The sequence below is a fragment of the Hippoglossus stenolepis genome, chromosome 13 (assembly GCF_022539355.2).
Source record: "Hippoglossus stenolepis isolate QCI-W04-F060 chromosome 13, HSTE1.2, whole genome shotgun sequence".
Taxonomy (NCBI): domain Eukaryota; kingdom Metazoa; phylum Chordata; class Actinopteri; order Pleuronectiformes; family Pleuronectidae; genus Hippoglossus; species Hippoglossus stenolepis.
Genome location: NC_061495.1, coordinates 18,472,254 through 19,022,078, shown reverse-complemented (window position 1 = coordinate 19,022,078; position 549,825 = coordinate 18,472,254). Strand labels below are relative to the sequence as shown.

The 549,825-nt window shown below is 42.0% G+C and overlaps 15 protein-coding genes and 1 long non-coding RNA gene across 35 annotated transcripts; 9 read left to right on the top strand and 7 right to left on the bottom strand.

The window, feature by feature from the left end:
• The first annotated feature begins 4,524 nt into the window (after nucleotides 1-4,524).
• med14 (mediator complex subunit 14) lies at nucleotides 4,525-16,530 on the top strand. The gene is given in 30 exon segments (XM_035174707.2): nucleotides 4,525-4,992; nucleotides 5,504-5,530; nucleotides 5,637-5,742; nucleotides 6,270-6,443; nucleotides 6,551-6,680; nucleotides 6,803-6,931; nucleotides 7,077-7,184; nucleotides 8,095-8,227; nucleotides 8,385-8,535; nucleotides 8,628-8,739; nucleotides 8,975-9,100; nucleotides 9,260-9,338; nucleotides 9,700-9,859; nucleotides 9,986-10,180; nucleotides 10,544-10,678; nucleotides 10,801-10,877; nucleotides 10,968-11,128; nucleotides 11,391-11,537; nucleotides 11,783-12,027; nucleotides 12,222-12,491; nucleotides 12,668-12,920; nucleotides 13,431-13,553; nucleotides 13,760-13,936; nucleotides 14,046-14,284; nucleotides 14,383-14,562; nucleotides 14,841-14,889; nucleotides 14,892-14,947; nucleotides 15,176-15,301; nucleotides 15,417-15,606; nucleotides 15,732-16,530. Coding segments are annotated over 30 exon segments (4,308 nt in total). The 5' UTR covers nucleotides 4,525-4,816; the 3' UTR covers nucleotides 15,806-16,530.
• A 142-nt stretch (nucleotides 16,531-16,672) lies between these two features.
• On the top strand, nucleotides 16,673-22,692 carry si:ch211-218d20.15. Its single transcript, XM_035174721.2, has 8 exons — nucleotides 16,673-18,554; nucleotides 18,811-18,929; nucleotides 19,976-20,036; nucleotides 20,122-20,189; nucleotides 20,275-20,377; nucleotides 21,085-21,203; nucleotides 21,319-21,464; nucleotides 21,559-22,692. The coding sequence occupies exons 1-8, from the start codon at nucleotides 18,494-18,496 to the stop codon at nucleotides 21,665-21,667; spliced, it is 786 nt and encodes a 261-aa protein (XP_035030612.1). The 5' UTR covers nucleotides 16,673-18,493; the 3' UTR covers nucleotides 21,668-22,692.
• A 919-nt stretch (nucleotides 22,693-23,611) lies between these two features.
• Nucleotides 23,612-37,529, top strand: si:ch211-269e2.1 (cohesin subunit SA-2). Of its 6 annotated transcripts, none has more exons than XM_035174713.2 (32): nucleotides 23,612-23,751; nucleotides 24,906-25,009; nucleotides 25,109-25,196; nucleotides 25,512-25,676; nucleotides 26,761-26,857; nucleotides 26,939-27,015; nucleotides 27,105-27,176; nucleotides 27,327-27,531; nucleotides 27,717-27,868; nucleotides 27,972-28,045; nucleotides 28,149-28,272; nucleotides 28,404-28,502; nucleotides 28,821-28,900; nucleotides 28,983-29,090; nucleotides 29,182-29,302; nucleotides 29,537-29,654; nucleotides 30,097-30,200; nucleotides 30,324-30,416; nucleotides 30,520-30,606; nucleotides 30,714-30,914; nucleotides 31,113-31,189; nucleotides 31,297-31,372; nucleotides 31,475-31,555; nucleotides 31,819-31,911; nucleotides 32,002-32,176; nucleotides 34,337-34,473; nucleotides 35,010-35,111; nucleotides 35,206-35,357; nucleotides 35,442-35,570; nucleotides 35,646-35,836; nucleotides 35,908-35,983; nucleotides 36,080-37,529. In XM_035174713.2, the coding sequence occupies exons 2-32, from the start codon at nucleotides 24,960-24,962 to the stop codon at nucleotides 36,213-36,215; spliced, it is 3,540 nt and encodes a 1,179-aa protein (XP_035030604.2). In that variant the 5' UTR covers nucleotides 23,612-23,751; nucleotides 24,906-24,959; the 3' UTR covers nucleotides 36,216-37,529. The 6 variants fall into 6 exon arrangements, with proteins under 6 accessions (XP_035030604.2, XP_035030602.2, XP_035030603.2 ...); XM_035174711.2 differs by having other exon boundaries at nucleotides 30,714-30,917; XM_035174712.2 differs by having other exon boundaries at nucleotides 35,646-35,983.
• Nucleotides 37,530-38,808: 1,279 nt separating this feature from the next.
• ppp2r3b (protein phosphatase 2, regulatory subunit B'', beta) lies at nucleotides 38,809-62,638 on the bottom strand. 3 transcript variants are annotated; one of them, XM_035174717.2, is made up of 15 exons: nucleotides 62,494-62,638; nucleotides 61,364-61,757; nucleotides 51,151-51,336; nucleotides 50,650-50,753; nucleotides 49,881-49,983; nucleotides 47,931-48,005; nucleotides 47,729-47,815; nucleotides 47,145-47,301; nucleotides 46,137-46,185; nucleotides 45,935-46,024; nucleotides 45,123-45,298; nucleotides 43,513-43,631; nucleotides 43,316-43,422; nucleotides 41,796-41,837; nucleotides 39,735-39,868 (listed from the first exon to the last, which is right to left on the bottom strand). In XM_035174717.2, the coding sequence occupies exons 2-14, from the start codon at nucleotides 61,715-61,717 to the stop codon at nucleotides 41,819-41,821; spliced, it is 1,626 nt and encodes a 541-aa protein (XP_035030608.1). In that variant the 5' UTR covers nucleotides 61,718-61,757; nucleotides 62,494-62,638; the 3' UTR covers nucleotides 39,735-39,868; nucleotides 41,796-41,818. The 3 variants fall into 3 exon arrangements, with proteins under 3 accessions (XP_035030607.1, XP_035030609.1, XP_035030608.1); XM_035174716.2 differs by lacking the exon at nucleotides 41,796-41,837 and having other exon boundaries at nucleotides 38,809-39,868; nucleotides 62,494-62,636; XM_035174718.2 differs by lacking the exons at nucleotides 41,796-41,837; nucleotides 61,364-61,757; nucleotides 62,494-62,638 and adding an exon at nucleotides 54,394-54,876 and having other exon boundaries at nucleotides 38,809-39,868.
• Nucleotides 62,639-62,664: 26 nt separating this feature from the next.
• LOC118120067 lies at nucleotides 62,665-69,960 on the top strand. Its single transcript, XR_004698179.2, has 3 exons — nucleotides 62,665-62,951; nucleotides 64,372-64,515; nucleotides 69,877-69,960. It is a non-coding gene; the product is annotated as an uncharacterized LOC118120067 (long non-coding RNA).
• Nucleotides 69,961-140,145: 70,185 nt separating this feature from the next.
• shox (short stature homeobox) lies at nucleotides 140,146-150,636 on the top strand. 3 transcript variants are annotated; one of them, XM_035173771.2, is made up of 6 exons: nucleotides 140,148-140,638; nucleotides 142,329-142,537; nucleotides 145,733-145,790; nucleotides 145,963-146,051; nucleotides 147,984-148,196; nucleotides 148,550-150,636. In XM_035173771.2, the coding sequence occupies exons 1-6, from the start codon at nucleotides 140,392-140,394 to the stop codon at nucleotides 148,637-148,639; spliced, it is 906 nt and encodes a 301-aa protein (XP_035029662.2). In that variant the 5' UTR covers nucleotides 140,148-140,391; the 3' UTR covers nucleotides 148,640-150,636. The 3 variants fall into 3 exon arrangements, with proteins under 3 accessions (XP_047198455.1, XP_035029662.2, XP_047198454.1); XM_047342498.1 differs by having other exon boundaries at nucleotides 145,942-146,051; XM_047342499.1 differs by having other exon boundaries at nucleotides 140,146-140,638; nucleotides 147,984-150,636.
• Nucleotides 150,637-249,081: 98,445 nt separating this feature from the next.
• On the bottom strand, nucleotides 249,082-257,092 carry asmtl (acetylserotonin O-methyltransferase-like). Of its 4 annotated transcripts, XM_035175175.2 has the most exons (16): nucleotides 257,008-257,092; nucleotides 256,087-256,202; nucleotides 255,050-255,181; nucleotides 254,910-254,957; nucleotides 254,730-254,794; nucleotides 254,563-254,627; nucleotides 254,302-254,410; nucleotides 253,259-253,619; nucleotides 252,953-253,186; nucleotides 251,651-251,813; nucleotides 251,349-251,548; nucleotides 251,121-251,253; nucleotides 250,905-251,045; nucleotides 250,684-250,806; nucleotides 249,818-250,064; nucleotides 249,466-249,605 (listed from the first exon to the last, which is right to left on the bottom strand). In XM_035175175.2, the coding sequence occupies exons 2-15, from the start codon at nucleotides 256,177-256,179 to the stop codon at nucleotides 249,859-249,861; spliced, it is 2,073 nt and encodes a 690-aa protein (XP_035031066.1). In that variant the 5' UTR covers nucleotides 256,180-256,202; nucleotides 257,008-257,092; the 3' UTR covers nucleotides 249,466-249,605; nucleotides 249,818-249,858. The 4 variants fall into 4 exon arrangements, with proteins under 4 accessions (XP_035031067.1, XP_035031066.1, XP_035031065.1 ...); XM_035175176.2 differs by lacking the exon at nucleotides 249,818-250,064 and having other exon boundaries at nucleotides 249,082-249,605; XM_035175174.2 differs by lacking the exon at nucleotides 249,466-249,605 and having other exon boundaries at nucleotides 249,669-250,064.
• A 426-nt stretch (nucleotides 257,093-257,518) lies between these two features.
• p2ry8 (P2Y receptor family member 8) lies at nucleotides 257,519-261,384 on the bottom strand. The gene is made up of 3 exons (XM_035173787.2): nucleotides 261,115-261,384; nucleotides 259,642-259,961; nucleotides 257,519-258,929 (listed from the first exon to the last, which is right to left on the bottom strand). Exons 2-3 carry the CDS (start codon nucleotides 259,932-259,934, stop codon nucleotides 258,203-258,205), a joined length of 1,020 nt encoding a protein of 339 aa, XP_035029678.1. The 5' UTR covers nucleotides 259,935-259,961; nucleotides 261,115-261,384; the 3' UTR covers nucleotides 257,519-258,202.
• Nucleotides 261,385-261,810: 426 nt separating this feature from the next.
• On the bottom strand, nucleotides 261,811-266,790 carry upf3a (UPF3A regulator of nonsense mediated mRNA decay). Of its 2 annotated transcripts, none has more exons than XM_035175071.2 (10): nucleotides 266,461-266,790; nucleotides 265,264-265,370; nucleotides 265,053-265,159; nucleotides 264,784-264,882; nucleotides 264,511-264,621; nucleotides 264,374-264,429; nucleotides 264,130-264,288; nucleotides 263,882-264,015; nucleotides 263,202-263,505; nucleotides 261,811-263,037 (listed from the first exon to the last, which is right to left on the bottom strand). In XM_035175071.2, exons 1-10 carry the CDS (start codon nucleotides 266,656-266,658, stop codon nucleotides 262,849-262,851), a joined length of 1,464 nt encoding a protein of 487 aa, XP_035030962.1. In that variant the 5' UTR covers nucleotides 266,659-266,790; the 3' UTR covers nucleotides 261,811-262,848. The 2 variants fall into 2 exon arrangements, with proteins under 2 accessions (XP_035030962.1, XP_035030963.1); XM_035175072.2 differs by having other exon boundaries at nucleotides 263,214-263,505.
• Nucleotides 266,791-268,283: 1,493 nt separating this feature from the next.
• On the bottom strand, nucleotides 268,284-277,220 carry cdc16 (cell division cycle 16 homolog (S. cerevisiae)). The gene is made up of 18 exons (XM_035175070.2): nucleotides 277,022-277,220; nucleotides 276,827-276,881; nucleotides 276,449-276,546; nucleotides 276,195-276,233; nucleotides 275,932-276,072; nucleotides 275,579-275,738; nucleotides 275,357-275,451; nucleotides 274,728-274,861; nucleotides 274,237-274,316; nucleotides 274,071-274,120; nucleotides 273,917-273,990; nucleotides 273,696-273,821; nucleotides 272,392-272,544; nucleotides 271,725-271,788; nucleotides 271,216-271,277; nucleotides 269,787-269,922; nucleotides 269,343-269,433; nucleotides 268,284-269,083 (listed from the first exon to the last, which is right to left on the bottom strand). Exons 1-18 carry the CDS (start codon nucleotides 277,067-277,069, stop codon nucleotides 268,830-268,832), a joined length of 1,860 nt encoding a protein of 619 aa, XP_035030961.1. The 5' UTR covers nucleotides 277,070-277,220; the 3' UTR covers nucleotides 268,284-268,829.
• A 1,232-nt stretch (nucleotides 277,221-278,452) lies between these two features.
• On the bottom strand, nucleotides 278,453-280,477 carry cfap97d2 (CFAP97 domain containing 2). Of its 4 annotated transcripts, none has more exons than XM_047342672.1 (6): nucleotides 280,265-280,477; nucleotides 280,013-280,115; nucleotides 279,794-279,902; nucleotides 279,367-279,485; nucleotides 279,107-279,293; nucleotides 278,453-278,975 (listed from the first exon to the last, which is right to left on the bottom strand). In XM_047342672.1, exons 2-6 carry the CDS (start codon nucleotides 280,030-280,032, stop codon nucleotides 278,751-278,753), a joined length of 660 nt encoding a protein of 219 aa, XP_047198628.1. In that variant the 5' UTR covers nucleotides 280,033-280,115; nucleotides 280,265-280,477; the 3' UTR covers nucleotides 278,453-278,750. The 4 variants fall into 4 exon arrangements, with proteins under 4 accessions (XP_047198628.1, XP_035030189.2, XP_035030191.2 ...); XM_035174298.2 differs by having other exon boundaries at nucleotides 279,794-279,874; XM_035174300.2 differs by having other exon boundaries at nucleotides 279,794-279,868.
• Nucleotides 280,478-288,028: 7,551 nt separating this feature from the next.
• Nucleotides 288,029-289,405, top strand: LOC118119879 (nuclear factor 7, brain-like; the record flags this gene model as incomplete). Its single annotated transcript, XM_035174293.2, has 1 exon — nucleotides 288,029-289,405. A coding segment is annotated over exon 1 (1,377 nt), but the record flags the coding sequence as incomplete, so codon positions are not given.
• A 5,536-nt stretch (nucleotides 289,406-294,941) lies between these two features.
• Nucleotides 294,942-396,470, top strand: fgf14 (fibroblast growth factor 14). 3 transcript variants are annotated; one of them, XM_035174294.2, is made up of 5 exons: nucleotides 294,942-295,859; nucleotides 365,315-365,425; nucleotides 366,580-366,683; nucleotides 391,157-391,355; nucleotides 392,856-396,470. In XM_035174294.2, the coding sequence occupies exons 1-5, from the start codon at nucleotides 295,652-295,654 to the stop codon at nucleotides 392,996-392,998; spliced, it is 765 nt and encodes a 254-aa protein (XP_035030185.1). In that variant the 5' UTR covers nucleotides 294,942-295,651; the 3' UTR covers nucleotides 392,999-396,470. The 3 variants fall into 3 exon arrangements, with proteins under 3 accessions (XP_035030185.1, XP_035030187.1, XP_035030186.1); XM_035174296.2 differs by lacking the exon at nucleotides 294,942-295,859 and adding an exon at nucleotides 312,474-312,673; XM_035174295.2 differs by lacking the exon at nucleotides 294,942-295,859 and adding an exon at nucleotides 356,694-358,085.
• On the bottom strand, nucleotides 396,417-437,090 carry itgbl1 (integrin, beta-like 1). The gene is made up of 11 exons (XM_035174292.2): nucleotides 436,808-437,090; nucleotides 433,391-433,593; nucleotides 423,082-423,228; nucleotides 421,862-421,984; nucleotides 421,088-421,228; nucleotides 417,850-417,990; nucleotides 416,178-416,324; nucleotides 408,047-408,163; nucleotides 403,332-403,478; nucleotides 400,820-400,933; nucleotides 396,417-397,031 (listed from the first exon to the last, which is right to left on the bottom strand). Exons 1-11 carry the CDS (start codon nucleotides 436,897-436,899, stop codon nucleotides 396,943-396,945), a joined length of 1,461 nt encoding a protein of 486 aa, XP_035030183.1. The 5' UTR covers nucleotides 436,900-437,090; the 3' UTR covers nucleotides 396,417-396,942.
• Nucleotides 437,091-438,669: 1,579 nt separating this feature from the next.
• Nucleotides 438,670-501,468, top strand: nalcn (sodium leak channel, non-selective). 2 transcript variants are annotated; one of them, XM_035175329.2, is made up of 45 exons: nucleotides 438,670-438,782; nucleotides 442,097-442,158; nucleotides 442,887-443,027; nucleotides 443,215-443,397; nucleotides 446,399-446,482; nucleotides 446,566-446,705; nucleotides 446,822-446,950; nucleotides 450,002-450,153; nucleotides 451,709-451,851; nucleotides 451,981-452,085; nucleotides 454,112-454,198; nucleotides 465,166-465,297; nucleotides 466,770-466,937; nucleotides 470,131-470,322; nucleotides 472,089-472,226; nucleotides 472,746-472,820; nucleotides 485,721-485,851; nucleotides 486,833-486,974; nucleotides 487,169-487,242; nucleotides 488,531-488,632; nucleotides 488,766-488,835; nucleotides 489,073-489,164; nucleotides 489,294-489,416; nucleotides 489,706-489,762; nucleotides 490,338-490,458; nucleotides 490,542-490,673; nucleotides 490,924-491,091; nucleotides 492,313-492,417; nucleotides 492,881-492,987; nucleotides 493,082-493,202; nucleotides 493,298-493,396; nucleotides 493,616-493,709; nucleotides 495,524-495,630; nucleotides 495,781-495,855; nucleotides 495,951-496,070; nucleotides 496,165-496,233; nucleotides 496,336-496,484; nucleotides 496,614-496,707; nucleotides 497,090-497,222; nucleotides 498,051-498,166; nucleotides 499,269-499,426; nucleotides 499,653-499,803; nucleotides 499,942-500,091; nucleotides 500,227-500,344; nucleotides 500,582-501,468. In XM_035175329.2, the coding sequence occupies exons 2-45, from the start codon at nucleotides 442,117-442,119 to the stop codon at nucleotides 500,722-500,724; spliced, it is 5,232 nt and encodes a 1,743-aa protein (XP_035031220.1). In that variant the 5' UTR covers nucleotides 438,670-438,782; nucleotides 442,097-442,116; the 3' UTR covers nucleotides 500,725-501,468. The 2 variants fall into 2 exon arrangements, with proteins under 2 accessions (XP_035031220.1, XP_035031218.1); XM_035175327.2 differs by having other exon boundaries at nucleotides 485,715-485,851.
• Nucleotides 501,469-521,810: 20,342 nt separating this feature from the next.
• tmtc4 (transmembrane O-mannosyltransferase targeting cadherins 4) lies at nucleotides 521,811-531,775 on the top strand. Its single transcript, XM_035175383.2, has 18 exons — nucleotides 521,811-522,287; nucleotides 522,417-522,607; nucleotides 522,716-522,831; nucleotides 523,223-523,439; nucleotides 525,166-525,253; nucleotides 525,451-525,551; nucleotides 525,812-525,904; nucleotides 526,116-526,277; nucleotides 527,474-527,676; nucleotides 527,985-528,159; nucleotides 528,572-528,703; nucleotides 528,814-528,893; nucleotides 528,983-529,090; nucleotides 529,209-529,350; nucleotides 529,486-529,600; nucleotides 530,962-531,074; nucleotides 531,240-531,309; nucleotides 531,503-531,775. Exons 2-18 carry the CDS (start codon nucleotides 522,446-522,448, stop codon nucleotides 531,649-531,651), a joined length of 2,226 nt encoding a protein of 741 aa, XP_035031274.1. The 5' UTR covers nucleotides 521,811-522,287; nucleotides 522,417-522,445; the 3' UTR covers nucleotides 531,652-531,775.
• The last annotated feature ends 18,050 nt before the right edge of the window (nucleotides 531,776-549,825 follow it).

The window sequence follows — 549,825 nt, the reverse complement described above, 5'->3', positions numbered from 1 at the left end:
CTCTGGTTTTTATAGAAAAAAAATGATTCTTCAGTTTAGTTGCACTTATATGCCACTTACCTGTAGCTAACTTGTAGTTTGGCTTTTTTGAAGCAAATTGTACTTGCTTGATTCTTGTTGTTCTGGGTTTGTACCCTCATGGTTGAATGCACTTATTGTAAGTAGCTTTGGATAAAAGCGTCAGCTAAATGAAATATAAAGTAATGTAATGGATATAAGATTTTATAAAATGAAAAAAAATGTACATTAAAAATTGTTCAGTTGAAATTTGAAATGGTTGTCTATTAACAGTGAAGCCTTATATTAGTTTGAAATAGACTGATGTATTTTTGCACAGTACAAGGACTGCAGATTTCCTGCCCCATCATTTACACTAGACATGTATACATGGACACCAATACTCCAATATTAACCAGATTAAGCCAATAGTCATGTGAACCATGTGAACAGTATTTTCTGTATGCCTTGATCCAAATAAGGTCAGACTTGGAATAAGCAATAATTGTACAGCCATATGGAGTATTCCGACCTTAGTCGCATTATGTAGACATGCATATGTTTTCACCGCATTTTGCAACATCGAGTTACCAACTCCTTGATAAAGCAGGCCTTAGGTTCATGTTCAAACAAGCACTAGGACGTAATGTTGGCTTGGCATAATCAGACCATGCTCTGTAATATATAAATGGGAACATGAATGGAATATTCTGTTAGCAATTCATGTAAAAATCATAATTAGGGCCCGAGCACCAACATTGCGAAGGCCCTATTGCTTTTCGTTTGATTCAAAAATTGCTCAACAGCAAGTAATTCCATCGGGTTTAACCGATCATCATGAAATTCGGTTTAGATCCAGTTTTGGATTTTGTGGCCATTTTAGCCGTTTTACAAGTTCTGTATTTTAACAAACTCCTCCTATAGCTTAAATCAGGGTTAGGGGTTAGAGATTAAAACTAACTAAAATTATGTGTGACAATGTGACAAAAATGAGTTTTTTTGTCACATGGTGTGACTGTGGCGTGGCATCAAATTTTGATGAATCACCAACAAAACACGAGGTTGTTGAATCTCAGACATACATTGAAGTCATTGACGTCCATTGACTACAACCATGTCAAACTTTGTCAGAAGTGCCTCCAGACATTGATGATGTGATGTTATGGAAACTGAGTTTTTGTCAAACACTGTGTAAGTGCCTTGGCGTCAAATTTAAACAAATCGCCGTGACACACGAAATTGCTGTAACTTCAGTTTACTTTGTTCAATCTCCCTCAAACTACATTTGTGTAACAACAGCCCAAGACATTCATATGGTTTTAAGGAATGGGCGCGGCCAAATAGCTGAATAGCGCCCCCCCAAAGAGCAGCCCGGCACCACAATTGACCGAAATGTAATAAAATCGGTAGGGACATGTGTCTTTCATAATGAACAAAAAACTCTCTTGGATCGAAATGCTAGACCAGGGATTCCCAAACTTTTCCATGCCAAGTACCATGCCAAAATAACTAAATGTACATATATATATATATATATATATATATATATACATTTAGTTATTTATTCATTACATCCAGTGTCTCTCTTCTGTTATAAACAGTGCTATTCATTTAAGTATGTTTGTCTCTGTGTGTATACCTGGTCCCTCACTAGTGGGAGGGGTGGGCTTGGTGGCTCCTACACAGTTTATCTATCCTAGGTTTTATGGCTGTCAGTGCCAGACGAATGTCATTCTCCACTTGCAGACATGCTCTGTGCTTTGTTTTCAATACCTTCAATGTAGAAAACCAGACTCGCAGAGGTATGTGGTGGCAAATGGAAGGGGAGATTTCATACCTCCGAGTTTTAGATGCCAAGGTGGTATTCCGTGGTTGTGGCAGTTTTGCAGCTGAGTCATCTTCAGTCTGGTTGTCTGATGGTCTTTTTCTTTTAAAAAATGTGTCAATTTTTGCCTCTAGCAGGAGGTAGCCAGCTATTTCTCAGGCACACAGCAACTTGTTGATGCAGCGGCTGCTCGATTCTGATTGGCTTGAGCGGTGTGTGTTTTTTTATTTTTATTAAAAGATTGGCATTAGAAGAAAAAAAAGATTGGCATCCAAGATTTCGATATGCAGTGATTAATAACATCTAAAAAACCTATTTAAGTTAATAATTAATAATTTTATTTTTATTGTCACATTGTCCCCCCTTTTCCCTTACAGTTTCCGCGCCCCCCCTGGCGCCCCCTGGGGGTCGGGACCCCCACTTTGAAAAGCAGTGTGCGAGACCAAACAGGAAGTCGGCCATTTTGAATTAAGTGGCCATCTTTCACCATTTACACATGTTGCATTTAAATGAACTCCTCCTAAAGCTTTCATCAGATCAACTTTAAATTCAGTGAATGTTATCTCAACTCCATGGAGATAAACGTTTATTAAAAGTTTTAGTATACGTCACATGGTGTATACGTCACACGGTGTAAACGTTGCGTGGCGTCTAAGTTTGATGATTCCTCTGTGCAGTGTCCAATCAGCCTCAAACCTCTTTAACACGATCACAGTCCCGCCCTGATCTGATCCATATGTCAATATTGACTTATTGACTGATCGTCACAGTGCCACCTGTTGGCGACAGTAAGTGACATGTTTTACACTTTGATGCACTGCTCCTGGCTGCTTTACAATTTACAACTAAAATGAGCTCAGACAAGTCATAAGACCATGGTCAGAATTGTGACATTTCCTCAAACCGTGTAAACATTGAGGTGGGGCGAAGTTAGATCCTTTGCCAAAGGAGACGAAGTTGTCATAACTCCACAGTGCATTGTCCAATGAGCACCAAAATCCTCTCACATGATCCGAGTCCTGGCCTGCACAGATAAATTAATCTGTATGTAGTGATAGTGATAGCGCCACCTACTCATCAGCGTGAAAATTAAGTTGTTGTAACCCCACTGTACATTGTCCAGTCGGCCCCAAATTGGCCATGCTTTATCAGAGCCTCAACATGAACAGATCTATCAGTCTATATGTAGTGATAGTGATAGCGCCACCAGAACTTTAATTCGATTTACATTAAATTTTCACCTTGCGGTCTGCACTTGATGGCTTGGACCGTAATGCATGATTAGTGGGCGTGGTTCGGTGTTGCGTAATGGATACAGGAAGTGAAGCGTTTATCCTTCCCGCGGTGCACAGAACGCCCGCAACATGGAGATGTTTTGCCCGGTGCCTGTCTGCCCTCCCACGCGCAAATGTGTCCATGCAAACAGTGAAAACACACAACATGAATCATTAAATGACAGCAAGCCAAATTTGCACCAAAGTATTGTTTTAAGACAGACTTGAAAATTTTAAACCTATTCTTACCTAACCTGTTTGGCCAAGTGAGCTTGGGGCTTTGAAGACTTTGGAATCTGGGGCCACGGGGCAGTTGGCTACTTTGCCCCATTTGTAGTTCAGCCAACGGGTATGGCTAAAGACTTGTGGTATTTGTACATATTCAGGGTTATGCTTTAGGTGACTATCGGTGTATAGTAAAGGGCTTTGGATGAGAGTCAACCAAGAAAATAAAAGGACTTATCATTCACTTGCTCAATAGAGGCTAACTATTTTTTCAAAATACACAGGTATTGCAGTAAATACAACCTAACTTAAAATGATTGGTTTCAGTTGAGAAGGTGGTTAGGAATTTATTATATGAAAAACACCACAAAACTAAGGCCTCAAACTTGAACCCAAATCAACACCCAAAGCCCTCAAAATGCAATTGAAAAAAGATGGTATTTTGGAATAAGGGCTAGAAGAGGTACAATTAATTCATAACAGCTGACAGGTGGCAGGGTGGCAATGTTTCTATTTCACTTGTATTAAATAAAAAAATAACTGCTTCTTTGGGATATTTGAAGTAACAATAAAACCTCTCTATGATGCAAGCAACACAAGTTAAATCCTCCACAATTATCATACAGTTTAATCAGCACCTTTCTAAGACAATAAAAACTGATCATTATAACCCTCACTTAGTTAGGATTTAATTATGGAACTGTTGTATTAGACTGTATTAGTTTTATCCAGGTGTTCCAAAATAAACTGCCAAATGAGTGTAAATCATATACAGTACAAAATCAGATATATGTCTATAAAGTCCTACTACAGTACTGTGTATACTACACCATATATACACTCACAGGGCCAATTTCCCTGAGTAATATTTAAAAAATATAAATATTGATATAATATGAGTTTATTTAAGTTATATTTTCATGCATTACTTTTACTTGTAGTTTGTAATTTTTGAGTGGTATTCGTATTTTTTATTTAGGTGAATTAGCTGAATACTTCCTCCATCACTGTGGTTACTATCTGCTGCCATCTGTTACCAGGGCAACAGATTACATAGTGTTAATTTGAAAAAGTCCAGAATGATATAAACTAAGCCAGTAAACACACTTGACTGTCTACATAAACCTGGAATGACATTTAACAAATATTTCCCTTACCCTCTTCAGCCCGATGGTGAAACAGCTCCTCGCTCCTCAGGGCTCCGGTCCGGGTTTTCTCTCCCACCGGATCTATGGTAATCACCCCCGATAGCAAAGATGGCGGCCGAGCGGCGTTGAGACTTCTCCGTTATGGTTCGCCACCTTCGTTGTATGCGTTGACTTTTCTGCTGCGCCGTGAAAACAAGTCCCTGCCGAGGAACTCAGAAAATGTTGTGAGACCTCGAAGAAAACCTTTTTTTCGCCCGGAGTCAAGCCACCGCAACCCGATAGTTTACCCCCGTTGCAGCGCTGGGCGTGCGTCGCCGTAGCTAACTCGTCTGTAGCGTCATTGTAAAATGGCTCCGGTGCAGATCGGGTCAGACGGGCAGCTCGTCCCGCTCGGAGGACCGGTGGTGTCGGGTCCGCAGCCGCCGCCGCCCGGGACCCCGGCCACGCACGGGATCCGACTGAGCCTGCTGATCGAGTTTCTCCTCCAGAGGACCTACCATGAAATCACTCTGCTGGCGGAGCTGTAAGTAGCATGTTAGCATTCTAGGCCTCTGAGCTAACCAGGGTAGCTGGCGGGCTAATGAGCTAACGTCAGTCAGCCCTGAGGATGCTCTTCACCCCGACACCAAAACAAACCTTAACGGGAGAAAAGTGCATATTTGTGGGGGTGGTCGTGAAGCTAGAAGAGTGTGTACACATGGGTGGTGTTTTCAAAGCAGATAACACGGGTGTCTAATGTGATGTGAGGGGGCGCACAGGTAAACAACACATCCCAGCTCCTAAAGTCAGAGGCAGCTCATGTTTATTAGTCCCAGCTTAAGAGTTTGCGTTGGGTTGTTTATCTGTGAGACACCAGATTCACTGCATCTGTCTGCTTTCCAAAATCCAAAGCTAGTTTTTCTCCCTGCTGCAAACTGACTCATAATCTATTCAAACTCATTACATGTTTATTTAGATAAGTGATATGATGGGTTGATCGTCTACTTTAAGGATAATGACAGCTAATCAATGTTTTCTCTTTATGTTTTTCGCAGACTCCCCAGAAAGACTGACATGGAGAGGTATGTGTCTTCAAATTTTATTCTGAAAGTCCTTTACGGCTCACTGCTGTTGCCTCTCATTCTGACAAGCTTCTGTTTTGGTTCATTTTGTCATGGTTGTGTTTAGGAAAATTGAGATTGTCCAGTTCGCCAGTCGAACCAGGCAGTTATTCGTGCGTCTGCTTTCCCTGGTGAAGTGGGCGAGCAATGCAGGGAAAGTTGAGAAGTGTGCGGTATGTTGTTTTTATTTATTCTTCATTTATTACATCTGTAACAAATTTCCCTATATGTTGCTTTTACAAGATACGGCCCAATTGGCATGCAAGATAACTATAAAATGGCAATGTAATCATACACATTAACAGCAATCACATTACATTATAACACAAGTCTTGAGAGACAGGGAATAGATTAAACTCCAAATAAAACCTCATAAAACATTTTTTTGAATGTGATGCATGAATGCCTGATATGATGGCAGTGTTTTTAGACAATTTTCTCAAATATTTCTCAAAGTGTTCACAGTAACACACTGCAACATTCTCTTGGGAAACTTAAGACTATCCATCTAAATTGTCTCGTCTGGGATTTGTTAGAAACTAGAGGAAGTATTTAATGGCTATAAAGACAAAAAGCCATATATAATAATATATATATTCTATTTTTAGTAACTGTTTAATTGTACATCCTTCATATCAGCGGATTTTGACAGTACACTGCAAATATACTGACTTATCTCTCATGTTATCCATGGTAACAGATGATCTCCAGCTTCCTGGATCAGCAGACCATCTTGTTTGTGGACACAGCTGATAGGCTGGCATCACTGGCCAGAGATGCACTGGTTCATGCACGGTTGCCCAGCTTTGCTATCCCTTTTGCCATCGATGTGCTCACCACAGGATCATACCCACGCTTGCCCACATGCATACGAGTAAGTTTGTTTAAATTCTGTGCTTGTTAATCAAGAGTCATTTGTGAAAAGATGTTGGGAGATCAAACTTAACACCTGTGTTTCTATGTTTGTGTCCATTTGTGTAGGATAAGATCATACCTCCAGACCCCATTACTAAGGTTGAGAAGCAGACCACTCTGAACCAGCTTAATCAGATTCTCAGACACCGCCTTGTCACCACAGACTTACCACCCCAGCTAGCAAACCTCACAGTTGGTAAGCAGCTTGTGTGAACTGTCAATGGTATATTTTGCCCGCTAGCCATTTTTGTAACTGAATTAGCAGTTCACTGGAAAAGAGAAGATCTAATGAGTATGATTGTGTCTTTATTTGTGTAGCCAATGGGCGTGTTAAGTTTCGTGTGGAAGGAGAATTTGAGGCTACTTTGACCGTGATGGGAGACGACCCAGATATTCCCTGGAGGCTGCTGAAGCTGGATATTCTAGTGGAGGACAAAGAAACTGGAGGTAAGGCACTCACTCGCGGTGGGTACCATAAGCAAGCAATTAGACAGTAAATTTCATTGCTGACCTTTTTCCTTTCACTCAACTTGTTTGTCTGTCACCTCAATCCCACCCTCCATCTATTCCCCCTCCCTGTCCATATTGACAGATGGCCGAGCCTTGGTCCACAGTTTGCAGGTGAACTTCATCCATGAGTTGGTTCAGGCACGTCTTTGTGCTGATGAAAAACCCCTGCAGGACATGTACAACTGCTTGCGTATCCTTTCTTTGTCTGGATACATACACAGGTTTTTTGTGTATGTCTTGCCTGCAACCACTTGGCTTTTGTCCCAGTCTGTGAACTACTGCAGTAGCGTAGGGGTGTGTGTGTATCAGAGCATATACCAGAGTATTGACTGGTCAAGCAGACGAGTGCAGCATTCCAATAAGAAACACAGCTGCAGAATGGCATCTTTTCATAACCCTCTCTTTAATAATTCATTCTCAAATACTACAATGTCCAGTTTTACAGGCAGGGAATCTGCAGTGCTTTTTTTTACTGAACGTGTCACCCAGCTATGTTATGTGAGGTGTAATTAATTCCTTGTTCAGATGTGAATTTCAGCACCTGTTGATATTTTACTTAGACATTTATGTTTTTCATGTGTCCTCGCTGCAGCAAAATCACATTTTCTATGAAGTGCAATTGTCCCGTCATATCAACAACAAAACCTACCACCTAACATTTGTTAGAAGACTGTCAGGCAGTGATAACCATTCTTCACACTGTTGTAATCCATCCATATAAGAAGAAAGAAAGGAGCAGATTTGTTCTGATCAGACAGACAGAGGCCTGACACTCATCAGTCTGTGGTAAAATGTATAGACAAACAACAGCTTGTTAGCATTCATGCTAACATCAAAGACCCTAATCAAGCATGCAAGCTGTGCACAACCCCGCTAATCACAATGCTAATCAGCGCTCGCCTCTGCCTTTCCCCCACCAATGCTAGCAGCGCAGTGTAATGTGTCAAAGAGCGGTCTGTGTGGGGCACAATTAGCCCTTTTACTAAGAAAGTGTATGTGTCTCAAGGATGTGGAGTGTGTAGTGAATGTTAATGGGAAGATGTGTCTACTTTTATCTCTATTCACCTGGGCGCTGTTTTCTTTAACCACACTGTTTCCAGACTCATTTTGTCTGTCACTGCAGCTAGAGGTGCTTCACTCTCAGACTATGATGCTGATCAGAGAGCGATGGGGAGACCTGGTGCAGGAGGAGAGATATATGCCTGCGAAATACCTCACACTCACTGTCTGGAAGTAAGACTCAGATTGCAGCACATTAATGGACATGTACACATGTATTCACTCTCATACCTGCCTTTTAAATACTAATTCTTGAACTGCTACAATGTTTTCAAAAACATACCAGAATGTATGGAGTGACTGCTGCTAACCCTTCGTTTTGTTTCTTCAGCCAACAGGTTTTGGGTAGAAAAACAGGCACAGCATCAGTACATAAAGTCACCATTAGGATTGACGAGTCAGATGGATCCAAGCCATTGCAAATCTCTCATGAACCTCCTCTCCCTGCCTGTGACCCCAGGTTAATGGAGAGAGCGATGAAGGTGAAGCGGACATTAATGCAAAAGTCAGTTTGGCTTATTATTCAAACATCTCATCATTGAATGACGTTGGTTTTCTTTCACTCATTCTCTAGATTGACCATCTGTCCGTGGAGAAACTTTTGATTGACAGTGTGCATGCACGCTCTAATCAGAAGCTACAGGAACTGAAGGCCATTCTAAAGGCCAGCAATCCCAGTGACAACTGTATGTATTAACCTTCTCATCTCACTGTTAAACATATTTTTAGGTATTTGAGCAAAACCATAGAAACCAGTGTTATTTTCAACTGCAGCTGTACCCATGTGCCAATTAGCGAAACAATGACAAAAAAAAGTCCATTGTTCGTCATTTTCACTTTTAAAGTTGGTTAATGGACTTAAAATATGGGTTTGAACCATCTGCTGTATTGTAGATACTTACAAGTGTGTGTTTCTTTCAGCATTCATCGAGACTGCTTTACCCACACTCGTTATTCCAATCTTGGAGCCCTGTGGTCGTTCAGAGTGCTTACACATCTTTGTAGACCTGCACTCTGGCATGTTCCAGCCCATGTTGTATGGACTAGGTAAGTAGGAGCAAATATTAAGTCATAGGGGTTTCAATCAATCAATCAATCAATTAACTGGTGATTATTTCAAATGATTTCTAGTCTTATGATTCAACCGTCACTGATTCAACTGCGACTGTTTTGCTTGCTCAGCTCATAAAACTGCTCTTTCTAAAGATCAGTCCATGCTGGATGACATTGAGAAGACCGTCAACGACGATATGAAGCGCATCCTTTCTTGGCTGAAGCAGCTGAAGTAAGTCCACCTCCACACATAGAATATTATATATTCACTCTTAACTTTTTTTAGCTGGTGAGAGTGGTAGCAGTTTGGTAAACAGCAGTGATTGAGAGCAAACTGTCAAAAGTAGGAGCCACAGTCTGACACCAGATTATAGCATGTCAAATTGACTAACTGCAGTCAGTAGCAGGAGCCGTTAGAAGCAACACTTGGCTAAGCAGGTGGCAAGATGGGTGTTGAGATGAATTGCCAGGGCTGCTAGAGTCCTGCAGTACTCAACAATGTGAATCCTGTTTGCATTAGTATAATCTACGAACTCTGGACTTTTTGCAGTTTGACTTTAATTAAGAGACTAACTCTTCCTTGCTCTGGCCAGGTTCTGGTTGGGAGAGCAGCGCTGTCGACAGTCTGTGAAGCACCTTCCCACTGTGTGTACTGATGTCCTCCACCTCTCCAACTCAGCCTCTCACCCTGTTGGGAACTTGTCCAAACACAAACTCTTCATAAAGCTCACACGTCTTCCGCAGTACTACATTGTGAGTTCATAACCAAATATATCCCTGAAAAGAGCTGAACTAAAATAACTTGAAGGAAATTGCACAACAAAGTTTATTATGTCACTCTCATTCACCATCTTGTGTTTTTTGATCTCTTCTTTGTAGGTGGTGGAAATGCTTGAAGTGCCTAGTAGTCCCACAGCCTTGCAGTACAAGTACTCCTTCCTTTCTGTGTCTCAGTTGGAAGGAGAGGATGGACCCATGTGTGCTCAGCTACTGCAGCATTTCAAGCCCAACCTAGAACACCTTGTCCAGGACACTTCAGCAGTGAAAGGGGCCCGACCTGGGACTAAGAGAAAGGTAGTCATACAAATAGTATTTCATCATACTTAAATTGATGGGTTTTTTTGTTTGTGTTTTTTAATCTACATGGTGTTTGTGTAGCTGTTAATTCTAGACAGGTTTGACCAGCTAAGAAAATGTGGTTGGGAAAATTGAATAATAATGCTATGTCCTCCCTCAAATGCTGTCCACAAGGCACAGCTGACAAAGACAAACATTATTACAAAATGCTCCAGCGCTGGTGTATCTAAGGCAGCTATATGTGTAGGCCGCATTCCTACAGCAATGCAGCAACCCTCTTTAAATATATGTGCCCTGCTCGATATGAAAAACCGTGTGTTCTGTTAATGTGTTTTTCTTTCATCCCTTGTTGCTGTGTAGACATCATGTGATCAGGGGGACCCAGAGCCCAAAAAGCCGAAGCGGTCTGGGGAAATGTGTGCCTTCAACAAGGAGCTGGCTCACCTGGTAGCGATGTGCGACACCAACATGCCTTTTATTGGCCTCAGAACAGAGGTAACTCACAGTGCAAAGCATTCCGTGTCCCATGTCCTGCTTTAAACCCATCAAGTATGGCAATCACAGTCATGAGTTTTCTGGTTAATTCTGCATGTCTCTGTCTGTCTGTGTTTGAGTAGCTGTCCAACATGGAAATTCCCAACCAGGGCGTCCAAGTGGAGGGAGACAGCAGCAGTCATGCAATACGTCTGCTAAAGTAATACTCAAAGCCAAGTGTACATTTCTCAGTATGATAAACTTTGTCGCAATCAATGTGACTATACAAAATATTGGTTTTATTCGGCAGGATTCCTCAATGTAAAGGAGTAGGAGAGGAGACCAGGAGGGCTTTAGAGCGTTCCCTACTGGACTGCACCTTCCGACTGCAGGGCAGGAACAACCGCACCTGGGTGGCTGAACTGATGCTGGCAAACTGTCCTCTCAACAGCACACACAGCAAGGAGCAAGGTACACAACACGTACACACGATTTTATTTCTTTTACCTTTGTTTACCCAGGAAAATAGGATCGAGATTGAAAGTGTCCAAAGAACTTGTGTCAGATTACAAGCTTAATAATAAAAAGTATATGATTGTTTAAGCTCCAATAGTAATCACACCCTGTATTGATGTTAAAAGATGAGCCATGAGAGTTTTGCTAAACATATGGCTTAATGTTAATAAGGGAAGTCTGCATCCTCCTCTAATTGAACCCATCTGTTCCCCTTTAGCGTCTACACGGCACGTATATCTGACCTATGAAAACCCTCTGTCAGAGCCGGTGGGTGGACGGAAGGTTGTAGAGATGTTCCTGAATGACTGGAACGCCATCAGTCAGCTCTACCAGTGTGTTCTCAACTTTGCTCGTGCCCTGCCAGGTATAAACTTGCTCATCTGAAAAGCAAATTGCACTTACATTTAAATCAATGACTGTGACAATATGTTACTTTTGTGTACAACAACAACAAACATTGGCATATTGACCCTGTTTAATTTTTCACTTCACAACACTACATATAGTTAGGTGTAATCCCAGGCTTGGTGAAACCAGTGCTGACTTAATTCTTTGCAAAAGAAACACACCCATCTAATGCAGCTGCATGTTGTGACTTCTTCCTTCCAGAGATGCCATCTTCCCTGAGCCTGTTTTCAGAGGTGCGGCTGTATAACTACCGTAAGCTGGTGCTGTGCTACGGCATCACCAAAGGCAGCTCTGTCACCGTCCAGTGGAACTCGAGCAGCCAACGTTTCCACCTTGCCCTGGGCACCGTGGGACCCAACTCTGGCTGCTCAAACTGCCACAATATCATCCTCCACCAGCTACAGGAGATGTTCAACAAGAGCCCCAATGTGATGCAGCTGCTGCAGGTGCAGAAGCAAAAGTGTGATCACAACATGCATGAACTTGTTAGATCTGACTAATCATTTTCAAGTTTCACATTCTTTTATTCTCTCTTCATGCTACTTTCAAACATTGCTTTGTTTCATGTTGTTTATTTTTACATCTGTACTTTTTCCTGTGTAATTTTCTGACCATCTTTCTATTTGATTGTCCTCCTCAGGTACTTTCTGACACACTGGCCCCGCTAAATGCAATCAACAAGCTTCCAACAGTGCCCATGCTGGGCCTGACCCAGCGTACCAACACTGCCTACCAGTGCTTCTCCATTCTACCCCAGTCACCCACACACATCCGTCTGGCGTTCCGAAACATGTACTGCATCGACATCTACTGCCGCAGCCGCGGAGTGGTGGCAATCAGAGATGGAGCCTACAGTCTCTTTGACAACACTAAGATTGTAGAGGGCTTCCACCCGGCTCCAGGACTCAAGGTATAACAAGCTCAGAGATATAGTCTCGCTATCTTTACTCTTTCTAATTAAATAATACAATTGGATTCCAACTGTAAATCTAATGAAGATATTCAGTTTGATGTTCAACAATTTTAGTGTATTAGGTGCAGTGTTTTACATCAACCACCGTCCTTCCACTCTTTCCCTCTTTCTAGACATTCCTGAACATGTTTGTAGACAGCAATCAGGATGCTCGCAGACGCTCCGTCAACGAAGACGATAACCCGCCCTCGCCGGTCGGTGTGGACGTGATGGACAGTCTAATGAACCAGCTGCAAGCTCAGCAGCAGCAGCCACAGACGATGAGAGGGGCTGCGGGAGGTGTCTATCCTCCTCTCACTTCACCGCCACCAAATTACCACGCTAATGTAACTCCTTCAACATCCATGATGCCCACCCAGTCACCAGGTAATGGTACTTGATTTGCGTGTGTGAGTGTGTGAGTGAGTGTGTGAGAGAAAGCGTGTGACTGATGATGTGTTTGTGTCATCTTGGCTTCTCATGCTGCCATTGAGCGTTATGACCAACAAACCATTGTTTTGGTATATTTCACATTACTGCCACCAACCTTTCTGCTGACTTGTGCTTTTGTTGTGTGTATGTCAGAGAGAATGAGGAAGCGCAACCATGTGTGCCCATTTTTCATTTTGTGAAACCATGAGATCTGTTGTGTTCTTCATGCAACATGCACACACTGTGCAGCCGAGAGGGAACAAAGCATGCATTCAGTCCTGCTCCTTCCATTCCTCGCCATCTCAGCCTGCCAGCCAGAGACTACGGCCCTTCCGCCCAGCTCTAGTGTGTGTGTGTGTGTATATGTGTGCGTGTGTGTGTGTATGTGTATGTGTGTGTGAGGAGAACTTGTCAACCTTTGAGTCTGACGAGCCCTTTGGTGTGTGCATGTGTGTGTGTATGCAGGGAACATCCATGCCTCTGGCTCCCCTAGTGGGGCTCTGAGGGCCCCCTCTCCTTTTGGGCCCACCCCGTCTCCATCTTCCCTGGGTATAGCCATGAGCCAGACCAGCTTTGCGAGTCCCCACGGTAAGCAGGAGGGTGTCCTATTACCCTGGCCCGGTGGAAATTTTGGTCTGCTGGGCAAGGGCTGGAAAGGGCTGAACTTAACACCTTTTTAAGACACTAGGCTGCAAACATATCACAAATAGCCTGTAGGGTACGGGCATACAGTGGGCACACAGTGGTGTATTTGTCTGACTGTGTCGCTGATGGCTGTCTCTGGTTCAATCTAGGCGCTCTGGACCCCAGCTCTCCATATGCCATGGTGTCTCCCAGCCATAGGGGTCAATGGCCAGGTTCCCCCCAGGTTTCAGGGCCCTCTCCTGGAGCAAGGATCCCTGGAATGTCTCCTGGTAACCCGTCACTGCACTCACCAATCCCTGATCCTCATTCTCCACGTGCTGCAACCAGTAAGATCTACTTTCTCAGTGTCTTTCTCAGCCTCATATTAAAGAATTTAACCAGTTCAGTTACTACCCAGAACATGCTGTTTACTCATGTCTATCTCTTTTTTTTTAGGTTCACAAGTCATGCCTACCAGTATGCCTCCACCCCGCAAGCTACCTCAGCGCCCCTGGGCTGCCTCCATTCCTACCATTCTCACCCACAATGCCTTGCATGTGCTTCTGCTACCCTCACCCACGCCCTGCCTGGTGCCAGGCCTGGCAGGAAGCTACCTCTGCTCACCGCTGGAGCGCTTCCTGGGTTCAGTGATCATGAGACGACACCTGCAGAGGATCATCCAGCAGGAAGCCAACGTGAGTGTCGCCATTTGATGATTACTTGTTTGTTTCCCCATCTATTTCCTTATCTGTTCCACTCTCTTCTCACTTCTACTCTGTCAATTCTCCTCCAGTTGTCCATTGTGAACTCCAATGAGCCTGGAGTGATTATGTTCAAGACGGACGTGCTCAAGTGCCGGGTTGCTCTCAACCCAAAGAACTACCAAACGCTGCAGCTCAAAGTCACTCCAGAAAACGCAGGTCCCTGGTCGCAGGAGGAGCTTCAGGTGCTGGAGAAGTTCTTTGAGACACGGGTATGTAAAGGCAGCATGAACTTAAAGGTCCAATTTATAAGTATATTCTTGGATAGTATAGAAAAGAATTTCTCTGCTACTCATAATTAAAGTTATGTCTATTAATCTCTCAGTGATATATGGTCCCCTTTGATTTTAAAATAATGATAAAACCTACTCCTTTATATTCGTATGATGGGCTGTGCCTTTAAGGCCACTGACGTAGGAACAAATGCTAAGTCATTGTCTCACATATTTAATTTTTCCATACTTTTCTTCTTCTGTTGTTGTCTTTTTAGGTTGCTGGTCCTCCCTTTAAATACAACACTTTGAATGCCTTCACAAAGCTGCTGGGGCCCCCACCAACATCCTGCGGGACTGTGTGCGCATCATGAAGCTTGAATTGGTGGGTAGAAGTTTTTATATCAAAGGTTGTTTCATGTATTCACATATTATGATTGGGTGCGAGACGTGCTCGTTTATTTATTCATTAGTTTTATTTATTTATTTATTAATCTGTTAAAATATTGATTATAGATTTTCCCACAAAATGTAGAACGTGAAAAAAATGTTTAGATTGCATCTGTGTTTTAAAAAGGCCACATTTATAAACGTTCCTTGTCTCTCTCCTCAGTACCCCGACCAGGCCGCTCAGCTGAAGTGGAATGTCCAGTTCTGTCTCACCATCCCTCCCAGTGCTCCTCCCATCGCTCCGCCAGGGACCATTGCTGTGGTGCTCAAGTCCAAGATGCTCTTCTTTGTAAGTCTCAGCAGCTAGCTCTCCAAAAGCAGGACACAGTTTATACACTTCTACATGTGAAGCATCATCTGAAACGCATTAACCAACCTTACCTCATGTCTGTTTTGGCTCACAGTTGCAGCTGACCCAGCGTATCCCAGTGTCTCAGGAGCCAGTGACCATTATTGTTCCCATTGTGTACGACATGGCCACAGGCCTCACTCAGCAGGCTGACATCCCCAGACAGCACAGCTCCTCTGGGGCTGCAGCACTCATGGTCTCTAGCATCCTGAAGAGGTTCAATGAGATGCACCCGGCAAGACAGGGTGAGAGGCGACAGTCGCAGATAGTGGACACTGAATGTGTAGAGCAGAAGTTATATCACATTGTTATTTTTTTATCTTGATTTTTTTTTTTCTTTCCTCACAATTTCTGTTTTCTTTTATTTCAGGTGAGTGTACAATATTCGCTTCTGTTCACGAGCTGATGGCCAACCTGACACTGCCGCCTGGCACTCGTCAGTAGTAACAACAAACTCAGAAACTGCACTGCAACTCAACTGGAATCCCTTTGAGACCGCGCGAGGGTCCATCCCTGAGCTGAAGATAAAACAGCTCAGAGTAACAATTATGGTCCCGAGACATCAAAAACCCCAGCATGCGTCCTCTCTGCTTCAGCCACTGGACTTCTGACCTGATGTGTAACCGCTGTCATGAAAGGGAGTAAAATATGTACAGTCATGGAACACAGTCTTTATTCTTGAGAGAAGCTTAGGAACAAGATTTGCTGTTCAGGTGGATCCCAGAAGAGGATCATGCAAAGGGATATAAATGTTATTTTTTCCTCCAGGTGCACTTGTAAACAAGATTATCTATTGAAATTATGGTTGTTTACGAAAATATGTACATTATTGTATATTTCAGTGTTGAAACGAATCAGGTGAGTTAGAATTTTGCTAGAGCCTGTCTTCAGTTTTTCTTTTTTTACTACGCTATACTGATATTATTGTAGTATCAGATATATTCCTCAGCACACTATTTAAATGCTTTCTTGCCTTTACACTGTCGAGACCTCTGGATTTTTATTTCAAACTCTCCCTTTGGATACTGTAAAACTGTGACAAACTTTATACGCCAGTTGTATTTTATTAAGATGCATTTTGAGTCTCAATTGAAAGATTTGAGACTTCTTGTCTGACTTTGCTATTTAATAAACCAAGCCCACAGCTGGTTTGTGCTTTGAGGATCTTCCACTGGCAGCAGTACTAAAATAATTTGATCATTTATTCAAGTAAAATATACCATCCGACACAATAAAAACATGCAAATACAATTCAAGTTCTGCTTAAGCAAAAGTATAGAAGTATTCCCCAAAAAATGTAGATATCAAAGGTGAAACTACTCATGCACAATAAGTTCATTCTGAGTGTTATATATTAATATTATTTCATGATTATTATACCACTGCTTTCAACACCCTGACTCTTCGACTCTTCTCAGCACTTTCATTTCAGCTGCTCCACCAACGCAGACTCAACATCATTCAGTGTTTATGTTTAAAATTAACCTTATACTTCTAATACTCTCCACAGTTTAAGACAATTTCACCTACAAATTTGTTAGTGACCTGCACACTTAAATTTCAAGTGTCATTTTTTTAACCTAAATTTATTATTGATGCATTAACATGTTAAAAAATTTCAGTCAAGATGGAGACTTTTGGCTCTGTTATTACAGGTTTTGGCAGTTTAATTTGTAACAAATTATAATCATATTTTATAAACCGATCTTAATTCTAAAAAATGTGAAATGATGCCAAAATAATTACGTAATGAGTGGATTGACAGAAAATGAATTTGTATGGGTAGTACTGTCATGTACAGAAACAATCTTTTAAAGTAATACTTCAAACATTTTCTACTGTCTGACTCTTAATCATGTTTTATTACCTCCACCAAGGAGGTTATATATTAGTTGCAATTTGACTGTAATCAGGATTATGCAAATGTTTCCGAGCCACTTTTAGTGAAACTTTGAGTAAGTGGGACATGGAACAAAGACGAACCTATTCAATTTAGTTCCGGATCCAGACATTTTTCTTTCAAGACTTTCTTTAACACTGCAAAATAGTTTTTTTTTTTATTACATTTTCAAAGATTTCCAAGGAAATATCTGGCACATTTCGGGGGACTGATATCTATGAGTTTGTGACATTTGGTGCAGCTTGATTAAATTTAAGGCCACTCTTCTGAGTGCTATTCTAGTTCTTTTATGTGATTGTACACTGAATATCTTTGGGGGTTGGGGTTGTTTGTCAGATAAATACATGTTAATCCAGCATCCAGTTAGTTTAGCATAGTTTAACTTGGCAAAGGACTGGAAACAAGAGGAAACAGGTTGCCCGGCTCTGTCTGAAGGTAAGAAACACACCTTTAAAGCTCAGTAGTTATGTTAATTGGATTTAACAAATAATAGAGAATGTGCTGAATAGAGAATGTGGTGGTAAATGGGTTTTTATATATAAAGTAATCGGTAGAATAATTGACAATGAGTTATCAACCCTACAAATATACGTATGGGAGAAAAGAGCACAAGATTTTTCTGAATATGAAGCAGTATAATCAAATTAAAGAGCACATAAAAATGACCTAATTTTGAGTAAAAGAGTGAATGTACTTTGTTACTCTGCATGGGTTAGACTGGAAAACACCTTTTGCTTTGAGGTGCATCCCAAAGAAGTGATGCTGCAGCTCATCTCAGAGACATGACATCATCGTTTGTGTGTGTGTGTGTGTGTACGTGCACGATTGTTGTTGCTAAGGGCGTGGGCATTGTGTCTGTCTGTCTGAGTGAGTGTGTGTGTGTGTGTGTGTGTGTGTGTGTTTTATTATCTTCCTCTGTCTTCATCAGCTCCATGGATCCTCCTGCTTCAGAACCGGATCCGTTCATCACCACCTCCTGCATGGAGACGACAAATCACGGATAAGGAAGCAGCCCTGTCTCCGTGCATCACTCCCTCTTGCAGCCCGGCACTTGAACGCACCACTCGGAGACAGACACATCCGATCAGATGCATTTAAATGAATAAGTCAGACTTTATTTAACTCAGCCTCCACCGGGCGTTAACCCTGCGCTCCCCCCGGCTTCATATGGCTTTTTACCCGCGGATCAGCTTCAGGTGAAAAGCTGTGATCATCATCTGCTCCAGTCAGACATGGCAGCGCGCACATCAGAGCCGCTGTGTCAGCCCTGTGTTTACCACGAAGCTTTCAAAGGTAAGACACTCGCATTATATTTTGTTTTATTTTGAAATGTCTGCTGTTCGATTCCCTCATGGAGGGTGTGCGCCCTGCAGACCCGCTGACCACTCCCCTTCAGCCCCCCCATCCACCAGCCCAACCTGGACCTGCAAGAGATATGACACATGCATTTTGTCTCATACAGGATGTGCTTTGTGTGTATTAATAGAAAGTGAGTGTGTGTCAGTCAGGTCCTGCAGAAGGTGCTGATGTGGATTTGCTTTGTGCTCAGTGGAGCTACAGGTGAGGAGACCTCTGATGCCCGTGCAGCTGGGTCCGGAGCAGGTGGGCCTGGAGATGCTGTGTCTCTGTGGGCAGCTGGACCTCCTCATCAGGGCACAGATGCAGCAGGTATAGAATAACCTGACCATGATTGCATCAGCGCCAACACTGCAGACATAGCTTACACCCACCTGATCCACTGTCTTCTCAGTTTGCACCAATTTCCATGCAACTGTGAAAGTAAGAATTTAAGTAAAAGCCCAATTTTCCATAAAAAAAAAAAAGATTTATCCAGTGCATCTCCATGAGCTGAACCAGGCCAATAAACTGATATCTAGGAAGTAACTAATACCAGAGACTGACTGATTTATTTATAAGAAATGGACGATTTGAACCTTTCCAGTTCCACAAACTTTTTAAAAAAGGATTCCCCCCCCAGGTGTGTGACATTTTGGGCACTTTTTCAGACAAAGAAATGTAATAGGGTGGTCACATGACATGCTTGGTGACGTCTTGTCTGAAGGAAGGGCTGTGCCCAAACCAATATTATCATAGTAGCTAGATTATCAATATAATTCTAAGATTTTTATTATCATCATTATTAGATTATTCGTTTTTTTCCCCCAGTATATTCTTAAACCTTCATGCTCTCAGCCCAACACTAAGTTTCTGGGAGTAGCAACTGGTGCGATGACTTTCTCGTCTTCTGGTTTTCAGACTTCTGTCCAGCACCTTGGGTTCATCAAGTTTGGACAGGCGTGCTTTTGTAATCTGTCCGATAGGAGCCTCTCACAGACAGATCGGTATCAGCCTTCATGCTCATTTTACAGAGTAAACAATGCAAAAAAGATCTGTATTAACAGTATGTTTATAATTTACATAAATCGTTTTATTTTCTCAATTTAATTTTTATTTATAGTTATTTAGGATACAGTTTAAGGGTAAAATGTGAAATACCAAGGCTCACTTGCATTTCTTTCTCATAAGGGTTTGATAATGACAATTTAGGAATCATTGACAATCTTTCCTTCAGTATACAGTATACTGTGTATCGGCCAAGTTACATTCATACAAACATATATATCATTTCAGGTCCAGCCTGTGTCATCGTCATTTCACATCATTCAGTACAGACGTCATTCTGTATCCTGTGGTTCACAGTTTGTGTGTCACAGTTCCAGGAGCAGTTGGGACAAGGCTGCAGTCCAGAGGAATCAGACACTTTCCAGGCTCAAGGTACGAAGAATCACAGAGTTTATTTAGACTCGGATGTAGCTCCTGTATTTTAATGTATGACAGTTTTTGTGCTTCATTCTTAAAGGATCAGATATTCTCGACCAGATGCTGCAGTGCCTTGAACATCTACCAAAGCCTATGCCACAGCTGGAGGTATCACATCTTTATAAACAGGTAGAATAAATCATTACCAACAAGGATTTGGGTAATACATTATTGTTCCCCTCTGTTACCTCAGGACTACCTGGACATGGTGGGCCTGTCAGCCATGTTTCCTCGTGTAGAGGTGTTCCTTATTCAAGGCAGCCCCGTGGAAATGTTGGAGAGGCCGCCGATGGACGGTGAGAGAGGAGATACATCCCTGTTCTGCAGCAACAGCAGGGAGACACGTTTCTCAGTCTGCTGTTGGTTTTTAGACTTAGAGAAGATGCTTGCTGTAATTCAGGTTCAAATTAATTTTCACAGACAAATATGCAAAATGCATTTGTAATGTAAATACAGGCATCCAACAACAGCTCTAGATATAGCACAGTAATATTTTACAATCTTTTCATTGTCCTTATCAATATGCATGGATGGAATATCATGGCGATTAACTCTGGACACAAACCTGCCACCCACACAAGCAAATAGTTCACATGCACTGTGTGTGCTGGAAGGCAATTTACAACCAAACAGCATATATAAGTTAGATTATTGTAATTTTACATCTTTCAGTCAAAATAGGCATCAGTAAATAATAAGTAAGATTGCAATACTTAAGTGTAAGGCATATACAAAACATAGAAAAATATGAATTGATACAGTCCTAATGCACAACATCATTTGATCTAATCTGCAGATTTACAAAACTTTTAAACATTTTCAAAATCACCTTTATTCGATTATTTTAAAAACAGAGAAGAGCCTAATAATAAATCTTAAATTCAACGGCCCCCCCATTGGCTCCAGGCCCCTTTGCCCAGGCTATAATCCGTCATTGCCTCTATCCAGGTTAGTTACATGATCAAAATGGTCAAATTCATGTCCGTTGATGCTTCTGTTGCAGATTACTTCTACCACATCGCCAAACTGAACCAGCTCTTGGTGCTGAGTCAGCAGCTGGAAGAAGATATCCGACACCTTGGAAGTCATAAATACATCGCCCACCAGCTCTCGGTCATATATGTGAGGAGAAAGATTCACTGTTTTCCCTCTTTTGTTCTTCTCTGATCCTTTATGTTTCCACTCCACCAAAAGTTGCTGTGTGATTCCCCAACCGTCTATTTTTTTGTTTTCGCAGCAAGTCATCAGCTCTTTCAGGGGAATTCAGGTCTTCTCTGAAATAAAGAAAGATATTGAGGCCAACTTCAAACAGATGAAACAGTCTCTGGTGAACGACGAAGGCTCCAGGCACGAGCCTCAGCTGGCTGCTCACTACATCAACTGGTGGGTCACAAAGCACACTTTCAGCTGCTGGAGAGGATGATGATGCTGATTAACGCAGGAGTCTGATTACAACAACGTATTGTTCTCTTTGTAGGATATTAGAAATAACTCAGAGCTTAACATCGGCGGTGCTGTCGCTGCCGGAGGACCTGACGGACGACCTCCACCAGGCCGTGACCTTCGTGTCCCAGCTCCTGTCCTGACTCTGTATCTACGAGCCCTGACGTTCCGACGCAGCGTCTCCAGGAGTCTCCTGCTTCTAAATGAACTGATGATGGTACGACTGTGAAGAGGTGCTACATGAGTGGATTGGAAAGCCTACTTCATTTACAAATCAACTAGGTTTTTATATTTCCCTCCTGAATGTGACTCGTGTATTAACACGTGGAGAGTCAGCTGTTTGGAAATGAATGTAAGCTTGAGGAATCCCTCCTTGCACTACTGTTAATAAAAACTACTGTTGTCATTTTTTAACCTAAAGTGAAATTAAAAAAATGAAATGCAATAGAAAGGTGTGTTTGTCTGTTATGGGACATGTTTGCTTCATCGGGTCGATGTGATCATAATGACACACATTTTTACATGTTATTTTCATTATGGCATGGTGGTGCAGTGGGTTCTGGGTTTGAACCTGACAGCCAGCTGGGACCTCTCTGTGTACCTGTGTTACTCCAGCTTCCTCCGACTGTGAGAGACTCTAAAATGCTCGTAGGCGCGGTTATAAGCATCAGAGGTTGTTTGTCTTTGTTTGTTGGGTCCTGTGATACACAGGCGTCATGTCCAGGGTGGACCCCGCCTCTCACCCAATGTCAGCTGGGATCGGCTCCGATAAGAGACAATGGATGGATCTATAAATAAATAATTTTGTCTATATGATGTATTCAGATTTCTTGTTTAATTCAACCATAATATTCAACCAAAATATTCCATTTGTGATCAGATATGAAAAAGATCAGCAGCATATAATCACATTTGAGAAGCTTTAACCAACTCCATGTTTCCTTTTTCAGTTAAAAAATATTTGCACATCAATTTTCTCAGCTGAAAGATGGAATCCAAATCAAATGATTATTAATTATTTGGTCTCTGTCACCTTGACTGATGTCTGGGAAAAGAAATTGTTTGGTTTGTTAAATAATGAAAAAAGTGAGAATCACAATTATGGAGAACCCAAAGTGAGCAAATCTTCAAAACATTTTTTCTTCTACTTTCGTTTCTTTTATTCTTGTACTCCTCGATATTTATTTTTGTTGTAAAGCACTTTTGTCAACTGGTGTTTTAAATGTGCTCTATAAATAAATATAAGTTATAAATTGACTTGTCATAAGTAAAGGTATATGCCCTTTATTTTATTTTATTTTATCTTACTCTTGTACTTCTCTTTTGTATTGTTTAGGACTCTGGTGTGTTTTAAATGTGCTCTATAAAAAAAATTGACTTGTAATAAGTAAAAATATATGGCCCCTTATCTTTTCATTTTATTGTATTTGATTTTATAGCAGTACATTTTATTGTACATCACTTTGTTCACCTCTGGTTTATTTACTCCACAAATAAAGTTGAGTAAGATGTCAAAGTAGTTTCACCTGAATGAAAACAGCAAGTTAATTAATATATTATATATATATATATATATTTATAATATACAGTCTATGATTAAAACACACATTCAGGGTCTGATATGTTTATATTCTACTGAGGAAACAACACGTTGTTTGTGTTATTGTTTCTCTTCCTCTTCTTCACGTACAGTTGTTTCCATGGGGATGTTTCCTAGGGATGTTTCCTACAGATGTTTCCTACAGATGTTTCCTAGAGATGTTTCCTACATTTGTCTCCTACAGATGTCTCCTACAGATGTTTCCTAGAGATGTTTCCTACAGATGTCTCCTACAGATGTCTCCTAGAGATGTTTCCTACAGATGTCTCCTACAGATGTGTCCTAATGATGTCTCCTACAGATGTTTCCTACAGATGTGTCCTATCGATGTCTCCTACCGATGTCTCCTACAGATGTTTCCCCTGCTGCGTGGTGCGCACAATGACAAAAACACTCAGGCGGGACTTACCTGTGAGTGACGTGTCAGAACACCAAATCACATACGTTCCCGCTGACGTACCGGCCAATCAGGAGCGGGTAGGCTGTCCGGCAGCTTGACTGTGAGAGCTGCGGGGCTGAGGAGGAGGATTTTCATGGAGGGAGTTGAATTGTTTCAGTCTGTCATCGTTCAGGTTTGAAAACAAAGCTCCGGTGAAAGTGGCAGAAGAATGAAAACATGTGAAAAAGGTAAGTTTGAGACCCAGCGAGCTGTGAGCTTATCCGCCAATCACATTCAAGCTGAGGGCGAGTTCAGGAAATGACAGCGGACATTTCTCTGTGCGTCAAATCACGTGTTAGCTAAACAAGTAGGAGTTCGATACATACACAGTGTTGTTTTGTCTGTAATCACGATGAGAACCTGCTTCTACTCTGCCGAAGTGTCCTCGAGCAACCAGCGGCGGGGGCGTGTAACCCATCATGTGAACCGCCTGTCACTCAGCAGAGGAGGGTTGTTAGTCCGCAACATTTAGTTTGGTTCCAATTCAACAAATAACACAGTCTTATTATTATCTTAGAATATCATTTTATTTTTATACTACAGTTCTTATTATGAGAAGCAGCCAGAACTACGTCATGATTGATTGATGCAATGATTAATCGATTAGGTTATTATGTTTGAGTAAAAATATCAAATATTTGTCATTTCTAGCTTCTCAAATGTCAAGATCTTTGTTAGTAAACTGAATGAGAGTCTGGCTGATATGGATTTTTAATACTGATATTAAGTCAAAACATTTCCAATACCAATATATCGGCTTTGTATTAAAAACAAAAGCTATGCGGTAATGATTCTTAATATGTTATAATAAAAACATTATGACAAATACATGTAATTGAATCTTGATTTTTTACAGTTTAACCATAAACTTTATTATGAATAACTCTAAATAAAAATAATATGTAAATACAGCCAAACATGTAGAACTTGAATTAAGATAATAAACTATGTATTTATATAAAGTGTATAAATGCAGATCTTTTCTGTATTTTTATTCCAGGGTCAATTGTTGACTGATTATTAGTGTAAATGCACAATAGCACTAAGAAGAGTTCATGTGCCGAGGATGTGATTCAACATGTGATGATATTGTCGTGTTCCTTTCCTCTTTTGGTACAAATCCCATTGACACTGGTATTGATTCTCTGATTAAGGTGCAATATTAATAGTATCAATACTTTGGGGATCAAGCAACCTAACATTACTGGAGATCAGGTTATCAGTCAGATATTCATAATTATGTCAACCTTGGCTTGATACTGATCAAGTATCCATTATTGTGATCGTACAATCTGTTTCTTTTAACCATAAGTCTCAGACACTGATCATGTTGTGTTTCCAGATGAACCACACACACACACACACCTGAGTCCTGTGTAAAGATCTGAGGAGTGAGATGATCCCTGAGTCCACAGCTGCAGCTGCGTCTAGGTCCTCAGAGCAGACGTGAGCATCTACTTTACCTTGTTTACTGACAGTGTGTTCCCTTGAATAATTTAGTTTATAATTAACGTCATCTAATTTCATGTTTTTTGCGATTCCCAGTAAGAAATCGCATGATGAGGCTAACTCCTCTGGTGCTGTCAATCATTCCGAGGACGAGTCGGGAAACGAGAATCAACAAAAGAACGTGGTACATGTTTTTGTACTGACGACAGATTATTCAGCTCGCTAGCTGTTGTAAGAAGAGCAGCAGTTGAAGAGCAGTAATATTGACAGAGGAGGGAGGTGCACATTGAGTAAAACACACACACAATGCACAATCCCATGATGCAATTAATACGATCTGCATCGTTGTAGATCAAATTTAGAGTTGAAACCTGCCGCACCCTTTGATTTGCATTTTTAAAAAGTCGTCATTTCTTTAAAGCCAAAAAGGAAAATATTTATTTTAGCTTCTCCCATGTGAGATTTTTCTGCATTTCTTTCTCACTTGTTGCATTTTCAGAGAAGAAGGAAAAGAGCTCACAAGGGCTCAGAGAATGTCAAACGCAAAAGTGCCAGAGCCGGCTGCAGCAGCGTCGGCAGAGCGAGAGGCCGCCGCGGTAAACGGAGACATGTGGAGAACGTCACCCTGTTCGAGGTTATCACTATGGGCAGGAGTGCCATGCGGGTAGGATAACTTTCCTCTGTAGCCAACAAGGAAGCATACACAGCTACAGTAGATACCTCTGAATATAGACAGCATAAACAGCATTACACACTGAAACTTCTCATTCAGTTGCGTGCAAACAACATTTACAGTTATAAAAACAGAAAGTGTCTATACTTGAAAACACCTGAAAAAACCAGCGAGGATAAACTGATAATTATCTATAATGTTTTCAAGACATTAAAGGGGACATATCATGAAAATTCCACTTTGTTAGTGCTTCTACAGGTTAATGTGGGTATCTGGCATGTCTACCAACCCCAAAACTCTGGGAAAAAAACACTTGCGCGTTTTGTTATGGTTCCTCTAAGTCAGAAACGTCATGCTTGAGTGGCTGGAATGAGCTTCCTGTGTATTGTGTCGTCACAATACACTGGAAGTCTCCCAACATGGCCTTGGCTCACCCCCCCACCCCCCCACACTCGTTACGCCGGGTTTACACCGGACGCAGCGAGGCTGCGAGGCAGCGCAGCGCCGTTTCCCGGCCGCGCAGCCGCCTGGCTGTTCACACGGACGAGCATTTCTCCGCGCTGGTCAGCCCGCGATTCTGCTTTCTCCGCTTGTTGTTGTACCCGTTGAATGTCGGGGTTCGGGGGTAAATGATGGTCTTCATAGCCCCCCCCACCCCTCTCTTTCTCTCTCTGTCTGTCTGCTTGTGTGCTTGTAGTGGATGGGCAGAGGGGGACATTTAATTATGTGATTGGGAAAATTAAAACTCCAGGACAACAGAAGGGGAATACAAAGTATGGGATGCATAGTTGATCATTTATATCATATAAAATATGTAATTTATATCCTTTAAAATCATGGGGGGAGGGGGGAGCTGGCTCATTAGCATTTAAAGGAACAGGCACTCAAAACAGGTCACTCTGTGGAGGGCTGTTTTAGACAGGGTAAAAAGGGTGCTGTTTTAAATGATCCTTGTGGTATTTTGACCAAAGTATGTTACAGACATTTCATTAAGACCCCAAGGAACCATATCAACTTGTGGTAAAATGGGCATGCTATGTCTCCTTTAACATAAACGCACTGTTGTGTGAAACAGGCGGTGATAGACGACTGGATTAAGGCTTATGTGACGGACAGAGACTCGTCTCTCCTCGATCTCATCAGCTTCTTCATCCAGTGCTGTGGATGCAAAGGTGAACACACACACAAACACACACACACACACAGGCAGAACACACAGATTCATGTCTTTGTTTCCCTTCTGTCTTCATCAGGTGTGGTCACAGCAGAGATGTGTCAGAGCAGAGAGGACAGTGATGTGATGAGTAAGATGGTGGAGGAGCTGGACGAGGTGCGACGTCTTGAATCTGCCTTAACGACGTCTTGAATCCCTCAGTTACGACACTCTGAACTGAAACTGTGTGACTGTGTGCGTCTCAGGTGGCGAGTCTGCAGTATAAAAAGTTTCTGGCCTTTCCGTGGATCCTCACAGTGACGTGGCCCATGGACACAGTCAGTGCAACACAACTCCTTTCTGCACTTTTTCTCTTCCCCATCCTTCACATTAGGAAGTTAAAGAAAACAATTGAGATTATTGAGTGATTCACTTCTCGAACTTACAAAGTGGTTTCCTCCCTATTTCCCCCCTCCTCTCTGCTGTAGGACAGTGTGGAGTATCCCCTCACACAGTCAGGTCCGTACGGTCGCTGGTTCCACTCCGAGTTCTGTGACTTCGTGTCGGTGCTGGTGGCTCAGTGTCAGCACAGCGTCATCTTCGACAGTTACCTGATGAACACGCTGATCTCGCTGCTCACGGAGCTGTCGAACTCTTACATACGGGCCTTCAGACACACCTGTACGCTCGCAGGTGAGGATCAGTGAAGATCAGACACACACACACACACACACACACACACACACACACACACACACACACACACACACACACACACACACACACACACACACACACACACACACACACACACACACACACACACACACACACAGGTATTGAGTAAACCAATCTGTTCTCTTGTTTTCTCTAATAAGCGGTGAAGCTGTTGAGTGCTCTGGTGGGCGTGGCTCTGAGCCTGAGTGTCGGGATTGAAAACAGTCAGAAACTGTACAAGGTGCCGAAGACAAAGACCACGCGACAGAAACTCACTCCGCAGCTGGAGAGAATACAGAAGAAGATCGCAGAGGTGAGACATGTCACCCTGGGCCTGGCTGGGAAGAGGAGAATGTAGAAGATTTTAAACTTAGCTCTGTGTCACGTCACATCTTTCCTTCCTCTTGCTCCTCCAGCTGCAGGGGAAGAGGGTGGAGATAGAGAGCATGATGGACATCGTCTTTAAAGGGGTTTTTCTCAAGAGATATCGGTAAATTAACTTCACTGAGTATGCTGGTCGTAGCTGAGCGTTTAATGTGCATCATCATCACTATTGAGTCAGCGTGTGTGTCTGTTTGTGTGTTTCCGTGCAGCGATGTGCTTCCAGAAATTCGCTCTATCTGTGTGGAGGAGTTGGGTTTGTGGATGAAGCTCTACAGTTCTGAATTCCTGAACGACACCTACCTCAAATACATGGGCTGGATGATGTACGACAAAGTAAATAACAGCAAAGTCACAATATTTTTTAATCTTGTCCAATATAATGATTAGAAATGTTAGAAAACAAGCTATTCGCTGTGTTTATAAACCGAATGTGCTGATGTGCATATCATCTTTCTGTCTTTTAGACACCAGATGTGCGTCTCAAGTGTGTGTTAGGTTTGCAGGGTTTGTTTGGGGATCCTCTGCTTCTCCCCAAACTTGACCTGTTCACCAGCCGCTTCAAGGTAACCCAACCTGCTTAAAGCTGCATCAATGAACCATAGCCACTAGGGGGGAGTAAAACATTTACAAAAAGTATTAAAACATCTGCCTCTTTTCATTTAATTTATGTCATTCTACAAGTTTCTTAACTTTTTTAGTTACCAAAATAGGCCACAAAGTCTAAAGAGCTCCAGAGATGGGGGATACATCTGTGTTTTTGACACTACAAAGCAACACAAGTTACATGTTCATGTTTGTATACAGTCCATGGACTCTATCAGAAACTTTGATGAATGAGGGTTAAACATAGATATGTGTGGCGTTTACTGTTTGTGCTTTAGGAGCGGATGATCTCCATGACGCTGGATAAGGACAATGAAGTATCAGTACAGACCATGAAGCTGCTGCTTCTCATCTCCAGGTCAGTCACCAACATGTTTGTTGTTCTTGTCCTTTATTTTCCATCCATCCTACATGTTTTCCCACTTGCAATAATTTTGCAGAACATGTGATGATGTGCTGAGTCCAGACGACTACAAGCAGCTGCTCCAGTTCGTTTACTCCTCACAGCGACCTCTAGCAGCCGCCGCAGGGGAGCTGCTCTACTTGAAGTGAGTTGAACCTGAGAAGAAAATAAAACAAAACAAAACAAACAAAAAACAGATAATTCATGTTTACCTGGATATTGTTGGTTCCTCTCAGGCTTCTCAGCTCTGGAGCTCATACATCTGATTCCCAGGATGAAATAAATGAGGAGGAGGCACATAAACTCCAAACTTCTGCCAGACTGAAGTCTCTGCTGCAGTTTCACCAGGAGTCTGAGGTGAAATCTGTCGGCTCATTAAGGGTTTCAGTTTATTTTCACATCATGATGTTGTGTGTTTTTTTATGCACCATGTTCCCAGACATGAACTAACGTGTGTGTGTGTGTGTGTGTGTGTGTGTGTGTGTGTGTGTGTGTGTGTGTGTGTGTGTGTGTGTGTGTGTGTGTGTGTGTGTGTGTGTGTGTGTGTGTGTGTGTGTGTGTGTGTGTGTGTGTGTGTGTGTGTGTGTGCAGCTGCACAAACACGTAGTGTACCTGGTGGACAGCCTGTGGGACTGTGGCGGAGCTCTGCTGAAGGACTGGGCTGCACTCACGTCCATACTGCTGCAGGAACCGTCCTCACACGGTCCAGGTGAGAAAATGTGTGTGTGTCAATATGTGTGTGGTTCTGTGTCAGTGGTGGAACAGGCAATGATACTTTTTTAAAATTTATTATGGATAACGATTGGTCATCTGAGAAGATTTCTTTAAACCCATTGATGACCAGTGTCATCACCTAACCCACTACAGTATATAGTGATTAGTGAGAGCAGCCATACATCTAAATACCGTCTCATCATCTAAATACCTTATTCTTGTCTACAGGATGTTTTGTAGAATAATGATGCTCTACAGAATGAAATGTATTTTGTCCTTGTTTTCTCTCCATGTGATTTTAAGAGCACTTTTATTATTGTTTGAAATTCAACATCTTTTATTTTAATTTTTAATTGGTTATTATTGCTTATTATTAATATGTTGTTTGTATTTTATCGCAGCCAACTTTACCATATATTGACTGTGTGTGTATGCAGGTCTTACACTGGCAGAACAAGCACTGCTCGTAGAGATCCTGGTGGCGTCGGTGCGTCAGGCCTCAGAGGGACCAGCCCTGGCCGGCAGAAGTGGAGCGAAGAAGGTCAGTGAGGGAAAATATAAAAAATTTGAAACAAATCAGGAATTAAATTTTACTTGTGAAATTTGCTTTGGACTGAGGCATCTATAAAATCAACAAGTATACTGTGGTATATTAAAATTCCAGGCATTGAATGCCAGAGAAAAGAAGATTCAGATCGATGACTGCACTAAACTCACCGAACATCTCCTCACTGTTCTCCCAAAGCTACTGAATAAGGTTTTTATTCCTCACATAGTTGTGACATTTTATTTAGTGGAGAAGATTCTTCTCTCTGTACGTTACACTATCATGTCTGTTGTGTGATGTCGTTTGTGACCAGTTTTCAAGTAGCTCAGACGTCGTGGCCTCCCTGTTGAGGATTCCTCAGTTCTTCATCCCTGAGTGTCCTGAGGCTGAAAACACACAGGTCTGCATTTCAGGACATTCAACTTACACAAACATGAACAATGTCTCAGAACGTCACAGTCTGCAGATTCTAAAACCAACTGTTTCTGTTCTCGTCTTCCACCTCAGGCGGTTTCCAGCCTGATGGCAGAGCTGGGAGCTGTGTTGGACTTCCACTCGGGCCCCGTGGTTGTGGAGGCAGCGGCTCGCACGTACCTGAGTCTGTGTGGAGAGGAGACGTCCTGTGGCTCTGTGGCGCGGGACGCCAGAGACTCTTTGGTCCAGACCTGGGTGGACAAACTGACAGTTCTGCTGGAGGACTCATTGCAGGTGGTAGGCCTCAAATCCTTCAAACAGGATTTAAAATGGAAAATCCATCTTTTGTGTAATTTCGTACATCTAAGATCACAGATGTTGACGGTTGATGTTTGGCAGCCAACACACCAACAGTCAACTCCCTTTTACTGGCAAAGAACAATGAGCCTGGGTTAAGAAAACAACTCATTACTTCCTGTTTATCTGTTTCAGGGCGACTGTTTCTCTGCTGATGAGGAGAAAACCGGAGACATTTTATCCACACTGAGGAAACTCAGAGCTTTCCACAAGTAAGATCTGAATGAAGTGTGAGCCTCTGATGTCCTGGTCCTGATCCTGGTCTGAGAGTGATGAGCATATGTTTGTGCTGTATCTGCTTCTCTCTGTGTCGCTGTAGCTGCCACGACCTCTCTCGGTGGAGTCTGTTCCAGCTGCTCTCTCCTCTCCTGTCAGCGGGAGGAGCTCCACCCGAGGTACCGTCACTGCCCTCTGAACCGTGAATTGAACCTCCCTGGATTTATCTATTTATCCTTTCGTTTATATTTTCTTTATTGTCTTTTCCCTGGTGTCTGAAGGTGCTGCTGGAGGTTCTGCAGTGTCTGTGTTTCTTCATGATCTGGTCCCTCAACGTGAGCAGTGGAACTCTGACATCCAGAGTGAGTTACATCGGATTTGATATGTGTAGTTAGTGTAAACGTGAAAGGTAAAGATATGAAATGCTGATGTTTTTTTTACATAAATGGAAAACCATTAAATAGAATATATCTATTGCTTAAAAACCTTATTGGGTTTAAGGTTTCTTTGTAAGAATACGGAAGAGTTTTAGGTTCAGTCACAAGATTGCACAGTTTCAGCTTCTCTTTTAGTTTCCTTTTTGAAAACAACACAATGCATGTGTGTGTGTGTGTGTATATTTAAGGAGAAGGCTGTGGCCCAGAGGCTCCAGCTGCGCCTGTTCTGTGAGCGGAGTCATCGCTGTCTCTCTCACTCCGACCACAGCGTCCGACATCAGGTGGGCAGCAGCCGTCAGGTGTCGGTTTTGGCACCGTTTCCTCTTTTATTTGAGCCTTTTCCAATCGTTCTGTCATTTCTCTGTTTTCAGGCTTTCCTGGGTGTGTGTGACGTCCTGGTGGCTCATTCCTACCAGACCCATGTGTGGGATCCCACCTCCTTCGGTCCGCTGCTCCACACGCCCAGTCCCAAACTGCAGAGGGCGCTGTCGACCTTTGTATGCATGCACGTCTTTGTTGGCCCAGACTGTGACAGTCAGAGCAGAGGTGAGACGGTTTCCTTCACCTTCACTGTGCGGGAGTTTGACAGGAGAGGGATGTTTTCACATTCATCTCTGTGCTCACAATAAATCAGCACATGAAAATGATTTTGTGACAAATACTTTGGTTCATTCAGTAGTTTATACAAATGTGATAGATCCTGGATTTATTTTAAATCAATGCCTGAGAAGGAGTAGATGCAGCAGTAACACAGGTTCTGTATTTTCCACCTTAAAATGTTTTGTTTTAAACTTTAAATTAAGATATTAACAAGATAAAAATGTGGTTATAATTATAAAGGAAATTGCAAAAATGTAAGTTTCTACAGTTTTTAAGGACTTTAAAATACATTTGTTTATTTTAGTTGTAGATAAATTAAAAATAGTGCATAGACTCATACAAATGTCCATTATACTAAATTCTTAATTTTGCTATTTTATGACTTTGAACTACCATTCATTATAGATAGGTTTGATAATCAGTAAACAATAATTACATTGACATTAATGCTGCATGTAGGTTGAAATTCTTAATGTTGGTCTTTGAAACTGATGAGATCAGACCTGTAAAACAAGATGTAGCACATTTGTGGAAGCTTATGAACTAGTCTTCACACATTTTTATGAAATTTAGAAAATTATAAGTAAAGTTTCAAGAAAACTAGGTGGAAAATATAGAATATAGAATGATTCTATAACTACAACTTGATTGTAATGTAACTTAAACAAAGTAATTGAATTGAATTTCTTGCCAGATAGGGCACTTATCATCACTTTCTCTAATTTTCCAGAGAATAATTCATGGGTCCTGATGAAAAGAATCAGTTGGACTGTGATCTATGTGGAATTGAGCGCAGATCCAAATAAAAAGACAGATCGAGTGAATTTAATTGTGGTTTGACGAGGGGACTGTCGGGCCTTGGCTCGACTGTGTGCCTTCTAGTTTTACATGTTATGCATTTGAAACATTAAAGTTCCAGGACTTCTACAAAACTGAGAATAGGTTTTATTTTCTCTGTAAACTTTTCAGATAAAAGTTTCTGCTTCATATTTGTGCGTTGGACAAACTTGCGTTCAGGCAGCGTCTGAGGACACCCAGGAGAAAACGAGGTGGTGTACATGCCCAGTAGATGGCACTCTCACTCTGCCCGAGCGTCCTCCTGCTGCTCAGAGGACGCCTCGGTTCAGAGCGCGGTAACAACATGCAGATATTAAATGCACGGCCACGCGTTTGGCTTAATAACTCACTGCAGAGCTGCCTGCCGACTGCAAATGGGGCCTGATTTGCAACCTGACCTGACAATTGACCCTCAATTACAAAGGAAAACCTGTTAATACCTTCAGACTGAAACAGGGCCCACTAATTTGTATGAAAGGATGTTCGACTTTGTTATGCAAAGTGATGCAGCTTGTAAATTGATGAGGACAGTATGCTCCTGTGTGATCTAAAATGAGGAAAACAAGATTGACATGTTGGAAATACATACGGGGTGTTCTCTTTGTGAAGTCCTGCAGGTAAACCCAGGAATTCATTCAACGGCTCGACTGTGTAACGAAAACATTTCTTTATTAACTTTCATGAGGGTTTCTACTTCCAGAAACATATTGCATCCAAATACGGGAGAGTCCGCAGAAGTCAATAAATGTCCTGATGGGAATTTCTTAAATGTTCAACCAAATACAATACAGGATTATTGGTTTTTGAACATGTAATAAAAAGTCGTGGTTTTATTGGATTTGCCTGGTAACAGTTTTGTTGTATAGACAGTGTTTTCGATTAGTTGCTGGATCAGAGATCACTCGAAGGGCAAGGGCACTGAGTTAAATCATAAAATCAGGGCAATCTTTTTCCGTGAGAAAATTCCATTAACTCTGGCTCACCTCCGCGTCTGTTTTATTAGCCCTGCGAAAGATTGAAGCCACATGGTGTCACAACCATAACTCTACTCTTATGTTATCTTTGATTTCCACCTGCTAAAGCCATTGTCCCGAAACAAACTGAAACACTCTTTCCCTCTTGTGCTTTGTTCTTTTCCTTTCTGTTATATGATTTCTCATGATTAATCACTCCTCTTACTTCACCCCCTCCTCCTCTCCTCCCTCCCCCCCCCGCTCTCCACCACTTCACATCCGACCGCACACTTCCCCTCCCGTCTGGCTCCGTCAGTCAGCGAAGGCTCCGAGGTGGAGAGGCTGGAGGACCTTCACAGACGGAGAAATCTGCTGGCGGCCTTCTGCAAACTGATAGTGCACGGGGTGCTGGAGATGAGCACCGCAGCTGAGGTCTTCATGTATTACACGAAGGTAAAGGGCAACTCCTTATAGGGATAGTTCAACAGTTTGGGGAAAGGCCCTAAACAAGGGGAAACAGTCGGTATGACTCGGTCCAAAGGTGAAAAGATCTGACCCTCAGCACCTCTGAAGTTTGTCTCCTGGACCCAAACAGCCAATAAACTGAACACATGCTCAAGTGTCCTTAAATCGTTCCATTGTGCAACCGTGCATCTATGTTGGGTTTAAACACACCACAAGGTTAGCTAGGATGTGTTTGAACAGGGTTATGTGCCAGAGTGTTTCTTGTTCTGGGGAAACTCCAGAATGTCTCTGCACTTGACCAAGAAATAGTCGGACATGTAGTCCAACTTCCTGTAAAACTATAAATATTTGCTTTAACAATTTGTGTTGTTTATGGATTACACAAATGTGATACAAAGTGTTAGTCAGTGAGGTTAGGTGATCACACAGTGTCCACTCTAAAGTAAGATAACTAGTTTTTTCTTTAATGCTTACATGTCCAATAACTTTCTCAAATAGTTTTTTCTCTCTCTTTCTTCCCTCAGTATTATAACGACTTTGGAGACATCATCAAGGAGACCATGTACAGGGCCAGACAGACGGATAAGATAGAGAGTTCTCGCACACTAGTCCTCTGCTTGCAACAGGTAAGGTCACTTCATATGCATCCAAAAATTATTATCGTTAACCCATCACAAGCAGAAAGATGCTGATTCTAGGTTTTTTTTCTGCGCTCCTCAGCTGTTTGTGCGACTTAAAAAGGAGCAGGAGAGCGGTGGCAGGGCTCAAGCAGGAGTCCAGACCTTCACCAGCATCAAGGAGCTGGCCAGGCGCTTCGCCCTCACCTTCGGGGACCCCGTCAAGTTTCGGGAGTGCGTCGTCATGATGCACAGGTGAGCGCAAGTTCTCACGATCTGGAGTCAGTATTTGCAGGTTTTTGTGCCTCAACGTCTTTGTCTTTGTGTTGATTAATTCAGGACGGGGATCGAGTTTGTGTTCCAAGAGTTTAACCAGACCCCGGAGACACCGACGCCACCGCTCCTCTCGTACCTGACCATCCTCAGCGAGTTCTCCAGCAAACTGCTCAAACCAGACAAGAAGACGGTGTAAGTGCTGCACTTCCAAACAGTGCATTTGAAATCTCATAAACGTGGCGTTTTCTGATGCTTTTGTCTGTGCAGGTTCATGTACCTGCAGAAACACACAGCGGAGCTTTTCATAAACCTCAGAGACGAGTGCTGGCAGCCGCTCGTCTACTATCGTGCTTCCCTACTGACTGCAGCTGAAGGGGAGGATGCTGTGTCCTATGTCAGCTCTGACAGGAAGCCCTGCCCGCCCAATCGCTCTCCCTTCTCCAAACAGAAACTAGAAGGTACCGCACAGAACAGAGTTACATCATATTGTTTACGAGCTACGTCACGTGTGCATCTTTTTGCTTTTCAGGAAGTAAGTCTCCCTGCCTGTTCAGCCCTGTCGATTCCAAAGTTAGCAAAGGTCACAGATCTAAATTCAGTCCAAGGTGAGGCCGACGATGATTTCTCACATTCTGATTTATATTTGAACAAAAATAAAATCCTCCTCATCTCACTCGTATTAACGATGGTAAACTCCTCAGTCATCAGGAGAAAACAACAGACGTGGATCTCTTTTCTCTTCCACTGGAACCTGCTGCACGAGGTCTGAACCCAGAGGGGTTCGTCCTCAGCTCCAGCAACGAGGCGGAGGACGACACTGTGGAGATCGAACTTTGAATTCGAGGAGGTTGAGGAACATCGGTGTTGAGGAACATCTGCGAGTTTCTTTTGTTTATTTTTTTTTCTTCTGTCTTCAGACGTCCAGACCGGCCAGCATCCAAAGTTCCTAAACGTCTCGTACATCATGTTTTTTAAGAGGAGACCAGCTTTAAGGATTAATGTGGTGATACTCTGTCTTCAAAGCCCCAAAACAGACCAATGAATTGGTAAATGGACTCTATTTATAAGGAGCTTTTCTAGTCTTATGGACCACTCAAAAAGCTTTACAGTAAAAATCCCATTTGCACATTCACGCAGCGCTTCAGGGGCAATTAGGGGCTCATTATTTGTCCAACTTCAGAATGCCGACTGGAGAAGCTGGGGATTGAACCACTGCTCTCTGGTTAGTGGACAACCCTCTGTCTCCTGAGTCACAGCCAATTCAAATGACTGTTGTCTGTGTAGCCAAAAAAATGTCTTTAGAGCTTTTATATCTTCGCCATTGTGTTGTTATGTCACCTAGAAAGTATTGAAAACACATCAATAGTCTCACATGTTCCCTAACTACCACAAACATGGGAAATCCCACTGTCGTCCTGTGATAAATACTCTGTAGAACTCCAAAGGTGCAATAACCCGACCCTGAAAGTAGGCCCTGGATAATTGAATCATGTTCAAGTAACATTTGTTAAGCATTTAGGTGCTCAGCTGTTATAGAGAACAAGTTGCCCTATTAAAAATCATGTATTATAAGAGAAGATTAACCTTTATTGATCCTCCGTATAGGAAATTCCCAAATGACACAGCAGCAACAAGGAAGTAGCAGCACAAGGGGAGAATATAGTGAAATACTACATATACATATATATTCAAAAATCCAGTGGGTGTAAATGTGTTTGGGTCTGTTAGGAGGGAAGTGGGAACGTTTTGAGAGGCGCTAAAACATTGTTGGTTTTAGTCTTTTTATATTTATGGTATTTATTGAAAAGCTTTACTCTTAATAATAAATAAGGCCAAGTACAAGTTGAATTTAACATTTTGCAGTTTGACTTGAGAAGCAGCTTTTATCTGTGTACAGATTTTCCTTTATCGCTTCACATGTCGATTATATGTGAAAGTTACTGGTGCCACCAAGTGATTTATTTGTTCATTTGGATCAAACTCAGGTCCATGATTTGTCTTTGTTTATTATCTGGGGTTGGTTAAGAATTATGCCTCTACTACCTGTCACTTTATTATTGCTCCTTATAGGAAACGCTGGGTTGAAGTTACCTTAAAACTACCTATGTATTGTAAAGTAAAATAAATGAAAGAAGACATTTTACAAAGTGAGAAATGTTTGAAAGCTTTTCATTTCCCTTTTCTTCCATCTTTACACTTGTCTCCAGCAGCAGCAGATACTGTTTGGGGACAGAATCTTCTGGAGATGTAACAGTGAACATACAACAACCAGTTTTTACTACATTAATCAAATAAAACTTCAGACTCTGTTTTCTCAACTCTTCCATTAACCAAGGCTTTATTATTAATTTAAAGAAAAACAAAACATTTTAAAAGTGGTTTCCTTTTGTCCTGTCAAAGTACAAACTCAGTACTTTAAAACATAGAAAAAAGAATCTGTCTAAAACATTCGTCCAAATCATTTACAACACAGCAAGCACCAGATACATATTTACAGTTATTTATAAATTCATCTATAATAATTTAAAACCCCATCTCACACATACAGTAAGTCATAGTAAATACAGAGCTGTACAACATACAGTGTGTTTGGCCATCTGAACGACGTTTTTGTGTGTGTGTGTGTGTGTGTGTGTGTGTGTGTGCGCAGCGGGCTCGGTGGCGGCTCGTTCACCTCAAATGAACCATGAATGAATTGACAGCCTCATAGAAAACATTCAGTTATGATCACTGGAATGTAAAAATTTGCCGATGACTGCAGATGATGATTATTTAAAAGCCTGAATCAGATTCCGGACCGTCCAGTGTGTAAAGAGGGGGAAGTAGCTCATGTGAAAACATAATGCAGGTGTTCAGATAAAACGTCACTCGCTCCAAACATTACTGGTACAAAACTTTACATGCAACTTTTCCTGTTTTTTACGGAGACATATTCTGCTCATATTCAGGTTCATGATTTTAATTGGGGTTAATACTTGTTCACATGCTCTAATGTTCAGAAAACACATCCTCATACTGTCCACTGCTGCAGCTCCTCTTTTCAGCCTCTGTCTGTTTGAGCTCCCGTCTCCTTAAGGCCTCCCTCCCAATAAAGCCCAGTCTGCTCTGATTGACCGGCTGGTTCTGCTGGGATCGGTCAACAACTTCCGGGTCATTATCGAAAATGTCGGCCTCTGTTGTTGTTTTTTTTGGGGCTGACATCACAATTTCCTGGAAGTATCAGGTGAGGGGGTAGAGCGTTCATCCTCTAACCAGAAGGTCGGTGGTTCGATCCCAGTCTTCCCCACCCGCATGCCGAAATGTCCTTGGGAAAGACACTGAACCCCAAATTGCCCCTCATAGAAGGAAAAGTGCTGCCCATAGATGCACTGTATGAATGTGAATGGGTGAATGGCAATAAACTGTACTGTAAAGCACTTTGAGTGGTGATCAGGACTAGAAAAACTCTATATAAATACAGACCATTTAACATTCAGTACTGACGAGGTGTTTCAGGAGCTGTGGGGTAGAGGAGCTCCCTTTACAGCGGCCTTTAGACTTTTTAACTTTTACATTCACTAAAAACCCTTTTCAGGGTCTGCCAAACGGGTGCTGGACTTATTAATTATTATTTATTCCTCTGTGGAGATCATGTGTTTCTTCGTTCACAGCATATCGACACCAGCGTCAGCACGTGTCACCAAAAGCTCTCACATTTTTCCGCCTTTGCAAGTTGACATCTTCTACGCGCGCTTTTTCATCCTGAGATATTTGAATTCTTTTAGTTTCTTTTTTTCAGTTTTGCGTCCGTCACGTGTTAAGAGACGTTCCCTATGCTCTCACTGAATCTGATAATCTCCTGCTGTATTCTCACATGAGCTCGGACATTATCCAGAATTTTTACTAAGGGGGGAAATATCATTTCAGGGGAATATCCAGAGCTCAGTGTTAGTCTGAAAGCAGCTTAACTCACTAGAGGAGATTAAAAAACTGAAAACATGGGGTCTCCTTTAAAACGCGAGGAGGCATCAAACATCTAGAACGTGCTGCTCGTCGCATCATGAACTCAACTGTGTTTTTTTAAATAACAGGTGAGAATAATAAAACATCTGGTACAGTATTATGAAGAACGGCCACTTCACATCTCCTCTTCATCCCACGTGTCTGTTCCTGCAGCAGATCTGACCTCCTCCACCAGTGCTCCGACTGTCTCCTCTGTTTTTGCTCTGTTTTGTAAGCGTGTCCTTGTGAGCGGAGTGAGCGTAACCTGCACATCTCTGGGCCTGATGTTAATCCGCCGCTGTTTGAGACCCACTTCTGGAAGTTCGGGTCACTTCCGCAGGGCGTGAGAAAACACTCCCGGGATCGAGGGTCATTCGACGTCATCGTCATACTCGTACTCGTCCAGGTCCAGGTTGCAGTGTGGACTGGGAATCTCGAAGAAGTGTCTCTTTGTCAGACCCAGCTCCGTGGAGATGTGCTGCCCTAGAGGGCTCAGCGGGTTATCATACCTGAACACACACACACACACGGAGAAAAAGATCAGCCACAGACCACGTTAAACTGAATAAAACAACAGTCTCACTTGAACACTGCAGCAGGCTTTACCCGCTGTAATCATTCTCTCTGTTCATACTGACCACTGGATAAAAATCCCTTCCTCTCTTTTTTTCGTGTGTAAGTACCAGGGATTAAATCCAGAGCTCAGTCTGTAGCGAAATCTGTGCCAAAGTTGATGTGAAGTTCACATGAAGCTTCAACTGTACGAGCAGCACAAATCAAAAGAGAGAGTTTGAGTCATTTTAATAAAAATAAATCCCTCTTTGAGTTACCATCTCTCTGCAGCCCAGTAAGAAAAATCTGTCTGTGGAGACATAACGAACGGAAACAAAATACCCACTTGATTTGTCAAACTCTGATTTACTTCACATGAACGACAGAACACTGCCTGTGTTTCTCATTTCTTCTCATGTTGTACCGGTCGGTATGAACTGAGGGAATAATTACAGCAAACAAAAACCTTTCCCATGTACATATAGAGATGTCAGTGTTGTTTTAAGACTCAACATAATTTAATACATGTTGACTTTCAAACAAAGACGCTGATAGGATCATTAAAACACATTCAAGAGTTCTCTTTACTCTGGTGAATGTATTAAAGGAAACACATGTTAAAGGAATAGTTGGACATTTGGGAAATTTGCTTGTTTATTTTATTGCAGAGAGTTAGATGAGAAGAATGTGACGCTACAACCAGTAGCTTGTTAGCTTAGCAAAACAACAGGAAATGTTTTTGTCCAAATTAAAACCCATGAATTAATGTTTACATTTTAAAAGCCCTCGAGTTTGTTCGTGGACGAATCTACTCAACTTTGATTTACGGTAACATAACATTACTTTTAAAGTGCTGATGTTGAACATATTTCATTTATGCCTATATACAATGAAGCATTTTTTTTATTTTACATTTTAAATCTGGATTAATAATATTTTCAGTGCTTTATGTTCATTCAAGGACTTTAAATGAAAAAGGCCCAAAATAAGTTGGAATAAAGGCTAAACAGACAGACATTGTGTATATTATGTACATATCTCTTACTTACTTACATATATATTTATATTATATTTTATTGCCTATTTTTATTTAAATTTTTTACGTTTCACATTCTCTCTTCTCTGTGAATCTCCCTGATCGTGGGATAAACAGTTTCTGATCTTATTAATGTCTATGATTATATTTGATATCTTACATTAGTCAGTTGCATTTTTTTTTATTAATTGTGAAATAAAAAATTTACAACCGGCAACTATTCTACAATTATATTTTAAGTGATTATGACAAAAGATTTGTCATTTTTTAAGGTGATAATTTCATTTTTAAACTATGTATGCTGACAGAAGGATTCCAGGCTTATGTGGAATGGACAGTTTCAAAATTGCTGACCAAAGATAACTGAATACAAACACAATTGGTAAAAAAGTAAAATGAACCTGGACTAGGTGCATTTTTTACCTTCTGATAAGCTACTGGTGGTAGCTTCATTTTTTTCTCTCATGATCTCTCGGTGACAAAGTGGGAGATGAATTATGTGAAGTTCTTTAAACGTCAAACTATTCCTTTAAACAGACGGGAGCTCTTAAGCAAACCAGTTGTTGCTTTAGAGAAAGGATGGAGGGGCACCACATGACAGGCATGGACGGAGATGGTGCAGTAGTGGAGAAGAGGGAGGATAAAAACACAAGTGGTCTGGGTCAGACACAGACCCCCGCACACACACACGATACTGAGCTGACTGATAAAACGACTCTCTGCTGTCAGCAGTACGGCTCAGACTGGGGGGTGTGGGTTTGGAGTGGGTTAAGGATCAAACTCGTCCCAGAGAAAAGGGAGAGAGGTGGAGAACACTTAGTCCCTGCTGGTTACTCTGAGAGTCTTACCTGCTCTGGGTAGCAGCCTGTCTTTAGAAGTCAGTGGTGCTCCTAAAAGAGCCACACAACACGCCTGTCAACAGCCTCACTCCTCACAGGGGATCCACTACTGGATCCTCACTCTTAGAAATGAGACCATCCAAACTCTGATGGTCTGATAAACAATGGAATCTACTTAAGTTACTTAAAAAAATGTGTGAGGATTATTATCTGTGCGTAAATTAACTTTGTACTTAAACATCAAAGACCTATAAAAAACCAGACTTAGCTTTATCAAAATGTCTTTTCACACCTGATAATCATTTGAGATATGTCCTGCAGCACTGATAACCATAATACATATTTGTATTTATGATAGCTAACACTATAACTACAAATTAAAAAATGATCTTTGATTAAAGTGAAGGGGACACAATAATTTAGTCAAAAATTCAACACTGTTCTTCTTTGATCATATGAATATTTCCCTGTATATTTAATAAGATGAGGTTATTTTTTCTGTATTGTTGTTATAAGGTTCATTTTATTTATCTTAAATTATTTTTATTTTGAGTAGCAATGATTAAGATAAATTAATAATTTAATTAAACAACAGGGATTTAAAGATTGGACATTGGCTGAAATTAATATAGAGAAACAAAAATTCTGCTGCTTGTATTGGCTGGAAAATATTTTTTTAGGAAAATTACACTGTTGAGTGCAGACAAAAGAAGGTGCATGAAAAGTGACAGTGAAGAAAATGGTCACCACCTTTCTTCCTCTTGTTTGCTGTCCTGATGTGTGTGAGAGCTGCAGTTTATTCCTCAAAGTCTGTAACCGAGCTGACAGCAGAAAGTCTCCGTGTCTCTGGCTCTGAACTCATCAACTACTTTATTAACCCAATTCCCCTCTGTCCTCTGGAGCTACAGTAAGTGTCCACTGCGGCACCATATAGAAATAAATATATAATCTGTTAAATAAGGACATAGGTAAGTAATTATTAGTCATTCATTCTGTAGGAATACAAATACGATTTTTAAGTGCTCAAACAACTGTAAGCACCCATTTCAAAACGTCCATTTAAGTTATGAAGTGAATAAATCCTTATAACATTTCTTCTCCTATTTGATAAAGGAAGAGAAGAAGATGGGATAGTAACCGAACCAAACTAAACCGTTCACCCTATTTTTATGGTGCTCCGAGATGTTGTGGTGTAACATCTTATCAAATGTTTGAATGAAAATAGTAAACTAAAACCACCAAGTATTGCTTCAGGTCACCTATTATTCATTGTGACCAATTGTATATATTTTTTACAATCACTTCAAAACGTGCATCAGAGGTTGTGTGCACATCCATGTTTTCTGTTGTGCATCATCGAGCTGTCTTAAATCAAACAGTTTTAGGTCCTAAGAAAGTATATAGATTTTATTGGGGAGTTGAAGACTCTTCAGATTTTCACTTTCATCTTTCAATTATTGTTCCGACAGTCAGATTAAATCGTGCCCCGGTTTGTAGCAGCAGCCGCATTCGAGAAGATTCAGACTTACACATCGTTGCACTGATCGTTGGCTGCCTCCTCTGCCACCAGGATGTCGTACTCCTCTGCAGCGTATTTCTCCCAGTCTGTTATCTCCTGTCCGTCTGTTTCCACCTCCTTAAACACACGACAAATTACATCGTCAACTTCACTTCACAAATCTTTTTAACATCTGGTGTAGTCCTATCAGGGTTGAACCTTCCTTACCCTTATAGCAGAGAACGGGTCCCTCTGCTCGTGGTCCAGGTATTTCTCGATGTTGAAGAAAGTGTCGAAGAAGATGTGGGACAACTTGCACCTCTTAAGGTCCCGCAGCGTGATCTTACCTGGGCAGGGTAGAGTAAGTCACTTTTGTCAGCTTCCCGAATACAATCATCATCATTTATGTATGTAAATCATTAAACTATTTCAGACTTTTTCCGTCTGGCTGTTCCATCCAATCTTAAGAGCAGAATCATAGTCCCTGCATGTCTGCAGAGGTCTGTGTGGGTCCTTGACACAGTATTTGTCAGGTTGGCGCAGGAGAGGGTCTGTCTCATCAAACTACGAAGCAATATGGTCACAGTATTTGAAGCTACTGCGGAGACCTATGATCGCTTTCATGATTCACGATTGTTTAATTATTCATTCATCTGTCAGTCATTTTTCCGATTAACTAAATCATCTGTGACAGGATATCAAGTTATTAGAAACTGTTTATTTTGCTAAAAGTTTAAAAATACTCAAATTTATTCAAATGAGAGATGTGAATCAGAAAACTTTTCAGATGTATGAAGCAGAGTGTTTGAAATTTATGACATGTAATTATTAACTGCTAATCGAAACAGTCAGATCACAAATAACTGACAAAATAGTTTAGACCTGTGTAAAACATCTGACTATAAAAAGTCTGATTTTACACAATATACGGACTTCGACAGCAATATCCTTCTCATGAGTGAAAATCGCCTTCTTTCAAATGCAACCCAAGAGTTCAGCCTAATGTGTTTATGTTGCCATTTAGTTATGACAAAATTCACTTGCCTAACAGTAACACAACAATGTGCTTTCAAAATCCTCTCCAAACCCACCATAACTTGCTCTGCGACGTCTGAAATGAAGTGATGTAACTGTGATATCTTTGTAGCAGCCAAACATCCTAGTTTCGACTTTTGAAAGAGCAGAAAAGAGACTTGTGCTTGATGAGAGAATAAAGTTGTGCGTCCCTCGACGGTGGCATTTTAGACACCCTCTAGTTTGTTTATGAAAACGCCATCAGACTCTTCTGATCTGCATATTATGTCTTGCTCCTTGTCATCAAATGTAACATCTTCAAATTCCACATGCCCCAAATCTCGTGGAGGACGTCTAATTAAATGTGACATTTTAACAGACTTTCAAATCGGTTGTAAATGTGAGGGTTGTTTTGTTTGGAAGTTACGCAACCATTGAGGAAAACATCAGTAGAGAAGTTGTTACATCTCATATTACATGTTATATTACACAGCTGCACCCCCGCGGCCCACCCACAAGGTCGACTTAGGGTCACATTCCTGCTGCGCCTATCAATACTAAATATGCCCTTAACATTGACCAGTGTCTTCTTCGTGTCCTATTGGTAAAGCTAAGTGCTGAGGGGAATTTGTTGACAGTGAAGAGGACACGAGCAGCTGGCAACAGGCAGTCCAGACCAGTGTCTCCGCTTCTCAGCTATGTATAACTGCTCCCTCAGCTAACGGTCAATGACCTGGCCTAAACGTTTTGAACGGGTGTCTGTCATGTCCGGACTCGGTGCGTGAACTTCTGAGAGTGTGTATAAAAGTAAAAAAGGCTCCAACCTTCGACCTCAGGCTTGACAAGGTCGAGCATTTGGCAGAGGCAGTCCTCGAAGGGAAGGGGCTCAATCGCCATGGTCTCCAGCTTCTGACACTGCTCCTCGTAGAAGTACTCCAGCTCGTACATGCTGAGCACCCCGTCCCCGTCCAGGTCCATGCAGCGGAACCAGTACTCTATACTGGACGCAGATAAAAGGGAAAGGAGCAGCAGGCAGTGGTGCGGGTTAGACATAAAAGCTGTAAAGCAACAGGAGGACGTAATTGGTGGAGAAAAAGGCGGTTTCACAACCCCACATTCTGACTTGTAATTGTCGGAAAAGCACAGGTGTTAGTAATAACATTAATGATTCAAACGTCCCTGTACGCCATGACAGTTTGACAGTGAGTGAGTTCACATAGCAACACATCAGAACCTCACACTGCAGCAGCAAAATACAATTCAGTCATCGTCTATTTGATCTTTTACATCTGTGCTTTTCCTACAGGACCCGGTTAAAATATCCACATTAAAAGCAGCCTGTAGAGACCTGATAGTTGACTCTGTAGCGAGCAGTAAATTACATTTTCTGGGTATTCATGAATCGTAGTCATTTCGTCTCACCACCTCTAGTTTTAGTGTCCCCTGTCTGTAATTTCCACATCCTCAATAAGTGTATTGCAGCAGAAGGAAAGTTGAAATTCTATGGAAATGTTGGTCATATGTAGCATATCTTTCACGCTCAGAATTTTGACAGTAAAATAAAACGTTGGGCCGCATACGTAAAGCGCTTTGTAGTAAAAGGGAGTGATTTGGGATGCAGCGTGTGTCTTCATACCTGGTGTCGGTCTTCTTGTCTTCCTCAGAGATGAGGAACCAGACGAAATCGGCATAACTCAGCCTGCCCTCCTTATGCACCCGTCTGTCCCTGAATGAATAAAACCCATGATTAAAAACCAGCAATGGAACGAAAACATGCTCAAAACTATTTCTGCTACTTTTAATGAGCGTCATTTAAACTCAGGATATGTTCGACTTGCCTTGTTACTGTTCCTGAGAATATTCTTTCAATCATCTTATGCGACATGGCTGAAAAAAAGAGGAAAAAGATTAGTTCAAAACATCATCGTTTCTCTCTTTAGACAAAAGCGCTCTCAGTTAATGTACATTTTTTTTTCACAACACATGTAATCCATTCCCACAGACAGTAAATCCAGACTCGATAGTACAGCTCTTTCTTTCTTATATCTTGACAATACTATAAATCCTCCAGTCATAATTTTGACCATATAGTGGAAGAAATTGTTCCAGACATGGCGTCATTGGAGCAGAGTATACTATATGCTGCTCCCTCATTGATCTTGTGTCTCATTTCCCCTGCCTCACTCACAGGCCATCAACCGAGAGCATGTGTTGTGAAGTGCGAGGGGAAGAAGCGTCGAGTATTTTGTGCGTTTTCATGTGAGCAGTAAACCTGGACAAAAAAATACCATTTACTAATACTTTTTATTGTTTAATATAGTTTTGAACTATTGACTGTTCCCAAAGGTGGCAGAAAGGTTAGAGGAAAATTACTTTATTGTGCTCGGACAAGGTTCCGTACACATTCTGCTTCTATTCAGCTTCAGTCCTCATATAAAGAGACTCTTATAAGATCATCGTGACTTTTGACAATTGAAATTTAATCAATTCATTTTTGAGTCCAAATGCCAAGTAGTTAAATCTGAAGAAATTCCCTAAAGGCAGACCTGTTCAAGAGGCCAAAAACATGTTTTGTGAGGCCAGCCAAATCGAATCAGTTAAACCAAGTAAATATTTGTTCCAAATTCTCTCGATGTGCTCTTAATATAAAGCATTTTCAAGGGAAAAGGGATTTGTGAGGTCACAGTGATATTGACCTCTTACTCACATCAACAAAAATATAATAATTTCATCTTTGAATCCAGCTGAACACTGGAGGCATAAAAAAAATTCTACAATCATATTTGTAAATATTTGATTCCAGTCTGGTGTAAATATCTTGGTGAAAGTCAGGTGTGTTCATTCACCTTGGTCGTTGTGTCGTGCCAGGTCCTTCTGGTCTATGTAGAGGTCATGGTCTGAGTCTAGCTCCCAGAATTTGCAGTAGATAACGTAGAAATGTTCATAGGAGAAAAACTCTGTCAGCTGGTTCACGTCTTCTTCCTGCTCCAGCAACATCACATTCTGGCACAGTACAAAAAAGTAAATGTTTTTACTTACTTTTAATTTATTAATTATGGGTACAATTATTAAACAGACTGGCCTTTTAAATACCCCTCAAAAGGTTAAAGAATACTTCTACACTACTCTCGCTTATTGTATCATACTAACACTGTGATATATTTAGTCTTTCAGTTTTACCTCCAAATAAAGTGGTTTGGATAATCTGGCTAAACAGTTTAAAACCAGTTTTATTTTAGACAAAAAACAAGGTTCAGCATAGAAGTAAGTATCAGGACTCAAATTATTATAAGTGCAACTAAAGAACAGTGTTTATATAGAATGTCTGAATTAAGTTTTAAAACCTACAGACATCTTTAGTGAAATACTTTAAAATGCATTTTAGTACAAATAGAAAAAAAATGGGACAAAGCATGAAAACATCATTTACCTGAAGAAAGTTACTTTTCCTGAGCTCATGAGCTGATATTTTTCCAGTCCATGACCGGTTCACATTGTAAAATATCCTCTGAATCACCTGAAAAAAAAAGTAGACAGTGTTATCATGTGCAATAACCCATAAACAAATCTTATTCATTGCAATCTGGTTTGAATGATTCACTAGCTGCAGTATTTTTAGTACGGCAGCATACCGTGGTAATGTATCGTGAGTGAAAGTCCGGTGCGTCCTTTAGAAAAGCCAGGCCTGCATGAGTGTTCACCACATCCTGGAAATATAAAGTAAAGTTAGCTCCCTTTTATTTCTACTGCACATCTGCTTCAATTCCAAAACATACCTCACAAAACTAATGAACACAAATGCAAAAATAACAACTCTGTGACATGCTGATCGACAATTACAAATACATATGTTCAGCTGAACACTGCAGTTACACTTACAGATGAGTTACATGGAAAACCACATCTGTCTTTCTTTTTTTGCGAGGCAGAACACATGACATTCAGAGGGGGGATTTGAAAGCAAACATCAGAAGTCGTTAATGTCAATCGACATCACTCTGTCATACCATATGCTTTATAAATTGTGCTACGTAAAGAAAAGGCTCCAGGCCTCGTTCGGAGAGAGACCACGAATTCAAATGCTTCTTTGAAGTCAGAAATCACTGGGTCAACCACTTTTAGGATGAGCTTACATTTTTCAGATTTAACAGGAAAGTGGTGGGAAGGCCGGTTAAAAGACGTTTGCTGGTGACTGCTCTTAACCTTCTCCCCTTCCTCGTGCCATAAAGTCACAGAGGGGGTGTGCTGCATTTCAAACGCACTGTAGCTATATTCCTGCCATCGAACCCTGTCGTTTCTTCATTCTACCCCCTTCTCTTCTGCTGGAGGAAAGAATTGTTGACATAAATGCGAAGGCGGCAATGAAATTAAAAGGCCTTATTTCAGGGCAGCCGTCGTGCCTCTTTGACTCTTACTGTGAGAAATTAAATCATAGAGAAACACATAAATCACGGGGCACAGGAAACAGGCGGGGACAGTCAAATCTACTCCAGTGCAATCCGCCTTTCATTCATCAAAACAGTCAAAGGCGATTCGCTGTGCCGAACCGTACAAATTAAACTGCGAGTGCCACAAGGCATCTCTGCTGGTATGCTAACGGCTGTTCGGCACAGCCCAGCTGCTCCTGCCAGCATGAAAATGAATCAGGTGTAGGGTGGGGCCAGCACGGAGCAGCAACAGCTTGTCAGGTGGAGTGAGAACACAAACAGCCAGCACAGCAGGTCCACATGGTGAGACCGGCCAAACAGTCAATTAGATGATTCTCAGGGAAAGATTTGATAAATATGAAAGCATGTTTTCTGGGATTGTCTCGATGCTTTACCAGGGTTTCTGTAGGTTTCAACAACTCTATCAAACCATAATGCAAATCAAGACCCATGTCAAGTGCGACAGATATGAAGGAATGTCAGTCTCAGAATTACCAAGACTTACCTATAATTGAAGATGAGGTGAAGTAACTTATACGCTACATTATCTTACGTTAACTACAGGCAGAAAGAGCATGTACTGTATCCATAGTCTTTTTGAACAAGGTGTCTGTTATCAGCTCCACAATGATCTTGTTTGCAGTTTTATTACATTGTTCTAATATAACATTGTTGAGAAAGAACTACAACACACTGATGAATTACAAACTATGCACACCATCAAAACATTTGCCTTAAAAAAAAAAATCCATCTAATTGAAAAGCACAACTGAAGTAGCTTTTAAATGGACGTTATGCTTAAGACCTACCTGAAAGAATTTAGGACCTACAACGTAATATTTTACTGTATTTAAGGCTTTTTAAAGCTTTAAATTTCATATTATTAAATTTTTGACTTTTTAAGACACCGGATTACATCAAATAAATTTTTACCTCCATCTCCACTTGGTTAATTTTGGCTGAGCTTGAATCCTGCACCAGTGGAATCTCCTCTTGTGGAGACACTCCACCACCATATTACTGGCATACAGTCATATCCCTAAATTAGTCCTCTACCACATGAAATGTCCTGTTCACACCACTAAACCCAAAGCAATTTTTGCCATCGCACATTGCCAAGTTCAGCCCTCTCCCTGGGTGTGCTGCGGCCCGTACCTGCAGGAATGGAATAAAGTCGTCTTGTTCCAGGTAATTGCAGCCAGGCTTGGCCAAGAGGTGCACGAATTTAGAAGCGTCATTGTGACAGGTCTGCAGAATTCTGGAGAAGAAAAGAGAGAACAGATGGTTGCAAGGTTTCTCCCTCCTTCACTCTCATGTTCTCTCTAGGCTTTTTATCATTCTTTTGGCAACACAGGTTTTGAATAGTTCCACATAATAGTGCAAACGCAGGTATAATACATTCTGAAATTAGAATTCTGAATCGCTGCCTGGTGATTATAAGCGTGGAGAGTTCTGGTAGCGGCGGAAAAATAATGCAGGCGTGTGGTGTGGCCTCTCATCTGAGAAGGGCTCAGTCATGAGCTCAAGTCAAAGGCCAGGTCTGTGCAGTTCTCTGGAGGCTCATACATTAATACAAGACCATGCCTACAGCATGCAATCGTGTTCAGCAGACAGCGAGCAGCCACCATTACAAAAGACCAATGGTATTCCTTTCAATTTCACACAGAAAGACACTGAATGGATGTTTTCATTTATATACTGTATATGCAAAGAGACTGTCCCCTTTGAGTGTTTTACAAGGGCTTTGTGATCAATGATTTCTGTGAAGAAATGAAAAGGAAAATGTGATAATAGCAGATACTGCATGCAGCATCTGTGATCCCTCGCGAGTCGTCATCATTGTCCAGAGGAGACAGTGTGAGCCATTTGGCTGAGAGTGAGTGAACCAGTAGTCGGGTGAGAATAAGAGGAGCTATTGTCTTACTTTCTCCACATAGCCACGAATTTGTGAACGGACACGAAGCCCGTCCTGTCGCCTCCAGCGGAGTTGAACAATGGCACTTTCCAGTAGACGGGGCACTCACAGGCCTGAGGAGACAAGGAGGGAAGGATGGGGTTGTGTGTGGTGTGGATATAAAGGAGAAATATGAATGTTAAAAAAAAATTGCGCTTTAATTTTACACATGACATTTCATGCAGGAAAGAACAGCACATGACACATGACTCTGTTTGGTTTCAAAAGCAGTGCTGCATCACTTGCAGACTTCCCTGAGGAAATCTACTTGTCATTTATATCTTTACTCAGGTTCCCTTCAGGCCAATGCTCACATTCCCCTGGGAGAGGAAGATAATATTTTCCGTGGGGTTTTAAAAAAATAAATTAAAAAAATCAGTAAACATTTGTAAAGTCAGGAGCTAAATGGCACAAATGAAAATAATTTACTGGGTGGCAGCTGAACCGCCGTGCTACATATCACATTCTCACCTTGGCAACCTGCCCCATGTCCTCAATGGTGGCCCTTTCATTTGGGAATTGGGAAAATATTTTCTCAATTTTGGAAATGAGGCTGTCGATGTTGAGGTTGGCCTGGGGTCGGCCTAGTGGGAAGTAAAACTTTGGAATGCTTTCACTGAGCGCTGTGGTGACGGGCTCCTCTGTCCTCACCTGGGCCTGAGACAGACACACAGAAATAAACTGTTAGCCAATAATGCTTGCAAACACTTCTCAGCTCAAGCAGCCCATGTGCTGAGGCTTGTCTTAACACAAACTCTGCACTGCTGGCATCCGTGTAACCACACCTCTCAGCAGGCCAAAGGGAAGAGTTGTGACTACTCTGCAATCTCATCCATTTATCTGTAATAGAGCCGCCTGTGATACACAGTACCCGTTGCAGGATTGTAAGGCTGTAATAGATTTCAATTAAGATGTGTAAACTGACATTAACAGGTGCTGGATGTTTGGCCTGATAAATAGTTGCTAAAGGCCTCGATTGACCTAGTATTGTTAGTAACTTGTTAGTGGCATCTGTTTATCAAATTATGTCTAATCTGAGGGATGTATATAACAAGATAAAGAAGACATGGCAGAGAAAATCAATCATGAATAACATGTGCATGTGTTAATCCACTGACGGAGGATTACTCTTATTTCTACATGACAAATACAAGAACATTCATTAATTGAATACTTATTTACAACTTGTAATTTTGGTCACACAATCTGTGACCTTACTGTAGCAAGACAAAATGAAAGCTATTAACAAAAAAAGATGTGGTAACACATGAAAATAACACTTTGTGTCAGTAATGTTTCAAACCAAACAATATTTCCAGTCATCAGTTGCAAAGTTCTTTATATTTTTGTCATTTTTCAAGTGAAAATGCAAAACGTTTTGTGGTTGGGGCTCCTTCTCAGATGTGATGATTTACTGCTGTTCTTTGCGAAATGTGAAGGTAAACAAGAATTTGGGATTCTTGACAAATACATTATTTGAAGAGGTCAACTTGGACTGTTGAAAATTACAACCAATGTCAGTTGTTTTTAATATTTGCCAACAATGTATAGACCAAATGATTAATTAAGAAGATAATTGGTAATGAAAATGATCGTTGATTCAACCCTATTAGATTTAATTTAATGTAAGAACAGCTTTTTAACACTTCTCCATTTATCTGGAAACAAACCAGACAACCTTTTAACACTTCAGATATTTTGACTTAAAAAAGCAGGAAACATGTCAATAGCAATATTATCAAACGAAGTAAGTGCTCCAGTAACCACAGCAGTGATCCAGCATGCACAGTATCAGGACCCAACAACTAATACACTTTAATGGAATAACTCTTAATTATACCAATGGTGCTCCTGGTAACTTGTGCCAAATGTCTGCTGGAAAAAAGGCCAATAGGTCAAAATAGCTCTATCACTAGAAGTCATATAAGATTATATTCCTGGGGGAGAGCTACAATAAATGTGTACACTTAAAAAAGCAGCTGAGCAGGTACAATAAGCAGGACCGCCTTGCTAAAGTTTAGAGTATGGAGGCAGAGGTGGGCCTGGCATGTGATGTGTGTGTGTGTTTTAGGTTTTAACTGTACAGTAGGGGTTGTGGGTCTGTTAGCTTGGAGTTAATATTAGCCACAATGTTACGCTCAATTTCCTTATATCTCCAAACCAATTAATTTCTAACCAGCTCCACTGGATGTTATTCAATAGTGCCACACCTCTTCAAAATATTTTAAACAGAAACCATCCAATATACGAGCCTGGACACACCTGTGTATTTGTGTCCTTTAACCAATTCTCCCTACGACCTTAAAATAAAGGTTTTGTGTGTCATAGCTTTGCAGTTAGTGCTATAAAGCTGTAAAGCTGTAGTCATGACAGTGGAAACCAGTTTCTCTTTTAACATCTGACAACAACAACATTGTGTAACATTGTTCCCAGGCCTTCATGTCAAGTTAAATCTGATTTCTAACCAGTATGATTTACCACACCAACCAAGCACAGCTGACATACTAAGACAAGTTCATGGGAATTAACTACTCTTGTGTGCGGCTTGCTGAGGACGGTGCAATGGAGGACATGAATCTGTCAAGATATTTCCATAGCCACATATAAAAAGCCAGAATGCCTCAGGATCTAATTGTGTTATGTTGCACATATTAGCCAGTTATTAAAAACAGCTTGAGGAGAGCACACTTCACTCAAAAGTCATCTCGTATTTAAAGACTATTCAACAGGATCATTCTCTGTGGCTTTTAATACTTAAATAAACACACACACACACACACACACACACGTTGCCCTGATAAGAGATAAAAATACCTTCTTGCTGTTTATTTTAGCCTGACACATTCTACTCATTGTTCACACCTCTGGTCATAGTTGACAGATTCTACATATAAACATTAGGTCTGCGACAACAGAACTTAAAAAAAACCTTATATATATATATATATATATATATATAGAGGGGGACATTATTGGGATTTATCAATCCGTGTCCTTTCTACATGTATTTGTGTCATTATGGAGTGAAAATGTTTTACAGTATTCTCTCAGAGGTAATCTGCTCATTTTTAATGAATGCTGCTGATCCTCTGTTCTTCTCTGTCCTGTGTGTTGGTGTCAGTCATGGCTATAAAAGGACATAAACATCTCCTGTTGGCCGCACTGTCCCCTCTCTCTCTCTCTCTCTCTCTCTCTCTCTCTCTCTCTCTCTCTCCCTCCCTCTCTCGTCATGCTAACCACTAGCAGAGCTCTTGAGCACAACTGGTAAGCCACATGACATTTTGCACATTGACAATGATGTCCTGAAAGAGGACAGTGAAGCATATGAGCACATCATACCACACAAGATGAAACATCATTCCATCATTATAACCAAGGCTCACATCTCGTGTCTCTTTGTACGTAATTCACTGATGAGCGGAAGACATGATTGCACAAATGTCGCAATTCACAGTTGTGTAAATATTTCTGGAGAAAGTAATGCAACTGCTCATATGTCCTCACTTCTCCAAATTACATACAGCTCCACCTTGTACTGAATGATTGTAAACAGTGAGGCATATGTTGCTCGTATTATAGCAGAGTTGTATTACAATGCAATCTGAATACCAAGACATCAAGCCCACACATACTAGTCTACAATAATAGACCTGCCCACTGGCTGACAGGCCGGCAAAGCCTGTCAGTGAAGGGTACACTCAAACAAACACCTGCCTGTCCTTGTTGGAAAGCTCTGAGCCTCTTCTTGAAGCGAGATGGCAGAACAAAGTCACAGCCACGTGCCAGCAGAGCCAACTCCTTCCTCAGGTCAGGGTCCTGACGCAAAGACAGCTCCTTCATCCTCATCCTCGCGCCAGACAGGATGGGGAATTCATATAAACGAGCACAATAATACTCAATCCAGTTATCCCCTTCACCGTGGAAATCTCTCAGTTGAAGTCACGGCTGAGGGCAAAAGGCAATGGCAGCCGTGGAAGTCCTCTGTCCCTGTGATTGTCCTCTGTCAGAGTGAGAGCCTCTTAATGCAAGAGAGCAGCTGCAACTGTGACTCTCTCTCCCATTCCAGATCGGGTCGCACAATCTCAGCTCTGACTGCTGCTCTGTCCCGGTCTCTGCACACCACACACACACACTGCACAGGGTCAGGGAGCCCTTGCCCCAAAGTTGCTGAAGAGATAAGGAGTGACGGACCGTATGTGTGTGGGAGTCACTTAGTGTAAGTGTTGGATGGGAGGGGTGTGTGCAAAGGATCTGCCCTTTCCAGTTTGCATTCCTCTGTGCTCATGGAAGGTTATGTAAAGAGACAGACCTGTTGTTGCAGCTTGCAGCAACCACAGAGGCCAAGTGAAGGATGCACCTCAATACCACAATGACATGGTGCTTTTGATCACTGGCTTCCTTTCTAAAAAGCAGAGAATGTTTGCTTGTGCTGTGAACCCTGAATTTGGACGTCCCCTCTCTTGGACCATACATCCCAGACACTTGAAGTGATGGAATATAATGAAAGCCACATGTTACTTTACTAAATCTGTCTACTAAATCTAACTGGAAGTTTCAAAACAACAGGAAGCAGACTAAATTAACTTAATGAGGCATGTGCAAATAAATCAAAATCAATCAAGGTATGATACTTAATAATAGATAACCCGAGTGTCAAATCACCAGATTGTATATATGGACAACTAGAATGGCACTCAGTGGAGCACATACCTCTACCAAGGCTCAAGCTGCACCATATTGCACACTCACATAGACTCACACTCATCAATTCCCTAAATGTGCCTGATTTGTATCCATTAAGATCCATTAATTATTTCCCTGGGAAAATGTTGAGGAAAAAACTCTATCTTGAGCTGCTAAAGAAAAACCTGGATCCAAACCAAAATTTAATGGGTTCTTCCGTGACCCATACTGCATCCTTCCACCAAGATTTGAGGAAATCTGCTCAGTTTCTTTCTGTTATCTTGCTTAAAAAGAAACAAACCAACAAATAAAGGGACAGGGGTGAAAACATAACCTCCTTGGCAGAGGTAACTACATACATATATTCAAAAATTCTGCATCCTATCTTATGGCGGTCTTTGTTTTGCCTTCCCTTTGCAAGCTTGGGCTGCCAGCCATTCCTTATCTTATTATAGTTGATGGGCAGTGGGAGGAGAGGTGGAGGAGGTGGGGGGGGGGCACATGTCAAATTCAAAGAATGATGACTGAACCAGTCTGCGCCTATTAAAAGCACTAGCGAGCACCGATTGGGGCAAGCCAAGAAACTAGCACTGGAGAAACAAGAGTGTATCTTTAGTCCTCAAACAAACATCTGCTTCCGGTTGCTGCTGCTGTCCTGCAGGGATAGCAATTACATCAATTCTCCAGAAATGTGCTGATCTAACAGCTCTAGGATTGCCTTGACAACAGTGACCCAACACAGGGAAAGCCCAACACATGTACATGTATATTACTGATGGAAATGTTAATCAAATAAAAATGGTACACATATGTCTGCATTAGTGGACTCCGTATATAAACATTTATTTGTATGTTATTGTAGTCTTGAAAGCACACCCACAGTATTTTTAGTTGACAGGATCACAAAGTTCAGTTTTCCACTGGTTTTTGCTTAAACCCAGTTCCTGTTATCATCCACACAGGACACTGCACAGGCTTGATAAGCTGTTTGTGCCAAGACCAAAATAAAACCCGGTAGATCACATGAAACTGTCATCTCACATGGAACACGGTTCTGTCCGTTTTTTTGTCATTTGTGTTTGAGCAAAAAAAAAAAAATCTGGATTCTGTTCCACAAACAGAGGCATCGCAACGCAGCAGGAATAATGATGTGTTGTTTTACATATGTGGAAACAGCTCTGTTGTTTTTCTCACTAGAGTACATGTAGTGGGAATGAAGATACAACACACACACACAAGTGTATGAAGTGTGCGGCTTTCACGGACAACATACAATATAAGTGAACGCTAACTAAAAGGTATCAGGTGTATTTTGTCGTAAGTAGAATAGGAATTATCCTGAGTTATGATCAAAAATGTGTTATATGAGCTCAAAGTGAAACCAAATGTTTTATCATTTCAGGTATCTGTACATCTGTGCTAGATGTAATGACTTTCCCTCAAGGTGTACCAGAGATAAACATCATCAGAATGGGATGGATGTAAGGTCACTGTGACCTTGACTTCTAAAATTTAATGAGTCCTTCATTGAGAGATATGGACAGACATACAAGCAGAAAGCATAATGCCTCCAGCAATTGGCTGTTGTCATTGCGAATCACTGTTAAATAACCCAAGCATTAATACTAACCAAATCGTCTTATGACCACTGCAGGCAGATTGTCCTACAAACACCACCACCCACAGAAGCAACTGTCGGTCACACAGGCTGCTGAAGTACTACATCCACACTGTAACGGGTCATTGTGACAAAAAGGGAAAAAAACACAAGAACTCAGACTGACCCCACAGTATGTCTAATCTGTGAAGTGCTAAATCTGATTTGTACGGAAACATGTGTCCGGTCATGTTCCATTTATTACATAAGGGATGAGATTACCGAACACACTGTCTGTAGTTAGTGACCACTGGCGTGTCTGGATGTCAGGGTTTCCTGCAGTCAGATGATTATTTGTTGAGGTTGTATTTTCAGTTGAGCTTCAACAAATGTGGCATTCAGCACTTTTGATTTGAAACTGTGATATTCAAGTGTCAACAAGCATAGCAGATCTGCAACCGGAGAGAGTTATGCATAAGAGAAGGGTGGGAAACCTGATCAAAATTCCCCTGAGGGCCCCTCTGCCAACCAGTCAATACAGGCATACATGGTGTCCCACATTTACTATGTTCTGCTTCAATGTGTGTATTACTAACTTGATCGAACCAATGACGTGTGCCACAGTATGGACACACAGAGGGGACTCAACCTATCACAACCACGGGGGTATAGCTACAACCAATTCACGACGAGGGTACAGAACCAATGCTGCTGTGAAATCCCAAAAAGCACCAACTCAAACCACCACAATCGGATGTCTGACAGGGGGATTTTGGGATACATGTGAACGTGGGCCAAAAATAGGCCTGACTGACAACGCGGTGGGTTCAGGGAAGTCCTACAAGTAGGACATGATGTGCGCGGAAAAGCTAGCTTGCATAATAGTTATAATGCACAAGCAGAGCCAATCAGTTACCAAAAACCTGTGTGGTCTATACGTCACCAGAGGTGGAGCAAAGGGTCTGATCGCTAAAGAAATAAGCTGCAAAGATAAGAATTACAGCACACCACAAAAATTAAACAACATTGTTAGAGCGACTGCTAAGTAAATATTGTTTTATTGTGTGTATTGTATTTATATGATTATAGTTTACAGCAATTAGTTGTTATACAAAAACTTTTAACCTATTCTTTTATTAAGTACTGTTCGAAAAAATGAAAATTGAACTTTACTTAAGATATTTCCCAAAATAATGTGGTAAAACAACCTTTTAGTTTCATGGAATTTCACTACTGCCAAATAATGTAGCATTATAATAAGCAAACCGGACAATACGGCATTTAGTTTATTGCTATATAAATATTTACCTCATTCCAGTATAGACTTGAGACAAACGATTTAACTAAGGACATTTAATCTTTTAATTATCAGACCACTAATCAGACAGTTGAAAAAGAAACAAATCATATAAAGGTAGAATTTGCCAGTGAGCTCAAGAAATATTTTGAAAATGCATCAGTTGACAGACACTTTGTATTTCTTTGTGCTATCTCAAATAGGCCTAAAATAACCTAGTCTTAACCGGAACTGAAACATTGCAAACATATATTTGACAAGTTGCCAAGGCTCCAAAATAAAAGCACTTGTGTGGGAAACAGTTTAACACTCTTCGACAGGTCAGGCAACTGAAAACGTGACCCTGGACCCCTGCTTCAAATAGCTTCTATGTTACTGAGCCCAACTAAGCATGTTATAAAAAGACGTCTTGAGAAATAACCGGTGATCCTAAATGTAGACATCGAGAACAGAAGAAAAAGTAAACACTCAAAAGGAAACTTATTTCTGTGTATGTCACCTACTGCACTCACAATATGAAGGCAGAGCAGAACCGAAAGCCAAACATTTATAGTGGGCAATAACAGATCTGAGACCACATATTCTGATAATGGGAAGCATCCAATAGTAGCAGATTCAGAGTAAATTACACAGAGGATGAATGTGCTGCCACATCTCATCTCCCTGGCAGAGTTCATGGTATCTAATGCCAAATGCAAGGGAACCAAGGCTATCTATATCAGTGTCTGATGTCAAAGTCAGACCAGCTGTTCCAGGCAGCATCAGTGTGACATAAATTGAATTTTTGAGTAATCCTTCGAAGAATGCATCTGTATGCAGGAATTCATTCTGTTGTCTAAATATAGAACTATTGCTTTATACAACCTCACAATCCTTTTAATATTGAGTGACACAGCGAGGCCACATGCCATGAAACATCACAGCAGAGTACACAAACTGTGCAGCAGTTGCTTTATTAATCTGGGGTGAGGGGGGTGGCTTTAGGGGGAAAAGGTCAGGAGAGGGAAACAGACATGAATGTGAGAATGAAAAGGCTCACAACAATCTGTCCAGCCTCTTTATAGACCCATTAAAAAGATTGGGTTAGATAGACAATAAGTGGGTGGTAGATTCAAAGCATTCTTTGTAATTCTTGTGACAAACTTCCTCATCCTGTGGTCAGGCTATTTTAGCAACAAAGCACATCTCAAAAATACTGTGTAAGACTATGTTTGTAACTTGTAATATCCTGATGTAAAAAAGATCAAACTATAAAGAGTTTAATTTTGATTAGGCCTCTATAGCTATGTTTGTCTAAAAAGAAAGGGAACGAAATCTTGATAAACTTTTTCTATATCATCATTCTGTCCATTTTCCTTGTTGGCTAAAAATATATATGCTTTATGAGTAATTTATGAAGTTTGCTATGGACAAGAGGATATAAAAATCTGATCATCTCTGTTGGTAGACTGACTTTAATTTTAATCTATATGGGCAGTTCAGTGTTATGTACACAACACAATATGTAAAACACTTCATCGCTCTTAAAGAAACAAATGCTTTGTTCTGAGTCTACTTCTACAGTGTTGGTGTTTAGAGAGAGAACAGACGTTGCACCACTGACCACTTGAACGCCTCCTCATGAATGTCTTGAGCATGTCAACAACATGTGGAAGGCGGAGACTCTAAGAGCACGTGTCCCCAGCTGTCTGGCTGCCTCACTGTCATCACAATCACTAATATACACCATCTACCACAATTGCTGGCTGTCATGTTGTTTTTCCTAGACTGACGGAGTAGGAATCCTTCAACAGATTTTCAAACCCTGTTGAGCCTTTTACCAGTTTTGAGCAGCTTGATTTCTTCTATAATCAAACAGCCCAAAGCAAAATTCCTACAACTCTACAGACTCCAGTCACATCATAATGTGTTCTAAAACACAGGCTGACAGGAGGAACCATAGTGCCAGTGAAAGGCAAGGTTCAGACACTCCCACTTCTCATACCACATTAATTCATGGGTGAGGCCTGAACATTTGGAAAGTATTTGACTAATAATTGCTACATATGCTTATAGACATGGAGGCTCCACTATGACAGTGCAGAGTGGACAGACCCCCCAATGCTTTTGATGCTGCAGGCTGCTCAGCAGCCTCTTGTGGCCAGCCTAGAAAAAAAGATCCCAGAGGACACGGCAGGGTCAGGTTGAAGAAAGTAATCATTGAAATCTATAAAAATTCAGTACTGAGTTAATAAACCCATTAAAGCCCATGAGAGACAGTAGTTGCTATTGACAAGAAAACTGCTCAATCATAAATAAATACACAAATTGAGAGTTTAGTTATTAACTTGGTAATAGAATGTTGGATGTTGTATCTGATGATGTGTAACTTTTTACTCTACAAAACCCATAAAAGCATAACTAGCCTCACTATAATCTCAAACAGTGATCACATTTTCTGCCTTTCTCATAGCAGATATTTTGATTTGTGGAAGTAGCATAAGAACATGTAATAGTAGTGACACAAATATTCCTCAAGTGTCCCAATGAGCTGTGACAATGAGCCAGCATAGGCACCATACCAGGACCCTGAAATTAAAGCAGCTAAATTGAAATGAGCCGTTTATTTTATTATTTACGCTTGTGCTTTTCCAAGGGTGATATGTAGAAATATCTTCCATGCAAAAAGCCAATTGGCATTGCCATGTGTTTTTGTAACATTGTGTTGCAAAATAATATATGTAGGTTTACCTAATGGTTTCTAATGTTTACAATAAACTCAAACTCAATAAAAAACAACAAAACAATCAGAGTTCAGACACCTTTTTAAAACTGTGACTAATCCTCACCTCCTTGATCAAACTATTTATGGAATTCATTCCAGGCTTATAGAATGTGTTTTGCAACACACCCTTAAGTAACAGCTACTTAAGGTGGATCAAGATGAAGGCAGAAACAGCAGGCCACACCTAGTTTGGGATGTTATTACCAGCAACCTAAGATGAAAGCCATGTGGCAGGCCATCTTAAGACCCAGTAAATCTTGTTAAAACCTGTGAAACTATTTAAAAACTGTTTGGATGCTGAGAGCGATTCCCAATCAGTATACTGTTTCGATAAATACTTTACCTTTTTTGTGCTGACAGACCTCCTTAGTACTCTGCCATTGGGTCCTGTCACCCTGGTGTTACTGCTACTGCCAGAGGGCAGGGTACTGGCAGGCGGAGGGCTGGAGGGGGTGCTAAGGGCAGCAGGCCTCTTCTCTGCCAGGTTCCTTTGGGATGCCACGTTGTTGTTCTCCTTGAAGCTCAATGACCCTTTGTCCTGGTCATCTCCACTGTTCAGATCAATGTTTTGTCCACTTTTGATTAGGTCAAGATAATCTTTGAGTAGTGACTGGGATGCAGGATCACTCAACCAGTTGAGGAAGAGCTCGTCAACCTTCATTTTAAGGACCGGTTGGAGGACTTGTGGTGACGGCATTTTGCCGAGTTTAAGTTATTGAGTTCGCTGATAATAGCACCTGTGTAAAAAATAAGATGACATGGCACTTCAATCTTGGGGCAGGGCAGTAAAACAATATATATCAATAAGTATTGCAGTTTCCATCACTAACGATATAACAAACATTGAATAAATACCAATAACTTGATTATGCATCGTGTATCACATCATTGATCTACCTGAGATTTGTAAAAAAGTTTGTAATTCTCTGCAGTTTAACAGCCTTTACCCAGGAGCGTTTTCTAAAAACATTAATCATAAAAGAAATAGCAATGAGACATTTATCGTGATGATTATCAATATCGACTGATATGTACGTTGTTATTGTGACACAATCTTTGGCGATATCCTCCAGCCCTGTTCAGGCTCATCCTGTATTTCTGCACAGGCGTGGAGCTGACTACGTTTCTAGAAATGCACAGACAGTTTCGATATGAACTAACACTCACGGTACGAGTCTGACACCAACACACCCACTGACACTATTGGATTTTAGCGCGAACCATCGATACCTTTAGCCCACAGGCAAGAGTGACCTAACTCAACAGCCATTCAACGTTAGCCCTCTTATTACAACACTGTCGCAAACACAGCAGCTTAAAGATAGTAAACAAAGAGCTGGATCCACGTGAAGCTGCTTTAGAGTAGCCCGGGGTGGTTTGAGTTGGAGCAGCAGGCAACAACAACAACAGTGCGTTAGCTAGGATAGCATTAGCAAGCTAACGTTAGCCCACTGACTCAAACAAGCTACACACCTCGGAGTGAATGGAGGAAGTCGCCGGATGTGTTTATGTGACTCTACGTCGCTTCCTCCATGAGCGAGGTGGGGTCACACGGACTGTTCCCCGGCGAAAGAAGCAGGGAAGCGGGGTCTCCTCTCCGGTGTCTCCTCCCCGGTGCTCATGTCGCCGCTGGCCAACTTTTCACGATCACGTTCCCCTGGTAACCGCTGCGGTACTCACGCGAGATTTCCCGCGGGGGTGAGAGTTCATCACACCGGGAGCAGCAGCGCTTCCCCTCCCGGAGAAGAGCTGCCTTCAGCGGACACCTGTCACCGTGAAACTCCGCTGCTTTTACCCACTGTGGTGTATACATGTATTTACCCACTCAAATATTACTTCTACTTCTAATATACTACACTTTCCGTGAGTACACATCCCAATAGAAGTAGTGAAAGAAGTATTCCCGAGCGTTTAGATGCCACTGCTAGCAAGTAAGTATTATCAACAAAGTATCCTGTTGAACAAAGTACTATCTTACACAAATACCCCAATCATGTTTAATTACTATTACCTTCTTCTATTGTATTGTTGATTTAACATGTAAGAAACCCATGTTGGTTGGTGGAGTTAAATGTACAAACTTAAATTAACTAATTAACTTAATATGCTATTAAAAGCTCACATGTATCATTATGAATACATGTACATAATACATTTGTAAATTATTACCATCAAATAAGGAAAGTAAAGTTAAAAGTGAAATAATTTCCTCTGAAATGATATGAAGTTGAATGTAACTAAAGTACCTAAGTACCCAATTACTCTATATTTCCCCTATTCTTGTCCCAATAACTTCATCTTTCATTTCTTCATAAGACACCGGTGTAAAATGTAGAGCTGCAACAATTACTTCTGTATTACTACTTACAGAAATTACCCCATGTGGTGTAGTTACTATTGCCTCATTGTATTTTACTTGTGAGAAACCTATGTTGCTTGGTGGAGCTAATCAGCAGATTAGCAGATTAAAAAGTAGCATTTTATTGTCTGAAAAATAAAGACATTAAATGGTGAGTTAAAAAAACTACAACAAGTGAATTACCTCATAATTTGACTGTAGTACTCTATGTGTACTTAGTTACATTCCACATCTGCATATGCCAATAAGTGTCAGGACACACTGTAGAGCTGCAATGCTTCTACAATTAAGCAATCTATAAACACAAGATAATCCTTTTATTAATTGATTGGTTGTTATATCAAAAAAATTAATTTACAGGTAAAAAGCAGATAATAAAAAATAGAATAAAATAGAACTGTAAAGAAACAGTTTGACACAAAATAACAGCAGTGCAAAAAAATAAAGGCAGTCTGTACATCCACCTGTGATGTGCTTGTGGTTCTAGCCTCTCAAATGTGAGGATGAGGTGCATTTATTTCTCTGATATTATAATAAACGGAATAACTTTGAGTTTTGGACGGATAGAATGAAGACTATTACATTGGCCTGTTGGAAATTATAATGGTGATTATATGAGGAATTAATCTGAAGTTCATTAATGAAAATAATAATTTAGCTGGAGTCCTAATCAAATATATAATGTGATTGTTGAGGCTGATGCATACTTACCTTGTTTTACACAATTATATTTATACACAGTTTCCCCCATATATGATTACATGTTACAATACATCTGATTACCATCTTCATTGTTTTTAGTTAATTCATGATCGATTTTCCTCATGCAATGCACAATCCAGAGTCAAGCTGGTCATCTCTGCAGTACTCATTTCCAGGAAACCAGTCCCGCGTGTTCAATTTAGCCTCTTATGAATTTGATCCTGACTGTCTTTGCATGAATAACAATGATACATCTGTGCCTGATTCCACTCTCCTTTCTCTCCACATAGCAGCACTCTTAAAAGCAGCTGGGCCGAGCACCTGGTATGTATGGAGTTGGACATATTTATTGATTACTGTAGGGAGGAGTGGTCGGAGACGTCGAGGCTCCCTCGCTGCATCCCCAGCATAGAAAGCAAGCAACTCAAGGAAAGGTCAGTCTAAATAATTGGCACCATATTTGACACTCGGAGCAAAAACGAGGTGGATTGTTTTCATCAGGAAGGGACTTTCTAGCTCTGCATTTTATACCAGACCCAAACAGACTTCAACCACCAAAATATAAATTGAATGCATATTTAGGAGAAGAGGAAACACATTTTAGTTGCACCTGAGTGGTAAACATGTAGCATAAAAACTGCTGAGACAGATTTCATGATGACAGGGTCCAATGTGAATGGTATACTAACAAATCTACTTGGAATTATTTCCCCTTGAACAAACATTACTATGAAAAAGAAGTATATATTTCTGTGAATACAGTGCAGCAGGGTAATTATAACTTTCTACCAACTTTTTTTGTGTTTGGCAATAATGCATTATTATAGTTCTAAAAATATTTAGCAAAATTTTCTTTCAGTATTGTAAGTTTTTTTGTGTCACTTGTGATCTAATTATTTATTGTATTATTTCTACTTTTTATTTTGTTTTTCATCAGCATAACTAACGAGATGTTACATGGTGGATGGTGTTTTTGAAGATAGTTCTGTAGCGAACAAAGAAAATTCTTCACAAAGACATCGCACAGTTGTAGACTGATTCCAAATTATTTACCTGACCACTTTATTGAAATGTTTCTTTGTGTTTTCAGCATGAAGGACATTAGGGACACCTATCGCTCCAAATTGCCGTCTCGTTAATAACCGCACCTCAAAGTGCCTGTAGCCTCGCTGTAAAGAGTAAATTAATGGCGGTTGCACGGTGGTGAACATTATTGACTGAGTTCTCCTGAGCTCTCCTGATTGCTTCCCTTGATAACGCCAGCAAACCAGATCTGAAACATTCAAAGTTGTCTGAGGCGCAGATTGTAATGAGAAACCATTTTGTTCTTTACAACAGCCAACGTAAAAAAGTGAAGGTCCTGAAACTTGAAACTTTGCAACTTTTCAAAGTGTAATTACAGTGTACAAATAGGATTTTTACCCAAAGCAATGTGCATGTTGTTTTCTCACGCCTTGAAGGACATTTCAAAGGTTTGGCCGAGGCTGAAACCACAGGGGGACAGCTGGTTAGCGTAGGAAAGTGTTAGTGAGGAGTTCATGTGTGCAGCTCTCCCTTACTGCTGTCAGCTATGTTATATGGGTGCTCTGTGAAGTGGGCGATAAGCAATCTGCTCTAATAAGGAGAGTGAATAAAGTTGAAAGTGTTGTGTTGTAGCTGTGCGCTATAGAGAGTTATTTGGATGGTGCCATGTTCTATGCGCATAGTAGATTAGGCAATAGGCCATGGTTATTTTCAGGCTGAAGTTGGTTTCATATTGTGGAAGTTTAGGTAACTTTGTAAACTTTGTTTCTTATTAAATTTGACTTCCACATTAACATGTCAAATTTTGAATCAGACGGAGTGCAACCTGAAATACTTATCTACCTAATTTACTTTTATCTTTTGGTTTATTTACAAAAGTGATTTAAACATAGATGGTTTGTTTACTTCGTACACTGGCAGGTACCTTTCCATATGACAATTAAAAAAACAAACATTTTTACATTCAAACAAACTTTGATATGTGTCTTGTTGTCATCTCTGATTCCTCTGCAAGGATTAATATTTTCATGTGAACCTGGGGATTCTGCTGTTGCTAAACTTTAACCTAGACTGAGCTAAAATTTAGTTTTTCATATAATAGATACTTTTATAATCCAAACTTCTGTTTAGATTTGACACAAAGATTAATGATGATAACAGTGTTTGAGCTCACTGTGTCAGAGACAAGACAAACCACCATCCTGTCTTTTCAGAATATTCTAAAATTACTCTCATAGTTTGCAGGTTTGCAGGTTTCCACAAACTCTGTAAAATACTGGGAGTTTTAGTCAAAATAAAATACTTAGAATGAGGATTGAAAATAGTTAGTGGGGTTTGAAAGTAACTTAATGTTAGTCTTTTCATAATGGCTATTCTATAAAGACCTTAGGGGGTGAGTATTTTTTTTAAAACTTTTGGTGTTGATTTATTCTTTACATTGAAAGACAGAGAGAAAGTAATAACTGAAATAAATATTTCTTGAGTCTAATTAGTTTAAGGTGCATTTATACCACTGCAATTTATCTGTACGTTAACTCTTCAAGCAACTCACCCCATTAAAATACTTAATAATAACATTTTACCAGAAAGTTATATTGACTCGCTCATTTACTACTATTAATACAACAATTTGTTGTAATTGTCCACATACAACACACCATTTCTTTTGTTTGTTTCTAAAAGACAAAGACAGAAACTTAGTAGACAAAGAAACTAAGAATGTATTTATCATTTTATAGACATTTTCCTAATTGTAAACTGCAAAGTTACTATTTGTTATTATCTACCAGGGCATTCAAATTCCCCAATACAAAACTAATAAAAAAAAAATCTATTATCTATATCAATTTTACACCTTTCCATGTCTGTGAAAGATTGTTTTTAAGGCTGTCTTTGCTTTGTTGTTCAGCTCAGAGCGATAAACAACAAAACACTGGAAAAGAAAAATGATAACATCCTGTTAGCTGTTACAGGCTGCTTTAAACTCTCGGATATCAGTTGCATGTTATACACCTGAGGTACCAGAGCCGGAGATGTGGCCCTGAGATGTGGCTTTTAAATTTTTTCCCCACTGCCTAACCCAGTGTAAGCGCACACCGCTGAACAGAAAGAAGAGATTTGTCGATATTTCTCCTCTTTGTCTGATTTCCAATAATAGCCAGACATTGTTGAAGTAGCTGCGAACATAAAGCAGCGATTTTACAAGAATGTTGCTGGTCTTGCGATATTTTGGACCAGAAATCACTTTGATCTTGGTCTTAAACATCCTCCGTTTGATATGGCTTTCAAATGAACTGTGGTATGAACCTCACTTTTCCGCCTCCCGAAATGGCATCGGGTAGTGACGAGCCTTCTCATAGCTCTTTCATGGCTACGTTGTAAACACGCTACACTGTTTTCATTCCTTGAGAAAATCACAGACAGAGAATCAAACTGTCTTCAGTCAACATTTAGATTCTTAATACGCTGTGCGAAATGGTGCCGCAGAGGAGGAGACTTTTTTCATTAGACACTTCACTGAGGCTCTGAAGTTTGCTCCTTCCATCTGAGATGACTTTAAAGGAGAAACAATGCCTCTGCCTATTGGGGTCTTTGGAGATTTTCTCTCTCATCACATATTAATGAAAGAGGTGGCATATATGGAGTTGGAGAGCTTAGGCAGGAAAACCTGGTGGTGAGAACGCCTTCATGTTCACAGATATATGACAGACTCATATATTGTGTATAAGTGACACGGTATATAATGTTTCTGAAGAAATCTTAACTTTATCAATGATGCGCTTTACAAAACCAGCACATTTTCCTCACTTTAGTCAGTACACAGGAAGGAAGAATGTGTAAGAGCTGCCTGCAGAGGGCACACTTCACCTGGGATGCTTCAGGGCTACACCTTTCCCACTTGCTCTCCCTGCACACACAGGCACATAAGCAATATTCACCTGAGGATAATCATCTTATATCACACACATGTACAGTTATTCAGATGCATGCTCTGTGCATCAATTCCCCACGTTTGCCTCCATTTCTACTTTAATGAGACAGGCCCATCAAGAGTGAGCGCAAGCTTTTTGATATCCTCATAGGATCATGGTGCACAGAAACATTAATGCTCATAATTCATAGCGAATCAAGAGAGATTTTTGTCGGAACAGAGGATGACACCAATTACCAGATGTTTATTGTTCGCTATTGTTGTTTTTACTGCAGTCTAATCATATTTGGAGGTCGGCCACAACGCTACATCAGCTCCAAGTGGAAAAGCTCTTTTGAAGCCTTTCATTTCGTTGTGCCATATTAGCTGCACTGAGCAGCCCTCAGACAACTCGATGTCTGCGCTTTCAAGATAAAAAGAAACAAGCATTACATCACTTTGTAAATAACTTTGTGAGTTAAGGAAATTGCACGTAAATTAGTCACCTAAAAAAACCTACTATCCCATCAAGAAAAGTGCGTTTCATGTATTAATTTGCCTCGAGATAATCATCGTTTACATAATGACTTGAACATGGGAACAAGGTTTTGTGTTGGATTCTGGGCAAATGTTTTCGGCTGTTAATGTTTGGCCAGACAACGCTCTCCCTTTTTCTCTCCTGCCCCCTCCTATGGAATAGCAGATTCGTGGCATGAAAGCAAGAAAATCATGGAAATCAGTGAGGCCTTCATTATACCAAGGTCATTACAGCTGACTTTTATCCTCCTCTGTACGTATAGGAGGTAAGGGAATCCTATTCTCCATCACCCAAGGCCTCACCTTTGAACACACACACACACACACACAAGCTTACACCAGGGCCAACGTAGCTCATACACACACACACACAGGCTCTCACACACACACACACACATAAACACACATCGGTCTCTCTTTCATTTGGCTTCCTTGAATTTCATCATTCATTTTTACATCACATTAGTGTGGTGTGTTAGTGGTTGCCGTGTCTGCATGTAGAGGATGGCTTTTACTTCAGGAAAAGACTGAATAATGTACGGGTAAAAGCAGGGAAAGGCTCGAAGGGAGTCGGCATCAGCACGGATGATTGCCTCCTTAAACCACATATATGAAACAGAGAACATGAAGTGAGATAAATAGATCAGGAGCTTCTTGTATTGTTTTTTTTTTTTTTTTGCATCACCAGACTACAAGATAAACCAGAGTGTAGGTGAGTTGTTTCAGGGCAACCGACGATGACAGTTTCAGGATAAAAGCTCCTTGATTGAGATTCCGTTTTTTATATATGGTAAAAAGCAGTGAAATTGTTGAATATAAAAGCTTTAATTTCCGTAGTTTTGTTATTACAGCCACAACAAAACAATCTGTAGATCAAGAAGATAATGTGAACAAAATGTGAGCTGACTGAACTGCCTTGCTGTTTTGTACCGGATTCCCAAAGCTACTCTTGGAACAATGAGAAGTATTAAAAGCACATTTTTTATCTTATTTTTCTTGTAAGAGCCTCAGCCGTGCACTGCGATGGGAAACAAATCAGTCAAGGTTACCATTTAAGATCTTTGCAGAGATGGGTTAGTATAATAATACTTTAAGTTGCTGTAATTAGGCCATTACTTTCAAAGTAACCCAATCCCACCATTCGGAACAAAAGAAAAAAAAACCTCTTGACATTTACAGTTAATATTTTTAATAAGCATCACATGACAGATGAGTCTTACTCAATAGTTCCTTCAAAAAAAAAGAAAAGAATAACTGTGATCTTGAGGGGAAAGAAAGTGTTCTCTTAATGTGAGCCAAAGATGGTTTCTTCTGTCTGTTTCAGCGGCTGTGTCTGATTTGAAACTCTCCATTGATCTGATACCACCAAGAACTGGCCTGCATATTAAACCGACGCTGGGATACAGCTCCTCGGAGACGGGTGAATTTTGTGTGTGTGTTTCAGTGTGCACGCTCATGGCTGCAGTTCAGGTTCAGGTTATTACCAAAATAGCAAGAAATTGTATTCAGAGTTAAATGCAGACCATTGATAGTCATAAAATATCTTTCAGAAGTCCAGTTCAGCGTCTGCCAACCTTCACTTCTGATCCTGGCATAGTTTAATCTTTAGGTTGAGCTGGGAATTTCTGTCCCAAATCCTTTGTCTGGTTCACCTGACACGATTTGTCTATTCTCCAAAATAAACAGACTCATTATTGTGCTCACTCTTGTCCAAGGCTCACAATCCGTCTCCCCTCTTTAGGTAATGGTGCTTCTTTGCGTTTCAGCCTGTCCACGATGCATTAAACATATTTACAGCCAGAAAATATAATTTGCTCTGCATGGGCGCAGACAACAGGCCAGGAGATAACCTGTTCCATGCACGTGTGAGCACATAAACACACAAAATGTTCCCCTCGTCATTTGATTGAACCTTTTCACACATTGTGAAAACAATTCTCTGCTGTCCCATAGTTTTTTTAATGCCGGGGCATTTTATAAGCACTGAAAAGGATGCACACTTCTCAGATTAGGAGTGGCAGAAGTGCTCGAGAGGGAGTGTCAGAAAAGGATGAACATAAGGCACCTGATCGGACAGGATCAATGAAAAGCAATTAGATGATAAGTCTGTGGAGGCAGGTCAGCACGTGTGTCTGACTGCAGGGGCAGAGACCTTTATAGCAGCAAGGGGAAGGAGAGGGTAAACTAGAAAAATGTCGTATTCCCTTTTTTTTTTAGATCTTAAACAGGATAGAATTAGTTATTCACACACGAGATGAAGCAGTCTGTGATTGTATGCATGCGTGTACAGTATTTATGTGTGTTTGTCTTCTCGTGCTTCTGTCTCCTTGTGTGATTTGCGCGTGGCTTATGTGTTTTGCCTAACATCTATTGTCATAATGATGTGTGATTATTAAGGGAGCAGGGTTTTCACAGCAGGGAAAAAAGGGGCTGAGCCGACAACAGGTCGGGCCTCCCTTTGTGTCTTCGTTTGAACACTCAGCAAATACATATTCATGTTTCCAATGTGCACACATTTGTTTATAATCTTTGTTTATTTGGGTTGCATACATTAACCGAAACATTATATTTTTTGCGTTTCAGATGCAAACGGTGCTACGAGGTAATAGTGGAGAAAGGTTTCCAGTAAAAAAGAGGTGGACACAGTCTCCAGGAGCCAGTGCCTTGTTATTTCACATCCCAGGGAGAGGTTAAGCTCTTGCAGCAGGCTAGCTATTAAGCTAAACCAGGGTGCGTTGTGTTGTGTGTGGGTTGAAAAGACACAGCTCTGACCATTAGCCTTCCTCCTGTGCCTCATTCCACACATTTAAAGTGCATGAGAATTTGTTTTTCCTTCCAATTTATGCGTATAATTATGACACACAAGAAATAATTCAGTGCTTAATCTAGGCTTTGTTAGTATATTGTGATATTTTCCTGTTCCAACTAAAACATCCCTCGCTTGTGGCCCTTAAAAACCAAGCGATGATCTAAAGACGCTGCACAGGTGACGATGAAGTGCTGTTTCCCCCTTTTACTGGGTTCATGAGTCTGCTCACTTTCAACACTAGATGGCTGTCTGTGCTGTGTATGCTTTGTATCAGCTAAAGTGCAGCCTCTTCATGCTGCTTGTTCTTGGCCCTGGAAATGCAAGCCTGAGATTTTTTTGTTTTTTGTTAATAATGCTTTGAGACACTCAGGTTATGAAAACACACAGGTACACAGACATAGCACCCGACTTAATGTTTTGATGTTTGAATTTGCCAACTCTCGTCTTTTTTTGTGAAGTCATGAACAATGGGATTAAATATACTGTCAGGTGCAGCTACACACTCGCTGGGGTGAAAGTGCATTTGAGTAGATTTAAAAATAAACTCTATGCAATGTCAATTTGAATATATAGTCCACAAATCCGTTTTTTGTTTGTAGATCAGGAAAGACTTCAATTCAACTGACAGATTTCAAAACAAGTCAGAGACTATTTGTGTGGAAGAAAACACTGAACACATCATTTATCATTATCACAGTTATTGTGTAATTATTCTGACTACAGCAACGTTCCATTTCCATATTAGTAGACCCACAGTATTTTATATAGTAGGCCATTTGTACTTTGATTATATGTAGTTAATGCAACCACATAGAGCACTTGGTTCCAGTATTGACTTTGAAAATTGCCTTTCTTTTTCATCTTCAGAGGCCGTTCGTCTCTTTAGCCTTAAGCTCCTAAACCGCACAGCCGGCCAGTTCGCGGTGGCCTTTTATTATGATGTCAGCACTTTGCTTAAAGAGCATTCAATATCTCAAGAACTCTCGTCGGTGGAACATCAATAGAACGCAACAGACACGCGGTGGATGGCTATTCTCCTAAAAGCCGGACAGTTCATTTGCCCATTGATTTATTGGTAGCTGACAGTGTAATGGGATTAAGCAGCAGTGATTATCGCGAACAAACAGGTTGTTTGGGTTTTTTTTTCTGCATCTGAGAGTTTCAACACGGGTTGTGTAGAGGTAGGCGATCTGTAATGCATTCACACATTCATGTAGAGGAAGAAGAAGGAGAAAATGAGAAAGATTCTTAAGTGCAGGGTGTGTTGTCTAATTTCTAATTTGACCGTCCACTGAAGACAGAAGGTCCTGCGGCAAAAAAAACATGTAATATGTAAGAATAAGGAAGGAAAGCAGAAAAAAAATCAAATAAAGAGAGCAGTGGACTCCAGGAGACGGCTGTTAGTCTCAGCATGATGTGCAGGCCTATTAAAGGATGGGGATCTAGAAAAAAGACAGTTTTAGTATAATCACCAACATAAATCAGGGTGTGATTACTTCAGGAGCTGGAGTTACTGGGTGGTAACGTTGCTCCGCTCACTCGGTAACGTTATTAAGCATCTTAATAGTGAGTGACAGCTGGTAACAGAAACCTTCTGTAACCTCGATCCCCCCTTTAACAATCCAGAGAGCTGAAACAACTAGAGTAGCACTGAATAGAGCACATACCTCCGTCAAGGCCCAACAGTCCACTTACATTCAATCAAGCTGTACACAATTTCACACACTCCTAGATATCAGTTTGGTTTTTCATTAAGATCCATGAATTATTTCCGAGGGAAATTTTGATCACAGTATTAAACAAAGTGATCCCTCGCTTGATCCAGATCAACATTTAATGGGTTCTTCCCTCATTCCTTCTACCAAGTTTCATGTAAATTTGTTCAGTTGTTTTTGTGTAATCTTGCCTACAAAAACAAACAAACAAATCAACCCACCAACCAACAAACAAACAGACAGGGTGAAAACAGGACGTCAACAAAGTCAGATTCAGTCAACGGGTGTTTTCCTGTTTTATCTTGATATTGTCACCATGGTGCCAAACTCTCAATCCTCTAAGAGATTGATGATTCAGTACTGAATGGCATGTTTGTGTACATGTGTGCAGTCACGCCTCCCCACCTCCATCTACTACAGCATCTCTGGCTCTGTAATTCATGCAAACCGAAATGAAAACCTTCTTAGCAATATGCAGATTTCTTTATGCAAAGCAGCATTACCTATGGTGCGCGTACGGCAGCTAATGCCTTTGATCAGCCTCTCTGACATTCTCTAACTACTGAGAAGAAAAGAACTTAAAAATTGTAAAGGCCCTTAATTGAAGTGAACATAAAAGAAGATACATGGTGTTAATTGGTATACGCTAAGAATAATCTAGGCCTTGGAGACCACTGTCCCTTACCGGCCCCCCTGCCAAAGTGTCAGGATTTACATCTTTAATTCAAGATTTCCCCACATTAATTACCTCGCAGGCAGTGAAATGCGAATCACTTCATTTTAAAGTATAATAAACATCCAAATAGTACCACCCCCCCCTCCTCCCCATCCATGAATATCAATTTTTGTTAGTGTGCAAAAGCTCTCCTGTTCTGTTGTGCACGAAGTACCAGGTTTATGGATGTGGTCCAAACAGAGGTTTACAATAATGGAGATTTCTTGTGAGTATAATTAATGGGAACAACATTTGACAAAAGCCCAACTTTAATCTTAGTTTTCAGAAAAAATATGGAGGGTTAAAGCTGAAGATAATACTCAAATAAAAACCACATTTCCAGGGTGGTATGAGCATAACACAATCTTTTTACTAAATAAAACAACTAAATACCTTAACACAGCAGTATGTGTGTGCGGGTGTGTATGTGAGTGCCTGCTTCTCAGAGAAGTAAAGCAATTTGAACACTGGACACCAGTGTGACCTTTGATTATGAGAGGAAGACAGCGGTGCTCATATATCCCAGGCCTCTTCATTCCCTCTCAACATAATGGATGACATTAATGAAAGAACCATTTGAATATCCATGGCACGCACACACACATGCACACACGCATGCAATCATGTCTCAAAGACTTCAGAGGACTTAACATTGACTTACGTTTATTCATTAATTTCTTGCAGTCTTACTTTAACCTTAAATAATAAGTGCTACTTACCTAACCCTTACTTTGACTTAAACTTGAAGCATGTCTTCCAAATAGAATTTAATGATTTACGTAGACTAGTCCTTATGTTAACACATTACGGTCGGTAATATATAGACCACACACACACACACACACACACACACACACACACACACACACACACACACACACACACACACACACACACACACACACACACAGTCGTGTCTCCCTATTCACTAATTAATTTCCTGGAGACTTACTTCAACCAATGACCAATCCATTACCTAGTTCTTATCTTAACCTAAACTTAAAACAAGAGCATGAAATTCATAATTTTCCGTTAAGTAGACGTCTTGACTGTGTAAACACATTAAGTTTTCCATGACATGAGTAATACCAAGACCACCAACACACATACACACACATGCACATGCATGTACACATGTACACCCACATTGAAATGGTGACAGACAAATGACACTCTGATGGTAAGTGAAGCACTTTAAAGTCCCTAAATGCCTCCACCAGCAGCAGCACTTACACACACACTCTGTAACATCACAGTGGCTTCACTAATCTACCTCTGTTGAAAACACATTTAATTCTGCACTGCCCCTGAAAACAACTGGCTAAATTGATGCCTTTATCCTGTGAGCAGGTTCATGTATGGATTTATTAACAGAAAATAGCAACATCTATTATGGCATATTGAGACCGTTTCAAGCACACCACAATGTGGTTAATATTATGCAGTGTATTAAACTACAATAAGAAATTTATGTAAACACAGTTCAAACGAGCTCTGCTCCTGTACACCTTAAAAAAATCCTCCTTTTTTGAAGTGGTTTTATTTTTGGGTTTTCATTGTAATTTATTGGCTCAAAGTGCACGGCACAGTGTTAAAGCTGATTTGATATGGAAACCTGCAGGGACATATTAATTAAAATAGCAATCTAATTAGCATTCCACTGTGACCTAAAAGTTGAATATTATTAGAGCTGCAACCGTCGGCTGTGATGAAAAGAGCTTACATGACAGTGAAATTGAAATTCAAAGAGCTGGAGATAATGTACACGCAGATCAAAAGAACAAACGGTGGGGAGAAAAATAACACACCAAGAAGTTTTACATTTCCTCACATGGGGGGAAACCAGGGTGTGTACACTCCTGCGCCCGCATATTGCACACACACAAACACGCACTAGGGTATGCGCAACTTAAGATTTTTTTAAAGTTGTTATGTGATGAAAGGCGAATCAACATAGACTAATAGTTGATGACGTCATTGATAAAACCATAAGAGAAGGGGATGCTTTGCAACAAGCGACAATCTGTTGTTATAAGCTGACACCAGATAGCTCATTCACATACAGTATAATCTGCAAAAACAAGTACAAACAACAACAAGGTGTAACTCAACCACAACAATATCAATGGCTCCCATTTGAGTGTGGAAGTAGATAGACTGAAATGTTGGTATCACACTTGGCGAGGAAAAAAAACCTGTCATGGACCAGTACAGTCAATGTTTGCTTTGGAAACTATGAAGGTATATTCGCTGTAAAGAAACTGAGCACCTTTGACAACAGTATTTGTACCTGTAGAAAGGAATTTGTACTTCTAGAAAATAGTCACGTGTGTATCAGTGATTTTGAAGTCAAAGAGAAAATGAGAGTTGCACAGCTTCACAGGAACTATAGCTTCACATATTACAACATAAAGCAATAGAAGATCATTTTAAATCGATTAAGCTGGCAGACTAGTTTCATTCAGCTGACCAACCTGTTGCTTCAAGCAGCTCTCCATCATGTTGTAACATGCTGTTAAGGTGACTGGCAGCTCGACTAGACTGTCCCATTACAAAGGTTCCTCCAAATGAGGTCGACAAATGCAGAGCAACAAAGACCACCGGATGGATCCGTGATGACATAAACTGTAGTGTTAATGTTATTTTAATTCGGGCAATGTGAGGACAGATTGTTATAAATAATATTAAGCACTAGGAAATCAGTTATTGAAGTATTAATTATGTTCTTTATTATAGTATTATTAGTGTTCTATATTGCAGAGGGTAAACAAATGTCACTGAATGAATTACTGAGAGCATTTCTTCAACACAAGGTGTTGTGTGATGTTTTATGATCATTGTGGACAGGAGGTCTTAGGTTGCCAACCTTTTTATTTGTCACTTTGTCCCTCGGTTGAAATCCAATAACCAACCCCTCAGAGTCATATTGAAGAATAGTTTTTCTACTGTACAGCTGGAGGAAGCAGAGCAGAGGTTTACACTGCTCCTATCGTTGACACTACACCTGAGCTGACATCTTTCATCATCTTACCAAACGAGCGACTGCTTACAGTCTCTGAGTGTCTGCTTAACCTAGATCAAGTGCCACAACATGCCCTGACACACATTAAACGTTATACAGGTTGTGACAATCAAAACAGTCCTCGCCGGGATCAGTGTTACTTTTGTTTAACCTTGAGGGCCCCTGCTCTTCCCTTACACCCCTACAGGGAGTCTTTCATATTCCTGCATAGTCTTGTGCATGGACTGAGTTGCCTGCTTTCTGGACAACGGCCTCCACGCTTCTCCTGCAGCTCCACAAGCTGGTGTGTTAACATGTGTCCCTGCGGTGGGCCGGCGAGCCAGCCAGCCAGTGATAATTATTCATTAGTATTCATTAGTGTGAGGGGCTGGCCGGTGCGAGGCTCATGTTGAATCAGTGTTCTGACGAGGCCTCGGCCCGGCGTGGGTCAGTGAAGAGCCAGTAATTAGGCCCACCAGTCAGGAGGCATTTTCCTAAGTACAACACATGAGGTTGAGAGAGGGAAGATGCAACCGCCAGGAGAGAGGCTGCAGAGAGAGAGGGAGCGAGAGATGAGGGACGCTGTGAGAGGGTGTAGGTTTGTTCAAAAGAAAGCTAACCTTGGCCTCCTTGTTTCCCCGTCTGGGTTCTGTTGAGCATCGTGACCTCTTGCCATCGCTCACCTCATCAGCGGTAGAAATCTGTGATAACCTTGGTCCTCTGCTTTGTTTCTTTGTCTGTTCCCTTTTCTCCTATTCTGTTTTTTACTTTTCTTTGAAGCTTTTTGTTCAAATTGTCTTCCCCCACCAAACCTCACCTAAATATGCACATAGTCTGTTTCCATCTAACGTGTTTTGCCTTTGTTGTATGTGCATATATGTGGGTCTTAGTACATTGCATGGCTGATTTATAGCAACAGTTATTCTCACTCGCAAACATAATTGTGTAATGGTTAACATGACGGAGCGGTCACCTCCCAGGAATGCTGTTAGTGTTGCAGGACTAACTGAATTAATCTAATAGGAAGATAATTACGCTGGCTGAAACAAAGCTGGACCAGATTTATCAAACAGTTTTCTGCCCTGTGAGCCGATAAAGGGGGATATCTATAAGCTTGGCGAGGTTAAAGGCGTCCGGCACACCTCAAAGCTGGCTGTGCTACAGCTGTCAGTACGCATCTGACACAGAAAAGGAGTGTTGACGTTGACTGACAGCAATTGAGAAAACAAGGGGTCAAGCGTTGAGCTGCTGCGAGACAGGAGAAGAGAAGGCGCGAACCCCCCCCCCCAAATCCAAATCCCAGTGGAGGGTGGCAGAATCCAAGGAGATGATAATGATGTCAACACATAACGTCAGTTTACCTTGAATTAAAAACAAAGAGCATGAGACATTGACAACCTCTCGCTCTGCTTCTCTTTCTGTTTCCTTCTATCGTTTTATTTTCCCCTCTTCCTCTCATTCATTCCTGTACAAGCATGGATACACATGGGAGGGAGAGACAGAGTGCCTCGCGTAGCCTTGCTGTATCCTGACATGATTCCAGATTAGACAAATTCCCCAAACTACAAGCGGATGGCATGGCACCTTCCTTTTCCCCAACACTCCCCCTCCTCCTCCTCTCCCTGCTACCCTGCTCTACCTCCTCTCTCCCCCTTGGTCTCCTGCATGCACATTTTTCTCCTTCAGATGTATGACATCGCCATATAGGTGCACTTGACAGCTCTCAGATTGGCGCTGCCGAAGAGGGAGATCCCAAAGTGAGACGGGTAAGCCGTGTAAATCTATCAGGGGTCCGTCAGGGAGGAGGAGAAAGAGGGAGGAGAAGGGGGGAGAGGGATGAAGAGGGTGTGTGTGGAGGAGGAAGTCAAGGGAGAGTTGGAGAAGGGGGAGAGGAGAGTGAGGGAGAGAGGCTTGGTGGGGCCCCGCTGAGCACATAAGCTTCCATGCTGAGCACAACCGTGGCTGGCTGACAGTTGTGCTCAGCCTTCACTGTAATAATGAATAAAAGGAAACTCCCTGCAGATTACACATCTTCCGTGTTTTGACATTGACCTTAATACATAATTTAACCACAAAGCCTGAAGAGTGTGTAACGAGATAAGAGAGGACCAGAGGATAGAAAAAAGATGCCCCGCGCTAAAACATACAGGCCCCCCAAAAAAAAGCCTCAGCAGTAATGGCTCTAATATGATCAAGCCTGAGAGGACTCTTACCACAGCTGGAAGGGGACATTATAGGGACGGGACAGGAACATGGAAGGTACCAGAGGAGGAGAATCATGGATTTGTGTGTGTGTGTGTGAAGAAAATGCAGTGATTTTCCTGCTTGTCGAATTCCCTGTGGGACGAGAAGGTAGTATTTCTAAACCTCAATAGAATAGTAATGTACCAGCCCCAGCGTGCGTGCTTGTGTGTGTGTGTGTGTGTGTGTGTGTGTGTGTGTGTGTGTGTGTGTGTGTGTGTGTGTGTGTGTGTGTGTGTGTGTGTGTGTGTTTCTGCCACCTTCCGCCTGTTAGTGTAATTCCCCCCAGTGTGGATTCGAGTAAGTGTAGACCAGTTGAGTGTGAAATCCAAAAGAGGTATTTGTCAGTGTCAGTGTCACCTCTTGGTGTGTGTGTGTGTGTGTGAGAGTGTTTTCCTCAGGGCGTGTGAGTGCTATGATGTTTTGAGTGACTGTACAGCGGTGTTTGCTGAGCCAGCACTCTTAGCCACAGGTTATGTCACTCTAGCTGAGGTCACCATGTCACACACACTGTCAGGAAATGCTTTCTGGAGCTGAATTCCTCCAGGAGAAAACTGCCAAACTCACACTCGTCGTAGAATATGTCCATAAATAACAACACACGGGTATTTTTCTTTTACAGCAGGGTTTGTATTCTGGTCTATTTTATGTATTTGGTAAATTCACTTGTGCTTTTTTCACTAATGGGAAATGCTGCTGCACATGATTCATGCATTAACAATCATTACTACCCAATTAAGGAGGTGGTTACGTCACCAGTGGCCTGCTAGGTGCTGTGAAACACAGATGCAGATATTAAATATGAATTACAGAGGCCGTATCTGCCCCCCTCCTCTCCTCATTCCCTCATCCTTTTACTCCTTTCGTCTTTTGGCTCTACAAAGATGGGCTGTTCTGTAATTGAAGCAGCATGTCAAAGCCGTCTTCCTGGCTCTGTGTAACCCTCTGATTCACGCTCTTCTCATTAGTGTTCTAATTACCAATGGTTGAAAAGCAAGAGCCTGAGCGAGCCCCTCGGCAAGCGTCAAGGTGAGAGTGCGGGCCCGTGGCACTCTCAGTTGGGGGGGTTGAGGCTAACCTCCAACCCAGTAGGGGGCAGTGGAGATGTACTGAACCAAGCCTGCATGGTGTCCACAGCTCTGCACATCAGGTCTGTTTTAAAGGCTGCCTGCTGCTTTGCATGGTAACGAGCTGTTATGAAGAGAAAAATTAAACATGAGGAATTGTTGGATCTGTCGGTCCATCCACCCACCCCGTTTTCTCCATTTTTGTGACTCCACTAAGATTCACACACCTGTCAGTATGTCCCTGGGCCTTAGCCTCGGCTTGTGTCCCTGGGCTCTTGGAGCTCTTCAGGGGATTTGCTTGGCTGCAGCCTCACTGTCCCTGAACAGCCTCCAACTTGTCCAGCTGGGTTGGACATTTAGTGTGTGTGTGCTTGTGTGTGTGTGTGTTTGTGCGCGCAGTCGCACCACCATGGCTCAGTAACCACACATCAACAGCTATTGCTGTGGTGGCTATAGTGCTTTGGTGCTTTGCCATCAGGCTGCCGTCCAAGGGCTGTGTCAAGACCGAGAGAGTCTTGGTGTGTGTGTGTGTGAGAGTGTGTGTGTGTGTGTGTGTGTGTGTGTGTGTGTGTGTGTGCTGGGTGATGCAGGGCGGTGCTCTACTTCTGCAGCAGTAATCTAATGAGCCTGTAAACACACTCATTTGACATCATTAATTGGAGGGAGATCAGAGATCTGAGAGGGGTGTGGGGTACAGTGTGTGCGTGTGTGTGTGTGTGTCTATGTGTGTGTGTGTGTCTGTGTGTGTGGTAGCAGTTTGAGGGTTCTCCCATCAGAGAGGGTTCTCCCAGATCAAAGATTTAGAGTGTAAAATCCTTGATTATGTGACAGAGAGACACATTAGAGGAGGTTTACTGCCAAGCTGAGAGCAGCAGAATGTTAGTGCCAGCTGCAGGCCTTGATTTCACCAGTGAAAAGCACTAAAGCGGCGCAGACAAAGCTGCCCTCCGTTTGGTCAATTTTAACGACGAGTGGACAAATCAAAGTTGGAAGTCAGAGAACCTGTCTGGTCTCCGTTTATTGATTTTCAATTATTGTAGCAATTTGAAACCCCCAGAGCTCCATTTTGGAAGCGAGGTGACTAAAGCGTCTGCTGGCACTTTTGAGAAAAGTTTGAGTCCGCTTTGTAACTGTCACACAGTGTGATCCATTAGCCGTAATTGTGCTGCCATACTGGTTCAGTCACATTTGTCAGCTGGATCTAAGATAGGGGGAAACAGAGATGCAGTGCTGGAGTTGCCAGCAAGTAGTCCTCTGCTCTGATTGTAACCCAGTCCAGTCCTTAATGATCTATCTGTCTACCACCCGCACAATGGCCCACACCGCTGTTCGCTTTCATTTACAGAGTGCCAGTCTCTGTACTCCCCTCATCAGCCCTTTGTTCCTGACTGTTTCATGTTTTTTTGGGGAGCTGAGTGGCAAAGCTGTGTATGGGATACTTTTGAGCGGCTGGTTGAGAGAGACAGCCCGAGCAGGAATTTTCCAGTGCAATACATTATGAAGATTTCACTTTCTGCCTTTGATTCTGCACTGACAGTTATCCTTCAGCCCTCCTTTAAAGTCCCACTTTCAATCCCTAATGGCTGTCATGTCGCTGTGCTCTCTGGACTCTTACTCAAAGTGTCATTGGCATAATGGTCGGCAGCCGTTGGCCTCTTTTGATCATCCATGCTGTGTGCGAGAGCAACTGGAGCCGAAACAGTAAGGTGTATGAGGTGTGTGTGTGTGTGTCTGCACTGCTTGCACCTCTGCTCGGCTGCCACTCCTAGGCAAAGCTCCACGACCGGAAATCTAAAATTCACTTTCAAATAGTTTTCCTCCTGTTCTTGGTGCCTAATAGCCAAGCAGTATAAAATGTGTGTGCGTCCGAGTGTGTGTGTGTGTATGTGTGTGTGTGTGTACTCATTAAAGGGATATAGCAGGTTTCTACTGTATCAGCATCTCAGGCTCAGCTCAGTTTGGCACTCCCTCAACAGCTATGCATACTCCAACAAAGGGATGAAGGGCCGCAAGGGAGGGAGACCAGGAGAGAAAGTAAAATCTAATGTGTGTGTGTGTGTGTGTGTGTGTGTGTGTGTGTGTGTGTGTGTGTGTGTGTGTGTGTGTGTGTGTGTGTGTGTGTGTGTGTGTGTGTGTGTGTGTGTGTGTGTGTGTGTGTGTGTGACACTGAGTTGAGACCTTGGACAAAGCCAAACTGCACTCAAGTTCAAACACGGCAGCCTGCGTTCAAATGTATCAAGCTGGTCCAAGATAAATTCACACTCACCAGGCCAGAGAGAACACATCTAAGCAAGATGATCAGGGCCAGGAAACATCCGGAAGAGCTCTGATAGATTCCAACAGGGACGTGCCTGTAATTGAAGCCAGTGTGCCTTCACTGAATGACATTATGTTCAAACATCCTGGGATGAAAACCAGTGTGTGGATCCAAGTATTGTCCGTCTTCCAGGGCCAGCGTCCTCTCATTTCCTGCCTGCCTCACCTGCCTGCCCCTCAGCAGCCCAGGCCCTGATCCAGGTGTTTGCCAGGCTGCATCCAGAGCCTAGGGCGCTGGAGCTGTCAATGCCCAGAGAACCACCTCCAGGGCGGCTGCACATCAGGGTGAGTGGTCACATGAAACAAGAAAAGTTATTCTGCTTCTCTCTCAGAATACGGTTGAAGAATTTAACAGAAGCACAATATAACGTATATGTAGAGTTTGTAGGGAGAACTCTCTGGCATAGCTAATTATTCCTTGACACTTTCTCTTTCTGCCTTTTGACCCTTTGCAACATTTCTTCCGAATCCATCATTTCCTATGCCGGATCATGCTTTTCCTCACCTGCTTTCTTCCTGCAAATCTTTCTTTAAATCCCAGGATAATATTGAATTATACAAATCTCACTTCCTCCTACTGTGTGAACTTTGAACTTAATTTGCTGTATGTTACATAGAGTAGCAGTATGCACGAATATAGTCCTGTATTTAATATAGTGTTTCTATTGTATTTTGCTCCATAGCCTTTTCTGTTTTCTTGCCTAGTTTCCTCAGTAAACTTCTGCTCTTCTGTGTTAATCGATTTGTCTTTGGACTTATTTATTTAATACACTCACTTGCACACATACATATGCCCCCCTCTCCTCCCCTTTATTTATTTACAGAGGGATCCAGATCAGAGCACTTGGCCGAGATCGTGTGTGATGTAAAGTTCTGGAGAATAAAAGATGTCTCTTCCAATAACATATTTCCTGCGTGTATCGAAAGACGTGTCAATTTCAGTTACACCTGGCGCAGCAGTTGGAAAACAGAGAGTTCTTCGCTTCTAAAAGACAATGCCATACCAGTCACTCCCCACCTGAATGACTGATACATTAAACATGCAGAAAGCAGCGGGAGGACACTAGGGAAGGAGCGTTCAAAGACAAAAACAACGCATCCAAAAACAAAAAAAATATGTTGCTCAGTACAGTACAAGACAACACAACACAGGTGTCTGGTGCAGCAAAGTAGCACCAACATTGAAACCTAGTCTTTCCAGGAACACAGTCAGTATTTTCATTCAACACACCGTAATGAAGAAATTATCCAACATGAGTGCAATCAGACTCATTTAGATTACTGTTTAATAGCCTATTTGTTACTCAACACAGTATCCTCTGTTATTTTCCAGCTGCCTTGTGAATCTAGCTCTGTATCTCTGTAATGTCCTGGCAATGTTTGACATTGCAAAAGTGAGCATTTCTTGGCTTTTCTATACTCTGAAAGCTGTTCCAGAGAGGCAGCTGATCACACAGGCTTTTGTAAGTGGAGCAGAGGAGCATCTCCGCCTTCTAGTTCCCTGACAGGACTGTCAGAGTACATTCGGGCCTATAGACCAGACGTGCTAAAATCCGCAGTCCTCACCATGCTCATGAAATGCTGACACAGCTGCCCTAGGCTTGGCCTGTTGTAGAAAATTAATTCAGGCAAGCCAGAGGACACCTCAGTCAGCGAGACAGACAGACAGATTGGGGTCCTGTAAGGCAGGCAGTGTGAAAAGGACTGGAGTCTCTGGTCTTTGTTCACTGCTGGACACGTTAAGACTCCATTAAGGAAGCCTGACACACAAGGCGACGGCTGTCTCTGTTCTGCCTGAGCAAGCAACTTATTAAAAGTCTGGGACTTCTGCTCTTTTTCTCTCTGTCATAGAAACTCACACAGCAACATTTAATGTCATATAAAATATGCATTTGTTCTTTCCGGGTAATACGTTTATAAGCATGGTTTTTGTGTTGACTCTTGTAATTATTTAGACAAAATTGTTATTACAAATAAGATCAAATTTAATTTGTATTTCCTCTATGAGTGATTTCAATGGAGTTTACATTTTCACATTATTCTGTATTAAGCTGGTGCAATATTGGTGTATTGCAAACCTACAAGTCTTCTTTGATAAACATCTGTCAGCTCGGGCAGTTATATGTTCCAGTGAGAAACAGCAGCCAGCTGCAGTGATGCTACACAAGGCTATTTACAGAGTTGGCTCCACACGATGGAGAGATTGACCCATGTATCCGAAAACATCAACTGACAGCACGGGTTAAACTTAAAAGTACAACGTTAGCATAAAAATAACTAATGCTGCTGTTTCCCTGCTGCACCAGGGGCTGGATATATGCCAGCTGTGTTGCATGAATGCAAAAGCTCATATTGGAGATGACTGCAGTGTAAACAGGCAGAGCATTATAGATCAGCTAAAACAGCATCATGAAAATAGACTCTCTGCCTACACACGCCAACGTGACACATTCTCCATCCAAAACCATCAGTCTTCTCTGATCACAGATTGACAAACTGACACCACAAACACAGGTCAAACATATATTTACTAATCACTGTTAAACACTGTCTTACCATTAAAATGGTGGCCTACAGTTTGTATATCCATCCACAGATTTCAGAAAATCCGGTGCTGCGGTCAGATTGTTTGAGCTCTTATATCCTTCTTGGGATAATGAACATTTTATTCTCATTATTTTTGTGATTCACAGTTTCAGGCACAAAAACAACATTTCCATTTGATCTTCTCTTAATCTTTGAGTCTTTTCGGGATGTTTTCTGCCCCCTGCCTGTGCATGCTGATGACGTCGCTAGGAAAAACCCATCTACAGACCGTGGACCGGCTGTGAGCTGATGTAGCTGATTTAAGAGGCCCCAACTCTTTCAGTTACTGTGTGTGATTGAAAGAGGTGGCAGGAGTGCTACTGGTGTCCCTCAAACCACTGGTGCTCATGGAACGGAATACATGTCAAAAAATTTTATTTCAATTGGCTTGAAGTATTAAAATACACCAACGCGTATCGGCATATGCCTTCATCAGGGTGTGCTGGACCTGGATTCTTCATTATTTTTGGACATAATTTTTCTTTGAATTTTTTACTGTGTGTGATTATTTGAATAACTGAATAACATACAATACCACTCATTGCTGTGAGTTGTTACAATCTGGTCAAAACATTTGGACTCTAGAACCCGTCACTGTTATTCTAAGAACATGGTACTGCTTGTGCATGAGCAGGTGATGAGATAACGTGAAGTAACATCAATTGGAAATCAACACTAACATTAGCAAACGATAACTTAAGATTTCCAAGTGGGAGTTGTCTTGCTAACTGGAAACAATGACATGTAAATTAACGGCTTTTTTGAATTCCAACGTTACACAACTGATACTACTATCGTAGTCTATACAAAGTTGTCCATACAGTAGCATATCAATGAAAAGGCCTCTCCCAGTAATAATCGGGCCGTAAACATCAGTCAACAGCTTCCATGCAAAGAACATCCTGAGGTTTCAGTCTTAGTTTCTGTTTCCACAAATATGTCTAAAAGATTTTTTATTCGTCTTTGAAAATTTTGACCGTATGACTTTAACACATGAATAACTTAAGAGAACATTTTTTTTTTACCTCTATGTGATAGCCTTAATAGTCACTAATTGCTTTCTTCGGATTGACTTTTGATCAATATAACTAATTGTGTGTCTTGCTTGCAGTAATTTTATCAGAAGAAAAAATATGTGAATATTTTTCAAACCAGCTAGCGGCTTCTTTTGCTAGACTTCCATTCAGATCGGAGTCTTAATCTTTAGTCTTTAGTTAGGCCTTGGGGAATCCTTGTTAATAGATCCTCTTGCTTAGGGCCTCTGGCTTAATCCTTGCCATTTACTACTTCCTATGCTGGTTTGCTAAATACTCTAAATTAGGTGGCTGGCGGGGGCATTTTGTATCACTCCGTGTCCTGACCACTCCTCTTTTTTTTTTTCTGGTAATTTTTTGGAAAGGATGGGCGAGGCCTGACCTTGGAATGGCCACGCTGGGACCTTGGCGCTTAATCTTGAACGTTTCTCTAGATATACTGCGAACTTCATAGCGAAATGATAATTAACTCCCAGTATCAATTAGCATTCAGCGTGTAGTAGGGTAACGAGGAGCCAATTAAAAGAAAATATACATAATCAATTATTTATTCGCTCTTAATTACAGTGAGTTTTTACCCTGTTACAACAGCGGCAGTTCAATTAATGACCTTCAGCTATCTTCATTTGAAATTGCCGTGGAGCGGAGGAATTTACCCAAACCCCACAGTGAAACAAAGCTGGAGAAACACAAACACACATGCACACACACACACACACACACACACACACAGACTTCCACAAACTCAGGAAAAGAAACTGAACAAGGGGGGGAGAGAGAGAGAGAAAGAGAGAGAGAGGGAAAGGAAAGCAGGAGAGAGATGTAGTGAGAAAGAGGGAGAGGAAAGAAGGGGACTGGCACTGTCTGTCAGTCAGATGCCCAGAGCTGCGGTGTACATGGTGTCACCCACACGACCGAGCCGTCTGTCGAGGCCACCTGCCTCATTATGGGAAATGTATGCATCTAGGGCAGGCTCTGGCTCATCCTCTGCATGGGCAGGGAAAATGGCACACTGGCAACTATTACTGCATTATGTTAGCAAGCTGTACACACCGCATGCACACACACTGCACTGAGAGACAGGAAACTAGCGAGCCAAGAGTTTTACTGAATGGGCTGGGGGAAAAAGAACGTGTTACTCTGGTGTACGTGTGGATTTCTGACACAAGTTCTGACTGGGATGAGACTCGTGCCACTCTTGGACAGGCGGTTTGTAGGATGTGGCAGCATTATACAAAAAAATATAGCATATGATGAGAAAGAACACAGTATCTGACACATTAGTTTTGTATATTCACACTCTGTAAGAGGTGCATGATAGTTGAGTGTGTGGAAAAAGTTAACCAGTGCAAATGTCCCCCTCTCTGGCCACAGGGTCCTATAGCACCCAACGCACACATGCAACAAACTGATCACGACACAAAACTTTTCTCCCTGTCCATCCTCGCTCCCCTCTGCTCGCGCCTTTCCGCCCATACCTGGCCTGAATACCATTAGGCCTAATGGAGCGCGGTGTGAGGGACAGCCAATCATGATGGCGTCCCGTCAGTGACACCGACATGTATCTTGGTGCTCATTATCATCCTTGAACAGCGCCAATTTACATCTGATGCTCTGACTAATTCTGCTCCAGTGTTGTCAAGAGGCATAGGAAGTGGCCTGGTCGTGATGACAGCGCGGCTGTCAGGAGCCTGTGGATGGAGGATTCCTCGGGGCATGATTTAATGCCCATGTCAAGCCCCGCTGTCAGCCTTTCTCTCTCTCCCCGCTCCCTGCGCTCCTTCTCTCCATCCAGCCATTAGGATTCAGCCAGCGGAGAGATGGAGCGATAGAGCGGGCGATTGGCCTGCTTAGGATTCACACTCTGGGCAAGAAAATAACACGCCCTGTTTCACAAGTGATTAGCCTTTCCTTGTAAACCTTAAATTAAGGCTAAAAAGGAAAGGCGGCAGAGAGGTGATGGAGAAACGAAATGTGTGTGACCGCCAAGTGCAGAGGAAAACCTTGAGCATTTCCCCTCGCTGGTTTATGGCTTCTTGTTTGTCTAATTTTCAGAGACAACTTTCCCGTGGTATTTTGCTGAGTTGTTTTGGCTTCTGTTTGGTTGTATAACACCACAGATTTCTTGGCCCCTCGCCCCCCCTCTTGTAGAGTGATTAACATATTGCATGATGTCTCCTGATAGTTCCACTTGCACTGTGAAATCCTTTCTTGCTCTCTCTGTGTGTGTTTACTTTGGTCAGGACGGAACCGACTTTTTGTGGAGTGCAGATCAAACCATCCAGTAAAAGTTTATTCTGCAGAATGTGTTGTGGACGTGGGGATAAAGCCGTGCATATTTTTGCATGTGTTTCTGAGAATGAGACAGCCGCTGTCTGTTATCTGAAACAATTGCCAAACGTGAGACGCCTGACCTGTGCTGACCCCCTGCCAAAGGTCAGAGGTGAGAGGGGCCACAGATGGTTGGAGATGGCCAGCCGGGTCAGGGAGGACAGAGGGACAGGGTGCAGACATTTCACAATACCACAAAAGGAGCGACTAAATGTTATTTGAGTCTGACATACAAAAATATAAGTTTGGCCTATCTGTCTGTGTGATGGTATTCCTACAATATGTTGCTGCAATATGTTGCCCACTCCCCTGTTTCCCTCCTCTCTAACAAAGCAGTGATAAATGACCAGAGATTTTGCTGCCCAATGTGTATGGCTCAGTTTGGTTTGTCGTCTCTTTTAACGTAAGAGCATCACCACAACCGCCTCAAAACAGAGGCGAGCATGGTTGTGTGTGAGTCGTCTGGCCGTACGATCACAGACGCAAAAAACTGACCCGGTCGTTTTCCCCTGGCTTTAACTTTTAATGAACATTAATTAGATTCGGTCTACCTTCTGCATGTTTTGGCTCAGTTTCACATCCTCTTTGGCCACATTAGGCCGTTCTTGCAGCCACTGATTGCGCTACTCACAACGCCTCAGCTGTACGAGAAAAAACGGTCTCAGTTCACAGCATTAGCACTGGAAACCAGTCAAAAAACAGGAAATGTTTGTGTGCTATTTAGGTGATAGATGATAGACGTTTTTATGAAGCGTTCCTTTGATATCTTCTTTAGCCATGGTGCAGCAGTTGGCAGGCTGAAGGGGCTCCGGCCAGTTAGCATTGGCTCTGCTTGGTAAGTATCAGGTCTAACCCTGCACGCCTGTCAGCTCACATTCACAAAAATGGCCAAAAAGAGGTCCATAAAATAATGAATAATTTGATAACTACAAATAAATAAATTACTCACTGTTTGTTCTGAGGAAGGTAAATATTAAATAGTGGAACCTGAATATATAGTGGAAACAGTAGATCAGTGTTACAAAGGTGTTTTAAAAGGGGGACTAATACGTACATTTCTTTATTGTTCGATTAAAACTTACACTTTCTGGTGCCATATTCTCTTTGGACCAACTACTACTGTGCCTCCAATTTATTAAATAAGGAAATAATTCAATAAGATTAAATGAAGAACTGAATATTGGTGCTTCTTACAATCTTTACTTACAGTTATACAGTTTGATTTTTAAACCCTGAAAAAAAGCCACATGTAACTAAGGCTCATTCCATGTCTGCCGCTGCCAAGCTATTTTAAGCTTTCCCATAACCCATGTGCAAAAAAACCTGTGATATGAAGCTTTATGCCAAACACACTTGTCAACATTTAACCCACTCTTTACGCCCAAGCCAAAAAGATGCTTCTTCACAATTTAAACAACTCAAGCTTCATCATTTCGGCCCATTTAAATTACTTTAAAGCTTGATACAAACATTCATGGTAAAAAAAAAAAGAAAAACTGTGCAGGGATCTCCATTATTCTGTTTTACGCTGACGACCGTGTGGTGTGTGTTAATGAATATGCATGTCTTTAATGGGTCATCTCATCCACCCAAACCCCCACCTATAATGGCCGTTTATTAGATGTGTAAGTGTAATCAATGCCTCTTTTCAGTAGAATAAATAAGGGGGGCGGTATAACATGTAAATTATCGCTGGGAAGAGTTGTTGTGGCAACAAGGCGCCAACGAACACACGCAGTTATTATTTCCAGTTTGTGGTTAACTTCCTGTGGAGATTGATGGATACTCCGAGTGCTCCTGTGTGTCTTGAAGGGAACTATTGATCGCTGCTGCCATTGGTTTCAGCCTCCATTTGTTGATCTGCCCATGAAAGCCCAACTACATGGATCATACTGTAGAAATGACCCCAGCTCTTTTTAATGATGTTTGAGCCTCTGAGAAAAAACCTGCTGCTCCCACTAACAGTCAGGCTGCATGCCACGCTGCATTCTCTACCCACATGGACACGTTCCTGTTTGTTTTTCTGTGAGTTCCGCTGAACGGTGACGCTGGGAAATTGGGAAATCGCTCGCACATTCACAGACACATGAATGATCGCACAACAACTGTAGCAATTTTGATAATGAAGCTCTCTGGAATTATGACACGGTGGCTCTCCGCTCATTTCCCAAATTGTGTTTGGTGTCGTTTTTTATTGCAATTTTCATCAGTGCTTTTTTCCCTCCGCTTTAAGACGAGAAGGGATCATTAGCCCAGGACTGTTCAACCATGCACAGAGGGAAAACGCCATCAAAGTTGTCACACAAAATGTCCTTGTTCTCTAATTTATAAACAAAAAACACAGATTTTCTCTTTCATGTGGCTTCTTGGAGATAATTATGACAAGATGAAAGCAGTTAAATTCCTCCCTCTGTTCTCTGCTCTTCAGATGGTTCCCCCCATTGTCAAAAATGGAGATGAGATTTCATGTGGCTGTCATTGCCTGTGTCCCTGTCTCTCTCCGTCTCTCTCTCTCTCTCTCTCTTTCTCTCCAGCTCTCGTGTCTCTTTCCCTCCTCTTTCCTGTCTCGCTCCGTCTGTCTCCCTGCTTCACTCTTCTTTGTCAGTTTTTTATTGAACTCTGATATCCAAATCTGTCATGTTTTCAGAACTGTCAATCAGTCACTCACTATCTGTCTGAGGTTGCTGCCCCCTAATGGAAGAGAATCATTAGCTTTTATCCGCTCTCTCATTTATAAGGTTTAAAGCTCTTCACAATCAAAGGGACAAATAAGTAATCTTCTTGCATATGTTTCTGTGCACTCTCTCCCTCACACACACACACACACACACACACACACACACACACACACACACACGCACATACACACAATTGCACTTGGTGTTGATGAGATGTCTACACACCCCTCCCTCACACACTCTGAGGCGACGGGCTGGTGCACTGTGTGTCGTGCCATGCTGTGGTGTCTGCAAGTTTGTGTGTGTGTGTGTGTGCACGCGCGCCCTCTTGGGAGGTAATTACCAGAATAAATACAGTAGAGGCCATGGCTGCTAATTTATGCCTGATTGTTGACAGTCAGAGTATTGTTTAACATGCACAGAGAGGGCCCTTGGTGTTGTGTTTCATGATCCTCCTTGTACGTGTGTGTGTGTGTGTGTGTGTGTGTGTGTGTGTGAGAGATAGAGAGAGGGGCGGGGGGGTTGCTCAGTGCATCCTTGTTTTCTGTGATTATCCTCTCTGTGTGTGACCCTGCTGGTTAAAAGTTTCAGTAAACAAATTCTGTCTAATCTGTGTGTGTCTGACCTGTATGTCTTTTCTTATTGACAACACTTTGGGCTAACACCAATTTAAAAGGGGAATCATTCTTTAATTTGTCTCCTGCTCTATATTGTCTTTCTGGTTTGCATGATTCACATATTTAAAAAGTCCTTATTTATCTCAAGCTATCTATTATGCAGCCACTTAGTTGAGGCTCTGATGGAAAAGGGGAAATGCTTTTTTCAGATTTTCCAAACATTCAGACATTCCTTTCTCATCGTGCAGTGTTCTGGCATCTGATCAGACAGATCGATTACCGGGATCATGTTGTGTTGTCTCACTGGTACCTGAAGTATCCACTGATGTATTAGTTTGTCTCTTAAGATTTCCCATCTTCCTTACCCACTCATTTGTAAATAGTGCAGTTCATTTGGAGTAATTTCAGCCATGGTTTAATGTGTGTTTGCCTCCATATAGAGTATTTGTGGCAACAGGATGGCGAATGTTTGATTTGCTTAAAATAGACTACGGCGGCAAGGAACATGTCACTCAATGCAACACTGAGGCTTATTTAATTTGTTGACAATAACACAAATATAGAATACCTTCAGCCACTGCCACAGAGTTTTTTTTACCCATTAATAACGTTTTTAATCAGGTGCCCACCAGCTTACTTGGTTGAGTGGGTTACCAACATATAAAGGCTTGAGTCCTTCTGCAGTGGCCACAGGTTCAGTCTTGTATTTGCTGCTTCTACTTAAACTCTGTCCTATCAATAAAAACAGCAAAATGCAAAAAAAAATGTAGTTCATTCATAGTAAGTAAATTTAGTGTTTAGAATTGACAGTTATTATGAACATTCAAATATTTTGATGGAAAGTTTTCCAGCTTTCTGAGTTGTGGTTTCCACATCTTGCATGTAAGTCTTTTTACATCTTGTGTGGCTGTGGTTATACAGAAATCCTCTTCTTCAACTCATTGTTCCACCCAGCATTTCCCAGAATCCCCCACAACCACTTTCTATTGACTTTTCCTCTGTTCTCGAACCACACACTTGTTAATCAGATAGGCCAGCTGTGGGTATGTGGTTGAGGGGCTTTAAACGCCTCATAGACACCCCATGATCTTCATGAGTGTGAGAGGATAAAGAGTTCACAGCGCTGCAACTGAGAGCGCTGCTTAGAACCTGCGTAGCCCAAATTATCTGCAGAAAGTCAGTAGAGTGGAAGTTCAGATGCTTGCACCCAAATGAGGTATGAATGAATTTAACTCTCGGCCCAGAACTTTTAACGATAGCCTAGGTCTATCAAAGATATTGGATATTAATTCATTAATAATAGATACTAATGAGCTTTGAAGTGGGTGTAGTGTTGGACTTTAAAAGTCCCCAGTGAGTAATGAAGCCTGTGGAAACACCTTTGAGGCGCTGGGGGCCGGGAGGCCTGACTGGAGGAAACAGTACAAGTCTTTGTATTAGAGCTGATTGAGCCGGTCTGGGCCCCAGCTTCGTTACAGCCAACCACTTACACGCCCCGAATTCTACTGAGGAGACTGCTGATGAATTTGTTTAATTGAACGTAAATAATGAATTCCCAAGGAAGAGATTTGGCCCAGTTGTAATTGCTGGAGATCAGAGGGCACAATACCAAACTTCAAAACGCCTGACCCAGGCGGTCGTAAAAGCCGTAACGATGACTTCGAAGAAAAAATGAAGAAAGTGATATCAGAGGGGGTGTTGGGGGGTAACAGAGGAAGAGTAACGGAGACAGAGACAGGGAAAAGAAGATGAACTAATGAGGAACAAAGACCTAACGAGTTTCGCGAGGAAAATGAAGTGTTTCCAAAGTCGTCTTTAAACTTGGCGAGATGAAACGCGGAAGCGGCAGTTGTTTTTGACAGCTCGGGACGAGATGGGCCACAGCTCAGAGAGAGAGGGGTAATTCCCTATTCCTTTATATTACCCGCTCTCTCTCTCCTTCTCCCTCTCTGCTGGGAGCCCCCTCATCCCCCTCTCCGCTTCCCTACATTGATTCTTGAATTAGACTGTTTTATTGAATAATTAATAGGCCTTTTCCCATGATTGATGATTTGCATCGCTTGAATATTAGCTTTTCAATCAAACGCAGCTTGTTCTAATGTAACCATATTGAAAACATGTCAAACACTGTTTACCCACTTTGTGCGCAATGTTGTCTTAAGTTCTGGCTGCTGAGGCCTCACAATGCTCAGCGGTGGGGAACAGCCTTGTCAAGCGCTCGCTCAGTGCTGATTATAAGGCCCCGGAGTTAGCACTGAAAGCGCGTATATACATCGGTGCATAGACACATGCACAGATGCACGCACACAGAGAAATCGAGGCCCCCGACATGTGTGAACAATAAATGGCCGTGTTCGTGCACTCGCAGGGCAGGCACACATTTACAAAAAAACACACACAAAACAACCCTGATGGTTTTCTTTCCACTGAAAATCCATCAGTTCCCCAAAAGGACCCGTCTAATAGCTACAGTAGCGCTCTGCTTAGTTTGAGTGGCAGCGAGGGCCAGTCTGGGAATAGATTGTCAGGCATATTGCGTCTACCATCTCACAGCACCATATCACAGAGCGAGAACACACCAGTGCTGGGAGAGACACATGCATTAAGATTCCCTTTTAATTTGACTGGGATTGAAGTCGAGCGCTAAATTACGCCGTCATCCCCCTACACAGGCTCCCCCTCCCCGGCCCAACCCGAGCTTGTTTTTTGTTTGTTTCGCTTATTTATTTATTTACCGCCTTACTTATTCATTCATTCCAAGAGTCCGATTTTCTGAGAGTGTGTCAGCGCGTCGCTCGGCGCATGAAAGCACTTTGCGTGGCGTTGTGTCTGGTGTGTTTAGACAGTTCCAAACATGTGCATGGTTAAATAATTTACAGCGTAACTGACTAATGACAGGCAGTGATCATGTCGAGACGAAGAGGCCTGGGTGACTGCTGATCAGGGACAGTGCCTGTCTCTTCTGCTCACGCTCACTGCTACTGTGTGTGTGTGTGTGTGTTTGTGTGTAGCTGTGGGCTTGGCTATGTTGTGGGTGTGGGAAGGGAATATGTTTGTGTTGGTGTGTGCAGGCAGCAACACAGATTACAGTTCACTCTGCTGTACGCGGAGTGGATGGATCCCTCCCAAGACATTTGTCGAAAATTGATTTTGAGTTCCATTCATCACTTGGGTTTAGTGTGTGACAGTTCATTCACTGCGTATACAAGGGAACTATGAGCTCTGCATACTCTAAGTTCCCAAGACATTTCACTGAGAAATGCATATGAACTTGAGATTAAGTGCTGCGCATAATTTTTGTCACTGATGATATAGTCGTTCATGACGGCTTTGTGCTTCTGTGCTACATCACCAAATAGAGAATGCTTAGGACTGCAGCTAATAGGGCTAATTATTCAGTTTTTTACTATTTGTTTTCACTTTAAAGTAACAAATGAAAATCAGACACAAAAAACAATAACACAATCCTAGTGAAATCCGATTTAATGGGTAGTATTTTGTATCTTTGTTTTTATATTACTATGTTTGGTTCAGTAGAGCGGGTCTTTTACTGTGGTGGTTCCCAAACGAGGGGTCGTGATCCCCTGTTCTGTTGAGAATAAACCATGCAGATAATCATCAGCCTTTAGATTTTATTTGTTTCCATGTGTCTCCAGAGGTGATCACAGATTTGCAACAGTATCAGTTGCAGCAGGTCAGTTTACAGCACCACAGGAAGCATTGCAATATGTGCATATTAAGGTGATTTGGCTTTTTATGACATTTTCTCATGGGAATAATTCATGGATCTTGATGAAAAAACATCAGGCACATTTACGGAACTGTGGAACTTGAATTTAAGGGGACTGTTTAGCCTTGGCGGAGGTCTTCAGTGTGCCATTCTAGTGTTTTCAATGAAGACATAAAATAAAAGTACTTTACATTCATTCTTTAAAACAATGCTGGATTACTAACTACATACATTTACTGGGGACTCTTTTCAGAGGATCACACTAGTGAATATTTAAAGCACCGAAAGGCTGGCTAAGGGATAAACACCTATAATGCAGCCATTCACCCCACTGATGTGTTTTTGGTCGTTTTGGACTGGTGCAGAAGAATGAGCTGCAGGCATCAATTTTAATGAGGATAATTTAATTGTTTATTTTAGTTTTCTCAGCACATAACATAAAGAATGTCACCAGGCATCTTGAAAAAAATGCTGTCTGATTTTTCTGCCTTTTTTCCCCATCAGCTTCAACAATTCATAGACGCAATCAATTACCAACAAAGACATATACATAAGAAGATAACCAGCTAAAGAAAAAGAATTCCCAGAATTCAACAAAAACACGTATAGCACAATAACACCCTCCCAAACCTCAGCTCCTCTCACTATAAAGGCACCTTGAAGAAGAGGGCTGGTCCCTGGGGCTTACCAAGTATCTGATCTATTATGCAAAAAATCATTAGGCTAAATTAAAAAGCTGTTTGAGGGTAACCAGATCCTTTAATGAGGTCAGCGAGCAGCACAGCGACATTAAAACACAACCCAAGAACAGAAACAGGAGACAAGAGGAGAGGGAGGCCATTGATTATCAATCATGTAGGTCATTATCTCTCTTACTTTCTCTCTCACACACACACATCTATGCACACATTGAAACACACTCAATTACAAACACTTAACATTCCTCTCACTTTCTGCCTCTGTCTTTATTTATCCGACAGGTAAATTCTTATCGTTTCAGTAGTCATCCCTTTAAGCCTCCTCACAACTTTGCTGGTCAGCTCATGACAATCAGGACGGATCCTGCGTCGCTTCCATGGCAGGATCGTTTGTGTGCGAGCGTGTGTGTTCAGCTTCCTCCGACAGTCTGAACCAGGAAAATGCATCAGTTTATTTGGCATGGTGAGCGCCTCTGTCTATTTAATTAGCGGCGTTGAATCTCAAGCAGGCTGCAGATCTAAAAATACAACCAAAATGATGTTAAAGAGACAAGATACAGCAAAAGCTGACAATTATGTTAATGCCCCTCTGTTTTGATAAAGATGCACAGTAAGATGTGTCCAACCTGCCTCCTGAAGCAATGCAATACTGGCTGAAGTGTGTGTGTGTGTGTGTGTGTGTGTGTGTGTGTGTGTGAGTGCTTGTTTGTGTGTCAAAGAGCTACAACAAAAGCCTGCTTTCTACACTGCATTGATTTATAAACAACACATATGCTCCTGATTATATTTACATCTCATAAACATAAAACAAACACATTATCCGAAACTTAATTGGATGACAGTCGGAGCTTTAAAGCTGAAATTAATTTATCAAACAGGACACTTGACCCCATCAGTGCAACAGAGAGGCATTTGACTAGAGGCTAACACAAGGACCTCTTGTGTCTCAATGTGCTTTTTTTATTATCTTGTAGCTATTGGTATTAGTTATATTATCTGATCCACTGTAGAATGGGTGGTTCAAAGTTATTAAGCTTATCAAATGTTATTTTCTCTTATTTATGATCATAATAATGATTAATGTTATAATATAATTTAATATAATAAACGCCTTGTAAGATATTTGACCCTTTTTCCAGATACAGTTGACAAAAAACGAATCTGAAAAGACGGCTAAATTGTACAATCCAATTCTAAAACTAGGAGAGATTAACCAAAAACTGCAAATATACTTTTAAGTAATGCTTGACCAATTAATTTAATAAAATCAAAAATTTAAACCAAACTTACTGCAAAAATAAACACTTAGACATACATCAGTGTGACAAGAACTACCCTTAAAATGACAGAATAGGACTCTGGAGGAGGTGGGGTTTATGAGCCAGCCACCAAAGGGTGATGGAGATGATTCGGCTTCTCTTTCCTTCATTAATTTACTGCTCCTCTTTGTGTCTCTATCATTCGTACTAACCGCCAACCCCCGCCATCTCCTCCGGCTCTCCATACTTTGTCTAAGATTACAAATTCTTACCCAGTCTGACTTAACACATGTGTCCAATGACACTGTTTGTGTGTGTCTGGCGCCGTTACCTTTCCCTCAAGTTCTGGGACTATCATACAGAAGCTATGCAATTCTTTTATAGTAATCAACCGCTTACACTGATTAATTTGGCTCAGGACAAACAGGATCACTATAAGCAGTTTTCACACTGGACACTGAAGACACATAGTAATCATATTAAAACCTAATCTAACTAAAATCCGGATATGAGACCAATTTTAATGCCAAGTGTAAATGTAGTCAGAGAGATGTCCATAGTGGCCTGACACTGACCATACGAGCGGAACATTAGTAGAGCAACAGTAGTTTCAGTGCCTTGTGTGCAGTGTATGACGTCCGGCACAGCATTGAGTCGTAGGTCACCTACATTTGAGAGGTGTTCAAAGCCCGATGCTCGCCATCCGTGGTTTCACACACGGAAAGAAAGAAAGTGAACTTGATGTGTAAAAATATGCTTCAGGTCACATTTACAGGATTAGTAAAGCTCGAGCTGTTACGCAGCGTATGTAGACAGCTGGATTGATTAATGACTGAAAAACACGCCCCTGCTCTGATCCAAATATAGCTGAAAGTAATTCTTCGTCCTCTGCTGTGCCATTCATGCCTTACTGTGCATATATCTGGTTGCTTGTGTGTGTGTGTGTGTGTGGGGGGGGTGTTGATTAAAACCTAAAATAGCTACCTCGTGATGTATCCAATCAATCACTATCACCTCTACGACCTTGTGACCTGTCCTCTCTCCTTCCCTCTCTGCAGCTCTCCTCCTCTCCCCTCCGTCCGACTCATTGCGTCCATTTCCTCATCTGGCATCATCTCTCCGTCACCTGGCCGCGCTCTGGGGACAGTTTGTAGCGTGTCTGTCTGCGTCAGTCGACCTCGTGACCCCCGGGGAGCTGAGTGAGAGGTCTCAGTCTGGGCCTGTATCAAACGGGACAGTTGGCACGGCTCAATCAAATGCAATTACGGCAGCTGCGTTTAGCGCTGTCAGTGCGTGAAGCGGGGCCACGGGTAGAGGTGAGCACTGTGAATAATGGAGGAGTTGACGCTCACCAGAGAGCCGCAGCCTTCAAACGTGTGGCCGCTCCAGCACTCTGACCCTGATCGCGCTTCACCTGTGGGAAGGGGTTCATCGGGGCGTTGTGTGTGTGTGTGTTTGCTTTTTAGCAGGCTCTTAAAATGTTACTCACAGTCTTCTATCACTGGCAACTGTCAGCTGCAGATGCTGCGAGACGGAGGCGAGCGTGACGGCTGAAATACTTAAAAGGACACGCCGCGTTCGTTTCACAAGCTGTGGTGCTTTGAGAGCAACAGTTGTCAGCTGATCTGAGGACAATTATTAGAACACCTGTTCAATTCTTATGGTAACATGTGGCCCCCTGTCTGTCTCATGATCCCTCTCGAAAAGCCTGTATGGACTGGTATGAGACATATATATTCACACACACACAATAACCTTAACCATTACTACTTGCCTAACCCTTACCTTACCCTTACCTTAACCATAACATAACATGTCTTCACCTTTATATTTAAGGATTTATGTCATGTTTTTGTGATGTTTTTGTCCCCATAAAGAAGACAAGCGCCATAATGTGACTGTGTAAACTGTTTCTGTGTGTAGGTCCCCACAACACGAGTTATACCTGGACCACACACACACACACACACACACACACACACACACACACACACACACACACACACACACACACGTATATATACATACATATGTGAATGTTTGTGTTTCATCTTTCAGCTATTGTCCTTTTGTGCAGCTTTTTTGGACCGTGGCTCAATTAAGGATATTCCTGACACAGTTTCCACAGTGACGGAGTGTCATATTCCAATCCTTGCTTTGATATTGTTCTCGTAGCTCGACTGGTTCTGATCTGTTGGATGTGTGATGGTTGATAAGCGAAAGGGGTGTGTGCCTGCGTGTGTGTGTGTGTTGGTTTGTTTGAGGCGCTGTGTTGCAGAGCACACGATACTTTAAAGGTATGATTGAGGCTGCACACGTGCCTCACTGTAGCACGCTAGCCATGCGGTGTTCTTCCTGTGTGAGTGTGATCGAGCAGTTCGCTGTGACCTTTAGGTGGTGGGCCTGCAGCTTCATGATTAGAGGGTCACTGGCTCAAACCCCGCTCCAGCTGTTCCCCTTCAATCCGCGCACAGTCCCCGTCACAAATGGGAACAGTTTGATGACATCACCAGTCACGGAGAGGCCAGTGGGAAGGCCGCACTGCCCCTTTCCCCTCACCTCTGGGATAGTGCTAATGAGGTGTGCCTCGCCTTGCACTCTCCCTCTTCCTGTATTCCTCTCTGTCTTTTTCCATCTGTTGTATTCTCATGGTCCTGCTCTGTTTCAGAGTCGTTGCCGGATCACCCCCTAGACCCGAGTCACCCTACAACTCGCACTGCTGCAACTCTCTAATGACTCGCCACACAGGGAACTGAAAACTCAGCCTGCAGCCCCGGCCGGCGAGCGCGCCGACCACCAGCCGGCTTCATGCTCTCTCGTCCCTCAGATCTCCTTAAAGCTGCGCAGTAGGAGGTAACCTTCGCACACTGTGATCTGAATAACTGACTCACGTGCTCACTGATTTGTCGGCCAGATCACTGCAACAGGATTTTTCTTTTTTGATACTGGCTAGATCCAGTGGCTTATTGTGTGAAAGCAGCACGTCCCTCTTTATGTCTAGGGTGAAACATCACTTAGTGCTAGAGTTCAGTAGTAATTAGTCACAAGGGACAGTCCATAGTAAAAATAAAACGACTTCTTTGTTGTTGAATTAACATGAACAATGGCAGGAGCATCAGCAGGCAAAGAACAAAAGCAAAAGAATGTTATCGATATGAAAAAATGACTGATGTGTTTATTCCAGGCCTGTTTTGTTTTGTTAAAAGCAGATCTCATCTTTTCCTGGTTAGATACAACAAGGCTATTGGGATCATTAGAAATTCACAAACAAAATAATGATTGTACCATATTTATCAGATGTTGCTATTTATTGCGAGCAAGCTGTATTTTTTTTTTCATCCCACTCTGGCAGTTCCACGGAGAGTAGGCCAAGCTGCTCTTTCCTCACATCTGCCTGTGTTCGCCCTGTGTAGCGAATTCACTTTGTCGCGATCGCAGGCGCTGCAAGGTTTTGAACTCCAACCGCAGTTGAAAGGCAATGCAGTCGCGATTGCATGTGACTTTGAAAACTCAAATCTTTCTCTGTTTCTGAAGGGAGCACTGACAAGACAGAGAGCGAGGCTCTCTTTCTTGCAGTTTTGTTTTTCCGTTAAAAAATCAAAAGGCGCCGCTCTCTTTATTTGCCCCTAATCAGCATGCAGCTGCTTTGGTGGTGGCTTGCAGAGGTGTAAACCGTGCTCTCTCCCTGTACGTTGTTGCGTATCTTTCAAAAAGGGCTACGATTTTTGTACTTTGCAGCTTTCAAAAATAAAAGAGAAAAAAGCGACAGCAAGTATTAGAAAACGACCACAGTTTATTTTCACAAACCTATATGTTTCATTTTGATCTGATGCCAAATATTTGTTAAGCATTTGCTGTGCTTTGAAATCGGTAAACCACTGTATGCTTGATATGCCCACATAATGTGCCTTTTTATATGAGGCCGTATGAATGGATCCCTTACCTCCTGTGCCACTATGGAGTGTTAAAGCAGAAACTGTGGCTGTGGGTGGAGAATGATTTGTAAATATGGTAAATTAAGACTTACTGAGTCAACTGTATATTATTATATCTCCCAGTCATTTTGATAAAGTGAAGGCACCAGGAGCCGGGATTTTTTTATCACAGTGTTGAGCATGACTTCACATGATGTAACTGCTGCAATCAGGATGTTAGGATGAGCGGAAATCCGATGTCGTTTTGGCTTCCGTCAAGTCGTCTCTCTAATGTGACTCATTTGACAAATAGTTTTACTAGCAACCAGCTTCCCCTCCTCCGCCGCTGAAGAACTTTTTGAACATCTTGTGCTGATAAATATAGAACTGCACAATGTCTTTAGCAACGCAGCAGGACAGAGGAGTGAAGTCAGAAATTGGAGGTGTCCCAGTCCATGTTGAAACCAGAAGAAGTCACAGCGAATGAATGAAATCATCCATCAAAATGTTTGGATGCTCGTATATTAACGGAAACTGTGACCTGTGGTTAGTATCAGCTGTAAATTAATGTGACACTGGGCTGTTTTTTTTTAACTGTTTAAAGAGTTAAAAGTTGGGGATAATTGTGAGCGCATACTGTATCTACTCTCTAGCAAACACATAGCACACTAACAGTGCGGAGAGAGAGAATGAAAGAGAGGAAGAAAGAAAGAGAGAGGCTTTTTTTTTTTTTTGCTCCAGAGCTCCAACTGCGCTGCACATTTTTCATTTCCCGCCGAGTTGAAAAGATCAGGTAATTGAAAAGGAGACAATCCAGCAGCCAGGCCTCCACAGATGCCAATGAAAAGCTTCAGAGATATTAGAGTATTACACTTTGGGCCCTGTCTTTGTATTTCTTTCACAGGGGGCCTATGGGGAAAAATGGCTTTATAATGACAACACCTGAAAAGTGTTTTCCATCAGGCTCATGCATCATTGTCAGCGCAGGAGATGAAACTGCATTGTTTCTCTTTGGATGGGCAATGTCAGTGGAGAGACAGCCGGCTGCAGAGAGAGAGAGAGAGAGAGAGAGAGAGAGAGAGAGAGAGAGGGATGGAGAGAGGGATGGAGAGAGAGAGAGAGAGAGAGAGAGAGAGAGAGAGAGGGAGGGATGGAGAGAGAGAGAGAGAGAGGGAAAGGAAGGTAGATGTAGTATGTTCTCTAAATGCAAACTACATTGAAATGTAATAAAAATCTGATGTTCAGCATCTTCTCACAAACACCTTCCTAAATAATAGAAAATCCGGCAGTTTGGAACTTTTGTTACTTTTTTTGGGGGGGAGATGTGAATTTTCTCTGGCCAGTATCTGATGATTTAAACCTCTGACTTTCTCTGATGATCATATCAAAAGTTGTGTCCTGCAGTGCGGTCGCACACAGAAATCTGCACAGTTAAAATGTATTATCAAATAATGAATAACTCAAGAAACATGAATAAGTCAAACATCACATCTGAATTCATGAAAAACCAAACAGAAGGGGATTCAAAAAAAGTGGATCATTTATATTTGAGGTGACTAATAAGATGAGCCTATAATCGATGCATTGTGGGATATCTCCTTCATCAGATTTGCTTTTTAATACGGACGAAGGTTAAATGCAAATGTAAACAAATTCAGTGTATGTGGCTGCATGAGTATGGCAGCCGACTTAACATGCATGTCATATAAGAATCCTTCATATTTTGGACGGATCTCATTTCTCCAAACTCACTGCCCTCCGTCAAGCCTTCCGAGTGGGATTTGTCTAAGATTAATAGTTTTATGATTTATAGGCTGGCAGTGTGTGAGCAGCACCGCACCTCCAAACAGCCAGATATACAATTATCCGCTGCTCCTGCCCTATATGAATGCCATTTCCCCTGCATCCCTCCTTAAAAGAGACACGGGCCATTTGTCTCCCTAGCTGCCTCCTCACCCAGGCCAGTAATAAGCCATCTGCTGGATCTGAACATGAAAGATTAAAATGATATACAGTATGAAAGCTCTCTATTCAGTTGCTAATGTCCAAGATTCAGGGACGCAGAGGCCAAAGCTGTCATCTCTCTCAGGAAGAGGTAATTATCACTCTTCCTCCGAGGGGCGGCCGCTGCCTCCGCCTCAGCTTCACGGAGGACCTGGCCCCCGTGCCGGCTGCCACCGGCCAAACCTCATTTAGTAGGCCAGAACAATGCCCGACCAAATGTCTGGCTAATCCTCACAATCCTTTGTATTCATTGAGGGCTGGTAGTATGGGCCTGAGGAGAGGGCCCCGCTGCTTGTGTGTATGTGTATGGGTGTGTGCGTTCGAGGGCAGGGGGTCAACTTCAAGCCCACAGTGCTACAGGCGAGGCGGGTGATTATTTCACTCACTGTCATTAAGTCTTCGTTTGTGACGCTGTGTGTGGGGACACGCACGTGTGTGTGAGTGTGTACACACATGGGTTAGGGGGTATGCCTTGTAAATAAATGGGAGATTAGAGTGAGACACATTTGTTGTGCGAGTTTGATCTACATCTGAGAATCCGAGCAAAGAGGAGAAGTCAAATTGGCCACGTACACGAGGGGACTGAATGATGGCAAGAAAACTGACAAGAAGAGGCCCATGGTGACCTGTCAAATTGAATTTTATGGTGTTATTTCAGGATTTGTTACCTCTCTGTATCATCTGTCATTGTATTTAACACAGACATTTTCAGAAATAATTATTTTTTATTGGCATCGGACTACGGACATTTATTTCAATCCTGAATATTCTCAGGAAGGAAAGTGATTTATTTCCCTTTTAGATTGTGATAATTAAAGACAAATACTACTGCAGCAAAGTGGGGATTCCGACTGAAAAACAAAAAATCCTGTGTTGAAACAGGAGGTTGTGGTTGTTGTTTAAAGTGTCGGTGTAACAATGAAATATGATCTGGGAAGCCCAACAGTAACACATGCATTTAAGGCTTATCTGACGTAAACAGTTCACGTTATAAAGTAATCTAACAGAAATGAGGTTTGCATGTATGTGATTAACTAACACAACACTTTGCCTGATGACCCTATGATGTTTTGCTGGAGCCCCCTGTGTCGACTCTCCCGCTGCGCCGTCGGACTCGCTGCATTCATCCATCCATGTGAGAATTTTCTTTGCCTTCTTTTGCATCATTTAGGATGTGCACTGTGATGCTCTGAGATTAAATGAAAATTTGGATCTAGCAGATTTAAATGTGGCTTCATGAGGGGATTGCTGTAGTCAAATATGACTACAAGCCTGTAACGGCCACCATGTGAAGCTGAGATTATGTGGATTCAGTCTGGAATCAACTGTTTGCATGTATCTTCAAAAGTTTTAGAACTATGTCCAAACAAACATGGCGAGTTTGGTGCAGAATTGAAGGGTCAAGGGTCAACTGAGTACTGTTCTGGTTGTAAATTAAATCCCATTTATTCCCGTTGCCTTGGAAAGCTCAGGGAAATATATCTCAAAACATGGTCAAATAAAAACAAAATTATATCCATGTACTAAGATTTTATTTCAGTGAACTGACCCTTAAAGACACTATGATCCCCTGATCTGATTCAGTGACCGTGCTGTGAGTGATGATGATCCCAAACACATCATCCATTCAGAGTCACATTAAATGTCAGTCAGTTAAGTCTTGATTATTCTGCATTTGCTGATCTCCTGAAACAAAGAGGACACAGTTTTCTCTCATCAGAGTCAAAGACCTGTTCATTTCCCCGACGACTACGTCCTCTTTCTCATCCGTCGCAGAATTATCCTGTGGAGAGTCTCTCTGAGCTGTGAGCTCTACTGAGAGAGTAAATTCATTTACCATGTAGACCAGAGGGCTTAATTCACTTACACTACCCAGAGCTCATTGCAGCTCGGCCTCGGAGGTGAGGGGAAGGGGGTTTAGACCTGCTTGGTGAGGAGATCCAGGTGTCTCTGCTACCCACCTGAAGCTGCTACCTACCCCTTTCCCTCCATCTTCCTTCACCTCCTTTCACAGTCGGGAGCAAGACGCTCCCATCATTCTGCTTTTCATAAAACAAGCCTCGTTTATGCAGGAATTTTTCAATTTTGGCCATTCAAAGAGAAATGACATTTACACCATGTTTTTCGTCCTGAAACTCCAAAAGCGTTTTGTGGACTCAAACACTTCACCCACCCCTCCATCGGCATAGTGGTGAGTGGCTAATGAGTGAATTTAAATTTTTCTGTGAACTTTAATGCGTGTCTTGGTGAGTGTCTCTCACACTCACTCCTGTGTGACCCATCCTCACAATCATACTATGAAACACACTTGCTGGAACTTAAGTGTAGCCAGCATCTGAAATGCCACGATACACCCCCGTGATATAATTTTACATCTGCCAACTCTGCTGCTGCTGGGCTCCATCATTAGTCGAGCCTGAATGAAGCTGCCTGCGGGACTTTTCTTGACCTCAGATTTTCTTTCAGCCTGTTGAAATCAACATTATCTAAAGGGTCTTCAGTGCGGTGAACCCCACACTCAACAGCCATCAAAGCTTTGTTTTTATGTTATTATTGTGGCGCAAATTGTTCGGATCAATATGTTTTGCTCCGAGCTTTATTGGATTTGCATCTTTCTCTTTCTATGTCTTCACTTCTTGCTTCATGTTTAAATGAGATGGTGAGAGAGAGACCACCCCAGCCTCTGCTGTCTTGTTCTCTCTATCTTTCCGTCTATTTTTTCCCTTTCATCTGAGTCCAACTGTACCTTCTCTGTGAGACGACATGTGTAAATGCTTCTGTCAGGCCTCCTGAGTGGATTAAAGTGGCCTTCAATTACCTTCATCATTGACCTCATGAAGCTGGTTAACTGCAAAATCCTTAACCCTAAACTCCTTCATTGTGCGCTCTAATTCGGTCCAACACACATACAGAGCAACAAACACACATTTGTGTTCTCCACATTACAAAAGGGGTGAAAACGAGTAGGAAAGATCTATAATGAAAAAAATAGGTTAAGGCTAAAATAATTCATTCTGGAAGTTTCCCTTTTTTACGATTTTGGTCGAGATCAAAGCTTGGTTTCAGGTCTAATTAACCAAACGAATGCAGATCCCAGACCTTCTGGCTGCGGGTAAGGCCTTGGAGGGATCCCTCGCTGAAAATCCACATCAGATTTAAATAATTAATATGACACCTTGAGCTCCGCAGAGAAAGAGGGGCTCCATGTTGGAGTTTAGAACAATGTCACTGCCAAGTGTAATGCTGTTTGTCTCCATGAAAATGAGCAGTGGAGAAAGCAGCCACTCCATTGTACTGCCTCCTTGGCGGATCTGGGGACTGCTCTCCCCTTTGTCATGCTAACGGGGAGCTTTAAGGAGCCGTTGGTAAAGAAGGCCTGCGGCCTGTGCTCCGTTCCTGGCTGGGCCTGGCTGAAGCAAGCTGGGCTGGGCTCTGGGGACTTGGAGCTGGGGTCATTTTATGGTTTTTAATCCTCTTAATCCCCGTTAGAAGGGGCTTGGTGGAGACAAATCCGCTCCCAGAGGTCCTTAGGATTCAAACGCTGCGCTTGAGCAACTGTATCATTTGATAACAACAATGGTGGAGGATAGAGAGAGAAAGGGAGAGGGACAGACGGAGAGAGAAATAGGAAGAAAGATAGAAATCTACATTGTGATTGAGAGATATAGATTTTTATCTTTGCCCTCTGGTTATTAGCTCTACTCTTCAAACATTACCTCCTGCACGTTTCTGTCAAAGTTTGTGTCAAGGTGGACGTGTGCATGGGTCACGCAGGATCCATGACACATGCACACATAAACACTTGGTCTGAATCTCATGCTAATGACCCTTATGTTGCCCTGTGGTCCATTAAGAAATGCAGTCCGCTCTGGCTTCTCAGTGTGGACAGCACTGTGGCCCGTTTTCCGAGCTGGGAGAGGCTGGGGAGCCAGGGATAATCCAGAGGGCCCTATTCAAATTAATACACTCCTTTTAACCTCATCTCAGACGAGCTCTCTTCATTATCACTCAATTAAAACTGCATATATGAGCAGGCCTGGCCTGGAGAGGCCTCAGACTGTCTGAACTTAGTGACCGAACAGTTGTGCCAGGAGGGAGAGAGGGAGGCCACAGTGGGACATGAAAACACTGACTGATCAGGATGAACATGAGCTTATGGCCCACTAACTAATCAGAAGTGTGTTCGTGTTTGTGACATGAAGAGACATAATATACCAGCTGGAGTCCTGATAAATAATTGCCAGATATTAGAGGGAGATTAAAGGTTGCACCATGTGAAGAAAAATAATGTCTTCCTCTTGAAATATCAAACCTGAAATTCTAGGTTTGATATTTCACTGTTCATCTTAAATCCCAGGTTTAGGACTGTACAAGCAGCTGGACACAGGAACAGTGGGTCGCTAGTACCAATACTTCATTTGAGACAATACCCTGGCTTCTGTGTCACGCCTTATTGAAAGAGTATGGCAGGGGGGTGGTTAGCCTAAGTCACAATTGCCCTTGGCTCACCGAGAGAACCCAAACATAGTCCAGAATGTTTTTTTTGCGGAGAATGACATGAGACAACGTGAGGTTGTGGTCAGCCATTTTCTATGATGGCAGGAACCAAAGCATGGAATGAAGCAGAGAAAAACAAATGCAGAGGGAGGGAAAGTGAACTTTAGGAACGAGACTGATGCTATGTTAAAAAGCTTAAGTCTTTAAATACAGATTCCTCTCGAGTTCAAATAAGCGCATGGGTCTTCGTTTGATGTCTTACTTTTTCATTTCATTTGCTTCCCTCTTCCTCAAGTCTTTCTTTCTGTTTCTCCCCTCCACACGTTGCATATCCGCTCTTTCCTTCTAATGTACCCAGAGCGAAGTATGGGGTCGAGCACCTCCAGCGCTGAGTCCTGGTGTGGGAACAGGCTAGCTGTCTGTGTTCTGCATATAGCCTGCAGCCAAAGACCGAGAAGGAGCGAGCAAAACAACAACCACAAGTCTGGCCTGTCTGCAGAATGCCAGGACTGCTAAGTGGTTGGCAGCCTCAACACACCAGGGGTACACTGCTGTCATTTGCTGGGAAGAAATGCTTGAGAACCCAAATTTCACTGACAGGGCACATGTTACTTGGAATGAAGAGGGTAAATTATTCCCCCAGTTTGCATATGTAATGTTGGGCTTAGATGATGACAGTCTGAAGGTGCTTGTTTCTGACCGAAATCTACAAAAGAAGTGGAAAAATACACTTCATACACTCTGGGCTCAGTGGTTGGACTAACAGAGAGAATGTGAAATTATTTTCTTGAGCAAATCTGAATATTGTTCTTCAAAGGTTTCAAAAGCACTGCACCTGCTCCTTTAAGCACCTGATGTCAGGTTGTTTATTCCAGAGCAACATGTTTTACTGAACTGTTGCTTTCTGCAGGAGGACGTGTTGACCAAATTTGGAGGACACAGTATGTGATGAATTGATGAAGACATAAAGATGAGGTCTCCTTACTGGACTCGTTCGAATTGGGAAACACAATATAAAACCTAAAATGGCACTCGGTAAGGCGCATACCTCCAACAAAGCCCAAAGGTCCCTGTAAATTCAATCAAGCTGCACCATATTCCACACACTTTTTCATCAGATGTCTGAATTATTCCCTGGGAAATCAGTAAAATATCCGAAAAAACTACCAACAATGCTGAGGAAAGTGAAAGGAAATTCCTGGAATTGGCCCCAAAATCGAATGGGTTCGTCCGTGACCAGCATCCTTACATCAAATTTTGTGGTAATCCGTCTCGCAGTTTTGCGTAATCCTGCAAACACACAAAAAAACTAAAAACCACCTTGGCGGAGGTAATGAACACGTAAACAATAACATGCATTTTACATTGTTAACCTGCGAAAGAAAGAAAGGAGCGCCAGATCAGATACTCTGTGAAAGAACTTGTCGTACTTGTATCCTCTGATGGTTAATGTTTCTTTTTCTATTTACTAAAATGATCGTACTGGTACAGTTTGTGTATAGACCTCACCTGATGCAGGTCTGAGGACCTCAGCTTTCCTCTCTCAGTAAGTAGATAGTGCAGGAATTTTTTACAACCACAGATATGAAAAATAAAAACAGCACCATCCACACATCTTGAATTCAGATTTAAATACAAATCTCCTGCTAAAAAAAAAGAGTAGCATTCGTAATTTCTCTCGTCAGGGCTGCATATTAAATAATTACTACGTGACATGAAGGTACAATCGTTCAAACAGCCCACTAATGAAATGAATTCCCTGCGTCGGCAGAGATCACAGTGCCAGTTTGACCCTGTTGTCCTCTCCACGGTAACAAGCTAAAACTAAGAGACCATTCCGCACCAGATTGCAGTTTCCATCTGGCGGATTGGTCATGTGACACAGGAAGACGTGTGAACATCTTTTCGTAATTGTGGTTTCATAAAGAACGGCGGTTTCATTTGTTTCTTTGCTCTCGCTGCACGCACATTGTTTCACACAGTGGGTTGTTTTCCTTTGTCAGGTCCTAAGTCCTGACTCCACAGTCTTTGATCAGGGCTGCGTTCACCACCCTCACGTTTCTATAGCCTTTGAGAAAGACAAACACGGGCTAGAAAACCTGTGTAATGAGCACAGTGTTCGCGCTCGTGTGTATGTGCGCTTTATGGATCCCAGTTCATTTCAAACACTTGGTTCTTACTGGGAGTGCAGCTGAGAGCGAAAACACTGCTTGTTGGCGTGTGTGTGTTTGTGTGTGTGTGTGTGTGTTGATGTGTGTTTGTGTGTGCATTGACAGCCTTTGAGCCAGTTCTCGCCTTAACTAAAAACGCTCAGGGCACAAAGCAGCCCCCCCTGCTCCTGAGCACAGGCCCTGCTCTCGCTGTCTGACAGGAGCTGAAGGTAAGCACCAAAGACATCCTGACACACGCACGTAAAAGCACTTTTGATTCGGGGAAAATGGACCGCTTTGCAGTGTACAAATAACAGCAAAATGTCAACAGAACGAGGCGAGTCCGACGGGAGGCAACAACACAAGCCAAGTTCAGATGATATTACGGTGAACAAAACGCGAGTGTCAACCACCAAAGGCCCTTCGTCTGTCTAGCTCCATCTTCGCATTGTTTTCACTTTGCTTGTTTATCAAACCGTCCTTTTCTCCTGTGTTCAATCAAAAAATCTGATAACCCACAGGAATATGAAAAAGGAAACACACGAGGGAAAAAAGAAATAAAGAAATACTTTTGTTAACACGGTAATTTTTCATTTACTCGCAAAAATGATTTATCCGTTTATGGATCCCTCAACTTTCTTTCATCCAGAACACAATTTTCCTCAAGCTGAGTTCTTGTCACTGCTAACTCACATGAGTCAACTAAGGTTTCATCAGGGTTTCCCCTATAATAGAACAGGTCTGGTGGTGAAGACACCTGCCATGCGATAAGAAATACTTTTTAATAAAATGCAAAATAACTCCTTACACAAATAAAAGTGGCAAAATGTCCATATTGTGATGTCAAGTCAAAGTTTATTTAAGTAGAATGTTTAAAACAACCACAGTTCTGAACAGGCTTATAATGTGTAAACATATTTAAAAAAAACTGAGACTAGATAGAAAATGCAAAAGCAACAAAACATTAAACATCCTAAATATTGGACAATAAAATATTGCATGACAAATTAAAGGTCTCATACTTCAATCGAATTGAAAGCCAGTGAGAAGAAGTGGGATTTTAGCAATGTTTGCAATAGCAATGAAAAGCAAAGCCAAAGATGCTCACTGTTTTCGTAATGTACCATTTTTGAAAAAGTTAAAAGTCACACATTTTTTGCAATAAAATATTTCTATAATTTTTTTATTGAGAGAGAAGTAAATTTGCTCGCTGCTTTTGTGTTTTTCTGTTCTAAGCTCTTCACTATTTTGGAAACTAGGAGACTACACGGCTCATGAGTGCATTCAAAAAATGTTTAGGTAATGTACTTTACCTAATGCACAATTAGAAGGACATGACACTTTATTTAAACTTCTCCCAACATAATGCAATCTTCGGTATTACTTTTCACAAAGAATTGCATGGAGATTAGTTCTCTCAGGAGCCTTTAGACATACAGTACAAAATGTTACCTCAGCCGCCAGGGGTCTCTAATCAAACCAAAACAAAAGACCTAGTCTGACGACGTCGTGAAGCAGTGTGGGATCATGGGAGTTGTTGCCTTCACCACCATTTGTTGTCCCATAATCTTCTTGCATCGCTTGTATCCCCTGTGTGTTTGCGCTTTACAGGTAAAGCGGATATGATGCCAAAATAAAACGTCCCTGACAAATACAATTAAGGATTTCTCTGGGTTTGAACATTGTCGGAAATATTTTGGATAATGTAAGTACACAAGTCTACAAAATATATAATGTGGGTCTAGTTGTTTTGACATTTTAATGAAAAATGGCCCATTTCGATCAGCCACCCATTAGAAATAGTGTATAAGTTGTAACCAGTGGCTTTTTAATGTTTAATTCATAATTTACTGAGCTTCATGGATCAGTTATAAGTTATATTAGGACAACTTCTAAAAATCCTCTTAAAATGTTGCACGCTCACAACTGCAGACAGGATGATTAAAAACCCTCATAAATTACTTATCAGCATTTATGACTACAGATTTGATGATTTATTTGAAAGAAGGAAACTCACGAGAATTTAATAATGGTTTGCCATTTGCCAACATGTAGAAACTGCATCATAAACAAAGGCTTGTGACATCTGTGTCTCTGCTTGTATTCATCAGAGTCAAAATAAAGGAGAAAGAGGTGAAGATACTTACAGTATATTAAACCAAAATTTATTCAACCTATATTTAAAATCACATTCACTCTCCTCACCACCTGCATCGTCTCAATCTGAGCTCAAGTGGTATCACATTTAACCTCATAACTCTTCTCAGCCTGGGATGACTCTGCCCGCTTTCTATTACTCATCCATGTTTACCTGTCAATGGACATCTCCCCACATTCCCTATAGCTCCTTACCCCTCACCCGGCAACACCTCCCCCAGCTGTCAGTCTCGGCTGTTTTCTCCTGTGTGGTGTTTTTGGTGAGGGCCGGGGGTCAGGGCCTAGTGATGCTCTGGAAGATAAGTGTCTGCTCTATCCCAGGGCTACACCTGTAGGTCATCGCAGGGGGATGCTAATCCCTCAGCCGCTCGCTAATACTGATGATCTGCATCTGAGACCCTGTCCCCCGGGAGAAAGGATGTGTGTGTGTGTGTGTGTGTGTGTGAGTGCACATGCTGCTGGTGTGTCTGGCTGTAGGTGGCTGACAGATGAGGCAACAGGGGGGCCAGCAACCCGTGTCTGTGTGTGTGTGTGTGTGTGTAGCATGGGGGTGGGGAAATGATTTCATTCTGCGTATGAGTGTTTATGTGTGTGTACATGTGAGCGCAGGCGAGGGTGGAGCTACCTCTAAAGGATGCTGGGAGGGTAACTGGTCCGCTTTCCTTGGCTTCCACCTTCCGAAAGGCTGGAAAGCTCAGATCCTAGACGGAATAATTTGTCAGCTATTTACATGGAGAAATGAGGAGTGGAGAAATGGCATGAGCAGGTGGTGTGTCTCACCCCCTCTTCCCTGTGCCATAGACAGATGTGTCTGGCTGCAAACACCACCCCTACCCCCACCACCACATCCTCTCCTCTACTCCGGGGACAATCTTTTGATGCACTACACTCTTGTTGTCTAAAATTAGTAAAGGAAACACTGTTTAGACTTTGTCTTTACAGTAAAACTGGGGGATGTATATATGGAGAGGCATTGTGTTTCTGATGTGATGAAACCCTTCTCTCTCATAGCTTTCATAGACACCAAAAACTAACCTCATCTTAATTTGGTCCTCCATCATCTAAAAAAGTGGTATGGTCCTGTTTGGTATTATAATATATTTTTTGATTTTTTTTATACATAACATTATACATTATGGCTTTTTCTTTCATCACAAACACTTCAGACCAACTTTACCTTAATTATCATACCTCCAGTTTTTAGACAAAAGTCATGAAAAATACTTCTGGCTGATATAATTCTCTCTTTTCCCAGTGTCAATCCCCAGTGAAATGAAGCCAAAATATTCCCCAAAAATGTGCATTTGGAGTGCGCTGTTCTGCCAATACATAGGCTCGACCAATCGTGAGTCAGTCTCCGCTGCAAATCATGGCATTTTAACGCGTGAATCAAACAACAAAATTAAACCAAACTTTCCAGAAAAATCTTTGCGAAAGGTTTATTTGATTCGTACTTTGACTTTGTAGTTTGGTCCATGTCCCATCCTCTAAATGAAAGAGGTACAATTTATGCCAATGCTTATCAAGACGCTTTGATTTCACTTTTGAGGAGCTGTCATGTTACCATCTTCATACGTTTATAGGTTATAACATATAATAATATAAAAAGCAATTTAAGAAAATCTGGATAATTTGTAACAATTTCTGATGTTAGCCTCACTTATTTTAATACAACATCCAACTACAGATGTTTTTGTGACATAAACAGATGCCGTTCATTGCACAACTTGATTACAACAACATGTAACATGAAGATGAACTAGCATCATAAATTTATTACACAAAATGAGCAATATACACAAGACTGTGGCTTAAACCATGCAGCTGCAGAATAAAGAGAAAAAAACGAAGATAGTTGCCCCGAGCTTCCCTCAGACTTTTCTAAACAGGCCCAACAGTAAAACCCATAATCACACATGTCCAACTGCTCGAACCCATCACAGTGACGGGTTCGTAAAACCGAGCGACAACCTCTCAGCTTTTACTGTGTGTTTATGGCATGGAAATGTGCAGTGATTGTGTTGTAAGAACAGTTTATCTCCAAGTTGAGCTCTTGATTTGAACTAACTTTACTGAGCATAATTGATAATCACAACAGTCACTCCCCACACCCTTTAAAACATATTAGAGTCAAATATTTACTGCGGTAGTGAGGATAATTGCTAATTTTAAAAGGGGAACAGATGAAGAAGAAAAAAGTTAACATGAGGGCAGCGTGAACAGGGATAACATTACTTGATTTAATTAGCTGCACGGTTGGAAAAAAAAGGTGACTGGGTTTGTCCTCCGGCTAACTCCACACACATGCACACCCCCCCACACACACACACACACATGCTGGCACTGCACACTAATCATATTTCACCCCAATCACTAAACACACATTCATATTTGAAGGTTTATCCCAGGCGGCCATTTCAAATTATTATGTATGTGATTCCAACCACACAGAGTAGAGAAAGTGTTTACTCTCTTCATTGAGGCACTGGATAAGTTGAGAGCAGAAGCTAAGTGTACTACAGTCTATGGCAGAAGAATAAACATTTTCCTTTATAGCCCGAGGACCCACTTTTCATCTGTCAAGCATGTTTTAATAATTAATCTGTTTAATACACACACACAGCATCTGCTGGGTACAACTCCCATCCTCCCATTCAAACTGACTAGCACAGCTGCCACTGTTTGGGTGTACTGTACAGGTCTGGAATATGATAAGATGTTTTTTTTTTCCTCCTCCTCTGCAGTACACAGACAGAATACTACTATGTGTGCTGACATACAGTATATAGACACACGCAAACATGCACAAACTTGTATATTCACACACTGCTGCAAACTAGTTTATGCTGAAGGGGTGAAGCCCCTGACTGTGGGCCTACTTTCCCTATGTATTTCTCCTCGGTGAGGAGGCCAAATGGGGATTGTGTAAATTAAATACATTTCTTTTTCCGGCAGCAGAGAGAAATGATGCCAGATTAAGCCCATGAATATATACATGGGCCAGGGCTGACCTGTCTCCAGACGCCTGATTTCCCTGGAGGGGTGCTGACATGGTGAGGGGCTCCAGGGGTGTGTAGGTGTGTGTGTGAGTGTGTGCATGTGCGTGCCTCCTAACATCTGTGTGTGTGTGTTGCACTGTGCACCTCAGACAGAGGTGAGGAGATCTCTTGAACAGCTCCAAATTGAGCTTAATCTCATTCCTCATTGTGCTGGAACAGGAATGAAATTGCACAATTGCACTTTAATCGACGATCGAACACCCTCTCCCCCTCCCCAACCCCCCACCTCCTCTCCTCCTTTTCATTTCTGCAACTCTCTCTCTCTCTCTCTCTCTCTGTGCGTCTTTGTGTCCTTGGCCTTAAATTCCCTACATGGGCCGGTGGGCATGATTGCCTGTTAGCCTCTATTTTCTCCTCTTTTTCTTTTTTTGTTCCAGTGGAAGCATCTAATAATGTCTGTTCAAGCAATCAGGAGGTTAATGTGGTTAGGATAAGGGCAATCTTAAACCAATAAAGGCCTCCAGATGCTCCGCTGCTCTTTCATTGCATCCTCTAATCCTGGAAGATGGTGATTTCGGGAATCTTGCGCTACATCCGTTGCAGTGGAGCGCGTCTCTATCATGGGCAGGAAGGATTCAGTCAGTCCCCTGGGGTTGATTACACACACACACACACACACACGCACACACGCACACACACAGGTGCTTTTGATTATTGAAGGTAGGAAACCTTTGGTCAGCTTGAAATTAAACATAGGAAGGGCATTTGCCTTTCCAAGACTATAAAAGACCAACGGAGCAACAAGAGATTTATTTTATTAAAAAAGAGGAAGAAAAAAGCGCTCCCAGTCCTCACTGAGCATTCATATTCAGCACTTTGCCTTTTTGGTTCTCTCTCTGAGACAACGCTCGCAAAATCAAACAAACCACAGTATCCAGGAGAATCTATTTTTGTTATGAGTGAAAGAAGTTAGGATAACATCTGACTCCGCTAAACTAACAACAACTGTGCGCGGATTACAGAGATCGGCGTCGGTTACCACAAAGAAATACCCGCTACGCTTGAATGCAGCTCAACCCTTAAGTTAACAGTCTTCCGCTTATGCACTCATGATGATATTAGAGGCTAAAAAAAGCTGTAAAGCACGAACACTGAGGCCATAAAAAGCTTATAGGAGCAGTAAAATAGCACCTAACTAGCTCCGCAAATTGGAAATACCTGCATTCTGTCATGCGGTTACATGTACAATTAAAACAATGTGTTGTTGACTGCAGTCAGCAGGAATCGCTACATGTGTATATTTGCAAAGGATATTATAAAACACATTTTTACAGTAATTTGATGGTTTCACAGCACTATACTCTGGTGATAATGATCTCTGCATGTCAAACTGTGTGTGTGCAAACATAATGAAAGGAAAGTGCGCGGGAAAAAACACCATACACCAAGGCGAGATCTGCCCCTGTTACATATTTAGAGAAATACAGGTACTTGAGCCATGTAAAATGTGTTGATTTGTTGCTCAAGGTGTTGGAACAAAACAATGCAACAAAGGTTCCCAGGCTGTTGTATCTGGGGTGGATGTTCTCATTATGGCCCATAATGAAGGGCCCTGCTTACCGCTGTGCATCTACTCAGCAACACTGACGACCTACACACACACTCACACACACATACATGCACAGGCCAGGCCGCTGCCAGGCTGTCAAGTCCAAAAATAATTAGGCATCAAAATGAGTTTCCCTGTTTTTTTTTTCCTCCCCTTGTTCGTTTTATTCATGTGCTGGAACTCGGGAGACTGGCTAATGCAGTTAACATGCTCTCATCATGAATTTTCATTACACCATTACATGGGTACGTTACAAGAGCAGGGGAGCTGCGACTACGGGGATGCCATCAACATGCACACATTGACAGAAACACACACACACACACACACACACACAGAAATCCTAGATGCACATAAACCCATGCATTTATTCAGATGCATACCGAGAGATGCAGTTTTAGTCTTCTACCGATCAGCATTAAATACAGTTAACTGGTTAAAATGCTGATCATAATATGTATATGTGAGATACAGCTTTCTCGGACACAACCATTTTACATTACTGGTAATTGTACAGAGACGTGTCATTAAAGAAATTGTTCTATATATCCAGTTTCTTACTGGGATTTAGTTGGAACTTGATACCACACTCATATCTGTTCAATGAATATGAAGCCACAGCCAGGATCCAGCTAGCTATGTGTAGTTAACATTAACATCCATTAACCAGAAGGTTGGTGGTACGATTCCTGGCTCTTCCTTTCAGAATGAGTGTCCTCCCAGTATGAAAGTGTGTGTGTGTGAGTGTGTGTGAATGGATGGATGTGGCTTGTACTGTTAAGGTCTTTGAGTGGTCAATATGACTAGAATAATTACAGAAATACAAATACAGCTTAGCTTAATTTACCACAGGACTTGAAACTGGAATACAAAATACCAGTACTTTTAAAGCTCAATATTTACCATGTGTTAAATAGAGTTTTAGAGGTAAACTATTAGCTACTTTCATTATTGATAAACTTGCAGATTTTTCAATGATTTCTTTTTATTAATCGATGAATTGTTTGGACCCCACAGCATCAGAACAACAGTGTAAATACCTGTTACAATTTCCTTGAGACTAAGGCGACGTCATAAAAGGTCTTGGTTTGTTTGTTCAAGGAAAAGATTTTCAGTTTATTATGATGTGAGGAAAGGACAGGGAAACAAAGACTCGAACCCAGAAACCTCAACGCTCAACCCTGGACGTATCAAATGTACAAAACATTTTTGTTTGAAAAGAGACAATTCAATCACCTAATAAATAAATCATTGCAGATTTAGCTGTTTCTTCTGTTTCTAATCGTTATGCTGTAGCATGCAGATAACAGTTTTTCCAAAATATTAACCGTTGTTTTTGCATTTGTAATATAAATGCTCTGTTGCTTAAGTACCATGACAAGCTGTCCTTCACATCAAGAGTATCGCCTTACTTACTCCCACAACATTACTGGAGTCATATTATACACGTCCATCACAAACACAACACAGATATCTTTACTGCCGTTCACAAAAACATAACTAAACTAATAACACTTCCTTCTAGGGCAGCGCTCGTGTCAATGAGCAACAAGGGTGTGTGTAATTACAAAGGTGTGTGTGTGTGTGTGTAAAATGGGTGTTTCTTAGGGTTTCTATTGCTGATCTGCTCATGCTCAATTACCCAAAGTCTCCTGGGGCTTAGGGAAGGTAAACACACATCAGCTGGGCCTGATTTATTTCACTGTCCCACTGCAGCCTGGAATTAAGGCATGCATGCATGCTTGCTCTCTCTCTCTCTCTACCTCTTACAATCACACACACATACACACGTTTTTCTGCGTAGATTTGTGCATATTGTTGTAGCCGTTACATTGTCAAGATATTTTTTCCTTTGTCAGTCGCTGAATTTTGACCAAACCTCTTGGGAAACCCGGACATTAAATCCCCAAGATTAAACAGTCTATTATCATCAGGCTGTAATGCTCACAATTACACAGCTGACTAGAGCTAAAGTCCTATTGCCACGACAACAGGAGACAGTACTGGTGCCTTTGCTGTGCCCTGCATCCCCTGAAGCCTAATCTCCATCCGTCCCTGCCCTCCTTTCTTCCTTTCTCCCTTCTTCTTCCTTCCTCTCTCTGCATCCCGTCTCACTTCCCATTTTTACCCAACAGGTATCTGTGTATATGTGCACCATGCCGTCATGCATAGTGTATTTATTGATTCTTATGAATAGACTGTCAATTTAAAGCTTGACCCCATTAGACCCCTATTAGATTGCTACCTAACACAGTCATGGGAGCAGCCCAGTGTCCCTGGTGGAACATGTCAATGCTAATCACACGGCCGAAGCGGGGATAAATGGAGAAACAGAAGGAGGAGAGGAGGGAGAACAATGGCCTGTTGGTCAGCTTCCCTATTTAATGATGAAAACATCAACACCCTGCATGGGCCTCTGGTGAATAAACTCCTCCATACCTTCTATTTTCACCGTTTTCTATCATCATCTGTCTGAACAATTGTGACTACTTGTATTAAATCCTACATAAAAAGTCCAAACACTTGAATGGGACTCAGCAGAGCACATATTTCCACCAAGGCCCAGCAGTAAATTGAATTTAAACTTAAATTTAATCAGGCTGCAGAACAATTTCACACAGTTTTAGATACCAGTCCCCTAAATATGCCAGATTTTTTTAATATATCAATGTCAATGAATTATTCACTGGGAAAACGGTGAACACCATATTTTTGCAATATTAAAGAAAGTGATAAAAAAATCCTGGATCCACCCCTGTTTCATATCAACACCCAAAATTTACATGATTCTTTTTTGGCCCATGTCCCATCTTTCTTCCAAGTTTCGTGGGAAATCGGTTCTGTAGTTTTTGTGTTATCGTGCTGACAAACAAACACAGGGGTGAAAATATAACGTCCTTCGCATTCAGACTCTCAAGTACACTGAATACTCACTGCTAATGTTCCTGTTAACACAACCTGGTTCCAGTTGATAACCCTAACCCTGTAAAACTGCAATACCAGAGCTCATTGGCGGATGTGCATAATTAACTAAACTAAAATGAGTTTTAAATAGCATCATTTTAAATATGTAATGTGGCCTACAAGTGCTCGTCAAACTATTACATGATAAAGGTTTTTTATTGTGATCCGGTCTTTCCGTATTTTTTACTTTCTACAGCTCGCTGGCTTGTTCTTTATAGCTACACTAGCTCATGGAATAGTCATGTTAGTCTGTCAGTCTGTCCACCTCATTGGTCCATTCTGGAATATCTCAACAGCTAATGGATATATTGCCGTGACATTTTAAATAAACATATGTTGTCCCAAGAGGATGAAGCCATTTGACTTTGTCCAATGCATTACTCATCAAAACTTATAACATTACCATTAGTCTCAGCTGCACTTTAAGTTTAGGCCTAATCTGAAAATGTTATCATGCCGGGGTGAACATTTTAGTACACTTACATTAGCATCACAGTGCTGCACGCATTGTACATGAACCTGAATAAAAAGATAAATTATTCAATTTAAAATGGCTGGATTTAGACCCTCATAACCTGTTCAATAGATATTGGCTGGAAAAAAATGTCTCTACCGTTGTGTACTATTTATCTGCACTCTCCTCCACTACTTCAAGTTTTAGTCAATACACTAAACGTTTCAAGCATTTGATCCATTTAATACCCACCACTCAAGGCCCAGTTGCTTTTTGTTATAGAATGAAGGTGAAAAGACTGTTGCCATGAAATATTAATCATACACATGCACATATAAAGGCTGGGTTGGAGCGGGGGTAGCCTCAGAAAGCCATGAAGATAGATGGATGACACGCTGTACAAAAAAGGAGAGAAAAAGTGAAAGGTGCAAAATTGGAGTAGAAAGGGAGGAGCTTAAGGTGGGATCAATCCTCCCTTCCTCCTCTCCCTGACGCTCATCTGTCCTCCTGCCACTTCTGAGCTGTCCTGTGTGATTGTTTGTCTTCAGAGCGCCGCTGTCTGCCAGACAGGACTGTAGCATCAGTGTTAGGAAGCGTTCCTTTCTCTGGTGTGAGGCTGCAATGACAACGTCTGCCATGTTTCACTCTGATCTCTCCATCAGTGTGAATAAGTGTATTGCCACGCTTCCTCAGACTGTCACTCACTCCTCTGGGGACAGACTCACACACCGCTCCTTATTATCTCTGCTAAGATGGACGCCATCAAATGCTACAGATGTGTATGTACAGGCCTGTGCATACTAACACATGCACACACATATATGTTTTATATGGTGTGTGTGTGTGTGTGTGTGTGAGAGAGAGAGACACTAAGCATTCTGCAAAGATAGACATACACATTAATGCAGCAGTTTTAGAAAAATATAGGCTCAGATGTGCGCACACACGTACACACACATACATACACAGCTATCCTTTTAAGAACTTTGCATTGACTTCCATTCATTGTGCACAGCCTAACCAAAACCTTTGCCCTAATCTTAACCAGGACCTTAGAAATTATGTTTTGCCTCAGGACCAGGATTTAGTCCCCATGAGGTCTACTGGCCCTGAAAAGGTCATGTATTTATACTGGAAAATGTCCTGAAGAAGTAACCAAAATGAGTACACACACACACACGTTACTAGATTAACTCTAGTGTTTAATGATCTGAAAACAGTGATGCAAACTCAATTAATGTACAATGTGTGTTAGTGTGGTGATGAATGTGAACTGTTTCAGATCAGTGGGTCAATTTAGGAAACAGAGGCATGACAATGTGATAGACACCTCCACACGTCTGTGTTGTGTGTGTGTGTGTGTGAGTGTGTGTGTGTGTGTGTGTGTTTTTGCACGTGTATTTCATGTGTGAGAGAGCTATCAGTTTGTAGTGGCTGTTTGTTAATTTGTGAGTGTACGTGTGTGTATGTGTGTGTGCGTGTGTGTGAGCGAGCTGACCTGTAGTGCAGCGGCGCAGCACTGGCTGACTACCTTTGTTAGATCACTCTGTCTTTCGTGTCACATCAAAACACCTCATTATCTCCTCCTCTCTCATTGGAATTCAAACTGTTTTTTTTTTTTTACTATTAACCACCTCAATATGCTCCCTCGCTCTCTCACTCTGTTTGTCTCCCTCTTTTTCTCGCTCTGCCGTCTCTGTCAGGAGCTGCTGAGACAGCGCTGGGTAACAATTTCCTCCTTCTCGTTTGAAAGCGTTATTTAAATAACAGATGTCTCGTCCAGCGGAGGACAGGAGAAGAAAGCAGTGCACTTGCACTAATAAATCCTTTCATAATCTGTCAGGTGATGAGGACCTCTGCAATGAGCAGCTTTAACAATCTTCATCAACCCTTCAGGTGCCCGTCAGGCAGTGGCAGACCAGACATTTCCTCAGGAATGTCCCTGCACACAGGTCTCAAGCTGAAGACAGATATGATGGTTGCTGCCATCTGGTGCGATTGACGTAATTTGAAGCCAGATTCTGCACAATAGTAATTGTGACGTGTAGCATTGAGGTCCCGCAGATACATGCGCTCAACCAATCGCGTGTCACTTTCAGACGTTTCCCCCTGTTGTTGTACAATTAAGAAACTGATTTAAACTACCTAAAATTGAATTGACATGTACTTGTTCATGTCCTATCTGCTAACATGGAGGAGGCCTTATACTGCAGTAAGGACTTAGGCCCTCATTTTAGTATAAATGGGATTGTGGGCATGTACGTGTGACAGGAAGTACTCAACAGTTGCAGACACAAAATGTGGGAAGTATGGTCAACCCTGTATACTGCAGCAAGCCACCAGGGGGCGATCAGGATTATTTAGCTTCACTTTTAGGTGCTGTCATGTTGTCCATTTTTAAATACAATCTATTACTAGAGCCCAGAAACCAAATCTCAGACTCTGTGTTTCATTTCTCTAACTTGGCTGTGACCATGTCAACAAACTGTTGAAGGGTAATAATAAATAATTTTGTAGCAGTAATAGTTATTAATTGAAAATAGAATCCTTTCTAAAAAGTAGAAAAGTACCCCCGGATTTAATGTTGCTCGAGGCAATCTCTCCAATCATTTGTTTCTATGTACAGGTGGTGATGTGTGTAGTCTGGACAGTGCAGTTCTGTACTGAACACAGTAACCCAGGCTGCAGGGACTGTAGTCAAGGCCCCGGCCTCTTAATTACAGTACGAGTCGAACAGGAAATAAGAATTACTTGAAACAGGAAGTTCATATTACCGCGTGAGCCGGGCTGTGTCAGCAGTGATCACTCTCTCCTCATTAGTGTGGCATTACACCTCATTTAAACACACACACATGCACGACACCACACACACACACACACACACACACACACACACACACACACACACACACAGCACCTGTAGACTTTGGGCACCAGGTGAATGGATCATTTTCTCCATGCCTCATTTCAAGAAACAGCTGTGCTCTGGAGGAAGTAGGGACTTCCTGTAGAAGGATGCATGGAGCTTACACTACAAATCCTCTGTCATACTCCTGTGGTAGCTGTGAATATGTGCTTTACACACACAAGAGTGTAATATATATATACACATCTTTACTGTATATACACGTCCACAGATTCAGATAGGAGATGATAGAATAGATTAGCAGATGCAGACAGATACAGAGCGGTTCAGTAATCGCTCGGTTTTTCCTGCTGCTCACATCTTTTTTTTGATGGTGGCTGAAGGGTGACACGCTCTCCTCCTCCTCTCCCCTCTGCACAGAGGATGGAAGCCTTCAACCCCCCCCCCTGTATATGAAAGAGTAGTGTGGTCGAGCACAGGCAAGGTGATAACCCTTTTGTTTAGTCTGAGCTCCATCACAGGCTCTGTCAAGCCCAACAGACGAGCAGACAGAGCCATGACAGGCCCACTAATCTGACAGCTCCTCCACATCACAAAGCAAAGAGCAGCCATCACATCAAAGTGGCGCGAGAGAGGCACCGGCAGTGAGAGATTGACGCCACTGCTTTGCTCTGCCATTTTCGCTGGTATCTTCATAGCGCCTCTGACACACGGCGCACCAGGAACCTTCAGAGGGAGTATCCAGGTGGTAAAAGGGGGAAGCCTGACTTGAGGGACTCCCCTCTGGCTGAGTGGTGAGTGTGGGTAACCTTCCTGGAGGATGACTGTGTGATACAATGAGAGTACATGACAGGCTGTTTAAATGGATTTGTGTTCATGTGTTTGTGTCGTTGACGTAAGGGGAGGAGGGCTGTTTTGAGAAAAGGGTGGAGGGTCATGTGGCAGATGACTTTTTTTCCTGTGTATGGCTTCCAGTATAAGAAGAAATAGACATTTCATTTAATTACAGTTTAAATGATTCTCATCAGATCCTGTGTCACTGTCCTGGCCCTGTCATGCTCTTATTTATCTATGGAAACGTATTTGAACCAGTTGTAAAGTAGAATGGCACGATGGGCACATACCTCCGCCAAGGCCCAACAGTTAATTTCAAACAAACTGCAACAAATTACACACACTCATGAATATCAGTCCTCATATCAGTCCATATGACAGATTTTTTTTTACCAGGATTAATAAATTATTCCCTGGGAAAATGTAAAAAAAAAAAGCCACATTGTTAAGGAAAGTTACACAAAGTAAATTCCTGCTTTTGCCCCTTTGTCCAGATCCACCCTCAAATGGAACGGATTCTCCCTTGGCCCACGTCACATCCTTGCACTAAGGTTTGTGGTTATCCGTTGAGTAGTTTTAGTGTAATCCTGCCACACAGGCTGTTTAAACATGTTTTTAATAGAGCCCACACCGATGCCCCCAAAAGAGTGAAGTAAACAAATTTAGATACCAATATATTGGCCAATATATATATATATGTTTATAAAAAATTCCAAAGATGTCGTTATCAAACCCTTTTGACAAAAAACAATAATTGAGGCTAGATATTTTACAGTATACAACCAAAAATATAAAATTTGAATTAAGAAAAGAAAGTATTTATTGATATACAATGTAATCATTACGTTTATTCTGTAAAAATGTGTATAACTTGATTGGTCCCGTATATATACCACCATCATAAATCCCAGTAATCACTTGCTGCCTCCTACAACTTCGGGTGTATTTTTACTGTATGTCACAGAGCGGGGTCACACTCCAGGTATGTGGGTCACATGTGCTCTTCCTCATCCAGATGGTTTGCCAGATGCAGAGCTGCCAGTCGTCTGACAGGCCGTACACCCAGCCTGCATACGAAAACAAAGGCACAAAGAACGCAGAGCGGCACTCATCAAAACATTACCTCTGAACTCTGTAGTCGAAACTATTTGGGTGTGAACAACACAGCTTCAGGAAAGGTTTTCTACTTAATGTTGAGTAATAGGTTTTAATGCTTATGTGCGGTTTGGGACAGAAATGAGGTAATGGTCTTGTAGCAGTCTGAAGGGCCCGAGTCCATCTAATAATGTAGAACAACACTAATTTGAGAGAGCCGCTTCATCTCTGCATGTTAATCAATAAACTCGTTACCTCCGGTGCTTAGTAGAGGAGGGAAGGGAGATGGAGATGAGGGGGAGACAGAGAGGTGGGGAGAGAGAGGGTTGATTATAATTTCAGATTTTAGCAGCCTGTGCCTTAGCATAACCTGCTCATTACAGGGAGTGAAAGTGTGTGTGTGTGTGTGTGTGTGCTCGTTTTAGTAACCTCTTCAGGACCTTTTCCAGCATAAACGCGAACCTTGGCAGGATCAGGAGATCTTATGGAAACCTGGTCCTAATTAGGCTAAACATAATTTCTGAAGTCCTGGTTAAGGTTAGTGGTAAAATGTGATTTGTGGTTAGGTTAAGACTAGGGATTAGGCAGGAATTGGTCCTGGTGAAGGTTAGGGATAGGGTTTTGGTTTGGCTTTCCACAATGAATGGAAGTCAATGCAAAGTCTTAATGAGGATAGCTGCACAAACCTGTGTGTTTGTGTGTCTGTGGGTCAGATATTACTCATGTCGGTGGGACCTCAGTCGGTTTACACACTCACATTTCAGGACTTCCTCATGCAAGTCTCCATGACAACATTGAATTTTAAAGTGAGAACAAGTTTTAAGGGTTAGGGTTAGGCAAGGAGTAGTTATGGTTCAGGTTAGGGTAAGTCTTCAGGAAATGAATGCCAGTCATTGCAGTGTGTGTGTGTGTGTGTGTGTGTGTGTGTGTGTGTGTGTGTGTGTGTGTGTGTGTGTGTGTGTGTGTGTCGGCCTCAGACTTCCAACATAGCCTCCCCTTCTGCAGAGAGCCAAGCACAAGTGGCCCATTTAGAATATAAACACACAAAAACCTGTTATTTCAATTGACCTTCGTCACATCAAGCTGTCAATGATCTCAGCTCTGTACTCGTCGTCGTTTTCTCCTTCTCTTCCTCCGAGGCAGGCTGCATGGTAATGAACATTTGGTTTCGGAATAGGTGAGAGAGGGAAGGAGGGAAATTATATGCCAGGGCATTTAGCCTAGCAGTGTTCCTGGTGTAGGTGAGACAGCCAGCAGCGTTTATGGAAATGGACAGAGCTGAGGGAGCCGCTGTGGCTGCTGCTGTGTTTTCCCCCAAACTCCCAACCGCGAGGAATCGGAGAGTACTCTGACAGACCTGGGTATCCCTTTGTTAAACGGACCGGCAAACTTTCATTTTCCACCTGATTTGGGATTTCTTTTTGTCATTAACTGTGGCCGATATTCCTCTATTTGCACACCTATAAAATAAGATGCAGCCAAAGCTGCGGTGATGACGTGTTCAAGAGTTTGAATCCGCTCTTAAAGTGTGCGCCTGCATATTTGCTGCAGATCGTCAGCGGTTGTTGATCATTATGTTTGTCAGTGTTGTGCCGTAGTGTATCCAGCAGGCATCCCTGGCCTGCTTCTGGCTTGTGATTATGAGATGAGAGGTGTTTATGATTGACTGAGTCATCCACTGTCACTGTACACATCCATTAGCATAACTCTCCGAGCTGTCACTGTTTATCCACGCACTGTACAGGCGCGCTATGTAGAAGATTGAAACCAGTAATTATGAATAAGAAAATAAACTCCTCTTCTGGCATTCTATCAGAACTCGTGTCATTTACACCACAGCAAACTCGAGCTCCAGTGTCCAGCTTCATTTTGTGATGGCGTGCGTGACACTGAGTCAGTGGGACGTGTGCCTTCACTCTAAATGTTTTCCTCGGGACAGGTAGTGTCATTGAAGTGCTGCTGGCACCGGCAGTCTGCTGCGAGATGAGGTGATTAGAAAATGTAACGTCACACTCACTCTTACCTGTAATCATCAATGTTTTGTAAAGCTCGCAGGAGGAGGGAGGCGTTCATTTAAAGCCCTTTGCTTTTTGTTTACCACTGTCAGCGGGTGAATAAAAGGCAAGGTAAATGGAGGTAATGGAAGCTATATCTGCATAACAGCTCACTTTGAGGTTTTAATGGCGCTCGGTGGTCTCATTCCAAACCCATTAATATTCTGTTTAATATGGCTAAATGCTGTTAACTGTTTTTAGCACTCGGAGACAGTCTCTGGGCTGTCTGTGTTTGTGCTGCCAGCACATCCACAACATCAGGTCAATGGATCTGGAGGCCATAAACGACTGTGACAGCCAGTTTACAGTCAACTTAGACGCCTCGACTTTTCCATAAAACTCCATTACTTCTGCGAGCAGCAGGATTCAGACTCGCTCAACTGAAAAGTCCTGTTCGGCTGAAGTCTGTACCGGGGAAATGTGGTGTGTTTTACTTCACAATACATTCATGTGGATTGTTACTTTGCAGACTTTTGCTTTTAAAAGATGCTGCATTGCTCTGGATTAAATTACCCAACAGTTAATAAAACATATAGATTTAGCACCATAAACCAACTACAATATTTAAAGGCTACTTACACTTAAACACATCAATAATTTACCATTCTTAATAGTAGGCTATTTCCTCTTGAAAACCTTTTACATTTAATTAGATGTGATGCTGCTCTTATCTGTTTTTATAATACCAGTTGATCAATCACAAACCTGACAAGAAGCAGGATGGTTATTTTGTCACGTCTTTGTCCGACGTGACAAACATAAAGTTCACTCCTCCTTGCATGTGTGACTGTTCCTTCAGTCTCAACAAAATTTGAAAACGGAGTTGACGGAAGTGATACTGTTTTTTAGGCCCTGCTGATCGGTAAGTGAAAAATAACAAACCCTTCTGAAACAGAAACTGGCCTCAGAATGAAAATGAATAATAAAGTGAAAACAATTCATTTAAGGTTAACCCTAACCCCCAATCCTAACCCTAACCCTAATTCTAATCTGATCTCGCCAATTCTATGAAGTCATTTAATGTCAAATTTTATACACCCAACGCTTATGTTTTTTAATTACTTTCAGTAGCGGCGTGTGGCAACCACTATATAGTTGAGGTAAAGGAAAGATTGTATTTGCGGTTGCTACAAACTTAGAGCTCGTTCTCCACAAACTTGCCTGCATAACAGCATCCACATATCCCTTTATAATGACGTGACTCCATGTAATCTTACATTCACACAGTCCAACGTCCGCAGAGCCACTGGGATGTTTGTCAATGAAACCAAATCAAATCGAGTAATCATTTTACATCCCTCGTTCTCTCAGTGGTTAGCCAGCATTCTCACTTCTAATGGTGCGAACATTATCACCCTAAAACCCACCACACGCCATCTGTGTGTTATAAACACACACACAGAAAACATATGGTAAACCTCAACAAGTAAAGCGTTTGGTGATGGGATGTGTGGCCGTTAAGCTGTCAGACAGGAAAACTTTTGTTCACGTCGTGAGTGAGGCGCTCTGTCCTTGTCCGTGGTTTGTTTCAGTTCCAGGCTGGGCCCAGTTCAGTGGATTCTGGGCAGAGGAAGCTGGCACTGTGGGGGACATCTGGTCACAAGAGGGGAGCGTCCGCACAGGCAAACTACAGGGACAGCAGTGCCAGAGAAACAGGCCCCCAGATTTGACGCCAGTGTTATGTTAATTTGATTTGTTAATTCAGTGGCCCTGTTTGAGGGAAATCTGCCACCAACACCTGCCACCGCTTCCAAAGGCAAGGACGCAGATCCACTGTGACACCGGCTTCATTAAATAAACAAACCAGGTCCCCCATAACAGCATTTGGTGGAAGGCACCATCAATTCTTATACATTTAGATCACAGCGATTGGAGGTGACACTGAGGGGCTACATCCCACTGTTTCAGAGACGCACAGGGTGAAGTCTGCGTGCAAGTCAATGTGTCTCTGTGTGCTGCGCCTATGACTATTTCTCCATCGTTCGCTTTTGTCTGCACCATGTTGTTCGCAAAAAAATGTGAGCGTCAGAGAGCGTTTGGACATGCCAAGTGTATTTTCATTTTGTCTCCCAGCTTCTCCGCCCGAAAAGATGGCGACTGATGTATTTTTCAGGCATAGTTCCACAATCAAAGAGGCTCTTGTGGCCTTTCTGATGCGTCATGTAAATTTTATAAAGTGCGGAGCGGGGGAGAGACACAGGGAGCAACTGCAGCTGTGGAAAGCCTAATGTCTGTTTGCCTTTAAATCTGACGGGTTGTCTTTGCTCCTGTCTCTCTAACTTCCCCTCCACTTACCCTCTCCTCTGCGGATCAAGGCCGGTCAAGGAGCTTCTCACCACAGGGCCCGATGTCAGACAGAACGTGTGGACGTGTGTGCATGTCAGAGCTCAGGAAGAGGGGCGAGTGTGGTGTGAGGAGATACCGAGGCACGGACCTCGATGCAACTTGCACAACAAGCTAATGTTAGATTTGCATAATGGGAGACATGTCACACTGATGTGAAATGTGTGTGTGTGTGTGTGTGTGTGTGTGTGTGTGTGTGTGTGTGTGTGTGTGTGTGTGTGTGTGTGTGTCTGTGTCAATGTGTTTACATGTTTCATCTCGGTAACGTACTTGGACAAGGAGCCCAGGCCCTCACATATTTTCCTCAGCTGCAGTTCTGGCAGGTCCTCGGCCTACTGTGTGCTTTTCTAATGATTCAATTGGCTGAATGAGCATATGCTCTCCACTGCATCATAAAGTTCAATTAGATGTGTTGTAATGTAATTGAGTGTGTGAGTGTGTGTGAGTGCGGTCAAGGTATTTCTCATGTTATAGGGACCTGTATCTGTTTACACATGGGTTCTTATCTTCCTCAAGGGGAAAATAACATAACTAATTCAATTTCAAGATGAAGACATGCTTAAAGTTAATCTAATGTTAAGATTAAGATAAGGATTAAAGGTAGGCAATTAGTAGCCTAGTTTAAGCCTCGGTTTAAATAAATAATAATAATAATACACTTTATTTATGGGCGCCTTTCACGACACTCAAGGACACCTTACATGTACAAATAATAAAAATAAAAACAGATAACACAACAATAACAACAGACCAAACATGAATACAAACAATATTCAACAACAGACTAAATAAATCTTCAGGAAATGAAAGTTTAATGTCCCCTAAATATCATGCGAGTGTGTGTGTGTGTGTGTGTGTGTGTGTGTGTGTGTGTGTGTGTATCTTGGTGAATTTTTTTTATTTCAGGGTGAATCTAAAGTCAATATCTTCATCCCCATGTGGTGAAATATTAAAACTGCTGCTCTGCTATTGAGAATCATTGATCCGGTTTGTCAGGTTGCAACTGTTTGGTCGACGGTGACAATTCAGTCTCATTGCACTGATTTCATGAAATTGTTAACATTAAAACTACCGGGTTAGTTTATGACATTTTCACACATGATGAAATTTATAGATTGAAACTTTAAATTAATGGAGGACGAGGACGGGATGGAGATTAATGACATAAATGTAGATTGCAATTTCGGGACCTTTTGCATTCACTTAGTTTCGTGCTGCATTTGAAGGAGGTTAATTAAGACACAAGAAATGTGTCTGTGTTTATTTTGATAACCAAAAAGCATGAAAATAAAAGTTTGAAGGGAAAAAATTATATATTACAAAAACCATAATCACAAATTCCGACTTATCTTTATTCCCAAAAGTATCTTCGCTTGTCCTGATCAAGAGTTAAACAAAAGACCACAGTATATAATCACTCAACTTGAGCGGGTCCATTTACGACTTAAGTCCTGCAGTAGCCGCAGGTTCGATTCCGACCCGGCCCTTTGCTTCATGTCTTCCCTGCTCTCTTTCACTTTTTACTCTTTACTATTATTAAATCTGAAATGCCAAAAAAATATCTTTAATAAAAGGGAAGACAACTGAAAGGTCAAATGAATTTAAAATTCAATTGGCTTTAAGAAAACTTGCACCTTTAAAAAATCCATCTAATTTCTCTGTGAAAATCAGCAAAGGAAAAAAAAACGAACAGTTAACCAGTTAAACTGAAAAGTCAACAGTTCATCTCTGCACCACCTCATGTTCTCAGCTGCCACGCTTCCCCGCCTGCCTGCGATGTTTACTGCTAAATATTGATAGACATCTGGAGTGCTATTCATCCACCATCAAACTTCAGCGTGCCAGTGAAGTAGGCACAGCCCTCCTCTCAGTGTGTCATACACACACATGTGCAGGCAGACACGCGTGTACACAAAGGCACCTGGGGTGAAGTGTTTGGCTTCATGGCAAATCAAAGGCCTTGGCCACAAAATCAAGCCCCTGGAATTTAGAAAGATTGGCTGCCTTCTCAAAGGCCAAAAGAATCGCTACTGTGATTGGATGGATGTGTCTGTGCTTGACAACTGTATTCATCACAGAATCCCGACACACGCAGGTGGTAATAAGATTGTTTTGCTCCCTGCTTAAGTAAAGTGAGTCTAAGCTTCACAAATATTGTTTTGAGAACAAGCGATTGATTTTGGATCCATTTCCTTTGTCTCCTTGTTGCTTCCAGCAAGAAACACAACAGCGCCTCAGTCCTCTTCCATTGAAGCTGCATTGTTTGTGTTTGTCATCAGGAGCAATGAGAGAGGAAAAAGACCTGATGTTTGAGCGAAAGGCAAATTCAGGATAAACTGTCGAAACGCATCAGCGGGATTGACAGAGTTTCGGCAGTTCTGTTTTCACCGCAAGCCTCTCCACGTTAGAGAGAGATCCTTGCACGGGGTCAGAATGGAAACATGTGTTGTGTGAGCACCATAGAGAGAATGATCCTCCATCTTATTAGTGGAGAACTCAGAGTACACTACACTGGGGTTTACTAGACACACAAAAGAAGGAGATGCAGGAGGAAAAAAAAAACAAGGCTCTTTTGTCTTTTCGTAATTATTCATGCCCGGGAGGGATGCTCTCTCTCCTTTGTTTTTGTCAGCTGACACATGTACAGGTACGGTGGTGCAGGCAGTTTGTGTGTGTGTGTGTGTGTGTGTGTGTGTGTGTGTGTGTGTGTGTGTGTGTGTGTGTGTGTGTGTGTGTGTGTTAATATATTAGTGTCTCTGTCTGTGCTTTTGTAATTGCACTGAAATGCCAGTTAAATGCATCTGTGTGGGTTTTGAGCCGACAGAACGTGTCCATCAGCTCCGGTGCACGTAGGCGACACGGAGCCATTCAGCCACGTTGGGAGCAGCAGCTTTTCTCCACAGTCCAAATCAAAGCGAGGACGGGAGCGTAACAATGAACCCAGCGGTTCGAGCTGATGGGCTCTTTAAATCCACCACAGACAACAGCAGCTCGGTGACGATCCGGCTCCATGCTCTAATCGCTTCAAATGAAGTCATGAAGGAAACGCAGCACAGCCAGCCCGAGCTCTCCTGTTCCAAAAGGTGCTGCAGCACTTGTTTGTGCAGAATGTCTGGCAATTAAAAATAATTGGGAAGCAGGTTTGCCTGTGAATCTTCCAAGAGTGCCAGTTATGATCTAATGAAGCTTCATTAGGCATGCTGAAAGCGGAGAGCGCCGTATGACAACGGCAATTAGCCAGGATCATAGGCGAAAAATAATCATTAAAAAATACCTCGGCCAAGATTAGCTTTTCACTTAATGACCAATTCATTAGCTAATTGATTTCTTATTAGTTACAGGCACAGACGACTGTTTGGGGTGCTGGTGCTGGTAATTAACAGCATTTACGCCATTAGTCAATCGCCTAATTTTCCAGGAAAACAACTTTGGAGGGGAGTATAGCTGGAGGCTTTGGGCCATTTGCTTTTTGCTCCTCTGCTGTGTTATCTCTTTAATATCGAGAGGGGAATCGTCTTCCAGCTTAGGGGTTGTTAACACGCACTAATACCTAATGATTAGACCTTCATGTAATGTGCCCACGTGTTTGTTGCCTAAAATCCTCCGAGCTGAGGTGGATGGATGGACTGGATGAGGGGATAGAAGGAAGGGAAGGAGAGATGTGATGTTATGAGGAGAAAAAATTAAATTTGCAAAGTTAGTATATTTTATATTTGATTCAACATTCTTTCAGTGTAACATCTGCATTAGCACCTATAGATTTATAGTTTTTAATGAATGAGCTGTCTCTGCCTGCTCGTGAGGCGGCTGTGGTCTTCCTTCCATCAGACCTGAGTTGGAGCAGACGAGGATGGATGGATGAGCAGTGACAGGTGCTCCCTGCCTACAGCAGCTCGCTGAGCTATCAACCAGCAGCTCATAATGACTGGAGATGGTGCATACTACTGCCCACTTCATTAACATATGAAACAACATATGAGAAACACATAATTAAAAATGTAGCTGAATACTTAGAACACAGGGTATTACTAATGATGTCCTATCTGTGGCTTTCTCATTAATTATGATCTTAACACCTATGTACAAAGTTTCATTGGAGTATATTAACTGGTGGAGCATGAAAAGATGACATTTTCTACTAAAAAATTGCATGTTTTAATTCCTTTCAATTAATTCCTTTTATTTCAGTGCTAAAAAGTCTAATTTCTTGACCAAACGCCTCAAAATCTCAAAGCTGAGAGAAGCCAAAAATACTGCACCCCACTCTTACCTGTGCTTGGCGTCCAAACGCCACATTTAAAGACGTCAAACTGGCTTCGAGGCCGACAGTAAGTGGACTTGAGTTTGATTGCAGTCACTGGAGTTGTGGCCTCTGTCTCTGCGGAGGAGAGATGAGGAATTCAAAGGGATGAGATGTTAGACATGTCTGATAGGAGAGAGGCAGTGATTTTAGCTCGTTCATAACTTGCCTTTAGCCAACAGACACAGCCTGCGGCACATGCCGGAATCAGTCTAACGTCGAACCCGCTTCTGACACACCAACACTCCCACATACACGTACACGTGGGTTTGCGGTTGTGTCACAGGTGCGGCGTGCACGACTGACTATGTGCTTCGTCTCCGGATCAGGCCACGGGGCTTTATTTGTGGAGGGTTGAACCTGTCTGATGACACACTAAACTCTGATCCTCTTCTTCATGCATCACCATTCTCTTCCTAATCTTTGGCATCTGTCCTCCGTTCACCCGTCCACCCCTTGTCTCCCTCCGCTCAGTTTTCCTGAGTGGACCCCTTCTCTGTGTTTTCTTCACCTTTTTTTATACCCTCAAATCCACCCTCTCCCCTCCTGTCTCACCTCCGTCTCCTCTGTCTGCGTCGGGGCCTTCGGTTCTGTTAATTAATTCTAATGAAGTCATCTATCAAGGACTCCTCTTTTCTCAACACCACAACATAAATCACTCTCTTTAAAAGATGCGATCCCTCTTTGTCCATCGCTCTGTGAACAGAGGAGGGCAGACTCTCTCTCTCTCTCTCTCTCTCTCTCTCTCTCTCTCTCTCTCCTCTCTCTCTCTCTCTCTCTCTCTCTCTCTCTCTCGACCAGCCTTTAATTGTGTGATTGAGAACGTGCAGCTTCACTCCATAAAAGCTGCTCGGCCTCAAATGGCCACAATCCGGCGGACACCAGAGGGACCCCTTATAGCCTGCTGTGGCGAGACGCGCACATTGGCACACAAAGCAAGCGACATAAAACAGACACTTATTGTAAATGGGCCTCATTGGTCTCCGAAGACATTGTTAACATGTCTGTGGGATGGTTCCCCTGCCAAGAGGCAACTTGATCCACATTTGCAAAAATTAATTTCTATAACAAGCTGTGACTGACTCACGCTGTCCAAACAGTAACAGTAATTTCAAATGGACGGCACTGAGAGATTTCACTGAAATCCCCATCAAACTGATTGCTGGGCTGGTTTTTGTTTTCCTGTAACAGTTCCTCCTTTTCTCCACTTCTGCTGGACGTATAATAGTAATTATAAAATTACGTAAGTGGCATTTTCTTCTTATCGTTTCAGGTCCCTGCGCCGTGTCCCCCGTGACGCTGGTGATGCAAACCTGTTGTAACACAATGTGAACGAGGCGCCCAGACGCATCTAAATAATGTATAAATGATACGTCTTGTTAGCTCGGACTCGCAGGTTCAGTTGTCTTCTCGTGCACCAAATGATCAATGTCCTCCTATTATCCTCATGCACTCTCTCCAGCTCCATCCCCAACTCTCCCCCGCCTCTCCCCAGGTCTTTCATGTTGCCCTCTGGGAGCCAAACAAAACATGGTTTTCTACTGCAAATAAGGAGCTAAAACACCATGTGATCAGTCATGAATTATTTGAACAGTATTGATTTGTATAAATCGTTGCATTTCCCCAGAGCGTTTGACCGAGAACAACAGTATCTTCGCAGGGGGACTTGAGGAAAATACTCTCATTTTATTTTTGGCATGAATGAAAGGAAACGATTTGAAGGGAACGCTTGTATAATTAGTGAGTAGATTTAACGTGAAGAGCAAACTGTGCCTTGTTAAGAAGAGAAAGGGAACGAGAGAGAGAGGAAGAATATGTTTGATTTTCAAGCATTGTCAGTGGATTACTGTGTTTTCCCTGCAAATCTGCTCTGCATTTAAGGGTATAATGTCAATTTCATGCCTTTTTCTTTTTCTTCAACAAGAGGCCCCCGGTGCCCTGTGGGTAGATCGCAGTTAGAGAATACACAGGGAAAAATAACAATCCAGAGCCGGAGAACCAACATATTCCCAAAACATCCCAGTTGAGTGCGAGCTAATGTTCAGCACATTGTGGTATTTTCATGTAGAATTTTTTTTTCTTCTTTCTTTCTTATTTTCCTGCCCCGAAAGCCTCATTTAGATGGCAGACGAGGCTTCTGAGCGCAGAGCAGCCTGGAGTCTCTGTGGACCGCTGCAGCTCTGGATGAGGACCTAAATGAAGGCACCAGACAATGCAACAAACCGAGAGGTCCCTGCACCCCACAGACAAGCCAGAGGACTCTAATAAACAAACACACAGCCGCCATCATTAACGCGACTGTGAGTCATAATCCTCCTCTTCCTCACAGAGAAAAAGGTTTCAATTTTTTCGTACCAGGGGGGAAGAATCCAATTTTCCGCTTTCTGCTCGGCACCACATCTGTACAGCATCTCCGCAACGCTGAATCAGATTCAAGTGCACCGCTTTATTGCATTTTACTGCTGCTCCACTGTTCCCTATAGAATGAGATGATGATATTTGGAGATAAGCGCCGCTCTAAAAAAATAAGCTTTATGGTCATGGAAATGATATTAGAAGACAGAGGTGCAGTAGTTGCTTTTTAAGTTGAATTCTCAAAACTCACTCCTTCACTGTCTCGGGGGCGAGTAAAACATTTAGACAATCACATCTGTCATCCATTATGATTTTAGTGAAGTGTGGTGCAGCGAGATGAGCACTGGTGCACGTAGAAACATATTCTAATATCTTTCTGTCTCTTTTACTCACAGATAGAAGTTGTACTCTCACTCTGTCTTTGTTTTTAATTCCCATATTTGGAGTTAGTAAACCATTTAGTCAATAACTTCCCTCATAAGTGGAAAAAAAGAAAGAGAGAGAAATGTTGGCAGTCTTCCAGAAGCGGAGACCTGTATTTAGGATGATCCGTCCCGTCTCACATGAGGGATTAGTCTGGAAAAGGGAACAGGTTGAAGCGGCGCTGTGGTATTTGTTGGAGTGAGGTCTTGTGTCCAGGTTCAGACTCTTCCTGTGTATCTTTACCCTCATCGATCAGTATTCACACTCATAGGCCTACAGCTCATTAATGATATTAAACCTTCAATCCCCGTGTAAATCTTGATGTACAGTCAGGAAGAGCAACACAACCCCACTCTGTTGACTGCTTTGCATCGCTCCAGTACGTCCCCCACTTCCTCTCCCACTCTTCCACACTGTCTCTTTCTCCCTCCTCCCTCTTCCCTCCCTCTCTCCCTCTCTCTCTCTCTCTGCTCTCATCCAGCCGGCACAGACTCATTTAAGTCTGCTGATGTCTTGATAATGTTCCAAAGCCATCACAAGCAGGTAGAGGAGGAATTCCTCAGCTCGCTAATGAGCAGTAAATGGACGATCACGACATGAGTAGCTTTGTGGACAGTAAAAGAAAGTGCTTGGGTGCTTGGCACCCGCTGCAACTCGGTGACGACTATATTTCACTGGTACCTACAGAGGAACACGTGAGGAGGATTCAACACTGTATTTTCAAAGACTCCAAATAAAGTGACAAAGAATGGACTGATCAAATATATATATATATATATATACACACATATACATATATACAAATATATATATATAAATATATACACACATATACATATATACAAATATATATATATATATATATATATATACACACACATATACATATATACAAATATATATATATATATAAATATATACACACATACATATATATAAAATATATATACACACATATACATATATACAAATATATATATATATATATATATATACACACATACATATATACAAATATACTTAAATATTTACATATACATATATACAAATATACTTAAATATATACACATATACATATATACTTATATATATATACACCTATCTATCTATCTATCTATCTATCTATCTATCTATCTATCTATCTATCTATCTATCTATCTATCTATCTATCTATCTATCTATCTATCTGTCTCTGTACAATGGAGCTAAGTAGCCTAAATGAAAATGTTATATGTAAAATGTTATATATATATATATATATATATATATATATTATTAATATTATAAGGTGACTTATAATGTAGACTGGGACTATGATCAACAGTGATGAATAAAAAACATTTAAATTAGAAAATTTAAAAATAGACATTTGCCCTGATTTTTATAGGAAATACATTTAACTTTTACAATTTGAATACAATGAAGAAAAAAATATATAGATACTATACAACACCACTCGTTCTGAATAATAATCATAATAATATTATTATTAATAATACTAATATTGTTATTATTAATAAGAATAAAAATGATAATTGTAGTAGTACTTGTATTATTGTTTAGGTTTTTTGGTTCTCTCAGGCCACAGATATATGGAGCTGACACCACACACTTTGTCCTGTGGTCGTCCACACTGGATAGAATAACAACCGTAACACTGATGATAAATAAGTTAGTGAATAATTCCAAAATAACACGACGTGTGGGTGTGTGTTTTGTGTGTGTGTGTTGTAATTGTTCACGTGCAGCAGGAAAGGCGGGGCGCGTGGTTCGTGGGGGGGAATGAACGCGCACTGGAAATATGATTGAGGCCCCTTTAAGAGTTTTTGGCCACTGGAAGTGAAGCGACAGCCGCGTCGGTGCGCGAGGAGCTTCCCTCCTGGATCTGCTCTGTAGTCCTGCAGGCTGCTGCTCATTGGACAACACCAGCCTCCAGTCAACGAGATTACACGCGTCAAGATTTTAAATCTTTATAGAGAAGCTCTGCTCTTACTGCAGCTGTTGTGTGATGTCCTGAAAAATAGAGTAAAATAGATCAAATTATTGCCTTTATATACAAAAACATATACACTCATTAATTAACCTAACACTGTGATCGCCATAATAAACATACACTGCCTGTAGGTCTTTATGTTTTCCCTCATTATTTTGGTGTAGGAAATTTTAATCTTAACAATAAATATAGTTGCATCTTCATTCCCACTGATTGGCTGACATTTTTTTGATTTTGTATGTACGTGCACGTGGTCTCATCCACTCTGAAAATATTACATTACGCGTTAAAATGACCAGTGAACAGAAACATTCCATCTTTTATCTTTTACATCTTTCAGAGTTCATTTGGCACATTCTGAACCCCTGTGCGTAAATATCTTATAACACCTGGATTTTTATTTTTGAAGGAAGCCCCTGTTGGTGAATTATTTCGTTTCACACGCACACACACACACACACACACAGGCACATTAAGAAGCGCCTTTTGTAAACGCCACTTTATTGTGGGATGGTACCGGGGCACGCGACTGGGAGCGCAGATTTGCGTCTTAAAGAGGATTTAGGTCTATTAACAACAAAAGGCGCAGTTCATGGCACCAGGGAGAGACCTCGACGTGTGCGTCAGGCGCACTGATGTGGAGCGGGCGCGCTGATAAATGGAGAGACATCAAACCGAGTCATTATGGAGCTGAGATATGAGACTTTCACAGTGGCGGGCCGCTCTGGGCGGCGCACCCAGGGGATCACACTCCTCTCCCGGCCTTTTGTGTTTGTGTGCTGGACTGATGAACGACTTAGATAACGTTAAGCCATTATGGGCTCACTTATTCCCATGAAAAGCCTGTAAATAGAGGGAACATTTTTTCACTGCTGATTTCTATTGATTCGCAGCCCATATTTGTAACCGTAAACCACAGAGGATCACAAGTGAATACTCAGATGGGAGGCGAGTTTGCAGCAGCCAAATATTAATTACAACATTATCCCGTAATTAAATATGTGTTGCTGTGGATCGTTGGCTTCTTTCTCTTTTCATTTTGATATACGGTCCCGATAATGCACTTGTTTGCAGCTGGTAAATAACTTTACACAACAAAAACGTGAATTCTCCTGCAGTAAAATTAGGGGGGAAAATAAAAGTTTGAGGCCTAATATTTTTTTCTGAAATTAACGGAGCCGAACGTTTGTCTCTAAAAAATAAATTTTAAATTAATTGATCAGTTTTAAGTTCTGACTTGATTTTAAATCTGCACCATGCAACCCCCACATAAAGAGACATATAAATCCAATCAGCTGACGCACCGCAGGTTATAGGTGGAGTTCTGCTCAGATTATATCTTTCAAACTAATTTGTGAACTCAACAAACACAAAAAAGAAAAAAAAGAAATCAAGTGACGGAACACACCCCCCCCACCCCCTCCCCCACAAACATTTATACCTCCCATAATCGCGTTAATTAAATTTTCGTCGAATTAATTAGACACGCAGGCCAGCAGCCATACACAGCCTCCACGCATGGGGCCGATCCACCGTGGGCATTTTTAATGACCCCGTAATTCAATTAACCGCCTCCATCAGCTCCATCATTGATTTGTGGAGGAAGAAGGAGAGAGAGAGAGAGAGAGAGAGAGAGAGAGAGAGAGAAGGAGGAAGAAGAAGAAAAAAAGAAAGCTGCTGAAAGTTGAATTCTGCAAAGTCGAGGCGGCCTGTAATTGCTCAAGACACAGATCGGAGAGAAGAGGGGGTGGGGGGGCCGGGCTGAGGTGGCCGTGTATAAATAGTGTGCTCTCAAATACACAGTCACAACAGCAGGAGTGATCTCACCTCCTCTCCACCCCTCCTATCTGCCGCTGCTGCCAGCCTCAGCCCCCAAAAAACACAGCGCTACGTCCGTGAGCAGTGGTGCCGCTGGTGTGGTGGCGTGTGCGCACAGAGCCAGACGAGACGAGACGGTGCCGTGTCGTATTCCTGGCGGTCCACGGTGGATTTCCCCTGACCAGGACACACTACTGAGCGACAGCAGCGACCATGGAAGAGCTTACGGCATTCGTGTCGAAGTCGTTCGATCAGAAAACCAAGGAGAGCACCAAAGAGAGTATCACGTACAGGGAAGTTTTGGAGAGCGGCTTGACGCGGGCGAGGGAGCTGGGCAGCCCGGAGACAAACCTGCAGGACATAGCGGAGGGCAACCACTGCCCGGTGCATCTGTTCAAGGACCACGTCGAGCTGGAGAAGGAGAAGCTCAAGGACTTTAATGTTTCCAGAGGGACAGATGGTAAGATCTGTTTGGTTTTTTTTAATTTGAACAAACCGCTCCGTGCAGGGGATTGTGTCGCGGAAATGTCTCAAGTTCAGTTGTCTTGAATCGGCAGCGAGGCTTTTTTTTTTTTTTTTTTTACAAACCCCTGCAAATCCGTGCGTAAAAATGGTTTTAATTCCACCGCCGTGCGCCTTCACTTCGTACACGGACAAAGTTTACGCATTATTCTCTTTATTAAAACCATTATTTTTACAAAGCAGGAGGCGGGCCCATGGTCTGACCGTCGCTTTAACTGTTGGAGGATTGTTTTCAGACATTCAGCCTCGGGTCAAACGAAAAAAAAAAAATACCCTGGTATTTCTTATAATTCTAACAAAAGAATTATCATCTATTATTTCTGTGGCGTTTAGAAATTATTTTAACCTTATGTAATGAAAAATGTAACATTGTTTGCCAAAACAAAAAAAACATCTGTCAATAATCCAAGATAAACCCTCAACATTTCCAATTTACTTAACTTGTTTCTCTGTTAGTATTTTACAGAGCCTTCATATTAAATGTGGCTTTATTTAAAAGTATAACTGCAATGCTATTCTGATGTAGTTTCCCTTTTGTGTGACGTGCAATATTCTTTACATTATGTACCCAAAATCAAATGTCAGCTTCTTATAATTTGAACAATCTGCCACTAAACAAATGAAAAAGGGATTTTCCTCTAAAAACCCTCACATTTATGAAATATTTAAAAAGTGCAGTGAGACAGTTGGACAGGCCGATGTGCAGCGAGGACACTTTTAGACATTTAGTGAGTGTTCTTTAACTTGTTTCTATATTTATCCTGTAGCAGCAGTGCAAATAAGGCTCTGCACTTTTCTCTATTCTTCCTTTTTACTTTTTCATTAAATCCAGACCACAGAGAGGAAGTCTGCTTCGCTATGTGTGCGTGAGTGTGTGTGTGTGTGTGTGTGTGAGTGAGTATGTGTGTGTGTGTGTGCTTCATTTGATATTTATATAAAATCAAATGCTTTTCAGCTGTGGGGGAAAAAACACACTTTCACGTCAACAAACTACAAACGACAAAATGCGACAAGAACATTGAAGTAATTGCAGCAGTTGTCAAGTCTGTTACTAATAATAACAACACACATACCAGCTAATGGTGCAGTATATAGTCCAATTAAAATATAATAAAGCCTATATACTGACAACCTAAAAAACACAAGTATTTAAAGTTTAAATGAAAAAAAGAATAAATTGCTCGACACATTTTTATTTATAGTCTGGAGTAACTCCTCTGTGTTTCACTGAAGCAGGTAATGGGCCTACATCTTTCTCAGCTTCAGCCTGGACTTTAAATGGCTTATTAATGTGACATGACATGTATTGACTGATTTACCTTTACAACTGCACTGACACAGCTCACTGACTTATGGAGGCTGGAAATGTGCAGCCACAGGGCCCTCTCTGGAAGAATTAGGGTGTATATGTATATGTGTGTGTGTTACAGCCAACTGCCAGGCCTAAAGCAGGGGGCCCAGTGTTGGCTATGGGGGGGCCAGTACTGTAGGCTATGTGTGCGTAAGAGTGAAAGAAAGGCCCGTGATGTGTGCGTATTTACGCGTCTCCCTCAGGAGGCTGTAATGTCCAGTACTGAACGCGTCCTCTCCTCTTCCCCTCTCCCCTCTAACCCCGGGTCGCGTAACAGGGATATACGAGTGCAAGGAGAAGAAGGAGGACGTGAAGTCGGAGGACGAGGACGCGCAGGGCAAACTGAAGCAGCGGAGGAGTCGCACAAACTTCACCCTGGAGCAGCTGAACGAGCTGGAGCGGCTCTTCGACGAGACGCACTACCCGGACGCCTTCATGAGAGAGGAGCTGAGTCAGCGGCTGGGGCTGTCCGAGGCCCGGGTGCAGGTGAGGACCCCTCTGCCTCATGCTTCCCCTTTTTCTAACTGACGCATGTGTCTGTTAAAACACGGAGCTGCAGACCGAGCCACACACAGGAAACCACGTTTGTCCCACAACATTTGTGCAGAGACTGTGCGTCTGCAGCGATCACAGCCTCCTGCTCCACCACAGACAGTATTATTGCTGCTTTGAGGGATATTATTGCTAGGCGATGCATTGGCTGATATATTTCTTAGAATATGTGAGCGAGATGTTCTGCGATTTGTAGGCGTTGTGTCAATGACCACATTTTATTCTACCGCCAAAAAACAGCCATCATTCAAAAACAGTTGAGAAGAAATCAAAAATATTGCGCCACATATGGAAAACAATAAATTCCATGGTTTCCTCTTAAACTTATTTACCTATAAAATAATTCATGTTGTAAAAAGAATAGGCTGGAGGGGAAGTTTGTTGCCCTTTTTCTATTCTCTTTCATTCTAAATAATTCAGTTAGCCGGGTTCGAGTTCATGTTGATCATGTTTTCAACCTTGCAAAAAAATGCTACAAAACGAAATACTGGGTGAGCCTCAGGTCTTGTTTCAATAATTATAAAATATGTCAAAAATTACAAAACAAAATAGTGCAGCGTTTTGCTCCTGTATCTTCTGTGATGTCAATACACCATGTGTCCTGCAACATGCAATAAAATTAAAAGCCCATCAGTCTCCAGGCAGGTTGACCCCACAGACCTCTGAGATTAATGATGCAGCCTGTCCCCCACAAAAGCTCCAAGTCTGAAATATTTTTACAATATTCCTGCAGAGACTTTTAACTCTGCTACTCTGACATTCGTGTAAAAATCTGCAAAACATTGACTGGATGATTTGGGAATAAAGTAATTCAAATTTAGACTGAATATTTAACCATATTTGTCCAGCATGTGTTTCCTGTGATGTAATTAACAAGGAGCTAAATAGCAAAAAAAAAAAAGAGGAACAGAAATTCAGTATTTATAAAGGCAGTGGTTTGTTATTATAGATATCAAACAAGTTTAATCTGCTGTAAATCACCCGGGATGTAAGAGCGTCCATCAGCAGGCCTGCAGCCTCCACTCCTACGATCCTTGGAGGAGGAAGAGGAGGATGAGGAGCAGTGAAGAAGAAAAAAATCCCCAGCAATGATTAAAATGAATGAAGAGCCTGAATGGCTGCTTCAGGGGACGCGCTCTTATGTCAACTCGTATCCCTCCTCATTTTCTTTGTAATATCTGCCATAGGCTTGATGTAGTGTCGCCATAAAAACACATTAGAAATAACTCGATTCTGGCCCAACTCTCGCTGCTGTTCACCATCTAATCGGATGAATAAAAAGCCATCACGGAGCTTTATAAGCCCGTCGACTACCGGTTTGAGTCAAACACGGTCGGACTTGCAGGGCAACACTCGCAGTTATCACTAATAAAGTGTGAATTAAAAATAATTGATGGTGTAAATTTGCTTGGTAAAGACCCCAAGTTTGCGTTTCCTGTGCGTAAAATGGATGTGGACGCACAGGAGACGTCGTTTGTCTCTTATTGGAAAATGAAGCATTTTTTAAAAACCCCCATGTTTTGGACACTTTTGGGGACACGTTTCCTCCTCACTCGCTCACACACACTCGCACACACTCCCTGTGTGTTCGAGTGAATTGCAGCCATGAGAACCTGCGCTCCGAGCAGCTGTCAATGAATCTAATTGAAAGTTATGAGAGCTTGGTGAGGAGCAGGCAGTAATTCGGTTAGGACTAATATCTTTGGGTTTCTGGCGCGCTGCTAAATTAAATGTCATTATTCACTGTCTCTAATAAAAAATCAAAAAGGAAATGAGATTAGGGTATTTGTGAAGCGCATCATTGAGTGGTCCTTAATGAAGAAATAACTGTCTGAACCAGTGTAGTTCACTTTGCTTAACATACTGGCGCGTAATTGGAATTGATCTCGGTGCCCGTCTAATATTAGCCTTGATTTATCTGAGGGGTTTACTGTGCGTCTATGCAAAATCACCTGGGATTTTCATAAACACCTTTTCTACCACCATTTAACCGCTGAGCAGCTCACAGCTCAGCGCCCCAACACGTCCATCAGAATGCAGCGTGTGCCACTATTCATAATAACAACAACTGTAATGATGATAAACAACAACAATAATAATAATGATAACAACAACAATAATAGTAATAATAATTATAATAATGTTATAATAATTAAATTAAATTAGTATAATATATTTATGCTTATTCAATCTTAGGCTGCGAAAATATGACTTTAACGTCCCTGTAATGTGTGGACATACAATTTTTAAGATTTATTTTTAAAGGGCGAAACGATATATTTCTATTTTCACGTCACTTTTTCATTATTGGAAACGCTATCGACCGCGTTGCTGCTGCAGCCTCGTCCACACCACGTCGATCGTCGCGCCACGCAACTTAAAATGGCTCCACGGCACCTTGACTCGTCATCCTCCTCATTATCTTCATCCTCGTCCTCCTCATCAGTCTGTGCCCTTTGTGTAATTTCGCATCTGTAAATGATAATCAGTGCGGGGTCGGAGGAGGGAGGGAGGGGGGGGGATAATGTTATTCACGGAGGCAAATTAGGCTGATGATGATTAACAATAGGCCGGAGCCTGAAGCCTGCAGCTCCACAGACACTCGGCACACTGCAGGGTGCTTAACGAGGATTATTTCTCATTTCAAAAAATATCCTTTTAAACCAAATGTCACAGTATAATTCCCATAATGTTCCCCCAGCCTCTGTGAGCCTGTGGTAGATTATTCACTGCTGAGTTTACAGAGAATCTAGTTGTTTTTTACGACCTATAAAACCACTGTGTTCTCATAATAATGAACTGTGAAGCCCAATAATAAGTTTATAAAGTTTTTTTTATTCACCTATATCATTTTTTACTGTGGGTTATTTTCCCCCAGCCTCCATAAATCTTATTAGTTTCCCATAAATGTTTTTATTATAGAAGTATTTCATAGTACATTTTTCACAAACTGACAAATAAGATTTCATTTGAACTGATATAAACTATATGTGCTTTTCCTTTATTTGTTAAAATGAGTGGCCTCTCTACAAATTACAACTTTATTAAAATAACATCTGACATAAAATAAAAAATACATTTTTGATTTGATGTCTTTGTCTTATCTATGATTTACTTTTTCATTCACAGGTCTGGTTTCAGAACAGAAGAGCAAAATGTCGAAAACAAGAAAATCAGATGCACAAAGGTAAATATCTCTTCTTCTAATTTTATATATTCCTTTTTTTGGGTTATTTTACTTTAACTCTTTGTCACTATTTAAATATTTCTTTTTTTACTGCACGTGAAAAAAAACTCTGACTTCCTCACATAACAACAACTGTCTGGCTGTCTGACAGACATCTTTCCGTTCTCTCCAGGTGTTATTCTGGGCGGCGGCAGTCACCTGGACGCCTGCAGAGTAGCACCCTACGTCAACATGGGCGCTCTCCGGATGCCCTTCCAACAGGTAGGCCTCCTTCTCCTTGTTCGCTGACGAAGCTTGAAAAATTAAATCGAGCTCAGGTTTAATTAAATGTAGAAAAGTAAAAAAAAATGCAGGCAGAGTTGCAGTAAAATAAAAAAAAGATGATTACTCAGCATCCTGTGATGCAGGGGTGACGACTGGGGAATCTGTAATGGAGCTACACGGTGTGATTCTCAGAGTCAAAGTAAGCTTTCTATATTTGTACATCCACATGAATCTAGGCCATGAGTATAGCTATTAGATGGAAGTGATGTGTGTTGGAGGAGGGAGCAGCTCAGACCTCAGTGCACCTTTCACCTCGTGGCTGGGTTGAGAGGCTCGGCCTGTGCAGGCAGAGGGGAGCTAGGTGGACGGACATTTGATCTGCTGCTATCTGCTTTTGTGTCCTGGCTGCTTTGTTGTCGGCTTGACCCCGGTGAAAAAGCAGCGGCCTAATTAAGCCAACAGCGCGGCACATAAAAGAGATGATGAAAGCAGGGGAATGGAGTCGGGCTCTTATGGATATTGGCGTTGAGCTGCACTGGCAGGGGTGGAGGCTTGAGGCCTGCATACTGAGAGAGAGGCACACTGTATGAGGGTGAAACAGGCAGTGCGCACAGGCTGCACAGTTTTTTTTTACAATGCAGCATACGCATAGAAAACAAATTAATGGATAGTCTTGTGGTGGGGTTGGGTGGTGACTTGACATCGCAAGGTGTGAGGGTTAAATGGGGTTAAACCTTTGCATCCATCCTCAGGATCCAGAAGGAAAACTGCCACAATCATCTCACATGAAATAAACTAAAATACATATGCAAGCTGGGAGTGTGTGACACATGTACATTCACATGTGTGTGAAGATTTATCAGTGAACACACACGTCAAACCTCCACCACCTGTTTTGTCAGGGTCGCATTTCTCTCTGTCGTCTCCTCCAGAAAATCGAGTCTCAGTTTTCCACGAGTGCTTCTGCGATTTCATCCGAAGTCTGGAAATTATCAGTCACAGCTGCAGTTTGTTACCTGGTTGTTGGTAAATGAGATGTGTGGAGACGCAGTCTGCGGGAGGTTTTGTTTGGATTCTATCGCGGAGCTGCCGAGCAACGATAAATCTGTGGTTCTATTGAGTTTCCCCTTTCATTAACCAACTTCAGCTCCAGTCATTCTCAGTATTTTTGGGCCAAATATGAAAGGTAGCAAAGCGGCAAAAGAAAATATTTAGTCAAGTTAAAACTTTGACTTTATATCATTCTATTTTGGTTGGAGAAGAAAGCATGAAATAGTTGAGTTTTCCCACTTCTTCCTGTGGTGTTTGAAACACATGAGAAATGGCAACAGGCTCAGTTCGCTCCCTCTGAAGTGAGCGGATGCTTAATTTTCACCTACTTCTTATAAAATAATTGCCAAGAATGTGAAAACTGATATTCTATGCTCCTTATGGTTTCTTTTTTTCCCTTGACTCAGGAATATGTCTGGATAAATATTTATAACTCCAAATATGTGAATGTCTTTTTAGTGCAAAATTGTTTATTTATGCAATTGAATACATAATCAGGATAACAAGACTGCATATTTCCAAGGGTATAACGGAGTCCTCAGTCTGAATTAAACAAATCTGTTCTGGGTCCTAGAAAGACTTTGATTCTGGATGATTAAATTGGATGTGGTGTCTGAGAGCAATGTATGATTCATTAACTTTTAGAATAGCTGACGTGAAGAAAGGGCTCAAGTGGAGAGTGCAGCCCTTAAATATTTTCTTAGAAAACATAGTGTAAGCAACAGCTTTGAGGGGGTCAAATTTGAGGGAGTATTTAATAGTGTCAGAATGTGAAACCCGAATCCTAGACCCTCTTCACACACACACACACACAGACACACACAGACACACGGCCCGAGGCTCCGATGCCGACTAATTTTATATTTCGCTGTCCTGCAGGTCCAAGCCCAGCTCCAGTTGGACGGCGTCGCCCACTCACACCCCCACCTGCACCCTCACCTGGCCGCTCACGCTCCCTACCTGATGTTCCCGCCCCCTCCCTTCGGACTACCAATCGCATCTCTCGCCGATTCAGCCTCTGCAGCGGCGGCAGTGGCGGCGGCTGCCAAAAGCAACAGCAAGAACTCGAGCATCGCCGACCTGCGACTCAAGGCAAGAAAACACACCGAGGCTCTGGGACTCTGACCCCACCGGGCTGCCCCTCCGCTCGCCTGATGCCCATAATCGCCTCTCACACAAGACTGGGCTTGTGAAAGGGCCGTGACACTCACAGCTAAAACTAAACTAAACAAAAACACTGAGTGAGAATGAAAAGAGAGGAACACATACAGAGAGGGGGGAGAGAAAGTGTGTGTGGGAGAGAAAGGGGGAGAACAGTGGAGGAGGAAAATAAAAAGAAGGAGGGAGTGAGAAAATTGTCACAAAACCAGCTGCCAAAACAAACCACTTGTAGAGAACGGTAATTAAATACCAATGAAATCACCTTTTACTTTTCGCCCCAACAGGCAGGACTTCTGCGGGGCCAGTGGCTCAGTCCACTCCAGGCACAGATCACATCCCAAGGACCGTACAAACACATGTGGATGTCTGTCTGAGGGCCGGTGCCGGGGCCCGTCAGACCAGAGGACGTTAGAACAAAGCAAACTGGCAGGCAGCAGCAGGGCCAAAAGCAGAGCCTCGCTGACGCTGGCTGCCGCCATGTTGACAATGCGAACAGGTTGAGCATGTGGGAAACAGACTCACACACCACCTCACCGAAGCATTGGAACAGCTCTCACCTTTACATCCCCCCCCCAACCCCCATAGAAAAATTAAGGAAAAAAAACTTTAAAAAAAGGCCATATTTGTCTCCAACCACTGTGTTCCATGCTGCTGCCAAGTGCATGAGCTCTAATGGAGGACCATTCTGGGACTGGCCTCCATCCACACCTGACACAATCGCTCGACAACTGTTTTTAACACTGCCATTCAACACGCCGGCAGCCCCCCCCTACATCTACAAAGTGAAAGGTCTCCATTACGGTTTGATATCCCTCTTCTTCTGGACTTGTGCTATAGCAAAAAAAGCAACAACTCCTTTTTCCTTGGCCGCAGAGGGGAGAGACATTTTCTCTGTGTCGCTGGGCATGTGTCGGCGAGGTTCGGTTTGCTTTTCTCCTCACAGCGTGCTCCCTCTGTCCTTATTTCTTTCTGTTTATTGTGTTGTATCCTGGGTAAAGAAGTGATGATATGCCTTTGCACTTCAGGTCTTGTATGTGGGTGTTTACAAATGGCACTTACAAGCAGATACTACTTTACTAATTAAAAGGGGGGGAGGGGAATTTGATATCGTCATGTGATCAGCAAAACGGACATTATCTTGGATAAAGGGTATAAATGAGATTTTTTCTTCTTCTTTCTTTTGAAATTCTGAAAATATGAAGAAAGCATCAGTCTAACTGAAATGCAATGGTGTGCAGTTTAAGTGCAATACTGTAAATAGCAAAAAAAAAAAAAAGTAAAAACAGCTAGCGAGTTAGCTCTCAACGACAAAGAGACCCAATGATTTTCTGTTGCTTTCCGTGCACTGTTGGAGTGTTGAATTTCTTTGCCAAACACACCAGTCTATTCTACGGCAGTGTATATTTTGTTGAGTTGAAGAAAAGTCACTCGAAAAACCAGGTGCCATATCCCGCCGACCCTCCTATGTATCCAAGCGGTTTTGTATACATCAGGTACAGTTGTCACTTGTTGAGGAAGACATGAGCACATTTTTCTAAGCTGCAGAAATAAGGGGTGAATTAAAAAAAATGATCTTCGCTACTCTACTAACACAAGAGAAAAAAATCCACTTACTGATGGATTTTTTGGAAAATGTTCATACTAGAATCAACAAATCAGCATTGTAATCCAAAAACCAAGCAGTTGTTTACAATATGATTCGCTTAATTCTGCATGTTATATGTGACATTTCATCGTTGATTTCCACCTAATCCAGACTGTATTTTCACAAATTCCTCCAGACAAAATCGCGACATGTGGATTGTTTTTGGAACTCAAAGATTATTTTGACAACCTTTTCAACACTGCTGTCAGAGCGGCGACACACGTGCAGCCCCGCTTAGGGCCTGCGTACCTCTAACAGTCTCCAAACAACATTCTCTCTGTTCACAGACCTCCATTTAGAATCGTTTATCTATGTCTCCATTTTAAATTAAACATATGGGTGTTTTATTTATTATTTTGTCAAAAAGGTTTATGAAAGATGAAATAGTTGAACTACAAGTGTACATTTTTACATGGCTTTGCATTTATTTTTGTATGTTTTTTTTTTTTTTTTTAAGTGTTTGAATTAGGAGGTGTGGCTGTAGTGCATTGTTTGCCTAAAAAAATGTAGCGTGTCCAAGTTTACAAACATTTCAGGGATGGTTGAATTTAATAATACTCCATGGAATTTGTTGTACCCATTTAAATGATTCATCATTTCATATGCAAGCATGCCTAAACATGAATCATCGTACAGTTTGTTTTTTTCCCCCGTTTGATTCACAAATTATGAATGTACATCTTGTACAAGTAAACTATCAATAAAGTTATAAATATTTGTACTCAAGCTTTAAAATTTGACTTGTTAAACTGCACAAGGAACATCCAGTTTCATTCAGCAACGTACTTTGTACACAAGAACACAAACGAGACAAAGATCCTCATGAATTAAAGACGCAACTGACCGCATTTTAAAGACGGCAACAACTCTCCAGAGCTCCCCTTTAATATCTCAAATATCTTCGTCCTCATGCACGTCCCTGCTCTCTCCACGCCTCACACCGTGTTGGGGCTGATGCTCATCAACTGTCTCAACCTGTGGATCAATATCAATATCGTTCAAAAGTTGGCATTCACACAGACTCCGCGTTAGCCGGCCCAGCTCATCACATCCAATATGAGCCTCACAGCGACAGAGAAAATTGAGCTGCTATAAAATCCAGATGCACCCCCACGAGCGTGGAGCCTCGTGCAGGGGACGACTCTCTGCCTGTGATCGTCAAAATGACATAGATAGCGTTTGTTCGCTGCGACGTCGTCAAATAGAAGCAAGATGGCTGTAACCGGAGCCTGGAAGTGCAGCGGGGGAAAATAGACAGCAAACGAGAGATGTGTGGGATAGTGGACGCATGACATGTAATGTGCTCTGAGCTCAGACGGGATCTTTTCTCCTTGCTCCAACGGCGTTGATTAACTTTGAGCAGATGATGTGAGAAGGTCAGGAGTGGCCATGTGTTCATCAGCGTCTGCATTTGAATTCAGACTCCCCACGAGACACACACACACACACACACACACACACTTTTATGGATTATCGCTCTCTCCCTCCATTTGTTCGACCCACACATACTAAATTTTGCACTTCTAAAATGCTCAAATCATTGGTCTGCCTTATTTTTAAGTATATCAGCTTCCCCCGGGACCTTAATTCCAGATGTGTGTACACAGAGTAATTAGACCATGTGGTATAGTGGCCTATTGTCTGAACCCCATACAGGAATTAGTCCAAATGGCGTCCTGTTGAGTGCAGTACCCCCTAGAAGGTCGCCGCGCGTTTAATTTGTACCTCTTTGCTCATACATCAAGATTGAGTGATATAGTCGCAGACTGATGGCTCCGTATTTACCCAGTGACCCCTCCGGCTGGGGCCTGCTGGGCCGGCTCTGGAAATAACAGCATCCTTTTATGTGTACTAATAATTAGCAAGGCACACTCGGCCATCCATCAAGCACCAATGAGCCATGGCTGCTTTGTCAACATGTTCAGGCACATAAAGCTATTTATGTTGGCCACAGGTAACTAATACACAATAATATATTAATAGAGAGGGAGAGGAAAGTGTGTGTGTGTGTGTGTAAATTAGTGGACAGCTGTGCTCACTATTAAATTTACATCTGGTTAATCGTTAATGAGCTTCACTTTTTCTTGTGTCTGAATTTCCTTGTTGTTTTAAGAGAAGTGTGCAGCTGAGCCTGAATTCATTAAAACATTTATTATAAAACAACTGACATGCTCTACATTATGGGATGGACTTCAAGGAGTACCTACTAAACTGTAACAGTGACTGTTTTGATCTTCAGAAAATGTCCCATTCTGCTTCGTACGAGCACGGGCTGCAAAACATGCGAGTCCCAGAGGTCTGAGCCGTGGTGGTATGCTGCGCTACAGCTCATCAGCGGTCAAGTGCTCAGGGGTCACGTGAAAATAGTTTTTATCACATTTCATTCTCATAATCCTCTTTGAAATGTCACACACAACTATGATCAGACGGAATGTGAGCTGTCGCAGCCTTAACGTAAATCTGGCAGTGGTGTGAAATGACATGACAGAGCTTATAGGCCTGAGAAGACAGTGAATATTTAGCTCAAAGACACGGAGCCGGCGCATTTAGTCATTTTAACTGTATCACAATACCTCGAGGAGCTACTTGCAACAGCTCTGAAAATAACTGTCTTGTGTTTGGTTTAGCTGAGAGTTATTTTATTTTTTTTTGGGGGGGGGGTTCTGTTCCGGCAGCTTCAGTTTGTAGCTTGAAGTGAAGCCACCCAGAGAAACCTCAGCTGAAAACAATTGAGCTGAAGTGCTGAAGTCACTACGGTCGGCAGCGGATCAAAGGAGGCCTTTCATCCCAGTTTGTTTGGGCTAGACTTGGGTTTGCTTTGTTGGCTAATGCTCATAAATGTATCTGGAGTCATCAACAGTGCAAAACTATATTAAAACTAACATTTTAAGTCTGGGTCAACACTCACATTTCTTTTTTTTTCTGCAGAAGAGGTGGAGAGTGTCAAGAAATGAAACTTCGAAAATTGAGGAAAGAAAGAAAAATAGCAGAGCATTAAGTTCACATTGCGTACAGCCGTTTATGTTGCAGTCATTAGCAGTTTATATTCAGTTCAATGTTTTGGATTGTGTTGTTCTAATCCAAGTCAGTTATCAGTTGATAAAAACACAATATTTTCTGTCCTGTTGCAGCGTAATGTCCCATCAATTTGGAGTCATTAGTGGAAAAGAATCAGCTCCATCTGTAAATACTGGAGCCAGAAAAAAAGAAAGAAAGTAAAATGTGACTAAAATAATTATTTAAGTTGCAGCTTGAACTTGCTCAAGTCATGATCTCACACACACACTCTCTCTCTCACACACACACACACACACACACACACAGTGTTTTATTTAACTTTTACACTAACTGTAGTCACTTAAAAGACAGATGTAGCATGAGATATGGAAACGGTGCATGGCGGCTGTGTTTAACTTGTCTCGGTTTGTTCTTCAATCCTCTGGTTTGCTCTGGTTAAAGTGGGTTTCTCTGTTGCGGAGTGTCGTTGCAGCTCCATCCAGTGGGCTCACAGTAATTCTGACCAGAACCTTTTTTTTTTTCTTTTTCTTTTTCATCTCTCGTTCTCTCTCTGCTCGAAAGATACAGCCACGATATTCAAGACGCAGTGTCACATGGCAGCCAAGTCAAAGTTGTTCCAAATATATTCACTGTAAAAATGATCAGACAGGTTCATGTAAAGTATCTGCGTCAACAATGGATTTATTTAAGTCGTACTTAACTTATGACGATGAAAGAAGGCTGAATAAAACAGTCATGTGATGAAATTTCAGATGTGAATAAGCCGTTTTATGTAGAAGACATTTTTACATCTCACAGTAGGGAAAGCACAAGGAAAAAACAGTTAACCATGGCTGACTTCCAAGGTTCATTGAAATGATTCAAAATACATCTAATATGCAGCTTGTATTATTATCCACATTTTTAGAACGTTTGAACTGAAAAGGATAAAGTCGGCATTTTGTTAACATGATTGTGTTTTTGTGCTGAAATACAAAATCTGTAGTTTGCTTTACACAACTACTGTGACTTGATTATTTTAAGCAACGAGAATGTCACTGAGTAGAGCTCTCTATACACGTCCACATTTGTTTTTCATAAAGGCATTATTTCTTTAGAAATCCACAAAAACTTGCAACGTCAGAGAAAGTGAAATCGAAATTCACCTCGATCCGGATCTGCACCAAAATTAAATGTGTTTTTCCTTTACCCATACCTCATATCCTTCCACTTAATTCCATGGAAATCGTTTCATGCTCGGAGTTTTAGCATAATCCTTCTAAATAACAAATGAACACAGATGAAAAAACGAGCCCTATAGTGGAGGTCAAAATAAAATGTCTTCTTCCTGTTTTATTTTGCTTTGTTGAAATTACGATCATACAACTACACTCATTATTTAACAAGACAGATAAATAGCTAATGTTTATTTCTAAATGGAATCAGACCCCTGATCAGCTTTTGACTCTAAAAGTTGTGAACTTGGATCTGAAAATTTTGTTAATTCTGTTTCATTTAATTAAAAACATTTGACTATACAATCTTCACTGCAGACGAACCAGGTAGGATGAACACAGTTTTCTAACTTCACTTTGCACCATAGACTGTTTATAAAAAGCTCTGCACAGAACGTCCGGCACAGAAACAATAAAAACTGACAGTATATTGTAAAACCTTTTAAGGAGGACTCACTAATGACAAGGACTAATTCTGACGTAGCTCTGGAGCATCACCGCAGGCCAAGCAAACAGCCCGTTCCAAACTTCCTGACGTGATTTTATTTATAAAGTATAAGAAATAAAGGAAATTTTGATGCACACATAGTTCAAATGAAAATACCTTTATTGTGTGGGTGGTGTGGGATTCAGTGCAATAACATTGAACATGTGAGTCTGTATTGTTCTCACTGACAGTTATTCATGTTCATCACCTCTTTGAACTGCCCACAGTCACTGACAACACATGAACTTTATTGTCAAGTGACTTTTCCTTCAAGAATAAAACTGGTTCATTTTGAAGACAAAAAAAAAATCCCATCCTTGATAAATGATGCATCATTGTTTTTCTTTCACTTTTTTCTCTTGGTGTTTTTTTTCTTCTGTTTTGACTGCTACATGCGTTTGCTGCGAAGAAACATTCAGCGGCGGCTTAAAACCATAATTCATTTTGAAACGTCCTCCATTGAAGTGCTGAGTAACAAACACTTCACTTAGAGCTGTTTTCAAAAATATGTTTCTCAAAATGTCAAATCTCTTCACTGGAGTTTTCTTCAAAGTCTTACTTCTTTTTTTTAATTACACAACTTCAAACCAGTATTTAGACAACAAATTCACCCTGAGAAAATAATCATTGCATATTAATGTGATCAATAATCTTAACCAAACAGCAGTTTTATTTCCAGCCGGGCTGCCTGTTTATCTGAGCTGCACTTCAATGCAGACACACACACACACACACACACACACACACGTAGTCGACGCTGCTGGCCTTGTGAGTGCAAACATTTTTAAGGTTGTGTTCTTATTTACAAAAAAAATAATCTGAATGGGAACGCAAATATGATTAAGTTAAGAAATTGAAACAGATGTCAACAGTAAACGTTTGCGAAACATCCCCACAGACCATCAGAGTAAATTCCTGGGCTATTAGCTTTAGTTAGCTCCGATTGCCAGGAGGTCTCAAATTCACATTCCCCGTCTTAGTGCATGTTCGCTCAGTCGTACAGTGGAGAAGCAGGTGGTCCACAGTGATGTCTTAATGGCATTTGTCACAGCGAGTGGATCAAGAGGAGCGCTGATGTTAGCCATTAAACACTCGCGGCGAGAGAGAATCAAAAGCAAAGGAAAACTGAACTCTTGAGTAAACATATGATGTAGGACTTCCCCTTTAAAAATGTTCCAAACTTCAGTGTGAATGCTCGACGGTGGAGAACAACTTTCCACGTCTTTATTTTGCAGCTTGCCTTCACAGTCAGTCACCCAGAGTGGTTTATGCTAATCTGGACCAAAGCGGAGCAAAGGTCATCGCAATGATTTCTCCTTTTCAACACTCGGCTCGGAGATCTCTCAGAAGCTCTTTGTTTTGATGTGGCGCAGCAAAACATCTGTTTGGCAGAGATGCGGCTCTGATACATTTCCAGAGACAGATAAAGAGTCTGTGCACCTTGTTAAAGGATTACACTGCTGATGTGGTGGCCGTTCTGGGCTGTGAGTGTGAGGATATTTCATGTAATCCCACAAAATAACGGATAACACCTCTCATACTTTGATTCAGATTGTTTTTTCTTAATTACCTTGGCTACACTTGCCCCGGGTGTAAGCAATATTATTAGTGTGCCTGTCTAGTGAACAAAAAAAAAACGGGTTTGGGTTTACTCCTGCCGTTAATGTTGCATGAAGCTATGGTTTTGTGTCCTCTTTTTAACCTTTCATTGTGTTTTTACTTCTCTTTGCATAATTAAAGTCTTGATATGCACAGGAACCAACGTGAAGTTTGTTTTGGAAAAACTACAATCTTTTCCGGTACTTAACCTCAGAGTTTTTGTTGCCTAAACCAAACCACACGAAAGTCTTAGAATGTGAACCTGCTATCTGGAGTCAAAGTGCTGTGTACTGTATCTCCATTGTCCACCTTGAGTACCACCTTACAAGTTTTAATGTTAAAGTTATTTCTGGGGAAAAAACTTGTCATATTGTACCGTCTTGTACTGCTAAATTATATTTTGTATCGTATTGAATAATATCGTACTGTATCATCTCATCTTGTTACGTTGTGGTATGTCTCGTATCATATCGTATTATCTCATATTGTATTGTCTTGAATCGTATCATATAGTATCATATAGTATCATATCGTATAGTATCATATCGTACCGAAGCTTCCAGGCCTGCACATCAGCCTGATCTGGTTATTGGTATTAATATCTAAAAAACTGTGGCTAAGACTTGAAGAAATCTCTGTTTTTAATAATAAAATTATTCCCTTTCCATCAACTGCGCCTGTGACAGAAATTGCTGAAATTCGAGAAAGCCGTGCCAATAATTTTCAGTTATACTTTAAACACTCAGACATAGACAAACATTGTCTGCACAATGGGCCTCACTGACAGAATCAACTGTATCACTTTACAAAGAGTGACCTTCAGGGTGAATGGCAACGTCTGAACAGTTCTCCTAAATGTTTAACTAATGTTCAGCTGCAGTTTAGCTCAAAATGCACCAATATGAAAATCAAGCATTTATATCAGGGGAATCTACCCTCTCCATTGTTGTTAATATTTTCTTTGGAAGCTCAACGCTCTCTGAACTCAAGAAAACATGAAAATTGACAAAACGCAAGCAAGTAGCCTCTTTTCGTCAAAAAGAAAAAATAAATACATGTCCCACACTTTTTCTCACCCAGCTCACCCATATAATTTAACTACACTCCCTAAATTACTAAATCTGGACAAATCAAACATTTTATTTGATGAAAAATATATAGCCAGAGTTATTTTATAGACTTTGGTTGAGAAATCTCCCTTCTTTTGTCACTTTACCGGTGATCCATCATGATCAACAACAAAATGAGAGCAAGTAATGCAACTGGTACAATAAGCCAACACAATGTGTAGCAAATTAATCAGGCCTGGCCCAGGGCACGCTCTGGAAAAATGATCTCATTTGAGCAGACGGGTCGGTGCTCCTCTCTAATCATATCAGAGTTCAACACAGTGACTCGTCATCTCTGTTGTGGTCATTACCAAAATAAGAACAGCGACTTCACTGTCACATTCTCAACCTGTTAAAGCTCAACTTCTTAGATGAACCTGCTTGTTTGACGACCAGTTTGTGTTTGAACCTCTTATAAATCTGGCCCCCTGCTTGAATATTTACACGCCACAAATGAAAATATATATCTGCAGCTACAAGGTCTATATGAATAATCTTAGTATCTATATAGAGGTAACACTTGTGAGATTTCTGCAGAGGTGTAAGCATCGGTTCTGATGTTACCAGGTCAGAGTAAATGAAGATGGATCACATTATAAATGAAAGATAATTAAGATTAGGAAATATGCAGATTTTCCCTCTTGGTGAGCTGAATTAACTTAGACAGTTTGCGTCAGATAATGATTTTATGCAACTTAGGATATATTGAGATGCATATTCTACTAAACTGACAATACCACACTTGAATTATATTGACGTAAATAATGATTAGTTGGTCTATGAGGTGATCTTTGGTTTCATATGCATGTCGGAATGATCCTGCATAATTAAACGTTAAATACTAATGCACGGTTTCAATAAAAAAATCAATAAATATGCATTTGAGATAATCAGTGCTGTGTATGCATATCGCACCACAGGCACATCACACACTTCCACATGACTTTGTGACCTCACAGATGAATCAAGGCCCTTAACTCTATAGTGCTACAGTCATAGCTTTGGTTTACGGCTGAATGCAGCTTATCGTATGCAGCATAATGAGGTAAATATGAATACAAATGGGACAAAATACATTCAAGAAAACGAAAAACAATTCCCATGGAGGGCCCACTGGGGTCATTATCAGCCATGTGAAATAACAATATGTCATACAAACACATCTGACCTCTCAACCTGCGAGGATTCTATCAGGCAAACAGCAACGCCTTCAGGGGGGCACCCGGGCTTCCAGCACATAAACTCGCCGCTCAATGGGTTACTTATCCTTCTCCCTCTAGGTGAAGAATAGGAGAATATTTCATACGTTAAAGGCAAATGGGTCTATAAATTGCCCGAAGGAAAGCTAGCTTTTCTGATTGCTACTCATCTCGCAGTTTCCCAAATGTTTTATGCTCCTCTGACTGGTAATCAATAGCTACACATGCAGCCTCTCAGCCAGCACTGGCCTTTTATAGTAAGCCTAAGGAGTAGTTGTCAGTCAATGGCAGCCTTATAAATAGACTGAGGCTACATGCGGACAGATGGATGCTCTTCCTGTCAATTGTGAAACGCCAAAGACCAAATAATCGTCTTTTTTTACTCTTCTGTTGTGGGTTGTAGAAATGTGCCATGTAAAACATCGTACTGATTATACTCCTTTATTGATAAGTTCTTATAAAGATTCATTTCTTTATACAGTTGAGACTAATTGATGCATCAATGGTCAATAAGTAATTTACAGTACAGTTGAAGGAATAGTTCACCAAGAAATGAAAATTCACTCATTATCTTCTCACCCCTATGCCGATGGGGGGGTGGGTGAAGTGTTTGAGTCCACAAAACACTTTTGGAGTTTCAGGGGTAAACAGTGTAGCTGATTAGTGACTTATCTTTAGATGTAATAAAACATCTATCCCTTTAGGCAAATAATAATAATATTTATTTCAATTTGGTTGGTTATTATGTCTACAGACATATATGTTTTTAAACAATTAAGCAAGGGATTTTACAACAGGTCCTTGAATTCTGCAGTAAGGTAAAATTAATAATAGATAGATTTGGATTATTGGCAGCAATTTTATAGTTATTTAGTCAAATGGTCTTTTGCGGGGTAGGTGAACGTCCAAAATATTATTCTATTATAATTTTTGTTATTTTAATGGCATGATGAAATGTTTTGATCCTGGTTCAACCACACCAAGTCAAAAATATAAATAAAGTATTTTTATGTTATTATAATCATCAACAGTACCATCTGACATCAGACACCTCACCACTAATTTAGTAATTTGGTCTAAGGCCTATGAAGAAAGGTCTCTTGCACTGTGTTTTCCTGATGCAGTAAAGAGCTGGTGACAAAAAACAAAAAAATGAAGAAGAGAAGGATAAACATCACCAAGAGTATAAATGCTGCCTTTCACTCATGATTGTTTCTGAAAATTGTTTTAAAGATGTGTTTAATATTATCATCCTGTCTTTCTTTACTTATCTACTTTCTTTTTTCTAGAGATATTGAGACACGTAATCTTAAATAAGCTAGGGTGCTGACTCACATGGTGGCACAGGTGCCTGCATACGTAGACGCTTGAGTCCTCATGCAGCCGCTGTGGATTTGGTTCTCACCCGGCCCCTTGCTGCATGTCCACCCCCCACTCTTTCTCCCCATTTCATGCTTGTATTGTCCTATGCCCGAAAAATAGCTTGGGGGAAATAAAAGCTAGGACAGATTTGCTATTTGTCAGGACTTAAAACAATACTCAGGTGTCCAAAATTGTATTAAAAAAGGCTGTAACCTTGGAAGATGTCCACCTGATTTGATGAAGAGAAGAGTTGTAGTAAGTTAAACTGGCTTCAGTCTTCATCTGGGCAACTGACTATTGTTAAGACACATTTAGAGCCTTTGTTTACTTACTTAAAATATGTCTGATTTGCTCATAACTGATCAATGAGGACATAAACATTAAACATTTATAAAACTATAAATTACATCGAAGTAGAAAGCCACACTAGTGAATGAAAATATAACCATTGCAGTGTAAAACATGAAGCCACGCTTGTCAGCTTTGAACAACCATATTCTCCAGGTGTTTACAGGCGTTTGTGTGGACACCCTGGATTTCAGACACTGCAGTGATGATTATCTACCAGTGAAAGATACATCAGTAAATCCAGCAAGGCTGCTGTTTGCTTTGAAGAGAACAGAGTACCTAATTACCCTTATTTACAGGACGCTTCTGAGTAAAGCATCATATTATCTCGCTGTGACAGCTTCACTTGCCTAATAAATATGATCATTAGGACTTTCACTTCTGCAGCTACGCCTCATGGATATCGCTGATTTCCGCCGGCAATCAGATATATATACGCACAAAAATACATCTTTGAAGTAAAGGGCAGAGAACCCTATCGAGAGTTATTATGGATGTGTCGGAGGAATTTATAGAGTGTTATTGACGCCTGCAAACCCACAGGGATGACACATACACACATTAATGCGCCGAGAAAAATGAATGTGCCGTTGTAATCATCTTTAGAAAGTGTTTTATTTTTGCCCGGCCGAGCATGATGACTGCTCCTCTCTGCACAGAAAATAACTGTCGCAGGTACATAACGCGGGGCGCGCTGATGAAAAACAATCGTCCCTGTTAAGTTACTGTACCGTCTGTCCCTACAGGCGTGCATATACTATATTGATGAGCAAATTAACAGAGTTGGATTTGACTAGAGAACGTCTATTAGATGAAGCCATGAAAGATGAATTCAATTGTGACTTTAATAGCACCACCCACACCAGATGACTTTCAATGGGAGGCAGGAAATTGGCTCGTGCTAAATTGAGTTGTGCTTGTTGTGATGAATGCTCGGCAGCATATCAGTTTGGGTCGACTTTATCATCACACCCAGCACTTTAAATACAGAAACTAAGTGGTTATATATACTCTCTAATGCGTATATTCAATCAAATGCATGTTTGTCCACACTTTGAATCTGTGTAGTTGGGATGCGAAACTTGGCAAACCCTTCCTCCTCTCTGCTGTTATTCTGAGACCCAATTAGACGTACATATCCCACACAACGCTGCGGCTGGAGGCCAGAGTGCGTCTGTTTTGTCCGAAGGGAAGAGGCGTGGGAGAAACGCACAGTGGTTTCACCCGCCAACACGCTGCACTTGGCATGGTGCATATCAATACGAGCAGCAGCTAATAACGCTGGCTGCAGGTATGTCTCCCAACATCAGAGGGAGACGAGTGCAAAGGTTGTTTCATCTTTTATAGATCCGGTTTGAAACCCGCAATTGCCTCAAAGAAAGACTGAGTGAAGAACCAAAGAGCAGGAACCAAAGTCACAGTGTGTGTGCGTTCGCTCACTCGCGTGTTTATGTGCGCACGGATCATGTATGTGAACAATACCGTGCCCCAGCCGTGAAACTGGGCTGTTTGCTCGCCTCGTCTTTGAAATTGTTTATGTGGGCCCACATCCCTACGGTCGGATAAGCACGGGGCTGTAGAGTTCCCTGCGGAGGTCGGCCTCGCTGAAGCCCCCCCTCCATCATTTGCGATTGCCCTATGTGATAGCACCCAGCAGGCCTGAGAACAGAGGCCTAATGTTCTGGATGGATGGTGTCATGAAAGGAGACAATTATCAGGCAGTGAGCGAGGTCTCCCAGGGTTATGGTTTTAGTCAGATTATTTATTTTATGTACTTTTTGAAGCAGGAGCTTGAAAGTTGAACAGCCGTAGGGTTCCTCTGCGTTTTTTTCTCTATCCCTGGCTGTGTGTATTTGTGAGGTTGTATTGCTGGGAATAGGATTTTTGAAGATCTAATTGGCTATTATTGGATGTTTTCAGGCAATAACAATGCGCTTTTTTTTGGTTTTGTTTTAAGGTGTAGTATGTGTGATATTGAATCGACTGCACACAAGCCCTTTCTACACCCTTCAGCATGTTGGCCACAGCAGCTGCTGCTTACATCCGCTGGAGGAAAAAGAGATGGATAAATAAGAGTTAGAAAGAGGAGGATATGCTGCCCTGAATCACAACTTTCATTCAGAGCAAAGTAGTGTTTCTTCCTTTTAGTGGATTTGGTACAATTCAATTTAAAAATGTCCAAATGACAAAGCCATGTTTCAATTGTGTAAATATGCATTTATTACTGTATGTGAGAGAGAAAGCGACAGAGTGAGCAGAGAGATGTTAGAGATGTAATAAGAAGGGGCAGAAAGGAAGTAGTTTGAGAATGTAAGTAAGTGTGTTTTCTGTCCAATGACATGCAGATTGAGGTTAGATTAATTAGACAATGTGAGTGACACTTGATTGTCTCTCTATGCTGGTCTACCGGCCTCTTGCCAAATGTCAGCTGGGATTGACTCCAGCTAACTCCCCTGCGACCCTCAAAGGAGAAGTGGTAGAGAAGCGGTTTAGATGAAGGACGGATGGATGTGGGTGTGATCAGAGGACGCTCAACATCAATCCACGTAAAAACTGACCAGGAATGGATTTCTGTGAAGAGCGTCAAAGAATCCTGATCTCTATCAATCTATACAGTATGGTGCCAGAGTCAGTGATGGATATTTTTGGCTTTTGGTTTCTTCCTTGTTTGATCCTATGTATCTGTCATGATTGTTACCTCCATCAAATGGGTTTTGTTTCCACCCCTGTCCATTTGTTTATTTGTTTGTTTAAACTGATTTCCACGGAATTTCATTTGACACAACGTCCCACCTTATTCTAGATCAATTCTAGAATGTGCTTTAATATTTTGTAGGACCCATTTCTTCTGTAAAACTAAAGTAGAATCTGTAATTCTGATTATCTGGAGTAACGGCAACACATTTTCTGGAAGACATGTCATCATTGTACTTTTCAAACATGACATTTCAATGTTGGATCATGAAACTTAGTGGAAGGATGAGACATGGGCCAGGAAAGAAGCCATTGACCTCTGATGTGGATCTGGACAAAGGGGCAGATCGAGGAATTTATTCTATCACTTTCTTCAATATTGCGTGATACAGTGTTTTCCAACATTTTCCCAGATTTCCAAGGAAATGCAACATGGATTTTGATTTTAAGAAAATAAATCCAAGACTAAGTGTTAAGTGTGTTTGTCGTGTGACGTCTTTCAGGCCACAATCTTCACTGCTGGGCTCCATAGAGCAGTAAAAGCTAGATAGGGTTATACGACATACATTGAAGTGGTGCATCCCTCAAAAGTTCACATGCTTGACAGTATTTATTGATGAGATTAGATCTGTGAAGATTCATTGGTTGATTCCTACAGAAACGTCAGCGGTCCCACATTAGTGCAGCTCCTTATGCATGGCCAATAATACTTCTTCCTGTGTAATCAGCCGTCTCTACTTTCCCAGAGAGCGGCCCCACGTCTCCTGCAATTACATCCTCCCTCTGTAATCTGTACTTCCACCCAAATGAGACCAGCCTGAGTAATTTGCGTGAAGATTCGCCAAATTGAGAAATATAATGGGCGAGAATCCGGCCCGTTCTCCTGGTTATTGAATACAGCAGCGCCCAAAGCGATGCGCTCTTTGTACCCTATTGTATGTTGCGGCTAATCACATTCACCAAGTTCCAGCCCCTGAGAGCCTGAGCTTCTCCCAAATGGAAAACAAAGGCAGTCATGACAATCTGTAATATTAATCTGATTGGGTTAACTGTGTCTCAGGGCTCCTCCACCCTGACTCCTCAACTACCTGTGGCTGTGTTTTAATCCGATTGCACTAATAGCATATTCAAAAAATATCAGGACCATGCCACCTTCCCCCACTGTTACACACAACTTCTAATAGAACATCCTGTATTTCAAATGAACACTCACAAATTTGTAAATAATTACTATCACATGGGGGGGAAAATAATAGGTGGCCCCAATTCAAATTCACTAGCTCGAGGCGGTGTGGTAATCATGGAGGAGAGCGGGGAAGGCAGAATAGGGGGATATGGGGGGTAAGGAGAGACAGGGAGGTAATCACATTGTATAACAACCACAGAGTCTGACAGTTTGATAAGAGAAAGAGTTCAGAGTGAATAATGAGCAACTTTGTGCATAGTACTCGTGACTTTATGTGCTACATCATTTGTCAGTAGCAGCTGTGTGTTCTTGCTTTTTAAAACGACTGTTACCCGTAGTTAAAACGAACTTGGCACAATCTAATGGATCCATTGTTCACTTACGGACGGCTCCTTACAAATGGCCGGGTCTATTTCAGTGGCTACAGGCCCGTATTTGTTACTTAAAAGCAAACAACACACACATTCCGGGAAGTTGGTGATGGATTGGATGTGTTATCTGCCTATTAGCACAACAGCCCATTATCAGTATGCCCAGGTTACTGCGCTGGCTGTAAAGCAATAAAGACAGCCTGATCCGAGCCACCGCTGAGTAGGAGTTCAGTGGCTGCCTGCGTCCTATCACTTTCAAATGAGCACCACAAATCACTTCAGCGGGATGCCTGCACCAGTAGTGTGACCATCAGCATATGAAAATATGTATAGGAGATCATCCAATTTACTGCCAGCAGATAGAAGGAAGGAACCCAGCCGTGCACTGAGTGATTGTTAGATAGCTGCTTTCTGTGCATGTGTGTGTGTGTGAGACTCTGTACGTGCATGTCTTGCTCTGCGGTTGTTAATATCAGCAGAACATGTGGCTGCATGTGTTCGATGTAAACAACAGTTTGAATATCACCAGGAAACCGGTGGCATTTGTTGCATTAATAAGCAAATCAGTTTCTCTCTCTGGGAAAAAATAAAAAATCACAGCATAACAAGACAACTAGGGGGAAATGTTGGGCTTGTTCAATGTGTGTGTTCATCTGCTATTTTGTGTGTGTTTACGTGTCTGAGGAAACATGCCTGTCCGCTTGTGATCATGTGTTCGTTTATCCATCGGCGTGTGTGTGTGTGTGCGTGTGTGTGTGCGTGCATGCGGCTCATATTTTGAACAAACCAGTCCAATTGTCACAAGGGTGTTTTGCGTGCACTTTGTTCTCCACACTGATCCTGTCCCCGGCAGAAAATAATTACAGTCGTGTTTGTGAGCCGCTGCGACGGTGGAGGGACAACACAGAAACCTGCCTCATTTTACTGCTTCAGAGGACGCCACGTCGCCCAGGAAGAGGCGAGGAGAGGGGGAGACAATAGCAGGAGAGAGGGAGAGAGAGGAGAGACCATAACATGAGAATGCTAATTACTCCACCTCATTTTGCACGTCTGTCACACCGCCCACTTCTCATAATAAATCCAAATGTTCTGTTCTTACTGTAACACACACTTCACATGTGGGCTCGCACAGGTACGTTATATCTGAGAGTTTCTTGCTCCCGACAGCTGGAATAATGTGGTTTGTCCAAACTAATAAAAAAATGAAACCAGAAGCAAATTTTCTGTTAGACTGAACAGCGTTGGGGGGAAAAAAAGGGGTAATAGCAAGAAAAGCACTCACTGATTTCAAGATAAATCAGACAACACGGCGGCGGAGACAATGCTGCCTCTTTTATAAAGATTTATGACACACATGCTCGCACACCCACAGACGGTGTCAATCCTCCTCTCTATCACTCAATGCAAGGATTTACATACTTTACACTCAGACATGCACGCACACTCATTAGCGGAGGGGGCTCGTGCGTGGCGCGCGCTCGATGATGCTGGATGATACCTTCTTGACAAGAGATCTGAGAGAGATCCCTGTGTAAGAGAAAACAGCGATGAAGGCTCCTAATATCTTTGATAGCATCGTTATGGTAATGATCAGGAGTAATGCAAAATTCATGAAGTGTACCTAGCATTTGAGGATTGCCAATACTTGTTCTGCTGGCAAGAGGGAGGATGCAGGGAACGTGTTACAGGAGTCGAGCATGCAGATGTTGTTATGCTTTGCCCTAATTGTTTTTCGACAGATAAGTGCAGCTAAATGACTTTCATGTGTTGGCATGTGTACGCGGGGAGGGAATTGCTTCTTACCTTTTTCTTTCAGCTGTTTGGCAGAGTGCTTGTTGGAACAAAACATTGCCCTCCTAATTATTCCAACCATCACATCTATTAATTTGCCCAGCCACACAATCCAGACAGACACTGTGTAAAAATACCAACAATAGAAATATTGTGATTTCCCAGTGAACATCCAAGTTTATCCAAACAGAGGAAAATGCAAAACAACCTGGAGGGGTCTTCAGCGGAAACCTAGCCCGTTCTGTCACTTCAAAAAGTCTCAGCATCAACCTGTCCATCATTGACAGTTATGAATTTGGATCTCTCTCTTCTCTGTGCATGCATGTGTGTGTGTGTGTGTGTGTTTGTGTGTGTCTAAGATCTCTAAGGAGTGTCTTTCAAACAAATTTCCATTGAGCAGTCATCAGTAGGAGGTCCAGGTCCATTGGAGATGGCGTAGTCACTCTGAAATCACACAGCTAACCGGGACTGTCAGCCAATCAGGATGTTTTTGATTTTTCATGAAATTCACGCTCAGTTCAGATTAACCTGGACTCCGACACACACATCAGAATGGAGTGTGACTAGATGGCGGCGGATGTTCACATCTGGGGAACGATTAGCCCGGATGCACGGCCAAGCTGGAGTGAACAAAAGTGACAGTGTTGTCAGTTTTTGACAAGTGACTTGAGTTGTTCCAAATTTAGAGCCATTGAAGTTACACGGGGGTGAAATGGGGTCAGAGAAATGCATAGTGAAGAGGGTCACTCTGTCTTTGGAACCTCCGTCACCTCACAAGAACACGTAAACGAGCTGTAATAAATGTAAATCTCATTCTCGTTTGGACACTGTAGACTGTAGATTCAAGAAAGCTCCTGCTTGGTCTGAATTTTGCCAATACATGATTATTGAATGATGAAACTCACAAATTTGTCACAGACGTACACCAAGTCTGTAGGAGGATGCTGTGTCCAGTTGGTGTGACCCTTATGCAACCCCTGTGTAGTTAAAGGAAATGCTTACTGTAATTCTGGATGTATGGCACCTGGATTCAGTCTAGGGCACGTTCGGTCTGAAAAGGCCTGGGGAAGGTGGACTCGGGTCCTTTTCCAGAGTTTGCCTTTCACATATGAAGAGTGAAGAAGGAGATTGTTCTGGTCAGACACATTCATAAGAGCAGGAACATTTCCAGAAGACTCAGGAGAGGGATGACACCTGAACAGCGCAGCAGGAAGCAGGACACCACGTATAGATTCCACTGTGTTTTTGTTTACAGCACAGCGACACCAACGCTGGCCTGTTTCACCATAAACTTTTGAATCTCATAGTCGTTGGCGTCCTCTATGTTCATGGCACCTCCTGTTCTTCCAGTACCACAGTTAGAAAGGTCATCAGCACGACTTCTCGCTCACTGTGACTTTTCCAGACATCTTCCCACCTGGGCTGACTCTGACATTTACTGAGGGGACTGGCAAGAAAAGTTTCAGCTGAACCCCCTGCCATCATGTGCACCAGTTCCTACTGGGGTAAAATATCCAACAGAAATTATATTGCTTCTGTTGCATACACTGATTTGATGGCTACTCGTTTTAAGACTAACTGCTTGTTATCAAAGCTGTTGTGTGAAAAATCGTTGAAGGAAATCGTTGCTTTGCAGAAAGTGGTCACTGGTGAATTGCCAGTGATGAAATGACGAGGACGTCTGTCAATTGGACGTTTGATGCAGGCTCAAACTGAATGAGAGGCCGCGAGCGCTGGAAAGCAAACACTTTTTGAAGTGCGTTACTTCACGACATGTTGTGGATGAGAAATAGTGAATTAATGAAAGAGGAGAAAATGCCAGTATTGTCTTTCAAGCACATCCAACAATAGGAATTAACATATGTGACTCCTCAACTCTATTTCTGTCCACATAGTTTTTGTCAGCAGAACCTTCTCTGAGATGGAAATGAGGCTTCTATATTAAAGATGTTTCATTTAACAATGGAGGAAATTAGTTCATATGATGTGAAAGGGGTCACTTGGAATAACAAATCCACCAGACTCAGCGGTTCCCTTTAGCTCTCAAAAGCTGTTTAGTGACGTTTTTACTATCTATAGCTTATTGTTTTGGTTCTAGAAATAGCAACTGTTCTCTTTTCATTCATTTTCACCACTTTGTTTAAAGGAAAAAGCTCTGATGAACCCTCTGTACACCATCGGCTCAGCAGCAGACCACAGGCAGACAGTTAGAGACGGGCTACAGAGACAGATGTTTTGGTCAGGAGTCAGTTGAGACAACAAACTGAAAGAAGAAGTCACATACTAAGAGGTAAGACTTACCGTCTTGCTCCATGATAAAGTAAAGAACCCTCATAAAAGTGCTCTTGGTTTATGAACAAAATAAATATTTGCTTACCCGCCTGTTGCAAAAAAACAAGTCAGCGTGTACAAAACTGTCCATAGTGACCACAATTTTAAGCAATAGTTTGACAAATTGGAATATTTTCTTCTTTTCATTGTTGCCAGGAGTCAGGTGAGTAGATTGATACTACACTCATATCTGCCCAGTAAATATAAAGATGTAGCCCTTAGCATCTTAGCTTAGCATACGGAGTGTACATGGTGGGAAAAAGCTAGTCTGGCTCTTTTCAAAGCTAATAAAAAATTCCCCCTTATGACACATCTAAAGCTCCCTAATGAACACATTACATCAGATTAAAAAAAGCTAAGCAGTTGTTGGAAGTTACCGTATCAATCTTCTCATTTAAAGCATCCGGTGTGGGCTATTTCCAAAAATGTCAAACTGTTGTTTTAACCTGACGTGTTCAGGGGAATACTTACCCCTGTCTGTTTCTTTGTTGGTTTGTTTGTTTGCAAGCACGATCACACAAAAACAACTGAATGGATTCCCACCTAACTTGGTAGAAGGATGCGGTATGGGTCAGGATTATTGTTTTTCACTTTCTTTCACATTGTGAGTCAGGATGTTTTTCTTAATTTTCCCAAGGAATAATTTATGGATGTTGATGAATGAGTGCCATTCTAGTCAAGTTTGCGCTGTAATTTTCTTATCTCACGATGCAATATATATTTGTGTATATTATAATTCCTCTCTTGCTCTACAATCTTGTTCCCACCATAACCACCAGCTCCCTCGTCCCTCCTCTCTGCATGGCTTTGACCCGGTGGGGTCCAGCTGTGTCTGCTCCCACACCTGTACACCATTTCACCCTCCTGGTTCCCACTCTGGAAACCCGTTGACTGACAGCTGCACTTCAAAGATCTGCCCCCTCCTCCTGGTTATCATCTGTTCTGGGAGTTGTGTGGCGGGTAGAGAGAGTCTCAGGCAGCCGGTTCTGTTGTGGGGGCCAATTTGGATGATTGGCCTTGAAATGCAAGCTGAAACGGGCTTCCCTGTGTTCCTTTAAAGTGACCCATGCCTGGGAGTGTAATGTAAAATTATCCTCGCCGTGTTTGTGTTGTGTCAGATGTGGTGACTGGCAGAAACTGTTAGTAATTGTCTAAGTGCTCCGGTGTGTCAAAGCTGTCCGTCACTCATCCCAGCCCCCTCCTCCTTAGTTCTGCTTCTTCAGCTTCTCATAATATTTTCACTGAACTGCAGAGGACAAACTACTTTCAGTGATGGAGTTGTCACTTTGGTGCTTTTGCTAAGAAAAATATTTTACCTTGGGAAGAACACACAACCAGCTGACATGTGTTCCTGCTTTTTGGGAGAGAGAAAATAAGAGAGGCATACTTGTTCTTTCTTTTGTTCTTTGATACTTTTACAAATTCAAGACTATGAGCTTTACTTGTCATAACTCATTGAAGTCGAAACTAACCTGAATGTGACATTATGAAAATACATTCCTTACTAAATCAACTCTAAAAGAATGGACACGCGTACATATTCTCTTATGTATACACTTAAAATGGAAAACTACTGACTGAATACCTGAATCATGAAAAGAAGTTTCAATCGAGTTTGGTTTCTCTGCTCGGGGAAATAATTAAAAAATGTTTAAAGCTACGTCAGACACACACACACACGATCACACACACACACCCACCCACACACACACAGACACAACCACACACACCCAAACACACACACACACAAGGCAGTGCAGTGTGAAAACATGGAGCTCAGGTGTGTCTAATTAAACCCATGAAGTGTAAATCGCTGCGGTTATTAAGGTTCCTGTTAATCAGGGCTTTATTTAGAGTTTATTTTGAAGCTGCCATAAATCATGGTGGTGAAGAGCCTCACAGAAGGTTGGGCTGCATGTTGCTGCAACGTGGGAAGCAACAGCGCATTTTATTAGTGTGGAAGTAGAACCACAGTAATGCAGTACTCACGACTGTGCTTCTGTACTAAATACTGCAGCTGTCAGATAGAAGATCAGCTTCTTTTCTTTTTACATGAAGTTTGATTGAGAGTTAAACATCTGTTTTCCTTGTTTAAGTATTCGGTGCTTTCCTGCCAGACGCTCTTGGGGGAGTCAGAGCAGAGAAGAAATGCATGTCACGGTAACCCCAACATTAATTATCACCAAGGTTCATGTTAAACTAGTCGTTGATGGTCAGTAAATATCTTTTAACAGTTATTTGGCTGCTGCAATGTATAATTTTCTATTTGTATGTGTAAAATACAGAAGACACAACATTTGTAGCATTGCATTTGTCTAAAGGCACCATGAGGAAACTGGGCTGAGTAATGAAACCAACATGACAAGTCTGATGTAATACATTTTTCTTGTCCAACTGGGATTTTGTATCATATGTATCTTTTATAATGTTGACCATTTTCCTGTATTTCACAAACCTATAGGAACGCAGAAAAAAAGACATCGAGAAGAGCACTTGGAAAGCGAATTAATTCTGTCATGGCTAAAGTTAAAGAAAGTGGAACTTTTTCTTTTTTCTTGATCTGCCCCCTTAAATAGATTCTGCTCCAAAAGTCAATGTGTACTTCCTTGGCCCAACTCTTCCACCAAGTTTCAATAAAATCCGGTCAGTTGCGTAATCCTGCTAAAAGACAGACAAAAAAATAGACACATAATGAAGTCCTTCATCCCCCGAGTATATTGTCAGGATAAAGTCTGACTGAGTCCAAGTGAGAATGCAGCACAAAAATGTCCCGATGGTGACGTTTCTAACACGTGAGGGATACAAAACTGAAAGTAACAAAAAGAACACAAATATCTCAGGATGAAAATGAGGAGCCACACAGGAAGAGAACACCAAAGGGCTAACGTCAGCGTCAACGTGCTGTACACAAACAAACAGACAAACAGCAATGAAAACACCACGTCCTTGGCAGAGGTAACTAATGTTCAAAGTTTGAACTCTGTTGAGTAATTGCTGGGCTACATGCATCATAAACTGAGAAGCAGATGTTTATTTACAAGTAAACGAGAGGGATCACTGTGTCTACTTAATTGCTTCCCAATAATGTGAAATACCAACACGATTTTTCAATTTAACGGGCAGTTTACTCCAGGCTGCTGCGGAGAACGTAGAAGTCAGCCTGTTACACCCCCCGACGTCCATTCCTGTCCAAACACACCTTCTCTGCTTTCCTCTGGGGAGGAGAAAAATCATTCGTTATTTTAATGGGTGTCAAATATGTTTTCCAAATCTACTAAAAGGTTATCGTTGTTACACGCGGACAAGTGCTTATATCTGAATCAATGTTAACTTTGTTACCAGGGAAATTTACTGCCTCCCCGGCCGACCACGCTGGACAAACTTAATCGGCATGTTTTCACAAAGTGCAGGTTGAGGGTGATTTATAAGGCCGAGGTGACTGACTGCTCTTTGATAGAGCGGGAGAGAAAAAACACGTATCCATGAGGTGCGATGAAGGCATAAATAACACTCTCTGTATTTTTCATTTGAATGTGTGACACATGAAGATTATGTATTGTTAGTGTTAGAGCGGCAGGGGGTGGGGAATTAGGGACGGGCGGTGGCAAACGTGGTAATATGAATGAATGACATATATGACTGTGCAGACAACCTCAGCCAGAAACGTATTTATCCCACCTCAGACCACATCCCACCTTCATGTCCGCCTCACAACGATCACTCTAAGATGAAATTACGGCTAAAGAAATCATTTGTTGGGGGGGAAAAAAAAGGTGAGAGGAAGAAAAAAAGAGACGGCGGAAAGGCAAAGAAAGAATGAGAGCACTGCTGTTACTCCAGTGTCTAGGCGTCACTATTTGTCTTGGGCGAGTTAGCTTTATCTAATAAAGTGTCTTTGTATTAAGATGGATACTTCAAACGCTCTTTTGTCTCTATAATCACAGAGGAGGGAGGCAGAACTCACACATTCCTCGCTCAATTTATTATTAATAAGTACATCAGTGGGAGAAAGATATCCTGGGGACCAAAACACCCGCCGAGCGCAACATTCATCAAACGTAAACGAATATCACAATACACAGGATACAGAGGCTCCAATAACAGATAATTGATGAGAAAGGTCTTTGGGTGCACTGGATCACCGACGATGGTTATCATTATATAACATCATTTCATAGTTTGCACCGAGTGACGAGCCGTTTGCTGCCGCCTTCTGTATGCAATTAAGTGGCGTGTTTGCAGCGAGTGGGGGTCAGCGTGTGATTAAACCGCGGTCAGCTGCATAACTGCGTCCACTCAATGCTCCTGTTTTCTCATGCCGCCTTAATCTATTGCAACCGCAGCAATTACCCTCCTATCAGGAAAACAAAACACAAACACAAACAACACGATCACCTCTTCATCTTCTGCGGCACGACGAGGCTTTGAATCCCCTTTTTCTTTTTAAGACGCCGAATCCTAAAAAAAAAAATCTCGATTGTAATTTGATGAAAGCCACAAAACAAAATTCAAAAAACTCACAAGTACAAAGACGATTTGGGGAGATGTTTTTTTTTTGGTTTTTGCTAATATCCTCCCCCCACCCTTATTTGTTAGCGATAATGAGGCCCTATTCCGCGGGACCCTGACAACAGGAAAGCACTATTTCAGATGACAGATGGGACTAACTGTGTGACTGTTGTAATGGGCCACTCCCGGCCCTGCTGCACAACCTGTGCTCCGGTGTTGGGTTTCCGGCAGCCAGTAGCAGCGCTGAGACGTTCCGCTATAGGACCCGCGTCTGAGGGGAGGAATTCAATCAATAAAGTTCAACCCTCGACAAGATATACCATGTTACAGCAGAGACACAGAGAGGGTGAACCATCTGCTCCTCTCTCCGCCACGCTCCCTCTGTCACATGTCAATCTGTGCCGCTAATGTCCAATATATTGGGTTATCATTCATACACTTTAAACCACCTTCGCCGGCTTTATGTAATGAAGCTGTAATTCAATTGGCTTTGGTTTACCGTCCCCCCGGTGCCTGCTCTCAAATCGGCTTGCATCTGTCTCCCGCCCCTCGGGGACGAGTGCATCGCCGCGGAGCCATTGTCACTTTTCAGGTGACGCGACATCACAATAGCACTTCATTAACAAGCGTCGGGAGGAAAAAAAACAGGAAAAAAGCTGGATTAGTTGATCTGATTTCATTTTGTTTCCTTCGCTTCCCTCGTAATTGTGCTGTCCTCTCAATCTGATCTTAGGCTCTTACAGTCAAGTAGATGCAGCAGCAAATTGGAAGCAGGTGGAGGATTGAAACAAGGAGGAACAAAACAAGGCGGTTCAAAGTCAGACGTGATGGTTTGACCTGTAGGGCCTCTGAGCACACTCGTTCCTGAAGAGCCTCTTGCACAATCAACGCTGCTTTTGAAGTGAATACAATAATCATTTGCTTGACAACCTTCGAGTGCCTTGGAGTGAACCACCCACATAATGAGAGCATCATTAGTCACATCCCTACATGATTTGCTGAAGTCAGAAAAGTCAGGAGGTGTCGCGGATCAGGATTTTTTTGAATCCTATTTTTGACTAAAATGATATTACCTTGTTTGACTTTACAAGGGAAATGTCAGACCTTTTTATAGGCTGCTAGTTTTTGACATCTTTAAAGTCATATCATCCAGTGAAGGAATATATGAGGTTTAGAAGCTGAAATACAGAGTCAATATATAACAATAATAACAATGCACATGCTGTGAGATCGGTTTTGAAACAGGTAACTTGTAACAAACCCTTCACCTTTTTTTAAAACACTATTTTTGTCTAAAATAATATTTATTTTCATCAGCTGCTGGTCTCTTGATATTTCTTTCATATCTTTCAGTGGAGGAACAAGAGCTCTGGTTTAGGAGCTGAAAACCTGATTCTGTGATAATTATAATGGTAAACAAGATGTGGGATGGTTTTTAAACCTCATCTATTATGAAACATGTAACTAACCCAAACCCACCTAACCCCGCCCATAACCTCCTAACCAAACCTAACCCTTTATAACCTTCGTTTAAATCATATTTCTCATCAAAAATATTACCAAATTAGACTTTACATGAGAAATGCCATACCTTGTTATATGCTGCTAGTTTTTTTTGACATTTTTAAAGTTGTGTCATTCAGTGGAGGAATATGAACAGTGATTTAAGTTAAAAGCAGATTTCTTTAATAATAATAATGCACATAATGGGTGATGATTTTGAAACCCTATCTGTTTTGAGACATGTAACTGAACCCGAACCCCTTTTTTAATCCTGTCTTAAATATAACCTGGTTTGACTTGACTGAAATGTCACACCATTTCATTGGCAGCTAGTTTTAAATCATATCATCCAGTGGAGGAATACAAGGACTGGTTTACGCTAAAAAGCTGATTTTATAATAATACTAATAATGCTCATGATTTTGGGATGTTCATTTAGACTCTTTTGAAACATGTAACTAAAAAAGAATTTAGAGCAACATTATGACCTGAATGGAGTCCAGCAGACTTTCATCCGTCTTCCTCCACAGTGTCTCTGCTCCATGGGACAATTTATTATTCAGTTTATGATAAGCTTCTCTGTTGTTTCAGTGGTCGGCGTAATTGTGCTCTCACAAGAATATGAATACTTCCCCATCTGTTTGGTGTTAGCTTTCAAACCGCACTTAGCTACGAACCCGCAGCCATGCGAGACATCTACTGTTTAATTAAAAAAAAGAAAAGAAAAGAAAAGTCAGAATAAAATTATGCTGCTATAAAAGAGTTTTGCCAACAATAACATTATCGTTTGACACGCAGCATGTCAAAAAAACGCCAGCTTCATATCACAGTAAAGAGAACCGACCTTTGAAGAATGTGTGTGTCTCTGTGTGTTTGCGTGCATGTGTGTGTCAACTGCTGATTTTAAAGCTTCAAAGATTGCTTTTAGGATACCACAAAAGAATAACCTCTGACCCCCAAACAAATAAACATAAGCCACATTTAAATAGCACAAGCTGGAAAAATCTGAAAGCTTGCTCAGTGTGTGTGCGTGGGTGTGTGTGTGTATGTGTGCCGCATTGTGCGTGTCATAAAGAGCAGGGACATGTCTATTATGTGCAGTTTGATTAAAGCATGATGGCTGGTGTCCAATCTGCTTTCCAGGGGAGCGCTGTGACAGCCAGCAGCGCCTCTACCTGCTGCCTCCTCTGCGTGTTAGGTGATTTACGGCTGACTCCCTCCGTTTATGTACTGCCTTATTTTCATTTCCACCCCGCTGAGTGCCAGGTTCAGAACTCCTGAAGAAATATTATGCTTTGCTGACAAAATACAGTGACAGCCATCTCCCAGCCTTAAAAGAGTGCCAGAGTGTTTAACAGTATGAGAGCCTGGGAGACAAGGCGAGGTTGAAGGCATCTGTAAGCACGCGGCCCACTGAAACAACCATTTGATCTAAACCAGCTCTGATTGGGTGGAATGATGTTTATAGCCGAGTTAGAATCTACTTTCAATTAAAAAATGACACAAGGGGGAAAGGGGAGGTCTGTAAAACAGACGGTAAAATTTATTGAACAACTTTTACTAGGGTCTTGTCTGAGAAACATGTGGTGCACAAATGAAATGTTTGTTTCGACAGACGGGTTCGCCTGCAGACGAGCAGGTAACTTGACGCCGGGGACTTTTTCATTAACCCGGAGTTCAAACCCCGCTGCTGTTTCAGGCTTTTGTGGGGAAGCAACAATTTGATGTAAACGGATGAATATAAATACCACTGTTGTTCAAGCGCCGCCATGTTTCCTATTCATTTCCAGCCTGTTTTCTCTTTCACAAGAACGACTCTGAGCCGTAATGAGGTGTTGTAGCGTCCTGAGGCGTTATCATTTGCCGCATTATTATTTCAAAAGCTCTGACAACAGCTCCGTCTCTGATGTAATTCTCATGCATATGGAAGGTGTTCCAGTGACTTGATTCCCTGGTTTTGAGGAGAAGGTGACCCAACCGCTCACTAAATAAAATGAGTTATCACAAACCTAATGAGGCAAACGAGCGTTCGGAGCAGGCGTCAGATGGACACGCTATTGTCTGTTAATAGCCTCTAGCTACATGAGCATTGCTTGTTTTTATTTAGATTGCCGCCATGAAACCAGCACCGGTTACTACGAATTTGACGCCACAAAAAAACCCACCCCCTACCTGCATCTGAGACCGACTATAAATAAAGATTGTCATTGTACCCTAATCAAATTATGAGACGTATTTTGGTTGGGCTGTCAGTTGTCTAAGGCTCTGTCTACCTCTCTCCCTCTTCCTCAGCAGACGAGGCGAAGCAAAGTGAATCCCCTGAGGTCCTCTCATCTCTCTTCAGGAGCTGCCGACTCTCTTCCCTTTATGGCACACCCAGAAGGATTAAGCACAAATGGCATTCACATGATTTCAATAAGCTCAGGGAGACAAGAACCAGCCTTTCAGCACATTAGCTTTTTGCTGCAGAGGACACAAAGCAGACACCGAGCCACTGCGGGGGGAAAGAAAGAAAGAAAAGAACACACAGTTAATAAGGATCATAATAATAGACCAGTCTGGCACCGCTGAAATGGAATTCCACTGGCCCCAAAATGGCCCCTGAAGTGGTGATGTCATCAATAATGGCCCTGATTGGGTTAGACATGAACCTGAGGTGACGCTGTCGTAAAGAGGTGACCCCCCCGTGGCAAAGCCAGAGTCTTGGCCTTTCAGAAAAAGCCATGAAAAGAGTTATCTGGATAAAGTCAACACACATGTGACAGGGCAGCCTTAAAGCTTTGTTTAAAACCACAATCCAGGACCCAAATGTAAACAAACGGGTCTCCAGTCTCCTCTCATTACCAATATTCAAACACATGGACCCTGCTGACAACCTAACCCCAATTAAATGATCTTTTAATACAGTTTTCAATGAAGTTGCTGATGTTTTCAACTGGTCTAGGATTTTTGTTTTGTTAAAATTACTGAAATTAATTTTTATATTAACAAAAGATCCAACAACAATGTGAGAGATGTTGTCTGTGATGTTGAACCAACAAAAAAGTTGCCTTATGAGGCATTTTATTGTCTTTCAGATCACTGCTTTGGTTTTCTGGGCCACAGCTTTAACGATTTGGTTGAGTCTTCCCGAATTTTTTGCCATAGGAGGTTGTTTAAAGTAAAATAAATCAGATTAACCCACTGCACAAATGGAGGGAAAGTTTGTGACCAGCAGGTGAACACAGTGGAGCCAGATCTTTCCCTCAGAAGCAGGAAGAGACCGAACAGGGGTACAATTAGATTAATATTAGTCTTATTTGTTTGGTGGCCAGAAACATGACTTTAAACTAATGATAATAATGAAGAGTGCTTTGGACTGTAAATGTGCTTGTTAAGTTGTGACTTGATTTATCCGTTTCTGGCTCTGGTATTTTCAAGATGCCGCAAAACTGTCATTGTGGATCTCAGATGGTGGAAACAAAGTTTGTCTTTTGCAGGTCTATGCAAACGTTAGCGACATCATGTGCGACGTCACAGTTAAGAAGTGGATTGGCAACTGGTAATTCAGAAAACATTTTAGTATAGCAACTTTTTTTTAATATATATATATTTTGGGGCTTTTTTAAAATAATTTTTACTGGAGAGGACAGAGAGCAAGCTGTGAAGGGGGCAGACAGAGAGTGGGGGAAGACAAGCAGCACAGGGCCGCGGGTCGTGATCGAACCTGGGCCGATACGGGTGAGGCAGAGCCTCGATGGGGCAGCAGCTCTACAAGGTAAGCTATACACCGCCCCAACAACTCTTTAAAGGTTTAAGGTAATGTGTGAATTTTGGGGTTAAAAGTAATTTTTGGAGAAAAATGTTTGACCAGAATTAATATGTATATTACACATGGAAAATGCAGGATTAACTACAAAATACTCTCAAATTACACATGTAAATCTCTCTGGAAGCTGATATGGTTGGAAAAAAAACGTCATCCTTCCCAACAATGTTTCCTTCTGTTGCATAAATGAGATTAACCATTGCTAAGAAGCAACAAATCTTAATCTCTACATTTCAGAAATTTTAACTATATGAGGCACTTATTTGCAATCATTTTTCTCCCTCATATTTGTTTTCTACTGTTTTTATAATTTTGTAGTTTTCATTATAGCTTAATGTCTGTTTTCGCTGTTCCATTCTCCACGTCTTTCTTTCCTTTCTCCCTTGTGAATGTGACTAATCATCTCGCTTGGTGAAGGTAAAATGGCACTTGATCTCCTCCCTCCCTCCCTCCCTCCCTCCACACGCTCCACTCCTGCACTGTCAGTGATTTTTCATCGCCCTTGTTGGGGCCGTTTTATGCATTGTTTCCCTGATGCAGTGATTGATGTCAGGGGCTGGTAATCTGGGGGAATGAGAGGCTGGATGGTGGCAGTCGAGTCCCCTCTGTCTCTGACACGTGTCGGCTGAGTGCTGGTGCGCCGTGCCGCGCTGGGGGCCTCGTTTGGCTGTGGCCACTGCTGAGGCTGCTCACTCTGCTCACTCAGCCAGCCCTCATTTCCATTTCAATCTCAACCTCATGAATGCAAAAACTCTGGCCGAAAATTAATAACACCGCGCGAGGGAAAAGTGGGCGCAAGGGAGAGGGATGGAAAGACAGAGAGATGGAGAGGAGAGTAAGAAAGAGAATGCAGAGCTGGGGCCTTTTTCAACCTTTTTGTTCCTCCAAAAGTGCCCCTTATTTTATTCCCCTCTCTCTTTCAACAGTATCTTCCAATGAATGGCATTACAGACAATGCCATATCCAGAGTGACACAAATTTATTTCGGTTGCAGCGCCATAGTGTATTTCCACAGAACCAGGGGCGATTTGTCTGGGGACAATTTGGTTTCCATAAAGGATTTAAATGGTTTCTGTGGAGATAGTGGGGTGAAATTTAATTTGTTTCTCATTTACTACAGCAGGTATGAAAAGGAGAAAAATTGGACGGCTGATGGGCTAAAAATTGGTGCTGTCCCTCTGCTGTATCCCCAGAGGACCAAGGCCCTGCATCATATAGATTGAGTTCGACCCCCCCAGCCCTCCCAACCACAAGCCAAGCCAACACGTGCACACACCCACCCACATACACACACACACACACGCCCAGCCCGCCTTCAGCCTGGAGAGAGCTGTAACCTTAAACCAACTTAAACAGTAACCTTTGGGGAGGCTGCCAATCACTCCTAAAACAACGTTTCCATCGATCGGCCTGTCTGCGTGATTTATGGCCTCATTTTACACTAATTGAGAATTAGAGGGCGGATTAGTGGGCCTCAACACTTCGGCCTGATATGCACTCTGAGCAGTGTAATCTGTCACGCCGGGATGTCCGACACTCTCTTACTCACAAAGGAGGAGAGGAGGGAGGAGGGAGAGGGGGGCCCTTTCTAATTGAATTCCCAGATAACACGGAAATTAATTTGACACCAGCGAAATTTGACTACAGCCCTGGTCCTCTGCTCTCCTGCTCCCCTCCGTCGAGAACTGCATCTGCTTCTCCTCTTTCCATCCGTTTTCTACCTTTCTCTTGTCCTCACTCTCTCGGTTTCTGCTGTGCCTAGCAAACACTATTGATCCAAATCACTTTGAGTTGAAGGCTGTCTGAAGCATGGAATCCCTAAATCATATTTGTGCTCATATTAGGGCAGTTCATCTGCTGCTATCTTTGGCCAGATAAAGAATATTACCTTTCATTTTCTTTGACTGTGTTCACGTTAGCTTTTTTTCCCCCCCTTCCTTCTTTCTTTCTGTAAAGGGGGAATCTCCTTTCCCAAGGCTGGTGAATGCGTGCAGGCGAATGCCCAGAGTCAACAGTTGGAATTGAATTAGGGTCCCGGCTCGCCAGGTCCATTGTCTGGGTAATTTGTCGTATAAGTGGCAAAATGAAAGCACTCTCCACGGTTCTCTGAGCACCTGCTGTTGTGTCACTCATCACTGCAGATACTGAGAGCGAGACGGAGGGAGGGAGAGAGAGAGAGAGAGAGAGAGAGAGAGAGAGACCAAGTGTTTCACATACTATGGAGGATCACATGCTAAACTGCTTTGCCATAATAAACTAAGATGTCATTGCAGTGGCTTTTGTCATGGATGTATAATTCCATCAAGATAATCAACAGCTATAAAGGGGAGTGAGACATCTCTGATTCTTTCCCACAACAATCTGTGCATTTAGCAAGTGTACATTTTGATTTAGAATGCACAAGTGGGAATTCCATATGCTTTTCTGTGGTGGAAATACAGTATTATTAGCACACAAATATACTGGGATGTAATGTAAAACAGTTTTTTAGTTTCTGTGGGTTATTATTGTGAAATAATTTACCTGTAAACATGATTTTAAAATTGCACATTCAAGGTAGGACTAAGATTAACTCCTTTAAATTACTTTGTTAATCTGTAACATTTTATTCTTCTGTTTCTTCCAATGTTGAGTTATCTTATATAGATTTTTAATTTGTTACTATTGGTTGCCTTTAATACTTCATTATTAACTTGTAAAGCACCGTGCAACTATGTTATGAAAGGTGCTTTAAATAATACTAATACTACTGCTACTTATACTAATAAAAATCATAATATTCGTAATGAATCATATTTTATAAGATAACCCCAATCTAAATGACAATGCTATATTAAAGTACTTTATTTGAATAAAATACCTCGGCATCAGAAACCTGTTCTTTGTAGCCTGCATTGTGTGGGAGCTTGGTTTGCATGCAGGCTCTTTAGCAGACTAAGAGATGCATTTATCTGTGTAATGAACTTTGGACGCTAGCTAACTTAATCCCAGTAATGCCTGCGAGAGTCAATTAGCGCAACTAGATTCAGTGTGGTATTTATCTGATAGAGCAACTACACACACCAGAACACACACACACACACACACACACCATATTGACCATCTTCATCTTATCTTTCGGCTAATGGGACCACAGGGCCCATCATCAACTCCGCTCTAAAATACAGCGTTAGTATCTTTTCTTTTTTTTTGAAAAGCCTGTAGGGAGTTTTGAAATTGAGTAGCTGTTGATTTGCACAACTAACAAGTCTTTTAAGAGTCAATTTTTCCTGCCCTGATCATTTCAGTTTGTGATGTTATGAGCGAGTTAATCTGGATTTGCCTCAATCAATGCTGGCAGGATATTATCAGTGTAGCACGCAGGTGACAGCATATTACAGGACCTGTAACAGATACCTCTGGGATCGTCATCTCCCCTATGACAGGATCCGCTATCTGGAGCAGGAGCCTGTACAGAGAATAATAAATGACAGGGTGTGATAAGACGAGGCTGTTAGCAGGCACGGTCATGGTCTACATTGCCCCTCTTGTCTCTCCAGGGACGCGAGCATGCGCGTGTCTTTGTGCATGCATCAATGTATGTGTGTGTGTGTGTGTGTGTGTGTGTGTGTGTGTGTGTGTGTGTGTGTGTGTGTGTGCTCCAGCTGTGCTCTCACACAGACCACGCTTAACTTTTGCTATAGCGTCAGTGGTGGCCATTGTCTTGTAGCGGGCTGCACGGCGGGTTACAAAGGTCTCTATCTGCCTGCTTCCTCATTTCTTATTCCGACCCACAGGGACAGAGGGGGAGGAGGGTGAGGGGGAGGAAGGGGGGGAGAGGAGGAGGAACAGGGGGATAACTGAGAGGCTGATGGAGACTAGGTGACAGGTTGGAATGGGCCATCAATAGATCCATCAGGCGGGTAATTTGGAGCGCGCTTAACATACATCAGTGGAGTCGTAGGAGCTGGTATCTGTCTTGTCGTGGAATCACAGTAAATAACAGTTAAAGATGGTGTCAGGCCTGACCTGGCTGACCCTCCCACACACACACACACACACACACACACACACACACACACACACACCACTGCAACAGAGCAGTAGTGGAGCTTGCACAGATGGGAAGGGATTAACACATAGATTAACAACATTTACATTCACACATACGGGCAAGGATTCTCTGATAGACACATTCAGACTCACAGATACGATGTACAAACATCAGTATTTCTGGCCTTTCAATACTAAAATACTTCATTTCCACGAGTAGAGGTAATTGTGCCAATGCAAAGAAATTAACAATATTTTCTTTGACATCCCAGCTCCTCCTTTTTATGAATCTTCTAGAAACTCATGAAATAAAGAGATTTTTATTCATATTTTATTGCCTTTTGGGCAGATTGTCGAGCAGCTGTTACAGAAGATTTAAATGTACTATATGTAACTTTGGCCACCAGGGGTCTCTCAAACAAAACAATAACAAAAGAACTAACTTAATATAATCGTGAGTTAGCGTGGGATCATGGGAGTTGTTGTATGTTGTAGATGAAAAATCTACCCGACGTGACTCAGGCGCAAATCGTGTCCATGGATGAGGTCATGTATTAATGTTTTATTCACGTTATGCAGAAAACAGCGATGAGGAATCGTGATGCATTTTGAGTGACCAATACAAACAGTGGAGGGGAAAACAGCTGATGGGCTAACTGGCTAGCAGCGTGTTTCTCCCTCGCCATACAGCGTTTAACCCAGAATGCATTGTAGAGACGGGCAAAGCCATAGGAAACCCAAAACTGAAACGCCCTGCTACCTTGGATGAATTGTGTATTTCTCTAGGTTTGGATAATGGTTGTTAACGTTTTGCATAATGTAAGTACACGAGTCAAGGAAATAAATATAACATAGGGTCAAGTCATTTTATACTTTTAAATGAAGAATCATGACATATTATACCTTTTAAGACTTATACACATGATTATTTCCTTGAGTAAGAGTCTTTAACGTTCGAGCAGAGTCAGTCGTCTTCATTTCAGGAAGCTTTATGACAGGAAAACTCTCAACCAGAAGAACAAACCCGCTCACGGGTAAGTTGACAAATAGGCTGGAGCATCTTTCATTGACAGACACACAGTAAGAAAACAAATGCTGCGGGTGCTTTGAAAACTGTGTGCAGCACCAGAGGGCAGGCAGATGAGCCTCATCCCCGAGGAGGACGTGTCTCTCTTTGTGTAAAGGTGAGAGTGCGCGTCTGCGCTTAGAGCAGAGCATGTGACTATAAAAGTGAAGCACCCTAGGCTAACTACTGTTCCTGCCACTCACACTCCGCAGTAACCCCTCAAACACACACACCATCCAGTCTTAAAGGTGTCATCTCACATTTGGGGGTAATTCAGCTTGATGATGAGCAGTACAGCGTAATACTAATTTCTAATATTTCATATTAATAATTAAAATTTTCTGGAACTTCTCCTGCCAGATCTATCCGAAAAGGTTCGGAAAACATTTGGGTGATCCCATGTGAGAATACAACTGGAACATGTCCGGAAAATTCAAGCAAGTGGGCGTGTTGCTGACATTTATAACACGAAACTGGAAGAATGCTAATATCTTTTGGAGTTCATGTCTTAAAACAGCAAATAATTTCACTGCACTGTAGATCTGAAACTCTCAGTTTGCAGGATGGAGGAGGAAATCTGTTTTTACACCGTTGCTTTCAAAAAGTAGTTTTTTTCTAAATTATTACATGAAAACATCCTATTGTAAATGCAGATGGTTTGTATTTTTTTGGTTAAATTATATTTGGATTGAGAATTTCGAGACGTGCCGGGGGAATCCACCAATAAAAAAAACCTCATGGTGATGAATACTGATACTGAGTATGTTGATACCTTTTGCAGAAGCTTTGATATGAGAGGCTTCAGGCGTACGGTCAGCAGAGAGAGAACTCTTTTGCTTTTGATTTCCCTTTAACCTCACAGGAGTCCTCGCTCCATACCACAGGTTAAGCTTTACAGTGAAATAATGTATGTTATTTGAAACGTGATCTAATGTTATTATTGAAAAAATTACCATTTCACGCCAGTTTTTAAACATGCTGCCATTTTCAGTCTCTTGGTGATGTCTCCTGTACTTTCTAAAATTAGAAAAGCAATGAAAGCATCACTGATAAATGTATGATCAAGTAGCACTTTGCACTAAAGAGCCGCATAGCACAGACACAAATGTAGAACCCCACCACAGGACATATGTTTCTATTATGGTATGTTGAAGTAGTGTAGGAGTAGGGGCAAAACCTCTAACCCCAAAACAAACAAGCAGAGTCACAGGGTGTTAGTGCAGAATAACTCGGTCAGTGGTGGTGCCAGAGATTTTCTTTTGCGGCTGCTAGGGGGCTCAACTTTTTAGTGAGGGTGCGCTTTCACACCTGAACGGAAACAGGTGTGAAATGTGCCTCGGACAATGGACCACAAATTAGGCCGACAAAAAGAATGCAAGAGTAACGACCACACGCGCTGATCTGATAATAATGTCGTTCACCTGTTATACTGCCAGACAATATGGGATTAGCCTGTTATACCCCACTCACGATACTTCCTCTGCGGTCGCTTCACCGAAAACGCATTACTTTTAAAAGTATTTACATAGTAACAAGGTTCCTTCAGGATACAGTGTATACACAATGAATATAAATGTCCACTTTCAGATCTACTTCTTTCACAGGTGAGTAAACATAGTCATTTCTCACTTTTTCTCAATCAATCAATTAATAAATAAATGTATTGTAAATAATCAACAATATAGTTTAAAACATTTCTTATTACCTGTTTCTTGTCATCGGCTGTTATTTAACACACAAACTAACATAGCATGAGTCTATTGCATGTGTGTGTCTCTTACTGGGATGGACACGATCAAAATACACAAAACATGCTAACCTTCTGTGGCAGCTACTGAGGGAGGAGTTGTAGCTAGCTGCTAAACAAAATGCTATTCAACAAATAACAAAGTAAAATACCGCCTCAAAACAAACTCAACACTCAGTCAGTGTGTCAATAAAACGCAGATAAAACAACATGGAGAATATGTTCACAAGTTCAAGAGCTAATATCTTCATAACGTACCTGACAACACGACACTTCCTCTGTGGTCTCACCGAGAAAGATTGTGACCGAGAGCGCCCCCTTCCGGACTCTGCAGGCATCACCAATCAACCACAAGCAAAGGCTGAACAGGTAGATCACAGATCACAGGTAATTCTTGACAGGTATTTTATTTTTAAGCTTTTTAACCGTGCAAATCAATTCTTTGACATTTTATCAGTCATTTGAACCTTTTAAATAAGACTTATTTTTTAATGAGATATTTAACATTTACATTATTAATATATCACCTGTTTATCAAGACTTCAATTTTGTCCTAATGACTGTTTTTAATACCTGTTTATCAGATTCTAAATAAATCTTCATTAAATACGTGTATTTATTGTAAAAGTGTATTTTGCTGTGTTTATTATTTTTTAGTGTCCCCTGGAAACACTTCTGTTGCGTTGATGGAATTTAGTTGTGTAGAGAGTATCTAGTTGTGTTGACTATTTGCGTGCAGGTTTTCTATACCGTCCTGTACTTGCAAAAAAAGGGACAGGACAAAGTGCAGTATTCCTCTTCTCTCACCTTCATGTGCTTTTTCTGCTTTGCACCTGTCCGCCCTATTTCTGAAGGTGTACATTGGCCTTTTCATTGTTGTTCCGTGCATGTGTTGTCAAATTGATGTTTTTTCTCCATTTGCACGTGTTTAGTCTATTTGCATGTGCTTCCTTAAATTGTAGTGCGATCTATTCTACTCTCAGGGCCACCGTACAAGACGGGACACACCAGGATCCAATTTATTTGAGGTCATGGGACCATGTTTAATACTTGAGGTACCTAAACTAAACAGCCGCCACAATCCAGTTCTCAGGCATGTGGTTGAAAAAAAATCTTTATTTTTCCCGTTTAGAAGTGGTCGTAGTTTCCCAACAGAATAAATCAAATTAGTGGGAAGGAAAATCTGATCATGAACGCTCACTTGAGAAGCGTTTCAGGTGCATTCAGAGCTTTGAAATCTGCCTCTGTTTGACCCGGGATCAATCTGGATAGATCTCATTCAAGATCCTTGTTCTGAGCAGCGGAGGTTTGTTTCTGAGGAGTATGTTTCTAAAGCCAGGTGCATTAGATAATGCAGACTTATTTATTGTGATTATAATGAATCTACTTCTGTCAATGATTAACTGAACTAAATTAATCTCTACTGATTTTTGGAAGGGATTAACGAAAAACATGATTAGATATAATGTTAATAATCCTATTTCTTGCCAGACAGGAGGAAAGAATACAAGAAATGTACAAAGAAAAGAGAATTTAAGTTCAAATTAATAACTTGAACTTATATATAAAGTTAAATATTAAGTTATTAATGGTTTACTTAGTTTGTTAGTTGACGAAGACGCACAACAAGCACCAACTCAAACCAGAACTGAGCCATGACTCTGTCCTGTACTTCTGTCTTGTTGAACTTGTCCTCGTCATCTCGGCCCTGCTTTAATTAAATCCAATTAGCTAGTCAAGGTTGTGTGCACACTAATACTGTTACTCTGATACAATTAGGCCTCTGCTTTTAGTTTTAAGTGCGCGTAGCTACCTTAATCAAAATTGTCACTTAAAATGAAACTACAGCTTGAGTAATTAAATTTAATTGGATCTTGTCACTTCGTGTGCTGGCGGTGTTTTGATCCTCGTTGAGTGGTTGCTGCCTCCGCTTTGTACCGAGCTTTATTACAGTCTTTGGCCTCAGCCTCTTCCAGACCAAATTCTTTCAGACCCGGTCAAAGCTGAAAATGCTTTGAACCCTGATCGGTGCGAAGAAATAATTTGACAGTAGATCATTATTTCTATTTCGTCAGCGTGTCTCGTTCATATCTGTAAATACTTGCTGCCCGATCATGTGCTGGGCTTCACAGTGGAGGAGTTGGAAACAGGTTGAAATAAAGACATTATCCAATCAATGGTGCACTTTGTCTGTGAGTGGGTGGTTAAATCACACTCGCTGTGAGCATCTGCATTATTATTGCTTTGGACAAATACGTTGCATTTCGACAATTTCAATAATTTTTGTGACTGCTGCATATGAATCCCTGAGGTCTGGCTTTAATGACTTTTTAAGAGCATGTTTTCCACTTCCTCTTGGCTATTTTCTCACAAAACTCATTGATTTGATGGGTCATGAAGGAGATAACAATGAGCGCTGACGTCCCCATACATTGTGCTTAACGCTGTGATGCGGTGAAGCTAAAGGTGGAATAGCTTTTCTGGAGCGTTGGCTTCGCGGCCAGTTATTTGTGTTGCCAGAGGAATGAAAAATCTAAATGGAGTGGTCAGGATGGGCTTGGCAGCATTGCACTGACCTCTCCACCGCCACACTTTGGAGAATATGGAGGAATTGAACATGCAGCCATGCCACCTAAGGCAGAAGCGGCGAATCTTTATTCACTGGGAGCTGCTTGCTGCTAAAGCACATTCCCTTTCAATCCATTAGAGCTCACCGTCCCCTTCCCCTTCATCACACAGTGCACCCCTTAATTTGACAATGACAAAGAGCCACTTGCAGATTTTAAATTTCATAATTTTAATCTGTCAAGTCTGACATTTAATTAGTGGCTTCCTAACCTGTGTCTGCCTCGCTCTCTGAAGGGCACCGTTTGTTCTGAGAGCGCCGCGCAATCTCTCGGCGGAGGAGAGGAGAAAGTGGATTAATATATATGTACATTACCAGCTGCTGCAAAGACAATACACAGAGAGGGAGGCCATTAGGGCCTAATGCAGACAGATGAGGTTAATAATATTTGGGAAGTGTTGCTCTATTAAGCGGAGCACTGATTAAGACCTGAGTGGGATCCCCCTTCATGAGGCACTGATTGGGACCCGGGCCGCCTTTTGTTCTACTGTCCCAGAAAGAGGAGGAGAGGGAAAGAGTAGAAGCGGAAGAAAGGAGCGGAAACAATGTTGGCCGACTTTGTGTTGAAGCTGACAATGAGGATGGGCCTAATGAGAATCTTTACAGACCTGGATGGGGGTTTATAGAAGTCCGACGCCCACTGATAAGTTCATTACGACCACGAGCAAACAGATGGAGCCGGCGTTGGGAATCTTCCATCTGAAGGAAGAGCTCTGTGATTGCTTTTAGTTCGCACTCGATTTCCTTTCTTAGTCACCGCAGATGATGTTTCCAGACTCACCTCATTAATTTATTTCCATCATTGCATAGCTCGAAGTATGAGGATCCAGCCGCCCAGGTGTAGTTTGAGATTCTTTCCACCACAAAAAGCAGCTCCCGTGCAACGCTATTTCATACAGACAGCTCCGGTGGAGCAGCTATTGATTTTAAAATCAATAGAAAGTTAAGGGAGATGGAGTGGAAATGGCTTGGAATTGGGTCGGCCAGGAAAGTGTCAGGTGCTGCAGGTGTGTGTGTGAGTGTGTGTCTGTGTGTGTGTATCATGTTTTGTGTCAAATGTCAACGTCAAAGTTTTATGATCATAAACATTTGGGGTTTTTCATGGATGAAATATTTACTTATTTCTGAAATCTCAACGTATTCTTCTCTTTTATTTCCTCAGATTCATTCATCCAGACTGAACGATCAATAAATACTGATTCGGTCCAAAACCTTTGTTATGTTTTCCCAAATCTTTCTAATTTCTGACTTGTCATCCGCTTGCGTTTTTATTCAATGGTCTCTGGCAACAGGCCCCGTCTGCACCTTCCAACACCAAGAGAGTGGGATGTTGAGGTGGGCAGGAGATCTGTGGATGTGCTGGTGAGATAATGGGGAGGAGTGAAAATTACTTTGCGGGGCCCACTAGTGGTTGGTCCTCGCCTCTTCAGCCACTCCGACTGACGGATGAGGCCCGAGAACAACCACAAGGAGAAAGGAAAGATTAAAGACTCGGTGAGAGAGAGAGGGAGAGAGAGAGAGGGAGGGAGAGAGAGAGAGAGGGAGGGAGAGAGAGAGAGAGAGAGAGAGAGAGAGAGAGAGAGAGAGTAGATCCACATGCTCACAGTGCTTCCTCCCTCACTCTGGACAAATCTCACACCACAGGGAGGAGAGATAATGGTGAAAAAAGTCAGACCCACCTGTTTAACTCCTATAAATCACACGTGTTAGTCTGTGGGTGTTGTGAGCATCTGCATGTATTTGTATCTCTGCATGCACGTGTGAGCTGGTGTGTGTGTTTGGGTGTGTGTGTGTGTGTGTGTGTGTGTGTGTGTGTGTGTGTGTGTGTGTGTGTGTGTGTGTGTGTGTGTGTGTGTGTGTGTGTGTGTGTGTGTGTGTGTGGGTGTGTGTAAATCACCCCCTTGGCCTAATTGGTGGCTGATAATGCTCTCATTTCCTGTGGAGGAGGTCTATAAGTCATCGGGGAGCTGCTGGCTCCCTCTGGGGCTTCAAACACCGCTTGACCAAACCACTACCTCTCTGACTGCCTCCTAATCTGTACCAAACCTCGACATCTCTGCGTGAAAAGAGTTTTGCTTTGGCACATGTGGTAAAATGTGGATTTTTGTCGGTGAACTCTTGGGTATTTCCCGCGCAACTTTGTGTGTGTTTGAAAAAAGTGTGCGTGTCTGTTTGTGTTTCGCTTGATCGCTGCCTTCCCTTGACAGTGCTCATAGAGAGAATTAGAGAGCGGGTGAGATAATCACATGAATAAAATGCAGCCGGTAGCTCATTACAAACCCTATTATTCATTAATTAACATTATTAAAACGTCTAATAGACCCCGGCACTCCTCACAGGCCCCCTGCCTCTTTTCAACTAGGTCCCGGCTCCTCGGTCCCTCCTGTTTCTAAACATGAAAAGAATAGCACATCAAACGAGGCCTGGTTTCAATGTGTTGGGGATTTGCAGGTGTAGAATCACACTGCGCGCGGGGGGAATCTACTTGCCGGTCGCGCCGCGCTCTTCCGCACTCTTCCTCTTCGGCCTCGCTGTGACACGAAGTGCTCACCCGCGCCATAACAAACCCCTCATTAGGAGTGGGGAGAGAACTGGGCTATGTGCTCCCTAATTAGGTCCCAATCTGAAACTTTCCTATCTTTCCCTCCATCTCCCCCTCCCCACCTCCGTGTCCCTTCATCACAGGAAAAAAAAAAAGCGAATGATGACATTTATGGAAGGAAGTTTAATCAGCTGTATGTGGCGGGGGATATAAGGGAAAGTTTTGATAACACGTTGTGTCTGTGATATGTCTATGCAAAGGAAACACATCCCTTTTAGCATTCCTGAAAGAGATTGAGCGATGCCTCTTTTGTCCCGTCCAGATTTTGCGCTTTATGAAAATTCCGTCGCAAATGTCTCAACAACTCAGCTGCGGGAAATCATCCATTTGATTCGTCCCTCTTCTTGCTCTGCAATCATTATGTGCACGCTCGCATTAAAACACACAGGAGCTGCAGAGCACATTAATCCGGCTGCGTTGTGGTAACCAATATTCAACTGAGAGAATAATATCTATCAAAAGTTTTTAATTGCGTTCCGCGAGGAACCAGATATTATTAAACATGCATAATATATATATCTGCGGCAAGATCTGGAGAATCTCTGTCCCCCCAAATTGTAATGATTATCATGCATATTCAAATGTCCAAACAATACACCTTAGTTAAACATTAATACCATAATCTAGATACAATCAGTTTAATGTGTCCAAGAAAAGATGCATTATTCCTCATTTTGCTCTCATTATTTTCAAATAAACAGGACAGTGTGTGTGGAGAGGAGGGACTGCAGCCGACACATGATGAATATGCAGAAACTCTCAGGGATATTAGTGGGGTTTAAACTACATCCTGTGATTACTTTTCTGCTTGTAAATACTTGACGCTCCAGTTGTACTGTGACCTTAAACGAGATTTTATTGGAGCACAATATCCATACCATTAAGGGAGTCTTTTATCATTCTGAGAGGGACACCGGCTCCTCGGATCCCTGAGTGGAGCCTCGGTACATTGAATTACATGAATATCTCTATTTATGGCACCACGTTCGTATGTAACACAGTACAGCACATGCATAACGCTTAAAAACACATATCTTCTCTCGGGATATTTGATAGCGTGATACAATCTTTAACTGAATTAATTTCTGAAACGCACTCAAACAGATGGATATATACAGTGGGAGTGAGGGATTATGGGAATTTAAGGTAATAATCTCCTTTATCGATATGGAGACAGCTCTTCCTCACTTAATATCTCCCGCTTTCTACTCGCTCGCTCCCTTTCACACGTGCTGAATGATGCTTCCTGACAAGTAAATCACATAAGAGGTGGTGTTCCCCCATGTGGCTGAAGAACCAGCATTCTTCATACCACACCTCTTCTCTTTTCTTTTCTTCTTCCTCCTCCTCCTCCTCCTCCTCTCCTGATTAAATCTGCTGCTCCCTGTAGGATTATTAGATTTCTAATTCAATCTGAATTTCAGGAACTTGTTTGCTTGGTTACCTGTCACAGCATATCAGCTTGTCATATTAGTGGTGATCGTTGGCTCTACCTAATCTGCTTTAAACAATTTCATTGGGTGCTGGTCTATAAATCATTCCGTAATGGGATTGACACGCGCAGGCTTAGCTAGGTAAACAAATCAGCTTTGTTTTATGTTAGGCAGCAATGAACTTGGCTTTATCAACTTCCCATCGATTCACACACACCACAAGGTCAAAATCTCTCCGGCTGCTCATCAGCGGGAGTAGGGGTCAGCACTCAGCAATTAGAATATGTATCAGACGAAGAGGCAGAGGAGCCCATCACATCCCGCTACCACTGTGCCTTTCTCCAAAGCGTTAATTCATTTCTTATCAAAGTGAAGGCATTTCAAAGTTAAGCGTTGCGGCGTTGGAGGGGAAGTACTCTTTATTGGAATTTGAAAGAGAAAATGAAATGAGTTTGTAGTTTATTGACGGGAAGTCCCAGAGGCGCCTTAAAAACTCATTAACTTTCAAAACTAATTCAAACGCGCTGATTAACATCTGAGGAGTTTTTTTTTTTTATCTTACTGTCTATTAATGATTTCTTTTTAGGTCCAGTGTTTTTGGATTTGCAGACGTACTGTCTGCTTAGAAAAGCTGTTTTAAATATGATTTTGATTTGCCTCATCCCAACCTCTGTATATGAGCTGTCTAAAATGTCAAATTAAGGAGACGTCTTGCACGATATTCGCCAAACACACAGTTATTCAACTGTATCCTGCTGTATCTTTCTAGATAGTCCTCCCTTTTTTCAGATTTAAAAAATAACGCTTCTTTGAATTGTCAGACGAATACACCTTAACATTCTGCTGCACAGAGTTACTGTAAATACTGATGCAGGGGGTGCTGGATGGATCCGGGGCCAGGCAGAATGATGCGTGGCTCAGAAACATCAAAAGCTGAGTGCAAACAGCAGGTAGAACAGAACCAGTTGTCTTGGTTACACAGTTCTGCCAAATCATCAACTTCCCACACGTCAAAGGGATTTAGTGTCTAGAATGCAAGCTCGTGGTCAAAATCACACCAACTCACCTGAAATGTACGGCTGTACCGGATTAGTGGGCAGTATAGGATTAGGGTCTTTGCTTCACATTGAATGTCAAACACAAAATCACATTAATTCTGGTTATAATAATGTTTATTATGTATTTGTAAGAAATGGAAGGAGGAATAATCTTTGCATTGAAGTGCAGTAACTACATATAACAATCTAACCTCAGCAATTTCACTTTAACATAAAGTTATTCAGTTATTTATCATAAAAAGTGCACATCACCAAGGATATTGGCATCACTGAGCTCCACCAGTGTGTTACATTGCTTTATAGATTTGTTATCATCGGGATGGATCATGGACATTGTTTTGAAACACAAAGCCAGAAAACTTAAAGCAACAAACCCAGAGCTAATTTGACACTGGGGAAAATAACTATACATATGTAATAGTTATTTACAAAATTACTGTTTGTCTATTTTATCCTAAATGAGTTAATAACTTGATGACCTCAGTTTGTTTGTTGGTTGGCAGGATTATGCAAACACTACTTGACTGATTACCATGAAACTTGGTGGAGGGGATGCCGTATGGGTCAGGAAGGAACCCAATCAACTTTTGTGCAGACAACAGTGCAGATACTGATGAGAAGGTCCTGTGGATGAGAGCAGTCAGAGGAGAACAGTGGACGTCTAAAGGTGCATAACTAAACCAGAGATGCTCTAAACTAAAATGTCAAGGCATCATGTTAAACGTGCATGTCAGCCACAGACAAAACAACACAGCAAAGTTATTACTAAAACTGGCCAATGCTTGAAATAATTGTAATCTGCAGTAAAATAGTGATCCATCCTCTTTCAGGTATCTCCAGACCATGACCGCACTAACACCCTGATCTGAGACAGCGTCTTGTAGGAACTTGGTAAATGTCCCCAATCGATAAAGAATGGATTCATATAAAAATACAAAGTAGACAATATTCCATTCTTCCATAGCAGACCAAAAGCATGCAGGGGAATGCAGGGCGGAAACAAATAGCACAGGGCTGACCTGTTCGGCAGCATGTCATGGGATCTTTTCACACCAATACATCTCCCTAATGCAGGCAATTTCCTGCAGCTTTTCACCTTAAGAGGGGATTTGACCTCTGTGGGCAACACTTAAAACGAATTCTAATGTTTGCCAATAAGGAGGGATTAAGTCAGCCAGAGAGTGCAGGAGAGAATGTGAATGTGTTCTTTTTGAATTAACAACCATAAACATGGTTGTTGATGAATAAGTAATTATTATGTAGAAGCTCATTACTTATATAAAAATGTATGAATAGATAAAAAGAGAGATATAAAAGCATTTGTGGAAGTCTTCAGTGTTGACATGCAGCAGGATGCAGTTGGGAGGTTGGGACGGCTCAGTCCTCGTATATGGGACATGTTCTAAATGCACATAAAGTGATGATACAGTCTGTCAGGTTAGAAGCTCCTTTATGGAAAAGCGGCGGAGCTTGGATGAATATATATCTGCCAAAGTGGTTGACAAGGCATCTGGAGTAAACACAGACATGTCAAACTCTGTGCACTGATGTTTTTGGGAAAGCCTTTTGTGTGTTGATATTCGTGTGCAATATTTTGGAGGGAAACTTTCACCACTTGAAAACGTCCTAAATCACAGGTGGCATGTTGAGGATAATCTTTTCAATTACCCGTCTCTGTGTTTCTGAGCGTGATCGGCTCTTAGCCTTCTGATTCCCCCGCACCCAAAACAACCGGTGTGACGCTGTTGACAATGAGAGGTAAACAAGAAGGGGGAGCGAACTCACCAAATCCTCCAGAGGCCTGGATGCCACACAGCCCAAACTCCTTTCACTCCTCAGCTGTGAAACAGCAGCTGCCTTTAAGGCTGTGCTCAGGAGAGACTGACAGCAATTACAGCTTCCTCTCTCTTTCCCCCCTCTCCCTCTCAGCGAGAGGAGAGAGCCACTTGATGGGAAAAACCACCAGAAAGGAATGAAAACCGCCCCTCTTCTATCGCACTCTCTGAGAGAGAGACATTTACATCCAGCTCTTGGCGAGGCGATGATTGTTTACTTTGAGTGATGTGCTATTATGACAGTTCAACAAATCAATGTTACACAGGTTTGTGGCAAATGGTGGAATTTGAGAGCAATCCCATGTAAATTATTAATTATTTCAGGGGGAAGTTGCAACACAGAGGCATGCAGCACATCTCGTACACACTCCAACCTGACAGTTGTACTGCTGTGCCAAAACGTTTGACAGCCTGCTCTACTTAAGATTTGTTAAGAAGACATTGGGGCGAGTGTGAGTCGTATTCAAAAGCTGATCTGAGATCATTGCCATGTGTCTTGCACATCAACTGCAGAGGCTGATTGGCTGGACTGCACGGCAGTAAAAAGCTCTCTTGCCCATTGGATGTTTAATTTACACAGCGTGCATCATAGTGTGTCTCTCACACACCGCACCAGATCATTTTCTAGTGCATCATATATTATGGGTCCTTAAAATCTCAGAGATGATTCCTGTGGGACTTTTATTGGTCAGAGAACGTTGAGAGTCCATGAAAGCTGATATGAGAAACATGGCAACTGAGAAATATAAGAATGACTCACTGACAGCCCATAACCATTTTAAAACTAGAAATAGATCCATAGTAACTGCTGAGGTGTATTTGCTTCTATTTTCCTGTGTTTTCCTCCCGTCTCCCAGACTCAGCCTCCGCCCTCCCCTCGGTGGTCAGCGCAAGGATGAAGCAGAGGTGAAGCAGAATCAGAGTGGTACACATATTACTCTCTGTCTCCCTCCATTCTCTTCCTCTGGTGGTTGACAGGGCCTGTCTGGCCTAACCTGGGTGGAAAGTGACTCTAATTGTCATCTCCGCAGACAAGGTTCTGCAGCCATCCTGGAGGCACGGGCAAAATATACTTAGCTACTTTATCATATAGACAGAACCCAACCACGGAGGCAGCTTATTGACATAGACTTTTATGCAAAGATAGAATTTTTGAATTGGCAGGTCGCGTCACCCGCTGCTTAGCATGCATACATAATGAGAGCAAAGCTTTTTAGGCCCTGGCTGAGACGCAAGCATCTGACAGGTAGGGTTTGGAGAGTTCAAGGAAAAGTGTGTATTCCCTGCCTCATCTTCTGAACCTGGGCTGGTTAGAGATGATTGTGTTAGCTCGGAGTGGAGCTTTTTACCAAATGTTCGGTGCTGGATAGCATTAGTTTAAGGCTGGTGCCGTGTCATTTTAATGGTATTGTACACAGTTCTCTGCTAATGGAACCTATCGGAGCTCAATGTCTGTTTTGTCATGGAAAAGAGGGCGTTATGACCAAACCACGACAAGGTATCTAACAAGGCATGCTAACATACACAAAAAACATTTAATATCTCGACGTAAAGCAAGTTACCATCCATCTATCCATTATCAATAACATTTATCTGTTGGGGGCATAGACTGTATATAAAAATGGACGTAGACCCCAGTACCGTAAAGTGAAGCCAGACTTGCCTGAAACCTGTGTTCTCTCAAATGACCAGTAGAGGGCCACTATATTTGTTGCAAAAGGAAAATGACCCAACGTCTCAATTTACTACTTCAGTAAATATTTTCCAAAGAAGTTTATGGTTTCAATCTTCTACAATATAACGTGTGTTGTGTCCTCAAGCTCTCAGTCAGGCTCCGCCCCCTGCTCATCCAAATATGGTTACTTCTGGTTTAAAAAAATGATAACCCTAGACCAAATATCAAACTCGAGGCTTTAAAACGAAACCAAAACCAATGAGTGACATCAAGGTGGGTTGCCGCTTGAGGGTCAAAGGGCGGCTGAAGCCAATCCCAGCTGACCTTGGGCGAGAGGCTGGGTTCACCCTGGCCATGGCGCCAACATTTGGTGATAAGAACAAGAAAGAAATCCCATCTGATGGGAATGCCATTAGTTTTACAGGTTGTATGGTATTGCACAAATATTTGAGATACTATACAAATACAACATATTTACCTGATGAAGCTACAAGAGAAAAATACAGGTAATCACCAAAGTGAATGTGATTCATCCTGCGGAGAACATGAACGTCTACTAAATTTCATAGCAATCCATTATATAGTTGATGAGACATTTCATTAAGAACATAAAATGTCAAACTCATGGTGGCACTAGGGGAAAAGTCAGAGTATCACTCGGGGGCCTCCATCCTCTGGGGACCACGAATGTGTGAATAAAATTGTGTTGGACAGACCGACACTGATCTCCTAAAACAGCTTCAGATAAAACCTATGTGATGTATGGCTCACCTATCAAAATGAAGTACGATCACTGTAGTTATACTGCACCTTTTGACTCGCTTTGCTTCTTTCATTTCTCCCCCTTTACTACAGATTTCAGCTGTTGCCCCCCCAGAGGTGAAATTACCCTTCTTTTGTATGAGGCACAGTCAGCCTTTGAATGCAGCCTGCGAACGCCTGTGGCCCTATAAATGTGCTCTGAGAGGGAAAGAGAAAGTTAAGCTGTCCTATTGAATTGATTGAACATTCATGAAACTAAAGTGTGCCCTTCCTCCCGCCTCCTCACATGTGGAAATGACTTCCAGACATCTCCAGCGTCCCGTGTGGAACACAGCCGTGAGGATCCCTACCTTACAGTCAGGTGCTGAGCTGTTGCCCTGCAGGCACAATTCAATTGTTAAATCTCTTATGAGTCGAGCAGGAGGGTTCGACTTACCACTTACAATCTCGCACATGCATGTTTTTGACTTTATTGGAATAATTGCACAATTATTTTACACGGCGTCTTACTTTGTAATCACGCTCTGCTTAACTGCTCATAGTTGCATAAATAGGGGATAAACGAGAAAGATTATTTTATTGTAAGAAAAAAAGGGTTCTTGCTCGCCCTGGAGAAGGTAACTGACTATTTTAAATTCTTTGTTTGTTTACATCAAGTGCTCATTATTCGGTAATCATACAGGAATGTTACAGGCAAACGCCTTATTGACTTATTTGACTTTTATGTGGCTTTTCCATTGCGCGTACTAGTATCAAATCAAAATGCCTTTTTACTTTTACCCGAAAATACACTTAAAAGAATGAATTCCAAGGGGTTCTCATTTTATGCCAATGCCTGTATGGTGTCAGCCTTAAAGATGGCAATATTGAAAGCAATTTTCCTTGTATTTAGGGGCCAGTCAACCTATTTCTGGAAGAAGAACTAATCAAAATGCATGAGCTATAATCAATAAAATCGAGAGAAGTTGTGTGATACGACCAGAATGATGAATTATACCAATTCTGCTTTCTCCCAATTCTGCTTTTGTGTGGATACTGCATAATCCTGTGTGTGCACTTCCACATTCCATCATGCACATACAGCATGTGTTGTTAAAGGAGCGCATGCAGTGTGTCATCATCGTGCATTCTATCACTACAGCAGGCAGTCCAGCAGCAGACTCTATCATGTCCCTCCATTAAACCATGCGACATGTTCCACCCAAGGTTACAGTCACAACCACAAAACACCAACAGCTCAGACAGCCGCGAGACCTAATCATTAGTTGGCAGCAGTAGCAAAACCATGTCAGGGTGAAGGCCCCAACATCCTGCTTCCTAGTCACATTTTAATCATCTGCAATTAGTTTTGTTTTAATAACACTCACAATTAAAGGTCCTCCTGTTTGCATAATTCATGACACAGCAGCGCTGATGTCAGAAATCAAATGCAACAAATTAGAAATAACAAGTTTGAGACAGTGTGATTCAATTAAGATCCGGGGAAACATTGGGCCATGCATAATTGAGGGGCCAGCAAGGCAAGACTCATGTCAGGCCTGTCAGCCCTGCTGCAGCTATTGGATTTGGCCTGTCACACACACTCAAATCAGCCCTGTTAAAATTACAGGTTACATTGATTTCTTGTTTTTATTTGTGAGGGCTTGTGAGTGTGTCTGCATGTGCTAATGTCGGGCTGTGTGTTAGGGCATTTTCTCACTCGTGCACTGCATGTGTGCGCACTGTTACACATACAGTGTACATATGTGTTTGTGTGAGAACCGTATGTGGGTGTGATCACATGTGCAGCGCTGCAGAGCAGGATATAAATCAGGTGTGGGAGACCATGCAGGAGTGAGTAATGCAGCCACATCTGGAGCTCCGAGTCCGGGTCCTTCAGATGTCGAGCGGAGCAGAGGCGAGCTGTAGGCAAACACACGAGGCTAGAAAACCACAGGATCATTTCCAATTATTACTGTTATGGTACGACCATCAGTGCTCGCATTCGACTCTGCCTGCGATTTTGCAGCGACTCACACAATGTGTACTACATTTGTGGCATGCATCTGTGTGCCTGAATTCAAGTGTTTGTGCCTAATCGCTGCACATGATTGATGATTGAGGCTTTGGAAGTGCTGCAACTTGTTGTATTTGCTCACCACGTTATGCATCAACAATAACAACAAACAAATATGGCTCATTTAGGGGCTGAGAAAAAAGACGTCATCAAAACGGCCACTTCTAATTTCCTGTGGTGTTCTCACATGGGCTCAGTCTGACATTCTCCAGAGAGGGACTGGCAGGTTAAGTCCTGGAAAACATTCGGAGCATGGGACTCTGACATCGGCGTTCACACATACAGCATCTCCAGAAATTTTAGGGAAATGTCCAGACTTCAGTGCATGTCTGAAATCAGCCTCCGTGTTTTGTGATATATATAAATAAATGAATGTGTCATGAGGTCGGTGTATTTGTGCTTCGGATAGTTACAGTTAAATCAGTTAACTGGTCACTTCAGTAACATGGGAGCCCATTAACACAAAAATAACTTGCAGAGATTTAATTTGAACCATCATGCGAGCTCCGTGAAGAGTCAGTGACGAGCCTTAAATGTGCTCTCTGCAACGAAACACTTAAAGGGTTTTAATTATCACACAATTTTCTGGGATCGTTAAAAGCAAAGGAAATTGAATAACTTCTTTATGAGTTTGAAAACACCCTTAATGCTTATTTAATCAAACAATCGTAACCACATCTCATAAAGTGCTCGGAGTTAATACAGCTTCCCATGCAAACCCACATTAACACAGGCCGCTGCCATGCTTTAGAAAATCGTCATTCTTGAGATGGCATTTGGCAAACCAAGATAGAATTTTTTTGCAAATTAAATGTAACAAACTCGCATTTTATATGAGTGCCTGGTAAGTTAGCGTGTCACTGATGTCAGGCATCACTTTAGGCTAACGTTATTATTAAGAGGGAGAAAACCACATAAACATGTCGATCAAAACGCTTCCTGTATGAAGTATTTTCTGATTTGGATCTTGCTGAACGGCTGCTGGTGGAGGAAGGAAACATGTGTTTGTAAACTAGCGCGCGTAGCCACACGTTCCCTTCAGAGTCGGTAATTTCTCACCGAATAATCACTAATGACTGGGCACCAATAGCTCCCTGAAGCATCATCTCAATCTCTCCTACGGCTGACTAATTGTAGCCAGACACACTAACCTCTCCGTGGCCTGTGTCCTGGCTGTAACCCTGGCACTCCTCTCTCTCAAATTCAGCCGCTCACTCCTCTTTCTCTCTCTTGCTGTTTTATCAGCCTTTTCTGAAGTAGCCCCCCCTTCCTCTTCAACCCACTTCACTCCAAACCATCTCAGCCAGGCTACGACGACATATGGGAAACTTTTTCTAGCCGATTGCTCCGATCTGATTAAGGGAAGTTATGTAGTTGCCATTTACAGCTGTGATGTTAAGGAGCAGCCCTTTTCCCCCTCGCTGCCCGTTCTCAGTGCGAGCTTATCCATTAGATCCTGCTCGGACTCCTCTGATTGTTCCAACCGTCAAGGCGTGCACCATGAATCAAAACCTCTGGCAGACGGACAAATCCCTCCATAATTGCACGGTTGAAAACAATGCCATGCCCACTTAAAGCCAGAGTGGCTTGTGCTCAGTTAATTTACAGTCTAAGAGTAACAAGAGGGTCGGGGACGGGGGGGGAAAAAGTGCAAGAAAAAAAAACTTTCCAGCGAGAGGCAATTTTACATTACATTAATGTAGTTGGTTTGGGTTCAACAAAAGGGGGACTTGGCCTGAGGAGCCGAGTGGAGAGGGGAATTAGAGCATTTAGCCATCTCCAGACACAGGAGAGAAATGAGCCCAGTGGCCTTTGTGTTATCTAATCTCGTTTGCATTTCCTTTCAGCATCATGAAAGAGAAATGTAATCGGGGCCTGATTGTGTTTGTTTGGTGAAATTCTCATTTAGGGCTGCTGTGGCTGCGTGTGCGCCCCACGAATAATTCTCTCCTGGCCGCGTTACACACACCACAGCGGCGTGTGGAGTTAGTGGAGCGTTTTTTTGAGATGATGAAAAACAGCCTTAAAACTAAACTAAACACCAGAAAAATGAGGGCGATTTTATGCAACATCACCACTTCTCTACCCGACGTGTGAGCCGCGCGGTTCATGTCTCTGAGTGATTGACTAGCGGAAGGAGGGTGCAGGTCTGATGACAAAAGAGACGGGAAATGCACATCGAGTGGGTTTGACAGGATGAGTGCCAGCGCCCCCATTGATCAGCGGCATTGACATCCCTCCCCGAACCTGCGAAGGTGGGCCGGGGTAGGCAGGCAGCTGAAGGTCACAGCTCGCTGTCACAGCACTGTCCAATCACATTACACATCACGCCGCCTGAGAAGCCGCTCGCCTCCCTCACATGATGGACAGATGACAATCATCCCCGCTCTGTGTTTCACTTCGTCTCCTCATCTCCGGGATACATGTGTTTCTGGGATTTTGTTCCCATTTATATCTTAAAAAGTGTCAAAACATATTGTGTGCAAAAAAAAGTGTCAAGCTCTAATATCTCCAGTAGCAAAACTTCCACGAACTTAATGATGATTAATTGCGGTATTTTGTTTTCCACCCTCTCCGAATTTTCTATTTTCTGGCCCTGCCGTCGCTCAGAGCTGCTGGTTTATAGCTCGGGGTCGGTCAGAGAAGGTGTTTGTGCGAGCGGGGCCAATGGGCTCTTTGTGTCTGTGACGGGGCGAGAGGATGGAGAGGTGATTTAGGAAGACAGCGGGTCTGCTTCTTCTCAGCGCGAACCTCCAGCAGACAGGCCATTAACAGAGGTGGCGGGGAAAAGCCGTGGCAATGGCTTTGATTCCGATTCACACCCGTGCTGCAAAAAAAAGCCAAACAAATTAGAGGGAACAAAATAATACACAGCGAGAAATAAATCACATTAATGATTGGGCTTTGAACGACAGTCAGACATGAAAGCGAGTGGTGGCGGGGGCATCTGGAGGAGAGGATGGCAGATTATGAGATGATATTAGGAGCTGTCTTCAGAGAGAGGCTGAGAACAATCAGGCAGCGGCAGTAACAAGAAGAAGCTCTTTGTTCTTCCCTCCACTTAGTAACTAACATGTTGTTATTCAAGTCAACAGCCACTAGAACCTCGTTAATGGGCCACGCAGCTTAATGCTCGTTAGCTGACAAAGGGGTGAAATTCATTGACAAGAAACGCAGTAAATGTGGCACGCGTGTGGAGCTTTGTGCCACGATGTCGAATTCATGAAACAACACATGTAAAGTGACACATGACACACAGCTTGGACTTTTTGTGCTATGAGTAATTTTCTTGATCATTATTATTATAGATAATAATGTCGTATAGTAAAAAAAAAACGGCGCTGGCCTTCGAACCATGAATAATTGAGGATACAAGAATAGAAATTGTATAATGATCCATGAAACACAGAAAAGCTCATTTTCTTATGCGATACTTTGAGGTCATTTAAATTAGTTTTCTTCAAAGTCCGTCTCAATGGGACAAATAACGTGAAGCAGCTGGATGCCGTGTCCGTTATCGCCTCCTTTTATTGACATGTGGCGCTCTCGTTTTAATTGGCATGGTCTTTCTTTGTGGGGTGTGTTCTCCCCGTGTCGGTGGGGTTTTTCTTTGACTTGCAGGTTAGGTTAACTGGCAACTCTAAGATATCCATGGATGTGAATGTGAGTCTGAGTGGTTGTTTGTCTCTTCGTGTTGACCCTGCAGACTGGCCACCTGTCCAGGGTGCGCCCCACCTCTCGCACAGTGTCTCCAGCTTCCTATGACCCTCACAGGATAAGCAGTGTAGATGATGAATGAATAAATTGACATCCTGGATCGGTATTTATGTTGATTCTGATCTTTTTATTTGAATCAGTCACACCAGCACTACAGTTATTAAACAATAGCGGTGCTTTTTTACGATTATAAGTGTTTTGGGATATTACTTGAAAAGTGGCTCTACTGTCCATTGCTGCAGCTCCTGTTTTTCAGCCTTTGTGTGAAACACTTGGTTTTAAAAACTGAAGAAGCATAATATGCTAATAATATAAAGAAATAATGTGTAATTTGGGCCAGACGACCCAAACAATGAGAAGAACGAATATAGCTCTGAGCTGCAGAAAAAACTAGTCAGGTGATAGCTCTCTGCAGGAGAACAGCTGCTTTTCCGCTGAGGAGGATCCAAATCAAGTAATTCAACTTGAAAATAAAGAGATGTGTTGGTATGAGACGGTGCACCCCCAGTCATAAAGTAACCGAGAGACGACTGCCGCCCTCACACACGTCTGACCCGCTGACAGACTGTTGCTGCTGCTACATGAACTGGTCCGAGGCGAGCCGCTCGCTGCACTGTGGTCCCACGGTGGATTCCAGATGACAAGCACTAATGGAGGATCCTGTGATGCAATCATCTCTAACCCCGCTGCCTTGTTCAGCAGATGGGCTGTATTTCCCATTCAGGCCTCGGAGATTGAGAGCTCCTTAACACAGACATGCAAAAGTCATTATGCTTCTTATGTATATGCTCCTGCTGCAGATCCACAATGATTACATAATTCCATTTGATTTAAGGAAAATAGCCCCCGAAATACTTTCCTACAATCACATTTGACAGTCGGTCCCGAACGTGAAGCCTCAGATTATGCTCGTCTCCATCTTCGGAGATAAAGTATGTGCACATTGAATTACAGCCGTTTGAACTGAGTTACATCAGTGCTCTTTATCGCTTTGCACTATAACAACTGGGTAAACAGAATTAACCACAACATCACGGAACGACCCAGTAACACGAACCACTAACAAGCTCCTGACATTAATTATTGTTTATGACTGAGATCCTCAAAGCTGGCTTTACAAGACATTTCAAAAGCTTGATGACTTTAATTTTGGGCCCTGCAGATCCAAGCTGCCTCTACGATGGAGGAATGCATCCGTCCTCTAAGAGAAGTTGATTTTCATTTTAAACCTCTTTTAATATTGGCAGAGAAATGTTTCGGCTTTCTTTCAAGTTGCCTTATCCTTTCAGCCAACAGCATTTCTCCAGCGTCTCCTCAGATGTATGTGGGTATTTGTTACTGAAGTGAACAGAGTCGGGTCTTCTGAGGCGACATCAGTTCAAACCAGGGCACCTCTCCACTGACTACCAGTCACATCACCGGTCCACATTCCTCTCAGTAATTATTCAGCAGAGTTTGTGAGGGACACAGCTTATTGGATTTTGAAATCGTCCTGCTGCACAGCTGGTACAACGTTTCCTGGTTCTAAACATCATGTTCATTTGACAGGTCACTATTCATCAGCAGGCAGCGAGCAGATAGCAATCCCCACGGGCAGCTCTCAGTCACGCACTCACTGAGCAGGGCTATATATGGTGTTTCAGCTCTTTTAAGATACTGTAGTGCAACAGCACAGCTGGTTTCAAATGTATATGTTCCTGTAACATGATGATGATGATGATGATGATATGATCTGGTGTTTTCTGAGAGGATTTACTTCCTGTGTCATTTCCCTACATTCTACTGTCTTTATCAGAGTAACAAAAACTCAACACCGGTGTTTTAACCCCTTTTTTAAAATTGTATTTATATTCATTGACACATATACGTTACCGTGGTTACCAAATGATCTTGCATATATGTACATGTAAATGTATGTATTCAAGATTGGCATGTTGATATGAATCATGTAAATGTGGAAGCTTTACAGATTTTGAATTTACGGCAACATCGCAGTAAGTTGTTGTGTTTTATCTGTTGCTGAATGCCAAGACAAAGTCGGAGAAAATAATTTGTAATTAAACATTAAAATAACGAGGACTTAAAATAGTAAAGTAGTAGTAGGATAGCAGTATCTGGAAAATGAATGCTTGAAGCGTCAGCGTCAATGACAGAAACCATCTTTGAGATAAATGTATTCGACGTGTACGCATTCCACTAACATGGAGGAGGCTGGGTTTATGAGCTATACTGCACGCAGCCACCAGGGGGCAATCGAGTCGCTTTGGCCTAACGTTTTGGGAGCTGTCATGTCATCCATCTTTATACACATGTCTATGGAGTTGAGGGACTTACAGGCTGCACTATGTACCTGTACAGATAATAAGTGAAGCAGCTCTTCTTGTCACTGACCAGTCTGTGTGTCATCCTGCTCAAGCATCCGGTTCCACCAGCAGCTTGTTCAGAGGCGTCTGCTCTCCCTGGGGAGCAGGGCCACAGAATCCCAGGCTTATACAGACATCCACACAAAGGACAGGCCTGCGATCGCTGGCAGGTGGCCCCGGCACAGATAAGTGTGTTTTCTGTTTACTGGTGAGGGAAGTGGGATCGGGGGGGGGTGTGAATGAAGGAGAGCCTGCTCACTTAACTGCGCCTGTTTCTCTTCTGAAGGATGATGCCTCCTGTGGGCGTAACACACACAAGCGAGTACAGTGTACTGTAGACATGCCGATCTGTTTATGTCTGTGTTAATGCATGAGTAACAACACACACACACACACACACACACACACACACACACACACACACACACACACACACACACACACACACACACACACACACACACACACACACACACACAAACACACACCTCTACACAAGCAGTGTCCCATTAAGCTGTTACACCTGTCAAGCTGTAGATCAATCTGTAAAGTTGATGGTAGCAAATTTATTTACAGAAAAAGTTGGGCGATTTTCTAAAATAATTATTCCTTCTGAAATTAACTCTATCATTAGGAAGATCCAAATCAAGTTGGCTTTTGAGGTGGTCTTCAACTTCAATGTGCATTTAGTAGCTACATATCCTACAAATATACACAACAATACACAAGCTGATGATGGATGTGGACATGTCATTGTTCTTGTACTGTTGCAAACAGCCAGTTAGCCGTATTCTGCAGCAAAACACCGAGGTTAGATTGGTGATTTAATGTAAATGATTTCATACAATATGTCACATAAGAAATGAGAAAAGACTAAATGATAATTTTGGCCCACAGGAAAATACCCTTAATCCAATAAAGAGCACAGTGTTACTTTAAAAATTATAATGTTGTGGCATATGGAACAAGTGTTGGACCATCTTCTATCCAGAGGGTTTTAGTCCTGAACTTGACTTTTTTGTAACAAAGCCTGCAACCGCTGCACTTTTGCTCTTGTGCTATTGTGCCTGCTCAGTGTTTCAGATTGCACACGGCCACAGAATGCAAACAGATTGACAGACCAGTGGCTCAGCTGTTAATAGAGAATGGCTGTTTGGGGGAGGAGTTTAGGGAACAGTCACCTAATAGAGTTGTAAAGTGAGAGGAGTTATTCTGGGCGCGACTGGATCCAGACGTTAAAATACCATTCCCATAGAAACATGACTGACGGTTGGAGCGTTAAAAGGGGAACTCTTCACCGTTCGCACAATAAACAAATTACAAATTTTTTGATAATTTCTTTATATATTAAAATTGAACTTGTATTCCTGTAAGGAGCTTCTGATCATGGAGCTTAAAATCCTCTCACACGTACTGCGAACTGGGTGAAAAGTAAACATTCTGCTGTTGAGCAAACTTTTCAGAATCTTTTTAAGTTTTTACAGAGATCAGCTGTAGAGCTTTTATTTAATTTTTGGATCGCTGTAGCAATGGGCTCATGGGTATTGTAGTATTTAGATGCAGTGTGCAGAGCCAAACTGGTTGAAAAAGTATGTCTTCTCTGAAACGACATTAAATAATTAAATAATTAAATAATTAAAAGTGCCTATTTTAAGGATCATAGAGGAGATCAGGGGAAAAAAAATATTGAAATGAGACAACTAAATGTGGAAAAGCAAATCCAGAACTGTCTGTTATTGACAGATGGACTCCCCGATTCAGCCTTGTCACTGTAACCTCCTTCAGTCCGTTTTCCAATCCCTCCATCCGTCTCACTATTTAAACACACTCATCTCTCACTGCTGCCGGCCCTGACAGCAGAATTTGCTTTTTCGCTCTGAGGCGAGTTCCAAGATACACAAATAACACAGAGGTGCATTTATGGTATTTGTATAATCCATGAAGTGAAAATTGTGCACTATTTAGATGAAAGGCAATTAGACAATTACAGCTAATGAGGGCAATCCTTTTCTTTCACCCCAAAGAGTCCTCAGACTAATTATCAAATTAAAGAATGCTTCTTTTCTCCCTCTGACCCCGCGCTGTCTGAAGAGGGAGGGCTCTCTGGGAAAGGCAAACATTGGCCTACTCTGTGGAGGTCGACGCTGGAGAACAGGCAGGCAGCGTTTAGAAAGTGATGGGTGTATTAATCACAGCTTAAGTTAAGACAGCTTTATGGTCTGCCGGGGCAGGCACACTCAAACGTAGGAGCATATGCAGACACTCGGCCGCTGAGTCCGTTATACATCATACGGGACTGTACCGAGAGGGCCACCAGCCAAACAGGAAACATGGTGGTACCCAAAGGAAGTGAAGCGGCCCGGACGACTCGCAGACCTCGCCGCTGGAACTTCCTACTCTGGGGAGGTCAAAGGTCTCAAAGAAATCCACCTGACATACACGAATGAACCGAGGCTATAAGAATGTCAATTTATGACATTCTGTAGTTAAAGAGATACTGTACAATTACATTTACGTTTTTTGAGCTGTAAATTTAATTATATAAGAGTTCAATGATTAAACACACAGTTTTATTACCTAATTTATAAAAAAATCTACATTTATGGGTTGAACATGGCTCATAACGCCACCTAGTGTTTCCAACAGTCTTAGACCTTTTAGGGGAAATGCCTACAAAGAGTCAATCGTTTGGGACGTCTCTACCTCATGACCTTTATACATAATATATTACAAAAGTAAGTGGAAACTGTGATCATTTTCAAATCCATGCTGAAATTACACCTCTAAACAACTACGTGCAGAGACGTCCCCCACTCTTTCTCTGCCCCTCCATGTCCTCAAACATGGCTGCAGTTCGATCCGCTCTGGCTCCTCGGACACAGTTGCTTCAGTCCCGGCTGTCTCAGCACCCTCTACATGTGCCAGCGATTCAAGTGGGTGTCTCGGGGGTCGGGATACTGCGAAGTTGAGAAGCCACATTTCTGCCAAACAAGTGTTTGTTCTTATAGCGACAACCTAGTTAACTTCACTTTAGCAAGAGCTTGTCTTGGCTCCACCTCCCAGCACTGCGTTCTTATGGCATTTTTTTTATGTCCATGCAGGGACATACACTTCAGCCAAAACGTAGGGGTGACGTTACACTTACAGTGATGAAACTTTGATTAAAACAAACTGTTATTTTCCTCGACTCAGGATTCTCTGCTCTCCTCTTCCTCAACTCTCTCTCTGGATGCTCACTCCGACGAACCACCCGCCGTCTGTTTTCTCTCTTAGCACTTGGAAAGCTGATCAGGCTCAATGGGAGACCGGAGGAAATGTTTCCCAATGTCCCCCTTTACATGTCCGTTGCCAAGTGCCGTCCAGCTCCTTACGGTGCAGAAGGTTCAGCTCTGAAACGGCTCTCCAAAAATCTTCACGGTCTGTTAATATCATCCTTCAATTACTTACAACTTAACTCAGACCATACATCACCCCCCCGCCTCTTCCCTGTATCATTCGCTGTGATGCTGTCTTGAACTACAGCTGCACCTACTGGCAACAGAGAGGCACGTTCTGACTGCAGCACCATCACCAACGGAAGGATTTGACCCGAGGTAACTACGCAACGGAGCCATGAGTAATACAGTGCTGTGGCGATAAATGTTTCACTTTCAAGCAACCATCCCCCGTGCATATTAAAACAATCGTAAAAAACCCAAATAAAACGGCACCTCTCCGACACAGAAGGCGTCGGGTATCACACAGCTATCACGTTTCTTCCACTGCAGCTAACAAGCATCAACTTAACTGCTGCGTAGGCTTGATTTTCACACCCTCCTCCTCCTCCCTTCATCAGACGTGAAGCCATGTTTTCCTCCGCCACCCATTTTACACTTTGAAACAGTGCGGAGGTCGGGGTTCAGAGGTTAAAGACAAGTTCTTTTCACACTCCCACGCCTGCCCCTGCTTCACAGAGCAGCACTACAGGTGCAGGGTGTCTCTGAAAACGACTTAACGGCCTCCTGCCTCCGAGGAGACACCTAATTGTTCCCTGCTCTGTGCCAATCACTGGCCAAAACACCCCTTGTTATTGAGTCTTTGCACAGTATTTTCTCAGTCATAGCGGCTGACAGAGGGGTTGGTGCGAGTTCACAGTCCCTCTTCCGTGACAGTAACTCCTCCTGTCACCTTCTTTCATATGGCAGGGGTGTTGGTGTATGGTGAGAGACTCCGGCTGACACCCCTGACATGGCTGGACGTAATGGGGACTGATGGGAGCCTGTCAGCGGAGTGACACGTTAAGCAGCTTTGTCATAGATCAGCCACGGAGTTTTATGCAAAACCCGGGCCTCGCGTTTACTTGGAGATGACCTTCCGAAGTTCAGCCCAAGTCTTGCCGATGCAGAGCAGGGTCGGGTTTAATGTCTCGACTTTGGGATGCGGAGATTGTCGAGTTTAACACACACAGGCGCGCATGCATGGATGCAGAGTTACAGACGCACATACACAGACACACACACACACCCTCCTACTCTCTAAGACACAGACACACATTTCCTCTGAATTTCACCCCAGAAAGTTCAGCTACAGGATAAGGCATATGATTTTTAAGTACTGAGTATTCATTAAAGTTTGGACTCAAAAAGCCAACGCAGCTTCACACATCCCTCCAGTGAATACAAATACTTGAAAACACTGAATGCAAAGTGAGTTTGTTAAGGTAAACAGGAAAAGCGATTTGGTTTGCATGAGTAAAATCTTCGGGTAAAAGCTCTCTGGCCTCGCCGAGGCTGTGGGAGTTGGGATGATAAAAACAAATATAAGTCTTTGAGGAACCAACACAAAGAGGAGAGAAAGAGGATGGATTTTGCCACTGTGGATTTCATATGTATATTTTTTTGTATTTGTTTTGAAAAAATAAACAATGGTAAAGTATTAAATATTCAAGTGCTGTCTCTGTCAAGGGAACATGAGAAATAATGTGCCTCGGAAATATGATGATTTCACGCATCAACTTTTCATTAAATCTCAAATTAAGCTGAATTACTGTATTTATGTGCGTATTTCTAGTAAACAGGGACCACTTCTAATAAATTTGCAGAGAAATTTGGGGATCAAATCCTGATTGGTCAAAGTTACTATTTACTTCCAGCTATGAAATATTTATAGCGTATTTGTACATATTCATCAAGTGCAGATGTTAACTTTTTAAACACAGGCCTCCTCAGTTTCAGGGTAGTCCCTCAACATCGTAACTCTTAAGAATCACTCCATTTAAACTGGAAATGAGGGTGAAGGGGGGGGGGCCTCCACGCTGTAACTCTCTGAGATCGTCATATATTCCTGTCAGGACTCACATGAAGTTATTTGCTCATTTGTCTGAATTGTTGGAATAATTTGTGTGAATGTGCTTTTATTCCTCCCCAGTGGTCCATAAATCACAGACAGCTCTTTGTGGCCCACCGATATAATTTGTTTCCTTTTGTTTATCCCACTTAAGTCACTCAAAGCTTGATTCATAGTGAGACAAATCTCGCTCGCAGAGTTTGTCATGTAATCAGTCGGAATATATTTTTCGCAGTAAATTTCCTTTTAAGCTCGTTGCTCGGTTACCAACAGTCAGATTTGAAATTTGATGACTGTGGTGACGACCTGAGTCCCGCGATGGTGTTTTATTCCGGCTGTGCCACAGAGCGATTAAACCCTCATGGAAACATATACTATTGTTGGTCAGAGAGAAACTCTACAGCAATATTTATTCAGAAAGTGAATTCCGCTAAGCACCTGATGTGTGTGCCCGACTGCTGCTGGGTGGGCAAGAAATAATTTACACCGCAGCCATGTTAACTACAAACCATCCAACCCAGCTCAGAGCAGCGAGGCGGAGGTCTGCTGCCTTTCTCACGAAAAGAAAACTGAAAAAAGAGACGACGTGGTTGCCCATTTAACGGCTATTCTCAAAAAAAATGAGGATTTACCACGAAATATTATTTAAACCTTTGCCATTTACACAGTGTTGACACACATGCATCGTAAAAAAAATACTATTATCCCACTAAGATTAAAATAAGATGCATCTTTATTGGTCCGTGTAGGGAACAGCACAAAAAAGGACTAATGCAAAATAAATACAAAATATAAATATTTAGTGCTAATTGCTAAAACTAGACTTAAAGCCAAATTCAGTAATTACCAGTAATGAACACACCAAACCAGAAGGAATCTGCCTCAGACAAACATATTTGACAAAGTATGTTCTTATTATTCATATTCATTCTTATCATTCTATTATATACAGGCACATTAAGACTCTGCAGTACCTAAAGTTGTATGTATGTGTGTGTGTGAGAATTAATTTACCAAGGCTTTGGTTAAAACTCTAGTTTTCTGCTAAATGTGATACAGTAAGTTTACTCCTAATTAAAAAGGAAATTCTGAGTTTAGGGAAGTGGAACAACATTTGTGCCTGCAGCTGTTTTACTCTTCAATAATGCTGTCAACATAAACTGAAGAATTATAGGCTCTTGTGAATTAACTGCAAATCTGATAGTAAGAGAGAACAAAAAATGTGCGCAGTTACTATCAGCTTTAATTTGATAACTTTAAGTGAAGTGCATGAAAACCTCAGTGTATCATATTCTTATATGGAATCCTTGAGTGGCTAAAACATTTAAAATTAAAGAATAATTATCTGGCCACATTTTCTGCTTAACTTCACTCATACTTTGTTATCTGGCAAAGTTAAAAATATTCTGTCCTCACTAATCTCACATCGACATCACACTGACTGTGTTTAGTTTTTAGAAAAGAGACAGCAAGAGTTTCAGGAGTTTTTTTTTTTCTTCTTTTTCTTCTTCTCCAAAGCAGACAAGTTTGAATCTATCATTTTTGTGAGTGTGTGTGTGGGTGTGTGTGTACGTAATTGTGTGTGTGTGTGTGTGTGTGTGTGTGTGTGAGAGACATAAAAAGAGAAAACTTTTCCAGTCTAGCAGCAGGAGTGGGAAAACAATTGTTCCTGACTGATTTTCCCCTAACCCCATAATGAAGCCCATGTGTACGACTGGCCTTTCAACAAGCTGCAAATCTGCACGCGGCCCACTCTCCACTTGATTAAAGCAACATCCACTCACCTGCTCCTCATTAGCCAGGAACAGACCCGGCCAAATAAGTTAGCACCTGTATGTTCCAATTCCGCATGCCTTCTACACGTATGTAATATTTGTGTGTATTAAGCTGACAGCCGTGTAAATGATGGCATGGCTTTAGCCGGTGGTGCTGCTGCTGCGTGTTGTGAGGCAGATGAAGAGAGATGGATTTGTGGCAGCAAAAAAAAGAAAAAAAGAAAAAGGAAAAGGGCCATGGGTGGAGAAATAGCAGGGACATGTTCTATGCGCTGGGTCTGTGGAGATAGATGAGGGACCGGGCTCAGAAACACTCATTAGCTATAATCAGGGTCCCTAAAGGAGAGCAGATGGTGGCAGGGGGGGGAAAGAAAATAAGAATTTGATCAGTGTACATCAAAACGTACATAAAAAACAAACGCAGAATGACCCAGAGATAAGGGAAATAGTCATCGACAATCGCACGGAGAGCATTCAGGTGAGTGTGTGTTTTGGTGAACAAGACGTTATTTATATCCTGTGTGGATGTATGTTGTGCTAAATGTGCTCAGACGTGCCGGTCATTACAGAACAACCCTAAAGGGCATTGTGTGGGATGGAATCATCAGAGCCCTGTTGTTTCTGTCTGGTTCCTGCTCACCACTGACTCCGCTGACCCCTGCCTGCTCTGAATGGAAGCATATTAACACTCCAGGCTCTCAGCAACATTTAACCAATTTGGTAAATTATCTGTGAGGCCACTTTTATAGGCCGTTCTTATTATTCAGAAGGAGGGAGGGGGTATGAAAATAAGAGAGAGAGAGAGAGAGAGAGAGAGAGAGAGAGAGAGAGAGAGAGAGAGAGATAGAGAGGCTTGATGAAGGGATGTGGGCATGAAGACCCTGTTCCCATTTACATACATTACCAGTGCTCTGCCTTTCCCAGAGTCCCATAGAGGAAGCACCTGTTAGCCTCTCACGGGTCTTCCCCCTCTGCCCCTCTCTCTCTCTCTCTCTCACTACTCTTTCATCCCTCTTTCCTCCGTCACTTCAGCTTCTTAGCTGCGACCCCGTGGACTCACCCCACAAGCAGGTGTTCCCCGTCAAACAGCCGAGAGAGAGGGAATTGACCAGGAGGCCAAACTGGGCCCATGCATGGGGAAGAGGGAAAGTCATGGAGGCCTGGTGCTGGGGGGGGGTAACACTGAACCCTGCCTGATCCAGGTGTTTGATACATTCACTTCTTATTTACCACGTGTGGACATACAGTTGTTGCCCGGGCCTCGACTCACAACAAATTGCCAGAGCGGGGGGTTTGTAAAAGAGATGTCTGTTCTGTCGGCGGAGGGGTTAAAGTTAATTTGATCGGGCATGTGTACTCTGGGCGAGGAGCAGAGAACATCTGCATTCAGTGGCATGGCCCCATTTGTTGCAATTTTGGGTCTCATTTCCATTTGCAAGAGAGATAACTGCTCACATATGGAAGCAATAGATAGAAGAGGTCAATGCAATTTCTTTCACCAGGGGGACGAGACAGGGAGAAAAACCCTTATGCAGTAATCTCAGTTGGCACAGGAAGAAACAAAAGTCGGGGGTTTGGGGAAAGGAATTCCTTTCAGTGCAGTGATTCTTGATTCCTTTACCAGCCAATAACAATCCCACACTTTTTCCAAACCCACTCCAATCACTCCTATTATCGCTGATTGGATCTGGTGACATGATGTTGTGCAGCCCGTCCGTGTTCATGCTCTCCCTGGGAGCAGCAGCGTCTCCAAAGATAAACCGCTCGTCATGTGACGCAGAAAAAAACAATGGAAATATAGACTTTAATGGAGCAATTTTCAGAAAATGGAAAAGCACAATGTAGACCATTGTTTCTAGACTGTGAAGGAAAGAGTGTTCAGAAAATTGCAGGCAGAGATTTATTGTAATTTCCAACTATCATATAACTAATTAATAACTGTATTTTTCTAAATTAAACAACACTAACTCTCTTTTCTTTACCTTTTCACTGATCAGAGGAGGGATGTAACTAAATACATTAACAGTTTTTTTTAACCACAATTAAGGAGTGATTATTTTTCGGGTACTTTAATTCACTTTTACTCTACAACATATATCAGCAAATATCTGTACTTTCCTTTCCACTACATTTTCACAAGCATTGCGTTACATGTTCGTATTGTTTTATATGTTTTTAAAGTGATCAATAAAGAGAGCGGAAATGGTTCCGTGCTCCAATCAGAGCGGACAGGAAACATTAGATCCCGCCTCTTTCACCGCAGAGACTCCGCCATTAATGATGTAGTAGACCATTGCACTAGCGAATTAGCTACACTCAGCCAGTACTTTTACTTTACATACTTTACGTACGTATTTAAAAGCAAGTACTTAATTACTTTTACTCAGGTAGGAAAGTTAATTTGGTACTTTTACTCACATATTTGGGTACTTTCTCCACCACTGCCCAACTCACTGAATCCTCCAATGTAAAACAAATTGTCCATTGTCCATTAGAAGTACAGCTTTCTCATCTAACGTCATTAACAATTAACAATATAATATGTAACATTTCTTCATAGAAATGTCTAAAAGCGACGAACATTCAAAACTAAAGAAATTTTATTCAAGGTAATTTCATTTTAGTTGTCTGTTAATTGCGTCATATCCACTTCACCTGTGACTATGACGAAGGAAATGGTTGATATTCAAACCATAACTTAATAATAACATGTAGGAGGAAAGGCCGTCTAATTTCAAGCTACAACTTTGTGATATAAGTCTTGAGTTTCCTTTTCTTGGAGCAGGACGGTAGGAGCTGTGTTGATGGCGAGAACTCGTGGATTCTAACATATTGAGGAGACACACACTAATGACAGACACTGCATTGGTCAGTCACGTGCGTCAAACAATGCCAGTTGAATATGAAAATATCAAATGCAGCTACAACATCATACAATCTCTCAGTTTGCATCTGAAGACTTGCTATTATTCACTGGAGCCGTCCCCCTCTGAAAACCTGACTAACTAATGGAAAACTCCGGGCACAAACTCCAGACATCATTATGTTGCAGACGATAACTTCACAACATGTCGCAGAATAATCAAAACAGGGGCCAATCTAATCTCCGTACACTGTGTATGGACGATTCTAATCTTTTCTTTCATACTAGTCAGTCTAAACTCAATACACTCAATCCACGCCACTCTGAAAATCCCCTAATAAGGCAAGTTAAACCCCAAGCTTGCAACTGGTATGAAGTCACCAGAGAGCAATTATGCTTTAGCTTGATAGTTAGCTAAAGGACCAGAGGAATGTCTTTTTTCCCCTCTGTAATGCCAAGACTTTGGAGACTAATCTAATTGAGTGTCTTTTTTGTGTGTGATTATTTATGATTAGAAAGTGTAAGTGGAAAATCTGGAGGAGATATCTGGAAGTGGGGAGTGTTTGATGCGGATCAGTGTCGTGCCGCTCCTCGTGATTAATTATGTCCGGAACGTCTAATGGCTGCGTCTGCTTGGGAGGGGTTCTCGTCTCACAAAGACAAAAGCCCCCGAACTTTTAAGCCTTCTTTGAACTGCAATGGTTTTTAAAAGAGAGCTGAATAATTCCTGGGTGTAAATTCTGGCTTCAGACAAACTGATTTATGTCCGAGAATAGAAGAAATGGCATGAAAGACGATGTATTTCTTGGCAACTGCCCTGCTTTCTATCAGTGATCCATAGAATATTATCATTGGATCCCTTTTTTCCCCACATCTGCTCTGGGTGTGCAGAGTGTCTGTACCCGACATGTGACTCAGTCTCCCGTCTCCTTACCACTGCCCCCTGAAGCCCTCATTTCCTGTTGGGAGTCGGTGGAATTGGATAAAGGACACGGCTCGGGGCCTCTTGGGGCCCGGATTAGGGCCTGCTAGAGCACAGAGAGCCGATCTGGACACATCTCCATCCATCAAAAATCAAACTGACTCAAGGATCCATTCAATCCCAACAGCAGAGTGGAATAATGTCCCTTCAGCCAAAGCAGGTGTTTTTTATTTTTCTTCAAGGAACACGAGCACAGCAGTTGAGACGAGGTTAAGGTCACGGTTTTCAGCTGCGAGAACATTTTCACCGCAAACAGTGGAGGAGCGGAACAATGGCACTCGTCCACCATGTTTTCGGAGTGTGGGTTAGCCTGAACCTCGGGGCCGGACTGTGCCCAAGAGCTGACAGAGGGACGACTGTGTGTGTGTGTGTGTGTGTGTGTGTGTGTGTGCTGAGACTGAGCTCATTAAGAGGACCCATGTGTGTTTAACAGATACCAAGGGCTCTCTTTCTTCCAATAACAACTCATTAATGAAGGTTTGTGTGTGTAAGGGAATTAGAGCGGCTGTAGTCATGAATCATGAGACACATCAGTCTTGTGTTATTGATCAGATCCTCATCAGCAGGCTGACAGAGACAAACACGGCAGTAATGTGACACAACAGCTGCTTATATACGTGTGTCCATTTATTAAGAGGCTTTTATGAATGACTGTTGAATGGCTATTACGATTGACTTTCTACCAGATTATACATAATACATTTGATAATACATTGATTGATAATAGTATAGTTTTACATTTTGACCAATTTACTCACTTTACAGTAAATGTAACCAACCCAATCATTTTTAAAACATACAATAAAGAGCAAGGCTATTGCAATATCCTGGGTGTTTTCATTATGAACAAGTCCTATGAAAAGACCCAAACAAAACTTTGTTGGTCTGTACTTCAGTCAACTGACCTGTGACATTTGGGACGCCCTTTAGTCCACTCATTCAATATAAGTCTTTAGAGGCAGGTCACAAATAACAAATACATAAACAGTCCAGTATAGTTGGGAAGTATTCGCACATTTGCAGCCCTTGTGAGTATTTAAGCACCTTGAGAGTAGATGTGGGATTAGGGTCAGGGGGTGAGGGTTAGGGTCAAACTACAGTGCCTGAGTTGATCCCAAAGAAGGAACATGGAGCCCAGTGCTACACTGATGTGCTTTTAATAGCTTTTGACAGTAATAATGTATATCAGACATTCACACACAGGCAATATCTGCATATTGATGTAGATTTACTGCTATCATTAGACTTAAACTTGGAATTTTCTACTTCCCAAAAAGCTGCTGGTTTCAAATTGTTTCCTGACAGTATGAAAAACCAACTTGCACTGGGACTTAAAACTTGCTTAAAAAGGCAGTTTTATTTTGTCAAATGTATTATTTATTTATTTTATCATACATCTCTGTATATATTAATATTAAAGCGGATATATATATATATCCTATGTATATATTAATATTAAAGTACCCTAATGCAGAAGTAAGCAGGAACCATTTTGAAAGCTGGAGTTTGTGTTGGTGTGTGGATGCTTAAACATTCAAGACTTGAACTTGCGGAGACACAAGCAGATTACATTACCTTTCAATTATGCACATATTATATTAATTTATAAAGTGAAAGTTCAGTGTGTGTGTTTTCAGATTACGTTTTCTAAAAGATTCTCTTGTTAATACCAGTTATATCAACTCTTGACCCTTAAAACACTGCTTTGATCCCGAAGGTAAAATCCATCCTAATACTGCTCCGGTCGTCCTGAGCTGCGTCTACAGAGTTAACACTGATCCAACACTGATCCAACACTGATCCTTTGAAAGATTAATCTGTTCTCATCTAATCTACTCATCTCATGTCATACTTCTGCCTGCACCGTCGCATTTCAGCCCCAACACAACAAAGTACACCCGTTCAGAACTGGTGGGTGGAGAGATGGAGGGTGTCGGATGGATTAACGAGAGAGAGAGAGAGAGAGAGAGGGAGAGAGAGAGAGAGAGAGAGAGAGAGAGAGAGAGAGAGGGAGAGAGAGAGAGAGAGAGAGAGAGAGAGAGAGGGAGAGAGAGAGAGAGAGAGAGAGAGAGAGAGAAGGAGTTGAGAATAATCAGTTATCACCAGTGTGATTTATGGCCTGTTTTCACGTTAAACATGTTATGTGCACAATGACAACACCCCGGTTTATTGCAAAATACCTGCCTGCTTACAATAAAGAAGTGTTCCATTTCTCCCTCTTCAAAGAATCTGGTCTGCTGCAGGGAAGGAAACGTAATTATGGAACAATAATAACATCTAAATGTAAAGAAGGAGGAGAAACGTGCGTTGTTGGAGGGGGGGCGGTTAATCTGCAGTCAGCTTGGTGTTCCTGTCTGTGAGATTTTAAATTCGGTGCCTGGTTGATTCCACAGCTCTCCAGCTCATCTTGGCCCTGCATGCAGTTTCCTGTGGGTTATTATTACCTATCAAAAGGTTCATAGTTTTTATGAAGTTCTTTACAGAGCGTTGGACAAAGGGGGGGAAAAAAAACGAGTTTAATGGCTCGCTAAGTCAAGGCACGGTCCCACAAGATTCCACTACTTCTCGCAGAGCGAATGGAAATGGGAAACACATGTGCTTTGATGGCATCCATTCTTTTTATTATTAGTTTGTTTTGAATTAGGCTTGTGATTGCAGAATCCTGGGAGGCTTTCACTGTCCATTAAAATGCTGATTTGACGTAATACACCACATCTTGGACAGGTGCCTGTGCACACCTTAAAAGGCCTTAGCTATAGTTCATAATGTTCACAGTGAAGTAACGTGATACTACATTGATCTTTATGGGGGAATTCTCCATCGCCCTGTGCTTTTTTACACGTATCGGTCAGAGCTGCTCGATTAGTCTCCACTGGAATAAGTTGGACAGTTGACAGTAGCGACTCAAGCTAATCCGGCTCATAATGTGTTTTATAGCCTCACAAAAATATGGTCTGTCAGAGGAGGAACTTTATAACAGTGTTTACCAAATGAGACTCAAACATAAGCTGAAGCTCTTTTTACCACCGCCAAGGAGGTTTGTTTATTTGTTTGTCAGAAGCGTTACACAACAACTACTCAACCAATTTCCCTGAAATTTTGTAGAGGGAGTGGAACACGACCCAAGATGAAACCCATTACGTTTTAGTTCGGCTCTAGATCAGGGGGCGGATCAATTTATAGACATTGATTTTTAAATCAGGCATGTTTAGGGGACTGATATTTATGACTGTGCGCAATTTGGTGCACATCCAATGGAGGATATTTGCATTTTACATTACATTGTTAAACTCAGTAGATGTAATGTAAAATGCAAATATCCTCATTTATAACAGAATTAAAAAAACAACAATTAAGCAGTTTTAGCAAACAGCTAACACAGAGGCATTTCTGCTTGTTTTAGCAGCTTCATAAAAGTTGCAAACGCTGTCTTTAATTTTGGAACACAGAGTTCAGTGTTGTGCAACTACACAGCATGGATTCATCACACACACACTGTGACTGGATGGTGCACAGTGGCATGCCTGCAGCGACAAAGAACATGTAATAAAATTAAAATAAACTTAGAGACTGTTAAATGTTCCCTGGGCTTATTGACCTGTGACATCTGCGACACCCTTTAGTCCACTCATTTCCTATACTAGTACTATTATGAGATTGTAGTGTAACTGAGGTGAGGGCCAAAGCTGGACTCAAACTTGGACGGACTTCTTTAAGGCTTGTCATCCAAACTAAAACATTTCCTTCTTTCATGTTCTGCAGCATTAATTCTCCTTTTTTTTTCACAAAACAAACCTTATTAAATTATCTAACTCATTAACAAAAAATGATTTTGTCTGTGACACAGATATTTAAAACTCCTTGTTGTGGATTTTATGAAAATGAAGAGGTCAGCTGAGCAAATTGTGGCAATTTTGCATCTCCTGTGCACAAAAGCAGGTAGCCATTCAAAGTGGCAGCATGGTCACAACCAATAAGCCAACGGTGATTGGGCCTCTTTGGGGTTGGATTTATTTTAATTCACTAATCCTGTAATGGTGGAGCCGTGTCTCCCTGCTTGTGGGGGCTCTTATTTGGGGATTGACAGCACAGAGCCATGGCCAGCCTGTCTCCTTGCCTCAACAGAAAACTCACAGAGCCACTAAGCGGTATTTGACTCCTTAAGCTCCTGGAGGACTAAGGTTAGGGGCTGACGGGGGTGCGGGGACAGAGAAAGGATGCAGGGCTCTGGCTCGGTGTGCTGTTGGTAGTGGTGGTGTTGAGGCCAGGAGGAGGGAGGAGGTGGTGTGGTATGGACCTAACAGATGAAACATTCACCCAAAAAGTGCATCGCCTCGGACTAATGGGGAAATTATTTATGAACTATTTGCAGTGCACCTGAAAATACCTCCAGTGAAATTATGTTTGGCAACCTGAACTGCTTTGAAGTCAATGGAGTGGCAATAAAAATTAGGCCTTCATTAGAGAGCTGGGCCTTTCAAACTGAATTGGCCCAGTCTCGGCGGGTCAGGGGCATTTAGGCAGCGCTCTGCTTCCTTCAGCTCTGGCAGCCACACACACATGGAAGCAATTTGCCTGATTCTTTGCTGTTTTTATGGTTTTCCCCCTTTAATTTTTTTCTCACCACACCGTGCTCCTTTTATGTTGCATTTAGGAAATTAACACTAACCGACAAATTACTTTGTAAATAAAAAAGGTAGAGCTTTAGAATGTCGAAAACCAGAAGTAGCCCAAGGGCCAGTGTTCTCACTGCAACAAAGAAATCCTTCATAACTGTTTAGATATGTCGTCCTGCAGCCCAGCTTTATTTTATCAAGTGTATATAATTTTTCAATTGAAATAAATGTATAACATTCATCTCCCCTGTGTGCAGTCCTTGTTGCTGCATGTCCACTTAAAAAAATGGTGCACTTAACTAAGAAAGAAAAAAAAAAATCACCTGGAGGGATTTTGGGGGTCATTTGCAAACTGCTTCACGCTTTGGTCAAGCACAAATCTCATTCACAAAAAAAAAAACCGAAGGCGGCCGACTGAAGCCAAAACTGTGTAATCTCCAGAAAACCAGATGCGCCAAAGTCCAGGGGATTGTAATCTTCAGAGATGTAAGCTAATTACTTAATCGCTTACATTCGCAAATCTTATTATTGTAAAAGAAATTGCTGGGGTGATTAAATTACTGATATTTATCTCGTAAAAGCGCTGATTAGGAGGTGATGCTAATCTGTCATTCTGAAGGGCTGATATTAACGGCATCAATCTAACAAAACAATAAACACTTAATATGAAAGAGATGTTTTGTGCACTCAGGGACCAGATGGCCCACTTTAGTGTGGAATGTGCAATATTCTGGCCTGCACGGCTACACCGCTAATGATGGGAACCGCAAACTGTTGACTTATTTAATAGAGTTGTTTTGCCCCATTAACCTGTTGTCTGACTCGGCGGACACGTGAGTTCGGAGCGAGATGTTTGTGCTTTAACGCAAAAAAGGAGACAGTCCGACATTTGTTCTTCTCTGCAGAGGTTTTCTGACTGTTATGCTGAGACCTAGTTGCAAATGTCTTACCTGAAGAAAATGCTGCGGCTCATCGCAACATATTCCATCTCATAAGTTAAATAGTGTTGCAGTGACCTGAGCAGCTGAACAGTATTGATATTTTTTTTCTGAAACAAACTACTCCCCCCTCACCCTGAATTTTGGCATATTTTGTGCACTTTTTTCTAAACACTTTGAAAAATCCCAAACTGTTGTAGCGTGTGAAGCAATTCTCCAGCGCTCCGTCTAATGCTACAGAAGTGGCCATAAATTATGCATCAGGAATATGTATATGTATTGACTTTAATAAGAGCTATTTCCTACACGCCAGCTTTTGTACCTGCTGAAGAATCACTGGGGTGCTTCCTAACACCAGGCACGGGCTCGTTCTCTCGCTCGCTCGCTCCTCTGCAGACTTCCAGGTGGGGAAAACGAAACAAAAAGAGCATAATTAAAATAATAATGGAGTCTCCTCTCGTTTGGGAGCGTTCTGATATTTTTCTGCATTTGGCAACGTTGGAGGAATTTGCAGGAACTGTCGAGGAGCGTTAGTGTAAATAAGTAAACTCTGCTTTGTTAGACTGTGATACCTAATCAAGTCAGCGCTGACAGGAGTTCTCTCGCTCCGTCTCTCTCTCTCTCTCTCCTTTTTTCAAATTTTTTTCTTCTCTTGCCTCTTCCTCCGACGTGACATCCCATTGAGTGTTAGTGCTGAATACTTGATGACACGGAAAAACAACAATGCCACTCTTTTAACAGCAAAACAACAACCTCTGCGGCCCACACTGCAAACGGAGACATATGTGCACATTTTTTTTTCTTTGCTTTATTCCTCCTCCGTCTTCCACCTACTTGTCCCTCTGCCCTGACCCCCAAATTAGGTTTACTGTGCTGTGCATGTCATTTGTCCACTTCTCCTTCCTGTTTGCAGCTAGTTGGCCTCCAGTGCTTTGTGTCTATGAATGCTAACATGTCTTACCTTGCCCTGGGCGAGAAAGAAAGAGAGCCTACCTGGTGTTTGGCTATTCTGCTGCGGTGGTCTCTCTGGAAACCTCAGACAATAACACGCACAGGCTCTCACGGACGCACACACACTTGCGAGCACACACTCTGACAGTCAGGCTGGGGTCTCGCTGGCACCGGTTGTCAAAACTGAATAACCGCTTGTCGGTTGCATGTGTGCGCCGACCATGTGGTGCCCTTCTCAATGAGAAGAAGGTTAAAATGGCTGTTGACATAAGAAAACAGCAAACTCACTGCTCAGACTTGGACTCTCTCAGTCCCTCATGTCATTATATCACAATACACGGCACAATCAACATTCCACATAGTGATAGTAGAAAGAAGGGGGGGTCCATCATCAGCCTGAACTGTGAAAACCACAAAGAAGATGTCATCAAACAAAAATGCTTAGGTACACACGCTGAAAGATGGCTGCTAAACATAGGGGGCAGGGCACTATTAAGATGACATCAGGGACAACCTCTCAACAGCTGCATGGGAGTGCCGTCTGTTATGGAGGACGGAAAATGGAGGGCAATACAAGGGAACACTGATAGACTAACAGCAACACGGGGAGGGGAGTCATCACCCGTCTAAGCATGTGCTGATTGAGCCTGGCTCTTTTTAACCAGCAGCCCTTTGGAGACCTGGTAGTTGGCAGCGGGGTCACAAGAGTACCAGCGGAGACATGGCGCTTCAAACGGCTCGCCGCTCTTTATCGAGCAACTGCGTGTTGCGCGGAATGCGTCGCGCTGAGACTCACTTAGTCGTGGTGGGACCTGCTCTGATTGAGGTAACAGCTGGGATATGACATCAGCCGGAGTGTTGGCCGTGTTTTCACTCACTGGAGCAATTCTGCTCTTAAAAGGTTCCATCAGTACCACTCCGGCGAGTTGCAGAGAGTCGCTTTTCATCTCTTTGGCTGTGCAATCCACCAGCTGGTCAAAGTGCCCCTCGGTAAGAAGGACAGAGACGCCAGAGTGCTGCACTCATAAGTGGCTCATTGTCTTCAGACGCTCTGGAGTGCACGAGTGAGATGTGAGCACTTGCATACATAAAAAAAAAGTGCATGCACACGCACACACACACACACACACACACACACAATGCACACATAAGAATCTTTTAACCATCGGGAGATACATTTTTCCGTTTATGTCTGCTCTTAAGACTGTAACTGAAACCAAATGGCACCTATCTCTTTCATCTATGACTTGCTATGGCTTTCGTGTGGGAGATGTTTTGGCAACATTTCCCAAACTTTGGTTTGACCTCTGTGCAGGTACTTGTGGATGAATTTTCATGAGCGGTTCTGAACTGCGCTGTGCTTTGGATTCAGCCTCCAGTCACAGTTTCCAACAGGGGCCTCTTAAAAATACTAAACTTAACCTCCTCGAGAGTACACACTGTGAATTAGCACTTGAATATTTCTAACATAAAAATCCCTTTTCGCTCCGTCTTCTGTCCAAGTATCTTTCCACTGTGACACCAAGGGACCAATTGAGACAGAAATCTATTTGCACTGCTCTGTGGTGTGTATGAGTCTAAGCTGAACACAAAGCACACATCGCCTGGAGTGAATAAATCACCAGGGTGGAAGAAAAGAATGGTAGGGAAAAAAAAGTAACAGGGAAAACACAGCTACAAAGCAGCTTATCACATTTAGCATGTGCTTATTAGGCCTCATGCCTCTGCATCGGCCGCGGAGAGATTGAGTTGAGCTATTTGAACTGGTTCAGACTGATGGGGAGTCTGGGGTATTCTGATGAAATGCAGTGACATCGTCAAACTCACAAGGAGCCCTGTTATTTGGGCTGCTCTCTGGGTAAATGGGGAAAAGTATATATACCTCACAAATATGCACATTTTGCTGCATAATTTTGAAGCCCAGTGAGCGTTTGCCTTGGAGCCTAAAGGAGCGGTTGGCAGCCTGGATTCCTTCTGACAACTTTTATATCAGTTCTGCTGTGAATGACTTGCAAAGTACGTTTTTGTGTTTGTGGCCCCTGGAAACCCATAGTAACCATTTCCAAAATAAAACACCCACGTTCTGCTTAGTGGTAACCCAGGGAAAACTAGATCTAACTGTAATATTTACTTAATCTGAAACTCATTGTCATTTTATTTAACTTTAGTCAGCCAGGCATCATGCTTGTTTGCTGCAATCTTTTATTTAGGGTGGGGTGTTTGGATTGTTTTTCAGTTTGTCTCCCAATCAGTCCCATTCAAAACTCCATGGTCTAAAGGAGACGGAAATGTAGACTGCTCCTTCTTCTTCTCCTGGTAATCCACTTACCATGTTCCTGCTGACCCAGCTGTGAATCCCATCACACACCTCCCTGATGTCCTCGGTGGTCTTGGATCCTGGCCTGGACACACAGTGGCACTGCCTGGAGGAGAAGGAGAATGAGCTGGAGGCAGTTGAAGCAGGAACTGGCACTTGATCTTGACACTGCAACACTGTGGAAAGGTCACACAAGATGATCCAGGAGTTTGAAACGGAACCAGGCCCAAGGCTCTAGTGTATACTTTCACATCAAATCCACCAATTGAGCATTTTAGTTTGAATTTGATCATCTGTTTGGCTCCATATTACTGCCACTTCCTGCATTTGTTTATTTGTTACTTACCAAAATTATGAAAAACACACCGATTTCCATTGAATTTTATGAAGGACATTACCCAAGGATGACCTGATATTTATGTGCAATTTGTTACAGATCGAAATAAATATCTGTCTGAATTGAATTTAAAACATGTGGTTTCATGAGGGGACTGTTGGGCCTTAGCGGAGGTATGCGCTCTAACAACTAGTTCCCTTTTAACTTTCCCAGTGAGTTTCACCAAGCTACAGATGAAGGCTACCTTCTTCTGATCGTAACAACTGCTTGATAGACGAGATGTGAGACTACATCGAGATTGTTTTTGCTGCTCAAAACCAAAAATGTATTATCAAAACTTTTCTTCTGTTATTTTTAAACATTAGAGAATGCATGTATTAAAAGAAAAGGCTACACCCCTGGTCATGCACAATGTGACTTAAACAGCGCTGATCCCATAAGTTTATGTTGTGCGTTCAAATCCTTCTGTGGGAGCTTTTAGAAAAAAAGGCAACGACTGACCCAAATTAATCCATAACACCGTGGCCGTTCCACAAATCAGTTCACACAACCACTGCTTTAAATCAAAACTCCTTCAGTCTTTTGACTTCCCTCAATACTGGGCTAATGCTGTCGGTACCGCACAGTAGTTCTGCCTCATCAGTTTTAAACATTTATGGCAGGTTCTCACAACATCTACCCGTCCTCTTAAGCCTAAAAGGAATCAACAGCATTGTGACTGTCTCGGCAAACTTAAGCTTCCCTTTGTTTCTTTGCCAAAATAGGGCTCATTGGGGAGTCGCATGTTACTGCAGCCCATTCTCACGTCATTGCCCTGTCATACAGAATAAAGTGCCTTGGTCAGGGCTGCAGAGAGAGCTCACCTGTACAAAATACTTTAAGTCATGCAGTAATTTACCCAGAAGGAGAAAGAGGGAAATAATTACAGTTTCAGCTTTGTTCTCTGATAAAAAACGATGTTAATCCTCCCAACACCAAACTTGGTCGGAGGTTTGATCTGATCAATGTTGAAGAGACTAATTGTTTTCTGTTTACTGTGGCAGAATGTACCAGAATACAGTCATAGACAATATTCTGTGATTTACAGGAAGGAGATTTACTTGTACATGTACATTTTCTCTTCCCTACTTTCCTAAAACCCCCCCGCTTCCCTCCCCACTTTGATCAGAAGAAACTTTTACAAATTTTGTGTGTTGAGAGCACCCCTCAGCCTGCCCACCCCCACTCTCCCACCCTGCCACCAACAGCCTCCATCAGCCCCCTTGGTTCATTAGTCGACCTTTAGCCACCGAACAACAATTAGGCCTGTCGTTCGCTCGCCGGGCTCGACTCTGCCAGGCCGACTGTGCGGCGAGGAATAGTCCCTGACTAATGATTGGCTAAAGAGACCTGACAGCATGTTACAGCCACAGCTGTAATTGAATACAAGCTCTAACAAGCCTTTGAACAGGAGGAAGAAATATTTCATAAGCTTGATGCAATTTGCTGGGCGCCCGTAATGAAAATAATGAATGTGATTCTCTCACATTTCTAACTTATAATTGATGTTTTTTTGGGGGAGCAATAATAAAACAGATGGAGACAGACACAGAGAGCGAGTGATTTGAAGATTTTTGATCCCTCTTCCCTTTCGATGTGGAAAAATGATTTTCTGGGCATTTTGTAGCTGTTTACATACCAATTTGTTCTGTTTTCAGCGTTTATAACAAGACTGATGTTTTGCTCTTCGAAACGGCCACTGATACCTCAAACACGGGGCACATGACAAGCAACTTATTATTTCATGAACAATTCACATCCCAGGCTCGATTCTCCACACGACACTAATTGTCCCGATGCATGTTTTTGGGCGGTGCTGTCCGTTGGGATAGCTCTGAGAGCTCGGCCTGCTTACAGCTTCTCCTGCCCGGCCGAGATTGTGTTTTTCAAGCACACATTCCCAACTATAACTCTTTCTAAAACATGCACTAAACCGAACAAGCTACAAACACATATTTTGATTATTTAGCTATGCCCTTATCATCATTTTGTGAATAATTTGTGAATAATTCAGCTATGTCATTTGCCAGATACAGCAAATATGCTCTCTGCGAATTTTGCAAAAGTTGGAGTGGAGCGAGGGGAAAGTTTTCAGCGCTCACTGTGGCCGAAAATTGGGACAAGAAGAAGAAAAAATTGGGCATCAAAGGCGAACACAATATCAGAGTCCAGTAATCAGGACATCCACATTAGACAAATGGCACCGTGCAAGCAAATGAAAGGCTCAAATGATGAATTGGACCAAATTACATAGAAAAAAACAATCAAATATTAAAAGAGGGCACACCACTTTCCCCTCTGATATCAAGGGTACACAGCCAGTAATCACACGACTGAAATGTTCATCATTGCCTCCATTTAGTGTAAGAGTAATAAAAGACATGTCAGGGCTGCGAGAAGAATCCCGGCCTGGCCTCTCATTACCCACAGGGGACAGAGAGACTCTTGGGCCTAATAAGGACACGATTTAGGCAAATCAGGTCATTATGATAATGTGGCCGCTGATAATAAGGCACTTTTGCTCTTGTTTGTTTTCTTATTTTGTGGCATATTTACCCTGCTTTGCCACTGAGAGAAAAACAGGGAAGCATCTGATTGGTTCTTTTCTTTGATTTTAATTCTCCGAGCAGAGCACCCTTGATGTGCGCTTTCAATTCACCAGCGATAAAAAATCAAGACAGGGCCTGAATATTTAAACGAGGTCTTCTTTGCGGCTTATTTTATAGGAGTATCACAGGCTTTGTGTGGATGGTAGTCGATGGAAGTAATTACCTGTGAAATTTGAAGTTTTCTAAAGTAGGTTAATGTCTGAAAGTTAACAGCAGTTGACACAGCAGGTGATGCATTTGGTGTATGTTTCTGCGTATATTTAATTTATGAGAGGCTTCATAAACAAAGAACAAAGAATACTGAGCTGCAGAGCTTCACTGACTATCAGCTGAAAGTCACTGTTTGGATAGCTTTGTCCAGTTTTAAAATGTTTGGTGAGGGGCTTACAGAGGATGCATTTAAACAGTTCAGCCAGACAACTCATGTGGAACGGATTTATGGTCCAAGTCGAAAGTATGCAGAATTAATATTTGGCGTCTGACCTGTGACCTTTTCAATCCCCTGTCAATTCCTGCACAAATACGCCAAGTCTGGAGCCTTCAGGTGGACGGTTGGGTGGAGTTGGAGCTTGTTAAATGCTACATGAACAGTGACGTCCGCAGAAGTATCAGTTGGAGAATGTGAGACGAAAGAGACAACAACAAAAACAGTGGCCTTATTGTTATTGGTGTTTACAGACAGATAAGTCAGAAATGGAAAATTGTCATTGAATCAACACCTGAGATAATGTAAATCCAGTAGCTGTGTTTTTAAAATTCTCACTACCATTGCACGGTAACTACGGTATACATCTGCATTAATATGTTTTAGTTTTAAAATGAGTTGTCAAGCCCATACAGCGGGTTGGGGGCTAGAATGGGGACTAGCTGGGCCAAATCACATTAATGGGCTGAAGAACTGTCACAAAATCCCCTGGTTCTCCGATGCGACTTGACCCAGTGAGTCCGGATGACCAGCCTGCACATGGGCCAGGGTAAGTAATGTTGGTGAAGATTTTTAATTGTAAGATTAATAAAAATGAGGCTTGATGCAAGAGTTTAAATATTTCAATAACAAGTTTATCACTATCATGGTGAAACTCTTTTCTGGAGGGAGAGTCGGCTGAAAATCGTATTAAAATATTTTCCTGAAATAGCCAGGCCCTACTTATGTTTTTTTTTGAACAATAAATTCTTTAGTTTCTATACTCACCAATCAGAGCAGGCCCATTTTACAATATGCATGTTAGCATAAGCAGCAGATCATTCCTTCAGGCTGTCTGCCAAGAGATTTGCTGAGCTCATTAACACTCTCACGAGGTCAACTCATTTGATCCTAGTGGTCATATAGCTTTTTTCTCACAACACAACTTGGAACAAAACGTAACTTTTTCACTCTAATAGATCAACAACAGCTAAACCAACACTCTTCCTCTGTCTAACATGTATGTATTGCCTGGTGAAAACATGAAAACACAGCAACCTTTATGGGGCACTAGTGAGGCTTTCGACTTTTGGTGCATTTCCACAGACATGGAGCGAGACACAGAGGGAGACAAAGACGAAATAACTGCGAGACACACATGCAGCCACTTTGCCACAGACAAAGGCAAAACGCAGAGAGGACAGAATTAATTTGACAGTGGATAAGTGACAGCCACTTTAGTGCTGCTCTTTCTTCTCCTCTCATACCCCATCCCAAGTCCCGCTCCTCTCTTAATTGCACGGTGGACATCTCTGAGCACGTTGGGGAATTTCACCCACGATCTGCCACAGATTAACAGTCACAATGCGCTTTGTTGCTGCTTTATTTGCATGATAATTAGTTGGCGGCAGTGTGTATCCTTAATTTATTTATTATTTCACAAATATAGGTACACAGGGAGAGGGAAGGAGTGTGCCGGAGACGGAGCGCGAGAGAAAAATAGGACAATGTGTATTAATTAAAGTCATTAAAGGATTGACTGAACTTTGCCTTGATGTGTTTATTCAATTAATAAGCAAAGTGGCAGATGACTGTCTGACTTTTATAACGATTAATTGTCTCGTTTTCGTTAATTTGGGCTCATTTATCTTACACACATCCTCTTAAGAGTTCACATCAATCTTAACCCATTTCCAAAAGAATCTACACTCTTCATTTCTGTTTATTCTAGTGGATTTTTTTTTACACTAATATATCAAATAATTTAAAATGGACTATTTGCTATTTTTTATTTACTGATATTTCTTGACTGGAAATGTACAACAAAATAAATTGCCTCCACAAAGTCATCTAAAAGCATGTCACAAAATGATTCATCTATATTTTTGTAAAATATCGAAAATATTAAACAAGTAGTAGGATGATGCCAAAAACAATAAATGCAGCAGCTCATCCAGAGAGCATAAGGACCCTTTGTACAAGTCACCATCCCATGTGCCACAGTTTGTCCTCTCCTTTCTCTTCCTGCTTCCTAACTTAGGAACACAGGTCAGTGTCCACCACTCTCCGCCTCATTCTCCCCACCAGCGAAGACGTCTCTGAGGTTTGCACACGGGGGAGATGGAGCAGTTTGAGTTGAGTGCTTGAAAAAAATCAAAACCCTTCTTTATTCGGCCGCCTCTGTATCCTCCTTATTCCCGGCGCATTGTCCAGGGGAACAAAGGGAACCATCTGATTCTGTGATAGAAGCCCATGGTTGGTAAGAGGTTTGATTTGAGTGTTGAGGATGCTATTTGCCTAGAGAAAGCCTGAGGACGCGGGCCGATCGCGCTGGCAATGGAATCGGGCTGTCAGCTGGCATCTAGCGATAATTGCTTCCCATGGCAGGACCCCGTCGGCCGGGAGAGGAGGAGCGCGGTGTGGAGAGTCAACGCGGGAATCCATTTTCACTGCAGCCCAGTCATAATTGTTCTGTGAGCACGAGGATACTTGTTGCCAATCTGCGTGAGGGCCAAGCTCTGATTGACACCCATTGACCAGAGAGACCAGGGGATGGAGGGAGAGCCGTTTGGAAGGCCTTGAGTATCACCACGATTGTCACTCAAAGATATGAAGTGCAGGAGAGAGGAGGGTAATGGGAAGGTGAGGGGGAAAAGAAAAGGAAAAGCAAAAAAAAAATAACCGTGATAATCACGATTTACACGGTATGTTAGTTAAATTATCCGGCTCCTGTCATGATTGTTTCCTCCTTCATTATTTATCCTTTTCAAAATCCAACTTTCTCCCTGGTAAATGATCATTTACACAAATCAATAAAGCACTAACCCTGAAAACAAGCAGCACAGCCAAATTTAATGATCTTCTCAGCACCATACTCTACAGGGGCAAATTTATATTTTATCCTCTTTAAGCTGCAGGAGAACTATTGATTAGTAATTGATAAGATCATCTCTTTAAATAGACACAGATGCCTGTCTGCTTTCTCAAAGAGATCCTTTACGCTGATTGTGATTACCACATGGTCTATAGCTCAATTGGCTCCTGAGAGAACAACTTAACATTTGAGGCCCACGGCTCCACTCCTCCTGTTAAGATGGGCTCAGATGTGTTTGGGGGCGAAAGCACTCGAGGAACTTATCACTCACCTGTCCAAAGCTAATTCCGCTCGGTGTCAAGCATGGAATTGGATTTAAGGACGGAGAAGTTTCACAGGTCCGTCTGCTGTCAGCAGGTCCCAGTGCCCTTCTCGTGTGTCACTTTATCGCTGGGTGAACATGCTAAATTCCTAACAGGGTATAAAGCACCATCACAGGCTATTTGAGGTCCTGGGCAAATCTCTGATGACACTCTCTATTCCCCATATACCTCACGACTTTGGACCGGGATCCTCGGATATCAGCACATTGTATAGGGAATGGGAATTCATTGGAGATCCTGACCCTGTCACAGTGATATCCTATTATCTGTCAGACAGGTGATCGAGATAAGCGCACTCTGGGTAGGATTAGACAAGAGCAGATGCTTCAGAAGATTTTTAACTGTCACTGATATGAACCTTAAATCAAGCAGGTCGCAGCTTTGTATTCTCGGTGGCTTCAGTTCGGTTTGTTTTACCACTCAGCGGCGGTTCCATCCACACAACGACAGAATAATTGCTCTGGTAACAGTGCTGTTTGGAGCCTGGTGAGGGTCAAGGGTGAGAGATTACCCTGAAATATTTTCCCTGGGAAGAAATGGCTGCCTCAGTCGTCAGCTGCAGCCAGCTCACTGCCTAGCCTTGAGGCATTCAAATTGACAGGTCTCATTATGTGTGAACTCCCAATATTCCCCTTCGGATTCCGCGGCCTGTCAGTCTCCACCTGCCTGTCCATCTCGCCGCTGCAACACCCCGGCACCCACTCACTGACAACCATCTCCTAACCGACGTTTGGGCTTGGAACGAGCCGCAGAGAGGGAGCGTGCGTGTGTGTATGTGTGTATGGGTGTGCATGTGCAGGTGCAGGTGAAGGCACTGGCAGGCGTTGTAGAAAGAGCCCCTGCTTTCTGCTGACAATCTGACAGGGGTCCGCTTGTAAACAAACTGCAACAACCAGTGTGATCTAACTATAGCATTGTACTGCAAATTAGAAGGGTATCCACACCTCCCATGCATGCACATATACAAGCACCTACATATAAATATATGCAGGTGCATTCACATGTGAGCACACACACAGGCATGATAGTACCTTAGCAGAATCTTAAGTACCTTATGCAAACTGTATGTTTGTTGGGGAGGTACAGGCAGAGCACTGATGAGTGGCTCATTATGGCAACACCAGCACTACACACTGGGTATCGCATAATCAAAGCCTGGGGGTACGTATTAATTATCCTTTTGAATAGTGATGAAATTTTAAAAAGCTTCTCCTTAAGGCTCACATCACGGATAGATGAAACAAAGCGCAGCACAGCTTGTGCGCCCAGGCTCACATGTGTTTTTACATCTGTTCAGGATATTTCAATTTGATGCTCAACAAGCTGAGACCGAGATTAAAGGATAATAATGTGTCATCCTCCACACAAGCATCTCTTCCAGAGCGAGTAATAGCACATCAGCAGGCAGGCAGGCAGGCAGGCGGGCGGCTCGGCTTCTGGAGGAAAGCTAGCTAACAGCCATCACAGGCGAAGTCGATCCAGTCACGCATGTGACTCCTGCTTGTCTCCAGTCAAGGTTGCTGAGGCACCGTCTCTCTCCTTCCCCTCACATGCACCACTTGACTGGGAGAAGAGAATACAGACGGGTGGGATGCGGGGGCGGTGGTTGTGTCGAGATTTGCTTGAGAGAAATATTTATGAGCTGATTTCTTCTTTTTTTTTAAAGAAAGCATGTCTTTAATGAACATGTTTAAAGGTTGTTTCACCATCTATAATTTATATGCCAGGGCTTCGTCAGGGAAAAAAGGGCCAGCTTCAGTTTGTACGCCTGAATCCCCGATCGCGACGGTAAAGAGCATCCTGAACATCTGCTTTGCCGGAGAGGTGTGAAGAGGTGTGACTGCTTGACACCGCTGTGGTGTGCGGAGGGACTCGTGGGATACCGAGGCATTGTGAGCGTCAGGATATTTGTTACCAGGCGGCATGAGGACCCGCTGATTGACACTCATTGACCAGAGAAACAAGAGGATGGAGGTTTGGAAAGGCCTTGGATATCAGCCTGACTGTCATTCACAGAGGAGGAAGGATCGGCATTCACTTTAAAACATTTCTGTAATTATCTGCTCTACATTCTGACGGTGTCCTCTTTACAGATCTGATGCTTTCAAACTTCAGCTTCCTTCCTGGTGAACCCCCATCAATAAAGCAGTAGCCCTAACAACAGCCACCACAGGGAAGCAAAGTAGTTTTTCTTTCTCCATCTTTTTATCAGGGAAATGTATCTTATCTACTTTAAGCTACAGGACTGATCATTATTCCAACACAATTCATGTGATGAAACAGACTACTGTGGAAGTTTGCTTTGCTAAAGTGTCATTAAAGGGATGCTGCAGTGCAGAAGTATTGTACTGTGACATAACCAAAGACCTATTAAAAACAGACTGCAGAGATATCCTGACTTTAAATCAGTCGTGTCAGAATAACTCTGACAACACAAGTCCTTTTTAAGCATGAACTGACTGACCAGTTTATTAGGCACACTGCACAGTTATTAGGTGGTGATGTCCGAACCGGGGGGAAATGGTGCCGAATGGGGATACTTCAAATCTAATACTCGATTAAATAAAATATTTAATTTTGTTTTAAAATAAATCCACAAACTGAGTTAGCTTCAACGCCTGAAGAACCGTAATTGCAGTTAGCTAGAAAGCCAGCAGAGGAAATGATAGATAAACAGCCAATCTAAGCTAAGTTAATGTAAAGTTAAAGTAATGCCAAAAGTACACTAATGGATTAAAGTTGAAATCATTTGTTTGTTCATTAGTTCATTTAAGGGCCATACACAACATAAACATTGAGCCAGAGTCAGCTGGCTGGAAGGCTAAAAGTAAAGAGGTAAACAGATAAATATTATAAATGAACTTAAAAGTTGAATATGAACATGTAAAGTTTGGATAATTGAAACATCCTTAACACAAAGCATATTGATGGTTCAATTATATAGGCTAATAAAATAGTTGCAATTTACTGTTTTATGGGAATAATAATAATACATAACATCCAGTGTTAGATTCATTCAAATGGAAGATGACATGTGGTGTTGATGAAGAGTTAAGGCTCATGTGAGAGGGCTGTGATTGACATACGGTTAATCCAGTACAACAGACCTGAAATTAATCTTATCTTTTTGAGGCTGTTTCAAAGAGACATTGATTAAACTGTGGTCATTTTTTAAACCTGTGATAGTGTCGTTTTGAATCACACTAACATCCATACATCCATCGGCTATACTGCTTGAGGGTCGCACGGGGGCAGGAGCGTTGAATAACACTTGCCGGCCAATGGATGGCAGTGTGGCAGTCAGGTAAGTCAGTGCAAACCTGTACTGTATGTGTGAGCAGGATCTTGTTGCTTCGTGAGCTTCTGAAAGCCTGGATTTCCCCTGAAAGAGAAAATATGAAACTACTTTTGCAGGCGAACGATATCAAAAAGACAAGGAGCCATGACAACATGCATCAGACCTCCTTTGGTTCAACAGAGCAACGTTTGTCTGGATGTCTCCTTCTATGACCAGAGTGGATGATCTAATCGCCTGCTGCTGCTGCAGATACACCCTCAGTGATGACAGCATGGGTGAGCAGGTGAGGTCACAGCCAATTGTCACTAATAGGAGCGAGATCAGCCGCGGCACTAGCAACTGTGCAGGAAACTCTAACCTTATTATTTACAAAGCTGCACCTCGAACCTTATCAGTCTCAAACGGAGGTTTGCCTTCAGCGCGCGGCTGAGCAGAGATTATTCAGTCATAAAAAGACGAGAGAGGAAAACAAGGTATACTGTAGCTGTCAAAATTTCATCCTGTCTGAATTTCTCCTTTACAAGTGCCTCGCTATATGTAAACACAAGCACACACCCACACAAAGACACACACCCAGATACGCAGCCAGAGAAAAAAGTACTCACTCAAGTACACACTGCATTTCCTTCCAGTCAAGGATGTTGGAAAACCTGTCAGACTCTCACAAAGAAAAGCAAATTTATTTATTTATTTGAGTTCAGAGTAATTACAGGCATTACCACGGTGCTTGGCTGTGACATCTCTTTATAAAATCAGGTGTCAGAGTGCGCCAAATCGAGACGTGCCAGGGAGGAAATGTGACTCTTTTCTTCGTCTAATCTCTAATTAAATTAAATAGGTGGGCACTTTTTTTCCCTGCATTTGCTCTCTCTCTCTCTCTCTCTCTCTCTCTCTCTCTCTCTCTCTCTCTCTCTCTCTCTCTCTCTCTCTCCCTCCCTCCCTCGAACCTCGAACCTCCCATCACATGAGAGGGTAGCGGATAAGCTTCGCCTGAAACTGCCAAGTGTACATCTCGATACCATGAAAAATTCTGCTTGTCAGCACTTCCATAATTTTTTCGGTCCTGAGGAATTTTTCAATATGACTGCACAAGTACACACAGCGGCAGCTCAAGGAAAACACCAGAGCCAAGAATCCAATTGAAGGTATTTGTTTCCATTTCCGGCTATTTGGCAAAGATGAGACTAAATAAATATGTTATTCATTCCTGCCAAACACAGTGGCTTCTGAGGAAATGTGTTACTCTTGCCTCTTTTCTTTGACTCTAAATAATTGAACAGAGAGAGGAAGGCCTCTGCAGGGTTCATATTGAGTTTTTACTGACTTTCCCCACATCTGTTCCTACTGGCTGTCTCCCTTCACACACACACACACACACACACACACACACACACACACACACACACACACACACACACACACACACACACACACACACACACACACACACACACACACCCCCCCCACACGCACGCACGCAACCATAAAGATTCACACTCGCACAGATCAGATGACAACACAGCTGTCTGAAATGCACAGGCTTTGAGCTTTTGACAAAATAAGCAAGATGAAGACGAGCGCAGGTACAATATGGTCAGACTCCGCTGGGTTTGCAGATGCTTACACTCCTCCTCCTTTAGCACGAGCACCACCAGGCGCCCCAGGGCCCTGACAGAAAAGATATGACATATTCAAAAAAAAGAAGGGGGAAATGAAAACAACTTCCCCCATGAAGACGAGAAAAAGCCTGTGTTTTACATCTCTCTCACAACGACAGCTTCAGGGACAGTTTATCTGCGAGAGACAAAGATACTTTGACATTGTCAGCTTCTGTCACTGACGCTACCAATGGTTGCTGGCGAGGAGTCGCTACAGCAAAGCGGCCTGTTCCTCTCGCGTTGATCTGTGTGTGTGTGTGTGAGACTGGGAAATAGCTGGGTCTTTTGTGTGTGTGTGTGTGTGTGTGTGTGTGTGACTTGATGTCTAGAGGCCTTTATGATAATGAACACTAGGTCTTCCCCCGCTAAAACATATCAATAAATAAAACATAGGAACCTCTCCATTGTGGTTGATTCACACACGGAAGCAGGCGCGGGCCTCTTTTAGCTCGCTGCCACTTTAAGGGAGTGTGGCTCGGTTGTGATACAAATACACCATCATAAACACTTAAGATGAACAATCCACCTGAGACCGAGAAAGCAGCCCTTTTATCCACCGAGAAGGAGAGCGATACATAATTAAGAGAGGAAAGTGTAAAGATGTAATTGGTATGTTGTTGATAATCTTGATTACCATTATTAAGTCGTTTTTAAAGATACATGACTCTGAGCCATATTTAGAGGACCTAACTTATTAATCAGGCAGCTGTTTGCCATAGCTCTTCAGAGAAATACACAAGAAGGTACAGTAATAACAGTGCGAGTGAATAACGAAGGGAGCTATAATGGTGTTTAATGTTAAATTAATATTCAAGTTAGGGAAACTGAATTCAGGAGCTTTGTGTGGAGCTGAAAACGTGATGTGTGATGATTAAACAAAAGCTTTATGAGTATATCAAAATCACTGCACGATGAGGAACGAAGCTGACAACTGGAATTAACAAAGTCAAAACCCAATTTAAATCACTGACTACTTGAAACAAAATAAATAAAAAAGATTTTCTCTACTCCTACAACGGTGCCCACAGAGGGCCAGACAAATCCCCGCGTCTCAGTAATCTCTGCACAAGTCCATGTTTCTTTGTGTCTTTGCTCAGCGACTGCAGAGGTCACGTTGTGGGTCTTACCCCAGGGTTTGAGGTGGGCTCTCAGGTGCTGTCTGCCGTCCAGGCTTGGCTCAACCCCCACATCCATCCCTCCATCTATCCATCCCCAGGCTCCACTGCGGCTCTTCAAAGACCGCTTAAAAGACAATGTGGCTGAATTTGAAAAAAAAAGAAAAGAAAGATAAAGGAAGAGTAAACATTGATTACCAAGAAAACATTGGGAGGTGTTTATTTCCGGAGGCAGAATAGTTGTTCAAGGTAAGAGGATAAAAACTGGAGAAAAATAATATCTAAATGAGCCGTTTAAAGATCGGATTAAAAAATACAACATATTTAGTGGACAAATGACCACGTCTTAATTTGTAAAATTATTTTCTTGTATGTTATTCATCCTTTAACAATATAAAAAGACAATTATATTATAGCCTATCAGTTAAAATCTGGGTTACACTACCGAAAGGTAGGGTTATACAAAGTGAAAGGAGACAACTTTTGAGCTCATGGTCCAGTGGAGGGGTTGAAAAAACAGTGTACATTGATAAGATCACACTGATTACAAAACCTGACGGGAACATATGGTAATAATACACAAAATGTTCTTAACAATCTAACATTCCTCTCTCTCTTAATTCTCCTGCCATATTCCAAATGATGTGAACTTGGAAATGTCACATCTAAAATGACTCTAAATTTACCATATAGATTATATATAATGTCCCAAGTCCCCAAACACTTGCATGTTAAGAACAGAGCTTACTTGAGCTCTATAGCCTTTGTGGTGAGGCTTGTCATAATAGTCATACTGCCCTCCATTGGTTAAAACACGTATTACAACAACAGTGCAGGGGTAAAGCCAGTATTGATGTTCCAGTTTGACTAATAGCATTCAAGCTGGTTGGAATCAGGTGAGATTAAATCACTGACGATTGAGAGAGACTTCATTTTGATGACGCTCACTTTTCTGAAAAGCTGTAAATCATTACAATTATGTATAACTCAGACAAGTTTATATCTTTTAAAAATATAGCGTCATTGTAGTTTGGTGTGATTGTTATTAGATGTTGGCTCTTGAACTTGTTTTATTTCCCTGCTCTCCTCCTCCACCGCTTCACGGTCTAAAGTCATGACAGCTCCACTGTGTGTACAGTAGGTCAAATCATTAGAGGAGAATTAATTGCATTAAATATAGAAGTATGTCTGGGCTTATATGCAAGCCAATTCAAGTACTCAATAGTGTTATATATATTACATGCATTAGAGGTACTCACTGAAGAAAGTACTGAAATATATTTATATGCTGTGTGGTCCATGGAGGATTAGAAAAGAATCATTTTCCTAATAAGTCCTCATCAATGTCAAAAATGCTCCTCAGACTTGTGTGGCAGAAGAGGAACTGTACTGCATCTTCTTTCACCTCAGTGAAGTGATTTAAAGACATGACTGGGCTCTTTTGCTTGTGATTGCTCAAACGCCATTTCCCTCACTCGCCTGCTGCTTTTACTTTACCCACCTCCAACCAGGTTTAGATCATGAGTGAGGTGTGAAGTCATTCTTAAGTTCCTCTGCAGAAAACAAGCATACACAGAGCCATACGTAGGTAAATTAAGTGAAGCGCTGAAGCATGTGAAAACTTAATAGTTTAAAAAACTGTGACATAAATGTTTTAAAGAGCTCAGGGCAGATTTGCCATTTTGCCTGCGGAGGATGTGTAGCTGGTTGTAAAGCTGGTAATAGAGTAGTAAAGGAGCAGGTGCTTCTTGTACTTCTATTTTATTTATTTATTTACTTTCTACTCAGCTCTTTCTATTCCCACTAAGGAATTTGTGGATGTGCACACACCTCTAACTGTAGCTACTGTATCAGAGAGTGAGTATCAGTCACTGTAGGGGGGCTTTATGAAAGGATATGTTTGGACTGGAGCTATATACAGTGAAACTCTACAGTGAAATAAGTGACAATATATTGATCACAATAAACTGTCCTGGTGGAAGCTACAACAAAATAAAGCCTGGCCTAATAAAAGTTGTTCCTTAAAAGTATTGTATAAATGTTTAATTAATGCCCAAAACACCAAAAGCTAATCTGTTCATCCTTATATCCAAGTGTACCAATTGTACCAATTCCCTTTAGGTGTTCCGGAGATATTTGTTCATAAGAACGGGATGGAGGGATGGATTGACGACACCAATTTAATGAAGACGCTGAAAGAATATAATCAAAGATATTAAGTGTATTTTGTCATAACTCGTGTAAAAACACTTTTTCTTCTCTCACAGTAGCCTTGACCTTTGACCACCAAATTATAATTTGTTCATCCTTGAGTCCAAGTGAACATTTGTGCCAAAATTGGAGCGATTCTCTCCAGGCCGCTCCTGAAATGTTTAGTTCATGAGACAAAGAAATGTGTTTAGTGAGGTCACAGTGACCTTGACCTTTGATCAACAAATTCTAATCAGTTCAACCTGGAGTCCAAATGAATATTTGTGCCGGATTAATGAAATTTGCTGCTGAATCATGTTCCCAGGACCGGGGATCACAGGGACCTTGATTTATGGCCTTTGACCCCCACAATCCTTTCAGCTCAGGAAAAGTTTGTTCTAAATATGAAGGGATTCACCAGGACAGCAACATGTTTTGTGAGGTCGCAGTGACCTTGACCTTTGACCACCAAAAATGTAACGCGAGTAAAGATGTTACTGAGATATCACTCAGAGTGGGCCTGATGGACGGACAACCTGCCATCATAACGCCTCCACCCAAGGGTGTCGCCAGCCAGGAATCACATAATAACTGAGTAATGAGCTAAAGGGCTAAACTTTGCTCAGTTTTTCGTGGGATGTGGTGTTGAAAATAAGATTATAAATATGCCAGAATCGAGGTGAGCAGCAAACATTTTTTAGATTTTAATCTTTTTCTGACAGTGTTGATCAACACCCATAAAACTGGTAACAAACCATGACTTATAATAAAAAGTGGGTTGTGTGAACCACATTTTAACAGTTAAAACAGCTGTTGTAAAGTTATCATGAGGTGAATGGTAGAAAAGCTGACTTCTGTTTGGGCTTTACTGGTGAACGCTTTGGACTTTGTGTAGCTGTCTGAGAGGCCTGACTGGAATAATGAGTGGCTAACGTCTGGGAGGCAAGCGGAGGGTAGCTGATTCAAGAAACTGGTCATGTTTAGGATATTGCCATGATTGAAACCAGATGGTACTGAGAAAACATACACTTTTCATTTTTCATTACATTCTCATTTGGTGAAAGTCCCGTGGATAAAACATCCCACCCTTTTGAAGGCTGGTCTTAAAATCATGTCAAACTGCCGGCAATGAATTTCTCAATGGAATCTATAATATAATACACTGAGGGCTGCAGTTTATGAGGAACCTGGCAACTCTACCACAGTTCTGTCAACAAACTGTTAAGCCCTGATGAAAAACGCCCAATGAATCAGGCCAAGTTCATCTCCTCATTCACTGAATCAAAGGCCTGGACATGCAGACAACCCTACAACTGGAACTTGTCTTGAATAAAAGCCACGTACCACCTCTGTGCACCCATGTAATGCGTATGCCTATGCACATACAGGCACAGTCCCTGAGGCCTGGGAAGATGGTTTGGCAGGGGATCACGAGGAACAGGTCAACATGAAGAGCAGGGGAAGGCAAGGCAGATGGAGGAGTCAAAAGAAACCCAGAGAAGTCTTTGAATCCACTGGAATTCCTCTCCTCCTCCGCGGCTCCTCTGGGAGGCGTCAGGAGCCTGTGGAGAGAGCGAGGTAAGACGGGGCCTGTCAGGAACAAAGCTCCGAATTCACATGATATGTTTAGCTAAAAGGGTGAAAGAGAAATGAATCAAAGCTTGGCGGGATCAAAGAAACGCAACAATAAAGTCAAGGCGGTTGCCATGGGACCAGCAGGAGATGCATATCATTTATAAGTTGTTCTTCGGCTCTGTCAGATGTGGAGGGAATTGATTGTTATTGTTTGGAGGATGAACTGCTGCTGGAGGGGGTTAAGAGCAAGGGTCATCATCGCACAGTGAGAGGAAGATATCTGCTCACTTGTTTTAAACAGCGGCTGCCTGTGATCAGTGTCAGAGGCCACCGCCGATCCACCTTCAACTCGTGATAACAGACAACAAGACAGACACAAAGACAACTTTGTCAACCCCATAAATATCTCATCGGCACAAACCATTGATAGGCTAAACATTTGTTTTGCATCTTACACTGTCAGAGGTTACGATCATTGTTACTGTTTGAATGTGAAATCAAATAGACTTAAGCTGTTCACTAGAGACTTTCATTTTCATTCATGCGGCGCAATTTTCAAATGAGGATTGTTGAAGCGACGCTCTGGCGAGGACTACGCTGGTTCACCTAAATTACAAATCGCATAATTAGTAAATTAAGGTAGTGGTTTCTAACCCCGCAGATCTTTTTTATACATCGTGAATTTAAGTAACACACCCTTAAAACATCTGCCGCTAACCAAATACGATAGAGGTGAATAAAATCTATACTCTGGATACTGATCACTTTATTGGAAATGCATAAAATAATGAAAATTGTTAAAGGCCTGCTGATTGTCAAGATACCCATAGCATATTAAAAAGAAACCAATTAGAAAATGTAAATAGGCTACATGACAGGTTAGGCTTTTGTACATCTGCTGTACTGCTTAAATGGATTTAATAATGTTTATGGTCCTTGTTAAAATAAGAAATAAATAAACATTTTTAAATGTTTGTGATATTTGGGTGAAATAAGCCTTTAACTAAGGCCTGAATCACGCTGGTGCCATCGAAGATTTTCTGGCACACAATAAACTGTTTCCAAGCAACACAACAAATTGTTTCAGTTTTGACTTTTGACCTTAAATTAAATTTTTTAGTAGCAAAGGATGGAAAAAAAGCCAGCTGTATGGCAGCTAATGCCTCAACAGGAAAAGAAAAAAAACGAAAATTATGTGATAATATGCCACGTTATCTTACAATACAACATAATAATAAAAAATTTGCTTGAGCAAGTGGAACACATCAATATTAAAATATTCTGTCGCTGAGAGGGTAGAGTGGTTGTCCTCTAGCCAGACAGTCGGCGGTTCGATCCCAGTCTTCCCCAACTGCAGTGTCCTTGGGCAAGATAGTGAACCCCGTATTTCCCCTCATGGAAAAAGTGCTGCACATAGATGCACTATATGAATGTGTGTGAATGGGTGAACGGCAATAAATTGTACTGTAAAGGGCTTTGAGTGGTCATCAAGACTAGAAAAGCTCTACATAAATACAGACCATTTAATGTTTAATTACAGATAATTATTGGATTTCCCATTTGCTCATATACCAAGCAACTTGATAGTGCACGCAGGTTTCTATTAGTGTGTGCATGTGTCGTCATGTGTGTTTATATGTGTTGGTGCAGTGATGAGACCCAGTCTGTCTGCTGCTCTCTCAGACTGCACCCAGGAGACGTCCCAAAATAACAACAAAGAGCCCTCAGTGGGTCGGATGAAAGTCCTGTCACCAACCATTTCAGCACCGAGTCTCCTCCCCTACTGTATCTCTGAGTGACACCTCACACATCACATGGAGACAGGACGGGGGGGAGACACACTCTCGCATTTGACCGCAACAAATATTTCCTCATGTAAATGAGACCTTTGTTGGCTTTCAGCAGCAGGTGCCGCTCCACTGTTTCACTGCCGATGTTCACACAGGAGTCCAGCAGATGTTAAAGTTGAGAATTGTTACTGGTCAAGATAAAATAACTCGGGCCAATACTGAGTTTGACGGTTTGGGAAATATGATTATTTACTTCTTCGGCAAAAATTAGATAATGAGATACGTCTGTGTTTGCAGGTGAAGTCAGGTGGCCATTATTATAGCTTAGCTTAGTTTAGCTTAGCATAATGACTGGAAACCTGAGGAAACAGCTAGCCAAAACATAAAAAACAAGAACTAGAAGCCAGGGTTGTATTTGTGACCCATTTCTGTAGATTAGTAATTTACTAATGAGTTATCTTTAGAGGTCAGTGCAATTTTAGCTAGCTGTCTCTCCATGTTCCCAGTCTTTATGCCAAGCTATGCTATTCTTGTTCACTTTCTCTGCACAAGTTAGACAATAAGATGCCACTTAGTGTCTTTGTGCAGGTAATGGCAGGAGGTGGTTAGCTTAGCTTAGCATCAAGACTGGAAACAAATACACATCTACCATTACTTCTAAAGCTCAATAACTAGCATGTGTTTAACTCAAAAACCCAAAACACTAAAAAGGAGAGCTTGTAGCCAGGGTCTTAAAGGGATAGTCCACTGAAAAATGAAAAGTCACTCATTATCTACTCACCACTATGTTGATGGTGGGTAAAGTGTTACTTTGGAGTAAATGTCCACTGTGGTCAAGTAACTACAGTTCTCACAAGAACTGCAGCAGTAAATAGGAGGATAACAGAGGACCTTATGTTTAAAAACATGGTGGAAATGATGCCGTTCCGAGTCGAACTTGAACAGCGGGGCTTACGGACACTTGGATGACACCACAGGAGCAGAATGGAGGCATGTTATTTTTTTCTGTTTAAAGAAGTGGTTACCAGTTACTTAAATTGTATTGCATTTGGCTGCAACGCTGTTTACCCCTGAAACTCCAAGTGCTTTGTGACCTCAAACACTTCACCCTACCCCTCCATCGGCAGAGTGGTGAGTAGATAAGTGAATTTAAATTTTTCGTTGAACTATATCTTTAGGTATCGTGGTTGGTGTTAGCGTTTCTGTTAATAACAAGCCGTCTCTCCATGTTTTCAGTCTTCATGCTAAGCTAAGCTATGCTTACTCACTTACTTGGCCTGAGTTGGACAACAAGATGTACACTGTATCTGTACACTTGAGTGTGCAGATAAAGCTAGGAGGTGGTTAGCATACCTTAGCTTAGCATAAAGACCTGAAACATGGAGAAACAGAAACGGTCCTGAGTTTAAAATGACAGTCACTTCTAAACAACTGCTATATATGTACATTAGAATACATGTAAACACTAACCGTGGCACTTATCACCCTGTAAAAGTTCTATTGTGTTGTTTTTTATACAACTTAAAAATGTACTAATTAATTATGGAAGGTGTATTTGTAAACTCTGGTCAGAGCCAACAAAGATGTTTCCCCCCTTTTCCAGGCTTTAACTGGGCTAAGTTAAGCTAAGCTAAGCTAATAGTTGCTACAGCTCCATACTTAGCACGCAGACGTGACAGTGGTGTAAACAACTTCTCTTCAAACACTCAGGACGAAAAAGGGCTATTAAATAGATGATAATAGGTTTTGTTAAGTGTCAAACCTTTCGTTGAAATTCGACAAATCAAGCAAAGTGTCATATTAAAGTGCAGTGGCTGAGCCTGCACACTGCTCTATGTCCAATGGAGATCCAGTAAAGTACTTCCTTACAGCCACAACCAGCAGTTAAATCCACAGTGAAAATCTGATCCACCATTGATGTCACGCCAGAAAACAGAGACAGAGAGAGGGAGAGAGAAAACTACAGACAGCAGAGAAGGACTCCATTGTTATTTCTAACCGGTAGAAGCCCTGGGGTTATTTTTCCTCTGCCTTGAAACAAATCAATGAAGCACAACTCACTTTGAACAATTGCACATTTGCTGAAATCAGATTTGAGTTGAGGAGCCAGCCATCATCGCGCCTATTCTGTTTGTTGACGGAGGAGGACTTTGATAAACAAGACTGTGCTTTGAAACAGGTGCCCGCGCACGAGTTCAGTTTTGAGCGGCAATTCTGGAAAAAAAAACAGACTGATTAGAGAGTGTTTGTTATTCTGCGTGCAACTATTTGGATTCTGTGTATCCTTTCCCCAAAGTCACAAAGAGGCTGAAACAATGATCGTGTTTATTTTTCTCAACTAAGATAACACCAGAGTTTGACGAGGATATTTGTAATATTTCAAATAACCCAGTGGTGAAATTGTCTGTCCTCTCCTGTCAGTTTGACAGACGTGTCAACAAACAATAAAACTTTACAAAATCAGCCGTGATGCATTCTTTAGTCAATGATTCCTCCTAGTGGCTGTACTGGAAGTGGCATGGGATTTCACTGAAGTACAAGATTTCCATTACAAATGCTATTAACCTACTGGATCTTATAAAACGTCGCTGTTATTACTTTGCGTCATTCTTTTAAGTCTGATTTCTCAACTGAAAACAAAGGACATGAATTAAGCCCTGGCGTGTTTTCACTGGCTGTTTCTGCAACAGCAAACACAACATGCAGTTCTCCTGGTTCACAAACCCAGCTTATCCTCCCCTATCAACATGTGGAAGTGCTTTCAAATCGCTATCTACTAGCAGCAAATGGTCTTAAATCAGTCATTTTAATATCAAAGCACTTAACACTAGAATGATGATTACTTGCAGGTTTATATTCATGCTGCTTGTCAAGTCCGCATTTGAAGAAAATGACTGAGCTCTTATCCGACACGTACAGTACAGCCAGTGTTCAATAGGCAAGATCACATTACATAAGATTACTTTGGAGTTTCAGCAATTTTCCCAAATTACACTGGCCTTTGGTCTCTGGTAAACTTGATTGACTTGAATGGTTTTCATTAGAAAGCCCTCGTGGAGTCTCTGCTGTTGACGCTCGTACACAAAAGCCGAGGCATTGTGAGGGTGAACGGGTGCAGCTGGGACACTGGATGTGCAAGGATATGCAAATCCCTCCATGGAAATGCTTCATCATGCTTTAAGGGAACATAAACTCTGCCGTTGGACTCGTGATGCTCATCTGTAGCTCACGGGCCTCACACAAGCATTTGGTGTCACTTAAAAAAAGAACTGATCAGGAATGCATGTGTGTGTATGAGGCCATGAATCAATGCAGGCTTTCACAGTCAGTGTAGCGTGAAAGTGCTGCAGTGTTTGGTGTTTTGATGCATTCAGTGTGTGTTAACAATAACACAAACCGTATGTGATTTACGCTCACTGTCATATTTGAACTTCAGAATAACCTCCCCCTTGTCTCTCCTCATTGACAGATAAAAAAAAGTGAGTCATGGAAATCAGTTAGATGTCACAAAGAGCCTGAGCCCGGACTGACAAGAAAATAGCCATGAATAACATGACCACCCTTATTACCCCTCGAGGAAAATACTTAGAGAGGGATCCAAAATGAAGAGTAATCCGGATACACTTTCAGTGTCACAAAGAATAAAACCGATTTATCCTGGCCAGAGATATTCCCACATTCTCGTCAAATGTTTGGCTGCTTTCACCTGCTGCTTCAAAACTGAAATCCAAGGTTTATCTGTGAGGAATGGAAGGGTTGTGTCATATACTTCTCTGCATTGAGTCTAAATCACCAACCAAGCACATGAAGCACAAATGAATTCCTAAACTTGGCAACATAAACCATGAATTATGCCACTCATTGTTCAAATATATAAATTCTCACTTCCACTGGAAAGAATTACAGCTTCAACGAAACAGGAACTCTGGGTTTGTCCGAGTTTTCTGAGGAGATCTGCGGGTTTGTGATGCCACCCTGAGGAGAGACACTGCCATAGCAAGAAAATAAAGCAGTGTGTTAAGTGTCCTGCAGCTGGAAAATAAATATCTGGGTTACATTTCCAGGATATCGAATATCACTTGGGAAGGTGGGCTGCATGTACTGTCAGCAAAAACGGTGACATGCAAAGTGTTTTTCTCCACAGCTTAAATTTGGGATAGATTAACGTCAAAGGAGATGAAGTCGGAGTTTGATCATTTGTGGGAGGAAAAGGAGAGTTGTGCTCTAACGGGCCAAATGGAGCAATAATACATGCTGCGATTAAATAGACAGTGCTTTGATATAATTATCTATCGGTTTGTGGGACTTAACTTAGCAAAAGTGATGTGGGAGCACAGGGGGAGGTTAAATCTTCAGGTTATGAGAGGTTGTATGAGATTTTCATGATGGGAGAATGAGGCTTGCCAGAGAAAAATGTCCTGAACCCATCACACAAGATGAAGAGCAAGACTCCACCCATCCCTCAAGAACACGTTTGACATGGCCGCCATGAAAAACAGGCTTTTCCTCCCTCATCACTGGCAATCTTCCTCCAGCCTTTTACAAAGCTGAAGTAAACATGAAGTCATGACAAAATGACATCCTATTTAGATGATAACACTACTTAGATGTTATTATTTCTTCTTTAATCATCTTAGCCCTGTTGCATCCAGATTGCATCATCTTAATATGACAGTCCAGAGTATTAAAAGGCAGGACACACACACCCCAGCCACAGCCATCATCCTGCTGACCACAGACTGAGTGCTTTTGGAGTGAGCATTCTAAAACACACCAAACGGTCCCAGACAGCCTGGATTCTAATGCATCATCAGTATGTTAATTAGGTAGAGTTTCCACAAAACAAATCTACCATCTGGTGAGAGTTATATAATTAATTTAGTACTGATATTCAAGGTATAACATGAAGTTCTGCGCCTCGAAATGTGGTGACAAAGAAGGGGCCATGATGAATCCCATACCCAGGAAAACTAAGAAGCCTTGGACTGGTACAGCGTTCCAATCACATCTGGCTGGAACAACTGTTGCTGTTCCAACATTAAAATGCAGTGGGTTGTAGGGGGCTCCAGCGATGTGACTCCAGCCCCACCATCAGCGGTTAAGTTACAAGAAAAACGGTGCCTCAATGTTGTGAGCTTATCCGCCCCCGCTAAGAGGGTCTGTACTTCCCAAAAGCAAAGCTGAGTGATTGCATTGGGGAAGCATATGGATAAAAGTGGCACCATTTCCTCACAAAAAGCATGTTTACGGTCTTATGATGTCCAACTGCTCCTCAGTTCCTTTTAGCTGACATAATGGTGACCCAAGGTAGGATAATTAACAGAAGAAAACAGTCTAAATCGTAGGCAGACTGCAGAACACAAACTCCAAAAGATTTTTCTCAGTATCAGACTGGTCCATGTATCGCTGCACTGATAAAACAAACTAGGATATTCTGGATTCATAGTTACCCATACGTGTATGTACAGTAGATCATATTCCTAATATAAAGGTTGATTATCAATAAACGTAGCAGCCACTCTCACTGCATCATATCATCTAAGTAGCAAGAGAAAAGAGTTAATATGAAATGGTCATTATTTTGTTGTTGATAATTCCATGCAAAGGGATTAAGACATTTTATAGACATAACTGCAGTGGGTGGAAGGGATGCACAAAATAACTCAGTCAGTTCAGTGGAGGACCACAAAATGAAGAAATAACACATTTAATGTGATTGTTAAACATTTAAGAACCCATTTAATTGCTCCATTAGTGTTTATGAATCCATAGAATTAATCCAGTTGAAGAAATAAAATCTGTTTAATGCATATTTAAATATCTGCCGTTAGGTACATTTTGCTGACGATATTTTTTACATTTTGAAGACAGGATTTTAAAGGATAATGAATAGTTTTTCATCATTCAATTACTATATTGAAAACTATCCATTAATCAAATAACTAAAACTCATAAAATACATTAAGACAAACCAAAAACCTATATGCGTTTGTGTGCATGATTGCCTTGCTACATTTTAATGGCAAGAACAGCATCTAAGAAGTTCCTTGTGTGAACCACACGCATGTTCCCAAATCCGTGTTTGCTTAGCATGTCAGTGTATTTGCTCTCTGTTCTCTCCATTCCCTCAGCCTGGGCAAGCATGTTCAGAGACTGCAGGGCAGAGTAGGGTGTCAGTCCGTCCAACATGGTCTCAGCTATGAGTAGTGCACATCCTAAGACCCAACAGAGATTGTTCAACACCTTAGTGTATGGGGAAATCAGAAAATGGCTTGGAAGACATGAACAAAACCACATTTATTTTGTTTGAAAAACCTCACACATAAACAGACCATTTTTCATATGATCTATCTTTGTATGACATATTAAAACAAAACATTGTTCATAAAAACATTCTCGATTTCGACAGTTCTTGGCCACAACATACAGTATATTACGAGATCATCAGTATAGTCCCATTGAGTGATGTCACACTCTGATGCAGAGCATAGCATCCAGTAAGTTGTCAGTATGTCTGACGTGTGCTGTGATGAAACCGTGGCTCTTCAATAGCAGAGTGTATTCTGCTGCGCTCCTTTGTTTCCCCACGCTCATGCTGAGGGCCTGCAGCAGCCCACGACTCGGGCCCCTTCTGTCTTCATCCAGGAAGATCTCACTTAGCAGGAGTCCACAGCCTGGCAGCATGGTGAAAGTGTGTGACATGTATGCAGGTGTACAACTTTAGAGAACAATACTTGTAGTTTGGCATCCTCTTATCACCTTTTATTTAATTTCTTTACATTTATTCTGTCTTCTGAATATATCTCAAGAAAAAGAAATTAGGAAAAGAAAACTACTCCACAGCTGTGATTCTCAAACTAATCAGAAAAGGCTAGTTACTATTCTCATCATACTACGTTAGTTTCAGTGATCAGTAAAAGCATGATATCAACAAGATAAAAGACTTGGGTGCTGTTTGTAAGTTTTCTGTGTCGTCTCTGCTAGAAAAAGGTGTTGGTCCCTTGCCAAGAGCTTCAACAATAAAATAAGTTATAATAGACAATCAGAGCAGCACTTCTACTTCAGAGCAGACTGTATAGGCTCAAGTAACTTTATATCAGAAAGTGATGAGACAGACAGGCCAGGGCTAGCTGTTTAGCATGCTAACTTCAGAAGAAGAAAGGGTGTGATAGAAATAGAAGCCAAACACGAACATTGTCATTGTTTAATACTAAATTTGATTGCTAAGTCAACACTTTTACCACTGGCTATGTGGCAATAGAAAAAGTTAGTTTTAAAATGTTAAAATTGTACCTGATGTGCATGTTTGCGCAATTTTACTCAGCAGCGTGTGCACCTTCTCATCAGACCAGTCATGAAGAATTCTCGCCAGGATGTACAAGTCTGCTTTGGGCAACTCGTCTTGAAAAAAGTCTCCTGTTCATAAAACAAGGACACGTTTTTTGTCACAGAACGAGAAAGTGTTCATTTATATTTGTCACTTTGGTATTTTTAGTGCAGATAAACGATCTTACCTGCTACAAATGACACCCTGTTGTCTTTGTGCTGCGGCTGGAAATGTTCAATCATCTCAACAACAGCAGGTAAGTCAAACACTGTCACAGACAACCCAGGATGAGCTTTAGTAAACTCGTAGGCCATGGCACCAGTGCATCCTTGAGAGAAAACAAAAGTTGAGGAATTGATTTATTGTTCAAACAGAAGATTTTAACTGTTGAAATTCTTCTTACCTCCAAGATCACAGGCAGACTTAAAAGTGGAGAGATCAAAGGCTGTGGCCACATCTTTTCCTGTTACTTTGGCAATGCTGTGCATGGCACGCATGAATCTCAGCTTGATTTCTTGACTGTTGTAGTAAGCATCCTTTAAAAAGAGACGTGACAAATGTAAAGTATTTTGAATGTGATCTTATCTGCGTAAATGTGCATAAATCTGAGGGTGAACTTGAGGTTAATCACCTGAAACAAATCATTTGTTTTTTTGCCAAAGGCCTTCTCATGCTGGTGAGTACCTTCTAGCACAGCACTCTCAAGGTGTGAGAAAATAGGCCACACTGTGTTGTTACAGTGCTGGATGTATCCGTGCAGAGAGTAAGATGCATCTGACCTCAAAAAACGCACCGCCAGATCTGTGTTCTCGTACACAGGCTTTTGGCATGCTGGGAGACACCATAAGACAGTCAAAGGTTTAGTATTACATGTTTTAAGGTAGGAAAAAGTGATTGTCATGGAATTATCAACAGGGTTGAGAGCTGACTAACTTCTGTCTTTGCTCTTCAACAGTCCCAGAGACACACAAGCCTCCAACAGGCATTCAGTCCCCTTCACAGAGGCTTTGATCTCCTGGGCCATCTGTGCTGAATCCAGCCCTGGGCTGCGATGAAGCAGGTCGAACACACATAACTTGGAAGCAGTAAACAATGCCTGGAAAGTTTTTTCGGAAAGACAGAATGGATAAAGGAAAATAAATTAAATTGTATATATGCAAATGTCACAAGTGATGTCAGACAAATAAAATAAAACTCTGTGGCATCTGGAGCTTGACACTCATGGTAGATCGTTTCTGTTAGTTATATCCTCCAAGGGCATTATGTTTGTATCTGTTTGTTTGTTAGTTGGTAATATTACACAAAACCTACGAAACAGATTACAATGCAACTCGGTGGAAGGATGGGTAATGGGTCCGGGAACAACCCAGTAATTTTGGTATGGATCTGGGGGCGGATACAGCAATTTCTTTCACTTTCTTTACCATTGCGAGATGGTGCGTGTTTCAATATTTCAACTGATTTTCCAGGGATTCAGGGGGACTGATATTTAAGTTTGTGCAACTTGAGGCAGCTTGATTTAAAAAAGGTACTGATTGGTAAGTGCCATTCTAGTTATAACAAATAAAAAGGTTTTATGTTTTCCACTGCAGTTCTATGAATGTGCATTATCAATTTCATTCCACTTGAGAAAAATGTTTTAAGATCCTAAATGAACATTCCAACATTTTGGGAAATATGCTTATTTTTTGCCTTGAGAGTTGGATTAAGAGATCAAGTTCACGCTCTGTTTAATTTTAAACAGCACCCCAAAATCTCACTAATTACCACATTATATCTTTTGTTTCTTTGTTTAACCGTTATCCTGTTAGCATTTTGTGGTCACCTGGAGGTTGCCAGGCAACAGGCAGGGAAACAGGAAGTCAGGGCAGCTGAACCAGAATTACAAGTAAAACCACCTAACACATAAAACCACATCTTCATTTTGCACTTTTTTTTGGTACAGATTTTTGTAACAAGTTAAAAGGTGTTCATAAGCTGAATTGTTCTGCCTTATGGCACGCCAGTGTGGTTGTTTCCTCTTGTTTTCCTGGCTGCAACATTATTGAGTGATATGAGAGTGGTACTGATCTTCCATTCTTGGCAAGACAGTTAAAGTATTTTCCAAAAATGTTAAACCTCTCCCCCTTAAACTAGGTTAAACACTTCATTACACCCCCCACGAGTCAAATACAATAATTGCAAACAATACAAGTTCATATTTCAAGAGTAAGTATAGAGTTTAAACCCCAATACCTTTGAGGCTTTGAATCCATCCATTAGTTCAATGATTCTTTGCAGATCCTCTCTTTTAGGTTCACTGTCCTCCTGCTTTGCCACATTGAGCTCGATCACCTGCCCTCTGCTGGGGATCAGCGGTAATGTGGTGTTGTCAGAGCCTATGATCTCAGCTCCTCTATCTTTAGAGAAGCTGTTCACCAACATCCATGAACTCTCACTCACTTCACTGTCACCGTCTTTCTTTTTCACCTGTTAAAATAGATGGTCTGCTGTAAATAAAACAAGTTGATGGATTTTGCTCATCGGGTGAAACTTACAAACCTTATGGACTGGATTGAATGAAGGGCTGTCGTGGGTGAGATGTGTTTGACTGGCAGGTGGGCTGTTTGGTCTGAGGCTGGCTGAGGAGTTGTGTTTGGCTGAAGAGCTGGGACTCTGACTGGACGGATCTGGCAGGTTGTGTGGGAGCTGAGTGAGTACTGAGGTGGGGTGAGGGCCGCTCTGGCTCAGACGAGCCAATGCACTCTCCTGGTCTGAAGAGGAAGTACAGCGGTTGTAAATAAGGTCCAGCTGTTTGCAGAAGTGATTGAGGGGGAACCCAACGACATTGAGGAAGTCTCCATGGACGTACTCCACCAGCATTCCCCCAAGAGCCTGGATACCATAACCGCCAGCTTTGTCCCTAACACACAGAGGCAGACTTTTCACTAAAACAACAAGATACAGTTCACACACTGTATGATGCTGCTTTCAGAGATTTCCAGAAATATTCTGGAGGGGGAGTTTGTGGGATAGCAAATGTCTGAGACACTTGTTTTGTACATTTTCTGGAACTTTTCCTGCCAACCTCCTAGTAAAATGTGCCCATGTGGAAATAAAGCAGGAAAATATTCACAGTGAGCAAGTGGGCGTGTTGATGATCTAACCCGAGAGACACATAAAACTGAAAAAACTAAAAAACAACCACACACAAAAAGAATGTCAAGATTAAAAAGACGACCCATACACTTGGAGGATGCAGGCAGATATGTCAACTTGGAAAGACAACAAGATTCGAGAGCTTTTGATAATAAGGACTGAGGCCTGTAATCAAAAACACGTCAGCAGAATTTAAACATCATGCCCGTCCTCCTTCATTTTCCAGGTTCTTGCCTGAAAACTGCTTTTCTGGCACACAAGGTAAACACAGCTGGAACAAACACAGCTGGAACAAAATTCAGGCGTCAAAGTCCAAAAAGCAACGAGTTCATGAAGCTCAAAATCCACTGACATTACCGCCATGGACTAAATGTATGCTGATGTTACTAAACCAGGACAAATCAATAGCTGTTACGAATGAGAAAAGTTCAAATGATAATACTCACATGGGTTCACCACTATTGATGTACTCCCACAGCATATCTTCTGAGAGATCAGCAAACTTCACCTTTGTTTCTTCGAAGAAGTCAATGAGCTGGTAATCCACTTCTTCATCTGCAGGTCAGGGGAGTTTGTAAATGGCCAGTAAAACCTTCCCGTATACAGTACATGTATAAAAGTAGCATGAAATTCTCCAATAGACTCAATTGTACAGATTTTCTGATGAATCAATGAATCAATCAAAAGAAAATACACTTTTGACTCACTTTCTTTCTCATGACAGAGGACAATTGCTACACCAGTGAAGACACTGTGCTCTTTCCCACTCAAACTGTGAACAAGAGAAAAGTGTCAGTGTCAAAGTGAAATGTTCAGTGTCAGTGTGAAAGTGTCTGTTGATAATTCACACAGAAACCACGTAAATGAAACTAACCTCGACAGCATCCTGTAAGCGTCATGTTTGTCCACTGGCTTCTCTAGAATCATCCCATCCACACTCTACGGACATGACAAAACATTATAGTGAATACAAATAAATAAATTTAAAAAAGACAATAAATGTGTATTGCAGACAATTAACAGATAAAATACTTTGAAATGTTCTTTCTCTTACCACAATAGTGTCTGCTCCAATTACAATATCCGGAGTTTTCAAATGTTTCTAAAGCAGATGAAGACACATTATGAAATGAACATGTAGATCGACAGCCAAAATGCGATGAATAGTGTCAGACAAAAATACTCTTGACTCACGATGGGCATCCTCCTGGCCACCTCCAGGGCTTTCTGTTTGGCTGTCTCAACAGCGTACTCATGAGGCGCTGTGTAAAGTCCCTTTTCAAGGGTTTCTTTAAACCAGGATGGTACCACCTCAAAGCGTAAACCCTGACATGAATATACACAAAATAGTTATTTTTAATCACTGCTATTAGATAAACAAAACAACAACACAAAATAAATGTTCATTCAGCCCAGGGTTTATTTACTTTAGTGTGTGAATTGCTTCATTTGAAATCTATGGACAGGGGGGGTGCAATAGGTTAAAAAATAACAACCGATATAATCCTTGCAGACATATTAGTGCATATGTGTCCTGTCGTGGCAATTCTGCAATCCCACTCTGACAACGAGGAACGAGACACAAATCTCTTACAGTATTGTCACACTTTAATGCTCAGAGCATGGTGCACAAGACAACGGCTGTTTGTAATATGCACACCGATGGAAGCTGTTCTTCTTTGCTATCTATTCTTCTTCCCCTCTGGTTGATGGTTGAAATTTCTAAAGCTAAAGGTCAGGATCTTTCTTGATGCAGACATCAAGGCAACAATGCCATAGTTTAGGCAATCGGGCCAAGATTCATTCAGTTGTACAGGATACAGCATGATCAAGGTTACATTGTACAAAATTCAATCATGATCAATCCAAGGGGAAATTAACATGATTGAATTGTGGATGATCAAAATGTTACATTTCCCTTACAGTCCATTATTGCATAACTGCAGGTCAAACCTCACACGTGGAGCAAAAAAAGTCTGAACTCAGTGGAACTGCCGAGAGGTCACCTGATAATTAAAATAGGTCATGAAAGATTTACTGTACAGACTTTGGACTATTTTATCAACATGCTCATTTTAATTCAGTCTGTAAACAATAACACACAATTTTGGGGAGTCAACTTTTTCAAGCTCAATTCAACATGTACTTTCACAGGAAAAATGTATTTGAGTGTAATGTAGTAGCTGCAATATACAAACAGTTCCTATGAGTATAAACAGGAGGAGACCTACCGCGTTGCGAAGAATCTCCAGTCTCCTCGGAGAGGCACTCGCCAGCACGACCAGTTTGCCGGAGAGCTTGGAAATGACAGGGTTCAGCACCATGGTGGCCCTCTCGTCTGACTGCTCTTTAGGTCATACAAACAGGTGAACGTTACAGATGTGGCCTAGTTCTCTCGCACGAGTGCAGCTGTTCACTGTCACAGAGGAGATACCCATAGAGCTAAACTATCAGGAGGCTGATCAATCAGCAACTAATTAGATAAGAGAACTAGTACACAAGAGAAAATGTTAAACATTCTCCTGTTAGAGCTTCTTTAACATGAGGGTTTGCGTCATATATATATTAATGTTAATGCATCACCTTCTTACTTAAAGGAGTCTCTTTGGGCTATGGGACATTGCTGTGGATATTTTTAACTATTCTCTGACAACTTGATTGGATTAAACAATAAATTGATGCATCTAAACTGAAAATAACAATAACAACATGCAGCCGTTGCTCCCTGTGTCTCAAACAAACAATAACAATGCATTTGATGAGAAAACAGTGCTGCTGTCAACTGAACTCACAGAAAAGACATAATGTTACATAAAATGGATAAAAGAACAGAAAGGACAGAGGTTGTGCAGCGCCTGTACCAACGATATGTGGTTAATAATATATAATACTTATGAATGTGCTTATAGCAGATAATATAAGACATATAACTCCTTGCTCTTCTGCTCTACTTGGTCTAACTTAGTGTTTAGCCGCATTAGCATTTAGCTTTAGCCTGTGTAGCTAAAGCCAAACTGACAGTATATAACGTTACTCAAGCGTTTATTCGGTGAGTTTACAGCGTGAAGAAGAAGCGACTGAATCAACACGGCCATTAAACAACATGTTTCACAGTATCAGAGTTAAATTACAGAAGGAAACGTGTCACTCACCTGAACAAGTTAGAAAACTGACAGAGGCATCGACCAGACAGAGTGACGGCGCATACGGGATGACGTCAGACGTGTGCGGTGGATCCACCAATCACACACTTGTTGGAGAAGCAGCAAACTATTATTATTATTATTATTATTATTATTATTATTATTATTATTATTATTATTATTATTATACTGACCAATGGAATTAAATTAATTTAATTAAATTGATAATACCACTTTTATACGGAAGCGTATTGCATTCACTTGAAAAAAAAAAAGCTCTGTTTTTCTGAGAACTTATCTCGGAATATCTGAGATAGTTATCTCAGAAAAACAATGTTTTTTTAAAAAATCACAGTACAGACATTTTCAGAGTGGATCCATCAATAACCGATTGTTGGAGGAGGAATAGCATCCAAGCTCCTACCACTGCTGTTACTTCCAATAATCGTAAACATGATAATTTAAATAATAATAATAATTTTATTTTTTTTAAGAGGAACACCGTAACGAGGAAACTATCAACCAATCAATAACATTTTATTTGTATAGCCCATATTCACAAATGACAATTTCTGTTTGTACATCCTCTGTTCAATGTGTCAAGTGTCAATGTTTAAAGTATTTATACATAAGAAAATGTCTGATGGAGATGAAGGGAGTGTATAGACTACAGCCTTTGTGAATGGGCTATAGTCTATGGTAAATCCTAGATTATCACAAACCACAGACATTCACAGAAGTAATGTTCAAAATGTACATTTTAAAACCTCGGCTATGTTTGGGCACAGTGAAAGCGAAATTTAACACTTCATTCTCATTTAATTGACACATGTGGATGCTACATAGTTTGTCAGAATTACTGATTATAGTGCTTGCTGTGGCAGATAATAGAATTTACGGACATAGATATACAAACAAACAGTTCATTCTTAATAAAAACTTATAGTTTAAACCTATGATTTTGGCGAAGACCCACAGCTGAAGTCAATCTCCATTTGTTCTATGGTGCTCATATAAAAATAACTGGAGTAAGATCATTTGGAAATTCCACACATGATATTATGTTGTAAGAGATTGTCATACTCTGGCAACCCTTCACACACTATTTTTCTTTCACTTCCTTCTTTACAGCTCTCACTCTTATGCATTGCCTTACATTCCCTGGCTCTCTGACGTTGTGTGCCGTGGCATCAAAGCACCTTTTCTATTCGTTTCTCTCTTGACCTGCTGAAGCGAACTCTGCTGAGAACAAACCCCTCACATGCTCCAGCTTCATTGAGTCCATACTGCTCAGACTGTGCAGGTTTATTATCTCCCTCAGCTTTCGTCTGAATTCCTTGGAGGCAAAGTAGTAGATGAACGGATCGAGGCAGCTATTCACGCAGCTGAAACAGAGAGACAGTTTGTAAGCCATGTACAGAGACTTGTTGTAGAAGATTCTCATCACAGCATGACTCAACAGGAGGATGTTGTTGGGTGCGAAGCAGAGGGTGAAGACCAGGAGAACAATGGTGGTCAGACGTATCGCTCTCTTTTTCTGGGCCGTCTTGGAATCCTTGGCCAGTTTGAGTATGACACTGATGTAGCAGAAAGTTGTGATACAGAAAGGGAAAAGGAAGAGGCTGAAGATGCTGAAGAGGAAGGCAGCCCAGGCCAACGAGGACGGGAGCATGTCTTTCTTCAGCACATCGAAGCACGTGGTGATCCCGAGTTCAGGAATTTTGTAGGTCAGGTCTGTGGTCATCATCGGCCACAGAAAACTCAGGACCAAAGCCCACATGAGGAGGCAACTGATGACAGCGATGGACTTCCTCTCCCTGGTCTGTTTGAACAGCATGGGCCTGACTATGCCCAGGTAGCGGTCGATGCTGATGGCCATCATGGTCAGGATAGAACAGTACATATTGGTGTAGAAGACGATGGTCAGGACACTGTGGGTGGATACGTAGAAGAAGAGTGTTTGATTCATGCAGGCTATGGTAAACTGAAAATATAAGGGATATGTTGATATTTGGGGAAATTAACTTATTTTCTCTTTGGCTAAAAGTTCATTAAGAATATTGCTACGGCACTTATTTCAGTGTGAATCTGCGAGGATAAAGGCTGGAAACTGTCCTGCTCTGTCCACAGGCAATAAAATCTGTAGCTCAGTAATCAATATTTTCTGCCCTAATTAGTGTAAAGAATCAGCATGTAACTAGAATGAGCCTAAAAAAAAACATTTTTTAAATTCACTGGAACTAGATTTTTATATTGGATCCTCACCAAATTACACACACTTATATTGATCAGTTCCCTATCACTGTCCGATGCATAATGATCATCAAGATCCATGTCCAGAAAAATGTCCTAAAATACGAAATTACTCATTGTGTGTTTTTTAGTTATTAAGACTATTTCTTGGCTGGAACAAGTAAATTCCCAGAGTCATATCATCTCTGTGGGGTTTTTAGGCAACCAGAGAAGAAGCAAAGAAGTTACTGGACCTGTTTGAGGAACCCTCCCATAAAAACCACAACTTTTCATTTTCCCTTCAGCTTTTTTCCCTTTCATCCGATGGGCTGTAGACATACACTGTGTTTTTTCTGTTGAAGGAAACCCTCTCTCCATGGTTCAACATTGTCCTGCTGTTATAAAGAATACCTGCACATATTGGTCCCCATAGTCCAGTTGTATCCTTGGAGCTGGTAGGTGATCTGAAACGGCAGCGCAGCACCGAGGGCCAAGTCAGTGAGGGTGAGATTGATCATGAAGATGATGGAGGGAGTCTTGGGCCAGGTGCGGAAGAGGAGGAGCCACATGGAAAGACCATTTCCCACCAGGTTAACAGCGGTGACGACCATATACATTACAGAAATGATGATGCTGGTGTTCCCACTCTGAAGAAGGGACAGGGTGGCATTGTCTAACTTGGTGCTGCTGGAGTTTCCCGTCATGACTGGATGGGAACGGCCTCAAATTACCTGAGGGTTGTGGAAAAGTGGACATAAAGAGATGTCATGTACATCTTCATTTTGAGCAGATCATGTGATTGTGTGTTAAATTGTGTAAATGAAAAGGTATCACTGAAAATCTGATATCACAGGCTGCACCACCAGAGGAAACTACTCTGGACATAATCTAAGTTGATGCGTGCCGCTGAATTAAATCTTTTGTGCCAGAGTACAAAACTGATTGATGGCAGTGGAAAAAAGATGCTACAGCAAGATCACTCTATGTTGTTCGCGTGCGAGCCACCAAGTGTTGGGTGGAGTATTCACACAGGAAAGAGAAACATTATCTGTGGTGGAGTGCCAACTGCTCTTCTGGGTATCTTGTGCACTCCAGCATGCAAAACACATGCTTTTTATGGGGGTGTTTGAATGAAGAGGCAACACAATTGTATTTTCTGCTTGCTTATGAGATAGTTATCACTCCCAACACAGACGAGCAAACACTTTCTCTCACACGTGGCACACAGGGTGAGGGGGGGTTACCGCAAACAAGAGGTTAGGTTTAACAGATGTTTTAAGGGGAAGAACACCATTACTGCAATAATCAGTACAGAAGTAGTGACAGGTATCACCTTTACCAGAACATATCAGAAAACATAAAGTATTGCTATAATGAAAATCAGTTTACTGAGTTTTTGGGGTAACAATGGGATATTTATTTCCCTCCATAAAAATTACAATTGCAAAATTTATAAAAGTAGAATTCTTTTATTAATTTTCATAACATGATTATTTTTTTATTATTGTAACCAGAACAAGTCTTTCGTTTGGCCTTTTAAAGAATAAGTAATCTTCCCTTTCTTGTTATGTCTACACGTTTCCAATATTGTGGTTTGAATCTAAATCAGGTTTTTTGTTCTTTTTGTTTATGTGTTAAAAAGAAGAAAAAGAATTGTGAGAATATTACTTATTATATTCAGTCACTGAAGTCATTTAGAGATGTCATGTTGACCGGTGTTTTTAGTCACAAGTTAAGCATAAATACACCAAAAATAATAGTACGAAATAAAAGTATTAATCTACTGATAGATAATTTCGGTCCAATTCAAGTCAATATTAACAATAGAAATACACCTGATTATCATCTCTCCAGGTAAACCACCAATACAAGTTGAGAACTCACCTCTATGACGGCGGCAAACAGCACGGCTCTCGGGCGTCAGTTATAGATGGGATACAGATACTGTGACTGTTTGAAACTTCACATGAACTTGTTGCCAGAAAGAGAGGAAATGGACCATGTGACAGTCTTCATCCTATACCAACGGTAGTAAAAGCCACACATCAGATTCAGTCCTGGTGGTTCTCTTGTGAAATGCACACGTGTATGACTCCTCCAGTCCAAACAGCAAGATCATCACCAGTGTTACCGGTAAATGATGAGTGAACTAAAGGAAGGTTGTAGGAAACAAGTCTGTACTGTTGAAAACCTTGAAAGTGATTGGAAAACACCCACAAGAACGCACACAATGAAAGTGTCGTTTTCAAGTGAAGTGAAAAAATGCACACTCAATTGTCAGGATGCACTCGTGCTGGCTTCCTGTTGATTATGACAGTTCATGGGAAAGAACCCTGAGTAAAAAAAAAAATTCAGTGAAAACTGAGAGCACCAACAAATCACATCAACCGTGCTCTCAAATGTAAATTTAAAGAGAAATTAAAGTCTGAGGAAAGAATTGTCTACAGCCACTAAATTGCTTATGAACTTAGTCACTGACTCATTTGTTATTCATAAACGTACTCCAGGCAGTGCTGCAGACAAATGCTGCCTCACCCAAACTGTCAGAACTACTGCAATGACTGACACACTGGTCTCTTACAACAGTAGAAGAGCTTTATTTTCTCACATTGTAAGGAGAAAAACATGATACAAGAGGTATGATAGACAAATGTCAGGGCATATGCAAAAATAATAAAAGCCTTGTTAACTATTACATTACTTTATCAATATTTTTGCATTTAATTGACAGAATAGAAAACCATGCAAAAGCATAAAAAAGTCATTGTTTCCACTTCTATGTCCTCAATCCTCCATTTGATTTCCAATAAATGCTTCATAGAAATGTAGAGAACGTGTTCTTCATGGCTCATGTACAAAGCTGACAAAACAAATTGTTGTTTATGGTGAATGACACCTGATTAGAATATGACAGACCCACTGTAATAAGACAAAGAGAAATACAAATAAAAAGTGGGAAAATATGTCGCCATTGTCCTCTTAATAAATAATAACTCTCTCAGTCATTCACCTTTACAGACAGAATTCCCCCATGTTCAATTATCTACATCCATCCTCTGTAAGTTCTACTTACATTATATTTCATTTTTAATAAATAACATCATCATAAAGAACCAGTTTCGGGAGACTCTACAAAGATTGGGTAACAGGTTGTGTTGCAGGGGGATGGGATCGGGATCATTCACCAGCAAACTGTTGATGGACACCACGAGTGAGCTTCTCTCACAGGGACACATCAAAAACAGGATGAACACTGGACCCCATGTGACAAAGGTTTGATGAAACAGGAAACTAGCGATCAGGGGGATTGAAAAAATCCATCTCGAGCATTTGCACGACGATCAAGATGACCAAATCAAGTCAACTGTTGTGCCATCACACATGATTGTTTGTACCTTTCTCACAGCATTTTAAAACTGTGTATTCTAAAGATTTAACATACAAATGTTCGTGTTCCAGTAAAATAAAAACATGGAGCAACATTCACACTCATCTTTACTACAACAAACACTGTTGAAAATGACTTGTTTGCTTTTTAAGTGCTTCCTCCCTCAATCAAACCTGTCACCATCAACCCGAACAGCTGAATAACGGACTTCCTCTGAACGTCCAGACCGCTCACTGCTCATCTTTGCTTTTCTCCAGCCCCTTCTCCAGCCCCGTGGCCGCAGTGACCACCTCGAAGCAGTGATCTGACCCGGGTTCAGGCGAGGGGCCCACGGGGATGCAGTCGTAGCCTTTGCACCCGGAGCTCATGCGCTTGCGGTTGCGCGCGCCCGGCTGATAGAGCTGCATGGCGGGACGGTCCTGCAGAGAGACAAGAGAGCAGGGACATGGGAGAGACAGGCAGCACATCATTTGACATATTCATACCGATTCGCTTTCTTAATTCGAAGCTCAAGGGCAAGGTGTCCGAATAGAAGTTAAAGCGATTAGCCGTCACCCCGCCCCCACTCCCACCTCATGCTCACCTTCTCGCTCACCTTGTTTCGGAGGCGTTCCTTCCGATTACCCAGCTCCTCCCTATCCTCCTTTCCCAGCTTGTCCACGCCATCTGCACAGTAAGAGAAACCATGATGGTGCCCCTCTTTCTTGGCCCGATCTTGGCAGTAGCCCTTCCCCCACTTGGTCTCATCTTTGCGGCGCATAAATTTGTCAAACTCGTAGTGGTGCCGCTGTCGTTTCCTCTCGTCATCTTTCCCTCGATGGTCCTTGTCTCGCTGCCGCCGTCCGTGCTGCTGCTCTCTCTGCTCCTTGTCGCTCTCAGGCTGACCTCTAGTGGCCAGAGGGGAGATCGCATAGACAACACACAAAAAGCTGTTATGAAAACTCTTGGTATCTGTTTACAGTAAGGTCTATGTTTTATATAACATACAGACATATGTTGACATTTAAAACTATTTTGTGTGTTTGATAGTTAGCAGGTTTACGGAAAAACTGCTGGACGGATTTCAACGAAACAGGGTCAGGGAGGAACGCATAAAGAATTAAGTGTGGATTCTGGCGTGGATTTTTCCCCCCACTTTTTGTTAACATCTTCAGGGAGTTGGTATCGATGAGTGTCTGTTACTTGAACATTACCACAGGTGTGTATGAAACTACTGTCCCCTGTAATAGAAACGTGGCCAGCCTCAGTGGAGGATGTCCTTACTTTTCTTTGGGGTCCTTTGACTTCATTTGTCCTCCGGCTTTCTCCCATTTCCCCCTGTCTGTTTCCCCGGTGTCACTCTTGTCTTTCATTCTGTCCGAATCCACATCGTCGTCTCTGTCACTCTTCTTCAGGAGCTGAATGTTGAGATAACACAGGGAAAGCTCCATGACTATCCGCTTGTGCACCGTTCAAACAGTCAGTATTCAGCAAACGAGCGAGAATGGACAAGATCCCTGAAGATGAGTTACCTTGATTTTGATGTCTTTATCGGACAATTTCTTCTGCTTCTCTGCCTCTTTTCGTTTACGTCTCTCCTCCTCTCGCCGCTTTCTCTTCTCCTCCTCCCTTTGCCGTTTCTTTTCGAGCTCTCTTCTCCTCCTCTCCTCTCTCTTCTCCTCTCTTATTCTCTATATGATAAAGCAATAAGAAAAAAATTATACAAATTTCAAAGCAATTTGCAGGTCATTTCTTTCATTTACTTTGTTTTCTTACCTGTTTCTCAATTTTCTTATTCTTGATGTACTCTAGCAGAGGCGTCGTCCGCTTGGCTGAACCCAAAGAAATGGAGTGAATTTGCAGAATGAAATCGTGTCACAGGACAATAATCATCTGTGCGTATGATTCTGTACCTATGAGCTCTCTGGTCTTGGCCTCTATCTCTCCCAGCAGAGTCTCAGGGTTGGCCATAGACTTCTCCTCATCACAGGAGTAATTCTCCAAGAACCGCTTGTATTCTGGATCTGAGAGGGTTTCAGGGCCAAGATGAAGATAAATTACAGCAAAATATGTCAGATCATTCCCGCCAAGTTTCTGTATATCTTACATTCTTGAGGGAACAAGACGTTTACAAGCTAAGTAGCACATCTACAGTACGTCAGGAGAGATCCTCAGGATTTCAATACCTTCTTCAATGCTTCCAGCTTTGGCATCTTTCTTTTTCAGTTTCTTCTTGGAAATCTTCTGGAAGGGGGCAAACTCTACGACCGCAGGATACTCCTGGCCTGAGTAAATATTGAAATAAAAGGCAGCTCCTCATTTAACAGACCACAACGGGAAGCTCTAAAATCTTGTAAAATAAACATGTTTTTGTTAGTATTTAGTCTAGCACAAACAAGTTACCACTGTGTGCCCACCTTCATGGCAGCATACTGGCAACAAAATACAAAACTACCTTTGTTGTCAATGAAGACATAGCCGTCAAATCGGTCTCTGAACAGCAGGATATCTTCAGGATTTTTGAAATTGATATATGCTCTGGAGAACAGATGAGGATAGAGACTACGGGGAGAGAGAGAAAGACAGAAAATGAGAAATCATAAACATTTTCATAAAAAGAGAAGGGCAACTGATTTTGCATCTTAAGGTTATAAAGGTTATCGTACCTTTGATCAGCTGGGAAGAACTCAAAATAGTCGTAGGATGGCAGCGGACTGAGCTGTTCTTCTAGTTGATCTTTTGACAGGTTGGGTGGGAGCCTTCGAATCACCACCTGCAGCAAACCATTTCAATATATTTCTCTGTATGACATTTCTATAAGGAGGATACTTTTAGCCTTTCTGTTCTTTACATGTTGTCTTTTCCACATCAAGTTTCTGATTAGAGAATGACATGTGCTCTATGGTGAAGGATTACTTTTATACATCTACTGAGATACACAGCCTGCAAACAATCTTTTCATTTTCTGTTGCTCTAAGGGGAACCAGGAAAGTCTTAAGTAACAGTAACCCTGTAGAAAGACACCTATAATTGGATCCTACATTGGTCTCCTTCAGTTTCTTCCATTCCCTATCAATTCACTTTTCTACCAGGGTCAGTGTACACTCACACTGTGCAGGCAAACATTTTCCAATCCTTTTGACCAGTACTGGACGTCTCAAAGTTTTCAACAGCACCAAATATAACAGGCTGGATTTTAGGGGATGGTGAGTAAAACTATGCACAACATATAAAAACTGATGGAACGAATAAAGGCAACTATTCATTCAGCTCAGAAAAGGATTGGATCGAGCTGAGACGGATATAAAACGGTCCGACAATGTGGAATAATACACATTTTAAATCTTAAAGCTACTAAGGGAAAATATCAGGGGCGCATTGTATGTTATGGTCTTAAACAGAATAATATATAACTTTAAAATTCACAAAGGCAAAATGAACATTCACAGACATCGCTTTGGGATCTATTTACTAGAAATATTGATATTAATTTGATATTATTTAATTGAATTAGAGCTTACAGTATTACTCACAAATACATAACACTTTGATTACTCTTTAAACACTGGGGGAAATGAAGATATGTGGTTCTAAAACTGTGGTACGGACAAGGTTGGTGACATGTTATGGTGATAATCTTTCGCTGTTTACTGGATTATTGTGGAACATTAACTGTAAATTTCGTTATTTTCAGAATAAATCAACCAATACATTAAAACAGTGTCGGACTGAAATGTGAGAAATGAGCTGTAGTGAGTTTCTACTGCCGCTGTCCGTGGTGCTGAAGTAATCCCACCTCCCTCCAGGCCTCCTCCTCCTCCATGTCTGTTTTCCATAATAACAGAATGCACTCGGCTCCCTACCTTCGTGAACACCTCCTTCTTCTCCTCCTTCTGCCTGTTGCCCCCGGCACAGTTCTCCTGGTCCCTCGGGATGTCCCTGAACTGAATCTCCACCACACTTTTGTCCTTGCCCACCGTCATCTGGTCCTTTTCAGACCGCATCTCTCTCCATCTCCTTCTCCAAGCCCGTGTTGTCACTGTGTTATCGCGAGAGTACATGTGATATCGCGAGAAGATCCGCGAGAAGCCCTGCTCTGAACTGAGTGTGTGGACATGTAAGATAAGATAAGATAAGATGAGATAAGACTTTATTAATCCCGAAGGAGATTCTTGTGCCAGCTTGCTCCAAGATCACAGTACAGAACAATATAAGTAGAATAGAATACAGTAAAAATTAAAAACACAGTAAAATAATAGTAAAATACAAGTGAAGATAAAATCAAGTGAAAGTACAAATATATATGTAGTATGTTTTATCAAATGAATAAAACAATAAAAAGAAAATGTGCATGAGTTAATGTTAGTAGGTGCTCTCCTTGTTTTGAATTGGACTTTTGTAGTTTATAATTAAAGTATACATACATTTTTATTTGTATGAATTATGAATTATCGGAATTGTTGTGGAATAAAAAGTATGAAGTAGCAGAAAAGTATAAATAGTCTTAATTTTTTAATGTATAAATTCAACCAGGTCACTTTAGGATATCATCATATATGATATTGCAGTTGCTCCTCAGATGTATTTGCAGCCATTAGAAAAATAATAAAATGCTCCATGTGTCCAGAAACGTGTCCATGCTGCTGCTGGTTCATCTTCACATATCTTCTCTAAACGGAGCTGAGAACGTGTTTTTGCACCACACACACAGGACGTGAAAATGAACCGACTCCTATGCGTCCTGCCTTCCAGGAGCCAGTGTGAAGTGTCATCGCTCATGTTCGGACTCAGTCGTGTTGCGGAGCTCCGTGCTGCTCGGATCCGCAGAGGACGAGCCGCTGCCCGCAGAACTCCAGGACTCCGGGCAGGAGGACTGGCTCATTGACCGCCCCTGGACGTCTCTGTAGGGGACTGAGGAGCAGATGGAAAGGAACCTGAATGATCCACGCTGAGCCATGAGGGCTGCGCACTGCCGTTTGTCCTCGATAGATCCGTTTACTCACCGCAGAGGAAAGTTTGCCTGCCGCCGCTGCTCTCCACACACAGCCGGGGTCTCTCCGGGGTGGACACGGAGCTCTTCAGGCTGGAGACGAAGGTGGAGCAGGTGTCCAGGTCCCGACAGACCTGGTCCTGGGTGTAAACGACGCCCGACTTGGATGGAGTGCAGCCCATTCTCTGCCAGAACGAATGTCCGGGAGGAAAAGGAAGAGATGCTGGAGCTGATGGAGGGGGATGTGATTCACTCCTCCCATGAGACAAGGATCATAACATCTGGGCTCCATCCAGTCCATCGCTGACAGACAGCTGCCCTTCAAATTAAAAGCCCAACAGGCTCAAGGTCTTACACCCCGTGCTGTGGTTGATAGGGCTAATTTATTTTATCACTCTATGTATACTATATGTGTTAAGAAGGGAAGTTCAGAATTATATCTTATAATTTAAAAAGGACAATTTGACAATTAATTGATTTTCATGATAACGAAAAATATTCTAAGCTTTAAAATATGTTCTTCATACAATTGATTTTGCTATTGGAAGAATGACAGACTCCAAATCAATCAAGAACTATATGAATATAACAAGAAGGCACTTATCAATTTGGTGTTAGACAAATTCTTATGAAGTGTAAGATTGACAATAATATGAAAATAAATATGACCAAAAAAACACAGACGTGCTAATTGTCTTTAAAGATAAATGCATGGTTTATTGTAGGAATTAACAAGAAATGCTTTCTCCAAATCTGCTTGAATGCAGCTGGCTCTTTATTGAAGGTGAAAATCCACAGGTTAAGCAACGCGCAGGCTCCTGCCACAGGCAGTAATAAGGGACTACAGTCTTTTAGTTGTGACATGAGATGAGCGGCGCTTTGCTCAGTTCAACCAAGTGTCAGAGGATCCCATCATCTTCAGGCTTAACCCAAGGTTCAGTGCTAAACCAAGAACTCAACCTCTGAACCAAAGTCTGCGTTAATTCCCCCTTTAAAGTGCATTCTTGCAGAATGAATATGATGTACAGCAAGTTGCTGTATAAAAAAATGAATCCTCACATTTACTCATGTTCATAATGTTCTTGAGTTCTATGTTTTGTCACATACAGAAACGTCTAATGCACTAGAGGGGGATCCGCAGGAAATCTTTGGCGGAGGACAGGTGCCGACATCTTGGTTTGAATGCTGCTCTTGGGCTGAATACCTGTACCGATGACAGCTCCACCTCCTGACAGGACGACATCACGTGCTAGTGTCCGATAAGGTGTCTAACATGACGTCACTCTCATACATGTCACACTCCAGGGTGAGAGAGAGTCGAAGAGGAGTCTCCAGCATCATCTTGTCCTGATTCGAGAGCGGCGTCTCCAAAGATGTGATGCTGGTATCTTCCAGTCTCGGTGTGGCCAGAGCGTCACCGGGCTCCGACGTGTTCAGCATCTTCATCAGCGCTGGAGTGTTCAAGCTGCTTCGCACTTTGTCATTTATGTCTGTGCCTTAGTGGAAACAAATGACATGCGTTATTGCCACAGAGCTGCCCGTTTTCAGTAGGTGAACGAAATCATGGTTATCTGTTGTGGTATCTAGCCCCACTGGAAGAGATAGGATTTGGAACCAATTTCTGAGATATCTGCGGCTATGCTCCTTAATACTGTAATTTGTGGTACTCATGGAAACAAAAGGCAAAGGAAAATGTCTTAGTAACGAAAGATAAAACATTTACTCTACTGAAACTGGAGGAGAGCTGTATCATACCTATATAGGCATCTGTGTCACCGATGTACATCTCTATACAGTGACCGAGCATCGTCACAGAGAAAGTGTCGTCCCTTTTCAGTCCTAGTGCCTGTCACACAAAGAAAGAAATATAACATTAAGATTTTAAAAGGTAAAACATATTTGTTGAGGTAAAGAAAATCAACTGGACATTTTTAAATGATTACATGATTAAAACAACATCTTATCATAAAAACATCACAGTTTTAATGTTACAACCAATTGTATTATATGTTATGCTATTTCCTTAATTCCCCATTTTTAATGCACTTTTGAAGGTTCTACTCTGTTCTCATTACAGAGCTCTGATTCCCATGGTTACTCATGCTCCAGCTTGTACTGTCAGAAGAAGCCATCATCTCTCTGACAAATTGGGTCCAACAAGAACCAAACGCTTAAAAACTGAAGGAAAAGAGCCTTTACTGTGTGAAAGTAGTCGATGGCGCTCTCGAAGTCGCCCATGAGGCTGTGCACGTATCCTATGGCAGCGTAGGTGGAGGCGTGCTGAGGGATCAACACCAGTGCTTGACGGTGGTACTCCAGAGCCTGGTTGTACTTTCTACAGAAACACAACAATATACACAATGTCAATGGATTAAACAGAATTTCAAACATGGCAGATGTGTGCAGACAGGAAACAACACAGATATTATCATAGAGTGTATTGAAAGACTTAGATTACTGACTTCTTCATGACTGTGTGTGGAATAACAAACAGATCTGATTAATCAGAAACCACGTCATTTATCTGCAGAGCAGCAGCACTAGCAGTTTCATTAAGAAAAAAATTTGCTTTTTTGAGGACATGAATGGTACAAGTGCAGTTTTTTGACAGCTGCGTTTAGTGCTTTTATTTTTTTTAGAATTTCAAACGAAATTTTCAAAGGTTTTGCAGCACATTTTCCATTTTTCACATTTTCCGCTCAGTCAATTCGTCGTACTGTAACACTCATTGGTGGCGTAGGTGGCGACAATAACATGTCTGTCTCTATCGTCTGCAATCAAATGTTTATTTTAAGGCACGTCGGAGTTGTGGAGTGTGCACAGGAATAAAAACCACAAATGTTATTTTGGTTTTTAGCCACGACACCTTCCTGAAATTGGCTTCTTCTTCACTCAAATTCTGTCACTAGATCCACACACAGCCTACTTATCAGCCTTCTATAAAACAATGGCAGCATCATTTTACCCACCTGCTGATTCAGACATGTTATTGTCGCCACCTACGCCACCAATGAGTGTGGGTAAAATGATGCTGCCATTGTTTTATTCAGACATGCCTTAAAATAAACATTTGATTGCAGACGATAGAGAAATTGTTATAATGGCCAATAAACTTTTAATATGTTGAAAGTATTTTTTCAGTTCTAAGAATTTGAAAAACATATGGAAATCTTTTTACAATTTGTTCCTTCAGCAATGGATCACTGACGCACCAAAAGGCTTCACGGCGTATTCATCATGTATGGATGAATCCTCCTTTTATATTGAACTATTCAAACCTTTGAAGACACGTTCTGAAAGCACCTTATATTCACTGAGTGGCTGCTATGATAATTTAAGAAATTCTCAATGAGGACCCTACCTATGCAGAATGACTGCAAAAGAACAAGTGAGCATATCTCTGAAATTAGTTTGAAGGAGAAAGATGGATAGAAGAGGAATGAACAAATATAGAGGAAAATACACTTTCAATCATTCACTCAAGAAAAACACAGTCCTCAATATTTTACTGCTTGTATACGTGCCTTCTCTCAAAAGCTTCAAAAACAAGCCACTCTCCAACTGGGGGCTATTCAACGTCATTTGTTAAAATAGAAAATTGCAAAATAAAAGGAGGCTCAATACTCACTTCAGTTTCCGACACACATGACCTAAGTTGTTTAGCAAAGGCTCCCATTTGTCCACAGTGACCTTAAATATGAAATAACAAAAAACACTTTAATAAAATACAGAGATATGCTTATGTTTTACAGCCACGACAGTATTGTTTATAGCTTATGTGCGTAGGTGTGTGTGTGTGTTATGATAAAATATTTTCTGCGAGACAGCTTCTGCAGCAGGTTTTTATGCATCTGTGTGTCATGGACAGATTTTGTCACCACAACTGCATCATAACCGTGCAACTTGTACAGTCATGACACTTTACAGGTGTTTAGCTGAGATCAGAGTAAAGATATGTGAGGTCTGACCCACTAGTCTCACGTAATAATGGAGTGAGGACTACAGGGTACTTGTGGTTTAGAATGTAAAAATGTCAATGGAGGTCATGGCTGGTGTGATACCATCCCAAGGTGCTCACTTTTTTTTCCAAACATGCATTTCAATGATACTTTAACAATTAAATAAATTAACAGTTACCTCATTCCCTATGGCTTTGATTTTCTCCATTGCGTCAAGAAACAGCCGCTCTGCAGTCTTCCAGCTAAAACAGTAGATACATGAAACATTTGTTAAAAAAGAAAATATTTCACTTAGTGTGTAATCTGTGTCCCCTCAATCTGTGACTGCTCATTGATTAACTGTTTTTAGAATGACAGTACTTATATTTATGTACAATACATATTTGCCTTGAAGTGTTAGTGCCAAGATTACAGAGAAAAAAAGTTATATGTCAGAGATGTTTCAGTCGTCTGAAATGTAAATGACATTTACATTAATGTGTGAGGTGATGCTCAGACTACTATACTGTAGAAGATTAGCTGCAGTCATTTAATGAGCCCGCTGTTTTACTGACAGACAAAATAAACAGTAGCAGACTGGGCTGCACGACCCCCCCCCCCCACACACACACTTAAATCCAATAAAGAAATCAAGCTATTTTTCATTCAGCAATTACATTAGGAACACCAGCTGTGTATGCAGGTCAAATTTCAAAAGAGACTTCTGAGCCAGTTGCAACATTTATTGCAAACATCACTGCTGTTCCAACATTTGTTTGTGCTGCCAATAAAATGTTTACAACTTCTGTCAAACTGCAGGTGTACGTGTCATTGTGTGTGTGTGTGTGTGTGGCGGCGTGACTCACTCTCCATTTTGAAATGCGACCACTGCCACCTCGTGTATGACGAAGGGGTCCTCTGGAGCGATGCTAAGAGCCTGGCTGAAGAAACGCTCTGCCAGCTTGGAGTTGTTGGTCAGACCGTACTCCAGGCCAATGTAGAGCATGGGTAAGTGACACCTGAGTGGGAAAGAGCAGGAGACATCACGACCCAAGCATAAAAATCTGGGATTAGAACCCTTAAACAGTAATGTTGGCCTAACAATTTGTAATATTGTTTAAAAGCGACATTGGGCCACTAATAACTGAAACAAATGATAACTTTATATTGTTGCTCTGGAAAAACTAGGGTAAAGAAATGTCACATGTAAACAAAAATTGCAAAATTATCAAAACATTTCCAGGCTAACAACATTTCATTTTAGCTGAAAATTACCAGTGTTTTATTAGATGAGCATTAAACTTAAGGAAAGGCTACATCCATGGCGGGGGAACATTTTTGGCAGCCAGCTCTATTCCATCATAAAAAAGTAAATGCTGTTATATTTCTGCCTGTCAATGTTTAATGTGCCAAACGTTGAGCACAAAATTAATCTGTCAAAGCACAATTTGTGAGCTGGTGAGTGTGGAAATGTGTAGTTTTATTGACCGACAGCCTGTGACTCCAAAATCTACATCTAAGCATAAAACAACTAGTGTAACTATTTGGAGGACCGGCCTCATTAAATGAAAATTGTATTTTCTCAGGCTAAATTCTGTATTTATCTGGTGTTATTTGCCAAATATGTCAAATAACAATATTTTAGTATTTTTTTATATCAAAATCCATCTTGTTTGTCTTCCTGTAAAACGGTTTCAACGGTCTGATGATTCCTCCTGCACTGTACTACTTACTAATATTGCATCCAATAGTAATGCTTTCTGAAGTTATTAACTCTCTCGATATGATCTATAAATACATCAGTTACTGATGGTGTCGGCGAGAACAACAGAGTTGTCAGTTGTGACTTTACTATGTTGAGTCACTGTCAAACCTGGCGCAGGGGCGTAACACACATTCAGCAGAATTGTCCACTGTAAGCACCAATCAATGTCTGTGACATTTCCCTCCACAGATTTGTGCATTTATCGTAAATATGTAGAATCAATGAGCACTCTCACATCCGTTTCACTGGTTCTTTAAAGAGATGCACTGTTCTGAAGTTTCATTTGTTTGTGTGGGCTGAGACGACGTTTCACATGAAACCTCACTGAGGAAAGCTCTAAAAAGACTCACATTTGGACAGGTATATGGAATTAGGAACTCCAGGACATGTCAATCATGCACCTACCCTTTCATCAGCTGAGCAGCAGTAAAGTAGGCAGCCATGGCTTGATCGTGCTCGCTCTCCACTGCAAATGAATGACCATAGGCAATCCATGCAGGGCCATACGTTCTTTCCAGGGTGGTGGCTTTGCTACAGGAGATATTCAATATCCAATATGTGTAAATGAACCAAAATGTGCGACCATAATCATACTCGTACTTAATTTTAACCATACCAATGCATACCTAAGGTATCGCCTAGCGTGTTCGTTTTTATGGCCAACCATGAGATAGTAGCACCCAACAGCAAACCAGGACACCTGAAAAAAAATACTGTTTGGTTATAATAAAATTGAGAATTAATCTTAATGGGATAAAGTGAATAAACTGCAGCACTTACTGGGTTGTTGGGATACAAATCTACAAGTTTGTGTGAGAGGTAGAACAACTCTGGAAGTGAAGGAAAACACACAAAAAGGTTAAACAGAGCAGAACTAAACACGTTTAACCATCGGTGTGATGAGCAAAAACCAAACAAAAAGAATTATGTGGCTGGTTGATTTTACCATTTGCTTTTCCAAGCTCCACCAGAGTTCCTATATGGACTGGTAAACAGTTGGCATGGAAGGGGTCTTTAACCATCACCCTGAAATAAAAAACAAAACACAGTTGAATTTTTCAATTCAATTTGATTTAGTTAGAAAAATATCTATATACATATTGAGGTAAACAAGATACGAGCTACCTTGTACAACCAGTTCTATTCACACACTTCTATGCACTTGCAAAAAAATTATGACTGAAATGTCACATTTCAATAGTCTGACTGTTAGACTACAATAACTCAACCGATGTGTGAAAACCCTTTTCTTTGGTTGCAGTGAGTGAAGTATGACTTGTTGGTAAAGCTGTAAAGTAAAGTAAGCAACATCTTGTCTACACAGCTGAAAATTATCTTTATCGTGCCATGTTTTAATATGATATTTATATATTGGATGCAAGCAATTAATTTCTAAATCATATGCAGAACTACTGAGAAATAAAATTAGACACCTACATTGATGTAAGTTTGTAGCACATCTTGAAATCACAGTTATAATAATGCCTCTCTGCGAGAGACACCACTACATCCAAGTTGTCCTGGAGACCATTGACCATCTCTGGCACCACCAAATCACTGGGCTTGTTATACTGCAGAGAGAAGAGGGAGAGGGTGTGTGTGTTTGCATTAATGTGTCGAAAAGTAGGCGAAAACCAGGCAAGAATAACATTAATATACATTTAAATGAATTGCATACAAATGAACCCTGGAGCTTGGCAACACTGGAGAGGATTATTTAGTTGCTAGCCCGCTCTCTCTCTGCTCAAATTAAAAGGAGGATTGAGGAATTGACTCAAAACAAAATACTATGCCTGTGTTCATCGTAATGAAATATTGTGTCACAAAGGGCAACAATACAGCTCATCACTGTGATTTTAAAATGATTTTGACAACCAATGGCGCAAAAATGAAGAATTATAAATGTCAGGCAACATAGCCAACATGCAGGTTAGTGTCAGTTCATTGTTGGTTTCCCTCAGATTTGTTAACAATGATAAAAGAGCACTGTCCATATACTTCAGTTAAATGATAAATGATAAATGCAATAGATAATATTTTGAGGACTCAATGCAGAGCTCCCCTACCTTCTTTAACTTATTCTCAAAAAGGAAGTGTAACAGCTCCTCCTCTTCCGCTGTGCACTGTTGACTCAGAGGAAGTGAGTCAAGGAAGTCTTTCTCTGTTGTAAAATGAAAAACATGTTCTACATAGTTTGCTGGTATACAAGTTTCTGAAATGGTAAATATAAAAGGTATCTGCAGAAAAGTAAAAGATCAGCGCACATCATCGGCACAGATCAGCCTCACCTTCCTGCGCAGTCAACATGTGGTGGGACGTTAAAAGGTCAAAGGCTTCAAAGCAGTACACATCCAGTTTTAAGGCCTCTTTGTAGCTGGAGGTGGCCAGAGGTCTGTTGTCCATGGCATCATAGATCTTACCCCGCAGGAGGGCGATGGAGCTATTGATCTGAAATATTTCAGAGAGGAGTGTTGTGCTTTGATCTGTTTTGGGGAGACTGAGTTCCCACCAAAGCAACATAGTAGAATAATGTTGATGACAGGTTTTTATCCAACAATGACAAAACAATTAAATAAAAGAGTCCCCCAAATATTTAAGCTGTTCAATATATTTCAGTATTTCAGTGGCAGGCCACACTTACAGAGGCAGGGGACATGTCCCAATCCTTCGCTGACTCTAGCATCCCGCTGTCCTCCTTCAAACTCCTGTCCAGCAGCTTCTTACTAGCTGGCTCCTCCGCGTCCAGAATATCCAAGGCTTGTTGGAACTCTTTGGCAGCGTACTGAAAAAAAAGAAAAATATCTCAAGAATGCATGATATCCGACAGGCTTCTCTAGAAGATATCCTGCAGCTAATAAACGCGTAGGAGAGGCGATGCAGTTGTGACACTTTTCATTTACTCACATGGCACCTGGCAGCAAGGTACTGACAAGCTCCGTACAACTGTGTGAGAGGAGACAAGTGTTGTTTCAAACTGGGGACTGACATTACGTAATCCATCACAATATAATTAAACTCATCTCGTTGCACAAACCAAACACTCACACTTAACCTGTCATTAGTACACCGCATTGAGTGCATTGTCTTTTATTCTGCTGTCTATGCATCACTGGAGCAGCGATTTGGATTTCAACGACAAACCAGGCTTTTCTCATTACCTTGTCCAGCTTTCGTGAGCGGAGAGCATGGGAGGCTCTGTGGTACTGTGAGGTCAAGTAAAGGCACTGAGCTAGCCAGTAGATGTCCTGGGGATCCTCTGTATAAACAAACACAGGGGGCAGATCCATCAGGCTCTGGCGTTACAGAGTCACGATCCACCGGCTACACATCAACACTGCAGCATTAATGTGGCATCAACACAGGGGGAAACTAAATCTATTTTCAGTGGCGATGAAATTCGAAATAACAACCCAGAGAATGGAGGCTTCAGTAACACAACACCAGCCCTGCTAGCATTAGCTTTTCAACTTTAAATGACAGGTCCGGTTAGTAGCCATCATACCAGCTAGTAATAAAACAGCATTGCAGTCACTCACCGTGGGAGAGAGACGCTATCTTGTCGGCCCAGAACAGAGCACTTTGATACTGTTGCTGGAAACACACGAAGAGGAGAGAGAGTCACTGCATTGAGTTTATTTGAGACAGTTAGTCGCCACTAACGCCAGGTTCGCCCTCGCAAGCTAGCATTAGCCAGCTAACACAGAAACTCGTAAAGAACGTATTATTCGTACCTGGTCGACGTACTGACGCACCCGCTTCCGAAGTCTGTCGAGATTCATGTTGTGTTTTTAAAAGCCGACACCCTGACTATAAGAACCGTGTCATTCTTAAGAGGGAACGGTGAACACGGACAGTGCTAGCTCGTTAGCTGCGGAAAAATCAAATCCGCGGCTTCTTTCTGCGCCGGGTGTTCTGCCAAACTGTGCCGGAAAGAAACTCGTCGTGGAGAAAAGTTCCGCATTGACCAAAATATATTTGTCATCGTCGCCCAGTGTTTGTCAAGCTGCAAAACAAACGTACAAATATACATATGTAAACATATTTGGATTTTTACTTAAATATTCAGTGTGTAAGATTTAGTTGAAAGGGATCTATTGGCAGAAAATGAATATAAAATAATCCTGGTGATGTTGTCACTAGTGTTTAATCATCTAAATCAGAGGTCTGCAACAGGGGGTCCGCGAAATTTTTGGTTGATTAGACAATTTCTTTTTTTTTTAATTAAAGTTTAATTTTTTTCAACCAATTTTTTTTTCCCACAAATTTAAATGTCTTTAAATACACATTAACATGAATCAGTTAATTATTTTAATAGCTCAGTGTTGTATGCAAGATGCATGTTTATAAATGGTAGTGGCACGGCCACCCTGTACCTTGCACATGTTTAAAATAAAAACATGAATATATGAACCTGTGTATTATTTGAATAGCTTAGTATTGAATGCACAATAACAGGGTAGCTATGTTTATACATGGCACTAGGCCCAGTTTAATATAAAACACCATTTTATACAAAATATATAGTAGGGGGTCCCTGCTCCATCTCTCCATCAGTTTGGGGGTCCTTGGCCTGAAAAACGTTGAAGACCCCTGATCTAAATGATACAAATAGTTTTTTCCCCCCTGTAGAATGGGCCCTTTATATTTAAATACATCATATTTACACCAGGAGCTGCTCCTCTCTACGGAGGCCGCCATGTATTTCAGAGGAGCCCAGACGGGACAAACTAAACAACTTTTGATTTTCTATGACAACTAAAGTTTTTATGATAACAGGTTCTCCTTCATGTTTGGAGGGCGAGGGAGCATTCAGCTGCAACATGCAAGTTCACCACTAGATGTCACTAAATTCTACCCACTTGAACTCTAACCTTTTTATTTGGTTTTGAAATACTTTACAACAGATTCATCTCAGTACACAGTCTATACAATCTACAAGGCCCAACTGTTCCCTTATGAAGCCACATTTAATTTGCATCCACACTAAAACGATCATAGATATTAGTCCCCTAAACCTGCTTGATTCTTTTCATCTACATCCATGAATTGTTCTCTGAGAAATCAATGTAAATTAAAGTAAAAAAAATATGATTTGGATCAACACCAACATTTAAAAGTTTTTTCTCAACCCATTTAGCCTTCCACCAAGTTTCATGCTGGTCTTTTTGCATAATCCTGCCAAAACAAAGAAACAAAAATACAAAACAACCAACAAACAAACCAACAAGGATGAAAACACAATCTTCTTGGCAGAGGTAAAGATCATAACTGCCATATAGTTCTGTAGTTAAAATAGAATGTGTCCACATTTTTTAAAGTGGGATGTTTTTACTGTACACAACAATATAACTTCAGTTCATGGTATTTCATCCTTCCTCTGTTTCAGGTGTGTGGGACATTTCAGATCCACCTGGAGCCACGGGCTTTTCAACACAGTGTGGTTGTTTATCTCTTGTAATTTCAAATTGCCTCAGAACATCTGGGACTTTCATGGTCAGGGTGTATATCTGTGTCCTGCTGATTCTCAGTTCCTGTATCTTGTGTCTCGCTGGTTCCTTTTTCATTTCCCCCCGATGTTGTTGTGGCATTTGTGTTATTGCTTGCAGGGCTGTGTGTGGTTGCATCTGTGTTTATCTTTTGTCCTTTATCCCAGCAACTGCTCCCCTTGTCGGGTTTGCCTTGCCCCTGGTGATGACACAGAAATTGAAATCTTTATTATGGTGCAAGGAAAAAGGTCACAATACAGTTTAGGAGGTGATTGTAATTTTCACAATACATTATATCTAGTGTAAAATGTATGGATTGTACTCAATAACCTTTTGCATTTTTGCTCTTCCTCTTGGGTAATGTGCGATGCTGTCCATCAACTTGAGTGTTTTGAGCCAGTCATCATGCCAGCTCCTAACATTATAGTGAGGCCTGCACTGGCTCAGGCGGAACAGGATCATTTGATTCTCCTCGGTGATACGGAGCGACTCCAGCTGTCGCTTCTCTTTGCCAAGGCTACAATGAAGAGCAGAGACAGGCTGTACAACTGGGCTTTTCAACTATGTCTTGGCAAAACAACTTAACTGACCTTTTCTTGTCGTAGTTATTTCTGTTGTCGACTCCTCCAGTCGTCCTCATGATGTGTGATATTTTTTCCATGAGCATATTGTTTTCCTGCTGAATCCTCAGTGTCCTTTCCTCTTCAAGCTTCACAAGATGATTTAAAAAGACAAACGATGCATTTACACTAGATGGACGATCTCATAATGTTTCTATGATACCTGGAAATCAAAAGTTTTGTTACTACATTTCATCACTTTATGTATTGTATGCTAAATTAAGGTCAGATACAATAGTATATTAATTGTGGTAATCATTTTTTATTTGATTCTGTGAAATGTTCTCTTATTTTTCTAGTTTGAAACTTTACTGGATGGTTTCAATACTGTAACATCTGCTGCCATCGTATGGACATGAAGTAAACTGAGTGAAAAACATTAGCGATAAAGAGGAACCTTCTGTTTCTTCAGCTTCAGGTCCAGGTGACCATAAGTCTTTGGTGGAGTTGTGTTTATTGTTGATACAGCAGACTTTACCTTGGGAACAATATAACAAAACAAAAATCTGATAACACAAGTTTCCACAGGGTAGACAAAAATGAATTTGATTAGATTGTGGTCAAAACATTTAGTAACTGTGATAAACCAAAAAACAAAAGACTTGTTGCTCCTGACCTTCCGCTTGTGCAAATCATATGAAGCCTTGTCAAATTTCTGCTGAAGAAATTGGTTTCCAGTGGGAAATGGGGATGGATGTGCCAGATGCTGCATCTTAGTCCTGTGAAGAAAAGATATATGACAAAGTTATATAAAGCTCCCACCCCAACTAGAAACAGAAACCCATGTATTTGTATGGTGTAATGTTCTGTATAAGTGTTGTGAATGAATCATTGCGTTCTAATCCCAACCTTGGAGTGCATGACTCACCCTACAGTCGGTAGCTGCCCCTGGGGTCTCAATATCACAACTCCTCATCTGCCCAGTGTGTTCATGCTCTAAAACCTCCAGGTCGACTGGGGCTCAACGACGGCGGTCTGTTTTCTGCCAGTCATACATGGTTGCCATGACAGCAGCTGCAGTGAGCGGAGATGAATGAATGGTTTCAAACGATGAGCTTGTTTAGTAAGTACCACACAGAGAAATGCATTCAGGCATAGAGACAGGCTAATTAGTGAGGGGACTGGGAAGAGAGGGAGAGGCTGCAGAATGAGCAGCAGCTCTGTGAGAATACAAATCGAGTTTTAAAAATCTGTTTTGAACTATTATTCATGCCGGGATGGAAAACGAAAAAATACGAATAGCTGAACACTGACATTGGAGTTCAATTCATCAGCTGATCCGGCTGATTGTGGGAAAAAGAGGCCAAATGTAGACTTATTTATTTGAATTGAGTTGAATCAATCAGGTGAAGTTACTATGGTTCCCTGCTTGTTGCATATACAGAGGATTACAGCCTTAGTAACGGTTACTTGGAAACGTAAATCAGAGCAACTTCAGTCAACAACACTTAGGCAAGGCAAGGTCGTTTTATTCATATGGCACAATTCATACACAGAGGTTGAGTTGCATGGAAAAGTCCACCACATGTGTGAGTTGCATTCAGGTGCTCATGGAATGCTCTGAAATCTGATAAAAGGCAGTGGGCAGCTGAACGGTGCTGCATTCAAGAGCAACAGTATGCTGTCATGGAGAGAATAATGTCTCAATGGATTATTGAGCCATTCCCCAACGTAACTTTGTGTACAAAAACTAAACACAACACAGAGACAAAATGAAAAGAAACCAATTTAAAAACAAAAGGCACATTAGTTCAGAAAGTTATGCACAGAAATCCTGCTGCCATTAAACACGCTTTAAACGGATGCCTGACTATAAGGTGAATAAAATGAAGCATTGGATTATTTTAAGATTTTAAACTTTAGATTAAATTCAATACACAAAAGACACTGCATTGTAAACTATTATGTGGCATAGAGGTGAAATATATTACATTAAACATTTAACTTACCCTGTTTATCTTCTGGAAAATTAAACACAACAGAGTGTTATGTCAAATAATTGTTGAATGAATCCCTTAAAAGTGACTTCATGAATGAAAATCGACATCACAACACTCCCCTCTACTGGCTTCAACTGGCCATGATGGTTTTTGGTGAAACTGAGATCATTACTGTTTTTTGTAATTTTTTATTGTAACATTTTAAATAAATTTTTATTTTTATTTTTTAACAGAAAGTGACATACAAGATAGACAAGAAACACAGACATATGTACATGTTTGTGTGTGTGTGTGTGTGTGTGTGTGTGTGTGTGTGTGTGTGTGTGTGTGTGTGTGTGTGTGTGTGTGTGTGCATGCGAGCAGTGTCTGCATGAGTCCATGCTACATGTCCATGTTTAATTGGATTGGACAAGCTGAGGTCTGAAGTGAGGAATGTGGAGCGGAGAGACGAGAGGATGTGGGCTTTGTACTGTGGTAGTAATAAATATATGACGGTATTTTATGCATGTTACCAAAATAAAAAAAAAATGAACAAAAATAAAATAAGATAAATAAGTGAATACATGCATACACCCCATAGCATAGCTGAATATACCCTATAATAGAGTATAATATATAAAAATAGGTGTTACAATATATATAATATAATAAAAACCATCATAATAATGAATATGCATCTCTTCAGCTCTGAGGTGTGGGACCTGACCAGGCAAACGGCGAGGTGAGCCGTTAAAGATATTCATTGATTTAGCTATTTTGTGTCTTGAATTAGTACGAAATTCAGACCAATTCTGTTTTGCTCAGATATCAAATTTTGATTAAATGCGGTGAGAAAAAGAAAATCCACCACACTTGTAGGTTCTGTAAGTATCATCATTAATTAAGAGAGGATAACGTATAATGACGTGTTTAAGATAATTAAGCTTGTTTTCATGTCCTGTTCTGTATGTCTGGGGATGCTACCAGCTCCAAGAAAGTCTCAATGGTGATTTTCATTCTACTCTACTGTGGGAATAAGTGCCCGGAAAGACAAGTCTCTGTGGAACAGGGGAAGTTCAGTAAGAACTCATACACACACCAATATAATGTATGTGTGTGTTTGTGTGTGTTTGTACTGCTTTCCTCCTGAAGCTATAGTTTTAATCTTAAACCTGATATGATAAGATAAGATAAGATAAGATAAGATAAGATAAGATAAGATAAGATAAGATAATCCTTTATTTGTCCCACAATGGGGACATTTGCAGTATTACAGCAGCAACAGACAAAATAAGCATCAGTAAGTAATAAGTAACATGCAATACTTAAGTTTAAGGTATATAACCAATATAGAAAGATATGAATTGAATTAAACTAATATGTACAGTGTAAATGTATGGATATATAATGATCTGTTGTTATGTGTTGTAAATGCTGCATGACAATCATAAAGCCAATAAAACAATATTTATATTTATATATTTTAGTTTATTATAAAAGAGCCCAACTTTGTAGGTGCAATACTCCATGACTATTCATATTTGATTGTGATAATCCAGATGCATAGTGGTTTAGTTAGATTTAATGTGCATTAAAAACCAATAATTTAAGGAAGCAGCTTTCTTTACATTTATTGCTCAAATAATGACACTGTGATCAGAAACACTTTGCACACCTCCACCCACAGTTTCAAATGTGTGACTTTGTCCATTTACCGACCATTATAGCAAAATTCATGGCATAAGAAATATAAATCTGTAGGAATCAAAACAGATGAAAGTTGGGTGAGAAAGGATGGACACCTCTCCCCCTCAATGGTCACCATCTGGGCAGAGGGTGAGGGGCCACCAATATTTTTCAAACTTGTGAAAATGGCAGCAGAGGAAAGAAGAACATGCGGCTGACAGATGGAGGCATAATTTCACATCATGTGAAACGGGGGCACACAGGATAAAGTAAAGTGTTCATTTTGAGGTCAAGTGAACAAGGCAGATGGTGATTATTTTGGCGGTCAGAAGCTGTGATCGTCATTTCAGGTGCATGAGTGCACAACAGGCGTATACGATTTGAGATAACACCACCCAGTCAGAGTCCATGCACCACGGCAGTGCACAGCGTAGTGTATGAGAGTGTTCTAATCGAAGTATCTGATTTAAGACGCAGCAACCGTCGCCACTGATTGAGAAAAATAGCAGGATTTCCCTTGGAGCTTATATCTTTCTAGTCGATGCTTCAGGCCAGAAATACAGTGAGATCAGCAGGAGGAGTATATGAGCATTTCCCCAGGGTCAGGATCTGGATCTAGTTATTTTCTGTGTGATGGAAAGGGACTATGGTAACAGGTCCCTTGAGAAGATCCTGTTTAGCGGTGTCTGCATCACCGGCTCCCAGTCTGCTTGTTAGGATTTACTGAACATTCACCTGTGATCGAGGGGTTTGATTTTGCAGCCATTGTACAAATTACAGCCTAACTCTCTGTGAATATTGATGCATAAGTTGCCTTCAACAGTCATGCATCGTGAGAGGACCAGTCCAAGACAAGGTGTCACATAGTGGTCATCTATCAGATTGTTGCTCAGGAGGCATTACAAACCTTTGACCTTTTTAAAAATAGAAACAGAGATTAGAGATGTCTCTGGACACACCAATGACTTCTTTTGGAGTTGAGCCTGTTCTGCCGCAATCTAGTAAAACAGCCCACAGTCTCTTATTAAAAAACTGCAGAAAACCCACATGTCTGGTGTTTTAATACGGCGGCGTTATAAATCCCAGTTGTATTTACCCACAAAATCCCAAACAAAACTAATTCCAAACAGTTTCCTTGGTAAACAATGACAAAACCCTAACTCTAACAAAACGGAAAAACCCTTCTTCTCTATAGACAGGGGTTTTAAAGTAGCTAATGGATGGCAGAATAGGTAACGACTCGGAGGCACTATACGCTCTCAGCCCTGCCGCTATATTAATGCTGCCGAGCTACAGAGGAATGGATGGCTTGACTCGGAAATAGGCTTCATCCCTGTAAAAGTGGCTCTTTTGACGACAGTTTTGCGTATAAATGCTGCACTTCCTCCTGAATGCAGGAAGTTTGCCCCATTTTATCACTCAAACCCACACAGGCCTATAATCCCGGATAGATCTGTGCTATGAAAGGTTGTAAATAATGAAAGATGCCGTCTTTACAAGTTAAAAAAGAACCACAGTGCCGTTACATAACAGCGGAATGAGTTATGAGGATAACAAATTAACCGAAGTGAGACCAAGTACAGTAACATGCTGAAGTCATCGACTGCAGTTAGCCAACACAAACGCAGATTTATGCTTTTCAGATGGAACCTCGGTTCTGATCACAATTATAAATGTTCTTTTGTTTCCATAAGCAACTTCAGCTTTTCTGAGCATTTTAGCTTTGTGGTTTCTGGCAAAGTCCCTTTTCCTTGTATCTTGGTTTAAAACCTGCAAAAAGCAAACAATGCGTCTCAATTACTATGAATCAAACAGGGTCATCTTTATTGATTAAATCTTTGTGTCTCTGTCACATTTTCCTTCCTGTTAGAGAGAGAATATATGTGGGTCCATACTGATAAATTGACATTATGTAGGGTTTTTCTTGTCTTTGTGTCCACATTCACTCGTTCACACACACACACACACACTCACACACGCACACACGCACACACGCACGCACACACACACACACACACACACACACGCACACACACACACACACACACATATTCTTGCAGTGCATCTATATGTATTGCCTTTGTATCACATATCATTCAATTTCATTGTTAATTATGTTATGTCATTCTTGCCCAAGGACTCTTCGACATGCAGGCTGGAGGAGCCAGGGATCGAACCACGGTGGTACGTTGAAGACCCGCTCAACGTCACACAGTGTGTCCATGGATACAGAAGGGTTCCCTACACAATACAAAAGCCAGGCATAAAAAATATGAATCCAATATAAAAGAAACAATAATAAACAAATAATTACAGATAATTATTTAAAATAATAAATATAACAGAAATATAATAAATTAACCAAAACATAGCTGAGTATGAACAATGTTCAAGCTCCAGTTGAATATGTTTTCAGTCTGGTGTGAAAACTAACATTTGTTGTTGTGAGTTAATGCAGTTGAAGGAACAGCATGGAAAGGTCCACCACATGTGTGAGTTGCATTCATGTGCTCATGAAAGGCTCTGAAATCTGATAGAAGGCAGTGGGCAGCTGAACGGTGCTGCATTCAAGAGCCACTGTATGATGTCATGGAGAGGATAATATTTATTGAGCCAGTCCCCAACGTAACTTTGTGTACAAAAACTATAGCTTTATTACCCGCTTTGCAACTTTTTTCACAAGAGGAATAGACATTGCGATGTTGCGTGTCATAAAGAAGTTGCGAGACTAAAGTTTCCATCTTAAACTCAGTGGTAAATTAAAAATATGATAATAATAAAATAAGACCATCATTGTCCACATTTTCCGACTACACACAGCAATGTAAAAATAATGCAGAATTAGTCATATATGTACTGCAGAATCTGGGAATATTAATATGTCAAAGTGAAACTGTTAAATTGCTTTCACAGTCACTGACGGGACACGTCAAATATTCCCAAAACCTGGCTCCTCCGGTGTGAAGTAAAGAAGAGGAGGAAACATCTACCTCATGCTTCACACACAAAATATCCTGATGGTATCACATCTATCGTCCACCTGCTTGTTGCATTTTGCTCTTGTACCAATTGTGCACAATCATCTGTTATCCTCCTTGTTACGGTGACTTGTACAATCTGTACATGTCTGTAAAGGGGGAGCGGGATAAAGTGCACGCAGCAGAACACACTGATTCACTACATGACAGATCAGTGGTTAAAGAGAGGGTGAAATAGCTGGAATATTGATTATCTTGTTGGCGCAGCAGGAACTAATCAATCGCATGACCGCACATATGCTGTGTACGTTTGGGTAGACACTGGCTTCATGAGCATGTCACAGCCAGATGGAGAAGAGTAATGCATCTCATCGAGAGAAAAGAAAACGAGGAGAAAGGAACCTGTTAAACAGAGAGAGCTCAGGTTGTATGAAGTGTTCCTATGATAAGGACACAAATATACGGACAATTCTCACCGGACAGGACGCTCCATGAGAGATGATTATAAAAGGACATGAATCGAGTGGGTTTTATTTTAGGCCCTGTGCATCATTAAGACGTGTGCGTGTGGAGTTCGCTGAACGATGCTTGGCATGAAAGCGACCACTGCAGCATCCATTACTAATACCAACTCACTTATTCACAGCTTTATTTGACTGTGGGCTCTTCCTCATGCTTTGGCTGACTGATCGGTGAAAGCACTGAGTACAGTGCCTCGCCCAAAGGGAAACTGAGAACATCCACATTTCAGCCACATGCCTTTTATGACAGATGTCTCCAATTATAGACAATACAGGACTGCATCGAAACCGTGAACGATCTTATCTCTGCTTTGTGGTTTTTAATAGATGGGGGGAAAAACATGTCACTTGCCAGGGGAAAGAGAGTCCCTGTGCTAATACGAAGACCATTACATTCATTAAACAGTTGAAATCAATGCAAAGTTGATTACATCTCCAACTGGTCTCCTATATTTCTGAAACTCGACAGGGTTTATTGAACATCTATGAAATGGACCCTGGGGGGTTTGTGGGAGGAGTGGATGAGGTCTAACATTAGAGTGAGGGAGCAAAAAGGAGTCTTATTATGGGCGATCACGTTAATGACGACAAGATACCGTCTATACTGGAGTTTACATTACAAATATGTAATATATAGAGAGACAGAGTCACAAATAGGGTGTAATCATTGTAAGTGATGAGAGGCATCCTCTCGCCTCCTCGTTTAAACCAGTATTGACCTCCTCTATTTACAAAGAGCAGATGTCTTTATGTCTTTTCTATTTATTCATTCATCTATTCCTCTAGTGTTGCGTTGTGTTGTGTTGTGTTGTGTTGTGTTGTGTTGTGTTGGGTTGTTTGTTATGCTATGCTAAGTTATCCTATGTTATGTTATGTTGTGTTGTGTTATGTTGTGTTATGTTGTGTTTAGTTATGTTGTGTTATGTTATGTTATGTTATGCTATGTTATGTTGTGTTATGTTGTGTTATGCTATGCTATGCTATGCTATGCTATGCTATGCTATGCTATGTTGTGTGGTGTTGTGTTATTAGGGCCCGAGCACTGAACAGTGGGAGGCCCTATTGAAATTGTAAGGATTATTATTATCATTATTATTATACTTTGAACCCTGAGCAGATAACGATCATATTCAAGCAGCTATTTTACAACCAAGTCTCTTGTCTGTGTGAGCTTGTTGCTGCCAAATGACTTTTGACCAGTTATCAAATCCAAGGCTTTGATATTACTTTTTACAATCGTGTCCTGACACACCAGAGAAACCAGGAAACATCTGTTCCTCCCTGAAGAGACGCAGGCTGAAAACCAGACGATCACATTCACCTTCCAAACCAAACTAGACCAAACTAGACCAAACGTCCTGAGTGAGTCCAGCTACAGGAGAGAAGAGTCAAACTACAACCTGCCGACGCTCCACACACTGACCGTGAGTTTAACAAACACCTCGACTCAGAGGGGAAGTAAACCTCAGTGAAGTTCGTGGAGCTGTGGCTGACTGACTGTCTGTTTTCAGCTTCACCTGGAGACTCAATGGCTTCCAGATCAGAAGAGGATCTCTGCTGTCCCGTCTGCCAAGATGTCTTCAGAGATCCTGTCATTCTGTCATGTAGCCACAGCTTCTGTAAAGACTGTGTGAAGAGATGGTGGAAAAACAAAGAAGTAAAAGTGTGTCCACTTTGTAAGAGAAGATCTTCAAAGTGGGAACCACCTTGTAACCTGGCGTTAAAGAACTTGTGTGAGACCTTCTTACAGGAGAGAGATCAGAGCTCTTCACAGGCTCTCTGCAGTCAGCACTCAAAGAAACTCAGACTCTTCTGTCTGGACCATCATCAGCCAGTGTGTGTCGTCTGCAGAGATTCAGAAAAACACACCGACCACAGAATCAGACCCATCAATGAAGTTGCACAACAACACAAGGAGCAGCTTCAGGAAACTCTGGAGCCCTTGAAGAGGAAGTTAGAGTGTTTTGAACGTGTTAAAGTAGAGTTTGAACAAACAGCAGAACACATTAAGGACCAGGCCGGACTCACAGAGATGCAGATCAAGGAGCAGTTTAAAAAGCTTCATCAGTTTCTGGAGGAGGAAGAGGAGGCCAGGATGGCTGCACTGAGGGAGGAAGAGGAGCAGAAGAGTCGGATGATGAAGAAGAAGATTGAGTCTCTGAGCAGAGACATAACGGCTCTTTCAGAAACAATCAGAACCACAGAGGACGAGCTGCGAGCTGAAGACGTCTCGTTCCTGCTCAACTACAAGGCTGCAGTGGAACGAGTCCAGCAGCGCCCCCTGCTGGATGATCCACAGCTGGCCTCAGGAGCTCTGATAGACAAGGCCAAACATCTGGGCAACCTGAGCTTCAACATCTGGAACAAGATGAAGGACATGGTCTCCTACAGTCCTGTGGTTCTGGACCCAAACTCTGCTCATCCAAAACTCGTCCTGTCTGAAGATCTGACCAGTTTGAGACAAGGAGAGAGACAGACGCTTCCTGACAATCCAGAGAGGTTTGATTATTACCTCTCAGTCCTGGGATCTGAGGGTTTTAACTCAGGGACTCACAGCTGGGACGTCCTGGTTGGAGACAGTACAATCTGGGCACTGGGTGTGTCAGCAGAGTCTGTCCAGAGGAAGGGAGACAATCTGTCTGAATCATGGAGAATAAGGTTCCATGAAGGTAAATACACATTAATGTCACCATCAGCATCATCTGTTCTCTCTGTGCAGAAGATCCAGAGGATCAGAGTGAAACTGGACTGGAACAGAGGAGAACTGTCGTTCTCTGATCCTGATACTAACACACACATTCACACCTTCACACACACTTTCACTCAGAAGATGTTTCCATTCTTTAGCATCAGAGATCACTTGAAGCTGTTACCTGTGAATGTCTCTGTGACGCTGGATCAGAGCAGTAAGAGATAAAGATTTTATTCATAATGTTTATTTCTTCAAGAGAAATCTGCTGAATTTAAATGTTAAACTCGTTATTCTAAAGCTTTGTTTATTTCTCCTTTTACTTCTCACTCATTTTTATTTCTACTGTCGACTTTTCCACGTGTGTAAAAAGATTTCATTATTTTCTGATCTTTATCTTTGGTTGTTTTTTTATTTTCATGGAAAATATTTTCTATCATTCAGATTTTGTGTGGATCCATGAAGTTGAGCAAACTGCTGAAGATCCACATAAAAACACATTTATCAATAACAGCTGATCATTGTTCACGTTCAACAAACTTGATTAAAACTCACACATGAGACATAATTCATGTTTAATCACATAAAGTCTGTTCACATATGAAATAATCCAACATATATGGACATTTGTCTGTTTGATGTGATGAAGCCAAAATGAGTCTGTCAGTAAAAGTGTTTATTCAACAGCAGCCTAGTGATGTGACTTTAATATTGTGATCAAAATAATAAAAACTATGAAACAGAAACAGAGTTCTGACCTTTTTTAAGTTGAAAAGTAAATATGACATTATGTGTCATTAAGTAGGATTTAACACTCAGATAGTGTCAGGTTTTTAAATTGAGTTATATATATACGTTTATTCATGAATTATTATTTTGTGTTCTGTTCTGTTCTGTTCTGTTCTGTTCTGTTCTGTTCTGTTCTGTTCTGTTCTGTTATACTATGCTAAGCTATCCTATATGCTATGTGATGTTATATTATGTTGTGTTCTGTTATGTTATTATAGTATATGTATATATCTGTGCATACTGAACAGTAATAACACAGGCCTGTGACCATCATTAGCCATAATGCTGTGCTGTATATCCTGGTGGACAGAATTAGAGTGTATTACTAGTGCTCTGTGACTGTGGGCTGGTTAGCTTGTACAGTGGAGGGTGTCTAAATCTGCACTGAGCCTGTGTCATTGACCTTATCTCTCTGCAGTAATGAATATTGCTGGTCACAGTGGATTTTAAAGAGGAGTTGGTCATTATGTGTGTGGGATTCCTCAATTTGCTCTATTGCTCTTTGCCCTATTACTCACAATGTGGGTGCGCTGGAGTGGTTGAAGAGCTGATATCAAAACATCACACGTGGCACCACGTTTGAGCATCAGTGAGCAGGAACGGACGAACCTGGACGCTCGAGTGTCTTTTACATGTCTCTGTCCCCGCATGTCCATATGTGGTATGACATGCACCCACTATGATATCATTAACAGCTGCATCTGTCTAATCCAGTGAGTTGTGTTGTGGATTTAGTAGTTATGGTCTAAAAGTTATACGAGCAATACAGAGAATGTGTGTGTGTGTGTGTGTGTGTGTGTGTGTGTGTGTGTGTGTGTGTGTGTGTGTGTGTGTGTGTGTGTGTGTGTGTGTGTGTGTGTGTGTGTGTTTGGTCTTGATTGACTTGGTTCACAGCAGCTGTTCATTTTCTACCAAGCACTTGCTCTGAGCAGTGCCAAACACGGCTCCCTCTCCATCTCTGATTGGTAGACATGTTGGCTGCGGGTGACGGACATACATGTGGTCCCACTGTAGCGTTCCCTGAGAGCGTTGGCCCCCGACTTGGGCAAAAGCACAAGTTTCTAAATGAAATCACAACGGGCTAATTAAGGAAGTACATTTCCTTGCATGAATGATAGAATTTTGAAAAAGCTTCATTATATTAATTAACTTACATGACAGTGCACTGCCTCGTTTGACGTCAATGCATACTTTCCCCTTTATTAACTGCACAAATCAAAAGCAAAGATTTAAGGAACTTGCATCCAGTCCAGGTCCATTCAACTTTATTAAAGATTACATGATAAAATGAGCATGAAACTGCAGCAGTTTTCAGGCTGAATTATTTATGCTATACTTTAAAAAATTGGTTTAATTGGCAGGAAACGCTCACAACAATAAATTAAAGAGACTGGAAAACGTTCAAGAGAGCACATTAGGATACTGATGTCTGTGGATATCCATTACTTAAAATCTAGTAGTTGATATAAATAAGATGTTTGAATTATCACAATTCTGCCAATATGCTGAAGTCCAAAAATGTTGTGATGGATTTCAGTTATGTTGACTATTTACTTCTCTAATTTAAAGCGTCAGTTTAAAATTACAAGTAAATTATGTGTGGATTGTTTGTTATTAAGTTCAAAAGCTACTTTTCTTATGTTTTTCCCTTATATGAATCACTCTATACATACTCCATCTCCACAACAGTCACACATGCAATTCTTCACACTATACTTCCCTATGCGTGCGCTTGTTTAAACGTGTACAGTAAAACCACAGAGACCAGGAGTAAAACTGGGTCCAGTCCATTTGTCTCTGTGCATCTTAACCCAAGATAGTTTTTCCCATCGGGAGAAAACCGGCTGTTAAAAACCCACAGGGGAGCCACTTCCTGCCGGCCGCAGCCTGGGCAATCAAAAAGAAGTATTCTAATCATCCCTGACAAAATTGTCAGAGGATATTCTCCAGGGTGCGATGATACTTTACATTACAGTAGATGGATCGATAGGGAGGATGACATGAGAGGCCTCTGCAGAGGGAGAGAAGTGGAGCGCCCGCAGTGTACTCCTCCGACGTGCTGCTTCCACAATGAGTCTATTTGACCCCACACAAACATGCAAACTGCTCAAATAAAGGCATTCACCCTTTATCTGGGGAGTCATACTGGATACATGTGTGAGGGCGGCGTTCTGTGGCTTTGTGTGTGTGTGCAACAAATGTGTTAGCAGGTACACAATGCGTGCAAACTACCAGTAATTGAAAGTTTCATGTCTATTACTGACAATCAATTAGAAATTCCTCGCAGTTAGCTTTCAAACAGTGACACAGCAAAAAGTACAACGCCGCGTAGAAGAAAGTCAATCAGGAATCATTTTGTTTCAAAGTGGCCCACGTCCCAGAGGAACCAGTTATCAAAGACAACTGACAAGACCTGGGCGCCACAAAACTAGGTCATTAAAGTGGATTAATGCTGTAATTCAGAGATGAACACACAACACAGACCCACTAATGAACTCCTGCAGTCTCTCATCAAGCCTCCCGCGCTGTGGCTAATATTGTTTACGCAAAACTCAGCTGTTTTTTTCTCTGTTCTGCTCACAGGAAGTTACTTTGGGTAAAAGAAGCTTGTTAATTATGAATCGTCTATATTTATCGTTAATTGTCCATTAAAAAAAGGAGATGATTATGAGAAAGGATTATTGGAAAATATCAGGTGATGTTTGTTATTAACTGACTGATGTTTTTCGTTACAGACATGACATTACAGTACATCACGTTTTCTTAGAGCATAACAGCGATAGCATAGCAACATAGCTATGTTGTCATTTTCATTTAAAATGACAACTGAATAACAAAAACCGAGTAATTTGAATCATTTTACTCCATTACTGTCTTGAATTTTCTGACTGAGCCTCAACGTTGTGACATTGATGATGGCAGATGCTGCGTCCCACTGAATACTCAGGAGTTATAATTAAAGATATTCACTCAGAAACAATGATCCACGTAAACTGTAAACATTACTCATTAAGAAAACCAGTTGTTGTTTTTCTTAGATAGGCAGTTTGATTGCTGTACCCACAATGCTGATGAGTCAGTACTGTTCAGGTTAACAATGTGTCATAGTCACGTGCTACTTAAATGCTAGTTTTTGAAGTAATTTCGAAAATGGAAGGATTGCTGAAATGGTGCAATGCAACACTCTATCCCACTAAATTCAAGTGAACCTTTTTCCTTGACCTCATATTTTTACAGCAAATCACCGAATAAGTGAGAATTCAATACTCATTCCTGACTAATACATTTAGAAAAGCAGGAAAGAAGATAAAATGTGCAGTTTGTAAGTAGGTCATTTGTTTCTCCTGGGGCTATAATCTTGGTCATTAGTTTTCCCTTTGTATTTTTGGTTTACTGGCAAACACTGTGTAGCACCTGTGAGTGGGGTCAAACTACACTGAGCAGCTAATGGGTCCTCTTCCACATACTGGCAGACAGACTGAATTCTGCCACTTGTGCTGGGAGGGAGTCACGCTGACAGATCTGAAGTATGAAAAACACATTCAGCAGAGAAACAGTAAAAACGAACCACTGGAGCCGCGAAGCAAATTTAAAAATGATGTTGGATGGAGAAAAGAAAGAAAATGGAAGTTTGCTGTTGACACACACAGACACACACACACACACACACACACACACACACACACACACACACACACACACACACACACACACACACACACACACACACACACACACACATTGTTTCCATAACCCCTGCCTGGTGTGGGCACAGACATAATCAGGGGAAAACAATGTGCGATGGAAAATGTTTTAATCCTTGGAGAAAGGTAGTCACACAGTGGAAACAGACGTCCTGATCAACAATAACCGCCTCCTGACCCTGAGGGATGCGGGAGCTAAACACCGCCAGTAACCATTATCATTCAATAATACATTTAAATGTTTCTAAATGATGTATTTTCATAAAATAATGTCCTTGCTTTTAACGTGTGATTTTTATTAACTCCGATGCATTTATCTATCGATCAAATTTTATTCGTACAGCCCATATTCATAAATCGAAATTTGCCTCATGGGCTAAACAAGGTGTGACTTTCTCTGCTCCTGACCATCGCCTAAAATGTGGAAAAATTACCAAAAACAATAATCTTTTATAAAAGAAAAGGGGACAAGAGTCACATGTGAGGGATCCCTCTGCCAGGATGGAGATGTGTATAATGTCTGTGGTGTTTAAAGTATTTATACAGAAGAAACAGTCTTAGTGAGATGAAGGGAGCAGCAATGTTTGCCATTGATTCCTCCATGTTTCTGTTCTTGGTTTTCCATCATCACTGTTTTCTTATGTGTTATTTGTCCCTGCTTGTTTTTATATAAATGTTTTCTTATTTCACTGCTGCCCATCTTGACCAGCACTCCACTCTTACTGTATATTAATGGGACATTTGTGGTTATATTCTGTTTACACTGTCGATATGATTTCTATTCCATTTATAATTTGATAAAAGTTTGTATTGCACATGTACTCATTATTACTTAACTGATGTCTGTTTTTTTGACTATGTCTTATCTTATCTTATCGTAAGCACATGATAAATTACGGATTACGGACAAAAGGGGATGCTTTATGCTGCTATCTAGAGTTCTTATCAGTTCTTATGAATCAATAATTGTGTTCTGCTTTTAAATTCAAGTCATTCAACTTGCTGTGAATGTGTCAACAGGCACAACTTACTTGAGAGCCAACAAATGACACACTGAGAGGAACCTGACATGCAGAACACCTCATTTCCAAGACGCGGCGTGGGACAGTCATCTCATTCAGATCCTCATTTTTTTTTTTTACCCCAGGAGCATCAGTGATATGACGGCGCAGAAACCACGTGTTTACGTAATGGAAAGCCAATCTTTCAATTTAACCCCTCCTCCGCGTCTATTTTCCAAACAGAGGTCCGGGCGCTACAGAGCAAATTCATGCAAATGTTTTCGTGCAGGCGCGCCGCACTTTTGGAGACGCCAGTGGCGCGGTGGTGCTGAGGAGGCTTGAGGAGAGAATACCCTGCAAAAAGAGAGACGGTGGGGGGGGGAGAAGACACACACACTCTCACACTCTCACACACTCACTCACTCACTCACTCACACACGCGCGCGCGCACACACACTCCAAGGAGCCTGGCTTTATGAACACCGGCGCTGCAGTGTGGGACCAAACCAGAGCTGATGGTGTTTGCCTGACCTCGCTGCTGCTGCTGCTGTTTAGGAGGAGCGCATTTGGACTTGATCCGGCAATGTGGTGTTGCGCTGGGGCTGTCATTGCAGCAGTCTGTGCCTAGGATGCATCCCTCCCCTGGCTTCTGATGCTGTGCAGATCCACCCTCCTCTCCTCAAGAGTGATGAACTCACAGGCAATGATCCTCTCCTCGGAAACCCGCCGTGTTCCACTGTTCTCACGTTAGTTGTGTTTTTGTTTTTTTTTTCTCCTGGCGGCACCGTCTCCCCTCCCGGTGCGACACATGCAATTGACAGAGTGTATTCTCCACCGTCGACTAGTTGAGGAGGCATCATTCACACGCGTTTTATTACGAAGTCTGACAGGCAGTGAATATTTTCGTTTTTTTTTTTTTTTGCCACGTGAATGAAAACGCATAGGACTTGGATACCCCGGATTTTTCTATGCTACAATTGGCATCCTTGTCCTGGGGAACTGATCCAATTGTGTTATTATGCAACCGCAAGGATCTCATCTATATCTGGGTGTTTAAGCCACTGGATTGCTCTTCGCCCAAATCAATGTGGTTTCTTTGGAACATTTTCAGCAAAGGAACGCATATGCTGCAGTGTCTTTGTGGCAAGAGTCTTAAGAAAAACAAGAATCCAAGTGGTAAGCGCATCACCATTACGCCCGTGCACTCCCCTCCGAACCGGCGCTGATGTGCGTGAGAGAGACCGGCGTGTGCGTGTGCTTGTGTGTGTGTGTGTGTGTGTGTGTGTGTGTGTGTGTGTGTGTGTGTGCGTGTGTGTTTGTTGTAATGGTGATAGATCTGCAATCATATTCCTGCAGCGAGTGGATCATGCAGAGGCGCCGGGAGGAGGGGGAACAACTTATTCTGTGCAGCTGTACTCTCGGCGAGCCCATGGTTTTTGGGGACGCGCACGCACGCAGCACACACAACAAAACCCCCCTGCTGCATCACCACGGCACCATGATCGCCTAACTTTTAAATGGCACACACACACACACACACACATGCACACACACACACACACACACACACACACACACACACACACTTGCACGAGATGTAATTGCACTGGATCGGATCCACGCACACTGCTCTATTCTGATTCCCCTTTATAACCAGATTATTCCATCCTCGGGTTTGCTGCAGCAGCATTTCCCCCCCTCTCTGCAACACCACTTCAATGGGCTCTGTTTTCAGCGAGCCAGCCGGAGGAGACAGACCCCCACGTCTATCTCCTCCTCATGTGCTTCTGTGCATCAGGAGAAATGGGCAAAACGTGATTTTATGTCAGCACTTGACTTGTTTTTTTGGTTGTGTTGGAGGCAGCCAGGGCAGCCGAGGTGCGAATAGGACATGAGGAGAGAGAACTGCACTAATGCGAATCCCTGCATCTCGGCGGCAGACAGATATTTAAGCAGCACACCAGCCTTCAGGATCACACTGGAGTTGCTGGTTAAATGTGTGGTTAATTGAATGACACAGTGTAGAGTATCAGGTGTGTTTATTTCAACAGGCTGTTAAGAAAAGCTCCATGCAGGTGGAGGAGGAGGAGGAGGAGGAGAGCAGTGCGGGTGACTACAGTTCAGCTTGTGGGTTTGAAGATGATGTGCTCAGCAGCAGTATTCAGTTCCTCCACACTGCAACTGCAGTGTAGTAGATCATCATCTCAGTGGACCGTTTTGCCACGCTGATACTGCAGGAGCTACGACAAAAACACTGTCTGCTGTCATCTACAACACCCAGTCTGTTTTATAGAGGCTTCCGCTGTGTCTCTCCAGTATGGCAGTGCACACTTTAGATGACAGTCAAGGCTTAGTTAGGCCCCACTTTCACGTAGCAACCATCATAATTGTATTTTAAGACTTGGGGTAATGGTAAATAGCTGCTTTCCTCAAGAGGAAGTTAAACTTTAACAGGAATTTGGGAACATTTCTAGATTTTGTCTGGTGTCAGGGATCAGGGACAAAATTACTCAGAAGGCTGCTCAATAACAAGAATAAAAGGGAGGTCCAAAGTTGCATTTATCTGTAGGTTAATGATTTGCAAACAAACCCACATCATAGCAGGCAATATCCTCTTACTTGTCCATATAATGTGTATCATGGAAAAATTACATGTATGAATCCGGGCTTGGCTGGGTCAATGGTTGTTAGTGTCTCTAAGTGGGCCCTCCGATATGTTCCTGTGCTGATCGCCACTCCGGTGTAGGCCCAGAGGATATGGAGCGGTATGGAGAATGGATGTATATGAGCAACATATGGAGATGTCGACCATGTTAGCTTAAAAGAGTTGCAACTTTAAAAAAGACCCCGTGTAGAAAAGAAAATATTTTGTGTTCCCGATGTTTATAGGACTTAACATTTTTTGAAATATCTTCAACCAGTTGTTGTCACACAACCTGTGAGCTCCTTCAAAGTTAGGCTTGTATTTATCTTTGAAAGATTAAGGCAGTGATGTGTAAGGCTTCCACATGCAAAAATGCAGATTGCATTCAAAGCACAATTTGGACCTAAGCCTGAGTAACGGACTGATAGCAGCTCATCGAGACACGAACTCCTGCTTCAACACCACGCAGCCAGTCGACCAACATTGAGACTCACCGTCAGATTTCCGAATTATGAAGCCGTGTGCCTTTCAAGACAAGCGTACTCCACGTTTAACCTTTTGGACGCTCATTATTGAATTATCATGAACTGATGGCGTGGGCACAACGGTCAGGGTTTGTGCTGAAGCAGCAGACAGAGCCGGTGGTTTACTGCGAAATGAAGTGGGCCAATACGCAGACTGTGTCAGTGGGGTGCTGTAGTGTTTCTTATCACTCAGAGCTGCTAACGTTCTGAAGCCACACTGTCAAACCAATCACACAACAGGTTTGTTCCAGCCACAGAGGGGCCTTCAACAACATCAGAGGGTTTTTCCTCCCTCGAGCATCTCAGATGTAGTAGGATGGAGGATCCTCTGTCGGCAGGTGTTTCCAGCACAGTGCACACCAGGTTTGGGCTGCGAAGGCCTAGATCTAGTGCTACTTGCTCTTTGGCTGCATTCTCAGCAAGGCAACACAACTGAACTGAAAACACAGAGAGTCAATCAGGCTGTCAGCCTTTGTCCACATACGGACATCTGTGTTGTAATTCAGTGATTGTTATCTGTATCCTTTTCCACACTCTAAAACTTTCTTGCTCTACATCACTATTGTATCTAAAGACATTGAAGGTTTTTGCTAATTTCTGTAACAAGAGCCTAAATTTGGGTTGAACATTGGGGGATTGAGGTCAAATGTTATTGTCCAATACCCTGCATAACTCTTAATTATTCTCTCTTAACAATGAAAAATCGCTTGATATACCTTAGAAATACTCACTTACTATGTCGTATTTGCCGGATAATACCAACTAGCCAAAGTAGCTGCAATAAAATTGGGGTGTTAGTGTTGCAGATTAAATTGAATCAAGAAAACCGACCACTTTATCGTGTTTTATAACGTGAATATCCCCGTGTAAGTTACACCATAGATCTCCAGTGTGTATGTGTGATGGTATACGTGTGTGGAGAGTTTGTCTATACTTTATTGTGATTGTGCGTAGCCCCACATGTTTGTGAGCTTCCAGCATTTTCTCATTGTCAGCTAGGTACGGCATGAGAGCATAGCATTATGTATTTACCCTTTTTGTTTCAAACTAAGTGGTATACTGCATTAGTCTGTACAAAATATGGTAGATTTCCTGAAATGGTTGGTTTTTATATATGCAACACATGCAGTGTTTTTTGTGCTGACATTAGGTGGATTAAAGCATTTCCTCCCTTTGGAGTCCTCCTCACTCTAGAAGCTGTCACTTTGCTTCGTGAGGCTGAGGATTAGATAAAACCACAGAGAGATGCTGCATTCTGATGTCAGGGAAACGCTGGGTCAAAGTTGTAGCACGCAGCAGCATGACTCACTTTCTTGGTGGATCCATGGAAATGTGCCATCATGTAAAGACGACATTTCCCCTTTAAGCCCTTGTGCAAAATTGCCTTCAGATAAAGTCTCGCTAAGCCTTTATAGTCACTGACCTGTTAATTTCCTTCCGGCTGCATCCCTGTTTTCCAGCAAGTTGTTTCATCTGTGGTAGCTTGTCCTTCGGGTCGGGGTCTGGTACAACTGGCACCGCTGACCTACCCTGTCCACTCTCATGTCTCAGAACGGGAACATGTCTTGTGAGTGAGTGTACTTCATTAAGTCAATTATGTACTGAAGTGGATCAGTGGAATGGAAGGAGACACAGTAAGTTTCACCCTGCAGCCTGTGCAGCAGTCATGACGATGACCACAGAGTTGTCATGGTAAAACTTTGAGAATGTCCTTGAGTGGTGCAACTACAGTGAATAGCGGTGCTCTAATGAGGGCATTTGGTGGTAAATGTTTGAGGAGAAAGTTATGTCATGATCTGGCCATATGTTATAAAGGCAGACATTTGAATGGGGCTCACTGTCACGTCCAGGGCTTTGTACTTGTAAAGGCCGCGAATGTGGAGAATGTGGAAGGCAAACAGCCAGGTTGCTGGGAGGGCAGTATTTCAGTGGATGTGTGAAGTCGGTAGGTGGCTTCCTGAGAGTAGCACAGCAGTGGCTCATGAGCATGACAGCAATGTGACAGCACAGGTCACAGAAAACCAAGGCGTCCACGTGATGGTTCATAGCGGATCAAGTGAAACTCAACTGTATGGTGTGTGACAGAACCAGGAGGCCGCAGTGAAGCTTCAGCGCTGTAATGCTGTCGCTTGTCCTTGGTCCATGTGTACACTGAAGCATTATCCCCCAAGCTCTGGCTTGACCTGATGGCCATGGAGTTTTTTGTCCACACTCCTGAGGATATTTTTTTTTAACCTTCGTTTCACAATATATCGCCGTAGGTAGATTGCAATAAAGTCGACATCAACGATCTGTCAAATACCAGAAAATAGAGCTGTGGTCCAAGTAATACTGGGCAAGGTAGACATCTATGAATGACAGTGATGTGTTGCAGTGATGCTAAATTTAGCTGCGGACTTGTAATTAGACCTAGCAGTGCTAACCAGACATAGAGAAGCCATTATAAAGCTGCAATTGTTGTTGTTGTTTCTGGCGCATGCTCATCACACGAAGCAACAGTGGGTCTGCACAAAGTAAGCGGGGACATTATCATTTCCCAAGCGCTCAGTTTTGCATGTACACACGGATACACAGAAGCCGTTTGCATAGTAGTTACAGTTTTGGGAAATCTGTACTTTGAAAGGCATTTGTAAAAATCGCTGTTTTGGGTTAGGCTAAAACATGTGGTGGCCCAAACTTCAAAATTAATTTAGCAAACTATCTGCATTTGTGTGGAAAGAGCGTGAGGCTATATCTTGTTCTGATGCTGGAAATACAGTTAATTAAAATATCTATCTAAAAGTTATTATAATAACTGAGCAAATATATATATCAACATCTGGAGGTGTATGGCTGTAAACTATAGTTGACAGGTTCAACGCTGTTAAAAGAATAATGCTCGTCTTTTCCCACGCTAGTTTAATTTGTGGAAACAGCAGTGTAATTAAAGGGGATGGGTATGATTCAAAAAACGAACTCCGACAATTTGAATAACAGCAGGGTTCGCTAAAAATATCCTCCTCTGTTCGCAGTTAGTCTGTAATTGCACCAACTGCAGTGGCTTTTCTGATTATACATATTATCAGGTGTCACAGTTAACAAGTTTCGCTGGAGCTCACACGTTTAAGGGCGTTAGGGACCCAGCAGAAAGGCCAAAGTTGTTAACAGTCATTTTTACCTTTTAATTAAATTGAAAATCTTTTTTTTTTTCGATTGACAAATAACAAAATACCCATACAATTTACAGAAGTAGGAAAAAACTACAAAATCAGCCCAAACTTAAAGAGGACAACTAAGTAATAAAGCAACTACAGTTTCAACATAACTAACAGATATATATATATATATATATTCACATGTGGACTAGTCCAGACAGGCACACAGGGGAAACCTTTACAAACATACAACATTAACTTCACAAATACACTATGTACATACAACATAAACAACCTATCAAAATAAGTACATACACAAACAAATAGGATTAACTTTAAATAAATAATAACAAAGTCAAACAAAGAAGTTTCAACCCATTCTAAGTCCCCCCCCCCCTTTCAATCTCCCTTTGGCCTCCTCCACTTCCTGTGGGCTGGGCTTAAAAGACCACTTCCTGCAGGCTTCAGGCTTCTTCCCTAAGGAGCTCGGTACAAACAAAGGGTAAGTGTTGTTGCAAATTAAAGAGAACGACAGAAGACATTAGCTTAATTGTGTTCACCCAACTTAGAAAATAAATTTCAATTAAATAAAGATGTACCACGAACAACAAACTATGTGTCATGTTTTTACTGGAAAGAAATGTAGAATGTGACAAATTGTACTTACTAACACTGAGTGAGCTGATGGTGCGACCCCCACAAAGGGGAATGGTAAAAGAGTTCTTCTTCATACTATGAGCGTCATCCTCTTTCTAAAAATAGCTGACAGTGCACATGACCGTCCTCACAATGCGGTTCCATACAGAGAAAGGCATTAAGAGTGAACCATTGATATAGGAGGCAAAAATAATTGTATACTCTTTGGTCATTAAGGGTTGATTTTCTTCTCTCAGCCTCAGTGTAAAGACCCACACAGTTTTATTCCCATTCTGCTCTTCAGATCAGTTTGTTGAGAGGGATGAAGTGACGTGTGACTGCAGTTGGTATTTGTCGTGGGTCAACAAGAAATATTGTCTCTCTTTCATATCTTTTGGGGGGTGCATGCGATAATGGCAGTGGCATCATCAGTTTTCACAGTGAATTAATTTGGGCTGTGTCTGTCCTGCTCTTGAGAAACATGACCTGCGGGGGTGATGAGATTCAGGTTCCTGGTTGTGCGAGAAAGTCGAGTTTACATACAAATCATCTCGTGCTATAGACAGTGTGCACACAGAGAGGGAGGACAGAAAAAAGGGGGAAGGGGAGAGAGTTAGGCCCCAGAGGATCTATGAGTGATTTATTGTCTGTATAACGGATAGTTATCTCCACAATGGAGGTTATGTTTCGTCTGCGTTTGTTTGTTACATATTGAGCAGGATCACACAAAAATGGCTCAATCCTGGATCCAGGAATTTACAAGTTAGGGTGTTTTTTCTCGAGGCATCTTGAGGGGAATGACCGCTATGAATGTGTGTAATGTGGTGCAGATCCAAATAAAAATCCAGCTCCTATGTGTATAGGGCGACTTTTGGGCCTTGACGGAGATATGCACTATATTGACTGCTGTGCTAGTTCCCAGATGTTCCTGATTGCAGAGGTGAGAGGAATGATGGGGTATGCGGTACTGGCTGGGTGCCCCAAAGGGTGACTCTGGTCACTGGACCTGCAGGTGGATGGTTTCACAGCACAGCTCTCCGCTTCCTCAAGGTTAGGGTTGAAGGGAGTTCAGGGGACCATGAAATATATCAGTTCTTTGTATGGATACAATACTATGTTTATCTTTGATTTGTTACATTTATCATCAGTTAGAAGCTTAACTGTAAGTTGTCTTTAAAGCTGCTATAATCAGTATTTTTATATTACAAATGGATCAAATTCGTGTCACTGCATTAACACACTGATAATTACCACCTGACTGCAGCTCCTCTCAGCTCTATGGAGAGATTCTGTGTGTTTTGGCTCAGCAGGCACCTGTTTTTTCTGCAAAAACACACAGTCTGTGCTACCTGCTCAGCACCAGAAAGCAGACGGATACGATTAGCAACTGGTTGGGTAACACAGTTGAGGATTTAGCAGCGAGTTATTCCCAAAAAGGAGGATGAATATTGGACCTGTATCTGCCAAGAATTGTTTGCCGCGAGCTTTCCACTGCCCCATGTGGCAACACAAATAATAATATTAAATATTTAGTTCATACAAAGCTGCATGCTACCTAAACAGTGAAAAAACTATATATTTTTTAGGCTATTAAAGAACAGATTTGAGCTGCAGGTCGACTGAGTGAGAAGCGATGATTAGTTGTTTGCTTTCTGATTTGAGTCACAGATGCAGTTTAATACTTGTGTCGTGAGAGGCGGCTGTGAGGAGCATTATGTAGCTGAACGAGAATTACAGTCTGATTAACGTGAATGATGCTGATTCTGCTAAATTGCACAGCTTTGTGAGGAAGTGTCTTATGTGTTTATTTCATTAGGCTAATCACATATAATGGAACTGAGAAATCTCTCCGCTCAAAAGGATTTCATACGAGTTCCTTTCTTCATTTCCGGATGACGGCTTTGTTTCTGCAGCTGTTTTGAGGGATGTTTAAAGCTAAATCGGCCATTTGAGAATGGGTATGGAAACGGCCTTCCGATATTTAAAGGAACAATGTTACATAGTGTAGTTCATGTGACACAGAACAATATGGTATCTTTAAACACATTTTTATGACACACATTTAATTGCTGTTTATGCCCCACCCTCTCATTGTTCCTGTACTTGTTAGGCTTTGTTTCCTCGCACATTGATGATCGATTCACCACCGATGCTTTTCATGAATTATTCAAACTTACAGTTGCAATAAACATCTTTTCTTCCGTTTCTAAGTGGAATTAATTTTGTCATTGCTGTGGAAGACTCCCAGAATGCTTTCTGCTCTATCACCTCCTTTGATCAATAGAACAAATATAATTTTCTCTATACGTTCAATTTTTGCCACCAGGAAAAAAGGCTTCATTTTACATCATAAAATTGTACAATGAATCATTGTTTATGACTGCTAGCATTCGTAGCATTCGCAACATGGCTAGTGTAAACACCTGGTTGTATTCATAAGCAGGTAGCGTTTTTTATTTACTGATCTTTCTGATCAGGCAGCTGAAAGTCAAAGGGGTTTCTAAGTTCTCGGTTATTGTGACTACGGTGACAAATCAGTTGATGATGGACTGTAAAAATATCCATAAAGTTTTAAGTGCCTCTGACTGTGTCTTTACTGGCCCTGTCTATGTGCCTGTTGTTCAAGGTGTGCATGAGAGCATGCTACATTCACCAATAACAGGATTTTTCTGCTTCACACAGTGAGGATATGGGAAGGTGTAGGTTTTCTTCTCATGTTATTAATCCAGTGTTTGGTAATGAAGCGCCTGTTGCTTTGGAAGTAATACATGTTTACTGCTATAGATTGTAATCAAGCTCAATTAGCTCGACACACTAATGACGGCAGCTGATGGTACAACAGACTTTTGCATTATTTAATCCAGTGTTTTTACTTTTTGCACAGAAAAGTCACCAATGTTTATATGGATGCCCGCTAGAGCTTATGACAGTTGCTGAGCTCTGACAAAAAATAACCGCATTTGGGAGAGTTTTGCAAACAGTCAACTGCTTCATCTAAAATAATGTTTACTGTCTTTTATGAAGATTGACTATATTGTATGACTTTACAGTCACTGTAATATAACTTTTAACTAATGTGCCTTACACTCAGTTACACTTTTGTCAATAATTCTGTCTTAAACAAGAAGCCACTGGTTCAAAAACTTATTTTTTTAAAGTCCATGTCAAGGACAAATTTTACTGACCTCTGTAGTTTATAACTGGGTTTACCGAGGACATGCTCAGTCCTGATGGCTCTATTCTTCCCCAGGAACACTGGGAAATTGAGGTACATCTCGAATTGGTCATCACAGCAGGATAGGGTTGCCTGTGCTTTCCCCCACTTTATTTTCAGCCCTGTGTCATGTGGAGGCTCCATAAATCATCTTGAAATTTGGCTCATCCTGCTCGTATTGGCTGGAGCTCTGTGACATATCCCCCCCATGCCTGAGAGTGAAGGTGTAGCATTGTGTGAGGAGCAGGTGGTGTTACACAACTGTAAACAGGTTCTGTCGAACATATGACATATCGAATAGATCTCTGAGGATTGGACACACGATAGCTGCTGTGGTCTGGGCTCCTGGGCCGCACTGCGCTCTGATTCACAATAAAGTGACAAAACGATGACAAAGAGAAACGAAGAGAGAAAGAGAGAGAGAGAATAATGCAGGCCGGCCACAAGATTATTTATTTACTGTTGCAGGAGTTGGAACAGTTGTGCCGCAGAGTTGACTGATTGGCTACATGCTCCTTTCTGAAGTTCATCATCATTACCTAAACACGCACAAGGTGTCAGAGATGCCTCTTTGTACAAGTGATGTTAATCCTCCGAACATGGATGAGAACATTTTTAATGGGCCTGTGACGGGCTTTTCTCTCCAGGGTTCAGGGTATGAAACGATTACTGTGACAGTCCAATGTCATGTAGCCAATGACGTCGACAATAAATAAAAAAAATCAGCACTGATTTTAGTGGGTCATGTGTCGCTGCATTAATAAGATGTTTTGTGTAAAGTCTAGTTTGAAAACCTGTTGTGTAGCACGTCCTTATGCTACAGTGATTTGACAGAAACCAGAAATTATTTATTGTATTATTATATACTGTGACATCAGCAGTCTAGAGGCCTGAATGATTTTTGATTGTTTCAATCAGCTCCTGCCAATGGGCACATTTTGAATGTACAACTTCATCAACAGTATTTTAGGTAATGAATTTAGTTAGAAGATATTTTATAATATTATTTTTCAAAATGTCCCTTTTTAGTGTCCGTTATCAAACAGCATGTCCTATGAAAGCTACATTAAATATCATAGTTCATAGGTGAATTGAGGTCGGACAATGTAGAAGTTAGTTGTGCATTTTTATGCTAACTGTTGTGTTGTGTTTGTATGCTCATGCAATAATTGTTGTTCTACTTGTGGAATGTGGTAACACACAAACACCACTGAATGATTGAGATTCAAAAGAAAGGTGCATTTGTTGGTTTGAGGAAATGGACAAAAAAATGTATGTTCTTATGTATTTAATCATCATTAGTGGTTTTATGTATTCAATGTAAAAAAAAACGAACCTCAGAAACTTGACACAGCAGCTTGACTCTGTTTCTGGACGGCTCTCGTCTCAGATCCACTCTTCAGTGACCTCTGCAGCGCTCTTACATTCAGTCAGCATTTTTTATTCAAATGAAGTTTCAAGTTTATGAGTGGGAGTAAAAGTAAAGAGTTTTCACTTTTAATTTTTCACATCATTCCAAAACTTTGAATTTGAATTTGGATCTTGAACTTAAATTGACATTAGTTTCTGTTTTGTTTTTTAAAAATCTGGTAATAAAACTCATTGATATTGAAGGAGTGTGCTCTCTCACTGTAACGCTTCTCCATTCAGCAACACCTTTTAAACAGCAACTTAACTCTTAAACAATCCTCTCCCACTGACATTTCTTCATTAGACTGAAAGCTGACATGATTATAGTGGAGATGTGTTTACAGCGAGTATTGAAAGGAACCCCGCAGAGCTGTCATTTAAGCTTTATATGTCAACATAATGCAATCTGCTGCAAAGGTGTGGTTATTTATATTAGAGGCCATCAGTGGTGACCAGAGACGAGAAGTTGTATTTTATTCAAATGGCTCATTTAAAAAAAAAAAAAGCCAGATATTCCAAAACTGCATGTTGTGTTTTGATTTCTGATCCTTCTACCCACCATTTCTCTGTCTCTCCTTTGTTTCAAGGAGCCTCTTTAATACACTCATACAGTTGTTTTGCTTCTATTCTAATACTCGCGCTGCATCATGTCCTCTCCTCTCCTTTCCCCTGCCCCGTCTGCTCTCCAATTTTATCCCAGATCTGGATCCAACCCAAAGTAGTGTTGTAATTTCATAACTTACAGTGATATACTTTATATATTACTGTTACAGAGTCAAATTGATTTATGCTTGTGTTGAAAACAAAACAATGACCAGTAGCTATTTGGTGCAGCTCCAGTAGCAGATCTAAATCTAATGCTGCACAGATGATCACGCCCCTGGTTAACGAAGACTACTACTTAGAATTATCTGCCAATATAGGTGTCCACATTCAGAAATATAACAAATTCTGCTTAACATTTCAGTTCAATTAACAGATGGATATTTTTTGGCAGTAACAGTACATATACATCACAATTATAATCGACGAATAATCAGATCAATTGTTAAACAGTTGCAATTAAAATGTATCACTTTTGGCAAAGTACATGTATTCTTATTGCTCTGCCATGGCTGTGCACTGTTGATGAATGTTACAAACTCTATGTACAGGTCAGAATATTAATCAGACTTGATCCAGATGAGAGGAAATAAAAGAAAACAGAAAATAAAGTAGGAGTAAAATAAGTAAATAAACAAGAAAGTAAACAAAATACTCTTGATAAGCCACTCATGTGGAACATTGTAACCAAACAATGGCAAAAAAACAACAACCTGGTGTAGTAAGAAAACAACATTCAAGAAAATCTTAGTTTTTGATTAAGATAAAAAGATTTGGCTGTATCCTTTTAAATATGCTCATAAAACCTGTTAACATTTGACCTGCTGTTCAAGTAAAGAAATACTTTGTTCTGTGTTCTAGCAGCTGACGTGTTAAAGGACTGACAGTCTGTCGAGTGAGTCCATGTATTATTAGTAATATTGTTTCCAGTCCGTCATGTGGGAGCAGGAAATGATGCAGTGGCATTAGCATGTTGTTGATGCTATTCAACGAGAAGGTTAGGTCTCATACCCTGTGGCTCTGATGACAGAAATGTTGCATCTTTAACCTTTATCAAACACACCAGGCTGAACATACCAGTGTGTGTTTGCGTGTGCGTGTGTCAGTGTGTTATTGAGCCACAGTATGTGTTACTACAAATCACACAGCCACAGGCTCAGTGATAAAGTGATGGCTTGCTAGGAGCTATGAGGACGGCTGGAGGGAAACGCAGAGCGAGGTCAGCTGGCTCTGCTTCTTTCCTGTGCTGGAAGTACATTTCAATGATTTGATTATGATTGATTGCTGATATGATTTCATGACTCTCTGTTGGCCTGCAGCTCATTTATTACTGTTGTCCATCATCTGACTGTGCTCCCTGCTGATGGAATAAGCTGAACATGATCTCCTATCATTTTCTTTTTCTTTCACTTAAGGCTGCTGCACACTAGAGGATAATTAGGACGATTTTAGACCTGATTTGCCCTTTTTCGACATTGCCACGGTTTTTACAAAATAATCTTAATGCTACTGTTTGAGTCAGTCTCCCCGATCTCGAATCATAAATATCAATCATGTTTGATATTAATGATAATCGGCTCCGACAGGAAGCCACAATAGAGAGCTAGAGAGAGAGCGAGCTGACCAAAAACTGTTACCGACCAGATGTTGCGTACTTTTACAGCTGTGACTAAAAAGAACAATAAATCCCCAATTCACCGCCTCGTACAGCAAAATCTATAAACGCCTTCTCAGCCATGACTATGTCCATAGTTAAAAAAATTGTTACAAAACAGAACACACTTCTGAAATCACGTTCAATCATGCAAGTTTCACACACTCCCGTTCAGTAGGTGGCGGTAATGTACTTAAAAGTTGTTGCCAACTGCCATAAAAGAACTGAGGAAGATGGAAGAAGTTATCGCGAGTCGCTACAAATGGCAAGTGAGTGGTCTTTCCCTCGAGCCAAATTGTCCAATGTGTGCGGTTTAATCTGTCATTCTGTCTCTCCCTATGTTTCTAAAACCGATCAAGAGTTGAAAATCCTCTAGTGTGCATCGGCCCTTACTCTGTCTTCCTGTCTCTCTCTGTTTTTCAAATTCAAATTTTCTTTCTTAGTTTGACCATTATAACCCACAATATTGGCTATATTGCCAAATTTGGTACCTGAGCCACGGAGGTTAGGTCTTTATCCCTTTCTGTTTGTTTGTTGGTTTGTTTGTTTCCTCATTAAGATGATAGCAAAACTACTATATGAAACTTGGTGAAAGGATGGAATGGGAGCCAAGAATAAACCCAATACTTTTTTTGTGTGGATCTGGACAAAGGGACAAATCCAGACAGGAATTTCTCTTCACTTTCTTCAATATTGCAAGATGGGGTGTGTTTAAAAAAACCCAACACCTTTTCAGAGATTTCCCAGCCCAAGGTTTAATGCATGGTACTTGATAGAAAAATAAAATCAGGCATATTTGAGGACCTGATATCTGAGTGTGTGTGCAATTTGGTGCAGATCCAAGTAAAATTCCAGATCTAGCGAATGTAAAAGAGGTTTCAGTTGGGCGTGGGTAGAGATATGCAATCTGTGTCATTCTAGTCGTCTTAGTGTAATAACTCCTAATGAAAAATTCTCTTGAAACATAAAACAAAATGTATAAAACCAAGAAAGGTTTCAATTATACTGCTTTACTTTCTAGTGCCTCGCTGGTTTTCTCTCAGGCTGTGATCTGCTTCGACAAACCATATGTTGCTGCTTCTAATGTTTGGTTCGGGATCGTGTTAGTTAGAAAACTTGATTTACGTTTCTTCGTGAAGACTGCAGTGTTGCTGTGCTGCTCTGTCTTTGTCTCTCATCGTCGGCAGAACTGATTGTTTTTGTCTGGGTTGCCTGCGTTGTCTGAATGACCAGGTTGAAGTCACTCAGTCTGTCACTTTCTGTGTTTCTCGACCACTTGTGGTGCCCAGATAATCTGCCACTTGGCATCGTCTGGTCTGCGCTAAAATCCTAGTGCTCTTTGACTTTTTGTGATCGTTGACCAATAATTGATGTACTTTTCATTTTCTTTGGCTTTAATTTCAGGTTGGTTGAGATGTTCTGAAGTTCTGAAGGCTGTGTATTCAGTGAGTGTTCAGGTACTGCACTATTGCAGTCAGGCGGACTTAAGACCTGTGAAATAGTCACATTGACAACATGATGACTTTGAAAAGATATGTGCTAATAATATCTTGATGCTGATACTTGATACCTACAAGTCACTAAAAGTAATTACTGGATATCACCACAAGGATCCAGACTTTATTTTTATTATTTTCATGCTCAATAAAATTGCCCGGTTTAAAAACCAACCTATGCAGGAGTACAGATATGTTTGCATTTTGGTAAAGTAGGAAAAAAGTTATCGCTGCTCAAGCTCTCGTCAAACTCCAATAGTGAAAAAAGTCACGAAATAAAACAACTGACTTATATATACAGTATATATATTACTTAGATATTATATTGTAGAATATGGGAATGATGTAATGCCATCTGTCACATTGGCTGAACTGTCTTTTGACTCCTTTGTTCTCTGTAGGTTTCTACTATGGGCTTGTGTGTGGTTGCCTGGACTGACCGGCTCTGTAAACAAAATAATGGCTTATTACGCTCCTTGCAGTATTGATAGCGTAGGATGTTAGCAGCCATGCCTCTGGTATTGTTGTCGCCATGAAAGCTAAAAACAGTTGGCACGGCAACTATGCCTGCGGGGAGTGGAAGCAGAGCGACACACACACACACACACACACACACACACACACACACACACACACACACTGCCCTACTGTCCCACATCAATAAAATGATACATCATACGAATTACTGTATTGTATTCTACTAAAACTCTGCTATTCTGTATCATCTGATACTAGTAAACTGTGGTATCGGAGCATTTATAACAGGTGGTATGTGGTATCTCTCTTTCACAAAAAACTGAGACCATCTCATTCACTTGAATGGCACCAGACTGTAGATGCAGCAGGGGTGCAGAAGGTCGCAGGGTTTTCTGCCAAAAAGAAGTTGAACCTGCCTAAACTTTTTCCAGTTCCCAGACGGTGCAGCGTCATCTGGCTGCGATCGCCAATCAAACACATTCAAGCCCACGCTGCTGGTTTGTTCCTCTTTAACATCATATTTGTCCTGTGTCGCCTGCAATCATTATAAGAAATGAAAATTCAAACATCTTTAAAGCAGTGTTTTTTGTTTTTGGCATAGTACAAGCCTTCAGTTTGACAGATTTATTATTGACACAGGACTTTATGGATCACGTTTAATCGTCTCTCTAGTAGTTAAAACAACAGATTAGACTCCACACACCCCAGACGCTGCCCCTTTGCATTTTCTTCTCCACAATAACTGATCCCTGCGTTGTTTTCTCTCCATCTTTCTTGTCGACACAGTCAGGAGGAGCTGTGCCTCACTGTGTTACAGGTGTTCGTAGATTTCCATTGCTCTTGTTTGAATCTAATTCTAAAAGATTCATGTCATTTGTTGAATATTTCAGAAAAGGAACGGATAAACAAACATTACTCTTCTGTCTCCCAGTTTCTCTCATTGTCTACCTCCGTCTGCCTCCATCACTCCCCCCCTCCGTACAGGGGTCTGTTCTGTGCAGTGCTGGAGGTTGTGTGGTGGCTACGGTGGTACGCTGTGTAGATTTTTGCTGCAGTGCAGCAGGCAGTATTGTGCTGCTGCCTCTGTCTTTCCGCTGCTCACTCTCTCCCTCTCTCTCTCTCTCTCTCTCGTGTCTGTCTCTCGCTCTATATGCATTCATTTTCTTGTATATTGTTTGGGAGCAGTGGAACACTTCCACACAGTTTTGCTGTGTAAAAAAAAAAAAATGTCAGTATTGCCCCAGAGCTTCTGTCTCATTCATCACACCAGACAAACCCAGCACTTTGTTGATTATACCTTTTTCCCCCCCTAGGCACTTCCAAAGCTTTGTCAACATTTTTATGATGACCTTTTCGGACGTTCTAATTTTCCTACTTGTTTTCACCATTTGTAAATCCCTGGTCTGAAGTTCAATCCCCAGAGGTTCTGGCTGCTCTGATTCTTGCTGTCGTCCTTTACTCAGACACAGAGAGAGGGACAGAGGGAGGAAACGATGGGATGGGCAGTGACTAAGTAACATGTTTGCGGTTTTGAGTGCTCGGCACTCGGTGCAGAAAGGCCCGTTCTCCTCAGGTATACACTTTGGGTTAAAGACGGTAAGGCACTCAGGCTCAGTGTGTCAGAGAGCAGACAGATACAGCACCGGGGGACAGACTGGAGGCTGAAACACTTCGGCACAAACAACATGTAGCTGAAGTCACCAGGTCCATGATATTTCTTGGAGGACCTTTTTGTTTGGTGTCACTCGCTGTCACGTGCCATACAGGCAGTTCAGACATGGCCGTTTCACCAACACCATTTAGCCATGACATGACAGTACTTGACATATCCTGGAATGTGTCAGCGTTATCTGTGGGATATGGTTATCTGGATGTTTGAAGGCTCTAGTGGGAGATGGTGGTGGGGGTCTTTACAAGTGGGTGACAGGCAAGGTATGCATGTGTGTGTATGTCCGAGAGCAGTTGGCCACGCTTGTGTGATCGGGTTAAAAGGTTGTGCCAAGCTCTGTGGGACATTGTGTCGATGTAAAAAGTTGAGCAGCAGTGGAACGGGTCTTCTACACTAGATCTAAACTATTGTTTGAGAATTAAGAAGATATTCTGGAGCTAGTGTTTGCTGTGCGATATGGAGGTAACATCTTTTGCTAAGATCGTGGAGCGGCAGGTACGCAAGACGTTAAACGCTAAAGGAGAGCACGGTGAGTCCCAGCAGAGAGCTACTGGAGAAGGGTCTCAACATAAACACAAACGCACACAATTATACTTGTTGCAGTTTTTAAATCGATCTAATAATGCTAGAAGTCTCTGTCTGTCTGTGGAACGCATATCTGGAGAACGTTCATCTTAGCATTGTCACTCTAGGCAAGGAAGGTAAGGAAGTGCAGTGATGAATTAGGTGCGATTTGGACACGTTCAAGAGAAGACCAGTTATTTGTACCAGGATTGGATGGGACACATCAACATAAGTGACGTTGCAGATCACAACAACTTATTCCCCAGAACTGATTCTCTAGCTCAGCGTTCTTGGGTGTTGAGTCGAGCTTCACTGAACTTTGAATAAACAGGTGAACAGCTCTTTGTGCAGCAGCGGTGGTGTGACTTGTGAGCTCTGTGGACTTTGTCCCGCAGCAGGTCTTTATTCGCCACGGCTCAAATACTGCAGGTTACTTGCACAGTCTAAGAAATAAAGCTGCAACCAGCATCACCACAGGCCAAGCAAACAACCCATTCCACACAGGCAGGTTTAGAGAGGCCACTGCACTAAAGGTATTAAATTATTGAATTTCACCTGCGATGACACTCGACATGTTAAACACTGGACATAGTCCATTGATTCACTGGGTGTCATGAACAGTCTGGTGACGTGAACTCCATATGAGCAGGGTGAAAGTCTAACCAAGGCACTCTGCTTCCACACCAATAAAACCAATCACTGCATTGCAGATGATCCGACTTGAAGGTCACACTTTGTAGTGCACGTGTGTGAGCATGTTTGCATTATGTGCGTTTATGTATGCAATGCTTCTGGAGTTTGTTTCATAATATGATTCTGTTTTAAAGCCAGAATAGGAGACTGTGGATCAAAATGTTTCTTCTCTTCTCTTCTCCTCCTTACTGGCCGACCTGCACTTTATCCACCGGCTCCAAGGCCAAACATCATGGCCATCTTTTGTGGCGTTCTCAGTGAAATCCTCTCTTCTTAGTTAGAGTTATATAACAACACTAAACCAGCGCTGAACACATCACATCAATATGTTAACATAAACAAGTGCACTTTATTTAAAAGAGAGATGAGATGTGAAGACGGGTAAATACCTCTTCTGTTTGCAGACAAATAAAAACTTTTTCATCCACATTGCCTCCAATTTTATCACGGATAAACAATTCAACTCTCAAATGTTCTCCTCTTCTAAACGCATACTTTGCTGAAAAATGACAATATTTTCTCTGTTTTGAAGATAAATGCAATGTCCTCCAGCGTCCTACAGTCATTAAGAAGTTAAGGACGTGGGATAAAAAGTTTAACCGCTGTAGCTCAAGTGTAGTTTATCTGTCATATTCTCTAGTCTGGCTACATCCCCACTTTTGGGTCTACATTTCACAGAAAATCATAAATCGTTTAGTCTAATTGTATATTTCCCTCTCAAGGTGGAGAAATATTTCAGACTGGATTTGCACATGCCATAAACAAGATAGTGGTGGGTGGACCGTTATTCTGAGTTCATCTTCACTGCTCTGTGTGAAAAGAGAAACAAGTAAAACGTGCACACTTAGCAATAATTCTCACTATAGTAGAGCTGTAATTATGTCAGTAAACAAAAGGGAGACGGGCTGCTGTGGTTTATGAATATAAATTCTGCACCATTTTCAAAGTGAATCTTGTCCAAGGTGCTTGTGTGGATGTGTAATGGATGTTTTATTGTCTCTGTTATGGTTGGTTTTACACTGTTTTGATGACGGTCGCTGAGTCTGTAGCAGCCTCCTAATGTGAGGGGGATTCAGCAGGGTGACTGTGGGAGTGTGTTATAAGACAGTATACACAGCACATGGAGAGTGAGAGAGAAAGTGAAGATCTGGCAAAGGTTTGAACTGAACCTCGCTCAGGCAGAAACCGAAACCCCTGAAGTTGAGTTAAGGTGAAATCCCTTTTTAAGTAATTATACTCTGAGTTTACCTGCTTCATCAAATCTATGATTCATAACCAGTGGGACCAGTCTGCTTCTGAACACTCGTCTATTTTTAAAGCTGCCAGAGAAAAGAAGGACAATGCAGATTTTCAGCAGGGACCACACGGATTTGCATGGATGAGCAGGTTAGCATCACTTGTAATGTCAGTCATGTAATTTAACAGATATATTCATAAACCTCAGCTGATGTTTTTTTCTTAAAGGTTTCGAGTCAATAACCTAACTCAAATTTCTTTAGGACCAATATGCAGACCCACTAAAAGGTAATTTAATCTGCATGTACACCAAGGTTGCAGTGCTCTGTACCTACTAGCCTGTCACAGGCTATTATGGCCATTTCAAATTTTGCCTTTTATATATCACATTTAATATTTACCTTGTCAAATTTTTCAAGTTGACATAGTATGTCTCTCAGACTGGACCCCCAATCAGACACATCACATGATTCCAGAGGGTTCATCTTTAAAAGTACAGAAATAAATTTGACTAATCTGAAAATAACAGGGCTTGTTGTTACTGTAAATGGGGTTTTATCAGGATTAATTTCCCTTAAATGTAAATAAATAATTCAAACATCCTGGTGAAAAATGCTTTCATAAAACCAGCTGATGCACAAAACACTATACTTTTTCAAAAAATAATTTGAGTCTCGGTCCTTACTGTTTACTACATGAAGCATTATTGGACATGTGCTGGCCTCAGATAACCACATTTAGTGTAACCTGCAGCAGACAGTGTCTCCCTGCTCAGGCAATATAACTGTTTGGATTCACAAGACAACAAAGCCCACGGAAAATTAGTTTTTACCATAATCTATATTTGGACTTTTTGCATTTTGGCTGGATGAGTAAATAGTTGATTCCAAGTTCCACCAATCCAATTTCCTCATGAAGATGTATACGACTGAGTAACAGAAAGATGTGTTTCCTTTGTCTAGAACCTGAGATGCAGCAGTACCTGAAAGACCCAACCCAGGGTTACCGAGTCCCCTCAGCGTGTGCACATGTAAAAGAGACATTACAAGACGTCTGCAACATCTCATTTCTATATTGGTCACAATTGTAGTGTAGTTATTACAGCCTAGACAAGAGACGTGAAATAGGACGTATTTATTACTCCATGAGAGGTCAGTACGACTTCAAACCACAGGATGTACAATGTGCTTTTCAACAGTGAAATACTGAAGAAATGGAACAATCCCACTATTCTATTGCTATTGTAACATTTGTGTTACCACTTTACCATGGAGGATGTGCACATCTGTTGTTGGAGGTGTAACAGAAGAGCAGAGAAAGAAATCTGAACCGTCCATCTTTCCTTTCATCTCTCCTTTTACTCCCGGTACCAGCGAGTACTTTGTGGTTTGTCTCAGAATCACTGAAGTAACATAACAGCGCTGACCTAACTGTCCGACCTTCTCATGCTTCTCCTCTTTGTGATATATCCTCCTCACTATTTCCAATACGTCAATAGTGAGGCAGCCAATCAAGCACTCGCAGTGGAATATTATAACACTCTGCTCTATACTCTAGATGTACTGATCTGTGAGATAGATATTGTATATTTCATGCACAGAATAATTCATAATCCATTGACAGTAAACAGAGATGGACGAATAATGACAACACCACAGCTTTAAGTGAACCAATAACTGGGTACATTATCCTGACTGTGTAATTTAAGAGTGTTAAATTTGGAAGACCTGAGAGGTCGGTGTTCAATTTTCCCTGCAGAGACCGACTGGGCAGCTTTTTATGGAGGTAAATGACGAGAGGAAAGAGGAAGAGTAACTTCCTCCTGCATCTCCTGAGAATCACGACGGAGTGACCGACCGAGGAGTCACTGATGACGATCAATGAACGGAAGAATCCGAGTTTATTCACAGCTCGTATAGAGGTCACTGCCCTGCTGGTGGAGAACTCTATTTAAACATGACTATTGATACAGCAGCGGGGAAATATCTGCCATCGCCGTGTGGTGTTCAAACCCCTTTTTAATTAGGAGGAGAATTGTCCTAAATTAAATAATTGATGGAGACACCGTGGAGAGAAACAATAAGCCACTGACTGTGCTTTGTGCTGTTGAGAACATTGACTCAACAATTTGGGTTAAATCCACATTTTTAGTCGATCTGAATTGACATTTATTGAATCTTACAGGAACAGTGACACATTTTGGAGAAAAGTCTTATGTTCATGCGTGTGCCATGTTCTTCAATGTAGTGTCAGACCTGATGGTACCAAACCTTCCAACCTCACTGTAGTGGGGAGACTAAGTGAATCTCTGCACAATCTTCGTGCACAGCTGATGTTTCTGTCTTAAGAATTAAGTGCAATGAACGATCTTCTCTTCTCATCATGATGTCTTTAACCATTTTTGTAAGTGGATGCAAACACAATAATTGGTGCACCACTTTAACTCCATCTTCAAATTGTCATTTTTCCGTTTCTGTTTGTGAATGCAGTAAACAAACCGGATGCTGAGATGTTAATTAGTCACTGTGAGAGAAGTTGGTGGGTGTAGTTCTACACTGAGCAGTAGCCTTGCTGGTTTCCCCTGTTTCTTTATGCTGGTCTGAGCTGTGGCATTAAGACATACTGGCTCAATCTGTGCACTTAATGCAGAGATATATTGCATTTGTATATCTTAAAATGTACGACTATATCTTAAAAGATAAGCCGCAGAGGTCATTGGAAAACTGACAGGAAGCAAAGTGAAACTAAACTTAATTTGGCCCTGATGTAATGTAATTCTATGTAATTGAGGTGAGTTGCATGGATCTGCAGTGGTGAACTGGAGTCTCCAATCGATGAGGCAGGGAACCTGTGGCAGCGGCCTCGTGAGTGGGTCAGACCCAGGTCGGATGTGTGTGTTCAGTTGTGTGTGTCGTCCATGGGTTTTCTGTCATGATCCAGATAATGTGGTTTCTTTGAGCCTTGAATTCTAGTGAGCCGTCTGGTTTTGTTGTCAAGCCGAGTGTCTTCTTTGGATCTAATGTGGTTTCCTATTTGGTTTCGTGCACTCGTACGTTTTACTGGCATCTTATTTTCTCTAACCAACTCCTGTGATTGATTGATCTGACTGCTGGACCTGTCTCCTGAGGGCCTTCAGCGTGTTCATTGTTCACTTGTCTGTCTGTTGCTATAAATCCTGAAAGAACGGGCGCCGTCGGCTCTGCACAGGTGGTTCAACTGTTTAATAGCTGCGTACTGTATGTTTTCACCACAGGTCAAATGTCAACACACATTGTACATGATGAAGTCGGCCATTACTTGGATTGGTTTCCTGTGTGTCAACACTGTTACGGTGTGTTTTTGCAGTTGACTTTGGGGGTTTGAATGCTACTTTGAGGCGTTTCCTTGCCTTTACAGTCTAATCCTCTGCAGCCTCTGCGGTGGGGTCCTTATCGCCCTCTTATCTGTTTGTGGTGCACTTTATTTCTTTTTCCTCCTCCTCCGCTGTATCACTTTTCCCTGCAAGGGCAACGTTGGCTCCCCTCGACCTGCTCCAAAACGACCTGTCAGTAAAATCGGATCCTTTTCAGACTGGGCAGGACTGGTCTTTTGCATGCCAAAGTCTCGTTGATGGGGGCCGAACGTCCCCCCGGTGCCCTCCAACTCAACACGGCAGCAAGAAAAGGTCTCCTAATATCTCCACCGTAACTCTAGATTCTGTTGACACTGGCAAAGAAGGTTGCGACAGCAGAGGGATGCATGCCTTCTTCACTAACTAAATCAGCAGTCTTTTTTTTTTTGTGCAGTGAGAAAAGGAGCTGGAATAGGGGCGTGCAGCCATCATGGATCAATGCAAGCTGGAGCAAAATATGCCAGATCTTTGTCTGTAACAGAAGGAGCCCTGGCCACTGATCAACCTCGACGATCATCAAAAATCGGAAAGTTGTTGTGTTTCGCCCCAGACAGACTGTCAGACTTGTTGACGCGGGAGAAAAGTTCCTTACAAGACAAATAAATGTGCTTTGTTTTTTCTTTTTACTTTTGTGTCTAACAGGTAAAAATGGTCTCACAGTGATAAAACTGTTGATAGGGAAATTCGACCGTCTGGCAGCTTGGGGGCTGTGTGGCGTTCTGAGATGACGTTGCTTGCAGGTTTATCAGGTTCATCAGATACACCGTGTGTCTGCTGTGCAGTCGAGGCGATAAACTGCTCCATCACCATTAATCCAATAATACTCCATAATTGTTTCTTTTTTTTAAGCACATTGTGAGTTTTCCCCCTGAGTAATGTTTTCTTTTCTTTTTTACTTCCTTCCTACGATAGCCGAAGCAAAATGTCTTTCAGTGATTTAAAACGAGCATGGTGTCAGCAGCAGTTTTCTCTCCAACGATACTAAAGGTTTGATTTTTTTTTTCCCTCACAGCATAGAGACGTTGGAGTCTTATACTCTCGTGTTTGTCGTGGTCTCGCGCACAAGGGTCCCGGCTAAATCCGTTTGTCAGATTTACTGATTCACACCGCTCCTTATTTGATTACCCCATTGATGTGCGATGTTGGCAGCAATGTTGATGGTGAGGAAAGGTAAGAGTAACTGACAAGGACGGACAGTCAAGCACCAAGGTCCTTGTGTCATACACACCCTGCACCAGTGTGTCACTCCTTGCTGCTGGGCTCCTCAGAAAAACTGCCTCCTCAGACTCTCTATATTAATATGTGTTTTGAGCTGATCTTATTAGAGGTGCCGGGATAAAAATAGATTGGGGAGCAGACCACTGAACGATGTTATGTACAGCAGTTATTAAAAAAGGGGGAAAGTGGGTGACGGGACACCTGAGGGTTAATGGCACTGAAACTACAACCTAAGCACAAAAAAAAATCCATCAGTGTAGTGAGGCACCACTTATGCATACTGTCAATTAGCAAGGAGATTTTTTTCTGTATTTTTGAATGTATGCTGAATCAGCTTTTTGTTTCTAGTGATTTCACTTGTCGACTGGTGTCAAATCACGTCTAATACAAGAAAGACGACAAATTGAAGCTGTCCCTTTGTTTAATCCAGTGACACGGCACATGGCACCATTAAATATGAACGTGACTTATATATGTTCTGTGTGTGGTCCGAGGTCTCGGGCTTCCCGGGTTTATCCACATTGTGTCATTGCGAAAGAGGGATCATGGCTCTTTTATGGTTCATTATATCACGCAGAAGATAGAGGCCCGTATGTCCAGGCCCTTTGTTATTGCCCCGTGGCACAACATGATTTATGGCGCATATAAGCCATGAGATAGGAGGTGCTACATACGGCCATTGCTCTCAGCTTCGCAACATAAACTTTCTGTGGCGCTCTTCTGAGGGGGGGAATTAAGGGAAGATTTGTGGTCTTGTCACTGTTCTTCATCCTCTTGAAGATGAATAATTAGTCAAACAAAATACTATAGTTGACCTTTGTCGAAGGCCTTCACAACATTACAACACGCTTTATTATTTATATATCTCTAAATTGCATTTTTGTGGCTTTACTGACAGATATAGAACAATGCTAGCTCTGTTTTGCTTCAAGATAAATGCTAATGTCAACATGCTGCATGTTTGGCAGGTATAATGTTCACTATTACATTTTAGTCTGTTAGCATGATAGCTTTTTCTTTGAGGGGCTGACCAACATTTCCATTCCTAGAGCTAGACTGCTTGCACGGCCATAAATCACATGGCAGAGTCGTGCTACTCCTTCCAAGGACCGCAACACGGATTTATTTAAACTTTGAATGACGTAAAGGTTCAAAATATAATGTTGAGATATTTCTATTTTAATGCCAGTGCCAGTTGGCAGTCTTCTTTGTGTTAATGCAAGTAAATGATGCAGTAAAAAATAGTGAGTGACAAGAAGGAAAATCCCTGCTGGCTTCATGCCCACCAACGTTTCTGTTCATTCAGGACGGAGCTGCTGCTGCTAGCTCCTCTGATATTAGGAATATTACAGCAACATGATCTTCGTTCTTTCTGAGAAGCTGAAAACAATATTTTCTTACTGTAATGACCTTTTTTTCAAATTATTTTATCATTTTTTATGACAATAAAAATATGTTTCAGTAAAAACCAATGAGAAACTCAATGGAAAATATAAAACAACTAAGTTACCGGTGATTAAAGAGGCTATAGTAAAGGGCGTAGAACTTTAGCTCTAAATTCTATATGTGCATTCAAGTGGTGTTGGAATGATTAGAACAATTAGTTCCTGACTGGAAAATTCACTTGAGTGCCACCTTAAGGCAGAAAAAAAAGGTCTGCTGATGTCATCACTTATAAATCCATTAGCACAAGTTTACAATCAGTTCTAAATAGTAGCTCATAATGTGAACTTGTCAAATGTTAAACTCGTCACTTGCAAACCTTATGTCCGTCTCTCACAAGCACTTAACATCATCTCTTTTAGCCAAATAGAGACATTTTTACAATTAAAGTACATAAGCTTAAATTGTTTATATGCATATTACACATGATCCTTTTTCTTTGCTCTTTATTAATATGCAGATATCAGGAATAGTTAAAACACTTAACTTCAAAGCACATGAGCTCACTGAAGTCAGAACAACTTCACAACTCGGGAAATGGGACATTAGATTTTTTTATTTTAGTACAAGTTCACCCACACATTCACCCAGTGCTATATGCTGAGCTTTTACAACCACCCTCTGACAGAATAGCTGACACGGGCAACTCAGGGTTCAATAGCTTGCCCAAGGGCACTTCAGCATGAGGTGGCTGGAGGAGCCGGGGATCGAAGTACCGATCTTCAGGTTGGATGATCCACTCTTTCTCATCCCGTGTATGAAGGTTCAGTTATTCTTACCATGACAGGGGGATTCAATTTCCCTTCTCACAGTTTGTCCATAGCTGTGAAGTTTTTTTTTTATCTCTTGTGAGTCCTTTTACAAAACAAGGCCACAGGTCCCAGGAGCCAATTGAGGCACAGTGGTTGCATAAAGATTATAAAACGAGCCCCACATACACCATGTGAACTTGTGCTTGGGGCCAATTGCAATGACTTGCCACTTCAATCTCTGCTCTCGATGTTGTTTGGAGTTAAATGGCTTTTTGTGCCGAGGCCTAGGTGAAGGCTAGAAAAAGCATTAACTATTCAGCAGCGTGTAATGTTAAAAAAGAAACAGTACAGTGAAATATTCATACTGGAATTGTTATTGCTCAGGAAAGTCTTATTTATTGATGCAACACATGTGATGGAAATTGGGGCGGGGCTCTGTGTGGACAAACATGCTTACGAAACAGCCGGCGTCTGTGGACGGCCGCTGTGCAACCTATGGAGTGGCCTTGTTTCCCACCGCTCTCCCCTGTCCCACATTCTCCTCACAGCAGCCAGGCCACAGCCTCTCTTCTAAACCCAGCGCCAGCTTGTGTTTCCCTGTTATGTATCAGTGATGCTGCAGTCGTTAAAGGTATCGTCATCCTGGGCAGACACGACCTGTGTAGTTGATATCTGAGCAACATACCCAGACTAAGAAGTCCCACCTGCCGTCACACATAGATGCAAACAGGGAGGTTGTGTTTGTCTTCTTTTTTTCTCTCTCGATTATTCTCAGAACGCTACTTTTTTTATTTTATTTTATTTTTCCTCAGTTCTGCATTTTGCTGTTTTCCCAGCAGCAGCAGTGAATCCCCTGTACGGTTATCTCAATGAACGAATTCACTACTGCTGTCACAGCAGAACACTGTCACAGGTTGTGTGTGTGTGTGTGTGTGTGTGTGTGTGTGTGTGTGTGTGTGTGTGTGTGTGTGTGTGTGTGTGTGTGTGTGTGTGTGTGTGTGTGTGTGTGTGTGTGTGTGTGTGTGTGTGTGTGTGTGTGTGTGTGTGTGTGTGTGTGTGTGTGTGACGGGTGACTGGAGTGCAGAGAGAATGCTGACACGCAGGAAGTCAAACTGTTCAGGGTATTTCACTGAAACCTGTGGACTCGTCGTGCTTGTACAGTGTGTGTGTTCAAGGAGTCAGTTTTAATTCCCCTTTGAATTCCATGCAATGCAACACCTAGTGGATTTTGTTGAATTGAGCCTCCACACTCATGTTTGTGTGAGGTGTTGGAGAGGGATGTATGTTGTGTGTGCGACACACACACACACACACACACACACTGATTACTTTCCCCTTCTAACTGGAGAACCATCAGTTCCCACCTGGAGTCAAGTCTAGACTTGTTTGTACTTGGGAAATAATAGAAGGTGTAATTGACTCTGGGTCAGTGTAGTCACTGTGTGTGTGTGTTTGTGTATATTATTGTGTGTATGAGTCGCAGATGAAATCATGTTTTTCTTAATTCTATCTGCATAATCTGCCTTGTCCTCCCACATCTCCTGCCTTTACGTCTGGATCCAGCTCTGTGTTGTTGCCCGTTTCTGGGCTCTTTCCCACGCGGAGCTGCTGCTGTCCACAGAACGAAATGCAATAATCTATTTCACCGCATTCTAAATACACATCAAATATAAAGCAGCCGTTTGTGATAAAATACTCAGTTAGTGTGTTTGAGTTATTGAGTGTACTGTACTGTACTGTATGTGTGTGGATGTCTGCACGTGTGTGTGTGTGTATACGACTTGAATACAGTACAGCAGCTGTTGCTTGCACTCTGTCCTGTTGAATTTATAATGGTTTTAACCCCCTCCCTCTTTAGAACATGGAGCATGAAGCACTTTTGCCTCCTGTTGTGGGAATGGGCGCATGATAGAGCAGGCTCTTAAGTAACAGTGAGGAAGTGATGGCTCTCCTTTAAGTTAGAAGCCACGTGCACGATGTTTTGTGGTGTTCCACTCAAACCATAATGAACTATGATGACTTTACAGTGTGGCTGCACAAAAAGGTGGAGTGTGTTTGTCCATCTCTGTGAGGACCAGTCTGAGTTGTAATGATGTAAGGATTTATGACATTTTAGGTCGACATGCAGTATCTTCAAAGATCTAACCGGGGTTAACACTTGACTTTAGGGTTAAGGTAGGTTTAAGAGAGGTTTTGGAATTTAGTTTTAAGGTAATGTCAGGATCTGCCCCTGCATGGTCTGAACTTAATATCACTTTGTGGACTACTTGAAACTTTTTTTAAATTGGACCTTTAAAGTTTAAATTTAAGTTGTTGCATTTTGAATTTCTTATTGTTCCTATTGTACTTTGAAGTTTCTTACCTTCTGCTTTACTTCCTGTCTTTGTCTGGTTTTCTTCCTCAGAGTGTAGGCCATGGCCGCATGCGTTTCACCTGTGTTAGCTGGGGTTAGCTGGTCAACAAACTGAATAGAATTGTTTCACTGCTCCTAAATGCCTGTAATTCTTTGAGTCCTGCTCACATCGACAGAAGCACAAGATACCATACATGCGTTTAGTGCATTTGATCAGGTTAGACTGGAAATATTAACTGGGAGGGATATAACTTCATACACAATGACATTTATCAGGAATCTAAATCTTTTTAATAGCGAACGGAAAGCTCAATTTAAGTTGTCTGCACCATGTGGTGGTTTGTTCCTGGTGAGTTTCTGTTCCACTTGATTGTGTTCACTTTGCAGAGTTTAAATAAAAACAAACACTGATTTACTATGGCCTGCTGAGTTTTAAATAATGAACCACGATGTTGTTCAAACACTTAGGTCAATGTGAAATGGCCGTGTAAAAATTATGCTACAATCCCAAGACTACCTCGTCCCTCATGGAGAGTTTTTTTAGGTCTGAATTGCATTTATATTAGCGACCTCTTGAAACTGCTTCCTTGTCCAATGACAAATAAGAGTTAGTACGGCTTATTCATCCAGCCTGAGCATCAAGCATATCGATTTGATTCCGATGATAATTTTTCCTCTGACTGTCTTGATGGAGTCGCTGAAGCACTCGCTGTGTTTTCTCACTGAGAGGCTCCAGTGATTACATCAATGCACCTGTTCTGTACAGACTGGGTTCCTGCTTGTGCAAAGTGTGAAATCAAAGCTGTAAGACATTGTTACATCTGACAAGGAGGTCATGGTTTCCATCTGTTTGTTTGTTTGCTGGCAAGCAGACTTGTGCAAAAACAACTGGACGTATTACAACAGAACTTGGTGCATGCGGTGGGTCAGGGAAGTGTGCACTTAATTTTGATCCAGGATTGTTTTCGCACTTTTTTTAACTTTGCAATATTGTGTTTTTCAACATTTTCCTTGATTTTCTCAGAGTATCTGAGTATCTATGTTTAGGGGACTGACATTTATGGAAAAAGTGAATTTAGAGGGGGGACTGCTGGACCTTGGCCCGAGGTATGCGTTGTACTAGTGTCAACATATTGACGGATGAATGAACTCACTATGCACTCTGTGTTTCCTACTAGTACAATGTCCTTTGCAACTTAATATGGGTAGACTTACCTTTTGTCTGTGAAAGAGTACGGTGCAGACTTGTATTTTAAAAACAAACTTGCAGTTCTGATGAAGGATAAGACAAGGTGAGAGGAGCACAGTCAGTGACGTTGTTGGCTGTGCAGGCTCAGACTCTAATTTAGTTTGAAAGTTTTGGCCTTTAAAGATACTGAAATTAATATGAAATCATTTAAACATCGCTTTTTTGGGTTATTCGTGTGCAGCAGAAATCCTGCCCCTGTACATGCATACCAAATGTTTCCTTACCCTCCTTCATTGTGTCCTGTGTATGTCTTTATTTGAGCGGAATAATGCTGAATTAATTATGGCTAATTGTTTTTTTATGGCCTGTTTGTCTTGAACTCGGCTCAGCTTGATCTCCTCTGGTGTTTGGCTAGAACATGTGATTCATCACCACCGACTGTTGGCAACTAGAAAATACACAGAGGAGCTGATTAATCCAAGTAGATGTTCTAGGCCAAAACTCATCTTTTTCTCATCTACAACTAATATACGACTCAACCGATTTTTCTTCTAAATGCAGTGGAGAAGAAGCTGTACGGGGTGTGTGTGATGGCTGAAGTGTGTGAGGAAGGGAGAAATGGGAGGCCGAAGATGAAGAGACAGAAACTATAGACAGGGTACGATTTGAAGGGTCAAAATGCTTCTCTGCTTTTCTACCACACTGGCAGGAAGCTCAACAATCTAAGTTAGTTGTCGCATGTTGATTGATTTAGTGGGATGAGTTGAACAAAAGAGTGTGTGTGTGTGTGTGTGTGTGAGGGAAGAAAGTTCGGCGAGTTCTCAAACATTTTGCTGTATGTACCCGTGTGCGGTCATTTAAACAGGCCATCTGGATTTCGATTGGATCATAAGACGGAGCAGCCAATCACAGTGTGGCGTGACCTTTCATGTATCCAATCCCAGTTGTGGAGATGCATGGTAGAACATTTGCTGCAGCTGTGAATACACAATAACAGCAACACATTGTCACTGTATATGTAATATATCTCAGCGACCAGGAGAGTTCATGCATGGAAAAGTGTTTTTCCATTAATGTTTTTCCGTGCATATCCGGTGTGAGACCACTTGTGTATTGGGGTGCAAGGCTTGCCTGCTTGTTCACGCTACATCAAAGTGCAGCAGCCATGCAGTTTGTCTGCGAGAGCATGTTTCATTTCAGTATTTATGTGGGTGCGTGCTCCGTGAGTTATAGCGGGGGGGAAGTTCTGCCTTCAGTTACAAATGGCATCCATCCAGTCTAGAGCACTGTGGCTCTGATGAATTTGTCTCAGTGCAGATTCTCCCCACAGCGCACCACTGTCTACTGAAGCATGTTCCATTAATCTCCCCTTCTCTTTCTCTGTCAATGTGCACGTTTCCTCGCTGTGCACGTGCTTGTGTGAAGACGTACACACACTTGGACTGAAGGATAAGCTCCATCTTTACTTGTGGTCAAAATTGTCAGTGGAGTTTTAAGTGGTTGATCTGAGTTTCAGAGAATAATGCAGGGATTTGTTTTTTCTTATTTGCAGAGTATTTAGATCACCACCTTTGCTACTTTAAAATAAATTGAAATTTGAATGACGTATTAGAGATTTCATGAGATTTCTTAATCCAAGAAAAATCTGGCATTTTTAGAGGACTGATATTTATCAGTTTGTGCAACTTGGTGCAGATCCAAATCAAAATCTGGATCGAGTGAATTTAAATGTGGTTTCATATTGGGACTGTTGGGCCTTGGTGGAAGCTTTAGCAAAAAGGACACTTGTGAATCAAGTGCTTTCCAATCCTCTCTTTATCATTATTCCCTCTTTTTCCTTCCCTCAGCTCCTATATCACTCTTATTATCTGCTACACACACGCTCATCCCCACTCTCCTTTCCCTCTCTCCCCCCTCTCTACCCCCCCCTCTCTCTTTGGTGCATATGGAAACTCTAAGAATAGCTCTGTCACCTGATGGGCCTGATAATACTGTATTGATGCCAGCCCCACACCGCCCTGCACCACCCTGTCCGGGGGTGTATGCTGCATAAGTGAGTTAGTGACTGCACAAGTGGCTGCGCATCTGGGTGCGAGCGCGTGTTTCCCACCAGGAAGCAGGGGATCAGTGGCTTGTTGACATCCAGAGTCCTGTTCCGCAGGAGCTTAAGTCACCCAGGGGGACACTGTGTTGCTGATTATTGCAGCTAGACACAAAGGGTGGACGGGGAACACGCCGCTGCACCTCTCTCTCTGCCTCTCGCTCTAGCCCGCTTTCGTCTCAACCTCCAACCTCCTCTGCCTACCTGCCTCTTTTCTGCTTTCCGTCTCTCTCATGCCTCATGATCCGGCAGTTTTCCACTCCTCTTTCTTCTCTCTGAGTCACACGTCAATATCTTTGTGTACACTTAACCTTTCCACGTTTTCCCGGTGCCTCTTGCCTCCCTCCGCTGATCACACACTGGCTCTTCTGTGATGACACATGTGGTTTATTCAGTGGAAAACACTGTGTACTCTGCCTGCCTGCTATTCAGCCAGGGAGGCAAAGGGAGGATGGAGAAGCAGGGGGAAAAAAGAGAGACGGTAGTTGCCGTTCTTTGTGCGGATAATCCAGGCCCACATTTTTCAAAAGAAGCTATCTGAGTCATGGTTAAGCTTTCCTGGAAGGAAAAGACTTGACTAATACAATAACGTGGTTTCTCAGAATAAACAAGATCACATTTCATTCAGTTAGACCATAAATAGAGTTTCATTTGAAAATAAGGCATCGATGCTGCTTTCTCTCAGTTCAGTCTACAATGACAACATTTAAGGAAAAGCAAGAATTCAGCCTGCATAAAAAAAAAAAACGTCATGTATTATTTGTCATTTATTTCAGCTTTTGTTCAAACTGTTAAGCAAGTTTATGTAAAATACCAAATGTTGGACCAAAGCTTTCCACTTTGGGACAAGTGTATTCTTGTTATACTTTTACATTTAGTCTTATTTTGCTCCATGTCAACGTCAACGGTGCTTTGCCATTTGTCTGCTTCCCGACACCTGTTTGCCTCTCGCACACCGTTTTAATGCAGGTTTGCATTCATGTTCAAATCTTTAATCTACATGACATGATGACGTGTATTCCCACCGGCCCATTCCGGATGAGGTGTTTTGCTTTTGAAGCCACACAGAATCTATCCAGACCTGTTCGCCTGTGTCCCTCGGTACTTTTCCTTCTCCGTGAAAAGGCTCCGCCACAGCTGGGGATTGAGGAAACTGGCAGCCTGAGCTGAAATAAGCCGGCTGTTTTCTGGTGAAGACCAAAACAGCTGTTCGGTGTGTGACAGCATGAATGTGACACTGGAAATTTCGAGATGGCTTCATTCTACATAGCTCAAATAATGTATTCTTTAGTTGATTAAAATATTTCCCCATTTATCAAAGAAAACACAAACATTTCATCCAAACAATTTTGGGGCATTTTGCCTTTATTAATAGGACAGTAAGTGTGAAATAGGGAGAACGAGTGAGGAAAGCCTTTGTATATTTGAAAATGTAAAATTAATTAAATGTTTTCGCCAAATTTTTTAATTAAATATCAAACAAAACAAATACATTTTTGGACTGTTAGAAACTGATGGGCATCTTAATGGGTTTTCTGGCATTATGATCTTGTGTTGATGAAAATAATTATTTCAGCCCTTCCAGATGCCAAAGCAAAATATATTTTTCCGGCAGCCCTCTGTTTCCTGCTGCCCACCACCCAGTGTGGAGTTAACAGTTGTTGTTGCCCTCAGAGAACACACAGCAGCGAGGATGTGTTCAGGAAAACAACAGCCTCTGTTTTTAGAAAACACTGCTGTAGTGAAGAGTCCTTTTCTACCGCTTGTGTTCTCCTCGCTGTGGAAACTTGTCATGTGTGTTTTTCCTCCGGATTCCAAGTGAAGGGACTGTTGCCTAATTATGACAGAGTGCAGTTAGTGTGTGTCACTCTCCCTAATGATAAGTGACTGGACACAGGGGATAGGCCTTGTCGTACACCGGGAATGCTTTATTCATGTCGACTGTACAAGGAAACTGCATTGGGGCAAAATGGCATGTTCCTGCCGAGACAAGAGGAAGGAAGAGGCTTTCGTTTTGAGTTTTCCGAACAGTTAATAATGCAACATATTTAGCTTTTTTTAAACATTTCTCACTTATTTGTTTGGTGTACATAACTCAAACAAGTCGTTTTGGCAGATATAAGTGTTTGTAGGGAGAAATCGAGACTAGATGTGTTGCTGTGTGTAGCAGTTTCAAATATAATGCAGGCATATGTCTACACCAACACAAACATTCTTTAAGAAATAATTGCGAAGTGAAACTGAACCAGCGTCATGGAGGCATTCCTCATTGCACAGTATTCTTTTAACGAGGGTTGTGTGAGACGATATTCAGAGAGATGCTGGAGAGGACGCTGTCCCCACACACCTACAGTCCACCCACTGAGGTGTTTTCACCGCTTGATTGGACATCGTCTCAGGACCGTGTGGGCCTTTTCAAACAGCTTGACTGGCATCTCCATCACTCCCCCTGCTTGTCTTCTTTCCCATGCTATTATTCTTATTGTTACTTTATCCTCAGCACAGCTCCACACCCGGCTTCAGTCTCAATAGAGATCTAATCGGAGCAGTGCAGAACTAAAGCCACTAAAGCCACTAAAGCTGCTTTTAAACGTGCACTGGACTCCGCACTTCCTCTGTACTTTCTCTGTATATGGAGGTGAATGTGTGACTATAAATGTCCTTAGTTTCTGCAGACTTTATCCGCCTGATAACCTAGTATAAAATCTGTAGACATTCAGGAGAATTCTATGTGAGAACACAGCAGGGGATCGGAGTAGTGCGACAGACGCAAAAAAAAAAAAAAGGAAAATAATCACTGTCCAGACCAACGGACCAAAATTAAAAGGCCAAAAGAGAAGAAAAAAGAGTGGAAGCGGCATCGCTTGCAGTCAATTCCATTTAAACAAAAAGTCTACTACCCATAGAAATGACTCTGACGTCAGATGCTCACCCGTCCACAAACTAATCAATGTAATGTCAACTATAGGGAGATGAATGTCATGTATGTATGTCATACAAAAGTCTTTAGTGGCCTCAATGTGAACCAAAAATAACCAGATCGATTGTAAACAATGTATCAAAGGCATGAACCTTGGTCCGGACCTTTATGAAAACGTCATTAGAGAAAAGCCTGCTTGATTTTTATTATGACACAACTTGAATGCAAGCAATTCCATCCCAGCTGATATTGGGTGAAAAGTGGGGTTATGGTGTGTGAACCAAGGCAAAAGCAATCGAGCTCTGAGTAGTGTATCAAAGCCTTGTTTCACACTGTGGTCATAGTTAATATCTTTAACACTTTGGGGGTTGTTAAGCTGAACCAGTGGGAGCCGTCTTTTCATGGCAGATAATGGTAGCAACAGGGAGCAGAACTGGTTTTACTGTTCTGCTCCCTGAGGAGGGAGAGCCAGCTCCTGATCAGACGTCTCCCTGCAGACCACTGCCTCCTCCTTGAACCCTCTTTGTCCTGTTGGAGCTCACTGTACTACAACACATCTCTCCCTCTTCTGTTTTACCTTGCTTACACACTCATCTCTTGTTGTCCTTTCTCTCAATTGTCTCCATTCTTTGTAAAAAAACCACTTGTTCTGAGCTTTAGAAACCTCCTCAACCCCTCACACCTGAAGCCTGCTATCACGCATTTGATGTGCAACTGCAAGTACAAGCTGGTAAATGTCAGGTATGCCTGATTATCCCCCTTCCCTGCAGTGTTAACTCATTCGATCTCTGATCCTGCACACTCACGCCGGGATCTCTGGCGTAATGGCTGGAAAACCCCCACACCTGCTGACTGAAATACTGCACGCTGCACATGCATGAATGTGCAGAGTTGTAGAGCACACATCTACGATATCAACCTTTATTTAAAGTGAAGATATACACACAGTCAGAGATATAAGTTTAATATGTGTAACGTTGATTCTTTATGTTGCAACCTCATCGGACTAAACTGCGGACTGTCTTTGGAAACGTGGCTCAGGAAGCCTGAATAGATCTGCTGTCGCAACACAGAAAGCCTGTTTTTGTCCTCGCACAACATCTCACATAGCCTTGTCTGTAAGTGATAAATTCACAGATGACTATCAGGTGCTATTTTCCCACCCTGTGAGTCAGCTATCATCATGTTCCAGGAGGTGAGAAGCCGGCAAGAGGTTACAGACGCAACAGTTGCAATCAGCACCCCCCCCGAATACCTAATTCCCTGACAGAAAGTGGCGCCCCTGGATGTCTCCATCAAACTGCGACGCCACAGCGGATGATTCACTGACGCTGCATTACCAGCGCCTTGGTCGACCCTGTATAGGAAGGGTCAGCCTGTCATGCAGAAGCAGTAAATTAACCATTAACCTCTTTTGCCGTCATCGCGGCCAACGGAGAACAGATGGTGTTGTCAGAAGATCTTGTAGCGGTGATATATTTTTTATGTGCTGTAAGTACTGAGGCTGAGCGGAGGTAAGGAAATGCTGGGGCTACCACTCGTGAGACAGCTTGGTGTTTGATCCTCATGGTCCTTCTTCCATTTTGACATACGCAGAGGAAGTAACGGTGCCACCGTACAATGTGTTCACATCCAGGTTCAATACTGATATTGGAGACATTCTGGACAATGACTGATAGAACAACGTATCTTCATTTTCATCTCAACGGAATGCAAGTTTTACGAAAAACCAGTATGTGGTAATTTACCTTCATATAGCATCTTCTCCATGTTACATCACTGTCCCTTCTCATGACCACATACACACACACACAGTAAAAACAATTGCAGGCTGGTAATTACAAGCAGTGCAAATTTCACTGAAGGCGTGTTGGTGTCCTCAGCTGACATCAAGCCAGTGCAGATATACTGTTGCGTGGTTGTTTGAGGGGAATGAAAAGAGACATGTGGAAATAAAGGACATTTATGGTCTGCTTAACAGTCCCAGCTCAAGGCCCACTTACAGAGCATTCAACCTGTTACTGTGCCAGAATAATAATTGTCAATGATTGTGACTAATGTGATTATCTATTGTATATATGTACACACTGCCGTCAAAACACACACAGATTAGCTGTGTCTCAATTCAGGGGCCGCATCCTTCGAAGGCTGCATTTCAAGACCGATTGCGTCATAGTGGCGTGACTCATAATAATAAACTTCATTGGTAGAGCACCTTCCGTACAAGAAATGCAGCTCAAAGGGATTTACATACAATTTAGATCAAAATAAAAACTGAGTTAAAGGCTGGATTCGAGTTTTCTTTTCAAGGCATTCACTGAACTAGCTTCTCTGATATTTAGCGGCAGTCTGTTCCACAACTTTGGAGCGTAGTTTACAAGCCTGTGTCCTTCTACCCTCGAGCAACAAAGGGTCTACCAGGTGGATCCTTCCCGGCCCAAAATATACCATGAATCATTGGGCTTCTGTGAAAAGAGGTAATGGTGGCAAAGAGGGAGGCAAAAACTTTACAAGAATTTATTTTTAATTGTAAGTACTTGTTTTTAATCAACCGAATAACAAGCTGCTGAGATGGAATAAAAAAGACCAGACGGTCTCATTTTGGTTCGGCCGACGTGGTCTACACAGCCGATGAAGGATGCAGTCGCCTGCATAGACCGTGTCCTCCGAAGGATGCTGCCCATGAATCAAGACACACACACACCCACTGTCATCAGCCACTTTTGGTGCCATTACACACACTGAGTCTTAATTCAGAGGCTGCATCCTTTGGAGGACTCAAACTACTAGATTAGGCCGTGAAGGTGAAACTCACATGAAACAGTCTGGTCTTCCATTGGAGTCACCGGTCTGTCCCTCTGCACTTACTGCTGCTCGGACGCTGGCATAGTTAGCTTGTTAGCTTTGTCACCAATGAATCCTTGCACAGGTCGGACATTGGATGGTGAATGGAGGATGCATTTGTTGTCTTCAAGCCGGGTTGTGTCGCTGTGACAGAATCTAGAGCTCGAGACTGGACGGCCAGAGACTTGCAGGAGACCCTAACTCTGCACATGCTCATAATTGCAGGTAGAGATATGCACACATAGAATTAAAGTCCATTTTGGCCAACCTGGGCTAAATATATAAACCAGTATTTAATTATAACTTGGGTTTGACACTGTTGCTTTTATTCTAAATGATGAGAAACCTGCCATTTAACAAGCCAGTGAGGTCTCTGTCTTAAGTGCTGACATTCACATGTTTTAGTGACGGAGTTAAGAGGGAACCTTCTCCTTCCTGTACTTTTTTTGTGCATGATTGAACAGTAACTCTTCTTGATCGTGAGCTACTCGACAAAAATGATTTTAGCACAGATCTCAATACAGAGGGTATTTATGTTTTTAGGTATGGACTTGTAATGGGTCACTGCTTGTTAGTGATTTCAGTAGATTTAACAAAGATAATAGATTTCCAGTAGTAAAGTTTTGTAACCTGAGCATCCTGTCTGATCTGATGGTTGAATTGTCTTCACCTTCACATCTGTTGATCTAAACCAGTTAAAGTTTCAACAACCCAGGCTGTTTGTTTACATCTGTTTCATACAGGAGCAGAAGAGAGGAGCGCCCCCTTTAAAAAAGGGAAAAATAAAAGGCCTCGACCTAAGTTGTCTCAATGAGATAAATGGAGACAGACCAGTACACTTACACATGTGCTGCTTCAGTAGCACATTGTCGAGCGTTTAAGAAACACTTGACATATTCATACCCATCTGTTGTTTAGAGTCAACACAAGGTGGTGCTCCAGAGAGACGGGAGGAGGTGTCAGACCACATCGGGTTCATGCTACACTTAAGGTCCAGACAAAGTCATTTCTATTTACTGGGCTTTTGGACCTGTCATCCTGATTCTTATTTGCATGTTGACGTCAACCAGAAGAGGGAAACTAAATCAATAGACCCAAATGTTTTCCACAGTTACCGAAAAACTTCGAAAAAGTGCAAAGCTGTCTGTGTACTGAACAGTGGACTTCACTGAGCTTTGTGTTCAGCAGCTTGATTTGCACTAGTGTCACTGTGATTCCTTTCAGGTTTATCAAAGTGTTCAGTGTTTTGTGAAGTTTTTTTTATATTGAACAAATGACCAGAGATGTACTTTTAGGAATTCAAATGTTTCCTTGAAATGATATATCCTAATTCATCCTGCTTGTGGTTTGGGTGCATTGCACTCAGTGTAATGTGAAGCTGAGTGTGAATGAATGGTAGCTGTGTCAGTTTGGAGTGTGTGAATGAGAGATGAGGTTTGTGCATATTAAGGTTGAGTATCTGTTGGATTTTTAGAAGCACTGAGCTGTGTTTGTGTGTGCGTGTGTGTATGTGTGTGCGTGCACACAATGGCAAAGACCCACTTAGAGTATAATAAGAGAGGGGTTGGATGAAGCCAGACAGGTTGTCCTGGATCGTATTGTAGTAATATGGGTCAAGACCAGATACTTTACAACTCCCTGCTTGACTTAAAAGCTTCTGGCTACTGTACTTTGCTTGTGATTCAACTGTACCTCAATGCAATTGTAGACATCTCAGCATATGCAAAGGTTATTATTGTGTACAGTTTAGCATGTATCCCAGATATGTGTTAACAGTCTGACTCGTCCTGTTAAAGTGATGACAAGGTATATCCACTCTTTGTTTTGTGTCACATCAGTTGGTTCGCAAGTGAGTTGGATGTCACAAATGTGAGGGAATGCTTATCCTCTGTATTCTGTATTGAATGTGACTAATAGCTATGGAAAAGAGATGGATACCCTCAATAGTTAATAATTGTTTTATAGATCTGTTGCCTCTGCGTAGGACAAAGCAACAGCATTTAAAGAGCTGTCACTGCTGTGACACACAGTAGAGCAACACAGGCACACGCACGCACTCACATGCACACGCACGCACTCACATGCACACACACACACACACTCTCTCTCTCTCAGTAATGTTGGCTGTTTTCCCGATTGTGTGCACATTCAGCACTTTTCTAGTAGTTCAAAATTGCATGCATCATACAGAGTTGTGCTGGAAATCAGATTCTTTGCTGTATACTCAATAAAAATCTGAGTTGTGAATAATAAAATAAACTCTTGTCTGTAGACATTCAGATTACTTTCTGTTTTCAGATCGGAATATCATCCAACCAACAGCTTGCATGACAATTGCTGTGTGTGTGTGTATGGTCCAAGTATTACTCAAGTTGTGGGGACCTAAACCATCATATTATAAGGACTTCTCTTCCTTTAGCCCCCATAATGTGAATCATTAATTTAAGGTGACATGTTTAGGTGAGGTTGAAGTTAAGCTTCGGGTAAAGGTTGGGGCTAGGCTAGCAGTCACTATGGTTACGGTTAGAGTTAGTCTTCTGGAATTCACTTTAAGTTAATGTAATGTCCTCTGAAGTTACAAAAGTGTGTGTGTGTGTGTGTGTGTGTGTGTGTGTGTGTGTGTGTGTGTGTGTGTGTGTGTGTGTGTGTGTGTGTGTGTGTGTGTGTGTGTGTGTGTGTGTGTGTGTGTGTGTGTGCGCGCATTTATATATATAGTCATGAGGGTCAATTTTTAGGGTTAGATTTAGGTTTAGGGTTAGGGCTAGGCATTTAGTTGTGATGGTTAAAGTTAGATTCATGAGCGAGGGAATGCATTGTCAGTAAGTGTCCTCACAACTACAGACAGATGTGCATGTTTGTGTGTGTGTGTGTGTAACTGAAAGGTATTTTAGTGCTTTGTCCTGTCACACTTTTACTTTTTCCGGAATAAGCTCCCCTCCTCACAGGATTGCTACAGTTTTGGCTCTGTCCATGGTGCTGAACGTCAGCTCCGGTCTGTAACCTCCAGTTCTTCAGTGTTTAAACATCATATCTGAATTCATGTCTTGCATGTTCCTCGCTCGTGTTGGAGACTTGTACTCGTAATTCATGCCATGTGTGAGGAACGTCGAGAGTGGCCTAAAATGCACATCCCCACTCCTCCTCGGGTGCATTATTTATATCGATTTTAGAGTTTGAGAGTTTTGGTCTGTGGCTTTGTCGTGTTATGTTTCCGTCAAAGACATTTCTTTCTCACTACATTCATTTTGCAGATACATTTTCTTGTTTCCTAATTCTAATAGCTGACAGTCTTAGAGAGAGAGAGAGAGGTGAACGCAGAGAGACAGAGGGGGAGATGTTGTCATTTACCGAGGCTGATTTGGAATCAGCAGGTCCATGCTTCATTGCACCAGTCTGAGCCCTTGAGAGAGATGGCCAGTTATCATCACTGTCATTTCCATGTGCTACCATCTTCGTACGAAGAAACAGAAGTCGAAAGAAAACTTTGGTCCACAGAAAAAAAAAAAGTTACACTAAAAGCGACTTGCCGTGAATAAGAAAACCTCTACATTTCATATCTAAAAGTATTAAATCAAATGCTTCTTCAGTTGCTGCTGTGTACTCTCTCTCTCTCTCTCTCTCTCTCTCTCTCTCTCTCTCTCTCTCTCTCTCTCCCCACCACTCATCAGACAAGCCTCATCAGTTTAGATCAGCGTACACAGCCGCTTCACTTTGCTTTGATTTACTATCATGAGATATGCCGGGGCCTGGATGACACTGAGCCTCAGACATGCAGCAGTATTTGTCAATGTTTATTTGTTTGTGCGCCCTGTTGGTGGCTCGTATTATGAGTATGTGTCACATACTCTAAAGGGATGAGGAAGCGAGAGCTGGCATTGAACTGTTAAAAGCCTGTTACTCACGAATCGATGCACGACACGGTGAAGAGTCGGAGCATCCAGAGCTTCTGTGTCTGGATGAGATGAGGAGGATGGCGATGGAGACTAAGGCATATTCACTTTAATGCTGCTGTTTCACGCACTTGTGTAATAATTCTCGACGGTGATCAGATATAGTCAGACATAGGAAGTAGAAATACAAATACTCTATTACTGTACTTACAGATCTACTTGAGTATTTCTTTTTCTGACTTTTTCTGATTGTTTTTTTACTTTCATTTTAATAATAATATTTATACTTTCTACACTTTACATTTTCAAACCAGGCTCATTACTACGTTTTTCCTGCATTTGAAGGGAATTATCAGTTCTCCGATTTTGCGTCGTCGAGACCTGCCCCCCCAACATCAAGACAGATTTGAACCTAAATGGACGGGACAATAACGCAGAAAAGACAACTCTTCGCTGTACATGTATCAGTGCATATCACGCAAGACATAGGCAGCACTGCGTTAAAAGACACATCAAGCAAGACGAAACAGATGAGAGAGGGAGACTTAACATTACAGAAAAAAGAGAAATTAGTACATTTCAGAGTATCTGTACTTCTACTTGAGTCAAAATGTGTGTACTTTCCCCCCCCCTCTGGACATAAGCTATATCAAGGCATAGATAGATACTGTTAAAACGAGACTGATGAAGAGAGACAGAGTGCACCCTGGGATAGCAGATTGCGAGTAGGAGCTACACAGGCCTCTTGGGATCTTCCCTGCAGGTTAAGTGAGGCTCTTGGAGAAGCTGCGGAGCCTCATTTAATTACAGGTTAGCACGGACGTTTTGATTAAAGACTTTCTCATCGAATCCACGGTGGCTGTAACAGTCTACATCTGCGACCACTGCGTCTAAATTAACATAGAGCCCTTATGTAAAGAGCAGAAATTAAGACATTAACTTATGACGCACAAAAGTTTTATAAAAATAGAATAGGAATAAATTTCTCTGTTGCTCTCCTCCGGGCTTTCCCCCCGCTCAGGTTACAGGAGGCATTGTGCAGCGCGGTGGCCTGATGTGTTTGGCAACGTGGCCTGTGGAGAAAATTCTCCTCCTTCATCAACAGCCCCACATGTGTCGATAGAGCGTTTTGATCCGTAAACCCATTCCTGCATGTGGAGGGCAAATGGTGCGATGCTCATAGATCACAGCAGCAGCAGCTCTGCCCATCCACTCGTATATTCACACTCTTTTACTTGCTCTAATGATTTGTGTTTTACATTTCAAGGTATTACAGATCAGAATAAGGGAAGAATTTACACTTTCGCTGATTTCTCTGATGCATTGTCTATTAATATTCAGGTGATCGCACCGTTTACGCCGAGCTTCAGTAATAATTGAAGTAATGAGTAAAAGGCATCATTACCTCTTTGTTTGTACTGGTTTTTAATCCTTTTCCAATGAAATAATCAGTGAAGAACTAATAGATATAAAATACATCTACACCCTGATTTCATCAAGTCATAAATTAAAATGATGCACATCAATTGTATGTGGATTTATTCAGTTACTGATACAGTATATAATCCTTATAGTTTGACCTAGTTCACCTACTTCCTCTTAGTAATGGATATGCTCTCAATTTAGATCTCAGACAACAGTTTGTTGTTGTGGGTTGATTATTTGAAAGGTAAAAAAGGGAAATGACATTGGGTGATTTTTTTTTTTAATTGTAGTCGTTTCAAATATTTTGAAATAATATTGGGGTTCAGCCATGTTGGCTGGGCTGTGATTATTTATTTTATTTTATGGTGCACGTGCCTGTAATCAGTGACATCATCAAACAAAAGCCTGTCAAGCTGCTAATTCTCTTTCAGGTTTGGTTTGCTTCAGACAGAAAACTGTGGCCTGCCCGCACTCCAATGTATGAATTTTTACGTGTACTTCCCAGGGAAATTCTCCACATAAACACGGATCAGCAAAAATTTCCAGCATCTCATTTGTTCTACTTCTTAAACTTTTGGAAAAGTTGCTTATAAAGTACCGATCTCTACTGTCCACAGCAGTTCAGTATGAACTGTACCCGACTGTTTAGCTAGGTGCCTCTCAAAGTAGGCTGTTTGTAATTGAGGGAGGTTTATTATAGAATGCCAGAGGATATTTAAAAACAGAATAGGAGCGTTCTGAAAGCAGAGGCTCACTGTAACAGCCCCGATTCTGTCTTGGTGATTTACGCCACCCTGTAGTGTAGGTCTTCTAGAGGCTTTTACCAGAAAAGGCGGAGCCTCTATTGGGGTTGTATACATGATGAATTACCTGGTGGTTATGAGATAACACACGTCAAATATCGGCTGTCACACCCTCACAATGCCTGAACATTGGATACACACACAGAAAACAAAACCTATGTTTTTCTCACTCTGCATAGAGAATAAGTGGTGACAGGGAGGGGGGGGGGCGATATTGCAGCACCTAGCTGAATTAAAGAGATCAGAGGTGTTTATATAACGTATACGAGTCAGTGTCAGTGACAGGTAGAAGAGAGATCCGCTAATTAGCCCAGCTAACTTGGCTCTACTTGAAATGAGACAATTTATGCTTCCACTTCACATGAGCTGCTGTCATGTGTGAACTACTCTCATCTTTTACTCTGACCTGACGTAAATCAACATGTTGCTGTTTGCCTCATAGTGCTTTGTGTGAGACACTGTCAAGGATGTGCCAGCAAAACAATGGACACGGACACTGAAATAAAAGCACAGACATTGATCAAATATAATGGTCATGAAAATGATTGTTGATCAATAATAAAGAGAGAAACCTCACACAAAGATAACAAACAAAACCATCAGCGGTCTGAAGTAAGGTATAGACTGAAAAACATTTGATATGATTTTGGAAGACAAACAATTGAATTCCCCCTCATTCTTTGATTCTAAATGTTGTAAACAAAGTTAGATAACTGGGTCACATCATTAGGAACGATTAATGCAATGGCACGCACATTTCTATATGTAGGACGGTGTTAAAATATCTAAAAAAGCTTCAGGTGATAATATCATATGATAATGCATTCAGAGTTTTGCTCAAGCTTTCAAGACGAAGACGTGCGAGACACATATACACGATGACCTCATATTTCATTTTCTGCTGAGGAATTTTATGCATAACTTTATGTTTCGATTAACTGACTCAAAAAACATGATCACATGGGCCTTAACCGAGATGTAACACTGGTTTAGAAGTCTGTCACGATTGTATTCTATATTTTTGTGCTGTATTTTGTAATTTATTTATTTTATATTTCAGTGATTGGTAAATACATATTTTCAGATATCGAGCTTTAACCAATGGCAACCCGGCTAAATACTTAGTCGCACATGTGTAGACGTGAGAAAGAAGTTGCACGTAGGAGTTCCCATCTGTTTAAGGGGTTAGACCCTAATGTTCCTCATGTGACCTTTGAACCGCTAATGTGGTTTTACTTAACTGGGACAATAACTGCAGTTCAAGCCACAGAGGATGGGGCTTCTAACCAAATGACAATTAGGTTGGACTTAACAGACTAAAGCCCACACGCATGATATTAAAATCATAAATCCGACACTTATTAGTAGGCACCGGGCCCAGACCCAGGATTCACAGTCCTCCGTGAAGCTCTCGGCCGCTCTCAATGACAGGTTTTCCCCCTGTCCACCTCCAGATGCATCACCTTGGAGCACGGAGGGTCATGAATATTCAACAAAGTCTCCATTGTTTATATATGCAGCAAAGATCAATGGGTGCCCTCTGCATGTGAACACACTCTAATCTCTCTGTTACTGTACCGCTCCTTGCTAGTGTCCACATGGACACTGATAAAGACACAGAGCTGAAGGAAGCATAGCGTAGTTCCAGAGAAGAGAAAGTTTCCGTCTTTTCTCCTCTGCTGTCGTTGGCCTGTGTTTCACCAGAGAGATACGACCCCTTGTACGCGACGCCTGTGCTAAAACGCTCGCCTTGAATAAGCTGCAAATGAAACATTTGGACAGCTCCGGACCGAAACAACTCCCTCTCTGCAGCATGCCAAATAAATATTGAGTTTATGAGTTTGTACTCAATCTTTTATTGGCAGCAGACTTTGACTGTGGTACTGTAGAGCAAATAATTTAATTCCAATTTGGTGTCCCTCCAATCATTTCATTTCAAATCTGGAAATAATAGAATATAATAGGCCGCATATATTGTTTCAGCAGCTGTAATTGGTACAGAATAGCATGCGGCTGTAAAGCAAGATAAAAAGGCAAAACAAACAAATGAGCTTCACATCAAAATCTAATCTCGTCACAAATGCCTCCCTGACATGAGAATATGGATGAACATTGTTTCCTAATCTCATTTAACATGGGTGAGGAGTTTATTGTATTTAATCAGCTAATGCTGCACCAGGTTGACTTGCCCTGATAAAGTCGTGCTAATGCTCGTATTGAGTGTCGAACGCGCTCCATCGAGCCCAAAGGGAGGGGGCTTATAATAAAACAGGTTTATCGGGAATGCTCCGGCTATGGAGGAGGGAGTGGGTGGGGGGGCTGGGTACTGCAGGGGTAGGGGCATTAGAAGGTGTGTAAGCAAAGACAGAACTCAGAGGTGGAAGTGTTTCCATTTGGGTTGTGTGTGTATGTTTGTGTCATAAAATATGTCTGAGAGGTTTAGGTAGATTAATCAGATTCATTTAAAGCAGGATCGTTTTGGAGTGTGTGAAGAAGAGATGGACTTGGTGTGGGTGGATGTCGTGTTTGTTTGTTTGGTGTGTGTGTATGTGTGTGTGTGTGTGTGACTTGTATATACAAATGCATACGCTGCATGTGGGAGCGGGAGGTGGGCCAGTGGGTGTGGGCACCAAATGATTCAGTGCTTCATGGACAAGATTCATGTTTTAGTAGTAGGGGCTCCCATAAATTACATGGCCCGGCTTTTCTGCAGCACAGCACCTCTCTCTCTCTCTCTCTCTCTCTCTCTCTCTCTCTCTCTCTCTCTCTCACCCCCTTCACTCATTCTCACCTTCATTCGTCACTCTCACTCTTTCACATTTCTCTTCCCATGCGTTTTTTTGTTGCACTCTCACATGCCAACAGAATGTATATATTTTAAGCTGCGTCGTGCCCACGGATGTTTACCCCTCAACCCACACACACGGGTGTAAAGTGCACGGCAGGGTGGCTTGACTCAGTGTGTTTACCTGTGTGCACCATGTGTAGGCTCGTGACAAACCGCCCCAACTTACCGGAGTGTACTTCGGGGAGCTTCACGTGTGTGTTACTTAGCAACAGTGTGTTGCAGTGCGGAGTCTCTTTCAGTTTTCTTTAGGAGCAATGCCATCTCCCCCGGTGGCCTTCTGTAAATGCAGTGTGTACAAAAACAGAGAGCGAGAGAGACCAGAACACTGAGCGAGAGAGAGGCCGTGATACGGTGAATCAACATGTGTCTGATGGAACAGCTGGATGCAGGGGGGTGGGTTCCCCTGCCGCTGCCCCTCAGTGTGTTCCTGGTTTCTGTCCCCACCACCTCTTTAATGAAGAGAGGACTCTAAGTGAAAGTCAAAAGAATCGTGCAAAAATATAGATTGGCACTTGCTGTTTGTTTAGATCTGAGCCTTTGTTGTCTTTGTGTTTACTGCATGTCACTTCTATGACTTGTCTCAGTCCTGTTTGCTGCTGTAGGCCTGTCTTATGGCTACTGGTCATAAACCTGGCCTACCTGTTCACCCATCTCACATTTGTCCAAGTCAAACGACGACTGCTAACTCAAGCTCTTTGTTGGTCCTGGCAGGTAGAGAACATTGTTATTTGGGCTTTTATTTTTTAAAATGCCTGTTGTGGCTGTTAAACCAAAGCAATGTAAGCAGGTACAAAGGGCTAAAGAACTCTGAGGAGTTGAGGGGAACAGCTGAGTCAGGTGATTTATTACATCCTTCACTATTAGCAGCATTTTTTAATATTGAATATATTGCATATGTTTCTCAATTTCTTTTATATATAACTATTAATTTAACCCTATGAATCCTGAGATATATATTTTTTTATATTGCTTTTTTTTATCAACCACATGAATGATGTTTAACATGCACGCCTTTGTTTGAAATCTCTTTTTCCAGCTCAACATAATAGTTTTTCACGTTGATGTAGAATACAGACATATTGGATGCAAAAGACACAAGATAAACATACAATTCAATAAATGTTTTTTAGCAAACATTGCACAAGAAATATTTAAGAAATAATCAACAGGAATTTGGTGAGTGCACCACCTCTTTACTTAAGCAGAGAAGGGTTTCACCGGAACCAACAACACAGGGTTGTACACAGAGTGATTTGGGGTTTTGTTGTCTGATCGGTGCGATCGTATCAGTGCTGTCCTCCTCACTGCTGCACTGCAGGAGCACAAATACAGAGTCGCCCCTGATGAAGTGTTTCCTGTGCATCCTGTGTTCTTGCTGAGCTGCAATTGACGGAATCCTTGCATCCAAACCTGCAGTGAAGAGAAAAACGCTCAGATGCATGTCTACATACTAACAGCTGCAAATGGTCTCCGGGAAAAACCAGCGCGTTTGTTGTTAGGCCACGAAGAGACGAGACTCTAACGTCTCTGTAAGACATATTAGTTAAAGCGATCCAATTTAAGCTTGTTGATTGGACAGCAGCACATTTCCCTGAGCAGGAATTGACCAGGTGTCAAGGGGCGTGATGGAGAGGACAATGTGGCGAGTGTGTGCGCGCGCACGTGTGCTCATGTGCTAATGTCCCTGCATGTGTGTGTGTGCTTCTGTAAGGGCAGACATTTGTGTGCACCTGTACTTACTTATCCTGAAGCTCCCCTTTATTTGAGTGGGGCTATTTTTAGAGCCATGTCGAAAGGTCAACTCCTCCGTCTGCTGGAAAAACACTGAAACCACGGTTTAATGGAGCACGTGCATCCTCTGGGACGTGGACCACCCTTTTGTCAGAGTCACTGGCCGTATGCTTTACATCCTCCTGAACAATGCATTGACGTGATGACACAGTGTGATGCCATTTTGACCGATGGTTTATCCAATAAGTTGACCACTGCACAAGATGATTTGTGGAGCCGGAGTCGGGGAAACCTGATCAAATTTAAATCCGTCAGCTTTCTTTGTGTGGAGTCATCGCTATGCCTAAATACACTAAGTGCAGAAAGTGATGCGCAAGTTTTTCCCCCCGCTTTTCCTTGAAATTGACCCATTTGCCATTTAGCTCTATTTTGGCAAATAGCATTACTCACCCAATGATAGCTGGGATTGGCTCCAGCCCCCCCGCGGCACTTAAATGTCAGTGCATCAGCACCAGTAATCCATTATAACAGATATCTAATAAGACATTAAACATAATAATTTAACACTCTTAACCCTTAGGACTCCTTTTTAAGGATCGGGGATTCTGCATTTGGCTTTTACTTAGCTTACTTAGACTAAGATGCAAGTCCGTTCATCCGCTTATCCTTTAAGCACTCGGTCATTTTAATAGCAGAGCTGATTTTAACTAATTTACATGGGTTCCTGGCTTCTTTAATCTGTAGCATTACTACATGTTTTATAAACTGAGATCATATTTTGCAAGTAAAACTTTACAGTAGCTGATAACTGTTGCAGTCAGAGAAATGCTGTGGATTCAAATATGTCTTGTAGTGACGTAGGCAAAGGACAATACTTGAGTCAATGTTATAAATTACTTTCCAATTCTGTCTAAGAATAAATGATACGCTGCAGGGTGAGTTTATTCCTGTTCTTCACAGATAAAAATGTGTCACCTCTGAATTCACTGTAACCAGTGTGAATCCATGACACTTTCTTTTTAAAGAAGTAAACTACTACATTTTCCCAGCTACGTTCAATACAGGGTTTCATAAGTCATTTGATATTTTTGTCCCTTTAAATGACGGGGCGGCAGCAGCAATCATACGAGGTCAGGTGTGTCAAGTTGCAACTCTCTCACCAGCATCACCGTCTCCTGCCAAATAAACCCTCTATCTTTAATATCCCGAGGCCTGCGGTGAAAACGCCTCCTCCTCCTCGTCCTCCTCCACCTCCTCTGCAAGTAGGTGTGAAGGAGGAGGTGAGCGAGCTCCAGCAGATGCAGCGACGGCCAACGTACGCGTCCGTGCTGCCAACGTTTGAGCTCTCCAACCAAAAGTCCCACCCAATCCGAGAGCCTGCCTCGCATGTAGAGAAAATTACAGTAATATGGCTTTTTTCTTTTTGTGCATTGAAGTGATTTTTGAATTTGAAACGGGTGAATGTGCTCGCTCCCTCATGTGGGGCCCAGTCATACAGACCTGGGCTCCGGCATCTCACTTACACTCCGGCTAATTATGGTCCACTGTAATTACAAATGTGTCATTTCTCATTAGGCCCCAACCGCTGACATGCGAATGAAACACTCTATTTGACAGAATTGTTTTTTATCTTTTTCTCCACTCTTTTATATCTCTGTTTGACGCAGAGTGAAATAAAGTACTCTTCCCTCCCTTTTAATACATTTCTATCATTATTATTTAACTCTACTGATTTGCATGTATGTTAATCAGGGCTCCGGGACATGGACAGAATAGTGTGGTAATAATGGTGTTTGATGCTTCGATTTCACTGTCGTTCCGGCTCATGTGCCGAGTTCTGCACCTGCCTCATAACCTGCTGACGCGCACAACTTAGTTTTCTACCAAGACCCTTTAACCTGTGGCACACAGCCCAATGGAAATACCAGATCTACGAAGTCTACCAGGGTCTGCACCACACTGGGATGTTTAGCATTTTATGTGATTTTGTCTGTGCTATTAATAACCAGTGATTTGTTATGACACAGTGCCGCCGGAGCGTCAGTGATTGATTAGGAGAGGCTAATGTTTGCATTTTACATTAAGGACACATAAACACAACTGTGTGCTCTCATGTTCACATTAGCAGTGACCAGCTTTCTCTGTGTGTGTGTGTGTGTGTGTGTTTGCAGCACTGCACCACTGAGTGCTATTGGAAACTGTGTCCTAAGGCTCTGATCCATATATCATAGAGCCCTCTGTGCCTCTATTGCATAACATACGGAAATAAAAACAAAAGCCTCTTTTATTTTTTTTCTTCCATTACTCTTTAGTTTTACTTTCTCTTTGCTCTCATGTCCTCTCTCTCTCTCTCTCTCTCTCTCTCTCTCTCTCTCTCTCTCTCTCTCTCTCTCTCTCTCTCTCTCTCTCCCCATCTCCATCTCTATCTCGGCCACATGCACACACACACGCGCACCGACACATTTATATGAATTTATCGGGAGCAGACATTTTTAGGGAATACCAGCTGGCAGCCGAGAATCAATGAGCGTTTTACAGCGCCCAGAAACATAAACAGATTATGGCTCATCGCTAATGAGTCACGGCTGATATTAGTTATCACTCTCAACGTGACCTCGTCTACTCGTACGTCACAACTCCACTCTGAGCTCTCACCACTGCTTCCCTCATGTGGTCACAGTCTTCACGAGTTCATTGATTGGTAGCTGGATTTGATCGAACTGATTGATAGTCGGACACATGGGTTTTCATGTCCACACACACACACACACACACACACACACAGTATCTGTGATGTAGCATGTTTTGGCCACTTGAGGGCATCTTGGACGTCTAAAGAAAAGAAAGGCTCCAGTTTTGGTTCTGTCTAGCGCTTCGACAGCTGCTCGTCTAAATGCAGCTGAAGACATAAAGCTAAATATAGCAGTGGAGACAAAGCACCAACATGACAGACTTACTTTCCCAGGGAATCGACTCTATGTTTAATTCACTGGATCTTCTCACACTGTGTGTTGCCCCCGTTGCAAATTGAAGTTGATGGAGCTCCACTTAGTGCGAACTCTTTTGCTTGAGTCGCTGTGGAAGTCGTCAAATACCTGAGGAGAAATCTTTTTAAAATAGAAACAACACATGTATTTGGTGTGCAGAGCAGCTCTTCCTTTAATCAACGGTGTAATCCTGCAGCAGCGTCCTGCTGAGCTCTGCACTGCTCTCTAGTGGCAGATAAGCAGAAGAGCATTTGTAACCATGGCAGCTGCCTTTCCTGATGCCTGTCACAGTGTCACTGAAGTCCAACTTGTTTCATATGGTTTGCTGGGAAGTGCTAATTAATGGGAAAATGCACATTTTAAGATTATCTGCAAGTTGTATTAATCTTGAAAAAACCGTTTATTGAATAATAAAATAAAATAGAACTTGAATCAGGTAGAAAACGACACATCTTATGCTTTTATGTACCTATAACCACATAGAATGGAAATTGCAATACCCCAGAGAGCCTGTGTGTGAGATGCAATATATTATGTATTTGCAAATGCATTTCATTATGAGATCAACACAAACATTAACTTTTTCTCTCTGTCATTAGGGATTTGCTTTATTGTAGTGATTTTAAATGTTTCCTACACTGCACATGATGCATTGCTCAACCACTTTAGAAACAGAAGGCAGAGCTATTGTTCAGCCCTCGAGTCTAAATCTAACTCTTTTTTAGGGTTTCCTTTCCTTGAAGTGCTAATCCTCATTACATGACAAATTTGTTCTGTCTGTAATACATTTATTCTATTTTCCTTATCATCAGCTGTCTTATCTTAGTGAGCTGTGTCAACACAAAGAGGTCGTCTTTGTCCGTTTAGTTTTTGCCCCTGATCGTTTTATGTGTTGGTTGGTTCTTTGTGTTTGTTTGTTTGTAAACAGGATTACGCAAAAGCTACGGAAAGGATTACCATGACACTTGGTGTGGGTCAAATTAAACAACCATTATATTTTGGTGCAGTTGCGGGATTTATTGTCACTTTCTTTATCGTTGTGATATAGCGTGTGGGCGTGTTTATCAATTTGACTGATTTCCCAGAGAGTAATTCATGGATCTTGATTAAAACAATCAGGCATATTTAGTGAACTGGTCTCTATGAGTGTGTGGAATTTGGTGCAGCTTGAATGAATTGAAGTGAGATGTTGGGACTTGGTGGTATGATCAAGTGCCATTCTACTTTTTAGTGTTGATTAATTGTGAAAAAAAATAAATAAATAACACGTCAGTAATATGAGGATGTTTTCTCAGCTGGTGACACATTTTAAAGTTGTTGTACTGCAATGTGTTTGTGTGTAGGTGTGTGCATAAATGAAAAGGGTAAGAATTTAACTTCTAAATATTTAACAGAGCATACTAGACAGGGACATGTTGTCCTCATGTGTCTCGACTGGAGTTGAAGTCAGTCTCCCGTGTCCGTGTCACACTGTCGATCACAGACACCTCAGACGAGACGGAGGGAATCGGGGGGAGCACGAGAAGCAGTTGATGTATTTGACGCCGCGCTAACATTTGATCTGTGACAGTGTTAATGGGCGTCTGAGTGTGTGAGTGGGTCATGATGTCTGCCGGTTAATGACTGCTGTCATACTGCAGGATTAACCCCTGTCACTTCAGACTAATCACTGCACTCCTTGTCCCACCCCCCCATTAGCTCGCAGTCAAACACAAGCATGCACATTATTTCTGCAGAGGCAGCGTGTCGTCTGTTTTCTTTTTTTCACCTCAGTTTATTCTCAGGGCTAAGAGGGTCAGAGCGGTCAGAGTGCCGCCCCGGCTAATGACGATAAGCATCATAACTACTTCAGACATCATTAGTCTTTCATTGTCTCTTAGGGGGAACTTTATAGCTGTCCTCAATCAGAGGCGGCGGAGGTCCCGCGCACACACGGTCTCATTGGAGGTGCCTGGTGCATATCGTCTGAGCACACCTCAATAGACCTCTAGGAATGAAACACTAAAACTGGAGTTATATAAAACACACTATTAGACATAACCGTTAATGAGTTTCTTTAATTAATGAGATGACCTTTGGATGTGCCTGTAAAGCGCCATTAAACAATATCTTTGAACAGTTATAACATATCGCTGATGATGGCAGATGGCATTTGGTTATAATGTACCATAACGAAATTTGAGATGTGTTAATCATCTCATATAAATCTTTAGAAGAAAGGCTAAATGTTGATAGAGTTTACGTTAAGGGATACAAATTTGACTCAACGTTAAAAGAGATACATTTTTGATGTATTTTGATGAAAAATGCCTGACCTACTTGTAGGTTTTCAGATTGGTTAATAAAATAATTTGATGAGCCCCACTTATTTATCTAGAAACAATTCGTAATCTAAAGTTTTTAATGGAATTGATGTAGTGGATGTCAAGAGAAGACGAATGGATGGTGGAGGGAAGCGCTGAGGTGAAGGTTTGTCTGCTCCGAAGACTGTGGGTGGAGACTCAGTGTGAGGGTCGAAGGCTTCAGAGAAGTGTTTTGTGGACATGGTAGATAATGAGTGAATTTTCATCATCACCTACGTGGGCTGCACCTACCTATACTTGACTGATTGGTTTGTAGACAAGCGTCCGTCTGATGTCAGTGTATTGTCTATTCCACTATTGTATTCGCTAACTAAGAAATGCATAGAAAAAAGTAGTCTCTGTTTTACTGGAGAAATAAATGAACCGGTTCACTTTGTTAAGTTCATTGCCACAGTAAAAATCATAATGGTATCAGTACCAGCAGAATAAATGTCCTCGTCTTTCGAACATATCGTCGGAAGTAAAAACTACAAGCAATCCTTCTTCTGTTGTTCAATGCTGTCTCAACTTCCTGCAGTTAGTCCGAAAGTCAGAACTGTTCAAACCAACAGTTTGATCCAGACAGAGAACAGCTCGTTTGGTCTGACTACATTTTCTTTTCTCAAATCTTTTTAAACAAGGCATGTGTGAAAGCGCCCTATGAGTTGACTAGCTAACTTCCTTTATAACACAGATGTGTATACAGAGAAGATTCTTGGTCCAACTTACATGCAAACCAAAAGACTGCAGAAGAGGATTTCAGTATTATCATGTAAGGGAGCAGATAGGGTTCATCTTATCCAAATGTCGGGGACAGGATAGCCACTCACCTAACACTAAAGGATTCCTGCAGAGGCCCCCGACGCTCAGGTAAACCATCTCTGATACATAACCTTCAGTGTGACATAATATATAACAAAATCATATTTCCGTCAAAAGTGTGAGGAAGTGAATATATTTCCTCAAAAACGTCTTTTTATAGTGTGTGGTACTGTAGTGTCAGTAGTAGTAATGCTATCAGGGACTCTGATGGACCTGTGGGCCTCTTCGCCGTCTGTGGACTGCAGCTGGACAGGGATCCAGGTTGAGAGAAAAGACAATTACCACAGCTGAAGGTCAGTGGCTGCTTCATTTATGTATTTGAAAAGACAGAAACGGAGAAATCCCTTTGTGCATCCTTGCAAATTCCTCTTGTCCTGGATCGTGTGTTTGTGGGCTGCGTTCCTTTTACATTAACGGCAGCATTTACTGACCTCATTTTGTCCGTATCACATCTTTTGAATTCACAAACGGAGCTCGGCCTGACCTGACATCGCCCTCATTACCATTCTATCAAACTAATATGCACCCAGGTCTCTCACCTGCATCGCAAAATCATAAATATTAATGTGCACACCTATATACCTCATTTCATATAGTGCAGCACCCATGCTCCCCATGCACCAGCACATGCACTCGCCGGGAGGCAAACACTGCAGCGATGCATGCTCGCACACCTATACACACCCGGTGTCGGCCTTCAGCTCCGGGGGCAGGTCTTTCCAGAGGGGTTTGGACTAATTGATATTCTCCCACACTGCCCAGGGCTTCTCCAAGGAACCACACTCTGCAGTGCTGCTGACAGGGCACATTCCATCACTGCTGCAGACCTAAAATAGGATCAAAGGATGGAGCTGTGTGTGTGCGTGTGCGTGTGCGAGTGTGAGTGCAACAGAGAGAGAGAGAGACCAGCGAGGATGAGTGTGTGTGACCAGCATGTTCGACTCCTCATGTGTTACAATGTTTTTCCCGCTGCATGTCTGGCCTTTGCTGCCGACTCCCGAAGATTTTCATCTTCATCTGCATCCCCTTATATATTTATCTCCTTGATCACATTAGTGTTTGGCTTCATCCTGAATGATGCGCCATGTAAGTGAGCAGTTTGTGATTTGGGTTATTATTCGGTTGTTAACCAATCACTGCTGGGGAGGAGCCACAGGGTTTTGTTAAATCACTGGCACTTGTGCCCAATTCCTACTCTACGCTGTAATTAGGTTTTCTTTCAAATATGGGGAAACTCAAAGGACATCTATAAAAGCCCCCAGCCACACATATTAATACATATATCACCAATTAGTCCGTCTTTCTAAATTCATTGTTAAAGGTTGGGTGTGTAGGATTTAGTGACATCTAGTGGTAAAGTTGCATGTTGCAGCTGAACACCCCTCACCTCACCCTCCCCTTCCAAACATGAGAGAGAACCTGTGGTAGCCATCAGATGTCATAAAAACTCAAAAGGTGTTTAGTTTGTCCAGTGTGGGCTACTGTAAAAAACACGGCGGCCTCCGTAGAGAGGAATATAAAGTATTTCAATATAAAGGGGCCATTCTAGGGTAAAGAAAACAACAATTTGTATAATTTAGATGAAACACACTAGTGAAAACATCACTGGGATTTTTTCATATTCAATTCCTGCCAATAGATCCCCTTTCACCTAAATCTCCCACACTGGACCTTTTAAGATGATCTCACTCTGTTGCTTCATCGCCTTCCCTCTGCAGAAACTCAAATTCCTCCCAACAGGGCCGTCCTCCAGCCTCCCTTCTCTGATTCCTCCACATGCAGTGGCGCACGCCAGGCTTGGCAGCTGATTCTTATTTTACTGTATGTGCAGTTCAGCAGTTTAAGTTTTTTTTAATCTCGGTCTAAGCTATTTGTGAGTGCGGCTCACACTTTGAAAGCCCCTCTGTTTCATTAATGTCTCCGTCGGAGGGCTCGACACCTCAGGCCCCGTCTAATCTGGTCCCACGGGGAGGGGCAACACTCCATCACGCTCACAACAGAGAGGCCGATTGTAATGCGGCTATACATATTCTCCCGTGGCATATTTAGTGCAGCTTGCGGCGATAATGCGATGTACATGGTTTTATGACAGTCCGCATGAGATGATGGAGCAGCTATTTAAAGGGAGCGGGGACTTGATGCATCGGCTCCTTCGTCGCTCGTCTGGAGCTAAACTGTCTCCTGGCTTGTTTTTTAACCTCTTCAGATATATTATTCACCTGCAATGTCGCATGAGTGGTCCTGTCGGCAATAAAGCAGAACGTAAAGATTGCTTCTCATGTGATCCCTCCAGGTAGCTCCGTCATTCTGTTATTCATTGGCATGTTTTCAGCAGGAAAAAGCTTCGGGATACTAAACGCTCGCTCCACTAGGAGGCTGCACCTTCATGTCACACAGGCTGTATCGTGCAGTTATTCATTATTCACCACACGCCACTGAATTAGGTTCAATTCAGCACAACAGGCAATGATGTCATCGTTTGCTTTCGACAGTGTCATAGAGGAGTTTCAGCAATGATGTTGCACAGGACTAAATTATAATGAGGTCACTCTGGTATTCTGATCCCCTCATGTCTGTACATAGGAGGATACAAAAGTACACCTCAGTGCAGTCCAGTGCGACACCACATTTAATATGATCGTACAACTGAATCCACACATGTACATTTAGAAACAAGCAGAGCCCAATATACTGCACAGACCCAATAAAGTGGTGACAGATTGTATACGGGGAATTCTATATAAAGGGGCTGTTCCTTTTGAGTGTTTGCTCCTTGTGGGAACTGTTGGGTTTCTCTGGAATTTTGCAAGGTCTCGACCTCCCTATGTTAAGCGCCCTGAGATAATGTTATATTATGATTATGCGCTGTATGAACAAAATTGGATTGAATTAGCTGCTGTATCACAAAAACTATTCTGGAAATTCCTTTCAATTTATTCAAATTTGACTTCTTTTCTTTCTGTGGAGTTCACAGTGGTGTTAAAACTTTGGAGTTAGAGACAATTAGTTTGTAATTCACGGTGGTGCAGTGGTCAGCACGGTCTCTCCGAGCTCTGGTCCTGGGGTTTGAACCTGCCGGCAGACAGGGGTCTTTCTGTGTGGAGTTTCCATGCTTCCCCCTGTGGCCGCCTGGACTCTCAGTTCAAAATGATCTGTAGGTGTGAGTGTGCAGGGTTGTTTTTCTCTGCATGTCGGCCCTGTTATGGACTGGCGACATGTTCAGGGTGAACCCCACCTCTTGCCCAATGTCAGCTGCAATGGGCTCCAGATCCCTGCGACTTTCAAACACTAAGTGGTATAGAAGGACGGGTAGTCTTTTAAATGGGCCTTAGATGCAAAGAATAAAGCTTTGAAACAGAGTATTGTACTGAACGGGCTCCATCTTATCCTCTGTTCCACTCTCAGATCTCTCAAATCCAGTGATCAGCGCCCAGTGACACTTTCTCCATGTGTGAAGCACTTCACCATTTACTTTCAGGTTTCCCCCATTTAACATTTCAAATCCCATCTTAATCCCTTTTGTTTCACTTTAAGTAACAAGTGCATTATCTTGTCCCACCTCTTCGCTGAAGCTCAAGTGCTATACCTTTTAGATGAGTTATCGACTATTCAAAGAAAAACCGCACAATATGTATTTTGTAATGACTCACTGAAGTATCTTATCAAAGCTACTGATATTAACGTTCCCCCACCAGAACGTGAATCTGTTAAACTCCTGGTCGCTGTGGTGCTCACCACCTCGAGGGCCTCACCGTGCACTATTTATTCAGGGGCACTTAAGACAAGCTTTCCATTTTCTTTCCCCTCTTTACAAGCTCTCGATGCTCACTCGTCTATCTCAGCTCCCTGATTAGCTCCGTCCATGAGACTCGTCAAAACAAATGAGACCCATACATTCGCGGTCCATAAGCGGGGGCCCTCGTGAGACTCGTGATATTCAATGATTAAACTGCCAAAGCCCGGGGAAGGATGGAAAAGACGAGGGGAGAAAAGAAAACGTCACAAAATCCCAGCTACGCAAAATCCTTACTCATCTCAAATTAAATTAATTCTCTGTCTTTTGACAATGCAGTTTAATTTGATTGCAGCATGTTAAGCTTCTTTTATGTCTCTGGGCCTGTGAAGTGCTGAGTCCCACTGACTATCTTTACTATCAGGACGGGTGATAAGAGAACATGGCCCCCGGGGCAAAGTTACAGCAATAATCAAATGGGCTGCTTGTCCCAGTTCCATTGGGTGACATTTGCTTTGCCACTGCAACGGGGCGTCTTACTTACAATTTCCTCAGAGAAGATTGGATTAATATGTTCAGACCTGATGAGGCTGTGGCTTCAAGTCTGCGTCAAACCCTTCACGGAATCTTTGCGCATTTTGGCTGCCAAGTTTTTAATACAGGTCAAGTGTGCATGATATTAAGGTCTGTGATATTCAGCGTAAAGAATGTATTGATAATAGAGGAGTAGAAACTGATATGCACCAGTGTTTCACCTTCAAATTTCTTAGAAACTTTGCTAATTTCTTGCAAATTACAACCTGAGGCAACATCAAGTCCTGTTTCATTTGTCTCGGGTGAAATGTCCAAGTGTGTTCATCGAACTGCCTTTCTCTGTGACCTAACGTAAAGAACGGATGAAATGTTTAAAGCATTTGTGAACAAATTAAAACGTTTAATTTGTTCACAAACGCTCGGGGCAGACTGTCAGTTCACCGTAACCATGTTAGATCCTGGCAGGGGCAGGTATAAATCCAGCATTAGGAGTCACAGGAAAAGGTCTCGGCTTATAGCGCTGTGGAATGGGACCATCATGGACTCTCATTCGTTCACGTGTAGGAGGAAAAAAAATGTAGGTACGTGCGAACTTGTTTTGCTCCACGAATGAATTTGTAAGAAGGTTTTGATGTATTGTTTTACACCCTGCGTTGTGTTGAGTTTGATAGGAAAGCATTGTTTTGGATTAGACTGCTAGAATATGTTTTCTTCTCCTATGCATGCCGTGAAAAAGGAATTTTGCAATTGCGTGTCTGTTATGTGTAGAGAGCTTGTCTGACCACCCATGCATTCAACCTCATTCAGCCTCATGCTGTGTTAAGATGAAAAGGTAAAAAGCTTCAGTGTAAAGGCTCCTCTTTCCTCCCCTCGCCGTTTCAGGATCATCCCCGTTCTGGATCCAGTTGCACGTTCGTAGTAATTTATGGGGGCTACTTGTACTGATCAAGCTCACCAAAGATAATCCATTTGTCAGTTGATAAATGACGAGAGATAAGAGCCCCTGCATATTTCAAAAACCTTTTTCTTTCCACTTGTGTAGGGAAATTAATTATTTTTGTATGACACACTTTCAAATTGGGTCGTTTTTGCAATTTGGACAATATTAATCACATTACTATTGCAAAATGTGATTTTCACGGATGACTTATGCTGGGGAGGCTGCAATAATTGCCATCTTCTAAATACAACCTTTTTGTAAAAAAGAAAATAACGTCCAATAATAATCTGTTATCCCTCCTGTGAGCTGGAAACAAATGCAACATCATCAAACCTACATGAAGAGCAAGTACTTGTGTCTGTCTGTGTGTGTGTGTGTGTGTGTGTGAGGAAAATAGAGACCCTCCTCTGATTCGGAACAGTGGCTGTGACGGTGCTGCTGTGCGACTTGCTGTGGCTGAGGGAACCATTGTTGAGCTGACAGTGTCCGCTGCTGGCTGGAGCGTTAACTGCAGTGACTCTCACAGCACCGGGGAGCGGGGAGCGGGAGGAGGGAGGAGGGGAGGCTTCTCAGCAGCCATGGGATATAAAAACCTCTGCATCAGTCCACGGCACGTAGCCTTTACCGAGTCAGTGGACTGGGATGAGAGGGAGGAGGGGGGGGGGAGCACCTCACCCCTGGTGCACATAGCTGATTTTAAATGAGGAGGATTGTTGGCACCCCAAACCCTACACATTTTATTCTAAAATACTATTATTTAGATGCTCTGTATACATTTTATTTCTATAAAGTACATCTTCAGCCACCGTGTGGGCACAACACATTTGTGTTCTCATAACGTCAACTCAGCGGATGATCTGATTCTGTTGACCCACAGCTATCATGGAAACATATTATAAAACGATTGCTGCTCATCTGCCAATTCCACTCATCCTGGTGGCATATTCCTACTGCAGGATTTCAACAGGTGCGTCTGGTGTGAAGCGGATCCACACATGCCCAGAGGGAGGGTACAACAAAGCCGCACTCCCTCTATACCGGCCCCAAATGTTTAATTACAACCACAAACAGCAGATGGCTCTCTTGAGTTTTAATTTCTTGTGCCTGTGATTGAGACTTGGATGATATTCGCCCCGGAGCGAGGGGAAGGAAACTCGGATTGTTTTTTATTTATTGGGTTGAACCGCTCGTGTAAGATTCAGCTTTTGAGTCGGACACAGAGGTGGTGGGTGGAGGGGAGGATTCAGTCACATGTGGCCCACTGTAGGACATCCTGCAGGTGGAGGAGTGGACTTTACGCGCAGGTGAAGGTTGCCATGTCCGACCCCCCCCCTCGTCGTCGTCGTTGTCCGGCGCTGTCCGTGGTGCTGGAGCCACAAAGCGCACATGTGGCGCGCAGCCTCACGGGCTCGTCTTTGAAATAACATGAATGTGCTTCCTCACCACACAGCAACTATTTCTCGTCTCACGGGAGTGAGAAGAGTTGTAATAACCCACTGACATCATTTTTTTTTGTTCATACTGTACAAGTTTGACTGTAGTAGTGAGGTGAAATATCAACATTCCTTCAGCTCAGGTTCAGATTTGATGTCTGATCCTAAAATAAATGCACCACGGAGCCCAAATGGAAGCTTTTGAGAACAGCGTACATCTCACCGTCTGATGGCAGCATTCAGAGCGGCTGATCGTCCCCCTCCAAGCGGGGGCTTGGTGGACGAGAGGGAGGGAGTGGGGGTTGGGTTGTTGGGGGGGGTCCTCCTCCTTCTCCTCCTCTCTCAGACGTACACTAACGACTGGTTAGGACTTGTTGATGGGAAGGATACGTTGATCGGGGGGTATATAGAGTGAAGCGGGTGACCACCACTTCCTCTCGGCTTTTTTATTCGAGATTTGAGCGTGGGAAAATGAATTGAGCCGCATTATATCCTTTTTACGCACCGATCGCCAAGCACCCCGCAGGCTCTGGATGCAAATCCACTGGGTCGGAGTGAGTGTCTGCTGATCGCCGGGGGGTTTAAGTTTATATTTATTTGTATTCAGCTGGTCACACAATGCAGACGTCATCTCCACAGGATCCAGAATCAGCTTTGGTTATGTGTTGGTGCTTTTTTCCGCTTGTCCCTGGCTCCCATCGCGCCCACCCGCCTCTGTTGTGATAGTGGAAAAGGAAGGAGAAAATATGTTTTGAGGATATAATCCAACGGATCTGCGGGTAGTTTTTTTTTTTAAGTGTAACTTTGCATTATTTCGTCCCACTGCATCAATTTAGAATCACACGGCTGCGTATTTCTTTGCATCTGCAAATGTGTGGCTGTTGATCGGTCATCGCGGGGCAACCCTGTCGCGGATTGCCTCTCGCAAACTTGGACTTCGCCCGGGCTGCTGTTGCGTTCTGTCCGGTGGCGATCTTCGTAGGAGGCGGCTGTACATTTTTTGCACAGGCGTCCCCCCACCGCCACACACTGACAGAGCAGCCCCGTCTGGCAGAAGGAGAAGAAAAACGCAGGGTGGAAGGGAAGGAAAGAGTGGGTGAATGCGCCGTGAGGACGCCGCAGCCGGTGTTGGACATTTAACGAGGCGACTTTGTCACAGACTATGAGCAAAAACGTCACTTTGCAGGTATGAATGAACCTCTGAATTCTCGCTCCGCTTGAGTTTGGCGTAAGCTCTCCATCGGGACAATGGTTATTGATGCATGTATGGAATTACGCACGAACTGATCTCACATTTTTTTCCATCATGTACAAGAATTTTCCGAGTGACGATGACGGATCTTTTAATCTCAGGTGCATCATGTAGTGTTTGGACGGAACACAAAACCAGCTCCTAGACAAAAAATTATATATATTTGACATTTGACATCACGGAACGGATCCATCAGCCGCCACCATGGGACTGTGACCCGGGCTGCGGGCAGTGCGAGGCGGCTGTTTGTGTAGTCTGTGCCCCGTGGGCAGACTGGACCTGAGCAGCTGTGACATTTTGAGCCATGGCTGCTGCTATCGCGAGTGGGCTGATCAGACAGAAGAGGCAGGCGCGGGAGCAGCAGTTGGAACGGCCCACGACCAACCGACGGAGGAAGAGCCCCAGCAAGAACAAGGGGCTCTGCAATGGGAACCTGGTCGACATCTTCTCTAAAGTGCGCATCTTCGGCCTCAGGAAGCGGCGACTACGGAGACAAGGTGTGGGAACTTAAGTGTGCAAGGTGTAAGCATGTGCATTCACCCGACCACTGGTTGATAGTATCATAATTACATTCCCACATATATGGTTGAAGCTGTGAGGCAACAATGCAGCGAATTAAACTCTTTCGTCTGCGCGTAAAAAGTTAAATTGTGCGCAAAATGCCTCCTGTTTTTCATGCGTTAGCTAGATGGTTAAAAATCCAACCCCTTACATGCAGCGCCAGTTATCAGACGTGCTCCTGTTGTACCAAAGGGTTTAGACACGTTAACCGAACTGTCACCTCTGCGATTCCGGATCGTTGTGAAGCACATACACGATTGGCTGAACTGCTCTCTACATTATAAGCGCAGCACAAGAGCCAGAAATGAAAACTCATTCATATGCAAGCAAAAAAGGTCAACATCTCCCACGGGGGTTACGCCTTTCAAACATCATCTTTTTCTCCCATAATTTTACGAATACAGGGGCCAGTGGCCTCTTCTTCCCTTCTACTTAAAGAAAATATCAGATTTTTCAATATATCTTTTCCCCTCTGTGTCAGCTTGTGATTGCCAAAGCGCAATATTAACAATTATTTCACTGTTGGAATCAGAGCCAATTACAAGGATAATTCCTCTAAATGGAGGATAATTCCTTTAGGAAAGAAATGACTCTTAATTGTTTCCTCTTGTTAGTGGATGATGGAGGTTGCTGTGTTTCTCTTGGAATCACCAGGTATCAAACCTGTTGCAGCAGGGCAACCAGATATAGCTCTGATTAAATAGCCATGGCGCTTTTATGATTTTATGACAAATTAAGACTTTAAACATGATTTATTGGTTGCTGGAAGCCGTGTTTCAGCCTTTCATCTCGTCCACAAAGAGAGAGAGCCATTTTGATGAGTCCCTCTCATCCTCTGTCTGCGTTCACAACACTATGAAATGTCCCCTTCACCAGCCCCCCAGTGATTACATGGATTAAATGGCTTTGAAAGGACAGGGTCTATATTACGGCACATAGAGGACACATCTGGACATGGGTCAGGGTGCATCAGAATGGCAGGTTTTAAATCGGTCGTCCTCCAGGCTGCTGTTTCTGCCCAATATGTGCGTGTGTCCCCTTCTGTCCCTCTGTGTCACCTCTGCATTGGGCTCATTTGGTGTCATCAGTCGTGTCCAGAAGCCCCCACAGATCACAGATGTGGACAGATGATGGTGTCATTTGTCCGAGGAATTAATATCTGGCCATGCCAATAGAACAGAACGCCAACAATACTTGCAGGTCTATATTTCAGTGTGCCTTGGATACCGTGTCATCCTGAAATGACTTTACAACATCTCGCCTGTAACGGCCATTTCACAGAGCAACAAGGGGCCTTCCTGATGACAAGTCACTGTAACAGTGTCTTGAGGCTGCAGAAGCATGATCCTGGTGCCTGGAAGATGCCAAACACTTACTAATATAAAGATACAATTAAAAATCTGTTTCAATATATGAAATCTGTTTGGAAATGGGTATTCTGTCCTCATTTTTCAAGCTCTAATCAGAGCAAACTGTTTTCTAGTGGCTTTAATACAAAGTTATTTGTGTGTAAAGGCCTAATGGGAATAAACTTCATTAATTTTAGGCTCAAAAGAGAATTAGGAATGATCTTTTACCAAGTGATATCAGACTTTGCTGTCCTGGGAGCCTCTGGGAAATACTGCACATATCACGGTTTCTCTCTCACCCACTTTCCTTCTCCCTCCTCGTCCTCCCTCTTATTCATTTTATTATCACAGGAGCACACAATTTAGGAAGAATAATGACTTGTTTGGTGTGCTTAATGTAATATTTGACTCCAGAAGAGCTTTTTTTTCAGAGAATAACGAATGCACAACCGAACAGATATTGTGATAAAACAGACGGACGTCCACAGTGGTCTTCATCTCCGATGGGAGAGGGACGCTGGTTTTACCTGAGCCTTCAGAGAACAGAGCAGCTCTCTAAGCATCCACACTGTGATTGTGTATTGAAGTCAGATTCAGATGCCCACTGAGATGTGTCAGGATGAGGTGTCTGAAATGTACTATAACACCAGTATTCCCTTTTGGCTTTGAGCATCGATCCTCCGAGCCAGGCTCCAGATTAGCTATTCTTACGGGCCGCATTGATTGACACTGACATCAATTGGGCTTTTGAGCCTGATCATTTGGGTCAGATTCAAAGAAAGTGTTACCGTAACTATCACGAATCAATACTAACAATCCTCATCTTCATTCGATCTAATGTAATATTTGAAGTCAAGCCAAAGTTAATTTAAAAAAATCAAGTTTAAAACAACCGCAGTTAAACAAGGTGCTGAACAGGCTTCAAATGAAAGAATATCAAAATATATGTAAAAGCAGAGATATGTGAGAGATGAGAATTAAAATTCTGCGCAACAGCAGATGAAATCAAGGGAAAGTGCTCCTTACTGATTCAGGTGCCGTGCACGGATGTCGGACATGTAATTGGCCCATCTGAGTAAATTGTGGTGCCTTTATGGCCCCTGATTTAGAAATTGAAATTCGGATTGCAAGTTAGTGGGAAAAGTGGGTCTTTAGCAATGATTTGAACATTTACAGCATCTGAGCAGATTCTGATATGACTTTAAAGGTGAAACTATTCCAGAGATTAGGAGCAGCTGCTGCAAATAAAGCCTGGACACCTTGATTCTGGAGCCTTAATCTTTAGACCTGCAGCATCAGTCGGTCGACCTCAGTGTTCGAGACGTGCAACAGTTCACCTTAATAATATAAAGTGCTGTTATTAAAACGGCATATTTATAGTTCAAGGGAATCAAACATTCAAATGGAAAGTGTTGTGTGCACAGATGTGTTTTCCTGACTTTCCAACACTTGAGGGAATATTTGTGTTTTCTCCATGTTTTGACGACAGATGGAAAGCAAGTGATCACACAGATTCATTTTTTTTGAGGGATTAGATTTGAGTTGTCAATCCTATTACGCTCAAACCCAGTAAAGTGAGCTCGGCCACGTCCAGTTTGGACTCGGCCATAATCTCACTGCTCCCGCTCTAATTATCTCACCAGATTAGATCCGTAGATCATTGGATCATGTTACACAGATCAGACAATTAGATTATCTTCCACGATCTAGAAAACCCATTTGAGGTTATGGCTTTGTTGCTCTGTGGCTATTTATTGCGGTGTGTGTTGACAGGACACAGCGGTGCCTCATCAGTCAGCTTTCAGGGCTGTCTGCATCCGATGAGTTATTGTTGAAAATGTCAGAGATGATGATGTACGTGAAATGAGAAATGAGGGCCAGCGCCGTGGTTCTCCATGACAACAGAAGCAACATGCAGAGGTTTTTTCCTTCACAGGCCGGAAAAGCCCTTGTCCTATTCCGGAAACATCCAAAGTGGGTCAAGCAGGTGACGGCACGACAACAGTCTACAACCGCTGCTGCAGCTGTGCCCCTCTCTGTGTGTGTGTGTCTGTCTGTGTTTGTTTGGCACTGAGCACAACATGGGTATCTGCACATGCACACACACACACACATAAGCAGAGGAATGCCACAACAGAAATTAAGACAGGAAGGGAATGAGGGAGCTTTGTGTCGCTCTTGGTGACAGTTGAGTTTATATGCAGAGGGGCCGTCTGCTGCAGAACAACACAATTTGTTGTCCCCCGCTGCTGCCAAACCACCTCTCAGTTTCTCTAGAAAGAAAGAAGTGGTGTGGAGGAACATGCAGCACCTCTATTGTTAGAAAAAACTAACACCGGTGCGACTGGGAAAGTCCAACAGCAGCGGAGGACGGATGCTCCTCGGTGATAATAAGCACTATTGTTTCCGCTTCATAAAAAAAAGGTGAATATCCAGACAGACGAGGAGAAAGAGACTCAGGGAATCCCACTGAGACGGTTTCCGAGCAGATCTGGGTTTTAAAAAGTGCACATGTCATATCAAGCTTGTGAGATGGAACTGGAAATGTGCCTTTTCTCTATTGTTTTGCATAAAACATCTTCCTCGTTGTCTTTCTCTAATTTGCTTCATGATTACCTTCATCCAGAAGGTTGTTTACATCAGTGTTTGTTAGTTTGCAAGATTAGACAAAAACTACAGGACAGATTACCATGGACGTTGGTGGAATAGGGTTAGGGATCCTCCTTTTTTTTACCTCTACTTTCTTAGCATTGCGAGATTCAGCGTTTTTCAACATTCGCATTGATTTCATAGAGATGTATATGTGAGTCTTGATTGAAAAACCTTAGGGGACCGATTGAAATGAAGTGAATTTTGGTGCAGGTTGGTTGAATTTTAGAGGAGTGCTGGGCCTTGGCGGAGGTATGTGACACTCCAGTTTAATAAATTGTCTGACTTAGTCTATATTTTATATAAAATGGAAAATGTATAATAAGTAAATAATGAGAGATTATGAATTACGTTTTCTTGTAAGGGAATAGGTTGCATCTTATCCATATGAAACATTTTATCCAGTGGCCATGAGTGACTTTGACCTTCAGCATGATTTGTATGAATGGGTTTGGCCGCTTCACAATCACACAAGCAATTATGTCATAATAATGTATTCACTGGCATACATGAATGTGTGATGTTAAACTGTCATTGATAAATGATGTCCCTGGTATTTAAGGATGTGAGTATACCTCTCAGTATAGGAATAACATGTGAACGATCATAAATCGTGGATACTTATCTCGCACGATTTCTCATTGCTGTTTCTGTTTTTCCTGTCAGTTTTTATCAATTTTGATAAATTACTTGAATATCTACCGATTTTCGTCTCACTCTAGCTGCAGCTCGGAGATACTGAAGCTGGAGGGGAAATCCGTGTGCGTGTGTGCGTGTGTGTGTGTGTGTGAGAGACATGTACTGGCTGGCTCGCCCCAGGGAACACAGCTAACATCAAATGATGTATAGCGTGATTGAGCTAGGTTCACCTACACACACACACACACACACACACACTCAGATATAGTATTCACATAGCCAGCGAGCAGTTATGCCATTTTAATTCTTCCAGATTTCCTCCCACTGATCTCTCTTCAGAATCAATCTCACTCCCCCACCTTGTTTAAATGCTGCTGATAAAAGTAGTTAATCGATCGCAGGTTAGGCACCTTTGTGTGTCCGTGGAGGAGTATTTGCTCAGGGGAATTGTGCGCTCATTAAAAATCCATATGGAAATGTGTGTGCAGTGCTCGTGCTCGCGTGCACGGGTGTGTCTTTGACTTGGCGAACGTGTCTCCCTGCTGCATGAAAACTCACCCATCTGCACCGCCACTGGATCGAAGGACATAAGGGTGTGGTCCTGAGGTTACACTCGATGGTCTTTGATTGCTGGATGCTCATGTGCTGTTTGTGTAGTTAGTGATTGCATTCGGCTCTTTGTAGTGACAGTGACTGGAGGACAAACTAATAATGAAAAGAGGGAGCTGGAGAGTGATGCAGTAAAAGGAGTAGTGCATTAGAACCGTTTCTGTAATGCAACACGGATGGAGAGTCCTGTGCATGAAGAGCTGAAACACTTAGTGGATTCATTGATTCATCAAATGAAAGAAAGTCAGGAAATTGTTGCTGGTTTTAAGCAAAAGCAAAGGTTTTTTTTCCCAGCAGCATTTCAATGTTCACCCACACAATCGAATCCATGTCGGCTTTCTTTTCCTTTTTAGATTTCATTTTGTTTCTGTCTTTGTGATATTGCAAACCCACAGAAATTCTTTAAAGTCATTTTTCAAGTAGAAACGCAGAACAGTTGTTGACTTCAGCTCCTGCAGTGTGAAATGTGTTCGCGTTTCTTTGTTCTGTATCAGTGGAAATTGAATATCCATGGGTTTGGACTTCTGTTAGAACAAAACAAGACTTCTGAAAACCCCATAAGGAAACTTTCTACAGATATTTTGATGACTTAATCATCGGAATCCATTTTCACCACTGAATTAAAAAGACAAAGACATATTCTCATTTTCATCGTAAATCAAAACAAACATTTTAATTTATTATAAATGAATAACATTGTCATATGAAATGATTATCTTTTTCATTTAGTATTTATCTTTATTTGTTGAGATGAGCTTCGACACTAAATTAATACATTTTCACAGTTTAAAGCTCGGGTTGGTAATCCTACAAACACAAGCAAGAGCAGGCTACAGTTCATAAATTGCGCCCGTTCCGTGAAGCTGTAGTTGGGTATATGAGTGGGAACAGTAACAGGATGCCTGTAGTATCTCATTTACAAAGTCAAGCTTCCATTTGAATGTTAGAAAGTGTAAGTTCATTCAGATATAATGCCATCAGCCGACAGACTCTGCCTTGAGCGGTACACCGATAGGAAAAAAAAAACAACTCTCTCTGCCCTTAGCAAGACCTCTTGGTTTTTCCTCTGTGGCCGGGCTCTCCCTCTCTCTTATTTCTCCTTTTCTCTCTCTCTCTCTCTCTCAACTGTCTCCCTCTCTCTTGCACTCACACACAGAGGCTTGCAAGGGGCACGGCTTAGGCTCAGGTGAGGTTGATTGTTCACCTCCCCGGGGCTTTCTGAGAATGAAATCTGGTGTGATAGCTGTCTGCACAATAAGACTAATGTTGAGGCTATATGACCCCAGTGGTTGCACATGCACACACTCACCCACACGCAGAGGAAGAAACATTGTCGCACAGCTTGAGCACAGGTAATATCTTTCCAGTGACATCCCAAAGTGCGATCGCATGCAGGTTTATTAAAATGTTTTTCGACTCACTTTTTTTCTTCACATTTTCACTCTCTCTATTCTTGCTGTTATTACAAACCCACAAAATGCCAATTAAATCAGAACCTGACCGGTTGAGCCGTCGCGGCGCCGGGCAATTTAACAGCAGCGGTGATTTATTTACAGTAGATATGTGGCTAATTCCCATGTTGGGTCAGCTAGACGGGGCAGAGCACTGACACTCCTCACATCCTGCACGCTCAGAACCCAGAGAGGGTGCTGTTGGGTTCATTATGGGAGTCGGGCGACCGCAGATTAATTCTGCTGCCTATAATTGGATGGCCTATCTCTGAGCCTGGCGGGGGGCTTATGTGCCCGGGAAGTTGGCTGTGGGAGTCGCCTGTGAACATACACAGGAATCAGAAAGTGCTGCTGGTTCTGCAGCCTTTTTGAGGTGTTTCGCTGCGAAGAAACAACGTGGCAGCACGAGCGATTCATCATCTTGGTCTTTGCTAACTCTGTTCTCTCTTTCTTTTTTCTTCCCTGCAGATCCCCAGCTCAAGGGTATAGTGACCAGGTTATATTGCAGGCAGGGATACTACTTGCAAATGAATCCCGATGGCTCTCTTGATGGGACCAAGGATGACAGCAGTAATTCCTGTGAGTATCTCGACAGCGGCCTTCTATCATTTCACACTTTTATTTCTTATAATTTTAATTGTATAGGTACCTTTAGCACAAAAGAATCCACGGTACAAGGTGGAGAGGATTTCCTGCTCTAGATTTATTCCCCACTTGCAGGAAAATGAAACAGAAACCCTGTAGGTAACTTTCTCCAACCTCAAGGCCGATTCTCCCCTTCATTTTTCCTTGTCTGGATCCGAGGGGTCTTCTTAAATTGCAGCTATACGGGCTTGCACGGATTTCTCCTCCGCTCGGAGAGGGAAAGTGGACCAGGAAACAGTAGGCCTAACGGGGAGGAAAAGGTATTATTAGCTTGTTCTGGCACCGCTCCTCCACTGCTTCAGGCAAGGTGTTTAATTTGATTCCTGCGCGCGGCGCTAACGCTGGTCTGACACTCTACATTGTGTCACTTACTCCTGTCAGCATGAGGAGATGTGGCACATGTCAAATCTGATACGCTTAAGGACAGGACTTATTGAAACAGTGGGGTTTCATACAGTGTGCACAAGGGATCCATCGTACATTATTAAAACTCACGATACCATGTCAAGTGTCGGCACTGACGTCTCCACATTAAATTTAACATTTTTGAAATTAGCCCATAAAGTAGTTCTCTTGGCCTTCACTTATGCTCCAGACCTGCTAATAGCGATCACTTAAAGGGTCAGCAGAGGTCATTTTCGTGCCTTTAATTCTTCCATATACACTTAATGTCACAGCCAGGCCACCTCTGTTGTTTCTCACCGGCACAAACAATATCCATTACCGGCCCAGGGAGTCTGTTACAACAGCAAAAGGCCCATTAAGTCGGCCATGCACCACTGGTGGCCCCAATTACAGCCACTGCTCAAGTAGCTCTGGGTGACCCAGGCTATGCAAGGCTGGTCACGTTCGCCGACCGCGCTGCAATTCATCTTCACAGATTACCTCAACGCAACAGCTATGGCAACTGTATTAACTATGCTCTGTGAAGCATTAATGATGGGCAGCTTGCACTCGGACGATGCATCACAAACATGGCGTCCCCCCAGTGCATTAAATGTAGCTCTATATATGGTGATGGTGTTTTATTATATATATATATAGTATATTTTATGTATGTGTGTTTGCCTGTTCACTGTGTTTTTCAGCTTTGTTCAACCTTATTCCTGTGGGCCTCCGAGTTGTCGCCATTCAGTCCGTGAAGACAGGGTTATACATCGCCATGAACGGGGAAGGCCACCTGTACACATCAGTAAGCACACCAAGTCTATTCTATTCTCTTCTATTCCTCCATCCATTATCTATGTCGCATGGGGAGCTGGCAACTATTCCCAGCTGACTTTTCTATTCTATTCTATTCTAAACTATCACTCCATTATTTATACCGCTTATCCTTTGAGGGTCGCGCAGGGATCTGGACCCAATCCCAACTGGCACTGGGCGAGAGGCGGGGTACACCCTGGACAGGTCATCAGCGTATATCTATTCTATTCTATTCTATTCAGATATTTACACAATAAGATGTACAAAGTTAAGTGATCGGTTTGTATGTCGTGCAAGTTACTGTTTCCAACATAAGGTTCCCTGAACGTGTCTCAGATATTTACCATGTCGGCAACATGGATAATTGCCTTTCAGCGGAGGTTGGGGATCCCATTAAGCAGAAATCCATGCATAGGCTACATATTTATATTCATCCGATTAAATGCTCCCAGATTTTTCATTCCAAATGAAAAAAAAATCAATTATATCAGGTGACATTATTCAGGCAGAACACGCATATCGCTCTCTCTCGCACGGGATCGGCTGCTGTGCCATTAGAGAGTAAATCATTTGCTCTGGTAGTCAATAAAAATAAATGATGTGTATGTTATGAGCAAATAAATGATGTGAGGGTATGACACGTGTTCAGCCCATAAACCAAACCTGAAATCGAGTGGAATCCATCTCTGTTTTTGACCAGTGTTGGGACATGGAAGGAGCAGCCATTGTTTTTCACCACAGTGTGTTCCAGCCGCTGTTATCGACTTCCTCTCTTCAAAATAAACTGGGCTCCTGCAGGCCAGACAGCCAAGGGGACGATAAGACCTCCCCAGCACAGACAGAGCCTCTGGTCTCCCTCCTCCACCCTGTCCTCCCCCAGTCATTCAAATCAATCAGCGGGAAGAGCAGTGGGACTTAGTGCTCCTCTCCCACACAATAGTATCCATCAGAATCTCGTCCTCCCTCCGCGGTCCCCGTGTCCCTAATCCTCCGACTGCAGAGCAGGAAATGCCGTCTTATATTTAATTCATTACCTTGGGGGTTTGAAGGGGCTACTTCTCCTACTGTACAATGCACCACTATTCCACTGGAATTCTCTCGTACTTAATCACTGCTTGACTTAAGCCGTGAAATTAAATTCAGCGGAGGAGGATTGACCCAGAATCCTATGGATTTTGTTAAGGAAATGCATCGTGGGGATTATAAATTAATAAATCAACACAATTCTGCACAACATACGAGGTGACATTATTGTACAATTTGTTGATTGTAAACACTCTTTTTTACCCTATTACAGATGCACACTCCAACACAATTGATTGCAGATAATAAATATAAAGTTTATATCCGCACTTATACATGAAGACGCTGTGATCAAGAAGGTTTTTTCTCAATTAATTAAATCAACCTTTTGGTCCCTGTAGCTAACTCATGAAACTATCGCAATATTTGTAGGATTATAAACTGGGTCTGTGTGGCGACATTCACGGAAAAAAGTCCTTATCAAGTTGCTGCAAATGCAAACCGAACATTTTCTTACAGTTTCAATTTGAAAGCATTTAACCGGCGACACACACGTCGAAGTAGCTATAGGAAATAAAATGTGCCAGTGAGCGTAGAGCTTGTTGTTCATAAAAATGGTTCTACAAGGTGAGTCATTTTTGACCTGATGCAAACCTCCAACTTCTCAGTGAAGTGACCAACTCCTCTCACTCCAGCCTCTTGTTTGCAGACGCGTGTCGTGTGCAGCATTAAATCAGATCATGTTTTCCCACAGACTGATGGAAAAAGGCAATGATTCCTTGACAATACTTTTTTTGCTGCCCCCTGGACTGAAAATGTCCTGATTTCCACTTAAACTACCTTTTGCATGGATGCCGTGTGTACACAGACCAATAAAAGCAAACGCAAAAGTCCAACAATGCACCTTAAAAAACGTTAGAACCAGTATAAGAACAAAATAGGCACAAAAACCCAGAGTCAATAAAATCTGAGAAGAATAATATTGGAAAATGCTGTTTATATATAAATACCATATACACAACATTTTATGAAGGGTGTCCAGTTCATGCGTCAATAAATCTGTCGGTCGTCAAATCCTAATTTCACAATGAGTAAATAACTAACCTGCTATTTAATAATCTGACAGAGCTCTAGGCTGAATAAGGTTACGACCCATCCTTCATATGGCCGACCTCTCACATCTCTGTGGTTTTTCTTGTGATCACTGCTCCTGTTCATCCACACAGATGTGTCTACGTGGTGCACACACTCTCACGGTTCTCCCTGCCACTACACTTGACACATTCAGTAATTGCAGCGTTTGTGACGCCCGCAGGTGGATCACCGATGATTTGCCGTCTCGGTAGTAAGCTTAAAATTGCTGCTGTGAAAACTCGCATTCCAAGTGTTGATTGCCAAACCTGCGTTGTAGCTGATAAATGCAGTTAATTGCTGCTCAGGCTCGCCCTCGTCTGCAGCGGCGTTCGTAACCATGATTACGTTTCATCAGAGTCTTTTATCATCAAGTGTTTGCAGGGTTTTTTTTCCTCCTAGCCTCGGGGTCATGTTTAGTCCATGCAGAAGTGCTGCATGTTGGTCTCATTGAGCCCGGTCAGAGCGCCGTGTTCCCTCGGCACACTTTACCTTGCTCCGCTCTTCACACAGCTGCCCATGCTCCATGTGCCCTTTATTTCCCGTGCTAATGGAGGTTCTGATCGGACCTCAGCACTCCCACTCAAAGATCTTTCCCTTTTTCTCCTTAGTGTGTGAACTACTCTGATAATGGCAGCCTTGTAAGATGTTCCTTATCCTCCTCCACTCACCCCCTTTGAGGCTTATATTTATGCAGAGTATAGGGGGGAGAGGTAAAGGGGAATTCTGCAAAAAAAACCAATTCTTTGTACAATGTAGTGTTGTTTCCCTTTATCCAGGTAATTTTCATTAACTAGAATCCACTCTGTTGTATTCTCTCTCTCTCTCTATTAAACACATTACAGAGGCTTTTACCGCGATGGTAAAAGCCTCTGATAATGAGCGATACTCGGATGAGGTGATTCAAAGAGAGTCCCACTCTCTCAGAAAAGGGATAGAAACGCCTTCAAGGCCTCTGGTAGTGCATCACATTCTTTTGTGCGAGGCGCCCAATGCGCGGCGTGCGCCCCGAATGACAGAGATAGCATCAAAGTGACTGTGCAGCGCGGCACAAAAGACACACCACGGAATAAAGGAGAGTACAATCATCTCAACCCCCTTTTCAAACTGCTCCTTTTGTATCCGAGCCAATAAACTCCCGGCTAATTTCTCCTCCAGGCTCGTCCCTGCATCCGGCATTTCTTCTGAAATGTAAGAAGAGGAGTGGAATCCTCCCCGGTTGTAGACTGTGGCGGAAAACGCAACTTGTGGCCGTCTCAAGATAACAAAAGGGAAAAAGAAGAACTATTTCAAATGAGATGAAAACCTTAATTATTCTTTAGAGGCTGTTATATTAAATCCCCAAAAGGAAAGGAGGAAGTGTTTGATTGTATAGTTTGCTCATGATGAAATGGTGGTGCCAGAGCATGCAACTCCCTCGCGCTGATGTCGTCTTTCCGTCCCGCTCACACCGTCTCCTGCCATCTCTCAAGTGTAAAGGTTGAGCATTTCATGGTCGGCTGGTTTTCTTTAGAGCCAGTTCCCCATTCCCTCACTTCACTGGAGTCTCTCTCTGCAGGCTTTCTTTATCAGGAGCCTGCACTTGTTAGTGCTACCTTTCATGATTGTCAAATTGACTTGCCACATCACTTTAGTGGTCCTTTTAGAAATGAAATCCTTGAGAGGGCCAATCTTGAGCAGTGCAGTGGCTTCAGCTGCACTTGTTAGAGGCTGCGTCATCAGCGGCAGACGCACACGGCGGACTGAGGGCGTCTGTTTTTACTGTAATGCCCATTTCAGAACGTATAAAAGCTCAGAGCAACTTGATGCAAAGGCTCTCTCAGTCTGCATCAGTATGAAATTGAAAGTGCAGGGCTGCTGTGTGCAGGGAAGAATAGAGACGAGAGGCTTATTCCTGAGTCGCTGGTGTGAAACCGAGAGCGTCCCTCGAGAATGCTCAAGCCAGGAGTCGCTCGTATTCGGGTATATCTGATATTTTCTCACCAACATTTGTATTCATTTTCCAACCTCTTGGGCCACTTTTCGAAAGCTGCTGTCATATGCTCTGCCTATTAGAGACACCCTCCCATAAACCCCCTTTGCTCCCTTGCTTTCATCTCCATGTGTCAGCTGCATGGTATTTCATTGGTGGAGACCTGAGTTCCATTTCATATTAAAAAGACTGTTCACTGTAAGAAGATTCAGACATCGAAAAATAATTAATTTGAGAACTGTGCACAGCTAGATTTGTGTTGCATCTCTGTGGGCGGCAACTAATGATTATATTCATTATCTATATTTATTCTGTCCATAGAATGTCCGAAAATAGTGAATTATTTTGGCCCACGGTGGTTCCAGATATCTTTAGTCAGACCAATAGTCTCAAATACAACTAGAAGGGCACTCAGAAAACACAAATCTCCCACAAGGTCCAACATTCCCCTCATGAAACCACATTCAAATTAACTGGATCTGAATTTTTGTTTGAATCTGCCCCACACACAAATAAATATTAGTCCAAGATCTACGAGTTACTCTCTGAGAACTCAACGAGCATGTTGAAAAACATCAAAATGTCGGTGATCCTGAAAGTGATGCTGAAAGTGATCCTGCTAACTAACAGACAAACCAACAAACACAGATAGAAATATGTAAATGTACAATAAAGAAAAGCATCAAGTCATTACATTCGAGAAACTGAAATTAAGCAACTAATTGGCATTTCTTCTTGGATATTGATTATCAAAATAGCTGCAGATAGATTTTCTGTCCATCTGTCCAGTTGTTACAGCTTAAACGTTTAACTACTTTATGGATTTATTGCATTTTTATTGTAAACACTAATTTAAGGGCAAACCTGTGACTGAATGAACAAATAAATTAATTAATCTCAATAGAATCAACGTGATCAGTGAATTCAATTCGTTTCATGTTGGGCTCATGTTAACACAACATCGTGCTACCGACAAGTCAACAATACTCTTAAGGGAATGGAGAACAAGACGTGGAAGCTATGTTAGCTTATTAGCTGTGCTGCACCATACGATTTTACATAGCTACCCTCTGCAGTTGTATAAACTGGTTCACCAAGAGGGTATGCATTTAGAATATGTCTCTTATGCTTGGAGAAGCATTGCACTTCACTAACCCCGGCATGTTTACATCTGACAGCTTGTGACGGCATGTACCAGCCCTGCAGGTAGAGCTACTATGTAACCACTTAATGTAAGAAAGCTTTGATGGACTTTCCCCACTCTGCTGTGACCAGGGCGGATGTGACAGAAGCTATTCTTGTTGTGTAAACACATTTTGTTTACATACCTGATGAAAAGCATAAGAATAAATACATGACGATCAACAGAATTGCGAATTGCGATCTTCCACTGTGTGTGTACGACCAGACAAGTGTGAGTGTGTGTTGCGTCTACACCAGAGCCGATAGCTCCGTGTGAATGCATTCTATCAGTGTTGATGAGAAAACCTGTCACGAATGAGAATGATCTGTTTCCTGGTTGTTTTATGGAAGGTTAATCAATGAAGGTGGGCGATCGATGCAAGTGGAGCCTCTGGCATCTGGATATAAATTACCTACGCGTGGGAATACTCAAACTGATTTTCTGCCTTTTGCTGAATGACATAAAACACACATAGTTAGAGTCATCGTTCGTTCATCACCTTGACAAACCACAGCAGCTCGACGGATGGGGAAAAACGGGCACAAGTCAGAAGAAGCATCACATGGTGTGTGGATATCTCTCGTCTTCTGGTTTGCGTTACCTCTAAGTTTGGAATTGTTTACGATCTTAAATCAGGCATAAGTGACAGGTCAGTCAGTTTATCTTCATTGTAGACCTGTTCACAAAAGAAGACCTTTGAGACTAGTAAGAATAGTTAAAATCCTGCTTGAAATAATCTAATTAATTCAATTTTAACTAAAGAAACACCTCATGCATCATTACTCAGGGCAACAAAACCAAAATATTAGCAGTCAGCGTTCCCATGTGTGTCTTTAATCAGGTGAACGAATCCACAGACACACAGTCTAACAGTAGGATACCAGAGAATTCCCACAGATTTCTGGTACCTGTTCTAATTACTGTGATGATTTAGCCTCCAGAGGAGCGTCGGGCTTCGGAGCTGAGGTTTCCAAAGCCCTGCTCTCTGCTGCCTTCAATTCAGTGTCAGGGAGGGTGGTCGTCACAAGGGCTGGAGCGAGAGCAGCTTCATGCATTAATGAACAACCAGGTTGGAGGTACGCATCAGAGCCCAACTGCTGAACTGTTGGTGGAGGCCAAGAGCAGCTAAAAATAGACTTAACCGGTCCTCCAGCCACTTGATATAAATCAATCTTTTATCATGTATTTGTAATGGGTGACCACTCATGTCTTGTTATACCGAAAGAAAACCCACTGGTTTAACATCATAATGTGCACGTTTGCTGAATGGAGCTGCAGTTTGGAGTCTGAGTCGTTGCAGTAGAAAAATGAATGTACAATTGATTTTGAGATTCTTTTATAGCTCAGCACGGTCTGGCCCCCACTGATACTTCAGAGCTACTCGCTCTATACGCTCCAAGCTGCAATCTAAGATCCTCCAACCAACACTTGCTAGTCGTCCCTAAGTCAAGGCTGGTAACCAAAAGCCTTTTCCACTGGTCGAGAAACGCACTGACACCCACTAACATCTGTTTTTTTGTCTGTAATGTCAATGGATTCAATCGGCGTTCACTCCCCGGGTCAAGTGACTCTGCAGCAGACAAAGGATTAAATCGGTTCTGATTGGATGTGCTAATTTGGAAAGGCAGCAAGATAAGAGAGCACCTCAGTGTAAAGAGACTTGTCAGCTCTTTACCTTTTTTTTAAGTTATTTCTAAAAACATATTTTCATAGGAAAGCCTTTCAACGCCTGACTTTTAACTGGTTTTAACAGATTTGGTTGTTTTTTAATGTTTTCTTTAATGCTATCTTTCTTAATCTGGTTTTGTTTTGTTCTGTATTATTTTATTCCCAAATATGTTGTAAAGCACCTTGCAAAATTGTTTAGATAAGTACCATAGATATAAATATAGTTATTTTTTAATTAATTTGTAATATTGGCATCACAGCAGTAAGTTACCCCCCCCCCCTCACACAGTGTGCTTTTATACCTGTGGGGATGATGTCTCCTAACAATAACTCTTAAATATGTTGCACAGCCTCGATTCCGCTCCAGGTCAACAGCTTGCGGTCTATTAATGTCACTTCGCCCCGTGTTCCTCAGTCACTCTCTTATTCACCTGTTTATTTCGAAGCAATTAAGAGGCAGCAACTGAAGCAGTTTTCCTGAATCTCTGCTTAGCATGACACATAGTCACACATAATGTATTTATGAACGTGCAGGGAGGAATATGAGGGAATTTATAATGGATAAAGAGAATCTTTTAGCACCATGAACAAGTCGCCTGTAACTCACCAGGTAATGGACTTTGCAAAAGGTTAAAAGGCTTTTAAATTCATATTGAGTTTTTTTTTGCCAGGAGCCTTTTTACAGTATCATCCACTGCTTTTATCACTGTGGATGACTTTCAGCTAACTTGCTGCAAAGTTCCCATCAGTAGTCTTGGTGCACGGTGCATTGCGTTAATTCAGTCTGCTCTCGTAGCTGATTGGTGTCATAGTTCATCCATGCCTCAGTATCAGGGGCTCGTGTGTTGCTGATGCACCTTTATTCCTCTTCTTTACCTTCTAACTGTTGATTTAACTGTGATCAGTTTAATGAGCAGAAACTTCCTTTCTGCTCAAATTCTTTAAGAGCCTTTTCTGCCTAATTTAACGAAGTATTTTCTGTTAATGGTTGGTTCTTAAAGTATCAATCACTGAAATTATTTCTTCTAATCTGTTAACTTCTGGTCCCAAATTACAGACCAGTCAGCCAGTTCCTGGGTTGCAGTTCTTCTCTTTTACTGAAACCTACTGGTGGTGTAAACGTCTTCTTAATGGTACCTTGGACCCTTTGTGGAAATATGTGGTGCTAGAAGGAAATCTGGAAATTAAAACTTATTGTCAGTAGAGGAAATATATATTTTAATGCTATGACTAGATGTTTGTATGAGCAGTGTCAAACATGTTTTGTTTCGATGACTATCTTTAGGAAGTCACTTTTTCAACTGCTCCATTTTATATATTTCCATTGGATTCTTTGCTTCATTTTGAGATCTTTGAACATCCCAGAAATCCCTTTTCAACATCTCTGTAGTTGTTTATCAGTGTCTCGATCCAAGCGTGTTCTGTCTGTGTTTCTCCTCCCACTGTGGCCTGACTTTCTACAACGGTGGTCATCGGGCCAACTATTGATCCGTCAGCTCGAGCTTAAACAGAATCTGCTTCATCCATCTGGGATAATCCTTAAATCTCTATTAAAATGTATAGCGGCCAAAAACACAGACGGCAGTTAGTCTGCATTGCATGGGTGCTACAGAGAAGACAATAAATCATGTGCCCACTTCAAATAAGGACAAAGCAGGAGACTGTGGAAGGAATAGTGGCTGGACCGGAGAGAAAAAAGGAAAGAGGGAACTCTGAGGTGTGGTGTGTTTGGCAGGGACGCCCGTCTGCGGTCAATATTTGAAGACAAACGATTCTTGTCAAATATCAATTTGTTTAAGAGATGCTGCTCAATTAAATGAGTTTGTAGAGCCGCAAATTGATCCTAGTCTGATTAAAACCAATAAATTCATGAAAAATCAACATTTATGGATTGAACAAGGCTCATAACGCCCCCTTGTTGTTCCAAACCGTCTCGCAGACCTTGCACACCATGAGGGCCAGCGCCAACACAGAGTCAACCGTCCCTGATGTCGCTAGGTTATGGCATTTGTGTAAATCTATGATATGTATGATATATAAACACACTCTAATCAAAAGGGGACCACCACCAAATGTTTGTGAGTGGGAATTCAGAAAACTGCGCTCATTTTCAAATCTATGCTGAAAATAAACCACCACATAATCTACTATTCAGAGACGCTCCCCCCATCCTCTTTTCTGCCTGAAAACTTAAAAAAAAAGAGAGGCACTTCGGCTGAAACTCCTTTTGTCAAACTCTTTCAGTATCTTCTTCATAGTTTTGACACGAGTCTTCATCGAGTTGAACTTTCGCTGGAGTGAAAGCCGTCATGCACAGTTGCCTGCTGTCCCTCCTTCTGCCGCCTGTGCCACATATTAGACCATCTGATGTTCTTATGTAACTGCAGCGAGAATAAGTCAGCACTCCAAAGCTGTTGGTTCGACCTTGCCATGATTTCAAACTCCATACGTACACACGGAATTAAACTTGAGAAACTATGCTGTTTCACGCATTGCTGTTCATTACATCTTTTGATCTTCCATTGTTAGCAGAAGCCACCGTGCACTCCTGTGCTACTGTCGTTTGTTTTCCTTTGATTAAGCTTCAAGACCTCAGCAAGTTTCAGACATTAACCTGTCATCCAGGATGGGGGCTCTTTCAGTTCGCTCCTCTAATAGGGTAGTTAAAGTTCTTTCTGCCCTTATTCAGTTTTTCTTTCTTTAAACCTTTTCTCTCACCGGCCTCTTTTACCTTGAATTGGCTCCCTACTGTTTCCTGTTCGCTCTTGTTTTCCTTTGAAACATCATGGAAAAAAAAACGCGTGGTCATAGAGTGGGTCTTTACACTGCTTCGATTCAGAGTGCTTGGGATAAACAAGCACATTTTAATGAGGATTTCCATCTGTGTCTGTGTGTTTACACAGCAGAATAAAGGAAAAACAGAGGAAGGAGTAGGCACAACAAAGTGGGAATTTCCATTCAGTGAAATCCTCAGAGGTCATGTTAATATGTAGAAAAGCAGATGTCATGGTTGTCATTTCTCCATGAATACACATTGCAGTCGCTATCAGAGCAGACAGCCTTTTTACTGTATTAATGACCCTAGTTGTGGCCTAATTGCTTAGCCAGTGTGTAAATGTCAAGCACCATGCAAATACAAATGGCTTACTTGTGCTTGTTGCCTCAAGAGCTGTGTAATGTGCAAATGAGCAGCGGAGGGACGAGGTGGCGGAAAGCAACTAGTGGTCCTCAAGAACTCAGTGTCCGAACAGTAATCGAATGCGTGTCACTTCAAAACCTCGGCCACACGTCAAGGTGCACTTTCACTTTTGTTATCTTAAGCCATTTTTAGACATGAACTGTGGAAAATGTCCTTGCCTTTCACATGGGAAGAACACAGCAGAAGATTGTCCGAGTCATGCACGTTCACAACAACAGGAAAATGTTCGGAAGATCAAGTGAGGGGAGGCGTTTAGGTAGAGCAGCAGGAGGCAGGACGTTAAGTATAAATGACCCTTATCACCAAAAGTTCTCAGATCTTGTTGTCTTTCCAAGTTGACATCCTTACCTGCGTCTTCTACATGTATGGCTATTCTTTATGCGTCTGTCATGTGTTAGAAATGTCATCAACACGCCCACTCGCTCGCTATGAATTTTCCAGAAAGTTTCCTCCTTAGTTCTCACATGTCCTCACTCAGATCATTTCTGGACACTATACTCGTGGGGCTGGTAGGAAAAGTTCTGGAAAATGTACGGAGCAACTGACTCGGAAAACTTCAGGAAATTGTCCGGTCCTCAGTGCATGTCTGAAAGCAGCTATAGTTGAGGTGTGTGTGCTCCAGACGAGGTCGTGCAGCTCTGTGGGAGGTTAATCTTTATATGGAGGGTTTGACTACCGAGGTAGAAAAGCATCAGTGAGACCACACTTCCTTGAGAAAACCATATTCATCAGCGATTCATATTCCAACATTACACTGATTTTATTATTATTATAAAATTATCAGAAGCCAGATTAAAAAAAAGGGGTAAAAAAGATACCTCAATAAAATTGATTAAAAAAATACCACACTGCATAATCAGCAGCCCATTTGTATGTTCTTTGACTTCAAATGGACTTTATTTACTGGAAACAAGGAAATATCAGATCTTTTAAATGTGTGGGGGCATGCAATCTTAGTGGAAAGTCATTTATTTCATCTGAACGGCCATTTTTCACTGCAGATCTGATTCCTGCATGGTGCTGCCTCCACTTACACAGATTTGGAGTTGATTTTTGTCTTGCATTGACCAAAATATCTCATAGTAAGTCACAGTAAATACACTATTCAGACTCTTCACTGCTTCTCAGTACTATTCAGCATCTAGGAATGATTCATAAAGAGACAAACGTACCAAGGTTCAAACTACTAACTTCTGTGTCAGGCTCATGGGGTTGCAGGATCAGGTCCTGTTCCCAGTAGCTGGATCAAAGTGCGGGGGTGGTGTGTTTGGTTTGCTGCGACAGAAAAGCCATCAGTGCTCAGCCGCCCTGCAGGTGTAATCGCTGTAGTCTCCTCCGCGAGAATCCCTCTGTCGTTTCTACTTCCACCCATGAAATGAAAGTAACATTTTATCAAGCTTCACCCCAGGAGTTGTAAAAATCAATACAGTGAGGGCTCTCTCACAGAAGGGCTGTAAATCATGGAAATTCATTCTCTTAAATCTGAGTTAAGCCTCTCCCCGATGTGTCGGTGCAGCCCTCCACACTGTGAGTCGGTCAACACAGCAGCTACAATGCAAACTGCAGCTACAGGGACAATAATGCTTGTGTCTATACGTGTTCACATATCTGTTCTGTCTCGGCCTTTAGAGTTATTCTATTCGTTAATGTCATATCTCAGTAAACTGAAACATTTCTTACTATAGTTTAATAGACATTCACTCTGTATGGAAATGGCCTATTTTTCCTCTTGTTAGAATAGCTATGACCTGAATGTGTAAATTTTTATTTTCTATATTGTTTTCCATCTTGTGGTTACGATACTTTAGCCAAGAACTCACTGCAGAGGCCGACAGGTCAGAAATAGTTATTGTACAGTAACACCCACGCACCAGAAAGCTATTCAAGCTAGAAACCATGCACATGCACATGGGCAAAGGAAGCTTATACTCATCCATAAAACACTCAAGCAGAGTGTTTAATATCTACCTATCTATCTGCTTTTAAAATGCATGATGCACAATATTGTCTCGTAATGAATACTTTTGTTCCTGACCAGTGCCAATCTCATGAATTGATTGCCCAGGGTAAAGAGTCACCTGTCAGGTTTGGAGATATGAGCCTCCAGCTGAGTGCTGCTGTGACACTGTGAGGAACAAGCATACAGCCTCTGTGTGGTAGAACCGTTCTGAGAAACCTGGGGCCTGTACTACGAAGCAATTTCACCAGACAGAGAATATCTCTCCTGAGCTGGCCTCACTGAACCTAATGTCGTCCATCCTGGATACCAAGCTGGAAGTTTTTCATTATAAGCAACATCGTCAGGAACATGACTAAAGTACCTCATATTACATGAGTCGATCATATCCTCCAAAAGTGAAATCCAACAAAGCGAAATGTGAAGAATACGATTCCAATATCTAGAATCGTTATTTATTTTTTGCATGATGTTTCCTTGTGACTGTGCTGCAAACTAATTTTCCCACGGGGACAAATTAAGTATCTATCAACTGTATCTAGGACAGAAAAGATCCACTCAACGTAGGTTGATATTTGAGGTCAGGCTGTGTATGTACTGTCAACAAGAGAGGTCACATCAGTTAAGCTCTCATCAGTGTGTGTTGAGGTGGCGATCCAGACTGCAAGAGAGCTGCAAGAAAGCTGACTTTCCCAACAGAGGCTCAGAGTGTAACAGAGTTTAAAGTTCGATGATAATAAGGATGCAAAAAAAAGATCATGCATAAGAATATCGGGAATATAAAGTCCATTAACTGCGGTGAAGCTAAACTAGAAGATGGATTACTTGGATAAGAACCAAATACATTAGTATAAGTGGTGAACTCAGAAGTTCTTGTTCCAATTTGTGCCACAGTGTTTTAAAGAGTCTGGAGTTTCACTGAAGAGATAAACACTAAAACTCTGGGTGTTATGCCAAAGTCTTTTATGCTTTGGAAAGTTGAACTTGGTAAATAGGACCATGGTGGAGGAACGTAACCCTACATGTTATATTAAATGTTGAATGACAGCTCTGGAGTATTTGAAGTTAATTTGAAACCTGATTTCACCGGCATGGAACTGAACCCTCTCCAGAAATGCTGCTCAGGGAACCAATAGGAATTAATTGAGTTTGTGAGATAGCCATGATCCTGAGATGATATTACCAAGGTGCTGATTAGTATTCCTCCCCTAAACTGATATGAAGAAAGATGACATAGATTGTAATAATTCCGCAGACGGTAAGATTGAATGTGAGTCTTTACATCTCGGCGTTTGAAAAACAAACTCTCCGACTGTCTGATTGACGGGCGGTTGAGGAGCTGACAGGCAGACGGGCCGGTCGGGTTGGCGGTTCCTCTCTGGCTGAGTGGTTGAGTCACTGAGCCTTCCAGCTGTAGCCACGCCACAGTTGATCCTCACAGAGAGACTGACTGTTGGGGGAATCCTCTTCTGTCCTCCGCTCACACACAGATGCTCAGGTCGAGGGCTCCGGCTGCTCGTCAGAGAGGTTTCAGGAAAGGTGGACACGTTGACATGGCTACAGTCGGATTTCAAAAATCAAAGTTAAGCTGGAATCTGTGCAACCGAATCCCTCAGGATTGTTATCTACTAGACAAGGCTTTTTGAGGATATCTTACGGGTATGTAACATCGCCCTTGCACATCTGGCGTTGTTTACATCTGTCCTAACACACTCCCCTGCCAATGAACGATACCCTTGTTGTGCCCAGTTCATAATATTATCATCCTCTGACCTCTGACATGCCTCTCAGAGCTCAGACAGCTGTTGGGCTCAATTTCTGTCTACACTTGTATTCATGTATATGTTTATATGTCTAAACTAAATCCAGGCATTGAGGCTGTGCATGTGATTTTGTCGAGGGAAAATCCATCTAACCAGGGGAAATGGTCTTTGGCATTTTACATTTAACAAATATTCACATATGTTTGCAAATATATTCTTAATAACAAATTATGTGAACTTTATTTCCCCACAATGCCAGGCAGCCATTAGGTCACATCGGTTTGATGTGAAAATAAATTGGCTAAAGCTTAAAATGTGCTTATGCTGTTTAATCTACCACAGTTTGTGGTTTTAATGGAGGCCTGTCAAAGACCTGTAATACAGTGAATCAATAAAAAGAAAGACCCTAAGCAGCTGTTTTTGACAATACTGGTCAGAATCACCAGTTTTTAACATGTACTATAGTAGTTTAATTGTTTTGAAGTTTTTCTTTACTAACTGAACTGTACACACTTTAATATCCAGCTCATAAATAGAAGGTGTGCAACAAACAAAGATAATATTTGACACTCTAAGTCATTCCGGCTCCCCCTCATCAATTAAACCATGAATATTTTTTGGCGGCCATATTTCTGCTAAGTGGTGGTGCAGAGGCATAATTTCATGCCAAAAAAAATAACCGGTACCAGAATTGCACTGCTCTGCATCTTATCTGCGTGAACCCAACCTGTGCCGATCCACCCACCCACACACACACACACACACACACACACACACACACACACACACACACACACACACACACACACACACACACACACACACACGCAGAACTGCCAAATAGTCAAAAGGGCAAAACATGCAGGTGTGCCTGGGAAACTTGGCATCGCTCCTGTGTTTGCTCTGATGTCTTTGCAAGTATGAAAATAGAGACTTATACTCTTCAGCCAGATGAGGATTTCTTTTGTAGTTTCATTGCTCAACATGTGTTGCAACGCACAGTTCAGCTCAACAGGTAGAATACTGTTTGCCCCCAAAAAAACTTAAAACAGCTATTAAAATAGGTTTAGAGCAGGACACCCTTCATCATATGATCATGCGATGAAATGTTGGGTTATCTTTTAAAGCAGGGGCCATTTATAACCCCACAGTGACGACGCTGGATCCGTCGCATTATACATGGTTTGTGTACGTGCATTTTTCTTTTGGTCATGCACATAGTTCACACTCCAGTGAAGCTTATCGCTGGATTGGTCGACCACGAGAAAAATGCACAACATCCTTCAAGTCTTATCAATGACTTTGTGAAGCGTTGAGCTGCTTTCAGACGTGCACTGATATCCTGAGATGATCCCCATGCAGCGGCTGTGTGTGGGAACGCAAATGTCCGAATCACGCACTTTCTGTAGTTTTTCCCTCAAGCTACCCCAAGTATAAACTCTGCCCATGTGACAAAACAGCAGGTTACTTTCCACGATTTTACCAGGAGTGAGTGGGCTCATGGATGACATTTCAAACGTATGTACTAAAAGTGAAAAAAGCAAAAAGAATACAAATATCTCAGGATGAAATAGAGGTGTCTTGGACATAGAAGACACAGACGAAGATAAAAAAACGAGAAAAGACAACAAGATTTAAGAGGCTTTTGCGATAAGGGCGGATGCTGATATACATCATGTCCGGCCTCCTGCACTCTACCCTGACTCCCCCCCTCGCCTGAATGTTCCCGTGATATTCCTGTTGTTTGCGAACGCATCCGACCCAGACAATCTCCCGCTGCGTTCCTCATGTTGGAACAGCAACAGTAGAAAGCATGGTCCCAATTGTCTGGACAATTTCTTGAGTTCATGTCTGAAAACGGCTTTGGTTCGGTGTAATAGGCTGTACGACAAAATGGAGGCAGGCCTGAATTTTGTTTTTCACTCTAACAATAACCGTAAATAAATAACCACAAGCAAAAGGACTCCGCTTCCTTTTAAAAATAAAACCCTATTAGCCTACTAACATCATTAAGGAAGAGCAACACGTTTGATGTTAAAAACAACACTAACACACTCCTTTTTTAGTTTATCGGTGATACAACCTCATGTGACAAAAAAGGAAAAGCCTTGTCTTCACACAAATGAACACTGAGTAGAGCTGAGAGCTGAGATGAGCGAGGTGTTTATATGCACAGTAGCGAGAGAGAGAGGGAGGGAAAGTCACCGACAAGCAAATCTACAAGGAGATACACACACTTCCTCCTTTAAAAAAAAAAAAAAACTGGGGCACTGTTCCTGAGGGTGTAAACAACACAAACACAACAGAGGCAGAAACACAGGGAGAGGGAAGACACATCTCTGTCACTGTGCCTGCACACACACACACCTCTCACACATATATATATATATATATATATATACTCTGGGTATATTTCTTTTCTCCGAGCCTGGACTTGGGTGCACATGCAGAAATGTGTGTGACATATCTGAGACGTGCTGTCAGCTTGTTGTGCAGGGCTGGCTGCTGGCTGCTGGCTTCCCAGACGAGAGATGACTAGAGCCATTCCAGCAGAACCCGGGCAGCCCTGACACCAGTCTGGCACCAATTTACGGATCAACAGCAGCAGAGTAGACCAACACACACACACACACACACACACACATGCACTTGAAACCCACCGATCTCGACATGGGTGGTTGCGCTGCATTTGTAACGTTTGCCCACCAACAGGCTCTCGTACGATGTTGTGTGTGGTTTTTAAAAAAAACGTATCTTATCATTTATTTATTTTCTGATTTATTCAAAAAAAAAAGGCCTGCAGTGTTTGCCACTTTACAGGCAGGGTTTTCTCAGTGGGTTTATCCAAACTGACCCCATGCAGCATAACTGGAGTTTGGTAATAAAATCTGCAATTTGCATAAACTGCAAGCAATTTATGATTATGTTTGTTCCAAGCTCATACAACGAGGGGAACATAGCAGGGTCCATACCTCCACGATGGCCCAACAGTCCCTTTACGTAACTACATTGAAATTCACTCGATCCTCATTTCAATTTGGATCTGCACCAAATTGCACACACCAGTCCCCTAAACATGTCTGATTTATTTCAATAAGCACCATGAATTCATTGAAAAAGGATTATTTCACAATGTTAGAGAAAGTTTCAAAAAGTTCCTGCACCTGCCCCCGGATCTAGTTCTCAACCAAAATGTTATGTGTTCTTTCCTGACCCACACCGCATTCTCCCACCGATAGTTCGGGGACGATCCTTTCAGCAGTTTTTGCACAATCCTGCTCACTAACAGACGGACAAACAGATGAAAACATAACCCTCTTTGACGGAGGTAAAGACAAAAATATGTAATTACCACATTTCAATAGCTCTGTGAATCATTTTTTAAAATTTTACTCACAAATCATTTCAGCCTAAAACACTCACCGTGCCTAAACTGCAATTAAGTCATCACAAAAAAATTTACTTTAACAATATTTTGCCCTGAAACGTTTTTTTGGGGGAAAGAATCACAATTTTTAAAATGCATTTCCAGTATTTGTATAGTCTCCTCAAAAATGTCACAGCAATAAAAATACAATCATGCCAACACATGCCGCAGGTTCATCTGCCGCTGAGAAAAGCAACTCTTTTTTCTTTTCTTTTCTTTGTGTGTTTTTATGTGTAAAATGAGCCAGGGGAGCTGTTCTGTGCCGCTGGTAAAGGGTCTCGGCCTTAAGGGAAAATTAAGTGAACACTTAAGTGCTTCTGGTCGACCAACACCTCAAAGGTGTCGCTAGTCTCTGTCGTCAGTAAAACAGCATATTGACCCATTTTTGTTCAGTCGGGTTAAGAAGCAGTTAAAATGAATAAATCGTTTTGGTTGTCATGGCTCTGACATAAAGAGTACAAGTTTCACTCAGTGAATTGGCTTTGGTGTGCTCTCTGCTGGCTGATGCTTTTATCACTGCAGATATGGACATTTTTAGTTATATTCTTATTTTTTTTTGTTCTCTACAGGAATATACTTTGGCCCTGGACTTTGTCAAGCTATGAATTGTGGGTAAAGATGAACTTTTCACAACCTCTACGACAATCAAAGTATCGCCAGCACAATTTAGATTTGCTTTCGCGTGAAAATCAACCGGTCCACCAGGATTCCATTGGTCCCAATGGCCAGTCTGACTATATGGTTATCTATCCACTTCATTAGGAAAATGCAATGTCTATGTTTTCAGGGGGGAATTAAATCAACATATCAGTATTGTTCAAATCCTTTTCAAAACTCAATTAATTTACAAAGATGCTCAATAATGAAACATGAGTCATTTGCTGCATCTTTGGTCTTTATTCTTATTAATGAGTATTTTTGTAATCTCGCTGTCTCTCATCAGCCCCAACAGCAGCAATTAATTTGGAAGTTTTGTTTGAAATTCATGCGATACCAAAAACACAGGCTTGATGATTCATAACCACTGTTTACATCTGCTCTCCTCCCGAGTCATTCATTAAACATGGGGTTGTTTGCGTTGCCAGTGAATTGCAGATGTCTTCCTCAGTCGAAAGCTGATAATTTCTAGCGCCTCAAATCTGATACGTCTGAGGGGGGGGTTGCAGGCAAGCATGACAACGTGCACTTTTACTGTCTGCACAAAGACAAAGGGACTTTAACATTGACTTTGAGGCTCAGCCAAGACGTCTCCTTGATCGTACTTTGACTTCTGTCCTCAGTTTTCATACTGTCACACTCAAATATGCAGCCTCGCAGAGTCTTTCCATAAAAACATACTTTTAAAATGAGGAGCTCTTCCTGTCATTGTAGTTTTCAAATTAGCAGCTGACTGCAAATGTTCTTACGCTTCAACTTCTTGTCATGAGGCTGTGCCCATAGGGAAAATTCCCCAATGGGAATTTTCCCATGTGACGATCTGACCATATAATTCGGGTCCTGTCACGTGTCTTCAGATCACCCTGGAAGACAAACAGATACTGTACACACGACGCATCCAGCTCTGAACCAGCAACTCTCCTCATTTGGTCCCCGTCTCCTCTTCCTCCTCCAGGTTGGATAATCAGACGAGCCTGCCGAAGCCCCCGTTGTCTGCACACACACTGCCGACGTGACTCTTATACATATGAGAGCAGCTTAGCATTGTGAATGCAGCTCAGCTTTCTGGAGGTTGACCTTTTTCCATGGATTAATAGCTTTTATGCTGGCAGCATTAATAAACAATTTCTTCTTTTCAACAGTGGGGTATAGTGAGCAGTCAGTCTGCATATTAATGTGCGCCCCCCCTTTTCAGCCTCCTGTCACCCATTTTAGGCGGTCATGTTCCGCAATCATATGATTTTTTCTTTTTTCCCCAAAGGATGTTTTTCAGAGTGAGTCTTTTTGCTCTTGTCTTTAAACGCCTATTTGCCGCTTCCAGGGCTTTTATTTCAAACTCCCACTCTCTCGTGTCTGCATGAATTTCTCTTTTTTTTAAATCAGTTTTTTTTCCTGTACCCCTCCCTGGATCCCCCCTTCCCGCACCCACACTCTCTCTTAGTCAGTGTCTGCTTTGCTTTTATTGCTCTAACTGCTCATCTCCCGTTTATTTTCTGCCCCTGTCTTTTTTTGCTTTGGTGACTGGAGCTGATTATGTGGGGCTGAGCAGTTTTGGCCCTCGCGCTGTCTGGGGCCAAGGTCAATTACGGCCTTCCCCGTTCAAAGCATGGCCAATCACGGGCCAGGGAGCCACTGATGTGCAGCGCCAGCCGGGGAGATCGAGCGGGAGGAAAATCAACCGTTTGGTGCCTCAAAAATGATTCGATTTGCCACTGGTGTGAAAGTGGGTGCTCTGTCTGAGTCTCGCTCTCCTCTCTCTCTCCTCCAATGTCACACACATTTTTCTGTATTAGTTTGACGCTGGGTAGAATTACACAGCAAATAAGGCAAAACTGATTTGCCTGCTTCTTTGAAATGATCATATGACGAGTGCAAATTGTTGTATTAGGGTCAGAGTGATGCTAGAGAATAGGTAATAATATCAGAATACGGCTGTACATTTTGTGTGCATCCAGTGAGTCTGCCTTTGGATCTACAGACACAATGGGGATTGCCTTCTCCCTTAGAGACCAGCACTATATTGTCCTAGAGTGTGTCTGTATTACCACAGAACTTTTAAGATACTTTTTTTATTTTTTATTTTCTGGTCTCCAGAAAGTAGCACAGCCAAAGAAACAGGGAGAGGAAATCCCAGTAGAGTATGTTGCTAAGGAACAGTGTGTCTCACCACCATGAAGTTCAAATATTTTATAATTGATCAAAAGATAAGTCAGAGTAAGAAACTTGTGTGGGGCTGTTTTTGTTCAACTTGAGTGCCTTTATTTGTTTATTTGGCCACTTGGGGGCAGTAGAAGGAGAAGTAAACTCAGCCAAAACAATATGGTTAAAGAGGCTAAAACACACTTCGGAAGTGTGTGGTAATTCGACCTCTTTCATATCATATGTGGTAATTACCTACACAAAAGACGTAGCCCATTTATTTGTTGGTTGATTTGTACGTTTGTTTGACTGTAAGCAAGACTACACAAAAACAACTGGACGGGTTTTCACAAACCTTGGTGGAATGATACGGTGTGGGTTAGGGAACAACCCCCAAAATCCTTTGGTGTGGATCCAGGAATAGATTTGAACTTTCTTTAACCATTTACCCTGGGAATAATTCATGCAACTAATCTGGCATATTTAGGGAACTGATATCTATGAGTGTATGACATTTGGTGCAGTTTCATTAAATACAAGGAGACTGGTGGGCCTTGGCGGGGGTATGTGCGCTCCTGAGGGACAGAGCTGGTTTAATCCTGTGTCAATGTTAAAGAATGATAAGGCAAATAGCTTTGAGTCAATGGGGTGTTTGCATGATTGTGGCAACAATTTGGAGAAGACCCCTTTCCTATTTCAACATTGTTGCAGAGATGCACAAGCCCAGGGCAGTGATATCCTCATTCTTCTGGCCATGTATAGTCATTAGCAGCATTTTCTGAAATGTGTGTGAAGATGCATTTATAGAAAATGAAGGGAAATATGATCGAAACATTTGGCTTGTTGAAATTTTAAAGCCCTAAAAAATGCAGTCCGCACACAGTTTTAAATCAGCTGCCTTCACAGCTCTGATTTTCAAATCCAACTGATTACAGTGAAGGAAATGTTTGTTTACCATCAAGCGTGATTCAACAAACAACCACCCCCGCTTCCTCTGCGTCCGTAAACAAAGACCCACTTTTTTTCCCCCGTGTCTATGTAAAGGCGTTTGATTAGCCACCCTCAAAGCCGTGCCACCAGCTTGTATGATTACTCCGACTCCAGGCTGTTTGGGATTTTTTTTTTTCAGTGCCCGCATAAGTAATCAGCGCTGGGCCAAACCTCGACCGGCATCAAAATGACGTGTCTAATTACAGCAGCCAACTAACCTGTGGAGCAGCTCACCTGACGGGGGGAAAAAAGTAGAATTAATTACCTAATTGAGGCAACTCAGGGAAGCATGAAGGTAAAAGCGCGGTGCCTTCTAATCGTCTCTGCAGTTCAGTTTGTTTCAGCATGAAAAGAGCGTTCCTGAACCTTCGTTCAGGGAACAAAGGTTATTAGGCTACACAAATGAAACACAACAATGAAGACATTTATTCTGGTTGTCGGCTAAAGATAAATAAACAAGTTTGTTTTATGTACACTGTGAACAGGCCTCCCTTGAGATAAGACTCCATGTATAATTTCTGATGATTAAGTTGGGCTCTGTGTTGTAGACGGTCTGTAACAGGGTCTTCTGTCATGGTCCTGTCCTGGCAGATAGGACACAGCCCGGCCGTTCTGACAACTTGAACATAATAAACAGCCATTTTGACAAACTGCTGCCTGCTGCTGACACACAACAAATCCTAATGACGACACTATAATGAATAACGATGGAAACTAGCCTGTGCATTGTCCTGGGAGAATGTTAGATGCCCTCATGCTCTGGGTTTTTTATCTTAAGAGGCTCAGTTTTTAGTGCTTCAACCTACAATGTGTCTGCCTATCAATAGATTATTCTGCTCAGCCTCCGCACAGAAGCAGCATTTATACGTCTGATATCACACCTAACGTTTGCCTCTCGAATAATCTGAAGTTAATGCTCTCGTGTAATGTAATCGCCAGCGAGACAGAGCAGAGTCCGAACGCAGGATTTCCCAAGGCTTATGTCATCCAACCGATCGCCACTCTGACCCATTAATGCTCTGACAGTTTCTCACTGTAATTGCAACTTGAAGAATCATGGCCGCCCCTTCCTGAGTTTTTTTATTGACATCTCAGCTGATGCCATTGTAATGCATCGTGCATTTGTGCCTTCAACTTCAAATGCCCAGGAGTCCTCAGTCAAGGATAGAGAGGACACTCAAAATACAGCCGGGTGCTTGTCAGGATCATTATGGTCATCCCAAGTGTCTGCTCTGCTTTCATCTGAACAGTGTCTGGAGGATAAGCTCTGACAGGAGTGATTCACCAAAGGGCTAATTATACCATAATCACGGCACAGTGTGTCCTGTGCTCAAATTTGAGCATTAGGCCCATAAGTCATGTTCTGTGAAGCCACAGTACAGGAGATTCACAAAAACAACTATAACAATCAATCTCACATGTATAGTCACTCTAGTATCAATCCATCACGTTAAAACAATGAAACAACGATTAGATTGTTATGAAATGTGGGGGATTCATTCATTGTCAAAAGAAGATTAAGGCTACAGACTCAGGTGATCCCTCACAAATCCTCTAGCACAACTGTGAGGTTGTTCGGTTTGGTTTTAAGTGAGATGTCTTCATTTGGATTAGATTCTTGATGCATTGATGAAATTTGGTTCAGGTAATGATGGTTTCCAGAGGATGATTCCTAATGATTTTGGAAATTGTCTCCCTAGTTAGGACCAGCAAGTCAAAGATTTCCCACATGTGGTCAACTATCTCAACATCTACTACGTGGATTGGCACAACATTTTGTACTGACATTCATCGTTCCCAGACAATGAATCCTAATGGTTTTAGCATTTCTGTTTTTTATACTGCCACCATGAGATTAACCTTAGGGGTTAGAGCAAAATGTCTCAACAACTTTTGGTTGGATCACCATGAAATTTGGTGGAGACATCCCTGTTACCTTGTGGATGAACTGTCATTAAATGCAAGATCACAAGGTCCAAATCTCAGCTCGGTTTGTGACCTGCAAATTTAACGACACTCATCAACCTCTGTCTTGGTTTAACGCTAATTAGCAAATGTTAGCATGCTGTCACGGTATTGCATTATGGTGAACACTGTAGACATGATACCTGCTTAAAACCAGCATGTTAGCATGGCTGTGTACCCAAATCATTCAGACATAGCGTAATCAAAGAGATATAGTAAGAAAAAATTCTCAAGAAAATCTTCAGTCAGCCGAGGCTCTCTTTTTGCGATGTTTATATGTTTTTTAGAATAATTTAGCTCAGAAAGTAGTTTTCGGAGAACTGTAGGTTGAATGACGACTCTATACGTCAAAAGCATCCTACACATACTCCGTTTTACTTATTTGATGCAGAGAAATTCAAGTATCTCCACATTTTTGGCTCCCTAAATAAACTTCTCAATGACCTCAGACCCTGACATTGAGAACTACTGTGATACAGGAAATGTCAGATGATTTTAACATATACTCTCTGTAGTCCTGTGAGCCAGCAGCGTGCATTGCGCACAACAGATGTGGTGAAACCCTCCATTGTGATGAGTGTGCTTTGATTAATACACCCTGATGAATGCTTTTATTTTTAGCCTGGCAGGGCGGACGATGTGGAAACGCTCTTTATTACCCTTCTGGTTGGAGATGAATGGGCAGCAGAGAGAGAGATGTGTCACCTCGGTGTTCATTTGTCATTGCCAGATTGAGGTGTAAAGGATGGAAGAGTGACTTGATTAGTTCTATCATTATTCGCGCCAAGCTCAGGAGGCAGTCAAAGAAATTGCCAACAGCGGACGTAGCATTTGGGAAAGAATGATCCCTTTTGGGTTTCACCAATAAAATGATTGAAGAGCAAGCCAGGAGTGTCTGGGGAGACACATGGGGATGCTGCCTCTTCCAGTGCCGGGGTCAGAGCCTAACAATATATACTCGCTGCCAGGAACAGGAGGTAATTGACTACACGAGTGTGGTGTCAAGGTTAAGGCCAAGGAGAGCATGAGAGTTGCATTTCATCAGAGCAGGTCATTAGGCTTGGCGTGAATCGGACATGATTCTAGCACGATGGACTCTGCAGAGCTCGTCCTTTTCACGACAGGTGAAAGTATGAAGTCCTGGCGATGCAGTTTCTGAGCCTGCAGTGATGCTACTGTAAAAAAAAAAGTGGAATGTTGCTGGTGACCTTCATACACGTTCAGATATAATTTATGATCTTTTTTATTCTTACATAATATGAAGTATAAATTAATAATTTGAGTCTGCAGAAATGTCTCCCCCCACCCACCCACTACAGTGTAAGGTGGGTAAATGAAATCTTGTGTTTGCTGCTAGGATTTCCACGTTTGTTTGTGTGTGTTTGCAGGAACTCTTTACAGCGGAGTGCAAGTTCAAAGAGTCGGTGTTCGAGAACTACTATGTGATCTACTCGTCCATGTTGTACAGACAACAGGAGTCGGGGAGAGCTTGGTTCCTAGGGCTCAACAAAGACGGCCAAGCCATGAAGGGGAACCGAGTGAAAAAAACAAAACCAGCTGCTCACTTCCTGCCCAAGCCATTAGAAGGTAGGTTTTATATATATATAATATGTTTTTATTTATCAAGTTTAAAAAAGGTTTTACAAGACTAAAATCAAGAATGAATTTATCATTCTGGAAAGTATTGTATTTGAGATCCTGATACACTTTATTCCTATGTGCAATGGATGTCCATTGTCCAAAATCTGCTAAAAATACAAATTATGGATCAAATGCTTCTTTATTTTAATTAATACAAACACTGTGGTCACAGAAGCTCCGAAGCTCAGCTTAGTTTGTATTTGTTTGTGTCTTCTGGTTTGAATACCAAAGAAAAGCTGGTGAAGTTGGAAAGTGCAGTATAACTGTATAGATGAGACAGCATAGTTTGTTCTAGGTTCGCTGCACTAAGAGCAAGATTCAGAACGGTTTTACTTAGTTTTTTAATTTATCACAAATCTGTGTTTCGGGTGAGACAGGCATAAAGCATTGAGAAAGCCATCACCCACTCCCTTTAAAGGTTGGGTGCATTGGACTTTACCGGATTGCAATTTTAACAGTAGATTTGCATGAAAGTAAAAAAAGATAAGGTCTGTTTGGTTTTATGCCACAATTGGTCAAACTCTTACTTAATTAAATTCACTGTGTTCACGTACCTTGTGTATGTGCTTATGTAGGCACATATTGACTTATTGAAAAAAACTAATACTGAAGCTTTGCCTTTAGAGCAGCTTTTTGTGGGGTCTTTTTCCATTTCCTCAACATAACAGTGCACCAACAATGCATCTGACCACACATCATTTTTCGACTAACACGACCATGGTAGCTGGACGTGAAAATAAAAAACTGTCAGTGCAGCTAAGACATGTGTGTTGTGCTTGGCCTCTAACACAGAATTCTGTCATATTTTCAACTCAAGGGGCAAATAATCCTCACTACTATAAACTGTGATGTCTGAAACATAACACCTTCTATATGTGAAGAAATGTGGATACTTCCATACTTGGTAAAGGTATAACTGTATGTGAAATATCCTGGACGTATTTTTTGAATTTGTGTGCTGATTCTCGGTTTTGCCGTCGTAAGCGGACACAGTGTAGGAGACAGTTCCGTTGGTGCAGTAGGAAATGTTGATGGTCCAGCAGATGCCCCCCCTCACTCTCGTCAGTCACCGGCCTGATTGCTTCCCATCATTAAACATAGAATCAATTTGAAGTGTCCTGTCGAGACGGTAATACAGCTGTAGTGCAGTGGCTGTAATGAGACCCCGCTGTTTTGTCGAAAATCATTTGATTACATTCAGAATCAGCCGGGATGGAGCTGGAAGCCCATAGGCAAGAAGGGGATCAGCTCTTTTTTCCATCTGTAAAATTACAGGGTGTCCTGAGTGCAGCTCGTGAAGAAGGACGCAACAGCAAGTCTTCTTAAAGGAAATATGACCCGTGACTAGTTTTAGATAGGAAAATGCAAAAGTTCAGTTAAAGGGGTTCTTGCTAACATCGTGTGCCTTGTCTCTCTCCTTTCTTTCCTTATCCTCTGCTTCTCCAGTTGCCATGTACAGAGAGCCATCGTTGCATGATGTTGGAGAGACGGTGCCCAAGGCGGCAGTACCTCCCAGTAAAAGCACAAGTGAGCCGGCGGTGATGAACGGAGGTAAACCTGTGAGCAAGCCCGACAAGCCCGCGACATAGCCACACCTGACCGGCGCCCTCTGCGTGTGCGTGGCGGGGAGGGGGGGGTGTGTGTGACGGAGGCAGGGCTTTTCCCCCACGAGACTCCAGACCCTCTTTCCTCTGCGGATCAGATGCAGGCGAACCTTCCTCCCTTTCTTCTCTTGCTCTTCCTCTGCTTTCTCCGCCTTGCCCACCTTTCTCTCCGGCTGTCTCAGCGCGGGCAGACGGATCCAGAGGTGGCCTGGTTTCTCCAGCACAGGAGGGAAGAGGACCTCTGATCATGGAATGCCTTTCGATTCCTCTGTAACTGTGAGAGTTCATGTGAATAATGCGTGTTTCACGACCACGCTCGTGGTACTTTGCTTGCTGACAGTTCATCCAAGAAACCTTCCCGCCCCCTCTCTATAATGCCCTGTTGGAGCGGAGTGCGTGTACCTTCAGATCTATTTTCTATACCACAGTTCACCAGCTATGTTCTGGGACAGAGACTGTATAGATAGAGTAAATATGTGGACTGTCGTCCTCTATTTTTTACGAGTACGTTCCCCTCCCTCTCTTTCTATCTCCAGTCACTCACTTTTCTCTTTGTCTAGTAACCTAGAAAAGTTAAAAACATTTTGCAAGGGAGTTGTGTGATTTTCTAAGAAACACATTCACCAAGATATGACATGAAAACACATATATACACAAAAAAACTAGCGAAATGTTCCTCTTGCCTACAACATGCACACACCTACACACACACTCAGAAGTTGTAGGGAAAATCTGATATTTCTTTTTTTACAGCTGATAAAAACACACGGGAGGCTGGCAGATAGCTCCTGCAATCATAGTTGACGAAGTGCTAATTGCCGCTGCAATCAATGCGAGGAGTGCCCTACACACATACATGCGCATACACACGTTTATAAGCAGATGTGCGTGTGGGTGGGAGAGCGCTGGAAGGAATGGTGTATACATATCACTATCTAAGTCCCACCAGCGCTTCTGTACGCCTTCTCTGGTAAATAGAAAAACCTGAAGTCTATTTTTCTTTAATCTTATTTCAGAGCGTGGGCTCTAGGAATATCTCTAGGCCTTGTAGGCCTCTGTCCCTCACTCGCTGACTTCTTTGGACTGTAAGGCAAGGCTTGTGGCTTTGACCCAGATGGTCTATAACTGCAGCACTGGCAGCCATCTTAAGGCAGCGTCTACTTAAAGCCAGAAGACAACATGGCTGGAAACCGGTAGGCGACATTTATACTGGCTGCATCCCTATTTGGTTCAGCAAACTAAAGCATGGGCAAGGTTAATATTGTGTTCTCTCTTCGTGCAGCAGTTATACAAGAGATGGCTTATATTGTAACATTTTCACTGTATAAAACTTAGGGAAAATGACTATTAAAAAATCATAACTTTTTAAAATGTCTAGATATGAATATAATTATGATTATGAGAGGATTTGTCTCCTAGCTCAGCATGCAGAGTCCAGTACTGATCATCTTGGCCTGTCACGTGCCTGTTTGGACCTTAACTCCCGGCATGCAAAAACAGGTTCCCAGTCCCCACTGGGCCAAAGGTGCCTCACCCACCCGACACATCCACGTAGAGGACACGTAGCATTATCCATTGAGAAACCACACTCAGATGTATCCATTCTGAAATGACCAAAGTCCTTTTTCATCCCGAGAAGAACTGAACTGTTTAGAAAAGAAAACAAATACGATTTTCTCTCTCTCTCTCTCTCTCTCTCTCTCTCTCTCTCTCTCTCTCTCTCTCTCTCTCTAATCCAATTCATCCAAGCTTTCACTGTGATAGCATTTTGTTCTGTCCGGCAGAATCAACTCTACTCAGACCTGCAAAGGTCGTGACTGATGTCATTTGGGAGAAGTACGTAAACCTTGAACTAATCACGTGCATGTATTTTCTGTAAGGAACAAGGTATGGGTATCGTTCTTCACTCTGTTTAAGCGGAAGAGCGCTGACGAGTGGAATGGGCATGTTGTCGGCTACGGCACACTCACACCTAACCTGGAGGTAAACCACTGCACTTTCTGTTTCGCATTGTCCTCATGACTGTTAGCAGTTTATCAAAGCTCTATCCGATCAATCACATTATGATGTTTTAATGTCTAGTTTTGATGGATAAGATTTAGAATATTGAATAGATTGTTGCTGCTGTACGCTGCTAAAACTGCAACTGTGCTAAGAGATTGATTTGGTAAATATGATTTTCGGAGTTTATTGGCATCACACATGGCCATCCCTTATTACAGCGCATCCAAGCACATTAGTTAGACTCTGATATTTGTCTGTAAAAAGCTGTTGATGATATAACACGTACTGTTGACGCGAACGCGCAGGAGCTGGACGTTTTCCGACCTCGTTACAGCCAGTCATCCTCCACTTACGAACTCTACATGCTGGGCTGGCTGCTGCTGCGGCCCTGCAGTCCAGTTAAATGGCTCCTCCGAGGCTGACTTTATTTTTGTAAATGAACAGTGTGTAAATGTACTTCCCTGTTTGGATCTCTGTACTCCACAGTTTTGGTTTTTCTTTTTTTAGCGTTCGTCTTCATTTTCTCTCGTATACGGGTCAAGTGTGATGTCGTCTCCTAACCCTGATCACTTTTGCTTTGCCCCCCCCTTAGCAAACTTAGTTCCTCTATCGCTTCCGTTTTCAACCTCCTTATTTCGTTAGTTGTCCCATCTGTTGCATGGGGAGAGGATGGTATCGATGAACTGCATGTAGTAGGCTTTGTCTATCAAGAACTGTTGGTATGTACCGCTAATTTTACATACATATATGCAACGAGTTTGTCTACACTATACAGTTTGTGTTTTGTTGTATACACATATACAACATATTGAATAAAATATTTATATAAAGGTGTGCTGTAATGTCAGTAACATACTTAATGCAATATAGTGTGCAGTATATTATTGCACCTGTCATTTCTTTGATGGGACAAAGAAAATGGAGGGGGTTGGCTAGTTTAAGCATGAAAAAGGCCAAAGTAGAATTTACATTAAATTTTATTTGTGACTTCTTATCGGTTCTCTTTTCAAGTGGTGACTGAGCTCGTGTGTCAATGCAGCTCTCATCCCCCGATGCCTCCTTTTTGAAGTGACATGGACATCCAGCATGCCACAACTAAAACTATGTATGCCCTTCTCTTCCTTTTCCTCCACTTATCACCACGTATGAGTCGGGTGAGAAATGTCCATTAAGTACCTTCAGTACAGTGTGGGTTTCATGGTCAGGTCGTCTGGTTTGATTTTTTTCCCGGTGGAGAAGAATAGGCACTATTAAAAATAATTTTATTTTCAAAAATATATATATATATATATACCATTGCAAGTATGCCCATTGGAGTTATGTCATGTTATAACAAATTTGTAACCATGTATGATTAAGGTCTTCGCATTGTTTTCCATGCAAACTGTTGTGTCATGCGGCACATTTAATGTTTTATTATTAAAAAAAAAGAAATAAAAACATAAAACAGTAACCTCTGCCTGGAGCTTTCTCAGTCCGATTTGACACTTCATTGTATATCAGTCAAAAACAGACGCACGTTATCCCCTGCAGTGTCCCACACATCCCAGGTATGTCCCCTTAATAAAAGAACACTTGCTTTTGTCATCTACCTGTATAGTATGCAGCCATTTGCAATATGTGACTGTTCCTATGTTATTACAAAAAAACATACATAAAGGTGTAATATGTTTTAAACAGAAGAAGATATGGTTGTTTCTTTTCACCTTTTACAAAAGTCCAGTTTTAATAAGGATCATTTGTAACCAGTACAATAAATGAATGAACGCTCTTCGCGACACACAGAACTCCATCCACGTTTATATCTTCTCCCTCCTCCTGTGGTTTCCAGGCTGGCCGTGGTGGTAGATGGCGGCGGCGCTCCTGGTCGCTCCAGGCAGCCAGGCCTCTCGTCTCTCTAACGCCCACTCACCGCCCCGCTCTCCTCAGTACTCGGCTCCCACCCAGATTTCGCAAGCGTTCCCTGTCCAGCCGTCCCAGCACTCGCAGTTGCCGCAGTTGCACAAGCCGTTCCCTGTGAGAAGATGTGAGAAGAGAAGCTGTGAATTAAAAAGAGCTGTGCCATCATGCCTGACCTTTAACAAGGTTCCTCTTTTCACACCCTGCATCCCTGGGTGCGAGTTGTGTGTGTGTGGGGGTGGGGGGGGGATTGAGGAGATCTGCGCTGCTCAGGACAGTTTGTGGTTTTCCACTGCTTTTGCCCGTAACAGAGAAAACTCTGGTTAAATCAAGAGCGAAAAACTTTAGCTCAGATATTATAAAGTCTGAACTGTTCCTTCTTCTTGTGGCAGTGCTACCGGGTTTATAAGTAACTTTTTTAACCCTCTAACTTTCTATTTAATTAACGTTCAAATCTCATCAGCTACAAAGGGGCCTTAGTCTTTATTTAACCAATGATCATCTATTTAATAATTCAAGAATCTCTCTCTCACATATCTCCAGAACTGTTCATCTTATCGACTTCCTAAACGGCCTGTTTATAGATAAGGGCCCAGGGAAGGGCAGTGCTGAATTTGGCAAACGCAAAAAGTAAACTTTGAATTAACATGCAGCCAGCGCTCTGTAGCAGCTGTGGCTGCATCTAATGAACACAAGTGAGGTTATCAATCTCATTAGCAGCGTGTTCACAACGACAACGACTGATTCAGTTCGAGGTTCTGAGTCGAGCTTCACCGAATGTTCAATAAACAGGTGAAGAGCTGTGATGGGAACCTGAAAATACAAGAGGCTGGAACACCAAATGTGTCTCTGTGTATTTTAATAGGGGCTTTCTGCAGAAAGGATCAACACAGCGAGAGTCACAGGGATCTCAGAGTGTTGATGGAGAACAGGATCTTATACAGGAGAACTAAGGCTGTTTGTCTGAGCCAGTTCAGACTGGTTCTGTCGGCGCAGTCTGAGACAGGAATCAAGACACAGGAAACTGATTTGCATACGTTTCCTTTGAAGATAAAAGCAGACAGAAATGAAGTCATTGGACAGTCAATAAGTAATAGAAAGGTCATAAAGGTATTAGAAAGGTCATACAGGCTTTCAGGTCACAAACAGTTAAGGTCATAAAAGTTACTTTTCAACTACAAAATAGTTTTCCCACCACACTTAGTTTGTTCCCAGTACAGAGCTACAGAGCTTCAGAGTCCTGCAGTCGGTATTGACTTTACTGATGGTCCCTTTTCCAGTTTGAGAAAGAAAAGCCACATACATCCCATTCCAAACAGGCAGGATTAGACCAGGTACATAACTACTATTATTTAATATGGGTATTATTTAGGAATGGGGATATTTTTTATTTTGCTATAAGTAGCATAACACCCTGCCCCCATAGCTGTCTGAGTTTACTGGGCTGTCAGAGACGCTGGGGTTAACAGGAGGACTCCCGCTGGCCCGGTTGTCACACAACTGAAAAGACGTATCTGCTGCAAAATCTCTCTGTGGGAGAGGAGGGAGGAGTCCGAGGAGGGCGAGGGGTGATGGATGATGATGAGGATAAAACAGTGAAAGTGAGGTGAAAACACAGATGGCACCAGAGATGGGTAAGTAGGTGAGAGAAAGAACAAGAACAAGGAGAGCGAGATGGGGGATAGGAGCGAGTGTTGGAGGAAAGGGACTGAGCTGGAGGAGGCTGCACAGGATTTCTCTCAGAAACCGTGTCTATGTTAATCAGCCACAAGCCCATTTGTTCTACTGAAGAAATAATGTTTTGGAACAAGTCACAAATGCTCCGTTTCGTTTGTTTCTCTGTGGATTTAGCAAACAAAACTCAAAATTTGAATAAACCGCAGATTTATTGCGGATTATTTTCTTCAGCGGATTAATGCAAATGCAACGGATGATGTGCTTTGGTGAACATTTATGGCGGCTAATGACAACGAAGGAACGTCAACGTGTACTTGACAATAAGACATAAAATGAAATGAAGCACATCACACATATTCTCAGGCTGCGTTCATGGTTCTTACTCTGCTGCGCGTAAACCTCAGCGTTCGGAAAATCAATGCGCGGCACCATTGAGACACAAACCAAGAGATCATTTTGTGATTATATTCTTAATGCGCAAATATTAAATCGGAAAACTGAGACCTTAAGAGCAATTTCTACAAATTAATGAACACAACCCTCATGCCCTGATATAACCACAGTATATTACATGGTGACAGAAAATTGTGATTGACTTTTTGTCTCTTTACTGAAATGATTGCCGACATTATCATATTCTGTGCATGAAATTAACCAGCAAGCATTCCTAACACGCTGAATTTTCCACATCACTCATCAAGTGATACGTGTAATGACAATCTACGGCATTGAAGGGCCTGTGAAATCTCCGGCTGCAGAGGATTTATTGGTAAACCTGCGAGACAAATTTTTGCATCATTAGCGTGGAAGAAAAATGATTGCGTCATGATGACCTAAAGGAGGAGGAGCGGTGTCGTATTATCAACACCCTTCCTGGAATTACCTTTCCATGCAAAACACCATCACATTATAATAATGGGTATGGTAATAGGGCAGGTTACGGTGATATGATAATTTTCACATATGTACTCCAGTCAGTAATATGGTAATCAGGAACATTCAACAGACATCTCCATATATTTCCTTTGTATTCTCGCGGGCTCGCCACTATTTTTATGCAACGTTTGTCTGCAGCTGGAACGACTGGTCCCCATTTGAATGACATTAAGGCTGACGTTTGGAGTCGTGGAGTCATGACGAGAAACACTTCTGAACAGCTGTCCAGGGTTTGACAGGCCCCAGGGGGTAAATACAAAGACAAACATGTAGTGAGGTTTCTATTATCAGTGGCACAAGGACGGCTCCTGTGGATAAACCACGAGAATAGAGGAAGTTTGTGTGTGTGTGTTTGTGTTGTCTCGATTAATTTGTCCACTTTCTGACTCCATACACTTTAACATTAGTGGGATAGAGTCAGATTAGTTTTGTTGGTTTTGTTTTACTGCCACAGGTGTCACACAAGTAGTCTTATATATATATATATAAATACAGTATACTGTATATGATCTCTGATATTAGCTCCAAACACATAGTAGGTCATTATGAATGCAGGATAAAATATTTGTTATCAATTAGGTAAAATAAAAAGTATCATTAAAACAGTTGTGAAGTATCCAGATCATATCATTACTTATGTAAAAGCCCCGGCTTGAGATTTGAATCATGTAAATGAGCTGGAAACGAGATGTTCTTTACAACCTGTACCAGTGTTTAACTATACTATTGTATCATAACACTAAGCTGTACTTTAATGTTGTCTTTGGTGTGGGGATAAATACAGTTTCATAATACTGTTGGTCGTTAAATCTGTAACAATTTAATGTATTTTGAAATTTGAATTCACATCTCTTACAAGCCAATATGGAAGCCAGATACTTTTATTATTGTTAAATATGGTATGCGATGACTACTGTTATTTAGGAATGAATATATTTTTATTTACATATAAATACAACAAGTATGTAAAAGAAAAAAATATTAAAACAGTGGTGGAAGAAGAATTCAAGGTTTTGAGGTTTGGATTTAGTTTAAAAGACCAAAGGATCACATTTGTTTATACAACATAGTTATTTTTATTATATTGCTGGTCTTTTCTAATGAGACTGCTTGCTTTTCTCTCTGTTGAGGTCTGTTCAGCTCTGAATACCCACGGGTCTATTTGGATTGGGTCCCTCTTTTTTGAAAATGCATGTTGGAATATAGGAGGTTTTCCTCAGGTCTGTTATACACTAGGTCCAAAATGTTGGATCCCGAAGGCCCCGAGTGTGTGTTTGCTTCCCACGCTACCTGTGCAGATGAGGCCGTCGTGTTTGTCACACTCTCGGTCGTCACACTCGCAGAACTCTCCAGACACCCACCAGTCTTGGGGAGAGCAGATGCATTGGCCACAGTGACAGGAACCTGCAACTCACACAAAAACACACGCTCACGCTCAGAGAACTGTTGATTAACATCACATTTCTTTCATCCAACATTTTGACAGTGTGTATATTGTTGTGTTTTTACACCACTCCCTTGTTACTTGTGTTATTTTCCACTGTTTGTTTTATTTCCTGTAAATTCTTTATTTTACTCCGAAGATTAATCGTGTCGGGCAGAGTGGATATGAGCTCGTCCCGGGGGTAACAACTACTAATGTACTTTTGCCACCAGGAAACCAATCCACCCACACTTTAAACTTCCTCCCCATCGCTGTGTGCTGCTCTCAAGGCCGGCAGCAGGATAATAAGGTATCAAAGATTAGTGGAGGAAACAAATCTACTGCTGTTAACTTCTTTTTCCCCCCGAAAGCTCTCACCCTGAGGTCCAACGAGCAACTGTGTGTTTTCAATCTCCCTCGATTTCTATCACCATACACCAGGTTGCAGGAACCCGCTATTAGAGGTGGAGGCAGACGGTGAGAGACAGATGGAGCGAGGAGCAGAAGACGAGGTTAAACAGACGAGAGAGAGGGCACGGAGAATGAATGTTTTATTTTCCACGCCTCAGACGGTCTATTTCTGAAGATTCACGGCCACGCGATAAGAGGAATCCTGTTGTTTTCTGTCATTCGCCACACAGTGATACACACAATTTAGTGACAACACTGTCAGATATATTGAACTGCAACCATCAGTTCTTCACCAATTTCTTTTCTATCGATTTATCGATTGTTTTGTCTCCAAAATATTATGAAAATGGAGTAAAATGACACCTTCAAGTTGTTTTGTTAAACCAATATAACAATACTTAAAGTATTTCATCTAACTTTTTCATAAAACAAATAAAAAACTGCCTATTTATATATTTGAGAAGCTGAGACCAATGAATATTTGGCCTTTCTGCACCATACGATGTGAACATGTAAATGATATGAACATTTGTTATTGATTTATCAGTTGATCTCAAATAATCATCCATACAGAGGATTATAATAGAGGAGATAATAGAATTTGTACAATAAAAACATTATGTGTCATGAACTTTTCATGTATATAACATGTATACGATGTGTTAAATTGAGTCTAAACGATGACAACATCCATGAATCTAAACAGTCTCGTCCAGATCGTTATTTTAATCGTAACAGAAAAAGTTATTAAGTTATGACAGAGAAAAAACAGTTGGGTTCACAGTGGAAATTTGATGATAATCTGTTGGAAAGTGCATCAGTTTAATTGCTTGGTGCCATGAACTCAAACGCAGTGGGAAATTGTCGAAAGTATACGAGTATATCTGAGACTGTGAGAGTTAAGATAAGGTTCAATCTCACTGTGCATACACAGGTTTTGATTGAGCTCTTCTGTAAGTAAGTTTGTGAATATTAGATTAGTGTGAATATTTCATCCGTTTCATTATGATAACAGTGATAATAAAGATCAGGAGTTCTAGTTCACGTCTTAAATTGCTTTTTTTGAACACCTTGGTATTTGATGGTCAGAGCTGGTGATGCAAATGCAACTCAGGTCCCTGGAAATAAATGAACTGTGGATATGATAGTTATGTAGCTTTCATTATGAATGTTTGCCACCAGGGTGCAACAGAAAGGAAATCCATTAGAAATAGTGAATCAAATATAAAGTCTGAGGATGAAGCCTGTTGGACAAGTATGAGGAGGCGTTGCAGACAAACTTGGTGAAATTCAATAAAAAGACAACTGGGATTCACATATTATGTCTATGTAGTGTTTGCTGTTTATCTAGAGAGTTATTTTTTACATGACATAGAAGAAAAAAAATATTGGCGAGTAAACATTTTGAGCATTTTTACAGTGAAAGTGAGTCAAAACCTGTGATGCAGAGTTTGTTGAGTTGGCGAAAGAGCCGAAAAACTTGCAGGTGTAATTGGAAAGGGACGATGTTTTCCTCCTGTGAGAGTTTCTACAGAGAGGACATCTTGTGATACACCAGCGATAGAGGACATCAAAATCATAAAAGGGCAGTAAACATCTGAGGAGGGCAATTAATCACAATCATAAAATAGAACTTGGGTGGTTTTAATGTTTTCACACATTTCTGGAGAGGGGGCAGAGGTGTGCTAGGGTGGACGGCTCTCAGGAGATGTTTTGAAATGATTTACTGAAAGAGGTTTCTGCTGCTGCGACAATCTTGAAGTGTCAAATATTATCCAGGATGGATGTCTGGTAACCCCGTATTTTTATATATCATCACGTTTTCTTAATAAAACGGGCTAGAATATTAGATTATTGTGCATGTAGAAATATGTATATAATGTATGAGTGTGTACATTTTCTATTTTTATGACTTTCAGGGAAAACTTGTACATAGCAACATATGATTAAAACAAAGATGTTATTCACCTTTTCCACTGCACATGACTCCATCTGACGTCTCACACAGCTCTTTGCTCTGGTTGTCGCTTATGTCACAAGACCTGGAGAACTGGCACAGCTTCCCGAACCAGCCGTCCTTGCAGATGCAGCGTCCACACGAACAGTAACCGTGACCTGGCGGCGGAGGGCAGAAGGGCCGTCATTTAAGAGGAGACAGAATATGAAGCAGGCTCCATGAGCAAATTTAAAGACGAAAGATTGAGTCAAAGGGGGATGTGTGTGTAGAGCGAAAAAGATGGCACATAAATGCAGGGAGTTGACAGTGCAGACGTTGAACCTTGACACTAATGGGCGCTACAAGGAGACAGGGCTGCGGAGAAGATGAGAGCGATGCAGCAGGCTTATAGAACATGGGACTTGAAAGAAACTGTCATCGCTGGTCGTGTCCTGTCCTGAATTAATCTCCGGCACTTCAGAGGAAGAGATGAAAAACATTGAAAGGCACAGGCAGACAAAAAACAAACACGCCCACTCAGGGAACCAGGGACGCTTTATTGGTTAAAAGAGGCGGTTTGGTGCGTTGGTGCCTCCAGTAGCTGACGGCATCGCTGGGGTTTGAACGCTACAACACTCCTGTCGCCCCCTTCATCTCCTGCAGGACCCTTGTACAGTTTGCATCATGGATTGATCAATCGTGTTCACATCTGGGAACAGAGGCCAGATTGAAGCGATGGTAATTAGCAGAGGATTTCCCCATCATTTTCATAACACAAATCCATACTGTGCTGCTGGAGTGTTTGATGGAGGAGGTGTATTGATCCGCTCAAACAGCAGTTTTGATTCTTCTTGCTGTAAATCAGCACCTTGTCACACGTCCAGAGATTCACATGTGAATTGATTTAAACTGGAAAGATCATTACACCGATTGAAAGCTTGTCAGGGCATTTATTCAACAAAATGATTCAATAATAACACATAACATGTGGTGCTGGTGTGTAAGATGTAGTTTGTATTTCCATGTAAATAAACATTAAACCAGAATGGCATTAAGTAAAGCGCCTACCTCCACCAAGGCCCAACAGTCTCTTTATGAAGTCACATTTAAATTCACTGGATCCAGATTTTTATCTGAGAAATTAATTCAAAATCTCGTTAAACATGAAAGAAAGTGAGAAAAGAAAATCCTGGCGGTTCTTCCCTGACCCATACGGCAAGTTTTATGGAAATTCATCCAATAGTTTTTGCATGATCCTGCTTACTAATGAAAACGTTGATGAAAACATTCCCTCCTCGGCGAAGGTAATCACCATCAATGTAGTGTTACACTTATTTATTCCAAGATTAATATTTAATGAAACATGGCTTCATTGGCTTTGGCTTTTCTGTGAAAAAATAGATGTTAGTCTCATATGTATATATTAAATCTGATGCTCTATATACACTACCTTTGAAGCTCACCAGTGTCCAACCCTTAGTCAGCCTCACTTCCTGTGTGGTGCTGTCTGATTTCTTATGTATGTGGCATATGGATCTGCTGGACGTGTGTGAGTGTGGTGGTTGTGGTTGTGGTGGGAGGTTATGAAAGGATTGGAGTGGCAGCTTCGGCAATCCGTGCATGGCCGCCTCAATCAGCCGGCCTGGGAGAGCGGCTAATTGCTTTGGAGGAAAGGCAACCTGGCCCTCAATCAATTAGCCTGCACCTGCCATTCACAGAGCAGGCGCTGTGTTGTAGCGTTTAGACATGGGCCGCAGTGTGGGGGAGATGGGTGGTGAACCAGGTGTTTGATCCAGCAAACATCTGTACAGTGTGCAGAGAGCATCCCTCACAAGTTAATGGGGACCAATTTATGTTTGTATGCTCCTCTAGAGTAGCTTTGCATGATTGACAGTTTAGAAAAAGTTCTTGTTTATCTCAACCTGTGGGTGTTTTGAAGCCCCTCAGTTGGGCCCCTGACTGAAATATTGGCTGGGGCCTCCTTAAAAACCCACTTTCTCATGATTGGTCGAATGTTTGGAAGCCTGCAAGGGGCGTCTCATCCAACCCCCTCATCCTCTTACTGAGGTGAAGGTTCTCAAAGAAAACTGTAAAACTACGGAACTGCTAACTAAAACTTGGAAATGGCAACTTCTCAAATCCATCCATACATGTTTGAGCCGATCCGAATACTAGAGAGTTCTGAAGCGACAAAACATTACAGCTGAACATAAAAACTAGAAGGTCACAGCGTGCGTACCTCCACTAAGGCCGACGTCCTATCTCGCCATGTTAAAGAAAGTTTATCTGGATCCACTCCAGAATTAAAATGGTTTAGTTTAGTGAGTAATCCTGCTGGCAGTCAAACAAACAAATAAATAAAAGTCAACGAAAACATTCCCTCCTCGGTAAAAACACCATTACCTGCTTATTGAGGGAGTCCATATATATTTTAAAAAAATCTATATTATTCATTTAATAGTTGTACATGTAGGTAATGCATTCAAATAGGGAATGACATGGAAAGTGTTTGCAGTCAAGAATTACAAATGCTAACATTGCTTTTGTTATTCTGCTGTTGCCAAATGGCCTCTTATAAAACTGTTTGTATTTGTATTCAGGAGTGAATTAAACACTTTTCAACACTATTCAAGTAGACTGTGTTAGGAGAAGGAGCTGATGGCCGTATAAAGAAACGTGTGACCAACTCTGCGATCATGAAACTCTGAAAAGAGTCTGATTGCATGAAAACTCCTAATTCATAAACACGGGAAGATGTCACTCCTCTACCGTCTCCTTCCTATGATGAGAATCCAGCTTCAGAGCAGCGAAGGTGACCAGAAAGGCCTGAGGTGGGAGCACTTCATGGTTCACCATACTTTCCACATTGTGTGTCCACTGACAGTTACGTACGTCTGGTGACACACGCACACGCCCACGTTTCTATTCACACTGAGCGTCTGCATCACTCTGTCCTTCCATGCAGGCGCACCTGATTCCACCTTCCGTGTTGCAGCTGGGGCATGTGCAGTCGGCGCGTACAGTCAGCATGGTCACAAATTATGGGCTGCACGTGGACGTCCACACTGGGGTCCGTAGATACCCAGCGGTGGATGGAGACATTTATGTCCCGAGGACCGTAGTGGCCTCAGAAACTATGAATCCACCTTTAAGCCTTGTGTGGTGGATAATTTAGCTGCTCTCTCCCCTTGGTTTTTCTGTGTGGAGAAAACACTTGAGAGCCAAGTGTGGACTGAGCTGACGGACAAGCTGATTAACACTGAAGGACCGAACTATGTGCCATTCATCACTTCTCTCCTCGGTCTGCAGCGAGGCTCAAACATCCAGGGGCACTCGCTGTACCCTGGACCAGGGAGTTTCTTACAGCTCCCTCACCACACAATTCTCTTTCTACCTAAACTCTCTCAGTTCCTCAAAACGCCCAATAACTTCCACTGGCCTCCGTGTGTGTGTGTGTGTGTGTGTGTGTGTGTGTGTGTGTGTGTGTGTGTGTGTGTGTGTGTGTGTGTGTGTGTGTGTGTGTGTGTGTGGGTGTTCGTCTGTGTTGGTGTTCGGTGCTCAGACGAGAAGCCTCATGAAGAATTGTCTCTGGATGGCCCAGCACACAATGAGCCTCAGTAATCCATTCACATAAATACTGCATCCCCCTTTTATAGCAGGAATGTACCCTCAGATGCTGCAATGCACCACTGATACAAAAATGCCACAGCCCCCGAAACAACACCAGAAAGCCCCACTCAGAGGGAGGCACTGACACACAGCGGCTGAGTGAAAGGAACAGACAGATTTCCTGTCAGTTTAAGAATAAACACGGAAACCGTTTGAGGATTCACACGTGACAAGAGTGAAATAAACAACAGAATGTCCTCCCACTGCTTGATACACCTGTGGAGAGAACTGCTCCTAAGTGATGTTTTAGAGGTGCAAGATAATCTGCAGTACGTTTGTTTTTTTGTTTACACTTTATTGCAGCAGAAATATCAGAGTGGTGTATGTGTCCACAGGATCCATATCTTACAAAGGGACTGTCTATAAAGATGGACGAAATGACTGCTCCCCAAAAGCTGGCTGCAGTAGAAGTTATAAACCCTGTCTCCTCCGAGTTAGCGTATGGATTTTGACTAAAAAGTTTAAATACATATGCTAAATAGTTGTGCAATATCTAATTATGTGCTTTTAAATGTGGATTTTCAAAGTTCAAAATTCTTCTTTCATCTTGTTGCCGTAGTAGAGCCAGGGGATTTTCAGAATAAATCAGAATATACTGTTAACCGCCATAAAAATGACTTTTCTCCATGTTTTTAGGAATAAAATATGATATAAATCGGGCTATGAATGATATATGAACAAACCTGTAAAATATAGGAGATGTCGATTTACAGCCCAGTGAATGAGAAAAAGGAGTATTTTGACAAAACGGCCTCTGAAGATATGGATTCAAATAGATGCCAATAGACAATATGTAGGAACATAAACATTTCAAGATGTATTTTGGACGTATTCTTTCCACAAGACAGAAAAATAATATATTATGGATGCAATAGCCCTAAATTTGTTTGCAGTGTCTATCAAGTACTGTCTGTTCACTCTGTTCCTCATTCAGATTACACTGTCCTTAATGGACACAAAGACTTGTTGTTTGTGTGTTGTGTGTGTGTGTGTGTGTGTGTGTGTGTGTGTGTGTGTGGTGTGTGTGTGTGTGTGTGTGTGTGTGTGTGTGTGTGTGAATGCGTGCGTGCGCTCTTACCTCCACAGACCTCTCCACTGATGTCCTCGCACTGACGGTCGTCACACTCACAGTTTTTGCCATGAACACGACTGTCCCCAGGTGGATGACAGGCACACTGTCCACACTGACACTGACCTACAAAACACAGACACATTTTCTCACTTCCGAGCAGAGTTTCATAGCAGAGCAGTGGTTTTAGTAGCTGTCCAGTGGAAAAGTCTCACTGTTTCTTTCAGTGTCTCACGTCATCCTGAGTATCTAAGACGGGAGAGTGATTTGCACGCCTGCAGCAGATGAGTCGGACAAGTGATTTTAAGCACAACACAATCTGCCTGACGACATTCCTGCCAGACACATGGTGAAATCTTATATGTAAATCACTTACTCTGCTAAACACTAATATAGGCTACACACACACACACAGACACACACACACACACACACACACACACACACACACACTTCAAGATACTCCTATCCCTCTTCAATCAGTGAGATGCCAGTGGAGTGGGCCACAGGGAAACTTACTAAATGAGCATGCTGGCTAATGGTTAAACTCATTAGACTCACATCATCTCTGCTGAACTATGATTGGAGGTGTGCAGGATACCTGATCATTTATCCAGACTGCTCTGAGTCATATTATCATTCACTCACAAGGCTTTTCCTACCACAGCTACGCTGATGACACCCAACTAATCCTCTCTCTTCCCCAATCTGAAACACAGGTGGCAGCACGAATCTCTGCCTGTCTGACTGACATCTCTCAGTGGATGTCCGCACACCACCTGAAAATCAACCTCGACAAGACCGAACTACTTTTCCTCCCAGGGAAAGGCTCTCCCACGCATGACCTGCCGATCACCTTTGACAACTCCGAGACAGCCCCCACCCAGACTGCTAGGAACCTGGGTGTGACACTCGACAGTCAACTCTCCCTTACTGCCAACATTACTGCAACAACCCGCTCCTGTAGATTCATGCTGTAGAACACCAGGATGATACGTCCCCTTCTCACTCAGAAGGCGAGGCAGGTTCTGGTCCAGGCTCTGGTCATCTCACGCCTAGACTATTGTAACTCCCTCCTGGCAGGTCTACCTGCTAGTGCCATCCGACCTCTGCAGCTCATCCAGAATGCAGCAGCTCGACTGGTCTTTAACATACTTAAGTTCACTCACACTACTCCGCTCCTCCGCTCCCTTCACTGGTTACCAGTGGCTGCCCGCATCCATTTCAAAACACTAGTAGTGGCGTACTGTGCTGCGAACAGATCGGGTCCAGTCTACATCCAGGACATGGTCAAACGTTACACCCCAGCCCGTCCACTCCGCTCTGCTTCGGCCAATCGGCTTGTTGCTCCCTCACTGCGAGCTAAACACTCAACAAAACCATGACTGTTTGCTGTCCTGGCTCCTAAATGATGGAATGAGCTCCTCAATGACATCAGGACAGCAGAAAGTCCGATTTTGGGTTTTTGGGATCCACACTAGATTGCACACACACGTAGATGTCAGTTCATCTGAGTTTTTTTTAAATTAACATCCATAAATTGTTCCGTGGTAGATATGTGAAAATGTTGTATGTCGTATAATGTTAAAGAAAGCAATACAAATGGGTACATTTCTGGCCGAAGTCAAATTCTTCCACCAGGTTTCGTTAAAGTCTGTTCAGTATTTTTTTTGTTGTAATTCTGACAAACAAACCAACCAACCAACCAAACAATTGGACTGGGGGTAAAAACATATCCTTCCTGGGCGGAGGTAATAATTCACAGCTGGGGGCTGAAATGTGTTCCAGCCCAACCTAAGTCTACTTTCTCGAACACAGCTTAAGAATAACGTATGAGGCATTACCATGAAATGTGCATTTGTCTTGTCTGCCCTTTGTTTTTTATGAAAGAGTACGCACACAGTTAGACATCTTTCAAACATTCCTCTTCACTAATGCTGCAGACGCCCTGAAGGGCTGAGAACAGGTGAGCCGCCACCGTGCCACCATGAAAAATAATTGCACAAAGGGAATTTCCCAGCTCAGTGAAGACAGATGGTTTAAAACACAGCATTGTGAGTGCCAGTCGTTCTCTCTCCCCCTGTTTTTTATTGAGCGGGCTAGTCCGTTTTTGCAAAAATCATTATCCACTCTGAATGTTTTCCCTGTTTGTTTCCCTGCAGGGTGCATTCTGTGTTTAGTGCCACTAAATAACAACTAATACACATCCAGAATGTGTTTGTGCCGGCACGCTTTTATCTTTTGATGACTCACTGAGCGGAATTAGGCTCAATAAATAAAACAGGAACAGGAATTCATGAGGCAGCCACTTGACTGACAGCCTCATCTAATATGTTGTCCATGTCACATCACTGTCACTTCTCATGACTGCACACACACACACACACACACACACACACACACACACACACACACACACACACACACACACACACACACACACACACACACACACACACACACACACTCCCCTGCTCCTCTGCTCTGGGGAGGCAGTTGCCCTAGCAACCAGTGATGTCATAACACCGTGCCTTATTGATTATCTCTGTGGTTGTCAAACGGTCCACATCAGTGTGTACGTGTGTGTGTGTTGTGCTTGTTGATGTCTGTCATCCTGTTTAATGTGCACAACGTCACGTTAGAAGAAACTGGTCTGAGAAGAGTTTGAACAAAACTGAGAACCACTGAAGGGACACACTCCGGTAATGTAGCAAACTACATCCTTCTTCACTCATATTAGTTAAATCATAGTCATTGTAAAAGGGGCTGGATGAAAACATTAGTAAACAGATGACTATTTAAGTGGTTGGGTCAGTTTGCGAAGGGGCAGGGAGGAGAGGGGAAGGCAGCTTCTCTTTTGTAAAAGACGCAGAGTGCAACCACCAAACATAATTACATAGTAGTCGGTTTCTGAGTTGAATTTCTCTCACAGTTGTCTTAACAAATATTTTCAGATGACAGCCATTTTTGAGTTTGTTTGCATGTGCAAATATTACAGAAAGTGAATAGTTATAAATTCTTTTTTGAGTTTGAGCGATTAATGGTTATATGACCTGAGGATTTTTTTTAGAAAAAAATATTATAGATTTTCTAGTGTAAATGCTGTTTGGATTCTTGGAGCATAGAAAACCTCCTATACCCCTTGTGTTTGGCCATGCATTGACTTTTAGTTTCTGTAGAACAGCTTAGAGTCTGTGCTCAAAAGTACATAAGGTTGTGTATTTCATATTTTACAACCAGTTGTCATGCTTTAGGATTAAATGCAAGTTTCCACTCGATTCAAATTCATGTAGTTCCACAGACTTTCAAATTATAATTGCAGATTTTTTTTAAGGGAACAGCCATCATACATTCTGCAGTAGCAATAAACCAGCCAATAATGTGACTTATTTCACAGACACACTCAAACAGTGTTTTGATGTGTCACATTTGTCACATTGTCAGTAAAGTGGAACTTCATGCCCATTTTTGTGACAAAATCATCACCAAAATCGGTGCCTCACTTGATCGGCATAAACACAACCCCAGCTGTGACTCTCCTCTCACCACAGAGCTGTGAAACTAACACAGGCCCCGTTCACCTGGCACCATGCATCATGGGTGACCCCATCACAAGTGGACAGCTCTAACTTTCTGTTTGTAAATGGAAATTGACAGTGTTTAAATGGTACTTTTTCTGGTCTTAACAAGCACTCGACGCAATTTACATTTCAGTTCTAAATATCTCTTATTTTTTACATCAAGATCCATAAATTATTTCCTGAAAAAATGACGACAATGTTTCTCCATCTTGAGGAAAGTGGAAAAGAAAAGAAAACAAGATCTGCAACAAAATAAAATTTGATTTTTTTTCCTGTCCAATGCTCCATCCCTCCACCGAGTTTGGTGCAGGACTTTTTGCGTAATTCTGGGGAAAAATCAACCAGCAAGCTAAATACTCCGAGATCCACCGGTTTGTCCAGATCTGCTCTATAGTATAATGGTTCATGCCCCGCCAGTCCACAAAACGTAATGGAAATTGGTTCAGTAGTTTTGGAGTAATCCTGCTGAAAATCAAACAAACAATAAAGGTAAAGAAAGCATAACCTCCTCCATCTGCTGAGCTGTGTCTCGTGTTTAAACATTTTTTTACCACCCAAACTGCTGGAGGATAAAATCGCTTTTAAAAATAATACCCTGGCCTCATTTTGACCATTTTCCTCAAATATCTGCCTCATTATTGAAGCTGTCGACGTTCTTACTCCCATTTCACTGGGTCTCTGCTGGCTCAAGTCTGACGTTCTTTCATGCTTGTCATGTTCTTTTGAGATTTTATTGTAAAAAATTGGTAGCCCAATAATAAATCCCCAGTCTTTCCATTCGTTGTTGGGTAATGTAAAAGGTATTTGCATTTAAATACTGACAATCACACAGTTAATGTGTATCACAGGCCGCTCTGCTCTGGAAAGGAATTCCAGAATCAGCAGAAAGATGTTGAAAGCAGGTGTTTCCTTGAGGAAATACCAAAGTGTAAAGAATGTGCTATCCACCAGCGTCTTGCCTCCGACCCTCAGGAAGAAAAGCTCTGAAGCTGTTGTTTCAAATTTCAAGGCTTTTCCGCTCAAGCTGCCATCTGCACCAGCCGCATTCATCCATGCCTAAGTGATTTTCTACGTCTGTCTCCTTCGCTTTCTCTCTCTTTCTCTCTTGCCCTCCCGCCCCACTTCCTGTCTCCCCTCACTGTGGCTGCAACAGACCTTCTCTCTTTAGAATATTCTTTCCCCCGACTTCTGTGATCTAAATCAAACACAAAATCAAACGGGCGTCCTCTGCAAACGTGATTCGAGTGAATAAAAACACACGTGCACAAATGCACCATCCTAAACACTCAGGTATGCATGCACTCACTGTCCCTTTCTGTTTAATACTGCATCCTTTGTCTGCTTCAACACAAATATTTAAGTCTAATAATAGAGGAGAAGCAGGTGGAGCTGACAGAAGGAATTTACTACCTACAGACAATGACTTCAACATGATTTAGACATAAATAGTTGGTCTAAAGAAATTCAGATTATCTGGAATAATGTCTTTTATTTATTTAATCCAGGTTAGAATTGATTAATTGAGACATATGCTTGGTAAAATAAAATATTGTGTCGGTGGTGTACATGTACACCTTTAACTGGGCATTGGCTGAAAAGCAAATGCAATTTTTTTTAAAGGAAGAATTTATGAATCCCATTAATTGTTCTATCGCACAGGGTAATTTAAAGTTTCATTTGGTTGCAGCAATTGGAGATAATTTAAAGGTACTGCTGGAGGAATTAAAGCTAATTAACTCTCTCGGCACAAGTTAATCTTTGCGGTTTCATTATGTGGGGGGGGGGGGTTGCCGAGCTTGATTCTCTCAGCCCTGTTGCTGCAGAATTGGTTTGAGGCCACAAAGAATGTTGCGGTAAAGAGAAAATATGCAATGAATAGTTGATGCATTCAAAGGACGCCAATTTGGTTCTGTTCTGAGGCCGCTCTTATACTGCTCCATCGTTGGCCAGAGGTGATGTTGACTTGTTAATGTAATTGTCTCTGTGGTAGGAGCCCTCTGGTTTCAGGTGCCCAATCTAATCTGCGGCTTTCTCAGCAATGGGGTGTGGGGAATATTAATGGCCAATGTAAAAGCTGACAGTAGGCTACAGTCCACACCTCCTCTCTTCTGGTTTGGAACAAAGCAGCGGTTGAAAGGTTGTGGGCTCCCCAGTGATTTCCTCCACAGTCAAATGAAACAGGAAATCAATGCTTCACATTAACCCCTGATAAAAAAAAAAAGTGTGGAGCCCTGAAACCAAGCAGGTTGTGTCCTTGGAATGTAAGTTGAATCACAGTGAGACCTACAAAGAACACCGGAGACTTTATTGCAGCTCTTCTCGTCGTCCTTCCTCCCTGAAGTAACAAGGCTCCGCCAGGTCTTCCCCAGAAAACGACAACAACGTTAACGGAAGAAAAATGAATGGAGTGGAAGTATGCTACACTGAACAATGGCTAACCTGGGCGGCTGATTGATTACCTCTGCTGCATCACAGTGAAATACAGTCACAAGAGATTCATTGGAATACTCTGAGGTGTGCACTGCAACAAGGGGTAATTTATTAACAAATGTCCAAAGCATGTTTTTGGAACAATGCAGGTTGTCACTCAGTTTGAGGACAATGCAACAACTGACCATTGTGCATTGTTACCTCTGAATGAATATTTGGCATGAATCTGGAAAAGCTGTACTGTCTTGTTGGTTTTCCTTTTTTTGTTAACAGGCAAGTCTATACATTTGGGACTAGAGTCATTTCAAGAGAGCTGCACAAGAGGTGATTGACATTGTCATGTTCAGATTTCATGAATACCTCCTACATTTGATTGGAAAAGCAAACCACTTGCAAGGCTTTCATCACTTCTGATTCTCATGGTGAAAAAAGTTGGACCGTTTGCGACCATCTAATTTCTCCTACACAATAAAAAATCAGTTTGTAGGTCAGTCATATGTCCTGCAGTCACTACCCCTTTGGGATTCATTCAAGTTTTTTCTAAGGCCATGCTTTGGACCTCGATATTCTATCCACATAATGGATGAACATCTGTATCAACAAAGTCTTTGGTAACAGATGCTAAATACATACAGGGGACATTTCTTCTCCAGGGGGATTTGAACTGTGTGGAGCTTCAATGTTCTCCCTGTGTTTTTGTGGGTTTTTTCTCTTGGTGCTCCGGCTTCCTCCCACAGTCTCACATGCAGATCGGGGGTTTGGTTAATTGGAGACTCTGAGTTGACCGAATGGTTGTTTGCTATGTTGTTCCTGTGACACACTGGCGACCTGTTCAGTGTGGACCCGGCCTCTTGCCTAATGTGAGCTGGGATTGGCTCTAACCTTCCCACGACCCTCAAAGGGATACGCGTTCCAGATAATGGTCGGATGGAGGATGACTGGATGGTAATGAAGCTCTTAGTTGACACACATGTAGCAGCTGGACAAAATATTTTGGCCCCATTCCATTATGAAAGAGCTTTAACCAACTGTCCAAACTCATTCGTGGATCAGACTTCAACCTTCATCTGCCCTTGTCATCAGCAAATTTCTGCTAAAATTTAAAAATAGTTTTGGTAATTTAAATGAAGGGGATTTATCTCTGTGCGGTTTTTCGCTTGAGCTTCGCCCGCTGCTTTAAAGTGTGAGCGAGGAGAAAATCTCATGTGTCTGTGCGCCGATCATTTTTGCAATTTCTGTGTCAGAAACAGAGGACAGTCAGCTCCTGGTAATCAAACCTGATCACACCACACTCACAAAGTCCTCAGGAGGAAGATTTCTAAGGCGTTTACCTCTTTACAATTCTCTCCAAACTTTGCTTATTTAGTCATAAATATTCAATTGTATGGATTGAAATAGATTTAAAAACCAAGTTTTCAACGTATTGAAATGTATTCACTCACCCATTCAATGTATTAACTGCAGTATGCAAAGTCCACCATGCACACACTGGATGCAAATACAACATAGCTAGCAATGTAGACTAAAACCTGACACTATACTCCTACTTTCACCCTTCAGTCATCGATCAACAGGCTCAAAGGTGCATGACTGGGACAAGAACAACCAGGACCTTTGTTTTATTAGCACAGGTTTCGGTGTATATCAGTATTAAGCCGAAGGTTCGGAGGCTCCAAGAAAACAAGCTTCCTCTGTTCAGAGGGGCCACTAATGAAGCATTCAGCGCGCTGTAATAAATCTAGACACATCGACCCACAGCTCAAGAATGCTGTTCCTTGTTTTTGGCAAACAGTCCCTCCTTCATCTCCCACACAGAAACATGCACATTTACACTGTATATACGTGATCAAAAGTGCACTTCACGGAACACAAAACCTATAGAAAACAACACAAATAACACACACACACATTAATGCATATATATGATATGTAGGACGCAAATGCACCAAGTGGTTGCTGTTCACCTCTTGGCTTAGTTAAAGATACGATCACATTGTGCAACCTTGGGTCCTCACAGAGGCATTAGGAGGTGGCCTGGAAATGGCCTATATTGCACCAAGAGGTGAGAGCAAGAGCACAGGTCTGCTGCAGTAACCATGGCAACTGGATCAAGTGGGAAGACCAGGTACCTCGTCCGAAGCAGGGCAGATTGGACGTTCCCCGACACTTCCTCAGACTGCTCTCCAGAGACAGGGAGCAGGACAGAGGATGCTCGCACTTCCTGCCCGACCATCCCTCCTTGCAGTCGCACCTGCCACAATTACACTGGCCTTGACCTGCCGAGGACAAGGAGAGGAGGTGGAGGACGAGAGGGGAAACGAATCAGTGGCTTTGCACAGGAAAATAAAAAAAAAGAATTCAAATAAACAGACTGAGAAGAGGAAAGTGACAAGGGTGCAGCAAGCAGGGTGGAGAGAGAAAAACGGGCAAATGCAAGCTGGTGGGAGAGAGGGAGGGATCGGGAGAGAGGAGCGAGGGAGGAAGAGCAACTAACAAGGGGTAGGTACGTGGCCGAAGTGAGAGGATGAGGGGGAATTGGGTGTCCTGCCTGAACAGACTCCAGCTTCTGTAAGCTGCTGGATTACCAGCATCGATTTTACCAGGATTGGACAGAAAAAAGAGACAGAAAGAGAGAGAGAGAGAGAAAGAGTTAGAGAGGGTCAGTAAGAGAGAGAGAGAGAGAGAGAGAGCAACAGAAAAAGAGAGAGACTGATGGAGAAAACCTGAAAAATTAGATTTTAATACATCAACATGTGCAAACTGTGTCTACATCTCACAAACTATGAACAATTTATACAAGATTTGCACCAAATACCTTTTGGCCGTGTATATGCAAGGATGCTAGGATAAATCCACTGGGGTAGAAATGATCTGTTTAATGTATGGTGTGCACAGTGGTAGCATCCATCATATTTAGCTTATTAATTCTTTAGAGAAGCAGTGAAAAGGTCATTTCACAACCCAAAAACAGTTTGCTAGGTGAAAGGAAATGCACTAACTATACACTTGCATACGCTTGCACATTGTAAAGCGCTACCCAGCCTTCCTTTAAAGAAATTGTTTGACATTTTGCGGAAATACGCTTCTTCACAGTCTTCCTGAGGGATGGATGAGAATATCAAGGCTCTGCTCTCACGTCTGGACAGAAGATAAAGGAGAAGCTGGAGCCAGGTAAGTACAACAACTGGAAACTAGCTGGAGGAGCAGCTAGCCCTGCTCTGTCCAAAAAGTGGACAAATCCGCCTACTCTTTCTTAGCAACCCCTGCACACGTCCTTCTTCATGTAGTTATCCAACCAGCCAATCATGTGTCAGCAGGGCAATGCATTCAGTCTTTACAACTGTGGAGAGAAATAATCTTAGAATGCACACCAAGAGAAGCCCTGAGGCCGATGGGCGACAGCAGCAGAAGGTGATGTCACGTCTTAGACTGTAATTGGGGGCAAGTGCGTGTTTTTTTTATTTTTCATCGGAGTTGACTGGTGACACATGAAGTTTTCATTTCCCGGCTCTCTCCCCATTCACTCAGATAGGAGCATGGTCTTGAGCTGCAGATTGGCAGGACTCACCCATGAGGACTTTGGATAGGCCCCACCCAGTGTCTGTGAGTATATTCAGCATATTCATACAATCAAATTATGAACGTTGCACTTTTATACCTGTTGGCAGACTTTACCGCCCTTGGACACAACCTGTATCCAGTCGTATTCGACCTGTAGCTCTTCTGGCCCCAGCTTTTCATTTAACTCATAGATATGAGTGGTATCGATCTTTTTTTTTAATCCAATAACAGAACGCTGACCTGAGCAGAAGTCATCCGTGTATCGGTCATAAGTTGCATGACAGTTCCTCTCGTCGCACTGGCAGGTGTCTCCATGAATATCTCCCCAGTCGCCAGAGGGATCTACGTCATGACAGGTACACTCGCCACACACACAGGTTCCTAACACAAGCACACAAGCACACACGGTGAATTGTGGTAATTATACACTGTAGCAGCACAATGTGGATTTAACTCAGAGAAGAACATACAAACAGATGAGAAGCAAAGTCCAACTCATTGTCTCCGACATCTTTCATGGATGTAGGTTGAGAAGGGACAATATATTTTCCTCTTTCAGCAGGATTAATACTGTTTCTCCTTCTGACTCATTTTTTTCCTTCCTTTATCTGTGTATCCGTCTCTATTTTTCTCATTTGTTTAACATCTCAGCCAGGGCATCAGCTGAGCTGCAGCCAGCGGAAATCCCATTTTCTCTTATCAGCAGCGACAGAGCACGGGGAACCCCAGGGGGGCCAGGCCAGCTGGCAAGTCTGAGGGCTGTGGCTGGCGCGTGTCTGGCCCCTGGCACTGGGCTTGGTCTCCCTCGCTACCTCATAACCCTGGAGCTCTGGATTTTTAGATGCCGTGCACCTTCATGTCTGTCACAAATGTCACAGCTGAGCTTCAGCGTAGACCACCTGGGCTATAGTTACTGTTCAAAATGTTCCATACATTTTCAGTAAGTACATTCATATTTTTAACCACAGTCCCGAAAGGGGGAAATGTTTTTTCCTCTTTGTGCATCATACAACCGTATTATCTCGGAGTGGAATTGTTGTGATCAAGAATAAATAGATGCACGTATTTCGCCCCCAGCAGATGTTATCATCTTGACAGCATGCCAGTTAGTGTATTATTAGCTGAACGGGGGAGGCTAGGTGAACCCACCAGACGGAGGGGCTTGACAATTTGCCGGAATGAAACAGAGTTATCTATCGGGTACTGTCAGCCAAATCACTCACCCATTCATTTCAGACAGCGAGCGGGAGATAAAGGTTGCGTTTTGAGCGAAGCAAAGGAGAGAGAAAGGGACGACATTTTTACCGTCTAATAACAAACCCTTCACATCTCCGCATCTATACGTGGTGATGAAATCAAATCAGCCCTCTATTGTGAAATCATCCTCCCTGATCCATTGCCTGTAATCGCCGGATATTATCTTCACAGTGCTTTAAAGGAGGATTAATTCAGAGCAAAATGATTCGCGTTTAAGGCGGGGATGGGAACTGGGAATTGTTTTTCATTATAATCAGAACCAAATTGTGCTTTTTGCAGGAATTGTTTGGCATCTGAATGGGTGTGTGAATATGTTGGCACATTTTACCAAACTGGGAGCAAAGGCGAAAATATAGTTTGATATAATAATGTAGAACTGTGATCTGACAATGGACTTAAACATGCGTTGACAGCAGCTGTTCTTTACAGTTTACAGCACAGGTGCGCCACGTTTTCCATATTCAACAGTTACCTCGAGAGACATAATTAATGTCATTATCATTAGAGCCACATGGGCGGCCTTATTGTGATTATTAACATATTTTGTTTATTACATTTAATTCAAATTTTTACATTATTATTTCAGGTAGAAGGATGTAAATGTAAATATTTCCTGAGCAAATCTTCATATTTTATGTTTTCATCAATTTCAAATCATGGTAGTCAGTGGTTTAACTAGTGATTTCACCAGAAATATTAAGGATTTAAATGTTTTAAATCCTGTTTTACGTTGTATATGCTTGGTCTTATCAATGAAACTGTTTGGTTAGCTAAACACAGAGAGTAGAGAAACTTAATTAATGTTATGTAACCTGAATGTGCACCTTTTTCCACCGACCAACACTGAATCAAAAGGGATCTATAAAGGAATCAATAAGGAATTAGAGTGATAACAAGTGGGCTCCTTCTGATCGGGATACCCTGTCAAGCCAGGGGAAGAAGAAAAAAGGGTGTTCAGCCAAAACCAGTAACAATATGTAGTTTTGAAATATGTTCCTTTATTTGACTGTCCCTTTGTTCTTTCCTCAGGGTAACGCTTTGTCTGCCCTTTTCTAAGCTGAAGAGCAACACAATGGGCTCTTACACCGTGAACACAGACGATGGTGGTTCATGCCGCATCAGCTGTGCACTTAACTATAAACTGCAGCTCTGCGATGAAGCTCCGTCCACGTAACCCGCCATTTAGCCTCGCCACTTAGCCGGCCCTCTGCCAGTCCACTGTAATTAATTTTGGAGAGCTTTGCTGAAATCCCGCAGGATCACTTGAGCAATAGGATAGTGAAGCTATTTCCCCCGACTGCCTGTCCACCAACCTTTCAGTGGAATTTGCATAGGCCTAAAGGATTTTTTTTTTTTAAACAGTCTATTCTGTTCTGTCGTCGTTTCGTCTGTATCGCTCTTTTTTTCCTCTTCATCCCCGTCTTCATGTTCAGTTTCAAAGCGACGTGCCAACATGTGGCCGTCACACACTGAACTGGGATTATCCTGTCAAACTTATTAAACAACTTCAATCAGCAGGCTCTACATCTAAAATAATATTTCACACCCAGGAGGAAACCACACATCCCACTCCTTTTCAATCTGACATTTAAATTAGTAAAGAGTTTTCCTGATGGCAGATAAGCCCTTTGATTAACAGTCTCTTTTGTGATTGCCTCTGCTGTGCAATTATGCAGGTTATTTAACATCTTCAAACAAATACCTTATTCCAAGTGTGTCTCTGAAAGTTTATTTGCTAGTGCTGCACCAATGGTTGAGGTTTTATATTACTAAGTATTTGAAGTATCTAAAAACAAAACCACCCGAAGACAACAGGATGAAAAGATCTTAAAAAATACACGTATAACTAAAACAAAGACAAACATTATCACCAAAGACTTTTCTGCAACATGATGTTGTAAACTTCTACAGATAAAGAACGATGGGTTATCAATTGAATTCCTCTTCTTTATAAGTGTTTCTTCCGACTTGGCGTCTTCCCTTCCCTTGCTTATCATAGATAACAGATAATGAATGATTGTTTCCTGTTTCCAGACAATTCCATTGATATTAATATTGGCTGCATATATTATATCTTGTGTATACTTTATCTTGTGTTTCATTGATATATAATGACAGATCCACATTGAAATTGGCTGGAATCATTTAAACATATCCACAGCAATTTCACATTTCAAAATACTCCCGTGACTGTATACTGGTTTGAAGCAGGTAAACAGACCTCTGTTGCTGCAGATTTTGCCATCTGGAGATGTGCATCGCCGTTTGCTTTCCCATGGGCTGATATCACACTGGAATTCACATTTGTCTCCATGCCAACCAGCGGCACAGTAACAGTTTCCACAGTAACACTGGCCATGGCCTGGAAGCAGATCAGAATGCACAGGCAACAATTGATCAGTTCCACTGTCGGTGGTATGGATCAACATTAGATTATAAAAAACTACAACAAAGGCTGACGAATATTTGTTTGCTGACCCAATGATTTCAAATGTTTTACAAATAACAATCTATTGTCTTGCTTGAGAAAATTGAAAAATCAAGATAAATAAATTTCTCTGAAAGGCCTGATAAGAAAACCCAATTAGGTTTTCAAAATTAAATTATGGAAGGGGAATAAGTTAACTGCTCTCAGGCAAAGATTTAGCATCATCACCAGTTTAATTGTAGAGGAAGTCTGCCTTTCATTCAGAATTAAAGGTTTTATGGCCGTGTAACCTATAAATTTCCCTTCCGCTTCTGGGTGTCCTGCAACCAGAAGGTTGGCGGCTCGAATCCCAGCCTATGCCGAAGTGTCCTTGGGCAAGATGCTGAACCCCCCCCAAAAATTGGCCCCTAATGGATGCTAATTGTAAGTCGCTTTGGATAAAAGCGTCAGCTAAATGACATGTAATGTAATGTAATGTCATTCAAACATAGAACTAATCCAATCGCAATGACAGCAGCTAACACATGTATTGGGGAAGAGTGAGAGTAGGACACAGCTGAGGCATACCTCCACACACCTCTCCGGTGTCCTCATCCAGACACTCGCTGTCGTCACACTCACAGAAACGTCCGGTCACCAGGCCCCTGTTCTCCTCATTCTTGCACATGCAGCTTCCACAGTGACAGGTTCCTGTGGAGGAAGCCAGCTTTAAACTTTTAAGGTTAGGCTTGTGTGTTTGTGGAGGATTTGTGCAGCTGTGCACTGGAGGCACCGTCTGTGCATCATGTGCCAACCGATCTGGACCGGTGTCAGACCACTGGCACACTGTGTGCGATTTTGGTGAGCGCATGTCTTTGTTTGCGTAGTAGGATGCACCATAGGGACAGACGGGTCGACAACTACACGCTGTGAATACATTCGCTTTTCTACACACTCAGAACAGGCCACATACTGCACAGTACATGCTCTCAGAGACACACACAAGCTCACACGCGGACACACAAATGCACGTTCATCCCTCATTTAGCCGGAGGTATCTCGGGCCAGTCGTGAGGTTAAGCCCAGGTGGGTGAGGGGCTGTCAGTGTGGAGAATAACCTCAGACATCACCTCACACTGTGAGTCTCCATTGTGCCAAAGCTTAATCATGTTTCCACAGAGATAAACACATAAGCTGTGTGCATCTAATATCCCCAAGCTTGTGAGATTTAAGACCAAATTGAATTATTTATACTCGCACTATCACTGTCAATCTTTCCAGTGATGATCCTTCATGCATGAATTTATTAATCTATTAAGTTATTCATATTGATAGGGAGCGAGGAAATCACAAGTATTTGCCTTGACTAAAAGAAACGAGTGTTAAAGGGGTTTATATGTAGTAAATCAAGTCTTAGTTCATAATAACAATATATATTTCTGGGTCAGGAATAAGCTACAAATAAGTACAGGTCAAACTCAAACTGCATAAATTATGCTTTTTTTGTGAACGAGTAAGACATTATTAAACAAACTTAAAAAAAAACTTAATTAAACATTCAGCAAACCTAAAAGTGTCTTTATTAGTTGCTTATTGCTACTCAATAACACATTTAGACCATTATTTTAAGCTATTGAATATAATTTATGAACATTTTATGATTAATGCATTGTTGGAGAATTATATGAAATCATTATTTTAACTGTTGTGTGTCTATTGTGTGTTTCAGGGATTCGTTAATGGTTCTGTGTATTTTCACACAATTCTTCTCATGCATGTGTGGGTAAGCATGTGTGGTCGCGTTCTACCTCTGTTGGAGCAAACCACCCCCTGTGGGTTCTTGCAGAGCTCTTTGCTCTTCTTGCCGGGGAGGTTACACTCTTCCTGGAACTGGCAGGCGTCTCCGAACCAGCCGTCATCGCACTCGCACGTCCCACAGTCACAGTAGCCGCGGTCTAAAGGGAAACACGCCACACGACATGCTGTTTATCAGTGCTGAACAAAGCATGCCCGTTGCCAGTTTTCTTCAAATCGCTCTGTGTAGCACAAGGACACATGTAATTGTTTTCTTAAATGATTACGATGACATTGAACTACCAGGCGAGGACAGGAATGAGAACTGTAGGATTCATTTGCCCCCTAGACTCCAAATTATTGCAACAGATCCATCATAATACCAGGTGACTTTAATGGATGTGAGATATGATGCGTTTCCATGCAAGCAAACACGCAGGCATGTTTCCGCCATATTTCTGAAGTGTTATTTGAAATACAAACCTTCTTGCAACAGGATGATATACTAGCGCCCTCATCAATCACCCGGCGAGAGCGACACCTCGTTGCGGTGTCCCGGGGACCCACGCAGGCGGTGTGCCGTCACTATTTCGCATCGTTCTGATGGCCACAGTGAGCAATATGAAAAACAGGAGGAATCGTGTGATGCAAATGGGGGCTGTTGACAAGTTATTATAAATGTTGCCCCTATTGCATTTAGCGGAAAGGGGCCTTGCATGTCACACTCAATCATTGTCCTGACTCGTTCGTCATGTAAATGCGGTGTCCTTTTCAAGGGCTATCCATCAGTCATTAACAACGGGCAAGTCCCCTGTCTCTTCTCATTATCCAAACGTCTCAGAGGAAAGAAAAAAAACGGAGGGTGCTCTTCAAGGAAAGTTGCACCAACAGAGACAATAAAATTCCCTTTTGGATTTTTAAAAAGCTTTAAATTGTTGTATTATCGTATTGTATTGTATAACTGTTTTCTTATGGCAACTGTTAAAACTGAAAAGCTTTGAGTAGACTGCACTTTCTGCTGACTGTCTAGGTAACGCAATCACATTATAAATCCTACTGTAACAATACAACCTTCACTTAAAAACACATAAAAAGAGATTTCAACGAATCAAACAAAGATCAACAATTGATTTGTTATTACAGCGCCGCCATATATAAGTTGGGACTAACCTTGTCAAGGTAAACTTCATTCTCTTTCTTGCTCTCTGCACTGGAGGAGTTAGCTGATCTACGGTTATTGTACTCTGGGTGCTGAGACTGTTAAACTGCATATTAGAGTCCAAAAACAGTGAAAGGCATCAAAATACAGCTGTTCTCCAGTCACAAGGGATTCTTGAATGACTGCCACATTAAAGGAAATCCGGCACTCGGTAGAGCGCCTCCACCAAGGCCAAACAGTCCCCTTAAATTCAATCAAGCTGCACCAAACTTCACACACAAGGTTAAAAGTAAAGGAAAGTGAGAAAAAAAAAGTAGCAGGGATCCACACCAGAATGTGAAAACCTCTTTTCTTGAACCATTCCGCATCCTTCCACCAAGTTTCATGGAAATCCATCCAGCAGTATTTGCATAATTCTTGTAACAAACACCAACTAAAGAAACAAACAAACGAACAGAAGGGAAAACATAAAATCGACTGTAGATCACAACCACAGTTTGCTACTCTTCTATTGCTGTGTGGTTATTATTCGACCTAGCCCACGCTAATGAAGTTAATATGACTATACGATTAAAGCAGTTATAGTTTATCATTTAGGTTTTGCAGATGAGAACTACCTCACAATAGCCGCAAAATTGAATTAGATTAAAAGTATCTCCAACTTAATTCAGTGGACTATTACAAAGTCTCTGCCACCCACTCGCCCCCATTAATCTCCGCTTGACAGTCACTCGGACATATTAAACTCTCTTTGTCTGGCGGGCGAAGGTTTGTGTGTGTGGGAAGGTGGCTGTCTCGCAGCGCTTCGTCTTTCCTGGTGCTTCCAGAGCAGCAATTCTCTTTGGTTTGGGGGGGTGTCAGACACTCGCTCCCCGGCCAGTCAGGTGCAGGGATACGTTCAGTGGGGGGGTCAGGGGGAGAGGACGCGTCCGTACCAGCGTCGGCGGCAGTAATAACAGGTGATGTAGCGCTAACCACGATGAACTGCTGACAGGGAGAGGACGGTGACTCATTCAGAGAGCTAATTTTGTGCTGAATTTAACTTGATCCTGCTTGTTGATTTACAAAGAAATAAAACGGACAGAGGGAAAAGCAAGGAAACAGGTTTGTATGGTCTATAGTAAATCGGCAATTCTTAATAACTACTGCTTCAATGCATATGCCAAAAGTGATTTACTCTCATTTACATTTGAGTCAATCTTGGGGCTATTTTGAGATTGCAGTGCAGCTTCTATTTTCAATTGCAAATCTCAAAACTCCCTGAGAGTGTTTCTAAGCTCATTTACTGCATGATGTTTCCACTCCAAATGACATTTCCCCACTTACTTTGTTTGGGTCATATTCTCTGCAACATGATACTCATTTCGGAGAGTAATTATTCCTACTTGCTTTTCTTTCCCTGAGGGTTGTGGACCGTGAAACGACAGCACGTCAGCCCGTGTTCTGTGGAAAAGATCTAGGAGACACCTGTCTCTGGTAATATCTCATTCTGTGTGCTTTCCACAGGACAAGGAACTCCTGCTTTCCTCCCCTTCTAATTTCTATAGTTCCCCCAATAGGCATTTGGTTGTGTTCTTCTGCGATTTCATAATGTTGTAACATCAGAAGATTATTTTAAACCTACTCAGGCCAGGATCACAAGTTAACGCTTTACATTTTTGGTTTACTAAAGTATGTTCTTATACATACATGTAAGGGGAAAAGATGTGACGTACAACATGACGTGTTCCCCAAAAGTGAAGCCAAATCATCTGAGCTGCCCCCTGGTGGCTGGCTGCAGTACATAGCTCATAGACCCTGTCTCCTCCATGTTTGTGTATCTAAAAAGTGAGTACAGCCCACATTAGTAGATCACTACTGTGCAGACTCTGGTTAATGGGAGTATTAGGGCCATATTCAAGAGAAAACAATTCAGAGATTTCGAGAATAAAGTTGTAATATAACAAGAATTTAGTCTTGTTTTTTGGGGGAAAAGTCATAATTGAGAAGAAAGTCATAATATTACAAGAATCTCGTTTATTCAACGAGATAAATTCATCTACTATGACGAAAAGTAAGAAAAACATATTAATAGGAAATAAGCAGCAAGGAGACACCATGCCACTCTGTGTTCGGGAACAGACACCATCTTTAAAATTTAAGGTTAAACTCACAATGTTCCGTTTTGATAAAGCCTATAGGGCTGGATCAGGTGAGTCCTGAACCATCTGGATCAGGTGAGTCCTGAACCAGCCCTTAGTTATAATGCTATAGGTCTAGGTTGCTGGGGAGCTCCCATCATGCACTGACCACTTCTCCCCTTCTTTCAGTCTCTCTGCCCCCACATTCATTTATTTTATTTTTTTACTACATCACTAACTTTGTGCTCTCTCTCTCTCTCTCTCTCTCTCTCTCTCTCTCTCTCTCTCTCTCTCTCTCTCTCTCTCTCTCTCTCTCTCTGCATGTATCTCTGTCTCCAGAGCTGCAGGATAACAACAATTATTAATACTATTATTGTTGTTCACTATTATTATTATTATTATGTTAATTGTTGCTGATATCATTAATAACATCTTTACACTCTTATCGTTTTTTTTATTTTAACTAGTAAAAGTGTTTCTGGTCTCTCTGTGCTCTCTCTCTCCCTCTCCTCCCCCACCCCCTTATCTTTCTCTCTCTTCTCCCCTCTCCTCCCCATTTTCTCCCCTGCTCACAACAACCGGTCGAGGCAGATGGCCGCCCCCACACTGAGTCGTGTTCTAAAGGTTTCTTCTAGTTAATGAGGGAGTTTTTTTCTCTCCACAGTCGCCAAAGTGCTGCTCATTGTGGGAACTGCTGAGTTTCTCTATCATATTTAAGGTCTTGACCTTCAGTATAAAGTGCCTTGAGATAATGTATTTTATGTTTGGCGCTATACAAATAAAATTGAATTTACTTGAATTGCTCGCTGCAGTTCCACTCCTTCTGGATCATAAACCTTGATTAGGCTCAACAATTTCACTTTCATCATTTATTACTTTACTCTCATAAATTTACCCCATTTTTCCTCATAATATTATGACTTTATTTGGACTCAGTCCCTATATTCAGATATTATTCCTTTGCACCGTCATGTGTGGAATAGTCTGCTCTCTTTACACCATTCATACAGGAAATGACACTGTGATTTATCAGTAATTTCTGCTGTGCATTATGGGCCATAATCTAAATCATTACTGATTTAGTAATGAAAATAAAAAAGCACATGTATTGTCGAAAAATGCCTGTTATAATCTACTCGGAAAGACTTGAGTGTCTTTTTTTCTCCTTGCAGCCCACATTGGAACCATTAGGTGACTCACCACACAGGCACACAGCCTAGCAAAGCTCCAAAGTGAGTGCACATCAAAATATGTACGAGAAAAAAAAACTACATACATAGATGAACACTTTAATGGGCTGTAATGGCTCAAGGACTGCATTCCACTCTGAGTCATTATTTTTCAGTTTTTTTCTCTCTGTCTCTTTTGCAAACCAACAAATGATGCATTAAAACTATTAGTCACATTGGACAGAATGCCATTAGTGAGTTGTTTTCCCACGATTAGTTTACTTGTTTATATCATCTGGCTTTAATGTGTCCGTGTTGGATGCGACATCACAGGCTTGTGTTATGTTAAACAGAAAGTGTATCTGGAGGAGTTTGATCTGGAACAGCACCGGCCAAACTGGCTTCTGATGTGCTGCTGACACAAAACCCCCTTGGGTGGGATCTTCTCTGGCTCTGGCACAGGGGAGCAGAGGCTCGCGGCCTGAGCCAGCTAGGGAAAGAACAGAGGCTCCGAAAAACCCATAGCCTGAGAGCGGTGCGTGTGTGTGTGTTGTGTGTGTGTGTGTGTGTGTGTGTGTGTGTGTGTGTGTGTGTGTGTGTGTGCACTTTCTCTCTCAGGCTTGCACGTCCCCATTTAAACTGCTCCTTTGAGATGGGGTGAGAAGGAAACACATATGCCAAAGTCATAATCCGAATTATAAAGAATCGTAAAAAGTTACAGATTGTTCTGGATCGCATATTTGCTCGGCTCGCTGCTTTATGCCACATCAGCGTCTGGGGGGTTTGGCAGCTGTTACCAAAGACACAGAGGGAATCACTGACCTGAGTTTGATCAAATACTTTGTGTCCTAGAATAAATGTTGCTGCATTAAGAGGATGAAGACAAATCCAAATAAATGTCAAATCATTTTGTTCCAATTAAAACGGAACTCAAAGACGATCGCTCACTAAGTTGTTCAGCCTTAATATTATGGTCTAATGCTACTCAACATTGTAACAGTAATTACAAATAAGTTGATTATACAGTGTTTGGTTGTTTTTTTTTACACTGTGGAAATGCTAGCCCGCAGCGGCCTGGGCCACCCTCTGTGTTTCCTGACAATGGAAAAAGACCATACAGTAAACCACTGAGGAGCACAGCCTGTCTGAACACACACCAGAGGAAAACACTTTGTTCGGTTCTGCACAGACAGGCACAGAGACTGAGAGAGACAGTTCAGGCACAAGTGAGGGGAGAGGGAGCTCACGTGGCTCATTCAGTGAGGCAAGAAGAGAGGGAAGGCTGTGAAAACGAGAGCGGAAAGATCGTCATGTTTGCCGTCTATGACAGCAGGGGAGTCTTTACAGAAATTACATGAAAAGAACAAATTAAACTCAATTGTATTTCTCCAAAACAATCGAAAACAAGGTTAGATATTAAACTTGAAACTGTCAAATGTTGTGTTATTTATTTATTTATTTTCAAACTGGGAACGAGGAAACAGAACCGAACAGGTCAAAACAGTCAGAGACAGAGAGAAGTCTGAAATGACAGGGAGGTTTTGCACAGTCGGTGACCAGATGTTAGACCAGTCCATCAACCCATCGCTCTGCAAGCGTGTGGGATGTGCCGGAGGAGGGAAAACATGTGAGTGACAGCAGCGGTGCTTTGTGTGCAGCCTGCAGAATCAGCACTAATACAACCACAAGGTTTCTGCTGGGTCTTAAAAAGTCTACATAGATAAGATAGTTAAATCAACTGCAGGCCTTAGGGTTAGGGTTAGGCTTGAGGCTAGGGTTAGGTCTGACCCTGACATTAAAAATATCACATACCAGGTCTGAAGTACATTTAAGTAGGACTTAATTACATTTAAGTTCATTTAACACTATTACACTTCTATCAAAAAGAAACATTTTAACGGTATGCATAGTTTGGAAGGTCTATCTTTCTTCTAGATCTTTCTCAATGATACAAATATTTGCACGCTGTAGTAATACTACAAACAAGACCAACGTAGTACTGGTAACTACACTTGACTTGGCAGTGGGAAAGACTATACCTCATGCTCATGTGGTTTGTAAGACAACGTGGGATTTCAAGGGTTATTCTCTACGAGGCTACTTCACCTTATCTTAAAATATGGAGAAGTGTAAGTAATTCTGGGACTGATATTCCTTCATATCTGTCACCCTCGCCATAGGTTTTAAATCTCACTCATTATGGTCTGAAAAAGTCTTTAACTAAGCGTGTTTCCTTTTAGACTGCGGCTACTGGGACTGTGGGACGTGTGAGAAGGGAATACCTCTGCCAAGGCTCAAGCCCAATCTCACCATGTCCAAGAAATAAAAATGAATCAATAAATCATGGATCCGCTCTAAAGTAGAATGGGTTCTTTCTTGCATCATGGCCCAACATTTTCACAAGATTTCATGGAAATACGTTTATTATTTTTTGGGTAATCCTGCTTACAAACAAACAAATGTCATTGTAAACATAACCCCCTTGCCAGATGTAACTAAATGGTTGAAATCCACTATAACTTACATCCATTATTATGGATTGGACGCTAAGTTTAATCTTACGATGGAACATGTCATGTAGATATAGTTTACAATTGTATTGGCCATATCATAAAAGAAATTAACCTGGTATTCCAGAATAGTTTTTGCCACTCTGCTACCTGGTAATTCAAAACATCACTTTGCTGTTGTCCCATCAGGCACACAATGGAGTCAGGACATGATGGCAGTAGCTGCAGGTTTAAAATCTATCTCTTGCGAAGGTTAAATTTTTAAAATCCAAAATGCAGACAAGACAATGACTGGTTGGTGCAGCGAAGAGTGATTAACGTGAAACGACGTGCTTACTGAGTCTCCTGTAGGCTACACGGGCAAACACAAAGTCCAAATACTCAAATGGACAACGAACTAAGTTGAAGACACGATGAATCGCCAGGGAGTTGGGACAAAAAGTACAAGGTTAAACGGAGGAGATGAACAGAGCAGACGAACTGATGAAGAGGACTGGTGAGCAGAGACGAAATACACAAGGGAGGCCGGAGTAATCAGACACAAGTGAAACACTTGGGCCAGGAAAGAACGACTCTTACTCCTACTCTTACTACGTACTATATCACGAATTAGAACAAAAAGTATTCCTGCAACTACGAGTCTGGGAAGAATAATGCTGCACATAAAAAGAACATATTATGGTCTTTTGCTCAGGATAAAATACCACAAAGACCTATTCTTCTTCCTCTAATTGTCCCTGGAGAGAACAGGGAACTACTCCCCCATGCTTCTATAATGCCTCTAACTCAGCATGGATTCTGCAAGAGCACCCTAGGCCTATATTTGTCTACATACAGATATAGAGAGCGTCTTAGTGCAGTTGTACGTCTAGTGCAGTCGACTTGCACGTCTATTGATTGCATCTTTAAGAAAACCATGCAACAAAAGGAAAGACCATGCAATATCCCCACAAAATGACACAAACTAAGCTCTGTGGTGACAGCACTATTCCCTAAAAATACCTCAGAACTATTATACCTAGGCTTTTAACAATATTTGATCATATTATTTATTTATTTATTTACTTCATCTGTATTGCTATAATGCATCATCGCCATTTCCTTTGTCCAGCTTGACTTGTTGTTCTGACTGGGAAGCTCTGAAATATCTCATGTTTGTCTGATGAATGCCATCCAAGGTAAAATAACAACTTAGTGCCAGGAAAGCTAATGTTTATTTTTTTGGGGGAAAACACACAGTTTATCCCTTGAGGAGAAAAAAAAAATCTATTGGATCTTATCAGTGGGTAGTTGTGAGAGGCAGAGATAAGGGAGCCGCAGGGAGAGGAATTGGCTGCAGATACCAGACAGGAGACAGTGCACGCTGCATGGGCCATTGAGCAATGGAGGGGGGGTATAATTTTGGGGATAGAATTGTTGGACCCTATATGCACATGGGAATACGACTGTGGGTATGTGGCTGTGGTTTGTGCGTCTTTGAATGTTACACTGGGAGAATGAGCCTGATCCCATGTGTGAGTGTGTGTGTGTAAGTGTGTGTGGACAGTGTGTGTCTGGGTGTGAAAACCCATTCCTCTGCTGATGCGTCTCGGTTCCATTTGCAGACGGCGTACCAGTGAGTGAAACCCCATTATCAGGCTGAAGCAGGGCCTTCTCACTCCAGACTGCTGAACCATAATGAGCTCCTCACAGCAGCCAACTTGTCTGCCCAAATAAATCACTTTCTCCTCCATGTGCACACCATACACACACACACACACACACACACACACACACACACACACACACACACACACACACACACACACACACACACACACACACACACACACACACACACACGCACACACATCTCCATTAGACCTGCTCAGGATGCACATATACTGAATAACTATCAAACCCTGACACTCCAGTCCAGTGACTACAGAGGACACAAAGGTGAGGGTTTTCTTTCCTTACATCAACACACGGGGATCAACCTCTCTCCAAGCTTCTATGTAAGTATCATGTGTGTCTTCTACTGCAATGCCTGCAGTCAAAAGTACAAAAATGACAGTTTTTGCTGAGCAGCAATGGCTCTCAGAAAAGCGCATATCTCTGCCAAGGCCCAATATTCCCCTTAAAGTCAATCAAGCTGCACCATATTCTACAGCCTAAATATCAAGATCCTGAATTACTCTCTGGGAAAATGGTGAAAATGTTCAAAAAAAAAAAGCCTCATTTCATAATGTTAAAAAAGAGCTTATCAGGATCTGCACAAAAATGTATTGCGATCTTCCATGACCTATATACCACACTTTTCCACCAAGTTTCGTGGTAATCCGTTCTGTTGTTTTTGTGTGATCCAGCTGACCAACCAACCAACCAACCAACCAACAAACAGACAGGGGTGAAAACATAACCTCCCCCGATGGAGGTAGCTGCTAAAATGATCAAAAGTCAAATCTACACCATAAACAGTTCAAACAAAAATTCAACATTTGTAACCTCGATGAAAGTGAACTTTAATGCAGTACTAGATTGGTTTTAGCTATACGTAGTTTCACTTTTACCCTTGGATGATACCGTGTTTCATGTCCAGCCTCCTCAAAAAGCTTTTCAAATTGAATGTAACAATTTACCAACCAAAAGTTTCTTATTCTCTCCTAAGAAATCATCTTTAAATGTGTCCGTCAATTCTGTGTTTTTTGGAAAATGCATGCGGAAAGCGGAGACCTCCAGAGACCTCACAGGGAAACGTGCTGATGAGCGCCGATGCACTCACAAGGATTCTCTCTGAGAACGTGTGTCAAATATCAGTTAATGGACCACAAGTTCAAAGTTGTATCTCGCAGCAAGAGCAAATGCCTCGGTAACACGTGTGAATCAACCAGCTGTCTGTTACAACCTTTGATGTGCGGCCAAGTTGATGATGGGTGGGATTTCAAAGACATCTTACAGATCAATCCAAAATATTCTGAATCCTCCAAATGTCTGTGAAATATGTGTTTCTATATTTGAAATTATATCAAAAAAAGCATAGATATACTCAGTCGGTTTTTGGATAACAGCCTTAAGCTTTCCATTCTGCCTCCCACTTGGCTGAAACAGGAGCATCAGCTGTAGAGTCCATTTGCCAAGGTTCTCTGATGTAACGCAACAGTAAAGAGATCTGCTACATCCCTTACTGACCCATCACCGACAACCACATCCAAGTAGTTTAAAATATGTGGAGCTGCGTGCCTGGACTACAGAGTCACATTTAAAGAAATTCAACTTTCACTGGACAAGATTCCAATAAAAGAACATCGAAACAGCATGAAGACACCCTTGGGTCCTTGCTGTAGCACGTAAACCATCTGATTATGTTATTTGTCAATACGCACCATTGCAGGTTTTCCCATTATGTGAAGAACAGACCCAGTCATGGCACTCGCAGCGGGGCCCGTAGAACTTCCCTGGTTCGGTGGCCGTGCAGACGCAGATGCCGCAGTCACACTTGCCCCTCCCACTGCATATCTTGCCGTCTGGTGTGCGGCAGCGGCGCAGGGAGGAGTCGGTGGACAGCCGACACACGCCACCCGCCTGGCTGGGAAAACAATAAATAGAAAAGGACGGGTCAATCTTTTGAGGTCAAGGGTCAAGTGTGATACCACCTGTACAGTACTTTAAAGTACCTTTGCTCGGGTGGGGCAGCGACATCTTCCTTTATACATCAGAAACAATCAATTCAAGATGTTCGCTATGTGTAGCATTTATAGTTTGAATACAAACATTCAACAAATCCTTTTCCCATGAACACAGTGTTAGATGAATTTTCATTCACATACAAAATTAAGCATTTTATAGTCATATTTTATTACCTGAATTTTTTATCCTGAGCCATTTAATTTGAATCGTAGGTTGTTTGTCCCTTCTTTTAGTTTACGACCCATTCGACTGTATCAGACCTTCGCTGAAAACTACATAAAGTTGTGGAACAGTCACAGTTTGGGAAAAGATCTTTGTTTGCGCTTAAAAAAAGGTATTTCTTAAGTTTTAGAGGACCTTTGTCATCATGGTTACAATTATGGGTTAAAGGGTTAAAGTTGTGTTTAATTGGAACAGCGTGGGTTTAACATGTGAAAGGAGCAGCGGAAACTCCTAATTACATCAGCCACCACAAACTTAATGAAGGTTCGTAATAAGCTGCTTATGCAGATGACCTATAGATTTACCAGAGGACAGTCTTGTTTGGGGCCATATCAAGAAAAAAAAGCTTCGGAAACACACACTTGCGAGAAAGAATGTGGACGATTAGGTTAATAAACCATTCAGGGAGCACACTTCAGCATATACAGTATGTTACTGAGCTTCGTCTTTATACTCCAGTGGCTCTCTCTCAGTGAGGTTTGTTTCATTTGGATGCCGTCTGACATTCTTTTTCTTTTCCTGCCCCTCTCTTGATGTTGGCCAGCTGTCCACTTTGGTAACAGTAGACACATTTCAAATAATCAGCCGAGTTCCTGACACACCCAATAAAATCAAATACAGATTGTGAGTGTGTGCGTGTGTGTGTGTGTGTGTGTGAGTGTGTGTGTGTTCCTTGTGTTTTTCACCCATCAAGAGCCTGTTTAGTCTTGACTTCTTTAAGCAGCACAATGAATTTGGAATACATCTGTTGATCAGTCTGAGCCCTCATCCTTTACCAAGACCAGATGACTTTCTACCATCCACTTTTTTTTTTACCATCAGCTGATCTTCATTAGTATTGTTGCGTCAGCTGTGAGCTTGAACTGCTGCTGCCGAGGGTGTTTGGGCTACAGGAGGTTTCGGCCTTGGCAACACGGGACTCGGTCATGATGGTAAGGAGAACAATGATAATGGGATAATCTTCCCGTGTCTGGCTTCACTGTCTCGCTGCCCAAACCTGGAAGCAGGGAGTCTGGAAATCTCCCTTCCTCTCAAGTGGAAACTTTGAAATTTCATCAGATTTTGGCACCGTGAGCCTCGTCTAACTGCAGCTTTTTTTCAAGCTAAGAAAGTGGGGCATGTTAACTGCTGACGGCCTGATTGATCACCAATGCTGACTGCACCCGGAAAACACAGGTGTTCAGGACCGAGGAGACACCTGCTCGGCCATCTCTTTTTACAATTTGTTTCAAATTAGACTGATGGCTACGCCACAACTGCATATCCTGAGCCAGAGCATGCCAGTCTCCTTTTTTTACATTGCACCTATGTTTCATGTTTGTATGTATTTCATGCTTATTAATCCCCCATGAGTCTGTCTGTATGACGAGGCTTTGTCAAAGAAGCCATTTGAGTCCACTCTGGAGATTATCTTGAATTGACACAACTTTGTGGATTGCACCGACCTTGGCAAGTATGTAAATGACCAGTCTGTGCTCCCTGTTAGTTTACCTGACACCTTATTGTTATTATACTACGTTATTATTTGACCTCACTTAGTCAAGGGTATTTAACTAGAAAGGCTCGCGGTAGAGTGCATACCTCCATCACGACTAATCTAACTAACTAATATCTCGATGCATTAAAAAAAATCCCCCATGAAAGTGATACAAATTTCTTGGATCTGACCACTGATCAATACCAAAATTGAATGGGTTGTTTTCTGATCCATACAACATACTTCAAACAAACATGTTTGATGAACACATAACCTCCTTGGCATGGGTCATGAAGTTTTCAGTAAGGACCTGTGGGTGACATACTTAGTTTAGTTTCATATAGTATTGAAAGTAACTATCCAAACCCATAAATCATAAGAAATGGCTGTCTTTGTGGATGTTGTGTGGGATGCACTTTGTAAAACATGTATATTTCCTAGCACTCGCCTGTGCTGAGGCTACGAAGCGTAACCTTCATTACTGACTGCTTTACACTTACGGTTTATTTTTTCACACTGCCAACTTGGTATGATGAAACACCCGGTAAACAAACAACCGAAAGATTATTTTGTATGCGTGTAAGAAAAACCGAGGAAAACAGTGTAATCGCAGCAATTCCCAGGAGCTGTTGCTTTCTGTAGTAAACCATGTGTGGGTTTGCTGCTGCTGTAGCTGCACTGCACAGTGGGACATACACAACATGATCATTGCACAGGCACGGTGCACGTGCTTGGAGTAAACACCCGCTCTGCAGCTGAGTTCAATTCAAATCACGTGGCAACATTCACAGTTCTGCTGACGGGGCTCAACTTTTAAAAGACCAATATACAGAAATTGATCTTGAACACTCATAGTTTATCCAAAAGCAGTGATTTCATACAATGTTTTTCAAAGATATTCTTATTAATTGCAAATTTGGTTTTAGAAAAAAACGCGACATTTGAAGTACTCAGGTAACATAAGAACAGAACATAGTACGGAGTCAAAAGGCACATGGTAGACAGGAGGTGAATATAAATCATATTGATTTTGGAAAAACAGAAAAATAAACTAATTGGGCTGAAGCTTCTTTTGCACCAAACTCATGACCATGAAGTCTCCAACCATGTGTATCAAAAGGAAAATAAATGAATGTCTCAAGTTTCAAAAAGTGCCATGCAACATTAGATAACACATTTATAAAAACAAACTTTACCCCGTGACTTGGCATGCAGAATTACATTTTTTGCCGAATAAAAGCATAAAGAACCTGCACAAAAAAGGTAAGTTCCAAAGTACAGGCATTCCTGAACTTTTTCATATTACGCACTCCAAATGTCTTTGTCAGCAAAACTCTGCACCTCCCTCTTGCTCCGTGCTATCCAGACGACCCCAAAAACAAATAAGAACAAACAAAGCTGTGCGGAAACCCACCTCACTGATTGCAACAAAGTGTCCTCCACGGCAGAGAGCAGAATCAGCAACACCGGCACCAACATGGACTGCAACAAAACCTCAGTGTGCATGTTTAAATCCCAAAGAAACCTGAAGTAAAGTAGCTTGAAGGAATTTCACAGGCTCTCTCTCCTTAAACAGACAGGACAGGAAGAGAGAGTGAGGGGGGGGAAAGAAAAGGAGAGAAGGAGAGTAAGAGCGGCAGGCTGGCCTGTACTGGCTCAATCCCTTCAGAGGCCAACAGTTCCTTTCCATACAAGTGCCTTTGATTAGTCTTGACTCTCCGACACAGTCCTGGGCAGGAGCTGGAGCGGGGAAAACTGCCAAAATGAAAAGTTAAGTCACCAGTTTGAGATGTAATTAGAAGCAGACTCATTTCTTTTTTTTTTTTTACTTTTTCCCCTTCGTTTTCCAGATGATCTCTTTATGGGTCTGTAGTTTTTTTTTGTATGTATTTGTCTTGATCTGTAATATATAAGAGCATTAATCAATCCCTACCCCTAATGTGTATTTTCCTCAGAAGACGTCTTGGCACGTCATGAAAGGAAAAGCAGATGTGGGAAAATGGTGTCTGTTTCCCATTTAGCTTCGATGAGTTCAGGATCCTATATATCCTATTGTGCATGGCAGCTTCCTATCAGTCTGTCACTATCAGGGCTTGTTGCTTCACTTAAATGGACATTTGCATTTACCATTGTTATTAGTCTTTTCTATGGCAAGTCAAAATATGTGCTGTAAAAAAGAGCTTATATGTCACATCAACAAAGAATGAAGAATCAAGTGTGCTTGAAACAATATTGCACGATAAATTATACACATTTTGACTCTGATTTGCAGCAATGTATTTTCCATTATCTGAAAATACTCTCTGCCATATGATGACAATCAAAGTACTGCAATGTGTCGGATGTGTTAACTGAACAGGATCCCAGATTCCAAACAAAATATTAAATGTAGTTACCATGATGCAGCAAAACCTTTTATACAGAGGAAGTCTCAATATACTACTCACAAAAACCAAAGTTAATCAACAGAGAAATGTTTAAGCCATGTTTAAACAAACATTTATTTATATCTTGCGATGAAAATACCCCAGTTTTCAACTACAACCTCACTGTTGCATATTGACCATGCATGGTCCAGTCATCCAAAGTTTAACCCAGTCATTTTTAAGTAATCAAGGTATTAGTATGTTTACATTTCTAATACATTCTACATTATTGATTCATTGTAATTGACTGGGCCAATAACCTGCAGAACCAGCCACGTTTGGCCTATGCCTGAGCTATCTGCACATTTTGTGCTCTTGCAGCATCTGAATTTCCTATTACAGGCCCAGGCCAAGGAAAGGACAAGCCTGTCAGCTGATGTGGAAGTTGCACCTTTAACTCTCACAGAGGCTCTTCACTGCCCTGAGTGGACCTGACAGCAGTGTCGTCAAATCAATAAGTTATGGACACTTTGATCATAGACATACTGTACATGTAGAAATGTGTTTTGAGTTTTTACCTATAAAATAGTGGCTATGTATTATCATTATTATGAGTATTATTATTATTATTATTATTAGTAGTAGTAGTGGTAGTAGTAATATTATTATTATTTCTTATTATAGTAGTATTAGTATTATTAATATTAATATTAATACTATTTCTAGTTATATTATTATTATTATTATTATTATGAGTAGTAGTATTAGTAGTAATATTATTATGGTTACTGTTGTAAAAAATCTAAACAACAGAGAACAGAAAGTGGTGATGCAGCAATATGGGGGACCTCTAGCTGTCGCCATGGAGACGGCTGCGCGCCTCCGCTGCACGCGCTGGTCCTGTGGATGTGATTTCAGTGTGCGCGCTCCCGCTCCCTGCTCCCACACCGTCCCTGCACACCCGGAAAACAGCTGATGTCATGGACAGCACGAGACGCGGCGGATAAGGGAAATCCTCCTGTCGTAAGTGACTCAGCGGGCTTTCTTCCCCCGTGTGCGTGAGTGAGTGTGCGTGTGTGTGCGCGTGTGGACCGAGCATCCAGCTGTTGTGCTGTGAGGATGCGGCCGATGCTCGGTGCAGCTGCGCGCTAGCATGTTGCTCCTCCAGGAAGTGAGGACGGTGTCCTCCTCGGGACTAGGCCGTGGTGACACCTCGTCGTGTGTCCTCCACAGAATCACGCGGACAGGTGGTCACGGAGCGCGCCGGCTCCGTCCAGCATCCACGCCGCCCCGCAGTTTCCTTTACGTCCCGCGTTTATCTCGGTTTTTAGCCGATTAGCCTTCGCTCTCGTTTCCATAGTAACCTTGGCTCCATCGATGTCAGTCATTCAGCTTCCTCCCCCCCCCCCCCCCCATTACGTGTCGTAAACGAGTTTGATCTGTGTCACTGAAGCGTTTGGGGGGATTTGACAGGTGCTCAGTGAAGCCTGTGAGGTCACAGTGGGTCAGACACGGGCCTTCAAACATCAGGTTGTTTGTTTTTCCACAAATGTTTGCCAATATAGATTTGAGTTTTTAATTGTAATGTCAGTGTCAACCTCCTAAAAAAAAAACTGATCATATGTGATGTCAACACTGCAACTGACCATGTTTTCTAAATGCTGCAGAGTTGGAAAACATAGAATGTAACAACAATCTTAACTTGCGAGTTAAATACACTGAGTCAACGATGAGGCTGATTATAAACGTTTGTTGGAGATGACACCTGTAATTGGAGGATGCGTGGCAGAGAGAGCTCAACACACTGCGGATTGAGAAAACACGAGACACACGAGCTGCAAAAAGTCACAACACATGCAAATACAGCAACGTGCTGCAATTAGTGAGAACGACACAGGAAATGTTTCCAGTGGTACCCAAGAGAGTGTTGCACCTGGCTGTAGCTCGATGCTTTTTAAAGTTATCGAAGTCTGCTTCTCGTCAGTGGTGATGGGAGATGTGTTCTGAGTTTGCTCGTGTCGTGACTTTTTTGCAGCCCATGTGTAGTCAAGTTGATGGAGTTGTTTTTTTCTATTTGCATGTGTTTTCTTAGTCTGCAGTGCGTTGAACTCTCTCTGCCACCGTAGGATGAAGTGTGAGGTGGGTGGCTCAGAGATTTAGATTTCTTTCTAACTAGTCAGGATTGAATGACACTGACAATAAATATCCCAAAAGTCTATTTACTATGAAAGGTGATAAAGTTGTACCAATCTGACATATTCATCACTTGACTCTGCTTTATTCCTCACCTCAGTGGCACATTTTAGCTTCTTTAACCTCGTCCCCAAACTTTAGAGGGAAAGAGAGTGTGCTACCTGCAGCACCAGAGTGTATATTTACCTTGGAAATGTCTTGACACTTTTCGTAAAAACTGAAGCAAAGTGCACATATGAAACCGGTTCGTGTGGATTCCCTAAATCTAACTCTCGGCTGTGGTGGAGAATGGTAGAATAGAACTGCATAACTGTGCTGCCCACATCCACCAAACTTTGTCTGTTGTAATTAAGATCACGCTGCCTCAGTTCCCTCTTTATAATAAAACTTAAGCCTCGAAAGTTCTCAACATCCAACAAATACTCAAAGTTACAATTAATCTGCCCAGTGATCACGTCTTGCCTATGAGGAACATGTCCTTTTTTCCAAATGGGAAAGTAATTACGGTCTTCACCACCTATACACCCACATAATAGCACTTAGATCCTGTAATTTTGTTTTCAGTCTTCCTCGCGTCCCCATCTGCATATGTTAAGTGTAGCAATTACACAGGGAAATTGCTTCTAACTACATGGGCTTTTATAGGACGGACAGTTTCTTTTCTTGTCTTCTCTCAATGTACTGTAACTTTCTGTCAATTCAAAACTTTCAAAGTTCAGATAAAATTAATATTATTCATGTGATTTATTTTTGTTTGATCATATTGATTGGTACAGCAGGCGTTTTCATCTCTTCGTTGTTCCTTCTACGACAGCTAAAAACTTATTTTATGATCTCATTTATCATGTTTATTCATTTCATTCGGAACTCTTCATTGCAACTGCAGACACCTTGGATGTCACACACAAACTCAAAATCAAATCACACCCAACTTTTCATGTTTGTTTTGGCGTTTCTGTTGATGTGACAAAAATGTCCAGAGACATCTACAAATTAAATGTATTTCAGTGATTTAAAAAAAAAAAACTTACAAAAATCACAACTCTGACATACTCGTCAGGCCATCCAAACAATTTGACAGTAGATTTATCCATGTCTGAGATTTTTGCCTCTATTCCAGTATAATAAAGATGAATGGAATTCAGCCTGTAGTGCTCCCAGAATTGAAAAATGACGATTACATTTTTAACGGAACCATGTCTTTGATACATTGGGTAAGAAGTCGTAGTAGTTTCAATAGAGTCATTTACTGTCATTTTGTTAAGGTGGCATCAGATATCTTAGATAGAACTTGGACAAATTCAGCACTCACATGTATGCATTGCGCTCCTGATACTACGCGATCACAATTTCCCACACGGATCATAGCTGGCTATTGTATTAACATCTCATTCCAGCTGTCCATGCAATAGTAAATGGAAGTAAATGGGATTTAACTTCAACAATCGTATGAATACCAGGTTCACCGATTAAATTTGCCTCGTATCTCCAGACTAATCTTGTCGTTCGATATCAGTCAGAAGCTGTATTTGCATTACCATGATTTCAATCGAATATTTGCTTGAATGTGAATGGATTTGAATGAATGCCATCCCCCTATTTAAAGTGAATGAGCAGTATATCCTCTGAAGCCCCCAACATGTAACTGTGAGTGCTCCATAAGAAGTTGTTATGTCTTTCTTGTGAGTTGGTTGGACCAAATCAACTACATAGTTACTGTATGCTGCACCATCGCAGCACTTGTGAACATGTTCTCTTACCTCTCTTTACTGCTCTTATGACTGCTACCGTTCACTGACTGCTGCCACAGGACCTCCAGGCCTTTAGGACATTCTCCTTTTTGCATCTCTAGTCTCTCCCCCTCTCCCTCTATCTCCCTCTCTCCGGCTGGTCTCCCCCTCTGTGACCTGGGGATGAACGCACCAATGAGGAGCCTCACAGTGAGTCGCCTGGCCCTGCTCCACCCCATCTTCTTCCACCACAAACACCTCAGTCACTCACTCACTCACAGAGTGTGTTGCATATATGCCTTGATGTCAGACGTGGTGGGCATTCCTGTCTCTATGAGCGTACTGTAGATGTTGGTAGTGTACTGTACACCATATGAGCCATAATGTTGACTAACTGTTGTGTGTCATTCACAGGGTATGCCTGATCGCATGTTATGTGCAGTGCTGGAGCAATTTCAGCTTTACTTTTCCCTTTGGTATGTGCGCTTTGTCTCCATCCAGAGTGTCATTTCTTCTTGTGTTCTTAATTTGAAACGGCCCGTACACGTTTCTTTTTTTTCTGCATACACACGCACACAGACACACACACACACACAAACAGGGGCATTCACAGGCCCACACCAACTGTAGGTTATACAGCCTAATGCGCTGGTGCCGTGGTGTTCAGCACGATGGAGATCGTGTGTGTGATCTTTTCCGATGGTAAGTCACTGGAGCGGTTCCAATGTGAATACACTTGTCCTGTGTTCCATGTGTGCTACGTTGTGTATCACGGTGGCCATTCAACGACGCAACACATGTTTGATTTTCGAAGCACACACCTCTGTTCTGGCAATTCAAGTCAGGGTAGTTTACTTTGCACTTCATCACAGTGTGCTCAAGATTAATGCTACATGTAATCCCATCCAGAAGCCACTATTTATACACAGCTCAATACATATTTACATACTTTTTAACCTAATCTTTGTATAGTTATTCATTTTTAAGATGAAAGTCACTTACTGGTAATGTGGCCGTATAAGGCAACTCAATTGCCTCACCGCCGAGCTCCATTAAGATAATATTAAATTGATATAATTAGTTTACAGTCCACCTGATTGGACGAAAGCGGTACTGCCACTGCCCAGACTTGGATGCAGCCAGTGTTCCCCTGCTCCTCATTTATCTTTGGTCACTGTGTGGTCCGCCTCCCTCTCTCTGTCAGATCCACTCTCTGTATAGCACGGCCAGCCCAAGCATGCTGAAGAGGAAACAGAGCTCACGGGTCGAGGTCCCGCCCATCACCGACTTTGGGCCGGACGAGACCCTGGCAGACAGCGCTGACATCTTCTGGATCAACAAACCAGTGAGTGTACTAACTGTGCATTTGTTACCTTAAATCCTGTGCTGTCATCTCTTGTCCATTCATGCCAGATATTTTATTATTATTTCACGTAAAATTGTGTTTCAAAGATGGAGCAAGAACATCCCGAATGCTTGACAGCAATGAATACAGCCAAACATTATGCTGGAATGTGTTCCTCTTCCTGCAGTGGGTGCACACCCTTCTCCGAGCTTGCTCCATCATCAGTGTCATCTCTGTGTGTATGAACACCCCCAAGACGTTTGAGCATTACCCTCCACTGCAGTATGTGACGTTCACGCTGGACACGCTGCTCATGTTCCTCTACACCGCTGAGATGATCGCCAAGATGCACATCAGAGGAATCATCAAGGTAGCCACTCGCATAATCACGCAAAGCACATTACAAAAATACAGATTCACATTGTCTGTCAACTTGGCAAGTGGCACTTACGCATATATACAGTGTTTCTGCAGGCTCGTAAAAACTCTAAAAAAGAGTCAAATTCAATAATCTGAACACCTAAAATAAGTGACTGAGTTGGTGTTACAGAAGACACATTACTAAAGCCATTTTCAGGCATGACCTCTGTAGGAACTTCAGAGAATTGGCTCCGGACAAATCCTCCAGAGGGTGCCTTTCACACATGAACAACGCAGCGGGAGATTCTCTGCACAGCCTCGCTCACAACAGCAACAAATCCTCCGTACCTAACAGGACCCAACATATTAATTATGCTGCGGAGATCACGTGTTTTTGTTTATAGCACATGCACACCGTCATCGGCCTTATCACCAAATGCTCTTTCAAGTGATTTCTACATGTACACGTTTTCATCCTGAGATGTTTGTATTCTTTTTGAATTTGAGCATATGTTGCGTGTTACAAACTTCATCAACAACCCTCTCGCCCCCTCTGAATCCTGAGGAGGATCTCCTGCGTTGTTCTCACATCGGCTCCTCCGGAATATCTGCGGGACTTTACACTATGGGACCGGACGGTGAGAGTTCGGAGAAACTCCAGAAGCTCTCACTCGGAGATTTGCGTTCACACATACAGCCCCTGCGGAGAAAATCCAGAGGAAGCCTGCTGTTCAGTGCATGTCTGAAAGCAGCTTAAGTTGTTTCAGGAATTTCATATAAATAGTTTTAGCTGTAAATTTTTTCAATTTTCTTCTAAGTGTGCTGTTTTCCATCATATTTTATTGTCTGTTAGTCAAAGGACATGGAGATTAGAAATGTTTAGCTTAAGTTGTCAGTGCCAAAATGGGATGGGCCACTGGCACGGCTTTCACACAAAACCTATTCATAAAACGCCATTAAAGTTTATGTGCATATCGACTGAAGACAATAGAGGTAAACCACTGGAGAGCTAATTTCCCATTTCAGCATAACCATGCGTAGCGAGTGGTTGAAAAGAAGCCCCCAATGTTCAGTGAAATAGAAGAGTTCATATTGACATAATATTCAGAAGTGCTCCCTTTTGGTTCCACTTGAGATTTTGTTGACACTTTCAATTCGACGTCAGTGGTTTGTATTGAGCCTCACATTCTGATGAAAAGAAAATGATTCAGATCGGAGGTAGACGGATGACGTTCTGTAGATGCATCCAGGAAAAGACAGCTGGCAGATGAAAGGCCCATAATTACTGACATAAAAAAGTGTGGACAGCTTAATTGGCGAATCAAGGATAACAAGCAGGGAGGCACTAGAGGACACAGAATTAGAATCAACAGTGCAAGGGGGGGGAAGCATCAAAACTGGAACATTTAATCTTCATTCTCTTAACGTTATGTTTAGTTTTTGAAGGGAGATAATACCCGTCTTTGCTAAATCGGAAAGTACTTTTCTCTCGTTTTTCATCTGAGTCAGCTAAAATTCATCTTCGCTAAAAGGCCGAAATATGACAGATCTCTATGTTTCACATCATTCCTATTCAAAAGTGTCCCACAGTGGATATATTCACCACGTGTGTAACTATGATTGACAGTTCAAAGTTATATTTTGTGGCTCGTTGTTTAAAGTGCCTGCGCAAAACAAAAGAGCCGCACGGTTCGGTGAAGTAATTGCACGCCTTTGTTCTTGTCAGTGTGTAATCAAACATGGTCCTTATCTGTTGAGTGTTTTGGAACACACACGCTCCTATTTGCAGCGTTTCTTCCTGTGGAAGACTGACCCCCTAAGAGCCTCTTACAGACTCTCTCCCTCTATGTGGTAATTAAGTGTGCTCATTTTTGCTGGCCTTAATAATTTTGTCTTATCATGTCGAAACCTTTGCTGTTTTGAGTTTTAAAGCTGCTCTTTCAAACGGACGCAGCGATTTTGGGTTGTGTTTGTTGTTTTTCATAAATATATTGTTGCGTGATTACTGTATCCCCATAAAAGCTTCCTCTGTGAGGTTTTCAGAAGGCGATGGTCGGCACTTAATGTGGGCAATTTTCAGAAATGCAAAAGACTAGTGTTGCGAAAGCCTTAAAGCATCGCAGCATGTTTTGTAATTGCTAATTGGTATAACGCATCATCTTTTTTTGGACAGTATGGGCTTTGATTGGGATTATTAGCTTTGCCAAGGAGGTTATGTGACCCCTTCACCCCTGTCCGTTTTAGAATCAGAAGCAGAATCAGGGTTTATTGCCAAGTAGGTTTATAAATACAAGGAATTTGCTGTGGTGTGTGTGTGTGTGTGTCAGTATAAATATAATAAATAACAAAATTTAATATGAAAATATTCTGAGCACCCAGGGAAGGAACACGTTGTAAATAAACACTAGGAAATGGATTGTGCAAAGTACAGTCAGTCCGTTGTTGGCCACGGGAAGTTAAAGTGTCACAGTCACAGGCGGGGACATCAGTGCAGTTCATTGATAGGGACCCGAGCCTTATTGATGAGGCCAGCAGCTGTCGGGGGGGGAAAAACTGTTTTTGTGGCATGAGGTTTTAGTCCTGAAAGACCGCAGCCTTCTGCCAGAGGGAAGTAAGGGTTTGTGTCCAGGGTGGGAGGGGTCCTACCTGCACGCCTCAGAGTCCTGGAGACGTACAGGTCCTGTAGTGAAGGCAGGTTGCAGCTGATGGATGGAGGTGAGGATGGATTCTATGACGGCAGTGGAGAAGTTCAGCATCATCGGCTTTGGCAGGTGGAACTTCTTCAGCTGCGGCAGGAAGTGCATCCTCTTCTGGGCTTTTTTGGTGCTTTGTTTGTTTGTTTGTTTGTTAGCAAGATCACACAAAATCATGTGGAGGTATTTCAACAAAACCTGGTGGAAGGATACTAAGTGTTCTAGTGCTCATATTCGTTTTTTCCTTCCTGTTCATATTTCCGAGTCTTACCTCTGTTTTTCTCACTATTGGTGTCCCTCTTCTCTTCCTCTCCACAGGGGGACAACTCCTACGTTAAAGATCGCTGGTGTATGTTTGATGGATTCATGGTGTTTTTCATCTGGGTGTCCCTGGTGCTGCAGGTATAATGCTACAATGTTTGTTTTGCCATTTTTTTCCCTGCACAGTCTTTTACTGCCCAACAATCTATTTTCCTTTGTTTCAGATGTTTGAAATAGCCGATCTTGTGGATCAGATGTCTCCATGGGGAATGTTGAGAATCCCCAGAGCGCTCATCATGATCCGGGCCTTCAGGATCTATTTCCGCTTCGAACTTCCTCGCTCCCGCATCACCAACATTCTCAAGTACGATAATGTCATGAGTGCTTATCTTACATAAAGTCTCCACAATTCACAGATAGTTGTACATATGTCTAAATCTGACACTGACCTGTGTCCTCCGTCACGCTTCTTCTCTGCAGGCGATCCGGGGAACAGATCTGGAGTGTATCGATCTTCCTGCTGTTTTTTCTTCTGCTCTATGGAATTCTGGGTGTTCAGATGTTTGGAACGTTCAACCATCACTGTGTTACAAACGATACACAGAAAAAGTAAAAACCCAATTTTCTTAGTATTTCAGTACAACATTTGATTGCCTTTTGTTGTTTCTACAAATTTCATCCACTGTTTGAATGTGACAACCTGCATGAACAAGACATAAATTCTACTATACTGTCGCTCGTAGCTTTTACCTGAACTCCTCAGTTGCACGAAACAGCCTAATGGAGGCCATCTTTCCTACTTTTAATGCATTGTAAGTTAGTAAAGCAATAATGAATACTATTAAGGAGAATTCAGAAAATAGAAGGCGACCCTGGCTCATAGAGGTACAGAGGTTTGATTCCTGGCTTCTCCAGTCTGTATGCTTAAGTGCCCTTGGGCAAGACACTGAACCCCACCTAGTTGCCTGTGTATGATTGGTGCGCAGTAGAAAAAGGCACTGTTTATAGAGACCCTGTATGAATGTGTGTGTGACGTGGTAATTCACAAATCATAATGAGATGTGACTCGTAGGGTTAAGAACACTGACTGCTCAATAAGACTAGGTGCTATATTAACACATTCCTTTTTATCATTTACATCTATTGAGTATTTGTTACCCGGCTATAAACTGTACAAGTGCAAAACATTAAAGTGAAAACACCAATCAAGCCAATGTGGAATGACTCATGTTTGAGTCAAACACAAATAACCGCTGAATACAAATGCTTGATAATAAATGACTGGCTTTCTCACCAGTGCTGAACACTTCTATAAGTTACAGTAAATTACTTTTGGCTTGAGGACAGCGCACAGGGCAGCTTTGCTATTTTACAGTCTGCCCGTGTGAAATACTGCAAGGGAGTTGGCACTGCGTTACAAAATCTGGTCATGGTGTGAGCGCTTTGAATTTTGCTGGATAGTAAGGCCTACATTTTCTATTGCAATATGGGCCTCTTATTTTTCATGTAGTCATTTGTTTTTCATAGCATGGAATCCAGAGCATGCACTTCAATTAGCAGCTTAATCTTATTCTTTCAGTGAACTGCATATCTAGTGATTTAATATTTAAAATCCATTGGATTCTTGAACTGGTATAATCGAAATCTGGATCATAAAGACTTATCTGCACCAGTTTGCTACTTACAGTAATTATCCTGCTTATCTACACCTTCTTTAGCAATATTTTTTTTATGAGAATAAATCTGCTAGTACACGTTGATAATAAAATAAAAGACTTGATGGGGAATATGCTAATCAGTCTGGTGTGTGATGCATAATACTGTGCTGCTTGTAGACCAGATGTTGAGGAGATGTGCCCTTTGGAAACAATCTTCCCCTGCACAGGTCATGGTTTTGCATTTAGCGAACCAATGACAGGTCAGCCTGATGGTGACAGAATCTCCTTTTGTGATCAATGTGGTGTGACGCAACTTGAAGTGTCACACAGCAACACCTTGTCTCCATGTGCAGTGTGACTGTGTTTTTATTTTGTTTGTTTTTTTACATTGAATTAACAATTAACATCGAGTGGTTAGCATATTTTTGCGGCAGGATACATAGAAACAGGAATCTTGTGGGCAAGTAGCGACACAGCATTTGGGTGGATGAGAGACTGTGTTACAGTTTGTGCACATGTTGCTGCACAAGCACAGACTGTATTTGCACTGAGGAGAGAGAGAGAAACGATGGAGGAAGCAGCCATCGCGGTTTAAGCCCCAGGCTGCAGGGAGAGCTAACACTAATTATAATAATTAAAATTCCCTGCATTGTCCAGCCGTTGTATTAAGCTCATTCCTGCTCAGCAGCTACCCCATCCATCTCTCCTCCTCACTAATGTGTGCCCAAGCCCCCGAGGGACACCACACACAGTTTGACCATTAGGAGCAGGAGAGACAGCAGAGGACATTCTCACGTCATAGATCTGACATTTCTGTCGTGGGGCGGCTGCACTTATGATTTGTTTGTTGCTCTATTCCTTTTCCTAAATCCCTCCTATACATATATATATGATTTTAATGGGGTATTTCAGAAATGTGTCACTCAGAGAGTGATGTGCATAATCTCTGCCGGCCACATGCCCTTGGCACAAAGTCAAAGCTCCCTACCTTTTCTCAGACGAGTGATATGGGGAGACATTTTCTGATCTACAGATATTAGATGTAAATGGTTTTGGATTTGTGAACAAAGTAAAAATGGAATGATTTCTACATTTAATGTCATTACTGTTAAGCCCCCATCTATCTGAGTAGCATACAAAGATCTTTGCAGTAGGAATTAGGTTTACTGAACTGAATGTGGACGATGTTTGTGTTTTGTAGATTTCTTTGAAGCTACATTGTGATGTTATTGCTTCTGTGTTTGAGTTTTATTCTAAATCAAAAAGTCTTACAAAATTGGGCAAATATATAAAAAAACAATTAAGTTGTTATATGATGCAACAAATTAACACATTGTTGAGCAATATTAAACTCTTTTTTTAGTATTTTTAACCAAGTAATGTAAATGTGACATTTAAAGATTGTGAGCAGACACTTGGAAAAGGTTTTTCATGTTCAATGGGCTGAACTCTGCAAATGTGAGGAGCAGAAGCTCCTCACATTTTCAATTTTTAAACCTTTCCAAGCTAATTTTGGTTTGATCAAATTGCATATTCAGAAAGAATCTTTTTGTCATAAATTTAGTGTTTTAATTTCATAATATGACCAATTATTAATATCACGTCATTCCTGGACATCTGGTCTCATTCATTTATCTCCCCTTCGGCATCAAGAAAGAAAATGATTCCTTTGATAAGAGACATTGGTTTTATTCAGCCCAGTATAATTGGCTTTATTGGGATTCACCACTATGCCTCCGATTGCCCTTTGTGATAGTGCAATAAATTATCCTTTCTGATCCAGTACCCTTTAATAAACAATTTAGATGAATGTCTGGGCAGGCAATTTGAAGGCATTCATTTTCATTAGAGAAATCAAGCGGCTCCTGGAATAGCACCTGTGGCTAAAAGACAGGGAGACAGGGAGAAGAGGCAGAGAAACGCTTCTATGTACTATATCTCTGAATGGGAACTTTACATAAACTTAGGTCTTACTAATGTATTTTTTTTTCCTTTCGGTTAGTAACGTGTCATGGAACAACTTGGCCATCCCCGACACTCACTGTTCCCCTGACGGAGAAGGTTACCAGTGTCCTCACGGCTTCAAGTGCATGGACCTGGAAGAGCTGGGCCTCAGCCGACAGGAGCTTGGTTACAGTGGCTTCAATGAGCTAGGTATAAACTATACACATCCGCTAATGCACTCAAACGCATACATAGATACAAAAATAGGAATTCAGAAACATGGATTTGGGATTTTTTTTTTTATACAGATGCCAACAGAAAAAAAAAAAGCAGCTTGACTAAAGCTCCATCTCTGGTGCAACATTTTTAAACTACTTATTTAATCGTTAACATTTTAGTTTTTTATTGAGAGAATAGTCAGTTATTGCTTTTTTTTCTTTTTCCCCTGTAAGTCTTAGTATATTCTGTCAAGATATGTAGAAGAATGACCCTGTGGTAGACTGTATATACTGTATATAGGTGTTAGGCTGTGTCCTAGAACAGCGTTCGTCATTCTTATCAGCTGAGTGTATCTCTAATCCAGTGTCGGTGCACCTAATCTGTATATAGCCATGAAGGAGACTGAGAGCTTCTAATTAGGCAGTAAGTGCATATTAGAAAAATCCAAATTTTCCTACCTATTAGCCGGCGACAGCCAGTGGACCGGAGGCATTATGTTGTCAGGTTGTTCCCTCGTCCTTCCCATTCTTGTGAACACAATATCTTAGGAACACCCCGAGAGAATCCTTTTAGATTCAGCACTGATTGACTGATTAGATTTTAGTGGTGATGTTGGCCTAACAAAACATGTTTTTGTTGGCGGAGGTATACAACCACAGGGAGGTAGTTCGAGTTTTTATATGAATGATCCTATGTATTGGAATTATTCTCTGTTCCCAAAATACTTTATTGAAGGTTTGGACGTACTCTTTTTATCCACACCAACCAATACAGTTTTCCCCAAAATACAATAACAGCCAAATGTCAGGAACTATTTCTAGGTCTTTCAACCAGAGGCTCCAATTCAAAACCGGCAAGATCATAAGAACAAAGCAATGTTGTGTTTACTAGTTTAACTGGGAGATTCAGACTGAGCTGATCCATCAGTTGTTGTGAAACTGTGTAAAAGTGATGTAACGCAATCAGGAATTTAATTTGTTTTGTTTGTCTTTTGTTGATTGGCAACAGAACAATATTGAATTAATATGGGATGCTGTTGCTTTCCTGATGAAATCATCGCTGTCCTCGAATTAGAGGTTCACACAGTTCAATTGCAGAAAGTACGTTAACCAAAAAACTGCCAAGGGTTTGATTTTTGTAGTTTGGCCGACTCTGAGACTTTCCATTTTGCTTTCATGTATTTTCCAGCTTCATTTGACCAGATTTGTCAGTGACAAAGACATGCAATAAAGAGCAGTTCATCAGATTAATGAGTCTGCCAAAAAGTAAAAATTCAAAGTCTTGTCACTGCACAGACGGGAACTAGGAGAGAAGGAGGTTCTGTGTTTTTCATCCTGTTAGACTCAGAATGTGTGTTCGTTATAGATAAAAAGAGAATCTGAAGGTATTCTCCATTTGAAAGTCCGAGGGGATCCATATAATATTGAATTAGTCTGAGACTCTCAGACATCCCTGTGTTGAGCAAAACACTGATAATGACATTTGTTTCAATAACAAACTCTGCTCTTGATTTGATTGTGCATCTCTCGTGTCTCTCTTTGTTTAGGTACAAGCATCTTTACCGTGTATGAGGCCGCATCACAGGAGGGTTGGGTGTTCCTCATGTACAGAGCCATCGACAGTTTCCCTCGCTGGCGCTCCTACTTCTACTTTATTACTCTCATTTTCTTCTTGGCATGGCTTGTCAAGGTTAGAGTCTCTCTCCACAGCACTTTTCACAATACTTTCAACTCCAAGAGGACTTGGTTAATTGATACAATATAATCTTTTTTCTTATTCTCCTCCCTCACACTCTCTGTTTTACTGTCCCTTTAACAGAACGTGTTCATTGCCGTCATCATCGAGACATTTGCCGAAATCCGAGTGCAATTTCAGCAGATGTGGGGCTCAAGAAGCAGCACCACCTCGACTGCTACAACACAGGTACAACTATCACACCCAATAGACACACAGGCTGAAAGTAGTACCACAACATAATTTCCAGAAATCTGATCTAAAGAAAATCTTGAATGCCAAATTTCTTGAAAGCTGAATTTCTTGGTATAGAATACAAAAAAATGTCCCCTTTAAACAAATTACATTTTAAATCATAACGGAGGCTGTCTGACAACTGTTGGCCTGTAAACAGTTTTTTGTTGCTAGCATTACTACTACTACTTAAATTACTACTAACTACTTAAAATGATGCTTGAAGTTAAATTCTGTGTTATTTTCGTTTGTGCCTCGTGCATACATACTGTATTCTGCTGTGACCTTGGAAACAATAATCCTTTCTCGCCACTATCAGAATTAATTGTAATAGACATCGTAATGCCCCAATCTTTATCTTAGAGGGGAAAAGCTAATTAGCTGGGGTGTAACACTTAACTGTCAATCACTGAGGCTAAAACAATATGCCCCCTTCTTCCTGTTCCCCTGAGACGGAGGTCGGTATGAGGTAGCCCTGGGAGAAGCAACCCATGCCACACATCCCATTCCTTGACTTTGCTATGAGGCTTTTAATAGAGATTAGGCTGTTAAGTAATGCCGATAAAATTACAATGGATTAATCCACTTTTGTTTGTCAGGATCAGGCTTTTTCTTCCCTTTTTCGATGAGTTGAGTTGTAATTAAAGTTACATAACTGTGTGTTTGACATTCAGGGTGTAGATACTGTTCTCCTTGTTTTGTTATATTAAAAACAAGATGAAAAGAATATAGGATTAGATAGATCGTGATTAGTGTGAGTGATAAAATGACTCAAGAAAGAAATATCAGAAGTATCAGAATATAATTTTCATCAAAAGCAATATAACAGCAGTTCAATATATACCAATATATTGTTCATGCATTGCGCAAGCATAATGAGAAGATAATATATAAGTGTTTTATATATATATATATATATATATATATATTATTATATATATATTATATTTGTAAAGTGACTCAGTGTTTATAAGTTTGGAAACAGTCTAAGATGGCAACTTTCACTCAGGAGCAAAAATCTGTCCATAATACTACATAATATCCATATCCTCCATATCCTCCATATCCTCCAGCCCTAGAGTTTAATGGTGGTAAACATAAGGGGCTGAAATGAGTGAGAAAGGTATTTTGCTAAAGAGTAGAAAGAACAAAATACACTGGTGCTGGGTGAGTGTTTGAAACATTTCCATATGTAAGAAGCATGCAGCAGCATTTAATATTGGCTGTACAATGACACTGGAATTTTACCTTTTTTAGAAACTTAAACAACATTTATTTTCATTTGGTTCTCACAGCGGCTCTGCAGTTTTTGAGCAATCCTGATGACAGACAGACAAACAAATTAACGACAATGAAAACATTACCTGCTTGGCGGAAGTCATTATTGGTGAAGTAATTTAATTGCCTGGTGTATTAAGAAATAATAGACCAGGCAATTAAATGAACCTAAACACTTTCATTTAGAATAATCCAATGTGTGGTTTCTACCAACCCATTCGGCAAATAGATCATTGGAATTGGACTATTCTGAGAATGTGGATTATATGGAGGTCAATGACATTTAATATTCTTATTGGTTGTTTTTAAACATGGTATTAGAGTATCAAACAGCATTTTTTTTACATTTAATGTAAATTTGGACATGCGTGATTCTCAGAGGATGAAACCCAATGACTTTGCTAACACCAGCAGCAGGTCTTGTGAGTTTGAGAGTCCCTGCTGGGATATTGGTTTGTGTTTCTTTCTCGTGTCAGGTCCTAAGGCCCACACACTGTATTTAGTAACTATCTTGCTGTTTTGTGTTGGTATGAATCTGTGTGTATGATGCCTTCAGCTTCCTTTGTGGCCACAGATGTTTTCAGAAGATGTAGCCAAAGGGGTGAATGTGTGTGTTTGAGTTCCGTCCAGTACTTTGAATGGTGTGTCAATTTTGGTGTGTGTGTGTGTGCTCTGCCCCTCATGTGCTGTCCTTGTGCCACAGATGTTCCATGAAGACGCTGCTGGGGGATGGCAGCTTGTTGCTGTGGACGTCAACAAACCACATGGCCGAGCGCCTGCTTGCCTCCAGGTAAACACACCGCATAATTAATATGCTGCTGATGCCGTTGGTGTGAAGTGTTACTTTCTTCCTCTCTCACACACAAACAAACACACACTCGCGAGCATAATTCTTTGAAAATATGTTCAGCTCATGTGAAAGGTGACTCCTGAACATGCCTCATTCTAATCTTACCTGCGCTATGTCACCTGAGCTGTGTGTGAGTGTGACATTTTTATTTTCACATCTCCCTTGATGATGAAATACTTTGTAACAATAGAGAAACAGTAAACCTCATCTCTTTGACACATGCATGTGGTATCACCTCATTGTTTCCACATTTGTCTTCTCTTCAATGGCCGTGTCAAACGTCTAAGCGATGGGATTTTAAAACGAGAGGAGGCTCATGTTTGATGTGTTGAGGTGCACTAATGATGTTGCCCCAGTGATGGATGAGTTTTAAATGACGTCCACATGATGGACTCCGCTGTCGCCCGCCTCGTGGTCGGTGTGATCCAAATGCTTGGGCTTTAAAGATAAGCTGAAAGCAGTGGGCGTCTCGTACAGCTGGCCCACTGTTGATATCGTGCAATGTAAAAGGTCCGGGGCCCTCGCTGTGAGAGACTGCCAACAGAGACGGCAGCTATGAGAGGGAGGATAGCTGTCAACAAACTCTCAAACACCAGAGAAATTGGGCAGAGATGGAGGGAAGAAATGAGTGAGAAAAGAGAGGCTGTGGAATATGAGGTATTCCCGTTAAAGCCGCATGTCCCCCAGAGCCTCATCATCAGTTGGAGGGAAAGATTTAGATAGAGGGATAACCAGAGGGATAAACACGGCTGACTTCCCTCCAGGCCTCATTCTGCCGCTCTCTGCCTCATTCCCTCATACTAGGATGGCTATTATTGTGTCCCTGTGCCAACAAGAGGATCACGTCTGACAGCTGAACGAAGGGTTAACAGATTGATTGAGAGCATCATTAGGCCAGGTTGAGATCAACAGAAACACTGACTCAAGAACACAGCTTTCATTTCAATGAGACAGTGGAAGTGAAGTATTCAAATGTGGAGGCAAAAACTACACAAGGATGTCGGGCAGAACCTCAATACATTACATATTTTCTGCTTTCTAGTTGTGCTACTCTCGTAAGAGAAAGCATTTCAACAACTTCACATTTATCATAATGTGCAGTGTCGTGGCACCTTTTGAACTCACGGATTATTATTATCAAAGGAGATTTCTCACTGGTGCCTTTAGTTGCACACGCACACCAATGCAGACCTGTGCAGGTTTTCAAACGCAGCACTTTTTGAAGTATGAGCGGTGCCTCAAGGACGAGCGTGCGGGGCAGACGTCCTGTGAGATGGACGTAGTTTCACAGAGTTTTAATGGGTCAGACTCCAGGACAGCTCCCACCTCCGTCACATGGATCATTTAAGCTCTGGGCAGTGGCCCAGAAACGATGATAGATGCCTCCTGTCAAAGAGAGCCGGACATGTGAAAAGCACAGTGGACGGAGAGAAATACTGAAAAGGAATAATCGTCCTGCTGTTCGTTGTTTTTGATAATAATATCAGGGGAGTATATATTTCATAGTAAGACCAGTGCTACACGTGATGCTGAGTTTCAGAGTGGGAGAGAAGAACAAATGTGTCAGAGTGGTTAAAGGAAGTAGCAGATCCTCGTATTGAACCTGATGTGTGACTCAGCTTGTAGTTGGAGTTCTCTTGACACTGTAGCAGTTCAGTCGGTGAGTACAGCCATGCCAATCAATGATTCTATTGAACCATTAAACTATGATCAATAGCAATGTTGTGTTTTAATTGAACTCTTCCCTGCTGTATGGTCAGGGTTATGTAAAGACTGTAGTCATGGCAAACAAACTGAGGTTGAGTTATTGTTAGGATTGTATGAGTTAGAGCTGATTTATCAGTTTATCGGCCGATGTGAGCCTCTGGCAGACACGTCGGAAGGGCTGGGCGATATGACTTCAAATCAATATCACGATTATTTCAAACTTTTACCTCGATAACGTTTAATAAACGATTATTTTAAACTTTTATTTTAAGCTTCAAGTTGGCTCCTAATAACTTCTTCGGCAGTTGGCATTACAAGGTACCTTGGCAAAATTAACAGAGCAGGGACTCGACAGTTCGCGAATGGAAGCATTGGGGACATTTTAACCGAACTATCCGAAATGAGCAAGATAAAGTCAGTTAGTGATTATAAATGTCAGTTTCGATTTTCAATTTAAGTTTTATGTATAAAAAGGTTGTAATTACTTTCTTAATTCAGAAAATCAATAGCCTGCATACTTTTCATACTGGATAAAAGCATCATGTGTACAGACGACATTCATTACAGTGTTACTGATGAAAGTCTTCACGAGTTAAAACTTATCTTTATTTATTTATTCAGATTATTTTACAGATTTTTCGGATAGAATTTGACTTAAAGTATTCACTGGTGTTGGTTGTTCACCACAGAGACCAAGATCAATATCCTCTTGAAACCCTTCAACAGGAGTGGATTGATTATTTGACATGATCTCCAGGATTTAACGCAGTTGCTTAAGAGGGATGTTGTAATTTCCAGGTTTAGTTGATATTTGATTTTCTTGAGGATGTAACATGTCAAGAATGAGGCGAACGTTTAAAAATGTTTATGCTGCAGATGGTTGCTTTAACACCTAATTTTCTCATATATGGGTTTTTTTTGTAACCAACTATCTAGAGTAACAGTGATGGATAGTGTGAAGGCAAGGGCATACCTGTGTGTCTGTATTTTTTCAAGGACAGAAAGGGTGAGAGAATTATTATTTCACCTCTTTCTGCTCTGTGATGTCGCCATAGATGGTGTGATAGGACGTGTCATATTATGGCTGTATCATTTTCGATTAGTGATGGATATCCCCTGCTTCCTCTCTGTTCAGGCTCGGCAAGCACCTTATTTCATTGCTTTTTCACCCATATCAGGATGGAGCAGTGCTAGCTGAGTAGACAGGTAGAGTGAAGACAGGCAGTGCAGGTCCAGCCTGCAGGGCCATCTGCGAGTGCCGGGGAAGTGAAGTGTGAGTTTCGGTTCTGCTCTGCCTGGCTCCAGAGTAATTGGCCGTCAAATGATTAAAATGTTTCAGGGCTGGCAGGTGGGCGCTATCTACAGACAGGCGGCCCGCGTGTTTCCTGCCGGCAGCTCGCACATACCTGTCGGCCTGTCTTTTAAAGCACCTGTATGCGTCTGGTCAAGCCTTTGTGTCCCACTGTCAGCAGTACGATCTGCCCGTGTTGACGTGTGTCCATTTGTGCGTGGGTGGGTCTGTCTGGGTCCAACGGGCTGCAGCAGTTGGAGATAACACATAATTGATTAACCATCTGCTCTTTTTGGAGCCTAGAGAGGAAAGCTACAAACCGAAAATATATCGAGTCTATTTATTGGCAAGATTCATTATGACTTAATGCTCGTAAACTTAGTGATCTTATATAGAATTTAAATCAGGTCTGAGAATCTCGATTAATGGATCAACTTCCAGTGCCATTAACATCAACATTGTGTTAATGCATCATTCATCCCACTACACAGTATTTGTATCCCGTCGATTGCTTTATATCTGTGCAAAGTGCTGGCATTATTTTTATTCTTTAGTGCTTACCTGCGTCTCTCGGTTTTGTTCTTGTGGTAGCAGTGGAGGTTAATGAAGCATCCTGTTCCTTTCCCAACAGACCTGATCTTCTAATTAGCCCCCAGTGCTCCACAATGCCATAATTATACTGCAGATTGGAGCTTTGGCTGCTATAAGCAAAAATAGAAGATGACACTTTAAGTATTTAAAACCCTACAAAGACAGAATATTAAAGACGCTCACTTAAAAGCAAGGAAACAGGGGAATTCCATTTAAGAATAATCAAAATCAAATGTGACTCCTAAGAAAGGGTAGGAAAGCAGTGATAAGTGCTACCTACCTCTAGTAATCCAGGAGGATCATGTGATTCATTTTGCATTGCCCCTTCGGCAATGAGCAATCCCCGCGTCTCAGCCCTCTAGCTAAATACAGAGTGATGGATAACCCAGTAGCTCACTGGGGGGTATTGAGGTCCAATGAATTGACATCTTTTTTAACTCTCCCTCCCAAACCAGAGGTTATTGATTCTCTGGAACCCTCCTTTTCCTCCCCTGCCACCGATCTATGCCCTCTGGATCTTCCTGGTGACACCTCTCGTATCCATTTAAGCTCACACACACACACACACACACACACACACACACACACACACACACACACACACACACACACACACACACACACACACACACACACACACACACACAGAGTGAGCCAAGGTTAAGGTCAGTTTGTCTCTGACTGAAAGGAGAAGGAGGGCACGGTGAAAAGGGAAATTGGTTGGAAAGGAAACTAGTGAGGATATTATTATAGATGGAGACAGGAAAAGAGAAAGAATTCAAAGCAAGTATGTTGCAGGAGGAGAGTGGGAAAAGATGCGACCGGCCCTGTGAGGTCAGCATTCGACTGCATCCGATTTGTTAACTTGGTCTAGACAGCAATCAGCCAGGTCCTCATATGATGATATATGCTGAAATAAAATAAACCGAACATCTATAAGGAAGAGCCAGACAGGAGAAGGGCGCAGGGGTGGCAAAGCAGATATTATTAAGAGTGGGAGGGTGCAGACAGGCACACCATCATGTTTTATTAAGACCAGTTTTTCAGCCAGAGACATGAGTCAGCCTGCTCTAGTCAGGGCAGTAATAATTGAAGGGGCTCCCACTTTGTTGGATCCTCAACCCTGCGAGCTTTTACACACCCACTCCCTAAGCCCAAAGCTTTATCATATCCACACGTCGAGCCTTGTTAGAACTCTGAATATCATCATTTGTCAGCAAATGCCAGTGCCGAGACTGAGGAGATGGAAGTCAAGTGAAGCAGCCTGAAATCCCACTCAGTTTCTTCTTAATCTCAGTAAACAGCACAAGAGGATACTGTCGCCGGAGCTTGTGCCAGAACGCGGCCCATGCCTGTTGGTGACAATTCCTGTGTGAATGCTGTTATACCCTGCCAGCTATGTGCACATGTGCTACGCGCCTCTCATGTATGGGTGGAAGGAGCATTTGTCCTCCTTGGCAGCCTGAGTGAACAGACGGAGCACGAGGAAGCGGTCATTTGTCTGTCGGCCTGCCTATCTGTCAGCGTCGTGTTACAGTCGCAGCCACTGGAAATGGATGATGCATAATCCCACCCACCAGATGATCAGCGGATTCACGGCGGATCGTCTCTGTTCATCTTTTATGGGCACAGCTGAAAGTCCGTCTCACCTCTTCAATGCAGTTCGTGTCACACCTACCTGACAGCCTTTAGACAGCGAGACTTGCACTGTTTAAATTGACTGGGCACACATTTGGTGATAAAGAACCCTAGGTTCCCAGACAAGAGGCCAGGAGGCTTGATGAAAGAAAAATAAGGGATCATTTCTATGTACTCTTCATGTGATTTTTTTTTCTGCTGTTTCCCCAAAACTATTTAAATGTCACTTATAATGACTTCTTTTTATCTACAACACTCCATGCATACATAATTTCCATCATGTACACATGTACAAAATATGTACATGCTGTATATTGCAGGATGTACTGTTTCATGTATTAGACAGATACTTGTATACCTCCCCGCCAGCAAAAGCCAGTGTCCGGAGGCATTATGTTATCGGGTTGTCCGTCCGGCCCATTCTTGTGAAGACAATATCTCAAGAATGCCTTTTATGAATTTAATCAATTTTGGTACAAAATGTTCAGTTGGACTCACTGATAAGATTTTGGTGAGCAAAAGTCAATGTTGCTGTGTCCTCGTAAAGCAATTTTTTTGCGATGTGAATGCGATATCTCATGAATACCTTCAGGGAATCTTTTAAAATTTCGTACCAACAGTCATTTTGACTCAAAGATGAAAGGATTAGTTTGGTGGTGGAAGATCAAAGCTCACAGTCAACTGTGTCCTTACAAAACACGATTTGGGTCTTGTGAACGCAACATGTGGGAATTTCCTCAGATTTAGCACAAATGTCCACTTGAACACGAAGATGAAAAGATTAGATTTGGTTGTAAAAGATAAAGGTCACAGTGACGTCTTGAGTGGGATAAAAATAAAAGTAGATTCAAGATGCACTGATTGGCAGAGGCTTACAACCGGAGGGCAGTAATTCTAGTTTGTTGTTATCAGACAGATAGATGATACCAGTGCTCATTGACTAAATACAAATGCCACAACTTAATTTGTGGCTTCTGCTTGCACCACTTCAATGTGTGTGTGTGTATGCGTGTGCGTGCGTGTGCGTGTACACAGTGAGCACCTGGTGTTTCAAAGACACAGCCACAGGCAACACAAATAACTAGAATCCATCAAGCAAGTGGGAATGGATTTCAGAGACATACGAGCTAAGAAACATCAAACAGCAGGGGAGAGCCATCTTGTCCCGCAATTGATGCTGTTAGATTGATTCTGACATCTTGAAGCCCCGTCTAGAGAAGCAGCGCCATCAGCTGCATTGGACAAACTAGGCCATTTTGACCTGGGAACGATGTGGAGCGTGTTATCTGGTGAATGCACAATATCTTAAATAATTTTTGGTGAGAAAAAGGGGAATGTGAGGTAAAGATTTAAAGGTTACTCCGTGGCAGAGCTGGGTTGGCCAACTGTATCCCCATATGACTCAGTTCACTCTGAAGCTTTCTAGCCCGTTTGATTCCTAACATCTGACAGAGAATATGGGCAAAGTCAGGACCTTGAGAAAATCAAGCATTTCATATGCCCAAGCATCTACTCTCTGTTCCCTGTCAGTCGGCCTCTGTCTCTCACACTCCCTCCCTCACACACTTACCACACTTACACACATACACACAACTCTGTTCAGCCAAAACACCCATGGGGGAGAGCGTCTGGGTGCTGGAAATGTCAAACTGCTTTGTCACGTCCTATCTCAGTCAGGGAGTCTAACCACTGTGTGTGGAGAGTGGGCATATGTGTATGTTCTGCAAAAAAAAACCCAACCCAAGGCTCGATATTCTGTTGGTCGAAACTATCATTTGGGCTCAAAGGAATGGCATAAATTTACATTTGCGAAATAATGTAGCGATAATAAGACAACTAGATTAGACAAAAAAAAATTCTAAAAGAAGAGGAAGATGTAAATTAAGACAAGTTAGTAGAAAAAGTTAAAAGGTTAATGACACCCAATACTGAAGGTTGTCCTATAAATGGTGGAGTATATTTAAACCTAGACTCACATGACACCTGCTACATGCCAAAATCTGTTTACTCTTGTACATTATACGTAATACTTGCATCCTTGTTTATCTCATGATGGGGCCCAATGGTGTGACTGTCTTCTCCTTCTGCCGGAGGCTCTGTCATCATATTGTTCTGAGTCTGGACTTCGACCTTGGTTCCCATGGCAACTGCCAGTGAGGAGTGGGCCAGTTGCTTTTTTTTCAGTTTTTATCAGTGCCCTCTTCAGCTGAGCTGGAGGCAGACAGTGAACTATGGTTTGTGATATCTGACCTGTGACTGACCTTCTACTTGAAGACCTGATGATAAAAAACAAAGTCCCTCAGAGAACATCTCAAAAGGCTTGTTTTCCTTGTTTTGAAAAAGTAAATTCGATTTTTGTTCTGTTTATATAGCTGTTAATTCTTACACTATTGCATTATCTTAAAGAGCTGCTTAATTCCAGCTGAAAATCTTGTTTTTACTGACATTGAGTACAACCCGCAATGGCATACCCCACAATGTGTTAGTGCTTTCTTCTGTCAAATTACCCTTTAAAGCATCAACAAGTTTTGGGCCATGATTAAATATTTCACTCTTCTGCATCTTATTAACTAATGGGATAGAATACGTTACAATTGTACTTTAATCATCAGTTAGAGGCAATCAAATTATTACCTAAATACATTGATATTTAGGCACAGACCAGTCACATCCTGTGGTGGTTCATTAGTATTAAATAATATAAACTAGAATGCCACTCAGTAGAGCTTATACCTCTGCTAAGACCCAGCATTCCCCTTAAGATCAATCAAGCTGCACCAAACATCACTTATATCAGTCACCTAGATATGCATTTTGTTCTGCCTTAAAAAAATCAAGATACATGTATTATTCCTTGGGACATTGGTGACAAAAACTGCCTCTCTTGCCATGTAAAAGAAAGGGATTAAAAAACCGAGGATTCACTCCCCCGTCCAGATCTACCCCAAAATTGAAAGGGTTTGTTCAATGGAGGTTCTTTGTTCTTCGTCCACCAAGTTTCTTGGAAATGTCTTTAGTAGTTTTGCGTAATCCTGCTGAAAAACAAACAAACCAACAGACCAGGGTGAAAGCATAGCCTCATTGGTGGAGTTTATAATGTCTTTTTCACATTTTGCATCAATATTTTTAATCCAGGATTAAGCCCAAACCCTTACTGACCTAAAGCTGATGTGAAACTTTAACTCTATAACCAAGTCTTGTTTGAGCATCAAGACTTATCATGGTTCCCTTAAAAGCAATTCTATGAAAGGAGACTTAGCTACTGCACACTTTATGATACCCCTTTTCTAGGTTTAAGACCAACAAGAGTTTCTATCTTAATGACATAATGAGTAAAAGACCCAAATCAGTGTTTCCGTACCGTATTCCCCTCTTGGCATGGTGACATATTTGTTGCCGTCATATTGTCTGATATTAATATTTGTTATCTGATCTTTCTCCTCTACAGTTAGATTTTACTCAAGCAACTCAAACTACTCGGTTAAGCTTAAAGACAGATTGTGATCTGTGTAAAAAGATAAACCAACACTGACAGGCAGGAGATGGGATGCCAACAGTGGGCTCCCATGTCGAAGCATCCACCCTGACCTCTGTTCAATGACATTTAGCAGTGTTATAACAGTAAGGGTACTTCAGCCTGTGCTCCTGTCAGACATAAGTCATTGTTTTCATGACTGTGAGCTGCCTTTGACAGTGTCTCTAAATCTAGTATGTACTAGTAAGAGTATCATCTTTTTTGGGGTTCTTAAAACAGCAATACATCATCTAATTTCATCAATTTCATTCAATCAGGTAGTTTTATCTACCAATTGCATCATCACCTATTTTCAAAACACAATAGAAGAATCAGACCTTCTAGACGTATGAGTCTGCACAGTAAGTGTGTTTGTGTGTAGGAGGATGGATGGCACCAGTCCCATTTTCCTGGGGTGAATTTGATCTTTCCAGCGATGCTGCAAAAAGACTCTTCATCGGGCTCCGAGCCGTCCTCTCATTTTTCACTTTTTCCAATCCTCACTATTGCCAATCTCACATGTAATTCTTTTTTTAGGGTGAGCGGCTCTACCCACTCACAAGCTGCTCGTTCTTCCACATACATGCATTTCAGGGCTGTAATCACATCTGTCATATTGTCTCCAAAGGAAAGCCAAGTTATGGTGTTTCTCTAAATGACTAGTGCAGGGATTTTTTTTTCTTCACGTTCTTTAATGTCATGATTGTTTCCATCATGTCATGTTGTTGTCGGTGTTCAATGGCGCTGCTGTTCCCACAGGAAATAACATACATACATCTATTCCCGTCTTTCCCCTCTTGTTTCCAGCTGCCTGAATACAAGCTGATTCTGCTGTCTGGGTGGATATTTCTCCCAGCAGCCAAAGAAAAGGCTCCTGATTGCTTTGAATTTCCTCCAGTTTAACTACTGGCCCTCTCTGCCTGTTACCACTTTTCAATATAGAACACTGTCTATAGTTGGCAAGCCCAAAAAGAAATAGTTTACCACGCCTGTCATGTATATTTCTTCTGTCTTCTGAACACAACAGTCCATCATGTGTCCTCCAGCTTGTGTTCTCTGAAACCGTTACTTTGACTGTAAATGTCGATTTATATTCTTGATCGTTTCTAGTTTAGTTCTGGGTACATGTTGTTTTTTCAGTTGGTGTGGTGATCCTTTTAGAACCATGTATCACTACAGATTGTAATGCAATGTAAGGGCACTCAGAAACGCATACGTCTGCCAAGGATTTTTTTAAAATTGAAAGCCATGAATTATTTTCTGAGGAATCGAGGAAAATGTTGAAAAACACTCAATCTCGCAATGTTAAATAACATGGAAAATGGGTCCTTTCCTGACCTACACAGCATCGTTCCACCAAGTTAAGTGGTAATACATCCCAAAGTTTTTGTGTAATCCTCCAAAATAATAGACAGACAAACAAAGTTGGCGAAAACAAAACCTCCTTGGCTGAGATAATAAACCGGTATGAGACACAGAGCTGCAGCCCTCTGAAATCTGTTAAAGGTTCAGTGTGTAGAATTTAGTGACATCTAGTGGTGAAGTTGCATTTTGCAGCTGAACACCCCTCTCCTCACCCTCACCTTCCAAACATTAGAGAGAACCTGTGGTAGCCTTCAGTTATCATAAAAACTCAAAAGGTGTTTAGTTTGTCCAGTCTGGGCTACTGTAAAAAAACATGGCGGCCTCCGTCATGAGGAATATAAAGTATTTAAATATAAAGGGGCCAGTCTAAGGTAAAGGAAACAACAATTTGTACAACTAAGATGATCACACACTAGTGAAAACATCACTAGGATTATTTTATATTCAATTTCTGCCAATAGATCCCTTTCAACTAAATCTTACCCACTGGACCTTTTAAAGGTTAGGCATCTTGACTCAAACACAATGTAAATATGTTTTTAGACTGTTATTTCCACTCCATGGTACAATGTAATGTACCTGTCTTGTCTGATTCACAACCTTCAATTAGACTGGAAATTATTCATCAGACGATGCTGTTATTTATCATCATGGTGTTACTTGCTCTTATCCAAACATCAATTTATTCAAGTTCAGTGGTAAACAAACCAAAGTAGCCCTTTTCTTGTGTTATGTGCTTCCTCTTTGCGAGTTGCGTGCAATCTACATTTATCCCAATTGGATGTTGCTCTGTTCCCACAGCAACTGATGCGGTCCTCCGTGTTCCACATGTTCATCTTGAGCATGGTTGCTGTGGACGTCATCGTTGCTGCTAGCAACTATTACAAAGGCGAGAACCACCGTAGGCATTATGACGAGTTTTACCTGGCAGAGGTGAGAAATCTTTTGTTTTTCTGTTTCATTTCCTGTTTTTTCTTACAATTCAAAATGGCCGCGTAAAGTGTATCTTTTGTAACATTAGTTTAATTTTCAGTTACAATTAGCACGAGTTATTTTCTACAGTCGTGGTCCTTCCAGGGAATGTCCTCTGAAAATATTATGTTGTGTAATTGAAATTTAATCCTGCATAATCTGATTGAAACTGCCCCGGCCACTCACACGAGGCATGATGCAACAGGGGATTTAGGATGTTTACCACTTTATAATCCATACATCTGTGTACGAATTCTTGTTTAGTGGGATCAAGATAAATGTGCGTTCACCGACTCATTATATTTAATTGTTCTATTTATTTTATCATTTTAACCTAAACCCAGTTTACCCACCTCCCCCGTCGCCTTCATACCTCTCTCTCACATACAGCTGAACTGTGGAGATACAAAAAAGGGAAAACCCATAGAAGCCGTTCGCCTCCCTCACTGCCTCCACTCGTATCGTACAGCCATCGATCTGCGGATTTGTTCCAATCTCCTTGAGGGCTATGAAGAGAAAATAGGAAATGGAGGCATTGGGTTTAGAGTTAAATGGAGAAATATACCTTTAAGTGTTGAGGTGCCAATTTTCTTCTCTCCCTCTTGCCTGCTGAAGACGGTGGTGCATCCTCCAGTGATTTACGATTGAGCCAGATTTAAAACCATAAACTTAATATATAGATGGACAACGCATTTCCACTTCCTCCCACAATTCCCGAAATTAAGTTAAATTTATACGAGCGCCGCCATCGCCGCATTTGAAGCCAGATTCTGCGTAGTAGCGATCAGGGGATGGAGCCGTGATAGTGAGTCACCGTGTCATTCAGGACATTTCACCCCGTTTTTAGAGCATCAAATAATTAAGTAAAACCAATTTACTGAAAAAAATGAAAACACTTGAAATAACATCAGTGTGATAAGAATTAGCAAAATGACAGAAACCATCCTTGGGAAATTAGTTAAGGTTGTACCATCAATTTACATGAAGGAGGTGGGACTTATGACACTTTAGTTTCATATTTGTGGAGCATCATGTCGTCCACCTTTAAACACAGTGTAAAACAATATGATTGGAATAGATGGATTAAGAGTTATCCTGATGTTCAGTCCCTGCTGTTTGGTCCAAAAGCACAAGATCCTATGAGCTCACTGAGCACTATCATTTTAACCTCTTAATATCTTCCAAATTGTCTATACTGAATTCAAAAGTAATGTTGGATACCACAATATCAGACCAATATGTCACATTTAACGTTTCTAACTTTCTCGCCTCTGTAAGCAGAGTATTATTGACCAACTGTAAAATAAAATGAACATTCCTGAAGGAGAAAATTGCCTGTGTCCATAGAGTAGTGTACCTTTCTGTTGTGAGACATTTCTGTTGACAGGAAGTCAATGCCAATGTTGATTTGTATTTTCTTCTTTCAACTCCAGGTTGCTTTTACTATCTTATTCGACCTGGAGGCTCTTTTGAAGATCTGGTGTCTGGGCTTCACTGGCTACATCAGCTCCTCTCTGCACAAATTTGAATCTCTGCTGGTGGTGGGCACCACGCTGCACATCTACCCCGACCTCTACCACTCCCAGTTTACCTACTTTCAGGTAGTGATGCGCGTACAACATTTTTAAGCACTTGCTTGATTGCATGAATATACATAAGACTCGCCCACACTTGAAGAACAGAAGCTGTGACTCACTTTGTGACATTTATTCCCTGTGACCATGTATTAATGAGTACAAATCAGTCACATCACTGGTCTGGATTAAAAACCAACCATCTCTTTATCCAAAATGCTCATACTCCACTGTCACCACAAAAAACAACGTTCAGATAGTCGATTTTTCAGTCAGATTCAGTCTCGACACAGAACTCAGTAAAAGAGTTGCAGGCTGGTGGTTTGATTTGAATGAGATTGATCGGACATATGAGGCTGAATGGGGCAGCTCTCACTCCCTGTATGTGATGCAGAGAGCTGGGAAAACGCTAATCCTCCTTCGGCTGGATGTGATCTATTTGACGTCACCAGAGATGTATCCAGTATAGGTGGATTTCATTATATTTGTCTGGGACTTATGTTGTTGCCTAAAAGTTTGCATGTGTGTGATATAAAATCTGACAGTTTAAGTCACCTAATTACATGATGACCCATGTGGGACACCATGCCCTTGTAAGTATGGCACCATGTCCCACATTGAACCCTCTCACCTTCTTGTATGTATTATAATGTATGTGTTGATCTCTGTAGACAGTTGAAAGGAAATCACTTCTTGATGGATCTCTAATGAGCCTTGTCCACACAAGCTGCCTCCGTCCTCTCCGACTATATCAGCAGCTGTCGTCCACACATGTGCAAAGCTTATGTTCAAACACATGTAAACATACAAACACACAAACTGTAGCAGCAGTCAACCGACTTCCTGTTCTTTTCAGTTTTACCAATATTCCAATTGTAATTAAAATTTGAAATATGTTCTTATAGGTTACATTTCATGGTTGTTGTCTACACGTCATATCTACAAGTTACTTGTATCAATATTGTGGTATCCAGACAAACATGTTGTGTTTGTTCACCTTCATTTTTATACTAACTGGTAAAGTAAGTGTATTGTGATGAATCAAAAATCAAAACTGCATAAGAAAATTCTCAATGACATGATGACTTTCTTTGGTATTATCTAAACCACTTTCTTTTACATGTCAGCAAATACAAACATGCACAGATTGGTTATCAGATGTTTATCTCCATATCATCTGATTGTGTTCCTCACTCATTCTCCTTGCTGATATTTTTTTCCATGGAGGTAATCTTATTTTAAACTGGTGACATTTAGTCACAAATGATTAACCCTGAGGCTCAGCACTGGAATCAGAATTTTGTCCTCGCCATAGGGGAAGTGAGGAGGCTATGCAATCATTGATTGTCTCTGTTTTTTTATTTAGTTATATCCAACCACAGCTAAAGGTTAGCCTCACCAATTGTGTTTCGGATTCGACAAAATGTCACATGCATTAGAGCCCTACAGCTTTGACACACTCGTGCACCCGGCAGAGTGATTTTTAATCAGCCAATGGAACCCACCTTGACACTTCTCTCTCTGTGTGTTCAGAATTGCAATGACTTCAGTAGCAGCATGACTTAACAGTTCAGTCAATTTATTCATTCAGAGAGCCTGCGAATTGAATCATCTTTCAATATCTCTGGAGGGGATGCACCAATCAGATTTTTAGTTATCGGTATCTGGACGATATGGGTTTAAAATGCCAGTTTGAATCCTTGTGACTACATCAGTTTGACACATGCAATTTTATTTTCAAAGCTTTGTAAGAAGCTGGAGCCAAAAGCAAACACTTGCCGCACAGCTAGAAAAAAAATCATTTTTAATGGTTTATCATTAGTAGTAAACACACAATCTTCTTTGTGAACAAAACAAGGTTTGATTCATCAGTGCCACGACACTATGTTGTCTATTGTGTGCTTCCCCTTGTCGCTCGGGCCCTGAGCCTGAACTGCGCTTGTGAAACAAGTTACTTGTTTTTCACATCACATCTAAGTGATAATATTGAAGATTGTTTATTTACAATCAAATTAGCTTTTTCTTAGACAAAAAGATTAGAAAAAAAAGTATTTATTGTTTTGTTTTTTTCCCTACTGTATCTGATGTGGAAAATAATGATTCCAATGGTATCTTTCCATATAATATAGTTGCATAGAGTAATGTCGTTTTAAGGTTCAAACAAAAAGGATCAATATCAGATCAAGTATCAAAGTATCAGTGACCATGGTGGTTTGGATTACAGCTCTGGGATTTCCACAGCAGGACCTCAAACTGTCCCACTGACATCCTAAAGTATGTCTGGAACCGGGGTCATGATAAAGCCTCGGCTCCTTCTATTAGGCAGCGGCTCTTTCTTCTTCTTTCTCCATCTTTTATAATGGAAATTTTTTTCATCTTTTGTCAAATGAGGACACGATCACTGGATGATACTGAATTCATCATTTTTATTGCTGCGGAATGAGCCACTGCAAATCCTTTCAAACATCATATTGAGAAACTTTGAATTGCTGCCGGTAAGACTAGTTTCGATGAGAAATATAACCCTGTTGTGTAAAGGCCTATAGGATTGTGACAAAAAGTAGGATAAGCAAATAATACGTTTTTTTCCGTTATGGCCTTGTGTCCTCTGAACTCTTTGCCTCAGAGCCACATGTTCTCAAATGGATAGTGGTCATCATGGTCTGTCAGGAGTAGAAGGTAGAGTGTTCCCATCCCATCTGTCATCATGCTGTGAGTGTTATTACTGTATTTGTTTACCGTAGGTTCCCTCTCAGCCCAGTAGCCCGAGTTGTCTTTTTTTTCATTTTTTTTTTTCACAGTTCATTGGGACACCAGGAATAGCCATTCATTTGGATTTGAGATGGATGCTAAGGAAAAAGCTTTGGGCGTCACAGTGTGGAGCTCAATCATTAACCACTCGCTGATCCCTGATCAAAGCCTGACCAAGATGCATTACCTTTTGGGGAGTGTTGTCACCACAAGCAATTTAGGGACTAAGCCTGTTGACGGAGCACAGTATCACTGGGTCATGATCAATGTTCTCTCCTTTAAAATCAATATGTCATCAATGTGCTGCTATGTTTGCCTCTATAACTGATATTTACTTTAAACTCCCACTCAAATACACCACCTCTTCCTTCCTTTGGTCTGGCCTCTACTGCTCTGAAGCCCAAAATGTGAAAACGTATGGTCACACAAACGGCAACTTTACAGGAGACGTGCTTTTCTTCCCCCTCAGGTGCTACGTGTGGTGCGTTTGATCAAGATTTCCCCGGCGCTGGAGGACTTTGTGTATAAGATCTTTGGTCCAGGTAAAAAACTCGGCAGCCTGGTGGTGTTCACAGCCAGCCTTCTCATCGTCATGTCAGCCATCAGCCTGCAGATGTTCTGCTTCGTGGAGGAGCTGGACCGTTTCACCACGTTCCCCAGGGTGAGGAACCTCTCACACTCACCCCGTCACCAGGAGAGCAATATCAATACTATCATTAGGAACAATGATTGTGGTCTATTTACGAAAACTCCTTTGGGTATTATCATAGCTTATATTTTAGTTTCTTTTATAGTTTTTGTGTGGGATTTTTAAGTAAGCTTTGACCAAATGAGTAAAGAATACTCACAAGTCATGTCTTTGTTCACAAACGATTGATTTATTGAACAAATTTTCAATCTGCCATCAAGTGTCTAAGCAAATTCTGCTTTTATCAATTTAGCTTTTGCTAAGCGTGATAGTCATTCTGTAATATTTTTACTGTAATTAGCTGCTTTCAGCTCATTTTCCCAAAATCTCAGAGTGAGCCCAGGTGAGAGTAGAACAGTTCAGGAAGAAAAATAGGAGTCAAACATGTAGAAGACGCAGACAAAGATGTCAACTTGGGAAAACGATTCAAGAGCATATGATTTTCAGCAGCACAGTTTACGTCATGTCCTGCCTCCTTCAAGCTCTACCCAGACGCAACTGTTCGCCTAAATGTTCCAGGAATATTTCTGTTGTTGTGAACGCATCTGACCCAGACAATCTCCAGCATGTGGCCTTCGTACGTGATTGGCCTTTTTTTTTTACTCTGTATTATACAGAGCTTCTTGTGAGTGGCAGATATCAACATATTATTCCTTATAGCCCTTCTAGTGTTTTTACTTCATTTAGTTAGGATTGATTTCTTACCCCTGATGCAGTGCAGTTCATTTCAAAATGAAGCCTTTTCACTCAATCTCTGCAGGAAGGCGTGACCTCATTTTGAAAAGTATTGTTTTCATACACACCCTGGTGAGAAAATGCCTCAATTTTTAAATGCTTTGCTCTCAGGGAACCATGAAATGTAATTCCAATTTCCAGGTGCAGGTAGTTTATAAGATGCACCAACTAAAATCCATACGAGCGACTCCAGAGGGACACCCCAGAAAACCAATGGGGAGGTCTCCAGATGTTGATGATGGGTCGCATGATGGGTCGGCAGATGTAGAACCCCCTTTGATTTCGAAGTGCTCATGAGCTCCTTTCTCTCTCATTAGCCACATCTTTCCCTTCTCGCTTTTTTTTTTTTTTTTACCCTTCCGACACATACTGAACTGAGGCACAGCGGGCCATGAAGGGTTGCTCATAAACAGATGCCACTTGTATGCCGTGTTACACTCGCTCTCTTTTCCCATAATGCTTGTGCCCCACACACACTCACGTACGCACACAGACTCTCAGGCATCACAGTTAATGATGTTCGGCGGTCTCCCCTGTGGGCAGACCTGTTGCTGGGTTTATCTTTGTCTGCGGCGACTGGCACATGTGAGCCGATTGGGAGGGAGGGAGGGAGTGGGGGGCTGCCGTCTGGAGGTGAGGTTCTAAGGAGGATGTCCAGAAGTGACACTTGACCCCAGGGGCCACCATGTTGCAGCTGGCTGCTCACTGCACCTTCATGTGACCTCTACCGAGTAGACGAGCGGGCGGAGGAGCAGGGTAGAAAAAGAGGGCTGTCTTGTGTTTAACAATCTCACAGTTACAAGCTTTAGAGTAAGACGGTCAGAAGGAGGTACCGTGCATCACCTGTGTGCTATTTGCTCTCCTGTGAAAAGCACATTTCAAATATCAAATCTGCATAATTCCCTCTCTCTTTCTCTGTCTTCCTTTCCCTCACCGCACTTGCCGTCGCCCTCTAGCCTTTTGCCTCTCTCACTTTCTCTCCTCTTGTGCTTTACTCCCTGCAGGCTTTCATGTCCATGTTTCAGATCTTAACCCAGGAGGGCTGGGTCGATGTCATGGACCAGACTCTCGTAGCAGTGGGTCACATGTGGGCTCCGGTCGTGGCCATTTACTTCATCCTCTACCATCTGTTCGCCACCCTGGTGAGGAACTCAGTGTGCTGCTTTCAAATTAGAAGTCAGAATAGAGTCTCTTTCCTTTTGGGTTTAGAACTTAGTAAGTTTGACGCATTGTTGACGCAAACTCGATCTATTAGTCTGGTCAGTAAAAGCAGGTTGGAGAAAAATAAGTGACAAAAGGATACATGAATTGTTTTCTTAATGCATTCAGTTACCCCCTTCAGTGTTCTCTCAAGTGGTACATCTGATCACAGTAAACCAGACTTGCAGGCGTAATAAGTGCTGACATTTCAGTGTTTGGCCCTCTGATAAGGGGGAGCAATCAGACAGCACATACAGGCTCAGGATGACTCACACCTCAGTCCAGACCGACAGGAAGTCTTCGAGGACAGGACAAGCAAATACAATTACGGAGCAGACTCTGTACTTTTGAAATTGTCTTTATTTGGGTTATTTGTTATGACGGCGATAATGACATCAACGTGTTACAGCGTGCTCGTGCAGCGCTAATGCTGTTATGCACTTCCTCCCCATGCATTTTAGATTCTGCTCAGTCTTTTTGTGGCTGTTATCTTGGACAATCTGGAGCTGGATGAAGACCTGAAGAAGCTCAAACAGGTAAGAAGCTTTGGTAAATGATGTGCAGAGATGATATGCTCTGATATGTAATAGTGATTTGTAATAGATTGATTGCTAACAATTCATTTGCATATATTGTGTAGTGAGAAGAATCCAAAATAAATATCTGGTAGATTTGTGGTGTCTTTGAGTTAGTGAATACTTTATGCAGCAGGGTTACATCTTTAAATCTCAGTTTCCCACTGTATAATTTCAATTTCAGCCCAGTCAGTGATAGTAAGTACTAAGATTTTTTTTCATGTTGTAGCTGACTGTACTGGTTTTATGTTGTGGCGGATTGGCCTGAAGTGAAACCCGATCCAAGGCCTAATTTTCACCTGAGAAAGTAAAGTTTAGAAAAGTAAAGTGAGAGATTGAAAAAGGTACCCAGAGGCTTCATGTTTTTCTGGATTGAAAATCATGAAGCCACTGGGAGGGTTTTCAGAGAGCGCGCACCTCTGCCAAGGTGAATGCCCTCTCTCACCATGTTAAAGAAAGTGGGGGGGGAAAGTCCTGGATTTGCCCGTTTGTCCAGCTCCCCTCCAACATTGAGTAAGTTCTTCCTTGGGTTACAAAATGTATTGAGTAATCCTGCAGATGGACTGAGGTATTATAAATAATTCAGATTAATGACAGCTCAACAAGTGGTTTGTAGTGTCTGACATTTTTTTCTTATTAATGAAGAAGACGACTGTCAATAATGTCTCGCATAAAATTCATCCACACCAGACTACAGTGAACAAAGTTAGCATTGGGGCTTGACAGAGCCGCGTTCAACCACCGTGGCTCAGTCGTCAAAGTGTTAAATGCATCAAGTGATCCTGTGTTTTACCATGTATTGTATATGAATACCACTAACAACCTTGTAACCTTGATTTTATGAGTCGTGATATTCCATTGGGGCCCAAGGGAATTCTTTGTTGCCTTGAACAGGATGTTTAAATCCAAAAAACACAAAACAGCCAACAGGACAAGAGAATGTTAGAGTTTGAATGCAGCATATATTTCGATATGTTGCTGTGAACAGTCTCTTGTCATCAAGTAAAATCCATCTCTTGGTGATATTGTTTTTTTTTTATATCTAACATCTTTCAAATGAGTAGTTGGTGTAATTCAAATAGTAAGCAACTGTTGGTACACAGCATGGACACCTAATGCATGCATTCCTCTTGAATTTGGAAGGGTACATTAGATTTGATTTATATAGTTGCTCTTTTCATTAAGTACCACAGTAAGTATGAAAACTCTTATTTATTCTACAAATTAAAATTTTTAATAGCAATATTGAAAGAGCAAAACATGAAAGTACACATGCAACCACATATAAACCATTTCATCTCCCTGTGATCTGTTGGCTTAAACACTGAACACTTTCTGTTTCTACCCTGGGAAGAGTCGCAGGGTTGATTTATGAGTCCACAGGACTTTGACTAATTTCTTAATTCTCACCTTTTTGGGGCTTTCTCTAGAGGGTAGAGTAAGTGGGCAATTAACATGAAAAAAGGCAAAAACCCTGTTGTGTGAAAAAGCTGGCACTTAACACACAAACACAAACAAGGCCAGGGTTCTAGTCACCGCACAGCGGGTGAACTTTAATAAGCAGCTTCTGTCATCAGATGCAATTGAAGTGAAGCCGCAGACTAACCTCTATGAGGAAATTGCATTTTGACTAACGGACAGAAATGGTTCAAATTAAAGCCCCTGGTCAGTTTCTGTGTCTATTTATACCCATATAATACTGTTTCATAGATAAACTGATCTGTGAGCTCACCAACATGAACAGGTTTGCGGCACACATGCCCACGTTACCGCTTCACGCCGCGTGCGCTCGTCGCTGGGAGGTCTCAGCTCCACTGGACGGGTTATATCCCACCTACAGCTGAGTGATTAGGTGCATTGACTGTAAAATTGCCTATTTTACAAATGCTTCAATCACGGTTACAGGGCCTGACTATAAATAGAGCGTAGATGGTGATCACCCTCTCACAAGAGAATGCTTCTCTTAACATGGCAAAAGCCCAATCACATGTCCAACCTTTCAATAAGAAGTACACACGTGGGCTGCGAGGGATGAGAAACCAATTACCGTGTCTGTGATGAATCATTTCTGCCTGCTGTTTGATAAATGGCTTCATTGAGTTGGCAATGTTTGTTATTTATGTGACTAGTGTCCTCTGCGAGCTCTTTTTTAGAAAAGAAAGACCATGCACAGAAAATAGTTTTACATGTTTACACTCAGCTCAAAAACGGTTGTTTCTGTGAGTGTGTGTGTGGAATCAATCACAATTTAGAGTGAGAGTTTGACAAGCAACAGCTCTGTGTGTTTCTGTTCCCTGCAGGGACAGTTTTAATTCTTTTTGCTTCACAGTTGGCCGAGCACACAGACAGTTGCTGCGTTCATATTATTTGGAAATAATGGAACAACAAATTGAATCTGACTAAACTATTCAAAGAGTAAATTCATGCAAATTACATAATATTTGTTTTAGTATAATTTGAAGTTAAATAAGGGATTGGTTGTGTGGGTTTTCAGTTGAAAGGGAGAGGATGTTGAATCTACGCTGACAATACAGGGGCCGTGTATGCAGGTACATTGTTAGTGGTGTAATTAGAGGCTTTTATTCACTAAACTGAAAAAAGTACAGTTGAATCGAATGAATTCCCTGAAAGTTAAATTAGCAGCTTGAGAAACTGCTGTTTCTGAGGTGATGGTTCATTTTCCCAAACCTCTCATTTCCTGTCATGCTCCACATGTGTCAGAAAATCAGTTGTAAACACGTCAGCTCCCGTTAGACGCCATTGTGTTTTGCTGCCATCCATGAAAGACTTCAGGCTGACAGTACGTGCATGGTTGCAGGTGTGCATGTGGGATCTTAGTGTGTCTTCAGTGTGTACGTGTCACATTAAAATGAAAATTCAAAAGTGCAGTCAAGCTTTGAGCGATAAGACCCACCTGCACAGCACAATCCTGCCTGATGATGGAGAGGTGTCCTTCAAATGATTTCTCTTTGTAGAGTACGAGGGAAGGTGAATGCCGAGGTCATGTTCTATGTCTGGTTAATCATATCGTTGTCATACAATAGTGTCTGATGCAGAATTTAGTGAATTTTGTGTAGTTTTACTAATGTATTGACATACTGCATTGACTTAAAGGAGACATAGTATGTTTTTTTCGTTTTTCTTTTCTCTAGTGTGTTCTATATTTTTTTGTGTATGCAAAGGTTCTACAAACTTAAAAAGCTCAAAGTCCGATGTAAAGGAGGCTCCTCTCCCCCCCCGCTCCTGAAGTTCCTGAAATACTTTGTCAGTTGTCCGGCAGATACTTCCGGCCTGTGTGATGTCACCGCCCCACATTTGCATAATGAACAGCTATTGGCTTGTCTGGAACGCCCCCAGGTAAAGCCAGGTAAAGCGAGGGCAGAAGCTTTCCTCCATGGGCTGTGAGCGTTTGACCAATCACAACAGAGTGGAGAGACAGGAGCTAAAACTAATTGTTTCAGACAGAGGCTGAAAAGAGGAGCTGCAGCAATGCAGAGTATAAGGAAAGTGATGTGTTTTAATAATCATTAATATGATCAACCTGAATATGTCTCCTTTTAGACATCTTCATGAACTCTACACAGTTGCTGATCTCATGATCATTACCTCCTGGGAGCACTGGCATTCCAGCTTCCTCTCCTGAGCCATTCAATTTGTATAATACATAGGCAGTGTTGTTCAGTCAGCCAAAAGTTTGACCCATCTTGGGAATTCATTAGACTTTCAAGTAACAAAGGTCAGCAGCATACTATTTAAAACAGTCCTGCAAGTCATTATGAACAAAGAAATACACACCTTAGAGGCCCAATAGTGTGTTTGGCTGCTGGAACATGAAGAGACATCTTAGGAGAGAAGAAGGGATGCTGTTAACAACAGTAACTGCGACAGACTGCAACATAAACATAAAAACTTCCCTGTAAAACTTAAACAGCTTTTACCTTGAGTTTCTTCTTAATGAAGTTAGTGGCAATACATCTCAAACTCCCACACATTCACTTTAATCTGCTCCATTATTGCCTATATTGTGCTCAGTGGAGCATTAATGAAGCAGATCAGAATGGATGGCGGGTTACCAGGCAACACATTTTGGTCGTCATCATGTCGTCAGCAGGGCAGGTTTCATTCCCACTTGTCTTTCCATGCTACTTTTCCTTGATTGCGGAACTACTGTCCGCCCATGTTGCTGCTTTGATGATGATATCATCAGGAAGGCATGTAGCTAAAAACGTCCGTCATCGTTTATATACGGACTGCACACCAGGCCTTTCAGGGGAATGACCAGCATGTGTCAACCTCGACAGACCATTTGTCTCAATTTGTTTTTTTGCAGTGTTTCAGGCTTGAAATCTCAGAATAAGCACAGAGCCTTGTGGGTAATCACACTGCGTTAACCTGCTCTGCTGTAAGTTCTGGAGGCTTTAATGCTGTGTGACGTGTATCGGTTCTGAATCTTTGCATTGGGATCGCCGCCTGACAAGGAATGGAGAAATTAAAGTTATTTCCTTTTAGCACAACAACAACAGTACAACACAAGCCCACTTCACACACATCTGCATACACACTCACGTCACCACACACACGCAAGGAGTGAATAGTGATAACCAGGGAAGTGAGAGTAAGCAGGGCTGCAGCTGATGAACAACTGTTTTATTCCTCCACACTGATGAGCAAAGGAGGAAATAAGTGTCAGGCATGTGTTAATCACACACACACACACACACACACACACACACACACACACACACACACACACACACACACACACACCAGTGTATGCTCTACTCATCAATGTTAATTTGGATAATGCATTTATTGCGTGAAATTAGGTTTCTGGGAAATCTTTAATGAAATGATGCCTGGGACAGGGAAATTTAGACAGCAGTGGAAAACAGAAGTGAGGGGAAGATGTTGGAGCCCCCCAACACGTGCACACACACACACACACACACACACACACACACACACACACACACACACACACACACACACACACACTCCAAGGTGTGAAAGGCCTTCGCTCTGCTCATGGCAAATCATTTTGAAGCAAATTCAATTATTAGTATTATTATTATTATAGATTATACACATACACAAACATGTAGATCTGTAGAATGGAATACTCTGTTAATACTGAAGAAGGTGACATTTTTACTTGCTTCTGTTGATCTTTTTTTCTTGTATACAACAACCTTAGATAATTACAAAGCCACAGACATCTGAAATGTCAAGTGCTAAGAACACACACCTTTTTTTTTTTCAATCAGTGGCAAACAGTGGGTATGTGATCTGATCTGAAATACGACTTTATCTATTGGACGTTGTTGCAGCTTGTTATTGTTGTGCCTTCATCGATGGTGTCACAGGTCGGTGGGCTCTGTGATTGGGGAGACGGATGGCCCATCTCCATTCAACAAATCATCCCTGCCCGCAGAGCACTGTCTGCAGGACCAGGGGGAGGTGCAGGGAGAAGGGGAAAATCTGTGCCGCTAGATATCAACCAAATAGAAAAAAGGTGTTTACCCCTAAGGGCAGGAATGATGATGATAATGTGTGCATGTGTGTATGTGGGTGTACGAGTTGTCAGCGGTGGTAAATCTGTGTGTGTTTTGGTGCACACACTCATTTTAGCATCTCTGTGTTTGTGTGAAAGTCAAAATGTGTGCAATCAAACAGCTCCTCGGGCCAGGTAGATGAGTCATGAGGAAAACATGTGGGAAACTGTTGAACAGGAGCGGGTAGAAAGGTAGGGAGCAAGAAAAGCTCCATTTCCTTCATTTGCAGTCTTTTTACCAAATGTAGACAAATCGCTGCAATGCAACCATTGTTTTAAGGGTCTTTGCACACATTCATGCAGGAGCAATACACACTGTGCATACACATTGTGGTTTAAAGTAGTACTTATTATTTTTCACTGGCTAATTCAGTTTTGGCCTAATCTATCGTCTGATGGCGAACTAGCCTCTGGGGCAAAGGGCAATATATTGGGGCTTCCGGTGTAGACAGGCTGGTTTGTGTTCGCTGCACACTTTTTACAGTACTACGACTCCACATGAGTCCAACATTTCTCCACACAAAACACAAACAGCCATAGTTTTTGTATGTGTTTTAGGTCCGAACAACTTTTTTGGTTAATCTCTGTTAACTGCTGTCAGCATAAGAATGCCATGGAAATAGAAACCAGAAAGCTTTGTTTATATAGATTAGTTTGCCCCAACCTGCACTTTCACCATCAGTGTGCACAGCGATGAAGACGCATGCAAACCAATCTGGGTTATAGCTGATTATTTTAAAGAAATCCAATATGAGGAAGGAGCGGAGGAGGCAGTCGGAGAGAGGGAGTCTAAGAGAGGTCCCGACTCAAATACAGCTGATGGTGAGAGTGTAGGCTGCAGTGACAGTGCAGGTGCAGGCAGGGACCGACCAACTGAGCCAGTGAAGAAGAAAAAGTAGAATACACCCCTCAAAGGTGATTGTGGCTTTCCGCCTCGTGTGAAGTTTTATTTAAAATGCAAATATGGATCGTTTTGACAAATCAAGGACCACTTCTACCTCAGAGTGTCTCTCACAGTCCTTTTTATGAAGACCTTGATGAAACAAATCAACTTTCAAATTTAGCAAATGCTCACACATATATTTCAGTATGATATCAGTTTATGTTTGATCAGTATCGGAATCCAGTATCGTTTTGAGTTATTTGCAGGAAGGAAAACATCACTAATCAAATCAGATACATTTTCACACTCATTTACATGATTCCATTACTTCCCGGCCTCATATGCAAGCACATCCATTCATGTGGGTGTGCCCAGTAGCCTCTTGCCTCTTAGAGCTGGGCCCCCAATGGCCTTCAGATAGCATTTACCTTTTCTTACACTTGAGAATAAATGTTGGGATAAACATTCGATTTCCAGATTATCTGACTGTGTGAGTTTAGGGATGTCTCAATGAAAAAGCAGACTGTTGTGATGTACTTACATTATTTATTTTTTACGTTTTATTGGACAAATGTGTGTATTTGTGTCTATGTACTGTGGAAGTCTATATGTGGGCATTACTTGGGGTCTGATGGATGATGATGATGATGATGATGATGGATTACTACTTTGTCATATCCCCAATATATGAACAGTTTAACAGATATTTGTGAGGCTCCCCACCATGTGTACATCCCCAAAGAAACACTGTGGGGAGTTCCGCAGGCCGAGTGTGGCACAGAGGTAATCAGATTGCTGCCCCCCATGCGTGTCGGGCTCGTCAAAGTCGGCGTGGAGAGAAGCATGGCAGTGACAGTGTGCGATCGTCAACTGAGTAGCGTCAACTGTCTTCCTGTTCCACATTTGTCAGCCGAACGGAGCTCGATGTGGCGTAGATCAAACAGGAGAAGGGGGGGGAGGCGGGTGAGGGAGGTGGAGTGAGTGATGGAGGTGGAAGGAGAGATAAACATTGGGAGCGAAGGAAGAGGAAGCAGAGCAAGATTAAAGGTTGTTTGCTTGGGGTGTCGATGAGGTTTAGGACGAGTGGTCACTGGTCCACAGCTGTGACAGGAACATACATTGTCACCGTGGCAACAGAGACACGTCGACTGTTTGGTCTGTGCTTTGGCCCTTTCATTTCAAAATGCCATCGACATTGAATGTAGATTTTGTGAAGGAGGAATTAGTTTGATCAAATGTGTTATGGAGTGATTGTGTCGTGGCTCTCCACCAAGGATTTCATTATTTATAAATTAAACTAAAAGCCTGTCCTCCACTTGCGTGATTTATGGATAAAAGGACTTTTGAGGATTTAGTGAAGGAGAAGAAAGGCGAGGAAGACGGAGGGAGGAGGGAATAAAAGAGCGCACCCCTTTGAGAATCCCAATACAATGTGTTCTTATCTTTTGAATGTCACCTTCACTTTTCTATTGGAAGGCACTCCAGGCACTGTGCCCCTGCCATGTTAATATTATCATTACTTTGGTTTGTCTAAACATGCCTGCAATCATATATTTCTTCTCAGGTTGTTCCTTAATGTTTATGTTACAAAACCAAAGAATGCAAATGAAAGCTTATAAATTCTTAACTAAGGAATGTTTAATAGCCAATAAAAACAATTTGGAAGTGAATTTTCCAGTTTGTTTTTAACAAAACAGCCCAAACAACACAGAACCTTAGTTTAAAGATTCCTGTATGTATTTGGCAGTATTTTGATAGGATAGATTATAATATAGTTTATGGTCAAAAAATCGAGCTTCAATCATATTTCATTTTCATTGATAACACTTAAAGAATCATTGTGAATCTTTTAAATAGTGTTTATTTTTTAATATCATATTTTTTACTCTCCAATATTGGTATTTTAGCGAATGATACATATTGGTCATGATTTAGTATTTAGCATTTTAGCCTTTATTGACAGAGCGAAGTAAAGACAGGAAACATGGGGAGGAGGATTAGAATTACATGAAACTAAGATTTCCCGCCAGGGCTGTTGCATTTGTATGAGTCTTAACCACTAATCTGCCAGTTATGGCCTCACCAAAACCACCGTGAAAGAAAGACACTGAAGCCAGTGGCTCACAGCTGGATGCTTTGTAGGTTTGGATATTAAGATAATGGTACTTGCAGTTGTTTTGGGTGTTGGAGGTAGCTATTAGAGGTTTATGGGCTGTGTGGATTTACAGCAGCTCCACAGCATGGCTCATTACCCAGCTAATGAGAGGAGAGGGTGACCCTGCTAACTCGCTCTCAGTTCCTCCACCCCTGGGTATTACAGCTGGACTGGCCCAAGGCCAGGGGAACCCAACCAGGACTTAATAGAATGTGAAATGAAAATAGTTTAGCATGTATGACACAGACCACACAGTTAGATTTCCACATGCAGCATTCCTTTCAGAATTTCTATCAACACAGATCCTTGATGTGATTGTTGAAAGAGACACACAACATACACAGTTTTTCTGATCCAGTGCAGATTAATATCGACCATACTGAATGTTCAAACATGCACAAAGTAAAGTTGTGTTGCACCCTGATCACAGATACACACGTTCTCTCACATGCACGACTGTTGCTGGTCAATGGCAGCCTCTGATATCTGAATGGTAAAATGGAGATGAGTGTACTTACATCCTCGCAGGCACTCAAGTGTGTGGGCAGCAGTGTTGTAGGCAGCTGCTCATCAGTTCCCCATTGTTCCGTTGCTTACTCTGTGTTTGCCTGCCTCTGAGGCACTTTCACAGCACCAATCAGAGAGTTTAGAGGGAGTGCACTGTGGGAAAACCGGGATCCTCATGCCTTTCAGAGCCTCCGACAAGTGCCTGTGATTTTTATGAGGTCTCAGGCAAAATTTCTCAAAGGAGCAGAATGCTGACGGAAGATTGTATCTGCTGTTTTTTGTACTTTCATGTCAGGGATTTTCAAGGTGTTTACTCGTAGTTGGGGGATCAGTTGTTAAATGGATGTTCAAATGTTAAAGCAACCCAGTGTTGTTATTGATTTTTATCTTCAATGAACAGATTTAAAATCAGTTTGATGGTACACTTACTTAAAATGGAGAGAGTGACATTCCTGTCATTGCCACATTCCTGTCCATAGCATGAAATAAAGCTGATCGTTTTGAATGGATTTACTTCTTTGCCCCTACAAAAGAAGAACCCTTTAACTTATTTTAGATACTTTTACCCCCAGTGGATTTTCACCCCGTACTGTATCAGATCCTTCACCCCATTGTCTGAACTGTAGCTCTGACCAAATGTGGTCTAATGCTAATGGACAGCATTAGTTCTTCCTCCTCCCTTGCAGCCTTGGTCAGGAAAGCTGCGGAAATCCCAGCCGGAAAGCTCCCCAGCTCAGCCGAGCCTGAAATTGGCTTGAATGGAGGGGGAAGCAGTCGCTGGTCACCTGAATGGGTCTCAAGGCAAAACACATTAGTCTCAGCTCCACTGTTACACTGCACTATACACTAAATCTTATCTGCGCCAAGCGAAGCACTAATTTTGATTCATCAACCACTGACTGTGACACAAAGGGAAACAGAGAATTTTTTTCCTGAGCACACACCTACAGACACACAGGTGCAATGCACTTACTGCACGTGATTGTCACACCCACACACATTACTGGTTAAAACACCTGCATTTTCACTTTTTCCCATATTATGTTGTTACTGGAATTTACACAGTGTAATAGCAAACTAGAAGTCTAGAATAAATAAATGAAAACAAAAAAGAATCACGAAAACTTACTCTCACTTCACTGGTTATCACTATTCACAAATGTTTGACATATTCAGAAGAAGACCATTCTTACTGCAAGGGAAATAAAACATTGTAAATCCACATTCTGTATTAGAAGATTGAAGACATGACAGCCCCCCATGTTAATGGAGGGGACATGGACCAAACAAAAAAATTTGATGCTACTAAAAATGGGGTGAAACGTCATGATTGACAGCTGAGACTTGACCGATTAACGATGGGTCGAGTGCATGTATCTGCAGGACCTTGATACCGTGACTCCACTCTATGATCATTTCTGCACAGACTCCAAATGACGTCCAAAGTGCAAGATGGTGGCACTCAGTCTGAAGCCTGTGCTGCTCCTACATCATTCTTTGCCAATTTCTTATTCTTTTCTTCTCGTATTTTAGGTCAGAAACAGCTGTGAAACCCAAACATTGGGCTGAAAGACACTAAAATGCTCCGATTGTAGTGATGAACCCACAGGGAAGCTTTCATCTGATTTTACTGGCAAATGCTCCTGAGCTTGCGTCAATGTTTGATTTATTGATCCTACGCTTTGACTAAAGACTCAAGGCCCAGTGTTTTACAGTTAATGGTGATCTATGGCGGTGTACGGACTCGCCAAGTTAACCTTTTAAGGGACAGCCTTACATTGTGGCAGTAATTAGGAACCTATTTGTTTTAAAATTCTTTTAATTGGCATGAACAAAACAGTCTCAGTGATCCATCCTGGGTTGAACTCTGATCTGTTTTCCCAGGATGCATTGAAGCCAAAGTTGGTGCAAGTCTTTGCTTATTCCGCAGCCGTAGCAGTGAGTCCCCAGACGCAGCATTTAAATAAATAACCAGATGAAGTCCATGAGTAAGTGTGGCTCACTCGCACTAAACTAGTCTGTTTATGAGAACAGATTTTGATAACAATTCTTTTTGAGTGTGTGAGTCTGTTCCTGTTGCTGCAACTGTTTTCTCCTTCCCCCTTTTGGGAAAATAGACAAGAGCGAGTTCAGTCAGGGACGGAGGCAATGAGCAGAATCTGAAGCTGGAGCGGTTTCGTATAAATAGATGTGGAAAGATGTTCACTTTGATGGAGAAGAGCAAACTCAGTGAGAGGTGGAGATGAACACAGGGAGCAACAAAGGACTAGACGGCAGGGAAAGTTTCGCTGTAATGGGATACTGCTGCAGATAAGGGTGTAAAGCTAAACTGTGCATCTCGCTGAGTTTGCCCAATTGATTAGGGCCTTTGGGAACCGTAGGGTCCATATTAATTCTGCACCAGTGTGTATGTATGTGTGTGTGTGGGTGCTTGCTCGTGAATTTTCGTGTAGTGTGTTTTTGCCTCAGCATCCAAATGTACAGGTACTATTTGAGATGACCGCAGCACTTTACATAAGTTTCACCCAGAGAACTGCAGCACAAGAAAGAGGCTCACATTTCTGCTCAACACGTTTTTATTTTCCAATACGGCTGCACGTACAGTGTAAAAAGTTAAATCCCACTTTTCTGTCTCTAATCATCCCTCAAGTTTTGTGTCATTATTATTTTCCCGTGCGTGTACTTCTGCCGACCTCCCTCTCTCGCTTCTTTCACTCTCTGTTTCTGCCGCTCTCTATCCTATCTTTCTATCCTGGGAGTCAGAATATAGACATTATTCCATCTTCACAGCACGTCACTCACCACTCACCCACTCGGGGCGAAAAAGAAACTCCCACACTTTAGTCTGCTGGAAAAAGAAAAAGGATAGACAGGTTTCCGTTCCCTCCTTTGTCAGGTCTCTCCTTCCCCCGGCTGTTATCCCTAAAAAAAACGAGCGGCTGTGCCCGTCACGCGGTCACTCAGAAATACCAAAACGCATGAGCACAATGGAGGGACGTTCTCATCGGCCAAACACTATGACTGACGGAGACGCTTCCACCGATCCCAGTCAATACGTTTCACAGAAGTTGTCTGCTCAGAATGATAAGCCGCCATTCACCGTGGCACCAGAGGCAGCACACTTCCAGGCCTAATCTGCAATGCATCAGAGGTTATCTCCAGGCGCCCAGACCGAGAATACCTGCAAGGGAATTTCAATCAGCCCCCGCCATATGTAATTAAATGGAAATAATTGGTTTCTTTCCTTTGTCATCTTTTTATTTCGCCGGCCTATGCCACAGTGCTTAGGCCAGCACACGTGTACGTTATTCTCACTGTCCCAACCTTTTCTTTTGTCCATGAACCACTCCAAAGTAATGTCTTTTTTTTTTTTTTTGTTGCGTTCTCCATTCTTTTCTGAAAGTAAGTGGGAACTCATCCTAAATGTGCTTGTCTGTGCTATATGTGGTGCGTGTCTGTGTGTGTGTGGTTAGTAAGAGTGTTGCTGCCATCATCAGGCAGAAACGTAAAGCTGCACTCATAACATTGAGGTAAATCATCTGAATTCCCCAGTTTCCTCTGACATTACCAGGCTTAGTCTCCACGGGTAACTTCATGCAGCTCACACTCACAATCCCAATTCTTCCCCCAACCCCAACTCAAATGAACTGTGTCCTTCTTTCCCCGTGTGTCGTATTTATCACTCTCCTTCATTCCCATCCAAATTTACCACTTTCCCGCTCTGTGCATGAACCGTCTCTCTCTCCTTCTCTCCGTCAGCTCAAGCAAAGTGAAGCCAATGCCGACACCAAAGAGAAGCTCCCTCTTCGCCTCAGGATCTTTGAAAAGTTCCCCAACAGACCTCAGATGGTGAAGATCTCCAAGCTCCCCTCTGACTTCACGGTGCCCAGAATCAGGTACTGGGGGAATTTATAAATCTTGAATCTCTTTTTATGTTTTGATTCATTTGGTTTATGCTGCAAATGCAAATTCTATGAAAACAGACTTGATGATAAAAAAAACAGTCATGCAGCTTAAATTTCAAATGCCAGTATTTTTACAGCAGAAGATGAAGTGAAGTGAGTCATTAGAATTCGTAGAAACATCCACAGTGTCTGAACAGACCTACACGTGCTCAAACCCCATCACCAGAAAATCGTGTTTTCCCCCTCGTCTGCTTGTTTGTTGGTTGGTTTGTGTGTTTGTTTTTAAGCAAGATTACACAAAAACAACTGAACAGATTCCCACGGAACGTAGTGGAAGGATGAGGTATAGATCAGGAGAGAAGCCATTGAATTTTATTGCAGATCAGTGGGGGGGGGTTCTTTACTTTCTTTAACAGTGAGATTCAACATTTCCACCAATTTCCCAGGGAATCATTTGTGGATCTTGATGAAAAGAAATCTGTCACATGTATGGAACTGATATGAGTGTATGCAATTCGGTGAAGCTTGGTACTGAGAACTGTGACATTTTCTACGACACAAGTTTGATCTAAAGAGAAACAAATGCCCAGACTTGATCCTGGAAGCTAGTAACGGATGATATCCTGCTTGGCGGCCTTTTGTATCTCACGCAGTGTTTAACAGAGAGCAGTTTTTAACCAGGAGAGCTTAACTGTGTCCAGCAAAGACCTCATAATCAATTTTATCATTTAGTTGCTGATTAGTGCACAGCTGGCTTCTTCGCTCTCCCAGAAACCCCCCCTCCTCGGCACATCTGCTGAGCTGCAGCAGCAACCTCTTCCAGAGACGCACTTTTCAGCTGAGATGGTTTTAAGATACACTGCACCCTCATGATTATTCTTGAATCTTTAAACGTGTGGATTTCGTCACTTGGGATCCTCACATTCAAATAAGTCCGTGTGTGTATGTGTGTGCTGTCTGTGTGCACTCCAGGGAGAGTTTCATGAAGCAGTTCATTGATCGGCAGCAGCAGGACACCAGCTGTTTGTTCCGGCGTCTTCCCTCCGCTTCCTCCTCCTCCTGCGACCACTCCAAACGCTCAGCCATCGAAGACAACAAGTACATCGACCAAAAGGTACTCGTACACTCGTCCTTTGTCTCACTCCCTCTCATTTACACTCACACACACAAAGGGGATATGAAGGTAATAACCCCCTCTCACATTGTTGATAAACCACAGCAAGAATGAATGCAGTCGCAGCAGAAACTTATACTTAACAAGCTCCCAGCTAATGTGCTCTGTCTATGTGCTCTCTCTGTCTCTTTTAGCTCCGCAGGTCAATATTTAGTATCCGAGCTCGTAACCTCCTGGAAAAAGAAACTACCATCAATAAAATCCTGCGGTAAGACACATCTTCACCCCCCCGCCCCCCCCAGATAGAAAGAGTTGTGGTGCTGGTGATTTGCAGGTCAAGAGACATGTAGATTAAACTGTCAGTTACCAACATATCGGATGAGATATATATTATAAAGAGAACATTTGCAATGATTCTTAAGATTCCTAAATGTAATTGAGGCTTGATACTTTACGGTTATACCATAAACTTTATTATAAATAAAAGCACAAAGCCTTTATCAAGAAAGTCATTCTGATCAATTATGGAGGATCAACATACTGCAAACCACATAAAAATGTAATATCCACTGGATCCCGACCTATATGGGGCCCGAAAAGCAGGGGCCTGATAAAAGCACTAAACATTTTCAGATACCAAAATATTGTCCTGTATATGTATTAACTTACGATAAATAAAAGTGATTGAGTCTTGATATTTTACAGTTAAACCACAAACCTTTTTATTAATAGCTATAAATAAATAGAAAACACAAATAAGGAAACTACATATGCTCATATTGGCAAATTGTTTTCCGACTAACTGAGACATCGATCGCGCTCTAGTTTCAACAATTCAGCTATAATTTAATTTTACGTTTAACTTCTGTTCCACGATGAAATGTATTTGTTGAAATGCTGATGTAACAAAAGTCTCCTAAATGCCTGAAAAACTTTTCACCCAAATCCAGTCCACTTTTAACCCACACGTGCTGATGTCTTGACCTGCAACTTTAATCTCCTTCACCTTTGTCTATTTGTTTTTTTGCGTTCTTTTATTAATCTAGAGATCATAAGGTTTTGGATCTGCACCTTCCTCGGAGAACACAGCTAGATTTGTTTAATATGCATCATCCGCAGTCATGAAATACGTCTCAGTCTTTGTGTGGGTGAAACCAATAATGTTTGTGCATATGAGATGTAGCTCTGCTGTAACAGCTCTCTGCTATTGTTAATGGTTCCTTCTTTCTCACACACACACACACACACACACACACACACACAGACCCACTTCAGACTCATTTACTTTCGCAATGAAGTAAATGGATAATTTGCTGTTCGGCACGGCAAAGCTGGCACTTAGTGGAGATTAGCTCGCCGGCACCGTGTCCAAACCGGCTCTCACCCCTGCTCACATCCACCTGATTCTGTCAGTCAGAGAGACAGACAGCGTATCAGTAGTCGTAACACGATCTGTCTGCTCTGCCGTCGTCCACACAAACACACAACTTAACATTTTTTAGTCGTCATTATGGATCATGATCAGAAAATAATATGTTTGTCTTGCTTTTTTCCAGGGCTTGTACCAGACAGCGTATGCTAAGTGGATCTTTCGAGGGGCAGCCGGCCAAAGAACGCTCCATCCTCAGTGTCCAGCATCACATTCGGCAAGAGCGCAGGTCTGTCAGCACACAGGCACACACACACACACACACACTCATATGCAGAAATGCAAGCGAGTGCAATACACCTGTGCTGCACCTGTGTGGTACCTCCAGGCATTTTATCACAAAGTCTTCTATTTATCTGCAGATCACTGAGACATGGTTCTACAAGTCAGAGGATCAGCCGCGGGAAATCGCTGGAGACTCTCACCCAGGACGTGAGCACGCACACACACACACACACACACACACACACACACACACACACACACACACACACACACACACACACACACACACACACATACACACATTGTCCTTGGGTGTTCACGAGAAAAAGCAAATATGATTAAACTTCATGTATTTCTCCAACATTTCTCAAAATATGTAAGAACAATTTAAAACACTGGAGGAAATATTGCAAAGCAAGTGTTATTGTCTCTTCTCTTGCGCAGCACTCCAGCACGGTGCGCTACAGGAATGCCCAGAGAGAGGACAGTGAGATCAAGATGATCCAAGAAAAGAAAGAACAAGCAGAGATGAAGAGGTATTCATTCACAAAAAATCACACAATAGAAAAAAAGAGACATGTTTGTTACCGTCCAGTTTGTGGTCACTTTTAGCGCTTTGCTGTATTAACTGGTGTTTGTCCCGTGTCTGTGCGTGTTGTGCTCAGGAAAGTCCAGGAGGAGGAACTAAGAGAAAACCATCCGTACTTTGATAAGCCTCTCTTCATCGTGGGTCGAGAACATCGCTTCCGGAACTTTTGCAGGATGATTGTTCGAGCTCGCTTCAATGCGTAAGATCAGCCTTACATTTACACTCACTGTGTGGTCTTATTGTGTTGTTCTCAGGGTTCAGTAGGCGAATGTTTTCATCAGCTATAACATGACAATTTAACACTTCATGTTTACCCATCTATGATTAGTTTATATCAAGTAGTTCATTTATATTTTAACTAAAAGTTTGTGTCACAAGCCAAACTCACGTATCAGCTCATATTTTCTGCAGCTCCAGAAATTGTGTGCTGTGTCTTGTTTTGTCAAAAATGCTGACAGTTGATTTTATTTGTATGAATTCATATCCAGATCCAAAACTGACCCCATCACAGGAGCAGTGAAGAACACCAAATACCACCAGCTGTAGTAAGTGTGATGAATTATTGATTCCTCTTCTCTCTACTGATCTGTTTGCTCTACAGCCGTGGAATACTTATTAATTCTGTATCTTATTACCTGCCTGCTGTGCCTCCTTAAAACTGTGGTGAGGAATAAGAAATACTCGGATGAAGAGCTTCTGAAATAGATTTCTCATCTTTATGCAACCGGATCGTCTGGTTATTAAAGTGAGAGGCAGTGCTTTGTATCAGATACTGTCGGCAACGGGGGATTTCTACTGACATCACGTCGTAGAAATGATTGTGTTGCTCACACACACACACACACACACACACACACACACACACACACACACACACACACACACACACACACACACACACACACACACACACACACACACACACACACACAAAGGTGTATTCATTCCCACTTTATGATATCTGTCCTCGCGTATCCTCTCCGTCTCTTTTTCTTTCCTCATCTTCTTCTCTGAAATAAGAGCTTTTGCTGGTTTGCAAACGAAGTGTCCTCCTAGACCAACCTACTTTTTGTCTTTGTAAACTCTGTGTGCGTATGTGTGTCCGTGTGTGTCCTTCCAGTGATCTCCTGGGCCTGGTCACCTATTTGGACTGGGTGATGATCGTAGTCACCATCTGCTCCTGCATCTCCATGATGTTTGAGTCACCCTTCACCAGGGTCATGCACGTGCCCACGTTGCAGGTATTAAATGGAACCTTTTGCATGAACGGGCGAGCGGATGACATCAATGTACCGATGTTTAAAGACCATTATGTCTGTTTCAGATTGGGGAGTACGTGTTTGTGATTTTCATGAGCATCGAGCTCAACCTGAAGATCATGGCCGACGGCCTGTTCTTCACCCCCACAGCCGTCATCAGAGACTTTGGAGGAGTCATGGACATTTTCATCTACCTTGTGAGAAATACCATCCAGTCTCAAGTCTGGCTCATTTAGATACAAAGTGATATGATCATAATGGATGAATCTTACTGGAAAACCCCTTCAAGGATTTGTCTTATTGTAACAGTTTCCAATGATTAGATAGCTTCATTCAGTTTAATGGCTTCAGGGATAAAAGAGTAAATTATTGCCACATTTTCTTGTCATTTTTGGATTTCGCTTCTATTAAACTGCACTTCCCTGCTCTGCTGTGGGGTCACTGCAGGTGAATTTGATCTTTCTGTGCTGGCTCCCTCCTGACGTCCCCCCTGAGTCTGGCGCGCAGCTGCTGATGATGCTGCGCTGCCTGCGTCCGCTCAGGATCTTCAAGCTCGTACCCCAGATGAGGAAAGTGGTGCGGGAGGTTCTCAAGGGATTCAAGGAGATTTTTCTGGTCAGTGGCCTTGGACAACTTCAATTTGTGTGCATGACACCTTCAGACTTTTTTTATATCAGATATTAAGGTCATTCGAACTACTCTTTATATTTATTCAGGCCCAGGAGCAAATGTGCATACTGTATATATGTTGTTCACTCTTTTCACCCTTGAGCTCACTTTTGACCATTTAATTAGAAAAAAGCACTCTTTAGTGAAACAGAGAAATCTAAGTAACAACAAGACAAAGCATTATTTGTATCTTCTTTAACAGGCTGGTACTTTCTTTTATTTATACTTTTCACTTTCCTGCAGTATGAGATCTGACACAACACTGAGGAATAAATAGCAGAGAAAATACTTTGAAACACGAAGAAATGTCAGAAGTTTTGTGATTTATAGCAAAGACTGAAAACTTCAAAACACACAGCACAGATTTTTAGACAAATGCATCTTATTCACCTTTATTGAATTGTGCTGTTATTATTACTTTATTACATTCTGGGCATATGTGGTGCCGGGTTATCGTTCTTGGAGAAGCAGAATCTTGAGGGCGGGGGTGTTTATATTGTTAGATGTCTCAGAGCAGCACAGTGTGAACACACAGCGCATACTTTGAGGAAGCTGTTGATGTGATTCTCGATTCAATGATATTTTTTACCCTTAAATCTGCTCAACCTTGTGTTGTAAAGTGTCACATCACGTCTCAAAGAATGATGTGAGACAGTATACGCCTTGAAAAGCATTTCAAGCATCATGAAATAATAATAATAATAATAAAAAGTAGCTGAAAAACTGCTAAAGAAGTTGAAGAGAAGCTTTATGATGCACAGGATTAAAGACCTGACGTGAAGTCTGCAGATTCATCGACACTTGTCCTCACTGCAGGGATGTAACGACCTGAAGGAGAAGCTTGGACAACAGATATTGTCAGAATTGATCATATTGTTTTATTAATCAACGCAGACTACTTTATTACTGTCACATTTACCCTCACATCAGGAGTTTTTGATTCATTATTTTAGGCGTTATTCAGCTTAATAATTTTAGTGCAATTGCAGACAAAATGTAGTTTGCTCTTGTTGATAAATGCACTAAATTGCCAGTGTAGTGACATCAGAAGCAGACGTGGTCCTGTGGCACAGTGGTGATTCCCGGGGTCGACCCATAACCCGCTCTGTCAGGCTTGGATCCCGTTGAACTGTCTGCCTTTAACTCTCTGGACGGATTCCCCTGCAGGTTTCCATTCTGCTCCTCACACTAATGCTGGTGTTCGCGAGCTTCGGAGTTCAGCTGTTCGCCGGGAAGCTCGCAAAGTGCAACGACCCACACATCTGTAAACGGGTAAAGCAAGAAACATAATCTCCTCACTAAATCGCCTCCTCCCACACCACGCTCCCCCGCAGAGAACCACCAGCTGAATAAGTAGAAGGGGTTTCCTCAGTCAAATCAATAATCCAGTGCTTCCCTTTATCCTGCTTCCTTAGCTAGTCATTTTACACCTTTCAGATTGAGCTATAGAAGATTTGTTATCATATAATGCTCAAGCTAATCTTTAAATAAGATTTCTAGTTTATTATAATTTAAGTCAAATTAAATTTTGTCTGTGGTTCTTAATTTTTTTCATAAAACTGTGTTCCCAAAGTTAATGGATTGGATTTAGGATTTGATTAGATTTCATTAGATCTGTTATTCTGCATTACTCCTCTGGACACATCTTCTTCCAAGAGATGTTTAATGCTTCAGCATAAGGAGTAACATGTTTCTTTATTCTGCACGGTGATGTGAACTGTGTGTTTGGTTCCAGGAGGATTGTTTCGGCATCTTCAGAATAAATGTCAGCGTTTCCAAAAACCTAAACCTGAAACTGAGGCCCGGGGAGAAGAAACCAGGTTTCTGGGTCCCGAGAGTCTGGTATGAGAGCTTGTTGTTGATGAGGACTGCTTGATTGAAGATTTTCTTTTATTCAGCCGGTGACTGACGTATCCGCTCTGTTTCCTTTCCCCAGGGCCAACCCTCGTAACTTTAACTTTGACAATGTTGGAAACGCCATGTTGGCTCTGTTTGAAGTGCTGTCACTCAAAGGCTGGGTGGAGGTCCGAGATGTTATTATTCACCGCGTTGGACCGGTACTGAGCCTGATCTTAAGTGTGGTCTTGTCTCCTTTATTCTAACAGAACTGTGACTGTTAATCAGCTCAGTTCACCTGCCTCTGTGTCTGCAGATCCACGGCATCTACATCCACGTCTTTGTGTTCCTGGGATGCATGATCGGGCTCACTCTATTCGTTGGAGTCGTCATTGCGAACTTCAATGAGAACAAGGTAAGAGCCACACACGTGTAGTCGATACCACATCCTCATTTTCTGAGTTCATTTTGGGGTGAGTCATTAATTTATTCTTCGTCAGAAAGAGCAGTGAAGCACACACAGAGTAGAACAAATTCTTATTGGTGTAGTCACAGTTATAGTTTTCTGATATTCACTTTGGTGAGTACACCACCTCTCTGATTTTTTCCCATGTGTTGTGTCTCCCACCACAAGGGCACTGCTCTGCTAACAGTGGACCAGAGAAGATGGGAGGATCTGAAGAGTCGACTGAAAATTGCTCAACCTCTCCACCTGCCCCCTCGTCCAGGTACGAACACGCACAAACAAATGCACAACAAAGGCTCAGGAAATGTGTACTACAATATGCAGACAGAGCATCGGGCTCAGCATCATGGGAGTCACGTCTCAGACCCCCGTCTCCTGATTGATTATGTGCTGCAAGTGTGTGTCTGTGCATTGTTAAGCAGCACCTGCATGATTACTCCATATTTAATAGTCCTTGTTTGATCCTCCGAGGGATTCATCACGACAACCAAATGACGACTAGCAGCACTAATGGAATAACTGAATATGAGGACAACTAATGCAAATGGCTCAGACACTGAATGATGCCTGTCACAGGCCTCTTAACAAAATCTACTTTACAAAATATATCAAATTTACACACCTCCATTTGCTTTAGCTACACTTACTTCACATTTACTCTTTGGACTGGTATAAACCAAATAAATAATTTATACGAGATCCCCACCCCTGAGTTTTTGGCATCTGATACGGCTTGAATCATATATATACCGATTTATTGGGCGATTATATAGAATAAAAAAGGCAATGATTACTAAGATGTCGTTACTAAACCCTTTTGACAAAGAAATATAATTGAAGCTTGAAATTGTATTGTTTAAACATGAACCTTATTACAAATAACGATAAATAAAAAGAAAACACAATTACAACCAAGTATATGGATTTTAAATAAGGAACATAAGCATAAATATTTTTTACATAAAATGTAAACAATAAAATACAAGTTTTCATATCGGCCAACAAACCCAAATACAGATATTGTCAGTGAAAGGCTCATATGTGCAGATTCTTGCTTTATATTATGTCTACTTGTATTTCACACTCAAACTACTATGGATTACGATTCATCATGGGGATATTGTGCACTGTACACTGTTGCTCTTCCCTCTGTGAGTAGAGTCGTGAGAAAGGTTGGATGCTGTGTGGGAAATCACCTGTTGGCAGAGTTGAGGCTGAGAACTAACAGAAAATCAATGGCGTCAGTTTTAGTCAGTTGTAGTCAGCAGTGCCGCTGCCACCACACGAATCCACCGGACTTTGATCCACATCCGAAGGGCCTCCGCACCGACGCCACTCACTCACCGCTGGCAGATCCTTCCAGCCTTTGCTCACAAGTACTTGCAAAAGTTGTCTCGGTGGTCAGTAGTCATGTGTTCCCACAGTGTCTGATACTTGCTGTGCCGTTGTTGAATCTCTGTTTTATGTTCATGGATATTAAGCTTCCTGATCTGAGCAGGACACTATGTACAGTTTGAACAAGGACTTGCAACAAGTAAAACTCAAATATCAAATAAAGGATAGAATAGAGGATTAAATAAAGCCGACAGATGAAAAAAGCACAAATTTGAAATGCAAGTGCATGTAAATGAAACCACCTAATGTTGGTTGGTTGGCAGGGATGCAGTTGCAATTATCTGGCTTCATTAATGGTTAATCACATCAGCTCAACTCATCCTCTTTCAAAGCAGCGGCTAATCTCCATATGTGCATTAGAGAAGTTAGTTTGTCAGAGTTTTGTTATTTTATCTTGACACAAATGCATCTACATGAATAAATGTGTGTTATTTCTGCAGCATGTTCATACTAATACCCAAACAGTCAGTGAGTGCCATCTGCAGGACGCTAAGGTGTACTACCACAGATAGACTGTCGCAGCTTCAGACATTTGCATCTGATCACAGATTATGATGAAAATCGTAGTTTCCTCCCCATATTTGTCTGAAAACATTGAAACAAACAACCACAACCAAGAGTTTTTACAATTTTTGTTGTTCCACGCGTTTAAGTAAACCTTATTTCTTATCTGACTGACAGAGAACGGTGGTTTCCGGGCAAAGATGTACGACATTACTCAGCATCCCTTCTTCAAACGGGGTATCGCTGTGCTGGTGCTGGCACAGTCAGTGCTGCTGTCAGTCAAGGTAACGCCTCACAATTCAAAGCATCATGTCATCTCACTTCTTTTTTCTTTTTTTTTTATGTAACTCATCTGCAATGACTCACTATTTCATGTAAAGTTTGTTTTGGAATTTGCTTTGACGTGTGATCGTGTGTAATTCTCTCTCCTCCAGTGGGACGTCGATGACCAAGTCACATTTCCTCTCGCCACCATGTCAGTAGTCTTCACCTTTATATTTGTGCTGGAGGTGAGTGTGTCATCCTGTCAACACGGTCAAGCTTTAAATTCGATCCATTCCCCCGCGTGTAGAAGTGTGTCTGACGTGTTACCGTCGTTCCCCAGGTGACCATGAAGCTGATTGCCATGTCTCCGGCGGGTTATTGGCAGAGCAGACGAAATCGCTACGACCTGCTGGTCACATCTTTGGGGGTCATCTGGATCGTCCTGCACTTTTCCCTGCTGGTGAGAAAAATCCATTGTTTCATTAAGCCGAAGAAGTTCAAGTCAAGTGTTTTAAGCAAATCTGTAAATTGTTGTTGTTTGATTTCCTCTCCAGAATGCATACACCTACATGATGGGCACATGTGTGATTGTCTTCAGATTCTTCACAATATGTGGGAAACATGTGAGTGTGTTTTGTGGATAAAAGCACATTTTCCCAAACAGTAAATGTCTATTGCATTAATGAAGATCTATATCTCTGGATGTGCTTTTGTTCCTCACCAAGGTGACGCTGAAAATGTTGTTATTGACTGTGGTGGTCAGCATGTACAAGAGCTTCTTCATCATCGTGGGCATGTTTCTCCTTCTCGTCTGCTACGCCTTCGCTGGCGTCGTTCTCTTCGGAACCGTCAAGTACGGAGAGAACATCAACCGGTAACGTTTCATTTCCTTCACACTGCTCTTTGTTTCCCTCTGACCAGCTCTGCCCGTTGTATTGAGCAGGCCCAGTAAAAACAGGTCTATTTCGAGTTGTCTGAATGTGTGTGTGTCCTCCAATCGCAGGCATGCCAACTTCTCCACAGCGGGCAAGGCCATCACCGTTCTCTTCCGCATCGTCACGGGGGAAGATTGGAATAAAATCATGCACGACTGTATGGTAAGATGAGCTGCACGGCCAGCACCCGACTTCCTCAGACACAGGAACATTGCAAATTTGCCCAAATCCTGTTCATCATTTACTTTACATTATGTGTGGAAAAGGTTGCTTCACCTCAATTTCCTGCTGCCCCCAAATGCAATGGAGGTGAATGGATTTTTGTTTGTGGCGCTCGCAGCAAGATTAACAGTGACTCTGGTTTAGTTTTGGAAGTAGCTGAGGAAACTTTAAAGTCCTCACTGTCAGCAGTTTTCACTGGAGTTACTATCACTACTCATCACTAAAAGTACAATATAAATATGCCCTTTTTTAACTGGGGTGCATCAACCTTTTATCTATGATTTAATGGCCATTGTTTTAATTACGTTCTTTTGGTTCCCAGGTGCAGCCTCCATTCTGCACCCCAGATAAACATCGCTACTGGGAGACCGACTGTGGCAACTACGCTGGAGCACTTATATACTTCTGCTCTTTCTATGTCATTATAGCCTATATCATGCTCAACCTACTTGTAGGTAAGTATGCGTGTGTGTGTGTGTGTGTGTGTGTGTGTGTGTATTAACTTGTGTTAGTCACATTATAGAGAGAATAACCTGCTCACACAGTCCCTTCATGTGGACTCGAATCCAAACATGTAACTAAAACTAAACATGTACGGTTCAGACTTGGTTTTTGATCGAAGTTGGGGAACTTGACCAAACCAAAAAGTGTGTGCAGGCATGAATCCTATTTAAAAAGAGTCATAAGCTTTTGTCTTGGCAGCGGCGAGGGCTCTATTTCAGACTGCAGATCTCACACTTACATGTTGTTCTGTCATCCATCCAAAGAGGCAACAAGAGAGTAGTTTAGATTATTACAGATCGTTATGAGCAAAACAATCAAACCTCTTCATCAAGAAATTCTAGGCTCCTCTCCTTCCTGGCAGACGCTGTTTTTGTAGAATCAAAATGAGCACGAGTTTTTAATAGTTTCACCAATCATGTATATTCTCTTGCTTATATACTCTATCAGCACCATTTAGTATTGTATGGGTTGTTGTGGTCTCTGTCTGTAAAGGCACCGAGAGTAAACACACAACCTTTTGTGAGGAAAATTCTACGTAAAAAAAATAGTCTCTTAAAATCACACACAAATGAATTGTTGCATGAAAAATATACTAAGGATCAAATGAATTTCTTGGGCTGTTAACTCACCAGATCATAACATAAGTAGATGTTAAAAGTTCTCTAAATTACACACATTTTTGCACAAATGCGAATGGAACTCACATTTAAAACTACATGATATTGCTGTCATGGCTTATTATCCTGTTTGAGTATTAATGTAACCTCCTATTTCCGCAGCCATCATCGTGGAGAACTTCTCACTGTTCTACTCGACCGAGGAGGACCAGCTGCTGAGCTATAATGACCTGAGGCACTTCCAAATCATCTGGAACATGGTGGATGACAAACGGGAGGTGAGAAATTAGCTATAGGAAGGAGGACGAGGACACAGCGGAGGGGAGGAGATGATGATCCTATGGCTACGAGCAAAATATACTATATAGAGAAGATATAAATCTGCACAAAAGCTAATGAGAAGGGCTGAAGGGAATGGAGTTTGGCATTGAGTAATAGCAGAGAACTTAATTAGAACAGTGGGTGATGGATTAAAAATGTAGACCCCCCTCCTATTTATCCATGATGTCATCTGGATATAGGAGTTTTTTCATTCCTTGTTCAAGCATTTGGGATTATAGCATACGTGTGTAAGCAGGAGCTAATATATTCATGTAATAATATAGAGATGGTTGCAACGCTCTGCCGGTCATTCCACCGGCCTGTGGTCTGACATGCCATTTCAAAAACTCCAGCTCAGAAGAAAGCAAATATGACAACAGTTTTTAAAATTACGATGGCGCATTAGGGCCATTTAGAAGAAGAAAAAAAATCTGGGATTTCAGTCATAATATTACGACTTTATTTTTGTAAAGTAACATCTTTATACCTACAAGATTTTTACTGTTATACATGTAGTATTACGTCTTTATTCTCGTAAAATGTTTACTTTATTCTTGTAATATTGTGTCTTTATTCTCATAAAATTACAACTTTCTTCTCATCAAATTATTACTTTTATTCTTGTAATAATTTGTCTTCATCCTCATAAAGTTATTACTTTTATTTTTGTAATAGTAGTTCTTGTTCTCTGATTATTTTCCCCCTTTAAGTGGCCTTAATATTCCCTCCTATAAAATGACCCTTTGTGGTGAAAATGAAGTTGTAAACAGTCCACATTAAAATAAAGAGAAAAAAAGAGAAAAAGCAATAACTTTTTTGTTGCATTTGCAACATTAGGCTCATCAACAGATCGGTAAGATTTTTTTTATTTCATTTTGTGTTTAAACTTGAAACTCTGACACTTAAACTCAAAATCCATTTAAGATGCTGAGAGAAAGACAGTTGACAATTCTTCTCATTAAAACTGAGCTGTGAAATATAAAATATAAAATTGATCTCGTGTGCAGTTTTGAGAGGTTTTAAAATTCAGGGCCGTTACTTCTGTGATTCTTTCCCCAGGGTTTGATTCCTACATCGAGGGTGAAGTTCCTGCTGCGCCTGCTCAGGGGAAGGCTGGAGGTGGACCTGGACAAAGACAAGCTGCTGTTTAAACACATGTGCTACGAGATGGAGCGGCTTCACAGCGGAGGGGACGTGACCTTCCATGATGTGCTCAGGTGATGGAGGAACACCACGAAAAATCATTGTCACATCACAATCAAAATTTCTAGATTTAGAAAAATTGGAACTACAGTTACGATCTAGTTGCTTGGTGCTGCTGTGTAGTGTTGCATGTGTGTTTTTGTTTTTTTTATTTTAAAGGCCTCATCATTTTAAATTCTACTGAAGCAGAATTTAATTCCACTAAATGTGTCCCTCTCTCGGCCGCTTGGGATCATACAGCATGCTGTCCTATCGCTCAGTGGACATTAGGAAGTCTCTCCAGCTGGAGGAGCTGTTGGCCAGGGAACAGCTGGAGTACACCATTGAAGAAGAGGTTGCCAAGCAGACCATTCGCATGTGGCTCAAGAAATGCCTCAAACGCATCCGGGCGGTTCGTCTCTCACCAGAAAACACACAAACACGCTTTTATTTTCACACGCTATCTTTACACACACGCATACCTTCTGTCTCCACCATGCACACGCGCTCACGCCACACACTGACCGCTTATGTCCGTGTGCGCTTGCAGAAGCAGCAGCAGTCGTGTAGCATCATCCACAGCTTGAGAGAGAGCCAGCAGCAGGAGTTGAGCCGCTTCCTCAACCCCCCCAGCATCGAGACCACCGTGCCAAGTGAAGACCACAATACTAACAACCCAGACAACCCCTCGCAGCCTGAGGTAAAGACCCACATGCGCACCACGGCTGCACACACACACGCACACGCTCACAGCTGGATGTACAGCAGGCACATCATATAAGCGGCAGGTGTGCGCTCGCAATGGCGAAACAAAGAATATCTGCTCTTTGTTTAGATGAGTGGTCTCCAGCAGCTGCTGAGCCCCACGTTGTCAGACAGAGGAGGCTACAGGCAGGACTCCTCAGACCTGGGGAGACCACAGAGGAAGCTGGGACAGTGGCGGCTTCCTGCAGGTGTGTACGCGTATATATATATATATTGGGAGGTGTACAGTTCTCGCCAGGAAGTTATGTTCGAGTGAGTTTGAGCAAATCGTCCCTCATCCATGTCTCACCCGTGGAAACCTGCATTTATGTGACGGTGTCTAACTCACTTTCGTGGCCCGACGAGAGGCAAAGGCCCGGTTGGTGTAGAAGCGGAAGAATAATGACAAAACACCGAGGTACACTCTCCTGTCCGTGTCGTTTCAGGTCGCACAAGTGTCAAGTCCATAGTGTGCAAGATGAACCCTGTCAACGACGAGGCCTCTTCGGGGTCGGAGGTGAAGAAGTGGTGGACGCGTCAGCTGACTGTGGAGAGCGACGAGAGCGGCGACGACCTCATCGACATTTAGAGATGAGTTGCGGAGCCTCCTGCGGTTTTTCCGGATCGCTGGACGTCTCGCTCATTTCCGCTTCTCTCCCTGAAGTTTTGCTTTCTCTTTTCCTCTCTTTTTTTATTCAGGTTCAGAACTTTTCAGAAAAGTGTCGGCTGCCATTTGTCGCCGCTGCCCTTTTTGACACGCAGTGACGATTTCGTACCTCTGGGATAGGCGTTACGTTTCCTCTGTGATTTTTTTCCACTCGTTCCGATTGCTGAGGTTTTTCTATGCAGACACATCTGGTGTTAAGGCAGGCGACGACAGGGAAAGACTTGTCGGACTTCTGAAATGAAACCGGGAAGCTGCTGCTTTGTGTGTTTTCTACTGTTCTGCTGTTTCATGTTTTCAATGTCGGAAAACCTGTAATTGTGCTGAAGCAGCCGCCATAACTTGTGATCTCCGTCCACGCCGATGCTTCGTCTCTCTTCCTCTGTTTTAGTCCACGTTTCAGATAATGTCTTCAGTATTAATCGATTTTCTTAATCAGTATAAATGTCGATTTTCTTATAGCGACTTTATACTTTAACCAGGACGCTTGTTCTTGTTGGTAGAACAAGGTATTTAAAGCGACTTTTAGATCTATGACTGTGAATGTAATTACAAAGTGAAATCTATATTATGTATGTGTGTGTGAGTTAAAACATGAAATATTTTATAAATTATTATAATTTATAAGCTTTATCAAGTATTAAATTATTCTATTAAAGGCCTGCACTGAGTGGGCATATATGAACTAAAGAGTTGTTTGATTTTTCTTAAATTTGTTTACACTTACAAGAAGGGAATTGAACATCCATGAAGACTTTTTCAAGTCCTTTATTTATTCAACTTCTGATGTTGCACACTTTTTAAAATCCCATTAGACAATGGGCTGAAAATTGGGCTGTTTTGGAGATGATGAGATGGTTTTCACATGACGGAGTTTCATACGTGTGTAAAACTAATTGTGTAATAACTTTTTTCTGTTGGACAGATGGGAATTTGTATGATAGATTTCGGGAACATTTCTTATCACACTCACAGCATTTGGTGAAATGTAAAATAAAAGTCAAATCAATATAACCATATAAAATCCTAAATCCATAAATCCATCACGAGAACGTCCGTCAGGATGGTTCATTCCTCCACTAGGCCCGACAGTCTCCTTATGAAACTCCTTATAAATTCATCTGCTCTGTATTTGCAATTTGTATCTGCACCAAATTGCACACTCCTAAATATCAGTCCACTAAACATGTCTGAACTTTTTCATAAAGGTTCCATGAAGGGTTTTTCTTTTTGTCAACACAAATCAACAAAAACTATGAAACTAACTTTATTATGATGTGAAAGAAAGTTTTTTTAAAAAATGGGATTCGCCTCCAGATCTGGATCCAAACCAAAATTGTAGGGATTCTCCCTTGGTTGATGCCCCACCACTGCAAACTAACTAACAAACAAACTCCGATGAAAACCTAACTATGCAACTATTTTACATTTGCAATCTTGGCTGCAAAATAATAAAGGTCTCTCTCTCTTTTCAGCTGCTTCATCTTTCACATGTTAATTAGAGTGCACTCTACATATAGGTTCCAACTCTGTATTACCTGAGTCTTTCCCTTAGAAAACACATGTCCCACATGTTCATGACTTAACTCAGTAATTCAATTCAGTTTGTGGGGAATTCAATTACATCTCCACGACTGAAAGAAAACATGGGACTGGACGGAGGAATGGGGTAATTGAGTGGACAGATGCTGTTTAATGATTCTCCTTGTACACATCTGCTCAGATCAGACACTCAGTGCGCCCCCCCCTCGTCTCGATAACACTGCCCTCTCCTGGTCACACGCTGAGCTGTCCTGATAAGTGGCTCACCATATTTCTCACCATGAGGTCCAAACTTTCTTCTTGACATTTTCTTTGCCGCGTACAATGAGGTGACGGGACTCACTCGTGGTTCTACCTGGTGCTGGGGTGTGTGCTGCTGTCCTGAAGAAATACTCTTATGTTCTACTTAATATTCACATCCTCCTCCTTAACATTCCGTCCTGTTGAGTTATGGCTAACCCCGGTGCCCGGCACTTCTTTTTCCATTTCACATCGATGCCCGACGATGACAGTTCTGTCATCTGCTGCGAGAAGCTTGCTGTGGATCTAGATGAGCTCAGTTTCCAACCGGCCGTCCAGGTCAGCATGAGTCGGCCGTTCCACAGAATGAAATGTAGTCGACCCGGTAGACACCAACACACACACACGCGAACACAAAGGTGCGTATATTAGCATCTCATTTTGTCCCTTCTATTTCCTTCTAGTTACTTGATCACACAATTGCTGCGGGTTCGATTTGAGCTAATCGACCAACGCACCCATGTTCACATGCTGAATATGGGTGTCTGCACCCACAGCATTTTCCCCCTTAACAAAGGCCCTTGTCAGACGCAGAATTAGCCCATTAAAAGAGACTGGGCCTTCATTGGTCCTTTCAGAAAGCCCAGTAAGTTTCACAGTTGATGGAGTGCGTATGGGGCTGTCTGGATAATGAATGCTGGGGAAAGCAGAGCGAGAGAGTGTCGAGAATGAGCTGCCGGTGGGACACCTACTTGCTCTATAGAAATCATGACTTACTCGCACATTCCAGTCTCTCGATGATTGAGTGCCCCCCCCCCTAACATATGGTCCTGTAGGGAAACAGTGTGACATCAGCCCTCTTGCCAATCAACTGTCTTTAATTTATCTTTTCTCGCTCTTTCTTCTCCTCAGCCGTTGCCTCTTAAGCTCCACTTAGCTCAGAACTAGCTCATCAAAGGGCTTTTTTCTCTTTTTTCTCATTTTCGCCCTGTGTGGTAGAACACTTTTTTGTCTTTTAATTGCCTCTGCGTCACACTGGGTCTTACGGTGCCTGTTGTTTTTACCCTCTCTATTGTAATTTGCCCATCTCTCCCTTATGCATGTCCACTGCTTATTTAGGGCCTAATTGAGCCACTTTGGTAATTGAGGAGGAAGTTCTTAAGAGCAGAGGGAGTGGAAGAGTGTCTGCGAGTCAAGATTACCTGTAATTAAAGTACATGATGGCTTTGATGGCTTCGTCCCCCTCCTGTTGAGATGTCGCTCTCAGACACTGGCAGCAGCCGTGGCATCGCATTGACTTGGAAACGCTTCTTTTACTGCAGCGCAGGACCACGACGCACACATACAGGATGTGTGCATGGCAGACAAACGGGACATTCCTATATGAACACGCACACAGTACTGTCGATGGCTCTCCACACAGCTAATTAAAAAAAAGTGGTTGTGGGAGGATGAAGTGCTGGAAAGTTGACGTAATTAAGAGCGCACTTCTTCCAAAAAACTCATGGGGCTTCAAACGGAGACGATGTGACCAGTCCGAGGTGTGATGGCACTCGAATGTGTGAATACTCTGTTCGAATGGCAGAGATGTAAGTTTTTCCATTTTTACCATTTTCCATTTCGGCTGCAGGAACTTTACAATCTACCTGAGCTATTGCGTCGTCGTGCGTTCCCAGTTCCAATCCCGGTTCTGTTCACATCTTTTTTGTGTGGAGTTTGAATGTTCTCTCCCCGTGTGTGTGCGTTGGTTTTCTCCAGGTACTCTGGCTTCCCCCCCACTGTCCAATGACATGTAGATTGGCGTTAGGCTATTTGGAGATTCTGGATCGACTTTAGGTGTGAGTGTGAATCGTGTTTCTCTCTGTATTTTGGTCCTGTGATTCGCTGGTGACCTGTCCAGGTTGCACCCTGCCTCTCGCCCCCAAAGTCAGCTGAGATTGGATCCAGCTCCCCCGGTGACCCTCAAAGTATAAGAGGTACAGAAGATGGATGGAGGGAGGACAAAACGGATGGATGTGTTTCTTCCGCAGGTGTGAAAGCACCATAGCAACAGAGGTAGAAGTTGCACCTGAACATTTTTCACGAGCTGCACGTAAAACAAACGCACTCCCTCCTTCACCTCAAATAAAAAACTTCCATAAAAACCGTAAAACACAACAACTGCTGGAAGACGTGAGCGAGCAGGGCAGACAGGAGCCGAGGCGTTTTAAGTTGAATCTGCACAAACCAGTGATGTGGGCCTCGACAGTACGACTGATTAGAGTAAATTTGAGGTGAAGAAGGGTAAAAGCTTTCTCTCACTGAGCTCCTCATGGCTATTGTCCCATCTATCGAGACATTATTCAGAGTGTCTGCAGCCTCGAGCAATTTAGGTGGCGCAGACAGAGGTTGCAGCAGGGTGAGACTCATAAGGACGCCATTGTTCTTAAAGGCCAAAATTACGTCTGCTTTAAAAGATGCACACAGGATCATCTGTTCGTTTGCACAGTGGTGGCTGGGTATTTCTCCTTTTTTTTGTATATGACTAGAATGAAGAGTGAAGTAGCTTTTGGACGATGCACCTGCTTATGTGTTTTTAATATCATGTTTTTTCCATAAGGTAACTCTATCGTGGTTGTCGGTGGAGCGTCCCCTCCTCTCCCGCACATCCTTAGCCTCATAAATAAGGTGGCGGCCGTGCAAATTAGCCGCCTGGATATCGTGTCAACATACACCCCGGGTCCGGGCCCGATCCTGTCCCTGTGTTTTTGAAACAGATGGCTACTACTACAATAAAAAAAAAAAAGTAGCAAATTATTTTAGCAGCAGGCAGCAAAAGCAATTAACAACTGGCATAATGTGTTGATTAAAATCCATTCCAGTTTCAGTGACGGGAGAAGGAAACTCTCATTTTCCACTCGGTCAGCTGGCACACGTCCGCTGCTCGGAGAACGCCGACCTTGACCTGACCACAGCTGTCGCTCACTCACGACCAATGGATGCTTCTTTAACCCGATCATTTCTGCTGTTTGCTGTAAAACGTCCCAGTCAGTTTGCCAGATTTTTTATTTTATTTTGCCGTTACAGTTCCGTTTTTTTCCTCCACACAGTTTAGGAGTTTGCAACTGCATTTCTGGTGAAATCAAACTGCTCTTCCGAATTCAAGTCAGAAAAGTCAAAGCTGTCATTTCCCCCGGTTCTCCCCGTGTTTGCTAATCTCCACAACTGAGCTGAGACGGGCTGTTTTCTGCCTAATTAGAAAGAAAATCTTCTCATTTAAAAGGCTGTTTCATGCTTGAAATGTATCTGTTGGATTTAGATTTTTGCTCCTTTTGTAAATGTGAAGAATGCAGGAAGCCTCCTTATTTATTTATTTGTCAGGCCTTTACCTCATGTACCTCATCAACAGCAGTCAATTGCCACCCCACTGAACAGTGAGCTCCAAGTGAGCGGCTCGACTTTGACTTTGAGCCAGAAAATCCCATTTCCACTAAACACCTAATCAGTCCCATTCATCTGGCTGCGATTCCCCAGCAGCCCGGTCCTACACCTGGCTCTGGCGTCTTTAATTACTGGGCGACAGGCTTTGTCTGATCCGGAGCCAAGATTAGAATATGAGTGGCAAATGCGGAAAAGAAAATCATACGAGCTCAAACCAATTCAATTACCCACCAATCAAAGTAGAAAGGCTTGTAATTGCAGTGAGAGGGTAACAATGAGAACCTCTGCTTCGGTGCGAGCAGGGAGAGTGTTATTAGGAAGGAATAATCCCCACCTGCAGAGGGTGCTATGCTCAAACTCTTACATTCCACCGAGGCGAGAGAGCAATCCTCAAGCATTTGTGATGTGACTGTAGCCTTCGGTGAGACATTACCTTGTAATTTTCTGTTTCTAACTCTGCTATTATGTCAAATTGTGCATGAATATGGTGTTTGCGAGCAAGGGAGCAGAAAATGGATGTGACATTATGAAGAGGAGAAGCGCTTGGGCTGAAATCTGGGTGAGAAAACACCATTGTGTCGTACAAACAACAAAAGAAAAGGCAACGATTGTGCAGGAAAGTTGCACTAAGAGAAAAATCTGCACACAATTGAGATCATTTTCCTCCACACTTTTGTAAAACTCTGAACATGATGAATACATCCCACACTGGTCTGGTTTTGTGTTTCCTCTCGTTGGAGTTCTGTATCTGCCCCGTAAGACTCTTCACAGCAAACAAACAAATAGCAACGCAACACCACAGGCTGCAGTCGGTCTAGTGCAGCCGTGAACATTGTGCGTCCACACAAAAAAAACAATGGCAACAATTCACATGTAGGTTCTTCTCAGATCAAACGCTGCCTTTAATTCCAGTCGGCCCCCACCTGCTTCCACTTCCTCTCCCCTTCCCCCTGGAAATTGTGAATGATTTTAATATATGTGTTTGTGATCCCCCCCCCCTCCCTCCACTGTGTTCAACCTACTCATTTAAAGCCCCAGACCTGAGGACACATAAACATCCACACAGAGAAATAGAAAAGGCGATGACAGAGAAAATAGAGCAGGCTGCCGCCGCCTGACAGAAACCCCCACTGGCTGCAGAATGGGATGGTTTTGGACAACTCAGGTACAAACTGACAACTTCAATATTTTTGCTTCCTTTATTTATTTTTTTTCCCTTCTCTTCCTCTTTGTTTGGCTACATTTGAAGTTTGCCAATCACGATATCAAAAGAGAAAACTGTTGTCATATAGTTTGTTTTCCAAATGTAACCTCTCCCCGCTCTGCTGTCACTCTCTATTTTTCAGACTCCAAAAATTCTAACTCGTGTAAGAGGTGTGAGGCACACACACACACACACACATGCAAGGACTCACGCGTGCACACGTGCTCAAAAGGAAACAAACAAAATCAAACGACATCAAACGGTATCAAAGTGAAAATCAGTGTCCTTCATGGACTGTGTGATGTTACAGATTCTTTTCCGCTTGGCTTGGCACAGCTCTGATTTTTAAGACAGTGTAGATCTGACTTGAAAATAAGATTTTGATATTTGGTTTGTTAACTTCACAGCAATTAATTCCTCACCGGGGAAAGGACTGGCCAGGAAACGAGAAAAAACCTAAACGTGGTTTGAGGATTTTTAGTATAAATCAATTTTTTTAATTATTCAAGCAAAAACAATGATCCGATGTTATTGGGATTGTATTTTTAAATGGATAAACACCAGGTAAACAGGATGTGTAGTATGAGCATGTTCAAGAGCAGGTTCTGTCCTGAGCACTGGACACTGTGAAGACAGGACTGGCACTCAGTAGAGCTCATACCTCTGCCAAGGCCCATCAGTCCTCTTAAATTCAAACAAGCTTTAGAGCTGAGGCCAAATTTCATATCTCAGCTACACATTGGTGGTAGGTAAAGGTTTCTATTTCTATTTATAGGCGCTGAAAAAAAAGCTTACCCCCCCACCCCCCCACCCACCCTTCCATGAAACTACATTTAAATCAGCTAGATCCAAATTTGTATTTTGATCTGCACAGTCATAGATATTATGAACCTAAATAGGCCTGGTTCTCCATTATTGCTTGTGAAAAAATGAAAAAAAAATCTGGATTCGCCCCTTTGCCCAAATCCGCCCCATATTGTACAGGCTCTTTCTTGGCCCGGGTCCCATCCTCCGTCCAAGTTGCGTGGAAATCAGTTCAGTAAATTTTACATAATCCTGCTGATAAACAAACAAACAAACATACAGACAGACGGAGGTAATTAACGAGTCAGTTAAGTGCGCCGTCAAACGGTTTGTAAAGCTTGACCACATCCTTCAGGATAAAGTTAGTGTGGTGTTCCCCCTGTCAGAAGTGCGCCTCTCCAGTGTCCACACAATTCATTATTACTGATGGGGATCCACAGGGAGTCTGTCTCCACAGACGCACACAGACAAACACAGAAGCCACCAGAAGAGTCCGGAAAAAACCTGAATGTTGTGTAAGTTCGTCTGCTTAGAGCAGCCTGTGTATAAATGAGTGAGGACAAGGGATCCCTGATTTTAAATATAGTCTTAGTAGCCGACATTCAGAGAGATTGTGCTTTAAATAGATTTTCAAAAGGAAAAAGAGGTAGATTTATGCATATTTTAATTACTCTAAATACAACTTGACTGGTTTTAACTTAAAGGCTCTGAACTGTTTTCTTAATCAACTTCTTACTATGAAACAAATGGATCCTACATCCTACTTCCTACTTCCCTCCAAAAGTTTCAGGTGAAGGTTGAAGTTGACCAAACCGCACCCGGTCCTGATGCATGATTTTCAAAGTGAATCTCTAAAGATATTTTAATTTTTTGTTTCTTATTTTCGTCATGAATATTTCATGTTACAGAGAAATGCTGCTGAAGTTTTGGGGGGCTTTAGCAGAGGTTACTTGAGTTTACAGTTTTTCTTGGGAATAGAACATGAAAAGGTCGATGGGGAATGGGGGTAGCGAAGCCTTTTTATAGACTCTGTATATGACTGTTTTATTCTTTTTATGCTCGTTGTAATGTCTCTGATGCATTCCCTCTGCATCTCATTGTTACTGTTAATGACTTGAAATATAATTTTAGAATAAAGATGCACTTTAGAAACGTGAAAAACAAGCTCAGGCCACTTAACAAGCAACGTTCTTATATACTTCCTGATTAAAGTAGAACAACTTCATCAGCATTGCAACAATGGCTGCGTCAAGTGAGCATAACCGCACATATTCTAGGATTCAAATCACCATTGGCAGCTACAGAGAATGAGTCACCTCCACTTTATGTCTGTGCTGTACATTTAGATTTCGGAAATGGATTGAAAAATTATTTTTGCCATTTCAGAGAAAGATGTTGGAAGATGTGGATGATTTTGTCAAAGAAAAAAATTATTCAAATAGACACTTCTAGGCCCTGTAGTCCCCTTAAATTCAACCAAGCTACACTAAATTGCAAACACCTAGATATCAGTCCTGTAAAGATGCCTCATATTTTTCATTAAGACCCATTAATTATTCCCTGGGAAAACAGTGAGAATGTGCAACAAGACTGTGAAAAAGACTGTGAAAAAGAATGTGCAAAAGATTCCTGGATTCGCCCCTTTGTCCACATCCACACCTAAAGCTAATGAGCTGTTTCGTAGCCCATGACCATCCTTTTGTGGAAATCGATCGCTGGCTGACAAACAAACCAACCAGGGAACAGGGGACAAAATCACAAACGGCCTTGGCGAGCTGTGATCACTAGTGACTCGTCATTTGTTAATGATACAGGACAAACTTTTTCCTTTGCCCTGAAACAACATTCGGAACCACAGCATGACTGTCACAGTGAAAGACCTCTGCAACATTCACTTGACCATGGGGCTAAAGTTACTATCACTGCCCCGGATGGCTCCATCCCTTTCCATCCAGTATCTATACCACCTAACCTTTTGAGGGTCGCACGGGGAGTTGGAACCAGCTGACTGGTCGCCAGCGTATTGCAGTGCCAATGGGCCATTCGCATCTACTGTAAATTTAGTCTCCAATTACCCTAACCACAATCTTTTGACTGTGGGATTAAGAAACCCTAAAAGACACGGGGAGAGATCTACATAGAAAATATTCCAACCAGGATCCTTCTTGCTGTGAGGCGACAGTGCTGCACCACTGGACCACCATGCTGCCCTATTGATTCACAGCTCTTCCTCCAAGATGTGAAGAGGAGATTCTTCCTCCTCTTCGGTTGCGATGTCAGATCTCTGGAGTAAAAGAGCTGCCACAGATGATAAAATCACTACTTTTCAGCTCGAGATTTACTTACAAGTAAATGCGACCCCGCGCTACCATGAAGAGCTTATTTCCTTCCTGCTGTGTGAAAAATAGAAACACTGGTGCTGTGACAGTAAAAGGGTGAAAGGCCTACTTTCATGTAATGTGGCGGTTACATATGATCTTAACGAATACTGCTCCTGTGTTCAGCGACGGACAACTGCAGGCTAAACAGCTCTCGACTCCTCTGAACACTAATGACCCATAAAGCCTCACTGCCACCTCAACTTGACAAATGGCAAATGTCAGCGGCATATTCTCCTGGTAGGCATAATTTTATTAAGTGCAAATATCACTGTGCTCCTTAGGAGACACTCAAAGGTTACACCAGCAGCTGTAGCAGCTTCATGTGTATTAACCGGGATTCTGCAGCAAGTCAGGCCCCCCCGAGTTGATGGACACAGCCAGTCAAGCATGAGCAGGGACCCTCTATCTAAATGCAATAAGGAGAAGCTCAGGCTAAGATCATGTTTATTTAAAAGCCTGGGACAATAACCTAATGGGGGACAGTAAGGTAATGGGGGAGGAGAGAGGGAGGAAAACAGTACAGAGAAGAAAGAAGGAGTGAAAGGGAGAGAGAGAGAGAAAATAAGAGACTGGTGGCAGATCATTTTTCCCATTTATTGGCTGTGGTAATTTGTTGACTCACTCATCCATGCAGAGTCTTTATGTTTAATGCAGGCCTCCAGAGGGAAAAAGAGGATGGGGGAAGGGGGGTGGTTAGGAAATGGAATGACGGGCAATAGGGGGTTAGGGGGTACCCTGACAGAAAGCCTCCACCTCTTAGTGCGAGAGACGGAGGTGGATGAATATCAACCCTTAAAGTGGGCCTCCCATGCTAATGGGGACTCTGTATTAACCCGACTGTGCTCAATACACCTGCCAAATAATTGATGGGGAAAAGATCAATGTTTGCATCCTCCATCCGCCCGAGACCGGTTAGATGTTACAGGTGTCTGTATAATCTAAACATTATTTATCACAAGCGCAATCGTGAGAGTGGATTTCGGTCAACAGGACGTTTCTCCTTAATTCCCAGTTCAATGTCATCCAGCTGTCAGATGCAGGTCTGGGCTTTGACGTGTGCTGTGGTCTGACACCCGTCATCCTCGCCCAGCTGTTGCCGGCATGCCTGCCCTGACCTGGCCCTCAAAAGGGGTCATACCCATGTGGACAAACATTGGTGGCCCACTGCTGGCAACGGCCCCCCCGCGACTCCCATTTACAGAAAGGGTTACCACTGTCTGTTCTATTTGGAGAACAAGGAACATCAGCCTGTCCCTAACAACCACTGACAAAGACAGAGGTCGGAAATATATCATATTTGTGTTTTGTGGTCACACTGTGAGGTTTCAATGGTAAATACTAAAGTTTGTTGGCAGATGTTCAGATTTACTTCCAGAAGTTGTTGAAGACAGTACAGACACAAGAAGCAGAGTCAGGTTAGATAAATCAGAGGTAAAAATAGTTTGGTACACAGGTGTTTAGGACAAGAGGGACGGGGACACATTAAGCAAAAAGAGACGGCAAGGGCTGCTCAGGGAACAAAGACGAAATGGGACGGAGGGACGGGTGCACATAGACAAAGGGGAGACGATGAGGTGCGACACATGAGGGCGGGGCAAACAATCACAGTGGCGGAAAATACTCATGGGCAGGAAGTGGAATCTAGAGCGAGAGGAAGTGGCGGTGACCGCCTGGCCTGGGATGAGATGCAGGACATGATAACCCTGTGTGGAGAGGAGTGGGCTTTGAAGAAACTTTCACTCTGCCCCAACCAGTGCCAGGAACCAACGCATTCCCAGAACCAAAGTAAAGAGCAAATAGTGCCTAATTAGTTGTTGTTCCACCATGTTTCAAGAGGCTTTTGTGAAAACAAATCCGGCTGGAAACTGGTCAGCAAAATCTTCAGTTCCAGTTTTTACATGAGATAATTTAAAAGTCTGCAACTGTGTGATGCTCGATTGGTGGTTGACATGCAGAGAACACAATCATGATTACCTACATCGCAAAAGCAATTACAGCTTTCTGCAAAGTCGCGATGACCTCCTGATTTTCTCTTTTTTGGGGGGGGAAGTATACTACCCTGCAGGGGGCAGGAAGTAAAACCAAAAGTAGGTTGTGAAAGTTTAAGGCTCCTGGTTAACGAGCCGCAGTGAAATCTACTGTTCCAAGACAAGTTCAAATACTCCCTACTGCATCGTCGCTAACAGATCGACCCACACTTAACGCCCATTTTGATAACCTCTCCTAATCACCCCGCTGTTGTTCTTTGTCAGTACTGTTTTCACAGAGCCTCGCAGCGTATTAACATTAGAACAAAGATAAGATAAACATTTAACTCTCCTTGCTCGACTTTTATCTATTCTTAGGCCTCTTTGATGATTTACCGCTCCTTGATACGTAAGCCAGAGATGTTACAGTGCCACAATGGAGCATCTCCTGGGTATAGAGTGCCATAAATAAAAGCCCGGAGCTACCTCCAGCTATAGAAGCTGATGCTCATCTCATAAAGGAATCAGTGGACTGTTCCATACACCCTGCTGCCTAAAATAGCACGTCTCCCGAGCGCGATGTACACACAACATGCAAAACATCTGCGGCCCTGTGTGAACCTTCCCTTGTGTTTGGTAAAACTCTGCCTCTAGTGCATGAGTGTGCACACAAGCCGATGTGTGTTGCGCTCCTTCGGGTGTCTTCAGGGCTTGTGTCTGCTGTATATGTGCATTTGTGTGCAGGCATGTGTGTGTGTGTGCGTTTGTGTGCGTGTGTGTGTGTCGTCTCAGTGTGTCTGCGTGCAAGTCCCCAGCCACTTTCCAGTATCACTTCACTGTGCCCTCTCTCCACTAGCGCTGTCATAAGATAATGTGACAGGGTGTCAATCATGCCGGGGCCTGGGGTGCCATGGCGACAAGAGGGTTTTTGGCGGAACACTTTTGTGAGCAACACCAGGGAGAAGGCAACAGCAGGGGCCGCGGTGCAGAGCGAGTCGACTTAACCACAGCCAGGTCTCACACGTCCCTTCTTTTATTTCTACAAACCCCCCTCTGGCCTTTCTGCTCCTCCAGCCAGTCTCCTCGTCTCCAATCCTGACCCCTGTTTCGAAAGGGACCCAGTGGGGGTCACATGGAGACAAAATGTCCTGCCATACCCTAAGAGAGTCAACCCCTGGCATTGAGGATGACCTGAGCGTCCACGCTATCTTGTGCCCACGGGCCTATACACTGTACAGTAGGCTGGCTGGGCGCTGCCACTCTGCCGCTCTGAGCTGTGATGTGTTATGATGGCTCCGTCACTCGGGAAGGCAGCGCCACCAACACCTGTGGAGGCGGCGGGTAAAGTTGATGGAACCGGACAGGACTTCATCTCTGTTGATGGCTGCAGGTTTTGAAGAATTGTCGAAGTTGGTGAATGTATGGAGATTATCATGAATACCTTACTTTGTCGAGAAGAATTTCCCACAACCCCTCTCCTCATTACTCATCGTTGTCTTTTCTGGTGAAGTGACCATTCTAGACCTGCCTGTAAAAGTGACCAGCAGTAACCGAGAGACTCACAGAACCACAAAACTGGAGAATCAGCTGCCGTTGTCATCAATGCGACCGTTGTAGTGAACGCGCTGTTGTCGTGATTGCCAACGTCACTATCGTCACTTAAGCAGATAAGATGATTTCTAGAATTATTAGATAGATTGATTTTGCCGTTTTCATCTCTGTCCGTTGGTTTGTTGGTTTGTTTGTTTGTTTGTTTGTTTGTTTGTCAGCAGGATTTTGCCAAAACTACAGAACGGAAAACCCCAAAAAGTAGAAGAATGAGATAATGACAAAGAAATAAGTCATTACATTTTTGTGAGGACGTTTTTTGACATTTTCACCAATTTCCCAGGCACATTTAGGGGACTGATATCTATGAGTGTGTGTAATTTGGTGCGGCTTGATTGAATCTAGGGAGACCGTTGGACCTTGGAAGATGTATGCGCTCTACTGAGTGCCTTCCTAACTAAAATGGAATTAATTCAATCACGCTGCCAAGAAGGGAAAGTTAAGTGGTAGCGCCCTTTGAGAAGACAAGATCCGTGCATGCTGTAATCTGTAAACAGGTCTGGTTTTATGTAAGAAAAGCTGCAGCTTGTGCACACAGTGTGCTCAACAACATTATATTATGTTGTATTGTTTTGGTTTTTTAGTCTAGAACATCTTTATTCTAACATCCTGATTGAAACAGCATTAAATAAATGTGACATTTTTTTGGCATGTGAACAGCAACAAGGAACAGACACAAGAAAGCAGTAAGTACAGATGTAGCCATGCCATCACAGCAAAAATGTAAATGTGATCAGAACACCTACCTGCAGAGGTCCTCCATGGTGACTCTGTGATGCATGCCAGTCCCCTGGGTGCTCATATTGATGTGAATGCCTTTATCATAAAGGATCGCCATTCCTTCGGCCTCATGTAGAGAACAAAAGAATCCTCCACCGCCAGTGATCTGAAAAGTGCAGGGAACTACACACACACACACACACACACACAAACACACACACACACTCACTGGGTGAATTAGTGTGTAGGAAGAAGCAGAATCTGTTTTAACTCAGATGTAAGGAATGACGGATGCAGTCATTAAACAGAGGAGCTGCTTGAAATGTGGCCTTTATGCCAAACGAATGTGAACACAGATTAATGTGCAGTCATGTCTTCTCTTTCCTTTAAGTTGGCAAGTAACACACACACACACACACCACTGGATCCACACTGGATGTTTCCCCAGCTGTGCCAAGATGAGCCCTCCCCACTTCTCAGAGGAATAGTGTGCGCTTTTGAAAAAAAAATAATTATGGCATCCTTTGGTATTTATAATTCAAATAATGTATCCTATTGGCTCCAGCTAACCCCCCCGAGACCTTAATAAGCGGTATAGATATAATAGATGAATGCATGGGTGAAAATCTATTTTACAGAATCTGTCTCATCCTCAGCATACAGCACAATTAAATGAAACTGGGATGTTCTCACATTTCTCACAGTAGAGATATTACTGACATGTAAAGAGGAAGAATAAAAGAAACTGCAACTCGACTTTAAAAATAATAACGTTTTATTTGACACACTGGCATTGTAACGAAGTTGCAAACTTTTTTTCCAGCTGAAAAATACTTTACTACTTCACTTACAGTTAGTTTGCTCTTTAAGAACAAATTGACTTTGTTTTACTGTAAGATGCTTACTTTGCACTTAGGCATCATTATTATAATGTGTCATCTCATACCTTCTTTTTCCTGTAGGCAATAGATATTAGCAGCCATCTTAGCTCTTTAAGTGATAGTTTCCTGGCTCCTGCCCGCTGTGTTTCCCCTCATTAATGCAAACCTTTCTCCATCACCATCCTCTGTGAGGGGACCCTCCTCATACAGGCCACAGCACCCTGACAAGGATGGAATTACTGTAAGCTTTCACACACCTAATTAAAGTGAAGATGACTCACCTTCAGCGGACTTGACTGTATTGATGTCATTCTCTTACAAGGCGAGGCTTTGACTGTATGTAGCCGCACATGCGATCGCCGGGTTGATTCCGTGTACGCGGTTCTTTTGAGGATTTTTCACAGGTAGTCCTCCGACTGCATCTGACAGACAGTCCAACAGTTTTCACGCTCAGCTGCAGAGTGCCTGCACAGCCTAATTACACAACCTGAATTACAACACTCATATTTTTATTGCTGTGAATAAACTATAAAGACACTCAGTAGAGCGCATATCTATGCCAAGGCCCAACAGTTTCCTTAAATTTAATTAAGCTTCAGCAGATTGCACACCCTCAGAGATATAATTTTCCTAAATACGCATGATTTTTTTTCCATATATCCACAAATGATTCCCTGGAAAATTGGTAAAATGTACAAAAAAAACCTGCAAAGTTAAAGAAAGACAAAAAGACATCCTCAACCTGCTCCATTGTTTGGATCCATCCTACAATGTTAAGGGTGCTTTCTTGGCCCACATCCCATCCATCCACCTCGTTCCATGGACACCCGTTCAGTAGGAGTCAAACAAACTAAACGGACAAAAAATAATGAATGTTGTAACTCTCAGGAATTATAAAAGCTGTCAGTTTCCAATTTCAAGGTCGAAACATTGCATTAAACATTAACCATGTGGGATCTTGCAGTATTCAGTGTGTGCGCTACCTCTCCTTTAATCCCTACGAACAGATTCTGCATGTGAATATGCAGAATCTGTTGGCGAGGGGGCGGAATTTGAGGAGCCCTCTAGTTTCTGTTTCTAGTCTGACCAGGCTTCGGTGTCAGCATCTAGTTAATTACAGCAACAGATTTTTGCAGTAGGTTTCTCCAAATCCAAATAACCGAATGCACGCTTTACCAGCTCCTGCGAGATTCAATTCAGCTAGAAGTTTTTTTGTTTTTTTTAAATCCTTCGGTGGGCTTGTTATATAAGCTAAATGAATTTCCACTGTCTGAGAGAACATGCTGCATTTTTCCGAGCTGCTGAACAGAAGGAAATGAGAGAGCAGGCTGAAAAGAAGCTGAGCACCCTCAGCTGGGAAATGAACACTCTGGGATACAGAGAAACGGTTCATTATGATGGTTTCTTTGTGTAATGTCAGTTTTGTGGCATCCGTGTGGGACTTTACTGTGATGCTGCTCATGCCCGTGCGGATTTTATTTGCTGCACATGTACCGAGAGTGAGTGACAAAAAAGGGAGCAAATTAGCAGTTCTTACATGCAGGTTGGCGGGGGGAGCTTTAGAAGAGCCTTGAACATCAGCAGCTCCTGATGAAGACCTTTGGAAGTGCAGGAAACGGCGTTTGATTTTCACATGAAGTCCCGAGGCTCAGCTCAATTGTGTAAAGATTTGGATTTAGCACCTTTGAGGGGAGAATTTCAAAAGGAGACGGTTCAGCTCCGGCACATCAATAGTCGCTTACAAGAACTTTAGAGGAGATGAAACGCGTGTAACAATACAATACTGTCTTTAAGGAGAAGTTTGGTGGAAGTGTGATAATAAGAAACTTTTGATCAGAAAAGGTGAGGCTTGCAGCTCGCAGCCAAATAACAAGGGAAGAGCGCCTTTTAAAGAGGTTCGGATGGGGCGTGTGACAAGTGATGAGTCAGTACTTGGTTTAAAGTCAATTATATCTCGCTCACCCTTGTTGTAGATGTCTGTTCCACCTCTGGCACCCAGACAAAAATAGGAATGTTTTCCAAGAACAGTGACTTTAATGGGGCAAATTTGTACAAAAGGAAAGGTTCTTGATTCTCAAAGCAACCAAGGCTGTAGGAAGCACAATAAGAAGTAGCTTTCAGCACAATGGAATTAGGTAAAGAAGTTATTTGTGATGGTGTGACCATGACTGACGGACTAGGTTTGACCTTGTGCTTTGTCTAGATAACCAGAGAAAGAGCTTGTGAGGAGTCTTTAAACTACATGGCCCAAATATGCACCTCACCATGATCCAAGCCCGGACTCGTGCACATAGACTCTGGTGTAGCAGTCCACATTAACCCCTCGCCAAACTATCACGTGTGGAACAGGGGTCACCGGGTCCGGAAAGTGAAGCCAATGGCAAGTGCCTGACACCTGTATTCTCTCAAATTACCAGCAGAGGGCAACTCCAGGGGTTTAAAAAAAGAAGTCCGTTTCTATAGAAGTCCATAATTCTACTTCTCACTTGATTTATAACGTCAGTAAACATTTTCACACAAAGTTTATGGTCTCAATCTCTAGTTTCAAGTCTTCTGCAATACAGCATGATGTCCATTTTGTAAATGATGGTCCCATTTAGAGCCAAATAGACGAGAAAGCACTGCATGCATTGGGGAGTGGATACCACGTGATTGACAGCTTGTACCGTCCAATGGGTGCAGGTCGCAGATGTAGACATAGTATGTCGACAGATGCGAACACACAGTCAGGCTCCACCCCCAACCCTCCAAATATGGTTACTTCTGGTCTCAAAAAACCAAGATGGCGCTGGACAGAAGGCCAACACGAGGCTTCAAAACAGCAGCTCACAAACCGATGGCTGGTGTCACACACACCGCACCAGAGAAACATCATCATGTATCACAGATATAATCTATGCAAGAGATTTCATGTCCTCATCTCGAAAATGACCAATGCAAATCAAAATGTAATCACGTGGTTTTCAGTTTATTCCTGCCCCCTCCATGAGTCGGATTAAATTTAAACAAAATGATTGTGAACTCTTCATGAACCATCAGAATCAAATTTTTAGACTTGATTACTTTTGGAATGGACATTTTATAGGTAAACCAATATTACAACCACTTCAACAAAACTGCATGTTTTCAAAATAATATTCTGCCAACCCCACTTCCTTTTGTATCTGGCTGCCATGCTGGGGTTGTGTAAATTCATCCTCTGCTCACCACTGATTGCGAGACTCTGTTCAATAACCAGAGAGGCAATTTTTAAACAAAGCATTTTCATTTTCTGAAACTAATACATATTTGATGATTGAGATGTAAATGGTGTAAACTCAAATTACCCCAGGACATCATCATTATTGAAATTACTTCCCTTTTTTTTATTAAAAAAGTTTCAGCTCCAGCACATCTATTTTTACCAGATCAATAATCAGTAAAACAGATAAGAAACATTTCACCGCTGTTCGTGTTTTACAAATTTTACTTGGTCTACCATTAGCAAACATTTTCCTTCATAAACAAAACATTGGAGAATATGGTTTTACCTCGCCCACCGTGATCAGAGAAAAGAAAACTGTGCCAGCTGTGATTAACAGCTAATGTTGAAAAGCACACGCAGGCTGCGTCACTCATCTCGGGACATCGCGTGATGCTCCACCATTTCTTCACTTTCACGCCGTTTGACCCTGACCTTTCCTATCTGCTGTGATTCTATCTGCACACAATCAATGCCTGTCCCCTTCTGCATGATCACGAACAACAGTGGACCCATCCTGACAGGGTCTCCACTGGCGGCCCCCTGTCTCCCTGCATCTCGGTCGGGAGATCTTCCAAAGAGGACCATCCTCCCTCATTATCTGCTCCACCCTGCCCGGCCCACTGGAAGTGATGCTAATAACATGAATTCCAATTGACTGACATGGGTGAGGAACCAGGAGATGAAATCCATACTTCATGCATTTTGCATGTGGTGGTAATTAGACGATTTTGGGGGGCTAAATGCTTCTGCAGAACTAACCTTGTTCCTGCAGAGATGGTAAAAATTCTGATAAAAGCTTGTGAAATCTAAGACAGAAGTAAAAGATGAATAAATAAACAATTATGGGAGTGTACCGGCGCCAATGGTAAAATGAGCTCTGTTTCTGAGTGTATCCTTCAAAACTTGAAGCTTCACCAAATGAGTTGCAGCCAGAAAAAGTGTGTTCGACTCTTCAGATACCAGAGGATGATGTTTTGAAGCACGGCCTTAATTATGGGTGCTTTCTTAAAGAATAAGTGTCTGCTTCTCTAACCAACCTTGAGACCCATTTTAAAGGTCTGAGAATGTGCCCTTGACAATTGTCCCCCCCTCCGGGCCCCTGGCTCTGGCCATTAGGAAGATTCCTCGTCTTCTCTAAGCAATGACAGGTGAAATGGAGCACAAAATCCCAGAGCCTGCCATGGGCCTCTCCACAACATCAGCACCTCTAATTCTTACAGACACTTGTCGTTCCATTAACACTTACTTCCGCTAAACATATCTTACGACTGACAACAGATGAGCCTCGTTTGAAATGACAGCTGTACGATCTATGACGGAGAAGCAGAGGAAGAAAAAAGTACATGAACCCTCTGGTTGTCTGCATGAAATGTTCATTAATTGTGATCTGATCTTCATCTAGTCACATATATTGACGGACACAATGTGTTTAACTAAGCTAATAACAATAATTTGTTAAATTGTAATTGTGCATGTTTCAATTTAAATAATCCTGCAAACCTTTACCTAAATCAAACCTAAACTTGGATCATTCATCCTCACAGACCTGCTTCAGTTCAGCCATGTTCTTAGGATGGAGAAAACAAGAGCAGCAGACGCTTTTTCGTGCAAAACTGCTGCTATCACCTGCTGAATATGTGTGTGCAGGCACATGTGTGGTTGGATGTAGACAAGCCTCCTTGGCACTGTTTTTCACCAGTTACTGATCTGATGGTTCATCTGCTCTGCAACGGGGGAAACGAGGAAGGACAATCAATAACTGGATTATAACTTCTTCTCAGAGGCAGAGGCAGCAGAGGTAGGTAAATAAAGAGAAAAACAGAGAGAGACAATGGTAACAAAAGAAATCAATTCTAGAGGAATAACTATTCAACCTTCACAAAAACACAGGGAAAGAAAAATGTCACAGTAGAGAAAAGACAAAATAAACAGAACATTTTCTCAGCAGACATGTTGAGTAGAAAAATACAAATGTATTTTTACAAATAACTCATATGGCTCAATGTAAACTAATTTAGCCAAGTCGTTTCATGTCATTTAGTCTGAAACTGAAGCAGCTAAAAACTAATTGAACAACTTTATTATTTGCAGCGGTGTGTAAGCTAATATTAAAATAGAAAAGACAGCAGAGTGGATAACTCCACCAAGAACGAACAATCCTGCACATGATTGTCTAGTTGTTATTGTGGAAATTTGATAAACCAATTGATTTATATTTCATAAAACACAGATTAGGAAAGTGAAACAAATTCCTTGATCTGATTCTTAACCTTCACCTGCATCAAAATGTAAGAGGTTCTTTCCAGGCTCAGGCTCCATCCCTCCACCAAGTCTGGTGGAAATCGGTTCTGTTGTTTCTTTTGTGTGTAAGCCTTCAAATAAACCAACACACAAGCCAATAAACACACAAGAGTAAAAACATAACCTAAGGAGGTAAATACATTTATATACAGAAGGTGAAAATAAAAATTCGATTTTACAATTTTATAGAAACAGAATCCAAATTCAAGTTAAATCCTCAGCAAAAACCTTTCAGAAACTTTCCATCTTCACCAGAATATGATGCTTCAAGATCAACTGTAAATGATGGAGCACCAGAAAGTGAAGAAAGTTGGGATGAGGAGTGTATGCATTCAGCTAAATAGATTTAAATGTATGTTATATTTTAACAATATTAATAAATTATTAGAGCATTTTAGTCTGAATCATTTGTGTTTCTGTGCTTTTGGTCTGTCTGCTTCTTTTATTTGTATATATATTTTGTTTATCTTTATTTCTAACAAACATGATTATAACAACATCAATATACAACAATTGAAAATGAAAATAAATGAAAAACACGTTATAATTTAAAGGTGGGGTAGGTAATAATACAACATTACATTAATGTACACAATATTTATATTAAAATATTCCAGCTGTGGTTGTTAAGGCTCTGCGTTCACCACCGACGTCACTCCCAATACTCAGCGTCTATTGGCTGAAAACGAACACATGGCGGTGACGCTCACCAGGAAGTGCCGCAGCCCAAGCGTGTGTATTTGTTTACAGAGTTTCCGTCCGCGCCTCGTTCGAAGCTCTTCTTGCGAACGAAACACGTCACACTTTACGTCAAATTACCTCAAATACATTCCGCGTGTCACCGACACACATCCTCCCGTGTGCCCGTCACGTTTGCGCCGCTTGACAATGGAGCCATCAGCCGCTAACGAGACATGCTAACGCCAGGCTACGTTAGCTTGCTAACTTGCAGCGCCCTCTTCACGTTACGCCGTCATGTAATCGTGAGTGACAGCGTCGTTGTTTCACCTCAAGGTTACAAAGCGCAAAGCTGATCACCGAGTTGGTTCTGCCGCTACTGTGTTAGCCTCATTCAGCGAGTTAGGGTTAGCCAGTTAGCCAGCTGGAGGAGAAGCAGCCATGGGAGATCATCATAAAACAGGATGACCTCTCAGAACATGTCTCTGAAAACTCAAGGTACGAACCCACCCGGTCAATAAACCACATGTGTATTATTAAGAAGTACGTATAGGGTTATATCTGTGGCGGCTAACACTGTTTTATTTACATTTCTGTCTGCACTTGTTCCTCCACCTGCTCACGCAGAATAATGACCAAAGAAGACCCGGTGCATCATGGGATTGTCTGACGTCTATTGGGATCACCACATACCCCTGCCAAAGCTCGCTCCGGCCCCGGCCAAGGTCACCGTCGCCCTGCTGGCCCTCCTGTGCTTCATCAACAGCTATGACGGGGAGTTCGTGTTTGACGACTCCGAAGCGATCGTCAACAACAAGGTGATTCGTGTGATCGATTAACCAACGCAGAACGGCAGCTCCGCTTCATGACACTGCACAGAGAGAGAGGCACAGTCCACAGGTGTGATTTTTGCGTTTCTGTTCCAGGACTTGAAACCAACGACACCCTTGAACAACATCTGGAGCAATGACTTCTGGGGAAGTAACCTGAGCAGCAACTCGAGTCACAAATCCTACCGACCTCTCACCGTCCTGACTTTTAGGTAAGAATTTCCATTTACTGTACGAACGCACACCCTCAATTAAATTTTACTTATACAGCGCCAAAATACATCATCTCAAATCACTTTACATTGTTATACATTATTATAGGGAAACCCATCAGTTCCCACCATGAGCAAGCGCTTGGTGACCAGACTCAATAAGGGTGGCCATCTGCCTCGACTGGTTGGGATGAGCAGACGTAATTGGGGGGGGGGGGAGACGAGGTGGTTGATAAGAAAGAGAGACTAGGAACAATTGTGTAACCTTCATATTTAAGCTCTGTCAGACAGACACTCTTAACTACAGTGTTAAATGCATGTAGCCATAATAACAGCACATCTGTCCTCTCTCACTGATTTCTCTCATCTTCCCCCCCTCTTTATTTCGCAGGCTGAACTACCTCTTGGCGGGAGGCCTGCACCCTGTCGGCTTCCACGTCCTTAACATTGTCCTCCATGCCGCCATATCCGCCCTCATGATTGATGTGTTTGCGATACTGATTGGTGGACTGGCCTATGATGAGAAAGATCGGCTGATGAACCACGCTCCTAAGACGTCTCTGCTCGCTGCCCTCTTCTTTGCTGCACATCCAGTCCACACAGAAAGTGTAAGCAGAGTTTAAAGTCAAGTTCAAAGTTGTTGTTTTTTTCTTTGTTTTTTTTTTCTGACAAATACAGCAGAATTCTAACATGTTTTAGTCCAACTAACATCAGTTTGACAGGATTCACGATATGTGAATAAACAGAACAGTGGACTGAAAGGCTTACATTGAACACAATAACTATTTGGAGAGGTTCACCTTGACAGGTACAGTTATTTTGTTAGTTTGTAAGTACAAACCACCAAATCCAGCGAAAAGAAAAATAACCTTCTTTTTAGTCATCGTACACAAATCCCCGGCCACATCTGGACATTTTTTATAGTAAATGCTAAAAACCTTGGGTAAAAAGCTCAGCATGACTGCAGTGAGTGTGACCTTGCTGAAAAAAGTCCCACATATCTGCGGGTAATAAGTATAGTGGAAGATAATTTTTTTCCCCCTATATTATCTGACACGTTCCCTTGTCTCAGAGTTGCACATAGACAGAGTGGGGGACGTACCTTTTACATGTGACTTAATACAGACTACGACATTAAAACAGTTTGTACTTTTACTGCATGTTCACACTGATTGATACAACACAGCAGAAGCGTATGTCTCTTAACTGTTAAAACAATTGTGGACATGAAAGCAGAATTTCTAGGTGAAATCTACACTCATTTGACTGCACTTGTCATTAAAGTAATGCTCTCTACACGATATTTGTGTGAGATACACATTTAAAGAATTGTTTGGTGAATGCATTTCAATTTGAAATTGTGACTTTGGCCAGTTGACGACAGATCATCCGAAACGATGGAGAAAAACTAACTTTCTTTCATTTTCCGTCTAACTTTTGTTGTGCAACAGCTTTTTAAAATATTTATGTAATCAATATTTACAATGTGTATGAGACATGATAGAATATCACATATGTAGTTCAGCTATTTGTTCCCTTGCAGCCTTACTCACCCGTTGTATCAGATTCGGTCAGCTTCTGCTCTTTGTTCTTGGAATGAGTTGGCCACAGTTGCCATTGTTGCCCATTTGCACATGGTACTGTTTGTGATTTTAGGCTATGAATAAACTTTTTTTAACAACACGGAGTCCCTAAAGCAGTGCGTCATGGCATCTTGACACACCAGTCCAGAGGTTTTAATACTAAACATGCAGTGGTTCCTTGCCAAGAACAAAAGCCCCGTCTCAGCTGGGCGTGCATAGCCATGGTACGCACGGTAGCCCGGCCTCACTATTAGCCGTGTTGGGTTGCTTATTGACCTGCCAGCATTAGTGTGTTTGCTGTAAAGCCTGGCTGGAAGGCAGCCTTTCCCCCTCTCCGTTGTCTTTAATCATGCAGGGCAAGGACTGGGTGAGACCTGGGGGGTGGGAGGCAGGCAGACTGTTGGGTTAGGTCGGCTGTATGTATCAAAGAAGGCAACCCCAGGATGCCAGCTATACTGTACTCACACACTCTATATAGCACACACACCAACAGGCCATGCTGGTAATGATTCTTCCTTCCTCTTTTAATAAGCCGTTCCATGATAAATCCATTTGTAACTGGATACAGTATGCAAAATAAAAGATGATGTGCAGGATGTGATACAAAATATAATAATCTATGAAAGGATGCACATGTTAATGCTTTTTCTGAATTGTGTTTTGCAGTTTAACCTTTTTCTGCCACTTTGTCTCGGCCTCATCTTTAATTCTGTCGCTCTTTTTCTCTCTCTTCCCTCTCCATCCTGATAAGGTGGCAGGTATAGTGGGTCGAGCAGATCTTTTATGTGCTCTGTTCTTCCAGCTTTCTTTCCTCACCTACTGCAAAGCCTTCAACAGAGGTAGGTATCCAACTATTCATCTTTATGTACTGCAAGACAATACCCTACAAATGACTGTCCACATACCTGTTGTTAGAAACAGAAAAGTGCCGGCATTTAACCCTTTGCTGCTTCTTGTTTTTTTTCAATGCATATCTTTGAACACCTTTTATTTTAAGCTTTAACTGTCCAACTTTCTCCGGGCTTTGTGCTCTCAGGGAGTGACAGAGATGACAGGTTTTCTGTCCGGTGGGTTGTGGCCAGCCTCTTGCTGTGTGCTGCAGCAATGCTCTGTAAAGAACAAGGCATCACAGTGTTGGTATGAACTCTTTTTCTAAAGCAGGTTAACGATTTATCCGTCAGTAACAATCTTTAAAAGCAACCTCATCAGTGATCCATGAGAAATACTCTTGTGTTGAACATCTAATGAAGACATGTGAATTGATTTTTATTTCATTTAATTGGTTACATGGAGTCTCATGTTTTTTCACATGTATGATAAGAGCTAAAGATCCAGTTAGTTGCTGACCTATATACATTTTAAATGCCATTTCTCCTCCTCTATGTATTTTCCTTCAGGGTGTGAATGCAGCCTTTGATGTCCTCCTGATCTGTAATGTTAATGTGTATGAACTCAGCCAGAGGCTACTCCTGAGGAAGAATCCACTCGATGTGAGTTGCAGTTTATAAACCCACCCCCTCCTCCCTTTCTGTCATAAATTATGCACGCCCTTGTATGATTAATGTCACATCACATCCTCTATATGGTTAATGAAAAGCTATATGGATGTGTGTATGTTGGGATCACGAAACAGTGCTCGAAAGTAGCTAAAAAGCACATATTTCTATTTGTCACTGACAAGTCACTATCTTTTTCTGGCAGGTAAGTGACACGTTACGAACCGGGCTGCTTACCCGACTGGCTCTCATGGGTCTGGGAGGACTCCTGATGCTCTATGCACGCTGGAGGATCATGGGAACAGGACCACCAGCATTCACTGAAGTAGACAACCCGGCCTCTTTTGCAGAAAATATATTTCTTAGAGTAAGTAAGATTTATTCATTATCTCAGCCAAGTCCATTTATTTGTTTGTTTGTTTGATGTTAAGCAAGATTACACATAAAAGCTGGATGGATTTTCACGAAACCTTGTGGAAGGATATGGTGTGTTTCGGGGAAGAACCACTTACTTTAACATTGCTGGATTGGGCATTTTTTTTTAAATCAGGCACATTTAGAAGGCTGGTATGTGTGAGTGTATAATTCGGTGCAGCTTGATTGAATTTAAGGGGACTGTTGGGCCTTGTCGGAATCATGCGCTCTACTGAGTGCCATTCTAGTTTAATCAAGTTTTTTAATCACTCACTACAGGAAAACTGAAGCATGCTTTTATTGCCACCACTACTACTACAGCTGATTCAGAACTCTGCAGCCTGAGTGCTGACCGGGACCAGAACACAAACGGAACACATTACAGTCAGTTCTGTATTGATTTGAAGATTATTTGACTAGTTCTTAAAGCTCTTCCTGGTCTTGCACAAGTGTACATGTCTCATAGTAAGTTAACTGTTCCAAAGTGCAGGACTAAAACCTTTGGTGATGCAGCTTTTAGCTTTTATGATCCAAGCTGCAGGAACAGTCTGACCCGAGAGCAGCTGCAAGTGTTGAAATCTTGAAATGCAAGCTTACTAACCTGTCTCCTCAGCCTTGCCTTTGATCAAGTATGCTTTATGGACATTACATCATTTTATTCACCAATTTATTGCATCTATGTTGTACATGTTATGTTTTTATCCCCATTTATTGACTTTTTGACTCTTAATTTGTTTTTTTTATAATTTTGAGCTTTTTGCTTTCATAATGATTAGCTTTTAAAATCTATTTTAGGGTGTTTTATTGTTGGCTTGTTTATTTGTTTTGTATTATCTTTTGGCTCATCTGTGATTTGTCAGGTACTTTGAACTGCACTAACCTGTATGAAAGGTGCTCTACAAATAGACTTTGATTAATGAAGTTATGCAACATTAAATCCTGAAATCATCTTTATTTACCTGAATCAGTCAGACTTTATGTTGCAATCTGTTATTCTATAATGCTGTTTTGTATGTTTTTAAGTGTAATTAATCATCATTTTTTAACACAGTGATTGATCTTGATTCTGAATTTGAAATTATGTAACTCCGTCTTCTTCTTCCTCCTCTCCTCCATCCCGCACCCGTCCTGTTCCTCTTTGATTGGCAGATAGTGAACTATAATTACTACTACTCTCTGAATGCCTGGCTGCTGCTGTGTCCCTGGTGGCTGTGTTTTGATTGGTCCATGGGCTGTGTGCCCCTCATTAAGGCAGCCACTGATTGGAGGATGGTGTGGCTACTGCTGCTCTGGTGCGTCCTGATAGGCTTGATAAGCCAAGCCTTATGCTCGCAGGACAGCCAGAGAAGGAGGTAAGCAAGCACAGCCATCTCACACCCGCTGTAGATGAGAGGAAGTACATGTTGGCCTCTCTAGACTTTACACTTGATTATGAAAATGGTATCAGATCCACTGCAGTGTGACCACAGCACCATGTCTCCATTGCTGTGCGAGGAGTCTAAAATGCTCTGCTGGTTTAGTGTGTGTGTGGTTCATGAGGAAAGTTTCCTGAGTGTATGGTGGTTTAGTGAGTTTGATAAGCCTAAATTTCCTTGTATAGCGTCAGACTTTTTTGAGTGTCATGTATCTGTATATGATCCTTTCCTGTTCTCCTCTCCAGGACACTGACCTTGGGTCTGGTGCTGCTCGTAGTCCCTTTCCTGCCAGCCTGCAACATTTTTTTCCGGGTGGGCTTCGTCGTCGCCGAGAGAGTGCTCTACCTGTCTTCGGCCGGCTACTGCCTGCTGCTGGCCTACTCCGTGGGACACTGCTGCTGTCGCTGGAGCAAATACAGGGTAGGGCTCAATTGTGCCAAAAAAAAAGATCACACCAAAATAAAAGCTCCTGCACGGTGCTCATGAACACTGATGAGCAGTTTCCAGGAAAAGATGCAACCTTTGTGTTTCACAGCCAACGGGTCACAATGTGCTGGTTTTAAACGCTTTTTATTTAACCACCTGTTAATATGACTGTGATGCTTCAGTGGCTCGGTGAGGCGGAGTAGGGACAGACATGAGATGACTAATGACTCACCTATAAAGGGATGAACACAGCAGGTGGTGTCCACGTGTTACATGGGTACATTTTTGCAGGCTGTTAACTCTGAGTCACCGAGAATTCATTTTTGAGCTGAAGGGTTATAATGACTTACAGTCGGTGGTTGTTAAATGTCTTCCGTTTCTTTTCTTTTTTTCTTCCATGTTACAGAAGCTGCTGTGTGTGTCGGTGCTTGTGCTGTTGTCAGTGTATGTAGCTCGCTGCGCTCTCCGCAGTCACCAGTGGCGGTCGGAGCAAAGCCTCTTCACCAGTGCCCTTTCTGTCTGTCCCCTCAATGCCAAGGTAAAAAAAAATCAATGCTCTGCCTTGTTGTACACAGGTGTTAAATAAATTACAACCAAACATGTAAAGTCCCACTCAGATGTCTTGTATGTTTATGGCTGATTCCTCAGGTCCATTACAATGTTGGTAAGAACTTGGCTGACAGAGGAAATGCAACGGCCGCTATTGGATATTACAGAGAGGCCGTCAGGTGCGTCCCCTCACAAACATCAGTAATCCAGTCAACTGCAAACACGTCAGTAAGTTGACTTCATGCTGCATGTTTCCTGTGACTTTCAGGCTTCATCCCACATACGTCCACGCCATGAACAACCTGGGGAATATCCTGAAGGAGAGGAATGAACTGATCGAGGCAGAGCAGCTTCTATCTAAAGCCGTTTCTATTCAGTACGTCCAACACCAATGAACATCATAATACACACACGATAGTTTTCATTTCACTGGTGCCTGTAAAAAAAAAAAAAAAAGCTCCTATTGATGGAACTGTATGTTTTTATCTGTGCAGGTCTGACTTTGCTGCTGCTTGGATGAATTTGGGAATAGTTCAGAACAGCCTACAGAAATTTGAGGAAGCAGAGCACAGCTACAAGAACGCCATTCGCTTCCGGAAAAAATACCCAGACTGCTACTATAACCTGGGACGCTTGGTGAGACTCCAGGGTGTAGAACAAAATTGACGATGGAAAAAAACTACTGTATTGTGGTAGATTAGTTTTTTTGCTAGACACAGAAATACTTTTGTAGAGCAGTTATCCTTTATTTTTTCTCTCCTTTCATGATAGTATGCTGACCAGAACAGACATGTGGATGCCCTGAACGCATGGAGGAATGCAACCGTACTCAAACCTGACCACAGCCTGGCGTGGAACAACATGGTCATTCTGCTGGACAACACTGGTAGCAAAAATAAATCCACACACAAATACGATACAGAATATCAAGTACTAGTGTGTGTGTGTATATATATATATATATATATATAATACTAATATATATTTTTGGTAAATAAAATAGTTATAATAATAATCACACCTCAAGATTGTAACCTGCTATCCTATCCCTAAAATGATTACAGAATAAACAACTAATTGGATGTTTTTTACTCAATAAATGTCTGTAACAATAATAATGATAATAATTTTGTCCCATTTTCTGAAATTATCAGATGTTTATTATACACTTTATTTTCTTACTATAAAGGACTCTGGGTCCTTGGTGAATGTTGTTTCAGCATGAACAGCCAAGAAACACGGCGTTGTTATTTTAGAAAAGCAGGAAATCTAAATGGCCAACAAGATTAGACCGGAAGAGCAGGAATCAGCAATGCTTGAAATTTATGTATTAAAGCTTTGTGTTGTGAGTTTTGAAGGCACTCTTCCCTGCCGTGTGGAGAATGCTCTGATTTCCAAACGCTCGAGCCGTTTTGTCAGAAGCCGCTCCCGTGGGGGCGGAGTCTCCCAGGAGGGCACTGGAACTGTCCAATCAGGGCCCAGTATGCTCCTGATCAAACGTGGGCAAGCACAGCCAGAACAGCGCCCCCTCAGAGTCCCCCCACAGCATTTGTTCCCCAAATCTGACAGAAATAATTCTACCCCTCTCCCCAGCTCCCCAACAAAAAGAGTGAAAAGAAGAACAATAGGTGTCATTTTCAAAAAGCAAGGAAATGGGAATATTCTTTTCTCTTTGGTGTTCACCCCCCCTCTTTTGTTTTGATCATTACACAAACAAAAGGCAGAATCAGTGTCGATTCAGGCAGATGCACTCAGACACAGTCACACATGTAGCCGTGTGTTGGCAAGCTGTGTCTGAAGGGCACAGGCCATGACTCAGGACATGACCGTCATTGTCTCTCTCTCTCTCTCTCTCTCTCTCTCTCTCTCTCTCTCTCCTCGCTCTCTCTCTCTCTTTCTCCATTTCTGGCCAGACATCAGACGTGTCTGTGACAGAGATCAATAACTCAGTGGGCCTTGTGTTCAACCTTAATTAGGAGACTAAACCGCTCCTCCATGTGCGGAGAAGGAAAAACTCTGCTCTCGACACTGCTGACAAATACAGCAAACAGTCAGGTTCCCAGTATACCAGCTTTTATTACTAATGTATCACTGGGTTTTAACTGCATTTAAATCCTAACACACACTTTTAGTAGCATAAAATATTCCGTAGATTTCACTCAAATACATGCATGTGTCCGGCTGTATGCGTGTTGTGAAGGAATATGTGATATCTTATCGTTGTTGTCTGTTTCTTCTGTCTTTAAGGTAACCTTGCTCAAGCAGAGTTGATCGGCCGAGAGGCTCTGAAGCTCCTCCCCAACGACCACACGATCATGTTTTCATTGGCTAACGTCCTGGGGAAATTACAGAAATACAAGGTCAGTCAGCTGAGTATAAACTTTCAACACAGAATATGATTTTTTTTGTGTGCATGTTGATAAATCATCCTCCATGTCTGCTTCAAGTACAGAAGTGACACATTTCTCTCACTCGTACAGCAAATTCAGTGTTTTAAATTTAGTTTGGTGTTTCTTTTTCCTCAGGAGTCCGAGGGCTTCTTCCTTCAAGCTCTTCGGATCAACCCAAATGCTGCTGGTTGCCATGGCAATTTAGGTAAGGCTACTGCAGCTTTGGTTGTATCACATGTTTTACACAGCTGATGAAAGATTCAAAGTGCTCAGAAGCTGAATGAATAACCGTGCATTTGCTCATGCATGCAGGCCTACATTGAACGCACCAAATGAAAAGAATCTATTAGAATTTTAGTGGCTTCTCAGGTTGAAGAGCGTTTCTGTTTTTTCCTCAGCGGTGCTGTATCATCGCTGGGGAAAGCTGGAGCTGGCAAAGAAACACTATGAGCTGTCTCTACAGCTGGACCCCGAGGCTCCTGGGACCAGAGACAACTACAACATGCTGCGACGTAAACTGGACCAACTTAAACGCAGCACACCCTGAAGGAACCTTCTGGGATCCATGCCCCCGCTGTAAAACTAGATTTTTTCCATTGTTTCACTCGGTATGATTTTTAACTGACAAATTCTGACTTTGTACCATTTGGAAATAAAAACCATGATCTGTTCACGAGGCTCTAGTTTTGTTCTTTGGAAAAAAAGAAATAACTCATCCGCTGCTTAAAGGGAAAAGTACAACACAGTATTATTATATTCACGTTGAAGAATTAAAATTCTGAGATTTTAAGAGTAAAGGAAATGTTTGTTAGTGGTCAACTGTATATTGTTGGTTCCATCTGTGTGAGATATATATTATATGAAGAGGTTTCATAGTTTTACAATGACATCTGTTCAAAATTTTGCATCCAATAGTAGTGAAAACCGACTGAAAACATGGCTTTTCCAAACTTGCTTTTTTCTTAGAAAATAATAACTTTATTCTTGTAATATTTAAAGTTTAATTCTTAAAATAGATTTTTTTTTCCTAATACTCTCTCGTAGAAAACAGTAAAGTTGCACACTTGCTATTTGTCTTTTTGCAGAGTATAAACTCTGAGCTGCGTTGTTTGGTGGCTGGTTTTCGGCCAATTTGAAGGACATGTGGAACTGATCCTCTGTGAACCCTGAGCTTTTTTCATCTCCGACCCTGTGTTGTGTCAGCTGGACAGAGCACCATGCATGTGTGGATCCAGAGAATCTGTTGTAAAATTTATTTGGGTTGGCCGTCTGTCAGAAGTCCCAAATGTTCTTTTTACCCGAAAGCTGCTCTAGTTTGGAACAAGAACGTTAGTCTGCACCGTCGACTATAGTCAGAAACGCACAGCACACTGACATCAGCTGGTAAGTATTGACCACTGGTGGGCTGATCTGGTTATCGTGTTTGTTTTTTAATAACCATCTTTTTGTCTTGACACTGAGGTTCAAAAGCCCCTTTGCCTCCCCTCTCCCCCCGTAGCCTCTGTAGTTAATGGGAGAAAGGTGTTTGTGCTGCGAAGCTGTTCTGAAGTGTCCAAGAGGAGACGCGGGGTCAGCTGAGACAGGAAACCCGCGGCCGGTGCTGTATGAAAACAGCTCTATAGCACAGAGCCTTCAAAGGGAGACGGGGATGATCTCCCCGGGGACCGAGCACGCACGCACACAGTCGCACACAGGCCCGCTCCTCTTGAAGAACGCAGCCGAGGGAGAAGGCGACCCCGGTGTGAAACATCAGTCAACAAGTGTGCACCCGGGGTCAGAGGTCGTTGCACTTCTATTTTTTCACCTGCTTCCTACAGCTTGCAGGAAACTTTTGAAGCTCTGGCGGGTTGGTATGGCTTTGCTTTATGGGCCGCTCAGTTTGTTTACACATACAGTACAATACACCAGTTGATGCTTTGATGCCTGGAAGATGTTACTGATATGCACATGGTGGGGGGGGTTGCACGCAGCGCACACAGCCTTCGACGTCCTCTGCGTCTGACCTCCTTAAATATCCAGCTAATATCACATGATGAAATTTCCTTGTTACTCGGCTCGTTGTATTTTTTTTTTCCGCTCCTTTGATGTAAAGACTCTGTGGTGGAAATATCTGAAAGGAAAACAAACACACATCACACTGAAAGTATTGTTTAGTGGAAGATTAAACCTGTTTCAACAAGATCAATGTAAAGGTCAGTGCGGTGAAAGGGCTTCATGCTATGGGGCGAATGCAGACAGAATAAGATCAAAGGGGTTTTCGTAGTGACATTCAAGACTGAAAGCTTTTGCTTCATATTATTTTTTCGTCATGCGGCGTAACACGCAGCGCTGCAGACGTCGGGTTGGCTCCAGTACCATCAGCTATTCGCTCTATGTACTTATGGATCCTGTCTTTACTTACTGTGTGTGATCCCTTTATTCGGTGCCTGCAGCTGACTGTCTGGCTGCACAGCTGTGCTGGCACATCAGTGGGGGAGTCCACTTTTATCATAATCATTCTTTGAGTACCTTTCATTATCATAAAATATGTGAGTATTAAAGGGATGGATTCACCGGCCCTGCCAACATCTTCATTATCCATTCTGACTGACAAAAACCTGCTGTCCCAGGGAGTGACATTAATAAAAGATGGGACACTCCCGCCTTGTGAAGTCCTTCCCTTGTTCTCCGGGTTTTTCGGCGTGCACCTTTTACCTGCTCGGATGCTCCATCACAACGATAATGAAATCAGCTCCCAGGTGGGGTCCTTCATTCTGTTCTATTAATCACACTGATGAGTTTTGATCAGCGTAATCAATGGCTTCAGAAGATTCATGTCTGATTGTTCTCGGCCAAAGCCGCTCACAAATCTGTAATACCAAATTCAACAAGGCATTTTGTTTTGATTGCCACAGAACTTGTTATGCGGGGGGGGGGGGAAACATTGTCATCCTTTTGTTGCGGCGGAATATTCAATAGAAGAACAAGAAGCAGGGGAGCACTAATTTGAACCCAATGAGGGTGTTTTGGAACAGCAGGTGTGCTATTTTGCATCTGATAAGCACCAACCCCCCACACACACACACACACACACCCAACAAAATAAAGACACACGGGGATTTTTCAAAAATGAAATGAAGCGGCGGTGGTGGTCACGCCGAATTTGAGTGACTGCAGAGCTCGCAGGAGATGGGTCTTTTGATTATTTTAGATGTATAGTCAAGGAAAGTCGGAAAATTAAAAAGGTGAAGAGTAGTTTTATGTTATTTTGTGGGATTTTGGAGAACGACACGAGGCGGGCCGGGTGGCATCAAGCGCACACACACACACACACACACACACACACACACGCACAAACTGTGGCTGGACAGAGTTCTCATCAATGTGACAGGATATGATCAAGGGCCGTCCTGTGATGTGTCTGCTGGGCCTGCGTCGGGGCCCTCGCTGCCCCCCCCCCACCACAACAATCCTAATGGGCTCTGATGGGCACCTCCATCTTGGCTGTCTAATTGATGTAAATACTGCACATTTGAACCCACTGTCCTTCCCACCATCCCGGCCGGCCCCTCCCTCTGTTTCTTATAACAGTAGGGTCAGAGGTTAGGCTGACTGAGTGATCATTAGAATGGCAGTCCTTATTAGAGGAGCAGCTTGTCTGACACCCCATCCGCATCCCGGAGAGGGACCCACCCTGTCCGCTTCATCTAGATCATATTACATGACACGACCTCCGAACAGATACTACCAGTGCACCGCAGCACTGTAGGCCACTAGGGCACGGTGGCATTTTCGGAAGGGGTCCCCCCGCCTGTCACAGCGCTTCTCTGACACCACTCTGTCCGTCTGGCTCGGATGCACTCTGTCATTTTAAGGAGGGCTACTGTCAGTGGGTGTTGGGACCGCCGCGTCTACATGCCCTGGCATTTTCAGTCGTATTCTCCGCAAGGGAGCATCCAGCCACCCTCTCTCGTCGAGTCCGTGATGTTGCAGCCAATGATTAATAGTTCGAGATGGGCTATAAAATGTCCAGTGTGGCCAGATGCTAGCCAGGGCTTTGCTGAACTGATATAATGGAGCTCGTCTGCCAATTTGGCTCCTTTACAAAGGCTGGAAGTTCCCCAAGATTGATTCTGTTTCCATGTAGCGGTGCCCTGGGGGCTGAATGTTGAGGATGCACTCTTGTGAAAAATGTTGTGGTGTGTTATCTTCAGCTGAGAACAGCACTGTGAGTGATCATGGGCATAACAAATATACTCAGTGACATTTTGCGTGCAACAGTGGAAGATTTAAGCCGATTTATGATCATTTTATCGTTTCTTAAGTCAAGGAAAGGCTCTCTGGGAAATGTGGTGGTGGTGGGGGGGGCTCTGGGATCATTTGCAGCAGGAGCCCTCTGAGGCTGTTTTGCAAAACAAAACGAAGCAGCTAGACCCTTATTGAAAATATAGTGCAGTGAGACGGAAATTTATTAACTGGCACCAGTTAATGTGTGCATTATTCATTTCTGGTGAGCATGAAAAATGATCTAAAGAGGTTTGAAATTGCAGACGCGCAGGCTGACTGCACAGTGGCTGGGCTCGCTGGTTCGTTTCATCCTCTCGCGGGGGTGTTTTGGGGCGGAGAGGTGGTGGAGGGCTGGAGGGACGGAGGGATGGAGGACGGAGGAGGGGAGGAGTGCAAGGCCCCCTTTTCTGGACAGTAGGGCTTTCCAGTAACAGCTGTGCTTCTCTCACGAGGGGGCGGCAGCAGCACTGGGAGAGAGGCTGCTTGGGACAGATGGACCAGCCCGGCACCACCTCCCCTCTCACCTCCCACCACCGCTTCTCTTATTAAAAATACATCTCGACCACTATCAATGTGTATCTCTCACTGTATGTGCACTCATTTTGAGCACGAGATTTACAGTAACAGTGAGAGGGTTGGATTTGTTTTTGCACGTGCAGGTATTATTGGGAGTATTGTCTCTCCCTCTGCTCATCTTCCTCTCTCTTGTCCTCTTGATTTCTCTCACCCTCTCATCTCTCTTGACTTTCTTCTCCTTCTTCTCCGCTGCTACAGTAGGAGGTGTTGGGCAGTGGTCGGTGCCAGTGGCATATGGCTTTCCACTGTGCTAAACATTCATACAAAAGACAGGCCCATCAGTCATGGCTGTGGCCGGATGAGGGGAGAGAGCAGGCCTCTGATGAATGGTGTTTAGGACTTACCTGCTGTTAAAACATTACCTCCCCAACACCAGCTCCCTGAAGCACGCAAGGTATTAAGAAGTGTATAATATCATGAAATACGACCCTCGTGAGCACACATCATGTACGCCAGGTTATAGCAAATAATAAATATGCTTCTTAAACCCTGTGCACAGAACCCTAGGTCAGGCCTTCATAGACCAATTAATGCAGAGCATCTGCCGTATAGAGGGAGCATGCTAAAGAACTTCCGAGCCATTTCAAGCAGTTTAATAAAGGGGAGCTGCTTCCTGCCTGCTCCAATGGCTCTCACTGCTAGAGTAAGCATGGAATGGGTCTCCCCGATTAAACCAAATTAATCCATTCTTAAGGGATTCTTTTCCTGGTTCTATGGTGAAACCGGTGCGTCTTTGTTCTTCCTTGAGCCCCGGTGTTTTTTCTGCCAAATTTAACAGACGGCTCGGAGGGTAACAGGGGTCCAACCCAGTATCACCTTCTGGAGCAGAGCAACTAGCAGAGAAAGACAATCAGCCTGAACCCTGCTGTCTCCAGCACAAAGTGAAAAGACTCTAATTGGGCTTTTTTACGCTGCATTTTCCTGCAGGATTGCTGGATCATGAAAAAGCAATTAAACCCCAGAGCCGCAGTTCATTCTCTCTTATTTCTATCCTTTCATTGGAAAGAAATAAATTTGAAATCACTTATGTGAGACAAGATTTTTTTTTTGTTTTAGTTTTCCCTGTGAGAGAGAGCAGCTGTCGGCTTGAAGATGCTTTAACACATTTAGAGTGGAAACAGAATCACATTACAGGAAAATTAAGATTCTATGGTAAATTACTATTATTACTTGAAGGAGATCTTTAAAATGCCAGAAAGTCTTACCTTCAAAACTCAAACACAGATTGTGATGGGACTGTAGTTCTCATTGTTACAACTAGAGGCAGCGGTGCCCACAAAACCATGACCCCAGGACTGCAGGAAGCAGAGAAAAACCCACAAAACATTAAAGATATGTGACCTTAATAAAACGTTTTTATTTTAGGCTGCAACAGAAAAATATGTTTAAATAGGTTAAAGGTCAAAGATAATACAGTTAAACATGTGGCATGTTTTTTTTTTATCTTGTTCTTTTTTAAATACATCCTGTTTTTCTGAGTGCATGAATATAATTAATGTGTTTACCATGGTCCTACATTTTTGTTTAAAAAAACACCACAAATACATATTTACAAAAACAAATACTAATAATAAATTAGTGAATAGATTTTTCTTGCTCTATTTCAATTGTTAAAGCCAGACAAAATAAAAAACCCCAAAGGGCTTTTGCATCACACAGAGAAATTAATATCTCATTTATTTGGGGTGAGTTTCTTTTCTCTCCAGGAATTCGCTGGAAGGAAAAGCCATAAAAGCAAAACAAATAAACAAACAAAATTAGTTAATAAATAAATAAAAAGCAACTGAAATATGTAGCATCCAAGTAAATGACTCAATTTCAGATATTAATAATCACTGAAAAGAATATGCAATGCTAGTATTGAGTGTTATTAAACTCATACAATTCTTAAACTTAAAACAGATTTTTTAATAGATTTACTTATATCATGTAATATGATTTATTCCAAATTATATTAACATTACACACTAATAATTGCACAATATATATAGAGCCCAGTTTAAATAAATCTTCTTAGTAATAACTCATAATTGGAGACACCAGATCACCACCAGCCATTGGCCCCATTTTCAATCCAAGCTTTGTTAACCAAGCGCATAACTATCTCCCTAACTCCAAATGTTCCAGTCCACAGAGTCCATACATTGTAAATTAGGTCTGTTAATGTACTCTACTCTGCTCGCAGACACAGAGAGGAACACTGGTGGGTGTAACCACACACACCCACCCACACACACACACACACACACACACACACACACACACACACACACACAATGCTGTAGGCTTGGCTTTGCGTGCACTTTTGTTTTCCCACCATGCACAAAGTGATCAACTATCACACCCCAGACGGTGAGATGTCAACATGAAATACCTTCATTTGCATCAGCTTTAAAAAACTGCCCGACTTCTTGCCATGCCAGCGACCCTCCAGTGTCTCCATAAAATTCACTTTAGCCACGGGGGTCCTGAGACCTTGCTAAATACTGCCCCAATACTGCTGTCAACAGTCCGTCAATCACATGACAAATCCTTCTGATTAAACAGGGCTTCACTGGCTGCCGCACAATGCACTGGAATCAAATGGATCACGTTGGGACGCTTCTGTGCCGCAGAATTATTTCATTATGGTTTATTATAAAAGCGCATTTTATAACATGGAAATTAAATTTGAACTTGAATTCAAACTTGAGTTAAAATCTGTATGTGCATTTGTGAGCATTTCTTTTTCCAGATTTAAGTCTTTACATTTAGGACATTTAGGCCAATGTAGTTTCCCCAGATTTGAGTCCTGTGCATAAACCTGACATCAAACTAATAAATCAAACAATAAAATGTATTTTTTTGTGTATTTGGAAAAAACTAAAATCCTTGAATAACTTTTAATACAGTAGCAGATATATCCCTGTCACAGAATTATTATTTGACGAGGACCACTCTTACAACTTCTTGGCATGTTTTTGACAGTTTATTCGAGAGGCACCCGAGCAGTAAATCATTCTCAGGCGCGGCAGTGAGTGGGTGCATCATACGAACCAAGCCGCCTTGCCATAAGAGCATCTAAGCAGCCTGTAAAAGCCTCAGACAGACAGCTGAGTAAAAGACAGGCTGTGGTAAAAATGAGAGGCAACATCTAATCTGACTCGTGTAGCTGATACCGGCCCGGGCCACATCTAAATCCTGGACGTTTGGTCTGAGGAGGAGGAGGAAGGATTTAATTTAAAGCCCTTTCAATGTGCTAAATGTGTTTTTGTAATTAAACCCATACAATTAACACTGACAAGCACAGGTCACAGGGAGCACAGCTCTGTTCAGATGTGAAAGGGGACGGAGAGAGAGGACCAGAGACAGAGGGTCGAGGGAAGAGGGGAAGATAAAGGGGGAGAGAGAGAGAGAGAGAGAGAGAGAGTGCACACTGCCTCACTACACAAAGTTACAAAAGCTGCAGGAGAGAGAGAGAAAGCAGTGAATGAATAGAGGGTGAGGTGGCGAGACGAGTGAGTGAGTAAGAGAGAGAGAGAGAGGCACCTCCATTGAAGCCGTATGGATTTCAGCATTCAGGCTATACGCTGCTCTGCGAGTTAACCTCCAGACCACAGTGTTTACTCTGGGACTGTGCTCCAGAACTGGAGGGAGTGGGGTGGGGGGGGAGTCCAGTTCCCTGACATCAAACACACAGAGCTGTTAGAGCAAAGCCTGTAGCTGCTCCTCAAAGCCCGACTCAGAGTCAGCCTGAGCAGCTGTGGCAATTTGTGACAATATTTTTACTATAAATACGGAGGCACGTGGAAACGGGACAGCAATGCAAACAAAGTCCAGATGCATCGATGGAGACGGAGAGAAATGTAAACAGAGGGATTCTAGAGAAAACAATGTAATGTTGCATTCAAGGAGACAAACTGACGTCCTTCATCCTTTTGAAATGTGCAATAAAAGCAGACAAGATTATTTGATAACAATTATTCAAAAGTCGAATGATGTTTCATGAATTACTGCGCTTTTAGTATTTTTTTGTAAATTAGGAGACTTAATTAATGCATAAATACGAAATACTGAGTTTGAAATTCAAACATTTTATCATTTAATCAAATGCATTAATCATAGATTTCAGGAGCAGGACTCTGTGACAACCTTTATTTTGCAGGTGTGTCTTCAAGCCCTCTTTAGTTGTGGTTCTGTTTTTCAGAAAGATAATTTATGCATCTCAGGGAACTTTTATTTCACAACTTTAGTGAAAAATCTCACTGCTTGTCATGATTACTCCTGAAGTCCTGTGCAGCTAATCAACATTTTTCAGGGACGACTGTGTTTATAAATGGTTCATTTTCTGCAATCAGAATACAAATTAAAATGAACTCAGTGGCAGTAAGGGACTAGATTTTGGATAATAATCTTTTAATATCATGTCATGCTTTGTTCTTCCCCTTTTCATACGTTTTTGTATTTTTGTGAATCTTCATTTATATATTTATCACCTTGATTTATTACTACAATACATTTCCTGTTGGATTTGAAGTCTACAAATTTTATCAGTACCATTTTGACTTGCATCGGTAAGAAAATAATATTTTGTCTTTGCCCAGCTTTAAAAAATGGGACATTATGTGATTGATTCATCTTTTGTACAATTCCAGCCTTCATCATGTGCAACATAAAATAAAATAAATCCAGGTAATTCTAAGTGAAGCTGACAACACCTTTTAAAGAGCACGCAGTTAATAATCTGCTCAACCAGCCATGAAATCATAATGGATCTCATTCAGAGGCCACCATGATGGTCCACTCATTATTGTGGAACCTTTCAAAACATTGGTACTTCTGTTGCTGCCAGCTCCACATTAAAGCCTTTAATAGAGTGAAGTGAGGCCTGCAAACTGGAAATGAAAGAAAGAAAATCTTTTATCAGTCTTTTTTATCTATCTCATTATATTTATAATTCACTTCATCTCCACATTTTAGTCCATCAATGTTTTTTTTAAACCAATTTTCCTCTTTTTATATTAACACACTATTCCCTGTGTCAGTCACAATAAGTAGCTCAGAGACTTTCTGAGAGGAAACCAGTCATTTCTTTGTTTTTCTTTACACAATCACAGTTACTCAACCAAAAATATCTTGAGTTACAAATCACAGCATTAGTAAAAGCAATGTAAATAACTGAGAACATTGTAAATCTTTGATCTTCATATGATGAGTGATGACTGAAAGAGTTAGACAGTGTGTTTCTCTCTTTAATCAGTGTGAAAAACTGATTTTATTCAGTTTGTATTAGAGTCATGAGGAAGCTCCACACATCTCCTCCCTGCACAAACAGCTGGAAGAGCTGCTCCGCTGCCATGATCTTAGTGGGTTCTTAGCGTGTGACCCATGTCACAGGCCTCATGGCCTGATGGACACAGCTGTCTTGCCGCAGGCAAAAAGGAGCAAGGAGGGACACAGGGAAAAAGATAGAGACAGGAGAAAAGAGAATGAGAGTGTGTGTGTGTGTGTGTGTGTGTGTGTGTGTGTGTGTGTGTGTGTGTGTGTGTGTGTGTGTGTGTGTGTGTGTGTGTGTGTGTGTGTGTGTGTGTGTGTGTGTGTGTGTGGTGGCAGTGTTGATTGTCTTCTGGCACTTTCTGGGGCATGTGCCCACTCAGCACGGCATCCCGCGTGTTCAGCACCCCCACACCGACCCCACAAAAAACTCCACACAACAACGCACAGGAAAGTCACACAAACGCTCGTGACACAGAAAGTCACAGCACCTCTCGTGTTGTTCAGCATGTCGAGCTCACAGGTAAAAACCAAGGCCCGAACGCTGCACAGCAACATGATGAGAACACGGCTGGTGAACCGGACGCCACAGAGGAAGACACGCAAACATCCCACGGGAACGTCCGTCTGAAGAACAATGGAATGACCACAAATGCCACAGGACCGTGACTGGGAAACAAGGTAATGGTCGTCGTAAAGTACAACTATGTACTGAACCTTACTGAACCAAGATTATAACACACTTTGACAGAATTTCATTTGAACTGGATACAGGCATTTTAGCTAAAAATAAATGGAAGATAAATGAGCAAAAAACGCTTGGCTCTTATTTATAATAAATAAATTGAATCCAGGTCTGTGCAGTATTGTTGATATGGATGTACAGTACATCTTCACATTTTGCTTAAAATATCACATTTGGACAACACATATTTTTCCAAAGAAATAGCACGGTCATATCCTCACAACATTAACAAATGACCTTGCAGCTCTACCTGAATGTCTACAGAATCGAGCATGTTCTCTTTAGCTGCAGTAAAGTGCTGGCTCCTTGGTAAGGGCCCCCGTTTGCTGCCCACTGGGCCTCGGAGAGCCGAGCGGGGCTGGACAGGGCTGGGGAGGCACAGAGCGCATGTTAGGAACAGAGGAAGGAGCCACTCGGACTGGAGGAGGGCCACATGTGCCGGGCCGCGGAGAGAGCCTCCGACACTGCTCACGCTGTCAACACGCTGACATATACATACGCAAACATTTGTGTGGCGGTGCAGACACACACACACGCAGACACACACCAGTGCACATACACACCGCGGGGCCAAGCCAATTAACACCCTGCCACTGCAAAGATCATATTCGGAGCAGTCGTGGAACAGGAGGGCATATGTGGATAATCATACATGCAAATTAGATGAACATGAGAGGCATCTGAATTCTGGCAACAACTCACCTCAAAGTGGGGCCTTGAACCACCGGTCTAAAATGTATATCATGCACAACAAGATCAGCATAATCTCATCGATGATATTTATTTATGATTTGTAAAAAAAATTCGAATGAAAGGAGCAGGGACCTTGGTGACAGTTTACGCTGACTGGAGACCTCACAGGAGACGAGTCTGCCAAAATCGTACAGAAAATATAAACAGTGCCACTTACCGTTTAAAGTTTCATTTCCTTGGGACAGTTCCGAACAAATAAAGAGACGTCACCGACATTTGAGTCACAGAACTGAAAGATGGAGCACTGAAGGTCTCAGGTGCAAAAAAAAAAAAATGTCTCCTTCCCTGAAGTTTGACCCCAAAACCAGAAGATGGCAACATTACCTCTGGCTGAGACAGCGGCCCAATTCGCCTCGCTGCTCCTTTTTTACTTATTTATGCATTCATATGTTCACCCAGTGCTTCATTTATTTATTTATTTATTCATTTACTCGCACCTCAATACAAACATTATACACCTTGAAGAGAGGAGCAGGTAAATACGTTGAATTATTTACCAGGTTCCTGACTTGACTACTGGTGGTTAGGCGAGATAAGAGCCAGACGCACAACTCCCTGAGGTTGGGGGTTCGGGTGTGTGCCGCACGTGTACATACGTGTGTATATGCACATGTGTGTGTGTGTGTGTGTGTGTGTGTGTGTGTGTCGTGTTTGTGTATATTCATACCCTGTCGGTGAAATAATGGCCTGGTGATGGAGGGATTCGTTTGAAACATTTCATTCTGAAGAACACTTTACTATCCCTCTCTGATTTTCCTCTTCCTCTCCTCCTCCTCTTCACTGTATCACATTATTACATAAACGTACGGACGGGGAAAGCGACAGGGCTCCGACGTTAACAGCCCAAAGGAAAGACATCAACGTCAGTCCTGACTAATGCAGAGTGGGTGCCTCTCCAGCAAGAGTGTGTGAAGAAGAGGCACAACAGTGTGAATGGTAAATGAGTCTCTCAGTTACAGTAGCAGGTCCCCACTACACGACGAGGGCTGGTCCACTTTACCCACGACTCGCTGCAATGGCTGTCACTTCAAACAGACTGGGCTGAGATGAGACTATTTGCCATGGTAAACAATTTAATATTTGATGTACAGTACAGTGAGCAAGCCTCCTCCCGACGTCTTTTTCCCCCCCTCTCCTCTGTTTGTTTTCCTGTGCGTGTGTTTGCATGTGTGTGTGTGTGTGTGTGTGTGTGTGTGTGTGTGTGTGCGTGCGTGCTGGCATAGTCAGCCAGGCTACATGAGGCAACAAGAGCATTTGAGTGCATGCATAATCTCTCGGATAGATGACGATGAAGAAAACACACTGGCTGCTAAGTGAAAACTGATACAGTGATATAGATACTCACCGTGTGTACAATGGCTGTCAACAGTATTTTTCTATTTTTTATTAAATATCTCCTAAGTGATCTAAAAAAAAAAAAACACATTCAAATTCCAGTCATTTTAATTGGACAGGCAAAAACACATATTCTCCAAATTTCATCTTCTTTTCCAGCCACATGGTTTTGGTTTTATCTGCTCAGGGACTGGAAATATCCACAGTGCAGACTTCAACCACGATATCAGTAGCTTACACTGGAACATTTTCAAATGATATAAAAAATAAATAGATAAGTAAACTAAAAACTAGGACATTATTTCTGCCAAGAAACAAACACAAATCTTTACTTTGAGAACCATAAACAAAATTCTATTTACATCGTCGTATTGGTGTGCCTGCAGACATCTTAATCTGCATACCACTAAACATACCACTAGAGGTAAGTTGCAAAATGTGATTAATGAAATAATAGATTATTTTTGGCAAAGCAAAAAACACTGGAATCTATTTACAACATCAAACACACCAGCAAGTGGAGAATGCTATTTATTTTTAATACTCCCGGTTGTATTGATGCAGAGAGGAGAGTTGTGTATGAGCCACAGTTATCAATAGGTATTAATCTGAGAGAAATTACACATCCCATCAAGCTGTAGAGTTGTATTAAATCTCTGTGCTTGGGGGGCCGGGGGCGCGGGTTCATGCCAAGAGGGCCCATGAGGGCGATGTGGCACGACCAAGAGGAAGGAGCCAGTTGGAAGGCAGAAGTGTAAGAGCTGGGAGCAGAACAATTACAGCAGTCACTTACCATCACAGTGTCTGGTTGAAGCAATGGCACAGCAGGACGCCGCAGGGCAAGAAGGAAGCGTTCATCCAGCTGGTATCACAAGATCAAGCTGGTCATGCCAGAAATGACAAAACAATATGCTGAGCCCACTAAAAGCTTTTAAACACGTTCTTTTTTTTTCCTTTTCCTTCTTTCTTTTCCTCTTAAATAATTAAAACTTACAAATCAAACACATAATGGACTCATCTGTGGTTACACGAAGGAAAATTAAGGATGAAATGTCAAAATCGGACACATCTTCTCTGTAAATTTCATTTCCTCCACTTTAATTTAACTTGTACACGTTCAACTTGATTTGGTTATCTCAACATGTGTTGTATGGCATCTGTTACAGTTTTGGGAGGGTCCAATGACAAACATGACAAACATTAAAAATCAAACACGGCTCATATTTTGTCAGCTCTCAAAATAAAACGTTACAATCTACGGCTAACGAAATACCTCATGTCCAGATGGAGAATGTGAAAAAAGGGATTTAACAAAAGGAAAGATGTGCCAAACTAGCCACCCACAGACAGGGGCATTAGAGCACTTACACAAACGCTAACATATAACATGTCTGTACACGCGCACACAGACACACACATGCACACACTGAGCTGAGGCAGCTGACCGCATCTGCCCCTCGTCCTCAGGTTCAGTGGTGGCCACTCCAGCAGCCTCACCTCCCCCTGTCACATCTGATTCTCCTGGTAGGATCCATCATCTGGCTGGCAGTCTGGGTGCCAGTCAGCTGCTTCCCAGGGGACTCCCAGTCGATGGGAGCCGGGAGGCGCTGGGCTGAAGCCTCCCCAGCCTCGGCAGCAGCTGCGTGGGAGACAGGGAGAGGTGCGGCACAGATGTGGGAGTCTGGAGCCAACAGAAGGTATGGCTGATTTCAACATCGGCCATATTTGTTATTCCACCTTTTCCTGGGAGGAAGAAGCAGGCCCTTGATCTGGCTCACAGCTAAACACTTAGCTTTTGTTCCCGAGATGAATAACTGCGAGGAGAACGAGGCGTAAGAGAAAACGAGATAGAAAAGCGGAGGGGGGAAAAAAAGACTTGGTGCCAGAGGAGAAATCCGGTGACCAAGTACAAAGTGAGGCTGGTCATTTTATTCCCCGCTGAGCCTGTATTACAAGCGCCTCTGAGCCGTGACACACCTTTTCCCTTTGCTGCAGTTCCTTGACAAACTCATACTACATCACAATTCCTGCAAAACAATCATGGCAGTTTTCGCCCCCCGAGGTAAAAGACACATCTTAATCTGTGATGTGTTTACGTGTGTCCACTTCTGAACATCCACAGAAAGAAACACCAGGTCTACTGTCTATTAAATTACATTTCCATAACAGCAAACAAGTTTGTTTTTTTTCGAAAACAATAATCGTCTTTAATGACATCACTTTCGAACTCTCCAGTTACACTCACTAACAGTGGGAGGGGATTCTGCCCACCACAAACAAACGTGCTCCGCTGACTCTCCGTGGACCCGTGTGATGAATAGTACCAGTCAAAAATCATCCCTGACGCCAATAACCCGATTTTCACTGGGAATTTTGCACAACTTCGTTTGGTAGTAACACTATCCACCTTGTAAAAATGAACACCCTCTTCTGACAGCACAAGTGAGAAATAGGATAGCTTTCCCACTGAGTTCCCAGATGTAGGATTGCCGTTGTATTCACACACCCGGTGTTAGCCCAAGACGGCACCCGCAAATACAGCCCTGCGTTGGCTTTGTAGAAAAAACAAGGCTGTGATATGGAAGAGGTGGCAGTGTGAAGCTGTCGGTACAAAATGCTTGTTTATACTAGAATAACCCCCGAAAGCACAATTCGATTTGAAATCTGACAGTCTCGTCTCATATTGCCTTTAAACAAAACCATTGTCCTGATAAATATTTGAGTTCCCATGATGCCTTATGCTAAAAAACACTCGGCATGTATGTGTGGCTCGTGCATGTGCGTGTGTGCAGTACAGCGGAGCGCGGTACATCTGCACTTGCAAGGAAACAGGCTGTTAGCATACAGCTTTGACAACTCCATCAGGCCAGTCTCAAGGTAGCTGTCAATCACAACAAATCATCTCATCCCCCGGCGCCGCGAGGACTTCGCTCCACTACTACACACATGACAGGCCCCTACAGCTCTATTTACCCATGCACACCCTCCTGGTGCCAGTGGGTTTTGTAATTAGAAAACGGGAAATGAGAAAAGAGTCGGGGGGTAGGTGAGCGAGTCGGTAACAAGTTTGGATACAAGGCGAGTGAGCGGCGCCTTTTCACTGGCGACGTTGGCATTTGGAGAGGGTTGGCACCCGCGTGGTGGCAGCGCATTGAAAGAGGCAGAGGCCTTCCCCATTCACTCGTCCTATTTGGGGGACAGTTTGAGTGCGTGTGTGTGTGTGGGTGTCTCATTTCCAGTTATCTATAATTAGATTAAGGTGGCGATGGCTTAGCACAAAGCCAGACCCTCTCCACTTCCATCCCAGAACATGTGAATCAGGGAATAAGCGCTTCTCTCCGTTCGGCTCAGAGAGAAAGTGGCGGTGCGAGCGCTCGGCGTACCCTTTATGGCGGGGAGAGATGTTAATTGCGTGCCATTACCTCTAAACTGTTTGCTTGTTGTATTAATCACTGTGCTAATTGATGCAGAAATAAAATTGTTGCCACGGGCGAGGAAGGGAGTGAACCAGAGTCAGGGATGGCAGATAAAAGATTATCGTAGTGAACATATGGAGATGGCCCTGCTTTGAAAGTCTGCTCTATATGCCTACCAGCACCACATGGGAGGATGATGGGAGCGCCAATACAGTCTCCTAATGCAAGGTTTATACAGAAGGAAACAAAGCACGCTGGTACGTTTGTTCGCATATTCAGCAGAAGACAATGAGTGACTTTTAAGGTGACGATAATCTGGAATTACACATTATGCAATACAGGCTAGATCTTAATGAGCACGTATCACTTCCATCCAGCTGATTCTAAGCAACACAGTAATATACAATGCTGCCTTTAAATTCTCACAAGGTTTTATCTTCATCACCGAATGTCACGTACATGATGTTCACAATGGAAAATATACAATGACTGAAGGAGTTTCATCTCCAGGATGTGAAGTATTATCATTTGGGGATGGAGGCTCTCCGCCCTAAGCCCCTCCCACCATACAAGCATAGTTTATCCTCCTAACTTGTTTTTTAAGTTGCTTTACGTAGGCAGAGGTTGCCAAAGCTGGAATATCAAACTTCACTGTACAGATCAGCCAATAAGAGTGCCTTCTCTCTGAGCTGCCCTGTGATTGGTTCAAAGTCTCTCGTCACGGACCAGATATCCACAGGGTTAGAGCCTTGATTCCCTGGAGCATCTGAGATGTCTTGATTTACATTATGGTGCAATGTTATTATTCCTCAATAATGTCAAATATGTTCATTAAGACGGTGAGTGACAGTTTTTTTTATATTTGCGAAGTTGGAGCCAGGGGCGTCACTCTGGGGGGAACAATGGGACTAACTAACTCGGCCCCCACACAAGATGCCGGGCATTAGAAGTTTAGTCAGTTTGAGCGTCATTGACTTTGACCCTTCGAACATCAGTGCAAAGTCCACTGCACCAAAAGGGTTGAAGAAAATTAGACATTTAAAAAACATACGTACATTTTACGATCCGGTGGCGCTGCACAGCTGGCGACCCGGGCTAAGTGCTGCTGCAACTCACGATACCGTCTCAAGCTCTCATTCATCCCAACGTCCATCCCACTCAATAAGGAAACCTGTTGATTCGGCCATGTATCTCAACCTTTGCACTTTGTCTGGCACATTTTATACTCTGGTTTTTAGGTTCTAATGCTAGCTTTGTTTTTCCTCTTTTATGCGTCATATCCTTTTAGTGTTTTATCTTTTGTAGTGTATTTAGGGCAGGTCTAATATCCAACTCGTTTTTTATTTTGCATTATTATTCTGGGTCTTACACGATATGTCATTGTGCACAGTTTTTTGTTGTTTTGTCGAAAAAGTTCCCCATGGGGATAATAAAGTATATTTGATTTGATTTGATACATACAAAGACAACTTGGTACTCACGCTGATGCTCCGGGAGAACTAGGTAATCCTGTCTTCATCAAGCTGATGGAAAAACAAATCACTCAATCAAAGAAATCTCAAAGTGTTAGTTCTATTTTAAAATAGCGATGAACACTGATTTTTTTGCAAATTGATAAATTGAACTGCCTCATTTTCAGAACTAACTACAGCGAGCGGATCAGATGAAGGTCATCATCACCATTTTCTCCATTTAAGCATATAAAATACCTAAATAACCACGAGGGAGATACAATTCTCTTGTGCTCGCTAATGCTCATATTAAGACTGTTGCATTGTAATGATGCAGGATGATGAGAAGAGAGAACAGAAATATTTCCCACTGTGCAGACTAAAACAAAGACATACAGTCAATCTGTGATGCATTATTTTAGGAGATATTGTCTTAAAGGGTTTATAATTAAAAAATTACTTTAACAACTATAGTTGATTTAATAATTTCTACATACATCAGCGTGGCAGCATTAACAAAGAAGTGGGTATGGTTTCCCTGTGCATGCACAACATAGACTTGTTATAAAGATGAATCACATGTCTCACTTCCTCCCACTATACAGAAATAGGGCTGAAATATCCCGGAAAAGAACGCCGCCATCTTGCACATTTCAAACGAGAGCCTGTGCAGTAGCAACCCATCGAGAGTCAGTCTCGGCTGTCAGACGTGACATTTCACCTCGTTTTAACAGCATCAAATAATTGAAACAAAACGTTCTGGAAAAATAAAGACTTGAACATCCTTGAACATCCTAAAAATTGAGAAATATTTATCTACCATGTGCTTAGTAGTTTGGTCCATGTCCCATCCGCTAACATGGAGTTATGACTGACACCGCAGCTTTCTATACAATCTGATGATTCGCAATAATGACACAGGGCAC

Coding starts and splice junctions, on each gene's coding strand:
- fgf14 (XM_035174294.2), top strand. CDS start 295,652: ATGCTACAATTGGCATCCTTGTCCTGGGGAACTGATCCAATTGTGTTA. Junction 366,684..391,156: donor AAGGCCACCTGTACACATCA/GTAAGCACACCA, acceptor GTGTGTTTGCAG/GAACTCTTTACAGCGGAGTG. Junction 391,356..392,855: donor CCTGCCCAAGCCATTAGAAG/GTAGGTTTTATA, acceptor CTGCTTCTCCAG/TTGCCATGTACAGAGAGCCA.
- itgbl1 (XM_035174292.2), bottom strand. CDS start 436,899: ATGCACACTGAGGTTTTGTTGCAGTCCATGTTGGTGCCGGTGTTGCTG. Junction 433,594..436,807: donor ACTTTGTTGCAATCAGTGAG/GTGGGTTTCCGC, acceptor TTGTTTTCCCAG/CCAGGCGGGTGGCGTGTGTC. Junction 416,325..417,849: donor CACGGATGACTTCTGCTCAG/GTCAGCGTTCTG, acceptor TGTCCTCGGCAG/GTCAAGGCCAGTGTAATTGT.
- tmtc4 (XM_035175383.2), top strand. CDS start 522,446: ATGGGATTGTCTGACGTCTATTGGGATCACCACATACCCCTGCCAAAG. Junction 523,440..525,165: donor ATCCAGTCCACACAGAAAGT/GTAAGCAGAGTT, acceptor CATCCTGATAAG/GTGGCAGGTATAGTGGGTCG. Junction 525,254..525,450: donor CTGCAAAGCCTTCAACAGAG/GTAGGTATCCAA, acceptor TTGTGCTCTCAG/GGAGTGACAGAGATGACAGG.
- si:ch211-269e2.1 (XM_035174710.2), top strand. CDS start 24,960: ATGATCCCTGAGTCCACAGCTGCAGCTGCGTCTAGGTCCTCAGAGCAG. Junction 27,532..27,716: donor ACACACCTGTACGCTCGCAG/GTGAGGATCAGT, acceptor TTCTCTAATAAG/CGGTGAAGCTGTTGAGTGCT. Junction 29,303..29,536: donor AGTTTCACCAGGAGTCTGAG/GTGAAATCTGTC, acceptor GTGTGTGTGCAG/CTGCACAAACACGTAGTGTA.
- p2ry8 (XM_035173787.2), bottom strand. CDS start 259,934: ATGACGGGAAACTCCAGCAGCACCAAGTTAGACAATGCCACCCTGTCC. Junction 258,930..259,641: donor ATGGGGACCAATATGTGCAG/GTATTCTTTATA, acceptor ATCCACCCACAG/TGTCCTGACCATCGTCTTCT.
- si:ch211-218d20.15 (XM_035174721.2), top strand. CDS start 18,494: ATGGCAGCGCGCACATCAGAGCCGCTGTGTCAGCCCTGTGTTTACCAC. Junction 18,555..18,810: donor TTACCACGAAGCTTTCAAAG/GTAAGACACTCG, acceptor CTTTGTGCTCAG/TGGAGCTACAGGTGAGGAGA. Junction 21,204..21,318: donor ACCAGCTCTCGGTCATATAT/GTGAGGAGAAAG, acceptor TTGTTTTCGCAG/CAAGTCATCAGCTCTTTCAG.
- upf3a (XM_035175071.2), bottom strand. CDS start 266,658: ATGTACTCTCGCGATAACACAGTGACAACACGGGCTTGGAGAAGGAGA. Junction 265,160..265,263: donor TTCTTCCCAGCTGATCAAAG/GTACGATAACCT, acceptor CTCTCCCCGTAG/TCTCTATCCTCATCTGTTCT. Junction 263,506..263,881: donor TCAAAGGACCCCAAAGAAAA/GTAAGGACATCC, acceptor TCTGGCCACTAG/AGGTCAGCCTGAGAGCGACA.
- nalcn (XM_035175327.2), top strand. CDS start 442,117: ATGTGCAGTGCTGGAGCAATTTCAGCTTTACTTTTCCCTTTG. Junction 496,485..496,613: donor TACGGAGAGAACATCAACCG/GTAACGTTTCAT, acceptor CTCCAATCGCAG/GCATGCCAACTTCTCCACAG. Junction 499,804..499,941: donor GCCTCAAACGCATCCGGGCG/GTTCGTCTCTCA, acceptor GTGCGCTTGCAG/AAGCAGCAGCAGTCGTGTAG.
- cdc16 (XM_035175070.2), bottom strand. CDS start 277,069: ATGAATCTCGACAGACTTCGGAAGCGGGTGCGTCAGTACGTCGACCAG. Junction 275,739..275,931: donor GGGACATGTCCCCTGCCTCT/GTAAGTGTGGCC, acceptor GAAATATTTCAG/ATCAATAGCTCCATCGCCCT. Junction 269,923..271,215: donor CATGTGTGTCGGAAACTGAA/GTGAGTATTGAG, acceptor GTGTTTCTGTAG/AAAGTACAACCAGGCTCTGG.
- cfap97d2 (XM_035174298.2), bottom strand. CDS start 280,108: ATGCAGCATCTGGCACATCCATCCCCATTTCCCACTGGAAACCAATTT. Junction 279,294..279,366: donor AATAACTACGACAAGAAAAG/GTCAGTTAAGTT, acceptor TCTTCATTGTAG/CCTTGGCAAAGAGAAGCGAC. Junction 278,976..279,106: donor GAAGAGCAAAAATGCAAAAG/GTTATTGAGTAC, acceptor TGTCATCACCAG/GGGCAAGGCAAACCCGACAA.
- shox (XM_047342498.1), top strand. CDS start 140,392: ATGGAAGAGCTTACGGCATTCGTGTCGAAGTCGTTCGATCAGAAAACC. Junction 145,791..145,941: donor AGAAAATCAGATGCACAAAG/GTAAATATCTCT, acceptor GCTGTCTGACAG/ACATCTTTCCGTTCTCTCCA. Junction 148,197..148,549: donor TCGCCGACCTGCGACTCAAG/GCAAGAAAACAC, acceptor TCGCCCCAACAG/GCAGGACTTCTGCGGGGCCA.
- asmtl (XM_035175176.2), bottom strand. CDS start 256,179: ATGGTGCTGAACCCTGTCATTTCCAAGCTCTCCGGCAAACTGGTCGTG. Junction 254,958..255,049: donor TGGCCAGGAGGATGCCCATC/GTGAGTCAAGAG, acceptor CATCTGCTTTAG/AAACATTTGAAAACTCCGGA. Junction 251,254..251,348: donor AAACAAATGATTTGTTTCAG/GTGATTAACCTC, acceptor CTCTTTTTAAAG/GATGCTTACTACAACAGTCA.
- ppp2r3b (XM_035174716.2), bottom strand. CDS start 61,717: ATGCCGTCACCACAAGTCCTCCAACCGGTCCTTAAAATGAAGGTTGAC. Junction 45,299..45,934: donor GACAAGAAGACCGACACCAG/GTATGAAGACAC, acceptor ATCTGCGTCCAG/TATAGAGTACTGGTTCCGCT. Junction 43,632..45,122: donor TGTCAAGCCTGAGGTCGAAG/GTTGGAGCCTTT, acceptor TACCCTGCCCAG/GTAAGATCACGCTGCGGGAC.